Here is a 576,716-nt window from a genome sequence, read left to right on the forward strand (position 1 = left end):
AAAAAAACAAAAACAAAAAAGAATTAATTAGATTATTCAGGGCAAAGAACTCAGATGCCAGTTCTCTGATCGTCATGCTGTGCTCAGATAGGAATCCAAAAAATGGCCTTATTTCATCTTTGATATTTCATTCTGTTATGCTTAGCAGGAAGCCACTGCACTCACTAAGGCAAGGTAGGTTATCCTCAGCTGTGTGCCAAATTGCATTCAAATAAGCTCAGAGTATTCTAGTGACCAGCAATCACTAACTTGTCAACCTCCTCAATCTAACCTCTCTTTTCTCTTATATAACCCACATGCCAGAATTATGTTTGAATTCACTATAGTCATTTTGTTATTTCAGTTCTATCCAGGACATTTCATTTTGGCTGTAACCTCCGGATTTTGGCACCAGCTCTGCATTGTCCTTCACTAGTACTTGTCTGAAATAGAATAATTTGAATTTTTACATTTAAACTTTTCCTGAACTCCTTCTTGAGGATGTCTTTTTGTCTTTAAAGTATACAAAATCATGTCAGATCTTTCTTTCTCTCATATCAATTCCAGCTTTAAGAAGATAACCTTGTGTAAAAACCTGTCATAAGCCAGAAATATGAAGAACAAGAGTTTTATTCTATGCGAGACGTCTACCATTTCATTGTGCGCATGTTATACTGACATAAATGGACACCAGTCTCATTCACAGAATCACAGAATCATGAAATTGTTAGGGTTGGAAGAGATCTGGGGATCCAAGGCAGGGTCACCTAAAGCAGTTACACAGGAACACATCCAGGTGTGTTTGGGGTGTCTCCAGAGAGGGAAGCTCCTTGACCTCCCTGGGCAGCCTGTTCCAGTGCTCTGCCTCACTCAGTGTAAAGAAGTTCCTCCTCGTGTGTAGATGGAACTTCTTGTGTTTATGGTCATTGTAACTCACCCTGTTGCTGGGCACCACTGAAAAGAGCCTAGCATGATCATCTTGGCACCTGCCTTCGAGACATTTATATGCTTTAATGAGATCCACTCTGTTTTCTCTTGTCAGACTAAACAGGCCCAGCTCCCACAGTCTCTCCCCACAAGAGATGCTGCAGACCCCAAATCATCTCTGAAATGGCTCTTCACTGAACCATTTCCCAACTTACCTCATCTTTCATGTACTGAGAGCCAAGAATTGGACAGAGCACTCCAGATGTGCCTCACTAGGGCCAAGTAGAGGGGGAGGATCACGTCCCTCAACCTGCTGGCCACTCTTCCTGATACAGGCCACACTCTTCCCTATGCACTCTTCTTGATGCAGGATTCATGTTAGTTCAAACAGACATGAAACAAGTGAAATATTAAAAACTTTGATCCCATATAAAATCTCTTATCCTGACCCAAGGCCTTCAGAGTTCATAAGAAACTTTTTGCTTACCTTGAGGGACTATTGAGTAGATTCTTACAATTTAGTTTTCAGGCTTTTTGCTTTTTTTTTCTTGGAAAGCACTGAGATAAAATGCTTATTGTCTGAATTGTGTTCAATATCTAAAAGGATGGGAGGTTTTTCATACTACCAAAATAGCTCCTTACAGTACTGTTTCTTCTCTGTTTATTGATCTGCTTTAACTTAACATTATCAGAAATGTACAGAACATGGGAATTCTAAAATTTAATTCTCCTCACTGTGGCCAAGTAGTTCTAGTGCAGTGGCAGCTTCAGTTATAAATTCTGCAATATTCTGGTCCTGGCGTCACATCCAAAATTTTTTCAGATTAACTAGCTTGTGATACCAGGAAAGTGATAGTATGATATTTGACCATTCCATTGGGCATCCTTAGTTAATCCTCAACTACCCTCAGATCTGATCAGATTTAGATCACTTGATTTTAATTTTGTCTGACCATGGAGATACATATGTATCACAGACATACATATACAGATCATAAGTGCTCCCAGAGAACCTTTGAGTATTTTTCTTTTTATAATTCATGAATAGGTACCAAGTAATGATCATTTCCAGTCACTGTGCTGGGATGAATCCAAATCAGATCATATTTCTTTAATTATCCAGTCTTCCAACTGCATCTTTTTCTTCATAAAGAACAAGAGAGAGTTTTCCTTTGCTGATAAAGCCAGTTGTGTTCATTAGACAATGAATAGTTAATGAATTATACAAAATGAAAAATTGACTTGTTTTGATAAAGTGGACAAAACAAATATTGACCTACACATCTCTTGAAATTTTCTATGTACAGACTGTACATTTAAACTGGCTGCAGTCAAATCAACACCTACAGATACTTTTTTTTGACAGATTTATTTCTGGGGCCTTTTTTCCCTTCTAAGTGTACATTCCCAGAAAAAAACATGGTGTTCTTTGACAACGAGTATGTATTGCCCAAGAACTAGGTGGAATTCTTTGACACAGAGTGAATTGCTCATTAATGCAAAACGTGGCTTTTTCATTTTATTCGTGCTTCCTGAAACACCAAAACACTTCACGAATGGACAGCCTGGCACTTCTTGCAGGGTAAAGTCATTTAATTCCACTGAGCTCCTGATATATTGGTAATGTCAGGCTGTCACGTCATGGAACCTGTTCTCATGTGGAATGGCTCCCAGCAAGCATTTCTATTGCTCCTGGTCAAACCCTGTGCAGCACTCTGCCATGAATAGCTTCATGCATCCTGCACATTTATTTCCTGAATTATAGGCCATACACTGGCCAGATTCACATTTCATTTTGATAACTTCTTTTGTTAACCAAGGTTGAATTGCCATGACTGCAAACATTGTTATATGGCCTTAATAAATATGTTGAAGAGGTATGATTCAGTATTATTATCTTTATTGACATAGGTTTTAATTCAAGTCATTTACTGAATAGCACTTATGTCCATCTGATCTTCCATAATAATTTCAATGTACAAAAAAACATTGTAACACATTGGTTTATTTTTCAGCATATGGCCTTGGATATCTCATTTGAAAATCTGCATCTGAAATACTGAGAAATGCAGAAAGATGTACTGAAAGAGTGCTCATTAGAGCACATCTGCTTTGCTTCTGAGGAGGGCAGCAGTCTCAGGCAGGTTGTTTCATGTTTGTTTACAAAAGAATGTTCTCTTTCTGGGCACTTCAACAATATGAAATACACAATTCAGCACATTGAGGTCAGCAATCTTTTTTCAACCCTGGAAGCAGGAGAAAAAGGGCTTTTTTGCTGTGGGAGGAAAAAGAAACAAACAGCAAATTGGTCTCCCTAGTTTGTGTCTTCTTGTGAGAAAGAGCAATTGTGTTATGAAGCAGGTTAGTTCTGCCAGGCTTTAGTAACACCCTTGCCTCACTCATCATAACCTGTTTCCCCCTCTCTATAACAATATTCAATGAGCATTGCCGCATGAAACATGACTGCTTGAGCACAGTATGAGTAGAGCACTGAAAGAATGCATAAATACTGCACTTTGCAAGACTTTGTAAGGACTTTTCATAGGATCATAGAATTACTTAGGTTGAAAAAGACCTTTAAGATCATCATGTTTAACCTAATATTGCCATGTCCACCACTAAGCCATGTCCCTAATACTACATGTCTTTTAAACACCTCCAGGGATGGTGAATCAACCCCTGGGCAGCCCATCCCAATGCTTGACCATCCTTTCCATGAAGAAATTTTTCCTAATATTCAATTTACACCTCCCTTTGTGTGGTTTGGAGGCCATTTCATTTTGTCCTATTGCTTGTTGCTTCGAAGAAGAGACCAACCCCCACCTCTTATAATTTCCTTTCAGGTAGTCTGAGGTCTCCCTGAGCCTCCTTTTCTCCAGGTTAAACTGGAGAAACTGCTCCTCACCAGACTTGTGCTCTAAACCCTTCCCCAGCTCTGTTCCCTTCTCTGGACACATTCCAGCATCTCAATGTCTTTTTTGTAGTGAGGGGCCCAGAGCTGAGAACAGGTTTTGAGATGTGGCCTCTCCAGTGCTGAGTAGAGGGGCACAAGCACTTCCCTGGTCCTGCTGGCCACACTGTTCCTGATACAGTCCAGCCTGCCTTTCCTCAGTACTGACAAAACACCCCTCAAGAAAAAAAAGCAAGCTGTTGTAAAGCTTTCTTTGCAACAAGCAAGCCACTACTGACAATACAAAGTACAGAAAATAAGTGTAAATTCCAACACACACTGATTGAAAGAGTCATGACATTGGATGAAGACTTCTTGAATGGAAAAAAAGGAAGTGCAAGGCAAAACTCAGTGAAGACAACTTAAAATCCAATCCACCTATTTTTAGGAGCCTAACTTAGCCAAGAACTCTTATTTTCACACGAGCCCACTTGTCTATATTGACACTAAAGCAAATTTAGGATTTTTAGCTGAAATAAAATATACATTTTCATTAATTTCATAACATAATGTCACTGTCTTCCATACTTTGATGATTCATGAAGTACTACTCTACTTCTAGGCTCTGCTGCTGCTGGTTGATGCCTCAAGTGTTTTATTTCAAGCCCTGACTGTGCTGCTGATGAAACTGTCTTCATAAAGGACCATAGAGAAGGAGAGTGTGGGCCTTGCATTAACCTCTAAAATTATTGCTAAGGGGATACTGAGGGCAAAGGCAATGCAAATAGATTCTTCTTGGTTCAAGTAAATGATAGGGAAAATCTAGCCTCAATAAGATAATGAGGCCAAGCTTGAAGAAAATGGGAAAATCAGTTCTCAAGAATAAATTGTATCACCTTCTTCTGTTACTGTACACATGCAGATTTAGGAAAAAAAAATAAAAACCCAGAACAAATGAGAAGCAATTTGTGAATGTTTATTCCTGTAATGGGTGAAAAAGAAATTCTTTACATTAAATTATCTATTCCAAGCCATACTATTGTGAACTGAAAAAGCTCAGCCTAATTAATTGGTTTAATGCCAATTGAACCTCATCAAGACTTTTGCCTGTGCCACTTACATATCTATTTTGTCTGTTTTCACTCTGTCTGCAGGGAGAAATGCATGCTCTAATGCTTTGAGTGTTGCTACTGTCTTCGTATCCCAGGAAATTCCAGAGGAGAGGAATCCTAGATCTCCTTGCATTTGGAAGTGACAGATGGGAGTATTCCTCAGGCCTTGTCTTATGTTCAATATGTCAGAATTGAAATCTGGGGTGGGAGGGGATGAGGAGGGTGAATTTGTTTGTCTGGGTTTTTGGGGTTTTTTTGCAGTTTCCCCAGGTGCCATTTTCTCATGGTAGTAAATAACCAAATCTGACACTCTTCTAGACTGAATAGTTTGGCTTCAGGAACAGTGTCAAGCACCACTATCCTTGCCACAGATAGTTGCACCACTGTCCTTCAGTCTGACTTCATTTCTTACCTAAATGATCCATGTTGGGCAAACGCTTGCACTTGCTTGAAGACTAATTTCCATTTTTCTAGACTATGGAAAGACTTTCATGGTTAATCCTAAAAAGTGATCCAGAGCTCAGGTGAAGGCAGTGTCTGATAGTGTTCTACAAGCTGAACTGTGCTCCTGGCGACAAAGTCTGGATCTGAATTTAGTGTCAACACCCTGGCCAGTATGTCAGACTAGCCAGAGCTCAGCATACTTTAGCCTTCTAAAACTGAAAAACATTACCAAAGAGCCAGGAGGCAAAGCAACAAGACTGTCTCTATGCTTTAATTAATACCCCAAAGCATGCTCTTCTCAGTCCCAGTGATCATTCCTTCTATATCTTATTAAAAAAACATAAACAAAGTTGTGGGATTTCAGAGATATATTTTGGGCAAGAAAACATATTTTTCTGCACATAGTGAAAAATGATACTAGTCTCCAGAGCTGTTGTCATAGTTTGAATGGCAGCAGCGATGAAGATAAAGTTTGTCCAAATTCTCTGCTTGCTCATGTGCTAGTTTAGTGTGATGCTGGAGTGCTGGACAGGAATAACCTTTTCAATAGTAATTGTCAAGTCTAGGATCTCAGACATTGCCATATTATGGGAGATTTTGACCTTCATCTGATATACCAAAGGCCAACTACTGTGAAAGACAACACATTATTCCCATGTCTTCACAGAACTTTACAGACAAAGACAGATTCTTACCCTAAGGATCTTGCTTCTAAATTAGCTACAATAACCAACAGATATCAATAAGAAAAAGACAGAGGGACATAAGTTAGTTAAGGTTGAAATACTGAAATAATGAATGTAATATTCTGGATATTTTCTGATGGTCCAATTCTCATGATCAGGAATGAAAATTATAAATTCAAATGTCTTTTTTTTTTTCAAATGCATAATTATTATGAAGGTGTGGACAGAGAAAGAAACTGGCATGATGCTTTGGATTTAGAAGATGCTATATTTTCCATAATAAATTGTCCACAGTAAATCTTAACCTTTGCAAAAGAATTTAGCATTCATTGTCAAGCATTCATTCTAACACTGGAGCCAAATATTTTTGGCATTATCCATAGCTTTTGTCATGCTCACCCTCTTTAGACATTTTTGCTACTGAGTTTTATTAGCAGAAGTTGTTAGATAAATTTTTAAAAAATTGTCTAATACAACCATGAAAATTAAAGGGATTGACTTCCTTATGCATAAATACATATGTGCAGCTTTTTTCAACAGGAATAGTAATTGGGGGAAATAAAATCACTTTTGTTTTCACACAATATACTTTAACAAGAAATAACAAAATAAGGAGTAGTCAAAACCAAAAGACGGGAGTACTTTTGTTACAAAAATAATAGAACCAAAATGTCCAGTGGGGAATTCTAGCTTCTCTGCTGAAAAATAATTCTACAATTTCAGCGATATTTATGCTGCTACAGTGACTTAGTAGCTGTAGAAACATTTTCTCTTCTCCGTATTTTGGTTAGAATTCCCTAATTTTGTGTTATCAGAATTATGTAGTGACATCTTCTCTTTCCAAAAACTCTAGAAATTCCCCATCAGTTAAAATCAGTTGAAATACAAGACTAGAGAAGATTGCATAATGGGGCTGATTTCATTTCACATTTCATGCTGACATTTTGTCTACTCTAAAGAAAAAAATCATGTAGTCTAAGAAACTTACAGACATGTTTAGTGCTGATTGCTACAGCTGGAATATAAATTTTAAAAATCGTAGACTGCTAGAATCAAGGGCAAACTTTACTTCAAGATTCACTCAAAAGATTGATGACTCAATTCAAAATATTTCAAAACCATCTGAGTACAGTCTTTATGTTTGGAAATACCCACAACAAAAGCCATCAGCTCCTAATTTCTACCGATAACTTACCCTTCAAAGTCAGAATAATACAAATGTGAAGGCACTGCAAATTCTGTGTTAGACGAGATGTAACACCAGCCTCTACAACCTACACATTCCTCTAGGAAAATGAGGAGCAAATGTGTCAGGGAACAGCTTCATTCAAAGTACTGCATCAAATGAAAGCTCTTCCATGAACAAGCGGCCAGTTTAAATCAGCCCCTCATTTGTGAGTGACTAAAAGCTTGATTCGAAGCCCTTTAAAGTAAATGTCAGTCTTCCCATCGACTTCAAAGGGTTTTAACTTACTGCTGAAAATCAAAAACTACAAACATCTGCTGGTGTCTGTTCACAGGCCAAGATGAAATTAATTATTGTTGGTGGATTGGGTTTTGATGTTGTTTGAGGAGCAGGCAGGGATATGAGATAAAGCCCACCCTGTGCCAATACAGAGGAGAAAGGAATAGTGAGGAACACTGCCTACACAACTCAAGATGGAAAGTTCTTTCTTTCCCTTACACCACAACGTTAGTCATCCTACACAAGAATGTGAGAGTTGAGATTTAATTCAAAAACCATGATGTGCTATCCTGACTCTAAGAATTTATTTGGTACAAACTATCCAGTTCCCCTAGGCTAATCACATACATCAGAGAAGGAGTTACCAATTTATCACTGGGTTCTAAATAGACAGATGAATCCTTATTTTCCTAAATTAGCATGTAATTCATATTAAATACTTGTGTCTTGAAACCTCTGGATCTAACCAGGTTCAGACGATGTTTCTAAAATTCTCCTCCTACAGGTAGTTTTTTGGGACATAGATTCAGTTGCTGTAAGCATCCCTGATTCTGGAAGATCTTTTGGTGCAGACTACAAACTTAATTTCAGCAAATCCAACATTTTTTTACACCAGTAGCTGTTCTATTTACAGTAAACTACATGTATGAGAACAACTGAGAAATTAAGATTTGGAATTGGTAGGATCTTGCCCAGAAGATGGATTCATCTGCTGAAAACCACTGAATAAATCCTTAAAGGAAACAGTAGGGAAGGGGAATCATTAATTTTTCAAATGAAAAGTTGAAGTTTAGAGGTGCAAAGTGTAAAGAAGTAACAGGGTAGAATGGGATATATAAAACCAACCAATTAGCATTTCATCATCCATATATTATCTAGACAATAAACTTTATTTCATAATTGTAGATGCTATAAAATAAATTGTAATACTCGAGATATCTTTATATGTATCTAACTACCAGGCAAGTAGATTGGAAGACTATTTAATAGTTCCTAAAATATTTGCAGCAGTAGTGATTTCAATTCCTATAAGGGTGTGGGCTTGCAACAGTGGGAAATCAACCAGTTAGTGAATACCAAGCAACATGAGAAGCATTTCCAATAATAAACACAATTAGCAATGTAGATGAGAAATCTATCTAATTTATAGGCTGCATATGCAACTATAATACATTAATAAAATGTTACCCACAGAGCAATCCAATACATTTGTTTACCCATGCTCCCAGATTAAGAAAGTAATGTTGTCAACCTACCAATTGTGGACATTACACATTCAAGATTAATTACCATCTGCATGGGACAGATGTTAAATCTTCAATTTCACAGCAAGGCATCTATAGCTTGTTTCCCTTGGACTGCTTCTTTCTCTGATCAATAAATGTATCAGCCTAGCTGTTCATCTTGCCACAGAGGTCAGAGGAATGACAAAGGTACATCTGGTTTTGTGTCAAATAAGGGCTGAGGAAATGAATCCTATCAAAGCAGATGAACAGCTCAGCTGCAATTGTCCTTCAGTCTTTTACTCATCTGCTCATGATTAAGTTTTAATCATTTTGGGATTTTGCTAGCAAAAAAACCCCTCAAAATCAAAACCAAACCACAAAAAAAAAAACAAAAAAAAAAAAAAAAAAAAAACCAAAAAAACAAAAAAAAAAACCAAAAAAAACCCCACCTTTTTAAGTATTTTAAAACTAGAATTCATGTTCAATTTTCCTATGAACTGGGCTCCATTTCCCACTGCACCTTCACCTAATTCAATCATGCCAGGGTAAAAACAGATTTTGGCTATGAATTTACTTGCAAAAACTCTAATTTTTATTATTGTTTTTACTATTATAATTTCATTTTGTTGCATAAAGAAAGAAAATCAACAGTTGAATTGTCATTTTAGTGACCAGAAAGTGCTGTTTTGGAAAAAACCCGTAATATATAAATTTTAAAGGCATAATGACTTCACAAAATAATGCATAAGAATATTCTAAAGTTAGGACTTGACCAAGAGTGACAAAACAGCAATATTGCTATGACAGACCATGTAGGTCTCTACTCTTTAGCTGCTTCCCTACTTTGCTTAAAGCTCTCTACAATCTCAGCAACCTCAGTTTGTGCCACCTCAGTCACCCATTGCTGTTCTGAATTGTCTTCTCTGTGAAGATGGGAGCTCTAACACAGTCTTGGTTAGATAGACGGCTTTCTGTTCTGTTTAAGAGCCTTGGAAATGTCCAAAGTCACAGAAGGAGCCAAGGCTACAAATTCCTTCATCCGACAAAGTGCCAGCTTTGCTCAGCTCACACACACACCAGGTCACCCCAGTCTTCTTCAGTTGTAACTAACCTGGGATGTGACCCTTTCTATTCCCATCCCAGAGGAGTGCCCTAAGCAGCCTGGAGTGCCCTGAGCACAAAACACCTCTCTGCTGCTGAAGATCAGTCCCTGTGCAGTCAGGTGTGCAACAGTCAGGGCCAGACAAAAGGCCTGACAACAACTGGGAAGGAATGGCTTCTGGTCCCTGCCCTGAGGGGAGATTTTAATAAACCCAGCAAAACTCTAATAAAAAAGTACACATTGCTTGAAACCTTGCATCTCCCTCAACATGTGTGTGGGGTTACATCACTTTGACCAGGACAATCAATGACTGAATTCTCCTTTTGCAGTCTGAGCTCAGTCCCTGTGGGTGTGTATAATATTCTCAGTTCCTGGGTGACTGATTTGGCTTCTGGACAATTATGTTAAAACAACATGACATTGACATACACCATATTATTAAACATGCTCTCAGTAAGTGATAGTGATGTTTTCTCCCAAGAGTGGAGATGCCAGACATTTCTGCACAGTTTCTTGGACTGCCAGAAGCCAATTAAACTGGATCTTCTTGTGAAGAGGGAGAGATGTAGTAAATTAAGAGATCTAGATCTCCTGCAGAGGCAGCTGAGTAAGGCATTCACGTGTTTGTATTAAATTAGGCCAAGCATGGTTTCCTGACTGAGTGTCTGTATGTAATATTTCTGTGAGGCAATGCCTATGTTAGACATAAAACACAGGTATGGTCTCAGGAGTTTTAAGTTCTACCCAAGAATCCAGATGCAATATATGCCTTAAAACATTTGCTTAAATAAAAACTGTGGACAATTGCTACAGTCATAAAATTGCAGAAAGGTTTGGGTTGAAAAGGACCTTTAAAGGCCATCCAATCCAACCCCACTGCAATGCTTAGGGACATCTGTCACTATAGGACATGAAATGATGATATGCATATTGTTGTTTTCAAGGTGAATAAAAAAGAGGGAAGTTTATTTTTTGACTTCAACATTTATAGTTTTCTAAAAGTGACAGTGGATTGGAGGGTGACAGTTCTTCCTCTCCAATGACACTGGACAAACTAACAGTTTATCAAAATCTTTTTTCTTCTATGAAAGAATGCAAAACAATGAGATAATTAAAGAATTGTGTGAGAAAGTGTGTTACAAGAATGTAAACATCAGAAGGCTTAGTAAAATCTTAAAAAATCAGGGCAACAGACATTTTCAACTAGACAAGGTTGTTTAGAGCTTCATCCAACTTGATCTTGAATATTTCCAGGGCCATCTACCACTTTGGGCAACCTGTTCCAGTGTGTCACCACTTGCATTGTAAAAAATTTCTTCCGTATATCTAGTCTGAGTATACCTTCCTTTCATTTAAAACCATTATGCTTTGTCCCAAAACAATAAGCCCTGCTTAAAAGCCTGTCCTCATCTGTCTTTAAAGCCCCTTTTAAATACTGAAACACCATAGGTTCTCCCCAAATCCTCATCTCCAGGTTGAGCAATCCCTACTCTCTCAGCCTTTCCTCTTTGGAGAGGTGTTCCATCCCTCTGCTCATTTTTATGGCCTTCTATGGAACCTGCTGCACCAGGTCTGTCTCTTTCTTGTTCTGAGGATCCCAGAGCTGGATGAGATGGGCTTGAGAGAAAGCCAGGTGAGGTCTCACCAGAACAGAGGGGCAGAATCACCTCCCTCAGCTTCCTGCCCACACTGCTGGCGATGCAGCCCAGGATACAATTGGTTTTCTGGGATGTAAGTGCTCATTGCTGGGTCATGTTCAGTATTTCCTCCACCAGCCTCCAAGTCCTTCTCATCAGGGTCACTCTCAATACCCTTTATCTCCCAACCCTTTTTGATATCAGGGGTTGTCCTGACTCAGGTGTTGAACATCATCGCCCCACTCCTCAAGCTTAAAATATTATGTATAAAGGCAGAATTAAGGTTGCACAACTAAATTTTACTTTGAATTTTTATTCTTCATCACCTTATCAGTACTGGCACTGTTACTAGGCCAGAAAATGTAATTCCCATTTTATAAAGGATAAAGGTAATCTCCATTTTATAAATGGAGAACTAAAGACAAGCATAGATTCAGTAATCTGTCCAAAAATTAATTTCTTTACATGTGTTCTAACTCCTTCCAGGTGAAGTCCAAGTGAATTTGCTTCCACATTTGATTTATTTTTTGAAAACGTCTCAGATATATTACAGTAACAATTGTCACCAGCACTTTACTCTGTAATGAAGGCAAACACACTGCTCTCAAGATGTTATATCTTGTGGACACTGTGTCCAGGACACAATGTTTTTGCGAATCTGGTTTATGATGGACCACTTTATCTGCTTCCATTGACAGGGCTCTCTATAAAGATAAGTACACAGCTGTGCTGCTGTGGAGTTTTGTGCAAGAGGAACTCATTGACTTTGAACCTTTGTTATTTTGGTTATATTTGTTTCAGTGGAAAAAAGGATAAACAAGGCTCTGAATCACTTTACACAATACATAGAACACTTGAAGATTTCATTTATACTCTTAGCCATGAACTATAGCAAAAACAGCATTGTCCACAGAAATACTGTTTCCATTAAAAATAATCTCTTCTCACTGCTATTGTTGCAGCAACATTTAAAATGTGAAGCAAGTGAAAAGTTAAAACTCCTACTAAAGACCTGTGGGGACCTTGCTGTTGTTGCTAGAGGAAGCTAAGTGGAGGAAACAAAGCAGGCAGTGGAGTTAGTCTAACAGAGGGAGGCTCAGAGAAAGGCCAAGGACATTGCCAGGGAGCCAGGAGCTGCAGTAAAGGCATTTTATATGCAGGACTCACATTTGGAAAAGAGGTGTTTCTTTCATGAGGTTTCTTTCAAAATCCAGAGAACACTGTGATAAAGTTGTGATACACTTTCAATGGCTCAAATCTCCGACTTCTTTTGCTGCCATGCTTGTTTATTGCCTGCAGGCTTCAGAAAATAGTTTTAGGAGCCCTGTATGCCAGCTAACTTACTATCTAGTGGAACAGACAATGGTCATTTTTTTCTTTGGACTTTTAAATATAGAATTTGTATTGTGATTATGTGCATTTCTCCAGTTAAAGGGGTCTCATTTGGCAGAAAAAAAAAAAAAAGATTGTAGTGAGAAAAGAAAGGCAGAAAGTGGGAATGTGATTCTGCAGCCTTACAATACTGACTTAGAAAAAGGGGTTTAATAAACACCAAACAGCAGAAAAACAAAGATGGAGCAAAAGAAAGTTGTCAAATACTACCACAGGCTGCCCGGAGAAGTGGTAGAGTCACCATACCTGGAGGTGTTTCAAAGACATGTAGATGTGGCACCTAGAACACGGTTTAGTGGTGGACCTGGAGATGCAAGCCAAATGTTTGGACGCAATGATCTTTAAGGACTTTTCCAACCTGTGGTTCTGTGGTTCTATGTACTCTATCAGCACTCAGTTAGGACTGTCAGGTTCTGGTGTCCATTTCTGGAACTGCTTCCATGTATCACTTATTGTCCAATCATTTATTAAAGTAAGGAAGGAGATTGCCTCCTGCACACACTGATCAAACTACGAAAGTAAGTGGAGATTTTAGTATGTCCCACTATGTAACATCTGCTGTCTAACAGCAGAGTTTTATCATGAAGTGAAGAGATTTCCTGGAGTTGTTACTGAGATATTTAACTCTTCTTTATTGGCTTGATATTCGGGTTTTTATTGGTGTCTTATATAATTTCCAACTGACCTCCATGGTATGATCTTTATAAGAAAATGTCTTCAAAAAGTAAACATAAAAAGGAAAAACTAGTTGGCAGGAAATGACAAATGACAGTCTCAAAGTTGTTTGGCGTATAAGATGGAGAAAAGGATAAGCCCTGGAAAAAATTTAGGTGATCTGTCTCACTGGAGGTTCAAATATTTTGATGCCTGTTTTGTCTCAGACAAGAGAGAAATATACTAAAACGTCCTGTGGGACCCACCATGATACACAATGTTGGCACAGGCAGAGCTGTGGGCCACAGGAATGCATGGCATTCAGCCCATGGCAAATACTGAATAAAAAGGAGAATCTAAGAGCCACTGTTGTTGGTTTTCATTTAATACTTGTATATATTTTCTTAAATAATAACAGTGGTACAGATTCTCTATATTATCAGAACACTTCATCCAAAAAGGAATATATTCCCTGCAAAATTCACCCTAGACTTCAGCACTTAGACATGGAATACTTTGTAATTGCAGAGATGGAACTTGTGATTCACCCTCTGCAAACCACTGCCCCTTTTCTTCACCTCCTAAAGCACGTACTTGAGATAAAAGGGATTTTTAAAAGCTTTCTGGCTCATTTTCTATCTAGAAGATTACTCCTCTTATGTCTGTTGTTAACTGTTCCTGCTACTCTAGTTTCTACATACTCATGGTAATATCTCTGCTTTTGTGGCTGTGCTTTGCCACAAACGTGGTTAATAAATGACTCATAATATGCTTTATAATTTAGTATGGTACTGTGTTGCACTGGAATATCAGGTGCATACTTTATACCACAGAATGACACAGAAAGGTACTGATGCAGTAAAATTTTAATTTTAAAATGACGTGTGCTTGCAAAGTGCAAAAACTTCAGACTGATAGCAATAATCAAGGGAAATGAAATCCTGCATTTTGTAGGATTGTAGGAGCCCTCACCAGTGCAATAACACCACAGCCCACAAAGGGGCACCCAGATGCTGCATTTAAATCCTCAATCCTCTATTGCCTTCCCGTGTGTATTTCCAGAGACTTTAACTTCAGAAGTTTCCAGACAAAAGTTTCCCCTCACCATGACACCACTCCCAAGTCTTGGTGAAATCCCAGCCTATAAAAACCTCTACAGTCAGAAGGATTCATTTGAATATACATTTAATTAATATCTCTTCATTTGTCACCCTGACAACTATGATACAAGAGTAATTTACAGATATTGCTTTTTTTTTTTTTACAAAACTACCGACATGTTTTGGACTAATGAAATTGAGGCCAACAACAACATTAAAAAACAGCCTCAGAGGAAAACTGCCAAATGCTTGTTTGGCCAGAATGTTTATCATAAAAATAACATTACACATGCTCAATTCTTATCAGTCAAATGCTTCTTGAATTTGCTCTATATGCACTTGGCTATACCCTTCCCTTTTCTACCCTTTCCCTGTCTATCCACACAGACATTGCAATTTTTCCCCTTTCCACTGCTGAAAGCTCAGAAATGACTCAGCTTTTCCAACAAACCCCCTACATTCCCAAATTGCCTGGTATACTGCACTGAACATATGTATGCTAGTCCTTTTTTCATGTGAGTCTGTAGCATCTCTGACCCACTGGAGAAACAAAGAAGTGATGGGGACAGTTTTGAGGCAGTTGTGATGTCAACGTTATTCTCAACTGTTAAGAAACCCGAAATGAGAGGGAATTTATGGCAATTGTAATCCACTGAAACAATCTGCATAATGAATATATGGCCACGATTTCTGCCCTGTATATTTGCCAGACCACTGCTTTAAATACCAATATTCTCTGAGAAACAGAGCTCTGCCTATTGTATGGCTGAGAGGCCAAGTCAGGAAAAATCAGACTAACTCAGCCAATGAAAGTAATAGTTTTACTCAGAAACAGCTGACTGGCATGTCTGCATGAGCATCTTGGTGAGCATCTTGTGTTTTAAGCGAGCACATTCTACAATTCTAAGCAACGTTAAAATCATGTTCTTGTATATTAAAAAAAAATCATTATTTTGCCTTGATAATTAAAGAGGAAAAGTATGCAATGATTGAAGAGAGGGCATTAAGGGAACGGCAAGCCATTAACTTCTATGACTCTAAATTCTGCCTGTCAGTTTTAACTCTGCCATTCTCTTCAGAACAATGCCTAATTCTGTATCTGCAATGACAGCATCTTAAAATGTTCATTTGCAGAGGTTTAAATCAATTTACAAAGCTAGAAAACACGTCACATTTCCAATAAAAATCACAGATTACATCAAATGGCAATAGCTTTATCTCAATAATAGTGGCTGGAGAAGGGTAGCCACATGGAAGTAGTGAGATGTGAGAGATTTTATTTGTAATACTGTGCTGCAAATAGGCAGTGTAGCTATTATCTGAGAATCCTCTTTTTTTTCAAAAACAAAATTGTGCAGTAAGGTGAACAATCCACAATACAGATTCCAGCTAGAGATGATGTTTGTTCTCACTCATTGTTCTGTTCTGTAGCAGACTGAAATAACAAAGATGGCAATATTGAATGTCACCAGCATCTTGCAGGAAATGTCTTTGGAAGTAGGGGGCTGTTTGTCACCACCTGAACTTGTATTAGGTCATTTAGCATATGCTTGCTTAAAATCTTGCTGCAGAATGAGAAATGAAGTTTCATGAATTCAACTGTAAGATGATAGTACTCAGCCAAGCCCATTTGTATCTTTATATGTCTGGAACAAAAAAAAAATTATTATGTCCTACCCATTCACTGCACATTGTAGGCAGAGTTGTAATTGGCCAGGATGGTTAAGATTTGATTTAAGACAATGCTTCTATCAGCTTGATTTTTGCTAATAGGGCAAAAGTGTTCCATACAGAATTACATATTCCTATGTTACAACTTGCCCTGGGTTAACCATGTGCTGAAGTCACATCTTTTCCTGCTTTTTCATCATTTGTTATGAGAGAATACAGAGGCATGTATTTGATCACTCCCCATATTTACACAAGGAGAATGATATTTCTCAGCAGTTTACCCAAAATGTCACCATTTTCAAATCAATAATGATTGTCAAGAGGATTGCAGACTCCATTTTGACTCACTAGGACATTTGATGGATTACAATGATCATAGCTAAATATCCTTTGGTATCAGACAAAGGTCTCTTTTTTTATATTTTTTATAGTCCAATGCAGAAAAATAAAAAAAAATAGATGACAAATGAACATTAGTGAAGTGAGTAATTAGAAGTATGGTTTATGGCCAACAGTAGTTAAATGGCTTAATCCTTATTAAAATTATGGTTTATGGCCAATAGTAGTTAAATGACTTCATTTTTAAATATATATGATGAATCATATTAGCAGAATGGAGTATAATGAAGGTAATGAATGCCTAATTCTCTTATGGAAATGCACAATGCCAGTTTCAGACTGAATCCTAATGACATAATTGTGCATGAGGATTTTGCCTTGTGGGGTTTTTTTGTCTTTTTTTTGTTTGTTTGCTTTTTTTTTTTTTCTGAAGTCAGACCTTTAGACAGTTTTACACTACATTCTTAATAGCTCTTGGTTTTGGTTGTTTTTTTTTTTTTCTGAGAGACAAGATGGCATGGAAGGAGCCATATGAAATCTTCCACCTCTAATACCTAATGGCAGTGACTTGGATTGTCCCCAGGCTGATAGCAGTCATGTATTAGTAACATTATTTAATGGCTTTTTCAATAGATTTCTCAGTTAATTTTTCTCATGGAGCACAGTGTGTAGCACAGAGTGAACAACAGGATTTGCATCTTCACTGGAGGCATGGAAAATACTGGAAGCTGATGGATGAGGTATGCTGGTGGGGCAAGATTTCATTAAATTCAAAAACTGCAGCAGCTGGTAGCAGCTTCCCAATGCTCTGGAGAGAAGCAGGATGCCACAGTTCTAATCTACTGTTGCGTTTTTCAAATGTGAGGGAATGAAACAATTGACTCAGATGTGTTAGAGACTGCGATTTCCAGTCCATTCCTACTTCCTTTGGTCAAAGGATCTCATGGGCTGTAATTATATTCACCTCCTCTTTTAACTTGTCCTCCAATTAGCTGTCACTAGTGGTTAAATGATCAGAAACTAAGTTTAAAAGTTTAGAAGTTTAAAAGTTTCTTTCTTTGATGACAGTTTCTCATTTGATTTGTGACAAGTCAACTAGTCTCTCACACTACTTGTGCATGGAAATAACCCACCATGATGTGTTTTGGCTTCTGCAGCACCTATTGTTTTAAATTTCCAGATTGCCTTGACACAGGGAGTAGAACATACAATTGATGACAGCACAGAAGTGCTTCCAGGTCCCTCAGTTTAAACTTAGACATGGTGAAAAAGAGAAAAAAAGAGCACTTACCTCTTACCCTGTTTTAAACTTTATGGGATGTGGATAATTTGGAAGTGGATTCTATTTGCTACATTAAAAATTAAGTCAGAGTTCTAGGAGGTGCTGCTATCAATGCCAAATGTGAAGACAGTACAGGTAGATGTTTGGAATTTTTTTGCAACATAGGTTGTGCTACACATGCAACTTGTTATCATATTCTCACAGGCAATGACAACATGTTGGGAACTTTTTGGATATACTGACTTCCAGGATTCTCTTCACACAAGTTTACATCTCAGCAGAAACATGATCTAGATAAGTTGCCTGCCTTTTTCCCTCAGCCTTTCTGCACAGCCAGGCTTTAACAGTAAATAGTTGATGCAACAGCCTGAAGCAGAACATAGAACATCTTAGTAAAGGAAGAGATATTCGCTCCTCGTGCTGTTCCAAGGGAGAAGAGGTCATTTATTTTTCCCATTTTTTTTCTTTCTCTGTCAGCAAAATTCAAAATGCAAAAGCAGTCTGCATAGCTGTGATTTAATTAAATATTGAGCCCCGTTTTCTTAATGTAATATTAAGAAAAGGTTGCATTTAAAGCTACTTATCTTCAGACAGTGGTGCTTTCAGAAAAATGTCCCTGGTTAGGAGGTTTCTCGCAACTCCTGTTTTAATTCATCTCATTGAAAGTAAATTTGCAAAGTTGTTCTGCTCTCAGGGAAAAGGAGCTAGGCTACTGTGTATTGGAGGTTCCAGAGGGAGAGCTAGAGAGAAAAATCCTACCAGTCAAAGTCAATGCAAAACAATACATTGCTTTTAATGTGTTTACCAATAATCATTGTTCTACCATTTTTTTCAGTCCTTTTCCATGAAATATGCTTCACAAGGGACCGTTGGCGTGTACACAACAAAACAGACAAACACAATGTTTAAAAAGAAATTAATAACAAATGTTAAAGAACCACAATATGATACTCTGGGGAATGTTCTGAGAGAACAAATGGCTTATGCAATTCAGGGTATGCAACTCTGGCCTGCACAGAGCATCAGATAGGGGTGAAGATAACCATATGATTTTAATTGAAAGATTATGCTTTTAAGACAGTGCCGGTTTCCTTTGTTACAAGATGCACCAAACCACTCCAGTCAAAGGACTCAAGTGACTGAGCTGACATTTGAACAAGCATTGAATGTTTGGCTATTTTTTATTGCCTCCTTTAATTTGCAGGGTTAAAAATGCCCACTAACATTGCACTAACATTGAGATACGACAATATTCTCTAAACTGTTAAGCATTCTCTCAGTTACTAATCAGGAGTGGAAAAAATCATTTTTCTGTTTGTGAATTTAGTTGTGTTCAAAGAAAATTCGGTTGACAGTCTTTTACCAAAAAATGGATGGAATAAAATTTAAAAAAATAACTGTAATCCCATTGATTAAATTGTTTAAATAGTTTCTGATGTCAAAAGGGGAATTATTTATCACAGTCATATCTCAGGTTTTATATACAGCTGCCAGTGAGGCTACAATTGTTACCAAGTTCAGGAGTGATTATTTCTTAACTTCTTCTTTAAATTTATATATGTTGCTGAACAATCATTGAACAGACTGTGGTTATTTTCAGAACTAAAAAAATTTGAAGACTGTATTGATTTTTCAACAAAGTTTTCTGGGTATCTTTTTTTATACAATTTCTCAAGTTTTAATACATAAATTTAATCTACTATATTCTGAATCTCAGTTTCTAAGCAGCAAGGAATCTAAGTGAAGATTATTTTTGCAGGCCAAATATAAACAATGCATACAAGTGGCTGAAATGAAGTTACTTAGGTCATACCACTTTGGATAGAATTTAGAATAACTAAAGTTCCAAATATCCAGAGTTTGCGTGTATTATTTTAGAAAATAAATCAGGAATAAGTCTGGAACAAAAATAAGCCCTTTTTAAAATTAAAAATTTGAAATTTAAGTTCAAAATTTGAAATCAAACCCAGTAGTTACTGTACCTGTCTGGCCCAGGGATGGGGCAGAATGTTTAGATGGCTCCTCTCTCCCATAACTTAATGTTGGCTTATTTTGATTCATTCATCACACCCCAAAAAGTGATTTATTGTCTCTTATTGTGTGTGTGATATATTGCTATTTCATAGAGCTTTTGATGTAGCCCATCTTTCAACATGTTCCAGGAATCAGAAGCTCCAGTAAATACACAACCATTGTTTATAGTGGTTCTGCATCATGTTTAATGTTGTGGGTGTATTGGTTATCCAGGTAACTCTTTTATATAAGAGGCATTCATCTTTTTTTTTCCTTTCCTTTTCTCTCTTCGTCAAAAGTTAAAAATAGGATTGGCTTTGATGCAGAACATTAATTTAAGGGGACTGATGTGAAGACCACAAACGAAACCTGTCATCTCCCACCTGCAGCTTTGTCAAATGTGAGGTGGTCTAATTTGCCAAGTTTCCCAGAGATGTCAGGCACAGCTGCTACTCATGTATGGTTTATAAAGGGACTTTAATCAAACCTATGTGGACTCTCAGGGCTTGCACCAATGGCAGGGATAGACTGAGCTCACTAGATCCTTATTTATTATTGTAAAGTTAAAAGGTTTTTGAAAAATAATATCTGGATGCGGTAGTTGGAAAGATTGGTAGGATTAAATATAAGTACAGTAAGGACTGTACAATAAATATTTGTTCTAGAAGAAAAGTCAACAAAGATGTAGCTTCTGAAAGATAAATTCTGCAATGGTAAATGTCAAATATTGGGGCAATGCTAAGAAAGAGATTTAATATCCAATGTCTTAGGAGGAGAGTCAGATAATGAAAGCATTGAGATTACACACTGGGTTTTTCGTCACATAGTAATTTAGGAGGGATGGAAAAATTCAAGGATGTTGGTACAAAGAAAACTTAGAATCTGAAAGAACTGCAAGTTGGTTCAGCAATACAAAGTTTCACATGATCTTTAAAAAAAGAGAGTCTCTGAGGTGGACCTGAAAGCTGAATGATAAGTAATAGCTCTCACAAAAAATTCAGCCTTCCATTTAAAAATTTCAGCACAAATCTCTTTTTCTAATTTTTATGTCTTTATTTCTGTTAATAGTTCTAATTTCAATGAGAAATATCAGTTTGCAAGCTAAATGATTGTTTGAACCAGGAAAATCATATTTTGCTTTTTGGGCAAAAACAAAGAGAAGTTTTAAGATAAGTTCCCACAAAGGCACAGCACTTCATCTTGAAGGGAACTGTTAAAGCAGTTATGAAGGACATAGAGAGTGACATATGTTAGCATCTCACAACTCAGCAATTGGCTGTAGACAAAAATGGTGATTTGATGCCAAAGGCAAGCAGCTGATGTATAGTCTTACAGGAGCTGCAGGTTTAAAATTAAAAAAAAAAAGGAAGCTTGTCTAAATCAGCCATGATCTCATTATGGCTGAGCTAATAGTCAAATACAGGGCACTGTCACTATCAAAAAAAGAACCATGATGTATTTCACTGGCTGCTTGTAAGTAGGTAATGGATTATTTCAGTGGGTGACTGCAGTGGTCAGGAGATCACAGGCTAATCAGAACAGGAAGACTGTATGCCAACAAACACTAATGAGCAGCTATTCTCATAATCAGTGGTGGGACTTGCAGACCTGGAAAGGGCACAGCACAACAGCACATGCAGATGGGACACATCCAAGTCTGGCACAGCAGGATATTTGCCTGAATACAGGAATTGAAATTACAACACTGATAAAACTGGACTATTAGTGTCTGCTAGATATATGAATAAACCCATTGACCAATTTAAAACATCTAATATTGTTTTTGTGTATTCTGACAGTGGTGGAAGGTAGTCACTAAGTAGGTATCTCATTAAATGCATGTGGGACAGGGAGCATGACTCAACAACTTTGATCTTGCTGAGCTGCTGCTATAGCATTCAAACCCATTGTGTATTGTTTGGTCACTTTCATTTTGCTTCCTGCCATTTATTATTGCAATTAATGAATACAGAATATATTCAATAATCCAGGATTTAAATATTTCAGAAAACCTTGATTATGGGATAAACAAACTTTGGAGGAATGAAAACCTGGAAATCTTTTTTTATTGAAATGCTAGGAGAATGCAAAAGTGAAAGCCCACAGAAAGCTGAAAAAGGATCAGAAAAAAGATATGAACTTTTTCACAGTACCATGGTTCTTGCAGACTGAGCACTTTTTCCAGGTCACCCTCAGAGCACAGATAGTTATGTTTCCTAAAATAAAAGAAATATTAATAAAACATAAAAACATTTACAGCCATTTGTGTGTATGTGTGTGTGCATTAATCTTTTCCCTTCCGGTAAAATTATTCTCATCACTAAGTTGAGGCAGTCGAGTCCTTCCCATGCTGTTTTTCAGTCATCTTATCATAACTGCTGACATTACTCTGGCTGAACTCCAAGACTGCCCAATGCACATGCCAAAACATCAGCTGACAGACTGGCTTTATCCACTAGATTTCAGTTTTTTCTTTACCCCAACTTTAAAGACTTTCCTGGTTTTGTTCTTTTTTTTTTTCTTTTTTTTTTTTCTTTTTTTCCCCAACACAGATTTCTTCCCAAGTACCTTCAACATCTGTTAATTTGCTCTTCTATTCTTAGCACTGGATCTCCACTGACTCTAATCCAAAAACTCCATTCCTTGAGCAAAGCTCAAAACAGCACCATATTCTTCTAAATAGAGCTCCAGTTAAGTCATCTGTCACATGAGCACGAGAAGCTAGGGAGTAAAGTGAACTTTAGACCTGAAATCTGTACATCACAAAGGCCCAGTTCATCTTCCAATGTTTTATACCTAAAATGGAAAGACTTGCTAAATTTAACTTTTATCCTCTGGATGAGAATGCAGACTCATGTCCTCAAAATTCTGGAAGCAAAGGTTCAGTTTTTTCTTTGAGAGTATATTATTCTGGAAACTGCTTTGTCTGACAACTGATATTAGGGAAGCTTAGCAGTAAGAGAGATGACCTAGAGAGGATTTTCTCAACACTGCAATATCTACAAATAGATTTTACATTTTTGAATCTAATGCATCAAAAAAGAAAAATTTAAAAAGAATAGCTTCATGTCTTGGAGCTTTAAATATCAATTATGGCAGGGTTCCTTTCAGGGAACTGAGTTTATGTATGTTCAAAGTAGAGGTACTTACCCTACATTGTGGTAGGGAGCAGTCCTATTTCTATAGATACTAACACTGGACAAAGAAGAGTCCTTTTTTTTATTCTGTTCTTTCTTCATTTACAGTAGGGAACCAAAGCTGCTTTTTTCAACACCAAATATTTTTATTTGAATGATGTCTGTCAGTGGACTTTTCTGACTACTGTCTGAACTGACATAAGAGCTTCAGGTGCTCTGCTCATCACTGAGCTTAAACAATCTGTTCTCTCAAAGTCAGATAGCATCATTATTTACTTTTTAGAGTTTCTGTTCAGGGCTAAATATATCCAACCAGCCAGGCCAGCATAAGGACTGTGCCTGGAAAATAATGTTAAAGCTGTCCAGGTAGCGAAAGCATTGTGCAGTATGCTTCAGTAAGTGGATTAAATGAAAGGCAGGCAGTTTTTTTCTGAACTTGTTCTCACAGCAAACAGGAAAATGTAACAAACAGGCCAAGTACCCACTGTTCTCTTTGTCCATACAGTGGTCAGGTTTCCTTATTTCATTTGTGGCCCATGCAGTGGTTGTATGAGTCACTTAGACCTGTTTTGACAAAGTATAAAGTTGGCAGGATTATCTTCTCTGAAATATCCATTGCTTCAAATTATACACAATGGCATTTGAATGTAACGTTGTATTAGCAGTAAAACTGCCACTGAGCATGTGGCCTTTTCTTTTCATGGTGCAAAGACATTCTGCATGTGCTTTAAACCCTGGATCTGCAAATAGAGAAAGATGCCATAAGAGAAAGAATAGACAGCTAATATTTTGCTGAACTTTTAGACTGGGTTAGGACACTGAGGGCTCATCTCCTGTCTAGAGAGAAGGCCTGAGGCTGCAAGATCTGGCCCCACCTTGCTGCATCATCCTCACTCAGACAGCTGCATCACACACATCTGCTGCACCCATGTTCTCCCACATCTACAACAGAGAAATTGATGCTTATCTTCTTTGCAGTAATATTTTGAAATATAAACAGCTAATATTGCAAAAGTACCTTTTGTGGTTTAATCCCACATGGCAACTCAGCTCCACACAGCCACTTGCTCCACCTCCAGCAGGATGGCTGAGAGAATCAGAAGATTAAAAGTATGAAACTCATGGCTTGATATAAAGATGGGTTAATGATACAGAAAAAGAAGGGAAAAGATTAATAAGAATTATAATAACAACAATAATAATACAACACAAAGTAAAGGATGCACCACTCACCAGCTGATGACCAGCCAGTCCCTGAGCAATGGTCTCTGGCCAGCTTTCCCCCCAGATTATATACTGAGCCTGTCACCACATGGTATGGAATGTCTCTTTGGCTAGCTGGGGTCAGCTATCCAAGCTGTCTCCCCTCCAAAACTTCTTGTGCCCCTCCAACCTTCTTCCTGGCAGGGCATGCAAAGCTGGAATGTTCTTGACTTAGTATAAACACTACTTAGCAACAACTAAAAACATCCCTGTGTTACCAACATTATTCTTCATCCTGCATCCAAAACACAGCACTGAATTAGCTAACAGGTAGAAAATTAACTCCATCACAGCCAAAATCAGGACAGAATTTCAAAGTCACAGAACAAATATTCTACTTCAAACCATTATTCTACTCTGAAATCCTTTTATTTTTTAGCAAGGAAGGTGTCTTATTAACCTCCTAGGTCTCCTCTCCCTCATGTTTACCATTCCCATTCTGGATATGCATCACACACAGATTACAGGCTTCAGGTAGGCAAGAGCAACTCTATCATTTTCCAGTGTAAAAATTTAACAGTGTGTACATGGTGGGATCACAGGATAGCTCATGTTAGAAGGAACCACTGGAGGTACTCTGGCTCAGCCCCTGTGTGAGAGTGCTGAGCACACCCTGAGCCTTGGAGGATGTCAGGCCTGGGCAAAGCCACCCCACTGATGGCAGCACCTCCAGTACATAGTAGTGGGCTAGAAATAATAGATTGAAAATCTGGCAAGAAAATCAAAACCAAAACCTTCCCACAATCTCATTATCTTTTGATATTAACTGGGAAAATAAAAGCTTTAACAAAGTAAAGCACTGGCTCTATATTACTATTAGAAAAATATCATCCCCCCAGTAAGGAGCCTGTGCTGATATTTAACAGAAAAACCCCTCTAAGCATTCATTGTCTAATCCAGCTCTTATTGAAGTCTCTGAGGAAATTCCTATCAGTGAGCAGGATCATTCCTATTTCTCTTTTTAACAGATTAGTGTGTGTTTACATGAAGGCCCTGTAGGCACCAATTAATCTGTATTCATAGAGCAACTGCAGAGCTTAAAAATCCCTGACATTCTCTTTTATTGGTAATTCAGAAATTTGCCTTGGCAAGCAATGGGACTGAGAGCATCCATCACTTTTCAGATATTAAAAATTCAGTATTTCTTTGTTGAAATGTAGTTTTTAACTCATATGTTTCTAAATATTAAACGAGTATAAACCAAATACAGAGTAGTTTTAAGGTACAGAGAAATCCCAGAGTTTCTGGTCCTGCTCACAGCTTTGCTGAGAATCCTCAGAAAGGAATTTAGCAAGTGTGTTCAACTTCACAGTTACACTGTCAAATCATGTGGGCAGAAGGCAAACAGTCAAGAATTACATGAGCCAAATGCTGCTGCAACTTTTCAGGAAATTCTGAGCAGCAACAGAGGCAGACAAAGAAGAAAATCACAAGAGAAAAATGGTCAAAGCCTAATTGCTTCACCTAGATGCTCTCCAAAGACAATCTTCTGACTTTCTTACTTCCTTGCCCATCCATACAGCTGCATGCCTGTAGAATGCTTGCACCACATAGGGGAAATACATCATGATGATGGGAATCATGTGTTTTATACACTCCAGAGGATGTGTCCTGTTTTTTCAGAAGGCCCAATTTGCAGGATCATTGACTGCACAATAAATGGGTTTGGTTTTGAAACCAGCCCAGGGGCTGTCTTTAGGACAGTCCAGAAGAACATGCTGCACTCTGGAGCCTGGAGATTGAAGGGAAAATAGACTGCTGGAGATCACTCTTTATTTTACTCAAGGGCCTTAAGAACAGAAAAGAGGCAGAAATATTTCTTTCATGCAGCACCTAAAACAGGCAGCCAATGGTTTATACATATATGTATGTATGTAAAAATATAAGATATAAAAAGCCCCCGAATATGTCAAGGACTTACTTCCCAGAAACTGGAAATTCAAATAGTTGTTTGGATGAAGGGGGTGAACTGGGGTGGAGGAGGAAGGAGAACAAAGTATTTTCTGTGTATTCTCTATTCCTGCCTTTTATCTGTGCTTAGTAAATCTAATCCTGCTGACTGATCTTCTTGTTCATGTTATTGAACTGAGAACATCCTTTCCTATGGTGCTCCTTTACCCTCTTCCTTTCTGTATAATGTAGATATTCAAGGCAAATGCAAATGTTACTGCAACAGAGAGAATTATTGCTAATTACTACTAATGTTAGGCTGTCTGTGCAGGTTCATCTGGTGGGACACAGAGCTCTGGTGCAGGATATGGTGGCGCATCACTTAAGTCTTAATGATACAGGTAAGTGGTGGATAAAAATAAGGTAGGGATAGAGAAAGCCTCATCAAATGAGCTTCAAAAAGAACTGCAAGTAGTAGCAATATGGTGGAAGCACTGCCATGAGAAAGGACAGTATGAGAGCATGGTTTATTTAGCATAGTAAAGAAAAAGCTGAAGGCAGCTTTGATTGTTTCCTAAAAATACACAAGCAGAGTGAGAGAAGTGAGAAAAGGAGAATAAATATCACCAAGGGAGAAGAGCTTCCCTTTCTAACCAATACCAAGACAGGGATAAACATATATAATGTCCAAGAATAAATTCAGGGTAACATTTTCTTTTAATTATAAGGGAGAAGTCCTGAAACCACAGAATGGATGAAAAAAAGTCTTCAGTGTTAATAAGATAGAACTTGTAGATGGTCTGATTGACGGAGAAAAGGGAAAATGTAATTCAAAATCTTCCTTTAGTCCCTCTAAATATGACCCACAGAGTTGGTTTTTTTTGGGGGGGGGCAAAGTTAGACAAAAGGTCTGCTTTAGGGCATACCAGGAACAAATTAAATTGGCAAAGAAACAAGGAGTAAGACTAAAAAGTCCATTTGGGTATTGTACATTTCCAACATTATTATGATGCAATTGGGGGATAGTTAATGAAGCAAGAGTCATAGAGTGGCTGGGAAGCCATTTGGAGTATGAAGGTATTTTTAAACAAAAGGCAAAAGTGCAGGCTGCCTAAGGAACCCAGAAGGTCAAAGCAAGCTGAAAGATCTGTTATGAGTCACCTGGCCACTCTGAGTGTCCTAGAAATATCAGATATTTTTATGAATGTGTTTCTGGGATGGAGATGGGATGGAGTTACCTTTTCCCACAGCGGCCCTCTCAAAGCGTTGCTCTGTATTTGTGGCTAGAATGATGTTGATAACACACCAATGGTATGCCTTTAATGAGTCACAAATAAAAATCATGGTAGATCATCTGCAGATAATCAGTATTTTTCATTGATATCTGCTATCTGTATTTTTGTTGAATTGAATCATGCACTGACAATGTTCCATGCATCAGGAGTCAGTGTGCCCTCTTTTGCCAGTACTAGCAATGAGTAGCCCTCTGAGCTTGGGTTTTTGGTCTTCAGCTCAATTTCCCTGTTGTGCAGGAATCTTACATTTGAATTTCCTGTGCTTTAAGCAGCGGTCTTTGAAATGAATGACTGAATATTCATTAAGCCAGACAGAGTGTATATAACATAATGTGATGATTAAAACACCACTGGGTGAAGGGACAAGCTGAGCCTGTGCTTGAACTAGTGCTATAGCCTGTGACCATGGCTGTCTGCAGTAAGGAGAAATTTTCACACTTTCACAAGAATAATTTTCTTTCTTACACTCTTATAAGAAAGTGCTGTGGCTCAGACACATCAATAAATCTTTTGTAACCCTCCCTGCACTTATACTCAGCCTAAGGAAAATGTGACTTGATTGTAATTAAAGAGGGCTTACATTTTCCCTTACCTCACAATGGTAAATACCTAGTGTCTACAGCAGAGTATAGACACAGGTGAAGGAGAAGCACAGCACTTGTGTTACAACAACTTACCCTGTTTAACAAGTGTGGAGAAAGTTCCTTGGAGCTGCTAGAACTTCTGGCAAACACATATCACTGCTTTAGATTTCTGATGTTATGAATTGTTTATGTCTCTGCAGAAATGAAATGATCCCTCAAAATCTTAAAGCAGCTATTGATATATTTTGTCTGTATTAAAATTTATTTAATCTAAAATACTAAATCATTGGTATAAAAGGTGGCAAGTAATTCTAATTTCAAGCTGTGGTCTTTGGTTGAAGTTGTCAGACACTCTCATGGGGTTTTTTGCCCTGCACAAATCTTTTCAGCCAGTACGTGATAATTATCAGGATTTCTCATGTAAGTGGAATAAAAAACCTGGGCATAGTTTGAGCTGCAGAGCCCTCAGGCACCGTCTTTCATTTGCCAGCTTCTAGCTATTATGTATCAGAAATATAGGAAGGGCTCTGGGAGACAGGTGTATTTGGATATGCTTCACTCAAGCATAATGCACCTTTACAGAGGTCACTGAAGTTGGAAGAAGCCAAAAAATAAGGAGTGATAATGCATGTTGTACTAGACCATGGGTACTAACAACCCTATTGCCCATTGTGCTGGTAATTACATATCAAAGTAGGAAGGGCACTCCTCCAATAGATACCACTTCAGGTGTCTACACTTCAGGTGTACACTTCAGGTGTATACTCTTAATAAAAGAGGAAAACAGATGATAAAATGATAAAAATGAACCCTATTGCTTAGGATTGCTGCCATGAACAAGCAGATCAGTCCTCGGAATGAATTCATTGTTTACCTCATCTTTCCAAGAAGGAGTTCCTAGTCCTGGTTAATTATGGGTGGGAAGACCCTACTTTCCAGTAGGGTCAGTGTGGCATTTTCACAGCCTTCCAGAGCAAGTTCCACAGGCAGAGGGTTCCAACAAAGCAGAGAGATCCTGACTATGCCCTTCCACTACAGTTTAAGTTACATGAAGGGAGAGATGTTCGAGCAGCCATCAGTGTCACAGGTGCCACTTGTCTGATTTATTCCCTCTCAGAGGAACCTCCTGGCATCTGTGTGCATACTGACACCTTGCCAGCTGGCCAGGAGGCTGTCCTCTCAGCTGTCCTTCCAGACAGATGAACTGCACAGTACACATAGCTGCCTGCCAAAGGACAGACTTTCCAGGAGAAGGAGAGGGAAAAAACACTTCACGTATTTCTGACAGTAGTTTTACTTAAAATTTGTTTACAGAATTAAGTTTATTGGACCAGCTTATCACCAAAGCCATCTCTCTGACACTGCAGTAAGTTACTTGGATTGTGCACCATAAACCAGAGCAATTCACATATGAATTTACATTCTCTCTAATGTTGTTAAGTGGGGTATATTTTTCTCAGTCTGGTCATAACACAGTATAGGCAATATGATCTTACTTAATCTCCCTTTTCATAATCCTAGATCACTCAGCCAAAATAAATACTTCTACCTTTAGGTAGCTATATTAAATAGTTAGGTTCTAAAGCCTAGCTTTTTGAAGCTTTAAATGGTCTGAATACTCAAAACTCTTGATAGTAATCCACTTGTGAAAGTGTGCAACAAAACCTCAGCTGCCTTTAGGGAAAAGACAATCATTAAAACCCTCACAACTCAAATGTTAGTACCAGCCAATGAGCTGGTAGTGCTGATGTACTGGTTTCTAAATGGTTTCTATAAAATAAACCCAAATGGAGTTCTTTACTCATTGACAGTTTGAAAATGCTGTGCAATTTAACTATGAAGTAAGAATGAGTATTCCTCATTTGTTTGCAGAATGAAAACACATATTCTGGTGTGTAACTAAAAGAATGGTAAAAACAATATTTGGCCAAGGTTGACTTGAGTTAAAAAACACAAAAAAATACTGGACAAAACTATTGCACAAGATTTGTAAGATTCTCAAGGCAGTAATATAACAATGGCATTCAGATACTGTGAACAGTGGTAATGCTTTAAAAGAGCCTGGGAACTGAAGCTATTCACCCCTAGAATATACACCTCTTTTCCTGAAATGAATTAGGAGTGATTTTTTTTTTCATGTTTATACTCTTATTAATTATCTCCCCCAGTTTTCAGTTCATTCTGCCCACAGAACTCACACGGTTTGGCATAGAGCCTTTTACAATGCTGATCACATTGTTTGAATATAAGAAAAACCTATCTGTGCTTTTTAATGATAGACATGTCTGCAAATGTGAATGCTCATTGTTATTCTCTCAAAACCTCATGCCCTTTTACTGACTCATTTAATACATTTCAGCTGAGTGAATTAAAAGCAGTATTAAGGACAGTGAATGGTTGTTTCTGGCTCATCTGGATTTATCCAGTGCATTCTAAGTAATATACCTGGTTTCTCCACAGAGACAGGAGTTTGTTTCCTAACCTTTCTGAAGCACGACTTTATACAGGCACTAGCCATAAAATCATAAAATCATAGAATGGTTTGGGTTGGAAGGGACCTTTAAAGGTCATCTATTCCAATCTTCCCTGCAATGAGCATAGACATCTTCAACTAGATCAGGTATTTAGGCATAAAGCTAGTAATGACTGGACTGCATTTCAAGCTCTATAGGGTACTCTGCCTTCAGTCCTAACCTAGAAAATTTGAAACTTCTCATTTTATGGTAGAGTAGCAAAGGAGCTGCTGGATTTCATCTCTGCTATGTCTCAGGAAAAAGGGGACATGAAGGAGTTTATTTCTCTTATATCTGCATCACTGAAGAGGAAGTAGTCTCAACATTTATATGGTGTCTTAGCACATCTAAATAAGGTCTTACTTCTGCAATTATAGTGGTTTAAGTTTTCATCCAAGGTTCATTCTGACTGATTCTTTCCTGAGAATACCAGTTCTGTACCTTAGCCAAGTCAATGGCATGAGTTAGTGCATTCCTAACACTAAACAAAATACTATGGCTTACTCTCAGTCAACCCTAAAGGATGCTTTTAAATATGTGAGTGGACTTTTCATCAAGGATAAGCAACATTCACAGTAAAGGCTAAATGTGGTTTGCTTTGCAAATACAAGTGAACAGCTGGGCAGCAGAATCTTAAATCACCATAACTAGACATGCAAGGCCACACTATTCATGCCCAGAGCTCAAGGTCCCATTATTCATCCATCTATTTCCCATCCCTATTAGAATTGGACTGTGTTCAGTCGGATTGAAGTTGCAGGGGCTACTCAAAAAAGCAACCTCTTTTATACATGTGAGTGCTTGTGACTGCTGAACTTTCAAAACTGTGTTTTTTCTTTAATTAAAAATATAAATCTGTTACATTCCACAGATGGACACTGGCAACATGAGCTTCTGTCATATTCCCCCTCATGTAAAATCTTGATGTCAGGCTCTGTGATGCAAAGTAGCAAAACACTGAGTGCAGAAGCCATCCAAACCTCATTTGGATTCCCAAAGGACTTTGACCATCCTAGCAAGCACACTTTAGGCTGATTATGTAGCTGTCAATTAAACTGCTGTTCTGTGCATTGAGATTACTCAGACTGTATTCTTTATCACAACCAAAATAAACCTACTGCAGTGGATTGTTTTTTCCCTACTAAACAAATGCATATTGAACATGCATAAGTAAGCTTAAGCACTGAATCTTTTTGCTCAGATTTGCCAGTGACATACCCAGTACATGTCTGAAGTTCAGAGCTGACAACAAAGGTACAGATACAATTCTGCTTTGTGAGGTGAGGATTGTGACACTGTATAAACTTGGGTTTATGAATTATGAAATGCAGTATTCATCATGTATATATTATAGGATTGCATGGCATTAACAGCCTTGGTCTCCATGACAATACCAGAAAAAGATGTTGGATGAAAAAATGGCTATGAAGACTATGATTTAAATAAATATCACAATATTTCTGAGTCTTTTTTATTTAACAGAATTTTTGACACATTTAAAGTAACCAAACTATTATTTTCCTTCTTTATCTAATTAGACACAGTTTTCTCAGAGAGAGATCAACTTTTTGCTACCTGTATGTAAAAGCCAAACCAGATTACAGATTTATGGGTGATGGGTTGCATCTAGCCAAATGCATTTAGTGTACACTACACTCAGTTTACAAAACACTGGCACTCTAAAATGCAATGTAAACAATTATATCCCACCCTCAAAGTTTTTGGGTTTCCCTCTTGATTACAAAAACAGCCTCAGGTGACCAGACAGACAGAGATAGACACTATGAAGGTGTGTGACAGCAGTGTTAGCAAGCCAGGCAGGCACAAACTTCTCTGGGCACCCCTCTCAAGGAAAATACAATTGTATTTTCCTTGTGCTAGTCATGCCACTAATTAGGTGGATCTTGAATGGGCTTATATTGATGTTGTCAAGTGAACATGAGGGTATATGTAAACTGTGACTTTATGTGGAACTCACTAGCATCATTGCTATACAATCCAGTAATATCCATCGTTTCCCAGCACACAACAAAGACAACTTCTTTGTCTTTGAATTTTAGTTCCTTCTTCTGGACCCATTCTTCATTTTCCCTTTCAGGACCATGGGTTTTCTGAACAGAAGATAAATTCAATAATTAAAAAAAAAAGAAAAAAAAAAAACCAAACACATAAAACAAAAAAATCCATACAGGATTGTCAGGACCGTATAATTTAAATTAAGTTTGAAAGGAGTCACAGAGGTTATTTTAGGCTAACCATGGATTTTTTACATTTTATTAAATCAAATGCCTAATTCTAGCCTTAGATCTTATTTTATCTGTATGAACTATTCACTGGAAGCATGCTGTGGTGCTGCCACTCTGTCACCTCATCACTTCATATTTGTAAAGTGGTGCAATAGTAATTTGGGGGCAGCATTAAATTCTTGTTATTAACTTAGTGCCTGATCTCTTTTTAGTCTTTAACATACACTCAATTCTCTCATTGTCCACAGAGAAATGAAATGATCTATTATTCTGCTACTTTATGGCATGACAATTTGAGCAGAAATTACATGGTGTGCTCTATGTAACTCCTGCCTTGGAACAGATGCTCCTTGTTTTGTTTCTTCTCAGCCCTCTTGCTCTCACCTTTCACAAGGGAAGATACCAAAAGAGGATTTCAGACTGTAAGACTCAGAGTTTAAGATTCCATCTTTATATAAGGAAATTTTTAATCAGAAAATATTCTCTTCTGGTTTGCTCCTGTCACATCCAAACACTGCCTGACTGCAAATAAAGATAGCCTCTATGAAACTCCTATGTAAGGACCCCTAATGTTAGAGGTATCTGAATGCTCTAGTTGCATATATTTGTTTCAGTCAGGATGCCTCACTTTGACAGTGTCTGTGCTGTCTGTGTGGGATAGGTAATTACTAAATTTATTCCTAGATCTAGTACAAAGAATAAACATTTTGCTTTGCTCCTCATGGCTGATGCTCCTAGATGACTTCAGTCTGCTACAAGATTACAGTGACGTGGCCTTCCATGGCATCTCTTGTCTAATATTTCAGTGGCTGGAATATCAGTTTTGAGAAACATCACACCGCACTGAAACTTCTGATGACCACTTTTGTTTCCCTTTTGAAAAAAAACAAACTTTCAAAATTATTTTAAATTTTTTTATTTAATTGATGATTTGCTTTTGGCACAGCATTATTGAAAACTAGAACATTCTATATTTTTAAAATGTGACTTGCAATATTTTTTACAGAGGCTTCATTTAGTTGGAATCAACCTTTTTAATGACTGGAATCCAAATCATATTACAAAAATAACAGCTTCTTTTTATTCAAAATGTTCTTCACTGACATCAAATATAAAACAAATATATGAAAGTAATTTTTGTTTAAGAATAATGCATTTGAGGCACAACTATCATTTCAAAGTAGCTCTAGGGCATTATTAAGGAACCCTATTCCTAGATTTCACTAAACAAACAAAACCTTTGCAGACAGATTAATTTCAATACTTCTCTATTAATAAAGATGAAGGCTCACCTTATCCTCAGATAATCATCCCCAGAAGGTACCATTGCTACAGTGCCTACAAAAATCTTCTTCCATTTAGAAAAATGCAAACTCAGGTTGCATTTCCAAAGCATTGGCAACAAGGCTCTTTCCTGTCTCCAGGCTGGTCATGACGTCTTCAAAGTATCGTGGAGGTCTCTCTGACCTCAAAACAAAGGTTTGATATTGCAACCAGCACTGATATTTGTGATAAAACTCAGTAAATCAAGAGAAAAGAAAACATTTTCTCAAACGTTTTGTGGGCATGCAACTTCCAGTGAACACTGGACTCAATATAATTTTCAAGTCTAATTCACATTTTTACATGTTTTATCAGCTGTGTGATTTAGAAAGCCAGAATCAAATGGAAACCAGAACGCCAGGTGGTTGCAGAGAAAGATAGAAACCCATTACAAACAGAAATACAATCAGTTTTTCCTTAAACAGGGAGATAGAGTACATTAAGCATTTTGACCAGCCCACATTTTAAAGACAATCTGATATATTTCTTTTTTATTGCCACAGCTGTGAAAAATACTTTTCACAAATGATTGTGAGTCTTCATCACAAAAATGAATTGCTAGCATATTGCATCAAAATATTGCCATTCCCAGAAAATGTTTTAATACTTAGTTTTCTTTTTAGAAAATCAATCTTTTCCAGACGCTTCTTTTCATAGTTTTAAATTACCACGGGACAACTGCAGCTTCACTTTTCAGATTTTTGCTTATGGGTTCTAAGATGTTCTGTGGCAGCTGTTCCTTCAATTTGTCCTAGAGTACAGAACACGCTCCATCATATCCAGCAAAAAATTAAGTCTATGCTACCAATGTCCAAACCAGTTATTAACTCCCCAGTGCATCAGCTGAGGAGTTTAGGTGTTCTTAAATCTTCAGAAAATAATCTTTTCCCTCTCCTGTTACAGATCAGAGCTTTCGTGGGATCAATTCACATGGCAACACCAAGACATGGGAGCAGCTCTCCAGCTTTATGCACATTATTCTATCTCCCACAACCTTTCAGAGGCAGACACACCAAAGCCCCTTCCCACTCTCCCCTGTGCAGGAGGAGGTAGGATCACAGGCTGCCTAACGAGGCAAAGAGCCATCTGCATTGGGCCCCTGTCTCCAAGCAGACTTAAACTGAGTCGTCTACTTCAGAAGCTGCATAAAATATGCTGGAGGACATAAATAATTCGCACAGCTCAAAAATTAGATTCTTTACTGGCTTCTCTTCCCTACAGAGAAATGAACCCATCCTGATCAGCAGCTACCCCCAGCCTGGGCTAAGAACCAGGTTTTACTTTTCTTTACATGCACTGATAGACAAGGAGGTACCTGTCACTTATCTAACCAGAAAAAAAAAATAGACTTGCTAATATTATTCAAAAGCAAAGTATAAGAGTTTTCATTTGCAGTGAGTATACTGAAAATTTTATCCAAAATGCAAAAAAAAGCCCCAAACCCATCTGTACTGAAAAACCTGTAAAAAGCAACCAATATTAATAAATCTGAATTTTTAAAAAAAATTATTTTAATCACAAGCAGATAGCAACACACATGCAGTAAGTCACTGGAGGCAGAGAGGGTTCTGAGCTCACAGCCTTACCCCAGTGGTTTGGTATTTGGTATCTCTCTTACCCTCTTCTCCTTACACCAAAATCTTTTTATTGGGCCCTGATCAAGAACTCACTTGTGAGCAGTGGAAGTCTTTTCACCGATTTTAGGGGCGTTATTCAGAGGGCTTCTTATTCTCCTGACTGCACCCCTTCTTCTCACTGCTGCAGTGCTTTCACACCATTGTAGGGCAGCTTTTACTGGTTAACTTACAATTCCAACAACTACTGATGTCAGCAATCTGAGTTTCAGCAAGAAATATGAACACATCATGCAGTTTTATATATAACTATTCCCTGAACTACATTAAAATATAAAATTCCCTGATACCTGCACATTTGGAAACTTATATGTATACCAATTTTTCTAGCACTACCAGAATTAACTTAGTGGAGAACCTCATACTCTCTTATTGTCAGCATCTCAGACTTTAAAAGAATATGAATTTGATCTGATGGCATTATTATTTGCACCTAACTTTTCTGGGAACTCTTTATCTACATTTTTAAATGTCAGACTCTAATACAAATCAAACCAGAAGAATAATGCAATGATTACTAACATCAAGCAGTTCAAATATTAGCAGACTCTGCTCTTAGGCTTCTCCACTCACACTAAAATGTGTCAAAAATAAGAGTTACCTATCAGCAGAAACCTCATTTCTTAGTGGAAATGCCACAGATAACAAGATAATGAAACTTACTAATGAAGAATATGGGTGAAAAAACACGATGAATGCACAGTGATGTTTTCAGAAATGCTTTCAAAAATTAACTACTATATTTTCAAATTTTCATAGGCCAAACTACTGTATAACCCAATGACTTGATCATGCAAATGCTTCCATACATATGATTCTTTACAGCACTTTCTGAATATATTTAAGCAGCTTTATGTGCTGCACTTAAAAACAGAATGAAAAAGGAATATTAATACTCTTTGAACTTACACATGTAGAAAGCATCTTTCAGGAAACCTCAAGTTCAGTGTCCAGAGAATTTGATGCCAACAAAGTTTATCCTCTAAATAAAATTCCCAATAAATTTCTTTAATCATTATATATGCTTGCTTTCTTCAATGTATTATATAAAAAAATGTATTTTTTTCTTATAGAAAAGTTAGTCAATCTAGAAAAAAAGCATTCACTGCTTCTAGAACACAAGTTGCTGTGATTTAATTATTCTAGTAGATGAGACAAATGTGTTTGATGCCTAATTAACAGAAAAAACAGCAGCAGTGCTGCAGAAGTCCAACATTTCAGCACTTCCCCAGCCCAGAGAAACTGGTGAGAAAGAATATATTGCTTCTTAAAATGTAAGGAGTAGACAAAGACAGCAAAAAGAAAAAGAACCTGATTCAAAGTCAGAATGAGCAATGAATTCATCAGGGTTTAGATCAGCACAAGAAGAATGAATGAAGAGCAAATGCACACAAGTCTTCAGCAGCATTCAAATGCGTGAGGGATGTGCACAGATACTACATGGAGAAATAAACACTTTTCTTCAAAAAGAAAAACTTATTTTGGTATCATGTTGCAATCTACTTCTCACAAGTGTAATAAACAAATTATTCAGCTTAACAAGGGTGTGTTAGCATGAAAATATCTGCATATTCTTTTGGACTGGAAAGATTTATGGAATGAATGAATGAATGAATACCACGTGACATTTTCAGTGCAGAGCACTAACAACATCTTTCTAAAATTGCATTTTTAAGCTGATGTTTTCATACCATTTAGAAGGGGAAAGTGCTTATGCAAAGACAGACATTGTGACAGTCAAACACTTTTGAAAACTTATTTTCAGAGTAGATAAAAATGTAGAATATAAATTGTCTATTGCTTCTCAGGAATCTGTAGGAAATGTAATTTTTCTGATTTCTTGTCTAGCAGAACACATCCCAGGTGATGTTCCACTCTTATTTTCATATAAAAGTTTAATTCTGCTCTTATGAAAAAATTTAGAATGAGAAAAAAATAAAAGGTCCACAGAATCTGATACGAATCCATGACTAAGCAGAACTCCCAGGACAATGATAGCAAATTCCTGTGCTAATTTTTGCATGGAAGTAAAACATTTTTTCCTAATGGACAATTTATAACATCTCCATTCTTCCCCGGAATTAAGCAGACTCTGTCTTCATGAGTTCTCTTTAATCACTTGTTAATACTAGCTGAGTATTTTGCAGTCTAACAGTGATAATAAGTGTTTAATTTGCAAATAAAATCTAAGTCCTTTATTTTTTACAAAGTACTAAGGGTGTATATATATGTGTATATATATATATATATATATATTTAGATGTAAGACCCCATATACATATATATGATAAAATATTTTTGCAAAAGAAAGTACTGCTGGAAGTAAGGCAATGTCTGTTAGATGTTGGCATGCTTTGTGCTTCTGGATAGCTAGCCTGAGATTCATTTTTGTGTGACAGAAACCAACTATTCCTTCCAATGTTTTAAATTTGGTTGAGACCATTTAAGTGCAAGACAGTATAAAAATACATGTGTTATACTCTCTCCAAGCACCATGGCTGTAAAAATAGTTGCAGATGTAATTTATAGCTCAGAAAACGTCAGAGTTATATTTGCAATGATCAAGATCTGGAAGAATATATTATCACTGCCTCAGCCACAGCTGGGCTTGGGATCTCTTCTCTGTAGTCTTGGATGCAGTATAAGCAAACCTCATGTGGTAGTTCTGCTTCTGTTCAATCTGAGAGGCTCTGCAATATCCAGCTGCTCCACAGGACTGTGAATTGCCCAGCCACACCACCAGACTGAAGTGACACTGCCATTTAAACTAGGCTGCTCACCTTAATATGTAACTTTAATCAATTATAGCCTCTGAAAAAGGTATTTCAGAAATTCTTACCACAAAGAAATCTAGCTGAAGGTGGGAAGCTATCTGCAGGATTGTGCCTGTTTACTTCTGCAGCTTTCTGGGCCTCAGAGGTGGAACCAAGGCTGCAGGGGCAGGTTTTTTTCTGTTGCTCAGACTTCAGAGTTCTCTCCAGAGCTGAGCAGGCACTTAGAAGAACCCTCTGAAGGGACTAGTCTTCTAATTTAGAGCCACAAGTGGTTCCTATGTTCTGTAAAAGTGTAGGTGTGAGTAGGTGTGCCTGCCTATGCATCATGTTCAGGTGATGAAAACTGATGTCCTTTCTGCTAGGAAAACCTGTACATTTTTATATGATGAGATAGTTACTGAAAAAATAAAATCCCAGGAACACTCCAGAGTCTTTATTTGTCTGATGGGACATTAATACCCCTTTCTCAGTGTTTGTTTCCAGGTTCTGGAGCTAATCTGCCCAGAATAGAGGAGTTCTGGTAATGGGTTCTAGTTAGATCATCATCCTGCAAGCCACCATGGGTCACCCTGCCAGAGTGCTGTTTGCCAGGGAAGGAAACTCAGTAGGGACTGAAGGCCATCAGAGCTCTTGGTCAGGCTTTATAATGTGCACAGTTTTAGGCAGGAGAACCGACTGGAATTGACATATCACGTCCATCATACAAGTTAAACTTCCCAATATCCAAGAGCAGTGACACGCAATCTTTTTGGGGCTATTTCTTGTTTCCTCCCTGTATCTGTGTTGGATCATGAAGTCTTCCCTTTACCTCACACTTACTCTTGTGAGGCCAGGAGTGCCATGGAAGTATGAGCATCTGTGTCCTGTCCCCAGGCATCTCCGGTGGACTAAATCCCCATCCAGGCTGTTTGCACAGGCAGGCACACCTACCCACAGCCCCCACCTGGCTGCACAATTAACACCCAGATCTGGCTAATGAGGCTTGGCCATGTGTCCCTACTGCCCTAAATACGTCTGCACTAAACACTTCACCCACCAGCTACTTCTATTTAGTATTGCAGTGAGCTGGAGGACACTGCTCCACAGCAGAGTCAACTTTGCTAATATTAATAGAGGTTATCTTGGAGCAAAATGGACATTAACTCCTCTTGAAGGCTATAGGACTCAAAAATAAGCTTTCAGTCTTGCTTTTCTCATTCAGGAATACACCTTATACAGAGTATCCTGCATCCACACAACTGATTTAAAAAATAAAAAGTTTCCTCTGAAAATGCACTTCAAGTTCATTCTATATTGACAGAGTTCAACAGGAGTATTTTTCTTTGTTTGTTGGGAAGATAGATGTATAAATACATTCAGGTGAAAAAAACAAAAGAAATTTCTAATAAAACAGCAAAAAGAGCTGGCTTGTTTTCTCTTGTCTTTTTTTGCTTGTTTTTTTTTCCATCCACTTCTAATGGATGCCTTCTGCTCATTGTAGGTGTCATTGTGCTGATATATTCTTTTCATATATTTCCAAATTCCTCGAATCAATTCTAAGCAAAAGACACTGGAACTAGGTTTGTCAAAACAAAACTACCCCTTGGAGCCAGTGAAGCTTTGACATCACTCTAGGATGTGCCAAATGCACTCATTTACTCAGAGCTCATTCTTGGATACTATTCTCTCTGGGGAGCAACTATACATCAAACAAATGCTTTGTAAAAGGCTCTACTCATGGCTCTAAGACAGATTCATTTTTTAATATCTGTAAGGCACAACTTCTTAAGCAGGATTTCATGTACCAATAGATTTTACTTATTTCCAGAATCATTGCTATGATCATGAACATTCTTAACCAGAAGTCCATGCAAAAAGTCACCAGCAGAAAATCTGCAGTTGCACATAAATAACATGATTTTCCCCTTGTTCTCTGAGGGGGTTTCATTAGTATGGTCTTACATACCAAACTAAGCTGAGGGTCCTCAGTGAAGACTGTCAGATGAAACAGAAACAACTGAGAATGATTCAAGAACTGCTTTAAAGTCTGAGGCTGCCTCTTTTCATTTGTATCAGAATCCAGACCCTGTAAAGCAATTCAAGTTAACAAATGTTTCAGTGTGACGCCAGAGCAAGCTCAGAGTATTAGCAAAAAATCTGTATTAATTCTTACATACAAAGGTAAAAATGAAGGCAAAAAATGTAAACACAGACCCCCCCCCCAAAATTCATTTTTCAGAAGATACTTTCATTGATATTTACTAAATAAATTTCAGTGTATACACAGTGTTCTGCTTGTGTCTTTTTTTTCTAAGTAAAATCTAAACTGGCTGTGTCTGGAGCTGAGGATCTTCTTTAAAAGTAAGTATTTGTCACATTTGAAGCTTGAACTGAGCATTGCAGTTGCCTGTTAATGAAGGTAATATAAAAAAAAAAACTATGCAGTAGTGGCAAACTGGACAAGAACGCAAAAACCAGGATCCCCCTCACTAACCTCTTCAAACTGTTTGTATGTATATATAATGTATATTAGCAGTAAGCAAGAGGCAGCCAGAGGCTCCAGTGAGTGTGGAGCCCTCACAGTGCTGATTATTGTATGAGCATAAACAGGAAATATTCCTTCCCTCAAAATCACTCCAATCGAGACATCAGCAAAGCACACCAGGGCTCACAGGAAGCAGTGTGGAAGAAGGATGCTGGACCTGAGGGCAACTAATTGGAACACAAGATTGTGAAATCTATTGGCTGAACACTCAGCTGCAAGATTTAGTGTTGGTTTTGTTTTTTGTTTCTTTTTTTTTTATTCCATGAAAGAAGTCGACAAGAGCTACAAATGAATCACTTGGGGCCTGTCTCCTTAAGGACTCTCATTAACCACGGGTATTATGGTGAAGATGGATCTTGAGACAGAAACAAGAGGAGATCAGGGTAATGGTTGTGTCTAATGACTTCGTTGCAAAGGCATGGAATCTAATAAAGCACAAGTTAATAAGCTCTCACTACGAGAGACATGACAGAAAGGCATGGTGATGACAGAATTTCTATAACCAGATTATATAAATAATGGGGGTTGGTAGGGAGAGCCGTGGACAGAACTCTGCATTAGATTTTAAGCACTTGCATTACCTGAGCTAGAGAATCCATTGCAGCAATCAGAAAATTGTTGCATACCCTAATTTCATTGTTTAAGCTATTAGAAGGGGAAAGAAAAGCAATAAATAAAGAGTTCAGTTAAAAAATATTTATAGTATCTGAGCTCTGGGCCATTGCTGGGCTTCTGCTGCTCTGGTTATCTTTCTCAATATATCAGGGGTTCTGAGCAGAGCCTACCACTCCTGAATCATCCTTTCTGACAGGCAGGAGTTGTGTGAGAGGAGATAGACTTATCATTACAAAGTCAATGACCTGAATTTTCCCAAGATTTCTAGTAAAAACAGAACATGATAATGAAAGTCTTTGCCTAGCTAGTTACAGTTCACTACCTTTCTTAAAATGCCCACAGTGAGTAACCAATGATGGAAAATTGCTCAGGAGCACTTTCATCCTTTCTGCAATGGAAATTGTATCTGGGAGAAGGAGACTCTAACAAGTTTGACCAAAAAAAAAAGAAAACCAAAACAAAAAACCCGCACCACATAGTGGCTGGTAAAATAGAACTTTATTGGATTGTAAGCAAGACATCAGGATTTCAGGATAGCAATCAATAAAGTCACTTGCTGTATTACTTCAGCTACTCCATCCTATGATAAATTTGCCATTACTGAGACTCAAAACATTGTGTGAGTCACATTCATAAATACACAGTATAATGTCTAATGACTTTCATCACATTTCAAAGATTATTTTCCTTTTCTTGTTCTGTTTAGGACAAGGGTCTAACCATAGCCCAGAAAATATCTTGATTGTTAATCCCAGCCAAGAAATTAAAAACAAAAAAAAGAAAAAGGAGACGAAAAAGAAAATAATTAGATGCTGGGAAAAAAAAAAGAAAAAAAGAGAAGATGAAGGGAAGCAGAAGGGAATTTGTGTTTTCAAAATTGTTATTAAGTAAATTATTATGACTTGGAAAAGAAAAGTGCAAAAAATATTTGCATAGCCACCAGTGCTGGAGAATCGGAAAAATGGAAAATTACACTTGCTAAAAGCAAGCTGATTCCAAGGCAGGACAAAACGCTGCCCCCAGCTTATCATTGCTGCTGCTCCCCTGCCCGACCTGCCTCTTCTCCCACTCCTCAGCTCCTCTTCCTCACTCCTCACCCGCCAGTGAAGGCAGATGGCAGTGAGAGCTGGAGCAGGCTGCAAGGAATGGGTGTGCTACAGAGGAAAGGTACTCCAGAATGAGCTGCTGGAGGCAGGGAGATTCTCCAAGGTTTCTGTCATTGCTGGGCAGCAACACGGCGGCCGTGGCTGCCCTCGTTCCTCGCACTACCCTTGACGGGAAGCGTTCTGGAAAGCGTCTCTCTGCACACAGGCCTGCTGAAGACAGAAAGCAGAGTAAACACGGCAGCAAGAAGTGATCACTCCATCTTTCCTCATCGCGCTCTTGACAGGTTCACACAGACCTGACATGACAGTTGCCTACGACTTGCAGAGCCCCACAGCCAAGGGCGGGGGGGAGGGAGGGCAAAGTGGGATAAATAATGATACAACCACAGTAACAACGCAGTGGTGTGGAAATCTGTCAAGGAATAAACATTTCTTATAATAGGAAGAAAGCAAGGCCTGATCTCGTGTAATACAAGCCTGGAGTTAACACATTCTGCTACACAAGAAATAAACCATCTCCTTTCTTCAGGAGCAGAGGTGTCCCTCCATCTGCATAATAGCTGTGCACAGCTTGGGATCACTTGATCTTCCAGACCCCCCTCTCTTCCTCAGCTGGGTTGTTATCATCCTCTGTTATTATCTTCATATTTCCCCTGGTTATTATCAGCATGTTACCTTTGCCTTTATGTCGACAATCAACCTGGCAATTTTCTCCTCTCCAGCTGGCTTCCGTGTTTCCTAGGTAAGAAAACAAATGTTCTTTGCTCCAGAGTGAATGTCCTATTCATTATTCTCAATGTACTGTGACACAGCAACACTGAATATCAAAAGCCTGCAGTAAATTCTCTTCTATTTCTCAGTCATATAGAACAATTAAGCAAACAGCACAAATAGCAACCTGCCTTTTATCGTCCCTACTGAATTAAGATTTGACTGTGCCACATTTAACAATTGCCCAGACCTGCAATGCAAATGAATGTGTGGATAAACACTGTTTAATATTGCCCATTACGATGTACCAGAGAGCACTGCCATTGTACCACAGTGTTGGTGGTAACCCAGATAAATCACTTTTCATATCAAAACAGGCTGAAGCAGGATGCAGTTAGTGAAAGAACTGCTGCAAAGGAACTCTGGACTGATACTGTGATCAGCTGTCTGCATCCATGCGGCTCCTGGACTGGCAGGGAAATGAGCTCTTGCCAAGGGCTTGTCTCTGACCCTGTCTGTACTCTCAGCCAAGTCTCTGGAGGTAGGGCTGCCTTGCTGTCACAGCCTGGATATCCTGTTTCCCCCAGAGTGGTACTGAAAACTGTAGTCCCCAGCATCTCACAGAATCACAGAATGGGCAATGTTGGAAGGGACCACAGTGGGTCATCTAATGCAACCTCCCTGCTCTAGCAAGGTCACCCCAGAGCACATAGCACAGGATTGCATCCAGACAGTTCAATATCTCCAGTGAGGGGAGCTCCACAACAACCTCAAAATCAATTTCAAAAACCTTAACAAAAGCAACAAAAACATTGACCTGGTTCAGAAGAAGCAAAAGAGTGCTGCGTCGTTCTTGAAAACCACACTGAGGTACACACTGGTCATTTGGTCTTTCAGTTAAGGATTAATTCCCTCTTGTCCTTTAAAATTAACCATTCTTACAGTAAAAGTCTTTCACCTTTTTTTTTTATAAATGCATCAAAATCCCTAGACCTCAGCAAAGACATGTGATCAGTCGCCAGAATTTCTCATGCTTAGAATCTTAGTGTTCTGCAAACTTTACAAAAGTGAAGGTCAAGCTGACTGTAAGATCAGAACCTGTGAAAATCAAGTTATGACAACCTCAGATAAAAATCCAAATATGAAATATCCACTTAAAAGTAATAATTACAACTAATAAATAAAACAAGTCACTATTATTTACCATCATTGTTTCTTCATTTAAAAACCAGAAAATTTTAAGAATTTAAATAAAAATGTTGTTGTCACTTTCCATTTGAAAAGGCTATTTAAGGAGGGTTTAATGACTTCAGTTTTTAAAGTCATTTTGTACTCATGGTTAATTAAATGCACAAGGACTTCCACTGAGAATCAGGATGTTCTAAATAATGTAATAATAACTTGTGTAACCAATTACTGTAAAATAAAACTGGATTATCCAATATGACCTGTCTGGCTTCGGTATTCATAATTTTAAATCCCTTTTAATTAAATCCTCAGGGTACTATATTTAACATAAAACAACCATGACCTCCTTTATAATATAAATGTAGTAGCCATAGTGGGTCAGGAATGAATTTTGGTTCCACAATTGGGTGACTCATTCATCAGAAAATTTTCTGGGCTGTCATCCTATTTAAACAACATTATGAGCCAGTTTCTCAGCTGGTGTAAATAGGGTGTTGTAAATTGACTGTAATGGCATTAGGGCTTTATAATACTGCTCTTTATTTCCAAGCAACAGAAAACAGAGGAAGGTGACGTGCATTCCTTGGTTTACTAATGAAAATGAAGTTTATTCTGAGAAAAATATATCACTCCTTCCCCCTCTCTCCTGGGCTTTTTGGTTTTGTTGTTAGGTTATTTTTTGTTAGGGGTGTTTTGTTGGGTTTTTTGTCTTGTAGGGATTCTGGGAGTTTGCATCATTGTGGGTTTGGGTTTTGGATTTTGTTTTTCTGTTAATTAGTGTTGCGCTTTCCAGAACAGCATCAAGGCCAAGTGAGAACTTGTTACCTAAAGGGCATGACAATAAACATATCAAATTAAAGAGTGATTTTTCTGTGATGTTAGCAATCTACCCACACATGCTATAATAGTTTTCCCCTTTTTCTGATTTTTTTCTGCCTATTTTTAAACCAGTTGAACTATCTTTTCTTCACAGTGAAACCTGTGAGTACGTTATCCCCTCATTTTGCTTTTTACATCACTTAAGTAGTTGTTATATTTATAAAAGAGATTTTCTCAAAATATAAAAAGTCAGGACTTAAGTGCAGACACACAGACATGCTTAAAATCCAGTCATAGAAAGTCTTAAAATAAATTTGTCACATTTTTTCAAGTGACACTGATGAACTTTCAAAGATGTCTAAAATATGCTGCAGTTAGTATGGGCAAAATGTTTTGCACTCTTGACTGAATTTCATCTATAGTACACTAATCTGAAAAAAACCCCAAACAAGCAGGACCAATCAGAGCATGTTAGAAGGCTGATGATTGTGGATGTCTCATTGCTCGTTTTTCTTTGTCATTGCTTTTCAGAGGATGCCTACAGATGTTTAAATAATAGCTTAAGGTCCTGACACTAAAATCGTAACAGAATTATTGAAAAAGTTATTCAGATTTTGAACTTATGTGCTGTTCTTTTGTGAAGGCAAAATATGTAAGAGAATCACTGAGGAACAGATCAGCGTGTCCTGACCTCGGCCCTGGGCAGGTACACAAAACATTTGTTGCAATGAAGCTAACATTCCATTTTGCTAATCAAAAATTATCAACTATTTAACAAGATTTAAGACCTTTTCATTCACTGGGCCCCTTGATTCATTTTTTCTGGAACACTTAGCAATCTTTCGGACTTAGTATTTATTCTTATATCAGAAGATGTTATTGTCTGCATATTAATTCATTCTGCCATATTGTCATGGTTTAGCAGTGGTACTCCCCAACTCAATGTTCCCACTGAGTCTCAACTGGAAGGGACCCCTTCTCCCTGGAAGACATTCCCTTTCCCCCTTTCCCTAGCTCCAGCAATGACAAGGCAGTACAGAATAACCTCCAAGTCTTAACCACAACCCCTCCTGGCCACTGCAAAAATTAACCCTGCCCTGGCTGGAACCAGGATGCATATATTACCTCTGCCATATCAGAAGGGGTGGGAGAATCCTTTTTTTCTGCTTCTTTTAAAAACTAAAACACAAAAAGTTTATCTTTAGTGGGCCTTACTGTTCTGGGACTGAGGTAGTAGGACAAGAGAAAATTGAAGCAAACTTACCTATTGCTGTGGACTGAGTAGAAATGTGTGCTGCAACCATGAATTTTCAAATACAGGACAGAGATATATAAGGAAAAAAATCATTTATTCTAAAAAAGGTAAGGCTTTGTAACATGTGGTTTTTATTTTTTTTTTTTTTTGTATTCAGATCTTTATGTTAATATAGGAACAGGCACTCTGTGTGCACATCATGTAATCAGTGAGCATTAAATTAAATCCTATTTTCATGCTCACCACATTGATGAGGAGATGAACAAAACACATATCACTGATTTGTAATTCTTGATTTCCAGTGGGGAGTTGTCCAAAAGTATTAAATCAAGAGCCACTGAACCATCCTATTTCTATTTGTTATTGTTGAATAGATTTTTTTTTCCTTTACCTTCTCACTTTTTCATGCTTTCTTAGTTTTCTTTCTTCACCAACGCCTTTCATTAACTAACATGTCTACATGTGCATACAAATGTAGAAATATATGTATTTATTGTATTTTTTCCAGTGACACCAGGAATCTTTGGACGATGATCTAAATACATAATTGTAATGTCTGTGTGTCTGTGTGTGTTGTACTCTCTAAATTTTCTATCCTGTGTTTGAAAGAGTTATAACAGTATGGACACTACAAATAATCTCTTCAACCAGCAAACAGAGAATGCCACAGTTCTTCAAGAAAATGAGGTTTCTTATTTTTTGGGTTTTTTTAATCTCTGTGTCTCCTAATCAATCCTTTCCTTAGAAATATGTTTCTGTTGATGGGAAAATGAAACAAAACAAAACAAAATGAAACAAAACATGAACAGAACCACAGGAACTCTGCTTTAACATTTGAAGGTCTTAAAATATCACAGATACTAAGACATAAGACTATCTCATTTCTTGCTGTAGAGGTAACTGAAGTGGAATATTCTTTCTTTATCTTAGTGTTTGATTCACTGGCTATTTTTCAAAATAAATTAGAACTGAACACATTTCAATCATCCTGGTGTGCTCCAGCTATTGTAAGCAGCAGGTGCATAACTCCTCTCAGCCACAGACAATCTCTGAGCCCTCTTCAGAGATAGTCTTAGGTATGTTTCCAGGCACAGCTCTTATATATCACTATAATGAAAGCAGCACTTTCTTTTTTACAGAGCCTGGTCTCCTGGTTGCTTCTGAATGCTCTCTCACATCACTGGATAGAATGGAAACATTTTCTCATTCTGAGTTTTTATCTTTGTCCCCAGCCAATGTTATGTCAGGAACTAACTCTATAAACAAAAACATTACAGTGATGACATTCCAAAATTTCAGCTGGAAATTGCCATCTCTACCATCCTTCATATTTTTAGTCTTTCAGATGAAAAAGAATGGGTACATTCTGATGGGAAAACATGAAAAAAATTGCTGAAAGTACATCCTTTCAGTGCAGATTTTCCATTTACCATTGGTGAAAAAAATATTTGCTACAATTTCTTACATTCTTTTTGCTTAGAAACTAGAATAAATTTCATAAGGTAAAGAATATGGCTTGCAATAGACCCCTTATTACCTCCGTCTTAAGCCCTATTCTTTACCTTCAAGATTACTGCAGGAGTCTTTAATAATTAATGTTGCAAAAATTCTCTTGTTTAAGGTCACACTGCAGCCCTTACCACAAGTTACCTTATGTTTATAAGGTACATAGACACGTGAGTACTTTCTAGGGAAGACAGTAGAACAATATCAAAGATTAATAAAAATATAAGATATTATAAGATATATATATATAAGATAAGAGATTAATAACAATAGTGTGAATAAGGCATACTTTTCCAGAAAAATATTTAGTTTAGATAATGCAATTTAATTTAAGTGGGTCATGGATAGAATGCCCCATGTATGTCAATCTGTCAAAAGTACAAACCAATTATCATAAATCAGACAAAGGCAAAAAATGAAATTAAAAAAATCAAAACAACAACAAAAAAATCTGGTTTTTTCATGCTTAGTTTATTTACACATTTTTAAAGAGGTTATAAGCCATCTATATCCAGAATTTTTTGTTTTTATTTGGTGGGAAAGATGAGAAAAGGAGTCTAAATATACAAAAACCTGAAAAAACATAGTGGCAATGAAGTTTCACACTCATGGTCTCCGAAGCACGTATGTAGCTGTCATCATCACAGCTCATAAAAACTGCCTACGTACAGTCACAAGTGCTCAGGGTTTACCAGGAGCCAAGCAGGCAGATGGATCATTCTCTGTGTATGTGTCTACACAGTTTTACTCTCGCTGGATACCACCAATTATCCTCCCTCCATCTGAAGGCTCTCTTCAACTCCGTGTTTGTCCTTTTTGAACCCCAGAGCAAGCTTTTATGAACAGTAGAACAGAAGTGTGCGATCATGGTGTGTGCATGTATTCTAAATGCACTTGACCCAGCTCCAGTGGGCATGACACTGGGTGTATGTCCGTGCTATCATATAAGTTTATTTTTTAGCTCATTCTAAATCCCAGCTTATACATCCACCACACTGCCTGCATTTTGGTGTACCCTGAAATTCAGCTATGGGATGTGACAATTGACATGCTGGTTAGAAAACTTGGTTGGAATTTCTGAATGTAAAAATATCCATATTAGGTCTGCTCCAGTAAACTGATTCTAACAATTGACCAAAGTCTGGAGGACATGATAGCAATGAGCAGCAACAATCTTATAATTCTTCTTATCATTCTCCTCTCCTATAGGTACTTCCGTTTCAGAGACCTTCTAAGCCAGATGAGGGCCTTTTGTGCTTGGTAAACCTTGGTAAGTTTCTTCTGCACAAACTTGTCCAATCTTCCCTTAGGTCCACAAGGATGTTTCACATGTAAATTACTCTTCAGCAAGAACTTGTTTGTGTCTAGTGTCTTGTATAATCAACTATCACCGCTCTTCTCTAAAAAAAAAATAAATAAAAAAGAAGGTGGGTTCTGTGAGTTTCATTTGACTGTCTCTTGTTCTTCAGCTAGAAGAGACTATGAACAGTTTAATCTCTGCCCACTGTCTTCATATCACTCAAGAGGTTTTATAACTTCTGTCACATCCTTCCCCCATGTCAACTCTTTTCCAGACAGAAGACTTGTAGCTCACACAAGGGTTCCTTGCATGAAAGCTGTTACAGACAGTTGATCATTCTTGTCACCTTCTCTGCATTTTTTCAGTTCTTCTTCATGAATTTGAGATGAGAGGCTCAGGACTGCATAGAAATTTCCAGGATTCATCTGAATCCATGACTTTATATGGTGGAAGTGGTCTCTGTTTTGCTCTTACTTTCTTTATAATTCCTAATATTTGCTTTATGATGTCTACTGAGCACCAGCTGACATTTCAGTGCAAATCTCTTTCTCAGCAACAAAAAAATTGTTCCTGACTGGCAACAGCTCTCTTAATGCACTGTGTATATGAAAATAGAATTCTATCCTTCTTCTCATCCATTTACATTTAACTTTCATGAATTTCATCTGCCTTTTTTTTTTTCATCCTACCTTGAATAATTTCTTATCATCACCCAAATTTCATACATTACTGCTCACACTGTTATGCAGGTCACTGATAACCATAATAAGCAGAACAATCTCCTGCACATATTCCTGTGGAGTTTCACTTCTCATCTTCCTTCATTGGGAGAATTGACTATTTATTTCTACTCTGTTTCCTGTTTTACAACCAATTATTTATCTAAGTTATAACCTACTTGCCTCTTACGTGTGGCTGCTTAATACCTAAATCCAAATACATTATATCAATCACATCCACTTTATCCATATGCCTGCTGACCCTTTCAAAGACCTCCAATAAATTTCCAAGACAGTTGCTCCCTTTGCAAAAGCCATGCTCACTTTTCCAAGGTAAAGTGCATCTACACACACCTACACCAATTCCATTCTTAATTCTAGTTTCTCCTAATTTTCCTGCTGTAGACACCACGTTTTCAAGCAAGCACATCTGCAAATGTCTTGCAGATTTTTTTAATTGTTCTGTTTGCCATGCTCCAGTCTTCAGCAAAGGAGTTTTAAAGATTAGATATCAGTGTTATTAATTCAGCCACTACATCTCTGATTTTCTTTAGAAAGTCTAAATATTCCATGCTCCTCTCAGGTTGGTTCTATTTACTTTGACAATTAATTCCATCATCTCTGCTTTTGTCTTCAGCATGTCTTCTGGAAATTCCCTGCCAAGAAGAGAGTGAATGAAGAATTTTGCATGCAGACTAAACAGTCAGGAAAGTTGATTCCATCCAAGAAGAAGAAACTTTTCAATTCTGTAAAGTCTTCTAAAATGCAGAAAGCTCAAAGGTGCTTAATTGCACTTTTTAGCTAGAAATCCAAGACATTTACCCTTTCTTTTTTGTTTAGATACTCACTGGGGCTACAAGGATGTAAACACAGTCTTTCTGAGCAATTACAATATCTACATATGATATGGCTAAGGGTTTGTTTTTGTGGTTTTTTTTTTTTTTTTACATAAGGATTTTTGGGCATTTAAAGCCTAAAAGATGATCTATTTGTTTTCCTTCCCTTCTGTAGTTCCCAGATATAGAAGCAGTTTTAACTAGATGAGAAACATTCTCATATCTAGAGCTTGCTTTTAACATCTCCTCATTCTTTAAAACAGGTTATCCTAAAATACTGCTGCTAATTTCTGCTTGTTCCTCTTATGCAGGAGAACATAGTGCAGCCTTATGCAAGCAACAAGTGACTCTAGAAAATGAAAAATTACTGGGAAAATAATAAAGACTTGATAATTTATGATACATGACAGCACTGACAATCTGAAAAAATAATTGCATGCATATGCAGCCTACAGAAGTACCTCTTATCCTTCCTGCAGCAACTACTTGCAGTCTCCTGCCATGAAAGTGGTTGATTTAAGGTAGGGTCTGACATTGCATTTGCAGTGGGGTAAGTGCTCATCCAGTCAGGTATTGCAGCTCAACTGAGATCCCTTAATTTACTCAATTGCAGTAACCACTTACATTTCAATGATTTCAAATAGGAAAATTGCGTCTCTGATGAAAGGGATACAGCTTGTTTCTACTCCAAGCTCTTGCACATCAGGAAATGAGCAAAGGTTTATTTTCTTAAGGACAGACTGTTGGGTCAGCAGATGTTCTGCAAAGTGGAAGATGGACAATATTGTGCGTAATGCCACGTGTTGTTACAGCAGTCATCCTCTTACTGCAGAACTTTATGCACGCTGCATTCTCTTCTCATTATAATCTTTATCCTATTTAACTATAAACTCATTAGGGTCCATCAAAATGACAAACTGTCCAGTTTGCATCTCTCAGCTATTTGAATATTTGCTAATAATCATCTTTTTTTTTTTTTTATTTCATATCCGTAAATCAGCATAAGTGATGTATGACTTCAGCCATCTTGTATGCCACAGTAATTTGGCCATTGGCAATGTGTGACAGTCTGAATTTTGATCATCTTGCTGAAACAACACACCTTTTTAAACATATTTTTCTAAATATTTCTAATCTACACTTTCAGTTAAACCACATGCAACTAAAATTGTGTCTGATTTTGAATAACACAATTGTAATGTCTTGCTCTTTATAGTTTCATGAACTTCATAAAACTGAATTGAAAATTGTATATTGTGTATTTTCACAAATTGTATATTGTGTATTTTCACAAATTGTGATGGTCTTACTTCTATATTTCTATGTTTATATGCACATTCTGGAAGTTCACCAGTTTTTTTGCAGCTCCTGAAAGAGACCTGTAGAGAAAAAAAACCCCATTGTGTTCTGTTTGCACTGAGATTTCTAAGTCCAGGGATACTGTTCTAGAAGCCTGATCTAGTGGAAGGTGTGCCTGCAGGGGGTACACCTACGGCAGGGGGCTAAGAACTAGATGACTTTTAAGGTCCTTTCTGACCTAAACTGTTCTATGATTCCATGAAATTGCAACAGCTGAAACCATTTGGAAAACACAGTAAATACCAAGTATTTTATCCTCCAGGTTTTCCTCTTTTTTTGTTAACTAAGAGACATGTTAGACTCCTTATTTTAAAGTATAAAAACACAGCTGTGTACCTTGGTACCTCGCTAAGGTGCATCTTTAAGATCCACTCCTGGAAAGGGTTATGAAAGAAATGCTGCCTAATTCCAACAGTTTCATTATACTAGAAACCCAAATACATTCTATAGAAGATTTTGGAATTATCATTTGTAAATTTTGATAGAAATCCATCTATCTTGGGTCATGGAAGTAGGGAAATAGCTGCTAGGTAAAACCAAAAATTTAAGAAAGAAATATCATAATTGTTTCTAAGCTGCAATTTAGTCATTAAGTAACAGTACAGCTGCATAAATAGAACTTTAAAAATTTGCATTAATGCCTAATTATCTTGAGAAAATCAATTTAGTTTGGTTGTAATCAAAGATCACTTTTCAGTACTCAAAGATTATTTTTGGTATAATTATTTTTGCTTAAGCATCATTTGAATTGCTGAGGTGGAATTGCTAATTATCTAATTTGATATTGATAACATAGCTGTGTTATTTATTTTTACTCAAATATAAACAATGTCTTGTTACTGGAGAGAGTGACAATTGATGTACTATTACTCTTGTTTGGATGTTTTCATTTATATTTATATTTATACAAATATAAAATATTGAGATAATTTTATACATGTCAGTTACTGTAAGCTAGTGGACTAAGAAGCTTTAGTAACTTGTATATGTTGATTGGTCTTTGTGCCTCCTTTATCAAACACAAGATTTTAAAGTTAAGTTTAGGCATTTTCTTGGTTTTGTTACAATGTCTCAAGAAGATATTTTATGCATTTTTGACTGAAGCAGTAAGCTCTAGACACAGTCTCTAGATATAGTTGTAGAACAAGGAATTATGTAATGTTTTCTTAGAAATTAATCACATCCAAATTAAACAGAATATTGCATTTCCTGCTTTTAAAGCACTTGATTACTGAAATATGACAGCTCAACTTGCTAAGGGGATCTAACATTGGCCATTAGAAAAAAATAAATTCCTCAGTACCAGACTCAGGGAAAGTGTCTGATCCTTAGCTTTTTTCTCCCTAAGGACTAAACACAGTATGAAGAGCTTCAAAGTGTGCAAAGCAGTGCAGAATATCTCTGTGAACAAATAGAGGAGCTGTTTGCTGTGTTCTCTGCCAATTCTGATCATGCAGTTTAGGAACAGCAGCGCCCAAACAGGCTAATGCATTGTCCTGGCAATTTCAGTAGCACTTTGACATACATGGCACACTTGAACTGCAGATTAATCACTTCTGCCTACTAGACATTCCAGACAGTGAGTCTTTACAGGAGGACTGATGCCACATCATGATTTTGAGATCTCTGGTTATTTCAGCCACTGTGAAATACTACATAGCAGTATCATAAGAATGAAAAACCCAAGAGAAAGACAGCTAATTCAATAATCTCCATAATTTCACCATGATCAAATTCCTATCACTCACTTCAGGAAATGCACCAGTTTACATGCTAAAGACCCTAGTGATAACTTCTCTTTTCCTAATAACAAACTGGAATTTCACCTAGAGTCATGAAAGATAGTTTGTGAAACATACTTTAGTCCAAGACTCATACAGAAGGGTGCATCTGATACTACAGATTGTTGATGAAACCACTGACTTTTGAAAGGGAAACATGAGCCATCCTCATGTGTTTTATCCAGTAACTGACTAATGTGAAATATATAAAAGGCCTGAAACAAGGTGCTGGATAGCAGGGCAGGTATTCCTTCAGCTCCCTTTCTTGTCAAGTACTGCATCTTGTTAATGGGGAGCTGAAGCTGAAATGCCTTGTAAGGAAAATTGAAAGCAAGGCTCCAGCTCTGTGGGGAGCTCTAATCAATTGACAAAAGGAGCATCATATTCAGACCTCAAGAAAATGTTACAACTGTTGCATCTGCGTTTTGTGCTAGGTTCAATACTGTGAGACTGGAAGAACATTCAGCACAAAACTAAAGCATTAGGCCTTTCATAGAAATTCCTCTTGTGGTTAATAACAGAGCTGGGAAACAGAATTACTAAAAAAAAAAATTAAATACATTCTGCAAACAAAATTGGAGTATTTTAAATCAGCTCCAAATTTCTGGGGTCTCTGCTCTGGTATTGCATTGCAGTCAGAATATACAACATTTTGCACCTGTCTGGACCAGAAACCTGGTTTCATGATAGGCAGGTTCAGTATCTGCAGTCACATTACTGTCCAAACTCATCCTTAATACATCACCCAACAACATCAAATACAGGGATATCGTTGTTGCAGCCAGGAAAAAGAATGGTCTTCCCCCCAATAATAAAGGAGAGAGGCTGTCAAACCATGGTACTTTAGTAGAATGATGTCTATGGAAAACAAGGTAAAGACTCAAAGACCTATTTTTTATTTTGAAAACACACATCAAAAAAAATCCACCAAAGAACAAGAGAAAGCCAAGATAAAAAAGGCACTCAGAGTTCAACAGGAAACCTTTTAGCAGCTCTTGAGCCAGTCAATATTCCTATGCTACATGTTTTCTTTTGCATCCCATGTGTACTAATGACAGATTAACGAGCCACATAGGTAGAAGTGGGAGTTTGAAAGTCAGTTAGATGCTGTGAATTTTCCCAAACGTGTCAAAATAAGAAAAGTGACTGTGCTAAATAACTCAGTGCTGATACACTGGAGAAAATGAATGCTTAATAAAATTCTGTGCTTTTATTTGTTTCCTTGAGGCATGGTGATGTAGCTGCTCCACACTGAGAAGCATAGAAGTACACATACAACACAGACAAGAGTATATAATTCTTCAAAATCAGTATTTCATTTAGAGTTAAACTTCCAGTCATCTGCTCAAAAAAGAATTTTGATTCATAAGTCATAGTTATATGAGTGCCAGAGGGTTTTCTCATTACTTTTTGCTACAGTTATATTTTGAAGACATGGAGGGAACCTTCATGGATGGATCTTTTCAATCGTTATATGTATGTAGAAAATTGTATAAAACTGAAAATAAGTATCCCTCTAAAAAGGACACCTCTAGCTAAGCATCACAAGTCCCTGATTCTCTAGTACGCATCCCTGGAATGAAATTTTGTGAATCAAATGCTTTGGCTTTATGTTTGACCTACAGCCTTCCCTGGCTCACTGACAGTAACCCTGCAGAGATAGAAAAGGCAAGATATGGAGGCAGATACTGTTTGGCAGCCCATTTCTAAGCTAAGGTCAATTTTAGTTTTGGCCTGAAATACAAATGTGAAAATGCCAAGAGATTTTGGGTGAAGATGCTGGAAGAAAAATTTATTTATTTCAGATTTTGTGAAATGGTAGACTTCTATCATTGTCTTTGGGAAAAAATATATTTAAAAAAAGTCTCATTTGAAGCCCCCCAGATCATTTTATAGAAGCACATTACTGATCTCTGTTCTTATATCTGTTCAGCACATACAGCTGTCTTTGACAGAGGAAAATTTTTCTGTTACTTGGATGGGGACTGATTCCAGTTCAGTGACAATAACACTGTAGAAAAACTAACTGTTATGGTTCACCTCTCCAAAACTAACACAGAGGTGGAGATTTTCTATTGACCCTCATAGCACTAGAAGTTCCCATGACACTGTTCTTTTGAAAGACAGAACAAAAGGTACTTGAAAGATGGAAAAGTCAAACAAGTCACTTTCCATATAAAGGTGAACAGACTAACCCATTACCCAGACAGCACAATACATGTTCCATTTAGCCATGGTTCCTGCTTTTAAGTATCACCTGCTTGTAGAAAACATTACTAAATTTGGGGGAACTATAAAAACAACAACATGGACAGCTTTTCAATATTAACAAATCATGGGATGGAAATGTTCCAAAGGTAGCCTTGAATCTCCGCAGGGTGCGTTGGAGGAGGAGAGGCGAGGTCCCACACTGCAATTTTAATTACTAGGAAATCAAAGTTGTACATCAGATATGGGATTTTTCTCTCTAAATCAAAAGGACAGCAGCAAAGCTATCATCTTTGTGCTAGATGAGGAAAGGACCTTCCCTGTGGAATGGATGATCTAAGAATGCATCTGAAAATAACCATGACAGCAGCAGAAAAAAATACACATTTGTGAGCTTGCAGCTTCCTCCTGTACTGACTCGGTGAAAGGTGAAAAGAAAGCACACAGAACATTTCCAGCAAGCTGGAAATATTTTGCAGGTTGATGCCATCTTTGGTATTGAATCCAATGCTGTGAGCTTGCTGACCTTCCACAAAGAGAAAAAAAGAGTGTCATTTATAATGACTATTGACTTTTTTACTTCAGGAAGTGTCCTCATTTATGATGTCATTTAAATGAGTCACTATTTCAAAACAAAGTTCTTAGATCAGAAGTTTGATTTTTTTTCATTAGAAAAAAAAATCTACCTTTCTGAGGCCAACTGGTAATAAAGCAAGCAATAGATTTATGGTTTATGCCTGGTATGTCTTAATGTTAGGAAGGATAGAGGGATGGATATAACAGTCTTCAAAACCAGCAGTAAGTATCAGCTTAAAACTAATAAAAAGGAAATATAAGGTGAGCCAACCACTGTAAATATCACACATATTTATCTGCAAAGCTGTGCTATCATACACTTTCTGAACAGTACCAGACAAATAAAACCAAGTGTTCTTGATTGTCAGTGATCCCTATGCTGAAGAAATATCACTTATTATTGACAGAAAAATCATTATTTCATTCATATTGACCTCTCCCTGAAAGAAATGCTTTTGAATTGGAATTTTCTTGGTTTCACTTTGATTTTTTTTCTTCCATTTACACCAAATGCATTGATATTTCTGAAGGCAACTCAGTAATGTCTGATGTTGGCTTTCCCATTGGAAAAATGGCACAATCTCTCATAAAAAAAAATCTTATAGTAGTTTAGGATTTTTAAAATTTCCAGTTTTAAGTTTGAAAGGCATTTTTAGATGGGAAAGCTCTTTAGCCAGGGTGTCCAGCTTAGAAAGGTACCACACCCCCCTGAGCTCACCTGCCTTCATCCCAATTAAGTGGAGAATCATTTCCCACAAATTAGAAGCATTTTACCAACGGCCACACATGACAATAGCATCTTGTTAGGAACACCTTACATGAAAGTACACAAGATTTGAACCTTGAGTACTGTGTTCAGTTTTGGGTACCTCACTTCAAAAAGGACATTGAAAGGCTGGAGTGTGTCTAGAGAAAGGTAACAAAGCTGGGAAAAGGTCTAGAAAACATGTCCTCTGAGGAACAGTTGAGGGATCTGGGGTTTAGTCTGGAGAGGAGGGGTGTCAGGGGACCTCATTGCTCTCTACAACTACCTGAAAGGAGGCTGTAATGAGGTGGGGTCAACCTCTTCTGCCGCATTTGAAGTAAAAGGACAAGTGGAAATGGCCTTAAATTACACTAGCAGAGGTTCAGATTAGATATTAGGGGAAAAAAATTCACTGAAAGAGTGATTACACACTAAATCAGTTGCCCGGGGAGGTGATGAAGTAACCATCTCTGGAAAGGTTCAAGAGGTATCTGAGGGTGGCACCTGGGGGTATGTTTTAGGGGTGATTATGGTGGTGCTGGGTTGATGGTTGGATTAGATGATCTTGAAGGTGTCTTCCAAACATAATGATTCTCTGATTACTTGATTCTCTGTTTTATTTTTTATCACTGCTGTAGAGTCTTGAATTTACCATTTTTTCTGTTCAGGCTTGATCTCTCTCACCCAGCATCGTACTGGAGTCCAGCAGGGCTTCCATGCCTGTTTTTATATCATCCACCTGGCTCGTAATTGTTTTTTCATTGATCTTTCATCGATTCATGATGTTGAAGGTGTCTTCCAATCTTGGTGATTCTGTAAAGATGATTAAAATATGCCTGCCCAGAAGGAAGGATCAAAATACTTACTCGCACAGGGGTATACAAAGTAATTATCATCCAGTAATGACTTTAAAATTAAGAAAATATGTTGCATTTTTGAGCCTCAGGCTAAGTTTATTTATTCATTGTCTGAGACTGAATCTGAAGACATCTCCAGTATTGATACAGACGTTTAAAATATTTTGCTGGAGGCTAATTTTTAAATAACTTAGTGACTAATTAGTAACATCAAAGTGTGGAACTCTGCATCACCTTTGGTTTCCACCTATTGCCACAAATAAAACTCATATGCTGTGGCAGTGTCTTCAGTGCTGAGTCGCTGTTGATCACTATTTAAGTGAAGGCAAAGGACAGTTTTCAAAGCTGAAATTCTGAGCAAAAGGATGCAGCAGATGTAGTCTTCAGATAGCCAAAGTCCCCGTAATTAAATAATTGGCTTCTTTCACTAGACTAGCATGAGAAAATGTTATTGTGCTCCAACCCAAGTCCTCGACAACACATGGAAATTCTCTTAAGGAAAAGGAGGTGAATACACAATTTCTGGCACCCTCTTCTCTACTCCAAACACCTTCTGTCATCACCTCACCTCACCTTTCTTGGATTTTTTTTATTCTCCCTGCCTCCGTTTATCTTTACTTTTGTCATAAGTGATTTTCTCTTGGAAGACTGTGTTTGACTTCTCTGATCTGCCAACTCTTTCTGCTAAAGCAAACATAAATCATTAAGAAGTCAGGGTCAAACAAAGCAAAACTAATAATTTTTAGTCAGTGATTCAGCATGTCTGAAAAATAGGAATGACTCTACAGTATTTTTCAATTCCCAGTAGGCTGTTTGATCTGCAGTGCTACTGTGCTACACAGATAGCATAAAAGGGAATCTCCCTTCCTGCTCTGGGTCTCTCAACCTCTGTCATTCTTTCTAGCAGGGAAAGAAGAAGCCTAGAGGCTTCTTGAAGTCTAGAAGCCTAGAGACAACACTGTCTTTCTCTGGGATTTCTTTGGCAATACAAAAGTGTGTCTGCCAGACTATATCTAAAGGCCTTCAATCCACTAAGTTCTGCCTTGCATCACTGGGAAGGAAATAGAAAAGGGTCACTAAAATGACCCCTACCCCACACTGGCTTAGCATCTTCTAGTTGCAAGAGAACAGCATTATTTTAGTTAAATTAATAAAACAAAAAACCCCACCCCAAATTTAAAAAAAAAAAAAAGACAAGGCAAATGCTTGGAGTTCAGGCCCTGAAAACACCACTTCTAAAAAGGGTTTAAGACTATCTATATCATATGCTGAATTCAAGTGATGTATATAATTAAAATAATCAAATAGCATAAATAAATATTCTAAGGATTTCCAGCACCCCTATTAACTTGGTATATGAGTATCTCACAGTCTTAAAGGTATTTTCTTCCCAGTAACACTGTCAAATAGCAAGACATTATTAATTCCATACATGGAAACTGAAGCTTAGAGTGATGAGATAGTGTTTGTCTGTGCATTGACTTTCAAGCATGTCAAGATCCATGGACAAGTAGGACACATGGACTATAAAAGTGCCATGAAACTTCCCGGGTTCAAATTCACATCTCTGCCAGCCTTCAAACACCAGCTCAGATAAAGCCAGTGTAACACTTCTGTGGGATCTTGCTCTGCATGGGTTTAGTGGTGCTGCAAAATTTACACAATAATATGGAACTGAGCTGGGGCTGTGAATATGAGAGAGTCAATACCCTCATTGTTGGGCCATCCTTCCTTTTTAGGTGATAATTATGCCAAGGACATATAACAAAAGGCAGATGTTTGGAGCTGAACTTTGGGCTCATCACTACTTAAGGAGAATATGAATGACACAGCAGGTGTACTTTATAGAAATGTTACCTCCTTTATAAAAGTAACATAGAAATAGCATACAACTTTAAGTAGAATTTCTCAGTTAACCCTTGCTCTACATAATCCCCAAGTCATTTATACTAATAAGAATGAAAAAAATGGACCAGAGTGGACATTTTGTACCCACTTTACAACAGAGTGACTGACAAAACGAGAGAGAAGGAGAAAGAAAATTAGACCCCCAGTGTGTGTTATATTGTTTTCCATATTTGAATGCTAATGGCTTTCACGTTTGTTCAGTTCACAATAAGCAGGCACATAAAATACCCTGTCTGCCCTACACAGTCCCTTATATTCCAAAAATGGTGTGTCGACATTGTCAGTGAAATTTGGGCCACATCATTTTATCGATTTTCCAGCAGTCTAGCAAAATCAATGGACAACTCTGCTTAGCAATCAATGGTATTATCTGACCATTAGTTGGTATTAGAAGAGAGATCCAAACATCTGATAGACATAGCTAATAGCACACATGTCTCTTTAAAGCTGTGCAGATCAAACTAAAAAAGTGATGGCAACTTAATCTCATATGGAAAAGCTGCTAATAGAAAAGAAAATAACAGCAGGAAAAATGTTGCTATCACATAAGTTCTTAAAGAAGGCAGATCACCAGAAAGCAAGCTGTCAGGGCTTTTGATAAAGAGCCTCAATATAAGGGGACATGGACTGTTGAAGTGACACCAGAGGAGGGTGATGAAGATGATCAGAGGGCTAGAGGACATTTCCTATGACGACAGGCTGAGAGACTTGGGGCTGTTTGCCTGGAAAAGGCTCCAGGGGGAGCTTGTAGCACCTTCTGGTACCTAAAGGTGGCTACAAGAGAGATGGATAGGGACTTTTTACAATGCCATGGAGTGACAGGACAAGGGGTAATTGCTTTAAATGGAAAGAGAGCAGTTTTAGATTAGATATTAGGAAGAAATTCTTCACAATGAGAGTGGTGAGATGATGAAATAGGTTGCCCAGACTTCTGGATGCTCCATCCCTAGAAGGGTTCAAGGCCAGGTTGCATGGGGCTTTGAGCAACCTGGTCTAGTAGAAGGTGTCCCTGCCCATGACAGGGCGGTTAAAATTGATCTTTAAGATCTCTTTCAATCCAAAGCACTCTATAATTCTATATAATAAACAGTCACAACAAAATCTGCAGCATTTCCGATTAGCAGTTGCTGTTGAAAATCTTACCCATTTCTGTCAGCAACGGGAATCTGTGGGCAAAACCTTGAACACATCCATCGAGCCCCAAATATTGACAATTAATTTTGTGCACTTTTTACTAGCTTCCATCTTTAATATCTTCCAGTTAGTACTAAGGAAAAGAGCTAAAAGGGTTCAATAACCCTAAGACCAGAACTGATTCACCAGATGGACTTTGAAGTCACACCTTACATTGTCAAATGTCTGTGTTTTCAGGACTTGTGATATTTTTAGTCATGTTGCTTTCCTTGATCTATGCTGAGTTTTGAATTGTTCAGACACCATTTGATCAAACCAAAACAAAAAAAAAAAAAAAAAAAAGAAAAAAAGACTGCATATGTGTGCTACAGTGACTTCAAGCAGAAACACATATAACTCCATTTGCCTCAACAATGGAGACTTCCTGCACAATATCTCAGATTTAATGCTTAGTAGAACGAGAGAATATGAGGCATTGTCTAAAGCAGTTAAACACCTGGTGAAACTGAAGCAACATCTTTAAAGCTATCTCAGCTGACTTTATTTTATACTCTATTAATTTCTGCATGGGTACGGCTGGGAGTCACTACAAAACTCGTACCAGTGTCCATGTCAGTATACCTGCTCTTTTGGACAGAATTTCACTTAATGCCTTCATATTTTTTATTCATAAATGCTATTTACTGCAGTACCAACATCTTTGGGTACCCCTAGTCCCACCAGAATTTTAAAATGGTGGGCCTAGCTACATGGAACCAGACAATGAGTTGATATGATAAGATAATTGCTGATATGAGGTGGGAGAGTTGAAAGACCCACCCTTGGTTTACCCTCAAACATTCAGCAGTACATTGAAGAAAATTAAAAACCCTTTTGGGGAGCTATATTTCTGCCTTTGGCCATGCACTGATCCATACTGACAGTCCAAAGAGCTGTATTGAAAATATAGCAGAATTCATAAATATCTCCCTCAGTACACAAGGAGAAAAAAACCTCTAGTGATCCATATCTCATCTTGTACAACAGATAACAAAATGATAGCAACATGAGATTTGTTCTAAGCAGCAGTTCAGCAAACAAGTGATACCAGGGAGAGCAGGAGCAAATTCTTGGTTTATTTGATTTCTGTCTGCTTGGAGAGTCCTATGAGTACTGGTCTGGAGGTGTGCTAATTTGAATCTGGCTTTATATGCATAATTATCTACTCACTGGATCGAGGCCTCCAAGGTAATGACCCTGACATTCTCAGTCTTTGCTCCAGTGAATAATTATTTCCCTAGAAATAATTATATTATGCAAAGTGGAAGAGTTTTTCCGAAATGAAGTGTTATATTTCCATTTGGTCAAAAGTGCAACAGATAAAAAGGGTACAAGGAAAAAAAAAAGTCTTCTAGATATGAAATCTCCTTTTCTACAGTTTAATTTCCCTGGCACATGCATACAGTCTTCTAAGTGCTGAACTAAGTCTGGGACGAACAGAATGTTTGCCTTTCATCTCCATTGAAAATGTATAACTTTTTCCATTCAGATAACTATATTTAATATTCAGTCTTTTTCCCAAATGCGTAAATATCACTTGATATATCCGAATAAATGGCAGGTATGTTCTGCTCATTAAGTGAACTGCACATGTTACAGACCAGCTAATGAATCTGTCTGAGGATTGTGTCTGCTCAGAATCTCATCAATTCTTTCCATAACAGTGTAGGGGTTTCATTAATGTCTCTTTAACTGTTTTTTAATTAGCAATTATGCCACTTTCCTATGATTTTTCAGAAGTTATTACACAAATAATACAAAATGTTACATGTTTTTAGTAAAGAATAACAGTGCTTTAGAAAGAAAATCCCCTTGTGCTATAAATATGGTCCTGAGAAATAATTGCCAGCTGTTTTTTTAACACTTATTTTCTACAGGAGAGACGATGACAGCTATGTCCACTCCAAGGAGACTGAATAAGTACAGAACTCTGCTGGGACTTTTTCTCTCAAACTCCCTTTTCATGCTTGTATTTTTCCTACACCCTTTTGGAGTCCATCAGACCACCACAGACAATTATTAATGGATATCGTGTGCTTTGCTCACTGAGGAGATTTAAAATGCCTGCTACAGATTTGTAAAGCCAATCTGCTGTATACAAAGGGTGAGGGAACATAGCTTTAACCATGATTCAGTTAGCCCTTCTTTGAATTAGTGTGCTTAGGAGAGCTGAAAATTAACACAAATACATGTGCAGAGCCTCCTTTGAACATGTGAGCAAGTTTGGCAACTGGTAATTTTAGCCTCTGAAACAAAGGGTTGATGGCCTTTACATAATTGGCCCCATGAGAGAAACTGCAAAATGTAGCTTGAGGCTTTTCCTCTGGGATTAAAGAATACAACCACCCTGAGAGATTTATCCATAGTAAAAACCATTAAAATTAAATATATATATCCAAGTCTGAACTAAATCTTTCTTAATTTATTTTTCTGAAAAATTAGAAAACTTTGGAAATAAATAAAATAAAGAAAAAAAATCAGCCACAACGATGAATTTCAGGAATACTTCCACTTATTTTAGGTAGAGCCTTGAACAATCTGATACACAAAGAGACTGATCTGACAATTTGCATTGGCCTCGATGGTTTCATTAGCTCCTTAATGCTCACCAGTACATAACCAGAGCGGTATCATGAACAGCAAGGGAAGGAGGTCTCATCAAAACCCACCTTGATGGGACATCTTTACAAGTAAAACGATAGCAAGAGGCCACAAGTGTGTAATGAGCCATAGCTTTTCACTGCTAAAACCCCACATTGTTGAGGAGTGGTGCAGTCAATGCCATGACTTTATAGTGTTCCTAAAAAATAGTATGGAAGAAATTGCCATGATCAAGGAAGGGAAGAGAATTCTGCCATGTAGACACACATCATGTTGTGCTACTTTCTAACAGGCTGACAGGATAGGATCTGGCCTGTTTGCTTTATTACAATTGTTTTAACTAAAATGTTAAAGGAAGTAAAAGTTGCAGCAGACAGAGACACCTTCATTCCAACTGGAGGAAGATGAGCCAGTGTTGCCAGCAATGTTTATTAGATATTATCTGTTAGTGCCTTACACTCCTATCTATCTTCAGCTTAAGAGATTCAAATTCATGTAATTTGCATCCCTCAAGATACCTTAGGTACCATATGGCTTCAGTCTTCAGTGCCTCCCCTTCCACCCCTCCTGCTGAAATTCGACCTACTGACTGACAAAGGATTCATGGGAACAGAATGGAAACAAAAACAACAACCAAAAAAAAAAAAGAAAAAAGGAAGAATATTAAAAAAGAAAGAAAAATCCCACTCTGCCCAGATGGCCTAATGTAGCCTCTCCTGAAGTCAGCAGGAGAGTCCTGAACTCTGGTTAATATTCTCGTCTCTGTTTATACATTTTATATTAGGCAGCCATTGGTAAAAGTAAAAATAATTCTGAGAGCAGGAATCTGGAATTCAGGCTTCCTGTCACCTCCTTGATGAATATCTTAGCAACTAGGCTGGTTTATTTTTAAAATTATTCCAATCCCTGACTTAGCTGGAGCAGAATACTTTGTGTACAATGTACTCCTGCAATGTTCTTCAGACCAAACAACAGTAATGAGTCTTTAGTCATTAATCAAATTACTCATTTCACATCACGAGGTATGAACTTTGTCAATTCACTTTTCACACTTCTTTCTTAACCAGGCAAGTAACCAAAATCAAGGCTCCTTTTATGGTCCCAGACATTTCTTGGAACACCACAGGTGCTATAATAAGTAGACCTACCTAACTGTTTAAATGATGGGGACTGTTATAGCAAGTTACTGAAGTGAAAGGTTGCTAAACTGTTAAGGAAGAAGGAGACATACACCATTGGGGAAAAATATTCAAAACATTGGCAATGTTATGAAGAAAAATCTACCATTTCACTGTGTGTCCATTAAGATGATGGCATCGGCTCTGTGCACTTTTGTGTATGCTTTTCCTTCTGTTTAAATATTCTTCTGAATTGCATTCAAGCTGAAATGAAAGAATTTTACAGGCAATCTCATTCTACCTGCCAAATGACAGATCACTGAAAAGATGTTCGGATACAGAGTGGCCTCCTTCACCTACCCCTTCTATCCAGTCCACTTAAGAAATTATGTTCTTCTCCCTGCAATGCCCTTCCTTTATTACCTTTCCTTTTATTTTCTGTAATGTTCCTCCTTTGTTCATCTGTGGTGGTTCTGAATGCTAATGAGTCCACTTCTGATTTAGCATTTTGTGAGGTCAGTTTGTGAGGAGACTAGAATCCCAGACTTTTGAATCCCAAATTAATTAAAGAAATCTTGAACAAGGACTCAAGGTCGCTTATTGGGGTAGAGAAAGAAAAGAAAATATTGGTTCAAAGACTTATAACCAGCAAATGAAATTAGGGTGAAGATGTCAAAAATGTTGCAGACAGCTCAGAGATCCTATATCTTAGGGAGACTAATTTCGGTGTTCATTAGGGCTTGCAAGGTATACACGGATGGCTGTGATAGAGGAGTACCTACCAGCAGATATTTCAAAACACATTGCCCAAATGGATGTTGGTTCAGAAGGACAACCAATTTCTCTGCATTTAATTAAACTTTTTTTTTTCTCAGTATGATAATACCTAAAGAAGCCTATGCTTCAGCATAGGAATAGTATTGCCATAGAATATTACCCATAAGAGCCATGTTTATAGAAAAGTGGAGCTTTCTGCATGCACAAAGAAACCTCAGTGTCTTGGCCAAGCTGGGTGGTAAGAAAGGAAAGAATCTGCTTTTGTTCACCTTTTAGTTCTATGGCTGTAGATGAATTGCCTGCAGAATATAAGGCAGGGAGAAGCAGAAAATAACTGTAAGGTCTAGAGTGGGTGAAACATCTCCTCTAAAAAAGCTTTGTGTCCAGTTGCAACTTTAAAGGCTTCAGAGTTCTGTTTTGCATACTTATTTACTGTGTTCTGGTGAGAATGCCCTCCCATTTTAACTAGCATAGCTTGGGAGGTAAATGTTTTGTCTTCTTTACAACAGGATAAAAATAGGTATGTTCATACGGTTAATATAATTCTATCACAGACAAAAAAAAAAAAACCACCCCTGAAGTACTCTAAACCAACCAACCAATAAAATAATAAACCTCAAAAACCCATTTTTAAAAAAAGCTATAAAAAAGAGCTTTTGGTTAAAGCTTTACCCAAAATTTTAATTTTTAACTTTTTATAAAGAATAAATATTTTTTCAAGAATTCTGGCTGCAAAAACCTTCTGCAGCTACTGGAGAAAGATTTAGACATGGGTTACCATTAGATCAACTCAGTCTCTCCCTGAGATCCCTCGAAAATGAGGAAACTTATGTTTCTGTTGTGCCTTTATAGACATCAATCCCTTCAGAGGAAGAGTTATGCTGGTTGATATTGGTGTTTATGTTGAACAGTTCTCCTATGGACCTAATCCTATGACAAATTTAGAACTCCCTAATCTTTTTTATGTTTCTGGGAACAAATGAAGAGAACATAAAGAACTTCCTTAAACCATATCTGACAGCATGAACTCCCTGGAGAATCAGAGTAGCTACAAGTGCTGCCGCTTTTCTTTCCTTCAAAGAGAAGTTAGGATTGGTAGTCCCCAAAAACAAAGCATTGTGTCCAATCATGAAACAATAAATCCAGCAATCAAGAAGCCCATTCATCAAATGGAGATCTTACCGAGCATGTGTGCACTTGTTCCACAATTTGTAGGTGTCCATGCACCCTTCCTGCCCTCAATCAAGGAAACCAAAGAACCAAACACAGGACACACCAAGCCCCATTACACACTGAAGAGATAAACAGGTAATTTCAAATATTGACAGAAGAAAACAGAGCAAAGAGTGGCTCCGCCTGGACAGTCAAGTCTCATGAACAGGAACTTGTGATTTCTGCATGCATTAGCCAGAGCCTTCACAGCACCCTCATTTCTGAGTCAAAGCAATCCCTCCAGATCTGCTCCCATCAAACTGAAGTTGCTCCCACTGCAGGGGATTGCTGCAGTCATTTTGTTGATTTTATTGATTATAATTGTCATGGCAAATTTACAATAGTCTCCACCACATTCTTCCAAATCACAAGATCCAAGATCGGTCTTGAGAAACAGTTAAACAGATCACTTTACTCCAAATCCCATTTGACTAAGAGAAATCAGAAGAACTTAAGTTCAGTCTGACTTGAGATTTTAGAGAGAAATAGAGAACAATCTTCTCAATTAAAAAAACCCAAAACACACACCCACAAACAAACAATAGAAAAACACAGTTTTGACAAGTTGCACATTTCCTTTGATTGAATTTACAAGGTTTTGGGTTGAGTATTTCAAAAAGAAATAAGAGAGATGGTGAGGAAGCATTCTATTTTTTTTTTTTTGAAAAGACTGTAGTTAATTTATTAATTGCAGAAATTAAAGGTTCATTTCCTTTGTCTAAATGAGGATACTGAAATTCCCAGTGTCTGTGTAACTGGGCAAGAGCTCAGGGTGGGTAGTTACAGCTGTAGCTCTATCAATTGGTGATGGGGATGAAACTCCAGAAAAAATATTTTCTCATGTTTATATTCAAAGAAAAAGTCACAGGGTCATTCTCTTTTGCTTTTTGTCAGTGAGTATTTTTGTATTTTATACCTAGGAGTATTTCAAATAGACTTGTTTTGCTCTGCTGCACAGCCTGATGAAGGGTGGTTAGGGAACCTGTCTCAGAATTTCATAATGATTGTCCATCTACTTAGCTCAAAACAAGGCTTCTCAGTGCAAGAACAGTGCTCTAACTACCAGGCTAGAGGTAGAGCTGTCACATCTCCTCTTTAATGAGCATTTAAAATACTCTGTTCTGCACTTCCAGACAAACAAACTGTCACAGAATGTCATTATAACAATGTAATGAATGTATTTATATGCCAATGTATATATTCAGAAGCCACCTCTCCCACTGAAGAAAAAGGCACTTATCTGCAGTTGCTGCCACTTGAGCTATAAGGACATTTGCATTAACTGTTCTCTTTTTCTCTCTGATATGTTAATCTCTCAGTTTATAGCACCAAGCACTGTGCTGAGCAGTGACAGTCATACAGTCCTGCCAGGTGGCATGTTTTTAGCCTTACCCTATTAGCTTAAAAAAGCCCCTCTTTATGTACAGCTAACATGTATGAAAATTATTAAAAGTCTTAGGATCTCATAATTTCATTCTTCTGATTACTATGGGAAGTTGAGGAAGGCATCTTATGCAAGCTATATGTAAGTACAACTAGGTGGCTGCTAGGACATGAATCAAATACTCCTTCACAACTACAGAATGGTCCCAGGAAAAATCCTGCTGCTCAGTCAGAAGCTGTTCATACACTGTGTTTTTGTTGGACACACAACAAGATAAATCTCAGCTCAGATCCCTGCCTCACTCTTTTCCAATGCAGACTACACATCAACTATCCAGAAGAGAAAGAGCCTTTTCTGGCATGTCAGCATGTCAATGCTTCAGGGAGTTTCCAGCAACACAGCGACCACAGCTCACAGCTGCTGTTTTTTTTTTCTTTTCAGTTTTCATTTTTACTCATTTTCAGGGCATTACAGGACTTATTTTCTTTCAGCAGCTGAACTACTGTAAATGTTATGAACAGTTTAATAACGTATGAAGCATTCTCTCAGAAACCACCAGCCAAGCACCATATATTACAGACTGCCAGTGTTTTCATCTGTAGCACAGAGAAAATGCTCAGGATTATGAAAACTGGACTCATTGGACCTTCCTGTATGTACTGCACTATGAAAGATTGATTTCAGACATTAAATAGAAAGAAAGAAATCCAAAAAGCTTCATGTGAGGTCATATTCTGAGATTTTGCTGCAGCAAATTCATATCAGTTATAGTTTGAAAGGTGAAGGGAAAGTAAATATTGGGAAAGAATACCTGGAGAGTGTAGTGCAGTTTTAATTTCTTTTTATGCAATCCATTTGTGGCAGACATCTAAATGATAACATTTAGTTATTTTTACCTTTTTAGATGCAGTACTGTAAGCAGACTTATGATGCTGAGGGCACATCAATAGGTTATCATAAATAGCATTTAGGTATTGAGGAATTTGGGGTCAAATCTTTGATTCCTGCACCACTTGCACTTCCACTTCCACTTGCTCTTATACCTCACTCTTTAAAACTTTGATCCTCCCTTCTCCCAGTTTTAGAGTTACTTTCAGTGCTGCTTAGTGGTGTTCTGGAGATCCAGCTATCCTGAGATGCATGTAAATTTTACTAAAATCAGTGCAATTCTCCATTATCTTTGAAGTGGAATATTTTCTACTTCACTTGTGGCCAGAGAAACATAATTGTTACCTAATAGCCCATAGCTAATTTTTGGTTTCCCAGCTCTTTGAGATTGTTGTTAAGAAAGCTTCATTCTCTTAGGAAAAAGTCCCAGTAGAGGACCTTTAATACTCTTTCCATAAGCAGAGACTATCAGAAATCTCATTGCACTTCCTATCCTATATGCATACCTAGGATCCTAATAATTTAAATATTTATGCAGCTACTGGACAGAATTCATTAGACACTGACCATAAAAGTATTATCTAGAGAATCTAAAAGAGAGTTATCTAATATTGATATTAGGTTATGTTTGGCTGGACTGAAAAAGAAAGGAAAGCTTCAATCAGAACATACCAAGCACTCAGTTGTTCATTGCAGAAAGCTATGCATTCAGCTTTTAAAACTCTGATGCTTTACACAATGCTATACCCACTTCATTTTAAAAATCATTGTCTGAAGTGAAGGAGAATGTTGGAAATTACAGCTGAGGGAGTGAAGAAAGAGGCCCTGAATATTTTTAATCATATTTATTAATCATAAGTTGAAAAAGGGGCTGAGAATTGTTGTCTGCTCAAGGAATATGATGAGATGGGGAGTAAAGTGTCTGTATTCTGAATGTCTGCTTCACCAAAGCTCAGAACTACTCGTGCAAATGTACAGCTGGCAAGTGGAGAAAAGAAGAAAATGGGTATTTTTCTACACTAAGACACTGAATAAACCCACTCGTTCTTCTGACGCAGTGGGAGAGTGGGAGATATTCAGAAGCAAGGTGGACGTGGGACTGTGAACTTGTATTAAAATAGCAGCCATCATTAAGCTTTCTTCATGCTTTCTAATTAACACAATTTAAAAAAAAATCAAATGAACCTGTCAATGCTTTGAAGTACCTTATTATTCACAGTGATTTGTTTATGATTTTTTTTTTCTCTTGAACTAATTTAGAGTAGGGATGCACTGCTGAGGCTGCTTTATTGCTTCATTTTCAGTATATCAGTGTTGAATGTGCAATCCCACAGCTGGGTACAATTCTCAGCAGTTCAGTCACATGAACAGATTTGGGCATATTGAAAGTCAAAACTAATTCTTGGTTTCTTTTTCAATGTGCATTTCTCATTAGCCAAAGAGAACTGTTTAGAAGCAATTAATCAGTGAAATTTACATTATATACACTGCATATGCTAATTTATAGCAATACATAGGTGCTATAATCCAGACAACAAAGATTCCAGGCCAAAGAACAGATGAAGTACACAGGAGAGTAAATGAAAACAAACAAAAGAATTTAGTCAGAGATGAAAAAAATTCAGTAGAGAAAGGTGTGAATTTGATTTTCTTAAAATTAAAAATTATTTCTGAGAAGAATAAATTACATGGCTCTGAAGTAATGACAAGAACTTAGGGGCTTGCACAAAGTTAGGAACTGATAAAAAAAATTTACTTTACAATTCTAACAGCTTTGATTTTGGTGGTTTCTCTACAGAATTCAACAGCCTTTCCCCCAGATTTGTCAGCATTTTAATTTTCCATCCTTTTTGTTGAAACATTTTTCCAGGCAGAGGAATCAAAAGCTGGGTGCTTATCCTTGGCTTTGCTGACTGCCCCTTAGCACATTTCTTCACCCTTCTCACCCGCTTCCCACCATGCTTTTCCTGCCACAGCTGAAAGCTGTCTGGGAGACCAACAAATTCCCAGCATCCACCCCAAGTTTAGTACATTCACACTGGGGCACATGGGAACAACTACAATACAAATAATAATGTCCCTTTCCCCAGCCAGCAGGGTCTTAGGATGGTAAAAACCACTGAAGATCTTCACCAGGAAGATCATTCATATCAGTTTTTTCTTATTCCCAAATTATTCTAGCTGTATTTGTTTTCATTTTAAGGTACTAAAGAGAAGTGTTATTTTTGTAATGTTTCATGAATATGCAACACCAATAAATGAAACAGATCCACTACATGCTTTTTTGAGGGTAAGCTGTTTAAAAAAGAAATATAACTATACTGGTTGTCCAGTTGCAGTAGGAAATGAAACTGCATCTATCATCAGCACAAAAGGAGACAAACCCTACCTAGTAGTGAATTCCCCTGAAAGCATGAGTCACAGACCTATTGAGAACAAAATATGGATGTCAGATGGTAGCCCCTCAGGCTGTCTGGCAACCTGCTTGCTGCTCAGAAAGAGGTAGCAGCTGCTTCATATAAGACTAATAAGGATGATAGAAAAGCCTATGCTGGCTTTCACAGATCCACACCTGAAGAAAATAGGCAAGGCAGGCTGTATTTCAATCTCAGGAAAGAAGCAAATCCTAGTAAATGGGCTTGGAAGAGAATATTGGTGGGTAGCCATCATTTATGGAGAATCAAGAATGATTCAGTCTTCTAATTAATTTATCTCTATTTTTTAAAATTGAATTTTGAATCCTTTAAAAATAGAAATGTTTTATGCTGTTTTACACTGTCCTACATTATATTTGGGTACTTATACTTGGAATTTAAAATGAGTTTAGAGAATTCAGCTGCCCACTTTGATAATCCCACTCAGCTCTGTAGGCAGCTGGTGCTGGAATGCTGTGAGGAAGGGAGGGTCATATGCAGAAATCCACCAAGATACTGCAGGAACTTCAGTATCAAAAACTGTCAGTTACTGGAGGCGAAAGGTCAGAAGATGGACCAAAAGTTCTCTACTATTCTAGAACAGAGACTTCATGATTTTCTTTGAAGTACTAAAAACAAAAGGCTTTGGGGTGTTTTTTTTTCCTTTAGCAAAAAAGAAAAACCAAGGTGGGGGGAAGAAGGGGCTTTCTTGAGCAGGTACTTTCAGTTACTGGATCAGTCAGAAACAGTGTCTATAGAAGTACAAGTGAGTAGAGGAGGAGCAAAAGCAACCTGTGGCTGATAAATGGATTACTTTTAAAGAAAACTACAGTTGTGGGAACATAAAAATATTTCTAAAAGGTTAACTGATTTCACAAATTAACTTCATTGAAACATACTTGAAAAAAAATCATGAGATTAGAAATCTAGTCTGAGATTAGAAATAAACAAAAGAAATAAGTGGCTTTTCATTCCTTTTTAATATTCGAATGCTTTTAATTATTATACTTTTGTTTTCCAGCCTTCTCCTTTAAAAAAAAAAAAAAAAAAGTTTTATTCCCTGTCAAGAGCAATGTTTTTTTCAAGCTAGAGTGGTTTTTTACAAAAACCATCTTAAATCACTGAGAAGGTAAAATACATCTTGGCTTGCCTCAAAAGGTGGGTTTTTTTAGTTTTTGTGGGGTTTTTTGTCATTTTCAGAACTTCTAGGAAAAAAAGAATCCTTTTATTCATACAGCTGTAGTGAGGCAGAGGGGGAGAAGTGGTTTGCTGATTAAAGGAAACATGCTGAAGTCTCTCTCAAGAGATGCTGCAGCCAATGTATTTCAAGGTCTATTATGCCATAGCTGTTTCCTTTGTCCCTATAAAACAAAGGATTGTGTTCCCCTTACATATTTTTACTCCCCCTGCACAAAAGACAGCTGATCCTAAACATGGAGAAGCAGTAACAAACCAAGGGCAAACCAAGCCCTGGGTGTCTTGGGCCACCCCTGGCAGAAACCTTCACGTGTGCGCAAATAGAGATTCAAGCACATACTCCTGCTTGGAGGAAGTTTGTAATTTAGCAGGCTGAAACAAAATGAAGGAGTAGCAGATCATCATTAAAATGATTGGACATTCCTCTCTCCTTCAGAAACCCAGATGTAAACTGTACCTAGCACAACAACAGTGCTCAGGTACTAGTCTGGCACCCACAGAAGATCTTTCTTTGAAGAACATTATTTTCAATTTGAGGTCAGATCCAAAATATAAGATTCAATCTAGATTAAAAGGTTCAGTTTGTCATGTTCCTTTCCATGATTTTATTTGCTTTCTGTTGTTGGTGACAGGTCTCTCAGTAAAATTTAAATCTGCATAAAGAGTGGAATATCTAGAAATAAAAGTTTTAACATTCAAGTAGCCTACTGAAGCTCCCCCTCCTGACCTCTGGGGAGCTGAAACCCTCCCTTCAGTTTCCAGCCTGAAAGACAGACACAGTATTATAGTTCTTTGTGGGTTTTCTCTGTTTGGCTTTTTTTTTTTTTTTTTCTTCATTTGTTTTGTTTTTATTTTTGTTTTTTGTTTGGCATTGGATGTTGTTTGCAGCAGCCACTATTAGGGAAAGTTTTAGACCACCTTCTCCAGAGGGTTCCTTAACTACCTCAAAAAATGTGACAGCAAATGCCTTGTTCAGGCCCAAATCAGGGCTTAAGCTCCTTGCAAATGTGTACATTTGAGAATTTAAATAAAAGCAAGCCTCTTGACAGTTCACCCACGGCTGACAGAATCTGTAGAAATTGTTAAAATAATTTTCTAAATCAAGTTATAAAAATATATTCAATAAAACTGTGTCAAAATCTCATAAAAATAGGGGAGTGTCTTAAATGTCAAAAAGTATTTAAATGCTAATGAATGTCTGTTTCACATATAAATGAACAAGACAATTTGGGAAATAATGATCTCCTTCCTCCATGGCCTATTGATTATGTGCCTGTAACACCTCATTGAATAGGATACCACCCACTTCTTCGATCAGGCTTTTTACTCATTACAGATATTCTGAGATACCTTTCAAGCATCAACATTTTCAAATATGCAAGATCTGTGATGGCTGAAGGGCAACCTTGTTATCTATTCAGATAATGAACAGAGTGCTAAACGCAGCCATTCTATTAAAACCTGGAAGAAATTCATCATTGTCATCCAAGTGATATGATGTACATTTCTTTTATAAGAAGCTTTCAACACCTCTCTAAGTTAGTTAATGAAGAAGTGAAAAAACCTGAAAAATTATATCAATAGCACAAAAGAAAAAAAATATGTCATCCTTGGCTTGAAATATCTGTAAAATGTTATTCACATTAATACTTGTCTTAGGAGCTTTCATGTTTAAAGATATCCTGGTTATCATACCTGAGTAGAGTCTTTTCCTTCCAATTCCCTATCTGGGAAAACTGGGACACTGGGAAACTCTCCTGTAGGTTTTATGAAAGAAAATTCTCCTGAGGTTTTATGGAAGAAAGGATTCATCCTGAAGTTTGTTCCAAAGTCATCATTTAAATGAACTCCACAAATACTAGAACTTCCAGTCTCCAAAACACCATTTTTTTCTGAAAATGACTGTGCTTGGATATGCATATATTTCAATGATAAAGACATTTTCTCTAGGCCAATTTAGTGTCTACATGTCTTTCCAGTCCAAGCTTTGCTGGCTCTCAGACTACACCACATGTGAGCTGGTTTGAAGGCACAAAACACAGCTCTACAGAGCTCTCCATCTCTCCAACAGATTGCTTTTATTGATAAAAATGGAAAACCCAGGGTCCAGTTCAACACTGAAGCATTACTCTCCTGCAGACTCTCACACCTGTGTTTCTGTGTGGTAAAACATGCAGCACATGGACCATTTTCTCAGCTACTGTTGAAAAATATTTTGCAAAGAGCTGGATGGGGATTGCTGTCAGACACCACAAGAATATTGATTTTTCTCCCCTTCTCTTCCAGAGATACTGGGCTCTGAAAGTTCCATTCTGAGTTGTCTGGGCTCTAAAGTTCCATTCTCTCATCTCCTGGAAAAGCCAGCACTTCCCTCTCTTGCAAGGAGACAAACTGAAAATTATAAAATCAGACAGGTGAAATGCATGACTTCTAAGCATTTAAACATTTGGATTACCACTTAGGTGTGGTCAATTTATACCCAGAAATTTATTGATTCAGCTGTAACAATAATGTAAATGCACAACTCACAGGCCATGACTAAAAAAATGGATGGCCATGGAATCTTTACAAGTAGAAACACTAAAGTTGATTTTTTTTTCTCATTTGAAGATTAAAAAAGAAATTCCATCTTTTACTCAATCTTTACTCTAAAAAGAAAATTCCTTCTGGTTACTGTCACACTTTCAAAGGTACTTAAACTTCCAGCCCATGTAAAATTTATGCTATAGGAGACCTGAATTTTAAAAAAATCAATAAATATCTTATTCTCAAAAATTACAGCTTCAGATAGGCCAAATATTGACAGGCATCTGCATGGAACATATGTCTTCAGCCCTGATATGTAAATTTACACTTCTAATTTTAAAAATATTTTCTATTCAACATGCACAAAATTAATAGGCTTCCTAATTAATTTTACTTTGAAATAAAACAAAAGTTGGAATTTTAATATTTCATAGTTTTATAGGATTTTTTAATAAAGAAAATATTTTTATTTCAGCTGGGTGAAAGAAAAATATGTTCCAATGTTTCTCAGCACAGCTGGTGGATCAAAGCTGAATTAACTAAACCATTTTGTGATTTAAAGTTCATTTGACTAGTAGATTCTTTCTTCTCTAAAATTTTTCTGTAGACAAAAGAGAGGCAGGTGTTTTGGTTGCTCAATTAATCACAGAATCACAGAATAAGCTGAGTTGTAAGGGATCTACAAGGATCATCCAGTCCAGCTCCTGGGCCTGCACAGCTCCATCCCCAAGAACCGAACCCTGTGCCTCGGAGCATGGTCCAAATGCTTCTGAACTCTGTCAGCCTTGGTGCTCTGAACACATTCCCAGGGAGCCTGTTCTGGTGCCCAAACAACAAGTGGTTGAAAACCCTTTTCCTGATATCCAGCCTAAACTTCTGGCCATTCCCTGTGGTCCTTGTATTGATTCTTTCATATTTTGAGGGTAGTGTTTTCATCATAAAGATACCAATGTGTATATTCTGGTGTAGTCTTGTGTACAAAAGGCATCTTGTTTAATGCTGGTCAGTGAAGGAAAGATACCCATCAGGGATTATGCAGTTCTGATAACTGCTGCAGAGCAGTTCAAAACTCCCAAGTATATCAGAAGGGACCAAAATTATCAATACAAATCAAATTCTTCAGAAATGTGTGCTAAGCCAAAACAAAATCTCTGCTCCACAAGAAAGTTTGGGAGGACATGGCTTTCTATGGCTTTCATCTCTGATGTCTTGTTCCACTAAAAGCCAGGATTTATGGGACTGTGAAAAAACAAAGCTTTCCTGCGTTGCCCACAAGTGAATTAATTAATTCATTTCCTGTACAGCCAAAATCTTCATTTTTGGCACTCTATCCTGCAAAATAGACCAAATGCAGAACACAAAACCCCATGAAAATCATCAATTATGAATTTCCAGCTAACAAAACCCACTGTGACTATTGTATCAGACAGTTGGCTTACAATTCCTAGCATACCAGGATAACATAGTACATCATACACAGGAATTATGGCAGCAGTTACCAGTGAGGAGTGATGTTACTTTTCAGCATTAAGTATGTACAGCTCTCTCTCCTTCTCCATCTGCCCAGATGTTTTCCTCCTGTTACAGGTTCTGCAATCTATCTACTTGGATATACTCAATATTATACAAGTCCCATTTAACAGTCAAAATTATAAAAGAAAACTTTTAGAAATGGAAACTTTGTCAAATAAATTTTTCAACATCCTTATTACTGCCATTATTCTCTGCTAATTTAAAGATTAATTCTTTAAAACTTAAAACTTTTTTTTACCTACTTTTGCAAAAGAAGCCTGTATTTCTGAATGTTAAAAAATACAAAGAAAACACCTTTTTATTTCTAAAGCCCAAACATCTGAATCTCAGCAATAATTAATACATGGAAGTGTATATAACACAAAAGATCATTATCACAAGATCTAAAGTGAGTGAACATATGGTGGTAAGTCAAACAGCACAGAAATAGTATGAATAACAACACCAAGTCATTAGGTAAACAGGGAGGAAAGGAAGGTAACATTGCATGAAATAACTGGTGACAGGATAGCATTTGTGAGCTGAGTTTATGTTTAATGATGTTTCTTTTCCATGGAGCAATTGAGGGTAACATCTGATGCCAGTGATGTGGACATAATTTGGGTGCACTTTTCTAATTAAGTAAAATGCCCTTGAAAACAATGGTGAGAAGATCACAAAGTCAAATGCTGCTCTTTAGGTTCAGACTTGGAGTCCAGGACAATCCAAGGCACAGAGAAGGTTAATGTGTTGTCTTCCCATCACCCACCCTCGGATGCTTGCTGCATCCAAGCAAATGGCCCACAGGGCTACAAAAAAAAATGGCCCACGAAGCTCATTAAACCATTGCTGTACTCACCAGGACACCCAAGATCACAGAGCCATAGCAGCATGCTGCAGACTGATATTGTAATTGACAGAGCTGCCCTAACACAAGTGCATTGCTCCAGGATTCTGGGCACATTGGATTTGGGGAACTCAGGAGCTGGGCAATGCACAGCTGAAGTACAGGATGACATTACAGTGAAAGGATCCTGAAGCATTAGAATATATCAAACACTTTGGATTGTAACCCTCTCAAATTTTAATCTGGCACACAGTCAACTATGACTGCCATCTCTGAGAAGGAGGGGAAGGACTGATATCAGTAGAAAGGGTGCTGCTTAGAATTGTTTCTTGAGAGATAGAAATAGCAGGAAGCTGATGGGAGCAGCTCCAGGGAGAAATAACATCCCTCAGTGAAATCTAACAGAAATAGCCTGTACAGTAGTGTCACCATGTCACAGAGTGAATGGTGACCGTGCACAGAGGGTATTTCTATGCAGAAAATTACTGAGAAGCAGTAGGAGCAGGAGACATGTTACAAGATCAACATGACAAAGTGAGCAATTAGGCTTTCATGGAACTGAGGACAGAATTTTTCTGCACTCTGTCATCAGCTCTCAGGGCTAAGGCTGATGCTTATGACCTTACAGAGGCTGATCACAACAGGCCATGCTGGGTCAGGACCTATTGAGTTGCTTCCTTCAGTGGAGGTGATGGAGTTCATTCCAAATGTAGCTACTCTGAGGCATTAAACAAATAAAACATAGTATGCATTAAAATAACATTATTAAGGTTACAAAGGTTACAGAGTCAAGCGTTCAAAAGCTACTTCTGCAGCCTTAATTCAGTCCCCATTGTGTGTTTTCTCCATCTTCCCATGACTCTCCCAAATGCTTCTACACCAAAAATTTGCCTCATAGTAAATTTTGTTCACTCTATCACAACAGTGGGCAAGAGCTTGTAGAAAATATTACATGTATACTGTGGATGAGCTTATACAGGAACTATCTGTTGACCATTTGTTTGATCTTCATGGTTCAATATGTGGTCCCAGGACATACTTGCTGACTTGCTGAACAATATGCAAACTGCTCAGACTTAATCCCTGTCTTTTTCACTCAGACTAGTGTAAGAGTACCTTAGTGAGGCACCCAAATTCGGAGATTATGCTCTCCATGGCACAGAAGTTAGAAAGACTAACTCCAGCTACAGGTAGACAGAAGTAGGGACTTGCCATTTAGTTCTGAACCAAGAAAATCTCCTCTGTAAAGAGATACATAAACAGGGGGGGGAAATTGCCTTAACGTCAATTAAAAAAATCTGAAATCACAGAGAAAGTAAGTCTACTACCACTCAAATGGCCACTGGTATATTCCCTTCCCTGTTAAGCTTTATTTTTGCCACAACTAGCACCAATATAAGCATTGCCATATGTTTGCTGATATCACAAACTCCATTATAAGCCAGTAAAAAAGCTAGACATTACCATAGTTATAACTTAATTGCATCCTCTGGGAAGGGAGCTGTCATCAGGTCAGGTTTTCACAGAATTAACAAATTTCTATCATTAAGCCTTTCTTAACACAACCACTGTTTGAACAGAAAACCTATTGGCAAAAGCTACAGATACTGGTGAAAGCAGCCATGAACATTCACTAAATCAGGATTTTTTCCAACATGTGATTGAGTTCCTGATTGGGCTTTTTGTTGGAGGTTTTATACCACTTTCGCTGACATACTTGGGTGAAATCTGTCTCTTATATACAAAAATAAAAAATAAAATTCCAAGGTTGAACTATGGCCAGCTGGACACTGCTGAATTCTTACCTCGGGCCTCATGGTATGTTTGGGAACAAATCTGGTAGCTCTGGTAACCAAAACGGCCTTAAATTTTGTTTAGTCCATCAACCCAAATAAACAATAGCTGACAATAACTTGTAGGCATAAATATTTGGTCACAGTAATTTTGTAACACAACAAAAAACCCCCCAAAAACACAGGAAAACCAAAGGCCTAAAGAGAGGACATGTTAATGGCTATAAATCAAAGCATCTTTGTCAAAAGATTTTGCTAAACGAGTACCTACTTTTTCCTTATGATTTATAATATTGTAATATCATCCCTCTGGAAGAGCAGAGCTTGGAAACTTATGCCTTAGGGCCTTTATTTAAAGGAGCTTTTGTCTCCTTCCAGTGAAACTAAAGGCTCCAGGAATTAGACATCTATTTTTAGCACTACGAAAGCAGATCATTAACCTCAAGAAGTTCAACAAGGCCAAATGCAAGGTGCTGCACGTGGTTCAAGGCAATTCCCAAAAGCAATACACACTGAGGGATGAAGGGATTGAGAGTAGTCCTGGGAAGAAGGGCTTGGGCACTGGGGGATGGAGAGCTGGACATGAGCCAGCCATGTGCACTCACAGAAAGCCAAACATGTCCTGGGCTGCATCACAAGCAGTGGGACAGCAGGCTGAGGGAGGGGATTCTGCTCCTCTGCTCTGCTCTGGTGAGACCCCAGGTGGAGTGCTGCATCCAGCTCTGGGGCACCAGCACAAGAAAGACATGGACATGTTAGAGCACGTCCACAGGGGATCAGGGGGGATCACAGGGCTGGAAAACCTCCCATGAAAACAGGCTAAGAGAGTTGGGACTGTTCAGCCTGGAGAAGAGAAGGGTCTGGGCAGATCTTATTATGGTCTTTCAGTACCTGAAGGGGGCTTAGAAGAAAAAAATAAGGACAGGTTTTTAGCAGGGCCTGTATTGATGGTTTTAAAGTGAAAGAGGGTAGATTTATATTGGACATAAGGATAGAATTATCTATTATGAGGGTAGCAATACCCTGTCACACATTTCCCAGAGAGGTGGTAGATGCCCCAACTCTGGAATTGTTTAAGGACAGCTTGAATGGAACTTTGAGGAAGCTGATCAAGTGGGAGATGCCCCTGCAGGTGGCAGGGATGTTGGACTAGATGATCTTAAAATGTCCCTTCCAACCCAAATTATTTTATGATTATTAATAAAAACTAAATGGTTCAGCATATCAAATCTTTATCTCTGTAAATCTGTGGTCTTCTTAATGAGCTTTTTTCTTACAGGTCTATTCTGTCATATTTAGACACATTGACTATTTCAGTTTTTATTAGGATTTCTTTTTTATGAGTTAGTACCTCTCAGATCTATGTGGTGACCACTAACGGGGATATTGAACTAACATTGTTCCCTCCAAACTTCTCTTATCTGGGCCAGCCATGGTCTTTAGGGCCTCAGTCTTGGTCCCCAGTTGCCATTAGGGTTAGGGTTCAGAGTTCCACAGGCCTACAGCTCCAGGGACACTGGGGCTGAAAAAGTCATGCCAAGGGGAGTTTGGCATTTGCATCAGCATTGTTCCCTCCTCTCCAATATGACAAGGGCTGAGTTATTAACAATTTTCAACTCACAATGTGTTAACAGCAAGCATGCAGTTCCTCTCTGGCCATCTAATCCTTGCAAAGCAAAAAGAAAAATCCTCCTTATCTGGGTTTGCATAAATTTGTATATTAGCTTTAAATAAAGGTAGAGATTGTGTCTGAGATCAGTGAGTTTAACATTCTGACTTCAGTCTGGAAAACTGAACAGTTTATGGCTGATTTTCAAGCAACTTTTGCTTACACAGCCCAGGAGCTGACCCAGTCTTAGAGTGCACCAAAAAACTGCCTTGTGCCAAAAAATCAGTAATGGTAATTTAACTATTTGAAAGTCATTTTTTTAAAATGCTTTGCAAGAAGAAATCAGGATAAAGGGGCTGAACAACTAATCTTAGAGACATTTTGTCCTGTCAAGAGCTAGTTTGAAGAGCTGGTTTACAGTATCGCTCTTGTTTTTAAGCAAGTATCAGAAGTTACAAAGAGCAAACAAGGGTTTGGTTGCTCTGTGTTGGATCTAAGGGGGATGGCACTTTTGGGTTTTGTAGGCTCAATATGGGCTGGCATACTTGAAGAAGAAAGTTTCAGAGAACTTTTTTTTTAGTCAAATAAATTGAATGTTGGGTCACTGCTATAATGAGATAATAGGAATACAGAGAAAAAGAAATTTAAAACATCTATTGCTTGTATCAGTCCAGGAAGTTATATGCATTCTGCCTTCCAGTCTTATGCTTGTAAATTTTAAGGCTGCTATATATGATGATGACAGAGAATCTTGCAATAGAGTCACTTTTTTAAGCATTAAATGGTGTTTCAACTGCTTTGGTGCACTTTGGCTAAAAAAGAAGAAAAGAAAAAAAAAGCAAATAATAATAAAATCAATTATATCAAGTTGCCTAAAAATATCATGCAGCGAAAGGAGAAAGGCATGTGAGGAAGCAGACAGAAACTCTAAAAGGGTGAACTAGTACAGTGAAAAAGAGCACAAACACAGAAACTGGAGGGTAGTCAGGGAACAGCAAATGCAAAATCTGAAAGAGCAATGATGCTTAATTTCTACAGCCTGGACAGGCTTAGCAAAGTAATCAGTTAGTGAAGAATGGTGTTACTGATGTTAAGGGAAATGCGAAAATAAAAATTAAGTGAGAAACTGATCTGGGCAAAGGGGCACTGCTATTTCTGTTTCATGAGCCAGAAACAAATGTTCCCTTTCTGCCCTTATAGACTCTCACTGATCTGATGGTCTTGATTTTCCTCTTCACACATAGCCATGGCTAATTTGTGCCTGTTTATCCTTGTACCAGCATTATTCATTAGCTAAAATGTGTCTTCTTTTTCTTCTGTCTGTTCTTACAATTTCAGAGGGTGCGCATACACCTTTTCTGCCCCCAGCTTGTAAAAGCAAAGTACATTTAGTCCCAGGAACCCTGCTTAGCCCTTGTTCCAGTCTGAATTTATTTGTTTCACATGGTTGGCCAGAAGGGTATTCCCCTTCAGGATAGGCTCTCACAGGCTATAGATGCATGGGAATGTAAGAAACGGGGTTCAAAATCAGTTTTTTTCACTCAGCCCAAAGTAAAGTGCTTTAAAGGTTCACAGAATAATTTAAATTGGAAAAGACTTCTAAGACCATTGAGTCCAACTATCAATGTAGCACCACCATATTCATCACTGAAGTGTGTTCCCTGAGTGCTGCATCTGCAATTGTTTTTGAACACTTTCAAGAATGGCAATTTCACCCCTTCCGTGACCATCCTTTCAGTGAAGAAATTTTTCCTAATATGTAATCTAAACCTTCCCTGAAGGAAACCATACAGAGGAACAGAAAACAATAAAAATATAAAAGCAATACAGGGGAACACAACCAGATTACAGGATCACATTTTGTTATCTTGTATCTATGTAATATTAATGAATCATAGTCATTGTGTGAACAACCAACATGAGCAGCAAGTCATTTTCTCCTATTAGTCCCTAAAGTCATAATTTTCTTCTTACTCTGTTATTGCCGTCATCATTCATCTTTTTCCTCCTGTATGATGTTTGACCCTCCCCTATATTGGCAATTCCTTTGTGTCATCATTAAATTTTAACAGATCAACCATATACCATGAGCCAAGATTACTAATGTAAATTTTAGATGAAATAACTGTCTAATCTACTTTTCAAGACAATTTTCTAATCAACAGTTTGCTTCAACATTTCACTTTTTGTCTTTTAAGTCTATTCCTTACTCATTTTAAAATTCTTGTGCTAATCCCTGACTTCTCTATTTAGCTAATAATTTTCCTTGTGGAATTGTATCAGATGCATTGTAAATGTCTAAGTAGATTAGATGTATTTCATTTCCTTTGTCCAGAAAATCAAAGTAAAGTAGAATCTTAATCCAGCGCAATCAAGTAAGCCTTTGTAAATCCATGTTGTATTTTATCACTTTTTTTTCTGTCTTAAATTACCTTCAAAATCTAGAATCTATAGAAATGAGGCAACAAAGATGAAAAAAAAAGTATTTTTTTTGCTTAAGGGCTGTGTCATAACTGTGACATAATAATACCTCTATCATCTTTTTCCTTAACCTTATTGCATGATGCCTCTGCTTCTCTCCTTTGTGAAAGCAGTGAAACTTCTGTTCCTTGTTTTAAAAGAGTGATAGTTTTGGTAATTGTCACTTTATTCTTCAACTTTTTAAGCTCAGCAACACTGCTTTTTCTGAGCATGTTTTGCTAACTTCAAGCCTTTCATTTTGTACAGCAAAATTGAGAAGAAATTATTTAATCATCTCTAGTTGGCAGGAAGGTCCAAGACACAGGATTATTTTCTGGATTATTTGCATCTTCATCTGCTGAGCTAGATACAAACAGAAGAAAACTTTGCTTTTGGGAACTGGACCCTTAGTCTACATAAGGCTGAAGCGATGTTTCTAGACTCATTCTCATCCCTGGATAAAGATGTTCAAAAATATCTGGTGACCAGTTAAACACCTGGAATGATTTTTTTCCTGTTAAGCAGATTTCACCAAATGAAACCACATTAGAAAATGAGATGAAACATGAAATGGATTGATGAAATTTTAGCAAAACAGAGTATTACAATAAAGACTTTTCATTTTTCACCGTTACCATTGCAGCCTTGATACTTAGGGGTCACAGTTCAGTAACTGTAGATTGTATTGGAATGAAACTATAGCTTAGAATTTCTGGATTGCCAAGAGTTTTGCAAAACAAGCTATGGGAACTTTTTTAAAATTTATTTTTTACTGTTTGTACATAGTCTTCTTCATTCATTTTGGTTGGTTTGAAAAAAAAAAAAAAGGTTTTTTTTTTTAAAATACAAAATGTTCTTTGCAAAAATTTCTACATTTCTGGGTATTTTGTCAGCATTTTGTTTGAAACATTGTAGATTTTTCCAGTTCAAAAGAGAAAAATAGCTACCAAACAGATGCACTAGCTATTTCAAAATAATCCCTCCTGCTACACCAACAGAAAACTGCACTGTTGATTGCCACTGCTTAATATTGTTTCCCACACATTTAGAAAGCCATGATTTTCAGAGTGAAATATCCAGGACAGTTCACTGAAATGAGGCTTGGCATCCAGATTGCCTGCCTGGCTGTAATCACCCTTCGAGTTATTGAGCTAGTAAATCACATATCAAAACATGGGAATACATCAATTAATGTTCTACTGGAAACAAATCAAGGACAATCCTACAGTGTGACATTCTGCCAGTTTTTATTTTCAATAGACATGGAGAAGGAGCTGAAATGTTTGGTCACAGCCTCTATTTACCCAATCTGTCTTATATACTATTGCATAATGCTATCACAATATTAAAATGCAAATTGCCTCTCAAATAAAAGCCATGCTTTCCCTGTTGATTTTCAGCACAGCTTCTGTTACAAAGGAAAATACTTAGCACTTATATTCCTTTTTCATCTTCAAAACTCCTTTAGTATATTTTAATTAATCCTTTCCTTTCAATTTTCTGACCCTGCATTAGGTTTTCTGCCTCCTTTACCCCTGTGCTCTCAAGGGTATGTCCTCCACTTGATGTCTCCCATAGACTTCTCATGTTTTCAAGAAATGATCTTCCTCCCATCTCTTTCACGCCTGGAAAACAGACCTCAGGAGGCTGGCCAGAAGAAAGGCCTAGTCAAGGGCAAAGGAAGTTTCCAAAGAGAAAAAGAAACAAAGAAACTCTATTTCCAGGGATTACTGATCAAATCTAGCACAGCTGCTGCCTTTCCTTAGCAGGCACCTGAGGCTGGTCTCAGCAGTCTCTGGAGGGGTGGTGGTGGCTCCTGGGCAGGACACCAGGCAGGCTGGGGCTCAGCTGGCCTCACGGACACTGTGCCTGGGCAGCCAGTCCAAGGCAGCAATGAGGAAACAGCAGCAGCCTCTTGCAGAGAGCAACCTCTCCTCAAAGAGGATTTCTGCTGCAAAATGTCGTGTGGGAGGCAGAACACGCTGAGGTCCTATGAGGATTTCAAAACACTGATTTGTGTTATAAAAGGAAAACTCTCAGTCCAGATTTATCCTCTTAGACATTGAGATCACTCTTTTTTATTACTCTATTTTAATGATTAATTAATTTATTATACCCTGAGTTATTCTTATTTACTGTGTGCTTTATGTAGATGTTTTGATGACAATTTCAAACCCTGGGCTATTAATGCAAACACCAGCTGAGGTGCTGTGCGCCCTTCTGAAGATCAGTCACAAAATGGGCATCACTCTGACCTGCTTAAACTGCAAACCCAGGATTTCATCAGTGCATGGGACAAATGCTGATCTAATTCAAAAGGTTATATTTCACTCCCAGAGGACAGATGGATGCACATGGGATTTGGCAGAAAGCTTCCATAGAACAGAAAAAATTTTTTGGTGCTCCCGGAGTCAGTCATCTGCATTTCAAAGTGGACAAAAGGTTTATTGTACCCAAGGGAGGGAGAACTGGACATTTAAAGCCATGTTTTCTATCATAGCTATTGATGGAAATAAGCTCAGATTGCTATAGTTTTCATATTATATTTTAAGAGTAAGAATATGATGTTACACTTTGAAAGGAAATATTTCTGTTATTTCAGTGTATCATCTTGAAATATCAAAAGAAATCTTTTTTTCACCACTGGTAGTTTCAAGAGACAATAATTTTTAATTTATGAATCTTTATTTTCACTTTATTTTCTGATATGTGTATGGAGTAAATATTAAACTATTCACATTTCCAGTTACCAGAACATTCTACCTGTTTTTAGAATACTTCTTAACCAACAGCATGTGCTGAATGAAGACAGAATTTAGAGATGACTCAAAGTTAACAGATACTTGGTGTGTTAGCTGATGCACTGCATATTTTGCTCTGTTCTTGCAAATATACTGGACAGTGGATGTTAAAAAACTGTATTTCAAATGCAGGTTACACAGTCATGGTTAATTTATAAGATATTAAATGTATTATTAAGTCTTCATATAGATGTATGTTTTAAGCCTTTTAGTCCTAGGCCAGCATCATTGGTAGTGTGTTTGTATCTAGTAAATCTATGATGCTGGACACAGACATGGATCTGTGTTTGCTTGCACTGCATGCACTCTCACTTCACTGGACTTTCCAGATTCTGCCAAAAATCCCTAATTTAAAAGGATCAAGTGAGAGCAGATTGTTAATTTAAGTAATTGATCATTTAAGTAGCTTGATATCTTCTGAAAGCATTCATGTTCCTCTGTGTCATTACTTTGCACTTCTTTCACTTCTTAGGGTTTGGATATTTATACATATATATATATATAGGTGTATATATAATCAGATTGCCTTTGTGCTCCTTGTAGGGAGAAAAAAAAAACAACCAAAAACAAAACAATTACTCAACTTACTTCCCTTCACACTCTCTTAAAAAAAATCATAGTTACTATAGAAACAGCTATTAAACAGAGAGTAGCAGTAATTAATAACATGTGCAAGTGCAATATGAAGTCTACAACACAATTAATTCCAACATTTGGAGTGGTTTGTGCAGAACTGCCTTTTGTTGCTTTGCATGGAATGGCAGACTTTACAGACCCAATTATAACAAGGGGGCTTAACATTACCATAGTGATATATTATGGCTTCTGAAATAGTCTGGACTGTTGAGGCATTAACCCACATAAATTAATTACATAAATTATTATATAGCTTAATGGCACATGATTCCAGAAAGAATTAGACACATATAGATATTGTGGGCATATGCAAACATTTTACTTTATCCTTTCAAACACAGCAACACAAAAATCTCACTTGCTGCTGAAATGAGAGCAGAAGCTTGAAATGTAACTTTTTAAATCCATTCCTTCATTTGAATTATAGAGATGTGGGCAGATCAGATGTGGCAGTTTACCTACAGGTGCTTTTATCTTTTGACTTTTCACTTCAAAAGTCAAAATGGAATTTTTTAAGAACAACCAATTAAAGATTTTTAATAAATCATGAAAGAGATGAGAGAATTTCTATGTCTTCAGGCTTTATTGAAGAAGGAATATTATAAATATTTATTTGTTATTTTATTATTTCTTAAGGCTATTTGGCATAAAGTCTACCGTCTATCCCACTAGCTCCCCTCATTAGAAACTATTAGCATACAAAAGATTCAAATTTTCCTTACATCCTTTTTGCAGCTGGTGTAAAACGTGTAGCAGAAGCTGTCTTACTAGATTGAGGTATATTGTGTTATACAGGAGGGAGCTCTGCCTTCTCCCTGAAAACAAGCCTTGGGTCTTGTGCTCCTGAGCGAGGACCTCTGTGGCCTTTGTTACCTGAGCTAATCACCTCTGCTTAGGAGCAGAGCACAGCAGATGGGCCTGACCCCAGCCAACGGGGCCACCTGGCTCTGATCCAGCACAGGGCAAAGCCCTGGCAGCCTCTCTGTGCTCCCCTGGCCTAACAGAGACTTGACCTCTTCCTGCCATTCTTTTTGCCATCTTTTAAAACTAGGTGGACAGGTGAACATCAGCATGTGTAGACCATACCTCATTCCTCTTTTTCCTTTTCATTACCTCTCCTACTTACTGGCATGTCTTCCTTATCAGCACACAGTTTTTCTTCCTATTACTGTCTCATCTTCCTAATGATTTTTTCCTCCTCATATTCCTATTTTCCTGATTCAATTTACTTTTCCATTTTTAAGTGTTATTTTCCTTGTACAATATGTAATGAAAAAAATATGCATGTCTTTATTTCCACATGCATAACCTTCCTTCTTGATATTTACTTTCCTGTTATTTTCTTATTTTTGCTCTATAATTGTTCATTCTTACTTTTTCTCCATTCCCCTGCCCAGTATTCCTTCTGAGTTATTTTTGTATTTACTACTAGTTTACAAAGCAAATCAAACAGGATACCAATGCCATCTCAAGAACTCATATTTTAGGAGAGGATGAACCATTCTGTGGAGGTGCTGGTCAATGCCCATTGACTACAAGTGGGTAAGAAAAAAGGAAACCCTTTTCTCACAGACAGTCTATGAGTATCTCACCAAATGCAGAACAGGAACACTAACAGCTGTGCTCCAAAAAGGGGAGACAAATACAAACTTTCTACTAAAGTTCACCTTACCCTGTTGAACATCCAAAAGTAGCATCTGGATCATGGCTGGATGGCACCACAGCACCCATTCTTTTGCAGGAATATTGCAGTAAAATCTCAAATGTCAAAATAACTTTGGAATGTATCTTTCATACCCACCTGGTTAATTGGGTTAAATAGATTACGTAAGTATGAGATGCTGAGATGGCTTAATTCCATTTGGCTGACAGTGGTTTGCAATGATTATTCTGTTGCCATCACAGAGAGTGCTCTCTGTGGGTCAATGTACCTTTTTTTAGTCCTGTGAAGTTGCAAGAGACCAGATTTCAGGAGAGGCCCATCCTTACATTTAGAAAAGCATTTACTGGCATAGAAATGTGTCTCACAGGGGGAAAAGAATGGGGAAAATTGTCTGATTTGGGAGGTTAAAGAAGAAATATATATTAAAAAAATATATATATATATATATATTGTTTCAAGAAACTATATATGCTTCAAGTCAGTGGAAGGGATGGAATAAACTAAGTTAAAATAGATTAGGAACTTGGTAGAAAATATACAATGTTGTACTAAAATACTGTGTCAATTTCTTTATAAAACTTTATAAAACATATGTTATTTGTATAAGACTGCTCTTAGAAGTTTTATTTCTCTACAAGTTCAGAACACACCACAGTTCAACATTTATAATTGAGGGTGTTCTCCAGCAAGATGACTGACATTTATGGTTTTCTGAGAATAGTGTCACAACAACAATATGAGATTCACAATGAGTACTTTTACATTATGCTGTGAAATATAACACATCAATTTAAAAAAAATAGTTTTCCTTTGAAACTCAGAAACATATTAATGATAACATTAGAATGAACACAGAGTGTTTCCAAACCAAACTACTATTTCCATATAGTGCTACAGTGTAAGCTCTGCCTACCAACAACTAAAACATCCTTGTGTTATCAACACTGTTTTCAACACAGCCCAAAGCAAAGCCCCATACCAGCTACTCTGGAGAAAATCAACTCTACACCAAGCAAAATCAGCACCATTGATGAAGTTTTAGACTGGCACTTTGTTATAAAATATTTTTCTTCGTATTCACTGGGAGAATTTTCATTGTTCTGGACTCCAAGTTTCAATATTAAGTTATCCCAAAATTATTGTTGGTTTAACTGAAGTATTAAAAAACCCAAGTGTGAAATACAGCCCTGCTATAATGACTAGAATTAGAATGAATGCTTTCCTCAAATCTGACAATAAGAAGAAAAGCATAAACAGTCATATAAAATAGTGAAGGTTTTGCTTCCAGATCCAGCATGCTTACTCAAATATGAACAAACACAAGGGTAAGAACAAAACAGTGTTGGTTATCTTCCTTTTGGATGTAGGTCACAAAGTTTTTGCAATATAAATTTTCTCAAATTCAAATACGTAAAACAATTAATCTCATTTGCAATGGGCTGGATCTTGAATTTCCATCTGGTGCAGACTCCAATAAGACCATTTTTACCCCTGAAATTAGAAATTGAGATCAGGCTGTCTCTAGTCAATCCTGCACCAGCAAATGGGATGAGAACTATTCAGCAAGACTACCCTCTCCTTCCCTATGTAAAACACAGACATAAAGAAGATATTACATGCCAGAAAGAAAATAGTATTTTGGTATGTGGCATTGATTATCATACAACTATGGAACCACAGAATCATTTAGGTTGGAAAAGACTTTTAAGATTATATCATTCAACTACTAACCCAGCACTGCCAAGACCACCACTAAAAAATGTTCTTAAGCACCTCATCTACACGTCTTTTAAGTGCCTCCAGGTATGGTGACTCAACCACTACACTGGGCTGTCTGTTCCAGTGCTTGACAACCCTTTCCATGAGGAAATTTTTTCTAATATCACATCTAAACCCTCCCTGGTGCAACTTGAGGCCATTCCCTCTTGCTCTATTACTTGTTATTCATAAGAAGAGACTGACCCCCACCTTTCTACAACTTCTTTTCAGGCAGTTGTACAGAGTGATAAGGTTCCCCCGAGCCTCCTTTTATCCAGGCTAAACATCTCCAGCTCCCTCATCTGCTCCTCATCAGATTCATGCTTTACACCTTTCTCCAGGGTCATGGACACACTTTTTGCCATATTTCAGCAAGCACATTTTGGCTGAACCCAGTAACATCTGGGGGTTCCATCTAGTGGAGTATGTGTTACACCAAGCACAAAGGTGGAATGTGCTCAGTAAAATGCTGATTAGGGCTGGCAAGAATAAAGCCAGTACAGATTTATTGCCTATTATGCCCCCACAAAAGACACTTAAGGCACTTGGTAACTGTGTCCCATCTATTCACACAAGTGCTGCAATTACTGAACGTGTGGTCTTAACCTGTCACTGGCTTCAAGAATTTTTCTGAAAATGCTGATTACTGAAGAATGAGTTCATATACAAGTATAAAACCAGATTAATAAAACTGATTCTGGTGCTAACATAAAAAATTTGAATTAAAAAAAATGGTTAAGAGACAGAGGGCCTTACTCTTTTGTCTTTTATGCTAGATTTGCAAGAGTGTAAACAATACATGAAAACATAAATAATACATCCAGAAACTGAAATAAAAGAGAAAAACTTGATCATTAATTAATACTTGCTATGGATTAAATGAACTGAGCAGAAGCCTTTGATGCAAATTAAATTTTGTAGTTTTGCAATAGGAATTTTCTCCTGACATATAGACTACCATGGTCAGTTGAAAGGTTTCCAATACTTTCAGTAGAATCATAGAATAGAATCACAGAATTTTAGGATGGAAAAGATCTTTTAAGGAAAGAGTCCAACCACAAGCCTAACCCTGCCCAGTCTACCAAATAAGTACACAGCAAACTTTCTGTAAGATGCCTCATTATATCAATACCTGTTGCTCCTGTGCTCCTTCACAGAAAGGTCTCAGTCAGTTATGACAGGCAATAAATTTAGAATGAAGTGAAGTAAGTATAAAGAAAGATTTACTTTCGTTGTTTGTCATTTAAGTGCTTAAAGAAAAAGATTTGTCTGCTGTAATAGATCTTTAGGAATCTCAGTGCAGATAAATCACAAGAATTTCTGCAGTGCAATGTTACTGTGAAGTACAAGCCATGAATTTAAAATAGTGACTATATAAGAAAATAGTTTAATCAGCAAATGTAAAGAAATTGATTGTTTAGGAGACTTGAATGGCTTTCTAAAACTTTATGATGGAACTACATTTGTGCTTCTTTTTTCTGCATTATGGGAGGATGAAGACATACCAAGAAACTTAACTAACATAACTCTGCTAATTTTATGTTTTATGTCAATCACACTTTCTCGTTGAAGGTAGTGGGAACTCGTTTGAGGCCTATTACTCATGTCCATACACAGCTGTAGGATGAGGTCAGCATTTTTAAACATTCTGCATCTTTATTAAATACCTGGAAAATTAATGAATTTTTAGGCCATAAATAACTAGGTGAACCAAAGACTGGGTGATTAGTAAATAACAAATTGTTCATGGAATAAGTCCTGCTTTCTTTTCTACCCCACGCCTCAGGCTGGCATTGTATTCCTGAGTTTCAGATTCAAAAAAAGGCAAAACTTCAAAACCTGACTTCCAGCCTCACTTAATTTTACAGGAGAACTGTTATTTGATTCCACCTTTTTTCAAAACTGGGTTTCAGCTCAAATTTACTTGTAAATCCTGAAAATCTTGCAGGTTGATCTTGAGTTGTCTACCACAGACCTTTCCAGAATGCCACAGCCCTTGTCAAGCTCCATTTTCCAGCCCTGGCTGTTCTTCCACACCTCAACCAGCTTGTTTGGAGCTAACCTGTGTATTTCTCCTCCATGATGGAGCCTCATATAGATAACTTCTCTCTTTCATCCCTGAGTTGCAGGGAGCTCCACAGGCACTCACACTGCTCACAGAAGGACTAACTTGCAGAGGGTCTTGTTATACAGTTGTAAACAGCACAGTAGATTGCAAGCTTTGAATACTTAAATCATAGCAGTATTTCCTCTAGAATCTTTTTCACTTTTCAGCTATTGTTCAGTGTATTAGTACTTGTTCAGTGTATTAGTACTGATTAATCCAGACCTTACAGTACTAGGTGGGATGTCAAGCAACCCATGCATTGCACAGTTCCATTGTCATTCCATGTGTTACTGTTGTTGGAACTATTTGCAGCTATAATTACTGCCCTAAGAAGCTCTATAAGCATTTGAAAGAAATGAAAGAAACATTCCTGTGTAGCCCTTTAGTTATCTATTTATTACTTTACATTGTTTATTATTTTACATTATTTATTATCCCATAATAATAAATTATCATTATTTTATATTAAATATAAATTTATTATTTTACTCCCTGATCTTTTGGTCTCCTTTACATTATATTGAAATGGTACTTGTGAGTAAGGATGGTCTTGCTTATTCTCACCTACTGAAACTATTTCCTCTGGGTGTTTGCACAATTACTTGTGCCCTCTCTTTCCCACACCAACTTGTCTGTTAGCCCACTCCAGTGGGATATCCCCTGGGAGAACACCTCTTTCCCAGCTCAGTGCCCACAGCTTGCTCAACTGGCCCTTGGGGGCAGCACTGCTGGGAATTTAACATGAACACTTTCCTGCTGAGAAGAGATGGGCAAAGGCTCGATCCTTCAGGTGGGGAAGGAGCCAGGCGGGTCATTCCCATTTATTCTGGAGGGCTGTTGCCAGTGTTAATCCATTACTGTGCTGCCCACTGCAAAACTGTAGGTGTTTTGGGGTACAACTAACTGAAGAACATCTGGTTCCTGGTAACTCAGCAGAGTTTAGGCATGAACTTGAGCCAAACTTCAGAGTCCTATCAAGGAGTAGAATCAGTATTTTGTTCAATATTTAATGCTACTCTTAGTGTGAGAGCCCAAAAATGAGGCGCTTTATCTAATTACTTTATCTAAGTAAAGTTGTCATGGTCTTGTGCAACCTGTTCACATCTCCAGCAACTAGTTCACATCTTGTGCAACTAGTTCACATCTCCAGCCCCTTTCCTCTGTGCATTTCTCCAAGACTTGAATCCATTCCCTACCATCTTTCTACCCCAGATCTCCTCACAGTATGTCTCATGTGAAGCAGGGCTTTTGTGCCACAGGGCCATGACTGTGCTGGTACCCTTGACATCCCTGTGGGGAAGCAGAGATACTCAGCTGAGCAGTTACAGGTAAGTACCCAAAGAGGTGCCACTTCATGTGGCAAAACTGACAGGCCTATGGACACCAACAAAAGCCGAGCTATAGATACTCTTCAGACTGTTTGAGTCTAAAGGCTGCAGAATCATTTTACAAAATGCTATTTCAGACTTGCATCCAAACCCTGATGAATCGTACGTACCTATAGGTAGGTGGATGGGTGAAGACAACTGGGAGCTCTTCCCACGAGCTCCCAAGTGCCTGCTCCAATCCAGAAACAATGTAGATGAGTGACTGCATGCTTTACAGATTGCAACTGAAATATCGTGCTGGCTTTGAGCCCGGGCAATGTGAGCACTCAGTTCTTCATTTGTGCATCTCAGTTTTTGATCCCTTCACCACCTCTAAAATAGAGATGAGCACTTTCCTGTTTTATAGAAATTGTTGTGAGTTAATACATCCAAGATGTGATCCTTAAATACAAAGGATGTGAAAACAAAATGAATACTGGGTCTGCTCTTTCATTTTCACCTGTTGAACTAAGTAAATGTATTAAAATATAAATATGTAAGCACATACAAAGAAAAAACACACAAAACCAGCCCACAGATCAAAAAGAAAATCAAATTTGTCCCTGAACTTTTAACTGCTTTAACAAAGAGGCTAGGAAATATTTCCCTGGATTACTTTCTACATTTATACCGAGAGCGTATAGTTGCCACAGAGACTGGTGTGCGTGAACAAACGAAAGGAGGGGAGAGGGAATGCTTCCTCTGGATTTCCAGAGGGATCTGAAACGCATAACTGGGTTAGCGATGCGGCGGGGCTGGGGTGAAGCCCGAGGAGCCCCGGCCGTGCCCGGGGGCGGCTCCCCGGAGGCGCTCGGGGACGCTGCGGGCCCGGGACTCTGCGAAGGGCGGGGGCGGGGGCCGGGCGGGTCCGCGGGGCTGAGCGGCGCTGCTCCAGCCGGCATTTATAGCTACATCCATGAAATACCTATTTAAATCGCAGCCCAGACTGGTGGCACACGGGCCTGCTGCTGCCGCCGCCGCCGCCGAGAAGGGAGCAGGGGGCTGGAATTAAAAAAAGGCACGAAGCGGTTTTAAAAATAGCGTGCGGGCTGCGCGGGGCGGGGCGCGGCCCCGGGGCGGCCCGGCCGGGAGTTCCTGGGCGCCTTGTATGGAGCGCGGCCGCCGCAGGGCCCGGCGCCCGCCCCCGCCGCTCGCCCCGACTTTCCCCGCCGCCGGCAGCGAGGGCAGGAGCCGGCTGCGATCCGCCCGACTCCAACTCTATCGCCTGCTTCCCTCCTCTTCTTCCAGGAGCCGCCACCCCGCCCGCCTCTCTGCTCCTCTTTCTGCTCTGCAATCGGTGGGATAAATCAGGGAAGGACGCGCCCACAGGCACGCAGAGTAGGATCTGTTACAAAAGTAGCGCTGATGGCGGCGGATCAGATGAAGCTGGAGCGGCTGCTGGAGTAGCAGAGAGTGGAGTATCTCTCGCTCGCTCTCTTTTCTCTGTTTCGCCTCTTCTCCCACTCCACCCACAGATCTCCATCGTTTCTCCTCCTCCCCACCCTCGGCCGCGCTCCCGCTTTTCCGCGCATCTCAGGGCTGCGCCTCCTGCGAGGGGGCGGGTGGGGGGAGCGGAGGAGGCTTTAAAGAACCACGGCCCCCCCCGCACCTCCACACACGATAATTGAATTTATTATTATTGCCGTCTCGCCGACTTGGGGAAGGGGGATCGATCTTCGATCTGGAAGATGGCTGCTGGCTGGCTGCTGGTCTTTAGCCTGACACTTTTCCAGTCCGTGGTGATGAACCTCTCCTCGGAGGGACCCTTCCCCTCGGCCACCACGTAAGTCCCAGCGGGGTCCGGGGGTCCGGGGCGGGGGCACGGCCGGGGAGGGGGCGCTCCTCGGCGCCAGGGACAGCCACAATACAAAGGGAAATCAAGTTAGACCGGGCGAAAGTGAAGATCGGGGGAAAAAAAAAATGTAGGTTTTCGGCAGCTTTTGCATAGAGGAGTCAGGGTAGCTGAAGGTCCCGCCGGGGCGGTCGCCGGGAGGGGGAAGCTCCGGTGACGGCCGGCGGCGGGACTTTTGAGGTAAAGGCTTCGCCTAGGAATGCCGCTCCGGAGCGGCTCCCACATATACCCCGGCAGGTCATCCTTGTCGAGAAGAAAGTTTCGAGTTACACAGAGTCCGCCCCTTCCTCCCACAGAGGTTATTCCAGCCTGGATGGAGTTTCAACACTGTTTATAAAAAAAATAAAAAACCTGAAAACTTTGGCAATTTGATCAAAATCCACACGGAAGGCGGATTTCGTTCCGCGGCCGGCATGGGGAGCGGGGCAGGCGGGCATGGCTGGGAGCTCCGAGCCCGAGCTCCGGCTCCCTCCTGCCCGGCCGGGCTCAGCGCACCCGCGGCGCTCGGGGCTGCGCGGGGTCCGCGGGGGCGCACGCTTGGCTCCGCCGGAGGGGCTCTGGCACCCGTGAAGCCACGCTGCTGAAGAAGTGTTTCTTCAGCCTTGGCCTTGCAGATCGTTACTCCTCAGGAATATCTTCGCGAGAGCTGAAGGATGCTCGCGGTGCACGCAGCTCGGTGCCTTGCCTGGCCCTGAGATAGAAATCTTTAAAGCGCTGCAGAATTATTAGCATGAAAGTGTTGCCCAGAGCAGTGCAAAGATCAAATAATAATGATGACATAAAAGAAAGGCAGAAGGAAGCCAATACATACTGAAGATTCGCCTACAGATAGGAAAAAAAAATACATCCACGACAAAGCACTATGTGGTCGTGTTTTCTTTCTTTTTCTCCTATCTCACCTCATGATTTTTATATTCTTTTTCTTCGGTCGGTTTTTTTGAAACACTTACCTTAGTCCCCGAATCTGGGTTAAAGCTACCAGTAGGTAACTTTTAAGTGGATGACTCACTTTAATGCATTTTACATAAGAAAAACAGTGCTAATGGTAGTCTTTCCTTATTGTTAAACACTGGGTAGAATTTATTGGTGTCTTTCATCCTGGGCAGAAGGATGCGTTGCAGTAATTACCAGCAATGCATTTTCGCCAATTAGTACTGCTGGTAGGTTTTTGTAATTGGATTCAGTTCTGAGTATCGGTTCCATTATGAAAGACTCAAAGGGATGCTGGCGCTGTTAAATGAAAGGAATACAAAGATAAGATGCTAAGATACACTTAGTATCTTCTAAGTTAAATAAATACAGTCTTCCATTGTAGGGAAAATTATCTTTTAAAACATCATCGTGTTGCAGTGTATAAAGACGAGCCATGTAGAAGCAAGTGTAGCAAAATACAAACAAACCCAGGGCTTATTAATTCATTGTTTTCTTGTGTTTGAGCTCCTGTATTTATGGTTTTTTGAGCTCTGATATTTACGGTTTCTCACTAAGCTGATAAGGTTATCATACACAACTAATTACAGTTTATCTTCTATGTGGATATATCTGGGTTTAAAAGAAAAAGAAAAATAGAACCCAGTGAAATGAAAAGAATATCACATAAAAAGAATATATATTTTCAAATAGAATTTCAGATTGTTTTTTAACATAAGATTATGTGATATTCTTTTAAAACTGGTTTTGTCTCCCCATCTATTTTTGCTAATTTCCTTCCAAATTTACCTTTATTGACAGTCATGGTAATAGAAATTGACAACAGTGAAACATAAAACTATTATTATAACTATACCTATGAAAAAGTAATTCAGAATATGTTAGTCATCAACATTTCCATGTTCTGCACAATCTACTTGCTGTTTGCTCTTTTTTTCCCTCATTGTTATTCCGTTGAAATATTGCAGAAACAATCTGTAGAGACTGTGCAACCTTCGCAGTACTGTTCCCCCTTTGAAATGGCATCAAAGTGCAAGCAAGGCTTAGTTTGTTTAGAAGGCAGCACACAACAGGTTGATGCAGGGAGAGCTGCTTAGCAAAAAGTAATGATGTAACAGGTGAAGGAGAAAACAATTTTCCTATTCTTTTTTAAGACTTGACAGCAGTGTTTCACTTCTTACTAAAAATTTCAAATGGGAAAGAACAAAGAGAAGTGACGCAAATGCTCTTAATGTAAAAGATATTATATATTAAGGATATTAAAAATAGGAATAAAAAATGGGAGAGGAGGATAAAGGAAAGAAAGGATATGAATAATTGAAGAACTGGAGGTTTGCTGATATTATGTGCCCCATTCTTTTCAGTCTGTTTTTTCTCTTAGCGGAAAAGTTGGTCTGAGGAAGCAGGATTTCCTAGCTGTGCTGTGAAAAATGGGCATATTCAGGGATGTAGAGTATATGGTTTCTTCTACAACTTATTATTGTACAGTCACTTTTCCTTCAGTCATCTGTTTCTTCTGCATTAATAAATTTTAACATGTGCTTTTAGTAAAACATTCAGAAGTCACTGTCACCAATACAATAATATAGAAGCATGTAGTATTCTTAGCAAGAAATGCTGAAGGTTTCTGCAATGCCTGTGTGATAGAATGCCAGTAATTTGATTAATTTTAATTCTTGGATAAGGTAAAAAGGCCCTGATATATTTACAAAGCAAAATACAGAGAATTTCAGGTGCAGGTTTGTGTTGTATGAAATGGTAGCATTAATCTTTCATTGAAAATCTGAGCAGGTGGTATTGCATTCCTTGCTTCCAGTGTTGAAATATTTCACTGCAAATACTGAAGACTGTCCTTTAATAAACTATTAAAGTATAGTAGTAATTGTGTCTTGATCTGAGCCATAAGGCTTAGCTGCTGATTGATGCATATTGCATTCCATTTAAATGTATGATATTGTGTCATATGTTAGGGATCTGTTTGTTGGTACAAGGTACCATGGTCTTACTTTTAACACAGCAACTCCAAGTCCTTTAATTACACCTGCAACACAGCAGATATTTAGATGAGAATATTGTATATGGTACTCCTGGCACTATAACCACTACTGCCATCACATTATGCAAAGCACTTCTTTTTTTGTAGCCATATATATTTATATATTTATTATCTGTACAGACTTCAGAAAAAAAAAAAACATACTGGAAAATATACAAGGTTTGTATGTTGCCTGATAATGATAGCAGAGGGCTCAGTTTATTTCTGTTCTTTTGTCTATACTGCATCAAGACAGATAGTCTTAAGTTTAATATATCTTGTAATTCCTGAATATCCTTTTGGCACAGCATGTGTTGATATTGTTACTGATAGAGAGTAATGTACTACATAAAGATACACATTCTCCTTTCTGATAATAAACCTGTTTCTACTGATTAAAAAAGAAAAAAAATACAAACTGAACATATATTAATTTTTATAAAGCTACAAATGAAGCCTTTCAAAATCAATGTGACTGTTTCTGTAAATACTGCATCACTGTGGATATATCTTCATGTCTTTTCTTTTACCCCCCCCTCTAATTTTCCTTTGCAACTCCTTTTCTCTCTTTCCTTTATCTTTTAACATTTTTTCCTCCTCAGTCATTTGTTCTGTATGTACATATTACATTAAATATTAAATTCAGGACAGATCTGCCACTTACATAAATTGGAGTAAAACATTGGTGGATAAAGATAATATAAAGATAAAAATAGTATACATATGAACATATATCTATATGTATGCAGGCAGGACATTTTTAGAAAAGAAGTTGTGTATTCCCATTTTTCACTTGCATGAATCATCTTTACTGTTTTGGTGTCATTAGGACAACTCAGGGAAGTCTGTATGAGTCATATGAATTAGGGATTGCACAACTGGGACATTCATATTTTTGGCTTCCTCACATGGACCTAACAAGTGTAGGTCCTGCTGAGAGTGTGGCTGGGCTTGGTCTCAGCATAATTTTCTGTGTGGCACCAATGACCAAAGCTAAATACATGACATTTATGATATTTTCTTTTCATCTGTTTCTACTGTCAGACTTAGGGATTTTGAGACCTCTCATATGCATAAAATCTCATTTATGTCTTATAGTCTGTGATAGAAGAATGCCAGTTTAGCTGCTGATGTTAATTAGAAAAGACTGCTGTATTAATGGATTATAAAATATCAGTCTCTTTCTCATTTGAAAATTGTTTTTTTTTTTTTTTCTCAACCTACTTAAAAATATTCACTATTAGGAAAAAAATAAAGTATTGAAGTATACCTTCATATCAGTGAATTGAAAGGAGAGCCAAAAGATGTAATCTACTTAGAATCAGGGAAGTGCAATATCACCCCTTAGTGTTTTCTCAGCACATGTCTAAATGCTGAGCATTATGCAAGATGCTTAAACCCAAAGATATTTTAAAGAGTGTTGTTCCAATCCATTCTTCTAGTGGAAACATACTTAGAATAAGTGTGAAACAGCTTGTTGATTGGTGGTGTTTATTTTTGGTGTTTTGGTGGGATTTTTTTGATTGTGTGGTGGGGGGTTTTTTGTTTGTTTTTGTTTTCATTTTTTAATGTTCTTGTAAATATGGTGGTGATAAATGCAAATTATTTGGATTCACAAAGAATTTTTCTGTTTTAACTATTTTATGATGTAAATTGTGAATGGGCAATTTCTTTGTTTCCCTCCTAGGTATTTATGCTGAAGCCTCAGAATGAACAAATTCTATAGATTTACATTTTATTAAGTATGAAAAATCCACTGAAAACATAAAAATAGATACTAATAATAAAAGATGAAATTTCATTGAAATAAATCAGCATTATAGAAGTTCTTGCCATCTTTCATTTGCAGTGATGCTATTTTCAGAACTGCATTGCTCATACCCTGCAGAATGATTTTATCCAAGAATTCAGCTGCTAGAAAGAGAGCTGGAGCTTGGCAGCACATTAGCCTGAAATGTATTCATTGTTAAATAGAAGGCCTGTTGTACAGATCTTAAAAATATTTATCTAGCAGAACACTTTAAATTGATGGAAGCATGGTCAAATTCTTACTGCTTTAATGTCTTGTAACGAAGAAATGACCCAGACTCTGGTTGCCCACTGGTAACTGAGTTGTGCCTTGATCCTTTCTTGCCTTCTGCGAGACTCCCGTATCCAAGGTAGTGTTATCTTCTAGACTAATATTTGACTTAAACCTCTGTGAGATAGGAATTGCAGTTTACAAGCATTTTAGTAGAGAAAAATGACTCATTCTCTGTGTTGCTGACCATAGTAGAAGTAGAATTGAGCCCCAGACTGTTTTGTGTTTCTTTGCAGCAGTACCTGGGCTTTTGATCCCCTATGCTCAAGCTGCATTTTGTGTTTAGAGTACTCATAAAGACCTTTGTGACAAAAGGTGATATTTTTGCTGGCAGAAAATTTTGTTTTCTAGTGCCTTGTTGACAAATAACTTTGTTAATAAAATAATTTTTTTCTTCCTTTAATAGAAGAAAAAAATTACCCAAAACCAACCCTGGAATAAAATTAGTGGACCATAGCTACAGTTTGGTAAAGCCAGACACCATAATTAATTTACATCTTTTACAGCTGCTGAATCAGGCTTCTTGATAGAAAGAATGACAGCTCAGTGTCCTTAGCGTTCAGGTGAAAAAACCCAGAGTTAGCACCTTGTAAATGCAGAAAAATAAGTACAAAACAATAACTGCATTTGTGCCCCCAGCCCTGGTTAGTGCCTGTGTGTTCTCTCTCTTGGCCCATTCCTGCATCAGCTTTTTCATTCCCTCTACAGCTGCTGCAAGACAGGTATCAATGAATACTTAAATGATTTGCATTTAAGATTACAGTTCTGATTTATCTCTCTTGCAGAATCTGTTACAGAGCCTGATCCCACTCAAGTTGCCTCAAACATGCGTAGGGCAATTCTCTGTTCTGTAGATCAGACCAAGAGCTGAGTTTTGCATCAGTTGTGCCATTGCCTACTATAGCAAATTGGTCATTGCTTTAAGGGGAAGTTATGATTCTTCTTTCCCTCCTGATTTCCAATAGTAAGGAGAACTGGATTGAATATTGTTTGCAGAATATGATTTTATGTTACAAAGTACCTTGTAAGGCACACAGTAGTGCTGTGAAAATACATAGCACTGATAGTAAAATTACTGTCAACGGCACTTCTGCTTCAGTAATGTTCATGGGTTGTGTATTCTCCATTTAGGGCCAGACTGTGCTTGTACCCTGGAATGAAGAAGTCCCATTGATGCTCTCAGACAAATCTCTGCAAGAGTGAAGATTTTCAAAATACATTTCAGCACTTTTTAATAGCTAAAATTAATGGCATGTGCCTGCAGCTATTCAGCTCAAGAGGGATTTTTCTTTCCCTTCTCCACTGTTTTCCAAACTATTTTTTGACCTACTCTGCTTCTAAGCAAACTCAGTGTTTCACACCTTCCTTCCTTTCCTCCTTCCTCCCAGACTTATTAAGTTTTCAGGGTGAAATGTAAAATAGACTCTCTTTTTACAGCCACCCTGTGACAAGAGATGGCTCACTGTTTGGGAATGTCACACTAATGATGGCAGGGAGAGGACCATGGTTTCTGCTAATGTCCATCCCTACAATACCTTTCTCTGCATGCCAACAGCAAACTGATTACAAAGAGTGAATTTCTGTTCCTTGTATGATTTTTTCCTATTTATTTACAAAGTTTCTAACAAGTTTATGAAAATGATTGACATTATTTTGCATCAACAAATCAGCAAGCTTTTGCAGTTAATTACAGTAATTCAAAATCAGACTTTTTTTTTTTTTAATCTGAGGCAGGCCTGAAATAACCACAGAATGTGAATGTGAAGTTGTAGTATTGCTGACTATTACAAAAAGTGATTTATTGGATTTTCACCCTCTTTAAATTAGATTCTCACTCCCTCTCATTGAGAGCTGGGTAGTAGGGTAAGAGCTCTAGTCTGATTTTGTAACAGATATTCTACGTAGTGATTTAAGAATTTTTCTTTTTTGAAATTTCATTTGGTTCTCCAGGACCATCAATGTTCATCCAGAAATGCAGAAAGAAGATGATTTAAAAAAAAAAAAAAAAGTGTCCTATTGATCATATGAACTAAGAATAATTTTTACACAGCCTTTGTTAGGTGTAACATGGAGGTACATAATAGATTAGATTTTTCTCTGTGTAAAATGCTTCAGTTGAAATCTGTGGGCAAAGCCTCTCAAATGTATTCATTATAATAAAATCTGCTTCATTTTTGGCCTGATTTGAGAAGTAAGTAAGAGCACAAAGGAGTTGCTGAGTCCACAGTCTAGTTTTTGTAGCAATCAGATGATAAATTATATGTGAATTATTTAAAAGAGAAAAGCTAGACTTGATTCATCCAAACAATATTTGAACGGAAATGTTCCTATTTTCCCTGTTCATGTTCCCATTAGACTGGCCTCGAAGCTTAAAATGTTCCCCAGTGATATTTCTCCCACCTTTTACTTGGATTTTTATTATATTTTGATAGCATGGACTAAATATCCTTCCAGGTAGACATAAAAATAAGTTTACAAAATATCTATGGCTAAGGTTGGTGGCAATATTAAAACCTAAATCAAGTCATGCTACTGTTCCAAATTGTCACTATTAATACTGTGCTGCATTTTTCTTTATACACTAAGGTAGTCTTAAAAAAACAGTAGAAGGGAAGTTTTCTTCATTCTTGAAATAAGCAGAAATTTGCCCCACTAGTTATGTGTTGACTCTTGATTAGAAATTCCAACCTTTTTCATAGGAGGGAACTGAGTCATGGGAGCTGTTTTTGTCAAAGATTATTGAAGTGAAACATTTTGCAGTCTGAAATGGATGAATTGTGTTATCAACACTGCAGGAAGGAGAAAAGTAATGAAAAAGAGATGACAGGAAGTATGAATTACAAAATTAGGGTTCTTATTATTCCTTCCCTGAGCCTTACAGGTCACTCCTGCACATGTAAATCCAGTGTCCCATGAGACCAGTTAAAATGTTGAGGGATAATTACAACAGTCCACTAAAAGGCAACTTTTAACTAGTGATATTCTGATGTGGACTAGTGTTGAGGAAAATGGTTTATTTTGTAAATGGCTAAATGATGCCTCGCAGTAATCATTTTGCCCAGTGTGGATTGGGGTAGTCTATTTGGTAGAAGTCTTGTGGATCCTAAATACAGCCTTATACTGGGAGGCAGTGCTCTTTGCTTGGGGAATCTCTGCCCTTAAAACTTCGTTTTGTGAGTTTAATCCAGAAATGTGGTGGTTTCTCATGCAGATGCTAATGCAGGCGTTCCTTTTTTTTTTTTTTGGCAGTACATGGCAGTTTTCTTGCAGTTGATTTAAGTAGAATAAAATATAATACACAATATACTATTCATTCATAAGTAGAGTAGTTTCTGCAGAACGTATTGAAAATCCATTTTTTCTGTTAGCGTCACTTGTAATTTTAATATTTTTACCTATGGGTGTAACAAGTTAATTAGATTTTTTTTCAAAGACATGTCAAAGTGAAGAATCATCCCTGTAGGGATGAAAATGAAGTGTATTGAGCAATGAACCTTCTTGCACCGTCATCTTCTGTTGAAAGAATCCCGTGTCAGGTTGATTAGCTGGGTGTGTGTTTCTTAATAAAGGAAGTTTTTCTTGGTCTGACACTTTTCTTAGAGATTAATTCAGTGCCACCAGTTTTGGAAAAAAAGACAAAAAATAGGCAGTATATTAATTTATTGAATCACAAATATTCTTTTTTTTTCCTATGATGTACTTCTTGAATTGTGTGTACCATGGCTGAACTTTTTATCATTAAATGTCTCTCTTTAGTATTATCTGCCTCGCCTTATTTCTCCAATTTTGTACCTTAGATTTCGATATTAATTTCTCTCAGTAAAGTAGGGAACTTCAGTATCTTACCATTTAGTCAGGCAAGCGTTTATTGTCAAGATTAATTTGTTAGCTAACGCCTCTGAAGCCTTCTGTAGTTGAAAAGTCTTGTTAAGCTGTTAAGCCTAATTTATTAAGATGTGTGTTTGCTATATTCCCACTTTACCTCAGAAACTTGCATGGCCAATCCTTTCCTGGATGGATGATACCTCTGGTTTACCTGGTTCTCAAAGTGTTTTTTTAATAGAATCTTTGTAGAAAAGTAACCACTATATCTGTTTCTTTTGGTAACTTTTGATCTGGAGATCTGGAAGAAGTTAATCCCCACGATCTGTGCTTCTTGGATGTACACAGATTGCAAAACATAAGCTTAACAGCATTTTTAGAAACTAAGAGGAGTCAGCAAAAATCTGCAGACAGTATGGTGAAGAGAAGCCAGCGTGTGACTCATGCCTGCGCCACACGCTCGTTGCGCTCCTTTGCCAATCTTGCCAATTCCTTCCCACTGTGGAGAGCACTGGGAGCTGTGGATCCCGGGATCTTCTGAAATTTGTGCTGTGAATATTTTGTCATTGTGGAAGAGACTGTAGTTAGATAAAAACACAACAATACAGCAAGGGCTTGTGACATGAGCTCGTTAAGGTGATCTGTTGCTTCTTTCGCAGCACAGGCTACTGGTGGTTTTATTCCATTTCTAAAATGGGAATGACACCCAAATTGTCATCCTGCTTGAATCAATGTGCTTAATAAAGCAAGATGTCTTGTTTCTATAAGAAAGATGGTAAGAAAAGTATACATTTTTTTCTGTTTACAGACTAGTAGCAGTAAGATGATCATCAGTAATCACTAATTACCTGACAATCACCGAGACTCTTTAGATTTCAAGCGCAGTACCAGGTTTCAATGCAATTATTTTTGTTTGGTATAGTCAGTAGCAATAGAAGTGCAGTTTTTTTGTTATTTACCAAGCCACTCTTGTTGCCTTAGCATCTTCTTGATTAGATTTTTTTATCTGTTGTTAACATATTTTAGATTATGTGGTAGGCATATGAGCTGGGAGAGAATCACTAATATGTGCAGGAACATATCTTAAGGAGATTTCACTGTAATATACACATGGGGACCAGGCTTGTGGTAATTGAAGGCAGAATCTGGTCTCTTTTGACTGATTAGAAATACATGAGGGATCTGTGCATGACTAAGAATATGTCTAGGATATACTCTAAATGTCTTTGGAAATGGTTGGGTACCCGATTTCATCCTTCTTTCCACCAGTGTAATTTCAGTATAATGAGGATCAGTCTTGTATCATTTAAATCCTGAGTGCAAGGATGAATCCACATAAAATAATTTCTGATTAAACACATACAGGTTTCATTGCAACAGAATGAGTCATCACTGCCAAGGCCTGATTGTGAAAATTACATAAAATAAAATGTAATACATGGTTTTATTAGGCTTTGCAGAGGGGGATAGTAAGATATCCCAAGGAAACCATGTGTGATATCAGATGTGGTCATTTGTCTTCCTTTTAAATGATAAGCTCTGACACCACTTCATTGTCTGTGCAACACTGAGCAAGCGTCCGTGTGAAAAAGAAGTTCTTAATGTGCTGGAAGGCACTGAAAAATGTTACCCCAGATTAGGAGGAAACACGATTTTATTAAATTAAAATGTGGAATTGTAAGGAGGAAATACTTTCCTTTTCAAAGTACTGCAACACAAAATGTGCAGGTTTGCTCTAAGTAGCTTTCACAAATGTACTTTTTTGTAGTTTTGTATTGTATTTGCGTTCCCCACAGACGAAGGAAGGAATGATGAATCTGACTCCATGTTCTCAAAAGGCTAATTTATTACTTTATGATACTATATTATATTAAAGAATACTATACTATACTAAAGAATACAGAAAGGATACTTACTCAATGCTAAAAAGGTAAGAATGAAAACTCGTGACTCTTTCCAGAGTCCTGACACAGCCCGGCCCCAATTGGCCAAAGAGTCAAACAACTCACACCACAATCCAATGAAACAATCACCTGTGGGTAAACAATCTCCAAACACATTCCACGTGTGAGCACAACACAGGAGAAGCAAATGAGATAAGAATTGTTTTCCTTTTCTCTGAGGCGTCTCAGCTTCCCAGGAGAAAAATCCTGGGCAAAGGGATTTTATCAGAAAATGTGAATGCCACAGTTTTGTTTTAGGTTTTCTTTTTTTTGCTTTTTAAGCAATTAGTTCTAGAGCTTAATTTGGAATGGTAGGAGTGATAGAAGTAATTTATTTTAACCCCTCATTATGCACAACCGAGTAATTCATTCATCTTTGGGTATAAAGTCTTGAGTTTCTTGGTAATTTGAATTAAAATCAGCAAGAAATATACAGACAAACTTTATATTTGTTTCCAATGAAACTGGATTTACTTTGAAAATTGATATTGATGCTTTATGGGGACATGAGGTGAAATTCTGGTATGATAGCTGCTTTGCTATTAGGAGCACTTGGCCAGTGTTTTAACTTCTGTATATGTTCCTTGTATAGATACACTCTCTCAAAATCAGGATTAAAAGCACCCATCATTTCCTTGCATGGCTGGTGAGAGTGTTAACAAATTATCATAAAGAATATTGTAGTGGATGGAACAGTAATTTGCTTGCAGCATTTTTTCCCTTTCATAAGTCCATTTATTGATAAAGTAAAGTACTTTTATGGCCTGCAAGGTAGTCTTGGATAAACATGCTCAGTTATTCTCATGTAGGTATCCATGGTTCCACAAACACTTTATGTATTCATTAGTGATGCTTTCAGTGTTGCAAATACAGGTTAAACATTGATGATTGAATATTTTGTTCCACACATCTCATTAACTGAGGCTCTGTTTCTTTTTAGTGAATAGTGTTCTACTCAACAATTGTCCCATTATTGTCTGTGGGAATAATGTGCTTACAGAATAAAATGAGGATTAATATTTTTAAAAAATCCTTTAGAGAAACTTTAAAAAAAAGTTTAAAGTAAATTATTCAGTTATGAAGCTTAAACACTTGAAAACTAGGAATAGCAAGATAAGAAACTGTTTTAAGCCTTAAATTGGTTTTCTTATAATATCTTCATTGTGATCCTGTCTTCAGTTACAAAACCAACTGTATTTATTTTTTCTTCTGGAAACGCCTTTCATTGAGAATATTACTCAAAATGCAACCCCACAGTAAGACTGGTGGATTTTGTAGATAACTTTGGTAAAGCTGCAAAGGACATACCTTGTCTTTTGTAATGTAAAACTTGTAATAGTTGCCACTACGTGGAGAGAGTGTAGGAGCATCTGCCTTTGGGAATTTTAGATAAACTATTAACCAAAGCTATTCTCTGAACCCAAAAGCTGTGATAGAGATATTCTAGTCAAAGAGATATTTGGTGGTTTGTTTTTTTTTTGTATCACTAGGACCTTGTTTCACTGCTGAAAGTGCTGTTTGCTGCCATGTTTTTTATGGTGTGCGACTTGAGTAGTCGGTACAGACTCTCACTGGGCAGGAATTATTTTCTAGCTGGATTTTTTCCTGAAAATTAGCAAACAGGAAGTATCAGCAAGATACCAGAGAAATACTTGCTGTTCTAGTTATCTACATGTTTGAAAAAAAATCAAACTTCTTCCATGTCTAGCTCTGTATTTTAATTGTGCGGTGATTTTTTGAGCAACAATATCCCAGTTTAACCAATTTCAGTATTTCACTTGTTAGATTTCTTGTGTATCAGATCCACATTTCCTAAACTGATACTAATGGATGTGTGCTTGGATGTGGCTTTCTTAATGGCCAAAAAGTTCACCTGCAAGCCAGAATCATCTGCAATATCACTCAAAGACTGCTTAAAATAAAACAGTTCTTCATTACGTATAAGGAAACCTTCCTTCAGTGTCTGCAAAGTAATAAATTAAGCCATTTTTTTCCTTAATGGAAACCCATCCAAAAAACAAAGATAAAAACCCAGCAGAAAACGCCACAAAACTTGCAGTATTTTAAATGTGTTTTACTCCAAAGTTCTTGAACAAATGTTTGCTAGGCAAATCTAGGCTGCATGAGGTACACAGTTTTGTTTGTTGCTGTGAAATCGAGTTTCTAATTCAACAGTAATTTAGATAGATTCAGTTTGTGGTTTGTTACTATGTGATTTGACACAGACACACTCTCTCCATGCAACATTTCTTTCACCTGGGAAAATTGGATAATGAACTAATGAAGGTTTTCTTGGCTGATAATGCTGCCTGTTTTCAGAGCGTAGCAATTACACAATCTTTTTAGCACTCAATGTCTAGGTAAACAAAATCAATAAAAAAATAAGGGCTATTTGCGGTGAAGTATCATTATTTTACATTGTTTGGGTAGTTCTCTGAGAGTCTGAAATGATATTGAAATGATACAGTAAAGAAAAAAATCTCAGGAGCTTGAAAGCCAGCAATCTAAAGACCACCTGATTTTTCTCCCTGCTCAATTAATTCACCACTGCTTGTCTGCCTCTGTACAAATGCAGTACTTAGCATTGCTGCTTCCCTTTTCTTTTTAGAAGAAAAGCTCGATTCTATGCATCTCAAATGTAGACTTGATTTGAATTTACACAGTTCCAAAGTTGTAAACTGGACTGGATTAAAGCTTCCAATCCATTTATTTACAATAATACAATAGTTTTGAGATCTGTTTCTATTTTATTCTTACCCAGTTTTCTCCTTCATCAGTGAACTCTTCAAACGGGCGTGGGGAATTGGTTGTACAATTGTTTGTAATATGCTGTGTGCTGTTACATTTTTTGCTATTACATATCAAAGCAGAATAAAGGGCTGAATTCATATTGCTGTTAAAATTATGAAGGTATATTCAGGCTATCAGCTACTTTATAGACTTTAGCCTCCAAGTTAAGGTAAGGAAAATTCAGATTAAATATACAAAATGCCTTGACATTGCAATGAAGTATCTTGTGAATCCGTTCTCTAAAAGTTGTCGTGGTGCTTCTGAAATGTTAAACTTCTAAATTTGTACTGAAGAGAAATCTGAAAGAGCAGAATCTCTCTTCTGTATTACTTAGGAGCTGGACAGTACTTTTTCCATTTCCCAACTTTTTTATTTTAAACTGGTGTATTTTTAAAAAGGAAGAAATTAAAAGCCTTTTCATTTTAAAGTTCACTTAAAAGGTGTAAGTATGAAATTGTGTCATAATATGAGATGAAATAAAATACTTCTACTGTAGTCTTTCAGATTTTTTGATCAAGTACTGAATTAGCTACTTGATCTGAAGAAAGTATTACTAAATGATGCTGATAAAGCATTCTCTGGAAACTTTTCAGGTCATTTTGGACAAGGCTGTGTGCAACCTGATCTACTTAAAGATGTCCCTGCTCATTCCAGAGAGTTGGATTAGATGACCTTAAAAGTTCATTCTGACCCAGACTATTCTATTATTCTTTCTTTTTTTTAAATGTTGTTTCTGAATTTTTCTTTCAGTAAAAGATTTGTGGATTATTTTAAGGGCTTCCATAGATGTTATCTTTGTTGCCAATCTACTCCAGAGAAGCATGGTGGTGTTGACTAACTTTCACTTTTGTCTTAGGTAATACCTTTTAATGATATTAAACTTGACCTTTTCCCATGCCATGGAACAAAATAATGCTAAAGCTCCATGGAAATGATCTGGACCCCCTGTTTTTTGAGCGGTGGTAAAAAATATCAAAAATTCCTAGAAATTATGTACAGAATATAATCTGTTGCATCATTTTTTTATGTATTTGGTGCATTTCTGGATCTGTTCTCTAATATGGCTGAATCTGTTGTGTACAGTTTGACATGTGTGAATGAAGTGTGTCAGGCTAGGTGATGAGTTTTCCTATGTACACATCTCAAACAGCAGCACTGCACACACCGTGCACATGTGTCTCTGTTCTTGCAAACACAATGCTTGAAACCTCCAAACAAAACCAACAGTCCCTGTATCACTACAGATTCTGTGTGAGAGAAACTTACGAGAATGAGGCAGAGATCCTTAGACAAGATTTTTCAGGGAAACAGCATCCCTAGTAATGATAAAGCAATATATTTTATGTCTCCTGAGGATTTTCCCCAATAATACCTGTAGGGGAATAAGCAATGGCAGGGGTTATGTTATGTGTGCTAATGTGTGTGCAGCTCTAACATTATGCAATACAGCCAAATCCTTCTGGTTTTTTTTTTCTCTGTGTTCATTACAATTATCAATATAGGAGAGCCATGGCTTAGTACCTAGGAGAATAGTATAATGTCTGTCATAGATGACTCCATTAGTGACAGGTAGAACAGAGCAGGAGTTTGCCCAGTATTTACTACTATGCTGTTAGTGCTGTGTGAATGTACAGTGTCACCCTTTAGGACTTCATAAAACTTCACAGATCTCTCTCTTGTAGGATGGTTATGCTGCAGTTGTTTTTGCATGTGAATATTTCTGAACAGTCAGGCTATGCAACAGATAGGAAGAAAATATTTCTGGACTGGGCACAGCTAATTTTTTAAAGGAGCTACATTATTTTTTACACTACATCTAGCGTGGACCCATTTTATCTTCAGACTGTGATCAAAGGAAGAGACTTAAATTTCTGTATCTCAGTTTCAGTGAAATGTTGATAGCTGTTCATACTCATATCCTGTGTATGAGTACACTGAGATCCATTGCTTTGGGTGGGAGTAGCATGTGATATATTGTAATTGTTGATACATGTTTTGCTGTATTTCTCTGTGCTGGCAGTGGTATTGAGACTATGCAGCAGTATCATGCTTCCCTATTATGAAATATGGGATAACTGGTAGGATATTCTTAACTGCGGAATTGCAAAAGATTAAATACTAATTTGCATGACCTCCAAGGAAAAAAACAAAAAGCACAAACAAAAATTTTTAAAAAATATAAAATGTGCTTCAAACCTACATTTATAAAGTCCTTTTATAAGCAGCTAGTGACTGTGTGAACTTAGATGTATGGTATGGTTATCTCTGCCTCTGCTAATTGGTCTGCACCACACATCACTGCCCCTCTGCACCATGCCAGGCACCATGACATGCCCTTGCTCTGAATTCTGTTTTACCCCAAGTATTGAATCATTTCATCCTCTGTCATTTAAACTTTGGGGAAAATGCATGGATGTAGATGGTAAAATTGATGTTGATACCAGCAAAACCATAATTTTTACCTTATACAGTTTAAAATTATTCCTGTGACATGAAGGTACACAGAACTACTGTAGGTGTGTGCGGATCATACACAGATTTCCTCTGCGAGCCTTTAGTTCTTTATTGAGCTGAATGCAAGTTCATTATCTTCCATGTGTTTTATATTCATTTGCCTCTTGCCTCTGTATCTGAAGTTATTACCTACATTAAAATTACTTAACTACACTTAGCAGATAACTGTAACTACTGAATAGTGGTTAAAACCACTTCTAGTGGTAGGCAAATAATTAGGGTTACTTATGCGAGGATTCAGAGGTATTTCTGCAATTGCTTTCTGTGCTCTGTGTCAAAACTGAAGCATCCACATTTAGAAGTATTTAACATTTTTCATGAGAACTGAGCATTTTGTCACACTTATACACCCACATCATTAATTTTTAACAAATAAATATAGGTGTAATCTGCTATTGATGGGAAAAAAAGGCTTTTCCATTTATTTTCCAAGAAAATAATACTTACTGAAGCATAAATTAAGCTTGACCAGCAATAGATATAGTTCACTGAACACCAGGGAATACTTAAAGGCCATTTGGCTTCCTTTTTCTGAGAAAGAATGCAGGCTGAATCAGATATTTTTAAAAGGTTACCTGGATTGTTATGAGTCAGGGAAGGTGGAGTGACGTTTGGTTTCTTTGTTTAGGAATTGCCATGTAGCATTTAGGAAGGGATATATGTGTAAAAATAGCATGATTTTCTCTACTTCCCAGCAATGCTATTTCTTTATACCTAATATGTATAAACCCAGATATTTTTGTTTACTGGGAGATCAAAAATTTGAAAGGAGTGGTGCATCTCAGGTGGGAGGAAGGTAGCATCAATGTATTTAAAGTTTCTGCTTCAGCTGGAAGGATGCTCTTCCATTTGAAAGGCCGTATTGTTACTCTGTTAAAACAAAGAAAGGGATCTGAAGCCTTTGCAATAGGATTGTTTTATTAATTGGTTGCATAGTGTTATTTAAAGAAACCTACTTGATTTTTCTTCTGGTATGTTCACATATGTACCTATGATTCATCAATTTAGAAAGAAGTGCAGTCAGATTAGCTGAGGAGGAGCATCCTGGATTCAGGCAGATGCCAATCAAAGCTGGAAAGCCCATTTCCAGTGACATTGCTAAGCACAGGGATGGATACTTGCTGGAGCTTAGTTTGGAATGCAAATATTGCTGCAAAGGCTTCAGGCTTTTGGCTAAGAAGCAGCAGGGAAAGGGATCCACCTGAGGAGCCCAGGTTTGACACAGTTGGATTGCATCCAGCTTGGAGTATCACTGCCTTCCTGTAGAAGCTGGAGTTGCTGATAGCTAATGAGGTCTGTACCCTGTTCAGAGTGCTTGCTGACAGCATGTCACAGAGCAACAGTGTAATATAAATAACAAGATTTTGCTCTGTTTTCTTTATTGCTCTTTGTTTCTTATATTTTTAGCTGCTTGCTGCAAGAGATGGGTCTCTGGATTGCTTGCTCTGGTGCACACACTTTCTTTTTCTCTGTCTGTCTCTCTCTGTCTCTTGACAGGTGTAAGGAGGATCCTAAATATAGAAGCCACCCGTCAGTTGGCTTCAGCAATCAGCAAGCACTGATTTAGTATTTCTCTTAACCAGCTAAGCTCCAGAAAGGTGTTTCTTTTAAACATGTATCAATTTATTCCACTGCAAGCTTTCTTTAAAATTATTAAAAAACCTGAGTATCCTACAACATGAAGAATACAACTGACAGTCATATTTCAGAAATGAAGGTTGTCAAGAATGGCTATTAGCAATGGAAAGGAGAAAAAAATGCTTTTTAACGAACTCCCTTGTTTTAGCAGTTTAGTTAATGGTGCAGAACTTTATTGGGAAAAACACTGAGACTAGGTGTAAGTACAGTCTCCAATTTTGAGATGAACAACTTTCAGACATAAGTAGCTGTACACTTTCCTATGAGTTTTTCCTTATAATAAGAAACTTTAATGCAAATGTACTGATTAGCTGGGATTTACTTTGCTATGTACAGAAATTAGGCATGTAGTGAGAAATGGAGGTGTTCTAGTACTGAATATTTATAGTGCTTACTAAAAGTATTTTTAACACAGAGATAAAAAGTATTTTTAACACAAAGAGATATTTTTCTTTATGTTAATTTCTTTATCCTGTGGTTGAGGTCAGCACAAAAATACTGATTTTCAAAAATTGACTGGCCAAATTTAATACATTACTGCTGCAAAATGTTCTAAGTAGAGTATTTGGGGGAAAAAAAAAGGGCTGCAACACTGCATTAAATACAACCTGAACATTTTCTGTTAGTTTGTAGGCAGGCATCTCAAATTCTTTCTCTTCCTTGTGACCAGTTGCTATTAATATTCATAGAAATTGTTCACAGCCTACAGAGGAGATACTAATTCAGTATCTAATTGTGACAACTGAGTTGCATGTGATGAAGACCCTTTTTGATACTGATGTGCTTTGATTTTGTATGTTTTATGATTGTGATCCACTACTATTATTTGATACAGTTTTAATATTCTAGTGTATTAAACATTGTGTTAAACTGAACACAAGAGAAGCCAGTGCATTTCTGTAGCTCAGAAAGGCAGTAGTACTTTTTTGTGATAGTTGTAGTGGTTACATGTGGTCTGTCTAGTTGTGAAAAATTCTGTAGCAAAATATAGCATGTGTTATGCTTATGTAAGGTTTTATTTTTGGTAATCAGTGCTCCCTATACCCAGCCATGAGAAACAACCTGTTTCTCTATGTCTTTTTTTACTGTTCTATGAATTGGTATGGTTTGTTGGAAGTTTCTGCCATGTCTGGGACATCTGCTTTGCTGGTTGGTGGAGCCTGATTCGAACCCCAGACAGAAGGAAGAGGGCTGCTAGGTGAAATAGCAGGGCTGGCCCTGAGAAAATGAAAAATGCTTTAAGATAGAACATGTTTCCAATAAAAGGAAGCCTTTTCAGATTTGGCACAAGGGATTCTGGGATAAGTCTAACTCTCAGTACAGAGAGTCTCAAGCTTTATCCAAACTGCATCTAATGCAGCTCCTGGGTGGAAGCTCTTTTACATTTCACAGATCAGAATTTGAACCCATTGAAGCCAAGTAGTTTTGCTTATGAGCTTTAGTTTTTGCATTTAGGAAAAACTGATTATTCTTCAGTGTGAACTCATGTAATCTGACTGTGACTTCTCAAAGGAGCAAACCAGAGTTTCCATAAGCTGATCATGCAGTTACCAGAGCTGTTGCAGTTCTAACATGTGTAGGCAAACATGTCTTTGCTGTGGTATGAGCCACCAGGTGGGAAGGCAGAACTGCTTCTATAAAAATCCTTGTGCATCTAATACCAGAATTTTAATCTCTCCTCAGTCTTCCAAATATATTTTTCACTTTAGTCACCATGTTTTTTTTAGTTATAAGTTTATTTTCTCCTTAGCTCTCCAAATTTATTTTCACTGTAGGATGATGTGGTTTTTTTTAGCTTGCTAGAGACCTGGCTAGATTCTTTCTGCCTTTGGCACATCATTTAATGAATACAGTGAGAAGAACTTTTCTGATGATTTTTATTTTACCAGCCTAGTGTTTACTAGACAGAAAAGGTGGTAGTCTCCTCTCATGAGCATTGTCACAACATACAGGAGTGTGTTGTGGCTGTATGACTACATGGCTCTCCTTTGCCCTTTATCCAGGGCAGAATCCACATATTCTACCTTCACCTTTGTGTTTTCATACTCTAGATACATTTTATAAATAGAACAAAAAATTTAACTGAATGATTTTTCTGTTATCCTCCAAGAACATTAAATCAAGTCCATATCAGAATTATGTGAAAATATTTCCATTTTGTACTGTATATCATAAAAAAGCAAAAAAATAATGCTTGCTTATAAAAACTGATACTAAAACAGGTTCTAGCAAAAGATAAGGAAAAACAAAACAAAACAAACCGTTTATTTTATATGAGTTAGGAAATCATCTTTCTAATAAAAACTTTTTTATCTACCTGTCTGTCTACCTACCTACCTGCCTACCTATCTTTTGGTATTTCTATCCATATATCTGTTTACTGGGATGAAGCTGGGGATAAGAAACAGTGCCTATAACTGGATTAAGGTTCTAAGAGGGTTACAGAGAGGATGTAAGGGTACTTCGTGAGCAGAATGACTAAGACTGTTGATAAAAATAGACCACCTGGTCATGTTACATGCTTGGTAATATTGTGCTTGAAGTGCAAATACATGGAACAAAAAGAACCACTGGCATTAGGGTAGCATTAGGGTAGGTAGCATCCCAGGTAGGGATGGTTTGCAGTGCTGATAGTGACACAAATATGTTTGTTGAAATGGAGAGAGGAGGAACTCTAGAAGCAGAGTGGAAAATCTGTCATGCTGAGCTAGTTTCTGAAGTGACACTCACTTTTGTGTATACATTTTGGTTACAAGGAAGGTTTTCCCTCCCCTTTCTATGCTGGTCATTAGAATCTGGCCAGAGCAGTCAAGGGGACTATGCACAAGCCTCAGGCTTTTTCAGACAGCAGAGTTAAAGATTGGAAGTATAAATCGTGACAAAAGCACAGTCAGTTAAGATTTTCCCACAGAGAGAAGGAGCCCTTCACTGTTTTCAAAACAGACCTGTGACTAACAGCTAGCTGTATAAATAATGGAGATCCTGTATCTTATGTCATACATAAGAATTATCCTCCCAAGCTACATGGCAGTTCCTTAGGCAAACAAAGTGTTTGTCTTTCAAAAGGCTGGATAGTTTTTAAAAGGTTTTCTCTATTCTCATTTAATAGTACTTGTTTTACTAGAATTTATATTTCTGCAATTTCACACCTTCAGACTGGGGGAATGTCAAGTATTTTATTTGTTAACATGAAAGTAATAGATGTCCTCATTGCTCAATTCTAGCCACTGCTTTTAAAAGTAATGGTGAAAAAAGTCATCCTCTCGTGAGGTGCTATTCCCATACTTTTAGTGCAGCCATATTTTGGGTTTGTATCCCATGAAATAAAATTCTTCATGGCACAGTTCATTGGAAGAGGCCAAATCCAGTGCTGCCAAAGTAAAAGGTGCAGAAAACAGATGGGCTGGATGGCAGTTTTAAGAACCAAGGCAGAGCTGTGATCCTCATGTCTGAGTGCAAACCTACGCTGTGGCAATTACACAGTAACATTTTTTCTGTAATTTCTGGCTTAGGATTTTAGGGTCTCAGAACCTTTAGGTCAGACATATGCCTCCAGTTTTCCTTTCCTTCAGGAAAAATAGAATTTTTAAAAACTCATGTTTTTAAATGTTTTTCTTTGTGTTGAAGATTGAGACTAGTTTAGCTGTTAGGAAAATTACTCTTTGGTGAAAAAAACCCTCCCCTAGGTCTCTTCTGACACCTTCATTTGTTCTTTTTCATAAAATTATCATTCATACACAGAACTTTTTCCTAACCAGGCTAAAACTCAGATACCTCTCCTAAGAAAATGAAAGAGTTGGTACTCCAAGAAAACAGGTCTTTCAATTTGAATTTATAATCCCTATTACGAGAAAGCAGCAAACAACTGTGTGCATATAATGTAATTATGTGTGCTTTTCAAAAACAATTTCTAGATCCAGAGTCTTGAGTATTTAACTGCAAATTTATTTAAAACATGTATCTCCATCCTTTGACAGTGATGTACTCATGCACAGCGTTTTTCACCAGATGATGGTCAGAGGGCAGGATCTACCCAAGGGTCCCTGAGTGTGGCAAAGAGTGGCTGGCTACAGCTGTACCAGTCTGTCAGAGGTATGGAAGGCATAGGTTGCAACAGGCACAGCAAGTCTGGTGTAGGTTCACAGCTCTCTCCTGTGAGTATACATTCATATAGGCCAGGATATCTCAAATGCACTATGCTCTCCCCAGCAGAACTTTACAGGAAGAGCTACTTTGTCTGTATTTTAGGGAAGACTTAACTAGAAATGCAGGCATCAGTTGTAATTGACACCTCTGTGCCTCTGTCCTGGAGAAACTACTCAGTGCAGTGTATGATGCTAGACTGAGGTGTCAACATCAGCACAGCTGTAAACCCATCAGCTGTAGACACAAATGCAGAACAACTGAAATACACATGTATAAACCTTTCGGGTTTTCCTCAGGGAAAGGAAATTGAGAACTACACAGAAAAGTACTCTTTGTCCTGAATAGCCACTCACCTTAAACCAGTTACAGCCTTTCTGCTTATTGCCTTGTGTGCAAACTTGTCTGACCACAACATCCCATTTCCAGTTCAAGAATTAATCCCTTGGTGGCTGAAGCACAGGAGTGGCAAATCCCCTAGCAGCATGATCTTCTTAAGAGAAGGGTGCATATGCCAGAGTTGTGTCTCTGCAGAGTGCTTAGTGGGGCACTTACAGAGACTCCCACCTGTGGCTTATCTAAACAAATAGGGTTTTATTACCTGCCTTGTAACTCTAGGGATAGGAGGGGCAGGATTAAAGGGACACTTGGTAGGAGAGTTTCCACCTGGCAGTGCAACAGCTTGGGTATCCCAATTTCGCAATTAGTCTTTCTGAGAAGAAGTTTGTAAGATCTTATGAATCAATTGTGCTCAAACTAATCTTGGGTTGTTTGATTAAGGAATTTAATCTAGATTTTGAAAATTGATGAGAACCTAATAATCAAAATATAAGTAACGTCTGTAATTCAACTTAAGAAGTCACATTAAGAAGTCAGATTCCTTAAAGTAATCTTTCTTTAAAGTAATCACACAGCAGCACAAATGCTTCTTATGGATGTCCTTTGTGGAAGATTTGTTTGTCCATATGTCATGATGTTACAGCAGGCAACCAACACTAAATGTATTTCTCCCAGGCTTACAGGCCATGTGAGGACTGCCTGGGAGTGCAGCCCTGGCACTCCAGAACTGTGTAATTCTCAAAGGACAGCTGAAAAAGGGTGGTAAGACAGCACAGCTTTGTGTTAACTGCACTTCATGTGTTAGCTTTTCGTGTTGCGCATTCAACTTTTTAAAGAGGTGTCAAAGATTTTTCTATTCCTAGTTCCAGCAAGAGCTCCAAAGAGGATCTCTTCTGGAGCTGTTGATACAGTGTATGGCTTAGGGTGACATGCCTAAACGTAGTACTTCATAAACAGTCACCATGTTTTTAATGGTTTTCATCAGGAGACATTTGCTGCTTGTCAAAGTGTCAGTCTGACATCTAGAAGGACTGAAATGCACACTGATAACAGCAGCACGGGCAGGGCTTCATCAGCTGTTTCCATCCATGCTTTCTAGCATTGACAAAAGTATTAATTTTAGTGGCCCCCAGTCCCATTGTAGTTCTTAAGTCTTTCAAGAGCAAAGTGTCAGTTCTGGACACGGTGCAAGTGTTGTTGATGTTGCTGGAGAGCAATCCCAGGGCAGCTGTGAGAGTCAACTGCAGTGTCTGACGTGCACGTGGCCACCTCTGAAGGATGGCTGGAAGCATTCCTAAATGCTTGCTGGAGGTGTCACTAGCTGTCTCTCTCGATCTTTTCTGTCCTTTTTGATGTGCTTTGTCACCTCTTGTAGAGCTAACTCCAGCCAGCCAGACTGGGACTCTGTTTCTGCAGTACTCTTTCCGTTCCTCTTGCTGCTGCTCCCTTCTCCTGCGCAAGGAACATAAACCAGTCTAGGGGGGAGGAGATGAGCATTGGCTGTGTCCTCAGAGCATTTGTTATGGAACTTAGCCAGTCAAGAGAGCTGGCAGATGAGATTCATTCCTGAACTAGCATGTGACGTACAAAGTTGAATTTCACAGCAACTGCTCTTGCCCAGTTCTGACATCCAGCATCGTGACAAAAAAAGTCATGCACTTCTTTTGTGCTGTAAGGACATATTTGTTCTGTCTCTGCAAGGAAGGAGTAATGACAACTGCCTGAATCTTCAGAGTTCCAAGTGCTTCCTCTGTAAACTTAGACTGGAACTTGGTTTCCTTGAGTTTCTCTTCTGAACTGCAAAGACTAAAAATACAGGGATGCTAAATAAATTTCAGATTGTAAAGCACAAAGATGTTAAAGTAGTGGGCACTATTTAAATGTTTCAGACTACTGCCTGTATATATATAAATATTTGTCTTCTTCAATTCCATTATTACCAACATTAAAAAACTCCAATATAAAATATATTTATATGACACAAGCTTTCCTTAGCAGTGGGGAAAATTAGTCACAGTGTGATTCAGGTGTTACTAAACATAGAGATTCCCGTACAAGCTGCCACTTCTTTCCCTGAAATCTCTCCTTGTCTTTCAGCAGCTGGAAAGATTAAGCACCTTTTCTCCACAGATAAATAAAAGTGAGAAGAAGCACTCTGTTCCATTTACACTGGAAGGCAGTTGATCATAAAACTAGTGTTCTGGTACCTAGTTCTGGATTTATTCACTCTCAGCTTGTCATCTTGCTCAGGCATGCAGTGGTCCTGGTAATTCTTCTTGTACTATGCTGTTGCTGCTAAATTCATGACAGTTCCTCATGGATCAAGACTGCTAGGTGGCTGTGGAGTCCAGTCAAGAGAATAAGACCATTTTATAACAAAATCCTGTAAATATAATGAGATTAGTGTCAAACTGTTAAGGAAGCAACTCATCTGGTCTGCTTGCAGTTTGAGCCTGGATCTAGCAATTAATTTACGTATAAAAAGATTTCCTTAGGAAATAAAATCCAATACAAAAAACTTGCCAGGAGCTTTGTCAAACTAAAATTCCACCTCGGTCTGAACAGATCAATAGACTCAATGAAGACTTAACCATTACACAGAAGCATTCAGATTTTTTGTAGTACAGAATTCAAAAAGGTTTTTATATGAATGTGCTGCTATGGTAAAGACTATAAAAATAATACTTCTTGAATGACTGAACCATAAGTGCAACTCAGCTTTTTTTTTTTTTTTTCTTGAAGATGCATTTTCTTTTTCTGAATTTATAAACCTATCCCAAGGGGCACATTTATCACACAGATTTTAGTAATCAGTAAGAGTTTAAAAACAGTACAGATTATAGCTAAACATCTGACAGTTGTGTCTCAAAAGACAACACAGAAAAATTTACAAGAAGTAAAGGGGAAAAGAGAGAAAGTAAAGGAAGGAGATGGCACATTATCACAGCAGTTGAGGAATACAAAAGGGTTCAGATTCCATACTTGGAAAATGTCAAATAATGGTAAAATAGTATATTAAAAAAAAAGCCTCAAAGAATATAGGACCTCCAGCAGCAAAACTTAAAACTTGGTCAAACAAAGCAAATTCCTACTCTTTTTATTTTAATGCATGTCTTTAAGACTATGCGTTAATAGAAAAGATGACTACTCAGTTTTATCAACCATGTCCCCACTGTCAGAACCTTTGAACTTCATTATCCCTGAGCAGTTGTCAAACTGTCACCTTAGACTTACACGGTCTGTAAATGTGCAGGCCCAGACAGTGTGGATATTTTAGAGTTCTAAAGGGACAGCCTCTGAATCTGTGGAACTGATTGTTATGGTTTAACCCCAAGCAGCAACTGAGCCTCACACTGCCCCTTGCTGGGGTCAGGGACAGAATCTGAGGAGTAAAAATGAGGAAACTCCTGGGTTGAGATAAAGATAGTTTAACGGGGAAAGCAAAAGCTGCGCATTTAAGCAAAGCAACACAAGGAATTAATTCCTCACTTCCCATGGGCAGGCAGCTGTTCAGCCATGCCCAGGAAAGCAGGGCTCCATTATGTTCAGTGGTCACTTGGCAAAACAAAAGTCATGATTTCAAGCATCTCCTTTTTTTCTTCTTCCTGCCTTTTTTTTTAATACTGTGCATGAGGCATTTTGGTCTGGGATACCCTGTGAGTCCATCAGAGTCAGCTGTCCCAGCCCTGTCCCCTCCCAAATACCTGTGCACCACCAGCATCCTCTCTGCTGGTGAGGTGAGAAGCTGAAAGAGCCTTGATGCTGTGCAAGAACTGCTCAGTAAGAAATAAAATATCCTTGATTTATAAACACTTTTTCCAGCATAAACCCAAGCAACAGCCTCCTACCAGCTACTATGAAAAAAATTAACTCTTCTCCATCCAAAACCAGCACAAGTATCAGAAGAACTATTTGATATTTTAAAGGAAGGGGAAAAACATAAAAAAACCAAACAAACAAACAAACAAAAAAAAACCCCAAAAAAAACCCCCAAAAAACCCAAAACCAAAAAAAAACCAAACTCAAACAAAAATCCCCAACCAACTAACCAACCAAAAAACATTAGAACAAGGTTGATCTAGGGAGATACCAAATCATTGCTCTGTTCTGGAAAAATATGTAAAGTGTGTCAGGAGTTATTAGAGAATATTTCAATTGGCATTATGGAAGTAACCAGAAATACTGTTAAAATAAATACTTTTAATTAAATTTAGTCATTTTTAGCAAAAGAAAATAGGAGAAGTAATTGATATGAAGATGCATAATAAAAGTCTGAAATAATCCATTTAAACAGTGTTTAGGTACCATGAGCATTCTGACTGTACCAAATGAACAAAGCTGACCTTGCTGCACAGTCTTGGAAAGTCTAGGAAAAGATCTGTGCAATGTTCTCATTGTTAATTCATTAAAAATAATGATTTTGAGAGGAGAAGAAGATAGAAGATATAGAATTTTTTTTTGGGAGAAGAGCTATTTGTAAACTACTGACAGGCCAAAAAGAGGGCAGCTGATACGAGGTGGCCAAGCAGCCACATTACAGAAAACAAACATCCTCTCAGAAAGAAAGGGAAAGTTTCAGAAATAAAACAAAGTATTTAGATAAGCATCTATGCATTTCCAAAAGTGCCTCTGGGCTTCTATGTTTGAGGTTAGACTTTTGTGAAAGTAACCATTCAGCCAGTTTGTAAATCAGTCTATTTCACCATGTTTTGCATACTGGTGACCAATAATTATGCTCTCAGAAAAGTCATAATCATAAAAGATGCAAATTTAGGACATTAAATGTTGAGTTGTAGACACCTTTGGCAGTGCATTTGATTTCTCTCTGCAGCTTGTTAGGAAGGATCTGAGTATGAAAGAACTGGAGAAAAGACAAAGATCTAAAAGATCTTTAAAGATCTAGAAATTGTAGTGGAAGTCTTTGGAAAAGATTAAAAAAGCGAAGTGTTTGTGGTTCAGAAGAAGGAAGACTGTACTCATGCTCCATATATGAACACCTTCAAGATAATGATATAAACAGGGAAAAGGGGTTTACAGGTTCCCAGAAAAAAGTAGTAAAATTATATTCTTAAACTAAGGAGCAGGGAGGGAGGAGAAATATATTTACAAAAAGGTTTAAGATCATAAGTGAGAATACAGAGTGGAATAGACAACCACTGGCAAGAGTAATTTCTGAAGACCTACGTATTATGCAAAATAAATTCCTTCAACCATCATCATTGTTATTATTGCAATATTTTATTTTACTTTTCCTCCATCTGCAAGATCAAAATAGTTCTTGGCCATCTGTGGGTGCTGTGAAACAGGGTGCTCTGGTGCCACAAAGATGACAGAACTGCAGGCAGGGAGCAGCAGTGTGGCTCAGGGCCCGTGAGTGTGACTTTGTCACAAAACATCAGTAATGATAGCAAAAGTAACATAATCAGCTGGCAGATGATAATTTTCTCCTTGGGCCATGTGAGTTCAAGAGCCAGTTGCAGTTAGAGATTTGTGTTGCAGGTGTTTCATAACAGAGTCTGTACTACCATCACAATGACCCTTTAATAATTTTCTTGGAGGATGAAATGAAATTCAATCTGATGTACTTATGGTGTGATGGTGAAGTTCATAATCATATTGCCTGAATTTTCTCCTTTTCTAGAAAAATCATAAAGATTTTAAAACACTTGTACCAGTAGGCTTTCCAGCCTTGCAGCAGGTAGCACGGTGACCTGGAGCACAGATTAGTGTGGCTGCCTGATTTCACTTTCTGGTTCATGTGACACCTTGCACAGGAATTTCTATAGTAAGCACATAACCCCTCCTCCAGCTCTGGGGCTACTTTTCATTAGAGAATTTCCTGACCAGTTGAAGGACATAATTCAGTAAAGATTCAGACTCAAAGGGTGAAGAGAGCAGTGATTACCCACATGGAGTAGGCATTTTATTTTCATTCAACCTCTCTAAATAAGATCAGTTTTTCAAGCCAGTCTTGTGTTGAAGAGACTGAAAGAGAAGAGGCCAATAATCTGTCCTGATTGTTCTTCTGGCTGTTGGAGCCTGAGTACCACAATGCCCCTACTTATCCCTTCTTTTTTTTTTATTTCTGCCTCTATTTTATTAGCAGGTTTTCTTTTATCTGCCACTGAGTCTTACAGAAGCTGCTTATATATGTCCTTTTCAGAATGATGATACAAGTTTGCAGTGTCCTCAGAATCAGAAGGATCTAACTTGTAAATGTGTCTTGACTTTGATCACAGGGCTTTATACAAGACAAGCATTAAATGTGTAAGACACAAAGCTTTATGTGTTTGACGCTGTAAGAAACAAAAGTTAATCCTGGGAATTAGAAATTACTGGGTCTTCACAGTAAAGACAAAAACTTTTCTGCACAAAAAACTGTTTAAGTTCTGTGTCTTGTTGAGCATTCATGGACAAAAATAAACAGAAGCAACTTGTCTTTTATTTTCTGACAAATTATGAAATTGGTATCTTTTGTATCAACTGGAATGGGTGTTAAACTGCTGTGTAATAGTAAGTTGAAAATAATTACTTTGTTGTCAAAAGAATTGTGGTAAGAATTTCTTTATCTTCAGCTATCCCTCCCAATTCAATTTTCAGTTTTTCCTTCCTTAGTGAAAAAAAGCCCCAACTAAATGAAAATTGGCAGTCCAAGCTGACACTTGAAGGTTAATTGATACTTGTTTGAAAATAATAAATAGGGTAAGATAATTTTTTTAATTAAACTTTTGAAAAATATTAGACTGCTCTTTAGATTGATATGTTTTGCTTTACATTGCATATAGTAGACCACAACTGGGACAGGCAGAAAACCAATGAGGCTGGAAATGAATAAACACAAACTTTGAAAAGAAATTTTAAGATTTAAAAACATATCAGATTTTTTAAAAAAATATTGTTTATAGCTAAGACATTCTATTTTTCATAATTCTTCATTGTCTTTATTTAATAAAGATTATTTGTAAATGAAGGACTTAGAATAAATTTTTAAATCTAAATAACTGTCAGAAATGTCTCTGTGCAAAGGCTTTCATGAAACTGATGTCCAGATATTGCATGTTTTTAATAGTGTGCTAATGAATTTTTGTGAAATTTTTCCTAGCAAACCTGATTTATCACTTTTAGAAAAAATACTGTTTGAAGGTAGAGATGTAGAGAGAGATGGCCTATATGAATAGAGAGCACATTGCTGTTCTGAATGGGATGAGGATGGAAGATTTGGATATTTCATATGACATGGAGTTATGTTCTCCCTGGGAACCACAACCCTGTTAGTCCTTGTGCTAAATCCCTGCTGGTTCCACCCAGCAGCAGAGGTTCCTGGGAGGTCTTTACTGACCCTGACAGTGCCATACCAGAATGGATGGCGCTAGACCTGGAGGGCATGATTCTCTCAATAAATAGACTAAGGAGTTAACAGCACTGTGATCTAAATGTCACTTTTCTACTAGAAATGGTTCCTCAGGCCACAGTTTATGGGATATTGACAGGACCAATATTAGAGAGTCGCAATGTCATGTCTTCACTGATAAAGGAGCTGCTGGTTTCTGAGCTGGTTGAACTACAGGCCCTTTGGAATTGATGCCAGAAAGATGCAATTAAATAGATAGAGGTGATGTTCACACTTATTCTCCTGTGACAGGTAAAACATTGGCACAGGTTCTAGAAAGACAGAAAAAAAATCATGTATTGCTTTTGAAGCTTTATTCTGCACTCAGTAGTATTTCAGTCTCGGGCCTCTGGCTTGCCAAGACACTTCACCACACTGCATGAGGGTGAGCATATGTGCCAGGCAATTTGCTTGAAGGTCATCTTCTTAAATATAGTATTTAATAAAAGTTTTACACCTCTGCTGCAGCATCAGGATTCTCTAAATCTCTCTGTGGCTGCCCGAAGCCTAAATATCAACAGGTACTGTGCAAGCAACATATGGTGAGGTTCCAGTGGACTAATTTGTTAGCAGAGTAGTTATCTTGCTTGAAGTGCAGATTTCTGGCAGGAGAGGTTTTTTCGGGTTTTTTTTCCTCTCTTTTTCTTTTTTCTTTTTTTTTTTTCTTTTTTTTCTCACTTTGAACTCTATTATACTCACCAAGAAAAAAAAAAAAAAAAACCAACAAAAAAACCAACAAAAAAACCAACAAAAAACAACTTACTGGGTTTCTATTTAACATAAAGAATGGATAAAATATCCTCAGTAAGCCCAGACATCACTTCTCAAGGTTGATAATGTTTGTAATAATTAACAAAGCTGTGAGCCTGCAGGCCAAACTCTGATCTAACCCTTTGCAAGCATTAAGTTTTGTGTGGTTTTAATTTTTTTTTTCCTAACTGCTTAACACCTGCATTATTACTGATATTTGTTTGATTCTTTTTGTTTTGATAGGTGTCCAAAGTCCTCTGCTGAGAGGGTGGAATGATGTGAGACAATTGTATTGCTAAAACAGTTCGGGTATCCCTGTAAGGACAGGGTCTGGCAGCAGGGATTGTGTGTCACATGACACATGGCACTTCTGCTTTTGCCCCTGAGCTGTGAAAAGGAAAAGCTGACAGAAACAGGAGAGTTTTGCATATGACTGAGGTGTTCCTTAGGCTGTGACTGTGTGTGTGGGCAAACACAAGCTCACTTTGCTGGATCAGTGAGCTCCCTGGCAGCCAGTGTGCAGAGCCCAGGCAGCAGCCGTGCTGGGCTGGCTTGTGGGGAGGCAGGTTGGGACAGCCTGGCCATCAGGCAGGGCTGACACACGTTTTGGGGTGGAAATGGCTCTTCTCCAGCCAGCTGGAAGCAGAATTTCCCAAAAGATTCACACTTAGTGATGACTTGTTGCTACAGAGATGGTCTTTGTACTCCCTGGTTTTGTTGTCAGATAGCATGGTTTATGGCTTCCCACATGTTGTTGCAGAAGGAATAATTATTTCCAATAAAATTCAGTCTTTGCTGCTGTAGCATGTTGTAGAACCCCAGAATAATATCTGTCCAAGTCAGCAAGCTGCTTTTTACTGCCACTGTGTGCCAGGTTCCTCCAAGCCTCCTTCTCCCAGCTCATCTCTCATTGATTTCTGTGGTTTATCTTCAAACCCTGTGTAATACTTGGGTCCTCATATAAGTAGTCAACCTTCCTGTGGCACACCTTATCTGCTTCATTTTCTTAATTTGAAAATCTTGAAAGATGTCAGTCTTTTTATCAGTACTTTGCTGACGTGGAGATTTAGGTTCCTCATCCTTTTAAGTTCTCCACATGAAAATCAGCGATGGGTTCTCCTCAGTACTAGATGTGGAAGATAATGATAATGCTTAAAATCCCTGCATTGATTTAAAGGACTCTTCTGGCTATGGAATATCCTTGTTCTTTTCAGGAGACAAATAAAAAAATAGTAATAAATCAAGTTTTTAGGTTCTTTCCTATCTGGCAAAGCTTTATGAGCTGTAATACAAATGCAACTTATTGTGGCTTTTTGGAGCACTGCTCTGATCTCTTACATAGATACAAATTTTATAAAGGTGTGTTAGAGATTTTCTTGACAATATTTTTATAGGTAATTTTATGCGTGCTTTAACACCTTTGCAAAGCTAATTCTTTTGAAGCCTGTAAGAACTCTTCCCTTTTCTTTGTTAAGCTGGTTTATCACAGCTCAAACTTTGCCCCTAGATGACTCTTTTGCTTATGAGAATAATCTGTATCTGCATGAGGAAATGCAGGCTGAAACAGCAGCAAAAATCCATTCACCAGTCTGCACTGCAGATCTCTAGTGCTTGCCATGGAGCTCTTTACACTGGATTTCTAATGCCTGGAGTGGAACTCGTGTATGGGATGAACAGGACGGGATGATGAGTAGATACGTGCACTGCAGTGTAGAAATTTGGCTGTTTTTATTAGCTAGTGCAGGGAAAGCTGATGCTGCCACTGTCTCTTGTTTGCTCTGTTAATTGTAGATTTGGTCTGATTGAGTTCCATGTGGGAAGGTGCAGGTTATTTTTTCTTATTGCCTTTTGTGGTTTCCGTGCAGATACATGAGGCTTCTTATACAGAAAATTTCACAGGATTAAGGACTAAGTTAAGGACAGGGAAATTCTAAAATGGATTTTTAATAGTCTAATACAAAAATTTCAGATCTTATTCTCTTGATAGAGTGACCTGTTGAAAGGTATGTCTCTCTAAAACTCCTTCCCTCCTCCCATAGAAATTCATGTGTGTTTATTTACAGCAGTGGTTTGACACACATTAAAAAGTAATAAAGACATGAGGTTGCTAAGTACTTTTTATGAGAGTAGAGAAAAACTCTTCTATTAAAACAGAGAGTGAAAAATAGTGGAACTATATCCATTAACTACTATCCATATTTATTTCTAAACAATTTCCATAGTAACTGTGAATTTGAGATGTGTAAATATTACATTCTTCTGTTACTGCTAAAATGTTTGGGGAATTAATCCTTTTGATATATTCATGAATCATTGCAAAAGACCTCTCTGTAAAGTTGTGTTTATATGTAAAGTTGTGTGTGTATATACAGATGCATATACAGACATACGCAGCCATTTAAAGAACTCAGAGATTTGTTTAAAACTACTTTGAAAATACTAACATTTCTCATGTAGTTTCTTTTTGCTACTGAAAGTTAGAAATATTTTATTACTTTTCTACATATAATCATTTAAAAAAACCTTTGTAAAACTGCTGTAAGAGCTATTTTATGGTTTTGTAATGAGCACTGTCTGCTGAATTCTTATATCAATCCAGTGGCCACTGTCCTACATGAATGCTTGAGAGCAAATATCCATCACTATAATTTATCTTAAAGCACACAGTATTGAACAGTATTGAAACAGGAGCTCATCAAATTCCCCAAAAGAATTGCAAACAGAAGCTGCAATTACTGTTGTTTTGCTGCTTCCAGCATGTCAAGCTCCATATTATAAATGCCTTTACTTTGTGCAGTAGAGTGTTCATTCTGTTGCAAGGAATTCTGGTTGTTTACTTCTAACACTCAAAGACTATGTTGAACAATTTGAGTATGTGCTGTGATTTTCCTTGGGGTGCTTCCTTATTTAGTGATGCAATTTTAATGTGCATCATTAGTTAGAGTGGCTTTTTGCTTAAAGAAATTGATTATGTAGAGCCATGGAAGCAATCATGATTGTGAAGGCAGTAGGTAGCCAATAAAAGTGGACAGTCGGTGAAAGTATTTTGTAGCTTTCCATCTTTTGGAAACAGAGCTATTTCCTGAAAGGAAAAAAAAAGGTACAGACAACAGAGAAACTAAATGTTTGCATTCAACAACATTTTTGTCTTTCTCTGATATCAGATTTGAGGTTTTGGGGTTTTTTTAATCTTCCTTCTTTCACTTTGTTTAAAGAATTTTTAGGGAAAATGAAAATGGTTGTGTTTTGCCCAGAGCACATGTGTAAGTTCACATCATCATTTTCAAAATTATTTTTTAAAAAAATAAGAAGAACTTACTGAAATGCCTACTGATAATTCATTTTCTCTCTCTTTAGTTAGGCTTCAGTGAGTGCAGTGAAAGAATCCTCTAATTTAAGCCCTTAAACGGTGGAATTATTTGCAGTAAGATTTTTACTGGATCAATAGAATTTGGCTGAAAGGAACCTGTCATATCATCCATTTTTTCTTTGCTTAAGGCTAAGACCATGTTATGTGAGCCTTAAAAATACAAAGTGTACCATGTGTGTCTCCTAGGTAGTGGGGGCTTGAGTTTATGGCTGATGAAGCAGTTAAACCATTGAGTAGACTGTGCACAGTCGTAGGAATGACCAGCAAAGGATTAATAGATGTCCACACAAACCATCTGTAGCACAAACCACCTTTAGCAGAAGATGTGTGGACCAAGAGACAAACCAGTAGGAATATAACAGCACACAGCACAAATGAAACTCATGCTTTTTGCTAGTTGTTGGACCTTGGGAATGTGTTTAGCATTAGGCTAAACCAATGAACTCAGCGCTATCCATATGATAGAAGCTGAGAACTATTGGAAGAGGCCATGAGCCAGTGCATGAGGAACTTCATAATTTTGTGTAAAATAGAGCAGTAGTTTGGGTTATTCATATTAAGCTACAAGACAACTAACCTCAGTACTTCTCCAAGTTTTATGCTTTCTGGCATGGTGCCATGAATATAAAAGCCTTATAGGAGATCTCAAGTGTTAAATTTTCTGACTGTGTAAGGAGTGGTATTTCCCTAAAGGAGGTGTGAATAGACACAGCTCTGGAAGAATTAGTTGGGACCACTCCATGAAATCCTGTGGCCTGGAGTGCCTGAAGATGGCATGGGGAAATCAGAGAACTGTTTGCCTCTGAGTTGTTCTGTGTTGTGGGAGAGGCAAGCTTGGAAAGGAGCTGGGACCATCTTATTTAATCCATAATCAAATAGCTTTAGAAAGAAATAATGGCTTAAAATTTAAATATAGCCCCACACAAAGCTATTTGTTGGCTTTTCTTTTGAAATTTCAAATACTTTGTTGGTTAATGTGAGTTTTTTCAAGTGGAATAGTAGGACTTGGCTTTTTGGTATTACCATGTCACACTTGGGGTGGAAGTTTTTAAACCCAGTCAACTCATACCGGAGTAAAAGTACTGCAAAATAATGCAGCCTAAGATAACTCTTTTACTGCATCAACTGAGTGCTGATTTGAGTGGATATGGAGAGATACAACCACTCTGAATGGTTTTGCTTGCTGCTTTGCTCAGAATATCAGGGGACTGGAGAGTTTAGAGGTTTGAACTAAGATATTTCTGCTCCCACTTATTTGCCCAACAGTCTAGTGGATTCATGACCAGGATGGTGATTCTTTTCATGGTTGTGCCATGATTTCCTTTATGATTTGGCAGGTTAGTTGTAATTTGTTTAGCCTTTCAGGAAATACCTATTTGGAGCTTGTAGTGTTGACAAAAGGCCAATAAGCATAACAAAGAGGGAGGTCCCTTTCACTTGTCCAGATGAGTGATAACAAATAAAAGGTCAACTTCACATTTCATAGGTCATTTACTTTTTTCTTGTGGGAACAAAGTCAATCTGCCCACTTTCCCTCCTTGAGACCACTGCCACTGGACTGTGTGAATGATGATGTGACTTCTTGTGCTGACATGCTTTTTGGACTGGCATTTGAAAGGGCATGACAAAAGTCATGAGTCAAAGGCGTAAATGTGCATTTGCTAAATGTTAAATCATTTTAGGGGGAGCAAGAGACAACTTCAGGGTATCCCATCAGAAGAGAGAATACTGCAATCTCTTTATAACAGTGATTCAGGTTTCACAGTTTGCTAGTCCAGAACATGCTACTTGATTTTTTTTTTTTGTATCTAGCATTGGCAAGGGTATGGTAACTGAGCTGCCAATATCTTGTTTGCAAAGGAAAGCTGATAGCCATCAGATACTTTTACAGCACGTTTTCAATATCTCATTGTTGTACACTATAAAAAGAGAGTGTGTATGTAGAAACGCTTTGTATTGTGACATTAAAGTTTGTATACATGGACCTTTCTTCTCAGTTAACACTATTTAGGGGGCTGGTACCTGAATATGACACTATCTCTAAGAATTTCATTACTTTTTGACTGAAGTCTGTTACTCTGTTCTTTGGCCTTTTCATGTTTTGTCTCCATTTATTTTATCAAGAGCTGCTATTAACTGTCTCAAGAAAGGATTTCTACAGTGTTAAAGAACAGGATAATAGACCTGTATTGTGTGTGCAGTAATACTTCTCTAGGTGTCTGACTCTAGTGCTGTTTTTGTATTGGAAATGATGAGAAGCTGGTGTTTTATGATAAGTTTTTATCATAAACCATGGTTTATAAATGTCTCATTTTGTTGTTGCAATGTGAAAGTAATTTATTCAGAGAAACAGGAGAACTATAAAAGATTTATACATAATTAGGAGTTTAACTTGACTAGAAATGTCAACATTTTTCTCCCCAAATGCTCTTCTGTGAAAGTACTGTCCTCTTTCCCTTTGAGGACATACAGTAGCCTACATAAATCAAAGTATTAAGTTGATGAAATATTAAACACAAATTCTAAACTTTCATTAAAGTGGTCTGTTACCTTTGTAAGACTGAAAGCTATCTCATCCTTCTTATCTAAAGTATCATCAGTTGTACTGCAAGCAACAGATCCCACGTAGCACAGCACTCTGTTCTAAATGAAAAGAGGTTATGTTTCAGCAACATGCTTAGAAAGGGGAATAAATTGATAAAATTTAGATTGTGCTGCTTTGTTTTGTGCTAAGGGCCTTTTAAACATCAGCTGATCTCAGAATGCTTTCAGGATAGTCTTCTGCAATCATGATTGCTAGTACACAGAAAGGATGTGCTAATTCCACAAATGGAAGCTGATCAGATGTCTCTGTTCCCCTTCTCCTGTAGCCACACAGATGGGGTGGTTGTGGACGTGGCAGGCTGGCCCATTCTCAAACTCTCACTTGAATTTGAGAGGGGGATTCTGTTGAGAGAGGCAGATTGACAATTTAGTGTAGGAATGGGGTTTCTGTGCAAAAAAAACTATGAGGATTTAGACTTCTGTGAAAGCCACTGTGCTATGTACCCCATGATACAATCCTGAGGCACAGCTCAGAAGCCCATTTCAGGCACTCGACCTTCCCACACAATGGCAAGAGGCAGAAACTTCAAAATAGGAAATTCAGAAAACCTGCAGCAAGAATCTAAAGTAGACACAAATGTCCCTTCAATTGTTATTAATGTAATGGAGGTTGGGTACACAGATTCCTCAGACACTGAAAAATATCTCAGGCTTGTACTAGGAAAACATTCAGAGATGTCATCTATGCTCCATAGCACTAAGCACTGTGTAAAGTTACAGTACAGATACAGCCTCTATCTATGATCATGTAACAGAGAACTAAAGGTGTATCAGTCAAACAAACCACTTTTAGTTCTTGCCAGATTAACATATCTTGTCTGCACAAAGCACCTGCCTGTTACTGCTGCTTAACTTTTACTCATTGAAATCATTGAGATTGGTTGCCTTTAGTACCTCCTGAAGCTGGGCTAATACTTAAAGGGCTGTTATCAGCTCTCTCAACCCAGTAAAAGTCAAGGTAAAATAAAAAATATTCTGAACATTACATGTCATATAAATACAGATCAAAGCCCTTGAATCTCAGGCCTGATTGAAGATTTCTGTGCAATCTTAACGAGAATCCTTGACAAAATTCATCTAATTGGGTTAGTGCTTGGTTGGAGGCAGTTTTATTTGAGTTACACAGGTTGTGTAAGGTGTTCAGCTACTACAAATTTATGAAAAATATTTGTGTGTGAGAGAGTATTTTGAAATAAGCGAGTGGCACACACCTTACTGTGCTGTGAATTTTATTTCAACATGCAGGTAATGGAAGAGGTAAGAAAGAACTTTGATATACAAAATGCTAGCCTAACATGTCAGATACAGAGAAAAGTTAAAAGAAAAGCATGAGAAATATGCTTATGTAGAAGGTACAGATTGTGACACTGTGAATGAGTGTCTGGCAAAGATATGGATGGCTCTGCTGTTTCAGAGCTATCTTCATGGTGAACACAGTTGTATGAAAGTTTTTGCCTTCCCTCCCATCTGGAGAATGTTACATATTCAGAGCTCTTGAGGCATTCAGTGTATCCTTGGAATCTTGTATGTTGTCACAGCAAAATTGTATTACAGTCCTGACAATGAAGAGAAATGCAGAAACTGCACCTAGCTTAAAAGATTCCTTCATCTTCCTCTAATGCTATCGACAGCTTTTGCGCTAAGCAATTTGGAAACTGCCTGGGGTAGCATTTTATAAATAAAATTTTCAAAAGTTGAAATGTACTCATTTACAGAGGTCTATCTAAATTAGGCAATTCAATCTTTTAGTTTGTGCTTTTGTAATATAAGAGCTGTCCCTTCATTTCCTGCATTCCTACTTTCTGTCCCTGCCATCTATTATTCCCTTCTACTTACCAACACCCAGCCAAGCCTAAATAAATGCAGCATGACACCCCAGAGTTCATATTTTCCCTGCTTGTCAAGCTGTTTCTTATTTTCTTATTTTCTGTTGCCTGAATACTTCCTATCTGTGTCTTTTAAATATTCTGCAGCTACTTCTGATAACCCAGGTTACAACCAAGGCATCTCTTTACTTGTCACAGTGCAGATTGCAGCATGGCAGAGGCAGCCTGTGGTAGAGGCTTGTGTTCTTTGCATTATCACATCCAAATTACTGTCGTTTCTATTTGTAAACCCTTATATCACCCTTCCTTCCTTCCTTCCTTCCTTCCTTCCTTCCTTCCTTCCTTCCTTCCTTCCTTCCTTCCTTCCTTCCTTCCTTCCTTCCTTCCTTCCTTCCTTCCTTCCTTCCTTCCTTCCTTCCTTCCTTCCTTCCTTCCTTCCTTCCTTCCTTCCTTCCTTCCTTCCTTCCTTCCTTCCTTCCTTCCTTCCTTCCTTCCTTCCTTCCCTTCCTTCCTTCCTTCCTTCCTTCCTTCCTTCCTTCCTTCCTTCCTTCCTTCCTTCCTTCCTTCCTTCCTTCCTTCCTTCCTTCCTTCCTTCCTTCCTTCCTTCCTTCCTTCCTTCCTTCCCTCCCTCCCTCCCTCCCTCCCTCCCTCCCTCCCTTTTTTAAAATGAATTCAGTACTTTCCTAGATCAGTATCAGTGAATCTGTAATTGATTGGTAGTTCACTTCCTTCAGAACAGCTAACAACACTGTTCTGGATTAACACTTTTCTTAATGAAATATTGTCTATGACTCTGAAAACTTAAAACTCCAGTGCTTTTTACTGGGAATTTGAAACAGAGAACAAGGCGCTGGAAAAGAAAAAGAAAAGCACCTTCCTGACATGTCTGTTTTGCGTAATACAAAATGACATTATTTTAGCAGTTGACTTTTTTTCCTTTGCTCTGTGTAATGACTGCTAGAGATACTGATTTAATCAACCAACCGTGCAAACACAATGATTGTGAACCAGATCGTTGTGAAGCAAACAAATGTTTCACAGTAAATTGCCAAGGGATACCAGCTACTCTGCTCTGGTTTTGCTCAAATAGATTGTCTTTTAAGCAGCTGCCTCATGAAAAGCCTTTGTTATGTATGGACCTTTAATCAAAATGTCACTAAATCCTGCATTCTGGGATGCTTCATTTGAAACACATCCAATGTTCTTATTTATTAAATTGTCCACTGTCGAATCCAGCCACCATTATCCCTAGTAAGCAAAGATGGATGAGGGAGTGACAAAAAGCTTGTGTCACAGCCGAGATCAGTTGTGTGTGTGTGATGTCTTGATCTGTTTGTACAACCCTCTTGGGGACCATTGGGCAATTAAGTTCACCCATTTCAAACACGGCCTTTTCTGTACACTCTGATTTGATAGGAGAATGGGCAATTCCCAGTAATGACTGCTACATCAATTATATTGCATTGTATTGATGTTTAATTAGAGAATGTGTTGAAAATGGGGAAGGGGACAACTGGAAGAGGGGAGGGTTGTCTCCCAAGTAAATGTCAGAGACCTTTCCTTAATAGCCTGTCTTTTAAATGTGCATTGAATGCACTGACAAGCGCTGTGGCCTTCTGACCTTCAAGCATTTACCCCTGCCTGAGAAAGGAGAGCGAAGCTGCTTTGAGAAGGAATTGTTTTAGAGCTGAATTACATTTAGTGTCATTCTTGTTCAGCTTTTCTGTGAAGTGACCCTTACAGCCCTTTGGCCCCATGTGCACAGTTGGAAACCATTTCTGTGCCTGAGCTTTCTGAATCAAACACTTGCAGTCTCTTCAAACAGCCTTTCAAAAGTGAAACTCGAACATCATGAACGTGAACTCTTATTTTTCTAGGGTTTATTTAAGTAATCTATAAGAGTTCTTTAAAAGAAAAATAATGAAGCCAAGGCTTTTGTGTCACTCAGACAATGACATTAAACACTATCCTTCAATCTCCAGTTTCTTCAGATTTAAGAAAAGTGCTGTAAATTGCAAATGGAGGATTACAACAGAAATATAAGACCTGCACAGTTGTTTATGACTGAACTGGCCTGCAACACCTGACACCAGCCATTTCTAAAGGTTAATTTTCTAAAGCAGAAGATTGCAATATGGTTTTGGTTTCTGCTGGTTCTTTACTGGGTAATTGCATTGAAATTTTCTGGTAGTTTACAGTATGCTAGCACTTCTTATTCACAGCTGCTCTCTCTAACACCCTGGAGAAACAGCCATGGGTTTAATTCATCTAAGGTTCTTCTGCACCAGCCTGTGCAGGCATTGTCCTGCTCCTGTGATCAGGAGTCCTGACCTTATGTTTTCAAGACAGAAAACTGCAGTGTGTGTGAGGGGGAAACACACTGACAATCTCTTGAACCAGGAGGAAAGGAATGCATTGCTTATTTCTCGTATACTATTATCCTTTTCGCACAGCCATTAATATGCATGTGCATCCCAGGAACAACGATGCGCCAGCTGCGCCTTTAGCAAAAACTCCGTGTAATTCAGCATGACTTTACGAAATGGAAAGAATTTAAAGACAGTGTGGCTATGCTAATTTTGATGTTAATTTCTGTAGGAACTTAATATTCTATGTCATTCTTTTGCCTGTGCAATAATCTCTGCTCTGCATCTTCTGGCATGATATTTTTATTTTAAATGGCAGCACTGAATGCAGATTGTGTGTATCTTTCAGAATATGGAGTCAGTTCAGGTCTTTCCAAAAAAAGAAGTTTCCTTATTACTCTAAATGCTATTACTGCACATGCCACAGGAGTGGCACATTAGGGTGGTGACAACTTTGCACATTGGCAGTCAGGCTTTGAAAGAAAGAATATATTTGCAAAGGAAATATTTGGAAATGTTTTTTCAGCTGATTAATTTGGATGCACAGCTTTCAAGTTATATGCTTTGGAGTACACTGTACAATAAAAAATTTGAAGCATTTAATTTAAAATAATATAATAAATTAGAAGAAGAGTAGCTGTACATTGATGGTGTATATTTGGAGTCAGGTGGGATTTTTATCTTAGACTACATAGGTTTATCAGAAGGTGACATTCTGATATCTGATGTAATAGATGTTTTATTTATGAAGCCTTGACATTATTAAACAAGGGGGATCAGCACCAGAGAAAAATGCATTTGAAAAGAGGTTATAAAATGTGAAGCTTGCTACCAAACAGCTCATAGTTGTGTAAAAAAACCCCTTTTACCAACCTTTATTTCTTTTTTTTTTTTTTTGGTGCTTAAATGATCATAGAATATTCTCAGTATGAATTTCATATTAAATAGTTGTTATAAATAATTTATCTTTTAGATAATTTTAACAATTTCATATAAACTTATAAGGAAGATTCTCCATATACAATCATGGCCTATTTTTCAGAGCACATAAACACCTGCTTGTTTTTAAACATTTCTTATTTTTTACTTTTAGCTTTTACATTTAGGCAAGTGGCAAACGCAGAATAATAGACTTGATGTCCAGGATCTGAGAGCAGCCTCCCAGTTGTGCTGTGTACTTCAATTCTGTGGTTAGTGTGACTTGCATAGGGGAAATTACTCACCTGCTCCTGTACCTTGCTGCAACAGAGCACAGTCTGGGTACTTCAGGGTTTTGCTGGTGCCAGTGTCAGTCCTGGGTGTTGGACTTCTGCTGCTGCAGCCAAAGCCTACATCAAACTATCAGATAAAAATAGAGAAATGAGTAACTCAGCTCCCTGATGATGTTGTCATTGCCTTAGTTGCACTTGCCTAATATATTCTAAGAGAGGCAAAGTACTTTAATACTATTTTTTCCCACTAAACCTCCCCCCCAAAATTTAAAAACAAACAAACAAACAAACTTGATTTTAAATAAGGGTGTGGATTTATACCTCAATTCCCTGAAGGTCAGTGAGAAACACTGATTGAAGACTGCATCCATCTGTTGCTAAACTCAGGAGAATCTTTGCTGTTCAGCTCCTCAGAAGTGTAGGTGATGACATAATGAGGTGAACACAGGGTCATTTCTCTCAAGGCTTATCTTGACATTTCTGTAAGTATAACTTAAACCAAAACAGCAGATCAAACTAACTGCAGGCTTTAAGGAGATAAATGTATGTGTCTTATTGTGGTGGCCTGTACAATTTATTCAGTATGAAGAACAGACAAGTCCAGTACATAAGTGCAGCTTCTGCATTAAATATGAGTGAAAACAAGATTCTGAAGCGGTCTGGGCATAAATTGGGTGGCTTAGATGAAATACTCATGCAGTCAAATCAGTGCACATATGTGATTATGAATATGTTCCTGGTTTGTATGAATCTCAGGTTTATTCCTTTAATCTTTTCTTTACTGGTATCCAGTGTATCATATTTTAATATCCTTTTTTTTTTTTTTTTTTTTTACTAGTGTTAAAATGTAATGCTTATTAGTGTGGGGAAGAAGTAATTTCAATATAAATTATGATTAAAGTATGAGTGTGATATGTTAAACACTACTGATAAAGTAATTGTTTGCCTGAAATGTCTTAGCAAAATTGTGCTGTTAAGCACTTTGTAAAATTCCATTACAACTGAGATTTATTTTTCAATCATTTTTTAAGACATGCCTTTTTATTCTCCAAAGGCATTATGCTATTAACAGATTTTCCATATAATACAGAACCATCAAAAATAGCAGCATTTACATCTTAATTTGCATAAGAACTTGCTCCTGATCCAGATTCCATTGTTGAAGTACTGGAATAACTGCAGTGATGTATGTGAGATTCAATTTCAGTCTCCTTCTTACCACATTGCATGTATAATTTTAGTGGAATATCTGTGTTTTTACTGGGGAAATTTTACTGAGACCAGATTGCATTAAAGAGTGTCCAGTTGCAGTGGATACTCTTTAATTACCAGTTATCAGAGCTGAAGCAAAGAGGTGATGAGAGGCATATTACCTGCTCTTTTAGGGATCTCTGGTGGGTGCAAGTACATCCAGGTCCCTCCAGCGATGTCTTTCCTCTGTGAGATCTATGTCCTTGGCCATATGTTAGACCATTTCAATTTACAATTAAATGCCTGCTTTTAATCTGGTACAGATTAGAAACAAATTAGGGAGTCTTCATTCTGAATTTATATTTCTCAGTCACAAAAATGGTAACTAGATTTGGAAAGTTTGCCTGCTTCCTCAGTGGTAAACAATAAATGGTACTACATGTATATCTTGTTGTAAAAGCCTTTAATGAAACATATCTGAGCTCTACTAGCAGTCATTTGAGATGAAAATTTGTTATGTCTTCTCTGTTGAACTGTTTTAGCAGTATAATTTCTGATAATTAAAACATAATCATTTTTAAGGAGTCATTTTCACAGCTTATAGCAATTTTGCAGCTGACTCTGTCAGGCTTGCAATAAAGATTGATCCTAAATTATTAAATGATATTTTGTGCAACTGTAATTTCCATGAGAGGATATTTTTCATGTTATTTTCTAGGAAGCTTTAGACTGCTAAAGAACACTTTTGGCAAAGTAAAGGGAAATATTTGTGAAGCAGAAACTATAATTATGAACGTGTAGTTAAACACCTCTTAGGCACTTGGCTCATACCGAAAAAAGTTGTAAAATAATAGGACCATGCTCTTGAAAGTGGACCCCATATTGAAGGAATTACTTCATCACTTCTGCTTAACATCTGGCTGCTTTGAAGAATCTGCTACACACCTGTTAAAATGTAAAGTGAAGATGTGCAGATGAAGAGCTGAAATATGAGGAGAGGTTATTTCAGTGAGAATGAGCAGCAGTCAGTGCGTCCAACCTCTGGGTCAGAGGGGGCTCTTCCCAGATCCATCTGTGAAGCCTTCTGATGGAGGTATTTTGGCAAGGTTTTTCTGGAAGGTGAGAGCAAAACAGCCATTCAGGCTGTGCTCCGAAAGAGATATTCGGGTGAAGAAGTTAGTTTGGCCTAGAAGTCCTGGCTGAGAATGGAGAAAGGTTTCTGCTTCTATGGGCAATGGGGCAAAAGCTAAGCAGCTCATGGTGCCACTCACAGTTGACCATTTCCATCTTGAAACCTGACACTGGGACTCAGTATTCTTCTCAAAGCAGTATTTTCTCAAAGAGAAGTGCACAGAAAAGGATCTGCCGTTCGTGTGTCCTGAGCAATTGACTTGCCACTGTCTTTTGCGTGGAAGTCAGTGGTGGAACTTAAGGATCCTGAGCTGCTGGCCCAGTCAAAGGGCCATTCCTTCTCCTTCTGTCTGTACCAATGCTGCATCTCTGGATTCCTTGTTCCCAATTTATCTGTGGGACAGGGGGAGTCCTTGAAAGAACAGTCATTTGTGAATGCTCCTGAGAACTGGTTCTGTGAAGACCATGATGGAGATGAACTATGTTCATATGGAGAAGGAGTGTTTGGGGAAAAAAACATACAAAAAATGTTATACCTTCTGTGACTGGATGCCCTAACCACATAAATTAAAAGCTTAAAACCCCCAGATCTGAACATTAGAATGTCTGCTACTAAGAACCAAATGTATCCTGAAGAGATTTCTGTCTACTTTGACATTTTCTGTCTACAGAATAACAGATAGGACAGAGAAATTATGTCTTGCTTCCCAAATGTTTCCATTTGAGAAATGTAAGATAACTATTCCAAGCAAGGGTTTTACACTTTGAAATCAGGAAAGAATAAAAGGGGCCATCTGGCCTTGATCACTGGGACTGTCTTATCTTTGGGAGGTCCTTGCATGGCCAGCAGCTTGTCACATTTGGGAGGATAAGACGGTCAAAGAGGGCAAAGAAACTAATATTTCTTCTTGCCAACAAAGGAAATATATTTTCCTGTGGAGCAGAAGATGCAGAAGATTTTGTGCATCCATTTTTATGCCCAGAGATCACATAGCTTCTATATTTTCCTCGCTAAGTACACCCAAATGTCATTCACTAATCTTTGCTTTGCTTTTATTACACATTCTTCCAAATATTTATACAAAATTGTGTGATATATTTTTAAAAAATAGTTAGCACCTGATATATATTCCTGTATCACTATTGCATTGGAATAAAAGGAGGGTCTTTCACACTTGCAGAAGACACCTCTTTTCACTTAAATTTCTGAATCCTTACGTTAATTTCAAACTGTTATTTACTATGTATAGTACTTTTACTTTATAGTTATAAGTTCCTTCAAATAGTGCATTAGCAAATTTTCAAACAACAGAAAAAGGAGTATTGGAGGACTGTATGTCACCCCGAGGTGTTCATAACCATAGAAGTCTTAGAATGATGTGAGCCTGTCTTTGGATGATGAAACTGAATCCCCTCTGTGGAATCTAACTGGACTGTTACACACACTGTGGTAAGATCTGGAAAATTCACAAAACCTTAGATGGACTATTTCGCCTTCTTGTGTTTATTGTCACATATAAATTATATACCTTCTTGTGTTTATTGTCACATATAAAATATATAACCCTCTTTTATTCATTTTCTGGCTATGGAGACAGTGGACATTCAAGAGGTTAATGTGATAACAATGGGATTTTAGTAATCTTTGCATCAGTTTATTCATATCTAGCCCCTTTCATTCTGTTTTAGAATCAGTGTAATTTTGGTACATTATGAGTATTTCTTCAGTATTTTACAGAAGTTTCCTTTATTTCTCCTTCAAAAGTCTAGTTGTCTGTAAATCTATCCATTTGTCTCCATACCTGAAAGATAAGTGCTGTCAGCTAAGATCATGAAAAAAAATTAGTGCTATTTAAAATCATTAGTTGTGTAGTGAGAGGTGTAAAGGTGTAAATGCAGAACATGGGTAATTTCTGGGTAGAATCTTAGTAATTCGATTGTAACTTCCATTCACATGCCTTCTATTACTTACTATAAGAATTTCTATTTGCCCTTTGGTGTTGCCTAAGAAAAAGAATGTCTGTGAAGCCTGCTGCTATGATAATTTCGTGGCCTTTTCTCCCTCCTTCACTAACAGCAAATCTTCTTAAAAACATCTAAATCTGAAAGTGAAGGCTTTTTTTGAACAAGAAAATAAAGTGGGGTTAGGCTGAAAAAATATATCAAGGCTTTCTCTCTCAGTTCCCGAAACTAGTCTCATTTATCTTCATTTTCTGAACATCACTTTACAATTGAACCAGCAGCAGTGTGTTAAGTATTTTTTTTCCTTTCTGATAATCAGAGAAATATTGACCTATTTTGAAAACACTTCTTCCTCTCACTACTGACAGCTTTCATTACTTCAATTGTTGCTATTTTTATATAAAAGAGCTATAAAGGAGCTTGAGCTGAATGTAACCTTAACTGTAGAGGACTGGATGTGGATCGCCAACATACCACGTGACTTAGATTGTCAGAGTTAAGGTTTAACCTTGCCTCTTTAGATTATAATATATTATCCAAGCAGAAGTCAGCTAATGGACCTTAAATTAGTGTGAGTGGTCTAGAAAGATACGGCATATCATTACATGAATCTACCTTCCTTGAAGTCAGCAGAAAAATACTGCATCAGTTTCAGTAGAGGAAAAAAAAGGTTATAGCCAGGTTACTTTGCATCGAGACATCTTGGTTTCTTTTACCCTTGTAATTGAGCAGTGCTGTGTTCTGCAAGTACAGGTTTAATATAAAAATAGGTTTTAAATAGGTTTTAATGAAATTAAAAGAAAGATTTTTTTTTTTTCAGTCTAGCATGTGCTATATTTAGTTCTGCCTGGAGTGTGGCTTGGGGTGTACCTGTGAAAATCCTTTGACTTTAGCAAATAGAATTGTCCTGCTTTAAAAAAAAAAAGAGAAAAAATACAATAAGAAAAGGAAGAAAACAAAATCTTTGTGTGCTGTCAGAATAGCTGTTTCACTAAGTTGGCTGATCATGTAATGTGGATGGATGGCTCTTTAGTGTTTTGGCTACTTTATCATCAATCTGATCACAGCCCAGGTGACAGGAGCAGGTAGGTACCTTCTAATCCCCCAGTAAATGACTCGTGTCTGTCTATCTTTAATCAGACAGCTCCCTCCATCATTTATATCACTTGGAAGTTGCTGTGGGAAGGCATGTGAACACTCCTTTTGTCTTGTCACTGCTTCATACAGGGGCAACTTTTGTGTGGGAGTAAGGGGTTACTGTCAATTGTCCTGCAGAACATAATCACCTTACAATAGGTGATACACCCATTGCAATGTTTGTGCCAAACTAATAATGATAGGAACAAACCAGCCTTTTGTACAGGCTTTCTGTTGCTGCCCTTTGCAGGAAAAAAAAAAAAATTGCTGCTGCTTCTTTAAGTCATGGGGACTCCCCTTTGCTGTGACAGCTTTCCAATTGTTAAATAAACTCTGACCATGAACAGCTGTCAGACAGATATTGCACTGCAGGCTTCAGTTAAAAGGAGCACCAGACAAGCTTTTTAGTGCCTAAAGGCCCTTATTTGTTTTGTTTTAAAGACACACTTAAAAAAAACCCAAAACCACAATGAGATAATACGAGTCTTTCAATGGAAATGAAAAACAAAAAACATTGCATTTTATATGCTCTGTGCAATTTTTTTGGTGAAAGTTATAGAATGTGAGTATGTGCATTTCTGAGAAAAAGCCTGTGTGGAGCATGAAATGTCTCAAATGTACACTTTTGTCTGGTAGCAAGGTAGGAAATCGAGATGCAGAAATCCTGACATTAGACTTTATAAATACTACTAATCATATTCAAATTCTTGTGGGAAAGCAAGAGGAATTATATTGAGCTTCCTCAAAGTCACAGCATGTGATTTTATCATTTCTTCTTTTGACAGTAATCTAGCTCAACACTTCTGATGTTATTGCTTTTTGTCATCTGAACAATTTGATCTGGTTGAAGATGTCCTTGCTCATTGCAGGGGATTGGACTGGATGACCTTTAAAGGTCCCTTCCAGCCCATTCTATGGTTCCGTAATTCTGTGATAATGTTGCACCCTGATGTACAGCAAAAATAAAAATTTTGTACAAGCAAAAATAAAAAAAAAATAAAAAAGGACAGTTTTCACTACAGAAGGTCTAACAGACTAACTCCAATATGCAAGAAAATCATCTCAAGGTAAATATATAGTGAATATATTGGAAGAAACCTCATAAATTACATTAAAATTACAGCTGGGGAGGGAGATTGCCATTAAGTTAGGAAGATGTACTTCCTCCTATTCAGTTTACAGGCTGATACTCTCTACCCTTACCTGACTAAAAGTCAAGCTGGAGAACTTGGACTAGGAATCAAAGTTGACCACAGCTCCACTAGAAGATATTTAGAAGATAGGTTCAGCTCACCTGGCTGAGGAGAGAGTGAGTCAGCTCTGGATGTGCCTTTTCCCATTGACATTAAAGCAGAAGCCTAGCTCAAACACAAAATAAAACAAAAACTAGTCCTGGTGATTAATTTCAAAAGGCAAGGTGTGGGCTAATTTTGTGGAGGCAGGAGTTCTAGACAATATATTAAGAAGTATTTATTGAAAAATCAATATTTTTTCATGTTAAAGAGAAAATATGGTACATATTTCATTTACAAGTAATAGTAAGTAATTACTGATTTTAAGTGTAGCTTCTTCCAAAATTTCAAATTTAAGTAATTAACTAGCTAACTAACTAACTGGTTAACTAACAAATTAGTTAACTAATATGTGTCTTCACCATTCCAGTTTTGTTTCAAGACAGAGAGGAATATCTCTAGTAAAAAATATAAAGCAGTAGGAAATGGAAAAAGTCAATTTAAAAATCAATCCTCCCAGATTTTTTCTATCGACTCCTGTTAGAAATAACACCCACAATTTTTATAACTGAAATGGATCATAAAAAAATCTCAGGGTGTTCAATTATTTATTTTATGCCTTTGAAAACACTTTTGGGTAATGGGTTTCACTTTTTCACCTTTCATTTGCTTCATTCTTCCACTCAGCAAAACGGAAACCATTCAAAAATGGAAAATGATAACATTTTCTTGTTTGTGCTTGTACTTGTGCTTTTGAGTCAATACACTTCGCACAGATGCAGATGATTGCCTTAAAGCTATGGTAAACAATGCACCATAGTTTTAAAGAAACTGATTTCTACACAGAACTAAATGTTTATATAATATAGAGCTTTATGGAGACTTGAACCAGGAAATTAATTTATTTTATTTCAATTTTTGGAAAGCAAAGTATAGAAGGGAAGGTTTGGGAGCAGTACACACCAACAGTGGAATTAATTGCTACAGTCAATGCAAATATGATTTTTCATGTGTGAAGGAAGCATGAGGAAAGGTCCTTGAATAAAAATAATCAACTTGCGACCATAATAGAGATGGTACTCTTTGAAGATATTGGTTGTGGATTAGCAGAAAATGTATTCATTAAAGCCATGGAAAAAAGAAGTAAAGTCAGCCCTCCATCATCTTTCTTAGTCTTCCAAATTTTCGATTTTGAAGCAAAAATGGAATCTTCTTTTTTCTGTCTTTATTAATTAATTAATCTGTCATCCCTGGGGTGTGAGATTAAGGCTGGGAAATGGCTGAGATAAATGTATTTATCTGTTATAGGTTTCAGAGCAAAAAGTTGGCATAATGGCAGAGATAATTTGAGAGTTGAGTTGGACGTGAAAATTTCTGGCTAGGCAAGCAAGACAACCTTCTGAACATGGATCTTACTGGAACAGAGTTTCACCGTGGCTCCTTTCCTGCTACAGAACGTGGCATGGCACCAAAACTGTGTTGGATCCAATGCTTTTCCAGAGAGTCAGGTTTACTGGGCACAGGGAGCAGAGCAGGCACATTAGCAAATCACTTGTTCCCTGGTGACAGCAGCCAGGAGCAAGCGTGCCTTTCCAAAACAGCTCGTGGCCACTGCTGCCTGTCCTGCTGTTGCTTCCTTGAAGAGAGGCTACAGGCCAGAAAATCTAGTGTGGTTTGTAAGCCTGCTTCCAGCTGCTGTTTTTCTCTGCACTGTCTGTTGGGAGAAGGACCTTGGGGCACTCAGGAGAGGCGTTTCTGGTAGTGAGCTGCAGGGCAGGCAGGTTTTCTGGTAGGTAGTGTGCCAGCTCTGTTGTGGGGATCTTTGCTGCAGCTTGGCTACAGAGGTATGATGGCACTCTTGGGTTTAGAGGTGGCATAGCATGGTGGCCACCGCAGACAGCTGTATGAACAGATTCAGGTCAACAAGGCTAAGTAGAAGAAAAACCTCAAAAAGAAGTCTTTTATGTTTTGTATTGAACTTTATCCCTTTTATTTTTTCTCTTTTTCTGTGCTATATGCTTGTATGCCATTTCCATTTGTCAGTGATCTGACTGGATGCCTCTGTTTTCTGTTTTCTGCAGGATAAAAGCATGGGTGGATAAGATGCAAGAAGATCTCGTGACGCTCGCACGAACTGCAAGCGGAGTGGACCGGCTTGCTGAAGTAAGAAGAGGTGTCCTAGGCTGCTGTAACTAGAAAGTGAAGGGCTTGCATCTTCCAGGCTTTACAATCATTTCATCCCAACATACAAAAATGATTTTGGGGGATTAAACTCTGCAGTGCTTACTGAGGGAGAAATGAAGAACAGACATCCATCAATTCACTCTCAGTGTTGCAGCACTTCCTCATTGATATAATATTTAATCAGCTTTGCAGTATCAGACATAAGGCTTGCCTTTGTTGCAACACTTCCACTGAAGCAAACACTTTTATATTCTGTTTGTCAAATACAGTATCCAGGAAGCAACCATTCACCGTGGTGGAGAATTCTGCTCTCTATTAACAAGGGAATCTATCTTTCTGACACACATTTCATGAAATGAGGCAGCTTTTGGTTAGCAGAAACACAGATGAGAATGAAAACTACTTTTATTCAGCTGTTCAATTTAACACCAAGTTTGTTTTAGAGAAGAATTTACAAATCTCCGTTGAGGTTTTTTTTTTGTGTTATTCTTTTATTCATAGATGGTGACAACACATGTGCCATTGCAGAAAAGTGAAGGCACAATTAAGAACATGTCAGATTTACACTGCCTATACAATTTTGTATGTATGCATCACAATCCAGTATACCACCATATGATAATACATTTCCCTCTCCCTATCCCTGCACAAGAGCTATGGCTCTTTCTTTGAACTGATGGATGTCTGATATAAGGTGAAGGGAATTTTGCTGCTGCATCAGGAAACTGAGCTACAGTTTGCCAGCAAAAGCCCCTGGTGCTAGGGAACTGGATGTGAAGCCTTGAGATTGGGTTTTCAGAAAATGATTCCAAATGATCCATGAATTGGATAGCAGAAGTTTGAGCAGATAGCTTCGAAAAGTTTTCGAAGCCATTAGGAAACACACTGAAAAAATAATGTGTGAATTTGTCAGATTTAACATTGTGTATTAATGTATTCCTTTGACCTTAATGACCTTTTGTTCAGACATTCATGTCTTGTGTGTATCCTGTCCCAGAAGGACATTTTGTCTTTACTGACTATAAGAGGAGGTTGGATGATTAGCTCAGATGTCCATTAGCTCAGATGAGATCACCACTGTCTTATAAAAGGAAGGGCTGTGTCACTGCACATAAATGAAGATTGCAGAGTTTATTTTAGTTCTGGCCTTTTCTAATACTTGGCTGCATCATATTGCAACAGAATTTAAGGCAGATGCTTTAGATGCATGTTTTAATCTTTAAAAACCATAAACAAACTGAAAACAAAATCTTGAAATCCTAACACAAACCGTCAGATTCCTACAAGCATGGGTTTCCAGCACAATAATGTCTAGCACTTGAGCATCCTGAGGAAATGTAAGGTTTGGAAGCATGGAACTCTCATTGGAGTTTTTGAGGGTGGGTTGCACACATATCTGCTGACAGAGAACAACAAGACTTGCAAATCATCAGTCTCCAGGTTCTGGTGGGGACTGTCTGCTACAAGTCCTTTTTTGCTTATCTAATTCAGGTGTGATCTGGTCTGTTCTGCACTTGCTGTGTCTCTTTTTTCCCTTCCATTCAGCATCTTGCTACTGATTCACCATTCAACTTTCCATTCCTTTCCTGCTGTGTTGCTTGGCTGTCTTTCATTTCTCCTCAACCTATGCAACGTTTCTGTCTGAGCTCCTGTCTTTGCTGCTCCACCAGTCTGCCTTTCTATTTTACACTAGCTTCTTGTCTCTATTTTAGGATCTTTCTCCTCAGCTTTTTCCAGATCAGCACCTCTCTCTTAACTCCTTCTTTTTTCTTAGCATTTCCAAAACATTCTGTCCAGGTGTGTGTGGCCAGCCTGTCACAATATTCTCATCTCTTTTCTTCCACAGGAATTTCTCTTCCCCTTTCTCACATTTCCCTCCATCACTGATTCTCAGTCCCAGAGCTGTAATTTTCTCCTGTATTATTTTTCTATTTCACCTTCCCTTCCAGTCTCACTTTCTCCCTTTCTCCTTACTCTTTGCTTGCCATTTTCCAGTCTGTTGTCTCCTGTTTCCATATCTCAGTCTCTTGCCCTTTGTCCTTCATTCAGTTTTCCTCTCCTCCTTCTCCCACTTCATCGACCTGAGAGACCACAGCAGGTCTGATCTTGAACTGCAGAGGAGGGGGACATTCTCTAGGAGTGATGTCTCTGAGTTGGAATACACCTGTGTTCTCAGCCATTTAGCTGATTAAATCTCTGCAGTGATCTGCAGGTCCTTTTCAGGCTAGAATTTTTTTAACACTAAAGACTAAAATATATCTTTAAAAAGACAGCATTGAGGTTTTACTCTACAATGAATAGGTAACAGGAAAATGAGTTACACAGGATTTCTAACTGGACCAAAACAATGAGTTAATGTCTCAACCATTTTGCTGTGCCTTCTTGTGTAGGCACCACATAGTAAAATAGATAATGAAAAGCCAAGAAATTGATGTTTCATTCTTTTTTTCCCCTGAGGAAAATGTTAGTTTATGTTGTTAATATTTGGCAAATTTACAAGCTGCTAAACAGTCTTACAAGGAAAACTGCTGGGCAAGCCTAAGAATCTGCAGTGCTACCAGCTTTTCTACAGTTACATTCATGTAGATAAAAACAAAAACATGAGTGTGTGAATACTATAGTTAAGATTCTTTTGAAAAGCCAGAATTTACAATAGATTTCAAGGAAATAGTGCTATCTCAGATGCTATTCACAAGATGGTCGATACGTGCTTGTAATCCTAGGATTAAAAGCATGAAAGGGGATTTTTCCATGTAAAATATCCCACTATATCAAAGCCATGTGTTTGACCTAAGTGGCACGATGTCTTTTTCTAGACATGAGGTTTTAATTAGCTCTCTTGGCTGCAAGGGAAAACACAAATCCCTGCAAGGTATAAACCATGCACTCTCTCACTCTCTTCTTGTTTACAGGCTATTGTCACTTTCCCATTTGTGAATGACATCATTTTTTTCTCCTGCTCACTGCCTATTAACATTTAGTTAGATCTCTTCTGAAATGAACCACAATCTTGGAAATATGGAGACTACAAGACATGAAAAACAGCATGCCTGCATGCTTGTCACTTTTATTCACAGAATTTGCCTTCAGATGCTCAAGCTTTAAAAATGCTTACAGTCAGATTGAATTTTCAGCTTTTTTCCTGATCTATTTCTTCTTCCAGCTCCAGAATTGTTTGGACCAAACCTGTAGTCTTCATGCAAACTTGAAAAAAGAAATAATTTGTTTGGGTTTTCTGCCTCTTCTCTCTCTAAAAGCAGAATGAATAATATAAAAAGAAGGAGGAGATTGCTCCTATTATAAAACAGTAAACATGACTTTCTGTCAAAAGCTGTAATAATCAGATTGGTAGGGGAAATGTCTTCCCTTCTTCTAGGGAAAATTAATTTTTATTTTGCCAAGTGTTAGGTTAAAGCTCTTAGCAAGAACATGTGACAGATTATAACCATTTCACAGCCTGGTCAATCTTTCCCTGGACTCAGGGGAAGAATTCCCACTGATTCAGCTGAAGCTAGGATCTGTGTCTTCTTTGTGCAATTAAGTCTTCTATGGAGATTTCTAAAGTGACTAAGATAGCTCTCAAAGTAGCACAATTAATACATTCTCATCTAGAGTGAATTAACATAAACCAGAGTTTTTTCAATTAGCTGCAGTGCTAATCGTTCTCCCATAATTTGCTGAAAGTATCTCGGGGTTCTTCAGTGCTACTTGTGCTTGGATGTGCCTTGGATGTCTGGGGGTCTTTGTGCTGCAAGGAAATACACTCTACAGTGGTCTTTTCTGCAGAACTATAAATTATTTTTTTTCATGACTGTGAGGGAGAGGGATAGGAGTACTACCTTAATTCTCAATTATTTTGATTTTAGACTGGGAGAACTTTTGACCAGAAGGGTGTGGGTACACATTTTGTGGAAATTGGAATGGGGCTGTGGCTGAGCCTCATCCCCAGTGGGTGCAGCTGTGAGAAGCAGGTGAGCAGCATTGGCAGCAGTGAGTCATGGAGTGCCCAGGGGCACTGACCAACCACCAAAGGGAACAGAGGGCACACAGGTGCAGTGCATGGACATGAGGGGTCTAAAAGGCTGGGCTAAAGAACAAGAAAGGCAGATGCTTGCAGCCCACTGAAGTGATATGGTATTACTATGTATGGGCAAATGCTTCAAGCCCTCTAAAGTTGGATGGGGATCCTCTGTGTATTGTGGCTGTCTCAACTGTGACATGTGCTGCAACAGAAAGGATGCAAAACTCAGAGTGTAATATGTACTTACAAAAGAATAAAAATATAAGAATATAGATGACTATTGAAGTCAAGTGGGGTTTGTGGAAAGTGGATAGCTGTTCTGTCGAGATCACCTTGGTAAAAGTCCAATTTAATCTGCAGTGTGGACATAGATAACTAGGTAAAGTATTTTTTGTGTTTAAGGTTTTTGAATTCAGCATGCACTAAATTTCATGGAATCATATTTAAGGAGAAGAATCTCCTCAGAAGAGGATTCCCTTTTCTTTCTTTATTGAAAATTTTCTTAGAGTGATTTGGAATCACAATCTTGTCCTAGTGACTAACCACTCTTTCTCTTGCTTCTGCATATGTAATGTAGCCATTGTAACTCTCACTAATCACAAGTTTTGAAAATACCTGTATAGCAAGGATACACAATGACATATTAATGAACATTCCACATAGTGTTTAAAAAGACAAAATATTTGGGAATTTATTAGTTCATTAGTGATTCTGCCTCTGAAAATATGAATATGTTTGTGCTGATGCATATTTTTTACACGTTTTCTCTTTTTAGCAGTGATGAGAGCAGTATAATGCCTGTAGTAAGAAAAACTGCAAAAGAAAGTTTGGATGCCCTTAAAATTAGGAGTTTTACATTGAGGCTACTCTTATCCATAGCCTGAACCAGGCAAAGTAGCGTAACTGGGGTAGAAGAAGCAAGGAGTTGGAAGGCAGGTGAGAGTTGTTTATTGTGGTACCCAAAGGAGACATGGTGGGATTGGGGTGTCCTGCACAGGCCCAGGAGTTGCACTCCATGATCCCTGTGGGGCTCTTCCAAGTCAGCATTCTCTGTTTCTGGGATACTCTCTGGGAATGGTCTCAAAATAGCCTTCCCAAAATAGATTTAAAGCACATATTTAAATCCTGCTTTTTTGGACATTACTATGAGTTTAGGTGAGATCTGGGAGAACTCCAACTTGGATGTAGTACCAATGTAATATCCCCATTACAGTAATGCAATGATTGCTTCAACAAGGCAGGAAGTCGGGACTCAAGATGCCAAAATACTCAGCTGGTTGAAAACTGGCAGAGCTCCACTGACTGCAGTGGATTACACTAATTTACATTTGCTAAGAATCATGACTAACAGCATTTGATTTACAAGCCAAGCAGGTAAAAAGTATTAAAAAAGAAAAACAACCAGATTTTTACACAAAAAACAGAGGCTATTGCTGCTGTAGTTGCCCAGCTGAAGAAGGTACTGTTTAGTCCTTAAGGATTTTTTTCCCCTAGAAGAGCAAAGGGAATGTTTATAAGGAGGTGTTGTATGTACAACTTGAGACTTGAAAGTAAGAATACAGGATACAGAGGGAAATCTTGTCCCATTTGCTTCTTTTTAACTGTCTCTCAACAAAGCATATCTTAGTATATTCTTTTTGGTTTTGTAAGTATAATGTTTAAAAAAAAAAAACAAAACAACAGCAACAAATAGTCATGTAATTGTCATTTCAGCTTAAGAAGGTTCATGTTACTTTGTCTTACCCATGAACTCTCTGTGCATTCAGGCATTATGAAGCTGCTCTGGCGTGAAGGATATGTGGTTTCTACAGAGCAAATAGACTGTTAGAAAAAAAAAAAAAAAAAGGAAGAGACAGCTTAATAGAATTTTAAAGTCTATGTAGCAAAATAAAATTTCAGATTGATCTCGCTGCATTTCTCAGTAGGTATTTTGTCTTTGAAAAGACAAAAATATGTTCAAAGTTCATAGTCACATTCTGGTCTAAAAACTAGATACCTCAGCATACAGGGAAAAAAAAAAAAAGAAAAAGTGAAGACTATAGAATTAAGTCAGTACATAGTTCCATTTTCATGAAAGTATGCACAACATCCATTTTTACATAGAATGTTCTCAAGCAAAGACTCATGACTAAGCTAATTGACAGCTCATTTAATCTAATAAACTACTACAAGTATGCTTCTGGACTCCAGCTCCTAAAATACCTCTAGGCACAGGAGAGAGAGGAGGGGAACCCTGCAGTACCCAGAAAGGAAGGCCTTGGATTAGAGAATATGCCTTATAGCAATGCATGAGCTTGTCTGCATGTCTGTTCCAAACTGATTGAAGAGAATCCTCTTTTACAGAAACACTGAATTAAGAAATGTGGGTCTGTGTAAAGAGCTTTGATGTGACAAACACACTGGAGCTTCTCCATGGCTGTTACACCAGAAAAATGCCATCTTGTGCAGTGTAACCTTTTCAGGCAATGGCATAAATGAACGAAGCATCAGATAGAGAGGCAGTTCCAAGGAACTCTACTCCCTGAATCTGTTTCCTTTTTGATGCATCTCTGCAAAAACAATCCATGCATAATGTTCATAAGGCATGCTGTTATTACAGTTCCAGGAGCTGTAGAGTGAATCCATATAGGCTGTCCTGGCCTGTAAATGAAATTCCTACTGAGATAAAAATACTGTTTCATCCTACAAAAGAAAAAGAGCTAGGTATGGCTATATGATATGTGGTGATGAGTTTCATTCACCAAATGAGTCCACCGGCAATTGTTAGAAGATTTTTATTTATTTTGTCTTTTGAATGCTGTTTTATAATAATTAGCTCTTCTTTAGTGAACAGCCCAGCTGAGATCCTGCAGGAGCACATTTCATCCCTTGCTCAGTGTGAGGTCTGTGTGCCTAACGCACAGATGGTGTGAGTCTGCTCAGGCACTCACATTGGCAGCAGCTTCCCAGGCCACACTTTCAGCTTTCCAGGTCTTGGATCAGTCTCTGGAGTTTAACTGAGATGAATGGCTTGTAAGAGAGACTGATCTCTGATTTGAATTGCCCTGGAGGAGGGATGCTCAGGAAAGCTTCTGTCTGCCAGAAGGAATTATAACCTGGAGTAAATTTCTGTTGGATTCTGCAGATTTTAGCTAAATTAGTCTTAGAAGCTCTGTTCTAGAAGCCCTACAGACACACCACTTAGAGCTAGAGAGGTTGTCATATGTTGCCTTGTTCATTCATTATCTGTGTAGAGGTCTGTGCAAGGGGAGATTTTAACAGCTTTCTTAAAATTTATGTAAGACTTGTGTCTGGATGATCTTCCCTATTGTCACAGGAGCAGTTCCTGCTTAAGAAGGTGATTTGGCAGGTAACTTAGCACTAAACAATTTCATTCCTACTATTTTTCTCAATGACTGTCATGATATTTATGTGGTTCCTTCTTTACATTTATAAAGTAAATTGAATGAATTCACAAAAGCTTTATAAAAATTTGGATTTATACTTTGAAAACATTAAACAGATACACGGAGTTGAAACTTCTATTTATTTTTACCAGCTCTAATATTTATGTATTTAATTAATTATTTATGTATTTATTTATGTATTTATTTATTTTTAACTACTGTATGTATCAAGTTTGATTTGTATTTTGTATTCAAGTTTGATTTGTATATACTATAGCCAAAGGCAAAGAATTTTGTAGCTCTTGCTATTCTCTGATGAGCTAGCAGATGGACCTAGGTGACTTATGGACACATTCCAAAATATGCTACAGTCACCCTTGTTAAGGTTGAAGTAATGGAGAGTTTTATGATTAAGGAAAGTAAAAAGAAGAAATGAAAGAACTGGATTTTTTTTTTTTTGAAGATAGTTGATTTTAAGAATAACAACCCCAATTAATATATTTGGTGAACATTTCTCTGGAGGTCCTGGCTGTGGACTTTGTAAGCTTGAATTTCATTAGAAAAGGAAATTTTTTATTGAAATGTTGTGAATGACATAGGTTCTGAGGAGTTTGTCAGTATTTTGACCCTGGCTTTCAAGATACTTCTGACATGTAAAATAATAATATATTGTGCAGTCCATCCTTCTTCATCTCGGAGAATGTAAAATGTAACTGATACCACTACACTTGTAGACACAACTGTTGTAACTATGAAGCTGTTTCCTGTATACCCTGGGTATACTCTCCAGTGCTCTTAAGAAAGGAAGACAAGTGTTTCAATGAGTTAAATTTGGGAAATAAAGAAAGTTTTCTGTTCATTCAAATTGTTCCACTCAGTGAGGTTCACAATGACTGATGTCAAAAATCAAAAAATGAGTTACATTCTTTCTTTTCTCCTTTTATCTCTTTTTGTTGTCCTCAATGAAACAAAATACTAAGCAGCCTTTTTTAAAACATAAAGTAGAGAAGACTTTTTACCCATATAAAGTAAAACTGCATTTTTATATAATCTTGAAATGAAAATTTAAACAAGTCAACCATTCTGAAGCTGTTGAAACACCTTTATCCTTATTGGGTTATCAATTTTATATTTGCTGAAACTTCCTTGAGTTCAGGCCATATTTATTGGTGGTTCTGCTCATCTACACCTAAAGTTTTTCACTGAGGTGCAGTGTTGCTATGTTGTTTTTCTAAGGAAAAGAGGAAAAAAATGATAAAAAGAGAGCAACTCTATTTAACTTTTTAAATTAACTTAGTAATGTGTAATAAAATAGATATCAGAAAGTTTGGCGGAGTGAGAGTGTATGAAGCCTGCCTCTGAAACACATTAATTCTTTCTAAGCATAAATAGGCTATTGCACACTATTCACATTTGTCTTCTCCCTCATTCCTAAGGCAAGGACACCAGTCTGCTGTCCCTGAGAGGGCTGTGGTGAAAGGGAGGGAGGTCAGGATTACTTTTAGCATAGAATTCTGAAGGGTTTGGTATGGTGATTTCAGATATTTATTGAGGAGCCAGAGTCCATTTACCAGAATCATAAAAAATGTATGAGATGGGTTAGCCTGGTTAGGGACTCCCAAAGTTATTAACAGTTTTTTTAACAATGTGTGTCCCTTTGAGGTGTACCACTGCCACTGCTATGTTCTGTGAGCAACCAAATACCAAAGCTGCAGGCATTAAAAGTAGAATTCTCCAAACTAAATTCTATTGAGTTTACACATTGCTAACCAGTGATGAGATGTCAGGAAAATAAAATCACTTTTAAAAATGCAAGCTGGGAAATTCCAATACATATCTGCAAGTTTTCTATGTAATCCAAATGGAAATTAAGAGATTTTTAAAACACAGGGAGCCTCATTTGCTATTTGCAGTTGCCACTCTCTACTCCCTTAGCAATAAACTGACATTTTGAAGCTTTCCTTCTTGCAGCAAACAAAAACAGCTGTAAGTCAGTAAGAATAGGTGGCTGCATTAACAAAGCTTGCTCAAGCTCAAGGGAAGACATGGCCTAATATTTCCATAGCTTTAATTACTATTTGATGATCTGGGTAATCTTTGATCAAAGCACTGTTCTTGATTAATTTATAGTGTTCTGTTGGCTTCAACAGTAATAAATTCTGTCCTATTGGTACTTATATTCAGATGGTTTTTGTAGAAGCTGAGAATAAAATTAAACATTTTCTTAAAAATAAAATCCCCCACTAAACCAAACAAAACCCCAAACATTAGAGCTAATAATTTTCCAAGTCCTGCAGTTAGTAAAAAGAAAAAAAAAAAAAAACAAAAAAACAAAACCAACAACAACAACAACAAAACCCCCAAAAAACCCCAAACCTGCTCAAGTTAAAAATTACTTTTGGGGAGAGAGTCAGTAGATGACAAATTGCATTAAGAACAGCTAAGGTAGGCCAAAATTTCTCATGAATGAGTGAGTTTTTAGAAATTACATAAGTGCCCATCTCCAGATATTACAGAAGTGCAGAATAAATGTGAAACATTTTCTTCCTATTGTTCTTCTTCCATTACAAGAAAGATCCACTTGTACTCTTGCATTGGGATTTTTGAGTTCTTACTCAGTCTCAGCTAAAAGCCTGAGTTTAAACTGCTATGAAACTAATAAATGATGTCCTCTTGTTACTTAATACTGTATTTTTATCACTAGGAAGCAAAATTGAATACCTTCAAAAAAGATTTTCTTAACAAAAGAGGATATAAAATCTGCTTTTTCTGTGTAAAGTAGCAGAAGTACAAAGCTGAACTCCTGTTTTATCAAGGTTTAAATACGAAGTGGCAATTACAAAAATTGCTTCTTAATTTAAAAGTCCTCTGGACTACTCTATTAATTATCAACAGTCAAAAGGGGCTGATGATTCCTACAAAGTGTGCCTGATTATATGCTTTCCTCTGAGTAGGCACCTGAGTGAGCCCATTGACTCTGGCACTGCTTATCCTCTCCGCTGTTGACTGAGGCATAAGTGGTCCCAGCACCTTGCAGAATTCACTCTGAGTGTTTTACTTGAGAATGAACTTGCTCTGATAATTTTTTTCCCCTAACATACACATCACTGCTATGGTAAGTCATAGTTTTCAGCACATCAGCTGCCCTGTCACTTGTCATCCCAGACCTTTAGAGCAGTCAGTGATCAGGCAAGTGGTTCTAAAAAGCAACAGCTACAGTGAACTACTGGGGTGGTTTCCTCCTTTGTGTTGTTGCCATGAATTTCAGGAATGAAGGCATCTGTGAGTTGCTAGGGAGCAGCTGTGATCTTATTTATGCACTATATGGAGCAGAGAGTAAGACCTATAAAATACTCAGACTTATTCCTTTGAACACACAGAATGCTTCTTAGAAATGAGCATTTCTCAACGAGTTTCTCAATGAACTGCTTCTGATTAAAATAAGTGTCTTGTGAGAAAGAAAAATAGTCTGGCATGTGTATAGAAATAGAAACTATTAATATAACTTTGGAAATAAGATGCACTAGTAAGAAGATAGAATTTTCTTATGCTGGGCAGATCATATTGTTTTTGGCTACTAAAATTTCAGTTTAAGTAGAATATCTACAGTTGCAAAAAAGTTAGATATTATATAGTATATGATAATATAATATATGATAATATAATAATGATACAATATTATAATGTAATGTAATATAAAATTAGAAAGTAGTTATTTATTTTTTCTGACTTTTCCTGCTCCCAAGATCTCATCATATTTTTGGATGTCTGTCACATGACCTCTCCTCTGTGCTTTTCTCTCAGAAATGAGATCATGACGTAACTTCATGGCATTGGTAAAAACAGAAACTAAAATTACTGAATATATGTGTGTTATTAGTTGATATTTTGTTAGCTAAAAAAAAAAAAAAACCAGAAACTTTTGTTCTTTAAAACATTGAATATTATTAATAAAACTATAATTTAATAATTTATTTATTTATTTTTATTTTAACATTTCCCAAAATTTCAGTAAGAAATGAAATTTTTTTTCAGCTGAGGACGGGACTCAAGTGAAGCTGATGGTCCAGGGTACAGGCAGAGATTCCTGGAGAGACAGGTCTTGATCACTGAGGCCTGGTAGTACCACAAAGTGGAAGAAAGGAGGAGATTGGAAGGACCTGGGGGAATTGGCAATGGGAGGACCTTTCCAAAAGTGAAGAGTGGGCAGAAAGAGAATACTTTACTCAGCCTTTATTTAAATTTCACTCTGTTCAGAACTATTTTAAAAAAAATATTAAATAGGTTAATTACTTTAGTATACAAGCTTGTGAAACCTAGGTCAAGATTTTGCAAGTACTGTTAGTAGTTTGGTGTGGTTGATTTCAGAAGAGATGGGGGAAAACCCACCACAAAGTTTTGGTGGATTTTACTGCAAGCTCAGCACTATCTTTGAGCAATAGATTTTGCCATCATGGCAGTCTCCAGCTGGTCTAGACTGACAATAAAGCATTTGGTGATAAGGCAGTGGTCAGAGATGTCTCAGCCTGACTAAGTGGTCTTGAAAGGAGTATGGAAATGATAAAAGCATCCATATATTTACCTTGTACAGATAAGTATAACTGGAATTGTTGAGCTATTTATTTTCTTTTTTCCAAAGCTGGAAAAATTACAGTGATTTTGGTTAACTTTTGAAATTCTGGGTTTGAACTTCTGAAGACATTGGCTGGTATGATTTCTCTGTCCATGGAAGCATTCAGTGATGGAAATGAGATTGGCATGTTCATGTCCTATGTTTGGGCCCTCAGCCAAGTTACCACTGCCTGAAGGAAAGGCTCTGTTGTTTTTAAACTGGGTGACTCACAAATTCAGAACAAACAAACAAACAAAGAGGCAAAGGAGTTGTACTGCAGTTGAAAATAATTCTTTTTCTGAGTGTGATACAGCATGAGGGCCGTTTAAATAAATTTTCAATGCTAGGGCCAGCCCAAATGCCTGCCACAATATAGCAAGAGCCATATAATAACATCTTTCATTCTCTTTCAATTTATGCAGAAGTGTTTGACTTGCCCTGGTGAGCTTTGTAGGAAGCAAGGAGAATGTCTCTTTGTGAGAGATTTATAAACATGTCCTTGAAGACTGAACAGAGAGGGGCACGTTCTGCCGAGGAGCTGGCAGTTTTTCTAATCTTTGTCACATTCAACTATTGTCGTGTTGTTTCACCTTAATGCGACTCTCTCCATCATGTTCTCGCCCCTAAAACCTTGCAGTTCATTATGTGTAATTTTAATACAGTCTTTCCTGAATAAAGAAGTGCATGACTATTGACTTTAGAAAAGAATTAAAGTATTTTTGTGCTATGACCTTACAAGGTTTTCCTTTGTCATGCAGTGAGCTTTATTCTGTGAGAAATGACAGGGTTTTGCTGTCAATTTGGAGATCTTTTAGCAAAATACTAGTGATTAAAGTACTAAAAAATAATTTAGATGTAAAAAGCAATAGAAATTTGCATTCATTTAGTTAAAGCAATTTAATAAATTGTATTCAAATTAACTCCTTTTAACAAGCTACGGAGCCTGCCAAATTATATTTTGCAAGACAAATGAGCACACCTTTGCCAATAACACCTTTCATGGCTATTTGGGATGAGCATTTGCTAATTTTGTTAGACTGCTGGGTGGGAGGCTTGGAGAAGGAAAAGTTTGTCCCAGAGTGCCAAATCCGGAAGTGTGTATCCTGAGGTGTGTATTTCCCTGTGTAGTGTTGTGCTGAACTACTGCAGTGCTACAGTGAATTAAAGAAAAGGGTAGTAGGCAACAAATAAATTATGTACACACCTCCTAAATAATTAATGAATATTAGACTGTTCCTTGGTAGTTGAGACAGGTCTCACACTTCAGGAAAATAAAGAAGTGTGTGAAGTTCCAAGTAATTTCTGATGCTGTTTGTTCAGGAGCTTGCAGGATAAATCTTTCACTGGCAGTAGAGGCAGGGTAGATTGGTGCTCCCAGCCCTGCCATGGGGTAAAACAAAGAAGGGGAGAAAGAAAGTCACTGACTCAAGTCTGTGTGGAATCTTGTGTAAATCTCAAAGGGTTTATTTTAGGTGAGAGTTGTTCTGAATTTTATTTTTTTTTTGAAATCACTGACAAATACAAGTTGTGAAGCCAGCCTCGGTCAGGCTTTCTTGGTGGCAAGAGCCACAATGCCTGTTATAATGGTTTTAATGATTCTCCTATCTCTTGTAGTGATGATCTCCTTGTTATGTAATTCAGACTTTTGAATTTTCTCTGATAGCTGGTGCTGGAGAAGAAAAATGAAAATGTTTATTTTTTTCCTGAAAATGTCCCAGTGTCCAACGCTTTGATAGTCTGCAGCTTTCAAACCATTCAGACTTGGGGATATGGGAATAACTTCCCTATAGGAATTGGGGGTGTGAAAAACATGAATGCTTTCAAATTGGGGTTTATAGGGTCAAACATTTGCTGGAAGAACTAATTAGATAAAAGTGCAATTTTTCCATCCAGGTTCTCAATGCATTTCCAGTATGGCTTACTGTGACTTTGCTCTACATTGAGCACAGCACAAGAAGGACAGACCCGTTGGAGCCAGTCCAGAAGCACACAAAGATGATTAGAGAGATGGAACATCTCTCCTATAAGGAAAGACTGAGACAGTTAAGGTTGTTCATCCTGGAGGACTTTGAGGAGACCTTATGGTGGCCTGCCAGTACCAAAAAAATGGCTACAAGACAGTTGGAAAGAGACTTTTTACAAGGGCAGGTAGTGACAGGGGAGGGGGAATGCCTTTAAACTGAAAACCAGTAGGTTTAGATTGGGTGATAAGAAGAAATTTTTTTTTTACTGTAAATGTGGTGAGACACTTGCAAAGGGTGCTCAGGGAAACTGTGGTTTCCTGAAAGTGTTCAAGAAAAGTTGGGATGTTGCTCTGAGCAATCTGGTCTAGTGAAAGGTGTCCCTGCCCATGGCTGTGAGGGTGGTACCAGATGATCGTTGTGGTCCCTTCCAACTCAGGTCGTTCTGTGATTAAGTCAAATAAGATACTGTCTTTCTGGTTGGTGGTTGTGTGAATGCAGTATGACATCCCCCTTAACTTCTACTGAGGCTGTTCAATCACAGCCTGTTAGAAACCAGATTTCACTAAGGGCTTTAAAAATATCAGAGAATCAGCACTACAGCACTTGCCCTTATATATCTGGTTACTGCAATCTCCAGGTCATCCCTGTCATCCATCTGCTTCAAACCTGCATTAACTGAACATATATATTCACTCTGCCTCTATGTGAATTTTCTTTTCTTGTGGCTCACTTAGTGTTTATCATGTTGAGTGAAAAGATTAATAACTATGAAGTGGCATTTTTGCAATTCTTTCTCCACATTTTAGATTTTTTGTTTAATTGAAATCCCAAATGAAAATGGTTTATACTAAATTTTTCTTATTGCTTTCACCATTGAGTAGGAAATAAAGAGCAGTTGTGTAAAAAAGAAACTGGAAAAAAGAGACCAGAAATAATTGAACAAAGGAAACCAAACAATCAAGCATTTTCACAAGTAAAATATGTGAACCCTTTAAAATGATTTTTAAAAATATTATTTGTAACTTCTGTGAAAGTTATTTTATTTTTTTTACACCATTTACAAAATCTTGTTTCCATTTTTCTGTAAATTTAGTGACTTTTGATTAAGGTGTATTACATGCAGTCACAAATGAGTTTAAAGAATTTGCCATTACATTTCTCTTTAAAGCCCGAGACATCAACACCTGGTATATTGCAGTGTCTGTTCTTTGTGTGACCAGGGTGAATGTTTGTTGACAATGTGAAAACCTGGAAGTTTTACAAGATTTGATGGTCATTTTGATTTAGATGTTCCTCTGAAATTTCCAGTCTTGATTCAAACCATCTGGATCTATAAAACTGATTTTTACTCTTGCCTTGTATCTCCGAAATAGTTTGCTGACTGCAAATTTAATGTGTTTCAGAGAAAAATGAATTAAATTCTGAAGTGATCAATTGTAGAATAAAATGTCTTTATTTCCAAATTTGTTTGATTAATAGTTGGCTTATAGGTCAGTTCTACCTTAAGATATGTCCTAAAAAATCTCCCCACCAACACCCCACCAAACCCCAAAAATAAAAATAACCCAAAAAACCCAGAAACCCCTCAAAAAGAGATTTTTGGGTTTGTCCAGAGATAAACTTTTTGTGTGGCTATTTTGAAAGTCTAGCACTTCAAAAGCATCCAGACTACAATCTGAGTTGATTAGAATCTGTCATCTGTTGTAGTAGTTTTCTGCTCTGGGTGCACTGATTTTTTTATTTTTTTTTTTTTTAATAATCATTACTAAATGAGGAATAAAGCTTATTCCAATTGCTCAGTTACTAGTGGAAAGGAATGACTGCTGAAGGAAAATAAACAACAAACCAAGACTCAACATAGATTTTGTGAATTTCATAAGTGCTAAAAAGCTGTGGCAGCTTATGGGACATGCCTGATAACAATTTGCATCTATAACTGTAGCTGTCAGAAAAGTTCTTGTGGTACTTATCAGCTACAAGCAGCAGAGGTGTAATGTGGTGAGTTTCTTTAAGGTCTCCAAAGCTTTAACCCCAGAAAGCTGGTGGGGCTGGCAGGCTCAGTGTGCTCGGCAGTTTTTTGGCTCTCGTGCTGGATGGCAGCCGGTGCATTAGTGCTGGACCTGTTCCTGCCTGAGCCTGGAATGACTCCCCAGGAGACAGCACAGCCCCCACCAGGCAGTGCTACAGAGGCAAAGTACTTGAGTAAACTCAGGCCATCTGTTGGCTGCATAAATTAGTTTTCCCCCATTTGCCCATCAAGCTATAAGGTATCCACTTTTTTTTTTCCCCCCTTTTTCCCCCTCCAAATATTATATTCTTTCTTTATCCAGTTCTAGTAGGACAGAGATATGCAAATGCACTTTTTGCATCTTTTTTCTTCCTTCCTTCTTATGATTGCATGCTTTTCACTGTAGTGTCTTTGATTAACAAATAAAATTATCTCCTTCATAGACATGTTCTGCTTTGGAAACAGTTAATGGCTCCTCAGAGGTATTTTCATGATAGAGGACGAACATGTTTGTATTTCTCCTCTTCCTCTCATCTTCCCCATTTCCCTTAATGTATTTCTGCTTTTCCCTCTTTTCCTCTTACTTGTTCCTCCTTCTCTTTCCTTGCGAATACTAATACTATCATATGAATAAATAGATAAGGGACTAAACTGATTAAATTAGTATAAATTAAATGAATTATTTCAATTGATATGTTTGTATTTGGTCTTTCAAGGAAAAATGCATTTCAGCAATAACTTTTATTTGAAATTCAGTCATTTTAAAGGATCGCCATTTTACTGGTCTCTTAGCACACCGTGGGAATCTCATTCCTTGAGCATTTTGCAGTTGGTTAGTTTGTCACTAAAACTAGTCAATTTTGAAAGTTTATGAAATGCTTTTTAGTGTCAGCTTCTACATCTCAGACAAAAAGGTGAAGTACTTCTTTCACAGGGCCCAACTGGATTTTTCTAGCAGCAGTCATTATGAAGTCCCAGTAAGAACAGATGACGTCTTGATGCTTCTTCTGTCAAGTCACTTGGCTTATTTTGAATGTGTAGTGTAATTTTGATTTATTTCCATTTTTTTCTTTTGCAGATTTATTTGAAAAATGCAGCAATGTATACTGTAGAAGCAAACAACCCTCGTCAGCTAGTGGAAATTGCAGCCAGAGACATTGAAAAACTTCTAAGTAACAGGTCTAAAGCCTTGGTGGTGAGTGCTAATGGTTCAAGTTTTCTATTTAGTATTTTAAAAGATCTTTATTTACTGTTGAAACATGCTTTCATGGTTATTTTTACTTCCTATACACTGAGAGGCAGTGTCAGTGTGATGTGAATAAGACATGACATGTAGAAAGATGGCTCCTGACTTCATGGTAAAAATGAACTCGTTTGTTGGCATAGGGCAGATGTTTATAATATTGACCGACAGATAGGAACCATGGCCAAGTAAGAAATTAAGTTATAAATAGATTGGAAAATATTCCTCTAGGTGACGCACATGAATGTTTATGACTTGAAGATCTCTGTACTTTATAGTCAGTAATGATCTTGGGAAAACAAGAAACGGCTTTTTTTTTTTTTTCCTAATTTGCTAATTTAACCTTTATTTCAGTCATGTGTTGTGTGAAGGCCATGCTTCGTTGTGACTTCGCAATTCTTTATGCTTTAAATAAAAAGTATCTGTTTCTTTAGAGTGCTTTTGCCAGCAGTCCCTTTCTCTTCTGTCCTGTAAGACACCAGACCTGGGTAATTGCTTTGTGAGGTTCCTACTGATCAAACACATGGAGGGATCTGGATGAATTAATAAACATACTTCATTCAGAGTAGAACTATTAAAAATTGGTTTAAAGGATGGAAAAGCAGTCTGGATTTCCTTGGGAAATTACATATTCATAGAGGCTTACAGATGAGTTTGAATGTGTCATTTAAAGGGAAAGAGAGGAGAAAGAGAGATTAATTCACCTAACTGTAGATGTCTACTCAGCTGGTTGTCCTAAGCTCATTTTTTGTTCAGTGGAATAAAACAGACACTCCTCAGTCAGGACTGACCTGACATTTTCTGAGTAAGACTTTAAAATGGCATGAACTATAGCTGAGAAGAACTTCTCTCCTTCTCAGCTGGAGAAGCCTCAAATCTAAATGTCTATATTGTAAGTGTGTGAAGCTGGGGGAGATGAGTCCCACCCAAAGAGTGCTTTTATCAGTACAGTTTCATGCAGCTGAAGAATCAGTGTGAGTAGAATTGCTGCTGCTGCCCTGTGCACTCTCCTTCTTGTAGGCAATTAAGTTTTGCACAGTCTGTTGTCTGTGCATAGGTAGCAAAAGAGGCACCCATTGTCCTGCCTTTGGTTCTCAGCAGGATTTCATTCTTCCAGTTCCCGTTGTTTACCTAATACACAATGTGCATCAGTGTTATCTGGGCCAAAGCTTCTCTAATTCATTCAAGTTACTTTAAAGTAGGTCCAATATTTTTCTTGTTTGCCTCTTTTTCTTCAGTGGGTATATGCTTATGTGACATTCTGTGGACTTTGTATGACCATTGCAAAACACTCTAAGTCATTTGAAAACCTTTGTGAATACACATTTTTCCCCACCATTTTCCCTTCAACCCATATCAGGTTGATGTTTTTAGGTTATCACAGCAAAAGCTTATTTGTCTCAAGACTCAAGATTAATTTAGGGGTTTTTATATGTATCTCTGGTAGTTTGGCCTCCAAATTTTAAGAAAATTAAATAAGTATCTTATGCCTACTTTAAGAAATATTCCAGAACAGTTTTTCTTCAAATGTGGAAGAAAGGTGCCACCTCACTTCAGGCAAGCACATGGTCACATTTTGAAAAGGGCAGTATGATTCCATTTCCTGAGGTAAAAGAAGACTAAATTAGGAGAAGGATGGTGCTTTGGTCCAGTAGCTCCTAACAGCTATTTATACTGACTTTTCTACTTGCAATTATCCCAGATGTATGCCAGAACTTTCAGTGCCTTCTGATTTTTAAACCTTCCTGTACATTTTTTATACACAGGAGACATTTATTATCTCCTGCACCTGACTGTTGATTTCTACTGAGAGGATTTCTTTCACATTCCATATATATTTCTCTTTCTGCTTTTTACAAGAATTACCTTTATGCTGTCAGTTTATAAACTTTTGTAATGAGGCTGAATTATTTACCTGAAGTTTCAGTCTTCTTAAATCTGCTGGGTCACATTTTCTCTGAAATCAGGAGTGGAGTTGAATGGAACTGTTACTAATGACTACACAGAGGGTTTTACCACTGGGGCTAATATGAGTCAAAGTGTTAATTAAGACCTGAATCCTGAAAAGAGTGTGGTGCAAGGGCACCAAGCATCCTCCAGTGATGCCATGAGGAAGGTGCCAGTGAATTACATCAACAGTGTTATTGTTCAGAGACTAGCATACCTCAGGGATGTCATGGTTTCCTCTAGGCATGAGACACAACCTTTGGGCAAGGTTATAATAAACAAATATTAGTGATGACTTTTTGAATAATAAGATGCCTTCCGTTGAGCCATAAGATCACCTTTAAATGAGAAACATCTCTTGCATTCTGAATAATTTGTGTTTTCATGTAACTATGGGCTAGAAAAATCTCCAGCAATGAGAGAAAAAATTACCAGGTAAATGGGTATGAGTTTCTGTTTGACAGAAGCTTAAAACTGGTGGTTGAAATAGGAACCTAGCTGAGGAAGGAGAAAGGGGAAAGCCCTGATCTGAACTCACAGGGCTTTCCTAGGTTATTCTTACCAGGCATGTAATGCATAGAAGAAAAAGTTGGGATAAAAAGAAAATGGAATATTTTTTAACAAAGTGCAGTGGGGAAAGAGAGTGGTATGAGTAGTAAGGAGGGAGACAGGCAACAGCCTCCTAGTGAAGGATGTCAAAGACTGTCTTGCAGTGGAGCCTGTTGTTGAAATAGTGAACATTTCTTTTACAGCTTTCTGCTGTTTACTATTGTGTATTTGTCTGGCCTAACCCCACTGAACACCCCCTATTTCAATAAAATGGATTCCCATATGCAAATAGTCCTGCAAGGAACAAGGAATTTGGCTCGATGTTTCCTATGGGTCCCTTCAAACACAAGATATTCTATAATTCTACAATTTCATGATACTGCAGAGAAGTTAATATTCTGTCTCTGTGTACCTTACTAGATGGTGGGTACAGATGAGCTGTGCTACATTGCAACCTGCATGCTCAGGTGTGTACTGGCAGATGGGTGAAGGTTTCACTGAAAATGTATCCTGCAATAACCATTGGCAAAACTCACAAAGCCTTTCCAGGGATACCAACAAAGAGCCCATTGGGCTGTCTGGCACCCAAACTTCATTTTTGCTGGACTTGGCTTCAGTTTTAGCATTCCTACCTCATTCATGAGTGAAATAGATTTCTGGACCTATGTAGATCATGCTAATAGATCAGAGTCTTTTCATTCCAATGGAAAATTTGGAAGATACTAATACTTATTTAATGAGTATCATTAGAAATACTAAATAGAGTAGCTGACATTCTATTATATTTATAAAATATGGTTTTGGGAGTTACAGATATTTCCTCATTGACTATACAAAATTAAACCCTTTTAAAGTTTTTAATATAAAAGATGGATTACTAATACTTTATTTTTATTGCTCACGTAAAATACTTTAGTAATCTTAAGATTTGCAAAAATCTTAATTTTTTTGTCGTACTTTAAAATTAGGTATATTTTAAATACTTCTGACGTTTTGTTTATGGTTTATGCATTGCATCATGAGGGAAATGAACTATAATTTTGTTTATATAACATATTCAATGTATAAAAAGTAATATTTGGTCCAGTGCTGCAGACGAGTTTAAACAGCAGCTTCACTTTGGTGCAGTATGAAGCTGGTAGCTGTGCAGCCCTTGGCCTTCCTCTCCCCATTGCTCAGTACATTTTGGGGAGCATCCTGAATCTTCTACAACAGACAAATCTGCAGTTTTACCACTTCTCCTTTCTGCTCAGACATTTGAATTGAAGATAGTGAGCAATTTTTACCTTTTAGGTAGAAGAAAATTAAAGAAAGAAAATTAAGGATAACAGATACCTAGTCTTTTCAAGCCAGACTGCAGAAGTTTTAGGGAAAAGGATCAAAACATCCTATTTCTTGCTTAGCTAAGATCCCTTTCTGCATTTGAAAATAATTTAAAGTTTTACTGTTTGAAATTAATTTCAATAGTTTGAAATTATTAATAATTATTCTTTTATCCAAAAGTAGAATTTATGCATATTCCCCTGCAAGTCTTTTCCACAATAAAATACCTCTTTCTGGAAAGATTCAATGTCAGGATATTATTTTCAACCCTATGTTGTACACTGACACTGCATTTATTAGTGCATTTTTCTTCCATTACTGCCCACACTGTAAGGCAACAGCATAACCATTAGTGTAAAGCAAACACTTAAGCTCCACTAAAATACATTTCACTGGAGAATGAGAGACAGTCATATTTTCACTGCCAAATTCCTGCCTTTGATTTATTTGTTTTGCTTTGGGGTCATTTCTGTCTGCTTTTGACTAACTCATGTTAAGGTCGCTCAAGGGAAGGCTCTAGTCAGTACCCTTGGCTTCCTGAGCTGTGTGTAGATAAAGATGAATTACATGCACATTTGCACCTTATTGCCTAGATTTCTTCAGACATCTCAACCAGAGGCATAATATCTTCACTCTAGCCTCCTTGCCTTGATTTCTTAAGAAGACTGAGGAAGCTGGGTTTCCATGGAAACTGAGGCACAGATTGTGCGCTAGGAGACAGGTTCCTTCTACGTGCTGTTGGGAGATGTCCAAGGTGCACAACTGTGTCTCTGAATGAGGAGCTCAGAATGTTTATCTGCTGGTTTAGATGCAATTTCAACACAGCTGTGCAAGTGTGTCCAAATCTCTCAGTATTTCCCTGCCTGCCTGAAATAAGGCTTCACTGTCTCACAATAAAACTGGGAAGCCTAAATGTGTTATAACATATTTTGAGGTTCCCAGGCAGAGATCCTGTGCACTTTAAATAGGGTTGGGAATTTGTGTGTATCCTGAAAGACCTATAAAAGTAAAATAAATTTTGTAGGTGTGCTGGATACTACTGCTTCTTGAAAGGTATCCTCACTCTAGCTTGAGTTTTGTTTTGATATCTAAAACCAACAGAACATTCTCAAAACCACTCTGGGACACTTACCTTCTGGTCTGCTAATCTTAAATTGCCTGTAGTAGCAAGATAGCTTTCCATTCTTCAAAAATACTCTGTAGATAAATTTGAGCTCTCCACTCATTTAGCAGAACTTTGACTGGACATCATCTCTTGCTTTTGGGCTCTGTTACAACTCAGTCTCTGGAGCTCCACTAAGAATCCCAAGAGGCCTAAATAGTCACGTCTCATAGGTGAGTCCACCATTCCTGCAAGCTGATCTAAAGTTTAGAGCTGATCACTCTGTGATGCCTTGGACCAGGTCTCTACTGCCAATATTTATGAATACATGTGGATACATATCTGGATATAGACACACTTTAACAGGTGTGTTGGAATTGTTTCCTAACTATATTCCATTATCCCTTTAATTCCAAATGGTAAATTAATTTACTTTTATTCTCAGCCTGTGAGGACTGAAGTCCTTGCCTGAAAATAAGGTCATTCTCAGTGGTGTAGTTTGCATTTTCCTAAAGTAGATGGCAATTTGAGCTTCTGATTTCCCTCATTACTTTGCAAACAGTGACACAGTAAACACTGTGATTTTGTCATGAGGAGACACTGATGAACTAGGTCTTGAGTTGATGGAGGATTCTGATGTTCCCTATTGGTTATTGCACATGTGTGTGATATCCCGTAGAATCCACAGAGAGAGTTTTACCCTTGAGTTGAGGTCGTATCAGAGGATAATCAAGATTAAATGTCTTTGCCTTCATCTCTTTCCTGGATGATTTTAAGAATGTAAGCCTTGTTGAGAATTGATTTGAAAACTGGTATCAGTACAAAAATAAGAATCACCTCTGTCTTGGCAGATATGCTGCTATTCAATTTTTGATTTTCAGGTGTTTATCTTTCCTTTGACTCTACCAGTTACAGGCACTGTTAGACAATTTTATTGCAAAGGGCTCAGGTTGAAGAAATTGAGAGAAGGAAAATATCTTGAACTGTGCTTAGTCTCCCAACAAACAAACAAACAAACAAACAAACAAACAAACAGTTTTCCACATTTTGTTAGGTTTTTTTGTTAGTTCTATGGAATGCTGAACATCATAAGGAACATGGCAGTGGACTGTGTGTGCTGGATTTGCCAAAATAATTTCAGGTATAGGTATGATTTCTCAGAAGAGGAAGTCTGCAAAGATGCAAAAGAACAAATTAACTGGAGTAAATTATCAGTTCAAATAATAAAGTTTTGTCTATGCCTGTTTTTGTGTCATGCACAGAGGTTTTATGTTATTTTCCACTCTAATGTTTTAATTTTCCCCTTGAAATTGTTTGGCTCTGCTTTTTTATTTTCTTTAATATTTCAAAATATTTAATTTTATTAACTTTTAATTTCAGGATGTGTGTTGCTCTTTAGCTATAGGAAAAGATCACACAAGCTGTGTACCAGCATTGTAAAGCAAATGGCTTTAATTGCAGTGATTCTCCCAGAAAAATGCTTACACTTTGGAAAAATACATCTAGAATACACTTTCCTCTGTCTAAGGGCTGTAAGATCATGCATGCATGCCATATGTTTTTACATGACAATATGTCTTGGTTCTTTAACTTTTTTCTGTTATATATTTGGTAGAATTTTACAGTGTTAGGACTTCAGGTCTATTCACATTTTACTTTTTATATCTCCATCAGTTCTCTACATACTAAGTAGCTCACTGAGGTGGAAAATTTTTAAATTTTATTTCTGGATGCTTCCTGTGAGTATTTAAAATAGACATTGTCATCTCCTTGTTGCAGCATTAGATTTAAATTTCAGTCCATGGCTAAAGTTGGTCTAAATAGCTTCTTCAGATATGGCAGGAACTTTGCAAGTGAGTTTAAGATTAATGCTTTGCTATTTTTGAAATTACCCTTACTGGAATTTTGCACACTAGCAGAAAAAGTTTTACGTATGCTCTTTCAGACTTCAGTACTGAATCTGTTAGCCTGTATGAACATTGTTTAAATCTCCAGATGTAAATGTAGTCTCTTTTGAAAGTCAGCTGTAGTTGCTGAAGCAAATGTGTTTTGGAATGACAGCTAGTGAGACGCAGCACTTGTGAAGTCAAACATTTGTCAACTTGTCCACATGTCAGATGTTTGAATTTTTTTTTGCTTGTCTTGCCTTGAGTCTTATTTTTTAACCAAAATCCAGGTTGTGTGCATGCAACATTATGCCTCAGAGGATAAATTCACATAACTCACATACCTTTCAAGGCATCATAAAAGTCTGGAAAAATAAATCAGAGGGCTTGCAGTGAAAATTCTTATAAATATTGCCTGTTTACATGCTTTTCTTTTCACAGTTGACTTGATTTGCCCTCTGCAAATCTTGTATTCTTGTTGACAGATAAAGAGGGGTCATCCCCCTGCCTTCCCATGCCCTCATAGATAGCCACAGTCATAATTTTGATTTCTGTGGCCATGAATTCTACATAGTGCTGCAATGGCATCAAGTCTGCAAGCTTAGAGAGACACCTGCTGAATCTCCATCCTGCAGCACAGTGCATTGCATTTGGAGCTTTAACTGTAACTGAGACAAAGAAAGCTAAAAAGTGCTTGTGGCAAATAATATTATTTGATGGCCAGCTTCACAATGTGACATTTCTTTCTCCTTACACAGTAAATTGTCACTGGTAGCATAGTTTTTTTTTGCATTCACATTTCATATGGGGATAAATACGGGGCACTGAGAGCTTTAGCAGATCTTTCCCATTTAGATCCCTTTATATATTCGCTTTTGCAAATTCACTTACAAACTAAATGGCCATGGTTAATTTTGCGGAAGTTTTGTTGCAGATTTTTTTTTTTTACTCCATGTGAGGGATTCTTCATAAGTTTGTTACAAGCAAGTTTCTTTGTCTAGATTTATGGATACTGAAATTTCATTTGTGAGAAATGTTCTGCAGGTGCATGGCCTCATTAACGCCAGCATCACCCTAAGCTGGGGGATTGACTGGGAATGGTGAAATACTGCTCAAACAAGTCTTGGTTTCTTTTGGTTTTAAAGTTTCTTTTTCAGCTTTGGAAGCTCAATATTGAGAATAAAACAATGTAACCCAAACATTCTTTTTCTTGGATTAGTTCCAGTTTTTGTCTCCAGGGCTTTGCTAGCCTTCTTACCCTCAGGCAGCTTCTTCTGCTGAAGTTATTTTTGTTTTCCTTGTATGACCTTCTGGCTGATAGTCGAAGAGATGTTTTTTCTTCCTTATTTCTTGGTCTGATGCCTTCCATTCAGATCATGCCCAAAAAACACACTGATGGTTTTTCTCTGTGGCTACTTGAAAATTTCACAGAACAATGATTTCCATGGTAAACCACATTTTTCAAAATATGATATTGCATAGAAGTAGTTTAGTTTGCAAGTGTTGGCTTCCATACCCTAGTGCTTTCTAGTCAATCCTCTCAAGACTCCTTATTTTTTCTTCTGTCACTACATTTACATTTTCAACCACAATAAAATCAAATTTAAAAGTTTTTAAATCCTCTGTGAAAGGAAAATTCCACTTACGTACTGAAAGCTCTGTTAACTGTTACGGAGAAGAATGAAGTGCAAATGTTGTTTTCAGAGATGCAAACTTGCACAGTCACATTATACATAAACTGTGGTAAAATAGTTGTGTGTTGTACACAACCCCAAGCCTGCATTCTGCCTCTTTGTGAGGCTTTTTTCTTCCCCCAAGACTGGGTTAAATCTGTGACTCTAACTTCTGTTGTCTTTCAGAATCTTTGTTTTAAGAGCACTGATACCTGACTGTATGCGATTCCAGTATGTGTCTCAGTGGAACTCTTTGTACCCTTTTCTTGTCTTTCCACATTCTCCATGTTAAAAGTTCAGATTAGATTGTGTTGCTGTAACATCACACTAACTCATGCTGAATTGTTCACCCCATTCAACTTAAGTACTTTCCAGGGTACCTGTGTCCCGGCCAGTGTTTTTTAAAAATGCTACAAAATCTGTACATTCCTGGCTTAGAGAGTTTTAGTAAGTTGTCAAAACATTTGAATTGTAATTCAGTTCAATTTTCACTTCAGAGAGCAGAATTAAAGCACAAATGAAATCTAAAGCTATGTTATTTTAAATGGATCCCTTCCTATTTGTTTATGTACATGTCATGATAAAATGCTCATATGTTTTTTCCTACCTTTTCTTGGTCAAATTTTTAGTGAGATTGAACTAAGTGCAATAATTGTTACTGTGGTAGCAGAGTAAGATTGAATTTAGAAATGCTAGTTTTGACTGATGAAGTATGTAAAAGCATGAGACTTTCAACTTCAGTAGAACTCTTGCTGCAATAAAAAAAATTATTGAATTGCATAATGAACATCAGAATCTGTCCTTTGCAGAAGCAAAAGATAAATCCCCGCTTTTGGGTTGGTCTCTGGTCATATAATTTAATAAATTGGCATTCAAGAACGAGTAGTTAAACAATATGTTCTTTCAAACAGGCTTCCTAATATTTTTTTCCTATCTGTAAATGCTAAGTGTTTTCTGAATGTGAGGGTACCTATCTACAGCATGGCCATAGTGCTTAATCTATAGCTGCAGAATCCTTAAATGCACTGGTAGGTCTGGATAACAGTATGCTCAGTAGTGTAATGTATTTCCTGGAATATTTGAGTTTTTCTTCAAGCATTTTGGTAGCACAGTTTGTGTCAGTATTTCAGGAGAGCAGTTGATTGGACCCTGCAGGAAAGAATGCAGGTAAATCTGGGGCTCTTCCTAGTAAGCTTTAAAGGAATCAGATCAGCTGTTTCCAATCCTTGGGCACAGCTTGCTGCAGAGTTAGTTAAGAAGAAATACTGAACTTCATGAAAGTATGAAGCTGTTTCATGGGGTGTGTTCACCTGGCATCTTTCTTTCATGTTTTTCTTCCATATCAGTTTAAGGTGTCCACCCGTCACCTTTGCCACACCTTTTGGACTTTGTAGTGTAATTTCCATGTTAAAACTTTCCTTAAGAGAGCTCCTGTCAGCTTTCTTTGCAACACTGACTTTTGATGTACTTGTTAGTACAAAAGGCAAAATTCCACAGGAACCTTGCAAGTTCTTTGTACCAGAAATCTCTGTGGCAAAACTTAGAAAGCAGAATATGCTGAGGGAAAGCATAAACTGGTTTTTGCTATTTTCTCAAAGTCTAATTTTCTGTGATCCAGCTGTGAATTTGCTGATAAACAAATGTTCAACTTCAAAAAGCTTTATTAATCAGTAAAAGCTGAGGTACTCCATATGTGTTTTATGTTAATCCTTTTGTTGGATTAAAAGATTCCCTTTGATGGGGAAGCTTCAAGAAACAAGGCGATGACACATTTTATCATGTGTCAATGTGATGAAGATATGGTTTCTTCAAAGTCCAAGGACTACCCAGGAATATTTTTCACCTCCGTTTATGAAGTCGCTTAACAGATACAAATGGATGCTCTTCAACCAGATTCCTTAAAGGATCAGATTTATTATATATTGAGATTTGATTTATGAATTTGCATGGAGGTGGAAAGGATCCTCAGTGGACTCTCAATGTATTCACTTGTCTCTTCCTACAGCACAATGGGATAGGAGACTTTTTGCACGAGCTCCAAAAACTGAAAACTCTCATGTATGTTTGATTTTAACACAGCTGACAGTCCTTGTGGAGTCACCTAGGTCCACATTCCACCTTTGGCATTTGGACATACGAGGAGCACAGCTGAAGGACAGATATATATGTGCTAAGAACAAGATGTCTTACATAGATGAAACTGAAATCCTCTGTCTGAAGCATTGCATTTGGGTCAGCATTGCAAGATGACACTTTAATTTCTTTAGGATCAGAGACTGAAATCTTCTGCTTAGGATTGGTAGCTGCAGAGATCCTATGTTTGTTTTGCTATTTTTTTTTCTTTGGTTGTTGTTTTGGTCAGAGGTTTTTTTAGTAGTTTTTCTTTTTTATATGTTTGAAAAAGGATTCTATAACTCAAATGGCTGTTTAAGGAATCAGGGATCTGAGATGAAATTTATCCTCAGTCTAAGAAAGTTCACATTTGCCCTCCTAAAAGACTTCTCTGATGACTTAGTTACAAGCTAGATGGAATTAAAATGCCCTGCTTGACCTTGGTTTTTCCTTCATCTTACCAGTGCTGAGCCAGTGTGACGAATGGAGGACTAGGACAGGAGGCAGGGTAGCGCAGGAGGGCTCGGATCTTAGTTTTTACAGCCCACAGTTATGAGAGTAAAATATTTTCCCATTGGTCTTGTATTGTTTCAAACATCATCACCATCTTCTTTATATTGCAGGATGCTTCAAAAAAGCGAGGCAGTGGGTCAGTAGGCATGTGAGGCAGAGCACCTCAGTGTTGGGCACTGCAGATGGGTATTTGGAGCATGAGGAGCTGCTCTGGCATTTCTGCTAATGCCCAAAAGTCAGGCATACAGTTAACCTAGGGAAGCCTCTGTTCAGCTTCTTTCAACCTTTGGTGTTAAGTTTTTCCTAGGTAATGTTTTGGGTTTTTTTAGGCTACCTTCTCCTTGGGCTTGTTCTGGTCTCTTAATTTCTGTTTTTAAAACAATATTTTTTTTATTCTTTCCCTTTATAAATTATTTCTTTTACATCTTTCACACTGTATTTACAAAAATCTGCTAATATTTTGCAAACACAAAGCCAGTCAATTTCTTATTTGAAATTGATGGATGTGATCTTTGTCAAACAAAACCCCTGTCAGTAGAAGTTGTAGAGCACTAGTTCTCAAGAGGGGGGGAATGAATCACTAAGTATGTTTCAAAGGTTTGCATTAGATTGTGACTGTCAAAGAAATTAACTTTTACTTAATAATAATTTTTAATTGCTTAAAAATCAATATTGATTTGGAACTTGTCTCACAGAAATAATTTAAAACAGAAATAATTTAAAAGCCACTGCTGTTAGGTGATTATGGAATATAACAAAAAAAATAAAAGTGTGGTGATATGCAATTTAGGTAAGAGAAAATACAAATTTTGTAATTTTGTTTAATAGTTCTTTTATGGTCTGTGTCTTGCATAAAAAAAGCAGCTTGAATTTCTAGTGGGGTTTTGGGTGTTTCAGTTGGTTTGATTGCCACTTTTTCCTTTTTCCTTTTCCTTTTCCTTTTCCTTTTCCTTTTCCTTTTCCTTTTCCTTTTCTTGCCTTTCTGGAGTCCATTTCATTCCTTCCAAACTGAAGGAGATATATTGTCAGAGGTTTTATCACCTTGTCTGTGTTTGGTTAACAGTGACATCATTACCCTATTTCAAGCCTGCCTTTCTTAATATCAAGAGAAGTTCTGCCAATATTTAGGTTCAATATACCCTGAGACAAATACTCCTTTTTTATAGAATTGTTTGGGGATTTAATTTATTTTCAATTCACTATTTCTTATTAAAACTTCAATCACCCTCCACATGATTGTAATTAAAACTGCCCCTAGGCAATAAATCTTGTTCTATACAAATATGACAGGTATAATTATGGAAAAATCTACTTGTTCATGTATTGCTCCTTTCCATTTGGTGTTAAAATAAGTGATGAAGAAATTGGATTTTTCCCCTTCAAATATCAGAAAAAAAAGAGGAACAGAATTTATACTTTTCCTTGAGCCTGGGTTCATAATGCGCACTTCTCATTCCTTGAATTATGAAATTATCTTCAGACCAAAGATAGGAAGTTCTTGGTTTGCATGCTCTTGAATTAGTACAGGGAAAATGTTTCTGTGCAGTGGTGAGCTTACAAGAGCAGTGTGAAGAACAGTGAGGGCATCTGGGTTCAGTCCTGGAGTTTGGCATGTCCAAGTGAAGATGACAGTGGTGTTCCCCTCTGGATTCTTCCCGTCACATCTTAATTACATCCAGCTCTGACATTTCTAAGGAAAAAAAATATATATTTCTTAACATTCAGTTAACAAAACTGAAATTGATCAGTGGCTATGTTTCAGGGGTATTTTATGATGGCGTTCGAGGGTCCTAGGATGAGGGAAGAGATGAGAATCTTGACTCTATGTTTCAGAAGGCTGATTTATTATATTAGGATATATATTATATTGAAAATTCTGTGCTAAAACTATACTAAAAGAATAGAAAGGATTCATCAGAAGGCTAGAAAGGAATAAAAAGGAATGATAACAAAAGCTCCTGACTGCTCAGAGCCTCGACAGAGCTGGACTGATGGTTGGTCATCAGGTAGAAACAACTCACATGGACCAATCAAAGATGCATCTGTTGCATTTTACAGCAGCAGATAATTATTGTTTTTCTTTTCCTCTGAGGTTTCTCAGCTTCTCAGGAGAAGAAATCCTGGCAAAGGGATTTTTATAAAATATCACAGTAACAGTATTTTCTTTTTATGTTGCAGCCTGTTGCAGAAGTCAGCAGGTTGCACTTGGTTGTGAAGGGGACTTTTTCCCTGCCAAGCAGCTTGCAGGGAATGCTTGCCAAAACTGAAAAGGTCACGAAGATCCTTTAGGTCTTGCCCTCTTGTGCAGAAACCCCCTTACATAATCCTTCAGCTTCAATTGCTGCTTGCACACTGGCAATGGCCGTGTTCCTGCTCCTTGGCTCGTTATGCCGTCTCCGAGTTGGTTTGTGTTACAGCAGCAGTGACTCACTGATGCTCAGTCCCCTGGAAAGCACTAAGCAGACAGGCTCTGCTGCTAAATTCAGCGGCTATTCCCCGAGTGCCTTCCCTGAGTCAGAGCAGTGAGCAGTGATTTTGTTTTTGCTGGATGTGTTTAGGCGGATGGAGCGGGAGTGGGCGGCGGTAACGCTCTCACTGCTGAGCAGGCAGTGAGCAATCCCCCTTGATGTTTGTTGTGCCACTTTCCCCCCACCCCCCCCCCCCTTTTTTTTTTTTTTTTTTTTTTTTATTGTAAAGGTTTACATGTATTCTGGAGTTGTCAGGATGTATTTATGTTTTACCAGGTCTTTAAAAAAATTAATGTGAATGAACAGAAAATGCTAGAGGAGCATGTTTACCTGTTCCCAAGGTGATAAAAGCAGATTGAGTTGAAATCCTAGGGGTGAGTATTTTCAGGTCAATTTCAAATAGAATCAGCCTTTAGCAACATAGAATATACTGACGTGTGTAAACCATGTGGTCCCACCAGGCATTTCCTCAGCATTTCCAATCCCTCTTCTCTTCCACAGCATTGATGATGTGCCAGACTTCCCACTGGGTCAACAGAGCTGTCCTTCCCTTCTGGCCCCTCAATTATCCTTCCTCCCCCTTCTTCCCTCCCCAAAGCCTGCACACATCTTAAGGTTATTCCTTTCATAACCAGTGGAGGACAATGGAAGTCAAAGGACTAGTGCATGGCATTTTGCAATTCTAGGGACAGTATTTCGTCTCATGACAGCTTTCATAGTCTTCAGTTCTATGTTAAAAGATGGCATCGTATCCAAATGTAATGTAGTATTAGGTAACAATGTGTGCATATAATGAAAGTAAAATAAATTCAATTTTAAGGTTATAATCTGAGTTTTCATTAAGAATTTATTGCCATTTTTTTCTCCCAGAGTAGAAATCCAGATTGTGTAATTTTACCCTCAGTCATTATTTTCTGTATCTTCTGGCTTTTCTGTATATTTTCCTTGTACTCTGTATATTACAACCTCAACTCTTTATTTTGAAAATGCATCTTATTTTTCGGCTTTCATTTTCTAAAGCCAGCGCTTGTTACAGCCAGCCTTTTCATCTGCTAAAATATAGTAAAGAGGTGACTACAGAGGATGAAAATGAGGAAAAAATTAATGCTATGAAGTACAAACTGTGGTGTAGCAGAACTATAGCCATGTAGCTGGGAGAAAGGAGCATAGGTACTACAACAAGGTGATTTAGCTTTTTGATTTCCTGCTTTTAACCTTTTAATGAACCATATTTTCTTTTACCTGTTGTTGTACTGTTCTTATATTTCATAAAAGAGCTTTCTGTATTTGCAATAGATTCACGTGAGATACATATTTGCATAGGTAATTATTGCTGTATTGTAGGCAAAGTTTATGGCTGCAGCTGTATTCCTGTTTTTGTTCTGAATAAAGTAAGGATTGGTTAAGCATGTAATTATATTAATGATTTTTTTTCCTTGAATCCAAATTTACAGTATGAATCAGAATTGAAAAAAAAAAGTTGTAATAGTGAATATAATAATAAGTGTAATGGAAGAAAGAAATACAATTATGTTCATGTGGTGCAAGGAAACAGTCCATCATCTGTTTATTCAGTTCCTCTCTGGTTTATTCTAGACTTTGAGCTTCTATTAGTTTCTCACTGAAATCTTCTGTTAAATGGGGAAAATATTTCTGAACTTGTATGCCTGCAAACAGTTTGAGTAGTTCCTGCTTGATATTACTTTATGCTTATTCACCTTTTTTACCTACTGTTAAGAAATTTACTTTAAGCTTCTGCAAAATCACTTCATGTTGGAGACCCCTTTGGTCTTAGTGTTTAGGGTTTGGTATTTTTCAACTTGGTGATCTTGAAATCAGGTGGGGATGCTTTGTATCTAAATATTGATCCTATTCAGAATTGCCTTCCCTATTAGTGTAAAATTTCACTCTCAGGATAAGGGAAGAGTGTGGGTGTGATATGTGTCCTTGATGCAGTCAGGCTTTCTAAGGTGATATCAAAGAAGTTTATGGAATGGAACAATCTTATCAGATTGTCTGCATTTAAACTGAACAAGTGGTTCAGAATTTTTATATATATCACAGAATCACAGAATTGGCTGGGTTGGAAGGGTCCAATGAGGATCATAGAGTCCAGGTCCCATCCCTGCACAGGACTATTCCCAAGAGTCACACCATGTGCCTTAGAGTATTCAAATGCTTCTTGTACTCTACCAGGATTGGTGCTGTGGCACACTCACATTCTTTAAAGCAGGTTTGAGCTTTGTAGGCTTGCAAAAGTTGCTATAAAACAGCTCATCAATTATGTGCTTCTCTTGGCTTCATCACAACACAATACTGTGCTTGTTTTTTCCTGGTTGGTGGGGATTTTTTTTTGTTTTGTTTTGTTTTTTTGGTCTCAGTGTTTAGTAACACTATGCATAATTTCATGAATTACCAGTAAAATTCTTGGTTATGCTGTTCAGTTGAAATACTTCTGTTAAAACATCCTCGTTGTGGTCTCAGCTGTAACCACATCTGCATCAACTGTTGGCCATGGATTGGAATTTCCAGGAAGGACAGAAAGGGGGCAGAGATGTGGGAACAAGATGTGCTTTTGCGGAATGCTTGACTACATGCTCTGATTTATTATTTAGCTGTGAGCTCTGTTCAGTTCAGCAGGGGAGCTCTTCTTCCTGCAGTTCCATTGAGATCTCTGTGTGTCAAGTTACCCTTGTGCAGTGACTTGGACATTGTTCCTACTTATGTGCTGCTACTGCTTCAACAATGTATTTGCAGTGGCCTCAATGCCTAGAAAAGACTGTTCTACCTTTGTTTCTATGCTCTCTGATACCTAGTATGTTCACACAAACATTAAGCTGCTCACATTTTCTTTACTGACAACTATTGGTCAGCTTGAAAGCTACAGAATTCCATTCTGTTGTATAGAAATAGATTATTGACAGTAAGTAGCTGTATAATTAGAAGTTCTTTTACCATGTGAGGGTAAACTCCTGTCCTTTCAAATTGCCTCTAGTCTCAGGAAAGTTTTCTGGTACATTTTTGATGTAATTCAGTCAGGGTCAGGCAGGTGAGTGGAGAAGGTAAGAGAAGTTAATGGAAGCAAGTTTTCATTTATTTCCTGTAAGCAGAGTGTTTGCATGGAGTGATGATATATATCACCCTGTACTAGAGGGATTTCTGCATCTGTGCAAGTCTCCTATGTTATACATTAAAGTAATTTGATAGTAATCTCTTTAACTTTGCAAGGCACCTAATGCAAGGGAAAATGACAGTAAAATCAATATACTTAGGAATGCAAAGATTAGGTAGTATTAAAATCAAAATTTTTTTTGATCTGCATTGAGAATCATTACATCAACATAAAAGTCATTTTTTTTATTTGCAGTTGTAATGGCCACAATAAAAATAGAGCACTACAGTAAAATACATTGGAAAACTTTTGTGATCAGGAAATGAATTCCATTGGCAAGGGCTTGGCAACTGCTTTGAAACTGTCTCTAGCTGCCTTGTCAGCCTCATGAGCAGTTTTGCCTGGAAGCATTTCACAGCAGCCCACAGCATATTAAAGGTAGGGGACTCAGATAACCTGACAGAGAGGAAGATTACAGATGCTTTTCAATTTCTCACATTTTTCAAAATGGATCCTGATATGCCACTTGTGTCAGTACTTGTGCTCTTGCTGAACCATTGCTATATTGTGCAGTCCGAGTGTGATATATCTATTGCCCTGCACTACGTTTTAGAGCAGCATGCAAGTATAAATCCTTGACACAGGACATACCAGTAACAGGTTCATTTTTACAGCACTGCCCTTGAGCTCAAGCTGTCCTTGAGCTCACTATGTTTTTGCTATCTCTAAAATTCTAAATACAAAATAATTAAAAAGCATGTGGCATGATTCATTTTGCTTACATTAAGAGAAGAGAAAGTTGTGTAGCTTGAGCTAGGAGTCTAAGCTAGGCTTCCTCTGTGCCTGTTTGAAAATAGGCTCTGCTGCAATGGAGTGGAGGATTCATTTTACTTTCTTTCAGTCCCTTTGGTTCTATTTCCTCTTTTGCAGCAAAGGAAAATGTATAATCCTTTTAAATTTCTTCACAGCTTGGCTCCTTTTTGCTCATCTACCTTGGGAATTTTTTTTAATGCCAGCTGTGATCTGAAACCCTTTTGCACCCCTTACAAACCCTTACTCGCTTTGAAAAGTGAAAGCTCATATGTTCAAATATAAATACTTTCATGTATTTGATGGATTATCCAAATTGTCAAGCATCTGCAACCCAGCATTAGTTTTTATTGGCATCTTGATAGGTAGTGGGTATCATTTACATCTGTATAACCTCCCTATGCTCAGTAGGTTTTCCAGAATTATATTTTTCCCTGTTAATTGAGAATGAAAGTTCTAAAATCCTGCCTATCAGAGGTAAATTCTGTCACTGGAAGAACCAAATTAAGCACTATCTGTTCTTCTCCCCTATTGACTAATAAAGATGGTGCCAATTGCAACCGATTTTTCATCTGTTATTGGCTAAACTTGAATGTGCTTCTTATGTGTAGGTCTGGGTCAAGACACTTTTATGACAACATCTTTGGACTTCTTGGGAGGTTTTTTGGTATGTATTTATGTGACATTACCCATTTGAGGCAAATTTAGAAGACTGCAAAAGGTAGCTCAGATATCTTCTTTGTGAGGTGCCAAAATCATACAATATGTCATGGAATGGTTTGGGTTGGAAGGGTCCTTAAAGATCATCTAAAGTTCAAAACCTCCTGCCACAGGCAGGGACACATTGCACTAGATCAAGTAATAAAGATTTTATTTGGCAATCCCCTATGCATTTTTTCAAGAGATTTTGATGGAAGAGAGTTCACCTGCAGTGGCTTTATAGCAGGGCCAAAAGACTTTTACCAAGATGAAACAGTCACATATGCAAGAAGTTACAGACTAGGACTTTTAAAGCACTGAAGACAATTTGGCCTCCAATGTACTCCTTTTCATTTGGAGGATGGTATCCAGACTCTTCTTACACTTGTGCATATCATCAGATGTTAATCTTCAGAATCAAAAATCTTGGAAATCTGACCCTAGCTACTTTGCAGGAAGAAGTTGTGGTCACAAAACAAGGTGAGCGTATTCCCATTTCAAAACTAGCAGTGATTTGCTGCAATTTGCAATTGCATGTTAGTTAAGTGCATGGAGCCATTGGATGTGTTCTAATCCACTGGTGCTCCCTGTGGCATGTGCTACTATTTGAGAGGCAGGGTTACCTCCTGATGAGGATTTTGGTTTTCAGTTCCTTCTGAAGCCTGCAATCTACAAAGTGGATGGTATCTTGCACAGATGTTCTGGTTTGAAAAGGCAGCAGATGCACACAGAAACACAAACAAGGAGTGTCCAGCAGGGATTCAGCCGTTTAAACTGGAATGGATGAAAACATCCATGGGGCAAACACAGTAACAACTGCTTGGTATTGAACAAAACAAAACAAAACAAAAAATTTAAAAATGGAAATTTTTGTCTGAATCTGCCTGCTTTATAGGAACTTAGCTAATAGCAAATTAATCTCTTTACATGAACAATCTAGCTATGGCAGGGATGCAGGAAATCAGAGAAGACTGCACGTCCATACACTAATTGATGTGCACGTCAGACCCTGGGGACTTGCTCTTGAGGCCATGTTCTGGAAGCTGAAACATGTATCCATACTTATTGTTGCTGTCCTCAGATGAAGGTGGTATTTTAGTGAAAAAGAAGAAAAAAAAAACAACAAAACAGTGTGTAAAGGACAGGCTTAGTAAGTAGCAAATGAGTTGTAAATTAGTTGACATTTTGATGTTTTTGATTTTTTGCCTTTCTTCCTCCCAGCTAGCCAGGCTGTCCCTGCTATCTGCCTGTGCTGGCCTGCAAGCTGAATGTGCTGGGCTGTGCTGTGGAAACCTGTGGATTGGTCAGATTCCCCAAATTACCCTAAGGGACATCATGCCAATCTTTGTTTGGAGGGAGAGGAGGAAGGATGGATCTCCATGTTAAAAACCAGACCTCAGCAAGTATCTCTAGCCCTTATTTCCCCTCATTGTTCCTCTCTACGTTTTTATTTCTTTTTCTCCTCTCTTTTGGAGGGGGCTTTTGGTTGTTTTTTCCCTACTCTGCTGGCTCTGACAACACTCAAATGGATATTAAATCAAATCAAATCAATATCAAATATCAAATGGACTATATTTCTGTCCTACACCATTTGTATTTTTCAGATTGCTCAAAATAACTTTATAGAGTGGATATGGGGAAAATGAGCTAATATTGTCATTTGGATGTTTCTCTTTATTTTAGGGAATTGAAAGGAGAAATGGCATGTTCCTTAAATGTGCACAGCAATTATATTTTTTTTTGTGTGTCTAGTATGAGCTTATAAAATGAGTTATTGTTGAAAGGAACAATACTTTTCACTCCTCTAAATTATTCTTTGGTTTCTGAAAGCCCCTAATACCAATTGATTAAAAAAAAAAAAAAGAATGTCAAAGTTGTTATCACTGATGCTATTCGTGTTAACTTTTGTCAATCTTATCTAAAAGTAAAAACCTTGAATGTTGTTTAATTGAAAGAAAGATCTGGGTTCTGGGAATAAAACAGACCTTTACAACAACACTAGAGACCTTCAGGTAATTTGTTTACCTTCTGTTCATGGAAGTCAAGGAGCAGCATTATCATTAAAAGGATGAAGTGCATTCAGACAACTGAAACAAAAATTGGTAAGATGCTAATTAAATAAATTACAGGAAAGTATCATGCTGTAGTCTTTCGTTCTACAGAGCAATTCAACCTTGAATCTTTTTTTTAAGTAAAAGTCACATAAGAAGTTTTTTTTATTAGCATAGGAGTCAAGTAAACAGAGAATCCTGTGGCAGAATGGCAGAACACCTGACTCTTACACAACAGTGGTTTTATATATCAATCTCAAATTAAATGTTATTAAAATTTGTCTCAAAACAAAGAAAGGTAAGAAAATCAGCAGAAGAGAAGCCAGAAACATGGACTGAAAGCAAAGAGGAAACTACAAAAGAAGATAGACAGCAGTGGTGTTTTTGGGTAGAAAAAACAGTTAATTGGTGTGCAAGGAGAGCAAGACGAGACTTGAAATAAGAAAGATCAATCCTAAAAGATGAAAGAAAAAGAAAACACAGAGAAATTGATTATTTTGTCCATATTTTGTTCATAGTTGTCTTGATCCTCATGTCCTGTCTTTTATAACTGATAAATAAATTATTCTTTATTAACTTTGATTGCAGGCATAAAGATATTATGATTAGGTATGAATCTTCAGCTTGGAAAGAAAGCAGACTTGGGGCTGTGTACATAAACCTTAGTGAGATGGGCTTGAGATGGGTGAGAACAAAAAGTAAAGTAATAAAGCATAAAGCAATTTCTGTGGGGCATAGGGAAGGGTTGGTGGTGGTTTGCCTGCAGATTAGCGGTCAGGGGGTTTCTGAAGACTGCGCATCAGAGAATGCAGAGCAGCAAACAGTTGAAAATCTGGCATTGACAGACTGGTGCCTGAATAAACTATGCTTGGCACACCAGAAAGACAGGGTGCCCCATGACATGCTGGTTGATTTGACTGTTGTAGTCTTCATGGGGGAAGATAGATGATGGATCAGGGAATTGCTTGGTTTCTGTTGGTGCAGAGTAGATACTGTCTGTATTGGTGTTTCTCGGTTAGAAACTGAGGAATAAACTCAGTTTTATACCCTACAGGTTAAGGATTTTTATTTAGTTCATGATAATTTGATAAGACCAAGCACTAAATCTGAGCATATTCCAAATACAGACCAAAATCTTAGTCTGTCATGCAGAATAAATGGCATAGCAATAGTTGATGGAACTGTGAATGTTATTAACATTAACAGTGAGCGAGCCTTTAGCATGTTGCTTAGTTTTTTATCCTTTTAACAACACATCTCAAACACTCAGCAAGCTCTTTCTTTCAGCTCTTTCAAACATATTTTGAAGAGGAAGGATATGTTGAAGAGGTAAGAATTGGAAGTCTTGTTTGTCATCTGTTAGGCAGGACTTTGATAGAGTCTTCTCTACTGCAGCTTAGATGAAGGCTGTCGTACCACAGACCAAAATAGTACTTTAAATCCTTTCTTGGCTTTTCTGGATTTTGTGATTTGCTAAAAGCTAGTAACTCATTCAAACCTGAGAAAGTCACTGCTAGAAAAAGCAATAAAATAATAAACATCATAGTTTCTTACTGATTTCTGAAGCGAGAACTGATGCTATGAGAATTCAGTTCCTAAAATAAATGTTACTGTGATGTGATATTTTATAAGAGTAGGCATATTGGTCCCTCAAGGGAGAATTTGTTTTAGGGAAACATAATTACACTATCTCATTTCTTGCATTCACTTTTTTTTTTTTTTTTAATTTTGTTCCTGAATTCAGGGAAACAAAAAGTCCTGCTCAGTTCAGACCTGGAGTTAAAAATCGGTCAGACAATTTAAAATACAGAAACACAGAAATATGTGAGCAGTATTATGGAGACACAAACCATCAAAGGTTGTTAGTGGAAATTCCAGCAAAGAGTTTATATATATCCGGTTTCAATGTCCATTTAACGCCCACTTAGTGGGATTTGTGCTTCAGTGTTTTCCTTATGGTCAACTGAATGGTCATTCAGTGGTCATTCATTCTTGATGTGGTCCAGGATTTACAGTGCATTTGCCAATGTAGAACCTCATTTCTTAGGGAGATTAGGACTGTTTGCTTACACTTTCTTGTGAAAAAATTCTGGTTTCTGCTGTATAGTTGTCTACTTGTCAACTAGTTGTGTACAGAGAATTTGCAAGCAGCAGGGAGAGACAGCCTTTTCTAGAACATGATACATTTGGTCCAGTTTAGATGCTTACTTAGAGAGAAGATAGAGAAATTCAGGACTGCCTGACATGTAGATCCATGATGAGATGAATATCACCTTCTCTTTTTGTCTTGTCCCTTTATCCATTCTTTCCTCTACTAGTAGACTGTAAATCAGGAAGATGGGGAGATATTGATGGGACGCTACTACAGCCCAAAAGTTTAGAAACTGACTCTAGTTTCTTCTTTTTTACTTTGTCCGCATTGAGGAGAGGTTATAAGAACAATACATGAGCCAGCAGGTAAGCCTAAGTGTCTTTCCATACTAAAACTCCTCATGAGAGTTTATGGGGAAAGATATGAGTATAAGGCACTGAAAGTCATATTTTATTATTTTTAGGACTATGGGAACTTGTTTGGTACTGCTTTTTAATGCTATGGATGCTGCTTTGTCAAGGGTGAAATATGAGGTGTCAGAGTTGGGGTCTTGGTAAAGGAACACTGCCAAAATGTGAATGACTTGTTCAGACTTAGCTGTGTTGGGCATGTTCAGACTGTGCTTGTGTTGTAAACCACTATGTTGGTTTAGTCCTCATGCACAGTCTGATTAGATGCCACTGAAGAAATTCCAGATTGGTTTTATTAAAACCCTAAATATCATAGGATAAAACCCTATTTTATCATAGGAGCATAGAACCATACAATAATTTGGGTTGGAAGGTCATCCAGTCCAAGCCCTTTGCATTGGGCAGAGACATCTTCAAGTAGATCAGGTTTTTCAGAGCTCTGTCCGACTTGACCTTGAAGGTTCCAGGGTTAGGCCATCTACCACATGTCTGGACAACCTGTGCTAGTGTTTAACTGCTGTTATTGTAAGGGTTTTCTGTCTTATATCTAGTCTAAATCCTCTTTTAGTTTTAGATCATTGCCTTTTTTTCATATTGCACATGTCCTGTAATCAACATTCCCTCCATCTTTAATTACCGTTTTTTCCATGTTTAAGAACTGAAAGATCACAGTAGTGATCACAGTTCCCAGAGTCTTCTCTTCACCAGGCTGAGCAACCACAACCCTCACAGCCTTTCCTCATAAGGAGAGGTGTTTCAGCCCTCTGATTGTTTTCGTGGCCCTCCTCTGGACCCACGCCAACTGGTCCACATAATTCTTAGGTTGTGGGCTGCACAGCCGGACATAGCACTCTGGGTGGAATGTGTACAGAGTGGAGTAGAGGGGAGAAATTACCTCCCTCGAATGCTGGCCACACTCCTTTTGCCTTCTTTTATTTTACCCTAAAAAATTCCATCATAGTGTACCATGGTATGGCAGCAGGGTTCAAAACATTTTCTGTTGAAGGAAGTAACTCTTTTTCAGTAGTCTCTAAACCAGTGTTTCTGTTCTCAAAGTGAAAGACCTGTAAACCTGATGCAGTTTATTTCCCATCATAAGACAGAGAATGTACTGTTGTGTCTTCCTGGAATTTGTATTGCAATTTTCTTTTAATAAGGATGATCCTGATAAATATTAATCTCCTATGGACTTCACCTTTTATCCACAGTTCCCACTGCCGATTGTAAGAACAGTCCAGTGGGTCCGGAGCAATAAAGGTTCCTACATCATTATGAGAAAATAGTCTTGGACATTTAGCTGTATCTTAAAAAAGTGAGTAGAGTAGAACTGATTAAATAAGTGAAATAAATGTACAGAGCTGGAGTGACAGAAGAGCATTAAACTTCAGTCCTGAGCCAACGTCATTAAATGCTGTGTCTTTATGTGAGTCAGCCCTGATGAAATATTCCCTTTGCTGTCTGTGACTTTTCAGTTAGTGCCATTGAGATTCCTTGTCCTTTCATCAGTTAAACAGACTAAGTGTTGCCTTTGGAAGATAATTACAGGTTCTCAACAAAAATGGCAGAGTTAAACCCTGCTAGATGGTACTTGTCTCACTGGAGAGAGCACAAAACCACACAGAGGCCGTGGTATTCTCTGCACAAGGGCCCCTTCCTGGGATAATGATAGAGCTCTGTGTAGGAATGATGGACCTTGTTAGGAACCTGGTGTGAGATCTGTAGTTTTAGATTATGTGACTGGCTGTGTGAATCTTTCCAGGGAGCTGCAGGATTGAAAAGGAAATGCTGGACAACAGGCAGCCTGTACCAGCTCCTCATTTTAGGGGGGATCTTTGCATTCCAAAAAACTCTGATGAAAAGGGATTTGTTGGCTTGGAGATATTCTGGGAAGTATCCAAAAGTGTTACACTCTCCACGACTCTTTCAGAAAGCTGCTCTGAGAGATACAAGTCTCTTGCTGGAGGTCCTTTGTAAATTCTCATGTTTAATTAACATAGTAAGGTTTACATTGCCGCTTAATTGGTCTTGCCATTGAGAGCTGTCTGCTTGGTGGCTAGAGCCGTGTGTAGTGCTTGTGTCTGAGTGTATGACTTTGTTAAAGCCTGATTTGTTATTGTTAGCGTGATCACACTGCAGGGATATGCTTACTGAGCCAAATCTTCAGCTGATGAATATCAGGATAAATTCAGATGAAATTAGTGGAACTTTCTGGAATTGACCCATAAATTGCAGGGGATATTAAAGTCCATGTGCAGAGGACTTACTACTTTCAAAGTTGCATGAAAGTCTTTCTGTATTTACTATTACTGCATTATTAATTGGACCTATAAAACAAACAAAAAAAAAAAAGAAAAGCTGCAAATACTATTTTTTAAATTTATTTTCAATTTAGGAGTAAACTTCACTTTATGTTTTCAGTATTTCTTACAATTTTCTGAGTAGAAGATACAGAATAGTGTTGAAATTCTGTTGTTGCCACAAATGCAGAGACGTAGAAAAATTGTCAGGCTGTAAATGCACAGCTTTCATTCTGTAAAATTCTCTTTAGGATTGAGCATTTGTCTACAGATTATTATATATCAATAATTTACCAGCTCTGTTTGCTTTCAGAATGCATACATGAATTTAATATGAAAAGGAATGAATCAGTACAGAAGTTATGAGTACACAAATAGAGAATTTGAGAACCAATGATTAGCCTTTTTTTTCAAAGAATCTGTTACAATGAAGGAAGGACAAGAACAAAACCTAAAAAACCAAAACCAACCAACCAAACAAAAACCCAACACCTGAGAAATGAAATCAAAGGAACCACCGCCTGGATGAGTTGGTTGCACATTTCTGGTATGAATGCTAGCAAAGAACTTCTCAGTTCTGGAGAGGCAGACAAGATGTTCCCTTTTTGAGAGTACATGAGATGGCAACAAAATCAGAAGCAATCTTATCAGTTCGACAAGTTGTCAATTTTCACAGACTGTCTCTTCGGGCAGGGACAATTGATGGGTTTTGTGTGTGGAAGACAGATGTTCTATTTACAGTCTATACACAAGATAATAAAAGTTCCCTGTCTTGCCAACCTGCATCGGAGCAAATCCAGAGAGATTATAATGTGTTACTGCTGGTTCTTTTGTACCAAAAGTGGGAAGACACAAGAAAGGGGAATCTAATAACAGTTGCAAAGGCCTTTGTGCTATGTATCTGTGTTTGTGCTACAGAAACCTTGGCTTCTCTTGTTTATTTTGTGATCGTACCTTGTTTGCTAATGCTTATTTTGAAGGAAGTGTGATAAAAATATTCATTATGGACAACTATATGGGAGTATGTGTCAGGAGAAGAAGAGTGGGCAGTAAGAACAATCTCTACCCTAATCTTCTCATGAATTATTTAGCAAGGTCTTTCAACTGACAAGATGTCAGGTCAACCGAAATAACAAAAGTGCATATGACAAGAGAAGGGGAGAGAACAGGCAGCATTTAGAGCCAGACAATGCTAATTGGTTTGAAATGGCAATGGAATATTTGTATTCAGTAAAGAATCAATGCCACTGCAGATCCATACCTAATGCTACCTCAACTTGACCCTTGAATCTAATTACATTAAAATATTTTTGGTTGAATTCATACGTGATTCTCAAGCATTAGGATCTATTACTGTGGATTTACCTTTTGGTTGGAGCTGAAAAAACAGGGAAAAATGGTCCTGGCTCTCATCTGGATGCACTCTGCACCTCCCAAGTGCAGCTGTTTTTGCAATATGCACATCTCAGGTGTTCAAAACTTTGGTGTAAAGATGTGATTGTATGCAGTAATTGTTATTTGGGGCTGAAATCTTAATATTAAATTAATTCTTAAATTAGCAAAAAGTTTAGGATTTCTTAATTTGGTATTAGCTTAAGCTTCTTGTCAAAAAAGATGAATAGGCACCAAAGCGGTGCTCCAAGCAATGTGGAAAAGAGCCTTTCAGAATTGAAGAAGAAAATTAATTGGGAATCACTGAACATATGACAGGTCATCTGATGTAAATTCAGACCTTTGTGTCTCTTGCCTCTTGTGTAGCGCTTCTCTAGACTCCAGACTGTCACATCAGCTCAAGGACATAGGAGGTGGATAGAAAAGATGATTGAAAAGTTGCAGACACAATGCTCTGCTACTGTAATTCCTATGAGGCTGAAGGTATCCAGCAAAAGGGAAAATAGAAGCCAACTCTTTTGGGTTTATTTCATCACGGCAGAAGAATAAAAAAAAAAAGGAAAGGAGAAAAAGGTCTCCAACACCATATTATCAAAGACTTCACAATATCTAGCATATGGCACTGTGCCCCTGAAAATATTGAAGGCACTTTTGGGGACATTCTTTGGTAAATTTCTCAATAGTACTTAAATCTTGTCTGTCAAAAGCAGTTTGAGAAGCTTGTCAGCTGGCTATGTGACTAGTGAAAAAAAATAATGCAGAGCTTCTGCAAACCTTATTTTGTCTTGAAAAAAATTGTACTTAGTAAAATTACACTAAAAAAACAGTCTTTTGCCATATTGATTAAGCCAATCTTCTTTTAGGATTGAAAAAAAAAAACAAACAAAAACCATTCCATACATAGATTTCTAGAATAAATATGCACCCTAAAATCTCTGTTGCTGAGTAAAATTGGGTTGTCTCGTATGCAAAACATTCGATGGGAGAGATCAGATCCTGTGGCCTATCCTACAGGCATGAGTTTAATAGTCAAAATAAATTCCTTTTCTTTGATTAACTTACTTAGAAATTCTGACTGATCATTTAGGAGTTTAGGAAGAAGTAATTTAGCTGTCAGCAGTAGTTCTTAATTAATTCTGCATCAGTGTCTGTTTATTTATATTACAAAAAAAATAATTTTTTTTCCTCAGTATCTGCTTTGACACATTAATTATGTGTTGGCTTCTCCTGGGTTTTTTGTTTGTGTATTTTGAGCTTTTTTGAAAGCTATTGATTCATTGATCATGACCATAGTAGCATTTAAGGTGAACAAACAAATCTTGTCTTTAAGCATCAGCTTCCATCTGTGTCTTGCCATATAATTTTTTTTTTCTTTATGCCAGGCACTCTCTTAAACCAGTTCTCTTGGTTCTCTGGAAATCACTCAGAGATTTCACTCTCCAAGTTAGCTACTTTATTTCACACAAATCCTTGCTCACTGCAGATTAGTGAAACTTGTGAATCCTGAACTCTCCTTAGGGCTCTGTAGGGAAATGTGTTACTTTAGGTAGAATGTCTTCTGCTTAATTGCTGCCAGATATAATTGGCACTTACCTTGCTCTGCTTGTCCTTATTTATTTTTTCTCTCTCCCCCTTAACCCGCCTCCTCATTATATTTCTGTTTCCCAATAAAGAAAATTCTGCCTTTCTCTTTTATGCTGCTTATCCTAGCCTGAGTCCTCACGATCAGAAGGAATCTCCAGAGGTTTCCCTCCATCTGCCTCCACAACAGTTCCAAATCTTCCGTCTGGCTTATCTTCTTATCTTTTCCCTTTTTTCCCTAGACTTCTGTTCGCCTATTCCTTCTCCTAGAGATTTCCATCCTCTGTACTCACACAGTTTGAATCAGTACTCCCATGGCACTGTTGCCCCTTCAGTCCCACTTTTTTTCTCTATGCCACTCTCAGGTGTCAGCTCAAGAGAGAGAATGCTATGTATTTCTGTGAATGCTGCTTTGAAATATAGACTTCATTGGCTCTTTTCCCCGGGGGTGAATAATTCATAGATTAAATACTTCTGCCATATGCCAGCATATCTATGTTGCAGTGACTATCAAATCACAGATACATTAGTAGGAAGGCACCTCTGGAAATCATCTAATCCAGGCTCTGGCTCAAAGCAGGACTGTTGCCAATATTACAAACAGAGCAGCCATGTCTCAAAAGCCTCCAAGGATAGAGATCCAGTAGCTTCTTTGAGTGGCTCGATTCAGAGCTGCACGACTCTGTAAATGACCTGCCTCCCGCTAATGTTCATCTGGAATTTACCGAGCTGCAGTTTGTGCTCACTGGCCCCTGTTGTATTGTCTGCCAGTATGCCAAATGGTTGTAGGATTTGACAAGACCCCCTCAGCCTCTCTTTTGTTGCACTGAAACACCTCATTCTCTTCTTCTAGGTCATGTGCTCTGGGCCTGTGGCCATCCTGGTATCCCTCTTTTGAACACTTTCTAATTACAAATGACATTCCTATTGGACTGCGAAGTGTGTGGGTGGACACAGTATTTCAAATTCTGCCTCACCTTTGCTGCCCAGAGGAGAATAAAAGCTTTCTTACATCCACTATCCGCATTGCTCCTGGTGCAGGTGACAGCCAGGCTGCTTTCCATGCAGTGAGAGACAGGTGCTGGTGAGTTTTTGGTGTGTCCTCCACCCCAAGTCCTTTCCTTCAGGGTGCTCATAGCCAGTAGCTTCCCACCTGGTGCTGCTGCATGGCATCGTCTCATTTTAGGTGCAGAACTTTGACCTTCTCCTTGTTGATCCAGAGGAAGTTTCTTTTGATTCAGTTTTCAAATTTCGTTGGTTTGAAGCTCTGTCATTCAGCATGTCAGCCATTTTTCCAAATTTTGTGTTACCTTTGGATTTGCTGAGGATCTACTCTGTCTCATCATCCAGTCTGTCAGTGAAGGTACTGAACAACATTGGGCTCACTATTAACCACTGATGTGCTCTACTTGTTACCAGCCATCAGTTAGATAGCAAGCATTAATTCTTGCCTTTCAGCATGGCAGCCCCTCTCTTTGCTGCCCAGCAATACAATACAACTGTGCTTCTCTTCTTCACTATCAGTTTTTGTTTTTAGGAAGGAAAAAGTGCAAAATCCCCATGGAGAAGGGAAATGCAAGGAAGTTTTGAAGAGAAGTTGAGAGAGACATAAAGTGGAGTCCCAAATCTTGTCTTTCAATCTATAAGAAGAGCAAAGAGTGGACAATTCTTTTTTTCCCCCAAGGAGCTTGTAACTACAAGGTTTTGTTGGTTTTTTGGGTTTTTTATTGATCTAGAGACATTTTTCAAGGTAGCATAGGCTTCATTTCCACAGCAGATCAAGGTGTTATTAGCCCAAAGCACTGTAAAAATCTTGCTCAGTATCAATTGCTTTTTTTGACAGAGCATTAAAGTAAATAAAACCCTCAAAGAAGCATGCCTTAGGTTTCAATAGATATGTTGGAATTCACAGAGAATTCAATATGAATTATTTGGCCTTCTTCATTCATGATCACTAATTCATAGTTTTTGGTTATATCACTGAGTCAAGTAGCAACCTTTGTAAGGAAATGACTCTGTCTTTTTTCCCTGTCTCTGGAAAAGCAGACTAGACTAGTATTAATTTTTTTTTTATGCCTGCATCCAAATGATTGTTGACTTTTGGTTTTCTTAAGCGTAGGTTCCAAAATCTCTCTCTTGTGCATTTATCAAGAATGTAATTTTGTAGTTCACAGTCCACCTTTTTTTTTTTTTTTGTAATTAATGCAACTTTCAGTCCTTGACTTTTTTCTGGGATGCATGTGTTGAGGATTGTTTAATGCCTTTTAAGTCCTTTCATGAAGTTGAGTTGTTCATTTTGCCACATTCCTCAGGTGTAAAGGGATTGTGCTGCTGTGCAAGGCTGCTCATTCTGGAGAGCACATTAGGTGAAATTCCGTGATTTTTTGTGTCCCACTCATGAAGGGTTTGATGCAAAGACAATTGTTCTTGTTTCATAGTGGTCTGTGATTTTACAGGATTGTGATCTGACAACCTTCCACAGAGAAGTGAGCTGTGTTCTTTGGAACCACTACATTTCTAGGATCTCATTGCACAAGATATTATCTCACACTTAAAATAAAGCCACAGTAATACAGTAGAATGGGATCCTCTTACTAATGTAGTGTCAATCAATTTTGCTAAGCTTCAGTGCTTGTTTACTGTTCCAGTTGTAAGCTAATACCCAGCAGGCTTTGTTACTTGAATTATTGATAAAGCATTTTGTTCCATGTAGGAATGCAAACTCAGTTTTGAATTGCAAAGGTAAGAGAATACCTGGTGCTCATTCCCAAGGTGTTGCTGTGACTGTGTAGCTTGGAACTTAATCACAAAATACAATTGCTTTTACTTCAGCTTTGCAAAAAATTATTAATGAATGAGATCATTAAATATTAAGTTAACGGAAGTTTTTATTTTGCACCTCACTCAAAAGTCTTTCTGTCCATGGTTTATGACAGATAGCCATGCTGCAGAGAGAGCAATTACAGTTTTCAAGATGAAAAGTATAGCATCTTACAAATTCTACTTTGTAAATTCAGCCTAAATAGTCCTCTTTTGTTTCAGTACAGAATTGAATTTATCATTGCTGCCAAACAGTAAATAAGAATAAATTTTATATAGGATTTCACCCTGTAAAAGCATGACTCCCTGGTTTTGGGCTTAAATCAGTCCTTTATGATGGCATGGTCCCAGCCCAGCTCATAGCAGAAGCTTTAGGGTCTCCCTTAACATTTTTTAAATGAAGTTCACAGCCAGAGGCCAAGAGTATCCTGGAATATGTCCCAGCTGCAGGCTATGCTGCAGAATTATGCAGAAAGAATAGACATGAGTCTCAAGCTAGAGCTTCTGGAACTGAATTAAAGTGAATGAGAAATAAAGAAACTGAACTTATTTTTACATAAAATTCAAATGTAATTACTACAACTATTTTACAGGAATTAGTTCTAGTGAAATAATTTTCAAATTCGGCACTTTTTTGTATGTGGTCTGTATTTTTTTCAGAACATGTAGATTTGTCATTCCCAGACTAAATGGGGACTATGTGAGTTCATGAGAATAAGGTCTTGCAAGGTGTTTATTTACTGAAGCAATAGATCAAGGAAAAGAGAAGGATGGTAGAAATCTGTAAAAATTACACTGTTGTTCTTAAATACACTGAGACCCTTAACCTTGCAGGTGAACTCGGGGATCTGTTCATGCAGATCTTTCCAGAGCATTCTCTGCCAGTGTGAGACGCGGCAGGGACGATGCGCTGTGTGTCAGCGCCGTGCCCTGTGCAGCAGCAGCCAGCAATGCCAGAGACAGCAGCAGCAGCATTCATTTGCTGGGGGATTGATGTTCCCAGATGGCTGTCGTGGGGCAAATGACTGTGCTGCCTTGGGAAGATGGGTGAGAGCAGAAAGCAGGAGACAGTTTTATGAGGCTCTGGTCGCTGTGTGAGATCTGAAATGTCAGAAAATGTGCAGGCTGTCCTAGCAGGGGAAGGCAGGCAGCCGTGCTCTTGTTTTACTCAGCCCTTCTTGTTATAGTCTGAGCTGTTTAGACACCAATTAGATAATGGAGGAAAAGGAGACTTATTTTTCTCCTAAGTGCTAATGCCTGGTGAACTTGTCAGGCAGGGCTCTGACTGATGGCACAGGATTCACCTAGATGGGAAATGTGGTTGTGAATTTCAGAGGAAGTCATTCCTTATTTGCTTGTTTTAGAAGATGTGTTTACAATTCCAAATATTTTTTTGGCTTAGGCACGTAAAAAGTTGTAAAGAATAATCTTCTTTGCACTAAATTATAATAGCTTCTTAGTGACCCCACATACTTTTTTTTTTCCTTTTTCTTCAGTTTGCATGTTACCTAGAACCAGAGTTGATGCACCAGTTACTTAGCAGCTATCCCTGTGACAACACAAACCACTCTGACAACCTGTGCTGGAACTTTCCAGAATTCACAGTCAGTAACCTGTAAACAGTTTGCAGAGGCAAAATCCCTCTGAAGTGTGAGTCCTGCAATAACATCACCTCTGGTACAAGCTCCACCTAAGAGGTTCATAGCTCAGAATTAGCTCTGCTACTGCTTATATAAATTTGTACACATTTTAATATGTTTTGCCCTCATAATCATCTTGCCACTCTACATGTAATATTCAGTATTGAATGGGGGCCGAAATGTCTGATCTTTGTGCTGTGGCTGTGTTTTTCCCTGCCTCTGAGATTGTTATCATTTTGGGAGGGCCAAGAAATTCAAATAACCATTTAAAGAAGGTTCTTGTTTAAAATCTTTTTTTTGACATTTTGCATATTTTACATTGAAAAGTCATTAGAACAGTTTTAAATCATCTGCTTAATTACTTTCTTTCTGATTTTGATGTATTTTATCTTATTTCCATTTTTTTCAAAATGTTTACTAGTAAAATCCTCTTTTTCTTTTCCCTTTTTTTTTTTTTTTTTTTTGAGGCAGACATTCTAGGTAAATACTGACATCATTTAAAATGCTCAAATTACTGTGAGATGTGATCTGAGTTACATTTTTGCCTTTTAGCATTTTTGAAACCAGGGAGCCTTGATGAGGGGTAGCAGTAGACAAGTGAGCCTGTGGTAGATGATTTCTTGGCTTGCTGAGGTTTTCAGTGTCATTCTGTGGTGGGTAAACCCAGGGAGACTGAGGAAGTTATACCCAGGAATCAGTGTGTTCTCACTAGTGGAAGGAATATACTCTCTCCCAGGCTTATGTTGTATAGGGGTAATTGCCTTAAAAGACTCACAAAATAATAAATAAATCAAATAAAAAAATCAAAAAGCCATGTTAACCATGCCTACTTTATTCTCTCTGGATGCATGTTAAGCATAGTGTAACTTATCCACTTTAAAAGTACCCTGGAGTCAAGTTTCCTTTCTGTGTCTGTGTAAACAAGCTCTAGATCTGTCTTTACAGTTTTTGGTTTCACGTGAAATAAAAAAGATTTTTTTGGAGAGAGAGAGGACTTGATTTAGATACATGCCTCCAGGGTGCTGCACTCTCCCTCACCATCTGAAAAACTGAAAATGCAAAGTTTTTGCCATTTAAAGCTGATATTTTCTGAACAGATGGTGAGTGAGACTTCAGCCCTGGGTAAACCTGACCCGTGTGGAAAAACAAAAATTCAAATTCTGGATCCAAAGCTTGTTGAGAAAGTTCGCATACACAAAGCAGGACACAAATGGAGTTCACCATATTCACCTTATATGACTTACACAACAGTCTTGGGTGTTCTCATATTTTAATAGTGAAATGAGGGGAACTTCTTCAGGACCCTGATCTTGCAGCCACCTGGTATTTATATTCTGGTTTAGCCACTGAGCTTTGTAGCAAGCTCTTCCAGAGTGCAAAGTTTATATTTACCTTTACTGCAGTAAAAGTTTAATGTTTGTAATGGACTTCCAGGACTGACTCACTAAGACAGCTCACAAAAACAGGGTGTTTATTTGATAGCATTTATTGGGAAAAAAAAAAAGGTTTGTGTCAAGTCAAATCTACACATGCAGGTTAAGAAGTATCTATTCTCCTCCTTAAGGGGTTTTTTGTGAGTTTTTTTGGTGTTTTTATTGTTTTGTTTGTGTTTTTTTCTGGTTTGGTTTCAGGTTTTAGTTTTTGGTTTTTTTGTTGTTTTTTTTTTTTTTTGGTAGAGCCTTTTTTGTTTGGTTTGTTTTGGTTGTTTGTTTTTTGGTTTTGTTTTTATTTCTTTTCTGGTGGGTTTTTTAAACAGAGGAAATTGAGGGATTGAAGATTTGAAGTTTATGCAGAACGTATTACCTCCTTTGCTGTTCTGAACAGATCTTTCTTAGTAATAAGAGCAATCTTGGGTAGAAGCTACCATGCAGTGGAAGAACAATATTAGAAAAATGAGCTGCCTCCAGTGGCATGCAGTCCTGATTGAAATTTAGAATTAAGATTTTTTTTTTTTTGAAAGGGGAGGGTTTTGCAAAAACTTAAAATGACATGAGATTTGTGCCAACTTGGAATTACATATATTCATTGGTTTGGGGCATTACCGGTGCACAGACCATGCCAAATGCTAATTGAGCTTGTGGGAATGCTCTCATTTTTAGTTAATTCTTCAAGAATACAGCACTGAGTGGTTAGGATTATTTAGTATGTGCATTTGTGAAGAATCTAGCCCAGAAGAAACCATTTATAGCCATGACTTGAACATAGTCTTTGGAATTTTTAAAATAAATATTTATTTTAAAATTTACAGCTTTTTTCTTTCTGTTGGCTCTCAGTTGGGTCCTGGACTTGAAAAGAATCAAGTGTGCTGTATGCTAATTTTATGCTTATGAACAATCCCAACAAATTCTATGTGCAACTGTAAAACATACAACAAATGGAAGCACATGTTAATACATGGACTTGTGTTGGATGGGGACCTGTGTGAGAAAATGGAACAACGACCCCATATTTAGAGCTTTAATCTCAATCATAAGGAATGCTGGTTGAAGATTTTTCTTTGCTGAAGATTTCTTGTGTGATTTCAATCCAACTATTTTCAGGATTGTCTAAGCAGCTATTTCTCTAAATTAGTCACACGTATGTCCCTCTTCAGAAAAGAGGTAGGTATTGCCAGGTATTTTTGTAGAGGAGACATGGATAACTAGTTCAGGCAAGATATTTATATTTTAGTAGGTGGAGTTAGATACCTCACCATATCTTATCTTCTGCCTCATTGTTTCCAGCTATGTAGGATTCGTGTAGACGAATGAAGTCTTAGAATACATCCTCTCTTTCACATTCTTTGTTTTCAGAAGTGCTCACAGGTGAGATGCTGGGACAGCCTGTATGGTGCACATGTAACTGCCATGCACTGAGCCTTGTCTGGCTTCTCCTCACTTTCTCACTAAAGCCATGGGATGCAGCAGTATCATGTTGCTTGCAAAGAAATTCCAGGGAGGTGTGATTTAAAGGTTGATCTCAGGCTGACTTTCTAGTCTGAAAGATGCTTCTGGGACAAGCCAGGTCAAGTGTGTCTAGAGATTTTAATTCTGCATTAATTGTTCTTTAAAGAGTAAATACTCTTCTGTGTTCCTTCGCAAAGATTTGGTGAGAGTTGGTGCATTTGACATTGTCCCACAACACACACCTTGCCTGGGTATGGGTGCATGATGAGATACTCCTATCCAGTTGTATCCTGTCCTTTCCTAGGAGTCTGCAGGTGATGAAACGGCAACATAGGTGTGGATCTGGCTCCAGGACAGGTTGGGACACGGACCAAAGCCTTTGTAAGAGTTTCTTGTCAGCAGCTTAGCTGCAGCTTTAATTGCTATGATGATTGGCCATAAGCATTACAAGATTCAGCAAAACTGAAGATGACCAACCTGTATATTTTTCTGGCTTTTATTTATTACAAGAGTGTTTGGCTGTAAAAAAAAAACAAAACTGGAGAAATCAAAATATGTGGTCTCAGATGAACTGTGTTTCCTAGATAAAATGCACTGCCCTCTAATACAAGACATTCCCATGACCTTCTGATTACTAAATAATAATAAATTTACAGCATCTTATCATTGTCTTCTATAAAATACCATTGCAGCAGCTTTGCCACAATGAGCTTTGGCCTGTGTAACAGTGTTGGCTGAATTCTCTAACCTGAATTCTAAAATTAGAATCATAGAAATCCAGGAGCTCTGTATATGGTAACAATGTACAATACTGTTCCAGGAAGGCAAGGCAAATTTGCTGCCATTCAAAGTAAATCTTGTTGATTTTGGACAAAGCCACAGTGAGTTTGGATTGCTCGTTATATTTTTTTAAGGAAGTTTTAGAAAAATGCATTAATATGCACAATATAAATCCAACCCCACAGGTCACAGAAAGTTTGCAATTTGCATGTGTTTTAGGAATAGTTGTTGAAGATGGGAGAGGAGGAGGGGTAGGAAGTGTCAGTAGGAGAAATAGTGCTGTAGTGCTAATGAGCAGATGCTCTACTGTGTATTGAGAGACTCCTTGCAGTTAAAAAATAGTTGTAAGTAGGAGGAGATCATTCAGCTGTCTGTGTGCTTGCAGTTGTACCTTGACCAGCTTTTTGTATGTCAAGTGCACTTTGACTGAAGCAAGAAGAGAGTTTTAGCAGCAATGTTTCCTGCAGTAAGAAAGTGAGACCAGGGTGCAAAGGGAACTCCAGAGCTTCTCTGTGAGGAGAAGGCAGGTGTCATTCAGTCTGCTAATGGTTTCTTCCCAGAGTCCTGGCCCATCTGTCCCTAGGGGAAGATGAATATTTCCTGGGGGAGGGCAGAGGGGCAGTTCCAGCAGTGAGTTGTAGAGGAAAACAGAGTAGCCAATTTTGGACTTCCTAGTCCCTTTTAAAGAGTTCAAAGAGGAGAAAGAAGGATTGAGAATCAAGAGGTTCTTCTGTGGCTGGTTTACTCCCTCCCAGTGTGGTCAGGGCCATGTGCAGGGGCAGGGCACTGGTCCCACCAGCATAGGAGGGGTCAGCCTGCTCAATTCACCCAGAGCGGGAGCATGTCTCAAGCACATGTGTACATTTTTGGAACAGGGAAAGTAAAGAGAAAATGAGCAGATTACAAAATTATTGTCTTAAACTCCCAACTTCTTATGTATTCCTGTCATTTTTATTAGAGAATCACTTCAAGGTTTAGGCAGGAGGTGCATTTTGTAGGGCCAGAATAAGTAAGAGTAGCTCAGTTGCTGCAGGCATTGTTTGATCCAACATGCACACTTGTCCCCTCCCTTTCCCCTACGTTTTTTACCTTTCTTTTTTCTTCTCCAGGTTAGGGGGCTTATAGCATAATTAGAAATTGAATTATTTATGAGGTCTCATTAAAATGGGTGGCTTGCAGATTAATCAAAAACAGGAGACATATGATATGAAACTGCCTTTTTCTCTTCTGCTTTCACTCATAGTGGCTGTAGGGAAGCCTATATAAAAGCATTCCTAGTAATGCTCTGCAATATGACCTTGTGTATTTGTAAATAACCGTCTGAGTGTTGGGGGAAAATTGAAAATATGGAGGAGGTTAACCAAGAAAAGGGAGGCCACAAAGGGAAGGGATAGGTCATGACTCAGCTTTGGAAACCAGAAAATGTAATTTCTCTGCCAAACAGAGCAGTTTAGGAGCTTAATGAAATTTAAAATCAGTGGGAGCTCATTGAATAGCAGTAAGACATATAGTATTCCACTAATGTTATGAGTATGTCTAAAAATAACATAGGAGGCCTTTATTTATTTCCTGCTGTTATACTAAGGGCATATCTCTGAGTAGATAAGATCTATCCCTCTGATAAATGTGATTCAAGGCAAACCAAGTTGAGTCTTTTAAGTACTTTCCTATTTTTGTCTTTATAAAAGTTACTTAGCCAAAGATATTCTGAGAAATACACATTGATGCCATTGAAATAGTCTGTTTAATGCTGGCTTCCTGCATGTTTTTGGGTGCAATTTGGCTGTTGCTGTTAGTCTTTCCAAAGATTGTTCTTTAAAGTGTAAGAAATTATGTGGGTTTTTTTTTTTTTTGTTTTTATTTGTTTTTTTTTTGTTTTTTTTTTGTTTTTGTTTTTGTTTTTGTTTTTGTTTTTGGGGTTTTTTTTGCCACAATTGCAGGTCATTTAAGTTAGTGAAGCTAAATGGTCCCTACCTATTCTTAGAGGTGCTTGTAGCCTTAGTTGTAGCTTTACTGGATTTGGGTAACTGGTGAAAGGTTGAAAAGAGAGGAAGAATAAACTTTTTCTCCTAATTTCTGGAATAAATAACTTTGCTTACCTTTTTTTTTTTATTTTAATTTTTTATGTATTTTCATACTCTGAGCCTGTTGAGAGAGGGTTAATAATAACAGCAGCAACAATAATTATAACAACAACAACAAAAACAACAAATATAAAAGGGCACAGGGAGGAGCTGAAGTCCTTTCCCTGAGGTTCTACCTCTTGCTCAGTTTGTACACATACGAAGTTTGGTCATCCTGGCAAATAATTACAGTCCATCCCCTATGGAAACAAGTCCATCTGCTATGTTGGTGTTTGGAGTCAGCATGAAAATGGACCATACATAATATCATCTAGAAGGGACATATTTCAATTAATAGCTTGCTTCAGTGCTTGTAGTTTAGGCTTCCTTCATTCTTCTTTGAATGTCCATGGATCCATATGCATGTGTAGGCTGGCCAGAAGGTACAGAACTGCCCCTATTTCTTTAATCATTTTTGTCAATTCCTCATTGGACCCTGATTGATACAAGCTGTAAACCTCTAAAATCCACTTCAAATGTGCTTCTGTCACTATACTGACAGAAGTGTATGATGTAATTGTAAATGTAAATGAAGAAACTCCAGCATGGGGCTTTAAGCCCATGCTAGCTGAGAGGCAGTATTATTTTATACAATAAGAATAGAGATGCATCATCACACTAATATGGATTGTTTAAATTCAAGATTAGGATGCACAAGTGAAATAATTTCTGATGGTCTTTTCCTGCATGCTCATGGTTCGTAATGATTAGTGTGAATGCTCCCATGGTAATTAATGTTTTAGTCTATGTTAATGAATAATTGCTACAATGAACTAAAAGGTCACTTCCTGCTCAGGTAGTACTCATTTTCATCAATGAGATCTTCCCATAATGTTCACAAGCTGTTACTGTTTGCTCCTAATCAACACTTTCAAGAAAGGCTTGTGCTTTGGAGTCTTTATGATCCTTGAATGTCTTGCATGCCAAAGGCATTAAAGGAACTTGATTTTCAAAAAGAGTTGAAGAATCCTAGGGACAGCCATATACCTGCACAAAATGTACCACTTTGGTTGTCCCTAAACTAGGGTTCTGTGAATAACCACTTTAAAATGCAAAACTAAATAAACTAACTAGAGCCTGTTCTATTTGTCTGTTATTTGGCTAGCAGAGCTCAGACCACAGTTTCCTTATGGGATCCCTAATATCCATTAAATGTATTAATGTTGTGTAAATATAATACAGTTATTTCTATCTGTAAAGATACTGAGCCGTGCTACAAGTAGGCAGGGTGTTTGTTTTGAACCTTTCTTGATAGGTTTTTTCCCCCAAGATTTTACGTTTGTGTTCTTGAAAGGACATACTGTATGGTACTTTTTCCTAGAAAAAAAACTAAGTAAAGAATTTGTAGCCCTTTTTCTAGTTTAATAGTGATAAAAGATGAAAAGACATTGTTATAGAAGTAGAAGATACAAGGAAAAAGAAGAAGGGAAAAAAGTAAAAGGAAAACCAGTAGGATATTCTAAGAATTGGTTGGTAATTTGGGGATGGCTGTTAAAGGTGTTTTGTGGTTTTTGTTTTTGTTTCTGTTTTTTTTTTTTTTTTAACAAAAATTGATATCTATTTAGAATATTTGTTGTGTCTTTATTCTAGTACCCTTCTGGTTTTGGTACTGAGCTATGTAAAGTATCTTGTCCAACCTAGCGAGCCTTTAAATATGTCACTCCTGCTTGTAAGCAAAGTAATAAATTTATACATGTTAGAAAAGGCTTTCTAGCTTTTGTTCATGAGCTAGTTCATCCTTTCCAGGCTTTGTGCCAGAGCTGTGCCTTTAACAAGTGGATGACAAGTAGTGGATATTAGGAAGGTTGCATAGTGCTGCTTAATGAGATGCAGTCCCTGGAGTCCTCAGGGATAGCCCCAGCATGAATTGCATTGCTCTTGCAGAGATTGGGATATGGCCTACAATGTTTTTTGCCATATCTCTTCTAGTTATGTACTGATTTTCCATGTGAGACAAAAACAGCTGCTTCTTTGCCCTGTGTTTCATGCTCAGAATCACTTTTTTTTTTTAATAGGAAGCTTAGGGGTTTACAAATGAAAATGCACTTACTGAATATGAAATGAGGAATTTGTTACTTTACTACTGTGTAAATGGAAGGACTTGAACATCTGTAGTACTTATTCCTGTTTTTCTGTTCTAGCAGTAGTATATAATTCAAGAATTCTTGTCCTCATTACAGATAATGCCAACATTTCTGTGTTATACTCATATTTTTAAATTATTCCTACAATCTGTCAAATCCATTTAGGTACATCCCACATTTGCTTTTATTTATCTGCAAAGTGCAGCCTCCTTATTCATTACAGTTTGTCTGCCAGCATGGATGGAAACCATCCCAAGACGTATATGAATTTAAATGGCAGCAGAATAACTGTCACTAGATATGTGTTTTTAGTGTCAAGGCTGTGGTAATGTATATCATTAGTTGTTAAACATAGTCTGCTGTCGGCTCGCTGCCAGAGCGCTCTTGTGTGCAATGCCAAGCCTTGCTGGGAACCTACCATGTTCTCTAGCTCAGTTGCATATTTTCTCAGTTGTAGCTGCAGAAGAGAGACACCAAATGTAGTGACACAAAATAATTTCTGAACCATGGAAATGCTGTATTCCATTGTGACATGGAAACCAGTCTCATTTTGGGCCGTTTTGTTTTTGCCTTCCTTTTCTCTTCGTTTGTCCTTACTCACCCATCCTCAGTGAGTAAATGGGAGTGAAACCATCCCTGAGTATTTTTCTCAGGTCGTTGTTGATTGGGAATGTCTGTGGTGGCTTCTCCACGGAATTCACAGAATCACCAGGTTGGAAGAGACCTTAAAGATCATCGAGTTCAACGCATGCTCCAACGCCTCAACTAAACCATGGCACCGAGTGCCACATCCAGTATTTTTTAAACACAGCCAGGGATGGTGACTCTACCACCTCCCCAGGCAGACCATTCCAGAACTTTATCACCCTTTCTGTAAAAAAACTTTTTCCTAATATCCAACTTATATTTCCCTTGATGCAGCTTGAGACTGTGTCCTCTGGTTCTGTCAGTGCTGCTGGGAGAAAGAGACCAACCCCCACTTGGCTACAGCCACCTTTCAGAGAGTTGTAGAGAGTTCTTGACAGTTACTTCCCACAATCACAGCAGGATTTTGCTATGGGAATACAGGGCAGTGAGGAAGGTTATGCCACAGGTAAGTATCTCTTGATGTGGGGCATTTCCTATGAGATGAGGGGATAGCAAAGTCTCCATCACCTTGCTCTGTGTAATTTGTCCACCTTGCTGCTCCATCCAGCTCTGACACATGTACAGGATAAGGGAGATCACTGAGTGCTCTTCCCACCTTTGCTACAGAGGATGAGTAACCAGATGCAAAGAAAAACCATTTCATGAAAAGTGTTGGCATATTTTTTCCCCTTAATGGTAGGACATAGGAAATAGGACTAGATAGTTGTTCATTTCCAGTTTTCTTCCCATTTTGTGGGACATCTCCATGCTGTCTCTTACTATGGGTGAGGTTACAACCTGCCTCTTTCTGGACTACCAGTGGTGCCTAGCCTGAAGTAGAAGACTTTGAAAACTTCAATATTGCTTCCACACATGAGCGTGTAGTGATGCATGTAGTGACAGCTCACAGTTTCCTAATGCCCTTTGGTTTCTAAAGTTGGAGTTATTCTGTCAGTCCTGGAATTTAAACTTGTATGTATGTAACTGTATGTGTATGTGTTTATATATGTAAATACACACACACACAGAGATATATCTATACATACATACATACATATACACACACACACACACATATATATATATATATATATATATATATATATATATATACACACATACATACATATATGTACACATATGTATTCATACATGCACACATATTTATTTATGGCTGCTACAATACCGAATTAAACAAAATGAACCAGAAAATAATCTAAAATTAATCAGAGATGGTCTGTTTAAACAGACTGTTTTCTAAACAGACAGTTTGGTCTGTTTAACCTCAGTAAAATAAACCAATAAGGGATGTTACATATACTAAATATTCCATTTTCTCTAACTTTTCTTATTCTGTTTCAGGAAATATTTTTCATTATAAACTCTCACTTTTTTGAGTGCTCTGTAATTAGATTTAAATAAAAAATACTATAAATGTGAGCTAACCTTTCATTTAAATGCATTTTATGAGTTTGTTGTGTTTTCACTGCAGTCATGATGTAAGATAAAAGACTGTAATGCAGCAAGAAGGAATGAAAATTTTATTCACAGAGGCAAGGATTTTACAAGAAAAAAATGACTGAAAGAAAAAATGTTTTGTAGGATGGTTTATTTTATTCATTTGAATATCTGAATGAAAATATTAGAGAAATCAAGAAAATTTACATAATCTGGTATAAGCTGCAGAAAGGGAAAAGGCAGTTTAGTAGTAAGTTACAGTCTGAGGGATGTTGCAGGTGAGTTCAGATGGGAAATAGGATTGCAGGAAAGGGTGAGCTTGTTGGAATAATACCTAATAATGCAGGAATAAAAACCCAATTTTATTTGTAAGATAGGAGTACTTTCATTTAATTCACTCTGCAGACAAATGATTATCCCTATATCCTTCTGTTTCTTTGGAATTATTTTTGTCAGACCCTAAGATTAGAACAGACAGAAAATAAAAAGAATAATTGTTAGTTTGCATAGGTAAAATTTTCGTGCTTTGTTGGTTATTATAAACTAATAACTCTTTTTAATTATAGGTTGCCTTTATCATATGGTTTGCTTAGAGAACCCAAAAATATTCCTGTATTTTTCATGCTCTTACCAGTTTTAATAATGATTGATTTTCAATTGTAAATTAGACTATGTTGCTTGTGGGGTTGGTTTTGTTAGTTTTTGTTGTGGTTTTTGGGGTTTTTTCCCCTGTCTCTATAAAAAGAACCATATGTTTTCTGAGGGTATGTTGGACATTTATTCTGGAAAATTGAAAAGAGATGCAGATGCTATAAATTCTATAGCTGTCACCATTGAAGGGTGCAAGGCTGAGTGTCAGCTACTGTCTAATGGCATTAGAATTTTCATTAGTAATCACTGCAAAATGACCATAGATTGTCTGGTGACCAGGGAGAACTTATTATAAAATTAATCTCTGAAACGACTACAAATAAAGCTTAACAGATTTCATAGGTTAGTTTTGATTTGCAAGTTGAAATTGAAATAAATGTTTCTGATGTTATGAATAGAAAAGAAAATATTTTAGTACAAAATTGCATATAACTCAGTAAGCTCAGTTTTCTGTTCCAGACTGAAGCTTCAAACAACTCCAAGAAGGTAGCCCAGGTGTCTTTTTGGGGACATGCCTGTTGTTTGTTGTTGCAGACTTTATTGGGCTGCCCCACAGCAGCTCTTTTCTCCAGACTCAGCAGCTTTGCTGCTTTGGTTCATCCTTAATTTAATTTATATTGATCAAAAAAAGTATTTTGTTTTTAAGAGGAAAGGCTGAGCTCATCACAAACTATTCCATTGTGCCATTGCAGCACTCATGCCGAGTGCTGGTGGGATGATGTCCTTCAGGGAAGGCCTTTCCATGTGGTCCCTGAGTGTGTGCACAGGAAGGGACAGGTTAGTGGGGGATTGCTGCTGAATAGTCCATGTTAATACTTACACATAAATGCCCAATATCTTTTGGAGTTAGGCCAAGGTTCTGACTAAGCTCATTGCACCTAATTAAAATTCCATTTTAATTTGGTGCAACGAGTTCCAGCAGCTAATTACATGTTGAGTGAAAATGTGTTATGCATCAGAGGTATCCACTGGGGGAGGTTGTGAAGTGACACACTTAGGTTTGCATTTTAGGGCTTTTGTGTATTTGCCTGTGGAGCCTTAGTTTTGCCGTGACATCTGTTTTGCTGTGTTTTGTTTTCATATTATTTAATATTTTTTGAAGCCTTGTGATTTTTCAGAATGAAAAGAGGAAAGTGACATGCTATTGCCTCTCACTTAGAATTTAATTTTTTCTTGAGATTTTTTTTTCCGGGACTTTTTTTTTTTTTTTTTTTTTTTGTTTCCCAAGGTTTTCCCACACTACCTGAAGGCATCTGTACCTTGTATATAGAGAATTCACCATGGCTTTGCTAAGGAGTTTGGCATTCATGACCTGAGTTTTGTCTCCTTCAATGTAATCGGCATCCATTAGTCCGATGGACATGGGCATCCAGAGGGGTATCACAAAAGCACAGAATGGTTGATACGGGAAGTGATCTCTGGAGATTGTCTGGCCTCCCTCCCTGATCCAGCAAAACCACCCAGAGCCAGTTGACTGGAACCATGGCCAGATGTTTTCTGAATATTTCCAACAATAGAGACTGGCATGGATGGTTATTTTCAACAATCAAACAAAAGCAAGTTATGAAAGGCTTTTGAGGAGGTTCCCTGTCTCTTGTTTGGCTGGATAATAAACCAAAACTTTGTGGGATGCTTTCTGGTCCAAAGCTTTGTCTTTTCACCTTCGTGTTTAATGTAGTTCTTGGGATAAAAATGGGTTCTAGTTTTGCAGCTTGGGCCCCATGTCTTCTGGATGTGTGCCTGTGACTGTTCCCATCCAAGAGGAGGGGTAGAAAGGGTCCTCATTTGAGCTAGACCTTAGCAGGATGGAGCAGTCATGGGATGAGTGGGTTTTTCCTTCAAAGGGCTGCTGAGTAAGCCGGATCCCCGATGAGCAGGGAGGCAAACTCAGTGCAGGCAAGCACAGTTCATCCAGGTAAAGTGTTCAGCTCTCTAGGGATGACAGTGCAGCCAATGCAACAAGGAAATTTTGTGGATTTCCTTCAAGAGTTCTTTGCTTGCTCATCTCCTTTTGTCTGTGTATGAAATGACTTCTGGCAGAAATGTTAGGTAGGCCAGATCTCCTGTCCCATCTTCATAGTTCAGATTTACAAAGTTACAATGAAGCAGAACCTGAATTGTGGGTGGATTGGGTTTCATCCAGGGGCTTTACATGGATTTATAGATATATGTTTAGAGCTAAAATCTTCCAAGTTTAAAGTAAAGAAATAACCTAAAAAAATCCCCACTTTCTTCTTTCTTACACTACTTTTTTGCTGAGTGCAGGCCAATTTAGCTGTAACACATAAATAATAAACCGTATATCAGGAAATGCTTCTTTTCTAAGTGAAAAAGAAAACAGAGAAAGAAGATTTGTGCTCTTTGATTTTTATTTTAATTTGTCAGGGAAAGGATGAATGACATGATACAAACAGCTTTAAATGGATCAAAGCAAAGCATAGATTACATTTTCATCACTCAACAATTGTTTTGCTGCACTTCATATCTTCTGTGATGCATGCACATCAGTTTACATCATAAATTCTGTAGGGTGTGTGACTCCCATCATCTCTGTTGATACATGTTCTTAAACAAATCAAATTACTTTGTCAGCTTGGTATAATCACTGAAGGAGCAGCAAAATACAGATCCATTTTTCCTGGAGGAGGAGGAAGAAGGAGGAAACTGTAGAGTTGACTGTCACCTAACTCTATGTCTATGGCCTATGTCCTTGTTAAATTTGGTAAGAAATCAAGATCTTTATTTGTATATTTAAGTCACAAATTTTCCAAACCTTTTAAGTTTCTGTGAATGAAAATTGAAGAAGGTTTCAGAATCTCAAATGTATTTTGTATATTTGATTAAAAATCAAAATAAAGTAGAATGAAGCATTTATAAAGCAGTAAAGGAAGGCAGGACATGTCAAGTGAATCACTTCCATATTTCCCTATTTTCACTAGAACAAAATCACTACTTACAAAAAAAAGTAACACCCCCCCCAAAAAAAAACCAAAAAAAACCAAAAAACAAAACAACAAACCCTAGGAACAAAAACACAACCAACAAATAAAAAAGCCTAAAACCGAAGAATACTTTATCAACTATGTATTTTTTTTCCACTGGGAAGTACCTTGGTCAAAGTTCTCCCCATCCTCACCATTCACTCAGGACCACTGAAGTGGCAAAGTGAAATTCTCTGCAGAGGAAATTAAGGACTTGCACTTTTCTTCCACCAGATATAAAATTGAAATTGAAATGGATTGTCAAAATTCAAAATAATTAAAAAAAAATCAAGTTTTACATTGAATTTTGATTTCACGTGTTATTTGACTTAAAGCTTGAGATTTTACTCTTTTATTCTAACGACTATTTAAGTATGATGTTGGTTGCCAGCCTTCCAATATTAAGCATAGTTACTTCTAAAAAGAAGTCAAAATACATACTGAAATGGCTGAAGAGAAGAAGGTATGATATCCAATAAACTATCTTGTAGGACTAACAATTGTATTAGCATTTCTTGTGTTTATGGTGTTAAATTCTGTTGCAGCTAACAGTGTCACTACTAGTTTTTGGAAGTGAATTAATAAATGGAAGCTAAAAAGCCTTTTTTGAGCATGTTGTACATTTTCTAGAATTCAAAATATTAGGAGGAAAACCCAGTAATCAGCTAAAATAATTTTATTGAATTATTGTATTTTAAATTAATATTTAATTTTATTTTACTTTTTGTTTAGGATTCTTTCATGACTTTTATTGAAAGTCTGATCAAAAAGGTGACCTTAATTTTACCTTAAATTTTATTACTGAGAAAGGTTGAAATTCCCTTCTGTCCTAGGAAAGACTAATATTTTTCACTGAAAGAAAAAAACTACAGCAAGAGCTAAAATGCCTCTGATTTAGAATTTAACTAGAGAAGAACAATTTGACATTGGAGAAATATCTGAAATATACTAACAGCAAGAGCTTGGCAGAACTAGAGGTGTCTCCTCTTGAAACAGCTTTTAAAATTTCCCAGTGAAAGATGGCTGGCTACATTTTAGGCTTATTTGAAAGTATTACAGAGTCTCCAAGGTCTGGCATGTTCATTCTTTCACTTGCATGAGGCCTAAGTGCAGTAAGTGTTAAAGGTGTTTAACTTCTATAGTTTTGTTTAGCCTTTGAAAGCTCAGTACAAGTAGAAATATTTGTATAGAATCTGTCAAACTAGAAATTAAAGCCTTTTTCCTTCTCACTACATGATTTGATTTAAGCCTTGAAGTCTTTGCAGTTCAAGTACTGCAGCAGCCTGCAGAGGAACTGAGAAATGAAAGGATCTGCAAACAGGCTCAGGTAGTTTCATCCTTGAGCACTGACTTCCAGAGTAGATGAACAGAAAAAAAAAAAAAAAAAAAAAAAAAAAAATATTCCACCTGACAAGTGGACCCATCCACACATAGAAAGTCAGTGTTTTTCAGATTTAAATACAGCAGTTTTAGCTATACTGTCCAGTTTTACATTTGATAATAAATAGCTTCCAACCAATTTAATTTGAGGGAAGCATTATGTGGACTTATCTAGAGTTCAGAGAAAAACTGACAGCCAGAAGTGACCTATCTGAAATTAATTAGTACTCTCACTCAGTCTCACAGCAGATAAGTGTCAATCAACAAAATTTTGCCTGATCCAGTTACCACTAATTGGCACTTAATCTGACAGGGAAATACAAGACTAAGTATGTAGGGGCCAACCGTGCACATATTGAAAGAGGAAAAAAAATAATACAAATACTAGAAATGAGACAGGAGAGTAATATAAATGTATCTCTGTACTGGCTCCAAGCAATTGGTTGTGGGTCTGATGAGGTGAATTAAGGGTTACTGTGCTACTAACAGAGCAGGCCAAAAATGGATGTGCAGGAAATCAAAGACCTTGAGCACTGAAGCTAAGTGTGAACTTCCTTGGAAATGGATTAACAAAAGGAATTCACTTTATTTGGCGCTTAAAGTGTCCTTTAGTGATACAGTTTGTAAACTCTTCAAAAAGAGGTGTAGTTCTCATGGTGCGTACAGGCAGATTATAGACTTTGTGAGAGGGGCTAAGAAATACCTTTTTTCCCCTCCTTCAAGAAATCTATTCCTTTTTGCATTTAGCAAAAGAAGCCACAAAATAATTGCAAATGGGCTGGACAGTGGCTTTGCACTGAGATAGATCTCCTTTCATTGTATAAGAAATGAATGTCTCTGTGTAACAAAGGGCATGGGTGATGTTTTGTATTTCATTCCTCATTTTCCTTTTTCCTCTGGCAGAACTATTTAATTGCTGGTTAGTGAAAGCCTCTGTGCTTCAGAGCTTCACCTCTTTTAATTGAAACAGATACTATGCTCAGAACTACAGCTGGTTCTTCTATCTGCAAATCTATTCTGTGTTTCACTTTATATTGAATAACCGTTTTCCTTCTTATCATCAACATGAAAAAAAAAATTCATTGTTTCTGTGAAAGCTCCATTTGCTGCCCCTGGCAAGTTTTGTGCATTACCATGTTGAGAATGGACAAAATGCTTTTCCTAAAGGAAAAGGAGGACTATTTCATTGTCTTTTATTCTCTGGACACTACTGGTCTTTAGTATTTAGCCTAGAGTGCATATTTTAGAGTCCTTAAAGACGTAAAGTAAAAAGCAGTACATGGGCAGAAGTGAGGAGAAAGATTGTGAATTATAGAATGGTTTGGGTTGGAAGTGACCTCAAAGTTCATGTGATTCCAACTGCTCTGCCATGGCAGAGATATCTTTCACTAGACCTATTGCTCAAACTCCCATCCTGTACTTTAAAGGGATTTCCAAACTTACAGGTTATTTGGTCTTTAGAGTCAATTGTTTTCATAATAATTATACTGATAATTGGATAAAATGTTTTTTTGTTGATTTGGGGTTATTTTGTATATTGTTTTGCTTTACTTTTGGCGGTTTTTTGGGGTTTTTTGGGGTTTTTTTTTTGGACAAAAAATACGTTGGCATGTTCTCCCAGTACATTTTGCACCTCTCTTGATCTTTGCAGTACATGCTGATTCCAAGGCAGTAGGTCCCTTCCAACTGCTTGCTTGAGGGATCACATCCATCTAGCATCTGTGCAGATGTGGGAAGACCAGCCTGTTTGTTTCCCTGGGAGAAGCAGGAGGCACCATCTGAAACTATCAGACACAGGTTGAGCTGGAGGAAGGAGACAGGACCCATCACACAGCTGGGCTGGCTCTCATGGCTGCAGGTCTTAGGACCTTTGGGTTACAGCTAGAGGTGCTCAGTTTATAAAGCAAAACCCATCAAGAATCTTAAAGAGGAGAGCACCACATGGGGCTCGGGCTATGACTGAACAGAAAATTATTGACAGTTTCAATAAATGCCTTAAATTGAGTACTTGCTTACAAATAAACGCTAATGACAGAAGGAAATAGGCATGAGTCATTGCTTGCATACATTGGTGCAAGTTTTCTTATTCATTGAAATTAGCCTTTGTTTATAACAAGTGGTAATTTGAACAGGTTTGTTAAACTGTGAGTAAGTGTCTAATGAAGTACCACAGATAGATTTTAATTTTGGCCTGGATTAACATCATCTTTAATGATTTGGAAGAAGGAAGCAGGCAACATGTCCATTAAACTTCCATGTGATATAAAGATTGGTTTCAAATACTATTGAAGGCACAAAACCACTATGGGGCTGAAGGAGACTTCACTGAATAAACCCAATAAATAAAAAAAAAAAAACAACCAACCAAACAAAAAGGAAACCAACCAAAAACTCCCTAGCCTTCCCCAAAAAAACAAGAAAGAAGAGATTCAGATCAGCAAAATGTAGGTTGATAAATGTAATGATTATTTGTCAGAATTAAAAAGTAGGAAGGAGAAGTTCAGGTAATGCAGACAGAGACAAAGATTTCTCATCTACCAAAAATAATAATAAACAGATTAAAAATCATGTTTGCACTCTTATTAGTGCTATCACACCTCTGATTTCTTATAGCAGGGAGACACACATAGTAGGCTTCTGGAAATATTAAAATATTGAGAGATTGTAAGGAAATCAAAAGAACACTTAAAAATACATCAATAACATTAAGTGACAGGGGGTTGACTTCAGAGCAGAGGTTTGAAAAAATGTGTACAGAGTAGCAGAGGTAAAATATATTTTCAGCCAGGAGTTAAGGTGTTGGAAATATTGTGGTGCTCATGTGAAAATGTCTGTGTTCAGGGAAGCACAGGAGCAAGGGAAATGGAATCACAGCACCAAAGATTCAAACCGAGTGTCGGGAAAATATCTTGGAAGTAAAATGTGTTCACCTGGAAAACAGTTTCCTCAGGGATGATTGGGATTTACCATGTCTATGCATTTTAGCCTCTCTTTAGATGTTTCTTCCCAAAGTGCTGTGAGATAGGCAAAGGCTATTTATTATCCTATTTAACTGATATGGAATTAAGGATGCTTCTAGACACTGCCACCGAGACTGAGCTGTCATGGGATGTTGCAACCGGCAAGGGGTGAGTCTGGGAACATTTCCCTGCAAGAGAGGAAAACAAATGTGCCTTCAGCTTCAGCTTGGTTGTTCTTTTTTATTTATTTTTTTTCCGGTATGAAGCCTCAAATTCTCAAATTAAACTGTTTGTAATTATTGCATCAGCCTCAAATTGGAAGTGCTGTAATTTTATTTTTTTAATCTTTTCTAGGATTGAGGATCTGGTGACTGTACTAGATTTTTACCTTAAATGAGGCAGGTATCTCAAAGTACTAGATGTTTTAAATGACTCCTTTTCCTCAAGTATTCCCTTGCAGTGCTCAATTTTTCTTTTTCTTTTGAACAATCACTTTTATTGGAAAGAAGCAGGAAAATATTTTTTGTTTAATCTTGTTGAAATCAGGAATAAATGCTTCAGAAGAAAACTACCAATGTTTCTTTAATTCCAGACAATTTCAGGCTGATGGATATTATTGCAAGAAATATTTCTTCATTAGTATCTTCTGTTTGGTGATGGCCTCATCAGCTGCTGTAGTGAACTTAGTGAATCTTTTTAATTTGTCTGTGTGTTTCAGTTCAAAATTAATTTTCTTTTTAAGTTTTCAGTGATGAAAACTTGAGTGTTTAGGAAGGTTTGATGGAAGTTAAGGATAAAATTCCTGCTTTAGATACCTACCTTGAGTACATTAGCAAATCAAAACAGCAGCTATTACTCACTGTCTTTAAGGTTTTTAAAATAAATTTTCTTTGTCTTTGCTCTCACATGCTCCTTAAAGCCTAGAAATTGTTTTCTAACCTCTTTAAGCTGTAATTACTGTATCAGGAATGAGAACTCTGGAGACCTTTATTTGTATAGGCACTTAATAACTGAGTGTCAGCAATGTGTAGCACCAGTAGAAGGATAATTTCTGAGATACTGTCATTTATTCAACACTGCAATTGAATTAATCACTTTCACTGAATCACAGAGTCACAGGATGGTTGGGGCTAAAAGGGGCATGCTAAAGCAGGTTCACCTACAACAGGTTCAACAGGGTTGTGTCCAGGTAGATTTTTAATATCCCCAGAGGAGGAGACTCCACAACCTCTCTGGGCAGCCTGTTTCAGTGCTCTGCCACCCTTAGAATAAAGAAGGTTTTCCTTATGTTCAGGTGAAACTTCTGTGTTTCAGTTTGTGCCTGTTGCCCCTTGTCGTGCACTGGGCACCACTGAAGCATCTGGACCTATCCTCTTGACGCCTCTGCACCCTTTCTTCCACTTAGGTGGTCTCTTCTGGCTTCAAGCTCTGTAGCAAGAGTAGTGGAGAGGATTATTATCAATCTGCTGGTGCGTACAAAGTCCTTTGCCTTTTGTTTCTGCAAGGTACCTCTTTATCAGCGTTTCTCAGTAGTTGTGCCTAGCTGTAACTGTGGAAGCACAAAGCATCTCAGCACAGAAACTGCTTTAGGTCAACTCTGAAATGAAATCTAAGATGACAGTGAGCCCTTTAAAATAGTCACTCTGTCAGTTACTTCATATGCCTGCTGTGAAGTGATTGCAAAGTTGAGTGAAGGCACAGGGAGAAAAATGTGTCTAAAAAAAGTTTTTTTAAGTCTATCAGGAAAGGAAAGCCTGTATGTCAATAATAAAATAAGCAGAACAGAAGCATTCAAAACAAATCACATTATGATATTTCCATAATATAATTAGCCTGTGTTTCAGGTTTGATGCTTTAATTTTATTATGAAATAGTAGTCACCGTTTTCATTCTGAATTCAAAACATTTGGAAATATCTTCTCTGCCTTTTTGATTTGTTTTCATTTGCTGGTTTTTTCCCTTTTAAAACAAGTAACTTGAGCTTCAGGAAGTTAACAATCCTGAAAGTAGATTATATGCTTGTGATAACACTTCACTGCACCTATCCTGGCAAGCAGGATTTAATGCTTGAATAAGTCAGCTTCTGTAGATCTGTAATGGGTATTTTCAGAAATAGTATTGAGAGGGCATTAGAAGCCATGACTTCTCTGCAATGGAAATTTCCATTTGTTTAATTTCTAAATAGTTAACTCTGGTATTAATTATTTTAATTGAAGAATTATTTATTAATTAGGTATTATTAGGTAAAAATATTTTTAATTAAACCAGAGGATTTTCATTTTGCCAAGGAAATAGTAGGTTTAAACAAAAGTGTTATTTAGGATGGGAAGTATCTCATGTCTCCTAGTTCTGTTATTGTTACTTATGTAGATGTTGTTTTCATAGTGAGTAGTGCTATTACATGTTTAAAAAACACATCTGTCACGGGCTGTCTAAGCTAGATCAGAGACGAAATGGGTTACATATTACAGGCACAATTCTTTCATGAGAAGAAGAGCTTTTAACCTGCAAATACAGCATAATACCTACTCCTGGGTCAATTTCTGCATTGCTCACTAAGGTAAATGGTGTAAATTGATTTAAATAGGTGCTGGAATTGAAGTGACAGGAGTAATTTATACTACCTGAGGTTCTTTTCCCTCCTTAAAAGATGAAACACTGTGTTAAAGCCTGTGCAGATTGCTCTAATTGGTCAGGCTGGAGGGATGTTCAGGAAGTTTCCCTGGGTCCTGCAGCTCATTTTGCAGAATCTGTGGGCAGAGTCGTGCAGGACAGCTGGGATATAATTTGCCTTCCATTATGGTCTCTGTACCAAATTCCATTCCAGACTTCACACAAGCTTCAGAGTGGTTTTGTTTCTACCACTGTGTTATTGAATGTGCTCTTTGCACTCACAAGTTATCTTTAGTGCTTAGAAGTGTGTGAATGATTTGAGATACAGAAGTATCTACCTTAAATCCTTTTTATAGATATTGTTCAGTGGTCCTGAAACATGCACAATTTGCACAAATTGCAGCTAACAATGTTTGATCCACAAGCTATGCTTGTAGCAAACCATACCTCAGTCTCAATATGGGATATCACCATGCCAAAAGAATGTAGGTGTTTGTTGGTTTATATGACCCTCACTATTCAAACAAATATTTTGGAGCAGTGCAATTTTTTTTCTGTTGTAGAATTCTTAGTCAGTGGAAGAAGTGTGGCCAAGGAAATTAACAAACTCCAATTTGTTCTTCTTTTTATTCTTGAAAGAGGGTCAGTGATGTGTCACTTGAGCACTCTTTCCTCCAGTGTTTTTCCCAGTAAATTACATAGTTTCTCTTGCATGCCACATGCATCATTAAACACTCTGTATATCTCCCAATCTTCTCCATCCTTACATGGAGGAACCCCGTAATAAGATTGCTCTTTGTCACTAAGAATTACTTGCATAGCTGTAAGGGAGGAACATTATATGTGCACATGCACCACGGGAGTCAAAGGATGAGCTGAGCACTGCTGAATTAGGGGCATCTGTCACTACACCCAGTTTTCTCATACCTCTTCATGTATTCCTGCAATGTTGTCATATTCAAGAATTTAAATACTAATGCAGGGATCAAAAGAATTGTACTTAGCAATCAGCACTTAAACAATAAAAGCAATGAGAATGATGTCTGTATAATTGTCACTTAGAGGACTTTCTTCACACATCCTTGAGGAGTCAATGCTTTCTCTTCTGAGGTGCCCCTAACTCTTAACTAGAACTGTGAGTTAGAGGAAATAGCTGGATGGGCTTGCCTGGCAACATCAGGATGTGATGGATGCTGCAGACATTCACACCTTTGTATGGCTGTAGTCAAGGAGGAAGAGCTGGTGTTCCTGTGTTGTGGAAACACCTGCTGAAGGAGTATCCTGCTGCTCTCATGGAGACTTTCTCTTTGCAACTCTATTTGTCTGTGTTGCTGAATCCTGCCAGTATTACTCTGGAGTTCTGTTTTGGTTCTATATGTGCCAAAAGCAAAATGCAAGATGGTTTAAAGAGGCAAGTGCTGTTGGGTTAGAAGGAGGCTGTATTCTGGATTCATTTTTCTTGCATTGCACCACATACTTCTATGTAAATAGTACCACAAAACTATATAGGTACATGTGAACGACACATGATGCTACTCATATGTTAGCAATCAGTTAATTATTTTACTTCATTATGCATTTCTAGACATTAGAAAAGAATTAAAGCTTTGGCAGACAAAGTAGTGAGTACTTACTTTATAGTGACCTAGATAAGCAAGATATGTCTGGGAAATGCTAATAAGCATTTTTACCTCTCTTCTCTCTTTCTGCATGGCTGATTTATCATTTAAAACATCACATTGCTATGCAGGTATCCTTTCTTTTTATGATCCTGGATTCCACCTAATAAGCCCTGCCTTTCAGCAAGGCTTGTTAGCACAAGTGGTGTGCAGTGTTAGTAGCTGTTCCTGTGTTCAGCTCATCCACTAGCTTGGGCAGGGCTGTTACAGACAGCATCTGAGTTTAGCCATGTCCTCTGAATGCAAGTCCCACAGCCCAGAAAAATAGATTTGGAAATGAAAAAACTCCAGTGTCAGGGTTCTAGGTGCCAGAGATGTAATTTTCAGTCCCTCTAATAAACCATGGTGCTAAAACAGTGGGAGGTTAGGGCTGAGCAGAGAAGGGTTCCCCAGTTCTTAAGTTTATTTTGCACTTTAGGAATTCTTCAGCGTGCAGAAAGTGATAAAATGTGTAAAAAATGAGCATGTGGAGTTTATTTTCCCTTCTATGCAAGCCCTAAAGGTAGCCAGTAGATAAGGAAATTCAGTCCTCAAGTAAATTCACAGTCTCTTAACTGTCTTATTTGTTTATGTACACCATCAAATGGTCTATTTCACCATTTACTTGGTGAAATATTTTGGCAACGTAGATATATCTAAAAGCTTTTTCTCCTTACTATTCAAGTCAAGACATCTACAGCCAAAAAATTCTGCTGAAGGGAGTTTTCTAGATTTCTTTCAGAGAAAAAAGAAAACATTTTTGCCTATTTTCTGCTAAGAAAAATAGCTTGAAAGAGAAAGGTGTCTTTCATATAAAATAAAATCATAGGACACTCTCCAGAGAGGTGCAAGGTAAGGTGTGACTTTTCTCTCATGCTGAGAAATGATGGAGCTTGGCTTCATGTTCTGTGTAAGTGCTTAATTCCTAGTACTAAGTGATGCTATGTGTTTAAGAGGAGTGGAAAGGATGCCCCTGTGCTTTGCCCTGGACTTCTAGGTACTTGTTGGACTCCCTTGGGAAATGCAGATAGTGAAAGAACTTGTGAAGATGCTAAAGAAGTATTTTATATCTGGATTTTACTTGGGCTTACATGTAAGGTCAGCGCCAAGCTACTTACCATTGCCAAAAACAAGGTGTTTCCTGATATGTCTGGAAGCTAAATTTGAAGAGCATCTGTATTTTATATGTCTGCAAAAACAAGGTGGCAACAAATTCCAGAAAACCAAGGCTTCATTTCAGTCCTTTTCTAGGCACTCCCATCTTCTTCGACTCTGTTTCTTTGCCTGTTGAATTTGACTGTCAGTATCTACGTCATGAAGGATTTCCAAGCCCAAAGTAATTAAGTCTGAAAAGCGTGTTGAGACATTCAGATGGAAAGCACTGTCTAACTGCACTGGCATAATTATACACTGCATAACTGATCCAAGTACCAAGGAAAAGTGGAACACGAAAGAACAGCTAAATTTATCCTAGAAAATGGGTTCAGCAGTTCAGCATTCAGATTTAGATCAGTAGAGCAGCCTCACAACTGTTTAAAGCCTCACAATCAGCTAATTTTGGCTGATGTAGGACCAGTTACTGTAAAGTGCTTTTCAATATGTGTTGATTTAGCTATTAATTAAGAGGATTTTTATCATATAATTAACCTACACTTTTGTTTTTAAAATGATCTCTGGATAAAACTTTCATTGCTTTATTTTAATTCTTGAACACTTTCTTTCCTTTAAATTTACTGTATTTTTGTGTTTTGTAACCCATACCTAGATCATAGCATTGATAAAGTATTTTTTTAGGATATTTAAATGAATAATTCTGCACGGATTTTTCACACTGTAATGAAAACTGAGAGGAAAAAAAATCATGTGATGGTGTGCAAAGTGTCTCACTGGGCTACAGGTGCAGTATTAATCCCTTAACATTTTTCATCACCAAGTTGAAACAAATACCAGCATAATCTGCCAGTAATGTGATCTGGTATGGAAAATGGCTAATGTGCTACTCCTCAAATTCTGAGATTTGTGCTTGCACAAATTAAGATTTTATAGCTGACACTCATGCATTTGCAATGAACTGTGTTAGCTGATAGAGATGTTTAGTGGTTTTTGTGATGCCACAAGCTTAAAAGGCCCAGTAGCTTTTACAACTGTTTGGGGTTTATATTTTCATTTTTTAAAATGCACATTCCTCTTAGTAAAAGAGATTATTTGGGTATGTGTCAGGAGTTTATCCTGATGTTGCAGATGTGCTGCAGCACTGTGCTCATTGAAGTAGTGCTGCAAAGAAACTTTGACTTAAAAAGAGAATTATAAAAAACATCCACCCAACCCTGTCCCCAGGAACACACCCAGGGTCAAATTTTCAGTTAGAGTTAATTGAGCTAACAGTATTGTCATCAGATGGTTGTTTATTTACTGGTTAGGTAAAGTGTGAGTATCATATTTTTCCAACTCTTTTCACAGCAGAAGCAAGCAGAAGGGTCTGTCCTCACCTGGTGGCTCTGTGTCTTGAGGGCAAAGAGTTCTGCCAGGCTACACTGGGGTTTGGCCAAGGCAAAATGTCCAGCCTGGGAAAGAAATGAAGTAATGTCTGCAGACTGTGCTGCCCAGGATGCTGTCCTGTTGTAGGCTTATGCACAGGGGGAAAACATCCCTGTGTGCAGCATTAAACTCGGTGTTCTCAGTGCTGCTCCTTAAAATCCACATATTCTTTATTGCTTGCAGTGATTCTGAAAAAATGATATACATAATAGCAGTGAAAGTATAATTCAAATTATAATACATCGATGTTGTTCAGAATTCTTATTATGGTCCTAAAGCCCAATGGGAATAGTGTATCTGGGTGATGTAATGGTTGTTGAGTTTGAAGGGCTAAAATAAATGCTGCTGGGTAAAGAAGGGATAGCTGGACAAGTTTTGCTCTTTCACTTGTACATGCTTGATATATGAAGGATAAATTCAGAGAAGTGCTACTGCTGCTTATTCATGATGCAGAAATCAGAATTTTCTTTTCCTGTCAGATGTAGAGAACTCAGGCATAAATGTTGGAGTGCTTACCTAAAAGTTGCTGTCAAATATAATCTGTGCTGAGACTCAGGTAGTAATAAAACCTCCTAGAGAGCAGAAAAATTCATAAAATGGAAAAAATAATGAAATTGAAAATCAAATGAGATTTTGAGGTTGCTCCTGGTGTTTCTTAATGGAATGGGAACAAATATATATATATATATATATATATATATATATATATATATACATATATATATATATACACACATATACATATACATATATTATTCATTTTTGGCATCATTCCTGTAATGAATTGTATTTTCAGTTTTAGACATTAAATTGCAATTTAAAATGATAAGTACATTTTACTTTTCAAGATAAAGGCATTACAGCTGAATTGTTCTGTTTTAATGAAAAGTTTTAACTGAAACTGTGTATTTGAACAAATTGTAAGGCCACATTTCAATTAGAGCACATTGGTAAACATACTTAAAATAGACTTTTAAAAATCAAATACATAGCAATGATTTGGGTTGATTGCACTACTTACAGAGTGATTGTGTGTATGCACAATACTTTGCTAATGTTATTTGCAGCATTACTACTTGATTGTTTATCTATTACAGTGCTTTATTTATTAGTGATTTGGTTAATTTTTATAGTGATTTGTTTATTTATTTGTGATTTTCTTAGATATTTAAAATTATCTATTTTTGGTCTTTAATTCTCCCTGTCTAGTAGCAGTGTCCAGGCTGCTTTTCCACCCCCCTTCAGCACCAGGAGGGGCAGCTGGCCCTCTTCTAGCTGTGACAGTGTGAGGATTAGGGGAATTTGACCACAGATTTTCATACAAACTGAGAATGGTTTGAGTTGGGAAGGACTTGAAACATCTGACAACTTCCACTAGACCAGGTTGCTCAGAGCCTCATCCAACCTGGCCTTGAACACTTCCAGGGATGGAGCACCCACATCTCTGAGCAGTCTGTTTCAGTGCTTCATCAGCCTGAGGTTTTGCTGAAACACCCAGGACCAGAGGTGCTATTTTACCTTTAAAAACTGCTTAATGCAGAAATTTTGGTTTGAGGGGACAGTAAGAGACTTGGTGATTTATTCTGGTTCCATCAGTGAGAGAAAAAAATAGGGGTAGCTCATCGCTGTGGCATTTCTGGGAATAAGGGCAGGCAGGGGCCGGGGCAGGGCACGGACTATGGACATTCAGTTCTTGCTGTGGTCTGGCTCATGGTATTTCTAATATTATTAACATTTTAAATTATAAATATACTTACTACAATTTTTTAAATTTTAACTACTTCTTCTTCTTCTTCTTCTTCTTCTTCTTCTTCTTCTTCTTCTTCTTCTTCTTCTTCTTCTTCTTCTTTATTATTATTATTATTATTATTAGTTTCCAATGTCTCCGGCAATTCTGATGGTGGCGCGGGGGCTCCGCGGGGCGCGTCCCGTGGGCGCTGCCGGCAGGTGGTGCTGGCGGAGCGCGGCCCCCGCACACCCGGCCCCGCCGGCCTCGCATCCCCGCCGGCCCCGCATTCCTGCCCGGCCCCGCATCCCCGCCTGGCCCCGCATCCCTGCCCGGCCCCGCATCCCTGCATGCCCGCATCCCTGCCCGGCCCCGCGTCGCCGCCGGCCCCGCATCCCTGCCCGGCCCCGCATCCCCGCCTGGCCCCGCATCCCTGCCCGGCCCCGCATCCCCGCCTGGCCCCGCATCCCTGCCCGGCCCCGCATCCCTGTCCGGCTCCACATCCCCGCCGGCTCCGTATCCCTGCCCGGCTCCGCATCCCTGTCCGGCCTCGCGCGCGGCTTCCCGGAGCGGCACTGGCGTGGTGAGCGAGCCCCGCACCCCGGTGCCAGCTCTGAACTGGGATGTGTTTTCCCTGGAGGAGCGGCCCATGCGAGCCGTGCCGGTCCCTGTGTGCGCGGTACCCGCCGGCCCCTGTCAAGAGCTCTGGAGGCCGAGTGATCCCAGGCATCGCACCCGGGTGCATCTCACTCCCGTACTGGTGCAGGAGCTGCACACACGGCTCAAATGAAGGCGTTTGCCCAGTTGCATAAAGAGAGCAGATGTTGTAGGAATGATGAATAAACCAGTGTCACCAGGGACAGTGGGAAGTTGCCTCAGGATACTGCCCGAGTCTGGCTTTTGTCAGGGTTTGGAATTTTTTCTTTAGTTTTAGTGGGAAGCAGAAGTTTGAATTTGATTTTAGGCACTGAAATTGAGCCAGTTGTCAGTCACCCACAGAAAGTTTGGACAAGTTACAGGTTTGTGACTAACACGTAAGATTGTGAATAATCAGTGGTAGCTGGTGAATCACAGTGGAATGTGCAGCTATGAATAATGTAACCAGGAGATATAATGTAGAGGGGAATAATAAAAATACTGCAGTCAAAGCTCTACAAAATTCCTGCAGAAGTAATGACATCTTGATGTAGCAAAGATCAGTGTAGTAGGTGGAGAATTAGGAAAGGATGATGTCAGAGACACTGGTAAAAAATAGTCTAAGGAGACCATTTGTGCTGCAAGTGATGCATTTGAAAGATGAAGTCTGAAGATGGATTCTTGAGACTGTCTATTAAGAAATTATTAGAAGAATTAAAGATGTTATGGTGAGCATATTGCAAGGAGCAAATCTGATTAGGTCTGTCTGGTCACCTCATTAATGAACTGCACTTAGCTCAGATGATGTGGGGCTTTTTTATGTTCAAAACTCAATGTCCAGAACCTTTAAAGCACCCTTCTGCAGTCTACATCCTTGATAAACATGGCAAGGTTAGACAAGAAAATATTTATTCATAAGTGTCAGAGACAGTTAGGAAACCACACAATTCTTAGGTTGTTATTGCCAGTCACAGACCCTGAAAAGATTGGCACATGATAATGTGATGGGACAGCCAGGTTGGGAGTGACCCTGGTTTGAGGTTACCCCTCTCTGCTGGTGAGAGATGATTCTTCCTTTTAGCTTTGTCCTCCAGAATGAGAGTAATTTCTTCCTCTGGGCTTTGTTTTCATTCTTTAGGTACAAGTATGTATTTCTAAGTGTGAAACACCTATGTGAGAAAGACAATTCTGAAAGCAGTATTTTGATCAAAAGCATTACTTGGAGAAAATGCCATGATGAAGAGATGCTTCAGAAGCTATATTTTAACTTTTTAATTTGTTTACATCTTGAAAATAAGGACAGAATAATACTAAACATATTATGTCTTAGTATCTGAGGAATAGGGTTATTAAACATGTGCTGGGCATGTGTTCCAAAACACTGTCAGCATTTCAGAAATTACCATGATATTCTAAATTTTGTATTTCATCTACATATTTATGATGCACATTCATTTCACTGACTGTGTGCTACAGCCATGGAATGGTTGTTTGGCTCTTGAATTAATTTGTTTTTCTGGTTCATGTAATAAGAGGTGTTTGGCCTTCACTCTGAGTCCTCTTTCAACTCGCAGTCTAAATTCTCACATAAATTGAAAAGCAATGACTCAGAGTGTCTCAAAAATAAGCCTTTTCCTGAGAAATTCATGGAGAGCTTGGAGTGGAAGGTTTTATATTTTAATGAGATGAGTCAGAAACATTTCATTAAGAATCTCTTGTAAAGCATATTTTGGATAGGAGATTGTCTAAATAATATAAACAGATTTCACTTTGCATTTGAGATATTTCTATGCTTGATATCATGCAAATGAAATGTTAAAAATTGGACTCAGTATTCTGCTGCTAAATCAATGACTGGTCTTTAAAGATGCAATGTAACAAATGGCAGGAAGGATAAAGTTGGCAAAATCAGCATCTGTTATCTGTTAGCTAATCTCATGATTTGTAAAACAAACAGCTAGTTAAGTCTTCAATAAAATGTATAAACCTCCTATTAATTAACAGAGACACATTGTGGTTTGAGGCAAATTTCTATCATTGTTAGCATACTGTGTGAGAACCTGATAGAGCACAGCAGCCCCTCTGTTGGTGGAATATAATGTATATAATCAAAATCAGCCTTAGCAGAGGGCCTTAAACCACAAGAAAATAAGAGTCCTCAAATAGGAGCTGAGACAGATTGTTATCCAGAGGCTACCAGATTCATTATGCACAATATTGAGCATGCTGAGAATTAATGGAAAATGCATATAGGCTGCCTGAAATACTAATTATTTTCTTGTATGTATATTTACATTTCCCTCCCTCTCTGCAGTGCTGTGACTCTCAGTGCAGTCTGAAATAATAATTTTCTTGCTTCACCACAGAGATCTGACTAATCAAGGTATTTTAAACCGTGGGCATTGAGGAGGCCAATGGATTATCCTGCACAAGCAGAGCTCCCTTGCCACAGTGCAGGCTCAGATCATTGACTCTTCCCTGTTCCTTACTGCACCTTTTTTGAGCTTCCTGAGTCCATACTTGCTGAAGAAATGCTACTTTGCATACTTGCTGCCCTGTGTCTTACAGGTTTCTGAGAACCAAAGCAACAGGTATCTATATTTTATTTCAAAAGTGCTTGCACTTAAAGGGTTTGGGATGAGGCTAATCAACTTACTGCATAAAAAAAACCTAAGAGATCCATATTTTAGGAAAATTAGTGATGTGCTAATTACGGGATTTCATTGGTCACAAACTAAACAGCATTGTGTAGCTTAGCATCATGTTCCCACAACAGTTTGACTAGTCAATTCTTTTTGGCTTCCCCTTGCTTGTATGCAGCATTTTATCAAAGACTAAAGAGTTACATTTGGCATGTGGACTTAGCAGTGCTTTATGGGAAGGGTCTGACAGCTTTTTGTTGTCCTGAACTTATCCCATTGGTCTTGACTTTAACTTAATCTCTTTTGATCTGTGTCAAAAATCTTCAGTCAATAAAGCAGGAGGCATTTATTGTTTTGCTGTTTCTCATATTTTTTCTCAAATTTGCAAGTCTTCAGGCTTGTGGCAATGATTTAGGAATGCTGAATTTATTTATGTGACATCATGCTTATATATTGCTAGTTAACAACTATTACTAGTTTGTGTAGCAATGAGGAGAGGAGACATCATAGGGGTCTTGTTTTTCTGTCACTGTATTTATTTTGCCTGTTCCTTCCTACCTGGGTGCACAAAAGATACAACTAATTCCTACTGAAAAAGAGCTGACCAGAGCCTAAATTCTTAATTGTAAGATAGAATTGCCCCATGTCTTCCTAGCTAAGGTCTTCAGAAAAGAAATTTTTTTCATCTGGGGTTTTTTTGTGCTTTTTAGAATTTTGTGCATGGAAAAGATTTTGAGGACATGAAGACACATACTTTTTGGCCCACATAATTTTTATCAGTATCTTTTTACTACATTTTACCCTACTGAAGAATGGGTATACAGGGTATGTCTGTTTGATTCCCTCAGTCCGAAATGTTATCCTGGAGCAGTCCCACAGCCCATTCCTCAATAGCTTCTCTCTAAGGATCAAAAGCAGATATGCCAGAAAGGATAGAGAACCAGGAGAGACACAGTGGTACTTCCTCAAAATGCTCTTCTCACCTCCAGCCATATGCAGTCCAGGAATTTCTCTGATCACAGATGGTTTTAATTGTATTAATAATCCTCAGTAGATTTTCCTCCCATGTCTGGTCTGTTCTAAACAGATGTAAACTTTTCATTTTCTCAGTAACCTGTGCAAGTTCTGCAGCCAGTCTGGTGAGTGAAGAAGAGTTCCTTCCTTCTCTTTCTTTCAAATCACCCCCATTTAAGCTTGTAGTGGAAAAATTAGAGGTCAAACAGTCTGTGGCCATCCTCTCTATTCCAGTCATGTTTTTATAGACTTTGATCATATTACTTAATTGTCTTTTACAGGTTTGTAACAACACATACAAAATTAATTTTATAACAGCATCTCTAAAGTTATCTTCTGGATGGTGGTAGCTTACAGTTGTTGATTGGACTTTCCTTGGTTGCAGTTCATAAGCAAACAAACAGAAAAGCTCACTGAAGTGTCATGTGATGTCCAGTTTTAGTTTGAATTTAGGCTTATGAAATGGGTCATTTTGCCTGTAGGCAATATTGTATATCACTTTAAAATTAAATATAGCATGAGCTGTGCAATCCATATTAAAATAAACAAGATATTTCAATAATAAATATCTATTTAGAATTAGATCTGGGAGATTATTTGGGAGATGCTTAATGATAGAGTGAGTTTCAGGGGAAATAGGCAGATATGAAAATGAAACTTGTTAAACAAGCCAAGTCCCTAACAGGGACTTGTTCTCATTCAACATGGTCGCTAATTCATGGGCTGAGTTGTAATTAACAGCCCAGGATTCTTCATCTGCTGAAAAGTGATGCTCATCTGTTTGAATAAATCTTTGGATAACTGTACTAGTAATGATTAACTCTGAAGATGCATGATTGAGGGAAAAATAATGGGGTAAGATTTGGATAGAAGGCAGCTGAAACTAAAAACCGTGATGCAGGATTTTGAAAACTAATCTCCAGACTAATTACAGAATTTGGTTCAGTGAGGATGAGGGTGACAGTTAAAGCATGTACTCAGATCTCATCACAATCATGTGAAGAATGGAGCTTCTCCAGGGTTCTGTATTATGCTTTAGTACACAGCCTGATATGAAGACCCAAAGCTTAACAATGCTGTTGATTTCTCTGCAGTTTATTGCCACTTTTATCAGTCGGTTCAATATGGCCTTTTCCTTATTTAAAACCTTGTAGCACAACTTTTCCAAAGGATGCACTGAACCTGAACAGTTCTAAAAACACACTGGATATTTGTGCTACCCATGTGCCTGATTATGGCTGAATACTCATGCCACAAGCTAAATTTCCTAAGTTTTGGGGTTATTTTCCATTTTAATATATGATATCCCAAAGGTTGAAAAACTGGAAGTGGTAATAAGCCTTTCTAGGAGTTCAATATTCTCCCCCTGCTATGGGAGAATGCTCCCTGATGATGTTGGAATGTAAGGTTGCCCATTCTGCTCTCATGGAGTTGGATTTGTAGCATGCAGTATCCTTGTCAACCCCTAGGAAGAAAAAGGAAGTTTGCAGTGAAAATAAGCTGTTGCTGTCAGCAAAAAATCACTGTGTGAGCATTACAGAGCACCTAAGAAACATTTAATGACTTGGCAATTCTAAGCTTTTTTGTCATTGTCAAGGAGAATGGGAAAATAATTTAATTGGGCCAATATTTCATTTAGAGTTAAGCTTGATAGGAATTTTCTTGTCACTATGAGTGTGTGTTATTTTCTGGGCTTGTGTTTTCAGTGTTTTATCAGCTTTACATCACCTGACCTTACAAAAATTAAAAAAACCCAAAAAAGAACTAAATGTAAGTTCTACCTGCTTAGCTTAGATTTCTCTACCAAATTTATTAAGAAATAAAAATAAAAGACTGAGGCATGGAAAAGCTAATTAAAAGTCAGCACTTTTTTCAGATTTTTAAATTTTTTTTGGTTTTTTTTTAATCAGCAAGAAATATAATTAATACTACGTAAATTTTGGCCTTGGTTGTAAAGGTAACAACATGTAAAATCTTGTCTTCTATAAAGTAAGTGAATGAGCAATGAATCCTCTTACAACAGTCTGTAAAGATATCAAAAGCCAGAGGAAGTTCAGTAACAAATTAAAGAGAAACTGGAATTTTTAATAGGATAGTAAAAGAATAGAAAGAAATAGCTTGGAGACAAAGTCCGGAAAATAAATTTATTTTTTCAGAAAATTAAGAATCATTATTTAGTTTTTAATTATCACAGATAAGCACTGTGTCTAGTTTTGTCATACCTGAATAAAAATCCTGTGGTGTGGGGGAAATTTTATTTATAATGAGTGCTTTACTTCCTAAGCCACAATATCAATTTATGCTTTGTTCTGTTTGTATAATATTTTATGAGTGTCTCATTAAGCCTTTATTAAGCCTATTTCGTGAGGCTTAATACATCTGCAGTAGGATCTGCCTCTGAATTGAGGCTGTTGCTGCTGCTATCCTCATTTTCATGCAATTAATTTCATTTGATAAGTAATGTTGGCAGACAAATACATGTGTATTTAAACTGCATAAGTAAATGGTCCTTAACACTCAAAAAAAATTTGGTTTTTTGCAAGGTGATTTTAATATTACTCCAGCTCTTTATACGGGAAAAAGTCAGTGTTAAAGTCTCCCTTTTTCCTCAAAGTTCATAAAAGTTGAATAAAAAGATACACAGAAAATTCTGAACCTGATTCTTCAACAGAGTTGCTTCACAGCAGCTGCTCCACAGTTAACACAAACTGAAGTCACCAGTTTACACCTTTGGGAAAATTGGTTGTTCAGAGAGAAGCTTTTCATTCTGTTCTTGTCTTGTATTGATGGAAAAATAAAAGTAAACTAGACAATGAAATTATGGAAGTGGTGGGATGCCATGTTATGGTGACTTTGCAGGTACAGGTGCTCGCTCTGGTCCTCTTTATTTGATCATGTAGCCTAAAGGCTGAACAATATCATCCTTAGTAGTATCCTGTCAAGGACAGGGCTTGAAACAAGGGAGCTGCTGCTGTCAACTGGGCTCAGAGATTGATTATTCACAGTGATTTGTTCCAAGAGATAAAAATAAAATACAGGAAAACAAAACAAAACAAAACAACTTGGTTGTCTTACCTCTTAACATCTTCCTCCACCATAAGGTTTGTTACCTAGATTCTTACAAAATCAACAGAATACATGGGGCTCACTTGTAGAATAAAGCATCTTCCATACTCACACAGTGTTGCCAATTTCTCTACTATTCAATGCTGCTGGAAAACAACTATTCTAAAGAATAATTCTATTATAAGACTTGCTGTTAAAGCAACAATTTTATTTACATTTCCCTAAGCTGGCATGCTGCCAATGGAGCTAGGTATATATGAAGAAGGAAAACGTGCACAGGGAAGCTGTATGGTGGATAAAACAGATTTTGCTGAAAGCCGCTTCATCTCCATGCTTCTTGAGTTCTGTCTTTAATTACCTTGGGTAATTTCCTCCCCTAGTACTGCAGCTTGGCATTTTGTGCATCATAAACCGTGCTGAATGTTCCTATAGTACTTGCACACTGTCCACGTTTCATTAGTTTCACATTCAGAGTTATTCTCCTATGCATTGCTAAAGCCTGGCTCTGAGTAGCTGTCTAATTAAAATATTTGTGTGTCAAACCATCTGCATGCATAACATTTGTATTTTTGTATTTGTATCTTTTGATCCTGACCCTCTCCTGGTATAACTTGTATCAAGATAAGGAAATTCATAATTCAGTGGAATACTTAACACAATATTTTGATGTCAGTTGTTACACTTGAAAATGGGAGAATAGATGCTCACAGGCAAGTCAGTAGATATTGCTGTCATGGCTTGATGCATTATACTGTGACACTGCTGAAAAGGAAGGATTCATAAATCTGAGCAACAGGAACTCTTACATGGGTTTAACCTGGACTACAAGAGAATAAGGTTATTATTCTTATCTGTAGTAAATGATACTGAATAAAATAAAAATTGTGATAAAATTGAAAGTAACATTTTTTCCTAAAGCTGCAGCATTTTCATTTAACCATCAGATGAAAAACTGTTGTAAAATCCAAATGATTTTGGCTCTAGTAAGTGTATGCTTAAAAAACTCTTATTGATTTTATATAAAAACTAGATATGGATTTGCAGATGGTTTGTAAAATTTATTCTGGCTTTCGTTACTCAGTTATTCTTCCTCTGTTTTCAGAACTGCTTTCCTAAACATTACTTTTAGCAGAAAAAATGAATGTTCAATACAAAAGAAAAAGAAAGTGGTGAAAGTGGGTTTTCTGAAAGTGGTTTTTCTTTGGTTTTGTTTGGTTTTTTGTTGTTTTTTTTTTCATGTGAAGCACCAATATTTTTTAGGACTGGTGATCTACCTGGAAGTCAGATTGAAGAAGGATTTCTTGGCACTAATGTTACACAGGTGTCAGTGTTTATGTAAATTTGATAAAAATATTTTATATATCTCACAGATAATACTTCATTGATTTCATATGACACATAGTTGAGATAGAAATTCAGTGAATGGCAAATGGAGATCTTCCTCTACATATATATTTAATAGGCAATATCTTTGCCAATTGCATATTTTTCAATTTTGATTGTACTCAAAAGCTTTAGACCTTTAAAGTTATTTTAGTCAAATACATCTTTGCCTTTCCAAGAAATGTGGAATAACTTAGGATGCATGGAATTCATGAAGATATCTGTTCCAGTCTTGCCTAACCCAGGGATTATGAATATGAAATAGATATGGCTAAATAAATAATTTAACTTTTTTTTTCTCCTCTCAGTCAGATTCCCAGTCCATCATCAGGTGATAATTGATGAAGAATGAAGTGTTAATCTCTTAACAGTTAGATAAATTTATTTCATTCCCATGTCTGTGTTCAGATCTGCAGATTGAAAGGAGATGTAAATGAGGCAGTGGCTTGTTGAAATAGGAGGAGTTGTAAGTCTTTATCTTCCTGCAAGTTACTCTCTGTTTATTTGCTGTCCCTGTGTCCCTTGTAATTATATCAAATTAGAAAATTTAGCATGGAATATTCTATTTCCAGTGTAATTACAGCACTTAAAAGTATTTTAGGTTTCTTTCAACTTTGTGCAGACTTCTTCACTTAAAATAATATTATATTAATAATCATTATATTATTATTTGAACAATTTATTGTTTGGATAACTGCTGCACAGTATCTACAATACTAGCAATTAAGAAAATCAACAGAGCTTTGATTTTATATTTAGTTTTCCTTTTTTTTAATCAGCTGTTCTTCTGATTGTTATATAATGAGATATATTATGGATGATTGTATTTTGAAATGGGAAATGATTAAATAATGAGGTCATGTATTAATAACTTTTGGAGTGACTGGGAAAATCTAATTCCCTAAGTAATTCATCAGAATATTAAGTCCAAGGGCAATATGAAGTGGCATGTTTTGAAGTTAAGGTTGCACAAAAGAGGTTATTTTATTGTCTTTTATAATGCATTAGTATTCCATTCCAGAATACATGTAGACATACATATTTAAAAGGAACTTCTATTCCTAACATTTTTATATATTAGTGTACTTGTACTATGTTTGCTAACAACCAGTTTGTTTTTTCTTCAGTATCAATATCTCCAAGTCTAGGAACAGGTAAAAAAAACAACAGTGTGAAAACAGCCAAGATTTTGACAGAATCTTGTGATAGAAACAATTTCAATTTCATATTGAAATCACTTTACACCTGTCACTGCTTTAGTGAGACAGAAAGAAGCTTCCAGAAGGGAGTAATCAGATTATATCTGTTGCTTGCTTTCCCCTTATTAGTTCATCTACAATATTGTACAGCAGAAGTATGCTCCCCTCTTTCCCCCAGAAAAACCCTTGACACACAAACCTAATACAATGGAAAATAAATTAATATAAATAAAAAATATAAGTGGATGAGACAGTAATTTGTATGTGAACATGCAATCTTGTGTTAGCTGAGCTATTTCTTTTGTGATCAGGACAGTTTTTGAGTGTTTAGTTGTAGTCCAGAAAAATGAGGTTGTTTATATGACTAATCCTATCAACAGAACTAGTCATGTTAGACCATTAAATTTTTCTGTTTGGTGCTGGTCCGGGCCAATATGGCAACAGTGTCCATCTCCCAGTTTACCCTCACGTTGTACCTACATTTTGTGAAAACCTTCCACTGAGTGCAGTACCAGTGCAATCACAAAGCTGTTAATTTCTGCTGTGTCCCCTAGGAACTGTGAATTTTCTGGAGTGGAAGTAGATCTCATTTGTCATTGTAAATCTTGGATAATTTTGTCACATTGAGAAATCAGAGCAGTGAGTAGAGCAGATGGCCTTATGATAAATAAATAGTAACAACATGATGGATAACAAGTTGCTCTGAGAAGGATACAGTTTCAGATCTACATAAAGTGTAGTCTGGGGACCTGGGGCCACATAGGTCCAGTTTTGTGGTTATGTTGCTCCTAAATTGGATTATAAGTTCTTCCATATACTGGGAAAAAAAAAAAAAAAAAAAAGAAAAAGAAAAAAGTATTTAAAACCAGTCAGTGGCTCCAAACATTTCCCTAATGCCATAATCATTTCCCTAATGCCATAGTCTTTGCCTCTTCAGGGTTTGGATCATATGTGGGAATTTTCATACTAAATGTGATGTCTTTTTAAGGATTCTGCTCATGCAGGATTCCTTGCCTACTGCTTTTCTAAAGGAAAAGGGTATGAAAGGATAGAAGCAGTATCAATTTGTTGAGGGTTTTTCTACCAACACCATTTGTAGTTACAATTGTTTGCAATTGCCTAATGTCAGAATCCCTTGTTATCTATAATGTTAATTTTTAATTCCTTTTGTGTACTCCCCCCAAAAAATCCAAATGGCTTCTACATTTAAAAAAGTCCAACTTCATATGTGTAAATACTGAAAAAAATAACTCCTTTTTTTTAGTAGGACTAAAAAGGTAGCCAAACATCTCCTGTCCTAGCTGTTTGTACTCCTACAGGCAAGACATTGTTTCTATGCTTAGTTGCAATTCTCTTGGCATCTCTTTGGTTTGTTGATGCTCTGTTAGTCCATTCTGGTTCCGAAGAAGTTTGTTTTGTCCCAGAGGCCTGGCAGGCTACTCTTAGTTCTCAGTGAAGTTTCTCTGTCTTTTCTGGAGTCTTCATGACCACTGCTTAATGCTGTTTCTCTCTTGCCTGCTTCTCTTGGTGGTTTCCATTGAAAAGTGCTCGCTTTGATCATCTGAACCCTGAACCTGCCCAACTGATCCATAAGAGATGGAGTGGTCACCTTCCTCTCTGGAGGTTGCATCCCACCAAATCTTGTCAGAGGAGCTTAGGGCACAAACCCTAGAATTACAGCTGGAGGTGTTGAGTTGAAGTGCTTCTGGAGCTGGTTATGTTGAGGCAGATGGAAAGAAATGAGATGTTGGATTTGGGGATGGCAAGGCTTTCTCTGGGGACTGCAGAAGGTTCAGAGATACAACCATTCTCCATTTTCTTTCCCTTTTTCTCTCCCATCTTCTTGAAGACACTTGCTGTTTGAGCAACCATGTTTTTTTCAAAGCAGTGCAGATCTGATTGTGATTTTAGGTCCACCAGTATACATCAGAGGTGTCCAAAGAAAGCTAATATTTTCAGCTGTGCAGAACCCAAGCAGAAAAAGTCTAACTCTTTTTTTTTAGGCATACAGGCCGAGACCTGTAGATGATACCAAGTGATTGTGCTCTGTTGACTTCAGTGAATATCAGAGTCCATAAACTCCTAAGTGAAATCAATGCAGCCATAGTAGGTTATACACAGGAGAATTCACTCAGCAAGTTTAAATGTACTCAGTGCCCTTTTACTGCTGAATGTTTAAATCTCCTGTGTGAATTTGTTATCAGACTCCTGCCTCATGCATTTTTCTAAAATGCTTACTGATAAAAATGAGGATGCAGTGAGGTTAGTGCAGAAATGGGGTTTATTTTCTGGTGCATGCTAACTGCTATGTGATTTTCAAATATGCAGTATTACATTTCTGTAGAAAATGCAGTCATTTTATTGACTGAAATCAGCTCTAGAATAATTAAATTCTATTTATTTCTTTTCCTTATTTCCTGTGGTACTGATTTTGCCCCACATACAAATTAGTGATTACTGAAAATTGCCAGTATATTATTTGAAAACCTTCCTCCTCCTCTCCTTCAGTTTGGTCACTCAGCTTTTTAAACTTTTCCTGCTTTTTGGTCTACAGTGTTGAATTATATATATCTATTCATCTAACCTTCCTGAACTTTTTCTTGTTACCTTGATACTTCAGTTGTTTATTGCTGAAATGTTCTTGCTCTTGTTTGGCCTTGCTCTCTTTTCAACTTCCTCCATCATTCACTTTGCTTTTCTTCTCTCTAACAGAAGTACTTTTGTCAGTTTGGGGTACAAGAAAGTATAAAATCCTCTCAGTTGCTTATAGTTCTGGTGATATTTTATTACTAGAACAGAAGCAGGGAAGGAAGGCTTGTCGTGACTCCATAGTCCCTTTCAAATGTGACCATCTGCAGAGCTTAGCTAGAAAAACAGCAAAGGAGTACTGTGCTGAAAAAGAATTTCAGTAAATTAATTTTTTGATGGAGCAAAAAAAGAACATGGACCAAAGAGGGAGACTATTCACAGAATAATGAGCTTTAGCAATTAAAGTAAATACAGTAGAATATATTCTTATCAGATCATTGACCTTTGCAGATCTTTCAAAAATGTCACTAACTTAGAGGAGAAAAAAGAAGGTATGGTTTACAAAGTATCTCCAATCAGAACAGTTCTTTAGAGTCCTGTGTTTGACTTTCTTAAACCTTGAAAGCTCCTTTAAGAGTATTTATTATCAACTCTGTGAGAGTGACTTGGGGAATCTTTTATGAGAGTTTGAAATGGAACATTTGGGGCTAAATGCAGTCAGAATGTTTCAGTAAATCTCTCTGACACTCCTGACATTGAGGTTGGTAGTAAGTGGTAATTATGGCATCCTTTTATGCTTATGAAATAGTAAAAGAATTCTTTCAGTGTTTCTATAAAAGTAACAGTTAATGCACTTATAAATTTAAAGACACTTTACACAAGATATATTTTTGGTTTGCATTTCACTCTGTTACATCTGCGTTCAGATAGGGACCATGACTTCCCTAGAAATTGAAACCTTTTTATAAGCACAGTAGCAATGAACCCTAAATACTTTACTGAACTCAGAGTAGAGCATGGTGCTTTTTCAAAGTTTTTACAATTCAATACAAGAAACAAGCATGAGAACATTGCAAGTCCATAATACCATCAGTTCCAAAACTTAGGAAACTACAAAGGTTATCTGTAGACTGTGGATTACTCTGTTCTAAAGTGTTTTGAATCCACTAGAGTGCTTTTCCTGACAATGGATTAAGATGAAGTATGTTTTAATTGCAACTAAAAGTTGCATTTAATTTTTTTGTATGGAAAAAAAAATTGCAAGTCATTGTTTGAATGTTTAAAATATTTATTTCAAGAGGAAGTGAATATGCTTAAAAATAAAGCTGCTTTCATAGTACAAACATACAAACATACACAACTTCATTGACATCTGTCATCCTCTGCTGTTTTGCTGAAGATCTCTGTGACACAATGAGTTTCACAAAGAAACATCTCACCAGGGAGAAAGACTGAACATGTTAGAGGAGCACATGGGAATGATGCTAACAGTGTCTGAGGGAAGTCAGGTTTTGATTTCTCAGTATGCCATAAGACATGGCTGATAAGGCAAATACTAAACGGGAAGAAACTCCTGCTCATCTATGTGAAATCTGCACATCTCAGAATTTTTTGAATTTGGTACAAAGAAAAGGTTACAAGCAAAGGTTGCAGGTTTTGTTGAAAAGCCAAAGCATGACTGGTTCAGATAAATCCATTATTAAATTAAAGACTAGTTAAATTAAAGAGTTGAATTAAAAACTAGTTAAATTAATAACTAAAAATAATAAGAGTAAACTGATCCATAAAGACTAACCTCCATATAAAGGAATATTATCAGAAAGATAATGTACCCATTTTGCCCTTCACACTTCTTCTTCATATTTTGAGTGGAGGAGGTAAACGAATGACCAAAATTCTGAGCCTTTAAAGTCACCTACACATTAGGATGTTGTCAGTTACAAAAAGAAGTGAAAGCATGAATATTTCATATCTCTTTGGCATTCAACCTGTTTTGCATAGATGGCAGCTGGAGGTTCAAAACAGAGCATTATTGCTTCACCACTGTCACCATGGTTTAGCAGGTAAATAATGCATGAGCTAAGAAGAGTTGACAAGGCAGACGGTAATGATATATTGGTTCAAGAGTCTCTCACCTCAGAAAGCACCTAGAAATTATTCACATCAGACTTACTGTTTATTTCGTATGACTGTTAGAAGAATATTCATAGATACAGTCTGTAATTAACCTAAAGAATAAACAGCTGAAGTATATGGAAGGCAAGTAGCCTAGGAAAGTTTCAAAAGGACCCTAATGTTAGTTTGTATGCAGCAAACTTGTAAACTTTCAAGCTTAAATTGTGGTAAGTGTTAATCTGAACCCTTTGGCGTGCCAAGTCTTGGTTTTGTCTCTAGGGAAACAAAAGTTCTTTAATATCAGTTAGGCAGTGTCTAACTAAGCAGGGAACAGCAGTGTGTTATGCAAAAGCAGAACTGTCTGTGTTATCAGCAGTTTTTGCATTACCTGGCATCTGATTAAAATGCTGACAAAAAAAAATAACACTGCATTGTACAGCACTAAGCATAAGAAACTGTTTTTCAGTTAGAATGTCTAGTCCTAATCTACAGAAATTAGAATAATGGCTGCTGTACAGTGTCTGTGGAGCATTCAGGGGTCACAAGCTCTAATGACAGGCTCATGTTCATCCTGTTTGTCAAAAGTATTAGGATCTATTTGTGGCTTAATTAAAAAACCCAAACAACACTCTCACGTCCTATCCCTGTTCATTGCTCACAGGCTGCTTAACCCATAAAGGTTAATTTGTCACGCTGGTGCTTTGTTTCCCATTTTGTTTATGAGATCACTCTCTGTAGTGACATCTGCATACATTAACTAGCCCAACACATTTTGTGTTATCTGGCAGCTTCTTTAATTACTGGTCAGGCATCACTTTTTAATATTGCAGCCAAGCAGAAATGTATTTGTTCCAGTAGCATTTTTAACAGGAGCCTGCAATATCTGAGCGTCCCTGGAGAGCCCTTCCAGCCAGGGTTCGCCAATAAACCGCAGCCGCTCTGCCACAGCCCCAGCTATCGACAGATGCTTCCAGCTGGATGTGTAATATGTGGTACCTGCTGTGAATGGAAAATGGCTATGGGCTGGTGGGACATTCTTTAGGCACAAATAAGCTGTGCTGGTTTTCTTCACATCTTGTAACGGGAGATCTGTGATGTGATTTTCTGCTGTCTACCTCAGTGGTGGTTTTTGAACTTATTTTTCTTAAGATGTGCAACATACAGCAATGGTTTACCAGGATTACAGCACTTAGCACCTTCAGTGCAATTAATTCATTACACTGATAAAAATTTCCAGCTAAATCATGTCCTTAGTTCAAAGAAACAGAAAGTGTCAGTAGTGCCAGTAGGAATGTGGCAGGGCCAAACAAGATGGGAGCAGCACAACAGAATGGATTGAACCCGTCATGTTTATAGTAAATACTGTATGCAGTATTTGGAATAAAATAGGACAGTAGACTATCATGCAGCTAATGGAAATGTGAAATTGTTCTTTATGATTATAAAGCTCCACGATTGAATATCCAGGGGACTGGAAGTTCAGCATGTGCAGTAAATACAGAACAAACATACCTTTCTCTCTCAAAAGAGCTGACATTATAGTAGGATATGTGGTATCTCATCCTGATTTCAAGATCTGTTTCCTAGGAAGCAAGGGGATTGTGCTTAAGTGTGTCCGTGAGCAACCTCTGGAAACTCAGAAACATATACCTTGCTAAATAATGGCATGTTTAAAAGAAAAGTTAAAAAACAAACAAACAAAACACTTCAGTCATGAAGAACTTGAAGGGGGTGTGGGGATGTGTCCTCTTCACCTTTCTCTTCGAATATATTTTGCCATTTCTTTTTATTTATTGCCTGAGTTAGAAAGAGACTTAGTTCTGTGAATTTCCCTATTACTGAAAAAAGCATTCTCCCTGTCAGAGTTGAGATGGTTGGGCTGGTCTGGCAGATGTTGGTCCCCTCGGTTGTATGAGTTAATATCACTGCACATTCTAAATGACTTGTAGCCACGTTGGCAGTCTCTGAAAGTAATTTTCAGCTTCTTTTTACGTGATGAGTATACAATGCCATTGTCAAGACATTGATTTATCATCCAGCCTAATGGCTGTTTCTAGTGGGACTTGCAGTTTGCTGCCAGAAGTTATGGAATCAATATGTTCCAACAGAATAAAGGTTAGAATTTGGCTCAGGTATAAATTTAGGTAAAAATTGAGCATGATTCTTTTGAACCTTGTGAAATATACAGTAAACAGGACTGGACCCATTTCTGTAATATGGATTGATGCTGGCTTGTATGTAGAAGCTTGTAGAATCTGCTCTGTTTGAGGCACCGTGATGATGATTAATTTAATGAAATATTTATTCTATATATGTGCATTGTAAAGAAGATTGAGAATGGGTTAAATGCAGAGTCCAGACAGTCCTTGCCAATTCAGTTAACTGTAGTCATATCATGTTTTATTTGCTGTTTCTAATAAATCAGCCTTCAACTTGTGCTTTACTTGTAAAACGGTCCTTTTTTTTTCTGACTTCCAAATCAGATGCTTCTAGAGCAGAAATGTTGGATAAATAAACAATGAAAGGATAAGAATAGACTGTCTTTGAGAGCCTGACTATGTTAAAGCAAAGATTAGTACATAGAAGACACAGAAAGGCATTGTTGTTACATCTGAGGCTTATTTTATGTGCACGACACCCCACTGTACCAGATGGACTTGAAAATTAAATTTTTCAGTGAAAAAAACTTGAGGAAAAAAACCAGTAAAAGAAAAATCTGTGTGAATTATCATAATTATAATATTGGTAAATAGTAACATGTATAGCTATGATAAATATTCTTTGCTTCCAAACAAAGATGAACTCGGATTCTCTCAGCTGAAATATGTTGCAGGCACTCTCAAGTGGCAGGTAACTCCATTCTCTTATTTTTTCCTGCTGTTTCTCAGGGACATTATTCTATAGTAATTTTTTTCCTTACAAATAATTGCATCAAACTCATACAACTAGTCTTTTTTTGACTGCATTACCATTTAGAATGGATTTTTTTTTCAGTGGCCAAATCTAGTTTTTGCAATCTCTTGTACTTTGATTCCTATAAGGGAGATTTTTAACACAATGAGATTTGGCAGGAGTCAGGTTGACTTAGTACCTTTTCTGCAGTTCAAAGGAGGAACAGCTTCCTTTACCTGAAGCATTAGTAGTGCAATTAATCAGCAGGATTACTAATGCAAATATTAATCTTAGTGCAAGGCTGGGATATTTCTCCTGTATAAAGTTTGTGAAGATTTAGGAAGGGGAAACTTATTTTCTACATGCATTTCAGTGTCAGCCAATTTGCATAATTTGACAATGCCATGATTGAAGACGATTGTGAAATACAGCAGTTTTTACAGGTGACAAGAGTCTTCTGGTTTGCTTTGACTTGAGGCTTTTCTGTCTTTAAAGGTTGAGTTTGGTTGAATGGAAGCTGACAGTGCCACTGAAGCTCTTTTAGAGGAGTTAGAAATGCAAAATTTGGACAGGAGCCTCACACATCTAAATTGGACAGGCTGGTGATTGGGTTACAAGAGTTGTGATCAATGCTTTGGTGTTTCTATTTTGCATGTTATTACTGTGAATCAAGTGAGGGACAGAGAAGCACAATTAATTGGGGCTCTGACTGGCAGCTTCAGCAGCTGTGCTGCCTGTTAGAGCTACATCAAAATAAAACAAAGCAACAAAAGATGATACCAAACTTTTTGAAGTAAGCAAACCATGTGATAGAAATAAGAGTCCACTGACAATGTGTGCAAATCTTCAGGGAAAGTCGACATTTAGTTTTTCATCAGGGAAAGGAATACTCCTTTGCTATGATGAATTGGGACATTTGTCCTAATTTGGGAGCTGTAGTGGAAATCTCTGAGTGGCAGACTAAGACATGTCTTAGAACCATAATGCAGCAGCGGCCAGTCTTGGGTGTGTCAGTGGTTGTTCTTTGCAGAATCCTGGGTCTGACTGTGATTGATGCTAATTTTTTTCAGAAGAAAGCTTGTAGGCAGTTATGGAATATTCAGATGATAAGGTAATTTTTGTTGCTTACTTGTACATGAGTGGGAGAATGTTTAAAAAGCTGAATTCTCAGAAGACTTGAACATATCTATCAAATCCACTGTAAAATGGACTGGTCTCCCTAAAAGCAGACTTTTTTCTGAAGTAATGCCTTTCTTTGGAAGTTACTTGTTATCATCGTTGATGGTTCAAAAGAATCATAGTATACCAAGTTGGAAAGAGATCTCAGGGATCATGTGGTAAAGAAGAAGGCTTGAAATCCACAGAGGGAGCAGATTCACAGGAATGTTTCTCTCCATACATTTGAGTGGCATGGCCTGGCATGAGGAGGACACTGTCAGTTCAGCCTGTAAGCAGCATCCAGAAATGAGGATTTTCCTCCTCAGAGTAATGCCTTTGGCTCCCATCATGTAGATGATGGCTGCTCACCAGCTGAACAGCCACACAGTGGAGGTGCCCTGGGTGGCTGTGAGACATGCAACATTAAAAGCAGTAATTTCTTCAATCACTTTCCTGTTAAAGTGTCAAATACTTTAACATATTAATAATTAAGCACTGATTAGGGGCAATGATTAAATATCCTGGACAGCTAGAAGTCCCAAGGCAAAGTAAAAAAAAAATGTTTAACTGTACTGTTGAGGTCAATTATTAGGTAAAACTTCTGAACAGTTTACTGTCATTAAATATTTCAAATGACTTCACAGAGTCTGTTTGAAAGGCCACTGCTGCCAGTCAGTAGTTGCACGCACAAAGCTGAGAACAGACTGGAAGGGTGAAATAGCCTAATACAGTCAGATGAAGAGGAAAAAGCTGGATTGCCCAGATAAGACAAACTGTCATGTAAAGAAAAGCCTTTACTTTCCTCCCTTTATAGAAATTGCACAATGTGATACAGATAATTTGCATTTTCCTGGAGATGAATACGATGAATATTTTCAGCAACACTTTTCATGAATATGGCAAACTGGCTGTACTTTTATTGCTATATTCATAAAATATGCATCTAGTGAGTTCCAGTTTTCACAGAATGAAATATGGATTGGAATTTTTAATTTCTTCATTTATTTTCTAGAGGTTTTTTTTTATATTTTTTAATAAGGTGTTTTAATGTAATGATTTAGAATGTGAATCCTGTCATGGGTAATTATGTAATAAGTCACCTTTCTAAGAAGTATTGGCTTCTTTTACTGCCTCACTGCCTGTTCTCTTATGAATTGAGAGTAAAATGCTTGAACTCTCACGCAGGTTAGGGACTTGAGCTACTGAATCCCTCTTTCCTCATAGCATGATATCATCCAGTCTCCCAGAAAACATTTTGCAGACTACTAAATTTTGAAAATCCTAGGTAAATGTAAGCCTTGGGACATAGAAGAGAGGATTCTTTGATGAACAGTAGGGGAAAGTGCTTGTCTTTTGAAATGCCACGAAGTTTGGATGCATCAAGAGAGCAGTTTTCCCCCAGCTCTATTCCTGACCTGCATTTGTTAGGGCTTTACAAGAAACCTACCTGTAAGACAAAAATAACAATACCATTCATTTTCTTACATGGAAAAAAAAATGGAACTGGTAAAAAGATTAGTTAGCTGTCATTGCCAGTAAGATTTCTCTGAGCTCATACAAAAAACCCTGCCATGTACCTGAAAGATAATATAAATATTTTTCTATTGCTTATTATTTTACTAATATAATAATATAGTAATGATATATCACCAAACTGTATTGCATAATGGAACAGTTCTATTAATCAGAAGAGGTGTGTACTCAGAATCATTTTCCAGGAAGATTTCTTCATTCCCCTTTAAAAATCCCTGCCTTGAAAGAAACAAGTTTATTGTAAGCTGTGTATCTTTTAAAATGCTACAGTGTCTGTTTGCCTTTGGTGTGTATTGGAACCATATTCAGGTATGCCAACTACATGTGTGTGTTTATCATGACTTTGAAATTACTTGATTAAATTATCTCAAATAAATTACAAATGCAAATTTTACAGAAAATCCAAGGAATTTGACCATAGAATTTTAATTGGGATAAAAAGCCGTCACATGTCTGTTCCTATGGAGAGGTGGTCACAGCCATACTCTGAAAACCTCTATCTGAAAACTTTGATTTTTCTTTTGACTGTTCAAATTTTTGTGTATCAAACTTATCTTAATTTTGTTTAAGTTTTAACAAGAAGATACTGTCATTATTGAAACTTACTAGTAAATCTGCATTTGTTCCTTCTACAATGTTAGTTTGATAGTGTATTTAAACTGTCACCTTAAAAGGTCCAGAATCAAAAAATCTTAATTCTATAAAACAGAATATTTTGAGAATGAGGGTAAGAAGAAAGTGATCTCCTAAATGCTGTTATAGAAGGTATGCACAAACAAAGTGGCAAGCTTGCTTTTCTTGAGGCTTCTTGCTTAATTTGAATTTTGAACAAATTCATGGTGTTGATTGAAATGCAAATTCTTTCATTTTCGCTATTCAAAAATTTTGACAGAAAAAGGAAAAAGAGCAATGAATAAAATTTCCATTATGAGAAAATGTGGTTAGAAACTGGAAAAAAATAGTTTTAAGATGAAGGATGAGCAACAGGAATAAGTTTTCCAGACATATTTTCAAATCACCATTCTGGAGATAAAACAAAAAAAAAAACTATATAAGCCCAAGAAAATAAGCCCAAGACACCTGATCTAACTCTGAAGTGACCATGCTTTGAATGAGCACACTTATTTTGTGGTCCCTGACATCAATCTGAAATTGGCTGAGTGTAATGTGCCTCTCTGCTTACCAAAAATATTTAAACAAGCAGAATAGCACCTTCAGAAGGAATTCTTGTAACACTTGAAAAGGAACCATTATCTAGTATGTAGTGGGCAAAGATGTCAAAACACACAGACAGGAGTAAGAAAGTAAATAAACGTCATGATTATCACAACAGGCATTTGCTTTTCAGAATTAAGAGACTGCAGCTTTCTCAGATGGCAGTTGAAGACAAGAGTGAGGAAGGATAAAGTCTATGGATTCCATTAGCAGAGAAGATACAATGTGTTGGCAATAAATCAATAGTTATATTAGACCTTTAGAACAACAAAGGATATGTTCAGAGGATGACTCACTTTAGTGAAAGAAAGTGACAAATGGTCTCAGCCTAATGATTAATATCAAACATTGTTAGGGAAAGTAAATTCTGAAGTCTCAGATCAATATTACCTCTAAGACTCACAAAGCAGAAAATACAGAATCAAAGTTAAACTGTCAGAAGAACCCAAATCTCTTAGAACAAGGACTATTCACAAAGGAAGACAAAAATATTGTAATATTCCCCTTGAACTGTAATCTTAAAAAATCCAAACCAAACCAAACTGAAACCTCCCCACTAAGAGTTCATGTTCTTATTCATTCTAACTTCATAGCAGGCATCTTTGTCATCTGACATTGGTCCCTTTCCAGAACAAAACTAGGGATCTGCATATGGAATATAAATGGGATTTAAGTTATCCTTGAGCATTTTGTCAGAGTCCATGCTGGAGTATTTCATAACCATTACATATGATCAGGTCATTACATCAAGCTACCACAAATCAGAAATATCTACAGTCTTGCATCACCATTCCCCTAGGTTGGGGTGAAGCATAAACCAACTTCCACTTCTGTAATACAGGTTTCTTCATATTTCTTTTGCCTCCCCTTGTTAACATCAATGCACATAAAAAAAGAGAGTCCTAGAAGGGTAAATACTGCACTTATAAGCAATAAGAATCCAATAAGAAAAGTGAAAAGACTAGTAACAAGTTATGTTTCTCAGAAAGACACAGCTTTATTGAATTTTTTATGGTCTCTGAGAACTAGGGTTTTTCAAGTGTGCAGTCAAAGGGGGAAACCTGGAATCCTAAATTAAGCCCATTGAGAAAAAGATATCAAGGTTTAATTTATAAAACTGATTTTCTGAACATTGGCCATAGTGCATAATGACTGCTGATTACTCAGGATAGGTTAGAGTTCTTATGTCTGAAATTGAGAATTGTGAGTAATTGAAAAGCTGAAAACAATGTGCTTCTCTGTGAAAAGGAGAGGTTGGCTCAGGCTGAAGTAGGAAGAACTGGGAGCTGTGCAGACAGCTGAAAGGGATCTTCAGATACAAAAGTAGATTGAGGAGGTGGCCCTGGTATGAGGCTGATATATAGGAAAATTTGAAGGTGAGTTAGCTGCAGAAGGTACCACTGGAACCTGTTTGATTGATACTGAATTATTTTTAGTTTGCAGTAACTTTGAAGACAGGAATAACACACTGTCACACCTACCTGGCTGGTTGATCCACTAACTTACACAAGAGCAGGAAAAATAAGGCATTTTGAGAATACAATTTAAGACTAAAGTAGACTAGACTAGACTTTAGTATGCTATGCTATTACTGTGCTAAACTTACTATAATAGCACAAAGTTATTTTTTATGTGCATTTTCTCTGTCTGTAAATGACCCCACCTTTAGCCCTGCATCCAGCTCTGGGGCCTCCAACAGAAGAAGGACACAGACCTACTGGAGTGAGTCCAGAGGAGGCCACAAAGATAGTCAGAGGGCTGGGCCATCTGTCCCATGAGGAAAAACTGAGACAGTTGGATCTGTTCATCCTGGAAAACAGAAGGCTCCAAGGAGATCTTAGGGCATCTCCCAGTGTCTGAAGGGGCTACAAGAGAGCTGGAGAGGGACTTCTTACAAGGGTATGTAGCAGTAGGGCAGCAGGGAATGGCTTCAAACTGAAAGAGGGTAGGTGTGGATTAGATATTGGGAAAAATTTCTTTACTGAGAGGGTGGTGAGGCCATGGAACAGGCCCAGGGAAGCTGTGGATGCCCAGTCTCTGGAAGTGTTCAGGTTGGATGGGGCCCTGAGCAAGCTGGGCTGATGGAGGGGGTCCAGACCCATGGCAGCAGGGTTGGGACTGGATGATCTCTTAAGTTCCCTTCCAATCCAAACCATTCTGTCATTCTATGAAATGGGTTATTAATTCCAAAGACTAAATCACTGAAATACATAAGTGGATGAAGCGAGATGACAGGGACAAAACAGATGGATCCTGTGAACATTTGTACTTAGTGTTTGCAATGGTTTCTTCATTCCTGTTTTTGTTTGTGGGAAAGAGCAAGCTAGATAGAGAAGATCTTTGTTATTGGACAAAAGCACCTGAAGGGGAGGAGTGCACTGAACATGGTGTATAACAGTAGTAGTAGTAGTGCACCAGTAGTGTATTACAGTTACAAGTGGATTAATATTAATTGTCTTCCTGTGTGAAGTGACAGTTCTCACTGGAACACCAGGGATTTTGTCACCTTGGTGGAAAAGAGACAAAATTTTCACCTCACTTCTGTTTCTTTAACTGGTTCTATTTGCTTATAGCTATTTGCTATTCCTTTTCTTGAGAAATAGTTCAGGGTCAAATGTATTTCTAGATTTATAGGTTTATGGTAGTAAAATAAGTATATGCTATTTTTAACTGAAACATAGTTAAGTATGTTGGGAGTGAAAAAACATAGAAATAAACCACTTTTTAACAACCAGAAGAAAACCTGGCACTTGGCCTTATTAGTCCATACCTGGAACTTTTACAGAATATTTCTCTTTGGGTTGGAGCTGTGGCAGCTACTGTAGAGTGTACTGGCTCACAGCATGGATGCGTTCATTAGCTCCAGCATCGTTTCTTTGAGCTGTTAGGAACAAGGAAACAAAAGCCAATCTGTTTGTTTGCTATTTCATATTTATGCACTTTCTCCTTTTCAACGGCCTGCCTGACAGCCTGGCTGTGCATTGTCCCATGTCCTCTCGTCAAGCCCATGACCTCAATTCACCTATCATTCACTTCCATCATGTCAGCTGAGCCTTTTGTGGATGTCCATTATTCACACACTATATTGTGCTATGATGAATTACCCTCTTGGGATTTTCAGGACATCTTAATCCCAGTCTGACAGAACTCTCTGCGATAAATAATTGACAAGTCCCTATGCTAAATGCAACTACATCAGAGGATGTGGATTTTTGACAGGTTTTGCTGAATAAAATGAAATAAGAGAGCATGCCTGCAGCAGTTTTGAGCAGCTTCCATCTCTCATTTTAATTTTCATTGGGTGCTTTTCTACCAAGAGATTGCAGGCAGCAGGGGAGGGAGATTCATTATGATTTTTATCCTTAGTTGTTTTACTGATAAACAAAATATTTCATTAAAAACAATAATGGGGAATTTATTATAATTTAATCTCACATTAAATCTGGCCTCTTTCTCCATCCATGCATGTTAAGAAAAGAGACTTTGTTTCAGAAAACCCAGTAGCATTTAAATGTGCATTTCCAATGACAGCCACATGTTCCTGTGTGCTGCCTGGAATTTAAAGCAAGGCAAATTCCTGCTGCTCATCAAGCTGTGCAGAGGTGGAGCATAAAGCAGGTGATGGACTCTGCCTTCTTGTACTGACAGTCTTGGCCTGGCTGGAATTGCAGTGTATAGGGACAACTATACACTGACAACTTGCTGCCAGTTATTTTCTTGTGGAAAGGACTGGAAGGAGCGGAGTCAAAGCCTTAGTCACTATGTCTGTCCTCTGCCAGGCAGCATTAGAGGGGTGATAAAATGCAGTCTTGGTGATATTTCCACCTTTTACACTTCACTGGAGCTTGTCAGGTGGTTTTTTTTTACTCTTGTTGTAGCGCTGAGATGACTACTGAGTCTTGACAAGAACCAGAGGTCTGGCCCTGTGGGTCTCTGAGTTATAGGGCTGGCAGGTACCTCAGGGAATTTGGCTGCAGCATTTTTTCCATTTGTTGTTTCTGGAAAAGAGAACTGTGTGCCTTGTGTTTCTGGAGATCCAGGAGTCATCCCTCAGTAGCTGACAAGCTGAAAGTGAGCACATGCTCAGTCTAGAAAATTGCAGGATTTGGAAAACGTAAATAGGTAAAATATCAAAACTGTTTTGAGAGCAGATATAACAGGATAATTTGTTTCCATTTTTTGTTTGTTTGTTTTGTTTTGTTTTGGGTGGTTTTTGTTTGTTTTGGTTTTGGTTTTGTTTTGTTTGGTTTTGTTTAGTTTTGTTTTGTTTTCTTCACTCCAGTGTTCCAGAGTGGCAGGTAGCTGGAGGAGAATAAAAATGAACATAATTAATTGTATGTTCTACAGGATAGTTACTTCAGATCATCCTTTGAAGTCAATTGGAAGCAAATGGCATTTTTGCTGCCAGAGTATATCCTTAAGCTATTCTCAGCCACACCTGAAAGGACTAAAAGTTTAGACACACCATGTTCTTCCTGTGGAAACCAGTAAAGAATGTCTCTTCTCATTTCATATAAACTGGGTTGAATGGAAGTTCATATTTATTTCTGTCACACATGCCAGAGGGAAGAAAGCTCTGATTTAGCTGTATTACACTGAAGGGTGTGGGAGCATCCATGTGAAATGCATTCAATTGCTTAATCTGGCTAACACACAAAACAGCTTTCGGGGTAGGTAGCTTGTCAGATCCACGCTTTCCACTTTTTTCCTTTCCTTTCTTCAATGCCTATTTGGGCCAATAACTTTACTATGGATGTAAGGAAGTATTTTTTTTGACAACACTTGTTGCTATTTTCAATTAAAAATTCACATTCAGCATATTACTGGTTTTAAATTAAAACCAGCACAGCAAAATGAACAAGCAATAAACACCAAACAAAAACCAAAACCACAAACAAAAACGCCCACAAAGAATTATTGAGATAACTTCTGAGCCCCTTATATTATAGTTAATATTTATTTGTGTAAATGTGTAAAATACATCCAAAGTATATATGTATAGCATATATAGTATTACTATACAAAAATAATTCTTTTGGTGTTTGCTAGTAGTTATAAAACTCACTGTGGGCACTCTTTTAAAGTATATTAAAATTTCAATTAAAAGATTCTTGATACACTTGCTAAGCAGGCAGTTGTATTTCTGTTAAGCAAATTAGTGGAAATAAATGTAAGATAAAATTTTTAAAGCTGATTTTTTAAAGCTGGAGGCTAAGTTTTAATGTCATATTTCACAATGTTATCAAACTTTAGCTGAGGATGTTGTCAAACCCTACAGAAGAAGCAAATTCTTATCTTCTGAATTTTCAGAGAGGGCTTTAGTTGAGCTGTGAAGGAACTCTTCAAATAAAAACATGTTGGGTGGCTCTTCTCCCGTTTGAGATCTAAGGCTCCAATTGACAGCATTAAGCAGGGGTGATGCCAGGTTCTGCATGATTTGGCTTTGTAGGTTAGAATTCAGGCAACAATTTCTGTGTGTATGTGTGAGAGAAAGAGTCAGAGAACAGTTTCAGTAACAAATGAGAAAGGGTTCAAGAAGAGATTTGTTTTCAGGATGATCTTAATTAGGAAGCTAAGTAAGAATATTGATATTGGGAATAATGTAACTGAAGCATTCCTTTATTTCTTTGAAATAATAATCAGATTTATTTTATCAGAAACTGACTCATTTAAAATGTGACTCATATTTCAGAAAAGGATTTTCATTACTAGATTAAGTAAGAGATTAATAGATTACTTTTCATTAATAGATATGAGAAATGGGAGAGTAGGAACAGAACTGAAAAGTTTTGGAACTGTGTACTGTTTGCAGAACCCTATACATGGCACTGTGCAAAAATGTTAAAATATGTATCTTAATGTGCATTTTTAAATTGGTCTTTTGAAGGATCAAACACTACTTTAAAAATTACAGGCAAAAGTAAAAAGAAAACAAATTGAGGATTATATGGTTCACTCAGAATAACACAAGATCAGTAATGTTTCTGTGTTAACTATTTTAAATCTGAAACTAAATCATAGAAGTTAATTGAAAAAATTAATTAGGTATTATTTACATTTATTATGTTCTTAGGAAGAGCTTTATCTGAAAATGGTTTAAGACCAAAAAGAGCTTCAGCTCTGAATTTGTGAATATCCATTGTAAGACCTATTTGGCACAAGAAGGAAGTACACTGTAGTGCAATTCATGAATTACAGGAATTGATTTTTAATTTTTATGTTTTGCCTTCTACATGTCTGAGGCACACATGTCTGAGATCTGCTCATGGAATCACTGCTGCATTCATGTACCCTTTTCTGCTGCCCCCTCCAACCTTCCCTTTGACATCTGAGCAAAGTCTGACCTTACTGTTGTATTGTAAGGTGTCATTTAAGTCTTCAGTTTATAATTAAAAGAGCATGATTAATAATCATAATGAAAGTGATTTAATTTTCAGTTCTGGAAAGTCACATTATATGGTAAAAGAATACATCATTTAGGTTTTATTAATTTAATTGCATTTTCAGCAGAAATGCAAAAATCACAAATCTTTTTTGATGGCATAAAATCAAAGCAACAGAAGCCTAGGGCCCTCTTTGTAAGCACTTTCCACTGTAGAAAAAAAAAAAAAACCTTACAGACACTCATTGTCTCTCCAAAACAAAGAAACCAAAAGGCAGCTCCAAGACAAAAAAAAGATGATGCCTTTAAAAAAAAGAGAGGTTTAGAATGTGTTTGGGTTTCAAGTTTTAGCTTTTAATTAGCTTGTATGTTTTCTCACACTAAATTATTTAGAGGTTGTTTTATATTTTGTATCAATTTAGGTGGAGAAGGAATTAAATAGAGCATATATAATGAGATTTAAATAGCTGAAGAAAATCAATTCAGCTCAGTCGGTGCTATTAGCTAAGCTACACTTCAAGATGGGCTCTAATACTGTGTTTGAACACTTGTTCTTTAGGGATTCCTATTCTGTTCTGGTATCCAAAGGCTTTGGCTGCATAAAAAGTTTGCTTTGTGTTGTTACATGCCAATTCTGCAGTGATTGCTGTGGTGCCTGCACAGAAATGGGTCCCCTGACTGATAATGAGGCTGAGCACACGTGCTGTAGAAACAAATAATAGGTTTCTTTACAGCACAGAATGGTTTTGTTAACATACACTAATAAGGACTATTTCTAATATGCATAAAAGTACTTACTTTTTTGTAAGGCAATACTGGATTTCATAAAGCCGTTTAAGTACTGAATCTGGGTACTTTGGAGAGCTGTTGAGCTCTCAAACCCAGATATATTAGCATAGATATATTGCCTGAGATAGAAATGGCATTGTATACACATGAACACATATGGTTTATTGAGTCTTTGCGACAGACATTAAACCCTTGTATGTTGAGGGATGATAGAGTTCTAAATGCAGAGTATGAAATTATAGTTGACAAGGGAGTAAAACTGAATAATAGCAGTGTAAATGAGATGGCACTGAGACCTCCATGTACCTCTTCTTTCACTGTCAGTTGCTAGATGCTGTGGCTTTACCTCTAAAAGACTAATTCAGTATTTTACATAAAACATCAGTAAAATCATGCTATTTAAAAATCTGATCCATTTTTTGGACCTAAATTGGGCTGCTTTGTCTCAGGCAAGAGAGAAGACAGTGTTGCAAGGGGATAATGCAGAGCAATTGATTTTGATCATAATCATATAGAGGAATACTTCTGTAGGGGATAAATTTCTGGGGTCTCTTCTGTCACAGACCTCCTTAGGTCAGGCTCTTAAATGATGTTTCTGTGAACATTGGATCTGGGCTCACCTCATCTCTTTTAAGGTACTAGGAAATGTTTACATCCCTAATTAAAACCATGGAGATTCTGCTTACGCCAGATTTTTGGGAAGGAGTATGTTTGGACCAGAATTAAACTGTCTCTAGAGGCCATATAGCTCTAATAAATCCCACTGATTTTTGAAAGCTCCCTGGATCTCTAGGGCAAGAAAGTCATGACTGTCTGTTTTACTGTCATTTATGTCATTTACCATACTGATTGATGGTAAGTCAAAATCATTGTCTGATGCAACATGAAGCTGCATTTTTAGTCTTTACTAATGTGGTACACCCATCAAAATCTATAGATTTGAAAGAGATGTTGCAACCTATAGTTGTTTTCATATAGAAGTGCAAGATGCTTTTTTTTCCTTGGTATTGAGTCACCTTTCAGCTCAGATAATGGATATTCAGCATTTCAGTGCTTCTAGTGACCTAAACGAGGGCACAAAGCATCTGACTTCTGAAATCTTAATGTTTCATGTGACAGGGAAGTGCCTAGAAGAATCAGCCTTTCCACTCATAAAACTTGTCTGTTTTGCAGTATTCCTTGAGAATATAGCCCAAAAGCAACTCCATGAAATCCTACAGGAGCATCCTGCAGTGTTTAAAAAACCTCTAAACCTTCAGCAGTCTGCCAGTCCTTTAAGTATCAGCTCAGGTGTCTTAATTTAAGATTCAGATTGATTTCTGAAAATCATCTCTGCTATCTAATGTGCCAGTTTAACAGGACTGTGGAAGAAGTTCTTCTTGGGCAGAGCAGTTAACTGCATCGTACTGAGTTAGGTGCGTCAAATATCCAGTCCAGCAATGTACTGCCAGATTTTGCTTCACTTTTACTGTGACATTCCTGGTGTGTGTTTAGTTTATCTTTTGGGTTAGCTGCTTCTTATTTCTTTCTGGCATTCACAGTTTGATTCTGGTAATAATTTTCAGTAAGTAGCTGTAATCAGAATAAAAGAAAACACATTTTTGGAGGGTGCTAGGTTTGTTGCCATGGTTCAGTATATTACCTATATAGAAAAGACTGAAAAATAAAATAAAATAACACCAGATGTGAAAGTGACATGAGGAAGATACTTAGACATTTTGAGATGGGATAATGCTTCTTGTTTGTGTTCTTTGAGCTAGAAGGTGGCAATTAGATTTTCATACAGAGAAAAGTGTGAGACATCCTAATTAAACACCTTTTGGTGGAAGTCATCATACATAAACACAAACCTCTTGTAGTAGTTATCAAATGTGTCACCTGTGATGGTAATACTAAAAACAATCTTAATTGTTTGTTTGGGTGGTTTCTTTTGGGTTTTTTGTTTGTCTGTTTGTTTGTAAAAATTGGAAGAAAATTATTGTTTGAATGTTGATTCAGATCTGTCCATTAGTCATTAAGACAGCCAATGAAATACATTTCTTAAGCATAGCTATAGGTCATGTACATAATCATAGAAAAAGGAGGAAAATTGCTAAAAGGAAAATACAATGGATTCACCCAGAGGATAAATCTTATGGACTATGGTGTTACTAAGCACCTAAAACTAATGTTTTCTGACTTCGGTCACCTTCTGCATTACTTTCCTTTATGTGTTAAATACAATTAGCAATATTTTCTTCACAGTGGATGGGAAAAGTTATTAAATACTTCTGACGATATGCATTAGTTTTACAGCTGGAGGTTTTACAATGAAAAACAGTATTTTTTCCCATAAAATTCCATTTTAAAGGTCTAACAGTTCAGAAATATGATTAATGGTTAATGGTATATCTTAAACAGGTTGTATTTTCTGTATAATCACAAGAATGCTATGAAAGAGACTGTTCTGCCTGGAACAAAGAGGTCATAAATTGTCCGGTATATAACATGTGCATGACAAAAGATGCTGAGGAGAAATCATGACCAACACAATGCATGTAAATGTAAAATATACAATTTTCAGCATTCTCACCTTACATTTTTGTCTACTTTTAATTTTAAGGTGTTTTTACATAACAGTCTGGAAAAACTGAGGGTAAGAACAAGTAAATCCCGTTTAGTCCTTCACAGAAAAAGTTTAAGTAACAAAGAACCTTAATTGCTTTTAAGAACTTGTCATGTGTACACTTGAACATTATAACTTGAGCCTGCCCAGTAGAGAGAGAATGTTGGGAGTGCAACACTTCTTTTGAAACACATTTGGGAATGATTAGAAGCAGCATGTTATTACACTCCATGTGATAAGAAGGAAATTCTGAGGCTTTGGGTGTCCTGTTACCCCGGGTCAAAGCCAGGCATAACCAGGCGTGTGTTCCCAGCATTGCTGGCGTGGCTGACACAGGGTCTCTGGCAAAACAAAAATCACTCTTACACTTTGCAGAGGGAAGGTTATTTCCCTTTGCACTCAGTTTTCTCCAGGACTCACTGTTAAACACTTTCTATTTCTTTTGACTGGAATTACTTCCATTAGGGAAATGTTGCCTGAAAATAGCATGCAGTATTAATGTATCCTTTGTTTCTGCTGTTGCCAACAGTAACATGTTTCCTTGGCTCTCACCCCCTGACTGCTGATAAGATCAAGTTGATTATTCAGCAGCTATAGCCCACCACCTGCTCTATTTATTTTTTCCCCTGACATGCAAAGCTGTTGAGACACTATCTTGCCTTGTTAAAGCTACATTTGGTATTCAGCTGTAGTTTTAAGCAAATATCTATATATATTTAAAAGTGGATTCATTTTTGAACAGACTTGTAATAAGTCAAGCTCGTTATTCTGTTTCATACATTGGAGTGCTGAGGAGAACATGCTGATTTTTTTTCTAAAATTCCCAATTTGGTTCCACTATCCATGCTCCACATTTAATTATTAATACAGTTGCATTGTTCATAGGCCTGTTTCTGGAAATGCTGCTGCAGTCTTCAGTGCTGTCTTGATTTTATTATAAGACATTAACTACTTGTGAATTTATCATTGTAGTGTAGGTTATGATTGTGTCTTAATGAAATAAAACTTTTCTGTGGTATTCTGCAGAGGAATAGATGATAAATGAGCTCTGTTCACTCCTGTTATTTCTGGAAATTCTAGATTTTGCTCTTCTTTCTATAAATACCCATCAAATTCTGTGAGCTTAATTTTGGTGATACGGCCAAAAGAGGTATTTGCTTATCAGTTCAGCAGAGATTTTAAATCTCCAGCTTTATGATCTTCTTTTGGGATTACAACAGCATTAATCTAAGTGTCTTTTGTAGCAGACAAAGTGTGAGTAAATCTAGAAGTCACTACACTTCTCTATATTTAGTGTTTCCTACCTAGCTGAATTCCACTTTCCTAATCTTAGCAGAAGCTGTAATTTTAAACCAAAATACTGCAAACTGTGTTTTGAATATTTGGTATATATTTAATATTGTTATTGGCTTGTATTTACAGTAAAATGATAAAATTTGATATGTTGTTACTAAACTCACATGAAACTTTAGAATTGTGTGAAATTTGTTGTTCTGTTTGATTATATGATGAGACAAAATGCAACTGCTCTTGCATCCCCTATTTAATTAAAAGTAAATGACTTCTTTAGTGTTTTTCTTGCATAAGTGATGCCAGTCTGTATCAATGTTTTCTTCTCCTTGTACTTTGCAAAGAGGTATTAATTGATTTGTTTTTTTATTCTTCTTTTCTCTGTAGAAAGAGGGGGTTGTATGTACATATTTCAGTTATGTCTGCTCCTATTTGGATATTAGTCAGATTTCAGTGAATCCGCTAACATGTATAAATTGTTAGGTTATATTTTGTGTTTTTTTTTTTCTTTATGATTGTTTGAAGTGTATAATTACTGAGGACGTATTAAAAGAGTTGTAAAGCAATCTGAACTGCATCAAGGTAATTTTTTTTAAGTCATAGGAAAATTATCTTTTTGACATTTTAGAACACTTTATTGAAGTCAATTAATTCTGATATTTCTAAATATATATATATAGTTATGATTTCTCCTTGAGCTGATAGAAATATGTGAAAAAAACAGGGTAACAAGTCATGCCTACTCAATATACATGTCATTTTTTTATCATGCCTGTGAAGTTACTAGCTCAGCTGTGAAGCTTAAAAGAGTTTCCCAAGGCAGGCAGTGAGCTGGAGCTGGTGGTGTTATGCGATTTGAGATTTGTTGGAGCAGTTGGCAATTTCAGTCTAATGGTTTCAGCGTGTGTCCTTCACTTTGAGCCTGTTTAAAAATATAACACTAATGTGACTTACATTTAAGCCATATGAATTATTAGAGTGAAAATGTAATAAGCTCTAAGGGGTTTAAGCCTCTGCAAATGAGGAAGATGAATGATGTCTTAAAAGAAGTGGTCTTCTGCTATTTTTATACGCCACTCTAGTGAAATTTCACTGCTAGATGTCAAGATGCATTTGACAGACTATCTTACTCTTCTAATAGTTTTTCTTCATGCCTTTATCTACAGTTGTCTCTTTCATACTCCCTTGTCTACTGAAACATTTTTGGCAGTATCAAGCTGTCAAAACATTTCCCAGCTTCTCAAATCTCCTGCTTGCACACATCCTAGAAATATACTCTGGCTTGGAAACTGAACTTCCTTCCTCCTTCCCTCTCCCCATAAATGTGGAAATTCTGCTTCTCTACCTTCTGATGTGAATCTACTACACTCCTTTTTGCTGTTTAGTAATAGTTGAACATGATACATTTGTACGCCTCTACATTTGTACACCCCTACTGTACTGTGTTAAGTGTGTCAGGTATTTCACACAAATAGTATTTCGTGCCTCGTGGAGGGGACTCAGTGCTCCAGTCAGAAAAGTCAGTTTTATGCTCCCTACGTTTTTCATTGTGGCTGTATTTGATCTGTTCTCTGGTACTCAGATACTCCTCTAGCGATGCCTTTGGACCCATGGTTCATATTTCCCTTTGACTGCTCATGTAAGGTTTCTTTTCATCAGGTACTAATGGTTTTGCTTGTTCTAGTAAGGATTATGGACATTAGATACAAAGCTGAGGTGACACCAGTGTGTTTTCAGACAGCTACAAACTAGTACTTGACATCATCCCCCTGCAACTTCTGCAGGCTGTGCACTCACCTAAGTGCATATTGAGCTGTACCACTTTTCCAGAAGGTTAAACGTTTGGGGTTTAGCTTACTTACTTATTTCTTATTTAGCTATTTATTCTCCAGAGATGACTTTCAGTACTGTATACAGCTCCAGCTCTTCTGTGATTTGTTTTCAGGACGGAAACAAAAAGTGACAATATCTGTACATTTGACTGCTTCTGAAGGATTTTAGATTCTTTCTAAAACTTATCTGAAAATCCTTATGTATTATATTTGAAAGACTTTTTCAGCTCTCTTTTAGGCCTTGAAGTACTGCTGATATGTCACTTTTTCCTTCTCTTTTTTTTTTTAATTTGCTAGGAATGAATACAAGAAAAGAGCTATTTCTAGTTCATGTTTTAGGGAAGGGCTGCTTTTATGTAATGGAGAAGTGTTACTGTGACAAATATTCTTTGGGCTTTATCCTTTCTTGCTTTCCTCATATGACACTTTTATCAATGACAGGTGATTGCACGTGACACTTCAGGCATCAAAAAGCAAGTGTGGGATGCATTTATTTAGGGCATCCTAATTTCACTTTTTCCTGTTGAAATAAATGTGATTAGTTCTGTCAGAAGGCGTTAACTTTACCTACAATATTGTAATCTCAAGTACTCTAGGTCAGAATTTATTTCCCGTTGATTTCTGATCCTATTTCGACCAGTGGCTTGATTTGGTTTGGAACTAGAAGACCATGAATAGAAGTTCTCTGTAGAGAATCAGCCTTATTTTTTTTTTTTTCTTCTTTTATTTAAGTAAAGAAGAGGAATAAATGTTGTCTTGAATGACAAAGAATGATTTTCATTATAGCAATTAACAGATACTGGAAACCTTTTAAGCTCTATCTTCTATATATGTAGAAGGTGATAATATTTTTTTTTTCCCATTAAGTTACTTTGTAACCAACACAACAGCCTTTCTTTGGATATGAGGTCTTCCTGTTAGAAAAACTGATTAACAAGGTCTGAAATAGAGTTATTTTTCATATTAATAAAGCAGAAATGTCTTGAAATGCATTAGAAAAGCAGACAAACTGTGGAAAATAATTTTCTGCTTACTTTTTAATTAAAGTTGAGTTTTGTAATCTACAGCTGAATTAGAAAAAAAAAAAAAGTTACATTTTAGGTTTCTGTAAATTGTTTATAGAGTGGAAAACAAGGATTGAGGTGTTACTTTGAACTGTTGTCCAGAGTGTAATAACACAAACTTTTCAAAAAATTTGGCTAATTCCCAATTGTGTTAAATTATATATACATTTAGGCTAGTAATTTTATATGAAGACTGCTTTTTGTAAGTATTACAATGTCAGCAGACCCCTGGTATATCCTTTTTCCATGCGGATATGACTCAACTGCTGCCTTAGATGACAGAAGTGAAACTGTCTCCAGAGAGTAGCTGAGGAGTACAACATACACATCCTATACAGAATATAGGAGAGCAATTATAAACACAGCCTTTCTGTGACCTCATATGCTTCAGATATCCTCATTAACAGAGCAGAGATCACATTACCATCATGTGGCACAGCAGATGTCAGAGTAAAGAGTAAAGAGAAGCTGTGACTATGCAGTATAAATACCTAAAATATAACCAAGCTGCAGATCAGCAAAAAACAAAAACCTATATTTGTTCACTCTATTAAAGAAAAAAAAAAAAGTTAAAAAAAAGCTTAAAGTTCTGGTTACCCTTCTGCTGAAGATTATGGTCTTTATATAATAGAATACAGCAAAGCTTAGGAAAAAAAGAGTACTTATTTGACATAGGGGAATGTGAATTATCATGGGAAATTTTGTGCTTCAGTGTTAATGATCACAATAGTTTTAAAAGCAAACAAATTTACTTGAGAGAGGAAACTTTAAAACTTGTTGTTACAATTTAAATCAGCAAAGTTGGGCATGTCTTTGGTTCAGTCTAAGACGCTGGTTGGGACTGTCTTATCCAAACTGACATGCCTCAGCTTCATAAAATCTAGATCAACTTTTGTGGTGATAATTATTATCAATTCCCACTTATTATAAAGATCATATAGGAAATATCTTTATGAATAACATGTAAAATGGTAGTCAGCCCCTACTAACTCCTCCTGTGCCCCACTGGAAGTATGGAAATAAGACCAAAAAAAAAAAAAAATCCAGATGTGTTTATATGAGGATTATGGTCTTTCTATCTTTAGCACATCTATGCTCACTTTTGGGTTACTGACCTTCCAGTTTACTGTTGTTTGTTGAGCTCACACTCTCTGTGTGTGAGACTACAACATGGGTAGTCTTTTGATAAAATTGGGTACAATTATTGAATAGGGTTACTCATGGGTATTTGGATAATACATTACCAAGAATTCCTGTGAAAATATAACATATGCTATGCATGTAAAGAAAACAGAATCAAGGTAGAAGAGAATAGTTCTAATTTATTTTAATATAGAATTTAACAGCTTGCTGAGCTGCAAATGTAATCCTTTGGAGTTTGTCAGTCTGTATTAAACCTGTATATAACAGTATCAGTCTTGCATTGACACTTCAGACACCAATATATGAGTCTTACAAAATCTCTTCCTCATCTTGTATTTCATATCAAATTTATAAGCAACTATGTAAGAAAAATATTTGTGTTTCAGACACATATATGAAAACTATGTATTAAACCACTTTTACACATACTTCTTGTGGCTTTCGTGCTGTTCATGCAAGAACAGATTTGAGTATTTGGCTAATATTTTACCATCAGGACTTGAAGGCCATTCTGTATTCTGTGTTGTTCTTTATGAGCTTAATATTGACATATTTTCCCATGGTACTTATTTTCTTAAAATAACCTAAAAAAATCCTTGGATTTTGTGTTTTAGAAAGTTTGTGAGGTTACTGATATCTATTAACTCTTAAGATTACACATTTTATAATAGCTTTATATATCAAAAAGTAGTTGAATATTATTTTCAAATAAAACACTTAAAGGAGAATGGAAAGCACAAAAGAAAATTATTTCATTGTACTGAATATAAATTTAATTGGGCCATTTACCGACAGAATCCTGTGCTGGCGAGGAGGAGATAAAAATATGACATATATGTAAGAAAAATGAAAGCTGGAAGATGAATAGGCCTTCTAGGGAGTTGATCTTTACAGATCAGATAAAGATTCTTGCTCTCTGTGCTGCATCAAAGGCTGCCTTTCTGAGATAGTAACATGAACTTGGAAACTGGGGACAAGACCTTCGAAAATAGAGGGTTTTGAGATTGACAAGCAGCTGGGCTTTTGGATTTTTTTTAGTTGTTTTTCTTTTCTATTATTTGTGTGTGTGTTTGTGTGTGTATAATCTTTTATAATCCCTTTAAAAGTTAAAGCAAGATTCATAGGCTGGTGGAGTGAATTAACACTTGCACCTTATCTAGCTTTTCAAAAGCTGTTTTCTTTTGAAGATAACCTTTCAAGATATAAAGAAATCTAGTGGCAGGTACCTCTGGACTCCTTTCAAAGTTTGATTAAAAATACTTATTTGTGAACAGTGACTGATTTTCAAGGGAGTTTTTTTGGGTTTTTTATCTTATTTTTTTTAGTTGATGAGCTAAGTATTCTGGAAATTCCTGAAAATAATGCACACTGCACCCTACACTAAGGAAAAAAAAAACAAAAAAAAGAGAAAGCTGTTCTCATTAATAATTAAAAAAAAATAGAAGTAATTGTTTCATCTAGGAAAATTTATGAAACAAATTGCATGTTTAATCAAAGTGTTTCCAAGCACCTTAAATTTGACATCAGCTACTGTGTCAATCACACTGGCTATATCTGGCATCAGCTCCTCTGATCCCTTACTTAAAAAGCACCATCACACAGCTGTCAGGCATCCTCCAAAGGACATGAACAGAGGCTACAGCATTCTGTTAGCCTTTGCAGCCCTCTCTCCCTGGTCGTGGTTTCTCAATTTATTTACTAATTCAGAGTAAATCTGTGTTCTCCAGCAGACTGCATAAAGTAAGGTTCTTTAAATATAATGAAGTAAGCCAGAACACTTCTGTTACATGTTAGTTTTGTTTCTTTTTTTTCCATTTTTAGTTTTTTTTCTGCTTTTTCTACTCTGTATTCAAAATATGCTGTTAAATAGAGCTTTGTTCAAGGCATGAAAACATCTCACAGCTTTCATCTATACAGCAAGCAACACAGAGGGTGTGGAGGAAGAAATTACTAAAAGCTAATGTACAAGAATATTGTTTTAAACCATTTTTTTCTTACTTGCTTACACATAAACATTTATATCTCAGGATTTTAGTATTTGCTGGAGAAACCGGTAGGGAGCTGCAGTGGGTCATGGTGTTAAAGAAGCTGTTGCCTTATTAAACCCTCATTGTAATGAGAGGGAAAATGGGAAGCTCCAGGTGTCAGCCGGCTGTTGTGCAGCTTCTCTGTCAGCATTCTCCAGAGACTCTTCCATCAAAACAGGGAAGGCCAGACCTGACATTTGCATACCTCAAAAGGAAGCAGGCATGATTTCTTTGAGATGAAAAATTAGTCTCCTTGTGTCACAATAAAAGGCTCAAGTAACTTGAGTTTGCTTAACTGGCAGGCTATCTTCGGCCGAGGGGTGTTGACACAGGGCAATATGAGGTACATTCTAAATATACATTCCAACTAAAGTATTGGAAGTATTGGATACATTGCAGATATTTTTTTTAATTGATCACATAACTGGAATAGCAATAAAAAACCCCTTGATTTTTGGACAGTAAAGCAAAAGATTTATCAGGTAAGCAGTGATGAAGAAATCAAAAAGGTATCTCAACCAGTTGCCATGGTCCTGTCTTGTTGTCATGTGTACTTCCACTATGGTGTCGGGTGTGGGGATCTAGGAGACAAGGAGCAACTGTTTTCTCATTGGTTATTACTGTTTCTTAAACAGTTTGCTTGGATTTTCATATGAGCTTGATTACCTTTAACAAAGCTCTCTATGCATGCCCCAAATGCCAGCCTCTCATTTTGGAGGCTATTTTAAGGTGTAAAGCATTGTAGATATTGCATGTAGGGTTATTTTAGAAGGTTGCTTGGGCAGTTAGGGTGGGCTCTAACTGAAACCTGACTGAAAAATTCTAAAGGAGAATAAGAATACAATTTTAGGAGGGATGTTCTTTTTTTTTTTTTTTCCTTCATTTGAGACAAGAGAAAGCAACCCAAACCAACTAATTTTTTTTTTCTTTTTTTTTTTTAATTTGCTTTAAGCATTTTCACTTTATAGTGCAGATTAGCTAAGAAATCTACCATTTGAACTGAGGAACTTCAAGCATGGCTTCAGTTATTTCCATGGAAAATTCTTATAGTGTTAATGATGAGTATATATTTCTCTCCATAATCCATCTATCATTTTGTGCATTTGGGTTCTGCTGTCTTTTATGGTTCTCAGAGTACCTTAAAGCAATGGAGCAGAGTGTGAAGGAAATGTGAGGGCAGTGTTAACTGCAGCTATTTACACATGTAGTAAGTGTTATATCTTGCTTTGATACAATCTGGTGAAATATGACTTAATCATCTTGAATTTATCAGAGGATATACAAATTTAGATGCAGAACGGGCTAGACTAAGTGAATAAATTGGATGGACAAAGTTGTTCTAGTGTGTTAGCACAAAAATGGAAATGCTGTAGATGTTTGTCCAGTGCAGTCAAGAGAGAGTTAGACTGTGATTTTTTTCCAATATAGTGTATGAAATAATATCATAGTTTTTCTTTGGTTAGTGTGGTACTTGGTTACTGTGGATGTACCTCCAGTGAGCAGTGCCTGTAAAGTGCTGGTAGCTTTCTGTTAGCTAAGAATCATTTGAATTGACAATAAAACAATTGAGTGGGGATACATTTTGTGGCCATAGAGGACATAGGTTTGTTGACTTTTTTTCTGGTTGTAAAGAATTATTTCAAACCTAAAAATAAGGAAAAGGTCGTAAGTTCTGATTTTTGAAATGTGTCAATCATCCTGGTAGCTGTTAGAGCAGGGAGAGGGGTTGCCCTCAGGGGATAAGGTACCACAGGCAGTTGCAAGATCTGAGGTGAGGTTCTGACAGAGCCATGTCTGGAACTCCAGCTTTCCTGGACTCTCTGGTCATATTCCTTTTGCTGTTAGCAAGAACTGACAAGGTGACTCAACAGAAAGTGTGACTTAGACACCAGTTCATTTTGTGCAGGGATTGGTGTGAGTATTAAAAGGGTCATCAGACTTATTGTTACACAGTAAGCATTTTCATCCCTACTTATCTGGTGGACATCGTCAGGATGTATTTCCTAGAAAGGGACCATGACTCCCTAAAAACAGTTGCTAAAATTTTTATCGTGCTGTAAAAGAATTGAGTTCTAGAAGTAAGTCACTCAGCAATTAGGACATGGCCGAGTCCACATGAACTACGGTCACATCAGGTGGCTGCTTCTTCAGAGTGAGCTGGCTTGCTTTAGGGATGGGTGGATCTGTGGGATTGGGGGATCAGTGTGCAGCTTTGCTGGAGAACATGCATTACCGTGGCAAATTCTATGTGCAAAATTGTAGTAAAGTCCTAAGAATTATGTCCAAACAGGTTTTTTTTCAGATTTCAAATTTTGTATGAGGAGGAACACATCATCCAATCTAATGGATGTATCTGTACAAGAGGTCGCTTTGAAAGAGCAAATTCCTGTGTATTGTGCTTTGCTTCCTGCAGGGCTGAGTGAAAAGACTGGATTTTATTCAAAGCATTAAATAGGGGGGAATGCTCTCTAGGAACATGCTTGTTACTCTCTGGCTGCCAATTCAATCCATGAGATCAGACTCCAGCTAGTCCCAAACTACTGATGTTTTATGCATCTCTAATAATCACAGGGCTGTCAGGAGTTTCTATAATTGAAGCTAAATGATATAACAGAGAAATGAATGTCCATAACATGGTGTAATAATAATTTAATATGTACTTGTATTAGATGGTAGATTAAATTAGAGCACATAAGACAAGGTAGTGTGCGTAAAGAGAGAGTATTTTCAACAGGATGTTGATGGATTTTGAACTTAACTAAAACTTCTTAAATTATATTGGACTGAGGGTTAAATTTTCTAATGTGTTATGGTACTTAAATATAAAATAATACAGAAAATAAAATCTTTTAGATGAGATGGTTCACCTTGACTCAAATGCACATAATTTTCAAGTAAATTCAGAAAGCATAGATGTAAAATTTATAGAGAGAAAATAGCATGAGGAAAAAGTAAAAGCAAAAGATTTTTCTATGTGAAGAATCAGTAAAGACTAAAATTTATGTCCTCTCTCTCTTTGTTCTTCAGCGCCTTGCTAAAGAAGCAGAGAAGTACCAAGCATCGCATCAGTGGAGGGATGAATTTGGGGTAAGCTTCATTTTTTTCTTCTTTTAACCTTCTTGGATTTTTCCTCTTTGAAATGTTAACTATAGTCTTACAAATATGTTGTTTGTGTATCTACTACCAAAGGGGTTGCTGACTATGAATAGACAGGTTTTTAATTCGGTAAACAGAGTCTCGGTCAGGGTGTCTAGAGAATAAAATGAACTTTTCCCTTCAGAAGCTCATAGGGAGCTTCACAGACCAGGGATGTAGCTCTGAGTTGTACACAAGACATCTGTTTGTTTTGACAGACAAGGAATGATTACAGAGAAGACATTTGAGTGATGGTTGCTACCAGTTAAAAGTGTGCTTATTCCAAACACTGAAACAGAATCATAGAAAAGATTTTTACAGGTTGTCTTTTTCTTATGTTAAGGGAAAAAAAACAAACAAGAAAAAACTTAATACAGAAGGATTTGTTTATCTGCATGACTTGGGATTCATAGACTTTTTTATAGAATCCCTTTCTATATTTTAATAACTGCATCTCCTCTTTCAATATTCTAGTACTGCTGAAAGAGGCCCCAACCTGGTCTAACATTAAATTATCTTCTTTATTCATTTCAGCCTATACTGAAATGAATTGACATTTTAAAATGTAAAACCTTGATGTTTTTATTACCAATTAGGCCAAATTAATATTGTGCTGCATGATTATAAGCCTCTTAATTCTAAGCTGTAGTTCCTGGCTAAGTGTACAAATTATTTATTATGCCTTTGTTCCATGTTCCTTCAGAAATAAAAGCAGACGGTACTTTTACATGATGCTGCTGCAAACCTGGACTGTGTTTGCACATCCATGGGAATCACTTAGCACACAGTTAAATGCACAGTGGCTTTCTAAGAATGTTGTCATGGTTTAACCCCAGCTGACAAGTAAGCACTGCACAGGCACCTGCTCACTCCCACTGAGTCAAGGTGGGGGAGTCAATTGCAAGAGTAAAAATGAGAAAACTCACAGGTTGATATGAAGGCAGTTTCATAAGTAAAGCAAAAGTTGCATTTCATGGCAAAGCAAAACAAGGAATTCCTTCCCCACTTCCCATGGGCAGGCAGGTGTTCATCCATCCCCAGGAAAATCCAGCTCCTTTGCCCTTAATGATGACTTGTGAAAACAAGCACCATCGCTCCGAAAGTCCACTCTTTTCCTTCTTCTTCCTCCAGTGTTGTACGCTGAGCATGGTGCTGTATGGCATGGAGTATCCCTTGGGTCAGCTGGGGCCAGCTGTGCACCCCCAGCCTCCTCACTGGTGGGGCAGTGTGAAAAACAGAAAAGGCCTCAGCTGCACAAAAACACTCCTCAGCAATAAAAAAAAAAACAAAAAAAACCACACACCAGAACTATCAACACTTTTCCCAAAACAAATCCAAAATAAAGTCCATGCTAGCTACTATGAAGAAAATTAGTTTCTAACCCAGTCAAAACCAGCAGAAATGTTCATTCTGATCCAGTGTTACTCAGGCACTTGAAGATCTGAAAATAGACAGAAAAGCTCCTAAGGTCAGGCCATGTAATTCAGATGGGAGTGACTGACTTCAGGAGTACAGAGAGTCTGGACACAGCCTGAATGCTTTTAACTGTGCTCTCTGCACAGGCACAGTTTCCAACACACAGTAAAACACACAATGCATATTCCATGGAGATGCTGTAACAAGAATGCCACAGCGACCTTTTCTGCTAATCTGTCTCTCTTGTGACTGGAAAACAAAACCTGCAGGCTTGATTGACTCAGTGCAGAGCTGTGTGAATACAGTAAGAATCTCATTCTAATCATTTTGCTATATTCTGGCATCATGTCAACACCACCTCAGCTTTTGTTTTTCTTTTATCCTTTTTTTCACAGTACAAGTCAGTCATACTAAAGAGGCTTCAGGTTTTATCTGAGTTCATTGCCAAGCAGACATCTCAAAATGTTTTGGAAATGTGATTTTTTTATTAATGTTGTAGTTTAGACAAAGACTATGGTCAATATTGAAAAAAAAAAAGATGCAGTTGAATTTATAATAAAGTAACTACCAAGTGAGATTGTACTGTACTGTTTTGAATTTGGATCAGAACAGTGTGCACCATATAATAACCTTGACATTAGGTTATGCAATTAAATTTCAAATAAATGTATTAAGCCTCTTATAATTTAATTTGTTCCATTTTTGCCAGAAGTAATCTTTCTTCTCTTCTGGCCTACTTTTTAGAAAATGCCTGCTCAAATTAGTTTGCACACAGATCTTTCTGATAAACCTAATTTTCAGTGGAAGACTCATTCTCCTAATGGCTGTGATGGAAAATAGAAGATAGACCGTAAAACTTTCTGCAGTTAAAGGTTCTTAAAGTTCTTCTGATAGCATTATGAATGGTCTATATAGTGCTGCATGAGGTTCATTTCTCATCCAGGATTTGGGTTTGGGTGATGAAAGCCCTTCCAGCAGCATTGCACATGAGTCACTCTAGAATGAAACTCATGGGACAAGCTATTTCTGCTTCTAATGAGCTTGTGATCAGCAATGTCCTTGACAGTCAGATTACAGCTGAATAATAGCCTATGGAGTTTTCAGGAGAAAATATCACAAGCATTTCTTCTGGGGAAGTGCATATGGGCTGACTTGAGTGGAACATATGCAAAGAAGATAGGGCAAAGAAGGCTCACTGTGGGACCAAGGTCTGTACAGAGCTACAAGGGACGTGTCAGTCAAAAAACCACCAGGGTGCCTGTTCTAACCCCTAACTCTAAATATGAGTGGGTTTTGCACAGTTCACAGCAAAAGAAACGTGCAAGCATTAAAAATTTTATTTTCAGGTTAATGTCACAGTATAATCAAAATTCAACATCTTAGATGCAGTCTTTTGAAATAAGCTACTACAGGGAAAAAAAAAAAAACAGATTTACTCCCACAGACTTTTTTTTTAAATTTCGCCTAATAATCTAGCGTAAAGACTGTCCAATTTCTTTAAAGAAAAAAGAAAAAAAAACCACAAAAAAGACTTGCTTGTCCTTTCTTTTAGAAAGTTAGGAGACCAAACTGTTTACAGACCTACAGATCCACATCTACTAGAATTCCTTTTTCTGTACTTTTTCTAATTGAGTAAGAGTAGAATTTTTTCCAATATTTTAAGTACAATATTATATTAAATTCCAACTGCTTCAAGCAGACCAAACAATGAAAAACAAACAAAACAAACTTAAAAACAGAATCACAGTGTGGTTTGAATTGGAAGAGACCTTAAAGGTCATCTTGTTCTGACCCCGTTGCCATGGGACACCTTCCACTAGACCAGATTACTCAGAGCCTCATCCAACCTGGCCTTGAACACTTCCAGGGAACTTCTCTGGGAAATCTGTAGCAGTGCCTTACCACCTTTACAGGAAAGAAGTTCTTCCTAATGCCTGATCTAAACCTACCTTCTTTCAGTTTCGTAGAATCATAGACTGTGCTGAGTTTGAAGGGACCCATTAGGATTATTGGGTCCAACTCATGGCCCTGCAGAGGACACCCCAATCACAACCTGTGCCTGAGAGTTGTCCAAGCACTTCTTGAACTCTGTCAGGCTGGGGGGATGTGACCACTTCCCTGGTGAGCCTGTTCCAGTGCCCAACTATGGGGGGAACTCTGAGGGAAAAGCCTGTTCCTAATGTCCAACCCAAACCTCCCCCAGCTCAGCTTCAGGCTCTTTCCTTGGGTCTTGTCACTCGTCACAAGAGTGAAGAGGGCAGTGCCTGCCCCTCTGCTGCCCCTCGTGAGGTTGCTGAAGACGACACTAAGGTATCCTCAGTTTCCTTTTCTCCAGGCTGAACAAACCCAGTGGCTTCAGATGCTCCTCCTAAAGATTCCCTTAGCTTTTCCTTGGGCATTCTCTTATATCTCAATGTCTTTTTAATATTTTGATGCCCAAAACTGCCCCCAGCACCTGAAGTGAGGCCGCCCCAGTGCCTGGGTGCTGATGCTGTGCCTGATGCCTCCCAAGACAGGGTTGGCTTTCCTGGCTGCCAGGGCACTGCTGGCTCATGTTCAACTTGCCATCAACCAGGTTCCCCAGGTCCCTTTCTACATTTGCTCTCCAGCCTGTCCTTCCCCAGTCTGTAACACAGCCAGGGTTGCCCCATCCCAGGTGTAGAATCTGGCACTTGCCCTTGTTAAGCGTTGTCAGGTTGGTGGTTGCCCATCACTCCAGTGTATCGAGGTGTCTCTGCAGGACCTCTCTGCCTCTGAGGGAGTAGACAGTTCCTTCCCAGTTTGGCGTCACCAGCAAACTAACTTAGTGTTCCTTCGAGCACTGCATCCAAGCCATTAATGAAGGTGTTGAAGAGAACCAGGCTGAGGATGAAGCCCAGTGTGACCCCAGCAGTGGCAGGTCCCCAGCCTGATGTCCCCTCATGTAAACTTTGTGCCTGGCCCATGACCCCATTTCTCATCCAACATGTAACTCAGTTTTCCAGCTGTGAGCTGGACTTTTTGGACATCTAAAATGAGTTAAGAGCATGCATCTTACATATTTACTATTAGTTTTAGCTAATTGACAGGAAAAAAACCCATTATGAATATGGGTATTTTTCACTGATAATTAAATATCAAAACACATTTGGAAATTACTAGTTCATTTCCTAAAGGTACAAAGTTGTTCAAAGTTATTAATTAAGAATAGTAATTAGGAATATAAAATATCTTCTAAGTAAAAAAGGGAAAATAAGAACTATTGGATTGTGATGTGTTATTTCCTGATGAAGCACAAAGTTGGTTAAAATAGTTGCACTGCAGTTTACTTGTATGGCCTGAAAATAATACTTACCTGTTAGAAAACTACTCGGTCCCAATAGAATATTTGTGAAGTTTATGAAGGAAAATCAAAAGTGCGTACCTACAGGCAAATGAAGAAATCCCATTCTCTGTTTCCTACTTCATTGGTACTGCCCAATTCCCAGCTGCCTGTACAGCTGGAGGAATTAAGCCTGCTTGAATATTTTAGATGAAAGCAGCTACAACTCAGAGGTACAAACCAATAAATCTAAATGAAACAGGCTTGTCAGTTTGGAATTTCTTGTATACTACAGATTGAAAGGGGGATGCTTTTGACAGTTGTGATAGTCCAATTATTTTTTGGAGATAGAGACTCATGAAAAAAAGATATGCAAACTGAAAGAATGAAAGGGAGAATTCTGTATGAAGTAATTGCTGTTATTCCCCAAATGAATCTTCTACAATTACATTTGATACCACACTTGATTGCCTTGCCATGGTTGGTTAACTAAAGCAATTCTGTTTCCAGTTGGGTGGCTGTATTAATTGTACTTACACATGTAAAAACATAAGGGATGTCACATTGGTATTTTATAAGGGGAGTCTGTATGGATGGCCTGCTAACATCCACTTATTTACATGGAGACTGAAACCCAAACTTTTAAGACTTACTTATCATATAAAAATGCCACATGAAAAATTCTTTCAATATGCTTTATCTTTTAAGCAGTAGTGTAATTTTATTTTCTTCTGTGTAAATGATGTTTTTCTACCTCTTGGTAATTTTGAGACAGCATTTTCTCCTATAATAATATGTAGGCTGGTGTTCATGTACCAACTGGGTTAAAAATAATGACAAAAGGTCATGGGAATATTACTTTGGAATTATGGTTTGTTTGTTTATCTTTTTCTAGTAGAAATTTTGTCTGCATAAAACTGTAGTGAAAAGTTGCTCAGCAAGGAAACAGATGATGAAAAGGATAAGTAAGATAAAGAAGGTTTCCTGTCACCAGAGTTGATCCAAGCATTGACCTGCAAGAGCAGAGCTGTAGTAGGTGTCTCTGTGGCATCTTGCAGTTTGAAGATTTTCAGGACTGCAGTTTATTGTGGATGTTACGACAATGCTGAAACACTGCATTTTAAAAGCCTTAGCTGGAAAACAAACAAACCATGAAACTTTCAGCTTTGGCATGGTTTCATTATAAAGAAGGAGTTTACTAAACATATTTTTTTCTCTTGGAAGAAGGAAAACTCTGTGAAGAAAACAAACTAGAATCCTTTTTCTCTCATCTCTTCAGAGAGATTATACTCTCATGGTTTGTACCTCTGATGATTCTCTTTTGTGCAAAAAGCATCTGTGAGAAATGATGCAGCTGAGATTTGGCACCAGACCTGCAGTACAGGGAACCAGTCTTCACAGGTGCAAAGTAGGTGTGGGATCCTTTCCTAGTAAGCCATATATACTTTATAATTTTGTGAAAGTTATAACACTAAACACAGGCAAGATGTCAAAACTGTCTGTATCTTCACACAGAACTTTGATCCAAAACTCAGTTTTTCAATCCATTAATTTTGATCGATTTTGGATGATGCCTCACATTTCTAAAGTCTCTGTGACTTGAAAAAAAACAACATCCAAATGATCTATTTAAATGGACAGGTTCTAGGGAGGACAATATTTTATTCCCTGAAGAGCTGCGTGCCACCTCTTCTGTGACCTGCAGCCTTCATTTGTGTATAATTTAAATTAAACGTGCCCTATCTCACTGAAAGGAATTAAATACCATTTTTCTGCCAGTGATTGCAGTTGTACATTTTTCTACCCAGGGCATGAATTTCTCTGTGTGCATTCTGAGAGTAGTAAGAAGGTGAGGTAAAGAGGAAATAAGGATAATATTTACTGAAATGGGGTGGGTTTAAGGGTTGTTCTGATGTTTAGCTGATGTTTATCAAATCACTTATACCTTTTTGAGTCATGGAAACGTTCCAGGAACAAACATTTCTGCAGTTCTCTATAATATTTGTCAAAGTGAGACAGGAGACACAATAGTTACAGCCTTTGGAACACACTGACTTCAGCTTCCCAGGATCTCCATCATTAGTAAGGAGAATTTCATCTAAGTGTGGAAACCCACTGTGATTTCCACTGTCCATGCTGAAGCCTCTTTGGAGATGTGACATAAGCCTCACCAGATTAGTGCAGAATTTGCCTGGCATTCCCTCCTGGGAACAAGATCCCTCTGTTTGTCTGTCTCCAGCATCCTGCCCCCATAATGTTAGGATACTTATTTCAAAAAGTCTCAGTGTGCCTTCTGGTTTACAAATATCTAGCAGGTACTAGTTAGATAAAAGAAAAACATCTTAAAATAAATGGAAAAAAAAAACAAACAAAAACCAAAAAAACAAACCCAAGTCATTAGAAATCTTTTTAAGAGTAGTGTTACTTGCTACCTTGCCTGGAGTTTTATAGCTTCTTAGAGTCTCTCAGATGAGTCTTTCACTCTAGAAATCATTGATTTTCCTCTAAAATATGGGCGGCCATAGGACAGCTCTTCCATGCTTTTGTTCCATTACATATCTGATATGATCCTGTATGAGAATTACACCAATGAGAGTTAGTATGATTATATACTGGCAATCCTTGATTTCTTTTATTTCTTTTTCACACTTTATGAATTTTAAACCCATTAGAGAGTTGATGAGAAAGACAGTGGTTGCAGTACAATCAGAATTAAGATTATATATAAGCAGAAAAATAAAATGTGTAGCTATAGAGGAGCTAACTTTTGGTCTTTAGATACTGGTTATTTACCACCTCTTACTATGCTTACCTTCAGTAAAAGAGTGTAACTTTATAATAAATGGATCTCATCTGTGCAGTGGAGTGCTTCACCGGTGGGAAACTTGCCAAAAAAGCTTTTAGAGTGAAGCGAAGAAACACCTTCAATCACTGCTGAGGGCTTTCAAGCATTCCATTTTATCTGAAAAATCAAATATGTTAAAGACATCTAATACACTTTTTTTTACTTATTGACTAGGCAACTCATTTAAAAATGTGCAGCTTCTGAAAGAGGTGGAGGGAAGGATCTAGGTAAGAAGAAAAGAAAGAAAGGTGTGATTTCTATTATTAAGCTGCCATACGTGTGCATTATCACCTTCATTTTGAATGAGGCTTTAATGTGCTTTCAGAACAAACACCTTATTAAAAGCAAGATATACTATTGTACTCAATTTATTAACATCCTGTAGGTTCTTCAGTTTAAAACTGAGAAGTACAATATGCTAAGAAAAGCTTTTGCAGGCTGCTATTGTGCACATTTTCTAAGAGTTCATTGAATCAGATGAAGCTGGCTGTTTTTTGATGTTACCTTTCACCCTCACATTCAGTTCCTCATGTCAGTCTGGGATAAGTAATTCACAGCATTGTTTTACGACCTTTGGTGAATAAGTAAAATCAATTAGAAATGGACTTCAAGGGTGCTGTTTAGCTTGTCTGTATGCTTTTTTTTTTTTTCAAATATTTTCATTTCAAAACTAACAACATATTTTTTTTTAATGTGATTTATCCTTTCCAGTATAACTAGTATCTGACTAGTTTCCTCACTTTCCCGGGAAAACTCATTTTCCTGTTGGTTGTCACATATTATTCTGACCCTTTTTACACTGAATTTAGGAAATGTGCCAAATCTAGGAAAGAGGAGTATTAACCGACTTACCTTTGCTGTCAATATTTACAAATTGGAAGAGACAGAGTTTTTTTTTTGTTTTTTTTTTTTTTTTGTTTGTTTGCTTGCTTGTTGGTGGTGGGTTTGGTTTTTTGGGTTTTTTTTGGTGTGTTTTTGGGGTTTTTTTAGTTAAAACTTAAAAAAACCCTGATTTAATATGCACAGGAAGTTAATCAATGATATGACTCAAATTCAGACTTCTAAGTTTGAGAAACTCAGAAAATATTACAGATGTTTGGTTCTTACTTCAGAGAAGGAATTTCATTCATAATAGCAAACCTTAGAGGTTTTTCTTTAAAGGAAATCAGACCCAAATATTTTGGAAATATTTCCTGCCAGAAAGAGCAGATAATGTAAATATGTGTATGAGGAATTCTACATGTGCTATTTCATACTAAAAATATAACTTTTCTGAAAGTCTGAGCTGAATGGGTTGGAATTTTGGAGGTGGAGATATCTGTGGGTTTCTTAACTCCATTTTCTGCTTTTTTTTTTCAAATGAAAAAACCAGTGGTGTCATGCAGGCCTGATATTTTACCTTCTTCTTTTGTCCCAGGATTCCTGTAAGATGCCAGATGAAAACTCAGCTTATCTTTGTTAAAGCTCTTTACCTTTAGGAAAGGACTTAAGAGGGGAGTTGGAAAGTTTCCATATTTAAAAGTTTGTAGACCTGTACACTCCCAAGAAGCCCTGTTCCTTGAAAAAGGGGTTGTGCAGTAGATGTGAACAGAAAGTGTTTGATGTCTGCACTCTTTTGCAGTTGCAATACTGTAGAAACTTGGATAGGTCTTTCATTTTACACAGACTTTCAAATGCTCTGGGAGTGCAAGATAATCTTAATAATAAGAGCTGCATTTTGCTCGAGGGATTTGGGGATTCTTAGCTTTCCATCTCCTGAGTATAGTGTAATTCTCATTAGAATTGAAACAAAAGGTGAAAGAGTCTCTTTTATGTTCTGCAAATGCTGATGTGTGATTGAAGTAGTGTCAGATACTTCTGTAGACTCGGCCACAAAGCAAGAGATGTACATAACACAGAGCAGAGAAATTCTTCAAAATTAGCAATATCCTAACCTGTGCTAACATCATGCAAAGAAATGCTTAAAAATGCTACCTGATTTGATCAGAAATGTAGCTGTTAAGCATTTGCTTTGTTTTTTCACAGTTAATTCTTGCTATGAGCACATAAGAACTCTTTAAATAAATACACAAACTCTAGGTCTCATTGAAGGGACATTAGGATTTAGCAAGTCTCAAGAAGTCTGGGCTAGCTCTGTGACTGTGATTGATGAGTTTATAGAACACACTATCATTCTGTTTTTATTTTCCCATTTGTTAGTCACAAATTATATTGCACTGAAATACTATGAATTGTAACTTTCTTGAAAATGTGAGAATAAATATAAAAATGATCAGACCAGATCCTCGCATTTAAAAATGGGTGAATAATCCCTGATGAATTATTAATTCAGGTAGGATTGTCTTATTCCTTTGGGCATTACCACCTCTCAGGAGGGTAACTTCAGTTTTGCATTTCTTAAGAGTTACACAGATGTGCAGTAAAACTAAGAAGGTTGGCTCAGTTGATATTTTTCTGTGCTTGCACAAAATTCTGGTGATTTCACCTCATAAAACTTCTTGTGCTTTGTCTGTTAGTTCCTACATAAAAGTTTAAAGAAAACTTCCAGCAAAAGTTTTCTACCAGATTGAATATTCTCCATATAGGCAAGTTTCATCTAATTTGCTATGGCATCATAATTTAAATGACCTTTAGACTTAAGGTATTCTGAATTCTCACAGAAGAAGTTTTGCCATAGCACTTCCCCACCTTTCAGATAGAACATTTCAGTTTTATTTTACCAGTATTTGCAGATATTTTCTGCTAAAGCTGTGTTGTTGTGAAACAGGGTGATTTTGTTTCTTTTCATTTTTGGTGAGAGATACCAGCAAAAAACCCCAAAAGCTAGATTAAAACTGAAGTTTTTTTTCAAAACCATGTCATTGATATATTTATTAATCCCAAGCGATGGCTGCCATTTCTTCTGCTTATGACTGACTTATTTTTCTTATCATAGGGATCACACCAAATGGGTGATTTTATTCCAAATACTCCCAGTCTCTCTCGATCTCTAATGTTTTGGGTCTACATTAATTACATCAGAGCATGTGCTCTATCCTGAAAGTCCCATGATTACACATCAGTATGCATCCTGTGTCCAGAGTAAACACCAAGAGGAAATATTGTTCAAGATAGAATAAGTTTTATTTACAGCAATAGTTATTTAACAACTACAAATAAAATAACCTTGAAAATTGGAAGGAAAAATCCATAAGGTTAGTCAGTTCTTCAGACATTCAACTAACAGCAGTAGGGAAAATACCCCACAATTTCTTTGAAAATATTTAATATATTATGAACTATAGTTATATTCACTATATTACAATATTGTGAACTATGAATGATGGTTTTATGAAAATAACTATGACATGGTCAGGACATGACTTCCTTTAACATCAGTAGGTTTTACTGAAATTATAATACTGAAATTATAATAATTCACTGAAGTGTTTACATGCACTAGTAAGAGTAGAGCAGTGCAAATCCATCTATCTATTTGAACTTGTGTGTGTTTGTCAAGAATAGGATGCACTTAATTCATTCAGCTCCTCATGTCATCTCTATACTGATAAGAAAATACTAAGATAAATACAACTGAATTCATCAAATTCTTTTATGTCTGCATGAGCTCTACAATACTATATTTTCAAGACCTTTAAATGTTTTAATATGAAACAGAGAAAATAGTCTTCTTTATTGCTTGAAGATAAAGAATGAAAGCTTACAGATTTCCGAGATATTAGATATGCTTTTCCCTATTGCTCAGTGTTCATAAACAATATTGAGGTGATATTTTGAGAATCAGACAAATTTTAAGATTGTGCTGGGCCTACTTAAATGGGTGGGAGTTATTTATATGCAGGTATCAATTGTATAAATTTTCCTCTGTGTTTATACTTAGCATGTATTTGTATTTGTATCTACATGCATATATGCTCAAAGAGATCAGCTAATAGTGTTTGAGTGTTTATGTCTATGAACAGGAGCACACTTTTACCTGAGTTTGTTTAACCTCTCTTGTTTTGGAGGTCTACAAAGGACTTAGCTCTGATGGGCTCAGATATTTTGAGTATCTCAGATTTTTAAACTAGTATGTGTCCATACTTTTGAAATTTTATTTCTTTAATGTTTTAAACCCTGAGAATATTTCCTATTCAGTGTGAACACTTTGTGGCTTACTGCAGAAAAGAAGTCCTGGCCCTTAGGGTCAGTTTGTACAGTTGGCTAATGCTCACTCTGTGGAGGAACCCACGGTTTACTTATGTCTGTGATTTTCAGTTCACTGGATCCAAATAACACACAGCCTGTGATGCTCTCATCAGGATGGTGGGGTTCAGCACAGTGCTGATAAAAGTGTCAGATCGTTGGACAAGTGTTTAGGGGTACATGTAGTACATCAGCTGCTGAAATCATTTTGGAGGACTTTTCTGGGCAAAGAGTGGCTGATTTAGGATGCTTTCTGGTCATTTAGTTTTCTGGAGATGTAAGAGTTATCAGCCCATCACATTCAGTAAACTTCCTAAAGTGAAACCAAAAGAAAACAATCTCTAGCTAGGTGGATTGCAAAGTTTTTAGCATGAACTGTGTAAAATGAGAAGGGGAAATGGGAGGGAAGGGAGGAGAAAGAGGCCCAGGAAGTTTTGGCTGTTGTCAAAGAGGTCATTGATGGGAACAGTTTGGAATGACTGCTTTGCTGCAGTAGTCTCTGCCCTTCTCCCCAGTTTTCATTGTTTTGTCTTCTGTGGGTGTGCACATGGCATCATCCTCGACAAGACACTTTGCAGCATTTCTTCTTCTTTCCCCATCAGCTTAAGTTTCCCATATCCCTTTTTAAACACTTGTAGTTTCTCACTCTCGTGCTTTCTGCAGTCTCAGCTCACGCTTCTGTAGTACTGTGTAATGGTGCTGTGGAAAGCTGAGCTGAGATAGTCCCAAGCAACACAGCATAAATTTCAGGGAACAAAATGATGCATTTCTTCAAACTAAAATTAGTTTAATACATACTTTGCAATTTACTTCATTCTCTCTTCTTCATTGTGATCTTCCAGTGCTAAACTCTTTTTTTCAGTAGCCTTGGTGAGGTTTGCAGGAATCTTTCTGTCTTTCTTAACAAATACCTGCCTGAATTTCATTTTTTATTTTTACAAGAGAGAGCTGTTTTGCTGGTTCAAAATTTTTCACATTGTCTCTATCTTCACATCTTCGCACTTCTGTGATATATCTGTCTGTCCACCCTGAATTATAAAAAAAGAGATGAATTTCAAAGTGCTGATTTGTATGAGAATTTGAAAGTGAGCAATACAGTATAAGGGCCCAAACTTATATATGTTACCATAGACATTGATGGAAATGCTAAAATGCTGTAAACTTAATAAGTCTCTGCTTAGAATAATATTCATCTATGTAAAACTTAAAATGTTTTTTTTTGAATTGTGTGCAGTTGTTTACTAGAAGGATATGCAAATCCATAACCAGATGATTCCTTCTCTGACTTGTAAAGCCCAGGACAGTTCCCAAGGAAAGAATTGTTTTTCTCTCCATCCCACTGACAGCCAGCAGCCATCAGTCTGGCTTTCAAAGGTTTCTCTGTATTTCTTTGCAGTTTGTGGCATAAGCATCAAATACTTGATGAGTGAAAACCCCTGTTGTGATCCGTGTGAGGAAACAAAAACCCCTTTTTGTTTAGTGCTGTTGTTAAAAAGGAGAATGAGAAACATAATAGCAAGATGTTGATAGGACTCTTAAATCCTGTTTCTTTTCTTCATGACTTCAAGCATACCTGAATAACATAAATAATTAAGAAGAAAAGTAATTTTGTTCTATTTTTTTATATGAACCTCTTGCTTGTAGGGATTAACTGGAAAAGTCTTCATCATTTCATACTAAACAGTAAAAGGAATATTTTCCAGCTGCTGGCTTGTTTCATGCTACTGAGCTACTTCTGAAATAAGGTGTGCTCCTGAAGCTTTGCTTTATTGCAGTGATTGAGTGCAAGATGTGCACAAAACAGCTGCCAAAGCTGAATAATTAAATTATGATTCCCTCTGTTCTTTATTAATTAGGTGAGCTTGGATTAATTCTTAGAACCTGGTAACTGCTGTCCGGAGTTTCTTTCTTTTTTAAGACATCAGAGATAGAGGAAAAATAATTTAGATTAAAGTCTTAAGAAAGATTTATCTTTATAAGAAGCCCATTAAAACAATTAACATTCAATATGCCAGACATTTGTTGCATGGGTAAGCCAAAGCAATTTGAAAAGAAAACATAGCCTGACATGTTTTGAACTTTATTACCTTTTGTAAAGGGACTTTTCACATTTAGGAAGAAATTGAGAGATTTGGTTAGGTTTTTTCCGAGTTTTCATGAAAATTGTATAAGATAAGTTATAGCGAGTGTTTGGGTGATTTTTTTTTTTTTTTTTTTTTTTTGGTTGGTTGGTTGGGTTTTTTTTTTGTTTTTCGTTTTTTGTATGTTATAACTCTCTGGGGTTTAAAGACACATTTTAAGTGATTGAATAAACTCAGTGAAGGATTGAGCCAGACAGAGAAAGAAATCAATGATTTTAGAAGTATTAGAGGTCATTAAAATTACAGGTCAGTGTCAGCATTGTAAAACATGATTCAAATTTTGGGTCATACTTTCATAATTTATATATGAAAATTCATTTTTCCTGTGTCACACAGTATTGTAATACCCCATAGAAATATCCTAAAATCTTCTTATACTTTAGTTTTTACATGTGGATAAAAGAGTAAATAAAAAGCTGTATAAGGCTCTCTGCTGTTGCAATTTGAGGAAAGTTATGCAAAATGTTGGCATTTTTTTCTATTCCAGTGAGATTCTTAAAATACATTTGTGTTATTAGGGTACTATTGCTTAGAATTTAGTTACAGTAACTTTGTGTGATGAATTGCTTGTGATACACATTTTTTTGTTTGTTTGTTTTTTTTTTTTTTGGTGAAGATAAGCCTTGAAGTATACACACTTCAGCCACTCTCATGGATCACCAAGAAGCTACCCTCTCGAGTTTTTTACTTCATTGTAGTGTCATATGCCTAAAATTTCATTCCTTTTTGTAAAAACTGATTGCAGCGTTGCTAAACATGATCTTATTTGTTGTAATGGTTAGAACACAGAAGAAATGTAACAAATGCACACACAGTTTTTGGGGGAACAAATTCTACTAAATGTTTGCCTCTTGCTTTGTAGAAGATAATTTTCTCAAAGGCTTTTGAAGTTTTTTTTTGGGTTGGAGAACTGGCATATTTTCTATATTCAGTTGTGATAGTGCATGTGGTTCATTGCATCCCAGCACCTACAAAGGTATTGAAACATAAACTTTGAAAAATTTAGAGATTTTAGAGGAGCTAAGATTTTAGTTAGAGATAAGCTATATTGGAGCTAATTAAAATAAATAGGTAGGCCTTGATGAAGTTAAGAGTTAGTAGTTAACTAATAATTGATTTCTTGTCAACTTAATGTTTGGTTAGCTGGGTTTATAACGAAGAATATAGAAACTTACAAATAGCTTTTAGGAACATAAGACAATTGTGGGCCTCCTCTGTTCTGAAACCAATTGAAGACAAAAATGGGAGTTCTACCAAGGGTTCATTTGTCATATTTGCATTGAAAAGGTAGAAAGATCAGAATGATGAAGACTACATTTACTTCCTCATTTTGGGGCCCCTCCCCATGAAAGGGACAACTGACCCATTTCAAGGAACAAACTACGCATGCTTAATAGCTTTTGAACTAATTACCATACGAAGCAGGGAATGGGATGTACCAAAATTATGAATATGTATTTGTATTTTGGGTATTCAATACTTGCATAGATAAAAGGACTCTGTAACCACCTGTAAATTGAGGTGTGCATTTGGGAGCTATCCCGCACACTGCCCGGCGTTGCAATAAACATAGACTTTCTAACTTCAAACTGGTTTTGTCCGTCACAGTTAAATATCGGTAATAAATCAATATCCATCTTTTTAATAAATCAGTATGAATTCAGAATGCCAATTTCTTGTGAATACAAAGCAAATTTATGTCCAAATTGTTTAACTAGGCTCCCGTACTCTACTTTTTGCACTATTTACAATCTAAATAATATGCAATCAGTTTAGACAATTTAAAAAAAATATTTTACTTTTATATTCTTTCATCAACTAAGGAAAGTAATGCTGAATAAATTATAATAAACATGCTTTGCTGCTTTAATTAAACTGATCAGATAGTGTGATATAGAGGTTAATTAGCTGCTAACAAATTAATTTCATTTTCCCACCTGGAAATCTGCTTTGTAATCACTGGCATTTTGCCTTATAAAAAGAAGCTGCTTATACTTTGAGGAAGCTATTGTGATGAGAAAATTAGCAGTTTCTTGGACCTTTTGGAAGAATTTTTTTTTGTCAAAATTAAAATGTATTTAAAATATTTTTGTTTCTCATTGGTATCTCTGTCTTGTCTTGTTTTTTGCTTAGAACACTGGAGGAAGAATGGAGAGGATGGTTATTCCTATCTCTTTATATATGTAACTGGTTCTTTAAATTAAATTTAAAGCTGGTTCTTTAAGTTTGGTAACTCCAGAAGAGTCTCCTTATGATTTTCTTTCCTGATCATTTGTCACACATGGTTTTACGATCCTAGGTTTTACTGTGGATCAAAATACCATTCTTGAGAATAATTTTTCAGCTTGAGTAACTAAAACGAGTCAGTCTATGATATAAGCAACTATACTGGAGAATAATATCAATGTGGTTTTGCAACTTTAAATTTTCAGGCACTAATTTTTCATTCCTGCATGAAGTATTTGGCCTTTGATGCTTTGCAACCAAAAACATGCTTAATTGTCTGCCACATTTAATTTGCTTAGTTTACCAGTTGCACTAAAAAGTTGGAACACATTTAAAAAGTCCCCAAAATGAAAAAAAAAATCATAAAAAAATAGACTGTACTTACCAGTAGGCAAATTTCCAAAATTCCATTGTTATATTAACAATTACCTGTATGTCCAACAAAGATTGTTGTTTGACTGCAGGCCAATGAGCCAGAGGACGTCCTTATGCAGAATTTATTTTTTGGAGTATGCTGTATTCTTTCAGAAGAACAGACATCTCTGTAGGTATTGATTTAGGTGTGTGTTTGTCTGACTTGTATATTTCATCATTTTTTGGGCTCTATCACATTTAACCTCACACATTCCACTTCTTGTGACTTTTAATTCCATGTCAAAGTGCAATTAGTACTTGAAATGTATTCTTAACTTTATTCCATGAAGTTAAGTATGGTCCTGGAAGCTTAAGTAGTCCAATGGCAGTTTCTAACAGTTATTCTTACAGTGAAAAATACCTTGAAATTGTGGAATTGTGGACTTTTTTTTTTTTTTTTTTTGACATGGAGAAGTTTTGCCTATTTTTTACAGTTTATGTGATGAATTCTAGAGATCTGAAGACATGAGTTCTCTTTCTAATGTTTATTATCCGTCTTTGGGAAGTTACGCTTACCGTAACCTTAATACTCTTTGCTGCTTCCCTTTTTTCAAAGTAAATGTAGAATAATATGGACACGGAGGCAAAGAAAAAACAAAAAACAAAAAACCTACTTCTTGTGCCCTGTGAAGACTAGGAGGGTTTCCTCCTGAGATTTGAATAGGATATAAAAAACTTCTTACTCAGCTTTACTAATTATAATTTGCACAAGACAAATTAAATCAAGCGTGGTTAAATTCAGCACGTAATCAGATATTGTCACAGTGAGCAGAAGGGCACAAGGAAATGTGTCACTTGAAGGTCAGGCCATTGAGTGGACCCAGGAGCACATGGGTGACAGCTCCACCTTTGCTCACAGAGCAGCTGAGACCTGCCCTGGTCACAGCACTGGTGGGCTGGCAGAGCCCAGCCTGGGGTGTGTGGGGTGTGAGATACCTAGGGAATATTTATGATGGCTTCTCAGATATTTTATTTATTTCTTCCAACTTTAGACTTCAATGAACTCTTTTAAGATCTCAGTTTTTAACTCAGATGCTAGAAATCTGACTGCCATCAATGCTGCAATCTGTGGATCCAATCTCAGATCAAAAATCCTCAGAATCCATGTCAAGGGCTTGAAGGAATATCTTTCCCATAGTGTATTTTTATCTGGATTCTGTACATGTCTTTCATTACACTTAACTAACATCTTTTTAAATGAGGCTTGTATGTTTTAGTCCTGCTGTTGAGCATGCAGGTGACTGATAAATTACTCACTTTATTTATCGCTCTGATGCATCTGTGAATGGTCAAGTGACCCCCTCATGAAAACTGTCAGTAAAATTTGAAGGTTTCTGGATTGATAATTTCAGTGAAGGAATTAGCTGTAAATGAATGCTGAAAAAGTCGATCTTTCTCACCATTTAAATGAAGAATATTCTATGACAAAGAGTGTGCAGCACCTTTAATGCTCCTTTATGTTATTTCCTGTAATCTTCACCTTCATCTTTTCATTTCAATTATTAGTCTCAGTGGAATCTTGAGAAAAGCCCTTTACACAAATCTGATGAAAAAGGCTTATCATAAATTATAGTGCAGACCTGGAAGTTTTTAATTAGTGTATGAAATTTCATATTCTGACAAAGCAGTTATTCAATCAAATCAAGTTTGGGGGGAAAATATCTAACCCTAGTGACTCATTTGTCCATATTTTGGGTACTATAGTGACATATTTCTTGATAGATTATTATTTCACAGTTTTATTTTTTATTTTATTAATTTGATTTTAAAAATATCTTGAGTTTATGTCCAGTTTTCATATTTTAAATGTGTGCTCTAACCAATTTCTTACAGCCCATGTTTAGGCACTGTAATTGCATGCATACACTGTAATTATAATTGCAGCTGGTTTACTATATGGCCTGAAATTTTGTTCACTTTAAGTACAAGTGATAAATCAGTATTTTTATGTATGGATACCGAAGGGAAAAAAGAAGTTATTATCAGCTAAGCTCCTTATTTTATGTGTGTCATTTCATTTATGTAAAATCACAAAGCTGTAACAAAAGAGAGTAGTATTTGACACACTCTTTTTTTCCCCCCCTGTTTGCAGGCTTTTTTTTACTGATGTTATCTTCCTTAAAAACAGGTGTAATTTTTTATGTGTGGTAGGCCATATTTAGCTTTCTTTTCTGAGGAGTCTATTGTGCCTTGAACTGCATGTCAGCCTGTATAAAGGATTAAACTAAAACTGCCTGGATTATTTTTCATAGAATTTTTAAGGATGGGTTAAAACTTTAATTACCCCAAAGGTATTAGAGTGAACTTTTTTAATACTTTAAATTTTTTAATACTTTTTAAATTATTTAATATCCAAGGGGATACATGGATTTTTTTTTAATTAAAATGGATGGTTTTTATTTCAAAATTTAAAAATGCTTTTTTTGCATTTGTAGGCATTTACATTAATGTCCTTTGGTCTGCCTAAAGAGTGAAATGGACCAGTAGTATTAATATTTTTATTTCTTTATGCTAAACAAAAGGACCCCCAATTTTTTCACTAATGTGAATATCTCTTCCAAGTGTGTGGGACTAATACGATTTTAAAATGTTGACCAAATTTCTATCTGTAATTCTAAGACCTTTTTTTTTAGAACTGAAGAGTAAAGATCAGACTTTTATTTGCTGTAGGGTTTGGTTTCTCCCTGATTTGGATTTCTTTCTCTACTGCTTACCTGCAGAGCAGATTTTTACATAGAGTCACTTTGGGTGCTTTAGAACTTCTTGGGTAAAAGACTTCTTAGAAATCATGGGAAGTATCCTGTTTTAAAACAAAATTCAAATAAACATATTTGGCTGTAACTTCAGATTTTAAAACATGTAGTTATAATTATTTATTAACATGTATTTGCAATAGAATCTGCTACAATAATTTTGTTTCCAGGGGTTTACTGAAGAAAATCTTTGAGTTGTGGAAACCTTTAACTAAAGTTCTTCTATTTTCTTTTGTGAGGGAGTTAATTATTTTCTAGTGTCTCTGTAATGGCTAAAAGTGTAATTTTTTTACTTTAACATTTTACTTACAATTCTGGAAACATAGCTTTTAAGGGGAAAAAAAGCGTACCTGTGATATCTGTCAAAATTAATGCATTATATTAATTTCTTAGAATATGAAAAGCTGCAGGAAACATTTTTCTTCTCCCCCTTCCCCCCTTATATATATATATATATATATATATATATAATCTGTTTATTTTCTTGTAGTTCATCATAGAGTCTCATAAGGTTCTATAATTCATTTCAGGCCAATCTCCCCTGTAGGCCTAACACCATTCTAGGCTGCATCACAGGATCTGAGTCCTGTAGGGTCCCTAGGAGGCCCACAGATGGATCTGAGGTTTTACATAATTTTAACCACAGCTTCAGTGAAAGCAGCATTTCTGAATAGACTGCATTGGATGTCTGTCAAAAAAGACTTCAAAAATGAATCTTTAGACTGGTTGGTGGAGCACAAACTGCATGAAACGTTCTTGGAATTCTAGCAAAAGACTTGGAGAGGAGGTGTTCCTGTAGACACCACTACATGGCAGCAATGACCAGGAGCTTTCTTTTTGGTGCTTTGTAAAGGAGGATGTAGATGTCCTACCAGCAAAATGGCATAGATATACTATTACAATTTTTGCAATACATAATTATCTGCAGTGTCCATATGTCTTGTTGCAATGTAATCCCTTGTTGTTCTTGAAAGAACTTGATTGAAAAAAAAAGTGATGTTTCCTGAGATGAAAAGCCAACTACAGCTTCATTCATGTAATCCTGAGCTGAGTTTAGGCATTTATGTGTTGAATCAAAAGACTGTCTGTGAACTTGCTCTATAGAGAAGCAAAATGAGTGTAAGTTAGTGTTGGTGTGAGCTCAAATTTCATCTGCAGATCTTCTGAAAGCCAGTGTTTTCCCATGCTTTTCTTCTCTAGACACAGAGGTTATAGAGACCATCAACTTCAGATCTTGTGTGGGGAAATTAAATTTATTATTAGTATCCAATATGTAATGTTTCCCATTTGAATTGTTTTATACTCCGAGCTGGAAAACAGAGAGCTATTGAAATGAAAAGCAATTTAAAGACTGTGGAATAATCTTACTTCAGCAGACAATGCTATCAATGAAAGCATAGAAGAAATATTAAGATTGGGAAAGAAAGAAAATAGCAAGAGTCAAAAGTAAAACATTGATGACCTGGTCTTTAATGTAATTTTTATATGTCTTTCCTGATGTTTTTCTCAGATACTAAAACTTTTTGCTTTGAAAGGGGAATTCAAGATGGTGAAAATCATAAAATCATAGACTGATATACTACACTGCAGTTTTTCCTTTATGCATAGAGTCTTCCAAATTAATTATTTTTTAAGTTCAGCTTCAGGACTGCCTTACCAAATCCCTTCATTGGTGAGTCTTTACCCCCTCTTTCACGCGGAATTACTGGATAAAGAACAAAAATAAATATCTAGGATATTTACACTGTACCTTCAGTTTACTGACCAAGTTTGCAGTATTACTTTGCGAAAGTGTGCAGCAGTGGGAAGATTCAAATTCTTTGTGTCAAGAAGTTAATAAATAACTAAACTACTCGCTTGAGAGCCGGCAACAAAGCAATTTGTTCTTGCCAACTGGAAGTGGTTAAATGATGAAAAATTGTCCTCTAAAGATCTGAGTGATCCATGAATCTAATTTGTGAACCATACAGCATTCAGTGCGTTGCAGCACTGGGTATATCATATTTTCTATATTAAGAGTAGTGAGATATGCCCAATGTCAGTGTCAGTTTATTCATTATATAGGTAATATCTCCAGGCAGGGTAATGGACAACAAGATATGAATAACCTTACAAAAAAAATCTAAGTCATTTGGGCAGGGAGTGTTTATTTTCATTAACCTGTAAATATATCATGTTCCTGAAATGTTTTTCTAAAAGGTGATTTAAAAAATACTGTTCAGTCCAGTAGAGATAAATAGTAAAGCTATGGAAGCTTTGAAAAATTTAAACAAACAAATAAAAATATGAAAGACAAGGAAAATGTAATTATGAAAATGAAGAGTCATTTTGTTTAAGTACATAAACAGAGTTGTGACTGTTGATGACAGTGTTAAAAATCCTATACAATAATGATTTGATAGTAGGATAAACAAGAGCAGTGGAGAGGGGCTCAGGAAATAAGCTCATGTCTAGATGAGAGTCAGTACAAAGGAAGGCCTAATAGAAATTGTATTTTATGAAAATGTTCCTTTTAAAAACAAAAGCTGTAAACAACAACAACAACAACAAAAAAAGCCAGTTAATTATGTCTGCATTGCTTTTCTTGCTCTCAGTTTTCCTGGGCAAAATCGTCTAAGGATGAGATTGCAAGGGAACTGTTCTAATGCAACCCGATATGAAGAGTTGCAGTGAACAAAATGGGCAATTTTTTGGTTTTTTTTTTTTTGTTTTTGTTTTTGTTTTTGTTTATTTGTTTGGTTTTTTGTTTTTTTTTTTTTTAACTAAACAGATCATGTTGTGATGAAAACATTTGTGTTAACATTTGTGGCTAGTACCACACAGAGCTGCATCCTTTGCAGCTTCGAATGTTGCCTGCTAAAGAATCAGAGGGGCTTTTGAACCAATCACATTATTTACAGAACACTTATTTCGTACATTGCTATTTACAAAATAAAGAGAAACCAAAGAAAATGGAACCTTTGCCTCTTCTGACTTACTCAAAGGCTTCCACAAGCATTATATGGTCTTTTCCTTACAACAATCAAGTGAATAAGCAATTAGATTCAGTCTTTAGTGATGAAAAGAATTTCCTCCAGTGTCTGTAATGCCTTGAGGTCTGGCTTTGATATCCAGATACAGATACACAACCAACTGACCTACTGATAGAAGAGTGTCTTGATGGAAAAGTGGAAAAGTTCATTTTGAGGGAAAAGGATGAATTTCTGTTAATAGCACTTACCTCAAAATGGCATTTAGCTCATCTGTGATATATTTTCATGTTTGACTTTCTAAAAGGTCACAAAGGAGAATAAATGATGTCATTATTTATGGAGTGAGTAAAATGATCATTTGTAAAGATGAACTGCACTACCTTGTAATACACGTCATACTTTTTTAGTCAAAGTAAAAATTCTTGTTGGCTTATCCACTTGAAAAATGATTACTGAAAGCATTTGTTCCTCTTGGTATTTATAAAAGAAAACACTTTGTTGTGTTCAACTTTTTATTTAGATACATAAAAGGTATTACCATTTATAAGAGAAAACACTTTCTTTTGTTCAACTTTTTATTTAGATACATAAAAGGTATTTCCATAAACAGAACTGAAAAAATAAATTCATTTTCAGAGGTCAACAACAATCACCTATTTTAAGCACACTGCTGGATGTGAAGAAATATAACTTCTCCTTTTCTTTAGTTATTCAAAATCAGTGAAGGTAATTAAAATGACTATGTCATTTTAATATATATATATTCATACATGCCTTTTTTATTTCATACAAAATGCACATAAAATTTATTTTATTAGAAAAACTTTGGGCACATTACAGCAATTTATTTGGTGGAAAGTTACTCTAATGAACCTAAATCTTCAAGGTTTTTAAATGGTTCAATAATATTTAAACATAAAAAAACAAAACAAACAAACAAACAAAAACCTACAAAAAAACTTGTATTCCGTAGGACATACCCCAGTTTTCAGCAAGCTATAGAAGTTAGCACTGAATAGAATTTTTGGCTGATTTTAGAATGGGAATGAGCAATCTTCTCCCTCATGCTTTGCTGGAATTACATGGTGCAGTGTTTCCACAGAGCTGCCAGGATCTGCTGTACACTCCAACAGCCAGACTCTCCTATGATGTATTTTCACAGATTTTATTTTCACAGTGGGAGGTGAATAAAACAATAAACATGTGCACAGCAAATACTTACCCCACTTAGCAGAGCCCGTGCCTCGCTGTGTCTGCTGCCTGCTGGATGTCACGGTGCATAAATCCCCTAATTGCACAGTGAAAGTCACATGTCTGTGACAGAAACAGCTTATGGAAGCCTTTTGTGAGCTCTGGAGTTTGTCCAATGTTATCTGTACTTTTCTAGCTGTGTTTTGAGTGACTTATGCAGCCTCCCACGGAAGAAGCAATAAATGAATGAAGTTAAGCACGAGCATGGGAAATTGTGCATGCAACAGAGAGCGAGCAAAGATCAGAGTTTGTCATGTTTCAAAGAGAATACATAAAGAACTGGTGGTTTAGTTCAAAATATATCTTGTAATAGTAGATTATTGCTACGTAGATTTATTCTCTACTTTCAAACTAACAGAATTACTTTTCTTTCTCTTACAGAATAATGATATAATCTATTACAATGCAAAAGACGATCAGAATGATGTAAGTAACATGTTTCATTTAATTTCACTGCCTGTAATCTCAGAAAATAAGGGGAATGAAAATTCTAAGACTGTTTAAAGTTTGGTCAGAAGAAAAAAAGCAAGAAACATAAAAATGTCTTTAAAAGTTTCCTCAAGAGTCAGACAATATTTTATGTTTTAATTCTCAAAGTCTGTCTCCTTTCATACAGTTTGAATTACTAGTCAGGCAGAAAATGTGCTGGGACAATGCAGATCCTGAAAGCAGTATAATTCACTTTTTGAAATGTAATAAAATCATAATTATAGGATTGGAGAATCAAAATGATAAATGTAAATAATTCAGTTCACTCTGAAGGAACCATTTTCTGGCCTTATTTTCCAAGATCACATGATGTTGTTCTGTATTCTTTGTAATAAGTCGTTTACATGATGAGGAAGAAGATGTGAAATGTTACTGAATAATTATTTTCATTCACATTGTGATCATTTATGTGACTGTAATAAGATTTGGAAAAAGTGAAAATCCAATCACAAGACTTACACTAAATATATGATACTTCAATTGCTGGTTTACTAAAACTCTTACTTTAAAAAGGTTGAAGTCTCCTGTCTACCGTTAACTATTAAAAATCTTTATGTGTTCTGGAGACAATATAAGCTATCCTCACCTTCACTGGAGATAATACAACTGCTTGTCTTCATTATAAATTTAATTTATAAGACCATAAAAAACTTGTAAATGTATTAATCAGAATTGCCAGCATGCTTCATTTGCACTTTTTAATCAAGTATACTTTAGAGATTGATGGCATCACTATTTAATTGATGCTTCTGCTGTAAGGCAATTAAAGAAGGTACATAGATCATGTCAAGCAGAACTATTTTATATGGTTATATAGAGTTATGAGTCCTTCGTTTCAGATACCACAAACTACTGTCCTGAGTTTTAAAGTTTGCATGATTTAAGTAAAATTTATTAGAAGTAACCAAAATTTGAAATATGTTATTCTTTTATCATTAAATTTACTGCATGGGAGGTGCTAATCTTTTCTGGAAACAGAATTACAAAGCTTAAATATTGTATTTTTAATCTAAATATACCAGATAGTAATGGTAGATTGTGGTGTGAAGTAAAAACTGTGGTGTGTCTGTTACGATTAAGTAGTACTGGGAAACATCTTCAGATTGCTACTGCTACAACCAAAATACACATCTGTTAGGCAAGGCAGGAAACGAAATACTATTTCAGAGTTTAGTCTTTGTTTTTTTATTTTCTTCAGGACATTTATTTCCCTTCAAGAAAAAAAGTACACACACACTAAAACAAAGTTTGTTAGACCAGAGATACTGTTTTATTTCTGTTTCGTTTTTATTTCTTTTTTATGTCTTTCTGAACATTCATTAGAATGAAGTTTATAATAATGTTTATTGTTGAGAAGTGATAAGGATACCATGGTCAGTGATCTGATCATGCTTTTTTTTTGAGAAGACCTTAATCTAGATTTCAACTGTGTATGTGAACACCACAGATTCTTCCTTCTCCTGCCTGAAAAAATGCTTGAGACATCTTTTTTCTTTTTATATTTAGAAATTTTAATAGAATCATCTCTGAAGCACTGGTTATTAAAACCGTATTTGCAATCCATTCCTTTCTGTCTCTAACAAGTCCCCACTTTTTTCCTCTTCCATGCTGTAAGCCTTCATTTATTCACAGGAAATGATATTATATTTATATTTGAGTACCATCAAGAATAATTAGTAGCAGAAATTAATTTATTAAAATTAGACATCTAAACTAATCACTGTGGGTATCTCTAGGGAGCTGTTCAGTTTGTTTTGGGACAGATGTCTAAGGTTATCTGAACTGAATCATTTCTAGGTGTGTGCTTCTCTGTAAACAGGGCCCTGTAACAGATCCTTTTAGATATTAACTTTTGGATGCTGAAGAATTAGAAGAAATCAATCTCACAGGTCTTGCCTGCCAGTTTTTATTTGTCTCCACTCATCTTTTGAATATTACAGCCTTTTCAAAAGAGCAGTCCTCTTAAATTCTGTGTGTGTTTCTGGTGTATGTTTATATGCTGCAGGACAGTTTCCTTTCCTTCTTCCCATTCCCATACCACATTCAGGAGATCCTTCTCTCATTTTTCATCTGCTGTCTATATTGGCCTTTTCCAATCTAATGACTGGCCTTGTTTGTACTTAAAAAAAAATAAAGAAGCACGTGAAGGCCAATCATTCTCTGGCCTTTGGATTTCTCAGTGTCTGAGATAAAAGGATCAATTTGTAACCCTCTAGTCCATCAATCAGTAATAGACCTTTTGTGCTCTTTATCTTACAACAGCAATTGTATTCTGCTTGCTATTCTGCTTGCTTATTTCCCCCACAGTGCTCCATGTAATGTGTGAGCACTTGATGATAATTAATGAGTTTTATCCTCACAAAAAGGTAGGAGGTATTATATTTCCATTTTTTATATCTTATAGGAAGATAATGGCCAAACTTGTAATTTAGTATAGGTCTCTCAGGTTTTCATTCACTGTCCTTTTCCCAAGAACCCTTTCCGTTTGATATATTGCAGCCTGTTTGTGCACTTTAATTTGCAGGTGTCAACAGCTTGTTGTATTTGGACAAATGCTGCAGTGCTTTCACTGGACAACTGAGTAGTCCCACGTTAAGCTGCTCTTTCCCATTAGTTTTCATATTGCTTTGCCTGTTTTCTCATCTTGTCCTTTGTACCCCCACTTTTTTGATATTAATTTTGCTTCACTGCTCAATTCTTTCTTTTTTTTTTTGTTTCCATTTTATTTCCCATGATTCCATGTCTAGTTTATTCCTAAAACATTTTTTTTTCTGTTTCTTGTATTCAAGTAATCCATAACTCAACTGTACACTGAATTGCTCAATTGCTTAATTTTCATGTACCCTGAATTCCTTTCCTAATATTTCTCTCATATCCTCTTTGCATTTTGCTCCTTTTCCAAATTTTTTAGTATAATTTCTTGTTGTGGTTTTATAAAGTTGTTCCTGGACAAGCTACAACAGCCTAAGGAAATCACTTTTTCAATGATTTGATGGAAAGAACTAAGTAAAACAAATAAAGAAATGTAGCTAACATGAAACCAGCCAAACATCATTGGAAGTCTCCAGTTTCCCTGTAATCCCAGGGCATTAATTGGGCGCAGCCAGTTGTATCTCCTGGCAGGAGTTATGTCCCTAGTTAGCATGAGTGATTTATTAGACACTGCCTTCATGCAGTCTCACACTGCCTTGCAGTCATGGCTAACAGAGCTGTGCTCCTTGTGCAATTATTGATCACGTATTCAGTGATAGTAGCATGTTTTCTTTCACTGAACTAACATGGAGGCTCTAAAATTATGGGCTCCTTTGGACAGTAAATATCTGCACAAAGTGTGAATTCAGAATGTGACTAGGAGTCCATGTGTGGGTTCCACTAGAGGCAAAAATCTGGAACATGCCTATGGTTGATTTTAAAACAAATATGTTTTTTATTACTTTATAATAAAGAAGGAAGAAATCTTTTAAAACAATAAGCTGTCTGTGCCATATGGTTTGGGAATTTTTCCTAATTCAGTGATGCCATGTTATTTTGGAATAATTTGTGAAACATTAACTCTCTTTGAGCTTAAACTGCAGCATAAATACAACTATCAAGTTGGGACTTTATAAATACTGATAAAAATAACATCTGCATAAATTTGAAAACTATTGTAAAAATATGAAAGGATAGTTAGTTTTGAATGTAAATTCTTCAGAAAAAAAACAAGGTGTGTTTTAACAAACATTTTAGAAAACAAAATACTTTCCACCCCTCAACTTTCTCTTTTTCTTTTTCTTTTTTTTTTTTAAATATGAAGTGAAGAATAAATATCGGGCAGCAGTAAGCAGAGACCAGAATCTAAAAGGCATGCTGCTTATGGATCTGCTTCTTCCCAAGAAGAAGAGATTTAAAAGGCATTGAGATTTAAAAGGCATTGGCAGTGGCTTTGGAAGTTTAGTGAGTCTCTGCTTATAGCCTTCCACAAATCTTGCCTTTTCTACTGCTTTATGGTGTCAAGGTTGAAAATTCTGCTTATATGTGCATCTCTGATTAATTTAGTGAAAAGAAGTCCATTAATGAAATATCCCAGGTTTACTTGAAAACCAGTCTGAAGCTACTGTGGATTTGATCAGAGGAGTGCTAGTTTGTGTTTTTTGCTTCCCTCCAGCCACAAGAATTTGGGAGTTTCCTGGCTTTTCTATTTATAACATGCTTTGAAAATGGCAGAATAATTTAAATTTTACAAGTATTATATTTTTTGTATTTTATAGCTGGACATCAGAAAATAAAAGTGTCCTCTGTACACCAGTGTTTCAGGAGCTCTGTGTTGGGTCAGGTGGAGCCCTTGAGGGGGAGATGGCACCGGAATATGGTCAGTTTGGAAGAGGATCAGGAGCTGAGGTGGGGCAGATGGGGGACTCCAGTGATCCAGTCTCAAAGGTGACAGGTATAAAAAGACTTGTAGAGGCTGAAAGGGTGATGCCAGATTTCTGCAAGTCCAGCAGCTGCCAGTTGCTGGATTGAAAAGCAAGACTGATTGTAACGACTGGCTCTGACACTACAGAGAAAGCTGGGACAGGGACTGCATTTGCATCTCATCCAACAGATACAGACTTTTGCTGGCTTTTCAAGGTTTTTAAACCTGATTCTGATAAGGGAGCTTTATAAAGTTTTATAAAGCTTTATCCGCATATGTAAGAGTAGCTCTGTCTCCATGCTTTCTCTGTGTCTGGATGCCAGAATGCAAATAACCAAATCAATATCCTTCTACCTGGGTTTAGATGAAGGTGGACTTCAAAGCATCAGGTTTTTGTTTTTTTTTCTGAGCTAAAGCTACTAACTTTCTAGTATTTCATAGACAGGATAGGCATTTCCAATAAGAAAATTGTCTTAAATCAAATTTAGGATTTGGGATGAGCTTAAGTGCTAAGCTGTAGAGGATCTCATTTCCTTTTGCAATAGGGCAGCCCAGCAAGAGTAACCAGCTAACTTCCTTAGCTGCCTTAGGTCTTTTATTCCCTCTGCTTCCATTGCATGACAGCCAATATGGTTTGACATTACAGTCACAGCTATGATGTCTTGTATTTCTTTTCATCTTCTTTGTCCTTTACTGCTTCGATACTGGGGAAATTTTTAAAATGAGTCATAAAGAATTTCTGCTGTTCTAATTTATGATGAGTAAATGGGCAAAGTCTGTCATAGAGATTGGAGAATCAAGTTAGATAACACTGCAATTAGATAACACTGCAATAACTGTGATTTGCACACCCCTGTGAGAAGATGCCATCAAGTAGGGGTTGAACACCCAGCATATCTCTTTAGATCTTATTTTTATGATTGCTGTTCTTCATGTGCACAAGTTGCAGCAATTTTTAGATTTAATTTCTTCTCTGTTTGAACCTACCAAGGTTTTTAACCAGCCTATATTGAGTAATACTCACACATATTTACATACCTAGTTCTCATATTTTCTGTTTGTCATACCTCTTGATGGTGTGTGGTGGAATTAGGCATGTGAAAATTTCACCGAAAAATATAATTTACTCCTTGTTCTAGACAAAATTCTGTACATTCTTGGAGAAGGATGGTACTAAAATGGGCTAGTGACTAAATTTGTAAATAGATTGAAATATTAATTGGGTGTTGTTTGATGCAGATATTTTTTATTTGAATTTTTGGAGAACTTGGGCTGCATCTGTGCCAGGTATTTTGATTCTTAGCAATATGGATTCTGAGCATGTATTCTATTGAATTTTTGTTTGTTTTGGTTCCTCATTGTAATGGATATTGGCTGCACAGACAAATGCCTTATTCTAGCCTTTTTTTTTTTTTTAATATAGACAGAGGACCCATTTTGACTGGGTAGTTTGCTCTTAAACTGACCTAGACCGTGAGAGGGAAAGAAATCTGTGTTAGTGTAAATTATATCTTTCATAATGAAAGACTGTCAGAATAGGACTGTTGATGGGCCAGTGTAAGTAACATTTTGATAACTTTAGAGAAGTTTAATTAGAACAAAAATTTCTAATCTGTAGTAAATGTCATATTTTTCAGCTATATTTTGATTTTAATTATATATATATATATATATATATATATATATATATATATACATATATCATACCTATAGCTTTTGGTACTGGATTGTATTGCTTGGAATTAATACTTAAAGTCTATAATAAACCTAACATTTTATGAAATGAAGACAGAAAATTTGATATATTCAGATAGACTCCCTTCTCATTCCATTTTCCAAAATAATTTCCTAGTTGTTGTACCTTGTTGTACCTTTGTTGTTGTTCTTTTTGGTTTCTGAGAATATTCCAAGCTTCTTTCCTGTGCTTTCCAAATATGCAACATATTCATAGATTTTATAACTTAAAGCATTCTAGATAGCATATGTTGAAATAGTTTAATTTGAATAAACATGTTTTAAAATTAACTGTCATGAAAAGGTAATCCATATTTTATCTTTTTTAAAAGGTATTTAATTTACTTGTACTGCAGAGTGTTGTTTCTTGCGCATTGTGGTGTATAATAAAAATGGTATTAATGGCTAGAACACACACTTCTTTCTGTAGTGAAGGTTCTGTTATAGAAATGAATTCTGTTACAAGACAATGAACAGGATTTTATCTTTCATATATGGGAAAGAGTGAGTAAGCAGGAAAACCATATTTTTTTATGTTTTTTATCTTTAATCTGTTGTTCATCATTTTTTATATACAAGAAGACTTACTAGTATTAAGTAAGGCCTCCAGATTTTTTTGGAAAATTTGAGTGTTCTTGCTGAATTCATTTCTCTCTCACATCAGGAATCCAGTGTTATCTGACAGAGGGAACTGGATGCCATTCTCTGGAAATCATTGGAACTGTTAGTGAGGGCATGATTGACTTTGTCTGCTTTAGTACCAAGACTTTGCGTTGTTTGAAGGGGAATGTGTTCCTTTTACCAAGTATCACCGGGAAACATTCAGGTCTTTCCATTTCAAAGTCTTACAGGGAAGCTTGAGTACAGCCCACAGGGGAAAAAAAGGCATTCCTTTGAGCTTCCTATTGCAATTATAGTGATCTATTGCCACAGGAAGCAGAGGTTCTTACTTTTTTTTTTTTTTCTTTTCTTTTCATTTTTTTTTCTAGTATTATGATTAAAAAAGTAGGTGTCAGGTTTATATTCCTTTATTCAAATTTGTGCAAGTCTTCCCTTCTCCCAAATGAATATATGTTCAAGCTTGAAATGAAAAATACATGATAATGAAATAAATGACTGCCCCAAAGCTATCTCCTACCTATCTGTGAAACAGAGTTATGAAATAATAATGGCAAGAGTGATAACTGTAGTTGCCAGTGTCCTAAAAAAGATGAGTCTGTTCTTAATATGGAGAGTCCTACCTTGAAGGCAAATTTGCACAAAAGAGCAGTGCTTGAAGTCTCCCCATGGAGGCTGCATTTATGCCACATCAAAGATCAGAATTCAGCCCTAAAGCTGGTGCTTCATCAGTTTAATGGAAGATTTATTGCTTCAGGATATTTCCTACTAATATCAAATGCATGAGTGATAGCAATTGCAGTGAATGCAGCATAACTGTTTATTGGTAAATAAAAGCAGGACCAAAAACTGAACTTGTCACAGGACGTTTATATCATTTGAGGCAGTGATTTTCAGCAAGCACTTTGTTGCCAGATCCCAGTGTTGTTCTGATGTGTTGCTTTGAAATGTGTGAGTCACATTGAGACTTTTAAGTTGTACAAAACAAAACAAATTACTCAATCTGATGTTTTCATATGACTGATCGAAGGTGGAGGTAGGCTTTGAAAATTCCAAGTCAGATCAAGAGTCCTGGAAAGGACCCCTTACAATATTTGAATATTCCAATGGAGTTCTCTGTGGTGATGTGGTGTGTAGTGTAGTGTAGGTGATGAAATGCAGGTCCTGTTCCTGCCCTGCCCCTGACTGCAAACAGGAGCATTTCTGAGCCAGCTGATGCAATCTGCAAAGGGCCAGATCACATTCCCTGGCCCTCCCACGTAGCCATTCTCAACATGTTCTGTCCCTTTTGATTTTTGGAGAATAGGTGGGTAAAAAAAAAACAGATTGAAGGAGACAATCATATCTATTACAATCAACAGAGTTGAAACCTTCCAGAGTTTTTAGTGTTGGTGTGTAAAACAGAGCGTTAAAAGGTATTATTGCAGATCTCTTTATGGTGTGTATTGAAAATAAATTTTAAACCAGTGAGAAATCACATTCACCAGACCCTAAAAACTTTGGAACTCGAACTTCAGCTGACCTTCTACATAAGTATTTTAATTTGCTGACATTTTAAAAACTCTTTCAAAATCTACAGGATGACCTGTGGCTTCTTCCTTTTGGTTGCACTTTCTCTCTCTTTGTTTTGTTGTTTTTTATTTTTTTTTTTGTGCTCTGTCTTCTGATATGATTCTTTACTTGGGCACATTATCTTTCTTAAACTTCTCTTAGTTCCTGTGAATGACATTGTTCTACATTATTGCACTGTTAGGATTTCACCATACTAGCATGTTTAAAAGTCATTTAAATAGTTTTACACAGTGTTATGACATTTTACTCTGATTTGCAGTACGGTGTTTAGTCTGCAGGGACAGTTTGTGGTTCATAGGTCAGTGCATGGTTTAGTGTTACCTGCTGCCTTTGTCTACCTAGATACAGCTGTCATTTAATTAGTGAAAAGCTGCATTAAATTTTTGTGACCATGAATTAACCTGCAATGTTTATATAGTGTTTGAAGCCCCACTAGTGGAGAAAAAAAGATTAGGAGGCCTTCTGAGGTCATGTAGTCCAACCTTCTTCTCAAAGCGGGTTTGTGCTGTTATTTATGTTATTATTGACACAGAAGATGGTACAAATTAAGAAGAAGAAGCAATAACAAATTAGGATGCTGCAGGATGTACAAAATCTAGACCTAGCCAGTATGACTGAAGATAAGGGTGAACCGTGAAACAGGATCAGGTGATGGCTTAGCAAAGCATGACAAAGACAACTGCATCAGATGAAAAAATCTAATTAATTAAATGTTCACATTCAGTTGGTGTTATAACTAATTCCCAATGAAGCATTAAGATGATTTAACAGTTCTTGTTCTCCAGGGGTATGATCTTTACTCAGATGTGAGGATAGTAAAAGGTAGACAGGGTAATTTATTCCAATAAGAGAAGAACAGTTCCTAGTTTGAAATTTAATTGGATGATGTATGAAAAACCTAAATTCTCTAGAGTGCATTTTGGTCTTGAAATTTAGATGACTAAGTATTTTACAGGACTTTTGTCAACAATGGATATTATTATTTTATTTTATTGCATATGTTTGAGTACACTCATGGGATGTGGAAGATCAGTGAAAGAGGCTGTGAAATTTAAAGGATTGGTTTTTTGTTTGTTTGTTTAATAATTAACTTTTTTTTTCCTGAACTCTTAGTAGCATTTCAATCAATTAAAGGGAGGTTTGCTTTTCTTCTCATATGATCCTGTTGTCCCACAGTTGTATAATGATATTATCTTATCCAGTCAAGCCACTTGTTGCAGTCAGTGCTGCAGTAGGCAGATCTGTGCAGCACCTGGTTATTTTAGGGCAGGCAGGAAGATCACTCTTTGTGAATGCCTTGGTCACAAAGCCCTGAGTTTTCCCAGACCATCACCCCATGTGGAAGAGGACTGGGGTGGGACGTTCAGGTGGGATTACACATCATGATCCCCAATCTCATGACCAGTATATATAACCCAGGAGGGATATAGAGATGTTGCCTGAACCTTCAGGAATGGAAGGGATGGAATTAGGGACCACTGAGGCTAGTCAGAAATATGTAAGTCCATGGGAGCAGAGGAGATGGATCCAGGGATGCTGATGTCATTATGAGGCAGCTCTCCATCATCCCCAAAACACTCTGGGGATTGGAGAGATTTTTCAATGACCTCCGGGTGGGGAAGTCACATTTATCTTTAGGAAGATAAATAAGTCTTACATTTCTTATGTGCTTTAATATTTAAATACGCATTTCATTTTACCTGTCATTGTAGCTCAAGAGAAAATAGGACAGGACAGAAATGTATTTTTTGAATACTGATATTACTACAGCAGACTCTGTGTAGATTTGTAGTGAAGGTCATATGCAATCTGTAATTAAATAAAAAGAAATAAAAAGAAATTTCCACTAATTACTTTATTACTATCTTTTAATCTTAAGGGTTTTTTAAAGCTCATTTAAAAATGATTCCTTATAAATGTTCCTTTTTACCAGAAATTAAGAAATATATCAAGAAATATATAATTACCTGAATTATGATATTTAAGGCATCCTCATAGATGTAATGTCAACTTTTTTAAACAGAAAAGGACTTCCAGGGGCTTGGATTTCTATTTTGAAAATCTTTCCACCTGAAGAAACTGGGAAAACCCAGATGTTTTCATCTGTTTCTCTAGAGTACAATTCATTGAAATGCTACAATATTTTCACAGAATCATAAAGTAGTTTTGATTGGAAGGGAATTTTAAAGTTCATCTAGTCCAAGCCCATGCAATAAGCATAGACATCATCAACTAGATCAGGTTGCTCTGAAACCAAAACAACCTGACCTTGACTGTTTCCATAGATGGAGGCATCTACCACTTCTCTGGGCAACCTTTCCCAGTGTTTTACCACCCTCATCTCTCAATACTTCTTCCTTATATCATGTCTGAATCTACCCTCTTTTAGTTGTAAACTATTAGCCTTTGTCTTGTATCAGAGACCCTGCTAAAAAAGTCTGTCCTCAAATTTCCAGTTCTTTACGTTTGATCAATTAATTTCATCAAGGATTCATTAATTCATGAAACCAAAGTCATGAAGCATTGAATTCTGTGAATAGGTAAAAATACAAATAAAAAGAAAACACTGTTATGTTTGAGATAGGTAATAATTTTGTGCATATCTAAAAGTTCTCATCAGAAGCTGTGAACCATGAATGTCAGATAAATGAATGCATAACCTCCTCACATGGTTACATGGTTTTGCACCATCCAAAAAATATCATAGAGCCTTGTATACAGTAGACAGAGACAAGCCTGTAAGTAGCTGTATAGAAATTATCATAGACAAAAGATAGCTGCATTATAAAATTAGCCTAGCCTAAGAGGCAAATAAATACTTTAAAATTATTTTGACTTTGTATTTGATACATACTGACATTACTCAGTTGGCAGAATGCTGGAAATTAAATTACTTCTATAAGAGATTTTATCTTTTTTTTTTATTTTAATATCAATACTCAATCCAGAGTTCCATTTGTTTCATCATTGACTTGCAGTAACCAATTGATCCATTAGAAGCATATGGAAACATTGAAAACACAGAAAGCAACTCTTATCTGTATTAAATATAATGTCCCTTAAGAATGGCACACTGATAGATGCAAATATAAATTATTTCTTTACTAAATTCCCTCCTAGTTCCCTTTCTGAAGCTACCCAGACCCTACTTACATTTGAAAAATATTTTATTTTTATATATGTGAATAGATGTATGCATATATATTCCTATGTTTAACACCTCCCTGTTGTATAACAGAAAAAAAAATTGGTTCTTCTGAGCCAACTGTTTTCTTGTTTTATTTGTAATTCTTTTAATTGTTTTGTCCTTAAGAGTAGGCAGAAGGATGTCACTTAAAATCATGATGTTGCAAAGGGAAGACCAGAGTCCCCCACTGACACAGAGTGGAAACAAAATAAACTCTTCACAGTTCCTTCACAACCACCTGAATGCTCTCAGCAGTCTTCCCACAGCTGGAAAATCACAGCTAGTGGAAAGGAAATGAAAAATGTTATCAGAAGGCAATGCTCTCATTAAATTATCTAAAATGCAGTAAAAGTGCTGTGGCTATTAGAAATGCATTCTAGCTGCTCTTCAGAATTAACTCCTAGTCCTTAGAAGAGCTGTCCCCAGCCCTTGCTTGCTGCAGGCGTTTGCTGAGCTGTGTGCTTCAAGCAACATCCCATTTTACTCTCTCTGTTAGATCCAGCTTGAACTTTTTAATGGGGCCACAAGCATTTTCAGAGAGGCTGTATATGTGGTTCTACTGGATTATTTTCCTCAGGGAGGAAAAAAAACCAGGGAAAACAGCAAAAGTAACTAAAACAAAAAAGAATAAAAGAGTACAGAACTAAGCATAGGAGAAATTCTGTGCTTATTTTGTATGTGACAGTTTCATTTGTACAGAGTAGATCTGGGAGGTAATTAAAAGAAGTGAGCCCCAATTGTTTAAAAATTTACACTTAGAAATTTCAGCAGATATTCAGAAATAAAAACCAGGGTGAAAGCTAGAGATGAAAATATAAAACTTCCAGAATTCTGCAAGGTAAGACAGGAAGGAATCACTGAGGAAGAAATTTGGGTATTTATTATTTACAACAATTATAATTCCATCTCTACATTCATTCTTTAAAATGGTGGTGGTAGGGAGAGTGAAGTTTTGTGCAGAACACAGTCCCTGGATATGAAGGCAATGGAAAATACTAGCAACGAATTCCTTTCTGTTTTACATAAATATGAAAGCAGGCAGGTGTCATTGTTAATGGCTGAATATCAGTTCAGGAATTGAAAGAAATCTACTTTTATTCTTTCATTGTGATGCTAAATCTGTTATGAAGCTTTGAGCAACTTCTAAATTGCTCCTGAAAAGAATCTGCTTTCAGAAAACAACTGAAGATCACTTTGGTGGTAAGCTTTTTTTGTGTTTCGCTGATGTTTTGGGGTTTTTTTTTGTAAATCGTGTCAGCTTTCTGGTTGTGAGTTTTCAATATCTGCAAAAAGCAAAAATAATTTTTATACTAATGGAAAAGCCTTATCATTTCCACAATAGTCAGTATTTTTCAACTAAATGAAAATTTATTAGTAGAGATAGAAAATCCACTCATCTTCTTACAGCTGTGATGATGGAAAGTAACTGAATTCTGTGGAAAGGAATCAGGATAAGTTTGGCTGCAGTGAAATGGGCAGCTAGATTATGTCCCAATTACTTGAAATTATCTTTACAACTTTGTTTTAATGGATGTTTTCTTTTTTAGAAAAATCTTTCAGTAAACCTTCTTGGCACAAAGCTTCCAGTTAACTCATGTAAATACATTAATTTATGTTCTGAAAGCCCTCTAGATAGAAGTTGGATTATTTCTGCTGTGTACTTGGCTTATAAAAAGATGCAGAAGGTACCCTCCAGTTTATTGGACATCATACCAAGAAAGATTTAGAAATAATCACAAAGAATAGCTGCAAAAAACCTCATTTCTTGTGTTTTAGCTGCTATATCAATTTCCTTTTATCCTTATGGTGAATAGTAGACACATGAAAAAAAAAAAACAAACCCAAATTTATTTAATAATGAAAAAAAAAGCCTTAAAATGGCACAAATGTGAACTGAAAAGAGAAATGAATTTTATCTACCTCTCAAGGGAGGAAGAAATTGGTCTGGAAATTCATTGCAGTGAAATGAGTGAGTTATTTTGCTGACTGTCAGTGGTAGGTAACAATGTAATGCAATAAGTGAAGGCCAGGTTTGAATAGATAGAAAATTAATCTTCAGCCACTGTCTCCTGTGGGATTTTTCTGTGCCAGTATTGATTGCATTTCAGCTTCTGACTTGAGAGAGAAATTGGTTGGAGTTGGGTTTTAATTATATTCACATGCTGGATCACTTTCCATCAAAATAGGTGTTTTGCTGCTTTTCTGAGAACAAAGTTTAACTGGGTATAAAATGGTACCAACTGACACCACAATCTGTCAGGCTTTCCATTGAAATGCAAGATTAAAATAATTAATAACATTGGGGTTTTCCTTTTTAATAATTCCTTTTTTTTCCTATTTTTTTTTCAGATTTAAGCTACTTGAAATTGAAAAATTTGCAAATTAAAACCAAATAGATTTATTTTCTGTAGAAGAACCCACTATAGTATAAATTTTGTCTTTCTTGTCAGGAAGAGTTCAGCACTAATTTGCCAGTAATGGTTCTGATACTTAGATGTTGTGTACAGAACTAGTTCAGATACCTTTAGATTTACAGAACAGCTTGTTCCTATGTGAGGGTAACTTCAAAGTTTTTAAAGGATTTTGTATTTTTTTGTCTTTGTTTTTTGGGCAGATTGATGTGTTGTTTCAGTGTCAGAGCTGTACATCACAAAATACTCCTACGAAGGTCAAGAAGAGCAGTGTGAAAGCATCCAAGTTACTTTAGTTAGTTTTAAATCCATCGCCTGCATTAATGAAGTTGAGGAGAGTTTTTAGATTAATGTTCTTTGGTTGAGTATCATGGAATATCAGTGGGAATAACAGCAGATGCAGTCACAGTCTTTTTCAGGGGGACCTCTGTGTGTGCGTGCTATTAGAAATGTGAGAAGTAGATTTATTTTTTTTTTAATTTTAAGGCCTTCAGGTCTTAATTAATTAAGTGATTTTGAGTTCAACAAAGTTTAATCAGATTTTGGCAGTAGACATGAAACTTCTTTCATAGCATATGAGTGAATGGAAGGACTGAAAGGTTGTAGTTATTAATTGGAATGAAATTGTAATATCAGTTAGAAGAAACATGATCATTTTATGTCACTATGCTTCAGGAATTTCAAGCAAAAATCTAAATATATTGTAATACGAAAACTTCTGTGCAAGACCTGCTGAGATGGACTGGATGGAAAAATGTGTGATTCTTGGGATTGTTTTTTGTAGGACTAGAAGCTGAACTTTGATGAACTTTTAACCAGTCAGTCCTTTCCAGCTCAGGATATTCTTTGATTCTATGTTCACACCCTTTCTCTATTACATCTTTTACCTATTCCCTCCCAAATATTTCTCGTGGAAATTTAGTTGAAAGAAATCTTTTGACATTCACTCATTCTGGTATTTTAGTGTGGTTATGTGGCCTCATGATCCCCAATTCTTTTCTGAAGTGTGCTGTGAAAGCCTTGAGGATTTGTAGTTGTTGCTACTATTTTTTAAAAATAAGAGTGTTGGAATGTTTTTGGTTTTTTTTAATCAAATGACTTTCCAACAGAAGGGAGATTTTGCCACATGAATGATTGACTATTGGGATTGCATTTGCATAATTAGACTAAGTCATTACTTTGAGCAACTTGAAGCTAAAAGATAACTAATGAAAAGAACTCCAGAATTTCTGTCATGTTTTGCATGCCAGCTGTGGGGCATGAAAAAAACCTGTGTGATAATATAGAAGCAAAAAAACACCCAAGCAAACAACACAACAAAAACCTATGCAAAACTGAACCAAATTACATTGTCTGAATCTGTCATAATGCTGTGTCATTTCAAATCATATTATGCCTAAACTGTTACTGATCCTGGCTTTAGTCTGCACCCTTCAAAGTAAGTTATAATGGTTGTGAGCCTTGTCTGGCTGCCAGTTGCTCACAAAGCTGTCTATCACATTCTCCTGTACCACCACCCCTCTCCAGCAGTGGGAAAATAAGACCACAAAATACTCATGGATTGAGATAAAGACAGTTTAATAAAGAAAAGCAAAGTCCTAAATTGAAGCAATGGAAATCAAAAAGATTTATTCTTTACTTCCCACCAGCAGGCAATGTCCAAACACTTTGTGGGAAGTAGGATCTCAGGACACACAGCAGTTGCTCCACAAATACTCCACCTTAATGATGAGTGTTCCCTCTTGCCTCATTTCTCTGAGCTTGCAGTATTGAGCATAATATCATTAGAAAGGAGTATCTCTTTGATCATTTTGGGTCAGCTGTGCTGGCTGTGTCCCCTCCCAAACTCTTGCCCATTGCCAGAATGGGGTTAAATACTTTACAACAAATTGACCTTCTCAGTATAAGATGTAGCTGTGCTGCATAAAAATAGTCAAAATGAGTACCCAGCTTCTTTTCTTCTGGAAGTTTAGTAGACTTGTGAGATTCGTCTCACCTAATTCTGGGCAGCTGTATTGCTGACTTCTACATCTAGGTGATTTGCACTGGAGCTACTTCTACAATCAATCAAAAGTAGGAGGCACTTCTAAAGCATGATTCATGTCATGGGAAAATAGGTGTCTAATTAGGATAAGATGAATTGCACTCTAAACATTCCAATTTCTCTTCATTCACTATGAAGGCAGCCTGCAATGATGAGCACAACACTGCTGGGCTGTCGAAATTGGTGTCTGTCACTGGTTAGATGAGTTCTGCCCTTTGTATTTCCAAAGGAAACCAGTTCTTTAAAACTCACCCAGGTTTTTATGCCTCAGGCAGCATTTGAACCTATACTTAGAATGGCATATATGTAACGTTAAGATGGAGCAGATGAGAAAACATAGGCAGTTTCATTACATGGCATTGTGGATAAGCTAAAGTTTATCTGTCTATACTTGGATAATAGAGAAATAGAGAAATGGATGGGTAAATAATTTAAAAAATAATAAATAAATAGATACATAAATAGATAAATTAATAAATAGAGGATAATAAACAGAGTGGCCATCACACACATGCCTGACTGCGTGTGCTTCATTGTGCTTCATTGGTTTGCACTGAAGGTGCTTCATTGTCAGCACTGTTTATCAAGCATAGCACATTTTCAAAAACTGATGACTCTATAGTGTTAAAAATACCCTTATAATTTCCTCCAATAGCTGGCCTGAGTAATCATTCAGGATCATAGTTGCTATATTATTGCTTTAAGTGGCAGTTGACCCATGGCATGGGGCTTCCTGTTCCAGCAGAGACAGTTGAAGACACTCCCACCTCTTTGGCCTTCACTACCTCCTTGTTCCCCCCTTCAAAATAAATCTCAGCTTTTCAGCATGTTTAAGAACTAGTACAAACTGACTAAGTGAATTGGAAGGAGTCAAGAAATGTGTATCAGGGTGCAGACAGGTGAGAAAAGATTGGAACCCAAGGCAGACAGGTGATGGTGAGTGCCTGAATCTTTAGGGACCTTTCCCCTTGGACAGATGTAGCCAGTACATGGGATTTCACTGAGACATGCTTAAAATAAATCAATGGAAAAAATCTGATTCAATCAGAAATTCGAGGAAGGCTTAATTTCCTTGCTTTGTCTGGATGTACACCACTGTTTTTGAAAAATCTGTTTATGCAATATATATGTGTGGTATCATTTTTAGATTTGTGATTTGTCATATGATCTGCATAAGGAAAAAAGAAGTCATATTTAAGATTTGGTGCAAATTATTACATGTAATAAAAAGTAATTAATTTGCCTTTTGTTATGGTGTAAAAATACCATGCAGTTATGAAATTTAAGTGTGTAAGGTGTTAGGCTCATACTTTTCTTTTGCAGGTCTTCATTTCACTGAAAGCATTGGGTAAATCAAAACTGAAAGCAAACTATACGCAAATATTCCTTTACTTGGAGAAATTAATTGTGCTTATATAGAAATGCAAAATGTTAGCAATGAAAGAAAAGCTGTGATTTTTTTGTTACATAAAAAGAGAAAACGTGAGTGGCATTGTTTTTAACACACTTTTTAATATTTTACCTTTACATGTTTTTCTTTAAAAAGCCTGAAAAGAATGAAACTGAATCTGGCAGCCAGAGAATCAGACCAGTCTTTGAAGACGATCCTGTTTTCCGACGGCAAACATCTTACCAACATGCAGCAGTCCACATACCAACAGATATTTACGAAGGCTGTAAGTGGCATGTGAACAAAGTGATTTTATATTTTATATTTACATTTTCCCCTTCTTAAAACAGTATCTCCATCTTTAGTACAGGTTTGCTGTTATTGTCACCTTTACTTCTTTCAGTGCTATTTCATAGAAGTGTCGTACTAGGGATATGATTAATTTTTTGAGTTGGTAGGTACATTAGAGATGCATTAGGATTGAGAGAGAGATCCATTAGGATTGGATCAGAGTTTCAAAAATGTAACTGGAGGTGAAACAAAACTCTTGCATATTCTGATTTTCTGATCTGTTCTTTCTCTGTGCTCTTCACATTTAATACAAACAATTCTTGACAGCTCGTCTTTACACTCTGTTTGGCCTCAGGCAGGGATGAGTTCTGAAAACATTTTTAAGTATCTCACGAGCTGGTACAGTTTAGGGAAATGACATGCTGTGTGAGCTGGTAGTACCAATATTTCATCCAGTGCATTTATAGCATTGCAGTAACAGACTGGCTGAGAATTTACATAAAGTCTTTATAAACTATGCAAAAAATTATATGTATATATGCGTGTACAGATGAGGATTCTTTAATTGTATTTCAAAACTAAGTATTTATCTTTCAAGATGGAAATAAGTCCCTGTGCTCATCATCAAGCAAAAATCTTTCTACAACAAAAAGACATTTCTGCATTCAAAGGAGCTGCAATTTTTTTTTTAAAGGCAGGGAGAAAAATTAAATAGGGTTTCTATTTTTAAGTTTCGATTTTTTTTATTTAAGGTCCTAATTTCAAGTATACAGTCTTTTACCTCTTTTAAAGTCTCATCAAGAGGAAAGAGACCCTAGTGTGACCTGAGCTTTTTAAAATTCATGGCCACAGTTGCGTGAAGCTTCCATAAATGGCACAGGGATGAAAATGGAAATGTCACTATGATGGGGGAAAGAATCATAGTAGCTCGTATTCATGTATGGTGAGCTTGACTGACAGACCTAAAGGATTATTCTGGGATTCTGGCTTTAATAAATGCTAAAGTGCACCTTAATTGCAGGATTACAGAGAAGTGACAGGCCATTTCATTTTTTTTCATTTTTTGGAAGAGAATTGATACTTCACTGTTAAAATGTTGAAAAAAACTCATCTCCAGTTATGAGGATATTTATAAAGGCTGTGTGAACTTCGCTATAAGATTGTCATCATAACAGTACATGAAATGTTTTCTTGTTAAATTCAACATTTTAAATGGAATTCCTGAGGACACATATCCCTTAAAAATGTATACTGTGTAATGTTACTGTACAGCCCATAAACCTGAAAAGGAAGACAGATTATGATTTCCACAGGAAAGGTACAACTTTAGTATCTAGTAAAATGATGATAGCACAAAGAAATGTACATTTCTGGACAGAGACATGTATGTGCCTGTGCAACATATATGGTTTGTGATTCTTTGCATCTGGTTTTTATATTAATTACTAGAGAAGTGGAAGCCTAGAAAATTACCAGGAAGCCTGTAATTCTATGTCAGAAAAATCATGTTGTTGTGTGTCTGGGTAACTTTTTGTTACAGACAGAATTTTCAGAGATAACAGATTGAGAATACCTAAAAGTGACAGATTTCATATCAACAAAAACACAATATGTTCACCAGGTTCCATTTTATAGTTACAAAGTTCATGTGTCATCTGAAAAACAAGTGAGCAATTGTGAGGTAATCATTAAGTAACAGATTTCCAAGAGTAGAATTTAGTGTTGTTCTTTTTACATTATGATCTATAAGCAGTTTTTTAACTCTAGAAAGACAGATAAGGTATCTTGAACACTGCTGTCATTTTTCTGCCTGTCCATGTGAGCTAACCTGTCATTTCTTGGGAGGTTTCAGTGTCCATTATAACAGGGAGCAGCTGTACATTTGAAAATGCTATCTGCAATTCCTTGTAGAAATCCCAATCTGTTGGGAATCATTTGCAACACAGGCATTGCAACGAATCCTTCTGAGAATCAGTGGAAGAGACACAGTTCAAAAGTTTTGCAGCTTGGAAGCCAGCTTTTTTGACTGAATTATACCTTGGCAAGCAGATTTCATTTTTTCTCCTTTACTGCATATGCTTTGCAGGTGGCCAAGAGAAACAAGGAATTGCTCTTTGAATCTCACAGAACAGTTTTCAATGACTAGATATTTGACTTGCCTATTGCTCCTTGAGATTGGTTTTCACTTCTCTTGCCTCTTGCAGCAGCAGGTTCTTGTCTCTAGGGGAGAGGGACAATTACTGTTAGAGCAACATGTGATCAGGATTTTCACTTGGGCCTGTCAATCAAGTTTGTTCGTGTAATTAATTTTTCTCTGTATGAAACTAGGAATTTCACTCTTAACCATAGAATCACAGAATCATAAGGGTTGGAAGAGACCTTTAAGACAGTCAATATGCTATCCATTAAAATGTTTTCTATTAATGTTTTATTTCTATTGTGGTTTTTACTTATGATTATTAATGATTTTTTAAATTGAATCAAATAATGAATTTCTGTCCATTTATATTTTTGAAATTGGGAAACTTTTTTGTCTAATAATTCTGTAATGGTGCACAACCTACTTAAAATCTAGTGTGGTGTATAAAATAATATCCTTTTCATCCTACATATATAGTGATTTGCTTTCTTTGAAATACAGAAATGAGCTTCTTGTGAAGTAGTTCCTTGTATTTCACCATAAAAATATGAGATACATCATAACAAAATATTCATTTACTACATCCAGATTATTACTTTGTGAATTATTTGATTGTAGAAAGAAGTATTATGAACATATTATGAAAGTTCAGGGTTATATATTGTTCAGGGTTTTCTTTAATTATTTTTTCTTTTCCTGGATCTTGTGCCAAAACTTATGCAGAGCCAGGAGAAAGTCTAAGGAGTTAATTTACTTGCCTGTTTCTGAGGATTGAAGAAAGGAGGCAATCCCAATAAAATAGAAGCAGATCAGACTTTTAATTCAGTATTTTTCAAGAGGCCCATTTAGGTTTTGAAGTAAAATCAATCTGCAGCTGAAAACAGAACAGAGCCTCAGGTCCTCTGTCTAACACATGCACTAGGAATTAGTCATGCATCTCCTATTAGTAATAGCTGAAGTCTTGTTTCTAAATCCTCATTAAAACTGTACCCTGCTTATCCCTAAGCAGAATAGAGGAACTGCAGGCCAGAAGTAAAAGGAAATCCCTGGCACAAGGAAAGAAAGGTTAATCTTCCCAGTGGGTATACCACATGCCCTGGCACTCTGGGATCCACTCTCCCCATCTGCTGCTGAGATTCCTCTAGGTCTATGTCTGTGCTGGTGTTATGGTTTGAGGAGACGTGTTAGGCAAAACACACAAACCAGGTTTGCTTTTTTCAATGTGGTTATTCCTACTTTACTCCCTTTAAATCAGAAATAGTGCTTCCACATGTCACTCACTACTTGATTAGTGTGGAAGAGCTGATTAAAGTGTCAGGTTGAAAGTAATGTGTCATGAACATGACAACATAGCTTTGAATATATTTGGACAGCAAGCAGCAAGAAAAAAGGGCTTCCCTTATCTGAAGCCATCAGACCAGGCATAAATATTGAGTTACAAGTAATTGATGGTTCATATACCTTAGTAATAATAAAATATAAATACTGTTGCTTCATGCTCCCCTTTTATGGCAGTCAAAATTTTTCTGTTGTCTGAAGTCTTGTATTTATTATATATTATTTGATATCAAGTTTGGCAGTGGGCATAAATTTTGTCTTTCTAGTGGTGCATCATATATGTAAATAATTAGTTATGGATAAAGTATTTTGACATTCTAGTACTCCAGTATATCACTTAAGGGCAATAAAAACTTCTAGAAATAATTTTTTAAAAAAAGATGCTACAGTGATTTTTATCTTGACCAGAATATTATTTTCTTGGTGAATTTTTAAAATGTTGTACATTTTCTGCTAATCTTGTGTATCTCAGGCTAAGAGCTTAAAAAGAAAAAAAAAAATACCATTTAGGAACAGCAGTCTAGTGGAAGGAGTTCCAGCACATGGCAGGAATGTTGGAAGTAGATGATCTCTAAGGCCCTTTCTAACTCAGTCTTTTCTATGACTCTGAATAAAAACCTCAGAAATACTGGGAAATGAAACCATGCATGTGACAATATTACTCTCCAAAAGAAACCCTCAATTTAAGTAAACTAGGAAAAAGTGTGTTATCTTTTATTCATTGAAGATCTCATGTGTGGACAATAAAATGTTTGTGGGCTTTTTTTAGTTCTATTTAATTTAAATAGCAGTTACAGACAGCCAAGACACTTTTATTACCTAAATTAATTAGTTCAGCATATTTTAAGATTAGTATTCTTGATATATTAACTTCATATTTTTTTTTTCCTGGTTCTGTTATTCTGTTATTTTAATCAGGGAGTTATTTGTGAAAACATGAAATGAGTGAAGTAGTGAAGTAGACCTTTAAATGAATTTCAGTTTCAGCCTGTTTTAAATGCCAAAGACTATGGCTTGGGGTAACTATAAAGCAAATGTTAGTTGCAGCTAAGTCCCTAAGTACTGCCTGGTTGGTTCAATATTAAACCTGGAAGGAAAATACCAATGCAGAAGCTTAAGTAAAAAACTCTAGGGTCAGTTTTTATGCTCTGACAATTACAGTTGGGTTTTTTACCCCCCAGGTAGATTGCTAAAGCTCCCTGAATTAAATTCCTACTTGAATAATCAGCAAAAAGAAATAGCTTTTCTAACTTGATAAAAAAGCTTGTTTATGTCACAATCCAGAAGGCCAAACAACATGAACAGTATCCTCCATTGCAAGGAGGTATTTATCTTTTGGTACTGGGATTAGTACCATTAATTTCATTGGATGGATAGTCTAGCATAAACACTTGACATCAAGCTGACCATGACTTCTGTCTAAAGTTATCAAAATTCAAGATAATAAGCTAGAATAGGGAAAGACCTTTTAGTAGCCAAAGGTAAGTTTTTCCTCTTTGAAAGACTAAATTGGTTAGGTGCATGCTATTTTGAAAATACAAATGTGGTAAGGAATTCTCAATGTAGAGTTAAAGCAATCTGCCTAATAATGATGCATCACAAAAATAATAGCATACTCTCAAGCTGAATATTTCAGAATCCATTTTGCCCGGGAAGTTTATCCAAGGCTAACTATATGTTAAATGTGGAATAGAGTTCTTAATGGGAAAAGAAATAGGGGCAAATCTGAAATAAAACACACTTGTGTTATAATTCCAGGTACTCTTCTAGATTTGCATTGTCTTAAGGTGTTTGTTAAAAATTTCCGTATGTTTCTGCAAAATAAAAACAGATTATTTTTCAATAATAAATTTAGAACCTAAATACCTTAGGCTTTCATAGAGACACAGTTGTCTAAACACAAGTTTGTGCTGAAAGTGGTATTCTGAAATATTCTTTTCCTGAACTGTAAAATCTTTATTTGAAATAAATCAAGGGTTAGCTATTTATAATCAATATGATTGATTTTATTTGTATGCATTAGTGTGAGAGCATAATGTGAGTCTTGATACCTAACACTCAGAAACTTTCCTGGAGTGGTAATTATATATTTTTAAATCTTTTTAGAAAAATAAGTTTTTATTTAGAAACATTTGAAGTACATTATATAACAGAAGAAATTATGCCCAAAATAATTGGTCTAGTGTTTGAACTGTATTATGTTATAATATTTGTCTCAAGCTGGAAACTATAGATAGTAATTTTTATATTTCTGTCTGTTATTCTGTGTTGAAGAGTTTTCTCTCTTCATCTATTTCTCTTCTCTATGTATTTCTCAGATAACAATTTAAGTTTAACACTTTAAGTTTTAAGATAAAAGTTCAACTTTTACACCTTAGACTTATATTGGAAATATTTTACATCTATTCTAATAATTCAGCCTGGAGAAATTAAATATTGTATTCAAGCTAACAGCCACAACTCACTAGCAATCCATTATAGAAATTTTCTCTTTATCATGCTGAAGCCTTTTATCCTATGCAGTAATTTGTTATAGGGATGAAAGGAAGTTACAGGATTTACTTCATTATCCTTTGGAAATAAATTTTCTTCATATTGTTGCAGTGTTCTTTTCTTACCAGGTGCTGTTTTTACTTCCAAATAGTTTGTTGTTTTTTTTGTTTTTTTTTCTATGGCTCTAATTTGGCAGAAATAATATTTCCATTTCTACTGCCAATTTTCTTTTATGAGTAAGCATGTTAACACAGCATATCTGCACCCATGCAGACATCCTAGTTTTCTGTTTCAGTATTCAGCATGCTTCCAGAGAATCCCAGACTTCATGGTTACCATCTGTACTTCATTAAAGAAATGCACTGAATAGTTGTCTCCTGATCTTAGGTTCCATTTTGTCAGATACAGGAATTTATCTTCTAACTGATACTTAAAAAAAAAAAATCTATTTTCCAACTACTTGACCTTTATTGAATAAATATTTAAAGATATATTTAATTACAAAAGAATCCCCCTATTGCTAAAATGTAACTATGTCAGGATGTTGTACTGACACACAGTTCCCCAGGAAAACCACATTCCACAAAAACAAATCACATTTTAATATGCTAACCCTTATTTCTCTTTAAATGGAATAAAATATATAAAAAATATTTTTCTATTTAAATTGAGGAAATGGTTAATTTATTTCCTTTTTGCTGCTGTTGTTCATGCTCTTTTTAAAAAAGAGGCAAACATAAAAAAATACTGAGTTTGTGTTTTCAATAGAACACAGGCCTTAGGCATGTAACCTATGGCTGTGGGCTTTTTCACAGTGACCCCTCTGGGCACCATCAACTGCCAAACTTTCTGTGTCAAATCTTTCCTGTTCTTATAATCAGAAGTTCATCTGCATGGACCAGTGACATGTCACAATCTTCTTAAATACTCAAAGGATATAATTTTCTACGTGTTTAGAATTTTTAATATCACAGTGAGGTGTGAAATGCCATACCAGAAGCCAAAGTTGTGTTACCTGGTTAAGCTGGTCTTTGTGATGTGCCTTCAACAAATTAGAATACCATACAATGAAGAGATTTTCCTTACTGTTGTGTTTTGAAAACTCTGGAGTTTAAACATAAAGATGCCAAAACAACTTTGTGTTCTTATTTACTTTCTTTTCCCAAAATGTGTAACATTAATTTGCATAGTTTGTAAAAAAGCAAAAGTGTGAAAAACACTTTTCTAATAATGGAGTGGTGATTATCATTAGCATTCAGCATAGCTGCCTCTCTCTGCAGATTTCTTGACCAGCAATATGGTGTGCATCCAGAATTATCTTGGACTTTGTAGCAAGTCCTGAGATTCTAGTGTCTGTTAGGCTGCTTGACTGAGTAATAATTGTTTAAACTCTACATACTGCCAAAATCTATTTTGGAGAACAGATGATTGCTGCTGCTTCTCAGATCCCTTTCCATTTCTTTTGCTGTATTTTCTCTCTTATGCACAGCTTGGAATAGCAATTAGTATTGAATCCTCTAGTACCAAGAGGGAAAAGTTGGCTCTGCTGTATGATTGGCAATGTTGTTATGGTAAAAATAGCTAATGGTGGCCTTTGTATTTTTTGCAATACAGACTGCTAAGCAGAACACCAAATATCAGTAGATCTTCATTATTCGACTTATTAAAAATATAAGACAATTTAAACATCCACCGGTAAATGTTTAGAGGTGTTTCAGATTGTTAAACAAGGAGATATGATAATTTAGGTTGACACTAGGAAAAAAAAGTGCTAATTTTCTTGAAGTAATTTAAATCTAACAAAAAAATACCAATTTGTGTGAAAATTATTAAAGACGTTCTTTCTTAAGGACCTTAAAACATACCTTAAATGGAAGTGCAAGAGTTTTGGAATATTCCTTGATTGCCCTGAGAGCCTGCCAATTCATTTTTTCTCCTCTCCTCAAATGAGTTTGCCATTTTTGTTCTCAGATGTTCTTTTCAGTTCAGTGTGTTGAGATCTAAGCGAGGAAGGAGAGGAGAAGGGAAGGCTAACTATGGCCTTCCCCCTTTTCCTTCCTTCTCTGGTATGACACAAGCTGCCAGCTCTGCTCTGAGCTGTGCAGGTGACACCCCCGGTGACCCTGTGCAAAGCTGCAGAGGAGCAAATGTAGCTGAGCAGGCAACTTCTGCCTCCCCCTCTGTGCCCGTGTGGCATCTGATGGTGTCTGGGCTGAAAGGAGATGAGCCGAGCCAAGGCTTGTGCAGGTCCATAAAGATGAGGACAAGGTAATCTAAAGCCAGTAATAAAATATAAACTGCAGATGTATTGCCAAGAATAAGTACCTGATGCATACAGAGACAAAAATATGACACAAAAATAATGTATTCGAATAACAAGAGTTTGTTTATTCTTTACTTGACCCACACAAATTATGGGGAATTGAAATAAAATATCTGTTGATGACTGTCAATTTGTTTCACTTGGGCAGTGTGAAATATTTTTTATGGAACCATCTCTCTAGTCATTAAATTTTTATAACTGTCTTGTTGTTTTGTCTTGGTTTTAATATCTAAGAGGTTTAATATGCTCAATATGGAGGATATACTCAACAGAGTTATGAAATATTTCCCCCTGGAAAGAAATCTACTTTTAAGCTTTGCAATGTTTCAAAAGATATTTGGTTTCTGAAAAATTAATTTTTTAAATAATTGGTCCTCATATTTCAGAATGTCTTGTATTTCCAGCCAGTAATACCACAACTGTGAATTTTGCATAGTTTATGGCAGCCTAGCTCCTACTTATGATTTTTTTTAAATTTCTGCTGGTTAAAAATTATATCTCTGTGTTACTGCCCTTTACAAGACTGACATGATGAATTCTTATAAATCTATACTCTAAAAATACTTAATTGATTTATTTGATTCTTTCAGAAGAACGTGAGATTAAGTTGTTAAGTTTTAGGTGGACAGGACATAGAAGTTAAGATTCAAAGTATTTTATTCTGAAAAATAATAACCATGATAGATTATATATTAAAAAGAAAGCTAATAAATCTGGATACTATTGGGATATCCATATTGATAAATTTATCATGGTTGATTAGCAGGAATTGACATGTGAAATCATGAGTAGCTTAATGGATAGAATTATAACTTCCATATTATAATTTCTGCATGTGCATTATCATATTATCCAGCACTGTAGTTATTACTATTTTGAAAGTAGTATCACCTTCACAAACAGTATGTTCAGTTTCAGTTTTGAAGTGAGGAAGACAGATAATGAAGAAGAATGACTAGTAAAAAGATTATGTAGTCATATGTGGCTTTGAATACACTTGGTGGCTTTTTGTGGATATGTCCAAAATTTGAGCCTTGAAAGGTTGTAACAACATACAGAATATAATTTAAGGATATGCCTACTGTTTATTTGTTACTGCAGACTCACTTTATTGCATATTGGATTTTTCTATCATTTTCTCAAATTGCATCTCTAGTGTTTTTTCATATCCCTGTTGGATAATAAAAAACTTTTGCCATACTTCTGCTTAAGATAATAGGCATCTTGCAGCCTTGGCGTCCTGTCATCTTCAGTGTGTCCTTTCCCCCTGGAGTACTCTCTTGCTTCTTCTGTCTTTTCAAATTCCTTTAGTAGTAGGTTATTTTACATAATATAGACATTTGAAAATGAATACCAAAAATTTTAAAATAATATTAATTTCTGTCTTTTTCTGTGCAAATATTGATAATTTTCATTTTATAAGGATAATTTTCAGTTAAAAAAAATGTACTGGGACAAAACCCTGAACATTACCCAGTGGATATGTTTACATGGATTTGCACTGAATTCTGAGTTAGTTGAATTAAATTGAATAAGCTATGTATGTGTTAAAGTACATTTGTGCTTGAAGGACCTATTTCTTAGCAGGACTTCCAAGTTCATACAGGACATTTCATTGAGACCATTATCTGCCCTTGACATTAGAGCCTTTCAGGACTCCTTCAGGTAAATGTTCAAATTTTCAACAAAAACATCTAGCTTAAGCATCTGTTTTAAAATCAGATCATGACTTTTCCATTAATCAACATGATGAGATTGCTTACTTTTAACAAGGTCAAAAATCTCATTGCAGAGAGATGTAAGCTGCCTTCAGCTTACAAGTTGTTTTTTTAAATTATTTTGATTTCTGCAGTTCGACACACCACTCTTCAAAACAGTTACCTGTAAAACTATTCAGTCTGTAGAAATATTTCATGGCAACCTATTTACATTTTTAACCTTTTGGTCTGTTCATTTGAGAGGCTCTATGTCCTTGGTATCTATTTATTTTCAGTAGCATTTGGAGTCACTCAGGCCCATTTAGGTCAGCACCTTACTTTATGTTATTGAAAACAAGTAAATAGTTGCTGACTAGGAAGAGAGTAAGAAAGAGGGGAAAAAAACAAATTTAGACCTTGGCCTTCTCAGTTGGCAGCTGAAAATCAAAAGCTCACTGAGGGAGCTCAGCATGATGGGTATGGCAAGTGACAGACTGTTCAGAGCTGAAGGAAAGACGGTAACAAAATCTTAAATTAGAAAATCTTCCACAACAAGCTGCCAACACTGCTCAAAACAAATTAAAAAAAAATAAAAGCACATAAGGCTTGGTGAAGACAAAGAAGCAGAAACAGAAATCAGGAATGCCAATAGATTACATCTTTAGAGCCTTTCAATTCAAGCACTCATAGTTTACCATGTGAACTTATTTCCAGAGAAGCCTGAGGTTTTCCTGGTTAGCTCTGGAGGTCCAAAGAGGTGGCAATTCCAATTGCTATGTTCTGTTTTGCACATGTTCAGTAGGATGGAAGGAGGTTTTGGTAGCAACACTGACTGTTGCAGATGTTTGCAGAAAAGGTGTCCCTGCCCATGTCATGGAGTTGGAAGTAAATAGTCTGTATTGTCCCTTCCAACCCAAACCATTCTGTGACTGTATGATTCTATGATACTGCTATATCCCTGTGGTCCTTTATGGAAGAGCAGTGCTTATATTCCTTGTTAGAAATGACCAAATGGGATTATGTCAACCTTGTTCACAGTTAGAAAGCCTTTGTGAGACAGTAGAAACTAAATGATCTAAGAAGGATGGAACATAGGGGCTACTGAACTGCCAGGGTGGTTCCAAGAGGTGTTTTATTTAGTACTTCCTAGTAATTTTTCTTCTGGGGATGAGAGGAGGCTTAGTTGTTTGGGATGCTATTTTGTTTTACTTGAAAGCAAAATCTCAGGAATGAGCATTTGACTATGCATCTGACTGAGGTTTCAGCACAGTCAGCCTGGACATATCAAATACATACTTTGTACATTGCTTCAGGATCGTTGAATCCAAATAGAAGTCCTGAACATCTTGGACAGCATCATAAATATAAAAAGACATTGGTTTCATTCCTAATTTGCAAAGGCTCACTAAATCTCTCAGATAGTTTCATATCTTGCAAGATATCTAGTATATATTAAACTGATTTTTCAGCTTTCTGGTCAAGTGACATATTGCTTTGCCTTTTTATATAGTATCTGGCTTGATCTGAGTTTGCATTTTGGCAGGATTTTGTTCAGCAGTAATTGCAGGTCAAGGTAATTCTTGATCTTAACATGTTTTCAACCTGGGTAGAAAACTAAATCTGATTTTTTTAAGGAAACCTAAAAAAGTAGATACAACAAGGTTACTAATTACCTCAAATTCCCTTTAGCCTTTTAGAATCATTATACTGATTTTATTTGGACTAGTATTTCACCTGAAGCAACTAAATAATAATAAAAAATGGATGTTAATATTTTTATACTATGTATATATATTCACCACTTTTCCTATTAATATATAGGAATATGAACATTATGAGAAGATAGTCACATTAGTAGGTAAAATTATAGGAAAAATAAAACTAAAAATCCTAAATTACTGCTAAAATTGAGCATCATGTTAAATTCTGGATGCCTTGTGATAGTAAAATATTAGGGAAATCAAGTGATTTTCTGTTCTCAACTTATATGTGAGCTGGAATTGTGTCAGGGAGATTTCATTGGTTCTAGCTTGAATGTAATAGCATGGACAGTGAATAAATGAGATTTCATACCTGTTCTGTATCTAGAAAAAATCAGCCCAGTGTCCCTACTTAATTAATTCTTTATTGACCTTAAATTTCATTTCCTGCAGTTGTCACCAGCAGGAGAAATGTATATTATTTAACCAGGAAAATCTTTTTGCTTTGCAAATCTTGCTGCAACGTGAAAATCATGTCTTGATATGTAGTCTGGATAGTTGCAACATGTACTGTTAGGTCAACAAATGTAGATGGTTGTTGACTTGATTTTAATCATAGAGTTTGTATCTGAAATGATAAAATATGTTTTGCTCGCATGCAGAGAAAATTGTATGATGTTTGAGAATGAAATAGAGTTTGCCCAGATACTTACATAAATGTGTCTGCCAGTGAACAAAGATTTGGTATATATCACTTTGCTTTTACAATGTTGTCAAGTGTAATGAATTGAAGCTCTTGCTGGGATCTGTCATGCTTTTGTTCTTTAGATAATAACTTCCAAACAAATATTGTAATTTTTAAGTTAAAGACAAGACATTTGATGAAATTGTATGTAAGAGTGCTTATTTGTGGCATATTTATAATTTCATCATCTATGAGGGTTTTTTTTTTCCTTTTATCCACTCTCTGTATGTACTTTTGCTGATTTTAGCTTGTTCTCTGTGTTCTGGAAAATGGTTTTGAAAAAAGGAAAGAAATGCAAAAATGAATGGTTGATTACAGAAGTGGAAAAGTTTTTCACAGTTTATTGAGTTGTTCCTCTGATTTTTTGTTTTTTAAGCCTAATTGTTTCAAGTAGTCCTTGAGAAATGTGAGTCTCAATTATGGCTGCCCTCAACAAGCTCCATGATGTTGAGGAGTCATTGCCCATCTTTGTTTCGTCTTTAAAATAATAGTGGTTGTACCTTATCTTGTGAAAGCCTGCCATGAAATCAAGCAATTATCTAACATTATGAAGCATCTTTTCTTAGATTAAATATTTGTACTTCATGAATTAATTACTTGGTTAAGAATTTTGGTAATGCAGGAGGCATCCAGATTGTCTCCAAAGAATTGAATATGGAATTACCTGGGCATTACCAGGCTGACTGTAGTAAAAATCTTGGTCACTAGCAAAAAACCCTCTGTGCAGTGGTTTTTGGTATTTGGTTTGGGGTTTGTTGTTTGATTGTTTCTTTTTTTTTTTTTTTTTTTTTTTTTTTACTTTATTCGGTTGTTTTTTTTAGGGCAAGCTTAGCAAATGTCTAGTCTTTTAGGCAATGTTTGGTGTCTGAGATCGTGCTGGTCTAATAGAAAGTCACAGGATAATAGCCTCTTGCCACTAGCTTAAGTGAAAGGTGAAATGGAAACGTTTATTTTCCAGATGAGACATTGATTTAGTAACAGCTTTCTGCTACTGCAAATGACTGATATAGAAGTTAGCATTTCCCCCTGTTTGCAGCAGCCTGGTGTGTTCAGAACGAGTTACACGCTCCAGCAGCTAAAAGCTGTTTGACTCCAATAGCAGGCTTTTAATCTAAAATATGGACCACACTTACAGGAAATATAAAATCACACTTATTATTGTAGAAGAGTGTACTTCTTTCTTTCCCACCCCCCCTGTGCCCCCTTTTTCTTTTCTTTGACATGCAGGGAACATGCACACTATGGAAATGTTAAGAAAACAGATCTATTTCCTTATGGTTTTCCAGTATCTCGTCTCTTGCTATTATTGTTTGCTTTATCAAGAGCTTTGTTGCACATTTAGCAGGACTTTATTCCTTCATTTTAGATATCATAAAATAATTTTAAATTATTTTACAATGTTTATTTTAAGGTGTTTTCAACTAGTCTTTCCCTGTGGAATGAGCTTATTCTGTTGAAGCTGAGAAATGGGGGAGAACAATGCCAAAATGGGACTCTTTCTCAGAGACTGCTAACTTCCTGGAGTTTCTTGGATTGTTTGAAACAAAAGGACTGAAGTGTGGCAAAATACATAATGCATAAATATGCATAACTATATAATAAATTAATCCACAATTCTAAGGAATATATGAAAATTAACCCAGTATATATTGAGTGCATATAGTAATATAATAAAATTAATAGAGTAGATTGTATATTGGTTGCATGTAATCCAGCAAGTAACTTCTTTAGTTCAATCTCTGACAACTGTTTTGCACATTTTGGAAGCATAGAAAAAATAAATCAGAGACAATAAGGGCATGTTCTGTATCATATAGAGTCCTTAAATTCTGTGTGCTGGTTATCAGCCTTTGTCAGATCCAGCACAAAGTTAGAGCAGAATTTTTACATAAAATAAGAAAATAAAGGGCGGGGGGAAGGGGGAATTGGGCAGATGAGTTGTCAGTGTTTGTTTGTTTGCCTAATTCCTAAGCAAATGTAGATTCTTGATGTAGAAGATAACATGTTTTCATTACCTTTTTGATTTGTCTAGCCTTGAAAACTAGGAAGCACTTTTTTTTTTTAAATTATGTCACTCAAAGTGATGCATGGAGTCATCCAGGTAGATCCCTTTAGGGTAACTTAACACTCTGAAAGGCTGAACATTCACTCCTTGTAGCAATGACAGAGAGACTTTCAATGGGGCATAATGCTATATGGGAGACTCAAGATACATATTTATATATCTTCTATAGAGAACAAAACCTTTCAGACCATTCACCTTCTGTGCTGGATTCTGAATTTTTATGTAATGGGTAGTCAGTTTAAAAATATTTACTTTTAGAATTTCCTATTCTAATCATTTCCTGATACCACTCCTTGAATACATTTCCATAATGCATTTTGCTGAAACACCATGAACTTCTGTAGAACTACATAAATTAATGATAATCAGAGAATTAAAATTCCATGCAGTACACAACTCAAACTTCTTGGTGTTCTTTTAAAATAGCTGGTTTGCATAAATTTATTCAGGTTTATAGAAAGTGCAGTTGTATGCATTTTTATATGTTAGTTATTTTATATTTTTGTGTAGCATTTAAAAGAATAAGATAAATATAAGACCATGGATTTTTTAATATGATTGAGTTCTTTATTTGGAAGCAAAGTCTGCTTTTTCTGTTTTAAAAAGAATTTTGGTGGCTAACGGTATTAAAAATTTTATGCACCCACAAAAATGGGTGAAGAAATTGCAGCCTTCAAAATAAAAAGTGTAGAGTTAATCTCCCAGACCCTTAGCAATGTATCAGAAAGCATTCTTCAAGTGCACTTCAAGAGCATGGATTTGTCTCCTCTTTGTAAATTTGTAATGGGATTTGAAGTATCAGAAGTCAGTTTTCATCATGTGGCAGGTTTTGAAGGATGTCTCTCCTAGTGTGGGTTGTTTCTTGGTTTTGTTTTTTTTTTGAGACCTGGTCTGACAGAACCTCTTTTGATCTCAGATTTCCCCAAGAAGAACAGGGGAAGAGCCAGAATCTGATTTTAGCTAATATTCACAATCCATTAAAAGATTTTTAATTCTTGCATTAGCTACCTCTATGCTGTCATTTCTCAGTACCTCCAAATGGAGTCCTAGTAAATATCTAGAAAGATTTTTTTTTTAATTTACCTGCCAGAAAATATTTTTTTAAATTACATAATAATAGGAAGATTTCTATCAGAAAAAGAAAAAAAAATCAAGTACTAGTTCCTTTTTTCCACTGTAGAAGGGCTCTTGAGAAGTATCAAGAACCTTTTCCTTTGATGAATGAAAAAATGTACTAAAATCCTATTTTAGAAGAGAAAAGAAAAAAACCTCCTTGATTTGCAAGAACATGTTTGTACTGTTAATGATAAATGCATTAGTTGAGTTGTCTCAGAAGCCCTGATTAACTGTTAATTTAACTATCCATATCCTTTCATGTCACCCATAAAAGAGTACTTCTGTAATGGTCTCTTTCTAGTAAATCTTTTGAAATATCATAGAGAACTCATTAAATATTGAAACAAAACTTGAACAATCTTTCTAAGGCAGTATAGAGTTAGAATTTCCCTCCAGCAATATTCATATTTTAGAAAAAGTTATACCCTGATCCAGGGCAGCTTTAAATCTGACATGATGCAGCAGTGCTTTAAGAAGATTTATCACTTTACCTGTACCTTACCCTCATATGGTAGTACTCTATGCATGCTTTTATATATCAACTGAAAAATATTGTAGGTCACAAAAAGAAGATTCAGGTTTCTGCTGATATTTAAATAATCCCTCAAAGGAAAACTGCCTGTATATTTGGGTAGACAGAAACACCACATCTAAAAATCTGTCTTTATATATTTGAGAGAAAATTCAGTTTTCCAGTTCCAGAGGCTGTTTCATTCCTGATGATTACACAGTGCTCATTAATTCACTTGCAGTCTGTTATTGATTCCTAGACATTACCATCATGTTTTTGAAAAAAAAAAAAAAAAAATAGTAAGTGCTCCTTAGGAATAGGGGCGTTTAGTTTCTCAAAAGGAAGGAAAAGGTTGCTTTTAAATTATGCCATTTCAGCATATTCAAAAAAAGTCTTAATTTTGATGAGAAGAAGTTGTATCCCAGATCCATTGCCAGGAACTGAATGTGAATATAGATGTGATTGAGAAGATGCTTGGTCTTAATGATTTCATATTCAGGCCTCTGGAAACGATGCTTGGGGTGACTGTATCAAGAGTCCAACAACAGACAAAATACAAAGCCTGTTCATGGTACAAATAGGGGTAAACGTAAGGATAATTCCCTGCCACAGTCTGGAAGATCTCTAAAAAACTTGTGAATTATAATTACATATTGTTGCATAAAAAATATTTACATTTTGTTGCCTAAAACCTTTTCAAAAGCGAATGAAAAGCTATAATAAAATAAAAATTCATACACCATTTTACAATGTTGTTAATCTCAGAAAAAAACAAAAAACCAGCAACTCTAACAGATCCCTTTTTCCTGCCTCAAACCCCTTAATGAGAGTGGGTTTAGTTGTAGAAACATTTTTACATTTTCTGAAGTTTAAGGTACTGGAATGGGTTTCAGGATATTTGGGTCATTCTATTTTTTTCAAGGCAGATGCTTTGGTTAGGGTGAGTTGTTTGACTGCTGAGTTTTGAGTTCATCAGACTGCATCAGTGAAATGCTCCTGTGCAAGATGAGCTGCAGTGAGCTGCAGTTGCCCAGTGCTGTGTCTCAGCTTTTGGGGCCAGGCTCTGCCTGCTTCCATAACACTTGTATTTCTGACTGTATGATTTCCCACTGCTGGTGTGATGTGTGTTGAACTCCTTTTTCCTCTCTGTTTGCTTGTTTGGTTGGGTTTTTTTTGTATAATCCCTGTAGATGTACTCACCAGCTCTACTTGTGGTACGAGCATCTTCTTTCAACACCAGTAGTTGTGCAATGACACTACTGCTGAAGTACCTCTGGCTCTTTCTGCTTCTGAGTTTTGGAGCTGTCAGAAGTGCACCTTCTAAGAGAATATTCAGTTAAATATAATCTTGTTTCTACTACTTATTTCTTTGATGTTATTCTCTCCACAGATCTTTCAGACTATGACTCCTCATTGATAGGGCTTTTTAGATTATTTGTCATTAGTATAAAATACTGAAATGGTGCTTAAAATGCATGACTTACAAGCTTCAGTTGTAATGTCTTCTTAACCCCATATTCACTTTCCCAGTCTAGTTGACTGGTTAGTCATTATCCAGTCTACATTTATTGAATTCACCTTCACACTTCACTTTAACTGATGGTTGTTCTATGGACATAGCTTTGGATGTTTTGCTGGCAACCTGATAGACTATTTGAATTGCCTTCTTCCTCCCCATCCCACACATATCAAATAAATACATATTTAGAATTAATACATTTTCCATTCATCTTTCTTTTCCCCCTTCCTTCACTGTTCATTCTAACAGCATTCATTATAGGTCTCTTGATGCATGTCACTCCTTCCTCCTGTTTCTTCCTAAGTGTAAACGCTGTATTTGAATAGCACTGTGGTACTATTGTTAGAAATCCTTCCTGTAAATTCACAACCCGTTTCTTTCAGAATTTAATGATAAAGATTAACTATTCCCTTGGTTGTTACGCAGTACACTTTTATTTATCTCAGTGTTGTGTTTTCTGTTTTCTGCATCCTCATTTACAGTGGTTGAGAATGTGTTTCTGAAAAAGAAAATCAAAAAAAAAGAAGTTGCTGTTGGAAATAGAGCTACTAGTAGGAAGGAAAACTTCAGTTGTAATCAATTTTCCAGCTTTTATTTTTATCTTGACTTAATAGCCTTTGGCACAATGATCACACCCTAATATTTTCTTCCTTATGCCAAGCAACTACATTGTTTGATCTCTCTTTAGGGAGTCCTGAGAGGGCTTGCAAATAAGGATAACACCTTTGAAACACGTTTGAAAGAAGGCAAACTCTGGTCAGAATATCAAATCCATCTATTGAATTGAGTTGTCTGAATGCATACTCTGCACTATAAAAATAAAGTAATCCATCTACTGAATGGAGCTGTCTGCTCTCCACTCTAGAAATAAGGTAATCTACCCTTTGCAGGAAGCACTAAACACCACTGCATTCACCGTAGGGAAAAATATATGTAGGATATTTAGTTAGGTTTATATTGAGAGTTACTTTCTGATAGCTTGTCTCTGCCAAAGTGCTAGCTAAGCATTGTGTTAAAGCATCAATTTATACACAGAGAGGCAATTTAGTACTGCTCATTTCTCAGGCAGTTTATTATTTAATATCATATAAAAATGCATATATACTTGACATATCAATGGCTTTGTTCTTTCTCCTTTCTATGCTTTAGTACCAGTAGGGCACATCATAATTTCCAACTCTGGGGTTTTTTATTCTTTTTTTAAATTATCTCCCATGATTTTTTGTTTGTTTTTGGTATGGGTTTTTGTGTGCTTGGTTGGTTGGTTTTGGTGTTTGCTTAAAAACAGCCAGAAAACCAGCAGTGTTTCAGATGACATTGACAAGAGGACACACATGATAGTAAGTTTCACAGAATAAAGCAATACCTCATCCTGAGCTTTGTGGAAGATGTAAACGAAAAGACTGATGGCCATTAAAGGACAACTGTAGCTCTCTTTAGGAGGTAGAATACAATCTCAGTAAGTAAAGGTAAGCAAAGGTACATTCTCAGGAAGCAAAATTATCTACATTTTTGACACTGTGAGATACTGGTCTCAAACTATATTCCAGTTGCCTTCCACTTCTAGAAAACTTAAGAGGTAAGTAGAAAATCAATGTCACCAATAAAGTCTGTCACAGGAAAAAATGCAGGAGAGATTAGGAGCATTTTATTCCCATACTAGCAGAATGTTTGCAAATTCAAAATGAGAAATGGAAAATATCACCCATTTATTTAGAAAAATATTTAATAACAGTAGCTACTGAAAGACTCCCAGGAATGAAGGTACAGATTGATAATGGATAATAATTCTGTTTTATTTTAATAATTTTTCTAGTAAGGTAGAAGCAAGCACAAAATCTTTTCTGATGGTTAAGGGATTTTGCTACTTAAAAATGTGATACTTTATTATAGCTGTGAGGTGGCGACTTAGATTTCTTGTTTCAAAAACCAAATACTTAAAGCTTCTATTAAAAAATGATGGATATATGTACAAATAATTCATGTGTTTTGCTGGAAGGGACAGAATGCACAATCAAGGCCAGTGTCCTGCATCCTTTCCTCTCTGTCGCCCATGCTGATGTCACCAAGAGGAGGAGCAGTTGTCCAGTTCAAAAGTCCACATCCTGAAAATTATCTACACTTTTGACACTGTGAGATACAGGTCTCAAACTATATTCCAGTTGCCTTCCACTTCTAGAAAACTTAAGAGCTAAGTAGGGAATCTATGTCATCAATAAAGTCTGTCACAGGAAAAAATGCAGGAGAGATTAAGAGCATTTTATTCCCATACTAGCAGTACATTTTCAAATTCAAAATGTGAATTGGTAAATATCACCCATTTATTTAGAAAAATGTTTAATAATGAAAGACTGCCAGGAAAGAGTTCAAAGCAAAGCTAGCATATACCTTTAATATACCTTCAGTTTGCTGAAATTACAGGTGCTTCCTGATGAGGGTTAAGATTCTTGTATTTAATATCCTTTCTTTTTTTTTTTTTTTTTTCCTGTGTCAATAGGTTTTTGAAGCCATATTTGCTCTGTCTATTCAGAATAGGATTGGTAATGCAAAAATCAATAAAGATTTCAATGTATTGTTATTTAATGCTGCTGCATTATAACATTTTATTCTTTTGCACTCATCATAATTTTAGTTATATTTCATGTTCTCAATATTCAGTTACTTATCCTCTACTGATAAAATAATATATAGTTCCTTATATGATTCCTTTTCTGTGTTTTTGCCTGAAGTGTGGTGCACAAGTGTCTCACATCTCTTCTCTTTTAGCTGAAAAATGATATAAACTTTGACCCTGCTTTTCTCAGTGATTTTTTATAAACTCTTGAGATCTTTACTCACCCACATGTTTTTTGTGCTTATTGTGGTCAGACATCACCAAACTCTGATGACTCTGTTATCTGGGCCATTGTTTTTACGTTTTCGGGCAAGGTTGCTTTCTGAGGATTACCTGAGCCTACCCTCCTCTGAGCATCTTTTGTCACTTGTGATGCTTTAGATCAATGCGAAGGAGGTTAAAGCTTAATTATTTATTCCAGCATGAAAAACTGTCAGTAATCTATGTCTTGCTGTTGTTGGAGTCTTTTCCAATTTCATATATTTTAGTTCCCAGGAGACAGGAAGCCTATCTGATTTGTAGAACTTTATAATAAGCCTATTTTCCTAAGTACAGCTTTCCAAAGACTTTTAGTGATGCTAGTGTGATTTTTCCAGAATTCTCTCTCCCGTTCTTTCAACTAAATATGTACATATATCATCCTGACATCTCTCTCAAATGCTGAAAGAAGTGCTGTCTTGGGCAGTATCAGAGGAATTACAGTATCATCCATCCATTTTGAATTAACTGTCCATTTTTCTCCAACTTCCTTCCTTTGCCCCTGCTTGTTTTTCCTTTGTATCTTTGAAGACATCAGATTTACACTGTTGCTTTTTCACTTGCTGGTCTTTCTCTGCTTGTTTTTGTAATTCATTTCTTCTGCTGATTGCCAGTGCACCACACGGTTTTTTGATTTAGCTGCTCCACTACAAGCAGCTTTATGTCCAGTCCCATTCTTCCTTCCTTCCATCACACCTCTGATTCCAGCCTGATGTTAATCACTGCCCTCAGTGGCATTTCCAATCTAAAGATTGGTTTTCTCAGCCAGGAGTTTTACCTTCTGCACACATTATACCTCTGTGTATACCATATATATGTATATACCTAATATAGGTTACACATATGTAGGTGGCTTCAATCAGAAACAAATTCAGAAGAAAACCACTTGGGTTTTTGGTAATTGCAATTCTGCAAATGTAGACAGTTGTTACAAGAGGTGAGTCCTTGTTTTATTTTCTTGACTGAGATGTGCAGAGACTGTTTATGAAGAAAACTCCACTTAAAGTTACTGGAAGTGCTGTGGCTTAGAAGCACCAGTGACTGAAATTTCTGAATGAACAGAAACTACCTTTTGTGCTTTTAATGACAGCCACATTGCAATAAATAGCATGTTCATTGCAAGTAAGCAGAAAATTGGGTCAAATACTCTTCTGGTGCTAGCTTCAGCAAGGAAATGAATGTTTTCAGGTTCCACTATAAATGGATCATTTGGACCATACAGAGTGCTTACTAATATGTCAAGTCAGCGCAATGTACCTTCAAACATGAAAACAGTGCTCCATTAGAAATAAAAGCAGTTTAAAATTTGTACACTGGTCTATTTATCACCTTTTTTAGAAGAAGAAATAAAATATAGAAGCGTCTTCTAGATCCCATTAGGCAAAGTCTCTTTTTTTTCTTTTCTTTTTTTGTCGGTCTTTGGTTAGTTTTTCTCGTTTTGATAAATTTCTGATTATATTTTGAAAAAATGGTGATTGAAGTAGCTGCATTGTTATGTTTCCCATGAAAAACTCTGCTCCTGATGTGCCTGTGCAGATACAGGATTTACATTCCTGCACCAAAGCCTTACGTTACTGTATAATGTCAATTTAAGGTGCAGCATGCAGCCAGAGAAGTACAAATGAGTGGCTGCTTTGGGAGATTGGGACCAATTGTCCCTGTAACTTTACAGTGAGTTTAATTTTGATGACAAAGAAAGAAAATTTGCTTTGTAATGTCATTCTATAGTGTATGAAATAAAATTATTTTGAAAATTTGCATTTATATCACCAATTATGGTGTATGGAACCATTTAACTGCTAAATCAGGGTAACTCTCTGTGCCTTTTCTTTTCTCTTTTAAATATGTTTTTAATGTAGCCCATTTGTTACTGATTTTTTTTTCATTGTGAATAATTACTTTCTACAGTTTTTTTTTTTAATACATTTGCTAGGGGAAATATTGATTACATTAATTGATAGGATTAATTGTGGGATTGAATATTTTTATATAGATAACTTCTGGGTGAAAGAAGGCATTTTTGACTATCACCAAGACTGAAATGTGTTGTTCTAGAAAATTAATTTCTCTCTAATGTTCTGCTGTTCTGAGATTTCACATGACCAGGAAGAGTTGCTGGCTTCTTCCTTTAGTATTCCAATTTTATCAAATTCTTTCTTTCTTTCAGTTCACTTCTGCTAATTTTCTATTTCTGATCTGTTATTTTGATTGTTACTCAAGAATTCATCTCAACATGCTGTGTGATACTAGGAGTTATATTGTGAGAATTAAACAATTTGAGGTCAAATTTGTTGATGTTAGAAAATGTGTGTTATGTTGTGTTTTTTAAATTAAAAATAAATTTTCTTTCAGTAAAAACATAGATAGATTTGTTTTAAAGTGTTGGATTCTGTGATACAGTTATTATGAAACCCTGATGTGCTCTTTCAGTATTCACTTGCAGAAAATTTGGTGACGTATTAACTTAATTGAGAAACAATGGTGAAACAAGGAGTTAAGTCTTAGGCTAGAGCTTCTCCACTGTAGCAACCTCTAACTGCCAGTCATTATTTTTTGTTGTTTACCAATTATTATATAGCCAAAAAATTGAGTTTCACAATAATAATAGCTAGCCAGGCTGAGATTTTTACTATCTGTCCCTCAAAGGTGTCACCACAATGGTCATAACCCAGAGAGGGGGGCACCTTCTCCATCCTTCTTGCACCCACAGTGCTGCTTGCACATGTGCTGTGCACTGCTACAGTTTTTTTAATTGTTTTATTCTGAAGTGGAATTGAGAAGGTTTCTGGGGGCAGTTTCAGTGTTTTCAGGCTCATATCTGGAAACTAATCAGAATCAGCATTTTCAGGCCACAAGAAGAATGTGTTTCACTGAGGTAGATGGAAGTGGTGTGGAGATGAAGTCCTAGGGAAGAAGCGTCAATTATTTTTTGAGACATATTTCCTGACCACTGTGGAAAGTTTTGCTGTGTAAAGACTTCATAAATAAGTAAAAAAAAAAAGCCAGTTAGCCTGCTTGTGCCATAAAACAGATGTGCAGCTCTGTGTGACAGATGTGTGTGTGTCTGTGTGACAAGGTTACACAACTATAAATTTTAGTTTATTTTTCCTCTCATGCAAATCAGTGAGTTAACTGGGAGAAGGGGGAGTGTTTGGTGTAAAGGTAGAAAGGTATCATCCAAGAGCACTGTAAGAGACACTGAACAAAGTCATCACCAGGTTTTTGGATTATGTTCCTGAGAGGTTGTAACAATAATGTCAAAATCAAGTGTTTAAAATGCTTTTAGCAGCAGAAAGGCTATCATGTGAAAAAAGCAGTGGAAAATCAAAATGATGACTTCAATGTAAAAATGAACATGATACCTGTGAAAATGATACAGAATTGGAAAGCAGTTACTTTGAGAAGATCAATACAAAAACATTCAATAGAAGCTGACAAGAGAAATGAAAGGTTTTTGCTAGAACAAGATGAATATAAATCAGAGACAAATAAAATCTGACCCATAAATGAAAGATTGCTGAATGCATAAGATCAATATGTAAACAAATATCAACATGTAAAAAAATGGAATGCATTGACACACAAAAAAAATTAAAATAGGGTTCTTTCAAGAATAATATGGGAATATGCAAAATAAGTCAAATAGAGATCATTGCTTTGGAAAGATTAGGGCATGTGATCATGTACATAAGAATAATGCTATGTTAGTGTACTTGTTTATTTTATTATGATTTTAAGTTACTCATTGAAATATGCTGTTATTTGGTCACCTTGTGGCAAATGCTTAGTCCTTTCTTCTTTCTTGAATAGCTTTTGTAAATTATTGCAAGTCCAAGGAAGATGCAAGGTCAGTCAAGGAAGTATTTTGGTATGGAGTTTTAAAGAATATTGTGTGCATCCTTGAAAGGGGAAGATCCACATTCTTATTCTCCACATCATCTCTTTTGAGTGCCTTATACTTTTTTTTTTTTCTTTTTTTTTAATTACATTATTGTGAAAAAATTACATAAGAAATTTATTAGAATAAATTACATAAGAAGGTCACTTCTGCTGTGTTTAAGAAATTCTGGACTAAACTTCAAGCCAAGATGGGTTTTGAGTGTCTTCAAAGATGAAGGTACAGCTTGAGAGTTAAAAATCTGAGACAATTCCTTCAGTTGTGTTGTTTATAAATAATTTAATCCTCTGTCTTGCAAGAATAATTTAATCCTTTGTCTTGCAAGAATTACACTTTGTCTTGCAAGAATACACTGTTCGATGGTACTGACTAGAGAGTGGGAATCACAAGAGAAAGCTTTCTGGACCTTTTGTTTCAGTAGAGTTGAAGAAAATTAAGATGTTCCATGTTATTAAAGTCACAAGACAATGTTGACTAAAACGAATGTCTGCCTTTCTTCTATCACACTATTTGCTACTCCAGTGGTTTTTGTAAGGATGTTCTAGAAATTTCCTGTTAGAAAATACATATCACTCTCTGTATTTGGAGAGGGGTTATTATTTGGGATTTTTGGAGCAATAACTGTAATGATACAGTTTGTTTCCAGAGATGTGTGTCAGTTCTTTATGGCACAGAAAAGTAATTTATTTGCTGTTCATGTTTCAAGCTCACTTCTCGGAAAGTTGGCTTGACTTCTTAACACTCGTATTGACTACTGAAAATAATTCAAATATCACCAATATATGCAGATAGAGGTACAGAAAAGGAAAACAAAAGGTAATACTGTTAAATCTGTTGAACTCTCAATAAGGGACAGATTGCTACTAAGCTAAATTCTTCTTTTATCCTTGAAGATTACAATTTTAGTGGTGCTGAAATTTCTTTGCTACTTGCTCAGATAAGTTATTTGATTCATGGTCTCTCATAAATGATCCATTAGCATTTTTCATGCATTGTGGTAGTTAAACTTTCAAAAGACATAAATATTGCTTGAGTGTTTCAGAGCTGGGGGTCACCATGAAGTCACTAAACTGAACCATGAAGCAGATGAGAATTGTCACATCCCATCCCTGGAAGTGTCCAAGGCCAGACTGGATGGGACTTTGAGCAACCGCGTCTAGTGGAAGGTGTCCCTGCCCGTGGCAAGAGGTTGGAACCAGAGACACTTCAGGGACCCTATCCTACCCAAACCATTCCATGATTCCATAGCAGTGTAAAGAAGAGAAACCAGAGTTCCTGCACTAGAACTTTGGCCAGGTTTTCTGTTAAATATACTCTGAAGACCTAACGTATAATGAAAGGGTAGTGCCTGAAAGTGTTAGTGTTCAGTTTTGCTACTCATCTTGGAGGGAAAACCCTCCTACCTGGCATTCCAACATGCATTAATATCAGGGAGACTACTCGTATCACTAAATCTCTATTTTTATGTTGCTGATCTTCTGATTCTGATTGTTGTATCTTCTGATTCAGTTTTAACTAGGAGATCCCACTGAAGAATGCATTATTTGCAATATTTAGGGTAACACAATGCCAATTAAATCAGCAAGTATAGCCACTGGATGGTATGGTGAATTATGTTCTGATTTCAAACCTAAAAAATTCTAAAAAAGTAAAATGGTTTGCCTGTGTTTTTGCATTTTTTTTCAGGGACAACAATCAAACATTGCACTTTTATGTTTTAGGGTGGTATTTTGTTTATTTTTATTTTTATTTTTATTTTCATTTTCTTTTTTATTTTATCCTTAGTACAGTCTTGCTAGATGCAAACCCTGAAAGCTCTAGGCAGATGAAACAAGATCAGGAGCAAAATATAAATTGCTGGAATGGCAAAGGAAAGCCTAGAGTAGGGCTGAACACAACCTGAGGCAAAATTAAGTAGTTGTTTATCTCAGCTTCTTCCCACTCCAGGGTGAGAACTGTATATTTTGTCTCATCCATAGATTGAACTGCTTACTCACTGGTATTGAAAACAAATGTTGTATGTATATGTACACATATCTTTACCATTTATTTGCAACATTTTATTTACAAAATTTAATATATAATCCAGATGACATTGAACATTTAAAATTTATTTAGCTGCAACTATGCATAAATGCTTTTAAAATATTTTTTTTTGTCTTTGTTTGGTTGATGATGGAAAATAGTACAAAATATATATATTTTTTAAAGATTTTCTTTGTCCACCGCTGCAAGAAGCTCAGTTTTAGTTGATTATATGGGGTTACTGTTTTATTTCCCATTTTCTTTCAGAATTATCAGAGCTAACTTTTAGCTAATTTTATGAAACACTTTCTGGTTGTCTCACAAATATTATTCTTGACTTACTTTCTCAAAACACTGCATTTTTCCCTTCCAATTATAGATCTCCTAAAAAATTATTTTCATTTTTTTTGGTATCTCAGTACATACCTGCACAGAACACACCTGTTCATCTCATTTTTCATTAATATCTCTTCACTTCTGCACCAGGTTCATTCTTGCACCTCTTTTCCTTGAGCTCTTCCATTTGTAGTCAGTAAAGTTTCCTTCAGTTTTTGAAAGTACTCCTTAATTTGATCTTCCCCAATAACAGGGAAAGAGAGGTCAGAGGCTGCGGGATGTTGAGCAGTTGTTTTTATTTTTCCAAAACTGGGAGGACAGTAGGGAATTAAAGGGTTTGGCAGAACTCTGCAAGAACTTCTGTTTTGCTGCTGATGGAGTTCTTCCCTCCTGATGAATCCCCAGCTCATGTTCATCTCTAATACATCAGGTCTTACTTCTTATTTTAAAATTTTCAAGACATGAAAGATTTCTACTAATCTGATTAGATCATACTTAACAAAATGGAATCATTATACATTAATAATGAACTAATTAATTGTGACAAATTGCATAGCTGCAGCATTTGTCTCTTCCATTGCCTTGCCTTGGGGGTTATACTCTCCTCAGCCAGATGATGGATAATGTGCCTTCCTTTTCAGTTTGTTGGATGTTGTCACAAAGTGTGAACTGGATGCCTTTGACAGTATTTTATGCTTTGCTGTGACATAAGCTGTCAAGAAGGGAGACAAGGGATAGACACCCGATGATTACTCACTAGGTCATGCACCTGAAATCTCATTTTGCAAGAAAGATTGTCTTTGGTTAGTCCTACCATGTTTCTTTAAATGTTGTCCCTGAAGCAAGCTTGTAGGAGCTTGTTATTCAGAATATTTGTATCTTGCCAGTTTTTTGTCTCTCTCTTGTAGATAACTGAAGGGATAAATTTTTTTTTTGGTTTTTTTCTGAAAAAAATATGTATGTCTTGTTTTAATAAAAAGAAGTATATTTGATGTTTCATATTTTTTATTTCCTGACTTCAAAAGAAATAATTTTAGGGTTTTTTTCTGTTTTGGGGTTTTTTTCTTTTTTTTTTACATTCTGCCAATGATAGGAAGCCTGAAGATAAGAAATATAAAAACATACATCTTATTTTCATGTTACACACTGGAATAACATAGCAGTGGCTTCAGTGAAAATATGTCCACTTGCAACAGGTGGCAAGCTGGCCATTACTCTGACAGAATATTTGTATCAAGGAAGCAGTTGCTGTTCAGACAAGAAGTTCATTGTTAAATGTGTTAGAGTTTGATTTATGTCTATAAAAATACATATTTGCATGTTTTTTTATCATGCTCAGGCCCATCTCATTAAGTAAGTTGAGTGTCCTCTCCTTGCAGTTATAATAGGAGACATTCCTATGTTTCAAATACATCTGCTGCTACAGATAAATGAAAATTGTGATGTGACAGTGTGCATGAGACAGAAGGATACTCGAGTATGAAGCGTTGCCAATTGACTGGGAACTTCTTTGCCATCGGAAAGCAAGTTGTTCTCACTCTCAGCTACCTGATTTATTTGACCACTATTGCTTTATGAGAGCTGGATCTGTCTATGGTGGGACTGTAGTTCAGGTCAGAAATGCCCTTTGTAAGAAAACAGTTTGGCCCAAGTTCCTGCAGCTGACACTGCTGAGCCGCTCAGAGAGTGGCAGCTGGATTTCCCTCTGGTGCAGCCTAAGCAGAAGATGCACTCTCACAGTGCCCCTGCCCACAGCTGCTGTTAGTGGACATTCAGGCTATCACAGGGCAGACACAGCAGAAAAGAAAACCTCCAAATCCCGTATATGAGTATTGTATCCCAGCAGCAAGCTTTTCAACATACATAGCTGATTCCATTTCTCTGCACTTCAGGCTGGTGCAGGTGAAGCCTCTGAAACCAGGGTGCTGTTGGAAAAGCAAAATAATGAGTGTCTTACAAGAAGCTTTCTGTTGCTTCATTGGTTCTTCTGGTTTTGGTTTTGTTTGTTTGTTTGTTTGTTTGTTTTCCTGAGAGTTATGTGAAAAAAATATAGAACTTTCTTCTTCATTTTTTGAAACAATTGCTGCAATAGATTGTTAGCAGATTGGGCCATTATTTCCCTGGAGTACATCCTGAATGGATGCAGAATGTCAGAGCACACACAGTGGGATTTAGCAGGTGCTGGGCTGCTGACATTCAGTTTTGCTTCTTTCATTCATCAAATATGAAAGTTAAACATGTGAAGAAATGCCTGTAAGAATGAGTCTGAAGTTTGGTTTATTTCACTCTGTCATATGAATCCTACACTTTATTTTAAATCCAGATTCATACTTTTATATCCTCCTCCTTTATCCTGGGAAATATGGCATTCTGTATCCTTACTCCCTTACTTCAGTTGAAAATAACTGCTCAAAATACTGTATGACTTCAGGGTTTTGTATAATATATTTTTAAATATATTCTTAACTAATTTGTTTCCATATGCATTTTTCACTCCATAGCCATTGCTCCAGCTGTGTCTTTATTTCCTCAGCACATTGTTTGCTCCCCAGTATTGGAAAAAATCCATACAGAAGCCTTAAGAAACCTCAAACTCAGCAGCTTCTCTCATTTTAAAAGCTCTGTTTATGCAGTATTTACTCATTCAGGAAGGATTATGTGCCTTAGTTAAATATGGGAGGCTAAAGTAATTAAAATGTAGTGCACTTTAGGCCATTAGGGTAGGTATTCATAACAAGATAAAATTTCTTTTTAAACAGTGAAGTAGATGTAAGATAAGATGTCTTTCTTCATCCCATTCCAGTTTTCTGCAATTTCACTGTCTTGTCCTGTGGTTTTATATTGATAAAGTAAATTAAAAACAAGGAGACCTTCAGCAAGCACGTTTTTAAAATTCATTTTTGTCTGGACATTGTAGAACAAAGAACTTCTATACTGAGTGATTAAAGCAGCGAATAGAGAAAATTCAGATGAATATGTACTCATGGGAGTACCCATGTCATGGAAGCAGACAAAAACAACTACAAAGCTTAATTTTACTGTGTTCTCAAAGATCCTTTTGAGTTTTTTGTTATTTCAAAGGCGTGCGGATTCTTATGAAGTGATTTATAAGGATTTTTAAAAAAAATTTCTTAAAGCATCTAAAGCAACAAGCCCCAACTCCTAATATTGTCATCTTCTTATTGGATCGGACTGACAAAATACTCTGTAAAGAGAGAGTGGCTGAACACTGCAGGGTTACAGTGTTCTGAAGAGGAGGGATGAAATCCATTCCCTAGGCTGGAAAATTTTTGTCATTAACTTCAGGGAGGCCAAGATTCACTGGCATCTAAGAAGAACAGGACTGGGAGTCTGTGTTTCTTTCTGCATAGTGTAAATGCTATAGAAGAAAAAAAATATATTTTTTTTTCTTTTGTAAAGGGACAGGGAAAGTCTTTACAGCAAGAAATAGAAATGTCTTCAGAGTGAGAAGCACCTCTGTTTATACAGGCAGCAAGCTTTCAACTTTCTGATACTCTGCAGCTTGTGAGAGAGGAGTTTTATTCATATTCCTTCTATATAATCTGGAGAACACCAAACCACACTTAGTTAGCAGTGGAGGTACAATACCTGTGATGATGCTAGGGCCAAGAATAACAATTTCTGTTCTGTTTTTATGTTCTGAGAACTCATAATGCGATTGCATATGGTGAGGATTTTCATCTGTTGGAGAGAGGGGTAGTTGAATTGCAGAAAATATCAGTCTGATTTTTCTTTGGACCAGCCTGTGACCAATTGCAAGAAAAGAAACAGCAAAAAATAATGTTTGTGGAAATTTCATTATTTTTAATTCTCAAGAGTCATCCATGAGGTGATTGGAATATTGATGAGAAGCAGGAGCTGTCACATCTTTACCAGCTCAGGTGATGAAACAGACCTTGTCTCATCATCATTTTTCTCACGTTTCCTGCTTGTGCACTAAATTGCCCTCACACTTGGTGTGTCTTAGATTTCTGTTGCCAGAGATATGTAAAATAAACCAGCCTGCTATTCCTTAATATTTCACATATATGGGGATTAGATTGGAATCCATTAATCAAATCCCCTGCATTACTTTAATATTTCTTAAAATGTGTTCTCCATGTATTACCTGTGTAATAAAATATTTTCAAAGTAAAAATTATTAATAATTGATTTAATTTTTTCTATAATATAGACAACATTCATATGTATGTACTCTGGTTAGAAATATATGTGAAGTCAATATAGCTATCCATAGTTTATTTGCAAGCACTTAATATTCATTATTTAGAGATGAATAAGTGGTTTTAATTCCAATTCTTGCTCTGCCATTAACGCTTTATAAAAGTGCATTTTTGTGGTTACTAAATTTAAGCTTCTAAACAGACATTTTCTTTATTTGTAACAAAGGGTGACATATCAGAGAAGAACAGCTTTTTGCTTGACAAATACAATTCTTAATCTAGCTAGTTCATGTCATTCCTTTAATAAAATGATCAAGCTCAGTCTTAAAAGATCTGGGCTGCTTGCTGGTATCTCATAGCAAAAGACCATTTTAGGACATTCTGCTCTAAAAGAGACCTAACTGCCTTTTCTAATTTATTCTCAAGTACTTTCTACCCATTTGTTGTGCTAATGCCATCCTTACTCTTACATACTGTTTTTGAGGGTGGGCTTGCTTTCTGACTCATTTTTTAGGTTGCATCACTGAACCTCTGTCTACTTTCAGAGGACAGGTTTTCTGTTCTTCACAGCCCATCTTAGTGGCCATTTTTAGCATTTTGTCCACTTGCAGTTCATCTCCTTGTCATGATGGATGAAACAAATTTACAGAATCCCAACCAATATGATGAGTGGTCTTTATTTAATTGTACTATCACACCTCTGTTTTTGCTGGAGATACGTGAGCTTTCCAGTTTGACGTGGCTGGTAAGAGGAAAGAAGGAAATGTTGATGGGTCTTACGCATGTTGTAAGAAAAACTGTAAGAACTTTTTAAGAGGTGATCTACATAAAAGCAAACAGGATGGCATCAGTTCTGAATTAACTGTTTCCAGACTGCAATTAAAACAAAATATGATGGAAAACAGCAAAATAATTTAAAACTAGCAGAAAGCGTGAAGTGAGAGAGCATTTTTGCATTAGTTTGTCTGTTCCTAGTTCTTTTCCTTCTCACTTTAGCCAGCTATTGCTTGGGATTTACTGATCTTTTAAGGTGCTCTGGTGATTACAAAGTTATTGAAGTGGTGGTACTGTGGCAGAATGATGACAGAACTTAATAAATTATTTTAGAACAGCATTTTCAGACAGTCTTTTGATTGGTTTTATTTGGTTTTGTTAACACCTAATTAATTTTTTTTAGAGAGAGAAGTCTTCATTAAAGATCAAGCATATCTCTGTAGTTACTTTAATTTGAATGTCACTAGGATATCCTTTGAAATGCTAACAAAAAATTAGAGCAAATGAAGGAAGAGCAGAGTTAATATATGAAATATGTGTGTATTTTCGATATTTAATCCCTTATATTTCCATAAAAAAATATTCATCTGTTTGTATGTTTTCTTGTGGTTTGTTTTTGGGTTTTGGGGGTTTATTTTGAAGAAGGAATTGTTTCCAAATAGTGACTCTACTTTCAAGTAATCTGTAAAACTAATAGGGAATTGTATAATTATTATTTTTATGATAATAATAATAATAAAAGTTTTTCAGATTCTTAGACTGTGCATATCTCTACAAAATCTGAAAAGTCTTCTAGAACCACTCTAATGAACAGTATCTTTCACACATTTTGCCTTCTTGCCATCTTCCCAGAAAATAACCTTACAGCCCTCTGTGGTTGACATTGGGTATTATTCCATTCTAAAATCCATCCTGGCATATATTGAGATAAGAGGGAGCAAGGAAACAACGTGTAAGATGCCCAAATGCTGTTTTCAGCAATGGGTTGCAGTTCAGAATATGGGTGTCTTTTGTGTTTTGTGGAGATAAACAACTTGTGAACTAGAGGGTCTGTGTCTTTGCATTGTATTAACTCTTTTTTTGTTGAATTATAATAGAAGCTTAATTCCATCTTCTGTTCTTGACATTTTTATTCTCATTTGCCTCTCCTGACTGTTGCTTATTTTAATAAGATTTTACTGTGCTTCTCTGGCTATCAGTATATGGCAGCAAAGCCAAGGAGCAGACAACATATAGCATTGCCAATTAATTTACTTGATTTGGCACAGACATAACAGTATTCCAGACTTCAGTGACTTCTTAATGGAATTATTTATAGAAGTGTCTGAGACATAATGTCAAATATCTAATGAGGCGTGGAGAAGTTGTTCATTGAAAAAAAAAGTACATGACATTTTACCATTTATGCTTTAATTGTGAGCGTAAAATATCTACTCTGTAGAACTTGAAATTATTTGATTCAATAATTGCTCCATTTATTAAAATTTTATTTTAATATTTTGGTTTTATTCACCATAAAATGCATATTATCCAAACAGTTCTGATTATCCAGTAATTTTAAATTATGATATGTTGGGATATGGAAATGCTTCATTCAAAGTAAGATTTTGTAACAAATTTGAAGAAATGTACTATGTATAAGATACTATGTACAAGATGTACATAATGACCTGTCCAGTTGGAAATTCCACTATACAACAATGGTTGTTAAATTCAAAGACTTATTTTTGCTTCTCCTCCCTTGCTTTGAGTGAAAAGGACACATTGTCTTGGCATTTGTATATACTTGTTCTGATGAAATTTGAGAGTCTAAAAGAGAGGGTGGATACTACCCAGTTCCCTTATCTCTAGACATTTTGCTATTGCTCTCCTTTACCTGTTTTCTAATCAGCTGCAAAGTTTCTTTGGACACTTTCCTATGGTTTTGTATAAAAATCATAAATATAATAATTCATGTTTCTAATGCCACTTAAAGGACCATTTGCCTTGGAGAAAATGTTCATTTTGTAGCAAGTAGAAATCTTTTCCTTGCTTTGGCCTTTTTGCTACTGTGAGAGAAGAAGCTGACTTGTAACACACATCTAAATTCAAAGGGTTGAAATTCAAGTTACTACTAGAACAGTTCTTCAAATTCTATTTGGGAGTTATGTAGAAAATTCATGTGTTTGTGGGTATATACATGCATATGCATATACTAAGAAAGACACACATAGGGATAAGCCAGTGCAAAAATCCATTTTAAAAGTACCTTGAAATAAAATGTCTATTCCTTCTTAGTTCCATATAAGAGAAGACAGAAGTGCTACTTTCCAGTGGCAGTGGAGAGTGAATAAAATTCTATGCAATTTAACATAAACATTAAGAAATATAATATTAAAAATAGTGAAAAAATAGTGAAACACATAAGTCATAAAAAAACTAGTTTATACCTTCAGTAGAGTTTCTCTGTTATCTGATGAACATGGCTACAGGTGTAAGAGTCTCTGTCTGCACACATATATGCAAAAATATGCACTTGCAAAAGTATTGTCCCTCTTTGCCCACTTTTGAATACCATAATATTTGATTTAAAATATATATTTAAATCATAACAATTACAAATCAGTTTTATCTTTAAAGAAATCAATGGGTCAAGTTCATTAAGCATGGTATGGCAGGGTACTACATTCCAGACATTAAAAGAAGATTAATGAACTGCTAAGGAGCTCCCTTCTCTTCTCCCCAGTGTCTGTGTAGCTGCCACATCAGGGAACAGCAGCTCACATATTTTCAGATATAGGAAATAGCTCTCAGGCTTTTCAAATAAAGTTGTTCCCTGTCTTCCCTGGCATGCAGGCCAGAGCCTCTACATTGAATAAATCATCAGAAGAGTATTCCAGTTCTTTTAAAGAAGGTACAGCAGTGCTCCCTATTTTTTATTGATTGCATTTGCAGGGGAAAATTGAATCCATTCCTTGTCAAGGTCCCTAAACCTCATATCATAAAGAAGAAGGAAAAAAATGAAAAGATGGATGGAGTTCAGTGAAATTAGCCACAAAGAATGATCTTTCATATTGTGTGATGATGAATTTTATTTTTTTCATCTTGCTTGTAGCATGTGAAAGGCAGCAGCTGATGTACTCTGAAGTAGTAATCTTCAAAGACTTCTATTAGAACTGAAAATAAGCTTATTGGAGAGCTTTCTCCAACTAGATTTTCTGCCAATTATCAGTCAAAAGCTCTTTCCTGTATGTAAGTTAAAGAAAGGCAAGTAGATATACAGAAGTGTGACTGTAACACCTCTAAACATTTTATTTTAGAAAAATGCATTTTTTTTTCCAAACAGAAAATAAATTTTCACTACTCAGATGAATTTAATATAAACTATCTCTACAATTAGGGTATTCTGACAGGTACTATGTTCTCTACTATGAGCTAGTGAAAGTACCACAGCTTTGGTTTTTATGTGTCAATTGAGAATTAGGATATTTTATAGGGAATCATTTGAAGGATAGATGTTTGCTGATTAGGACTGGATTTGCTTGCTTTTCTTTGGAAAGTTTCGAATCCATTGCTGTAGGCTTTAAACCAGAACTCAGAGGTATTGGTTTGAAGTTGTCTATTACCAGTGATATTGCATTCCAAAAAAAAAAAGGGGGGCGGGGGGTGGGGGGGGAAGAGGACTTGATTTACAGCTGGTTTTTTTTTGTTTTTTTTAAGTTCAGGGTGTATGCTTTAGCAGAAGGAAAACATTAATAGAAGCTGTGGAAAAACACTTAGAAAAATAAACAATTCAAACCAAAATTCCCAGCACCCTTTTCCTCATTTACTGATTACTGGATTAGCTAACACAGATGTGGGTGTATTCTATATCAAGTATACTTCTAGATAGAATGAAAAAAAACAACCAACAAACCAACTAAAAAAAAAAAAAAAACAACAAACCAGTGAATTAAGGAGAAGGTGATACATGTTGAACCTTTCATGTGTTATGGTTTATTACAGAAATGAGACTTGGGCACTTAACTTTGAATTTTCTGGGGTGCAGGAATATCTGTTTTTCAGTGCCTGAGAACAGATATATTACAAACTGTTAGTAGCCATTTCCCAGATTTATTACAGTTTTATTCTGTTAAGATGCTCTGTTGCTTTTTTTGAATTCCACTTTTTTTTTATTTTTTTATTTCAGCTTCATGTCTTGGGCCATTTGAGTGGTTTGGTTTTTTTCCCTTTGGTGCAGATTCTTGGAATTTTTTTCTAGGCTGTTGTATTTATCTTCAGGAGAAAGTTATAGAGGAGGAGACATAAATAATATAATAAAACTCTTAAATCTCACTTTAAAACATCACTTCCCTACAAATATTACAAGATCTAGTAATCCTTATCTCTTAATTTATAGCCTAATCTTAACAAGTCTACTAAAGTGCAAAAATCAACAATTCTAGTTTTTGGATTCGGCACTTCACTGTTTAGTTATTTTACTATCTGTAGACCGTCTCCTTTTTTTTGGTATATGTTTATTTGAGATCTATTTTTGCATATATTTGACTGGGTATGTGCAGAGGTGTGAGCATAGATATTAAACCCTTCACAATACATTTTTGGGTGATATTACAATTAGAGAATCATAAAATATGCTAAGTGGGAAGGGAGTGGACCATCAGGATCCATCAGGATCATTGAGTCCAGCTCCTGGCTCCAGGACCTGTGTGCCTCCAGAGCATTGTCCAGATGCTTCTTGAACTCTGTCAGGCTTGGTGCTGTAATCACATCCCTGGAGAGCCTGTACCAGTGCTCAGCTACCCTCTGGATGAAGAACCTTTCCCTGATACGCAACCTAAACCTTCCCTGACACAGCTCCCTGTTTTTTTTCATGAGTCCACTGGTCCCAAGAGTGAAGAGATGGGTACCTGTCCCTCCAAACAGGAAACAGTAGCATGAAAAGAAACAAAATCAAGCTGAAAATATCTTGTCTACCTAATTGACAGAGCTTTTAATGACCTAATGGAGCCACTTCTGGAAGCAAGACCTGACACAAAGTCAAGTTTAGAGAGTCCATGCATAATCTTTAATTGAACAGCAGGTCAAAGGGGATCTAAGACATAATTAGACAGTAACCATTTAAAAATTATAATTAACATCTCATGGTGCCTCAGGGAATTTTTCATCTTTACATAAACATATATTTATTTATAATTATCTACTTGACAAAATGAGAGGCATATAATACAAGCTTATTGCTTACAGGAAACCTCAAGAGTTGGAAATTTGATATTTCTTCACAAAGCAATCTCTTGAGAGAGTAATATCTTAAAACTACTCTGAAAAAAACAGATAAACCTTTCTGCAAAATACATGGTGTAGCAATTTTCTCCTTAACCTTTAAAAGCAAGCTTATAAAATTTAATGTTGTGATCTCATTTCTGTAGTACCTTTTAAGAGCCTTACATTGGAAATGGGCTGTAAACTGTTAACTTTCAATCCATCCTTATTTTTTATCTTTTTTTTTTTTTTTTTCATTGTAGCAGGGGGCTAGAATGTGGACCTACATACCAAATTTTGCTCTGTAATGCCACTCAGGTCCCTTAAATGTGAATTGGTTTTATTTCAGCATGACTTGCCCATTTGCAATAGATGAATTTTCTTTCCTGTGTGCAATACCATAACGTAAGCAGGATCTCTATGACAAGTTGCAGTTTTCATTGGATTTATACCTACATCTTTAGCTCTTTTCAAAGGTTTTTTTCCTCTAGGTTTCTTTCCACTCTTGGATTGCTGATCTAGGTGCTTCAATTTAAGTATTGCTTACAATCCCAGTATGCAACACAAAAGAAAGAATTAGTGACTAAACGATCAAAAAGCCTTTGCTTTTCAAAAATAAGTATGCATTTGAAATTACCTAAAATTGGTGGGGGGGAGAGGGAGGAGAATTAACGAAACACTTACAACTGATTGAGGTGAAAAGCATGATTTATGATAAGGTACTTTGTTTCACAATGCAATTTCATTGGTTACTGGTTCTAGTCCATTGATTCTTTAGTGCAGCAGTGTTGATCACTTAATGTTCAATTTTAAAGTTTCTCAGTATAGGTCTTTCTCAAGAAGGTATAGAACATGTTTAAATATTCCATATTGGTTTCATTATATAAACTATTTGATTAATTAAAACAAGTATTGTTACAGAAGAACTTTATGAATGTAAGTTTCTGTGTAACTAGAAACACAAGTGTTTAGCTGAAATGTGAATTTTCTTGTATTTTAAGTTAATTGACCCAACTCATAAATGTCAACATTCACTTTGCTGTCCTTACTGTCAGAGCCCAGATCTATGAACATTAAGATCTTTTTAATGTGTGCTAATGAGCTGTTCATGCAGCCCTACCTTAATATTAGCAATAACTCATCAATGTCTTTTTCCTACATAATCCATTTTGAAAGGGACATCTCTGATACATTTTTATTATACATAGTTTTGTTGATGTCATTCTGCTTGTTCTTATTGCAGTACACTGAAATTAGCCAGCATTTGTTTTTCTGTAAACAGTCTTCTCTGAGGTTGGGAAGTGCAATTAGAGTGACATCTCAGAAAAAAAGTATTTTTAGAAGATATTTTCTGTGCAAATAAACCCAGGGTGTATTTGGCATGCAAATAATAAAACAGGAAGAAGAGAGTGTAAGGAATTTAAAGAAAATGCCCAAGGAAAAGAAGTGTGTTTCTTAAAATTTAATTTCTGGATTAGTTAAATTAAATCTTACGGCTTTCTCTATATTCCAGCTTGCTTTTTGTAGCTGTTGCTTCCCATGTTAGGATGCGACTCTCTAATAACAGATTTGTTTTTCTTTGGCAGCAACGATCGTGTTAAATGAGCTCAACTGGACGGCAGCGCTGGATGATGTGTTCAAGCGCAACCGGGAAGAGGACCCCACGTTATTGTGGCAGGTTTTTGGCAGTGCCACTGGCCTCGCAAGGTATTACCCAGGTAACTGAACTGTCCTGGACAACTGTCCTATGCCATGTATTGAATTAAAAATATAACTACGAATTGCTTTTTTACATTACATTTTTTTACATAGGCACTGTTTCTTTGTGTCAGAATTACACACCCAAGGACTGTGAAATTATTCTGGCATAAAGCTAACATGAGGGGGAAGGAACTGGGAGTGAAAGATGTAATTAGTATTTTTTTAAGTAAGAAGAACAGAAGATTATGTCCTTTGAAAAGCAGAAGAGTTGAATTTAATTTTATTTTTCTATTATTTTCTATATCTTGAGTAAATATTCACTTGAATATTTGCAAGTGAGATTTTTACACTTGTCTCATTTTAAAGATAGTGACCTGGAAAGTAGACATATAGTCATGTTTAACATCAGTGAAAATGTGAGTACACATCCACAACCTCTGACAGGTACATATTTGCTATTAGTGCTAAGGTCAATTCAACTTGATTACTTCAACCAGCATCTGTTTCACCAAAGAATCTCATCACTTGATGACATTAATTAATTTAAATAGATGCATATTTTACTGAATTTAGATAATGAGTAGCCTGAATTTGATTTTTGTTGTTTGCTATGTAGTGGAAAGCCTTGCTTTACAGCAAGACCTGTGCTGCTGCTGCTGTTGTTAAGTGATGCTCTTATCAATGCCTGAATAGTGTGTCCACTACGCACATAACAATTGTGTGAAGTGTGTTGACTCATGCCTGAGGAAGAATTCTGAGAACCTTTCTCTTCTGTTTATACAAGATTGTTTGTGTTTCTGAGGGCGAAGGGGATTATTCTAAAGCTGTTATTGTATCATTAGCACAAGTGCTAGCACAGGCAGAGAAGCTGCCTCAGGCTAGTTTACAGGAAGAATATTTCATAGCACTTGAATCCTGTTTGTTTTGTCATGCTGGATGATCATGAAATAAATACAGGGAGATGTTGCAGAAAAAAAAAAAGAAAATGCAAATTTATTATTTGTTTTGTTTTCCGACTGTTCCAATGCTTTTGGGATCTATTTAGTACTGAAAAATAATGTTTCTTAAATATATCTCTCAGCCAATCTCTAGGAAATAATATTTCAGATGAAAATAAATCCCATATATTTAAAAATAAATTCCTATATCTAGCTTACCTGTCTACTCCAGTTGTTGACCAACACAACATAGGAGCCTCAAAATCTCTATGCATTCCTCCTTAGAATACCTGTATAAAATGGCAGAAGCTTTTCTCTGTTTTGCAGATGCAAATGTTACTTGTAAGTACTTCATCTAAAAAGTAATTTTAACACAGTTTTAAATTTATTGTAAAGCCCAGACACTCACACCTGCTATTTATTCCATAGCTAAGTATTTAACAGCTGTCCAATTCTGACAGAACATAAATTCCTAAGTAATTCCCCAGTTCTTAAATGCTGGACATGCATACACAGTGTGGAGCAGTCTGATACTCTGTAAGTTATTTCGGTTGTTTTGTGCATCTGCTTCCCATTGTAGCTCAAATTGAAAAGCCTTTTACATTTTAGGTTTGGATAATAGGTCTTTGGGCAAAGTTCTCCATCCCTCTCTTGTTGTAAACTTCTTCTCGGTTTGCTGATAGAGCAGGTGTTCTAAAAATTAATTCAGGTTTCATATACTGAAGTGCTTGCTTTTCATATTTGTATTTTGAAAATTATATTATAAATTGTAAAAAATTACTTCATTATATTGGCCTTTTGTAAGCCTGTTTTAAAATGATGATTTTTTTTCCGCAGTGATGATAATTGGGAAAGAATTTGGAAATATCAAAACCCAAAATGAAAATGCATAGAGAAGTCTGCTCAATATTATCTGGAACATGTTCACCCAGTCTTTCTTATCGTATTAAAAAAAAAAAAAAAAAAAAAAAAAGAAAAAAAAAAAAAAGTTCAGTACCTCTATACTGTAAAGGGTGTTTTCAAACAGAGTTTTTGTGTATTAATGTTTTTTACCTGATATTATCCATATTATCCCACTGCTTTGAGTCATGGGCAAAGGGTAGGTGCATCTCTTCTGTTTTGAGGAGGCTCTTGGGCTGTCCTTTTCACCACAGTAACCAAAAGCATGAAGGGATCTTTCTATGAGCAGCCCTGTGAGAAGGATGTGTAAAATATGAATGCTTGAGCCACCAGCACCCCAGTCTTCCCCTGTCACTTGTGGGTACATTCTTCTCCCTAGGCCTGGGCTGATGAGACCACAGTGCTGCCTTTATCTTATCCTGAGTTCCTGCTGCAGTCCCAGTTCCAGGGAGCAGCCCTGTTTGGGGAGGGATGGGCTTTGGTGGGCACGGATGGAGAACCTGTGCAGCTGTGCAAAGATTCTTAGAGGATTTCAGCAGTGTTTAAGCCATTAACCATTTCATTCTCTCACGTTACTGTCAATATTCTCATTAGTTTCAATGGCACCATATTTTTGAAGAGAAATGCTAAGCTCTGTTACTCTACTGGCAATCATCCATTTTGACAGAAGATGCCAAGAGCAATTTTGACATTTCTATTAGCTACTCTATGAACTCTGAAGAGCTCAAAAGTAAACAGAAATTTAATAAAAGAGCTCAAAAAAAAAAAAAGCATATAAAGTCCGTGAGACTTTTAAGAAGGATGTAATATATGCTCATTCATATGTTTAAAGGCACAAATCACTAATTAGTCTTTCATCCGTTGTAAGACCAGCCCTCAGTAATCACAGGCCTCTACAATCAAAAGGAATTTCTTGAATAAGGACACCTTGTTCCCAGTGGAGGAGGGTTGAGTTAGGGAATATTTAAACAATTGGACTCAAAGGAACACTAAGTAAGTTTTCCAGAGACACTAAACTGGGAGTAGCTGTCACCTCCCCCAGGAGCAGAGAGGCCAGTTTAACATAGAATAAACAGTTGCACAAAATTTGGATATTTTATGGTTCTTTAATTTTTTTTTTATATCTAATGAGTCTTAACTACAGTTAAAATATGTCAAATTGTTATAACAAGTAAACAGGCTGAATCATAAAATTGTCAACTCATTGAAATTTTAAAAAAAGATGATAAATTTAATAATTTTAGATAACTTAAATTTAAATAAATTTAATATTATTTAAAAATCGTAGAAATTTCCAGCCTTTTTCCTGCAAGCAGGCAGTTTTCCATCACTAATGTATAACTCAAGAGTAAGATCCAGTTTTCAAAAGTGCTGTGGAATGAAGCTGAAATGTATTTTGTGGGACTCTTTTATACAAACACTACTGACGTTCAGTATTATGAAAACAGTAAACAAAACCAGAAGAGTTTCTTAGGTAAAACTGTGAGTTACTAAGTTCAAAATTTGGATTCTCTGTGATAGGGCAAGAGAGCCCAAATTATTATAAATGTTGAATTGCTTTCTCCTTAGTAGCAGTAGATGTACATCTACCTGACTAATTATTTGATTTCATAAGTCTAATTCCAAAGCCCTGTATTGGCTTTTAAGATGTCATTTTAAGATGACTATTGACTAATTCTAGTCCAGAAAGAGAGTTTCAATAATTTTTGATTCAAAATAAAAGCAGTAATCTGACAGTGATTTATCAAGATCATTGAAATTAGCAATTCATTCCAATCCAATTGAAACTTTTTCTCTCTTTTTATAGATATTGAATCTGTTGCTTGTGGGCTTGCACATGTAGGGTTCTGTTGGTGCTGTGTGGACAGCATGGTATTTTAATATAGATCAGGTTTCAGATCTAATTTATAATTAACCACAGAGCATTGGACAAATCTTTTGCTCAAAAATAAATAATTTAATTAAAGTAGTTTAATATGATTGGACAGATATTAAGTTACTTACCTTTTGTGAGGCATCTATCCAGGTAATTTGATTGTTAGGTTTCAGAAAGCAGCTATCTAAAAGAAAAAATTAATATAATTTTTTGGTGGACTACTTGGAAGTGTAGCTATAAGGTAACCAGTTCCTCTTTTAATCATGAAATTCTTTTTAATTATAGACATAATTAGGATTATAATTGTTAATCAATGTTTCATTAAAACACTGCACTGGGAGGCATACTATTTTCACTGCAGCAATTACTAATTAAACAAACTTTAAAAACTACTTTGTATTTATTTATGTGCCTTTTACCAGATACCATCTCTCCCTTTGTTCATTTTTCTGGGTCTTTTTGGGGTATTTTTGTTTTGGTTTGGTGGTGGTTTTTTTTTTTTGTTTTTGTTTTTGTTTTTTTTTTTTGTTTTGTTTTTTTGTTTTTGTTTTTTTTTTTGTACTCCAGACAGCAGACATTTATTTGTAGTTAAATATGATACAGGACGCTTTCTGGCTACAGTAATAAATCTACTTAAGAAAAATGGGTTGCATAGGATTACTCAAATGAAAACACATTCCTGATTTAGATGAATGTTTAGTAAAAACTGTTTGATCAGCAGCCCTGACTCATCTCTCTTAGGGAATTACACTAAATAATAATCTTCCCAAGGGTTATACTAGAAAGGGTAATACTGATAGGGAGACTGATTGTATTGATAGTTTCAGATTTCAGCTAGTGGGTTACAAACATCCATAACAGGGGCATGATGATGTATGAATAGATTCAGCATCTTTTATGAGGAAATGCTGAACCTGGGCACATTGGGACAGTATTTGGTCTGCAGTGACCAAAGGTCTCAAGGTGAGAATGTGCCACACTTGGTCAAGATCCAAAATGTTGAGTCAATTCATAACAAAAATAAAACTGAGAAAGAAAATACTCTCCTGTTCCCAGCTGTCCCAAATCTTCCCAGTTCTACCTGGAAATTTAACAAGGGCCTATGGGAAGTTCAGCTGAAAGCTTGTGTTCACAATATGGTATTTCTGGCAAAAGATATGTCTTCAAGTCTCCCAGGCTTCTGCACAGATCTGTGACTTTTCTCTGTCTTTGTGGGGTCTTTTTGTTGGGGGTCTTTCATAGAGGAGAAAGCAGATTCCAGCCTGCAGCTCCACACCCTTCTGTTGTCACCTCACCTAGACACACATACTTGTCCTCTTCGTTTGACCTTACCTGTATTACCTGTATTAGAGAGGAATTCTTACTTTAAGTGGATCTGATCATGCCCTAATCATATATACATGTGATTCCTAAGTTCATCAGCTCCCTCAGCTTAAAGATGTATCTGTGGTATTAAACAGGGTAAGTCAGAGTTTTATTGGAATCCTTTAGACAGCCCCATGGTGTGACTGAAGGGAAAACATGTGCTGGCAGCTTTTCCCAATGGACAGCACTGAATGCTGTTTTCTTTCTTAAATACTGCAAAGTTCTTCAGTTTTGTTCCAGGAGACTTTATGTTCTCAGAGACACCTAGATTATTTTGTGCTATACTGCATATGATATATATGCTGCATGGCATATAAAACACAAGTTTTCATCTGCAAAACATTTCTGGTTAAAAAATACCCAACTAATAAAAACATCATTTTATCCTCATTTTGCAGATAAAAGAAACAGATCTAGAGAGATAAAATGGCTTCTTCAGTGATCCTCTGAAGGTTAGGTATTTAAGCCAGGGGTATACATAGCAACAATGCTTCTAGTATTGTGTGCATTTATGTTAACTCATATTTAAATTAATTTTAAATATCAGCAGGTCTGGTAATCTCCTCTGGATGTTTCTCATATCAGTACTGAAGAGTACAGTGAAAAGAACTGTTGCATTGTTCCCTTTCTTTAATGTAGACTTGCCTTCTACTTAGTCTCCCTTTGTTTATCTATGTAATAAGTAGGTATAATATGATGGAAAATTTAATTAATTAGGAAAAAATCTCTTGGCATTGCTCATGCCAGTATTTTACTAGGGTATTCCTATGGAATTTGAGCTTACCAGGTATTAAATGGAAAAATTCACACATAAAGAAAGCAGCCCTTCAGTGATGATTTTCCAGAAAAGTAATCTTGCCCCTAAAGTCTTCAAAATTTTGGATTAAAAATATAGATAGAACAGAGCTATCTGAATAAGGATTATCTCTTATCTTTCATAAAAAACCAACCAACCAACCAAAAAAAAATAAAAAAACCAAAAAAACCTTAACCTGTTTGCAGATGTTAGTGAATCAAGTTTCACTTAGCTACTAGAGCATTCACTGCTTAGACAAATTAATAATAGAAGAGCTTTAAAAATCAATTTCTAATAAAATAAAATGGTATCTCTCAAAATGAAGAACCTGCTGTGCACAGCTGCTCTTGTGTTAGCAATTAATGGCAAGCAATAGTGTTGTGGCCTTGATATTGAACTGTCCAGAGAAAGTAATTACTGAAGCAGATTCTAAGAGACTGGAAAGCCTAAAAAATCCATAGAAAATGAATCAAAAGCCTTGCAAAACTGAGAATGTCACTTTTTTTTTTTTTTTTTTTTTTTTTTGCAAAAGGTTTTATATTTTATAGCTGTTAGTTCCTGTTAACAGCTCAACATTTAAAGGAGCCTTTAAAGTAGTCAAACAAAGTAAAACCACAAACACTTTCTAGTAATGCAGCTCATAAATTATCAATTAGTGCAATTAGTGTGTGTGAGGTAGATACTTCACTTTTTCATAGAAATAAGCCTCTTTGAGTGTTTTTCATGGTTTTTTTTTTCTTTTTTCCTTTGAAATCTGGGAGGGAGGAACAGGAACTGACATGATTTGGATCTAACCATACTCATCATAGAATTGTTGGTGGAAAATACCTTTGAGATCGTCAAGTGTAGCCATCAGCCCAGCACCACCACCACCTTTACCACTAAACCATGTCCTCAAATGCCACATCCACACATTTTTTTAACTTCCAGGGATGGTGACTGTCACTTCCTTGCACTGCATGTATCAATCCTTCACAGCGCTTTTTGGTAATAAATTTTTACTAATCCCATCTAAATCTCCCCTGGCACATCTTAAGGCTGTTTCATCCTGGTCCCTTGTTACTTGAGAGAAGAGATTGACACCCACCTCACTACAACGTCATTTCATGATATGAAAAATCTTACAGTAAGTTCAGTTATGGCCCATTTTTCAAAACTGATGTGCTGAATTTTGCAGTTACACAGGCAGATCCACTGAGTTACAGGATAACCTGCTATTTCTAGTGAGTTAAAGAAATTACATACTGCAGCTCACCATGCCTTCTTGCTGAAATTCATGCCATCTTTGTGTCTTTATGATACAGATTTAAATCTCCAGAATTTACTTTTATAGGAGAAAAAAGAAAACCACTAAACAGCCAACAAAACACCTTCTTCTCCTCAAGCTCTGACACTCCAGCCCTCTTTGGGAAAATGGTCACTAGTTTGGGTGAAACTAATGCAAGCAACACATTTAGGATGAAATTCAGTTCATACATGCAGAAAGAGAAATGTTTGCCTCTGAAATAAGATAACAGAAAGAGGTGCATTTGAAGTGGCAGACTGCAGTATGTATTGCTCATTCTAATCGCTCTTGGGCGTTTTAGTACATAGGGACCAAAAATCAATATATTTGTTTGTGTATGGACTATTACCATATCAAATCTTTGTCTAACTGATTTGTGATAAAACTGAGTGCAGTATTGCCCTAACATAATCACCCATTACCACATGGGTAATACATTATAAAACACCTCACGATTATTATCCTCTCTTTTCTGTATTGTGATGATGCTGTGAAAGTTACAGAAGATATTGCACAGACCTGTATAACTTAGATAGATTTTACCTGGACAGATTTTAAGGTCTTGGCAATTTCAGTCACCAGGAGGAAAAAATCACAAGGGAATGGCTGCATTCAGTCCTGACTGAACATCTGGTGTGGTAGCACAGAGCTGGTCAGTAACAATCTCTCTCTTGGGAGGATGGTACTAACCAGAATTAACCCAAAGCATCATTATGGTACAGATATCTTGAATACTAATTATAGAAGTTGAAAACACTTTATGATTATTAATGTTAGGGGCTTTTAAAGTTATGGCTGTTTCTTATTTTTAGATACCATGTCTCACCTTTTACTGAAAAACAGCTAAGGAATTCTACAAAAGTGCTGTTGCTACACTGAACTGACTTCTTTCTGAACAGAAAATCGAGGAGTATCACATTTCTCAAATAGTCTGGGCTATCACATGTCTGAAATCAGGGTTTTTTTTGCATAATTTCACTAAAAGAATTCTGAAACACCATCAAAGTATATGCTGTAACTCATACCTTTTGCTCCATCTGAGGAAGACTTTGCTGAATCTGGCTCAGGGAATTGAATAATCTGTGGTTGTGATTGTTTTGAATATACACATGAATGTTAATTTAAGAGATTGAAAGATAAAATTTGGAGTTTGTCAAAATAAAATTATGCCGTCTGAGATTTGATAATTGGTGCTTGTTACCTATCTTAACATCAGCTTTTAGCCTTTTTTCTCAAATGTGTTAAAAATGTAAAGGGATGTAAAGCTGTTAAAATTCATCTCTGCCTCTCTGTTCCTTGCACATGCATACCTACCCAGTAGAACAGGGCAGAACTTTCAGGAGAGTTTCCCTCATGACACTCACCTATGCCTCTGGAATCATCTCATTAATTCAGAATGGGAGGTTGTAGCCAAGGTCTGCCTTTCCTAACAAATATTTTCATTTAGGCTCTACCCTGTGACAGTCTCTATATTTCATTAATTGGTTCTGCTTGTAATCAACAAATCTGAGGATTTCTACTCTAAATGTGCAGAAATAACAGAAAAACATGGCTCACTCTTGCTTGAATTATATCCTGTCCTTGTATCTCAATGATGCAAACAGAAGTGGGAGGGTCATCAAACCCAGTGAATAATTTATAAAGTATCAAATCTATCCACATGCCAAACAGGAAGATCATCAAAAGGGAACATGAATAAAGCCTGATGTATGCACCAGAGAACTGTGCAGTGTTGACATAGTTCAAAGATACTCATATGCAACAATGAGCTGTGACGGGGCTGATTTCTTGAAGATATTGGTAAACCAGGTTTCAAACAACCTTATAACAATACTTTAAACCATGGCTTATATAAACAAAACTGTAAATCTCAAAAATCCTTGATCAATTTAAGTTTTTCAGGGAACAGTGTAATCATATTTTTTATGTTTTTCATTTTGCTTTTATTTTAGATCACGTAACAGCTTTTGTCAGTAAGATATAAGCCAGTTTCCCCAAATGGCTTTATAGTGTGTTCTGTGTATGGACCAAAAAAAGCAACACATCTCCTTCATTGGTCTCCACCCCTTCTAATTATTTTCTTCATAATTATAAACGCGTACTTACCTATTTTTGCATAGAAAGTATATATCATCTTTTAAAAAATTGGTGGTTTTTTTTAAAATTACTAGATCAAGATAAGTTAAAAATTATCACTGGAGATCAAATATCATAAGGGAATTTCAGTTTCCTGTTAATAACAATTTCAACAATATCCATAAATACTCAGAATTTTACTAAAACCAGTGAATACATTTCAGGACATTCAAAGCCATCTAAAATTAAAAGTATTATTCCAGATAGAGACTAGGATGAATGGGTAATTTAGCCATGTGAATTCTTGAGGTTGGAGTGGGAATTCAGCACTTCTTTGGTGTGAATGAATTTTCAGACACTAAGGGCTGAGTCCTTATATATGTTGTGCAGAGCCAGAGCCTTGCAGAGACTTTCTACTAGATTATGTAAATTGTTGTAGAAACCATCAGAAAGATCAATCAAACAAGTTTTCTCATTACACATTATATATCTTAATTAGTGTATGATCCAGCAGCCATTAATATCTTGTGATAAATCATGCAGTCATTGAAAATTAAGCATGTAGAAGCTTGTTATATTTTTTTTTTCTGGAAAGAAAATAATATATTTATTAGGAAAACAAAACTTATTGACCCATGGCACAGGAAATAGTGGTTTAACAGCATGGTAATAAATAATGTTTTTAAAGACCTTCTCCAGATCTCCCTGAAGCTGCTGACAGTCATTCCAGGACTGTGTGCACTGCAACAGCCATGCTAATGAGCAAAAGGTAGAATTTAGTTGTTGTGTTCACCACTGTGTCTATCTACCCAAAACAAAAGCTGTGCTGCCATTCACAATCTCATTCATAATCTCCAGAAGGAGCAGGTAGGCTGTAAGTAGTGTGCTGAGTGGCTTCTGCTCAGTTTATTTTGTATGTAATTGTGCTGTTATTAGAGTTTTTAGCCTATTTGTCATGAATGGCTTCCTTTCCATTGTTCTTTTTAATCTGCTAATAGAGATATACTCAAAAAGACAGTTTGGGCCTCACTGCAATCCAGGCAATTACTAAAAGCTATGGTAGAACTGAGTCCAGGCTTAGCAGCTCAAGGTTTAACTGAAGGAATTCTGCTGTAGATCAGTTTGGAAAAAATTGTCTTCATGTCCTTCATTTTACTGTCTCAAACAGAGGTTCTCCATATTAAAAAAAAAAAAAAAAAAAAAAAAAACAAAAAAAAAAAAAAAAAAAAAACAAAGAAAAGAAATTTATAACTGTTTTGAGATTTTTATTCCAGTTAAAAACCCCTCAAGTGTTGTATACAATCATTTGGTTCTTTTAGAAATACTAGGGAACATTTCAGGCATTTCAGATTTTGCTATTAGGTGTTCAAGTCTGTATAAATTTTGCCTCTTCATATTTCTGAAAGGTTTGGCTTGTGCTGTTTGGTCTAAAGGCCCTGGTTCTGAAGGGCTTTGTTGAGAGAGCTGCTGTTGGCCTTAAGGATGTGATGCGCTTACCTCTCAGGTGGTGTTACATTAACATGTAACATGTATTTGTAGCTCTCAAGTTTTGCAGAGAAGAATAGCTGAATTATTTCTTATGGTCTTCTGTTGCAAAGCTAAAATGAAATCCTAAGCCCTATTTCTGTAAATTTTAGTTTAGACTTAGAAACAATTACCCGGTAGTTTAAAGTAAGGTGTGAAGGTTGTGATATCAGATGAATTCTAGCTAAATGTTCCTATGATGGTTTTCAGCAGATAATTTATGTTAGCTAAAGGGCCATTTTGTTATTCTGCCTGTAGAAAATTTGTTCAGTTTTAAATGATTACCTCTGTCAGCATTCACTGTCACAGTAGTATGTGAAGATGATGTTAGAAGTGCCCTTCTTCAGCTCCTCCCTTCAAATTCTCTTTGAACCACCATCCTTTTGCTTTACAGAATGCACTGAAGGAGTTGAACTTATCTTTCGTGTGAAATAAAATAACATTACCAGTGTAAATTCAGTTTTCTCTGTTGTTTTGAAATAAATCCAGATCATAAATTGAGATGATTCTCTGTTTATGAAGGCTGTCCAAGATAAATGTCAGTTAAGAGGGACATATTTGGTAGGGTATAGTTTTTAGTGGATGTCACTGAAATGACTGGAAGTTTTGGCAAAGATATGGCAGCCTTGGTCGGTATCTTGATTTATTTTTGCTAATTTACCTAAACTACTCATAAAACAAACTGAAATTAATACATTCAATGAAGATTTTGCAAGTCTCAGGGAACACATCTGAAAGATGGATTTTCAGATGGAATTTCTAAGGAAAGAATAGCCTGGACAGAGACAAAATAAAATCCATCACTACACATGTGCTAAACTTGTAGACTCATAAAATACTGGTGAATTTAACCTGTGCATATCTGACTAATGATACTTAAGTTAGAATTCTAACATACATCCATCTCAAAAAATTAAATTCTCTCCTTTCTGAACATTTCAAATACTTTTATCCTGTCAGGTCCCAAAGGACCTCTTAGGTGGTATTGTCTGAAATCAAAGACAATACTGGTATAGATTTTGAGGTTCTTCTGGTGTGCAACAGTACACAGTGTACTCTGTGGCTGCTAAATGTGTACTGCTAAATGTGAGTTACAGTCAGCTTAAAGGTTCCAGCAAGAGATAGGCCAGATCATGGTTTGGTCTCTTAGGAAAGGGTTCATTTTGTAAAATCAAAAATAGGCATCTGCTCAAAGCTGATGGCTTCTTCTATATTCATGGGTGAAGTTATAATTCTTCCATTTTGTCTTAGGTACGTTATTTTTCAGGAAGAATCCTGGAGCTGACTATATCTTCCTTTATTTCCTGGACAGAAAAATGATTGATGTCAGGAAATAGCACCCCCAAGGCTTTTGACATACAGTGAGAGAACAAATTGTGGAACATTATCTCATTCCCTGTAGCTTTTCACATTTTTATTTGTGTTCGTTAAGCTGTCACATAGTTTTGAAAGGGTCATTTTATTTTACAGTAAGGAAATCATTCCTGCCCTTGATGAAAATTATGGTAAACCCTAGATTAAACACTTTAAAAAGGTCATCAATTCTATTATTTTCTTTACAGAGACATAAATATTTGCATCTCATTTTTTTCAAGAGAATATGCTAGTTTCATGTTTTCTAATATGCATTTTTAGGTAAAGCTTTTGAGTCAGTGTACAATTATTTAAGCTCATAACTGAGATACCATTATTATACAATAATTAACTTTTTTGTAAGTTAAGTAAGTAGTTGTTTAAAAAGTTGTTTAATTATCTGAAGTGTTTTGGTTGAATTTTTGGTTCCATTGAAATCAGTGGTCAGTTATAGTCACTACCTGTTTTTTCAACACACTTGGCCATGCACCTACATATACATATCCATACACATATATCTGTCTATATATATATACACAAATACTTTTACATGTAAATACACACATACATAGTTTTCTTGCATTGTATTATGTGGTAATATGTATAAGGGTGTCTAGGTATTTCAACAAGATATTACACAAATACAGAATCTTTTTTTTATCCATATGAAATGTTGATATTTATGTAGTGCAAAGACTGTGATACTGATTCATTACATTGTTGCAATTAAAATAACTGAGATAAAGTTTTATATTATTCTATGCATTTTTTTTCTTTTTAGCTTCCCCATGGGTAGATAAAAGTCGAACTCCTAACAAAATAGATCTGTATGATGTACGCAGAAGACCATGGTAAGCTGTCTTTTTAAAGGTTTAGTAGATATATATATATTTGCATAACTTACTTTCTGAATATTACTGTAAAAATCATTTTTTTCTATATGTTTTAATGGTACTTAATTGTAGATATTTTCTTTTTAAAACTTGCTAGTTTTTCTAAATAAAAAATTCAAATTATACTTCTTGCTATGCAATATCCACTATAGTTGTTGTGCTATTGGATTACATAGACTTTTCATAGGAGGATAACTATCAAATAAGTGTAAGACAGTTAAAAAACTGATCTTGTGTCAAAATCAATTATAATCCTGAATATTAGACTGAAACAGTCTTCCAGATTTTTGCAAATATTTAAAAATATGCCTCAGTGGTTTACACCAGCAATAAAATAACTAGATGTGTAAAAGATGGGAGAGCAGTGAGATTACTTCTCATGATTTTTAATGTAACCCTCTCAAGACATAAAGCATATTGATACTTAGATATAGTTGGACATATTTTTTTCAAAGGAGTAAATATTTCTGCCTAAGCTGGGCTGAGTAATATTTCATGTGTCATCATGATGTGTAGCTATGAAATAACATTCTTTTTTCAGGTAATTTTGATTAGTATATCCTACATACAGACTACTATAATGTGGTTTAGACTTAGATTTACGTAGGAAACACAGCAAGAGAGGAAATAACACACACATGGGTAAAAAAAAGCACATGGGTTTTGTACTACATACAACAGGAGGATGTCATTGGTTCAGCTGCTTTGTGTTTAGAGATCCCAGAGTTTCTTCCATCACACACAAAAAAAAAAAAGTTTATGCAAATTTGTGTAATTCGTACCATTTATTTATTTCAGGTATATCCAAGGAGCAGCATCTCCCAAAGACATGCTTATTTTAGTGGATGCGTGAGTGTTTAATGTCTGAATATTGACATTAGTGGGGTAAAAGAACTTTGGTACATTGAACAAATATCTGTATGCTGAAAAATAGAGAGGCAATTAAGGGATCCCTTTATTCAAGGTTCAAAAACCTTGGTATGAGCAAAATAAATACATAATCGAAAATAGTTCCAAAAATCCTAAACTAAACATGAAAGTTATTTAAACTGGAGTTAAGGAAATTTTAATTTCTATCACTTTATTTTCTTTTTGTTTTCAACTTATTAATTACTGCAGCAATCAAGTAAATATTTCTCATGTGCATGCCAAGATTTGTTGTAAAGCACAAACCTAAAAACAAATGACTAGAAGCATTACAATAGATGTGACAATGATTTAATGCACCTGAAAGATAAGAATATAAGTGGACTTCGTGTGTTTTATGATACATATTTAAAAGTTGCCAAGTTCAGTTACTATAAAAAATTGCTAGAAAGCAAGCAAAGAAATGAATAAAAGCTTGCTCTCTGCCTCAGCAAGGCTTCTGTGGGGTAGGCAAAGTTGAGGGACTGAAGAGAGCATTGAACCTGATGTGTCAGATTGCTTTATGCTGAAATGCTTCTCGGGCATGGAATTTGCATTTAATGCTTTTACACGGGGTGAAGGGCTTTCATATCAGCAGTGAGTTTTATCAACATTTGTTATTTCTTCACTTCAGCTTAGGTTTTGCCTTGAATCAAAGAAGCTGTCATCTGCATCTCTGGAAATCCAGAGCTGTAAATCTGAGTGTAGGAGTATAAAATGTTTAGATAATGCATTGGTTGAAGGTGTTAAACTCAGCTTTCTTGAAAAGGAAATGAATAAAGGATTTAGCATTATGATGTCATCTGAGGCACAGGACTGGGACTTTGTATGCCAGTTTTGGACTTACTTTAATAATTATAACTAGTTTAATAACACTAATGATGATTTGGAGAATTCAGGAATGAAATTGAAAATTTTAATGTTAAAGTGGGTGCTCTGTATTTTCTTTTTATGTTTTATGTAATATTTGCTGAATTCAACTTTTCTATTGTGAATTTTTTTAGGAGTGGGAGTGTCAGTGGGTTGACGTTGAAGCTGATCCGCACGTCGGTCATTGAGATGTTGGAGACCTTGTCTGATGATGACTTTGTGAATGTAGTTTCAGTGAGTATCTGTTCTTTCCCACAAAATTTGCATTGTCAACAACGCCAAAAGCAAACTATTTTTAATACCAGATGTGATATACTTGAATATTAATCTGCAAGGAGACTTAAAATATATTGTATTTGTTTTCCTATAAAATAAAATTATTGTCCTAGATTTGATACTGCATATTCATTTGAGTGAAGGGCAAAAGTAATTTAAATAAACTCCTGCATAGCCAAATTCTCCTTTCCAATATAATTTTATGATCTGTATAAAACCTCTCCCATTAGATTGGTATATGGAAATTGTCTTGAAATAATTGCTCCTTCCCAGATTTTCTATACAGAAGATATTTGGATTGCTCATGTTGTTTGATGCATAATGACAGTAGATGTGGAGCCATATATATGACCTGACCAAAATATGTTTCTGAGAAGTTTTAAAGTTCTTCGCCACTTGATGGGTGGCAAAACATTTTTTTCTCATAATAAATAATGAAATAGAGGGAAGAATCTATGAAGAAGGTATGGGAAATTTTCCATTTTCAGGAGAATACCTTGAATGTCATGTTCTAGCCTTGGGAAAAGCTTTTTATTTTTTTTTTTATTTTTTTTATTAAACTATTCAACTGTAGAGTTTTGATTCAGTGCATTCAAGATAGGAACACTGGCATATTCTTATTAACAAGGGACAACCTCAATGATGAATAACTGGAATGATTTTGGAGATAATTTTCAACTTGCAGATTCGTGTTGTAGCCAGCCTGAGGGAGAAAGACTTGAAATCTGACTGAAAGAAATCTTTTTTAAAACTACTTATTGCTTCATGGTTTTCTGACAGTCTAGCTAGAACTTTCTGCAAGGAGCAGATAAGTGTTTATTCTCAATGGTATTTCATTTGTTAAAGTTTTTAATAGTGGATAAGACTATTTTCCTTGGTCTAAATTGCAGTGGAAAAAAAAAACAACAAAAACCCCTGATTTTTAAAATTATTGTTATTAAGGAAATAAGCTTCTCTATAATGATATTGGGGACTTAAAATTTTCTCCGTTTCACCAATTCAAAAAAAAAAAAAAAAAGGGAAAGAAAAACTTGTAATCTAAACTGATGGATATTGATTACTGTGTTCAGCAGAGCTGTTCCAGCTTTCACTGCTGGAAAATCTGGACCCCTGCTACCTCTTGATTCACACATATTTCCAAACTCTTTTGTTACATTTGCTTCAAGATGACCAGAAAGAGTGTAGCTTAATGCTAAGCCTTCCTTGGGCTGTGAGTATTTTATTAGCTAAGGGTCACTATTATTCTAATGAGGCCTCAAGGTTGGGATTTGTGTCAAAAAAGGGCCAGAAACCCTCAGTATTTTCTACAGTATATTTCTCCAGGGCTTTGTTACTTACAATATATAAGGGCCATTTTATACCCTCTGAATGAACTTTAGAGGTTCACATCAGAAATTTGATTGCAGAACCAAAAAGGGCATTTTGGTCATGCTGTTTTCATCATCAGTGGAGGGCAGCAATCACAGAAATGTGCATAATAGAACATGGCATCTCTAAATTTTTCATAAAGTGCTTGATGTTCTCTTATAATTTAAAATTGTCCTTATTAAAACTTTTTAGTATTGTAATTACCTTGATATAACCTATGTTTTAATGTATTCAGATGATTTATGAATGGAATTGTGGTGGAAGAGTTACAACATACATATATATTTTATTTGTCTAGTAGACAGGAAATAATAACCTTTAGCTAGGAAACAAATGGTTGTACTACTATAGGGCATTCTATACGTGAGAGAAGTGAACACAGAAGTTTGGTCTTTTTTTTTTTTAAGATTTCTTTTGGTTTTTAAAGATTTGGCAGAATCAGTTTTAACAGTTGGAGTAGATAATCTTTCAAGTCTTTTTCAACAGAAACCGTTTTGTGATTCTATCATCTTGACTGACAAAATATTCTGTAATGGAGTTGGTCCATCTAAAGTCCAACTCCAGTGCTTTCTTAGTAAACTCAAAAGGCAAAAAAAAACAACTTAAACATTTTGTTCTAGGGGAAATAAATGCAGATTTGTTTAATGTTTTTTGAAAAATTATTCAATATATTGCATTTTTTTGCTTAAGAACATTTTCTCCTGAAGTATCCCAGTATTAGACATGATAGGCTAATCAAAAAGTCCAAAAAGCTAGGTGAAAATATTAATACAGCATTAGTGTATGGGTTCATGAACACTAACACTAACTAGAAGTTATCCACAATTTTTCTTTCCATCATGGATCTTTTGGCCTAAAATGTGACAGTTGTTTTATGGCTTGTTAACTTTAATAACCATGGAGTCTTTGGTCTGGGGTTTTGAGTTAACTAGAGAGCTGTTTCACTGCTAACCTCTGCCAAGATGTTGTCCCACAAAGCCCATATGCATGATGATTCATGCCTACAACTCAAAGACATGGATTTAAGCTCATGTCAATCCCTTCTTAAAAATGACAGGATGATTTAATGAACTGTGCTTTGTATATGAGGAAATCCTAGGGAAAAAAAGCTTAAAAGTAGATGTGCTAAAAACATTAGTTCTACTGTAGTTCGTGCATTTATTTCCAGGGAAAGAAAGGTTGAATGAACTGTTAAGTTGTAAAAAGATAGCCAGGGGTTAATATATCATGGCCTCCTTTGGGATTTATATGTTCCTTATCTGAAGTGCTGTGCTTTGTTGCAGGGAGAAAACCTGCTGTTTGCAAGGGCTTAAATGTATGAGTAATACAGCTGTTTTCCCACTAATCCGGTTAGAGGCTTTGATAGCAGCGAGCAGTAGATGATGGGGGCAGCAATTCCATCCCAGCACGGCGTGATTTAGTGACTTGGTTTCAGATGTTGACACAGAGAGTGTAATTTGTTTGTGATTGTGGGTAATGTGCAGGAGAAATGTATTTCAAATCTGCAGAGGTGCAGAAAACCACAGAAAAGAGAAACCTCCTTTACAGCAACAGATGTGTTAAAGGTCAGGAGCTGCTGTACTTTTTAAATTCACTTAGCCTTTATAAAAATCCAAACTAGTATTTACTGCTTAGGAACTGGAAATTAAATGTCAAGAGCATACGAGATAGAACAGAATCATATTCTGGCAAAATTGAAAGCTCATCTCCTGCTCTTGTACAGTTCTGCCCATTGAGTAAACTCAGAGGGAAGGTGATTTTTACATGAGTTGATATCATAGAAAATACTGTACATCCAGCCTATGAAATTGTTGTTGGGGATAAAAAAAATCTGTCGATGATGCACCTCTTTGCCCACTGATTTTTAATAGAAGTTTCTCATGGAATTCCACAGCTCAGTGTTTCCAAACCTGTTTACTTTGTCTCTATTACTCCTAAGCTGGTAAAATCTTTATGCCTTGCTAATTAAAATATTTAAATGTGCTAACAGGGGGAAAATAAAGTTTTTAAAAGTGTTTTCAATATGTCGAAGGGCTCTTTTCTCTTTCTGCTACGTGATCCATCTTGTATTCTGCAGTTCATATTGCACCTGTATTATCTTAAATACAGGGAGATGTCCCTTCCTTCTGGGAACTACTTTCTTAAGTTTATTATAAAAATTAAATAACATGCCATGGGTGAAAATCTTAGCCTGAAGTCCTAGAGGAGGGAGGAGGATGCTAGATTCTAGAGCCAGGTAGCATGTCATGCTTATACTGTCTTTACTAGAAATTTTAGCTTTGTTACAGTGTATTTCTGTTTGGTTGGCAAAAACTTGAAGAGTTTTATTTGAAAATAACTTAAAACTTTTTTTCCTCCATTATTTCAATATAATGTTTTTAGTGGACCTGAAATTAAATTGCGTACTCAGATGGTATGACAGGTTTTTACTGTTCTCGAATTTTGAACCAAAAAAGTTCAGTGGTGCTTAGTTTTTCCAAACAACATCACTGCTTGAGGGAGAAATTAAGCATGATCATGGTATTGGTGGAATTGAAGCATTTCTGTTGGTAGATTTACAGGAAATGAGAAGAACTCCTGTATGAAGGGTTCTGCCAATGTACTCTGGTTCTTAACTTCTCATTTTCCTTAATGGACTAAGTAGAAAATATGAATATGCCTGTCATCTTCTTCATTATTTGACAAATAAAAATCTAGATAGACAATCAGGTTCCCCCTACAATAAGTATGTCTGCATGAGAGCCTCTCTTAGTGATTTAATCCTGAAGCATTTCAGGTAATGAATCACAGTAGTTGCAATTAAGTGTACAGGCTCCTCATCATCATAGCTGTGTGAGGCAGTAAACAAATACATGTAATTTGTTTTTTTTGTCAGGGGACATGCTTTGGTTTTTTTTCCTAGTCACTGGAAAGTGGTAGAAAGGCAAGTTTAGGTCTGAGTGTTGAGCTTCCTGATTCTCTTAACAGCAATTCATCTAACTGACCTTTCAGTTTCTGTTAAATTGAGTGGTTCATTTTCAAGAAAAGGGGAGCAATGATAGCTGCAGATAAACACATCTTGGTAGCAATGTTCCTTAATAGCAAATCATTAGCATTTCTTAATGGCAGGTCATTATCTTGCATCTTCCATGTTCAAGGAGCAAGTGAATTAAATGTGGGGTTTTTTTTTTTTCATACAGGTATATTTAATAAGCACTGTAGGTGCCGGGTTAAAAATAAGCTTAGAGAAGTTATTATCAAATTCTAATATTCAATTTCTTCCTTGCTAATAATTGCAGGTAGAAAAAGGCTATGTATCTGTGGAAATAAATGTAGGGGAAATGTATCTGGAGGACAGGTTTAGCAAATGTAATGAGGGTGAGTATTCTGCAAATAAAATTGGAGAAAATTTGGAAGTTATGGAAACCAAGGAATTATTAAGTTGGAAAGAGATTTATTTTTAGCAGCAGGAATTACAGTAGTATAAACAGTGTCATGGAATATTTATCTTCTTGTAGAATTATGTTTGTTTTTACCTTCTCTCTAAAAGGAAAGTCAAGAAAAGAGTTAGTGAAGATCTGTTAGAAATTTTCAGGGGGAAAGTTGAGAGGGCTGGAGTTGAGAGGAAGATTAGGGTAGGGGGAATATTATATTAGCTGACTTTTTTGAAATGAGATTGGCTTCAATGGAACCCTGATCCTCAGGAAAGCAAATTATACAGTTTTTTGTCAAGAAAAAGAAAAAGTGAGGGATCACTAGGACTCAAGCTTCTTGCAGCCTTTATCCAACACGATGAACTAGAAATGCTTGCACAGCTTCAGTGACATGGTTAGAGACAACTTTTTGTCTAAATAATGTATGGATTGATGATTCATTTTCTCTCCTGGAAGGCAAATTATAAGAGTTTTAACTCAGATTTTTACTGTATGACTCCTTTGTTGTGGCTGAATACTGTTACCTATATGTGGAACATATCAGTAATTTAACACAAAAATTATTGGCCCAGATACTATGAAAAATATTGTAGGTATCTACTCTGAGGACTAAAGTGTTTTACAGGTGATTGCTTGGCTCTAGGAAGCATCTTCTCACACACCTGAGTGCATCATCTGAGAAGCTGAGTTTGTGGCATGCTCTCAAACTCACAGAATTTGAGCTTTTTTTTGGAAGTTCTGGAGTACAGAAATAAATAATCTAATGACTGATGTCATCACAGATGAGGAGTGCTGTTGCTGATAAAATTCTTGTATCCATACCTGTCAGATAAGAGCACTGCAAGAAGCACTAGTTGAAGCCAAATAAACTGGAATGGCATATAACCAGTTAAAATGCCTTTAAAATTCCAAGGATAGATTCTTGTTGTCTTCATATCAATATTTAATGCCTTTCTGGAAGATGCACTTTAAGCAAGCATCTACCACTAAATGTACTTGTTATGGCTTATTGCAGAAGTAGCCAAGGGAATTTTAATGATCAGTAGTAGGTGTGTGGTGAGACAGTATGCAAGAGGTTCGATTGAATTTTCTCATTGCCCCTTTTAGCATGAAATCAAGAATATGTGAAGATTTTTGATTGTTTTTTCTTTATTTTGTCCTGCCAAATTAAATGTTTGTCCCAAATAGTAGTTCATCATCCACCCTAGTTATTAATAGACTGGCAGGTACTTCATGACCCTTGTGTGGTGCAAATATTCAAAATAGTCAATATTGCAAAGCTTTCATTATTGCAGACAGGGAATACATATCAATTCCTTTTTTTCTTTTCTCTATCTACTTCACAGTTTTTCTATGTCTATCTAGCAAAAGACATGTTCAGTGGTTAAGCTTTCTCTTATACTTAGTGTAAGTAAAAATTTCTTGTTAACTTCATTTTAACAAGCCCTACAATATTGTCTGTGCAGTAAGACCAAATGCCAAATACTTACATAAAGCAGACAAATACAGACTAGTCTATGACAGAGAGGTGAAAATTAAGTGCTGCTTTTCCATCCCAGTGATAATATTCCTTGTGGTACTTGCTTGCATTTCTTCTGGAATATGTGTCTTAAAATAATAATGTCAGTGTTTAAAATCCGATACAACATAAAAATCATGTCAATTCTTTTCTCTCTGAGAATTACAGCTCAGACCAGGACCATCTCCAGAAGCCAAGTTGCCACGTTCACCTCTGAACTGTGCACAAGCTTCAAAGCCTTTGTAACACTACAGCCAGGCAGATCCCACACAGAAGCTACTCATGTTTTTATTCAAAGACCATCTGCAAACACCTGATATATTGCTACAGGATTTAGAAAGAAATAATGTGTTTCAACACTTTTTTATTAATTTCTCATTTAAACTGAGCCTTATACAGCTACAAATAAACTTGACAAACCTTTAGAAGCTTTATTTTTCTTTTAGAGTTACAAATCAATAACCAAGCCATCTGAATTCTGGAATTTATTTGTTTATACATCTATTATATTAGCTGCTAAGGGAAAGCATATCATGCCAGAATCAACACCCCAAGGGAGCTGAGGCTTCTGCAGCTCTGTGCCATGTATCCTACCAAATGTCTTCCCAACTGGCCCAATATACATGAAGCACATGTATATACACATACTTACAGAACATATATATGTGTCTACATAGGCAGACACACACACGCATGCGTGTATATATCTATATGTAAATCAGGCCATCCACACAGATAACACAAACAAAGACAAAACATTCATGTGAGCACACACATGAGTTTCACTATTAGAGACCTCTAGGACCAACACCTCTGTTCTACACAACTTTTTCATCTCCAAACCAACTAAATCTGTCTTCTTACTCTATTTAAGGGCTCTTCTCTTAAATATTCCATACTAAATCCTGTGCAAACCTGAAATACACTTTCCAGTATTAAGCGTAACTTAGATACGCTTGCTGTGAAAGGAAAATGTTCAAAATGGGTATAAGACAGTAAAAAAGACATGGAAAGATTTGGAAAATGAATAGTAAAAATTTAAAAACAAGATCTGTTTCATTTTGTATCTGTCACAAAGCGTTAATTCTAGGGAATAGTGTGCTTGAGTGCATGAAGAGCTAAAGGGAGTGGAAATTAGAAGCTCCAGTTCTACATTAGGATGTCAGGAGCAGGAATGTTGCTGGAAACTGTACATTTATTACTGTACAATGTAGCTGACAGCTCCAGATGACTAGAAAAGTCACCTCCACTCCTACTTTGAGGGATTGCGTTGGGCATCAATACACATTTTTATTGTCTCCTCTTATAGCTGTCAAATGTCAGGGAGTCAGATTTCTAACAACACATGGCATGGGGGTCTGTGATTTCCAGAATAAATCTGAGCTCTCTAGTGTATTAGTAGTATTTAAAATAAGCAGTGTATAAAAATTAGTATATAAAAAGTAGTATTTAAAATGTGTAGTTTAGTGGTATTTAGAATGCTTTGATATCTCTACCTCATGGTTCCACTGGCTAATAAATCTGTTGGATCCTTCCAGTTTCTTAATTTTCAGCAAATCACAAATCTTACTAAAGAGACCCCTGCTTTGTCAGACATATCATTGATCCTGGGATGTTTTATGGCATGTCAGACGCTGGACCAAAAATGCATTGCAGAGTCAGCTTTCCAACTAGGAGACTATTATCAGGAAGTGTTGTGACAATATCATTAAAAATTTGTATAGGAGAATGCTTTCTTGAGCAATAAACGCATTCCTTACCAGTTCAGAAGAGGCTGTGCTGGGCTGGCTTTGATGCTTCTTCTGGAGAAAGATGACTCACCATGTTAGTGAAAAAAGAATGAAATGCAGGCTGTCCTGAAGTTTTGAGAGAAGGTGGAGGCTATTTGTTCTGTGATCCACTTTTAAAAATATATTTTCTATAACAGTCGTGTATTTGTTAGTTAATAATTTTGTGTGGCAGTGTCTTAGTTTGGAGTGAATCTAAAGGATCTCCTAACTTAGGCAAAGCATGAATGAAATACTAATTGAGTTCTCAAGTCTCACACTTTCAAGACTCACACTTTACCCTCCTGTCTCTCACTTCCTGCCTTAGCAGCATCTCCCATGTCAGCACTGTGCTGCTGCAGCCTCCTCACTGCTCTGGATCTCCAGGCGCCTGCCCAGCCTGGCACAGCCAGGCTCTGCCCTGAAAGGGGAGCAGGCACATGGGAGTCAAGATGTGAGAATGCAGAGGTGATACTATAGCCCCCTGCTGTCCCTCTGCCGTGTGAGCTGATGCTAAAGTGCTAAAATGTGTGTCTGTCTTGTAACTTCTTGCATCAATTAAACATTCATCTTCCTACCCTGAGAAGCAGCCTCACATATCAGGATAATCTATAGGTAACAGTTTAATACTTAAAACTTTCTCTCTGATAGCCAGTGAGGGGACATGGGGAATGTCAGGGAAGTTCGGTGTGGATATTAGGAAAAGGTTCTTCACTGAGAGGGTGGTCTGGCACTGGAACAGGCTCCCCTGGGAATTGGTCATTACTCCAAGCCTGACAGAGTTCAAGGAGTGTCTGGACAATGTTCTTAGTCCTGTGGTAAAGTGTTTGGTAGTCCTGCATGGAGCAGAGAGTTGGACAGATCCTTATGAATCCCTTCCAGATTGATATATTCTCATGATTAATCTTTTTGGCAAGGGTGCTTCATGTTTTAAACAACTTGAATTTGACTGAATGAAGATTCTCCCTGTCAAGTGATAACAAGAAAATGTCTAGAAAATAATTTTCTAGGAAGTTGCTTGATGTTACAACTCTCTTCCCCAGTGGATCTGGGGAGCAGTGCCATGGAGGGCAGGCTGCAGGGCTGCAGCACTACAGCTGTGCTGTAGTTTAGATCAGCCAGCTTTCCCTGGGAGATGATGAAGTTTACAGTACTGAATTTTTCAGTAGAAGTCAGAAACACATGATTTTAAGTAAATAATACATGCTAACTTAGCCACAGCAGCATAAAAAGACCACAAATTTCATCTTGCTAAGCAAATTCATCTTTAAGCCTACACTGGTGGTCTGTGTTGTAACTCTGAGATTGGCAGTGCAGCGTCATACTTCATGCTCTGAACATTAATTGTGGGGTACTTAGTGGAAGCTTTGCATTGATTTATGTGTAGATAATAATATTGGTTATACAGGTTAAAAAAACTGACTGAGAGCACACTTTGGCCTTGTATTTGGTCTTTTCCCTAATATTTATCTGATGTTTTTCTGCAATATTTTTCAACAGCTTTTTTATTGATTTAACAGTTTATTGTTGTTGAATTCTGCTAATCCTGGTGTTGATGGACATGTATACTTTTAGCAGTGAAAAGAAATGTGATACATTTTAAATGTCAGGGAATGCCAGTAGTGCACATTGGCATATAATCCTAATGTTGTTTCATTGATATTTGAAATACAATAAAAGGAATGCAGGTGGCTTCTCAGTACTTTAATAACTTTCTTATATCTTCTCTACTATGTATCTGTAGGACTGTACTGTCTGTATGTAAGTCATAGAATAAGAAAAATAAGTTATTCTATAGCAAGATATGAATGGTGAACTTTGATATCACATATTATTTTCTCTCATGTCAAATTACAAACCTTTATTGCTTGAACTACCTCAGATTTTCTGTGTACTGAGAATTTACATGGGAATAAAACTTGGCAAATTGCCTTCATACTATTCTCTAAATTGGTTCTGATAAATATTTATAATGTCTTCTCACTGCTCAAATACAGATTCTAACTGGCCTTATTCAAGATTCAGTTATTCCTGGGATTAACCCTGAAATCCTATTACCAAGCCCAAAGCAGCAGGAAAAAAAAAAAAAAAAAAGGAAAAAAAAAAATGACAAAGCCGGATTTAGCTACAAAATGAAAGCCTGGTGCAATCAGATCTATTTCACTATTGCTCATTTAATACATATGGATACAACTGGGTCACCAAGCTGATTTAGCCACGAGGTAGAAGTAGCATAGCAACAAACCTCAGCACATTGAAAGTCTACAGCAGTAGTATCTGAGTAAGTCTTAAGCAAAAAGTCATTATGCTTCCCTCAACTTTCAGTTTTCCTGGAATGATGATATTGATCTATTTATCTATCGGGATTTTGGTATTTTACATGTGTATTATTTCTATAGCAAGTTTAAATGTAGATATTGCTGCCTGGTTCAAGTTTATATTATTTTCTGTAAAAGGTAAACATTTATGAATGTTTAAAAATGCACCACTTTCACTCAGTTTAAGTCAGGTTCTCATTTCATGTCAGAAATTTTGGAAAGGGAGTTTTACCTAGGCTTTTACTGGTTTTTTGTTTTTTGTTTTGGTTGGTTTGGTTTAGTTATATTTGTTTGGTTTGGTTTTGGGTTGTTTGTTTGTTTGTTTTGGGGCTTGGTTTGTTTTGTTTTGTTTTATTAATAACTTAGAAATGCAATTCCAGAAGATTCTGATTAAACAAGATAAGTTGAATCAATAGATGTCAGTAAACAAACTGACAGAAAAGGGAGGGAGTAGGTAAGGATAATTGTGAAAATTATCGCAATAACTTCAGTTTTTGCGATAGTTTTACAAAGTTCTAGTCCTACATACCTTATGTTATCACTTCTACATATTTTAGAGGCAGAGAAGGACATTTAGAAAGTAGGCTGGTTTACAGCTTTTCCATAATTTTCATCTTCCTAGAGTCGGGACCTCTTGTGTTCAAGATGTGGAAATTTTCCTTTAAAAAGGAAGTTTAGGTTTTATTATTTGTGATTTTTCAATCATTTAGAACACTAATATTTTTTTTATTTTTTTAGTTGAAATGAAAATATTCTGCTAGTTACAGAAAGCACCAATATCCTCCACCAGAAATGTAAAATTCCATGTTTCATGGTACTTTTAAGACCAGTTCCACTCTTTTTGTTTTAGTGCCACCTAGTGACTAAAACTTGAAAACTTTTTTTGAAGTTTTCTTTTTATTGGCGTTTGTTGTTGCATTTTGCAGTAATGAGATGCTTTACAGAAGATTTTGCTATTTTCAAACTGAATCACAGAGTTCATGCTGAATTCTGATACTTTCTTTCTTCATTTTAGACATTTTCTCCCGGGTTTTATTTTCACCCCCCTTCTTTTGCCTTATACTGCCCTGTTAATGAAAACACCTGTCTGTAGGATCTTGTTGTTCATTCTTTCATCTGCATATCCACAAAGTGGAACAGATACAGGAAATAAATCAATATTTCCGTTTTACTTCCTTTGAATTCCTTAATAACCTCATGTTGTGGTAGCAATTTTAGTAATTTTATTAGAAGGATTTTCAGGTTGAGATTGTGGAAAAGAGGAGGCTTTTAGCAATGCATAATTAACTATTCTGGAATTAGAAGAGGTTTTCAGAATGACAGCCTCCTATTTTCTGTAAGTTCAGCTCTTGGGGCACTTGGATTGCAGAGGTCCATGTGGCTGGAGGGGCCCACAGCTCAGTGGAGCTGCCCAAGGGAGGGGAGAGGTATCAAGCATTTAAATCTTGTGCTGCACTTCTGTATAATTTTTCACTGCTTTTTTTTTCACTTGGTTTTCACAAGTTGATCCTCTTCTGAATCAGAAGATAAAGTCCTTGTAGGACTGTCAGATTAGTATTTCTGTTTCAGACCTTGTCCAGAATGACAAAGTTCAAGTAGCATTAGGCTCAAAGCCCTTCATTTGGACTTTCATGTTAAGTTGAATTGGTTTTCTTATCTTTCAGGTTATTGAGTTGCCCCATATATGGCCAGAGATTGTACTGCTGGTCTGAGGTTGATGAGGTCGAGTTCCCTTGAGGCTTTTTTTGCCCCAGTAGCAGGCTTAGTTATTCCTGCCCAAACCTGTGAGGAGAATGTCTTAATTTCCTCAGAACAGAGGATTGTTCTGGGACATCCCAGAGGTGGAGAATGCAATGGGATATAAATAAATGGGGTAGTGAGAAATAACCTAGTGGAAACTGCATCTAGATCCTATACCTTGCAGGTATAATTACAAGACAGATTTAATTATATTAATACTTCATGAAGCTTTAAAATAAAAAGCTCAAGGTTATCCCGTTTTCCATGATTTACAACTGTTTTGCTGCAAGCCTCTCTTATTTTAGCTTAGATAAGGAATAAGCTTTTCATATCCTTGAAAAAATAGAAGCTGTCATTGGTGTTGACAGGCTCTATAGGGTGGCTTTACATTTGAACAATTGAATGGTTTGTCTCTAAATGTCAAACATTGTTTTGTAAGTGAATCACTGAGCCCATGGCATCATAAAAAAAAAAATCATTTATTTCCTTTTTTCCGATAGTTCTTTTGTTGCCTGTGTTTATATTTACTGCAATAATTAGGGGGAATGCCAGGCTGATAAATACCCAACTGACATATTTTACATAGATAAACTGAGAGTACTTTGTTCAATAAAGCATGGGTTGTAATTACCTTAATTTTATACCTTTGATAGGATTTGATTTTGTAACAACATGGACTTTATGAAATGGCATCTGGTTTTTGACAGCTTACATGTTCTTTCTTCAGTTAAATACAAAGTGATTGTGTTTTCAAGAAATCCTGTGAATGGAAATAAGCATTAGTACAGTACTTAGAGGTCAGACAATGTGACCAGTAATCAATAAAGGCTTACAACAGCTATTTTGGCTTCTAAATTAAGATGTGTAAATTTTTACAAATCTTAATGTGTAAAGAATAATAGTGCCACTATTGTTATTATGTTTCAGATGAGCATAACTAAAAGCTGTCTCAGTTTGGCTAACTCAAAGTCCTGGTGTTTGCCCCATATGGAAAGTCAGTTTTCAGGATGTTCTGTTTTATAGTTGAAATCCTTCCATGACTTCAATAATTTGCTGGAGTTACGATTATTTAAATTCACCCCTGAATTTTCTTTCCTTCTTCATCAGCATTTCATCAGTCAGATTTGAACCTTGCCTTCATCTCCTTCCTACCAAACAGGGAAATGTTCATTCTGGAGGATTGCTTTTCCATCTAGTGATTCCTTCAAATCACAAACTCTGCTCCTCTGCCTTTCTGCCTGGCATTAACATTAATGTTGACTGATGTCTCTGCAAACAGCTGGCTCATGCATTTGCTTAATTAAATTAGAGAATTTGCAGACTTTGGTTTAGGTAACTCTCCATGCTACAAAAGTGTCATTTCTCTCCTTCATTTTACATCAGCATTTGTGTATCTACAGATGCAGATGCTTTGGTTTGACCCTTTGTTCACTTTGGAGAGTGTGTGAGTACAGTGCAATGCAGTTTAGTGTGTTAGTATAGCAGTTGCCTTGTCAGCTGCCTGCACAGTTTGAACCAGTATTCCTTAAAATATTTTTAAAATATTTTCTATAGCCATAATTACCAATCCATGTGCTGGATACCTCCTGACCTTCTTAGAAGTAATTATCCTGATATATTTGCAGGACTGCTAGCAAGTGACTAAGACTGGCACTTTAATGTTAGTGACATTCCGAGGAGAAATTTTCTCTTGTCACTAAATTTTCACTTGAATGTCTAAACTGCTGTTTGCTATAGCCAAAACAAGGCATGCGCAGGCCATAGGACTGAACTTAGGATTTCTTTTATATTAAGGCATTAAATAATTTCTATATAATGTCACTGGTGAAGCAGAGGAGTGTTTCCACTTTATTTTTTCAGATGAAATTGACTTTAGTGGGGCAGAGCTGCCTACTAGGTAATGGGTATTTTTTTTTTTTTACTTTCCAGATACAATTTCTGTACTTTTACCCCAACTCACAATTTGAATTGGTTTTCAGACCTTGTCTTTATAAAATTACTGTATGTCAGTAATTTCCTATCATGGCTATAAATTTAGGTTGAGGCAAACTGAAATAATTCCACAGCACAATAACTGTTTTCACTTCCACATGGCTTATGTTTCCAATAATCATTAGGTGATTTACTGATTACTTCTATAAGAAACTTTTATTGGAAGCACCATTAAATGTGTCAGAGTTTTGCATCAGAGTGAACTGGTTACAGTTGTGTGATAATCTCATGGTTTTGCTTAAGCAGCAAAACATGCTGGGTTTTTATGGTCCCAAAAATATTCTTTTTTAGGCATTATGGAATACATTAAGGAGATATAGTGTAACCCTCTATTAACATGAATTAAAATACTGGGTATTATTAAAAATGGTTTAATATTATTAATCCTTTCAAGTTTTAAGTGTTGTACAGCTACAGGTTGGTATTTGCTGCTGAAAGCACTTCTCTCTCTTTACGTGTGCCTGTTACTCAGTGATTTATTTTAGACATGTAAGTAGTTGAGCATTTATTGAAACCTGTGACCTTATTTACCTTTTATCTATAGTGCACTATTGAACTAGTTAGCAGGAGTGAGATTTCAGCCAACGAGGCTTTATTTTTAAGTTATTTTAAGGCTTTGCACCAGGTTGACAGCATAAAATTACATTTATGTTTACTTTTACTGAACATCCATAATCAGGAAGAGGCATAATAATCTGCTTTCCGTTGAAATGTAAATGGTGAGGTCTGTATTTTAGTATACATGATTATATGTATATTTATACAGAGACAATTTTAAAAGCAATCTGAAACTGATTTCCACTTGTGCAGACAACATTTTGCACTTTTAGAAATTTCTCTGTGTGTTTTTACAAAATGTCAGAATATCACACAAATTACTTTTCTGGGAGTAGTCTTCATGGATTTGTGAATAAGTAGAAGTATGTGTTTTGTCAAGACACAAATTTCCATTGCTATCATCAGTATCCTCATATTTGCAGCTGTAGTCTCCTGTGCTTCCAAGAGTGTATTTTGTTTTCCATAATTTATATATACTAATTGAGTCTGATCTGCAAGTTACATTGTAAAACACCAAACTAATTCATGCAATATGGAAGTCACCTGATAACGCAACCAATATTGTTCAGGGGGCTAAAAAAGGTAAAACACATATTTTTCTATGTTCAGGGTTTTTTTGTTTGTTTGTTTTTGTTTTGTTTTGTTTTGTTTTGTTTTTAAGTTTCCACAACTTTGCATTTCTAAGTTTTATTTCTTTATGTAAACTTGAAACAAAATTTGTGTGAATTTTTCCACTATAGTAGATTTCTTGGGTTGCCACAGAGTGAAGCATCGAATACCTGGTTTCTAAAATATTTAGATTCATTTTGGATTCTCCAGTCACTACTGGCTGCTCTCAGTGTAATGGAAAATCTAGGTTTGACATTTTTTATCTCACAAAGATCCAGAAAACATAAATCTTTACTGCTACAGTACACAGAAAAGAAAATTAACTGTCTTTAATACTATTTATATTTATTTTGCAGTTTAATAATAATGCTCAGAATGTCAGTTGCTTTAATCATCTCGTCCAAGCTAATGTGAGGAACAAGAAGAAACTGAAAGAAGCTGTCTATAAAATCTCTGCTAAAGGAATTACGGATTACAAAAAAGGCTTTAGCTATGCTTTTGAACAGCTGCTAAATGTAAGTATTTAAGCAAGATCTCTCTGCTGCCAAGTGAAGGAGAACTGGAATATTCAGCAGGCCACTGCATGCTCCTTCATTGCGTAACTAGGTGGTAGATGTGCAAACCTATATATAGCAAGTAAATTTATCCCAACAATGTTTTTTTTTCATTGCAGGTTCCCCAGCAGGTTGCTAAGACTTTGGAATTAATTTGGTTTTCAATCTGCTGTACTGTTTTACTTCATTCATTCAGCTGGTATTTAATTTAACATGTGATTCACAGTTGACACATACTTGTGGTAGTGGTTGACTTGCAGTTAATTTTAAAACGGAAAGATCTGTGTTACTGTGTTATTATTGCAATTTTACCACATCATCTCCTAGCAATGCTTAGTTAACCTACAATTTCACACTTATTAGAAGTCATAAATACTTTACCATGGTTTGAGCAAGATAGAGGGGAGGAAATGAGTTAGTTAATAGAGGAGTACTGGGCACCTGATGATGCCTGAAGCATAGTATTCACTCACTGAGACTATTCTAATTCTTTGCTCTTTCTCATGTATAAAAAGAATAATTTCCTCAAAAATTAAATGCATTGTTTCCATTTTTAAATACATTGCACTTTCTAACCAGGCACAAGCTTTTTGAATAGCAATGTTTTCCATTTATGGCAAATGTTTAGGGTTTATTAGTAAATTTTAAATGGTTCATGTAGCTGTTTAAAAAATTAGTTCTACTTCTCACCTTCCTGAAGTAGGCATATTGTATCTTAAACCTTAGCTTAAATGAAGCTGTATCACTTTATAGCAGGTAAGGTATAGCTTAAGTATTTTTATCCTTACTGGTTTTGGTTTTGCTTTGGTGTTTGTTTGTTTGTTTGTTTGTTTGTTTTGTGGGGTTATTAGTGTGGGGTTTTTTTGGGGGGGGTTAGGGTGTTTTTTTTTTTTTTTGGTTGGTTGGTTTGGGGTTTTTTATTTGTTTGTTTGTTTGTTTGTTTGTTTTGTGGTTATGGTTGTGGTTTTTGATTTTTTTTTCCCCCCAGTCTGCCAGATTCTGAAATTTAGGACGCTTCCCTGACATTGAATGAGCAGTTAAAGGCTAGATCTGCTGTAAAATGTTACAACCTTGTAAAATTTTGATGGAGAAAAAGAAAATGCAATGTTTTTATGGAAATTTTCTCAGTATACTACTATTCAGATTAGCAGAGGAATGTGGGAGAGAAATGAGTGAGTGTCCTCTGCTGATGATTATATAAAGCCACAAACAATATTTTGAAGTCTGTTGGACATTTTGGACCAGGCTGATGGCATTTTTCCCTGTTCTGCACCTGTTGACATCTTATGCAGTGGGAACCAGGAAGAAAAGAAGTTTTGCCAAATATGTTCCTCATAACATTGATATTTGTTTAATGTTATGGATTACATTTGGTTCAGCATTAGGTACATTCTTGGTGTACAGGCAACATTAACAAAAGCTGAATGCACGGGAAGCCTCAAACTGGACTTTTTTGCAGGACTAAATTATTACTTAAAAATAATTGGAGATGAGTGTTAAAGTGGGACCATCTCTTTTGTAGCTGGAGGCAGAAGTGTGATTAGCCTCACATGATCTCTGCAAGCTCAGAAGTTATAGGTCACACAAGTTTATGGATATGTACTCATCCTCTCCAAATATTGCCAAATCCATTTAGGAGGAAGAGTAAAAGGCCGGTGATGGGTTTAGCCCAAGGCTCTGGTGACAAGGCAATATAATATAGTGGTATAATACAGGCTTAAATAAATAATAAAAAATATGCTTTGGGATAGCTGCCAATTATATGAATTCAAATATTCCAATTGCTTTAAGGTCCATATAAATGCAGTATTGCTCAAATTTTCAAAATAATTTTGTGGGTATTGTTTCTGGATGACAATTATTTCAAACAACTTTCTAGTATACCATATTAATGTTTTGTACCATAAAAAAATTGCTGTTTGATGTCTTTCTAAATGGCAATAGACACTCAATTTTTTTTCCAGCATAATAATTCATGTGATTAACAATAATCTGGATTCCATAAGTTTTATACAGCATTTTCATATTATTATTTGTTACATTAAGGTGCTTCTTTGAAAATCATAATACTACAGCTTCAGCAGGATTTTTTCCCTCATACTGTAATATCTATGGTTCCTTAAAGAAAAATTAGTGAAAAATGCATTCCTGAAGTGTCATGTCACAAAATATAATTGTAACCTGGCACCTAAAGAGTTAATTTTAAAGATGTGAAGCTTGTTCAAAACAAAAGCAATTTAAGATGCAGTATAAAATGGATCATATCTTGCTTGCCTGTTTGAAAGAAAACAATAAGGTCTGTATCAAATAGAAGAGAAAGCTAAAAAATAATACATAGCTCAATTCCTCTTGTATTTTTTGTGGTTTAAGCTAAGAAGCTGTTTCTCATCCTGGGGAAGCTCCTGTATAGACAACACATTCCCATTCAGCTGTGGCTCATTGGACTGCTAAGGCAAACTGTTCAGAAAAATGATGAAATTACAGCATTAGGTTTTCACACTCTGTAATGGATTCACTCCCTGAGCCAGTGTCTCTCCATTTTAGACCAAAAGAGGCTGGGGGAGGAAGATGTGCTTTAAATTCCTTAAAGATCATCTGGTTCCAGCACCCCTGCCATGGATAGGGGCGTCTTTCACTAGACCAGGCTGCTCAGAGCTCTATTCAGCCTGGCCTTAAACAGTTTCAGGGATGGGGTAATATTACATGATTTGAATTTATTCATGTTCAGGTTTCCAGTAATGTTTGGAGGCTAAAATCCTGGATGTTTTTTTCTGTGACATTGGTGTCTCTAGTGTCTAAAAAAATGTGATGTAAGTAATGTCCTTCTCTAAGTATGAGGAGATGAGATAAAACTGCTTTTTTTGTGATACTGTGCAAATGTGTGCTAAGTCACAGAAAAGTCCTGCTTTAGTCAGTGAAAGCAAAGCCTAGCTCAAGTTTCCATTGCCCATAGTAGTGCTTCTTTCAAAATCCCTAGAAAAGTTCTATAACATGAGCAAATTTTGGTCCCCTTCTTTGTCTCTCTGATCTTATTTTGGTGTATATATTAAATCACTGTAGATGTAGGTGAATTTCTTTATTTATGAGGTATCCAACCCTACTTTTATTACTTTTTTAATATCGAGAGAATTGCAGCCCAAAGCAGTATCTTGCAAGTTATATTTCACAAGCGAAAAATGGTCATAAATTATTTAATCCCAACTGAAACTCAGTGTGCTGATGAGGCTGGAGAGAATGTATTGATTTCAGCCAGGTTTTATATGTTGTTACATGTAAGGGAATCTGGGCTAAATGCTTTGGGCTTGATTTTTTTTCTTTTTTTTCCCACAAATTATTAGATTTGAAAGTAGTAATAGTAAGACAAGAAGTAATTCTTCACTGTTAATATTGCTCAGGAATTAGACCAGTCAGTAGAATGAAAAGTGGAAGAGAGGAGTGGGATCATCACACCTGACCAGCCTGGTGGCAGTCACTTTGTAGCCACAAAGAGTGAAGCATAGGGGAACTGGGAACTTTATCTTCCTGACTCTAGAGTAAATTCATAGAGCAAAATTGAGGCTCGTGGAAGGAGAAGTTGGATTTTTTTTTTTTCTGGCTCTAGAAGGGTATCACTCAGTCGCATCCAGCTACTCAAGAAGTACCAAGGTACCATTTGTATGCAACACAAAGGGCAAGGAATGGCTTCAAAAGTAATAAGCAATTTGCTTAGCCTAGAGTCTTAACTTTTAGAGAATAAAAAGGTGCCAAAATTCATGCTCACCTCTATTGATCTGGCTGTGGAAACATGTTGTTATTTCTGTGCAAAACACACTGCCTTTTTCTCAGGTGCTTTACTAGTTACATTGATGAATTGGGAGTCAGAGGGGCTTCTCTTTAATTCTATTTCAGGCTTGCATTCCAGAAATAATGGAACATGCTCCATTTTCCAGCTCTAAGGTGCAACATAATTGGGAAAGCAGGTGATGGAGAGATCTTAATAATCTAGGTGGCCATATTTGGCTACAATATATTCTGTAAACCTTATTCTAAAATACTTTTCTAAAGATTAGCTATTCACTTGAAATTATTAATAATTTTAAGAACAACATAAAAGAATTAAAGATCTGGAAGATGAATCTCAATTTAAGGAAATAGGACAAAATATTTTGAAGGGTATAAGGTGGACATACTGTAGGATGCTTAAATTAACAGAGTTTTTATTCAAGCAGCCAGTGAGCTGGAATGTTTTTGTGAGTAGGAGTCCAACAGAAAAAAAATAAGCACATTCAATAATCCATTACATGTCCATTGTTCCCCAATTTCCACAAGAAAAGTAATGATAAGGTAAAAAAGGTAAGAATGAGAAAAGAGTAAAAATATGTTGAGATCCCTTCTGTGCAAGTCTCATGCAGAACATCTGTCCAGGAACACTGTGGGGTTGATGTGATGAGTATGAGCTCCTTGTGTTTGTGGAGGTGAAAGGAACCACCAAATCCCTATTCCACTCTGTTGGGCCAGATCTGAAGTGACTCATACTGAAGTATCATGGAGCAGAAAAGCAGCTCTGGTTTATTTTATTTTATTTTTCGTTGGGGGGGCTATTGAAAGGAATTCTAAAATATTTATGTTTTGACATTATCATGTTAAAGTAGTAAGTGTGTAGCTATAAAAGCCACCAGATATAATAGCTGTTATTCCTTATAGCCTGAAATATAAAAACTCTTCTGTTTGTATCTCCTACAGCACAGTGTCTCCAGAGCTAACTGCAATAAGATTATTATGCTGTTTACAGATGGTGGTGAAGAAAGAGCACAAGAAATTTTCCACAAATATAATGAAGACAAAAAAGTAAGTGATATATGAAAAATTTTACTGTGTGAAATGCAACAGCATAAATGTATAAAGTACTTTAGAAAAACTTACTAGTATTGATCCTTAGGACGCTAAAATATTTTTCAATCTCTAATATTTATTTGAAAAATCATAAAAAATAGTGATGCAGAAGTATGTTGTAAACCATAAAGAACTCAACTTTCTATTGACACTTCTCTTGCATTAGTGTAATCCCTGAATTATCCAGCAGAGACATAGGTAGTCAAATGATAGGATATATTTGTGTATCTCTGTCTCCTCACTGCAAATATCTTCCATGTGCTTTTATTGTTTGTCAGGCAAAGGCAAATGAGAACTCAAGGTTAGAATCTGAATTTGAATAGATTTGGGCTGGAACAAACCCTCATTTTTCCCAGTGAGGCTAATTATACCTTTGAATGTCTTAGCAAGAAGTGGGATGGCTTTCTGTTGATGAAATTTGATCTGTGGTTAAAGCAGAATTATGGGTTTGACATGAGAATCCCTGGATGAGTTCTCTTGTTTAGATAAAATTGGATTATTAGCTGTGCTGGTTTGGGGTTTAATTTTTGAATCTAATCAAATTTCTGGTCTGGCTTTTGCATACTTAAAGATTTAAAATGTAGGAGTGTGTGCATGAAATATAGCAGCTTATAAAGTTGTTTCCTATTAAATTTCAGTGCAAACTACTTTTTTTTTATTATTAGAAGATTAATCACATTCTAAATAGAAATGGAACATGAGCTGGATTCACACTGCAACTAAGCATTTACCTTTTCTAATGCCTGGGGTTGTGCCTACATCTGTGGGGTTTTGTGAGTTATTTTTTGGTTTGTATTCAAAAAAACATCTAAAAGTTAGAATGTGATTAATGAAGGCACTTCAACAGTTGCCATGGATGTACATGCATGAAGCAGTGGAAGTATTTCATTGGCAATCTTCATATGTTTGAACTAATCTTTTCAAAAGTAGAGCTGGAAATGCAGTGCTCAATTTGTATCTTGACCAGAGATTCAATCACTGACCTTGAATAATCATTTTGTGGCTGTTTTGCAATCATGCTTCACATAGAATGACACGCTGGGGTTTAGTTGATCTTTGTGTCTGAGTTGAAAGTACTTTTTAAACTGTCATTTAGAAGAGAAAATGGAAGTCACAGCCATGTGTGATGCACATGGCTATACTCTGAAAATAAAGACAGATTCCTCTTCAAATTTGGATAGTAGTAGATAGATAGTGGTAGCTTTTATCACATTACAACAACAGCCGTCTGCTATTGGAAATACCCCCATAAGGGGGAAGATATAATTTTTTTTTTCATTTAATTTCTGTGTTAGGAGGAAAGTGTAGTAAAATATTCAGTCCAAACAACAGAACAGACTTGGAGGGCTAAGATTTGTGATATTAATCACATCATGCCTGATGGTTAATTACTCTGTGAAGTATAATAAATGAAATGTAGGATTTACTAATTTTAAATGGTTATTTTATTGCATCATTTAATACTGTAAATTTCCACTGCCAAGGGTTGGGGTGGTTTTATGTGTAATGTTATATATAAAACACTATACACAGTCATTTTCTTGTCACCTCTTGCTAAGGAGGTTTTGGGGGTTTTATTGCATACAGCAAGTTTATAATGGTAATAATGGTCACTGTGTGTCTGTGTATTATCATACATCATTTAATGCACTGCCAATGCAATGCAAGGCATGTTTTCTACACTTGTTTATGGTCTATGCACCTGCAAGTTCAAATCTTAGTAAACATTCCATTTTGTCACTTGTCTAATGAAGCACTAGGTTGCTAGATATCAGTCCTTACTGGTTTTCCCCAAGGTGACATTGGAATTGCAGTACCAAGTTTATGCAGGTGGAATTTGAAGAACCATTTGCTTTCCCCTTATATCTTTCAATCAGTAGCAATCCTTGTAGTGTTGAAGGGAGATTTATGGTTGGAGAACATCTAATGAGATGTCACCAGTAAGTTCTTTTTGAGAAGTCACAGTGAAATCCCCCAACATCTTTCATAACATTCTAATATTTTTAAAAATAAGCCTTATACAAAATATGCTTGTGATAATGCTCTCCTTAGTAAGGCTACACTTGATTCCAGAATGATGATATGTGAGCTCTTTTGTGGTTGCCTCTGTATGTAACTTAATGTTAGTTCATTGTCAGTAGAGAACAGCATAATTGGTAGACACATTCCAACATGAAAAATATACATACACTTTCAATCTTGCTAAGTCATAATCACAAATATTGGGTTACCTTCTTAGATTGAAGAGTAGGCTGCTTTCTTATATTAAGTGATGAGATTTTAAAGAGATATGGATGCAGTTTCTTTTGCCTTTATTGCAGTTAATTTATAATTTAGTTCATAAATATCCAGTGAATTTCAGACTATGTTGATATTTATCATTTGTAGAGGGACTATTCAATATAAGGTGTTAAAAAGTTTCCTATGTTTTACAGTAGAAGCATTTCATGGTATAAATATGTATCAGCATATGTATCTTCTTGCCTGCTCTGCATTTATTTGACCACTTGTCTTCCTGTTTTTGCATAAAGCATATAAAAGGTGAATCTCTATTGTCTTATGTCACAGTCAGTCTCTTCAGCACCACTGAGTTGTAAACTTGCTTTCTTTTTCTTATACTAACGAAAGACCATTTTTTCAAATCTATTAATCCTTGTTTCCATCTTCCTGATGTAAAATTGCTTCAGCTCCATAAGTATTTTCTTTTTCATGTCAGTTAATTTGTAAATCCATGCCATGGAAGAAGCTTGAGTTTCAGCCCATCAAGTAACATGATTTAGTACACTTGTTTGCAGTGTCCTTGGTGCAACCTTCAAGTTAAGTGAAATAATGCAATAAACACTTGAAAACTACTAAAAGAGAACCTAGAATCTAGAGGCTGAAAAGCAGTCCTTTTAAATTCAGAACTTTAATCTGTTCGAAATAGCATACAGATATATTTAAAATAGTTTTCTGTCTGTTTAAATAATTTACAGTGGGAATAAGAAGGTTATTATAAAACTTATGTAACACAGATCTGGGGAGGAACACTCCACACTTATCTGTGTGAAGAGGAAAATCACAGTTGTGTTTCACCTTTGCATGCCTTTTTCCCTTTATAAAGCCAGATTTTATTGTCACATATTGCAACTACATGCTGAGCCTGATATTTAAAAACTGGCATGTTTACCTTTATGGTGACATTTGGGGCACTCACATTAAATGTGTAAAATACCACACATGCTCTAAATTTCAAGAATGAGGGTGCTAAGTTTCATTTTATTTGCACTCCTCCTACAGATGGCTTCGCTGAAGATAGCAATATAAATTTAATTGAAGTGTATGCCCTGTAGGCGTTTATCGTGAGAATTTTGGATCCAGATTGAAATTAGAAAACCACAGATCTTTGGGGCAAATTTTCCCCTTGGAATCTGTATTTGGAAAGATTGCTCAACTTATGTGAGTAGGAAAAGACCTTAAACATACCTCATGCACTTTTAGTTGCTGGAAGTTTCATAGAATGGCAGAGGTTTGTGTGGGTTGGATGAACTGACCTGACACACAGAGGCAGGACTAGTCTGACCCCTCAGGTAGGAGCAGAACCATAAATTGGGTCTTATGTCCCATTCTCACAGAATTATCTTCCATTATTATTATAACCTCATTTTTTTTGTAGATTTTTCTGACAGTATTATTTGAGAGGAAATGATGTGAAGAGAAGTCTTCCATCAACTCATTTCCATTAAGAATATCTGTGTGTGATGGGCACAGAATTGCTACTGTGGTAGGCATCCCATGGGAGAAGGCTCCAGCTTGCTGGAGCTCCCCTGGGAAGCTTAGAGCTGCCACTGACTTCTTGCAAATGGGAAACATTCAGCATGTCAATAGAGTGATAAAAATGAAATATTTATGAGAGAGAGCTTGTAAAACTTTCATTTAAAAAAAAAAAACAAAAAAACAAGCCTCCTACTGTCATTACGGGGGGGGGGAGGGGCAACTTTTTATTCTTTGGTTTCAATCCATTTGTGCATAACTGCAAGTCAATAAAGCTAAAATTTAAATTTTAGTTTAATTTAGGCAGTGGTATATGTATTGTTCTAGATGACTACAAAGGACCATCAAAAAAGTGACATTTCCATTTTGGGTAGCTATGGAATTCTCATCAGGGATCAGACTGACCAAACGTAACCTAATATGGTCACTTACAGAGCTTAAAATTGAAACAGCATCTTTCACAGCACTAGTGGCAGCTTTGAATAGAACTGAACAGCTGTCAGAGTGCACCCCAACAGGTTTGGCATTCCTGAGTGTGTGGTAGGCTTGTGACACAGGATATAACACAAAGTAATTAAATTAACAGTTGAACAAAGCTTGAGCTAGCTGGTTAAACTTGCTCCCCAGCCCTTTTCCTAATCACTTCTGCCTTAAGAATGTGTCACCTTCCAGCTGTTATTTTGAGTTTATTGTATGTTCCATGATATGCACAAATGGTAAACCTGAAATATTCTGGGTTGAAACTTGGGTCAGTACTCAAAAATTCCATAGTCCATTACTTTTTCTGTCAAAGTAAGAAGTGGAAGCTGTTATTAGAGTAGTCACAGAAGAAACATCTTACTCTAAATGCAAATTACCTTTTATTTTTTCTTACCTCTTAGCTCCACTTATAAATTAAGGGCTTGCAACATACCTACTGACCCAGTTTCTGGATTCCTAACATAAATTAATTCCACTACAATAATTAATTTAAATATACCATATCTTAGTCTCCCTCCTTTTACACTCATTACCCAAATATGCTTTGGTAATAGTCAAGCTGCACAATACTAAGCTATGGAAATCTAGAGTTTATAAATCCATGCAATAACTGTTTGTGGGGGAGGGGGAGATTAGTGAGTTTTTTTCTTTTTCATTATGACATTAGGCACACATTTTTTCCCCATAAACTTAGATTTTGGACCTCAATTACCTGATGATTGTGAAGCTTTGTTTTCCTGCTAGGAATCTGAGTTCAGTGATTTTTAAGATAGTCTTTTTCAAAACTACCTAAACATTGTTCCTTCAGCAGTCATCTTCCCAGCTAACCTGCTAGGCTACCTTGTGTCCATGCCCTGGAGATGCTCTTGGATTGCAGCAGTCTGCCCATCTTTCCTACACTATCTTTTAATGACCCCTTTATCTTAAGACATCAGCAAACATCACCAAGCCTTTCCTGGAGACTTCAATAAGGAAGTAATAGTCATTACATTTTTCTCCTTTTTTTAACTTTTCCATTCATCCCCTGTGCTGTTCTGTGTGTGGATGCCTGGGTGAGGTCACTGCAGACTTAAAGGGGTGCAGCAGAAAGTGCAGCAGGGCTGAGGGGGGTTCTTTTAGGAAGATCTGCTTGCAGAACCTTTTCATGCATGTGTCTGCACACACGTCTCCTTGTTGATGTGAGTTTCTCTTTGTGCTGCTGTTTCATTATGGGCATAATTCTGGGTTGCCACATGGCATTTTTATCTCCCATGCAAGATAAAAATCCATGTGGAGGTGTTGAGAACTGCAGAAGACTAATGAAAGTTTTAATATAGCTTTGTTGAAAAGTAACCTTATCAGTTTTATTAAAGTCATGTGTATCTATTACATGAAACCCAACTGGCAGCTTGTTCCCTTCAGGTTTGGCATGGAGGAGGCTATTTGATGCTTCTATTTTTGTTGATCTCCAATTCCAAACACTGTAGTAATAGCAATTGATTCAGTGCATCACATTGAGGATGATGCTGCAGATGGCATAAAATGATTAATCAAGGCAACAAGGATAGAATATCAGTTCATATAGAAAGCACATTACATTTGTTTTGGGACAAACGCAAGAGAGTCAGACTGCATTTTGCTTATTTATGCAAACAAAATGCTACATATGGCATAGCTGGTTAAGGCTAGACATCAGAGGGTCTGTCCTGTCTCAGTATCCCTGTTCATTAACTGTGCATTCGTTTCTGTGAATTTGCAATTGCTGTGAAATGCCTTGTGATTTGATTATGTTCTTCTGGAATTCAAGAATTGGAAGTCTGGGACTTTCTGCAACGAACCTTTTAATACCTAGGCCATGCTTAATGATGTTTATGTAACCTCTTCTTTAAAGTATCCAGTTCCACAGCTTCCTCACGTATTTATAGTCTTCTCTTTCAACAGCTACCTGTTTAGAGAGCTTTCCTAGATTTCCTTAAGACAAAGTAAGCTTAGAGGGTTTAGGGTTACTTTTTTTTTTATTATTTTTTTTTTTTTATTTTATTTTACATTCTTTAATAAGAACAACTAATTCTTATCATAATAATATCCCTTCCATTTTTGGAAAGAATTTCTATGTTGAAACTTTCGTCCAAGTTTCCTATCCAGCTTTTGCCTTTTCAACTAAACAAGCTAATTTCTTTCATATTCATCAAAAGATCAAATGTGTACCTTAGATTATATTAATTCTTTATTCTTTATACCCCTTTTGTCTATAAAGGCATGTTGTCACTCTTGGACAGTGAGAGAAACTTAAGTGGTATCAAGAGAACAGAGCATTTTATATATATATATATATATATATACACACACACACATATATATATCACATATATATATGTATATATATGTATATACATATATATTTACATATATATATATGTATATATATGTATATATAAATGCATGTCAGCATTTGTGTAGATATATCACAGAGCACAATTTACCATTTTGGAATCGTGTTATATTATTGAACCATATTTGGTTTTTTTTTCTTTATTCTGAATATGATTTCCCTTGATGTTTGTTTTTTTTTTGTTGTATGTTTTGTTGTTTTGTTTTTTCTTTTAATAATTCATCTTCAGTCTCAGTATCTGCGCTTGATTTCCCAAATCTTTTTAATCCTACATTACATTAACCTGTTTTTTCTTGTATACTTAATGTTTTCTTCTTCCTGAATTTTTCCATTTTTCTTTTAATAATTCATTCTTTAGATCATCTTCCTACATTACTCATTCAGGTAGCTAATTCTCTGTGTTTGTTGGAGTCGGTCTCTTATCCTTTTTTCACCACTATGAAACCTTCCTTTCCTTGTAATAAAAATTATTTCTTGATCTTTCACCCAAGTTATTTTCTTTTTTTTCCCTAGATTTACAGATAATTCTGCCTTAAAATTTGAATATAAATTAACTGTTCTTGGCATCTTCCAGAGTAAGACATTTTCCTAACCTGCTAAAAGATATTCAGTAATAATGTTTCACACTATAAGTTTTATCTGCCTGACCTTATATATATTTAGAGTTATAAATAATTTTTCTATGCTTCTGGTGTTTATTGGGGGAAGTGCAACAAGTAAAAACTGGCTGTCATGAGCCAGTTACAGAGAACAAAGACAAAGAAGTTTTAAGTTGTTTTACTTTAAGGGCCACATAAGAGAGGCTCACATTTCCCCTTCAGTTAAAAATGCAAAGAGTGAAGAAAAATTAAAAGTTAAAAATTATTTCTGCAGATAGAGAAGCCAAAAATGATGCAAGAAAAAAAAATTAATATGATTGTGAAGATTTAGAGATGCTTTTATGTAAAATTGCCCATTCTGACACAATTCTGACATTTGTATGATCAATGAGTCTAGAGTTTTCCAAACGTTAACTTTACAACATTGGTTTAAAAATGCAACTATGTGGGAAGAAACTGCAGAATTTGTCCACTTAATAGAATACACAATATAACTAAGGTGGCACAACTGAATAATGTTTAAAAAACAATTAAGAATTATTTGGTGACTCGAAAACTGGATAGAAATCTAACTTTCTAAATGCTGCTCAGGCCATCTCATAGGTGGGATGAGGATTTGTCTGTTAGTAGATGGAAAGGTTTGCCAATGCACAGGTGGAAAAAGAGAACAGAAAGAAGAGTTTATAGCTGGGCTCCAAGAGGGAAAGTATAGACTAGAAATCTCTTTGGGGGGCAAGAGAATAAGGGAAGAGCTGAAACAAGCAGATGGTGGCGCAAGCTGAATGCATGCAGCAGCCTAAACAGATGACAGGTGAAGAAGGAAATGAAAATTCAAAATAAAAAAAAAAAGTTACAATCCATTCGGATAGCAAGAATTATGTGCTTATATATGCAGGAAGCATGACAGATGAAAGGGATGTGAAATGAGAAGTTAGAGTGCAAGTGAAGTAGGTGAACTGTACATTTCACCCAGGCAAGTACAAATCTCGTGCAACTTCAGTGTAGAGTAATAAAGACTGAAGCAGATGTTGTATGGAGGGGTTGCTTTTTAGGAGAGAACATCAGCACATGAGATGGAGGAGCTCTGTTGGAGAAGTCTTATCCAGAGTAAGAGCTACTGAATGTCACTTAGAGAGTCTTTTTCTAAAGCATTTTGCAAGGGAAAAAAAAAAAATTCACCCTTTATTTTGAAAAAGAAGCAAGGGAAAAAGTCATCTTACAAGTGAGGAATGAGTCTGCTGATAAATAGAAAATACCCCAGTCTCTGCTTAGAAAGTGACTTGGATTCAGAATCCTGATTAGTCTCAAAGAAAAGGCTAAAATATGCTCTGTCATATCTCCAGAAAGTCACTCTCAAATATTTTGCATGGAACAGGATAAAATTTAATATGCAGAATTGAATGGGCAATAAGAATAGGTTGTCTTTAATACAAGAAACTGACTTCGCAATTTTGTACTTGCATGGTTAGGGAAGTATGACCTTCTAATTATTTTGAGGTTTTCACAGGCATCTTTGTAGTGATTAAAAAATAGAGCCCTAAAAAATAGAGGGAAAAAAGAGCCCTAAAGAACTCTTTTTTTTTTTCTTTCAGAAGAGAATCTGTTCCTATATGTAGTCTTTGAATTGTTATCTTATTAGGTATCTCCGTTCCTCTGTTTCTACATTCAACTTGTGTTTGAAGTCAGTAATTTTAGGTTAACTCAAATGCATGTTAGACTTGTATCAAATTCAAAGTAATATATTCAGTGTTTACTGAGACTTAGATGGGAATTCTGTCTTTCATAATCTCATCCTAAATCATGTGCAAACAAAAGCATCTAAACCATAATGACCACAGAACCTGGAGTGCCAGCTGAAAATTTATTTTTTAAATAATTCTGAATTTATTTATACAGAATTTTTTTTACAAGGAAGAATTTGGTTTATTTGTAAATCTTTTTTTAGGCCATCACTTTGAATTGTATAATGCAGTCTGACAATAATGTGCTCTCAATCCTATGTGTAGACAGGAAAAAAATAAGCTCAATGCTTTTAGTTGCAAACTTAGTCTGTAGATGCTTTTTCATTTGGAAACAAAAAAAAACAAAGACAAACCCTCTAAGGCAAAATTTTGTCTATAATAAATTTCTCTGTAAGAAGCATTTTTATGATTGGGGCTGAAGACCTTTTTCCTTATTTCTTAAAAAAAAAAAGACTTTTTCAAAAATCATTGAAATCCATTTATATCACATTGTAGACTGAGAAACTGCTTACACCTTGTCACATAAAGTATGATTTATTAGGGCACATTTTCTCTGCTCTTCTCTTTCAGCCATTAGGAATGCAAAATTTAGATCTAAATTTACTAAGAACATTCTGGTACAAACTGTTTTAATACACCAAGGCTACAGACACCCCATCCCTCAAGGCTGTTTTACCTGTGGATTGCAGGGGAAAATCACTTTTATTTTCTTTCTGAAAGATTAATTTATTTCTCTGATTAGAAAAGAAAGGAAAACGCACATCATTCAGTATTTGAGTGAACAGTGTCATGATTAAATTTGTGTTTGTCATTAGCAGCCCACGGGATAGGTGGCAGCTCTCTGTACGTATTCAATGCTTCTCATAGACAGTCCTGAGATTTCAGGTGCAGTTTGGCAAGAAGTACAGCGAGTGGGCATGAACTGCTTGAATTAATCATTAGCTGTGAAGGACATTCTCCATTCCATGAGTGCACAGAGGCCTCTCTCTCTCTCTCTCAGCCCTGCTGGGGCACATGCCAGCTGCTGACAGGCAGCGTCGTCACCGCCTGCTTGTGCCAGCAATGGCACCAACCTGCGAGCAGAGGCAAGGTCAGGCTGCCCTCAGCACAGCCCTGGCTGGCACTGCTCAGTTTCCATCAGTATACAGTAGCTGTTAGGTTTTTTACCACCTAGAAAAGGAAAACTTTCAGCATTTTCATCCCTTCATCTTCCTCTTCTAAGATACCATTCTGTACCCAGGTGAGTCTTCAAAATAGAGTGTGTGAGCATGGACAAAGTGCCCTCTCCTGTTGGGGTGGCACGCCCTTTCTAAAGCTCACTGAATCAGTTTAGCTTAGAATTTTCATTCTAAAAATGAAAATGTTGAGATCAAAACCTCATTGTTGAAAATGTTGAGATCAAAAACTTCATTTTACTTGAGGAGACTGTGCAGCACAGATTGTCTCCTCATCATTCTGTAATAGTCCAACATTAAGTTACTGTGAGCATACGAAACTGTGCTTGTACTCCTGTGATACTTGAGCCCCGTGAAAGATTATGTCTAAACTAGAATTTACATGTTCCTTTGAGCATCAGCCAGTTATAAAATTAGAGATGACATTTGTGTAATTGATAATTCCAGGGAGAGAGACTTCTGAGGGTCCTTCCTTTTCCCACCTACTCTTTTCCCTCCTCTAGTACAACTGTTTGGCATTTGCAACTGTGAAGATTCAGTCACTTTTCCATGTTGTACAAGAAGTGGAGTAAATGGGACCAAAAAATTGAGGAAGAAAATATACAAGACTATTTGCGTGGGAAGGAAAAAGGCAGAGTACATTATTAAAGTTAGTATTTGAAATGGCATATTGAAATATTCCTTTAAATACTTGGATGATATTTGTAATACTTCTTCCCTGGGATTTACAAGGACAATGAAAAAAAAAAAAGTAAAGAGGGCTTAGTGTCACAATATGAACTGTAAATATCTCTCTAATTAATCCAGTCCTTTCCAGCTGCTCAGCTGCCTCCAAATGTTGTTTTGACTATCAAAGAAATGCCTAAAATTCTTTTAATCCAGAGTACAGTGGGAATTACTTTGTCAACTCCCTTGTCTGGTTCCTGATAGGGACCACCAAATTTACAAGGAATTCTCAGAAAAAAACTGTTTTCTTCAGAGAATGCTAAATGATGAGTGTCAGGGAGAAGCTGCTTAGGGAAAGGAGGAATTTAATTGTTTTTCATTTCAACAGGGAAGATTTCCCCAAAGAAGCGAATAGATCAACTATTTGAGTACATACAACATGGGTAGTCCAAGTAAAACATTCAACAGATGAATTGTTACAAAGGTGCCAATATGTTCTTTATCTGAAGTCTGGGAGGCAGGATGAGGAACTAGAAAATCACCTGATGCACCTGAGCACTTTACAGGGATTTCTGAGTTGGGGTGGGGTGATGAAGACAGCCCTTCTGGTGGAAATCCTGGGAGAAGGAATGTTTCCACAATGTGTCCACAGCCCTTGAGCTAGATCTAAAGCCACAATTATTCAATAATTTACAGGTTTCACTGAGGTAAATCTGAGAGGGTTTCTAGCACAGTCCCAAAGTGCTGGCACTGCACCCGTGCTCCTGTGGCAGCAAATAAACGGGAAGAGGGAAGGAGCAATGCTTTGACTTCTGTGTGTGCATGTGGGCTCTGCTGACAGAGCTGCTCTGAAGGCTGGGGAGTGGACAAAAGCCCACTCTTTGGCAGGGTTAGCATAGGCAAGTAGACTCTCAAACATAAAATTCAAGCACATCAATGTGAAGTCTTGCTGGGGGTTTGGGGAGTACAGCCTTTCTTTTTCTTACTGCTGTTCTTAAGCAATATGTTACACAAAGCTAATAAAACAGAGCTGATTTATACCCACACCCAGAAAATGTTGAGATCAAAAGCTTCATGTTACTTGAGGAGACTGTGCAGTACAGAGGACAGTGTCTCCTCATCATTTTGTAAGAGTCCAACATTGAATAACCGTGAGCATACGAAACCGTGCTTGTACTCCTGTGATACTCGAGGCCCATCAAAGATTGTGTCTAAACTAAGTGAAGAATTAAAGAATCACATAATCAGTGGTCCTTTCTATCTAACTAGGATCAGTTTAGCAGGGGTAGATTAGCAGGTGTCAGCAGGGAATTTACAGTTTCATTCTTGCAGCTGTGTGGCAGCAGAGGAAGGGGCACCACACTGCAGCCTTTCTGTGACCAAGGAATGAGGTGCTGTGGTTCCACAAGGTGGCACTAAGAAGTTGTAGAACAGTGTGACTGAATTAGTATATTGGTTTTAGTTCTGTCAGAATGTTAGTTCCGAAATTTTTCAGTATAACTCCAGTGGTGTTTTGACCATGAGTCTGCAGTAGAAAATATCCCCATTTTCACATATATATGTTTTCTTTGTGAGGGAATGAAACAAGCTGGGAAAAACAAAGACAAAAGCAAAAGCAAACCAAAACAAACAAACAAACAAAACCCCAAAAAAAAAACCAAAAAAACCAACAAACCCAAAAACCTAAACCCTTCTGTCATTTTTAAAACACTTTGCAGTTAGCAAAATATATTTCATGGATTCATGCCAATCACAACTTCCATGAGTATGCACCTTTCATTGTATGTATGTGTTACATGTTCAGGTATAATTCTCAGTTTTTAATTCCTTTACTAGAATAATTCCTTACAACTGCACCATGCATCAGTGTTCTTGATCCTATTTTCTCAATATATTAACACCATTAAATGGTTCAGAGCCCATATTATCAGTATAGATGTATGCTGATATATATCCAAATATATCCAAAGAAAGTGAGATTCTCCAATAATCTCCTGATATGCAATAAGTGTAATTTTTATTTTAAGATAGAAGGAGGGTTAGCATTAGATTGTAATGTGAGCTGATTTTTAGAGTGTCATTATTTCTTTTTGTTATTAGGCTATAATTACACAGACTATAATTAGGCTATGAATTAATAAGCTAGCATTGCAGTTTAAAGTTTGAGATTTAATTGTAGTGAATGAAAGATATTAATGATAGGGAAGATTGCAACTACACATGAGAAGTTTGGAAGAAATCATTTTTTGTGGATGAATGTCTAAAATAGTATTTCCAAGGACCTGCTCTATTTTTCTTTAAACACATGTGCCTTAGTTAAAAGATTTTTCCTTTGGTATCAAGGTGACACTTGCATAGTTCTGTGCCCTGCTGAATCAGAGTATAGAGGGTCACTTATGGAAACACTCGAGTAGCGTCAAATGGATTTTCAAATCCTATGGACTAATACTTTCTTCATGTCTATAAATTCAAAGATGTCCAGCCTGCAATTATGTTTGCATTTAAATATTTGAGAGCCAAATTCTTCTTCTTCTTGTTTCTTATGTGGGTTTTTCTTCCCAGTTACCCCAAGTCTTTGGGGTACACATATTTTTGGAGAGTGCCCACAGCAAGGGAAAGATCTTAATTTAGTCATAAATGTCAAAAATATAACTTGATACATATCTGCTGGTGTATGATGCCATTATTCTTATTTCCTAATTTTACATTAAATTGTGAATTCTTCTTTCTGAGTTCTAGACCTTTCAAACTCCAGAACTTCGGCACCTGACTAGGTGTCTTACCCTGCTGCTTAGGTTTTCTCTGTTTCTTTTTTTCCAACTGCTATTAATGGCAAAATACATCAACAGTTTGACAGTTACATACAAAAGCCTGAATCCCCAACTTCTGAACTTTCTTGAGCCTGGCACTCAAAGGTGGGGAAGTTATGAATGTGCTCAAACTGAGAATCATGAGCTCATCCCTCTTTTGGGCGAGTACTGAACTCTCATTTATATATTCAGTGGCACCACTGTCCCAGTAATTTTGAAAAGCTGAGCCTTAGGGTTCTGTCACAAGAAAACCAGCCTTACTTGCAGGAGTGAACCAGACAGCTCTGTCCATAGTAATAAATGATCCAGGGCCAAGGTGCAGGCTGGAGAAATGTCCAGTTATCCAAAACTGCAGTTGTTAACAGACCCAACAGAATGGTTCCTGGCCTGTGGCAGTCAGTTCTTTTAGCAATGTCAGTGTTCAGTTCAGTGATAGCATGAGCTAGGGCTTATTCCCAAAAAATTCTATAGTGAGATGACCTGAGATAGGGGCCAGGCAGGGAGGGAGGACGGCACCTTGGTGTAGCCATTGAGATTTGAGCCATACTGTGCCACTTGCCCTCATGGCCTCAGAAGGAAAATGGGTTATGTTCCATTTTATGTAATGCATAAAAGATGGCTTAAGGGATCCTAAGACTGTCCTCTAGCACACAATTATGTGTCTTGCCCCTGCTGTTCTGCTGTTAAGCTCAGAACTTCTATTTCTCGTCTAAGAAAGAAAAAAAAAAAAAGCTTTGCATTTACAGCTCTAACCTAAATGGTTCAGGACTGTGTCCCTGGATGTCCTGAACTGAGAATTCAGCATGACAGATTATTTGCTAGAATTTAGGTGACTCTCTGTATTTGGTGTATCCTATTGGCTAATCCTAGGTGGTTTCCTAAATAGTATATTGTGTTTTCAGATTGTCCTCTGAAGTTCTGTTCTCAGTTCAAATAAGTCATAAATGTCTTCTGTTCTCAGTTAACTCACAGCAGAGTCCAAAATCATCTTCAAATTTCTGTCCACAGAAATGTAAGAAAAAAAAAAAGTAAAAATGTAAGGAAAAAAAATGCATTCACAATTTTAGCTGGGGCAGCTTGAAAACTACATAACATCTCCCTGGCCTACAGCACAAAACACAAAAATGACTAAGTGATTTACGAGCTATACTTACAAGGGATTTAGAAGACAGAATGCATAATGGAAAATAGAAGAGCAGTTTTATTATTTTATTCAGAATGATAGGCTTCTTATGTTGTCCTTTTATTTCAGAAGTGTACCTATTAAATATAAACTGCAAATGATTTTTCCTCATCTCTGACAATCTGTAAACCCATTACTGGGCAAGATAATTCCCAGTAATAAAATAATATAATATAATATAATATAATATAATATAATATAATATAATATAATATAATATAATTCTGGGTCACGTTGGAATTACTGAATTATTTATTCCCCTTTATCACAACTTTTCTTGTTGTATAGTAAAAAGGATTATATGTGAATCTTTACCTGCAGCTATAAAGGCTAGAGTAAAATGTTCTAAAATATTACTGTCATCATGAAAACCAAAGCTGAATGATTTGATGAGCTCAGTTTTTGGTCTCAGTCAGTTTGTTTGTTTCTGTGGTACAGAAAGATGCACTCTTTACAAGCTAGGCATAAAATGACAGGATTCATCTTGCCTGCATCCAATTAAAGGAATTCATTGTATAGCTCTCTTGGTATCCAGTAAAATAGACATATATATATACAAAAGTCAGTTAATCTTTTCATAAACAGAGAAGTGAAGAGATGCACAAAAATTGATACTGGGAGCCTCTCATTCCAGTAGCACAAAATTCAAGACAAATAATTTATCTGTCTAAAAATGTGCATTTCTTCCACTCTAAGGGGCGTGCAGATTGGATGCAGTGCTTTTAGGCCTAACAGAGGAGTTAGAATGAGATGATCTTTAATTTCTCCTCCAACCAAAACATTCAGTGATTCAAGGATTCTACATTGTCTACACATATAGGCAGTAGCCTAAACAGCAAGTGCATTGTGTTTAATTACCCCTTTGAATTAACTTCAGTCAAGCCTTAATTTTTGTAATACTCATAACATGATATACCCAAAGGAAGCATCTAATTTAATCTTTCTTAATTTTATTTCAATAGCAAAATGAAGAAATAAAATACATAAAAAGCAAATGAGATCTGTAGGGAAAGCAGCCTTTTCATAGATACCCCTCCATTTTTGTCTTCATCACAACTCTCTTGAGTGCCTTTGTCCCAAAAAGTCTGTAGCAGCCAAAATCTTTTTTACTCACATTGGTGCTTATGATCTTATTCCACCAGAAAGAAATACAAATAAATAGCAAATTAATTTTATAATATACAATTATATTTTCTTCAATAAAGTACTTCTTCCTCTATTTTAATTGAATTCTTTTCTGTCTGTCACTTGCTCTGTTTAGGAGTTGGATTTTTGCATGTATTCCTTTGCTGTCCTTCATAGGTTCCTAGGATAAGCCAGGTTGCAAGTGACTTGCAGAGGTCTCTAGTTCAATATCAGGTCTAAGATCAGGCCAGGTTGCTCAGGGCCATACCCAGTGTGGTGTTTAAAAACTCCAAGGAGGCAGATTTACAACCTCACTGGGCAGCCTGTGCCGCTCACTTTTGATGCTAATTAGTATAGTCCCCTGCTATATACTGTAAATTATTATAACAAAGAATTTTTTTTCTCCCTAAGGTTAGTCTCAGTGAGGAAAATGCAGAGAATTAGCTTTGAATTCCTTCGCTAAAAGTTAGGAGTTTTATATTTCAGAACAATTTCAAGACAGTGTCTGGATGGTCTGGCAGGGCAGGCTGGTGCCCATCTCTAGTTCTTCTCAATTCTAAGGGTTGAAGTTTTCTAGAAGAACTTTACTTTCAATAGTTCCATTGAAAATCAGAAAGCATGACAGCTCCTATTTGTTTATCTTATTTTTCCATTAATTTTACTGCCTTGGAAGTTATGTTTCTTTATGAAGGGAATAAATAGATCTGTCTTGAGCCAAAGTTGCCCTTTCCCTGGGAAATGGGTTGGGAAGCACAAGTGTCCATCCCCTAGTGAGGGGGTGGAGAGGAAATGTCATGGCAGAACCACCCAGGAACTGCAGTTAACACAGAACCCAAGGGGCTGCAGAGAGGCAGAGAGAAGCAATAACCAGGTCTCAGTGGTGATAGAAAACAACTTCTGGGGATCAAAGACTACTTGGCAGTTTGCTTCAACTCAGAAACCCACTTGGTTGAAGCCAAGCTTAAAGGACAGGCAAAGGGAGAGGTGCTTATACACATTGTGCCTGATCTAGTTGCCTAAAGTATTCTTAGTCATGAATTCCCTATTAAAAGTACTTGAATGTTTGGGGGTTTTTTTGTTTGTTTTTTTGTTTGTTTGTTTGGTTGGTTAGTTTTTGCTTTTTTTTTTTTAATTCAATAGCCTGTTGTCTTCTTTGGAGAGATGTCTATAAGGAAAACATATAGAAAAGTACATCTCAGTACTTTGGTACTTTGGCTGATTCTGGGTCCTGTCACAGAAAATTTAGCAGAGAGCTTTTTTTTTTTATTATTTTTTTTTCTAAAATTGGCTTGTTTAATTTGACTTGCTGACTCATTTTTCCAGCTGGTCTGTCATCCTGCTCAATTCCAGATGAGGCAATAGGAAAAAGAATACTCTTTTGAATATCCCACCCTCTTGCCAAACCAAGTAACAATTAAAATCTCCAATTTTCATTGCAGTTCTTTATCTCTGTTAATTATCCAAGGAACAGTAAATCAGATATATTGTCTCCTGCTTGTTGTCAATAATTTAAATTCTAAATTCTTTATAGATTTGTTGCAGATTTAACACACTGCTGTTTTTCCCTAAATTACACAGCATTTCGCAACTTGAATCCAACTCAGTGTTTCATTTTTACATTTGAGATCAAATGCTAGACAGTCCAGTCTAATTGACTCATATGTTTTCTGCACACACAAGAGAACCCACATGACTTGGTAGCTTTTAATCCAAAAGAAACATCAGGTCTCTCATCTAATTAGTGACCATCAGTGGGGTTTTTCCATGGTTTTTGAGAAGAATCTATTCTGAATCAAGTGTTTAGTGGACAATGGACTGGGAGCAGTGTGAATTCAAAAAGAACAGGAATATAGTAGGCAGGGACCTTGTGAGATGAGAGGTGCCAATATAAAATAACTTGGTGATAATTAGATAAGGAAAAAAATAGATGTTAATTAAGTAGAAGAAGAAAGATCTATTAGAAGAATAATAGCTGTCATTTTTTTAAAAGATGTCAAGAATAAAAGGAGGATGGCATATGTGGTACGGTATTAATAAATGAGATGTAAACATGCCAGGTAAAGTCATTTTTGCACTGTCAATACTGATATTCTCAGGGTAATAGAAGGTATTTTTCATCTGTCTTTACGTATATGAACTACGAGGAAAAACATTACCATCATGCAGGCATAGTCATTGCTATACCTGTCTGTGTAACTAGAAATGTAATTAGCCTGACTTATTAGTGGGGAATGACCCTATATGGAGTAGTCTTAAACTATAAAAAAGCACTTAAATCAGCTGCTTTAATTCTCCTTTTAACTGCAGAAAGGAATGGGCTGTATGGATGAGTCAAATCAAAATATATTGTTAATTAAAAATGGCATCCAACACAAAGTTTTGTTTGCCCTTCTTGCATATAGGGGCCAACACTAATAAAATTTCACCATTTGCTACCTGCTGATGGATGATGTGAAGCTATTCCTACAGCTCTTGGTTAATACTTGAGCTCTGATTATATCATAAAAGGTTTTTTGCCTGTTTGGGAAGTGAAGATTTGGGTACTAATTGCACATGCTAAATAATGTGAATTTTTTTTATAAATAGTCATTAACAAACTTAGCAATGATTAGTTGTTTACAAGGAGTCTCTGAAAATTTAGAGTGTATTATTTAATGAAAACATTACCTTATTACTTACTCACAGCCTGCATGCAAATTGTAGTATATTTTAATTTGAAGCATCCAATCCATAGAAAGGAATTTTCATTCTGATTTCATTGAGGTCTATGATCTGTACATTTAAGTGGTAAAGATCCATAAAGAAAGAGATGCCTAAAAAGGAAAAGGTGTGTGACCCTTGAACAGAGGGACATGAATATAGTGAGCAGTTCATTAAAACTGTTGGGAAAACAATTTTCCCAGCTTTTAACCGAAACACTCAAATTTAGAGCAAAATATTCAGCTAGAAGCTGAAAAATAGTATTTCTAATTTTTCTGTCTGTCAGGTAAGATTTTTGATATTTTTAAAGCAATACCAGGTTTTGGTTTTAATTTTTTCTCATTCAAATCAGAAACTTTGCATAGAAAACCATTTCAGCTGAAAAGTCTGTTTTCAGCCCAAAACTTGGAGAGATTTTGGCAAATTCTTCTGAAGCCATAACTGCTTACAGTTGCTGAGATAGATTGGAGTAGCATTGTGTAAATATAATAGAATTATGCTGAAAAACCCCACAACTTAAATGAATATCAAGACCTTAAGGTGAAAAATCATAAGCTTAACTCTTGCTTGGAAGTTGAAATCTGTTGAACTAATTTAGTGCTTTTACATAAAGAAGACTGAGTCTAAGCAAAATGAGAAATTGTTTTGTGTAGCATCTGAAAATTTCATATTTTAAATCCTAAAAAGTCTTGTTTTGCATTGCTTTGAATTTTACTACCACACATATATTAAGTCCTTGGTAAGCATCTAATATTGATATGTTTTTTCAACTAATTTAACAGAACCTGAAGAATTATAATTACCACTCTAGAATAAGGAACCTAAAAATTAAAATACTTCATGAACAATTACCAGTGTAAGATTTTTAAAGTACAAAGGCTGTGTAAAAGAGCATTCTTCTTGATTCTACATCCTGGAAGAAACAATAGGAATACACAAAATACCATAATCTTGTTTTGTTTTGTTTTTTTTTTACATCTCTCATATCTATTATGGTTACAAAATCTGGAGAATTCATCGTGTTCTTTTTCTATTCAAATTTATGAAAAATCAAGGTATCATTGACTTGAGGTCACAAGTAGTAAATGATACATAGTTGTTATATGCATTGGTTTTTGACTTGCACAGGTACGTGTGTTCACATTTTCTGTTGGCCAGCATAATTATGACAAAGGACCCATACAGTGGATGGCCTGTGAAAATAAAGGTACTGTGTCTTTCTTTTAAACTGATCTTCACTAGAGCTTTGGATAGGTGATATCTTTGTTGCTCTCAAAAAATTGCAGATTTTTCAGCTTGGTTTTTAAGTTTATTTTATTTGTGATCAAAATTTTCAGAAGTTAATTTATTGCATAATTTATACATGAAAAAAATCACATGAAAACGAGAAACGGGTATATTTATTTCTTTATTACTTTATTTAAAACTTCAAATTGTATGAAAACTACCACAGTAGTTTTTATAATAATAAGCCATTGTGGTTCAGTTTTGAGAATATTTGTTGTAATAGCCATCTATGTAAAGTTGGAACTGATGACAGATAAGAAATTAGTCAAAGCTGGTTTAAATTAAGTGGTCTGGACAAAGGGATTTTTGTTTGGTTAGTTGGCTGGTTACATTTCTTTCTGTTTTTCTCCAAAACTTACAAGGGATAAGATACTTTTATTTTTTCCCCTTTTTCGATAAAAATATCAAAATTATTCTTGCTGTGATTTCTTAGTTTTTGAGAGCTTCTTGTATTTTCTATTTTCCTTCTGTTTTCTTTATGTAAGACAAAAAGAAAAATTAAAAAGGTGAAAGTAAGGAAATAAAATGTTTTCTACATGAAATTTTTACATGAAAAATGTACTCAGAAATATTTTAAGAGTGTGAGAAATATGAGTCTCAAATATCATATAACTGTACAACAAAGCATAAGATATAGAGATATAGCAGAAAATAGAAAAGAAATACAAGAAAATAATAGAGATAAGTAGAAAATATATAATTTATCAAACATTTGCTTTTGTTTTTAATAGAACAATTTTCAGGCCTGACTGAAAATGTAAAATTTTTTAAAAATTGATGAGAAGCAAGAGGTGAGAGGTTAGCTGGATTACAAAAGGGCTTGAAAATTAGGACTGTCAGGGAAGGAGATAAAGATATGCTCAGGCAGAAGAGTAACATAAAACAAAGATAAGAGAAAGGCATAGATACAGAAAAAAAAAAAAAAGCCTAAAAAAACTAGAAGAATCCATAGTCTGGGTGAATGGCATACATATGTGTCATAACCTCATGAAACCCTCAGCATGCTGACAAGTCATGCAGAAGATAGTGCAGCTCTGTGAAGAGCAGATTTTATTGTCAGATAATAACAGAAAATTGACATTTGTATTTTGAACAGAGGGGTTTTTTTACTAACATCTGTGTATCTCAAAATACCGTGTGCATGTGACCTCCATTGTTTTAAAACAAATGAAGACCAGCTGGTTTAAAGCATAACCACCTATGTCATCTTATTATTGAAGCAAAATGATCATAATCTTCTGTCCAAAATTCCTGTGATTATTTGTTTGCACATCCAAAGAAGCAGTTTTATTTATTTTTTTCCTAAATTAAAAGATTTTGCATACAGCAAAGGAAATTACTAATACCAATACTTTTACCTCTCTAATTCTCTGCTTCTTCCTTCCAATCTGACTTAAAAATTTCTTGGACTGAAGATGGATCTCAGTGCTTGGCTTCAGTCTTATTACATGGACAGTATTTTAAATATTTTTAATTCAAAAAAATTAGCAATAGAATCAGTGCTAAATAAAGACATTTCTGGTGTGCATTCTCTGTGTAGGAGAAATACCCATTAGCTTTGTTTTCATTGCACAGAGTGCCTTATATTTTTATACTATGAATTTACTCTTCTGGCAGACCATAGCTATTTTTACATTCCTATATGCATTCAGCATATAATTATTTTGCTGTCACAGCAATATTAAAATAAACATTAAATATACTTGCACATCATAGTAACTGGGATTTCATGAGTACAAATTCAGTATATGATACAGCCTTAAACAAAACAGCCTAAAGAAACAAATAATAACTGTCATTACTTAAGACTACCTTGGTCTAACATGGTCACCTATCATACGGCCATGCATTGTGGTGGCATCTACTAAAAAGTGTTTCATTCATAAACAATAATTCTAATATAATTTAGGCTAGAAATGATGAGCTAAATGAAATTCCTCAAGACTAAGAGGTCAGCAATCTATTATGGTAAAAGGACATTGTTTCTCTTTCAAATTTTAGGTTATTATTATGAAATCCCATCTATTGGAGCCATAAGAATAAACACCCAGGTAAGTGAGTTGGCCAATCCAGATGCAGTTTTAACACACAGAAAGTAATATATGTTCTTGGATATGTTTGCTCTTCACGTCTGCTAAAATCAATTAAATTTTAAGATACACTACCTTAAGAAAAGATAAAAATAAGTTAAGGCTTTCTTCTACATTTAAGGGATTATTCTCTTAAAATGTTCTGCTTTTTCTTTTAAGTGGTTGCAGAGACTGAGTTTAAAATGTTTTCCCTGTTACCTTGGCCAGCTGGCCCAGAGCAGCTTGTGTGCTGGTCACATTCACCTCCTCCAAAGCAGGCTGACCATGGGCACACCATGGAGTGTCTGAAGTGCTCTGTGTCCTGCAGGCCTCTGCACAAGGATTGTGCTTTTGGCTCAGCTTTCCTCCAGGCCTTACATGGTCCCTCAAACTTTTTGCTGAGACACGACAGCAATTTTCTTATAAAGTTCTATAAAACCAGTAATATTTAATAATGTGCCTAGGCATTCATAGTTCACCTTCTGCCATACTTTCTGCATGATCCAAAGGATTTGTACTATGTGGAGGAGGCTGTGGATGTATGTGAGGGGATAGCCCTGCTAGAGCATCTGAACTCATGTGGGTGCTACACTGCAATCCTGCTTCATAGGAGAGGTACCTGGAGGGATCCAACCCTTTCAGAAGAGACTGCCCTTTCCTTCAAAAAGGATGCAGGAACATGTTAGCAGACTTGCATGTAGATAAATAAAGGCACAGGACTCTGGGGTTATATGATGAGATGCAAACTGAAGATGGACAGTGTAGAACATTTATTCTTATCAGTTGTCTGAAAGTCCAGATACTCACATGTCCAGAACAGCAGAGAAATTTCATAGCAGTTCTTTGTCTTTCCAAAGCCAGGCATGACATTTTTTGGCAGAAAATAAGAATCCTTTTTTGGCTTGAATAAGAACCCTTTGATTCTGTTAAACTCTTCCAGACAGTGTCTGGCAAGACATATCCCTAATAAGATCAGACAAGTAGAAAAGGTTGATGACTGAAAATAGTTTGATGGCATCCACTCCCAAATAAGTCCAGAAACCTGACATCTTGTAAGATCACCAGCTTTAGCCATACTCACAAACTGGAGGAAGGCAAGAAAAAGAGGTTTTATAATTCTGATTTTTGTTATTCCAATAGAAGTTATGAAAATTATTGCTGTAGGAGCTTAACATACCCAGATGTTACACCACTCACCCTCCATTGTCCACTCTTTCTTCTGGGTTGATGGTTCTGTAATCTGCTTGCAATTTCTTTGTGTCACTAGCAATTAAATAAAAATAGTTGTAATTCTCAGTTTGTGGAAAAAGAGTGGTGGTTAAGAGTGTGTAAGGTCTGTGTGACTGGGAATGAAATAGAGGAAAAGAGGAATTACCTTTTCAGTAAATACTGCAAACATAAGACCCAATTATTTTGTGGTACAATTTTTAAGAAGTGAGTAAATGGTCCTCCTGTAGTAATGGTGACTTATTTAATTATTGATTATTTTAATATTGTTTGTGCCCTTTGTTCTAATAATTGCCTTCTGATGAGCTCATTACACTTTTTAACAGGAATATCTGGATGTTTTGGGAAGACCAATGGTTTTAGCTGGAGAACAAGCCAAACAAGTCCAATGGACAAATGTCTATCTGGATGCTCTGGTATGATCTGTTTCTATCTCTGCTAAAGTAAGAATTTTAGAAAGTCAGTAATTATGTGGGTCTGCTTTCCCAAGAATCCATTATCTTACAGTTCCAAACATGATATTCATGTGTTTTGAACATCTATGCACATCAATACAACAGCCTCTAGGAAGAGATCTATTTATAATGTGCTGGTCTTACTTGCACCTAGTATCCTTCTAAGTGTCCTGAAATTTAGCAGAGAAAAACAGTTTATTCTCTACAGACTTTGAAGTACAGGCCACTGCTGTTCTCGGCTCAAGCCAAAAAAAAAAAAAAAAAAAAAGCAAATAGCTTAATAGCTTTCCAGTGTTGTACCTACTGCATTAAAGGTCATTTGTTACATTTCTGGTGAAGAATTCTTAGAATTCTTAGGTTTTCCTCTTTTTTTTTTTTTTTTCCTTCCAAAGAACATTCCAGGCAGAATGAAATCTGTCAGTATTACTAAGTATTTGCACAAATTTTACCTTGGGTTGTTGCAATTGCTTGCTTGCTCAAGGTAATGATTTCTTTAACCTTTAATTGGACAGTGTAAATAATGGGGATATAAACAAAAAGAGATATGAAAAACTTTCTTACTGCTGAATTTATCACTTTGGTCTTGTAAAACAAACATACTCAGGAAACTACAGGAGGAAAAGTATTGTTAGAAGAAATCTAATCTCTTGCTCTGAATGACCTGCTTCTGAGGAACAGGGCAAAAATTACTGCAAAATGGTCATTTGCACTCACGTATTTATCCAAGCGCACGTAGTCATTGAACGTCATGTCAAGATGCACATCTTCCCGTCAGTCAGCATTTCTGTAATTTTTTTTATCAACATATAATTTTTACTGTCAATATAACTGAGCATGACACAGAGGAACTAGTTTTTCATTGAAATTTCAATGTCCAGAAGTTCCTTAACCATGTTTTGTTTGGGTTTTTTTTTGAGGTACTTAGTGGAAACATAAAGGATGTGGTGACAGAAGTTCTTATGCTCTGTACATATCCTGTTGCAAAGCCAAAGATAAATTTATAACTGGCAATAGAGATCTGTTTAGTCAAGTAAAATAAGTGACACCTGCAGGCATCTCTTGTGTTACTTTATATACTCAGTGGGTTCATTCATCAAGGTTTTCTGTGTTCATGTGTTACAGATGTGTGTTTGTGAGTATATAATTATATATACATATATATGTGCATACACACACACACACACATATATATATACATGTAAATATATGTGAATAAAGTAGGACAAAACAAGGTAAAGTACTAAGGTAAAGGCTCAGATTTGTGGACCTTTTCATCACAGCTGGGACCATAAAGGCATGGTTGTACCTAATCCCCTCTGAAGCCTTTTCCTGATTCTTGGTTGTACAAGGGAGTGTGTCTAAGCTGTCACAGTGGTTTGTTATCTTAAATTGCCTAAAAGAATTCCTTCATGTAGGGCTTACAGTTCTCCTGCTTGTGGTTTACAGGACTCATTCCTATTATTTGGCTCTTACTATCCACTGGCTGTTTTTTGGCTAAGACTAAAGTAATGCAAAATGTTATTACATGAGGCCGCATTAGTGCATTCAGGTTATAATTCAGGTTATAAAATTCTGAAGAGGAACTTCCATTTCAGTCTGGCTTTCAAGACTATCTTAAATAATTTGGTGTATTTGTAGTAATTCACACCTCTTTTCTAGCTCTGTCCCTTCAGATTCTATTTGTGTGTTGCTCTGGGTTCATTTTCAAGATAATCCAAGAATTTTCAGATACTTTTAGGTTTACCAGTTAGGAAAAAAATTATTCATCATTTTTATCCTTTCTTACTTTACTTTTTTTTTTTTTTTTTTTTTTTAGTGGGGAGAGTGTGTTATCCCCCATACATCCCCCTCCTGTTTCATTGTGTATCTTTTCAACGTTTCTTCTAAATAATGTCTTCTCTACTGATTCATCCCTATTTCTCTTATTTTCCTACAAAATCCACTTCGCTTTGCTTATAATTTTACTAACTCTGACCTCATCACCTTTCATTTGATACACAAATGTGAGTTCATGAAGGATGGCTTAAAATTCAAAAAGGTGCTACTAGACTGGGAAAACAGAGAACAAATTACACCAGAGTGGATTCATATAGTGTTCTAGCTTTTTTTTTTTTTTTTCCCAAATGGAACAAAAGGAGAAAAGGGATATGACTCCTCAATAAACTAGACAGAAGGAGAGTAAGCCTAAATGAAGGGGAAAAGTTTGAAATTGAACCCAAACAATCATATTAAAAAAAGGTAGAACTCTCCCTATGGACAGTTTGGCATAGAAAACAAAACGTTCCTGGCTCTCTGAACATATGGTGTCCTGGATCCCATTTTCAGTATGATTTGAGAAGGTTACTAAAGGAAAAACAGATTTCATGTATCTTCCCAAATAAATGCAAATTCCTTGCTTCAATTGCCTCAGTACCAGAGGAGACTTTGATTTTGCCAAGCCTATGATAGATATTATTGCACACCACTCAAAAGTAGACATGATAGAAAAAGTAGAGGAATTATGTGTTGTATTTTTCTATTGTTTTTTCCTGTATGTGTTATATACCTGTTGTGGTCTAACCCCAGCCATCAACCAAACCCAATTGCTGCTCCTCACTCACTCCCCCGCTGGTGGGACTGGGGAGACAATCAAAGGGGAAATTTGTGGGTTGAGACAAAGAGTTTAATAGGAAAACAAAAGCTGTGCCCACAAACAAAGCAAAACCAGGAATTAATTCACTACTTCCCATCGGCAGGCAGGAATTCAGCCATCTCCAGGAGAGGAGGGCCCCATCACACTAAAGGCAACTTGGGAACACAAACACCATCGCTCCAAACTGAAATTTACTATTTCTAAGCTTAATTTTCCTTTCCTTTCCTTTCCTTTCCTTTCCTTTCCTTTCCTTTCCTTTCCTTTCCTTTCCTTTCCTTTCCTTTCCTTTCCTTTCCTTTCCTTTCCTTTCCTTTCCTTTCCTTTCCTTTCCTTTCCTTTCCTTTCCTTTCCTTTCCTTTCCTTTCCTTCTCTATTATTCATAGTTTTATGTATAGTGGTTACTGTAGCTGCAAATATCTTTTCATAACATTTAGATTTCTTGAAACTTCTATGTCCTAAGTTGTTGAACATCATCTATTTTTAAAAAATAATATAATAATCCCACTAATATGTGGACAAAAAAAATCATAATTTCAACTTTCTATTCATCAAGTCAGTGAAGTATTATTATTTTCTTTTTTTTACAAAATTGAAAGTAATTGTTTTTTGCAAAAACTGAAAGTAATTGTTCAGCTACCCACAGTCTTCCATTCTTCTAATATATTATGGCTTAACATTTGCTTTTCAACTAAAAGTCTTTTTGTCCCTTCTTTACTGTTTTTTTTTAGGAGCTGGGCCTTGTGATTACAGGAACTCTGCCGGTCTTCAATCTAACAAGGGAACAAAATGGGAAAGTTGTAAGCTTTTCATTCAAAATAAAAAACAGTCGCAGTTATATAAATTTAATTTAATGTTAAATGCCTTGAAGTATGTGTATTTTCATAGAGTATTTTGCAGTTTGTTGTCTTGTACATCAGAAACAAAGGGGTCATATCTACTTACCTGATTACCTACTGAGAACAAGAAAATGCAGTGCATTCTTTTTACCCTTTTTGTCATTCTGAGTTTCAGGGTGTGACATTCCACTGTCTATCCCTGGGCCTTAGTGGCAGTGGGAAAGCATTAAGTGCTCAATAGATGGGAAGTAGATGATGATATTATTTACACCTTTCTAAGAAATAACGTCCAGATAAATTTCTAGGAAATCTCTGAGGCTATGACATTTCAGGGTAAAAGGCGGTGATGTAGAGAATATAAATTAGTGCATAATTAGTAACAATAATGGAAAAGAGCACTTTTTAGTGCTCTAAATTAATCTAAATTTTATTTAGATTAAATTCTAAGTGTTGAATAAATAAAATTGCCCATCCCTATTACTCTCTGATGTGGAGTCTGAGTCTTCTTCACAAAACAAAAAACAGACCTGGAATATGCTTGAACAACACGTGGCAAAATATTGTACTTTTGGTGTACTTCATTCAGGTCTAAATATACAGAAATTTAGACAAAATAATATTTGATTTAGTTTCTCAGCTATTGCATAGAATGAATCAATGAGGGTTTGATCACTGTTATTTCTGCAGTTTACTTTCAGAATAGTTCTCTTAGCTTCCTTCAAAAAAAAAAAAGCAGTAAACCGAAAAAGTTGCTTAATCTTATCTACAAGACAATGCCTGGAATTGTCCAAGTCTTGTTCAAAGTGTCAGACTACTGATTATCAAAGGATGTCTTTCTGAGAAGTAAAACAGACGTGATCTAGTACACAGGGGCAAGAAGAGAACTCAAATCTGCTCCATTTGTATTTCTACCTGAATATATTTATAGGCTGCAAGATTCCTCCTCCAGCAAATTTTACAAATTTATGTAATATGGAGAAGGGATTCAGGTCACGCTATGTAAATGACTGCCCTCCTTTTCTGTAGTAGAAAAATAAATTATATGCAAAATAATTGTACTGCCCGAGTCCCTGATTTCAAATGCTGATGGTCCTTTTACTCACTGTTTTTTTATTGTGTTGGAATATTTTTCATTCATCTTTATATTATAGCCCAAAGAGTTAAGTGTTTTGAGGGCTCACTTACCAGCTGCCTAACCTAAGCATGAAAAGTAGCTCAGTGCTGGTGCTGCTAGTTTAGTATCTGCATAACTGCCAATATTATTGCATCACTTTTGCTTTCAGCTTTTTTGTTCTTACATATATTGTTTATTTATCCAGGAAAGAATTCATCTTCAGAAATAATTTTCAATACTCTCTACTAAATTCTAAATTTATTAAGTTTTATTTTGGATTACTTTGACATCATTTAAAATATTCAGAATAGATACATAACTAAATAGGCAACTTCTCAAATGTGTCTCTCAAAAAATACATGAAGGCAAAAATGCAAATTTACTGACTGTTAAAGTAATTCTGCATTGTAAATATGTCTAATACATACTAAAATTTTGGAATTTTACCAGAATCAGCTGATTCTTGGAGTAATGGGGGTCGATGTCTCTTTGGAGGACATAAAAAAACTGACGCCTCGATTTACGGTAAGCTGCTTGCATTGGGGGTTTCTCCTGAGGTATGTTTAATGTGTGATTTCTGTGCATGCTCTTTCATAAGTCATACTGCAATGACTGGGTTTGACTCAAAATACCAGCAGGCTTCTTTTCATATATTCTTTTCTATTGTTGTTCATTTTCTGGTGGTTTTCTCTCCAGCCATATATGTGTTTCTGTGTGATTTGTCCGTCAGGGTGCACTGTGTAAAAGTCAGCTTTTAAATTGGGGGATACATTACAATTATCTTCCTGTATCTAAAAGCTCTGCTCTTTAGTTAAGTGTTTGGTTCTTTGTATAGAGTTTCAGCTGATAATATTTGGCATTTATCCAGGACAGCTCTTTATAAAAAATTTCTTTAATAAAGGTGTCTGTCTATATCCTACTCAGTATGATTGATTTATTTATATAGACATCTAGCTGTGGAATTTTTATGAAAATAGCTGCTGCTGTGGAAAACAAAAGCTGAGGAAGAAAAGGAACATCACAAGTTTGACTGAAGGCAGATGCAAAGTCCTATTCCATTTAGAATGGAATAATCCCACACCTCAGCACAGGCTGCCTCAAAGGGCAGGGAAGGACTTGGGAGTCATGGTGGAGGACACACAGCACATAAATTAGAGGTGTGCCCTGGCAGTAAAAACCAGCTGTGCAGTAAACATCTGCATCAGTATACTGTCCAGGTTTGATCTCCTCAGTGTAAGAAATACTCTTTAGGCCCAGTGCAGAGCCACTAAGTTGGCTGAAGGTCTGCAGTACCTGGTACACAGGAAGAAGCTGACAGAGATGCATTTGGAAGGAAGAAGGAGCCTGAGGGTTAGGATGTGGGAATTCTGGAGAAAATGGACCTTAACACCGCCTCAAAAAGAGGCTACCAGCATAGGTGTGGCAATGGAAATCCCAGCTGAAATTAAGGAAGAAGGAGAGCAGGCTGCACAGAGAGGTTGTGGAATTGCCACTGGAGGTATTCCAAGAATTGAAACCTAGTCCAACTTTGAAGTTGGGCTTTATTTTTTGCTTTCAGTGAGAGGTTGTACCAGCTGACCTTCAGAGGTTTCATCAGCCTAAATCATTCTCCAAGTTTATGATCCTAAAAGAGTAAATATTAAGAAATTATCGTCTGTGTTAGTAATCTTATACTTCATGATGCCTGAGGCATGTGTTTTCCACAATGTGAGCATTTCTTGAAAACAATTAATTACTCTTTCTTCATTACTTTAAACCATATAATGCTAAACTTCATTTCTTTCTTTCAGCTTTGTCCAAATGGATACTATTTTGCAATTGATCCTAATGGGTATGTGCTACTGCATCCAAATCTCCAACCAAAGGTATGAAACACCTTCTAATTTACTTCTCTATAATAAAGGGATATTGACAGAAAAAAAATCAGGAGGTATGAGACAGCAATAGTGAAAATTCTCAATTTTGTGGGTGTTAGGAAAATCTATGGCGCATAAATGGCTTCATCCAAATCCACCAGCTTTGGCTTGTATTGAATTTGTTTATTAATAAAATAAAAATATGTACATTTTCAATGCATATTTATACATGTGAAGTATTTTAATATACATATTAACATTAAAACAATTAGTGGTAGCTATAATATCATTGTGAAAACAGTATCATCATTGTGAAGAATCTTGAAGCAAACTGAGTTTTTGTGCACCTTTTTTTTGGTGATGCATTCTCATTTAAATGATTGAAATCTTCATACTTGCAAAACCAAAGAAGTCAGAGGAAAACACAGTGTATTTTACTTGAATTGTTGTATTTATTTATTTGGTTGGTTTTTGTTTACCACAGCTGAAACTTGATCTCAGAGTTGGGATGGATTTAGCTGAGCACCCCTTCCCAGAACACTAGATTTTTAGTAGTTTAGCTTGAGAAAGGTCTTTCATGTTTAAACATGATACTTTTTTCTAAATATGATTAGGACACAACTTTCATCAAATTTCAGGAAAATAGAAACCAAATATTTCAGTTTGACTCTTTATCCATTAACTCTAATCCTTACCTTGTGGAGAATCCTACACTGTCTGTATCTTCTTCAATAATTGCCTCTATGACATTGATGAGAAATTTCAACATGAATGGATGATTTTTTTTTCTGAAATCAGAACCTTGATGTTGGTTTTAATGAAAGGTTTCTCTATGTGAAACAATCTTCTGTTTAGTGGACTTCTTGAAAATTCTCCTATTTTAATTGCATCTTTTCCGTGAACTTCGTCTCTTGAATTCTTAAGGTTATATTGTATAAATGACAAAGTTAAAATAGCTTTTTTTAATTGTCAAAGACCGAAGAAGAAATTAAGAATTCATCTACATATTTTAGTTATTAATTTAATTCTTAATCTGGGCGAAGTCAGCTTTGTGAATATTTGAATTAATTTCCTTGTGAAGTAATTGATACATTTGAAATCTTTTGCCAAGAGTGTAACACAAGAAAGAAAAAAGTGCTTCTGAAGAAGAGAAAGAATAACTTGACTGAAACTTTTAATGAGATATCCCTTTTGATTTTTTTAAAAGACACTTCAAAAATATAAATGAAAACCCTGGAAAAGAAGGGTTTTATATAGTCTTCATAACTGAGCAGGAGTTCAGTTTCTGGATATCTGCATTTGATTTTCATGTCTTAAAAAATGGAAGTTTTGATTTTTTTTTGGTGAATTCTTCAGAGGAAAGACTGCATCATTACTTACCCAATCTTTTCTTAATTAGAGGTTATTAGTAATTAGATGATAGCTATTGGCCTATTTATCTTTCCCTTGTATGCAAATTAAATTGTCTTTTCATTCATAGGACTAATGTAAAAAGAAGCAATGCAATAGTCTTATTTTAGACCTAATCTTGTGAGAAACTGATGGGTTTCATCTCTCTGTTCATCTCAGATGTGCTGTTATCCTGCGCTGTTGCCTCAAACATTGAAGAATAAAAACCTCTATTTAAAACTCAGCTCATCCCAACTAAATCTGGGCAAACTGAGATGTATTATTAGGGTACTAATTGTCATGGTTTCTTTGTGTAGTTTTCCTCTTAAAAGGATATGGAATTCCAGAGATGTTTTCCCTTAATGCTCAAAACTTTGATTTAGAGTATGCTTGAAACAGGATGTTTTATAAGTAATATTTGTTATGTTGTAGAACAATGTCTAAATGTAACATTAAGCATTTGAATTATTATTTTTATTGTTATTAACAGTTACACAGACTAGACTTTTCCACTCCCAGTTTGTGTGGGGTGGTGCATGCTATTCAGACTGATACAAGAACTACAGTTTAAAACTAAGGTACTCGACAAAGACAGCTATATTTAGAATTCATGGACTTTCTTTAACATGTCATATTAATTTTAGTTGAACCTCCCAGTAGCTGTTAACTTATTAACAAACAACATCTTAACCCTCTTTGGCAGCAATTTTTCAAAAGTTGCAAAATAAAACATAACTACATCTTTACCTTTGAAGAGGTGAGGGTTTCTTACACTTCCAACACTTCCTTCTTTTGAATGTCTTCTGCTTTCCTTCTGAAAATCTATTTTCTCAAATCACAACTGGTTCAACGCAATTAATATTTTGAGAAATTGTCTTGAAGTTTGTAAAGTTGTTTGCACAACTGAGAAAAGTCAACAAACAATATATTCAAAAGCGTTTTGTAACAATTTAAACCTTTTCCTTCATGTTCTGATTTGCTGAAATATATGAAAATTATGCCAAAGCATAATGAGAAAAAACTTTTAATATGCATCTTAATATAGTTTTAAACAGCTTAAACCATTTTTATGTTTGTTTAATTAGCTACTTTTTTATAGTTCTTAATTTTATGTTTTATTGTCAATTTTCTTTGTGTTGTCTGCATATATGGATACATTTTTCCTACTGTTATGGGGGAGAGCAGGTGGATGCACCACCAAACAAACACAGTCACTGAAGTGAGTCCATTAAGCATATGTTAACAAGCTTAGTCTTAATCACATTTTGAAAACAGTAAATAATTCTATTTCTCAATCTATTCTAAAGATTAGAATCCTTCTCTTCATTTTTACTATGGTTGTGATCAAAACCCATTTAACGGCAGTCCTAAAACTCCATATGCCTTCAGTGAGGTCCAATATTCTTTCTTACTGTTTAGGGTTATTAAAGAAACTTAAGAGGAGCTGGGTTTTAGGATCAATTATAAAAGTGAACAAAAAGTGAGCTATTCTCATTCTATATGTTATTCCATCAGAGTATGTGGAAGAGAGAGCTCTCTGTTAATTTTATTCACATTAACATATGTCCATTTTTTGTTTCCCTGTCCTAAAACTGAATGTAATTCTGGAAGAGAACTCAGAACTCATGATCAGGGAGAGGGGTAGTCTCTGCTTGCAGTAGTAAACATACACTGGACAGCACAGATGTTGAGAAAACACTATAAGTAGGCTGTTAACTAAAAGTGCAAAAATATAAATTACTGCTTTTTTGTTACTTCAGCAAATTGGTGTGGGCATACCAAAAGTTAAATTGAGAAAAAGGAGACCCCATGTACAGGTAACTTTGGATGGAGGTGATTAGTGCATTAGAATGCATAGACCTGGAAATATAGTTAGAAAGCTTCTGCCCTGCTTACTAGGAAAATTCTAACTAGAGAACTGTTTATTGTGACAAATAGCTTCCAAAGCATGAAGCTTGCATCCTTTCCTGTTTAAATAATAGAAAACATGCTATTGGCTGTAGTGAAGGGCATTCCATTAAATTATGATGCTTTACTAATAGGTGCTAATTAGAGTCGTGCTGTAAAAATTCTTCTTCAGATGTTGAAATTAATTTGAAGACTGGAAATAAAAAGAGACTACTTGTGCTGGCTTTGCTTGCATAAACCCAAAGTCAAGAGAAGATCAGAAGACAATTCTTGTGACTTTATTGCCAAGTTTTATTGTACAGTGTATGCTGCATAAAATTACAGAATATGAGTTGTTCAGGTTTTTTTCCCCCCCCGGGGATGTCAGAGTAGGGAATATGTTCTATCTGCTGTTTACTTGGGATTTTCTCAGTTTAGCAGACCCAACTGCACAGAATTAACTGCCATTAACCTGAACAGTGTAACTGGTCATGCTTATGTAATGCAATCCCTGAGCAGAAAACACTTAATGAAAACTTAAAAATCACTAAAGGAATATATTAAATATGTAACTAGACAAATAGTAAATTTAAACACAGTATATCAAGTTTGATTTCTGACACATATGGGAATCTGTTGTTCAAAACCTGTGGCCTGCATAGCAACATCAGTGAAACATGGTGTAAAACCCTGATCCAGGTCAGTGATTTCACCAAGTGTCAGATGGCTGTGTTTATAACACATGCAGAAGGCCACCTCAGGGCTCGGGTTTTTGTTTGTGCACTGGAGAAATCAGCATTGAATCATAAAAAGAATCTTGGTTTTCTTAGCACACCTGGCTCCTCAGCTTGCCATGGTGTGGTTTGGCTGCTGCTGGGTTTGCTGCCCAGGGAGGTGCAGCGCTGGAAAAGCTCTGGGCTCCCATCCACTCCAGATGCTCCTGAGTTCACCTCTGTGGCCCAGGGTTTTGCTGACTTCTTTCCATCGCTTCTCGTAAAAGCCTAATAGCCTTTGTCTTCATTAGTACTGCAGGTATGAGTAAGAACTAGGCTCCTGCAACACAGCAAAGAGGGTCATCCACAGAATTTGTGAGAACTGACCTCCCAAAACACACGATAACAACATTTTAGTTAACTTTTTTTGTTGTTGTTGCTGCACCAGTTCTTTCTTTCTTTGTTTCCTTCATGAGTTGTCATTGAAATTATAGATCCTTGCCTTTATTTGTCCTGCTGAAAATGGATTGCAATCCTTTTGTTTGCATGCTTCATTGCTAGTGATTTACTTCTGTTCTGTTTTGTTAAGTTGTGCTGCTGAATGTGGTGGTGGTGTGCTTATTCCAGTCATGTTACATGCATGACTGGTTAAAGAGAAGAACAAACTGAACTGTAAGTTTGTTTCTTCGTGGCTTGGAATAAACCCCAGTAAATGGCAACCTTGGAAATAAAAATTATGGAGCCCAAATACTGGTAAAAACATTCTTTAGGAAAGAGACATAAAGGGGAACAAGTCTTCCCTTTTAAAATAGCAGTGTAGGAATTTTCTGTTCCAGCTTTTAGTAATTGTCCTTGTGCCTCAGGCACATCTAAGAATGTATTTATACATGGTTAGGGTTTTTTTTCCTATTAAAAGTGATTAATAAGTATCATATAAGAGGTGTGAAGTGATATAATATAAATATTAAAAAGAAGAATGGTTAATGCGTACTTGAATTTTCACAGAATTAAAGTTTGCTATTTTGTCTTTGGGACTCCTTGAAAATGACTAACCCAGGTTATCATTTAAAATAAGTATTGACCTTGATTTGATGTGATGGCTTTATTTTTTTTCTTTTTTTTTTTTACCATTTATTTTCTCCTCTGTTCCTTTGTGTGTTGGAATGGAATGTGAACTTCATAAATGCCTCCTCTGCCATGCCAATGCCTTCATGCATGCTGTTTGGGTTTGACCATGCTATTCATTATCCATTGCATGTAAGATATATAATTTTTTTATTTATTTTTACATTTTAGCCTTTTGTTATTTATTTTGCAAGTGTGGATTTGTTGGGAGGGAAAATCAACTGCATAGCAATAATTGAATAATTTTGAATTAGTAGGGAGCACACGTTAATGCCATTATATTGAAGTTGCTAGTTTCATCAATCATATATAAATAGATATGCAAAAATTTTCTTGAAGTTGTCAGTAAATATTTTAAAGAAATATACAGAATTTTTGTCTGCAATCTTTTCAGTACATATTCTCTTCCTGAGAATAAATGTATTGTTTTTTCTCTTAGCAGACAGTAAGTCTTGTTAAGAACAAGAATGATTCCATATAGCCAGAGACATGTACATTTTGTCCTCAAGAAAATGAAGAAATAATCTTTTGTCTTCTTGAATTGTTCTATATATTACAATCTTGAAAATAAGGGCTATTGTTAAGCTCTTAGTACTCCAGACTGTTACATGAAGGCATCTTTTACCATTTGTTCAAGATATTACTTTCTTCCAATACATATATGTATTGTGATGAAACATGCTTGCATTCCTTGATAGAACAGTCACATGCATATTTGTCATTTAGCTTTGCCAGAGAATGCTGATATGAGGAATATAATTGTAATTTTGAATGAAGGGACTTTAGTCTACCTTTATTCTATATGTCAGTATAGGAGAATTGCTGAAATCTCTTTTTTTTTTCTATTTCCTACTCTGAACTGTCAGATTTAAATGGTTAAGTAATATATCCCCCCCCTCCTAGTTTTAAAGAAATGCACTATCTTCTAGGGAGTGCATTAAATAACTACTGGGTGATGAGGATGGATGATTTTTGCACCACACACAATATAAAGTCAATGGGGCTTAGTCAAAATTGCCAGAAAAAAGTTGGATTCCCAACAACTCAAGTGGAAGATGTCTCTGGCCAAGTAAATGCAGACTGTGTCTGAGAAAGGAGCAGAGGCTGGAGGGTGGTCCAATTTAGTTCAGCAGAGCTACAGTGGTCTTCCAGCACTCCTGTGGGGCCAGGGGTTTTACAGATGTAGATCACCAAAGTTCTCTGTGCTCCACAGTTGAGGGTTGACATCATCAATGTTCCTTGGATCTGGAAGCTTTGGTTTCAGTATTTCTGTGTTACAGGTTTCCATCTTCTAAACTGAGATAGCAGTACTGATGTCAAGAGAAATGCTTTTGAAACTTCAAGGTGTTCAGGGAATTCCTGCAATGCTGACAATAAAAGTGGGGTTTATTTTTTATAAACCCCAAACAATTGGCTGTAATTGCTGCCTTTTTGAATCTTGAACTGTAGTCTGTTCCCACCTCATATCAGCAAGTCTGTGTTGTCTGCTCTTGGTAAAATTGCAAAAAGTACAGTTCCCCAGCTTTCTGGTTGGATGGAAAACTCTCCCAAATTTCTCTCTCCTTTCTTGGAGGCAGGACATCAAGTGAGAGATCCATATCCTCTGCTTCCTCTGCTTCCTCTGATTCCTCCCAAAGCAGTACAGTCTGTGACATGCCAGGAGAAGGGGGAGGAGGAGAAGCACCTCAGCATGAGCCCCATACACAAAAGGCTGTGGACAGACACTGGCAATTAGTATTAATTTGATTTTCACTTATCCAATTAACCTCTCTATTCAACAAAATAAAATAAATGAGAAAGGGCCACTAGTAATGTTATGAGAGATTAAAATAGATGGGTAAGTAAACCCAGCAAAGTAGGCTAATTTGAAATGAAGGGATTAGAGTGGTTTGTAATATTAAAGTACTCTGTCTTTATTATTTGATCATTTAATATCTTCTGCTTCAGAATCCTAAATCCCAGGAACCTGTTACGCTGGATTTTCTAGATGCTGAATTGGAAAATGATATTAAAGTTGAGGTGAGATTACCTGGTTTCTTAGTGCCTGTTGCTGCTCGTATTTCACCATGTCATAACTGGAAAGCAATGAATGTTCTAGATTTTGAATGGGTTCTATTTCAATATAAATCTAAATTTTAAATTTGTTAGGATGATAACTTTATATAGAGATGAAGTTATATTTAGACAAATTAAATCCCAGCATTATTTATAGGCAAGGGCAATGTATTATATTCCTCTTATTTTGAAAACCAACATGATTGCTACTTAAATTCCTCTTCATTAAAGTACCAATTCCTGGGAAGGAAGCTAGGAAAATTTTTCAAAACATAGCACTTTTTAATATAGTATTTACCTGAAATATTTTAAAAGTATTTCCCTATTAATGCAAGATTGTTCCTGTGGCAAGAAAGAGAATTGAGAAACAATGTTTAGTGTAGACAGCAAATTAATTCCTCTGTATATTTTTCAGTTACTGATTTTGTAATATATTCAGAAATGATAACTTTTTAAGATAACCAGTTAGTTTTCTGAAATCAAATGAAAGGCTTTTAAACATTTTACATTTTTAACATATTTTTTCACTGAAATTATTTTTTTATAATGGCAGTAATCAGCCTGCCTTGGTATCTGTTTAATTCTGCCTTAAGTTTCTTTGAAATGGCTGCTTCAGAGGGGAGTTACTCTTGAACGGGTGCAAAAGTGTTTCTGTGAATCAGTGCTTCTACCTGAATCACACAGATGTGCTGGGAGACACAAGACATGCTAGGCAAAACTTGTTTTCATGCACACAGAATTCTTTCTCTCTCTGTCAGTGCTCAACAAAGTATTATGTCATGGTCTAGCAATTGAAAGTATATCAGAATTGTTGCTTCTTAACTCTACTGATTGACTATATATTTGGAATATATACTCATGAGCTTCTAATTGGAAAAATCTGAAAATTGTAAAAAATAATTATTTTTTTAAGAGTTGTGACTTCCATTTGCATTAGCATTTTCTGTGTTTTTAAGAAATATTTTGATCACTTCAATGATTATTCATGTTACATGCAACACCTACACTCTTTTTTTTTATTTCACTTTTTCCTTTTCTTCCTTGCCAATAGATTCGGAAAAAAATGATAGATGGAGAAAGTGGAGAAAAAACATTTGAAACGCTGGTCAAGTCCCAAGATGAGGTAAGATAGGAACCCAAAGAGTTACAATTTTAGGAATAAACCAAACCAGAAAAATAATGTGAAATAGTGAAATGCTGCGATATTCATTTTGTAATGACAATTTGAACCATTTCTTCCCTCCAGATTTGCTAGTTTTACTGGCTTATAGTAAAAAAAACCAAAACTGTACTTAGGAAAAAAAGAATTGTTTTGTTTCTTGGTTTCTTTGGTGCATCATTAATCAGGCAGTTGTTGATGAGGTCTTACACTCTGTTCAACAGGAAATGGACCCAGCCTACTTCTGTGCATGAATTCCAAAACAAAGTGCTTAATTTGCTTGCAGAGATGTGTGAGGATGGGTTTGGTAGTTTATATTGTGGTTGAATGGGAAGAAAGTTGTGAGAAAAAATAATAAAGTAATATTTTTATGCCATAAATGAAGACTCTTTGGGATAAGCAAATTCATCTTACAGTTATATCATGTACTTTCTGAACAGCTTGTTGAGTTCTTTATTTTCTTGTCCAAAATACTTATTCCTGAAAAACATTGCTACTGTTTTCTCTAATAAACAGACATTTCCTAGCAATAGGAAACATTCAGATTTGATATGGGTCATTACATGGATGCTCTAATTCATGGGGACCTCAGTGAGAAGAAATCAAGACTGGTGTGCTGAAGGAGCAGTTCTGGCCAGAGTATGCCCCACAGTTACAGTTCCACAACAGCTTTTCGGAACTCTTTTGGAAATCTTTTGCTCTGACCATATATCAGTTTGAAGATATCTAATTCGATGACTTAGCAGACACTGCACAACCCAAAGATACAAACTCACTATAACAATACTTAAAAGAGTTGCTGCAGTTAATTCATACTGACCTTCCCCTCTTCCCATATTCTTCTAGATTCCTGTATCAGCAGTGCCCTTGCCTCCTTTACTGTTTTCTGCTTTCTCACAGTAAAATGCTAAAACCACGCTTTACAATACTGCTTTACAATCTCTGGATAAATCCTGCTTTGTGAAAATATTGTGTTTTTTCCTGAATGGTTCCAGTGTTGGAGAATGGTGCACAAATAGGTGTTTTCTGGGGCAGAGGGACTAAGCCCCAGTGGATGCCCACTCTGCCCCCTCACCTGTGTCAGGAGCCCATGCTGTTTAGGATGTTTAGGATGCCACCAGTCTGTTCCCTTAAGAGAAACTGGGTCTTTCCTGGGCCACTGTCAGAGAGTCCAAAGTCCTTGTGGCATCTGAGATGAGGATAAACTGCTACTGAAGGAAGAGAATCCATGCTGGGACATTTTCAGATTTATGTTGTTTTGTTTAAGGAGTGTCTTTCTAGATCTATGGGTGAAAAAGGCTCTGTGGAGGTGGTTCGAAGAGGAAGGGTTAGAAGGTCACAAAAATACAATAACACGATTCAGGTTGTACAAGAAATTGCATTAATGGCAAACATTTTGAGGAGATTTCGGGCTGTTAGTACATTTCTTAGGCTCTGTTCTGCAAAAGACCTGAAACAGTTGGTCCTGCAACTCTTTGCCCAAAGAAAGAGGGAGGGAAGTATTGCAAATGCTGAAGTCAGTTACAGTATCTGGGCAGGAGGGAGGATGCAACATCCCTGGGTGCATGAGAATGTGCCAGTTCCACACGGCCCAGACCACAATCTGTGTTGGAATAAAATATCCCAAGCCTTTGATCCCACATGTCTCAATGCCAATGAAATTAATTATCCTCACCTTCCCTTTCACCATGGCCCAAGATTTCTTCTTCTACCCAGACCTCTCTGAGAGAAGAAAGGGGCAGCCAGAGCTGGCTGGCTATGATGACTGCTTCCAGCCATTGCAGCTCCCAGCTCCAGGCTGCTAGAACCAGAAACAAGCTGCTCTAAACCACGGGCCACGCATGAGCCATGCATCACTTAGCACTTGATAGCTTCATATATTTTCTTATAAAATGGGCTGATGTGGTCGGTTGCTCTGAACTGACAGTTGCAGTCTTCGGGCTTCAAATTTATGTTCTTTTTGTTTTGCTTTTTGGTTTAAGTTTGCATCGCTTTCCTTTTGTGTTGCAGCTGGCCCCAGCAGTGTCTTGGGAGATGACTTCATACTACAGCATAGACACTGGACTTGTAGCAAATGTGGGTGGGGTGCTCTGGAGTCTCCCAAGGCCTCAGGGGCTTTCCAAGTAACAGAGAAGATGCCATAGGAACAAAAGCATTGCCACATTTGGCAGCAGGGGTGGGCAGTAGTGAAAACTGAAGGGTCACAAAAGCTGCAATACCATGTGTGAGTTCCTTGGCAGTGATCAGCTGGGGATGGGATGGGCTCAGACTGCCCACTAAGGAAGCTGGCAAAGGTAAATGGGAGCTGAGGTGTGAGGATGTGTTATCTGCTCGGTTTTCTTTGAAAGGAGCTTTCAGCCAATTTGCTTTCAAGCACTGTGACAATGCTGGTGGCAACAGGATTTAATTACAGCCCAGTTCTTCTCTCCCCTCCCACCTTGAGAACTGTTTTTTCTTGTGGAGGTACCCATGACACTGTGCCTGATTTGGAGGGACTCCCAGCCCTAGGTTCAAGTGACTAATTTTAGCCTGAAGTACACATTCAGTACAAATAGGCTTCAATAGGAATCTCTTCAACTATCTTTTTACCTTAAATATAAAATGTATCAGAGTACAAGACACTGTTATATGCATCTTCTTTCCAATTTTCTTTTATCTTTTTTTTCATTTTCTTTCATATTTTTTTTTCATTTTTTTTCAAAAATGACTATTAAGTTATTTATCCTGACATGCTTTACTGAAAAGCAGCAGCCAGGTAATGAGAGGGTTTCAATTTATTAATGTCATATAAGTCACCTCTTTCCCAAAGCCGTGGTCATTTTCTCACTATCCTTTTACCATAGGGAAAGAAAGAACCTCGAGGTATACCTGTGGTACCTGTCACCAGTGTTTGCAATGTTGCAGTGCAACAGCTGTACAGTCTTCACTGCTGGCATACTTACAAAAATTTGATTGTTAAAGTAATAATATGTTGCAGCTGGCATAATCTTATAGCTTTCAAAGTGGAAAGCTGAGTAGAACAATGTCAGCCAGGTGGATGCATGATTAAATCTATGGGGAACTGTGGGACTGTGCCTATCATGCTATTTTTCAAACCACAAGAAAACAAATGGTAAAGATTATCCTAATGTATTAAGTTATTTAAAAATAAACATTTATTTCAATGTAACATTTTTTCCCAAATTCAAGACCTTTCTAATTAGATTAGAAACACATGTTAAGTTTAGCACGGGATGTCTGTACAATCAGAATTACCAGACTGTGCCTGTAGTTATAATTCAAATTTAAATGCATTAGGCCAGTGGTGGTGTGACCTGAAAGGACAGGCTCTGGGTGTTTTTGTTTTTAAAGACTTACCTACAAAGTGTTTTTGTAACTGAGGGTTGTTTTTTTTATTTTATTTTTAATCTTTTCATAGTTTAACGGCAAAATTATTCATAAAAGAGAAAGCATTTTTTATCAAATTTTAATTTGCATATGTTTGCATAGGTCTGGCTAATGTGAAACTTAAAGGTCAGGTTTGTCTGATTTTATTTAAATTTAAATTTTGCTAATGTTCAATAAAAATTATATGGTTGATTCTTTTGAATATATTTAAGAAAAAGGAGTTGCAGCACAACCCATTATTTTAGCAAAATAAAAAATAGAACTACATCAGATTTGTACTTGATTTTACACACTATTTCTCATAGAAAAGTCACATTTTCTGAAGCTCCTTAGTTTAATAATTTCATTTTTCACCAATATCTCTTTGTAGAGGTATATTGATAAAGGGAACAGAACGTATACATGGACTGCTGTGAATGGCACTGATTACAGGTAACTCATTTCTGTCCACTGACTTCCTTTGTTCATTTAAGTGTCTTTTCAGTTAATTTTGGTTAATATTTTTAGCATTACAATTTTTATACTAGATAAGGTGACCCTGGTGTGTAGATTTCTTCAAATTCATTTAAGCAGACAACATTGTAACATTAGAAGAAATGTTGAAACATTCCTTAACATTACCCAAAACAAGTAAAGGTTTTTTAAGTCTCAGGAAAGTTAAACGACTCCAGTTCAAAACTACATGGTATAAATACTGAGTCAAATTTTGACCAAAATGCTATTTCTGTTTTGGTGAATTACAGTAATCCTCAGACAAGTTGTATTCCAGTTTCTGTTGTCTTCTGCACAGGTGTACAGTCACTGAGAATGCAAACATTAATTTGAGTGTAAAACCAAACAAATCAGTTTTAACAACAGAACATAAATCTAGGATCTTCTATTCACTATCCCGTTTTTCTGTTTAACTGCCTCTATCTTCATACTCTGTAAGAAAAGGAAGTTTTTATCAGACTGCCATATAGCAATCACTAGAGAAATACATTTGATTTACATGACTTCGTAATTCTGCCTGAGCTTCCTGGCATGAGATATAGCAATAAATCCTCAGAGTATCCTTGCAGAAAACTTATTAAACATAAAATTATAGATTTTAATTAGCAATTTCTGCTAGCAATAACTGTTAATGACAGGTACACTGTCACTGATTTCCCTGGAGGAGAACTGGTAGAAGGCTATCACTAAATACTCAGCAATCTCACTTATATTCTGTATAAATTGCAAATGTGTCACTAAAGGTCAGCTCATTTATGGGTCAGCTGTGCAAGATTTTTAATGTTAATTTCTGCAGTTCTTCATTAGGAACTGTTGCAGTTCTGCATGGATATAATCCAAGTATAAAATTAAGGATGCTACTTGGGAGTTGATGATACCTATTTAATGATTACTCATATCTCCTGGCCTTTATATACATTTTTAGAAGTGAACTCTTCTACATATGTGTAGAATTTAGCTGCAAAAATAATTCCTACATATTTTGAACAAAAATAAGTTTAATTTAAAAGAAAACTTTGCAAATGCTCTGCAAATCTTAAAATATTAGTGTGCAATTATGTTCAGTAATTGTTGGTGGTGACTAGATGAATAAAGAAAATATGTTTTTGGATCCTGAATGCAATGGATGTGAATGCAAGTATTGCCAGATGCATTTCCTGGAGAATATTGATCGTTGTTTTATTAGTGAGAGTCTCTGGTCAAATGATGTGTGCAAAGCAGCACAGTACTAAGTGATATTTTTGCAGTCAGTGATTACCATGACGTGTTATATTGAGATGTTAAGTGTGTCTGAGGAGATACAAAAATCATGTATTTTTTTTTATTTGCAGTTATTTGGAAATTCCTTGCCTATCTGCTAAAAAGTGCATTTGTGTTTAAAAGTGTAAATAGGAATGAAAATAAACACAGGGACCATCAGGATTGGCATAAAAGTACTTGTGTCTATTACTAAGTGTGAGGCTGATATTTCACAGTGTGTGTGCCTCATCTCATGACAGTCCAAATTCCGAAATTGTTAATGACTTTCAAAACACAAAGAAGCTGAAACTAGAAAACTGCTGCAAATAACATAATTGCTTTACTTGTCTCATTTCTGTTGCAGTTTGGCACTGGTGTTACCATCATACAGCTTTTATTATATTAAAGCCAAAATAGATGATCCTATAACTCAAGCCAGATGTAAGTACTGTAAAGATTCCCTGGTTTTGTCTGGTATTGCCAAGTCTCAGATTCACTTAAAAAGCAATCTTTGAAATTCATAAATTTTGTGGAATTCAGTGATGTTACCATGATGTGCCCAAAATCTTCAGCAATGATTCTAACCTGTTGGAACATATGAGGTGCAAGAAATATTCTATAAAAATAGAATATGTGCAGAACATGTCAGTTCCACTGACAATCCCACCCCTTGCTCTGTGCCTATAGAATCATTGCTTTGTGTATCCTCTATTGCTGTCATTTTAAGGGTCTGGATACTATTTTTTTTAATTTTATTAGCAAAATAGGTGATATAGACTGTAGGAATTTTTTTTTTGTATTGTAGTTACAGTTTAATATTTAGCATATTATCTCTGCTAGAACAATGTGAAAGCTCTGTTTGGTTTGGGTTGCAGTTAGGTTTTGTTTGATTTACAAATAGTTCTAGTGGATGTTTGCATTGTAGTTTTATATTAGACTGATTTCAAACCATTTACAGATTCTGAAGTGATAGGTGGAAATTATACTTGTCAGTATTCAAAGGGGGTTTGTTTTGTTTGGTGTAGCTTAACTGTAGTCTTGGTAGTACACAAAAGAGAACCAACCACAGCCTTTTAATTTTATCCAGGTTTTTTGATAAATTTAGAACAAATATGTAGTTAAATAGAAAGTTTGAAAGACATAAAAAAAAAACCTCAGAGAGGCATAGATACTTTTAGTTTAGAGAAAACTTGGTTAGCACTACATCATTCTCCTCTACCATTGCTCCCACATATGAAGAACAGATCAACGTTTAATAATCAGTGATTTATTTTGTACCTTTTTCCAATGAGTACTTTAAATTTTTAAGCAGAGGGTATGATTCTCTTGATGAATTAGATCATCTGGTTTTGCACTTGTATCAATAAAACCTGCAAAACAGACCCTTGAAATAGCCACAGTGTATAGAAGGTACTGAGAAATAACCAAGAACCTATTCTTCAGTCTTCAGAGATGTTTGTCTTTTTTTTTCCAGACTACAGCTGTATGTAAATTGAACCTTTGAATCTATGTGCAATATTTTTATTCAAGGGGCTGTTTGAATAAAATATTGGTTTGTGACCCCTTGTGCTTTACCCTGTTTTTTTCTGTTTCCCTGCTTTCTCTTTCTGATGGATAGTGACATCCAAAAAGGGCAAGTATATTCTTGTTGCTCAATTTCCTTCTGTTTACTGCAGTTGATATTTTTCACTTATATTTCTATTCCTACTGGATATTCTCCTCTGTATTCCTCATCTCAGGATTCTCTTCATGATCATTGGGTACCATAGCAATAGAAAGGGAAAAATAAAAGTGAAGTATTTTTCTGTTTTCATGCACATTTTAATATGTTGCTAATCTCTTCTCCTTCTTTGTCTGGTCCTATCAGTGTTCAGTGATACCACCTATTGAAGCTTTTTTTTTATTTTCAGTAGGATTTACAGTGATGCTACTACAATTGAGTTTTTACACTTTATTGCAGAAAATATTAGCATTTTTCTTCATGTTCTAACAACTCAGTATCACAAATACTTATTTGTATCAGAGTTTACTTCTAGTGAAAATATCTCATTTTTTATATTTGTTTGATATTTGAAAATATCTTGTGTTATTAATATCTTGTGCTATGCTAATTAAATGTCTTAAAGAAATTGTTAGATATTATCTTACTGTTTCCAGTTGTATGTTGTATATAATAATCAAGTAATTTCTTCCATGTTGCATAATACTGAAAAGCCTAGAATTCATGAGCAAGAAAGTGTCTGAAACATTTCTTTCTAAATTCATGAATGCATGCAAAAGTCAGCCAAATATTTTGATAAGATAAACAATGGCAAAAATTCCAGTTTACTTACTTGGTGTTTATTCTTCATCTCTTTAGTTACAGAATCACTGAAGTTTGATAATTTTGATGAAGCTGGCTATACATTTTTAGCACCCAGGTTGGTTGATTTCCCAGTGATAAGTGTTATTTCTGCATCTGATCTGATTTTTGGCACATGGAGAATACAGATTTGACCAATTAAGCTTCATTTGGTAACAAATTATCAATGTTTTTTCATGCTGGAGTGTAAAAAGCATCTTCAGGCTCTGATTTCTGCTCATATTAGTCAGAGAGCTGCAAAAACTGATATTGATATTTTAATGGAAAACTTTTTCACATCTGGGCATTTCTTGTGGTTCTGACTTCTAAGATTTTACAACTATTTTTAAAATAGGTTTCATAATACTGACCACAGCATGTTTCCCAACTTCAAGACAAAGGCTTTCAAAGCTCTCTATTACTTAAGTATTAGTTAATTTTCAATTAATTGAACATAAAAACTATTAAGTCATTGAAAATTTATTGACTTCATTAGTTTCCTATGTTTTGGGTTTTTTTAAATGGGAAAATCTGAAGTTCTTATTTCCCCTTTAAAATTATGATTGCAAGAAAAACCTGGAATGATAAAGACTTCCTAAAAATTGAGTTCCTCTAAAAGATAGTCATGATAAAGAAAGGAAATGCTCTACAGTTAATTGAGAATTGTTGCATTCTTTTTTTATCTGATAAATTTCTGTATACTTTTAAATTTCAATTAATAGATTGATTTCAATTAATAGATTGATTTATGTGAAGTCTTGTATCTTAAAATGTATCCTAATTTAATTTCTCTGAAAGACTGAATTTATTGAGAATTAATTGTACTAATTACAGCTTCCAGCAAGTCCCTACTGTCATACAGAGCAAAGTCTGTTTGATATGTAGTCCTGCTTAAATGTGAATATTGGTATAGTAAGGTAAATTCTGCCTGTGGTATCTCTGGATTATGGTAAGGTAAATAAAGGTTTATAACATATCTTAGTCATATAAAATACTTGAGCACACTTCTTTTGTGTGTAAAATTAAATTCATATAAAAGCTCATTTTAAAAAGAGAGTCCCCTGCTTTACTGCTAAACACTCTTCACATTTTAATTAAAGTTGTTTAATGCCATTCATCATACAATATTTGCCTCCAAAATGCCCAGTGACTTCTATTTTGCTTGCTTGCATTCAGTGAAATGCCCAATGATATATTGCTTTATTTCATTATACAAGGGACAGGAGTTTACTGTTTATCTGCTTTGCATATGTCAAAAAAAAAAAAGAGTGTTTATATGTTCATGTGGTTTGTACCCTAATAAAGTTGCATTTGAAACTTCTCAGAGGACAGGACCTTAACCTATAAATCTGGCCTGAGTTGAGCATGGGGTGTCTGTGTTTCACCAGCAGTCCAGGTTCTTTCCAGTACAGTTTAATCCAGAAGCAATTTAAATTCACTGGGCATATTTTTAGTGTACAGACTATGATGTTCTAATATATCCTACACCACTCCTCCATTTTTTCTGGCAATCTATTCCCTATTTCATGCAGGCAGAAATTTATTTCCTGCAGATGTCTGAATAATTGATATGGTAATCAATAAATACAGATCATGGCAGCCAATTGACAGAGCAGTACCAGCTACTTCATAATAGTTGTACAAGCCTGCTTGAACTTTTAAATTGTCTGCTTTAGTAGCACAAGAAAAAAATATGTGAAAACTGATGTTTTGTTGTTTTTCAGAGAATACTGTAATGATGTAAAAAAATCAGAAAACAACACTGAATTTCTATCAAACTTCAGTGAATTTATTGACAGAAATACTCCAAGCAGTTCATCATGTAAGTACACTTCTCACCTCACTGAAATATTTCCTTAGGGATACACCTACCTATGGATGAGAGTTCATGCTCAAATTTTGTGAGTTTGTTTTCTAAAGTAGACATGTATCTAGTGCTGGGATTTTCTATCCAATGCAGAGAGTGTTAAATTAGTTTTCAAGTTCTGGCTTTATTTAAGGAAGTTTTTAGGGCATTATGCATCCTGTGTTTTCCATAATTCCTCTCAGCATCTTGCTCAAGCATCAGATAACACTGGTTCACTTTAATACTCTCCAAACATTTTTGAGTTTCTATTTTCTCACTTGAGTATAGCAGCCAAAGTCTCAGACTCAAAATCTTGATATGAAATCTTCAACCTGCTTTCTTGCCATTTTATTCCAAAATAAATAAAGAAAAGAAGTCCAAGACCAAAATACCCAATAACTAGAATAAAAGATAAGGAAGTTATTTTGCTGGTTCACAGATTGGTTAAAGCAATCTCACTTGGGCTTGAATAGCTTAAGACCACAGATCCGTGTAACTGCTGCAGTGCTGAGCACTGGCCTTGGGAAGGGATTAATTCATACTTTGAGATTGGGCCTTAACCTCTGTTTTGAATAAATGAAGAGTTATTACCATCAGTAAGGTGCTAATGCCTGGTTCTCCAGAAAATATCAGTGTTTGGATTTGGTTTGGTACATACACATCTGTTAATCATTATTAATAATTTATTAATACTTGGAATAGCCTTTTTTTTTTTTTTGTCTTGCTTTCCTGAAGTCCTTCTGACATGTTGCTGTCAGGGATAACTGATCAATTCAGAAAGAATCTCTCTGCTAGACCATGTAATTGAAGGAATGTCCACTTAGATATGATATCTTCTCAAAAAAGGATATTTTTGTGAGCAGGTGTGGGTGTTTGGTGTTCTTTTAATAGAATGGTCTTATTCATTGACATGTTGCTGATTGACTGAAATTTAATTTTAATACCTTGACTCAGTCTTGGAAATGAAAATATTCACCTCCAGTGATTAAAGCAATTTATGATAATTTAATAAAATTGAATAAAAAATGAAAATTCTTGTGTAATATTTACTATCAGAAAATATTGAGGACACATTTAGTGATGTTGTAGTGTACACTAGGGCTTATTAAGTAATTATTCCAAAATGTTATCCACTTATTGCTGTATTTCAGTTTGGAATGTGCAGCAATTTTTTTTCCTTCTTTTTTTTTTCATAGTAATTAAGTTACTTTTAAAATAGTCTCCTTAATAACTAAACAGTGTTAACAGCATTAAAGGACTGAGTGGCCAGAGAAATTGTCTCAGCTAAAAATGCTTTTCAAAAGGAATAACAAATAAAGTCCCCACATTGAAATTATCTTCAGTAACTCTGCTAAAGTGTTACTGAAAAAGATGTTTGAGAAGCACTGACTTCCAACCATCCTTTAAAAGAAATTTAAGCATGGCATCTCTGTATGAGCTACTGATTCAAAATGAGTTTATTTCCCTGAATACATTTTCAGATGACAAATGTGTTTTATTTGAGGGCCTTGGACTTAATTGATCTAAGTCCTACATATTTAAAATGTAGTTGAATTTCGTTAGGAATTGTTGTTTCCTTGCATCAACTGAGATAATAAGTGTTTTTAATGAACACATGCTTTAATAATAGGTTAATTTGCAGTTTTAGGGGCTTTGCAAGCTGTGGCCTATACCCTTAGCACCTTCCTTATTCCTGAGACACAAAGACACATTTTTAGGATCTAAAGAAAATGTTCAAGTGACCTCAACAGTTTGAGAGCATATTTCTAACTGTAATTACCTGACATAATTTGACAGGCAGAATGTCAAATATTAACAGCCACAATTTTTGTGCCTGGAGAATCTTGACAACTCAGAATTTCGATTTAGGCTTTTATTGAAACTCCATCTCCTAAGGTTACAGATGTCTTACGTTTGAACTCTTTTTATAGGTAATACTGACATAATCTTTAGAGTTTTGCTGGATGCAGGATTAACAAATGAACTTGCCCTAAATTATTGGAGTAAACTGTCGCTGTAAGTATTCTTTTTATTGACTGTGATTTTTATGCATTCAGAGTTTGAAAACAAAATCTTGTACGTTTGTACATACAGTTATGCAGTTAATGTTACAGACAATAGGTATTTATTCTCAATTATGCACTTTAATGGCAACCCTTGACATAGAAATTTGTGAGAATTTCAGTCCGTTTTCATTTTAAATCTTACTTTTATTTACAGCGATGGAGTTGTTGCACAATTTGTTGTTACAGATGGTGGAATTACTAGAGTGTTCCCCAAAAGGTAAGAATTATTACAAAATAGTATAGTATGATATTTTGAAGCCTGAAAGGCTGGACTGTTAAAGAGTGGCTTTATTGAACGAAAAGCTACAGTCTCCTTAGAGTCTAATCAGTACTGATAGCTATGAAATTAATGGAATGTTTTGTTTTTCTTTGATTTTACCTGTGTCACTGCTTGAAACTAATCTGTCCCATTATTTTCATGACAGGCCATTGTAATCCAAGATTCTAATCAGTGTAGAGTAGCAGTAAAAGCAATACCTTTGTAGTAGCAGTGGGGCCATGCTAATTCCTAATTACTCCCAAGCACTCAGTTGTTTGGCAGGATGCAAATACTGGAAAGTAGTGGGTGATATTTATTTTTTTTTTTAGACTAAGATCAGACCTAAAGGTCCAGGGATTCAAGAGATAAAAATGTATCATTATCAGAGGACAAAAAGGGAATATGAAATTGGACATACAATAAACTAGACACACCCCCACGAATGACTGGGAATAGTGAGGGCACCAGTACAGATCTACTGGTAAATGGCAAATTTCTCTATTTTCTTAGGTTATTCTGTGTTTCCCCAAAATGTGAAAATGGCAATGAATTTTACTTCCCAAGTGAGTTTCTTTCGTATCTTGGGATTATTAATGATATTAAATCTTTCAGGATTAACCTCAAAGTCTGGCATGGGCTGTAAAGATCCCTTTAGATTTTGTTGTAAGCAGTGTTGCAGTTGTATTTGACACAACAAATACAAAAGTAATGAGACTAAATTAGTGGTTTTCCAAGAATACTAATTCTTTTTTTCCCAAAGTTTGTTTGGGGTTTTTCTAATGATTACACCTGTCTTTTAACCAGTGAAAACTGACAGATCCTGAGGACTATAAGAATAGATCTCACATTTTCCAACTGTGAAACACTGAAAGAAAACAACCCGCAGCACAGATTTAATGAGACTAAATTGTCTTTTTTTGATCTGTATATATTTTTTTTAATTTAGGGCAGGAGAAGATTGGTTGGAAAATGCTGAAACTTATGAAGTCAGCTTCTATAAGAGGAGTTTAGATAATGACAACTATATTTTCACAGCTCCATACTACAACAGTAAGTCATCCCAGTCGAGAAATGTCAGAGCTAGCTAGTTCAATGTAAGTGGAAGTTTCCCATACCAGATGAGGTCACTGACAAAAGATTCAAGCGTGACACTTCATAAGGAAAGAAATCTTGGGATAATATCCGTTATTAAGGAAAAGCTAGGAGGCACTAAACAAGGTCATCATAATTTGTCAACTACTCTGGTGGCCCTGTGTGCTCAGAATAAACCTAAGTGAAAACATACAGAGTACTGGTGTTCATTCAGTGTACTGAAACACTGCTTTACAGAGATACTTTGGCAGAATTATTTTAACAGAAAGTGAAATAAAGTACTGTCTGCACTCACAGACAGTAACACTACCTAAAGTCTTAATAGAGCTGAGTTCTGTACACTGTCTCAGCACCCCCAGCACTGACTTGGGGAAGCAGGCAAAAGGGTCCAGAGTCCATAACTCCATCCACTGCACCACTACTTAGTTTAAACTTTGCTTTTGGATTCTATTTACAATTGCACTTATTCACCAAAACCAGTTGGTCTGAGATATTGTGACATTTAAAACCTATGTAAGCACAATAGCAAGTGCTCCTTACTGATGTGAGCAACATTAAGCTCAAGTTTGTTGAAAAATAGATGCTACCACAAATCACTTACTCCTCTCTTAAACATATGGGATCCTTCATTACTGTTACTTCATAATTACTTATTGCATTTTTCTCTCAGTAAAATGTAAAGATGTTAATAATAAAATTCCCTGAAGCCTTTGCTGCTCCTCAAACCGCTCCAGGGAATCTACTTTTAACTTGCTTTTTCATACTAAGCAGTGTTGAAAACAGTTTCAAGTCAGTCAGAGCAGAAATTGCACATTAGTGAGGGGTGTCAGTATGCCCTGCATTGAAAATACACAGACAACATCAGGATAAAATCTTTGTTTCTGATCCTGGTTTTAACAGAGCTGCCCATGTGTGTACGAGTATTCATGGCTCTGTTTGCAGAAGAAAAGGCTGTAGTAACTTTATGAAGCAGTAAGAATAACAAAAAGAAGAAAACTAAACACAAATATTTCTTAGTCGGGCCAGTGTTAGTGATCCAAGCTTACACAGGTGATATATGTGTACTGCACCTGGGTCAGTGCTTTTGGACAAGCATTTTTTAAAATCATTCTGGTATTTGAATAAAAATAGATTTAAGTTTCAGAGGAAGAGGCTTTCATGTCATCCTAACTTCTTTTTCTGGTTTTTTTTTTGGTTTGTTTTTTTTTCCTCTTCTATACTGTCAGAAAGTGGTGCCAATAGCTATGAATCAGGTATTATGGTAAGCAAGGCTGTGGAAATACAAGTTGATGGAAAACTTCTGAAGCCAGCAGGTAAGATAGAGTGGTACTGAAACTCGAAATACTTTATTTATTTGGTTGTTGCTCAACAGCAAATTGGAAATTTAATTGAGATTTCAAAGTAACTTCACTCTATAATAACATTATTTTCTCCAAGACAGTTTTAATCTTTCTAGTGGAAATCTGTTTGCATTTGAGTAAGAGTGTTTAATTTATTAGTCTCATGAACAATGTTGGTGATCGGACAACTGAACAAAAATCGTATTTTATCCTTCTCCAGATTATTGATTTAGATGTCTTTATAATTTCCCCCCCCCTCCTTTTTAGGATTATACAGTTACCTTTTTTCCTTCATTTTACTAAAAAAAACTTTCATGTATTTCTTGTTAGTTGTTGGAATAAAAATTGATGCAACCAGCTGGATGGAAAATTTCACAAGAACCACAATCAAGAGCCTGGTAAGCAATTGACCAAGTCTTTTTTGAACTTTATTTGCATTTCTCAAAGCTTCAGATGCAAATAGGTTTACTGTCTCTTTGTGCCAGAGTCACACTGATGCATAGTTGCCAAGTAGTTGTGGTATTTAAATCATCCAAATGCACAAAATAAATCTATGTTGAAATAGGCCGTGTTTTGTACGTGTCTTGCTTTCATAATTATAAGACATGGATTGAGACAAAGAAAAATGACATATTCTAGCTAGTAGTAAGACTATGCTGTAGCAGTGAATAAGCTCTGCAAAATATTTGTTGAATCTTTTCTTATTTAATATCCAGGATGGGCAAGCAGTGAACAGTAAGGATTTATATTGCATCCAACATCACAGCATTTTAGCAGAACTTAATGGAATAGGAGCTTAACCATTTCATTCCATACATCTAATGTGTAATACGGGCTGAGGTGTAAATGGGAAGGAGGAAAGGTTAAATGAAAAGAAAATCTGGAATTGATAGTATATGGTGGAAGGAAAGCCACAAAATGAAGAAACTTAAAGAACATAGGGGTTTTACTGGGTGAGGCAATGTTGCTTGGTTGGTTGTATGTTCAGGGCATTAAAAAGAGAGTTTGGCTGGTTTGGGTATTGGAGCTGTAGTTCAGTGGGGAGGCAAGTGCATTGCCTAAGTGTGAGAGCAGTTAAGAACAAAAAACCACAAAAATACAAAAAATAAGTTTATGATGGAAAGTAGGATGAATATTTCAGAAAGAATGCTGATGACTCCAGCATCACCTGGGAGCTGTTTTGCTGAGGGCATAATGCAAGGACACAGTTGTGTGTGTATGTGTACGCACAAGAACACGATCATGAAAAAAACATGTACAAGAACATGAAAAAACATGTTAGGAATCAAAGCCATAAAAGCCAGCTGGGTTAATGGGCTTCCTTTACTACACAGGATTCCCATGCTTTGAAGCATTTCATGGTCAAAAAAGATATCTTTGAAGGCTTTCCTTCCAAACTCCAAACACATGGGAATTCTCCTATTCTTTCTGGTTTGCTTTATGCTCACATCACTGACATCCTGACAAGTACTCCATACTATTTATGTATATTGAGTATACTGTTAAAGGGTATCAGAGTCTTTGAGAAAGGCAGTCAAGATTGTACTATGGATAATTACAGAATACAGGTTGTTGAGAGAGATATTTCTGATAAATGACACACACTCAAAATTGAAGTTTATATACAGATATTGAAAATAGAATCATTTTTTCTTGTCTTGAGTGATTAATATAACTTCAAAATACAGTTTATTCTGTAACATTCTTATGAAGATTACCATACTTCTGTTTTTTAGTGCAACAGTGAAATCTGCGGCTGTGAAAAAAATAGCATGGTAAGAAAATGTTCAGTTTGTGAATATCTGACAGAGTATTGAAATTCATTGTTCTCTATATCTGTCTAAGACAGATTCTGTCACTATTATTTGAGTGGTAATTCCACAGAAAACAGAACTTAGTTGTTTGTGTCTTGAGAAAGATGAAGGTTAGAAGGAGAAGGGGGAAAGAGGGCATAAAATCAGGTGAAGTAGTTATGGTGATGAAGTTATGAGAACAAGTGTAAGGGAAAAGCAACAGAGAATGATGTCAAGAAAAATGTGATAAAAATATGACAGTAATTTGTAAAACAGGAGACAAATCCTGAGGGAAAAAAAAAAGAATAATTTTTAAAATTCTGAAAAAAATAGAGTAACTCAGAGAAGGGTAATTGCAAATTTAGAAGCACCAAAGTCCATAATGTGCCTTTCTACAGTCATTGGTTCCCAGCACATTCCGGATTAGGGGACCCCATAGCTCTGCTGGCACTCAGAAGAGCCCAGATCCAGGGACCATCACCATATCAGGTTCTGCCATGTGCTTAAAAGCTTTTCTATGCTCAGGCCTTCTGAGTTCTTGTGAGGGATGTGAAGATCATTAAATGCAAGAATTACAGCAGAAAGGGTACTGTGGGGAGTTATCTATTTAACCTCACTGCTATCTCTCCAGTGTCTGGCTGAAAGGATCTTTTACAAAGTGCAAAGCATATGGAATCAGTGAGTTTCCCATTCCTGCACCTGACACCTGGAATAATCCCACTACAGTGCTTGACAAGTGAAAATAATCACACCCAGCAAGCTGGGAGCCTGCCCTTAAGATTGAAACCTTTACTATTGAAAGCTGCAAATGGAAAAGTACTTTAAACATGGCTGAAGCACATGAGAAGTTGTTGCCCCTTATTATGAACTGAGTTCCAGTTATAATCAGATTTAATAAGGATATAGCACTCTTGGAACTAACAAAGTATTGAGCAAATAAGAATTTGCAAAACAACTTTTATGAAATTAAGCCACAAATAAGCCTTTGATCTGTTGAAACTTTTATTATACTGATAATGCTAATTATTATAACTTAAAATTGGCCCTTGGCTATTGGTTGGTGATTTGAAGATACTATGATGTCTTGGGAAAAAAAAAAAAGCTTCTTACAGTGCTCTACTGACAAATCTTTCCCGTAAACATTTTTCACTTTCTTACAATAGCATGTGGACTGTGTTATCCTTGATGATGGTGGATTTCTTTTGATGTCCAATCGAGATGAGTATACACAACAGGTATGTATATTCTTTAAGAACAGAACATGAAAACCTATAGGAAGAAGTTAAAAGAGGAAAAAAAAAAAAGCATTGAACTCTCAACTTACTGTAAAGATTTCCGAATCACAAAAATATTGCTGGATCGGAAATTCTAGGGGGTTTGTTAATGTTTTTTACAGTTTTATATATAGATGAAGACACCAAACTTGCTACCAAGTTGCATTCTTCATGCTTTGCCATTAGGCTGGTAGGCTGCCAATGGACTTAAGATGGTGAGGACAAGTAGTATCCTTATCCTCACACCTTCTTTCTCATGTTTTTCTTGCTCTTCCCCAGGCAGGGTCTCATTGATACTACATTTTACAGTTACTGTCTAACTGGTGCATTTAGAACTGTGCACTTCGTTATGAGAAAAATAATTAGAAATGTTTTACCTTATCTCTCTGTATTGCCCCCCATCAGATTGGAAGATTCTTTGGTGAAATTGATCCTGGCCTGATGAGAAACCTGATTAACATGTCCCTGTATGCCTTTAACAAGTCTTATGACTATCAGTCAGTCTGTGATCCCGAAGAAGAACCAAAGCAAGGAGCTGGACTTCGTTCTGCTTATGTGGTCAGTAGACCCATGTGCAGTGGCTGACAATCCATTGAAAGTCTGCTTTTGTTTATATAAATAAAATAACCTCTTTTGTTGTTTTTTTTTATTTTTCCCAGCCTACAATAACAGATATTTTGCAGCTTGGATGGTGGGCTTCAGCAGCAGCCTGGTAAGTATGAGTGTGTAGAAAATCTCTGTATCCAAACTCTAATTATTCAGTGGGTTGAAACTTTATTTGGCTTGGATTTTTTCCTCCATAAAGTTCTCTGGATCCTTTGTTTCTGCAGTTTTTCATCATGAAAATTCTTAGCTATGTCTCAAACATGACTGTTTTGTCAACAGTTCAATTAAAAACTGCTCCTGACAGGTTTTGTGACTGTGTGTTCCAACTACAAGATCAGCTTCAGGAAGCAGTTTGGATTAATTTTCTAAGTATGATGGACAGTTGTGAAGTCTAAATTATCACATTTTGAATTGTTGATCAATTGGTTCCCTATTTCAGAATATCATCCATGCCTTTTTCTAGCAAGAAGTCCTAAGAACATCAATGTTTGCTTTTCAGTGAATCATTTTACAAAACACATGAATCATAGAATAATTTGGGCTAGAAGGGATCTTTAAAGGTCATCCAGTCTACCTCCTCTACAATGAGCAGGCATATCTTCAACTAGATCAGGTTGCTCAGGGCCCCATCCCACCTGACCTTGAATGTTCCCAGGGATGAGACATCTCCACCTCTATGTGCAACCTGTGCCAGTGTTTCACCATCCTCATTGTAAAAAATATCTCCCTTGCATCTAGTCTGCATCTTCCCTCTTTAAGTTTAAAACCATCAGCTCTCATCCTGCTGGAACAGGTCCTGCTATAGTTTGTCTTCATCTTTCTTAAAAGCCCCCTTTAAGTACTGAAAGGCCACAAAGAAGGCGCTCCTGGGAGCCTCCTTTTATTCAGAGTGCACCCCAACTCTCTCAGCCTTTCCTTATGGCAAAAGTTTCCCATTCCTTTGATCATTTCTATGGGCTTAGTCTGCAGCCACTTACAGGCCCATGTTTTTCTGTGCTGAGGACTGCAGAGCTGACACAGTGCTCAGGTGGGGTATTTTACCTTTTTCAGAGCCATGTTGGTTGACACTCATATCAGCTACTTCCCTCAGCACCTTCCTTATGGGGATAAGTAATTGGCATTGATGTGGTGCTTTTGCTGTGATATGAATTGCACCCTTGGAGACTGGTCCTTTTTCCAACAATTCATGATTTTTTTTTTTTTTTAATAATTACCAAATTGAAATAAATTACCTCCTTTACAAAACTGAGAGTTAAAATATATATCAGCTGAAAAACCATATAGTAATTTTCTCACAGAAGCACTATGAAGACATGTTTTTTATTGTTGGTTATATTTAGTGAACAGGAAGAGAAATAATCTTGGTTTTCTTGGACAACAGCAAGGTTCAAAAATTGAAGATGGGCAATAATCCAGAAGAGAAATTTGAGTTCTTTTTAAACAGAGAAACCTTGGTTTATCAGTGTTCAAATCAGACTCAGCGGTCTGGTCTCAATTTAGACCTGAGGTTTATTTTGTGTGATGTTTAACTTGAAAGCACAACATTAAAGCACTTTACTATGGCCATGTTTTTAATGGAATCTAGGTCAGAAGCAGGCAGAGAAGGCCATTAAGCAAGCATAGTGAAAAGAGATGACCAAAAAATGGATTCAGTGAGGCACCTGGCAAAAGCAAGTACATGGAAATAGGAGAAACCAGGTTATTAAAGAAAGCTATAGTGTTTCAGGCAAAAAATGTGGGATAAAGGTGTGAGCGATCATTCTCAAAATTTATATGGGATACATCAGCATTTGGTTAAGAGAGTGCGTGTCCTTTCTCCTTCATGCTCCTTTGAGTCAGGAGATTTAGGAGTTTTCCCAGGCTGCCTTTTTTGTTCAGTTCCCTGTAAATTCTGAGGTAAGCCATTACAAGGGATTACTATTTTCTGTCAGCAAATTGCATCACCATTGAATAGAATCAGGTCTCTTCTTATCCATAACTGCTCTGTGCTGTCCCTCTGATGATTCAAAGCACAGAGTCGTGGATGTGAATCCAGAACTCCTTTGAGGAATGCCTCCGTGGGGAAGGTGACAGGCATATTCAGCTTCTTTACACAGGAATCACACCAGAAAAGGAGAAATAAACTTTAAAGTTGAATGAAGTTATACAGTCCCTTCTGTCTGCAGAACAAGTGTTAGAACAGAATGAGATGAGATTGGGTCATATTTGTGGGTAGAAGCAAGCCTAAAACTTGGCAACTGGAAAATAGAGCTTAGGAAGGTTAAGGAGAAGCAGGCAGTCAGAGAATATACCTGTTGCACTTCCTGTTTTGACAGGCTGGTAGAGGAGAAAGGGTTTGTGTGTGTGGCAAGGTGGTACCTACTTTAAGTAAATTAAATTGGAAAAAATGCCGTCATCAGTGAAGAAAAAAAAATTAAATAGACTTCTTTAAACTTAACTATTTTGGCAGCATATATAGGAAGAAATGCAGTCCTTAGCTCAAGAGAGAGAATAGAGATGATTTTAAAAGTCAACTGTTACAGTAATGCTTTTTAAAATATAGTATTCCAGTGCTGATCTCCCTCTCAGAGATTTAATGAACCTTAATGAGTGTAAAGTATCTAATTCAGGAGCATGTTCCCTGAGTGTGTTAGAAAGGAGTTCCAGTTGGTTTAAGTTGTACAGAAACATCAACATCAACATGCCTCTTCCTCCTCCAACAGAGGTATAAAGGGGGGCAGGGATAATGTGATAACATTTCCATTATGTGCCTTGTGGGCACACATTTACAGCAAATCTGGACAGTAGAATAAAAACTAGTGTGAAAGATCTGTGAAAATGTGGGAAAAGAAAACCAGAGTCACACTGGAAGGTTTAGAGAAATACAGCTTTGGTAACTAGCAAAAGCCTAAAAAAATATTGTTAATAACTTATATTTGAGTAGTTTTTAAGTATCCATTAAAATAAAAAGAATGAAAAGAGCCTTTGAAAATAAATATATTGTCTTTCTGTGTTCAGGTCTATCTTACAGCAGCTGTTTTTGAGCTTGACTTTTCCACGGTTCCTTGAAGCAGGTAAGTCAAAAGAATGTTAAAGAGTCAACTTTGAGTGAAGTAGAAGGTAAGAATCTAGGCCAGGGGACATATTTGGGTCTCCCCATTATGTCTGGGACTTAAAAATGTCATTTCTCTGTTTGTTTATTCATGTATCTATTTATTTTATATCAGCTGATATGGAAGATGATGATTTTGGTGCTGCCCTGCCTAAAACAAGCTGCATCACTGAGCAAACTCAATATTTCTTTGAAAACAATGATAAATCCTTTGGTGGGATTGTAGACTGTATAAACTGCTCCAGGTAAAATTTCTTCAATATAAGTAATAACTTTGGGATTTTATTTATTTTGCTAAATATAGGGACACTATTATAAGAAGCAAAAATATATTTAGGATAAACTTCACCAAACTTACATAAGCAGGACAGAGAAGAATAGAGGCAGACAAACTGCATTCTCTTTTTATTGGTTTAGAATTCATTTTAATCATTAAAGAATTGTAGAAATGCTTTAGTCAGTTTTGGTTTTTTATAGTCTGTGCTCCATGAAAATTGTATTTTTATCTCTGTCCCAATTTGTTTTCTTTTAATTTATTATGTCAACTTAAAAGCATTCTGCAATATCCCAAGGGATATGATCTTCTCTAATCTGGTTATGTATCCGAATTTTTGACAGTCAAGAAGATTATGCAATTTACCTTCTAATTTAAGTTCTAGTTGATAGTGCTCATGATTTAAGAGCCATGAGTCTTATAAAGCAAATGAAGGTATTATATTTTTTTACTAAAAGAATAACTCTCCAGACACCATAAGGAGGCCTATTGAAGATGTTATTTAATAATTAATGAAAAAAAATTATACTTCAGAAACACAGCATCTTGGACCTAGATTTCTTTTTATACAAGAGTCTGCTGGGATTTTGCATACATTTTAAACTTCTGAAAGCATCTTAGAAATTAGAATTAATAGCCAGATTTCAAACAACAAAAGACAGTATTTCAAGCCAGGAAAGAAAGAGAGAGAGCTTTGGAGAACAATGAAGATAGTCAAAACACACAGACATTTTTTCAACTTCCATCCTTCCTCCTCCATGTTGCTAGTATGCATCGGGTTCATTTATAAACTGAAAATGACCCTACTATCTTAAATACCTTTTGCAGAATTACATGGACATAAAAATACCACAAATACACATCCAATACATGACATGCATACCCCATGCTTCTCTCTCGACCTTCTTACAGACAGGTTTATGTTTTGGGGTTTTGTTTGTTTGTTTTTGTGGTTGGGGTTTTTTTTGTGTTAATTGATGCTGAACTGATGTTATTTCTCAGTACAGCTACTGTGGTAGCAGTACAGAGCTAACTATTAACTCAATTAAAGTCATTTTATGCTCTTTTCCATTTTTCCACTAACAAGTCTAGTTCAAAAAGGATACGATGGAAATGTCAAAAAGATTACTAAATTTATTATAAATCTTTCTTACTGTTTGTTAATAAAAAAGATAAACAGTAGCAGGCAGACAATCTGTGAAGCTGGATTATTTTATTCCAATACTGTGTGTCCTCCTCAAATACAAATTTCCTTACTTCATTTAAACATAGGTTTTTGTTGACTTTTTTTCCAGACTTTATCATGCAGAGAAGATTTCAAACACCAATCTAGTGTTCATTATTAGTGACAGCCAACTGCTGTGCCGTTCCTGTGACCCAAAGCCACTGATGCAAGCGGAGAAGCCGGGTATCCTTTAAAAATCATGTTATTTAGTAGTGTGGAATGATTTTTGGCTATGGGATACTGTAATCTATTTGGGGAGGAATGGCCCACTTATCTACGTTATCACCATGGTTGCCACTGGAATACTTGAAGTAGCAGGTATTTGTGGGTGATATCACAAATCATGTGAAGCAGCACTCATTGAGGTAGAGAACAAAGCTGTTATTTGTGAGAATTTAGACAGAAATGGACTCACAGGAACTTAATGAAGTTTCAAAAAAGCCGATACAAAATCTTGGGCCCAGGACAGAATAATTGCCCAGCTGGACAGGCTAGGGACAGAGTGACAGAAAGACTTGCAGAAAAAAGCTGGAGGTTTGTGGTGGGCAAGAAGTTGACCGTGAGTTGGCACTGTGCCTTGCAGAGAAGTGGGCTGGTCACCTCCCGGGCTAGGACAGCAAGAGTGTAGTCAGCAGACTGGGAGAACTGATCCATCCCAACTCTTCAGCACTGGTGAGACCACATCTGGAGGTCTGTGTGCATCCCAGGATCACACTGGCATACAGGACGGAGGCTAATGTCGGGCCACCAAGGAGGTTGGCATCTGAGAGCACAAGCAAGCCTAAGCAAGCCTGAGTGTCCTGGGTTTGTTCAACCTTTAGAAAAGACAAGGGTACGCCTGTCTAGAGAAAACAAATAAAAAGGCCAGGATAGGCATGTTTAGTCATGAAAAGTTGAGATGCTGCACGTTGGTTAGTTGATGAAGGCACTTTAGTGTGTGCCAGTGTCAAAGACGAGCTTGCTTCTTGTGGTAACTGCATCAGCCATGAAAGGCTAGAGTTCATCCAGCTGTACAGAATTTCTTCAGAGCTGGCTGGAGACATAGGTGGCTTACATGCTAGGCAGAGTTCTTGCAACACAAGCATTGAAGTTAAAAGCATGTGGAAGACTGTTTTCATTTACAACCACCTTTATGCCAATCTCTCTGCTTTAGCCTGTTCATTGCAGTAGTTAACTGTAGGTGATGGAAATACAAAAAACCAATATACACATTCTAGGTCAGGAGAAATTCACCTCAGCCATTCTCTTCTACGTAGGCTTGAGGACAGTGTGCCAGAAGTGGTAAATCAAACCATAATTTGGATTACTGTGACAGAACAAGGAAAACAATTAGTAATACCTCCGTCCACATCAGGAAGTTAGTTGAGACAGCCCCTCCCACTCCTGAAAGAAAAGCAGATGGTGGTACAGATGACTGTGTTTCTTTGGCACAAGCAATGCATTCATTGCCACATTAATAAAACTGGAATTCCATCTACGCTTGGGCTGAAAAGGAAGTTACATTGGGGTGTCATCACAGAACTATGTAAACTTAGCCTAATATTCTAATTGGCTTCAGTCCATGACAGTTTGATCAACTGTTTCCACTGTCTGAATTTATGGACAGCACTCACTGTAGAAAATGAAGCATGATGGATGGGAAGGGGCACATGACTTGCATTTCCCCGTGGAGCGCAAAACTACTAGAAAGAAGTAAATTACCTAAAATGGCAGTCAGAACAGCTGGGGGGGCTTATATTGACTAAAGGAACTGTTTTATTTTTGTTCAACTATGCAGTACTAAGCTATTCCCTCTTTACTGTAACTAAGGTACATAGTGAAATGCAGATGTAGCATAACATCACCCAAGCAGACAAAATGACCTTTGGGTGCTATTTAGATGATTATTATTACACTTTGCTTCCTTTTGGCTGGTACAGCTTTGCTTATACAGTCTCTTGGAACATTTTTGTGTTTCAACTTTCAGTTGAGCCACAGTTGAGAAAAGGAGAGATGAGTCTGATAACATCTGAATGAAGGCTGATGCAGATCTGCAGAAATAAATTCTCCATCATTTTGCCTTCTCTTTGCTTTGGCATCTCCACTTGTTACACTGAAGCTGCTGTACTTCTCCATGGTAGTGTATGAACAGAATTGCTTCAAGTGTAAATTAGAGCTACTAGGATAAGTTCTGGCACTCTATTCTTTTAAAAGCTTTAATATGTGTGCTACCTGGAGTGGAATAAAAAGAAAGCTTTACAAAGCTTAACATACTGAATGGAAGCAGGTTTCACCAGAAGGCTGTTTTGCAGTTTGCCATATCCATGCCTTTCAAGTCTGCTGCAATGACTTGTGCCCCTCATTAGCCAGCGGCACATGTGAAGTACAGTGTGAAGGACACTTTAACACCAGCAATTACGGATTTCAGAGATGTGAGCTAAAGCAGTATCTCATATTTTCAGTTAGCTAATTAATAGCTCCCCTTTCTCTCCTGCTGTTCTGCTGGTAGTATAGACAGCATTTTCTCTGTCTGCCTTCATCACTGAAATGTTAATGGGATCTCAGTAGTCCTCCTGTCATTTACTACAAAGCCTGAAGTGGCACAATCTTTTCTATGATGTTTGCGGTAATATGAGTGCACCCATAATAGAATCAGTAGTTTTTACAGTTTTTCACTGCCATGTTCAACCTGTATATGACATTACTTTTAAAAAAAAGGTTCATTGCTTTTACTATGTATCCATTATAGCAGAGTAACTCAGTGGTAACATAAACTATAAACTAATCAGCACCATTGAAAGTTTACAGCTTTATGAAATATTTTCTGAAATATTTATGCAATGATTAAAAAAAAGGCAATACAGAAAAAGTTGAAAGAACCCAGCTTTTATTTTATTTCTGCTTATGGTCCTGAAAATATTCTAAAAAGTTGTGCAGGATATTTATCTTCTTGATTATAGCAGTATAAAAAAGAGGTATTTCATTTTGATTTATATAAATGGTTGGGTCGGTTTTCTTGAATTTGAACAAAGAACTTTGAATATTGATATTTCTTTCAGCACTATCTGAATCAGCATAAATCTTCTCTGCTGCCATAAAAATAAAAACAGAATGTTGATCCTGCTCATGTACATTGCATGAAAAACAGTGACACTCCTTAACCAGAGAAACAGATGAAGGGCCAAATCCATGTGAAATGGTCAAACAGCCTAGATACAGAAAGGGTCCTGAAATCTGTTTTGATGAAGCCAAACAGGTAAAATTGAAGTTGTAAGACTTTAAGACTATCTTTAAAAACAATTGTAGAGCAGCTTTAGATGATCAGTGAAAACTGTGTTTAAATGTACCTTGGTGCCTGGTAACCTTTTTATCACTAAACATACTGTTCACTCTAGACCATAGCCGCTTTATTTCAATTAACATAAACTTAACAGCTGCTTTCTTATCTGCCTGTCCTATAACCATTGCACTTTCACACATGATTCCCACTAAAGTATCATCAGTGATCATAAAACTGTTGGTCTCTGTATGGTACTGTGAAATTCAGTTCTTCAATGGCTTGCACAAGTATATGATAATCTTGGCTTAGAAGTAGTATTTTTATAAAAATGTTTCCAAATATTATTTAAAGTACTGTTCAATTATTTACATTTTTATATGTTTTAGAATGCTGCTTCTAATTCTGCAAATTGTACTGCCTTTAGATCATGTTATTGGCAGGTTTAAAAGTGCATTGCTTTACTGAAATCACCAAAACTATGCTGTTTGGTACTTACGTGTTAAATGCATTAGTTTTGAAAGAGAAAAATTATAATTGTGCCACATATCTAAGCTATTTTTAATATTATTTATATGTTACCTTTCAAAGATACAAAAGAGATTATGCTGAATTCAAGTTGTTCAGAATAAATATCAAGACAAATAGTACTGAACAAGGAAGTGCCTGGCATTAGATACATTAAATAATTTAAAAATGCATTTTCAATGCCTCATGCAATTCTGCAATTTCTGCAGTGGAAAGTTGTCCCAAACCAGTGAATTTATTTGTCTATGACTGCTGTATACCAAAATTTGTTCCAGTATGTTCTCCGCTTTTCTTCTAAAGAGGCACAATTACTGAGATGTCAGTAGTATTTAAAAAGTTTAGAGAATTGGTATTCAATGCATTTTTCTAGTAACCGAATTTTATTTTGAAAAGGAAGTCTTCTTACTGGCCAACAAATATTAAATAAAGTTGAAAACCCATCCAAAAACTATCCAGCCATTGTAAATAATCCAAACCATCCTGATATGATTGTGTGTGAAAGTACAACTCTTGCTCACTAGCTTGATGTGCTGATCAGTGTGTAAGTCATGTGTTTTGTAACAGTGGATTGTTTTGATTAAGTTTATTTGCAAAATTTGCTGTGAATCTCTTGCTCTTGGGTGGATGCTTTCACATTAACTCTGCTAACTGCCAGCAATCTGCATGATATCTCATCTTGTGTGTCTTTTTTTCTGTGTTTTCTTTCCTTTCCTCTACTTGCTACTTTGCCCGTTATTAATAGGATCAGCCTATATGCACAACGAGTCGTGCCTCTGCCATGATGTCCGCTCCTATCTTCATTTTTCTGCAAGTTTTCATGTGGTGTGGATGGTCAGTTACTTTCTCTAATTTTTTGTTTTGTTCTTGGCTTAAAAAATTAGCAGACTTTTTTACTTACTGAACATACAAAAGAAAACAGAATGAAGCGAGTCCCAAAAGCAACAATCTGGAGTAAATTACTGTTGCAATATTAAGGGAAATTAAATATGAAAAAAACCTGTCTGGAGCCTTATAAATCACAATTACTAAACACGAGGGCCTCTCCCATAGAACATACAAAGACAAGGGAACCTGTTGGATTTGTATGGTTGGCTCTTTAGGATTGCACATGTACCAGCTGAGTCCGCATCCTTCACTTCTAAGAATTTTTATCTTGTCCTTGTTAAAATGAACAGAAGAAGACAGTTTTTTCGAAGAGAAAAATAAATATACAAATCAAATAGAAGAGACAGCATACCTGTGAAAGTAAAGCTTTATTTAGGAGTGGCAAGGATGAATGTTATGTGTGAGTGCTGCTTTTGAGAAGAGTAAGGAGTTTTGACTGCATTCAAATTAACACAACAGTTAATAATGAAAGATAATGGTGTGGATAAATTTGGCTAAACTAGGAATTCAGTAGATTAATATTTTTTTACTTCTTAATTTTTGGTGACCTAAACATTGCCTGATAACAGCAGAAGGTGAGATTTTGCTTCTAATTAACTATATAAGTAAGATCCTGTATTTTGACCAAATGCAGACTCTGGGGTTTCCAACTAAAGCCTTGGCTATTAGACTGTGCTGCATTTGATGGTGTGGGACTGCATCGTGAGTTACTGTGCAAGTGGCATGTCTGCGAGAGAGCTGCTGAGCTAAATTAGAGCAAAAAATGTATGTCTGAAGGGGGCTCTGATCAACATTGTTCTGAAAACCACTAGAGGGAGATACTCACATGCCTATCAAAGTAAAGCACTCTGAGGCAGAACTGAAAGCTTACAGGGCACTTTTCAGAGTTAGTGTAATGAAATATTGAAAATTAATGAAAAATTGAAATTAACTAAAATTTAGAACAGTAATTTATATTCTGTCTATACTTAAGGGAAGTTTCAATTAATATATCTCGAACATAAATTTAAAAAAAATTAAATTCTGTTTAACAATTTATTTTTTGAGTAATTTTGAAATTTCCTATTCTGTACTTAAATTATATAGTTTCTTGCAAACCTAGGAACTTGCACAACCATGGCAAAAGGTTGTAGGGAAAGGCGAAAGGCCTTTCTTTAAGCCAGTTGTATTTCACATTAAAATCTAGATTAACATCTCATGTTCTTGTTCATGCAATTTGCTCTGCACATAGCTTTCTTTAATTAAAAAGCTACTGTCCGGTGTACATAAAGCAGCAGAGACTCACCTTGAGCTGAATTCTTTATGCCCAAAATGTGCTTTCTACTGAAGGTGGGAAACACCCAGAATATAATTTTAGCTGATAAGCTTTTGGCAACAGAAAGTTATAAAGGTAATTTTGTTCATCCATCTTGTTTTTAATAACTTTGTGATTTTGGAAACAGGTTCTCTCTGGACATTAATCTATGTAGTTATATTAAAATCACTGAAGCCAACACAGATACAATCCAGCTGATCAGGTTCACCAACCTGTTGGGTTTTTTTTGCTTTTCATCAAGGATAACAAAATAGTCATTATCACTGCCTCAAATGGCTTGCTCTTACTTTGCACATGCCCAGTGGTTTTGTTTGCCATGCCTGAGAATAAAGAAAAGAACTGTACAAGTTTTTAGCCCCCACTTGGAATGTCTTACTTCCATCAGCTTCCAGGCGTGTCAGTGGGAGCTTTGAGGGGATTAGCGGTCCTGGCAAGCTTTGTCTGGTAGTCTGGACAAAGGAGGATAACCCAAAATATGTAAATGACCATGCATTGAAACTGGAAAGTACTCTTGAGTAAAAGCAAAGGTGTTCACAATGTAATATGAAACATTTAAAATACATGCTTATAAAAGTATGACTGAGGTAATCCATTGGTATCAAAGGCCACATCAGAAGCTCTTTGGGCAGATGTTTTACCCTTTTATAAGTCAGAATAGCACAGTGGATTCTGATGAATTTTTATCATTTAAAAACAAAGTTTTAGTACATTAAATAGTTATAGTGCACTTCTAAAGGAGTAACAAGTGTGTTTATAGCCTTAGCTTATACGTATTTATGTATTTATAGTTCCAAGCGTATTTTTAAAACTTTGGATTGGCAGTGTCTTCAAGGAAATGCTGATATATAGCAATGACTATGTTGTTTTGATACTTTATAATGAAGGAATGATTTTATAAAAACATTCATTTCCATTGTGAAAGTGCTAAATAATTTTCATAGAATGTGATGCTATAGAGTACCCTTATTATCTAGAGTTGTCCTAGTAAGGCATGACTTGAAGAAGATGAATTTGGATTTGACACTTCTCCACCTCAAGCATGCAAGGAAATTTGATGTAATTAATGCAAGACATTTCTCATACACTTCTGGTGAAAAGAAAGCAGCCTACAACAATTCTTTCCAATTTCTTTTACAATTCTCTCTCTCTTCAAAGAGAATTTATACACAGACATAATTTTGAAGACAACAAAGAGAGGACATCCCCAGCTGGTCTGTTATTCAGGATTTGTGTGATTAATGTCATGGGCTGGAAAATTTCAGTGAAACTGCTTAAAAATAGTTCAGTGTCTAATTGCACTAGAAGAGGTAAAGATAAGATAATGTAAAGAGAAGATAAAACAATGCTGTATATCTATGTTATAAAATACTTTAGAAGAAATCTCAAAAATAACATTAACATGAAACAGCTGAAAAGTTTTCTTCAAACTCAAGAAAAGGGGAAGTGTTTTTAAAAAAGGCATTTTGAAGACCATTCAAAACTGACATTTTTCTCAATTTGGTTTTAAATTGGGGGTGGAATCCTGCTTATTTCAAGGGGATTGTTGATTGTTTTAATTCATGCAAATAAACACAATCAGATTTTGTCCTCTTTTTTATTTTATATATTCACATTTCCTGTAGTTTTGACAACAGTGAGAGCACAGAAGAAAATTACAGTGTGGAATTCTGTGGGGAAAAAATTAATTTAGATAGGATTTACTGTACCTTCTTTGCCACTACGCTTTTTGTTTTAGCTTAGGACACGAAAGAATTAACTGATTCCAGAGACAATATTTGGAAATTGTTCTTGGCAGAACTGCTGGTTTACCACTGCAAATTGGTCTACAAACCTCAGAAATTTAATGTGGCTTTGATCAATATGAGGTTAAAATCTCACTAAGCTTGAAATATGTGTATAAACCTTGTATACTTTTGTGCAGTGCAGTTTAATGCTGTCGTTCATAATAAGATGATGCCTGTTCTGCATGAGGTTTCCAAGATATTCTCTACTATTGTGAATTTTGAATCCTTTAAAAACTTCTCTGTGTAGTCTTAGGGAGAGGGGAAAAAGATACTAAAATACTTCATTTCAACCCAATAAGAATATTATATTGTATGACTGATGGATATAAGAGCGGTTGAGAAATTGTGGTGTGGTTAAAAAAAAACAACTCATAGAGCAAATAGAAATGGACAACAGAATAGAGGGTGTTTTCAAAAAGATGTGGTGGTAGGATTAATTTATCAACATAATTTGCAATAGTTGGTCTAATGCAAGATGATGTAAGCTAGTCCTGTATGACTCTATATGTGGAGGCCTACTTGCTTTCTATCTATACTGGATGCCATTTTTGCTATAAAGGTATTTTCCCTTCATGTTATGCACAATTTTGTTTAAGACCTTCAGTTTACTACTTACACTCTCCAGACGTCTCCTGTCTGTTGGAAATTTTAAATCTCCTGCTTTGCTTTCAACTCTTTCTTCAAAGATGACTCTTCTAAGTAATTTCAGTGATAAGAATAATAAATACCAAGAGGTAACACTGAGTACCATTCACTGAATTCATGTGAGAGGAAACCTTTACTGATAATTCTGTTTTTAACGATAGTCACAGTGAGGAAGAAGCAACAGGGTTATTTTTAAGTACTTTAAATAGAAATAAAACTGCATGACAAGACACAATGCAGATGCAAATAGTGACAGAGCCAAACTAAATAAACCAGAATGTTCAGTGCATCTTGAAATCTTAGCATCCTAGTGGTGAAGCAGAGTTCACTTAGGATTTCTTGTTGACCAGAAACCTTAGGAATTTTGAACTTGTAGAGTGCAATCAACCAAAAAGAAACAAAACCAAACCAAACCAAAACAACAAAACCAAAGAAAACAAAAAAGCCTAAGCCAAAAGTATACAGCTAAATGGTAAAGTTAACACATGACAGAGATAAGTCTGGAAAAAGCTACTGTTAATAAAGAATGGCAGCCAATGTAAGGTATTTGCTTAGGACAAAATGAATTTTTGTTTCTTTCTAAGGAAACTGAATGCTGATTTTTTGGGGATTTTTTGGGCTCGGAATTGTTGGGGTTTTTTTGCATCCAAGTTTCTAAAGGAGACTCTTGGTGAATGCTATAATTCCTGATAATGTACTGAGTCTATTTTGTCTGCTTTATCTGATTTTTCATATTTTTTCCCAAACTGTTTTGGAAACCTACCAGCTTTAAAGAATGCATTGTGTTCAGAATAAGTAACATTAAAATTCTCACCCATTACAGCTGGTATAAAGAACTCATTGAAGGCCTTTGCTATGCCCTGCAATTTCCAAATTCTGTCTTTACACCTCTGTTATGAAGGAGTTGCCCTAACATGATATTTGGCTTTGTGCTTTTGATTTAGTAAAAAATTTCTATTATCGTTTTAGTGTATTCTACAGGGTGGTTACAAAAAAAACCACTTTATCCCCCTCCCCATCTCTCATTTCCTGTTTATATCTGATCTGCCATTTTTATGTACTTTCTTCTTCTTCCCCATTTGAGTAAACTTGATGTCCTGCACTGCTATTCTTACAAAGCTGGGAGGTTTTGCTTAATGAAAGCAAAATTTGCTTAAGGAAATTTGGTAATAATAAGTTAAAGGTTGTTTAAGAACTCTTTTATCCTAATTGTACATTTTATAGACAACCATGCACACCCACCCCATTCTTGTCTGGGGTACATTAAGTATTAATTGCATATGCCTCAGTGGCATGTCAGTCTGAAACAGGAGCTTTTCCCTGCCTGTTGGCTTTTCTCTGCCTTCTGTTATACATATATATATATATATATATATATATATATATATATATATTTGTAATTTCTGTGCCAGCAGCCAGTCTCTGTCACTGCTCAGTTTCAGTTGTCTGTCCCTCCCTGCACATATTGCTCCTGTTCAAGAAGTTTCCCTAGTTTCTAATATACCTAAATTCCTTTCCACCTACACTGTTTTCTTGCCCTTGGAGGCTTGGAATCTTTTGGAAAATGGAAAGTGTCTTTTTATACCATGGGTACAGAATACTGTGAAAGAAAAGAGAAAGACCAAATATTTTCAGCCTTCAGATCTACCCATGAATCTCAGACTTCTCAGACATTGTGGAGAGGGGAAAATTTTCCTGGTGTTTTAGGTACTAATCAGAGTTTGTATCAGTCTTGAGAAACAAGGTTTAAGGTGTTACAGGCTCCAGAACAGGTGTCAAATATATTTCAGCCAGAGTAATTAATGGGCCCTTCATGTGAAAGGTATTAAGCATTATAAGTAAAGAGAGACCAAGGATCAGCAATTAATGGTGGAGAGGAATGAGGAAAAGTGGTGTGATTGCTGTGTGGCACAAGGAATAGTTACTGATGCATGAGAGCAGTGCAGCTGAGAGAGAGCTTCAAACTGCATCAAGCACATACAAGTAGTGCAACAACAGAAAATTTTCTTCTCGTACTTGAATAGAGCAGCAGAGGCAGAGAAAGGATTTTCATTCTCTTTGATCATATCTTCACCTGCATACCATATTCATTTTATTGTGCAATCATTTGATGAAATGTACACAAATATATTTTGGAATTTGTTTTCTAAACTTGAAAAGTTATCTTTTCTTCTACCTTTTCTCACAATAAAGTCGTACTCAGAATCTTAAAATGAATGCAATTTTAAGCAATATAGATGGTGTTTACTGGGGCCCCCAGGTATATTCCATAGCATTTCTTGATGGATGGTGTAAGTATCCCATCTAGTTCATAAGTTTGTTCTGTAAACCTTGAAAGTATTTAATCCTCCCTTGTTTATAGTTAAAGTAATAACGCCAGTCTTCGTATCAAAAATCAGAGGAACTTCCAGGAATTATTCTACTGTTATTTTAGAAAAATAACTCATATAAGACCAAAAAGGATGGCTCAATGATAGTTAAAAATGTTGAAAACTAAGCTGTAGATTACTTCTCAAGCAGCTTCCCTATATTTAATATTAAATGATTTCTTCTCTTCTTGTCGACAGGAAGATTCGGCTGACTGCGGTGGGGCCTCTGGTCTGAGTCCATCACTGTGGTCTGTGGTAGCAATTCAGGTGGTCCTGCTTTGGCTGTTATCTGGCAGCAGACACTGCCAGTTATGACCTTGCTAAACCAAAACCTGCATAACTTAATCAAGACCTGGCCAAAACGATAGCCTCAGTTTCATTTTCGGAAAGGTCAGCTACTGAGACAGCAGCAGAACAGCAGCGCTCGTGTCTGGTTATCACGCGTTGCGAGACTCATCGAGGCACCACGATGCCTGCATGTGGGAGTGTCAGATCCTTAACTGTGTGTGAGTGCTGCATCATCCACGCCATCCAAACAGATTTCTGTACCTGCCCCACTGGGGAAAGCTAAAACCTTTTGTTTATTCATTTGTTTGTTGTTGTAATCTTGATGACTTCATGTAAAAGGGCTCCCCTAACAATAGCTTATGTATATGATTTTCATTTCTTTTAAGCTTTGGATATCTTGAAGATTTATATTCTTTTACATGAACTGTTGTTTAAAAACCAAAAGGAAAAATGACAAAGGAAAATGTTCTCCCCAATATACATTACTAGCACCACAATGGCTGCTTTTAACATCACTTTTGTCCAAACTTGAGTAAAATGAAAATATTGGCCAGTCTTCACCAGAAGTTCAGCATGATTGGAATGCTTTATGATGAGTGTTAAATTTTCCAAAATGAATTCTACAGACAGCTAAGCTTTGGTAGGTTGATATTGTATGTAGAAAGGAGGGAAGGGAGAAAACTACTGGTTTTCGAAATACAAAGGTACTGGAGAGTGTAACTAAAAAAGTGATTTTCATCTTAAACTTGGTGTAATCTTCTGTCAGACAAAAATTGTTAATTTCAATGTAATATTCACCTCCTTTTCACAATGCAGTTACATATAAAGCTAGTAGAAATTCTTCAAAGGCTGAAACAAAAACGCTTGTGAATAAAAAATGTCTTTGTGATATTTGAATGTTGGTTTCCAGGGGTATTTTGCATGATGATGATGCTAAGTTACTGTTTTTCAGTTTGTTTTCTTTGATGGTAGAGTATAGTTCATTGAAAAGATAACAGAGTGATTCTTGTATTGTGTGAGAAATTAAACATTGCAATGTGTTGCAAACAAATCATATTATATTATATTATGAAACAGAGCTCTGAATATACTGTGCAATGAAAAAGCTGAGAAAATAGGGTAAATATAGCTATTGTAACAAAAGGGTTGAGGTGGATTTTTTACAGAATAGCGATCTCACATGAAAACCTGTGTACAGATATTTTAAGAATATAAAAATCAGATTTAACACATTTATTTTTGGAAGTATATGTTCTCTAAGATTCATATCAGGTTCCCCCTTTGTTTCCTTCATATAAACCCACCCATAATATTAAAACTTATGCTGTTGCTATTTATTATTGAAAATAGCATATTTAACAGCAAAGTGACCTGGTTGCTGCGATTTGAAAAAATATAAACAAATGGGGAGCCTTGAATCTATATGTATGCACATTGATACTTGATTGTGAATAATAACTCTAGAAGTTGTTTTTATACAACCTCATTGGTGATACAGGTTGGTGCAGTAAATTACAATATTACAGTGTAGCATAGTGTTGATGCAAAATATGATTTGCGCTTTTTTTTCTAGTTTTCAAAACTAAACAGTATTGCAAGACATTTAAACCAATGAATGTGCAACTCTGCTGGTATTGTACAGTTCTGCTAACTGCAATACGCAAATATTAATATGACACAATACATTAGCTCTTTAAAAAATAAAAAAATGCAAATCATCGGTATGTATATGCTGGCAATTGATTGATATAATTTTGATCATGCCAAAAGCTTAAAAAAATAATTGGGCATGCATTAATATCCTATGAAAACTGAAGAAGCTTCTCAAAGCCATGGTGTGGCTTGAACGATCAGATGTCTACTGTAGTTGTACTCATGGCTGGTTCATTGTTTTTCATGTACCTTGGCTCCAGCTGTGTATTTTCTCATGTTTGGAAATACAGTGAGTGAAAAACAGAAATCCTGACCTTTTGTTCAGTGATAAAATATGGATTTAAAAAAATATATATATACCTAGCAATGTCGTAGGGTTAAAAGTACAATTAACTGTTTTGGATGACTTCAGGTCCTCCTCAGGGAAGGTGAGCTAATGTTGTTGATAAGGGTGAAGATAAACTTGGAGTTCTTCCTTCTAGTCATAGTGCTGTAGTTCTTTTCATTCTAGCACCAATTACCACCTGATAAAAAAAATTGGTTTGTGGGTTTCTAATGCCAAGACTGCATCTAGTGATTTTCCTTAATGTGGTCAATTGACATTTTATGGGAGGAGGAAGTTTTCTAAGATTAGGCCAATAATTACTGCACTCACTGCTTTTACTCTGAGGTTACTTTAAATGCTCATTGATTTGCATTGTGCTCTTTTAATTTCATGTTAGTATAATAAGTTCTCTGTAGTTTTCACTTAGCTTCCTAAAAGAAACCCTTCATGGACAAGTTGTACTGTTTAAAACACTTTACCTTTGCTGGTAGGCCATATTTAGAGTCACTCAATAAGCATTTGATTAGAGTTTGTTGGAAGAAAGAAAGATGGCGCAAATTCATGCTGCCACAGGAAACATCTGTGGCTTTTGCTCTCATCCCACTTCCCTTAGAGTGCTCAGATGCAAGAGGAGGGAGAAGCCCAGGCCATGCAGACACACAACCCTCGTGGGTGATCCAGAGAGGGAAATGTCCTTTGTTCCTCCTCTTTCGCCCCTCTATAGGACCTATATAAACATTTAGCCTTCCAGCTAACATTATAACGTTCTACATAAACATTTAGCCAACATGATTCCCATCTTATTAATACTTAAGGAAATAGTGAGTATTTTAAATACTTTGAAATTATATATTATAATATATTCAAGTGATTGTCAAAATTTGTTTTCAAAACACCCCAATATCTGCAAGATGAAAAACGTAGACCGAAAAGGCAATCTGAACTTCATCTGTCTCAAAATGTCAATACCAGTCTGATAGAAATAACTCACATGAATAAATACAAATTCTCATGCAGAAGAGTATCCTTATTCTCACAGTGCATCATAGTCCTCTTGTCTTTGAAAGAAGAAGCTTGAGCCTAAAATTTAAATTAGGATATTTTAAAATATGATATACTATAAAAAGCTGTGGTTTTTAAAGTCAGATACAAGGCTCTGTCAATGGTTGCTCAACTCCTTTAAGTAGCTTGAAGGGAAGTGTTGGGACCGCTTCAGTTCAGGCAGAAGTTATGCAGTGTATTGTACACCTGTAACCACCAGTACAGTTGTTGCAGCATGGTACTGTGCAAAACATGATCTGAGGACTTAACATGAAAGGTTTCTTTCTAGTTTTTTCTTTTAAACAACCAGCATTACTGCCGAAACACTGACCGTGGTCCATATATTTGTAACAGGTTTTTAACATGACATAGCAGGTCTGATTGACAAGATTTTTAGGTCCTGTACCTTTAAGACTTTAGTATGATCTTTTTCATTTTTCTAATGCTTGAGGCTTTACTGCTTGACTTGACAAAAACAACAGTGTTGCTGCCATTTGTAAGTTTTCCTACAATATTCCTTTTATTAACTTAAAACCTGGCCTTACTGGTTTCAAATAGGCAGTATCCCTTTTAAGTGACCTTTGCAACCCAAGTGTTACTTGCTGTGGTTGAGAGCTTTTTGCTGTCACTGAAGAGACATTAAAATCTTTTTTCCCATTAACACATAACAAACATGCTTAGTATGACTTAATTCCAAAACACAACCTCAGTACTACTGATCCAAAAATTCAGATGCTAGCACACTGGTTATTAAGAAATATATTAATGCCTACAAGGCATTGCAATGCACTCGGGTGTTTTTGGAATGTCTACGTAAGGTGAAATCTTAATAACTCCTTTCTTAGGATTAAATTTTTACCCTAACTTCATCAGACATCCAAGCCTTTAACAAAGGCCACATTTATTATTATTTTGTTCATACCACAATGTTAATATTGTTAATACTCATTGTACACTATTGTAAAAAGATTAAAACAAAGCGTCTGAATACAATTCAAGACTTTTGAAAAGTTAGCCTCACCCTGTTCCCAGCTACTTGCATTTGTCCTGTTTATGGTTTGAAAGAAAAACATCATCTTGAAGAAATATTTCACTGAGGCTAAAGGGATACTGTCTTGTTCAGATGCCATGAAATTGCGATTGTGATCTGACAAAGCTGTCTTCTTTTCTTGTGTTGTATGGAATGTCTGGATCATGCTTTCTGGGATATTTTTATTGAACTGCTCAGTGTGCGTTTCTGCAAAAAAAGACTTGGTTGCTCTTACAAGGCAAGCAGGTCTTTCTCCCTTTTCTTGTGTTCTCTTGACACTTTTGTGGAACTTGACAAGCCTGGAAAAAAATAATTTTTTTGTAAAAATTTGTACAATAATGTTATAAAAAGTTTATAATCCTAAAACTGTTGTGTTAATTATTGTGCAAAAACAGTATATTCAGAATAAAAGTTTATCATTTAAAATCAACAACTATTTTATTGTTTATTCTGTATAATAAAATATGTAAATAAGCCTATATTATTTGCTATAATAGTTCTCTATTTCATATAATTTACCCTAAGTGTCTGAGGAGGGTGAAAACAATTGCTTAACACAGGTCTTCATGGGGTTCAGAGAAGGATGCACAGCAGCCTTAATTTCTGTTTCATTAGTGACTCTGAAAATTATTAAAAAAAAAAAAGGTAAAAAAAAAAAAGAAACAATGAAAACTGAGGGTCTGTAAAGCTCTCGGGTAAGCTGAAGTATCCCTGTTGTCCTGAAACAATTGCTTTTGGAAGGGTTGCCATTTGCTAACTTATAAACACTGATGAAGTCCAAGGATTCATTCACATGGTGAAGCAGAGTAAAATCAGATGTCTCAGATGGGTCCTGCCCAAGTTGTCGTCCCCACCTCTGACCAAAACTGAGTCATGATCCTGTCAGCTTCTGTACTGCTGCTGTTCTTAGCTGAGGACTAAAATTAAAGTGGATATATGTACCCCAATAAACAGGCTTGGGGTGCTCAGGAGGTGCTTTGCTGGATTTCAGATTTCCTGAAGGGGCACTGGCAATCTCTGTCTGAAGTGCAGGGCAGAAGGCTGCAAGTAGCAACTGCTTTAGAAGCCTGAATTTAATCCTTGACTGCGAGTGTGGCACAGCCCAGAGAGAATGGCAGTTGTAAAATTCTGATGGATTTACTGGATCCCTGAGGAGTAGATAAGAGAATAAGAAATCAAATGCAGATTCTAGTGCTGCAAAGTAATAGATCACCCATGTGGAAACGCTACAAGGCAGTGCATGACACTGTGCATCAACATCCAGGATTACCAGCCTCAACTAGATTAAACATTGCCTCCTAACTACATGATTATCCCCACATGATAAACACACTCCTCCATGTTTTCTGTAGGCTGACTGCCACTGAGATGTAGAAATAAATAAATCCCCAAAATCCCTTTCTTGTACATGTTTAATTACAGTATTACAATGCACTGGCCATTAAGTAAAGGAGAAGACACTCTTGGACAACACAAGGTTTTTTCCCCACACTTCTGGAACTTATAATCATCTTTGACCTCATCAGTTTGATATGGGAAGGGCTGCACTACAGTGAGATATTCTATATTCATCCTTTGTGCAAATCAAACCAGAATGCACTTGGCCTGTCATATTGTATTATTTTGAGAGATGACTCTTCACATTGTCCAATGCAGCTCTATTGCTGCTAACCATCTACAGAAATCAAGACATTATATAACATGGATATTACAAAATGCCTTCATTGTCACATCTATTAGTCCAGTGCTCCTTGTAATGCTTGACTGAAAAATATGCCCACCCTAAATGGTACAACATTTTCTCTGTTGCAAAAGACATTGAGAACAATGTCTCTCTTTCCAATAATTTGGAAATATTCAAATATACAAATTTTCCAAAATGCACATGGGGGAAGAGGAAAGAAAAACAAGACTTTCATGAGAATGGTTTAATCTAAATTCTAACTGTATTTCTTGTAATTGTTTTAAATATTTAATAATTTCTTGCTTTGTCAGATTGAAAATATCACATTCTCAGGAGCTGACCTTTCCTTTTGAAACCTTGTTCAGAAACCCAGACACCTTTTAGCGGAGAACCCTTTTAATAGAACATATACCTCTCTCTTCCTTTTGGGTTTTTAACCTGCTTTCTCCTCTGGATCATAAAAATCTTTCCTTCACTTGATCTCCAAGTGTACCTCCCATATTGTGTAGAACAGGTATTTGAACTTGGTAATCAGTGTTTTCTTGGAGGAAATTATAAACATGTTTGTGATTTATCCTGCCTAGCTGTAGTAGTCAAATGCTTTTGAGTTACTGAACAGTGAACAGAGTTTAGGAGCTGGTTAAACATGCTACAAGGCTTAGCCAGCTTTAACCATCAGCCTTAATGATTGGAAGGTGAATTCTTTAAAAAGACTTTTCTAGTGCTATTTCAGTTGCATGCCTTTTTAAAGAGAGGAGTTAACATATTATGCAAAATCTGCATCTTCTACTTCATCCATTACTTTTTTTGTTTGGGTTTTTTAAGGGGCTATTAGTGCTGCTAGTTTCTGACAACTGTTTTGAGAAGGAAATACGAAACATAGGATTTCAGTGATATTCACTCTTCCTTTTCAAGAGTATCTTTTAATTATTTTTTCAGCCACTGAATTAGTTATTTCATAAACAAAATAAACCATGTGGAGTTGGAAATGAAATGTTGCTCAGAATTTCCATTTTAACTTTTGTGGCTTTAACCCAGACTCTTCTTGTGACCCAGACTCTTGTGATCTCAGCCTCTGTTCTGTGGCTTGATTATTAAAAAAATAAATTTTTGAACATTGTAATACACACAGTATGGAAATGTTAATTAACGTGCCTGGAACACTGACTAACAGCACAATGTTTTGGTATGTGTGGTTAGCATGTATTATTCCTGTTGGCTTTTTTGAGAGTCCAAGTACTGCACATTATGATACAAGTTAGTCAGTTTGCCACATAAACTCTGGGATCTTCAGGAATTAGTTAATCTACAGGAGTTAATTACCTCTAAGAAAAAATTGCAGACACTGAGGGTCCCCTCTTCCTAAAAATATACTGTAATACCTAATTTCAAGTGGGTTGGAAATTAGGATCATCCTCCTGTCCTGTTTGTCTCTAGTCTGCACAAAAGAGAAAAGACTCCATGTAATGGTAGGGTTTGCTTTTGACATCTGTTAGAAATACCATTCTGGGAACTAACCGGCAAGGAAACTTTGAGAATCTTGGGTTAAATTTTAGGCAGTGGGATTCACTAGGTGAGCACTAGATGTCTGTGTTCCTGGGCTGGACGTGGAGATCTATGATATATCGACATTGATTAGGGAGAACTATTCCAATGACCAGCCACTGGGAGTTTTATTGCAGTTTGCATACACACCTTTCAGTTGAAATTGAGGCATGAGGGTGCTAGATTCAGAGAAAAACCAAACGGTGGAGATATATTCACTCAAAACTTGACTGTTCTGCTTTGCTGGATCAAGCCAGTTCAATGTCTGAGCTCAGTAAATTCCCCCTAAGACAAGGCAGATGTGAAATCTAGGCTCACAGCTACCAGGGAATGATACAGACCTACATCTGCTTTGAAGGCCATTGCTATGCAGACATAGTGGAGAAGATGCCAAACTCCAGGCTCTGAGAGGAGCTTGTTTGGTGCCTGTGGTTGAAGTACAGTCTGAGCTAACCCTGAATGCCTTCCAAACATGGGGAGATAGTAATGGGGGTGAAGGGGATGTTACTCATCTTTTCAATCATGTGCTTCCACGTATAATACTTGTCTCAAAAGTGTAAAGTTTGGTTCTAGTCTTTTTTAGTCGGAAAATATCTATTCTCAGGGAGAAGAGAGAGTCTGAGCAGTTACATTTAGAGGCAGCAATGACCTCCAGCCTATAGGTTGGATGGCTACCTTGAATGGTCTTGCTGTCAGGCTGTCGAAGATATGTCTCTAATAAGAAGATTACTAATCACCTTTAAGCATTTTTTGTCTGGTGTTTTAATGGAATTATATTACAGTTTATAGAAATTGTTATTATTTTATTTTGGAATGAGGATAAATTTAGAGATAGGTAGAACTTGAAGATATAGAGAGTTCTGGAAAGTTAAATATCTGTAACTACATGCAAGATATCACAATTTTGTGTGTTTGGGGCTTCAAAACTTGACTAAGTCACATTTAGGTTCATAAATGCTGTGATTTGGGATTCTGAAATTAGGGAGTGTTTCTTGGACATTTCTGAGAAGGGCATTTATGTCATTAATCACTTGAACTTTCTGATTTTTTATATTTATGTCCAGTGCTAATCTAGCAAGTCATACAGTGTCAAGCTTTAAAATCAGTCCTTAATTTTCAGTGAGTGGAAGGTCTCACTATCGACAAGGAAAGCAGCTGTGCTGAAATCTAAGCATTTAGGATTAGAAGTAGGAAGTATTTTTGACCCCAGGTTTGGTTTTAGTAGACTATTTTATGGCTTGGAAATATGTTGCTCATTGATTCAGCCAAAAATTTTCTAACCACTTGTGATGGTACCCAGCTTTACATAACCCTTAGCTGAGGCAGTAGCATGGAAGGACAGTGGTGACAGATTGCTTGTATTTCAGGTGGACATTGCCATTAGCTCTTGGATCCTGGTACAGTTCATTATGTTTCTTTTTCTCAAACCTGACTTGCTGTTTGACCGGAACTGTGAGTGTAATATGGCCAAGAGGAAAGTAAATTGTAACTAGCACATCCTGCAGAGAAAGCACGTCTGGCCTCAGTAGTGTCTTCTACTCTCCCCAAGGTGCACCCACCAGGCTGAGGAGATTGCTGAGCAATGCTAGCATTGCCTAATAATTCTCTGCGTGTGTTGTCTGTGTTTGGGGTTTCCACCTAAGTGAAGCAAATTTGTGTATCTCTTTCCCTGTCTCCATTTACTAGCAGCAACAAGTTCAACAAACTACTTAATATTTGAGCTGTCAGCTGCCTAAAATTTCAGTGGGAAAAGTTGTAAGATGGACACAATAGCTTTCAAATGCTTCCACACTTCTAAGATTTTGAGGTATTAAGATTTTGGGAGGAAGTATGAACACACATAAATATTTTCCTGCCTTTTAGATTCTACCCATGGGCTTCCAGAAACCTGCCAGTGTCCTTTGCTTTTCAAGGTCAAAGAGCCCACTGTGCTTTATTCTGACAGATGACATGAGTAAAGCTGTGCTTTAAAGCAGCTTGCATGTAAGGCCTCCTTTGCAAAGCATGAAGGAGAATCTATAGTGTGATATTTGATCTTTTAGAATCTCTAGTTGAGTGAAATGCTTTAAATAGAAAATAGGCCTGTTCTGAATGAAAACCTATCCTGGGCGCTGTGCAGATAGGCACCTTTATTGGTTCCAGAAGAACTTGTCTCATGTAAATGGATATTCTGTTACTAGAGAGCTCTTTTTTTTTTTTTTTAATAGCTTGAATAGCCATTTAAAAAAATAAGAGAATAGTGTGGAATGCTCTATTTTATAGCTTAGGTGTATTCAACCAGCTGTAACCAAGCCTGGACTGCCTTTACCATAGCTGAGATTTTAGCCCGCAATTCAGTTGATTTACACAATCCAATGGATCCCAAAATCAAGATCCAAAACAGTGTAGATAAGGATGACAGCAGTAACAAAGGAATCATTTTGTTTGTTTGTTTGTTTGTTTGGGTTTTTTTTAACCCCCACTAAACCTACCCACTCATCCAGAACATCCAGATTATAAATCCTTCAAAAGGTAGCAAAAAATACCTGTGAATGAACTGATTACTATTAGGAAACACAATGTTTGTCATTGTTTCATATTAGTACCTTTCTGCACAATGTTTTGGTGGTTTTTTTCCCAAAGTTTATGATGTGTGTGTAATGAACCTGTATCAAAACAAAGCCAGGTTCTTCCATTTTGAAGTGCAACGTGAAATGAGTGCTATACAGGATATAAGCTTTCTCTAATAGTTACAGAATCTTTTATTGAAATTCCTTTTATAAGGAATTTAATAGATATAGCTTTATAGGTTATCAGACACAGCTTTAATTCTTGGTAAAATTGAAGTCAGATTTGCTGAACCAAATAGCCGCTTTAAATTTGATTGACTCAGAAAAACAAAGTGGTTCAACCAGTAGTATATTGCTCTCTCTATATACTTCAGACTCTACAACTACCTGAAAGGAGGTTGTAGCAAGGTGGGGTTCAGTCTTTTCTATCTCGTAGCAAGTGAAGAAAGGAGGGGAAATGGCCTTAAGTTTCACCAGAAGAGGTTTATATGGATATTGAGAAAATTTTCTACATCAAAAGGGTTATCAACCATTGGAACAGGCTGCTCAGAAAAGTGGTTGAGTCACCATCCCTGGAGGTATTTGAAAGACCTTTGTGAGTGGCGCTTGGACCCATGGCTTAGTAGTGAACATGAAAATGCTGGGTTAACAGTTGGACTTGATGATCTTGAGGGTCTTTCCCAACCTGAAAAATTCTATGATTCTGTACCAGAGAGGTTGTATTTATATAGTATACCTACTCAAATTTCTACTCCTAACGTTGCTTCTGATAGAGGAACTGTCTATTTAAAACTTAAAGGTCTGCTTGTCCAAATTTAAACACTCGTTGACTTGCTTGTTTGTTTCTTTGTCTGTTTGGGGTTTTCTTGTTGGTTTTGAATTGGGTTTGAGTTTGGATTTTGGGATTTTTTTTTTTTCTGACACTGTTGTGCATCATAATGCACTTAAGGAAGGATTGTTGTTTTCAAGACTGCCCAGCATTTCCCTCTCAAGAGCAGAAACTTAAAGAGCAGATTGAAGGATTAACCACTTCTAAAAAGCAGACATAATTAAGGGTAGTTAACCATTCTTGGGGGGGAATCTTAACTGGACTACAGAAGACAGTTGCTCTTTCTCTGGGCTAATGTCAGCAAGAGTCACTTAAGAATACAAAGCCATGAGATGCCAGACTCTGTGTGGGTGATGCACAGTGTGCAGTGCAGAAGCAGGAACTCTTTGAGGTTCATGCTGATATCCAGTGAGGTTGGCATCCCTATGCCTCACTGCATCATTTAGGATGGACAATTGTTCTGTCACCTGCATGCCTGACTCATTTCTCCTCCTCCCTGGCTCATGCAGGCTGCTCACAGACCTCATCCCCTGTGCCCAGCAGTGCTGCTTGCAGCACCTACAGGCACCTTTCAAACATTTCTGCACACAGAGCATTACCCTCAGCCTCTGCCTCTGAGGGCATTTCTCACCATTGAGCAGAAGAAAACCTGACATATGAAATTCATAATTAAAGCCACAGATTATAAAGTTTGAAAAGTATGTCTAGAGTGTCTGGATACAGTTTTGCATGGACCAGTGCAATCTTTGGCTGTGCCAGGCAACTGCCTTTAGGAAACATTGGGTGGCCTGGAATTCTGTTTAGCTTTTGCTTATGTAAAAATGATCAACTTCATGACAGCATCTGTTACTAACCCAAAAGTCATAGATGTCCAACTTGCATTTATATGAAATAGAACCAGATGCAGACTATAAAATGATCTGAATATTTTTAAATTACTTCACTAATATTTTGTCTCATATTTTCTTACAATTCATGATTAATATTTTTAAAGGTTGTTTATCTTTCATCTTGGGTTCCACTATTGTTGACTTAACCTTAAGAAGGCTTGATAGAGTTTGAGAAGGAAGATCACTGGCTGAATGTATTTTAAAAATATATTTCAATTAGTAAAACATGAATTAAATTCTGTAGAGTTATAAATTATAGATATTTTTAAAAAATCGGTGAGTTTGTTGTTTGTTTGTTTTTTTTTTTCTCAGAAGCAGGGTAAAGCAGAGGAATTTTTGTCTTTTTAAAATCCTGCTGTGGATGATAAAATTATGCCAAATAGATTAACAACTTTTGACTCAACAGCTGTGATTGGTAGATGTAGAATATATGCAGTAGGCTGTCTCCCCATTTTGTATTACTAGTAGTAGGTTAGAAAAATTAAAGGACGAAGTTCTCATCTTATTTTTGGTGGCATAAATTCAAAAAATATTTGTCCTGAAAGGAAAACAGTATTTATGGAAAAGTTTTCTGAGGTTTCTAGTAAGTCTGTCTGGTTAGTCCAGCAAACAAAAGTTGCAGGCAATTTTCTGAAAACTATTTAGCACTTGTTTCACTATATTGCTGGGGGCAACACTGCACATGCATGAGACCAAGTATGTGTTTGAATGCTTTCACTAAATAAAATTATTTGACAAAATTATAAATTTCTGTCTACAGTGTGAATTCTGTTATCCTCCTTTGTGAAATTACTTATTGTTTGAGATATGTCTGCCAATGTTCTCTTTACAACTTTTTTTAGTGTTACATGTATGTATTCTTAAAAAAACAGTTTAAAAATAGTTGGTTTAAGAATGACACTTTAAACTTTCAAGTGCAATTTTCCTAATGCAAAAAAAAAAAAAAATTAAAAGGACAAAGTGTGTTCTCTACAAGAATTTTTGAAGTCATTTCAACAAATGGCAACCTTACCAATAAAATCTATTTGAATCATTATCACACCACATCTCAAGAATTATGTGACATTTGGTCACATAATCAAACCTTACCTATGTTTGGTAACATATCAAGCCTTCATAGGCAAATGAAATAATGGCTAAAATTGTGATGAAATATTGTGAACATTGTTCTCTGTAAAAATTCCATATTCCAATTGCAAAGATTGTTAAGAATCCAGTTGTCTTCCTATCACTTTCCAAAGCAAATTGTGTTTTCTCTATTACAGCTAAAGAAGTAAATGTATTTTCCTTTGCGTGAGATGCAGAGCTGTGATGTAATCCACAAATACAAGATGATAAGCAATAAGTGAAATTAGAGTGCAGTTTAAGAAAAGCTGATGACATATCCAACAACTCTGCTGTCGTGTTTGTGACTTGCAAGGTAAAGGCTATGAAATAACTCTTCCAGTTTTCCTGCTTGTTAGTTTGTTTTTAGAAAAGGGACTTATAAAACTGCACAGTCAAATTCTTTGCTGTGAGAAAGAGGTGAAACTAGAACAAGTTTCCCAGAGAGGCTGTGGGTGCCCTATTCCTGGAAGTGTTCAAAGCCAGGTTGGGTGGGGCTCTGAGCCCCTGATCCAGTTGAAGGAAAAGGATGGATTTGGGTTTACTTTTTAAGAGCATCAGCACCTACTTGCAGTTGCTAACTGGTCCTGGTATCAGAGAGTTATTCCATGTGACACCCTAAAATGTCTGCCTGACCCCCACCACCTTAACAGAGAAGACAGTTTGGGTTCAGAAATGTAAATTATCACATTCATAAATAAGAGATTGGTAGTGTTAAACTTTTGTTGGACAGAATCACTACAGACAAATACCAGGAACAATTACTTTAATGGCAGTTAATCAGCTGAAAATAACTCCCATATAATAAACTAGAAGACACAAATCTTTATTTGAAATTTACAGTCTATTTTCTATGCAGATTGGTAGATCCAATTATCTAGACTAAGTTCATTCTCACATTGAGTGCTGGTTCAGTACTTTAGTCCAATAAAAAAAAAAAAGTGGGTTTTATTTATAAAAAAATTATTAGCTAAATTTGAGATTCTCTTTTGTCCAGTAACTTGGTTTCTTAGCTTTGAAAGTCCATTTTCTTCTTATTTTTCTATGAAAATAAAAGTTTTAGGAGTGGGGAGGGGGCTTCTTTTTTATTTTTTTCTTTTTTCTCTCCATGCACCTGCACATTTTACACTGTTTTTTAAACAGCTGTGTTTGGTAGTTTAAGTGTTTCCTGTCACAAAAACAAATGCCCCAGTGATCACCAGAAATTGCATGTTGTTTGGTGACTCATGAAGCTTCTCAGAACACTTTTTAACCAAATAGATTAATATAATTCATAACCACAGGGCAGCATTTACAATCTGTTTGAGGAAGACAAATGTGGAGTAATTTAAAACATATGTTATTTTCTTTTCTATTGGTGTCTCTTTTTTTCTACCAAGACCTGTGAAAATGGATTAATGAGACATTTTTCTTACTCATATCTGTGCCCAAATACTCATCTTGCTGTCCATGCAAAATTGTGTACAGTGGAGTTTTGTTTAAAGTGCAAGAAAGACACAAATATGAGATGGAAACAAGAGCGTCATAACAATATATAAATAAATAATGATTATATGGGATCAGTATCTTGCAAACTTAGGGCACGTGAGCATCTCATGTGAGCTGTCCTGCTGACTTCAGTGGAAAACCCACGTGATTTGTTGAATTATCCAAACAAAAATTTTTGCATTAGACACAGGAATGGCTTTAAAGTACATAATTTGCTTCTTTCTCTTTGAGGACTGCATGTTCTTGCATAAGTGACATTGAGGTCAGAGCACTCCCGTTTCTTAAAAGTTCATTCATGGAGATAATAATAATAATAATAATTTTAAGAAATTAAACTCTTATTTCATTTATACACTTTTGAGATCATTGCTTTAAGTTCAGTGTTTTCTCATTCCTTTTGTAGTTAAGCCTTTGCATTCCCTTGAAAATGCCAGAGCTTTGTCAAATGTGGCATCAAGTACCTCATCAGTTTGGACATCCTGTGTTTAAAAGATCAGTTTGCTGATATTCTTCTTATGGTAAAATAACGAAAGAAAAAGGGTTCATAGTCAACATGGGAACTTCAGTAAGCTTCCTCTCTTCTCACAGAACTTATCAAAAACTCTGCTGCTCACTGTTTCCAACACACACACTAGAGAAGGACCATTCTTTCTTAAGAACTAAAAAAACCTTCAAAGACCCCAAAAATCCACCAAAACTCCAACATTATATTGTATTAAAGGCAGAAAGGACTATGGTAACAGTCAAGAGTTCTCCAACTTCCCTGGATGTTCCTTCAGAAGGACAGTCACTGCTAATTTGTTACATGATGGTCCTGATAGTAGGAACCTACCTCTTGGGGGATGTGTTGATACCTTCACTTCTCTTGTTGTCTTCCCAGGCCTTCTTTAAATTCTGCCTGTCTTGTTAAGACTTTATTCCTGTTAGATTACTTAGGGAACTGTTGTGTAGGGTCAACTTTCATTCTCTTTTCCAGTCCTGTCTTGATAATTTCTCCTGTTGACAAAGAGAAAGAAAAAAAGTCACATTTATGTATGTAATAAAAACATATTTATTATCCTTGCACTAGCTTAGTGGTTTTGAATGCTTTTTCAAAATAATATTGATTAATCTAAACTGTGCAGATTTGAAATTTTGTTTTTCTCTTCTGTTTTGGATGAGACCTTTATCTCCTTTCTGGTTTACATCTATGCTGTCAGGTTTATGACACTGCTGCTATGTTTTCCCAACCATAGCAGTGTAGACAACTTCTAGCAGTGAAAAAGTACCTGTGTAGGACTTAGAAATGACAGGTGTGAGATTTGTGAATGGCTAAGCTGTCAAGAGTCATTACCAGCAAAAAGCCAGCGTTTATTGGATGCTGCTTTGTCCATAATGTCAGTAACTTCTACAGTTTCATAAAACTAACTTTTATTATTGCAGTTTGGGCTGGAGTGGTTGCTATGGGATGCATCAGAAGACAACTGTCTCATGCAGAGTAGAAAGGAGGAAAATTCTCCAACATGGTCACATCCTGTCTGTAACCAAAATGCCATCTGTGTAGAGCAGCAGAGGAGGTCCCAGTCCTTTCAGCATCCTCCTAATATAACCCAAGGCACTGCAAGGTTTCTGTAGGTCAGAAGCAGTTTGTCTGGGCCTCACAACCACAAACATTTTGCTCTTTTAATTGCAGTGAATTGGAAGTAGGAATTGGTGAGACTAGTTCAGGCAAAAGCTTGCAAACTAAAACAAATAATTTAAGATTCTTAGATTAGAGACAAATTTCCCTAAACCATTATCTGTGGCTCACCACAGGCTACAGCCTTGGCTGAAAGTACACCTCCACAGTGAGACTGCAGGGATAAAGCTGTTTCATCAGGCATGTAGCACCAGCCAAATTCCTAATGTGGGACAATTCTCTAGTTACTCTGTGAAGTTAGAATGAATTTAAAAAGGAGGCTGGTGGATGGATCCATCTGTAAATGCTAATTGCAAAGCCCTGTGGATGTGGGGTACTTCAGATGTACTTCAATTCTGTACTTCAGAGCCTTGATCTCATTTCTAATTACAATCAGCCTAAGGGAAGAAGCAAGAGAAGCCTTATAAAAAATGGGTCCAAACCCATCCATGTGAATATGTGTGACCATGTTGCACAAGTGCAACCCAGGTAATGCAGGTGACTGACCCAAAAGTATATAATATGCTCTCTGGCCTTAAAATTTATGGGTCACACTCCCAGTTCATATTCACAACTCATCTGGGATAAAATGCATCTCTCTGAGAATCTGTTGGCATTTCTACACAGCTAATTACTGCTTTTTTGTATTTTCTCGTATTTTGCATAGGACTGTATTTTCTCTCCCATTTCACACTCAGTGCTGACACAATGCACTCCCTGCCCACAGGGCTTGCCTACTTTCATCTACAGGCAGGATGCTCAGGGCTGCTTTATCTTTGTGCTGGAAATAAATATGTACAGCAATTGTGAACTACACTTGCAGGAATCTCCCTAATAGCTCTGTTTGGGCCTGAGGCTGAAGTTACAGTCTGCCTAAAAAGACAGCAAGAGCTGAGAGATGATATTAAACCATTCTGGCACAAACTAAGTCCATTCACCTCCCCCAGGTATTGTGAACAGGAAAGGTTAAGCAGGCAGCTCAGCTAAGTCACTTCAGATGTGTATGGCAGGAATAAATACTTGCAGGAATAAATACTTGCAGTGTGACACCCACACTGATGAGTTGCTGGCGTCAAGCAAACTGCAGTGCAAGTTTATGAGAGCTGCGAGCTGCTCTGAGCCTGGTACAGGCTGGGACTCCACATAAGCAGACCAGCCACGTCCCAGAGTGAGTGCAGGCTCACAGGCAAGCTTTTCTTGTTGCAAATCACTGACTTGGGTTGCCACAAGGCAGGATTTGGAAAGCAGCATCTCAGCAATTTAGCTTCTGGAGGCAGCACTCCTTGAAGAAAATGCAAGTCACAAAATTTTGACTCACATCTCATTTGCTCTAAGTACTTTAGTCTTGATAGAAAAGCCAAAAAGCCATTAATAAGTGAAATCCACACTAATCCTCCAACAATGTCAGCATGGTACCAGTATCAAGAGAAGAGGAGTCAGTCATTAAAAGTGGAAACATTCCTCATCCAAAACAGTGCCCTGGTGACTCTGAGAACTCAGTGTTTATGCCAGAGGGTATAAAAGGAAAGATGGATAGGGAAAGAAAAAAATGGCTTGACAGTTTATCTGACAATGATCCAGTTTAACAGGAAGACAGCCCCTCTCAGTATAAATCTTTACAACTTTGTTGAAGTCTATGCTTGGCTGCACCAGCACTCATGACTCTTACTCATGATTTTGATTTTGAAATAACAGCTCAGCAGTCCTTTGGCTTTCACATTTCAGATTACCAGGCTGCAAAGGCATTGAAACTTCCCATAAGCTCTGGGGAAAGAAAAAAAAAAAGAAAAGTAAATTTTTAACACTAGGCCATTGGTTTTCTATGTATGCAGTTTTTTGACTGAGGAGAAGAAAGCTAAAAGGATAATTTGATTGCTTTACTGCATATTTTGAATTCAAATTGACTGTGGGCTTTTAAAATGCAAATTCAATAAACCAGGGCTTAGATACACACACTTTAGTTTTCAGCTGCTTCTAATGTTAACCATTTATGCTGTTAATAGCATGAAGATGAGAAAGGAAAATTGGGTGATGTTCAGCCATGACATATGGACAAAAGTTTGGCTTCTGTTATCTTGGAAAAAACATCTTTAGTTTAAAAAAAAATCAGGTATTCTACATCTTTGGCAAAATTGAGGTACATATAGAGACTTAGCCAAAGTTCCTCAAAGTTAGAAAGGCTGAGCATTTGGTTTGATTTGAGCTGTGAGTAAAGCTTAGCTCTGAAGTTAATTCCTCTGCCAGAAACTATTCAGGTTTCTATTGAATTCCTTAGTGATTTTTTCTTTAAGAAAAGAATTTGTTCAAGAGTCTTCCAAAATTTAACACCCATTGGAATAAATGCTTTCTCATCTTTATTCTTCAAATTAATTACTTAATTAAAAACTAAGTAAAGGAAATCTTGAGAATCCTGAATATTTAGTCATTAGGACATGTAGCTAGAGTGCCCACGTCTGGAAGTTGCTTACAGCTCCTTTTTTACTCAAAGGCTTATATTCCATAGCCATATACACATTTCAAAGTTGATCTGACTAGAGTAAAGCACTACACAGTGTCAGGTTGTCAGAGAAGAAGTCCTGGGAGATGTTTTGCAGAGCCTTCCCACCAGCAGCCTGACAACACCCATGTCAGAACAATTCTACACAGCAAGAGGCACAGTTTGTGTGAAGTACTTGGCAATTTACCTCCTTTTTTTTTTCTTGCTATCAGCTGCTATCACAATGTATTCCTTCACGATTGAAAAAAGAAAATGAAGATGTTCCAGGTAATAACACTTCTGCTCTGTGAAATCAGTCATAAAGGGGCATTCTGGAATGTCACAGCTTGTGTAATGTAATGTTTTAATTGGATGCCATGTCCTCAACAGCCTGCAGTCCAAAGATGTCAACTTTACCTGAAGCTTTTGAAAGACAGAAAGAAAGAGCTGGCAAATAGCAAGATAAAAAGAAGCTTTATGAGGCAGAATGAGATTGTGGTTTTAGCAGGGAACTGTGGAGCCAGGGAAAGTTAAGGGTGATGGAAGTGACAGACATTTTGTAGAAACTTACTTTTTTCCTTGAAGGGACTTGTTATTTAAAGGCCCACATTTTACCACTGCAGAGATCTCTGAATTCTGAAAAATGTTTGGCCCATGGTTGAAGTCTGATACCATTAGAAATATAAGACTTATTGTCCAAGGAAAGTGGAAGAGTTGGCATCTGAGAAAGCCAAAGCCTTGTGCAGAGGACTGAGGCACTGAGAATATAGGAGTCTCTAGAAAAAGAAAAAAACATGCCATGCAAAAGGTCCCAATGCAATATAGCTGATTTAAATAATTTCTGAGAAATCTAATTGTGCCTTTCCACTGCTCCATCAGGGCTCTGGATCTCATATAAAAACAATTTATTGTCTACAAAGAAATTGCAACAGCATTCACATTATTTCCTTTCTTGTGTTTTTTTTTTCTTTCCTTATCTTTGCCTTTCCTATTTCTCATCTTTAAAATGGGAATTTTAAAGAAGAGCCAAAGAAAAGCTGAGCAATTTTGTAATATAAAAGCAGGAGGTGGGATTCATTTTCCCTAATTTGTGTGTCTGTATTCTAGATGTTTACTATTGAGCTCAGTGCTTGGCTTTCTGCCTGGTTCAAAGTGATGGGTTTAGACAATTTCTACCTTATCTTCAATGTCTCATTTTAGAATGAGAGGACATTCACCCTAAAAATACCTGCTTCTGTCTTCTAAGTATAAGAGACAGCTGTACACTTTCACAGAGCACAGGCTACACTCTGTGCTCAGAATTATCCTGTGCAGTATGCCCAGTTCAGCCACAGACATCCTGTAGGATCTTTGGAAAAACATCTCATAATTTCATGCCCATTACCCATATGTAAACCTTTCACTGATCACACGATCGTGAAAGGTTATCAGACCTCTGACTGAAGCCCTGTTAGACTGGGTGTTGGCCAGGGCAGGTGATCAGCTTCTATTAAGAAGAATCACAATCCTATTTGGAGCTATGAACTGTTACACTGATTAGAGTAATTTTTAATGCCATGCTACTTTTTCATTAGTATTCTTTAAAACACCTTGAAGAGGTGAAGTACTGAGAATGATTTAAAGTTAAAATAATAAGAAAAAAAGCATTGCTATGAGTTGACCAGAAGACAGTGAGAGAACTCTCTTGGGGAAATGTAGGTCAGGGCTTGTGCAGCTCTGTAAACAAAAAAGTGTAACTTTTAGTTGGGCTTTATGGTAAATAGCTTTAGGTCTACTTAGAATCTGACTCCTAAGAATCTTTATGCTTCCTTGGTGGAAATGACTGGATTCTTAAAAATATGAATTATTGAATTCTGTAAAGGTAGTCCAGGCAGGAAAGCTAAAACTGATTTAAACAGAAGAGTGCAGCCCTCTGTGATTCTGACATTTCTAAAGGTTTGGAATTTATTAAGATAACAAGGCAAATCCTTCTGTTTTCCAGAAAGGAACAAATCTTCTCCAAACCAACAATAAATTAATTTTCCTAATTTTGTGGATGGACATACAATTTCTCTTTTCCTCTTTCAAAATCCAGCATTCAAAAATAGGTTAGTTTTTCAAAGATTTATTTATTTTTGGATGTGCATGAAACGCTGTCTTGCCAGGACCTGAATAATTTAGAACAGGACAAAAGCACATATGGGATTTCTCCTTTAATCAATGTCAGCTCCATATACACTGCAAAGGGATTTTCCAAGGGTTAATATATATTATGTATTGTCATTCTTGATTTCTTCTCCATATAAATAAGATAACATTTCTACTGAAGTAAGGTCCAAATGGCACTCCAAGCTTATAGCTCTCTAATTCTTTTTTGCCTTTAAGACTTCCTAGCACCTTTACTGAAGATCAGCTGTAGCTTCCAAAAGCAACCAAAAACTTCCAAACAAAACAAAACACTGAACTTTCCCCTTATTGTTTTCTATGAATTCTGTTATAAAGAGTTCCACTAATGGAGTTGCTGATATATACCTCATAATTTATAGATGCCTCTTTTCTGTGAGAGGGAGACCTTGTGGATACACAGTTAAAGGAAGTTCACACCCTGTCATGGACCAAGGACAAAATTCAGGCAGACAACTCCTACATTCCCCTTCTATAATACTTTTCACAGTTTTATCCTGAAGCAGCTTCTCTTTAGTATAAAGCCTGAATTTGCAACATATTTTAAACTGCCCTCTGCCTATGCATGGGCTAGTGGAGGTGTAGTCTCTGTGCCTCCATCAAGCATTAGTCTCTCATGCAGTGGTTCAGGCATTTAACACAATAAAGAGATAGTGCAACGTGTTCAGGATACTTTGGAATTAACCTGGGTACTGAGCCTTCCAAAGAGTTTCAGGTCCTGCAGAATTCAGCAGAGTAAATATTCTTCAGTGGATGGTGGGTTTGGATTTAGGGTTTGAACTGAGATATCCAGTACCAATGAGATGATGCTCTCAGTGAATTATATTATTCCATAGCCTGGTGCAATCCTCAAGCTACCAGTCCTATCAATATCTACTTGAGTTTAGGAATATCTACTCCTTCACTTTTCTTCCGAAGTTGAACTGAAACAGAGAGAATTGTCTCTGGGACAAAAAAAAGAGACAGAAAATCTCTCTAAGTCTGTGTGAACACATTTAAGCCAGATGTACAAAGATTTTCCTATTCATTTCCTATTGATTTATCTGGTTTCAGTTTTTGTGCCTTTCTGCTTTGTTTTCTTTCAATAGGAAACAAAATACCCACCCACTAAAAGAAAAATGAAAAAAATTATTGTAAAGCATAGGTCCATGGACATATTTTCTTGAAGCAGTTATTTCCAAAGAAAAACTTTTTTAGTCAAATATTTTAGTATATCTACTAATTGTATTTAGAGCATTTAATCTAGATACGTAATTGCTTTAAGAATAATGCCATTTCTCAACAAACATTTGGTTCATTTCTCTGATAGTCCCTTGTGAAGTCACTGAATAAAGAAAAAAGGAAGACATCAAAGGACTTCCAAAACCAACAGATTCATCATCTTCCAGGATAATTTTTTTTGTAAGAGCCAAGTCTACTGTGGAAAAGCAATATCTCAGCAGGAGGGTGCAAATTCACTCACTGTTTTGTTCCCATCCATACAAATCTTCAAAACTGGTATAATGACTGTAAGGCAAATGAGCTCAGGAGGCAGTTTTCTCATCTGCAGCATCAAATCTAAGAAAAGATAATGTACCCCAATAAGGGTCCAAGGCACAAAATAGAAGAAAGCACTGGGCAACTCTGTTTTGAAAGACTGACAGCTGGTAGAGGGGTGTCAGCATCACTTAGAACTTAACATAAAGTTATGTCAGTAAATTTTCAGAACCACTTGATTTTGAGATGGCAGGCATGGAGTTAGGCCAGTTTTGATCCATTCAGAGTTCGGCACTGATGAGTGTTGAATGTCTTTACATCAGTTTTGAAGTTTGTCCCTCACTCTAGTCCATATTTTGCCTTGCAAGTCAACAAAATGGGACTGATATATTTCAGTAAGTCTTTGTGACTCATCCAGAGCCCTTGACTGATACAGACCCTTCTGCTGTGGTTAACTTTCTATGCCAACTAAATATTCCATTACAATCTTTGGAAAAGGACATTTCACCTGAAAGTGACAAAAAAACGAGCATTACTTCAGGTCTCCAAGACAAAGTGTTTGGTTAGAGAATTACTTTTCCAGACTGGATCACTTCATTTCAGGTTTGAAGTTTTGGAGTTTTGTTGAGGTTTTTGGTTTGTTTTTTTTTTATGCATACTGAGATTTTATTCATTGTATCTCACCATATTCTGTCATACTTCTCCCCACGTTGATTAAAAAGAATTATTAAAAAATAATTTTGGTCTATGCCTTTTTTCTTTTTTTTGTCATGTATTTCCCTAAGTCAACATGTTTCAGAGCTGGAAATTTGCAGTTGTTTAGCCATAAGTAATTGTATTTACAGCCAAAGTACAGCTATCGCATTACTCAGGTCAAAAGCTAACTTATTTATAATACAAAACATTTGAAAACTGACATCTGTTCTTGAAATACACAGAACTCCTGGATTGACGTCAGTGATGTAACCACACAGAAGAACATTTCCGGTGAGTTTCCTTAGCATTTTTATCTAAATGATGACTCAGCTCAATATAGTGAAATCTGCTTTCTTTTTTTTTCATGCTATACAATGGTGTGAAAGGGTAAATTTAAAAAATGCCCAATTTCTGTGAACCAAGTTCAAACTTGGCAAGCATAATTACCTTTCCTATCATGAGGGTCTTTTTTTATTTTGGATAGATACAGATATGATAGACACTTCTGAGACATTGTTTCTTGCTGTAGAAGATGAAACCTTGAAAGCTGGGATCACTTGTGAACTGGAGAGTGAACAAGTAGAGCTATGCTTTCAAATTTTCCTCTATTTTTCAAAAGATAAACTGGTGGCAGTAGCTATTGGATCTCTCTAAGAAGATAATATTTTCTGAAAAGATTTCTTAAATTTGAAGTTTTCAGTCTTTATTGTGGTATGAAACACACATTGAGAGAATAACCTATTGCAGCTACTGATATTATCATTAACATGCAGATAATTTCCGTAGGGTCTGTATTTGTGAGATATCCCTCCAGGATTTCTTATTTGAAAAGGCCTCATTAGGAAATAGGATTATTTTTTCTTAGCTATTTACAGGGTGTCAGTCTATAAGAAGACCATAAGGAAGCAAGTTTTCTGGGACTATTAGTGATAGTTCAATGCCTATATATAAGAGGTCTTTAATCTAATTATACAATAATGAGCAAAACTACTGAAAGTGGAAAAATCAAGTGTAATTATAAAATACCTATATGTGGCTTGAGGTGTTTTGGGTTCTTGAATATATTCATAAACTGAGCAGTCCATCTCTAAATAATTCAAAAGTTAGGGATCTCCTGAATCCTTGAGACTTTTATTTTGTCTTCTCTAGTTAATGATAGCACCAGTGGCTAACCCAGGCCCATACAGTTGCTTCATGTAAATCCTATTATTTAAGTATGGGAAATACCATTAGATCATCTAGTCTATCTAGGGATCATTAGTAGGAGGGATTAGTATATTTCAACCTCATAGCAGGATTCTTTTTTGGCTTCATAAGCAGTAGAAGGATTTACGTTGTCCCCAGGACAGGAATGATACCATTTATATGGAATATGAAGGCCCCAATCAGCCAAGAGGCACATGTAGGGGGTTTATTCCACTCCCAGCATAGCCTTTGCTAGACTTACATCCACAGAGGGGTAAGTTCTGACCCACAGACATGCACATCTGGCCAGCCCTGCTGATGATACTCTGCATACCCAGACCTACAGCTACTTCCACAAGGATTGGGCAACAGCTAAATTCCGTCTGGCTTTCTTTTACAAGGATTATCTCCTTCTTCTCATTTCAAATGCACTCAAATTTTCACAAAACTTACAGAAATGTAACTATTTTTTAAATTTTCTACCCTTTTTAGTGACTGAAACTAAGATGGTGTTTAGTACTTACCAGACAGGACTTTTAATAGATTACCTGGTTTCAAAAGTATCCTTGCTTAAAGTAATCAGAATTACTACAAATCATCTTAGGGGAGTCACAATGCTAAGTGTAAAAAGTAGTTCAAGCGTTTTCCAAATTAAATAGAAAATGTGCCATATAATACTGAATTTCTCCAGCTCTCCCTCTCCCTCTTGAATACCCACATAGAGTATAAAGTATTTCACTGTGGAGGGTCGTAAGTGTGACTTGAGTGATTATGACTCAAGTCATAATGAAATGAGTGAAAGGAGTGTTTTCAAGAATCAAGTTTGCTTGTTCCCTTTAGGAATACAAAACTAGATGTCGAAATGGCCACAAACAATGACACAGAGCTTGCTTAATCTGAAGAATTACTAGTAATGTAGGTGATGCCTGAAGAAGGGCTTTGCTTTTTGTTCCATGAGGATACTGTGTTTTAGATAGAAGAATAAATTGGATTTTGATTAAAACAATGGAAATAGTGTTTTGAAAATCTTCACTCATACCATTTTTTTCTGGAAAACAACTTAATCTTCTAGCTGCCACAGTCACTGTGTTTCTAACAAAGGTCTGAGAACCTAAAATCAGTGGTTTGGATGCAATATTTTTTTAATTTGTCTGTAATTTCTCTTATTATGTCCAAATAGATGATCTTGTTTAAGCATATCATGAGAGCAGGATCATGCTATAAAGAGAGGTGGACAGAACACAGAATAGGTGAATATGAAATGGCCAGGTTAGGCATGAAAAGTAAGTTTTCATCTGCTAGTACAGTGAGATTTTATGATAACTTTAATGAGATGGTGGTGACATGAAATGTGCCTATTTTTATTATGTTGATGGATAAAACTGTATGATATTCTTGCCTGTAATAAAAGAGACCAAAAAAATAAGTGCCCTGCAACTCTATGCCACATAATTTGGACATCCCACTCATATTCATTTTAATAGAAATTATGTGCCCAATTACCAATCTAATTTTGAAAACATGTTTTGCTGTTTGAAAATTGTACAGAACCTTCAGAGAATGTTGTGTTGTCAAATGAATCTCCCTGTGAGCTAGATATCAATCAAAAACTTGACGTTTTGAACCAATATTTTAAAAACCAGATGTCTTAGAACTAGATTTTGAGATTCATATTCAGGACTTCATTGAGTTTTCAGAACTGCAAGCTTTAAAAATGAAGGCTTCAGTAACAACAAAAAAGCTGGTATGCGGACTTTGAAAACAGGAGCATTCAGAACTACCTATGTGTCTGAACTCTGAAGAGCAAGCTACTAAGCATCATAGGCAGAATTCCTTCAATTTTGTGTTATATGATATTTTTCATGGATTTTCACTCAAAACCCTCTTCTCTTTTCCACTGCATTGATGGAATCGATTAGCTTTCTTACACTTAATTTCATTAAGTGAAAGAATAATTTATTTGTGAAGCTGGATGGTTCTCATGCAGCTAGAAGAGGCAAATTAGGCTATTTACAACTGAACAACCTACTTTTATTTTTTTATTTCTCTCTCTCTTCTCTCTCTCTCTTTTTTTTTTTTTTTTTGGTTTTTTTTTGGTTTTTTTTTTTTTTTTTGGCATGACATGGACAGCCTATCTCCATCTGTTCTCCATTTCGAGAAGACATCATTAACCCCACTATTCTGGTAAAATGAATGAAATAAACCATGGCAAAGAAGAAGGTCCTTTCAAATTCTTTTAAAAATCCCCTAAGTCTGTGGAACAGACATGTTTTTTTGAACAAGTTTCAGAACAGTAACATGATTTACTGTATCTTCAACCCAAACTGCATCTACATTAAATCACCACTATATGTGATGTCAAGGTGAATGTAGAGATGGAAAGAAAAGCAGAACATATAAATATTTTAGGGATTTAAAGATAAGGGATTTAAGCATGTGCTGTGGCAAATCACCTCTAGAAATTTAGTTGGTAGTTTCCAGCTTTTAGTGTCTACAATAGGTAGGCTTCCCATGATAATTGATGAAGAAAGTTTTTCTTCTCTTTCAGCCAATACTGCTTTTCTAGGCAACATGGACATCATTCCAGCAAGACCTACCACAAGAATGCATCTGTATTCTTCTACAAGTAATCATTTTATTCAATTTCAGGGGTTACTTGAGTTTTGGTTGAACATATAGAATGAAACTCATCACTGAATGACACAATCACTTATGATTCATGCTTACATGGCTATTGTGAATCCATCTTTGGGAATTACTTACAGATGAGACATTAAAATAAGTTTTCCTGCCTGGATAGCATATATTTCTGAGTTAGTACTGATACTGGGTTGTGAAGCAGAAAGTCAGGTTTTGCAAAAGAAAAGGAAAACAGGTACATCTAGCTCTCCCTCGGTCCTCTGAGTCAGAAAACAATTGTGCTGTGGCTGCTCAACAGTGGCTTTTGGGCACTCCTTCATTGTTTGGTTACATTTTATGCCATAATGACACAGTGAATTTGAGAAAAAAGTGAAGTTAAACCATGACTGCTCTTCTTTCATTTGATCAGACATCTGGTTTTCTTGAAAGGCCTTTTTTCGGAAAATAAGGTCTCAGAGAAAGTTACAGTTACCTATCTGTGTGGAATTGCTGCTCACCAACAGTTAGGCCCACAATGTCAATAAAGGGTTAAATCATAAAGATAAGATTTTTATCAGTAAAAGCTGCATGCTATCTAAATCAGAAATAATGTCCCCACACCTCTTTTATAAACAGAGGGAAAAGGGCACATTTCTTTGATCTGTTTTAGACATCTAACTTACGATGAACTTAATAGTGACACTAACTTACGATGAACTTAATAGTGACACGAATGCTTTTCACTGACTGTGACAGGAGCCTTGCTACCTAATTTAGAAGCAGTCACTAACATTTAGCTAAAGTCAATCACACCTAGATTTCTAGCATTGTGCATATTTACTTGGTGCTAAAGCTGCCTCTGTAATTTATTTGCTCCATAAATAAAAGAACAAACAAAAATGTGGAGAGTTGTAAAACAATGCCACTTGAAACAGTCTAGATACCAAAAAATTCTTTTATCAGAGATGTTTACACTTCATGCTTGGAAAGCAATATTTGTTAACATTGTTGTTGGATCAGTTAGACATAAGAGATTAAAAACACATTGCAATTTTCTAACCAAAAGAAAAAGAATAGAAACTAAACCCCTCAGGGAACAATGGTTGTAGTTTCTGGAGGTGATGTTGAGTCATCAACAGATTTCTGCCCCTGGAAGAATGTTTAGGAAGTGAAAGTGCAGTCTTGGGTATTGCAACCAGCCAGAATAACAACCAGACAAGATCAAGTGATATGATCTGACTATGTCTGTGTATTCTCAAAAAAAAAAAAAAAAAAAAAAAAAGTGGGAGTTTTTTGGTGTTTTTTTCTCCTTATGGTGACTGTCCTTAAGAATTTTTAACTGTGTAAGATGACTCTGCAAAGGAATACAAATTCCATAGCACAGGTGCAATCTTAGCCAACAATTCTGCCAATTAATTCTCAACTTTCATATGAGTCTCTAAAAATAGTTTTGTCTTTTAGTGTTAAAACCAGAATAAATTGCTTTTATCATTTTTATCTTTTAGGTGGCCAGGAATTTTATAGGATTCTCACCAAAAACCCCCCAAAAAATTAAAGATTATGTCATTCATACTCAATGTGCCACAAGCCAGAAAGTCATGAGGAGGGAGGAACGCATGACAATGAGGTCATACAATTACTCAGGAGAAGAACATATTAAATGCTCCTGGTTGTTCCTCTTCTTTTCTTTGATAAGGCTGATTTTCTAAAAATTTGTCTATGAACTCAGGAAGCAAGAATGGGGAAAAAAAGTTTAAGAATCTATAAGTAATTGTTAAGGAATGTACACTTTGAAAAAAAGGGTGGCAGTGGCTGTGTGATGTATGACTGGAAAGCAAGAAGAAATGCTGGAATTATATTATGGATGCACTAGAGGAAATGGTCATTGTAGAATGTTAAGAGGGATGTGATTATTAAAGGAAGAAGTGTACACAACTTGCTTTGATTATACTGGGCTTCATGGACAAATTATTCTAGATGAGATCTTCTACAGGAGAAGAGTATGAATGAGATAATTCTGAATGCTCTGGAGCACAGACATGTAAATTCTAAGTAGTTAGTCTGAGCATAGCAGCCAAAATTCCATATAAATAAATAAAGAAGTAAACATTGAAAAGGGGGAGTCCTGGTGTAATGGTTGATAATGAGGAAATAGAGCTGCCAGTGGGGCTGCTGAGAGAGCAGTTAAAGAAATGAGCAGTGAAGAACAATCGCGGTGACCAGGGAGAAGCTGGCTGCCAAGAAGAAGGGAAATGACTAAATGCATTAAGGACAACAGGAAGATCTAATAGGCTTTGAGCCAGGCCAGAAAAAGAAATTCATAGGGAAGCTACCATGGCTCATGTGCTGGATTTAATGTTTATTCTGCAGTGAAAGCAACAACTGAGATGTCATAAGGACTCCAAGATTTAGAATTAAAACCAGAGATAAGACAAAACCCAGGAAACTTCTCATACAAGAGAACAGACCTTCATCAAAGTTCAGTGGTTTATGATAATTGTGTTTGATAATTGTTTGCAAATTTGCTTCTGCAGACCTGTGCAGTACTGATTTGGTGTACAGGGTTTCTCTGTTCCAGCAGTTTCTCATCACAATGTGAAAGGTTCATCTCATTCCGTGATGGTAGCTTTTTATGCTTGTAGCAATTCCCTCTGGTTACTAATGGATCATTTACACATCTGAGAATGTTGTTAAGAAGCTCCTGAGTGGAAAGGGATTCCAGCTGTACCTACTGCTCCTATTTCTTATGGCAGGCTCCTGAGAGTTGCACAACTGCCTATTAGCAAGTTGATGATGGATGGAACAGCTGTAAATTTACAAATAATGATAAGCTTGAGACTACTAAATTAGTTAGAGAACAGCAATTTTCAAATTCTAAACCAGACCTTTAACCAGGACCTTTTTACAGGGTAATGCCACCTAGGTCAGTGCTTGGAAGCTACAAGCATTCCTCTTTCCTTTCGAGTTGTTCTCCATCTTTTTTGAAAACAGATGATTGAAATCTCTGGCCAATTTGCCACAGTGTTTTAAGGAAGGGCTTTAAGTTTTTAGCTCATCTGCTAGATCATAATCAGAAATCAATATGTTCCTTTGCACATCATCTCTATTCTTCTGCAAAATCACCTAAATTTATTTGTTCTGGGAGGTAAGTGAAAAGTGAATTACTATATTAAGGAGGCAAAACAAGAATAGTTGCTCAAGGATGGTGAGAAAAAAGAAACAACAGAATAAGGAGCAAGGAAGAATAATGCCACTGGTTCAGCAGATGGAAAAGAGAGAGCATCATACTCCTGGTGATTCTGTGAAACTCTTAAGGACACAATAACATTAAGAGAACACTCCGGGAGTGTGAAAATGAGAGAATTGAGGAGATGTAAATTTGATGTATAGAAATCTTGTTTTCCTTGCTGCCTCTGACAGAAAGCCAGAAATATATCTGAAAGGCCAAAGAGATTTCTGCTGAAGGAGAAATGGACAACTTTTCTGGAAAGAGAAAACTCTTTTACCAATCATACTTGCAGGATTGAAAGGAACAGAGTGAAAAGTGACCTTTTTGTTTTTTTGTGGTTTTTTTTTTTTTTTTCCCTGCTGCTGTTTCATCTGCTGGTCCTTTCATCTCAAGGACTGATTGATGGGCTTGGCCTCACCTAACTTTAGAAGCCTTCATCTGAGCTAATTTTTAGCACATGTAGATTTAGGTGTTTCTGGCATTTATTCACCACCAGGAAAGTAATTTGCATCTGTAATATTAGGAGCTCTGAGAACTCTGGGCAGAAAGAAAAGGCTCCGGAAGGTCTTGGAGGACAATCTTTTCACAAACAATACTGTTATCTTTTCTGTTTGAGTTTTTGTCTTAGTTTTGATGTATCTCTATACTTCATCTACATTTAATAATTAATTATATTGAAGTTGTCTCCATGGCCTAAAAGACTTCAACTATCTCTTCCCTTTGGATTTGAAAATGTTTGAAATGATTTATTGCAATGTAAACTCAGTCTAAAAATATCAATGCCCTATGTAGTTCATTCCAGGGAGCAGAAACAAAAAAATTGATTTTTAAAATGCACACAAGGAAAGAACATGGGGAGAGCAACATTAATTTAGTGGTTCTATTTTTATCTTCAACAAGCAGTAGTACCAACTGTTAATTATTCCGAAGAGGTACATGATTACTGAAGGAGTACACAGAGAACTTGTTTCAATTAATACTCAGGTTACTGGTTTTTTATAGAACTAAAGTTTATATAAAAACATGGAACATGACACAAGGACTAAATATTATTAGTAGGCACTTTTAGTTAATGACCTGAGTCTTATATAGGGAGTTCAATGATGCTACTATGTGAAATTACGCCTGTAGCATTTGGACAGTAGGACTCAACGAGAGTAAAGCCAGGTAATGAGATCAGAGATCTGTGTAGGACTGTATTGTGTTGGCAGCAGATACATCTGCAGGAAAGGAAGTTTAACCTTTTTGTCCCCAAGACTTCAGTGCCTGACTTGTCTATCCTACTTATTCACATGATCCAAAGTGAATTTTTATGGAACAGCTGACGTGCTTAAACATTAGGCCAAAGTTAGATCTCTGGTTAATTGCTTTTAAATTGTATGTAAAACTTTTCTAAACCAAATTCAATTACAATAATCTCACAGTTTGCATGAAAAAGGAAAAGAAAATGCCACCAAGGGAAATTAGAACATGAATACACTTCTTTTCCTTTGGTACCTCTTCCTGTGAAGAAAATACTTTTATTGATGTTTTGCTGTACCATTTTGTTTCATTTAGATTAGCTCTGCAGTATTTCCCAAATTTCAATATAAAATGGGACTGTCCCCTTTGTAAAAAAAGTGACTGAACATTCTCATCTGATGTCAGCTGTGTGCCTCACAGAGATGATTCATGAGATACGAAGTTATGGGGAAAATTAAAGGGTGAAAGGGCATCCCAAATCCTACTACTTTTATTTCTGATTTGTTGATTTATTGGGTTTTTTTGTTGTTTTGCTTTTTTTTAATGGGTGACCTTTACCGGTTCTCTATCTGCCTCTATGATTTCTGCCCATCTTTATGTTCTCACAATAAAATAGTGGCACAATCACTGAAAAAGGAAAAAATAGTCAGAAAGCAAAATACCACTTCAGTTTCACTCAGATATAGCACAACCATGACTTTCCTGGAAAAATGAAAACTGATGTCAAACTCAAGCAGCATTGTCTATGAACAACCTATAGCCAGTTGATGTGATACTTTTTCACAGCTATTGTAACTGAGGCTGATTTCAGATCAAATCATAGAGTATACAGAAAAATATCAATAAACATCTTGCCTAAGAAGAATTTTTTTGGTTGAGAAACAAAGTTTAGAGTGGAAATATACTGACAGGCTAGAATACAATGTTTAATGAGAATAGATGACCTTCAAAGCAAGTCTAAACTTCTATGCTATTAAAAATATGCAGCCAATAGCTCTATTAGTTAATAGTATTCAACTGTAGATATCTTTTTGACCCCACTGCACAAAAAAGGCCTATTTCCTTACATAAAGTGAAACTGTGCTATTAAAAAGGAGGCACCATTATTTCTCTATAATTCTAACTCCAAATATAATCTTATAATTGATTTTTTTAACAGGCATAAGAAAATCAGTTTGCATAGCCCAATGTAAGAGTGTGTATTTTAGTGCCATTTTAAGCTTAGTTCAAGCATTTTTTACTTTCCTAATCAATTGGTTTTGTAAGTGCTGTTTATGTGATGCTTCAAGAACATGAATTAAAACTCCAATATTGAAATCAGATATCAAAGGGGAAAAAAAAGAATCTTCATACTCAAGAATTCTTGACATGGTGAATTATTTCAACTTATTTTTAATAATGCAGTAACAAATATGATTAATGACATCTGTAGTGGCCTCAGGAGAATATCTGCCAATCTATGTTTTAAAAATATGAGAATAAGATGTCAGTGAAATGCTGTCCACAGTCTATCTCCATAATAACCATTTTCCAACTCCAAACACCTACAAATATGGATTAAAAATAAATTTTGATTTCTTCCACTCTTACACAAAGTTGGTACAAATATTAATGCCATTTTGCTTATCCACTTTCTAAAATTATTATTGCTCAAAATCATCACAATTGTCCTTAAAATCCAACATGTGACTATATATATATATGTGTATATATATTTCTGAAGCAGAGGTGTTTGAATGACCCATGACCTCCTTGATAATTCCTTATTGAACAAAGAGTTTACCTTTATTAAATATGCCACAGTATAATGAAGGCCAGAATTTGGTCCAGTTGTTCCAATTTTGGGATGATGGTGTTAAAAAATTTGGCCATAACAATATGTCTCTTTTGGGACAAGAACTTGTTGAAAAAACATGCTGACACATTTTTTTGTTTGGCCAATCAGTGTGATAACTGAGTTGGAAAACCCTTTCTGGTGACATGAACGTAGCCACAAATATGTCATCTTCTCATACCTTTATGGAAAACCAGTACAACATTCCTGTCTGTCTTCAACAAAACTAATTAGCAGGCTAATGAGGGTAGCAGATTGCAGAACTCCTTTGGGTTTTCAAAGGAGTTGAAGGAGAAGTCAGCATTATTTGAACATTGCTACCTGTTTTTCTTTGAAAATTTCTTAATAAAACAGAGATATAGACAGACATACACAGCAATCAGGATATAGATAATATCCTATGTGATTGAAAAATGATTTTCTTTAACAGATGCCTTGCAGGCTCATGATTTAGTTTCTTTTAAAAATTCCTCTTCTTATTTCATTTTCATCCAGGGTTTGCAGTAATATGGGGGATTTGTTGTAGAAGCTTTGGTCATTCTGACGCCAATGAATCAGAGTATGTAATGTGGCTGGATCCAATTTTGTAGTTTTCGTATTTGCAGACATTTTTAATGATCTTACATAGCATTTCTCTTAAGCACAAGTGCATGCTGTAGCTGCATGCATTTGACGGGACAGATTAGGAGTTTTCAGATTATACAAAATGTATACATCTTCCTGGAGTGTGCACTGGAAAATATTTTTCAATCAAAAAAGAACTAAAAAATCTCTACATTTTCAGGGAAAAATAAATAAAATCCTTACTTTTGGAAATACCAGTAATATGCAACAGATATGAAAGAATTTTAAGATAAAGACTAAAGACATTTCAAACTAGGTTTTATTCATTATGTTGTGAAAAACTGGATATTGCACAATAAAAGTTTTACTAGTGTCTTCACAGGGTCTTTACAGCTTCTATATTCCTGAAATAAAAATCATAGTGATGAATGAATTTAGAGCTAATGGTAGGATTTGCTTCCTTTGCTTAAAAGTTTGCTGAAAAGACACTGGTTTATTATCTCCCAGATTATTTCATTCTTTGCAAGTATATTTTAAGACTGGAGAAAGAATGAAGCCCTAAATAAGTTAATTAAAAAATTAAAACAACAACAACAACAACAGAAAAAAATAACCAAACAAAAAAACACCAGTCCTGATGAACACAATAGTGCTCATCAGGAAATTTTCAAGGCATGTATCTGGTTTTGTCTGGAGCAATACTGTACCTTGCAGTACAGTGTCTACTAATTCCATGTCATGTTGAAAAATTTAACCCGTAGTATTTCTTGGTCTGACCTTCTTATAAAAAATACAAAAGATATGGAAATTTTTAACATGGGATAAAAAGTATTTGTGTATGCATTTCTATTCTAGTCAATAAAATCTTGCCTTTTGGAACTCAGAACACTTATACTTTAAAGACAAGAAACTATATATCCAAGAGTATGTTCTATTAAGATAAAATTAACAGTAAACATCTTAACTGAAGTAATTTTGAAAGTAATTTTTTCTTCAGTGTGTTTCAGAAAAGAAAAGAGACATCAGCCTAGGCACACTGTTGTTTGTTTTTCCAGAACAATTCTTCTGGTCTACCAAAAAAATAAAGAAGAATCACTCATCAAGTCAGGCCATCCACAACATGTATATTTTTTCTCCTAGAACTATTCTTTATCTGAAATGTCAGCAATTTATCTCATTTCATTTGCCAGAAACACCCTTTCTTTGCATTTGGGGTGTAGAATAGGAATGTAGTAAAGACTGGGTAGGAAAGTTAGTAGTTCCATCTGCTAAGGTGCTGAAGATGTGAGTTTAAGCTTTTCTCTACTTACACTTACATCTTAGTTGTATGAGGGAAGGAAGTAAAAGTGATGCTAACCACATAAATCCTTGTTTTCCCATGGATCTGGTGCCCTATAACTATCCTGGTCATTATATACCTATCCCAGCATATGGCCTGTGTCTTCTTTCATATAGCAAAAAGGAAGGAGTTGGATTTTAAGTCAAGTATGTTTCATCCTCACGGGTAGATATTTCACACAAACATAACAAAGAGCAAAATAACAAAGAACAATATTGGTTATTTCTTGGTTTCCCAAACACTCCAAACTTCTAGCAGAAGAAAAACATACTTGAACAGCCCTGGAACTTTTCTGCTTCCAGTAATATGGAGATATGCCAAATTTATCCATTTAAATCCATCCCAGTAAGAAGTCAGCTGCATGGTGAACTTTCTTTCTCTTTTTTTACCTTCTTTAAAAGTTCCGCCTTTTTCTCATCTGCCATGCCCTGTGTTTATAGCAAAGGAGGAAACATAATAAAAACTCATAACACCTGCTGGAGACAGCTAGGCAAAGATAATTATGTTTTGCTTGTGCAACATGTTCAAAAATTCAACCCATAGTGTCTAAGCATTTTTAATTTCCAATAGCATATAATTCTTCTTATAGGTGGTAATGATTGATGGCAATGTGGTAAGCATGTGAGTTCAGGAAGGAGAAAATCAACCAGGTTGTGATGAGAAAACTGTTTAAACAATACGAAACTGCCAAATTTAAATGTGCCCTTTAAACAAATCCATCCTCTCCACCTCTCTTTTGCAATTGCTGCAAATATGCCACTTCTGTTTTCTTTAGTTTCAGACTCTTCTTATCTCTTAATAGAATTTGATGGAAATATCCCACTAGCTCTTCCCCCTTTTTCAACATGTCCAATGAAACCGGGTTACAAAAAGCAGGGCAACACTGAAAAACTGCTATTACCATGATCATATCTCTTGCCAATTTTCACTTCTGCTCTCAATTTATCCACACAGCTGACTTTAATAGCAATAACAAAGTTTCTGATATGCACAATATGTTTTTTTGAACCTCATTTTAGAGAAGTAGGCTAAAGATTTCCAAAGGCAGCTTTTAATTCCTGGTGTAGTGATGATTTAAGCACCCAAATTAAGACAAGTGAGAGCCTATTTTAGAAGTGCTGAGCATCAGCAAGTCTGAGTTCTAGAGCATTAAAAGTCAGCACAGCCAAAGGATCAAGCAGGCACATACAAGCACTCCAAATCAGAGACTGCTATTGGAAAATTTAGCCTCGTTTCTTAAGGGTGAAATCTTGGCCTTTCAAAGCCAATTACAAATCTCCCAATGACTTCAATAGGCTTGGATTTCACCCTTTATATTTTATAGGAAAAAACAAGCAACATCATACAGAAGTTTCTCTTTTATGATTTTCTTGATGTTTGCTCAACCCTGGCTTCCCTTTAGGTAGGAAAAATCATGGTTTTAATTTAAAATCCATAAAAACAAATAAACAGTAGCTTAATTACAAGGGTGGATGGGATGTTTCACAATGCTTGAACTAATGTAGTAAAACACCAAGTGTTTGAAAAAACATTTTTAAAACTCAGAAAACTTTAAACTGTAGTGTGCCTTCTCCTCCCTATTCCCAACAATGCTGGAGTTGCTAATTTTACAGCACAAATGGGAAACTGATGACAATTCATAGTAAAGTAGGTTCCATTTATTTTGACTCATGCCAACAGCAGTACTGTAGAATAACATTTTTAACTGCTTTATCTGTAGTAGGTGCTTCAGTATGTACCTCTATGATGCACTGTGTTTCTGCTCCAACTCTGTGATATTGATTTCTTCCAATTGACTTAGGTATGATAATCTCATATTCATAAATGTCTTATGTTTGTATAAACACAAAACATTTCTGTGCCTATATCAATAATTTATAAAATACTTTTACTGGTTGTCATCCCTAAAGATGAAATCCTTACAGATGATTCAACAGGGACAGTACTACAAAATAAAAACTGAAACAAAAAGAGTGTATATTTTTTGACATATTGACACTCTCTTGGTCCTTGAATTGCTCTGATCAGGTGAAAATGGACAAGAAACCTTAGATCCTATAAAGCCCTTTGTAAAATCTTACAGATTCTTCTGCCCTGTATCTGTGACATATTAAGAAATGTTATGGTCCGTCAGTTCAAAGGCTGAATGACTGATTAATCTATTCCACTCCTTCCACATGCTAGTTTCTCCACGTGTTCACAAAACAAGGATTAGCCATGACAACATAGAAAATACATCTCTTTGTTTTGAATATATACATTTCCCATCCATGTTGACTTGTTTTCCATATGAAGACTAGGTACAGAAAGGTTTTTATCTGATGACTCCCTGACCACTCCCTTTCAGGACTAGAGCAGAACCAAGAACATTGTTGGTCCACGTATGGAGGGTCTTTGCATGGAAAAAGGTTTTGAGAAATACTACATCTCTTCTTTGGGGGGTAGGATGAGGATAATATTTTCTTTGAAATTTATGCTGTTCCTCTCCTGTTTAAAGGTCAAAGATTTGAGGACAGATTACCTTTCCACCTGCAAGATGTGTTGTCAGCAGTACTCATATTACATTTATTTAATTTCACTTGGTGCATTAGCACTAGTGGCCAGACAGTCAAGGGGCCTTATTTCCTACTCAAATTTGTTCCTTGAGCCATGCAGCATATTTAGAGTACAGCTAGCTTTTATGGGAAATAAGCTCAAGGAAAGAAAATTTGTCCTCCCTTATTTCAGTGGTTGGTTGTTTTCAATGGATTGGTGAAGCTGTCTATGGCTGGAGGGTCTCATTTGTGGAGGCACCAGAAGACAGACAACCTTTGATCGTCATGCCCAAAGCACAACACTGGATTCCATTTTAGAGCACAAGAGTAATTTTAGAAAGTTTTCTTTCAACAGCCAGCAAAGGTAAAATAACAAGAGAATGGTTCCTTGCTGTGTGCCTAGAGGTTGTATTTTCATCTGAGCTCCCCAAAGTCACAAACTTTTCTTTTGTAAATTATAATAACTGCCATTCAATATCTATGCTAAATTTTAGTCATCCTGTTGTTTTTTTTTTTTCCTAGGTTTTTAACCAAACAAAATACTACTGCTTATTTCTATAAATAAAGCAGAGCAATTACCCAGCGTATTTTACCTGGATCTACTTTTTACACTGTAAACTTGTTTCCAGGATTTTAAAAGTCTCTTAATAGAGAGTGTATCCCTACCTACCCACCTATCAATTCCTTTCCTGTTCTTACAATGTTCCTAGAAAATATGCTCAGAAAATAATGTGCTTCACTAGACCACTTTACCTTTTGCCTGGCAATACTCCTGAGGCATCTGTTCTCAGATCAAGAGAACATTGAAAGGCCGTAAATCTGATCTCTCAGACAGCTGTGCTAATTTAACTAAAGGGGCTACAAGAGAGGATGGAGAGAAATCTATAAAATATTTGGCTGACATTTGAAAAAAGAGATAGGATGTTTTCTTGTTAACCTTTAGAGCAGCCCATTACATAAATTGTGACAATGTTCTCAGATTAAATGAGACTGTATTCTGTCTTAGCTCTAAATTTATCACTTCAGCAAATGAATTCTACTGTAAATTCTGGCAATATATCTTTTAAAGAATGCTGTTTATCTCACTGGGGAAGCAGAGTGCTGATAAATAAGGAGCACAGCCTTTGGATGAAACATGGATTGAAAGAAGATTCAACAGCATTGCTTTCCTGCTTCAGTGTAGGAATGTTCCATGTTACATGTCTGAATAAATTACAGGCTTCTCATAGCATCTCCGCAAGTTCTGACATGATAAGCAAAAAAAAATCTATGAAACGTTGCCTTCTAATAACATTTGATTATGTGAATTCTAATTACATATGAAAAGCATTTGTACAGAATTCCATGATGAATAGTTGTTCAGCAGCAGCTTCAGGTCCTATGTACGTTTCCATTCAGACTTAATGAATCATTTTCACCGACTTATGTCTATAAGAGCAGGCTGAGAATGGACATTTTAAATAATTTAATTTTAAGTTCTCCTATGTATAAAAAAACTTTGGTGGAATTTTTGAGTTCCCCAAAGACTAAATCCTGCAATAGTTTCTAAGTGATTAAAATTTCTTCATGTTCATTCAAAACCTGACTAATAGAAGATGAAATATAGAGAGTTTGTAGAAATCGAAAAGGTCCATGTGCATCTTTAGGGAGAGAGTAGAAAAAGTTGGGAAAATTATTTTAGATTAAAATATGAACATATGATGTAAGAGCATGACATTTTATCAGAGGCCATCAGTTTATAAAAACTTCTTGCCAGAAATTATTTAGTCAACTTCTGTAAAAAATTATTTTAAAATATTAATACATTAGCTATGAATAAACCAAAGGTAAAGAATGTGAACCTTCATTCCATTAGGATGAATTAGGAATTTTTGAAACCTAAAAATCCCTACTTTCAATATTAGTACCTAAACTGGACTGTGGAAGCAGCAAGGAGTTGCTAAAAGTCAAGGAGTTACACACAGTGTAATGTTCAGAACACTTTGAGTATTCAAAGAGTTAATTGTCAGAATTGTAAGCTCTGCAAGTTTCAAACTATAATTGCATTACTCATGAAAGTAACGCCTACTTGCCTAAATAAAGTAAAGATTGTTCCTTATAGGGAAAAAAAATATTTTTGGTAAGGTTTTGTGTTCTGAGGGAACTGAACAGAGCTGACCAGAAAGCAGAAGTTTATAATCCTACCATTCCCAGACACTAATTTTGTTGAAGGTTGCAGTGTTTCATTATTTTATCTTTATTTATCTTTATTTAGAAAGTTTGTTGGGTGATGGTGACTAATAGCTGAACATCTGGATGCAGTGACCTTTAAAAGCCTTTAGTCATTACTATGCCCAATTAAACTCAATATCAACAGAAGTGCTTGCATTTTAACTGGACTAGTATAAATCACTTTGCAAATACATTGTGCAAACAGGGGAAAGTATTACCATCCTGGGCTCATTCCCCTCTAAATGACTTCAGCAGGATGGGTCAGGAGCTAAGGATTTGTTTTTGTTATTGTTCCCTAAGTACAAACTTTGACAATTAAGAAAATTAATTAATTAAGTTAGCTGGACCAAACAGCTCAAAAACTTCATCAAGGAACACAACTGGAATTTATCTAAGTCAAACATACAAAAATTATCTGGGATTCACATCTCGTACAGAGAGAAAATAACTTTTAAGAAAGCTTTTTAAAGGCCTAAGTGGATAAACAGCCATCTCATAAAAAGGATATATGCAGTAAACAGGGAGTTTATTTGGAATGGGAAAATGAGCAATCATTTAGGGAAGTTTTACTTTAAGGGTCAAAAAGGGCAAGAACAAAGCGAAAATTTTGAAAAGCTAAGCTGGGTTTGGCTTTATAAAGGAAAATAAAACAGGTGAGCAGAAGGCTCTTCTAAAAATGTCTAAAATGTGGAAGTCTGACTCCTGTTCAGTGAGGGAAGAAGATAAGAGACAACCTAATGTGGCACCAGACCCCAACATTCAACTGAGCAACTGTTGGAACAAGGAAATGGTTGGGCCAGGGATCACCTGAGGGACTCCCAGCCCCAGGCTTCAGGCCTGAGGCACCGCCTTGGAGACAAGAAGCCATGGTCATGTGGGGACTTTGGCCAGCAGAAGGGGATTAGATCCGGGGGTAAAGCAGGATAACTGGGCTGGGCCATGTAGACAGGGCTGTGCTGAGGCCAGGCTGGGTCACCAGCTCACAGGGGATGTATCCAGGGCTGTAGCAGTGCTGGAGATGTGTCCTCTGGCCTCTCTGGGCAGGCACTGACAGCTCCAGGGGCTGGAATGCCATCCTGCACTGTGGCAGGGGGAGTGCCAGGGGCAGGGAGGGGCATTTGTTTCCAAATATTTGTTCCCCAGTGCTATGACTTAAGCAGAGTAAGCAGAAGCCTGGTTTTCCCACACTCCTTTAAAATCAATGGGGAAAAAAATCTATAAACAAAAGCTCAAATTCTCTAATTCACCTCTGAAAATTCTTGTCTCTCCATCGACAGATCTTTGAGCAGTTTCTGTGTTCATGTGTTGTGAAGCGATATGCTGAATTTGGGAAGGCTGGAAAGCATCACTTCAGACCTTCAAGAAAATAGACTCAGAATGTAGCAAGAAATAATAAAGATTCTGTCAGGTTGAAGATTTTACTTTATAGCTAGAAGCTGTACAACACAAAATTTGTATTTAAAAGAAGAAAAATGAGATCTTGGGTGGCTGAGGAATAATGGTTTAACCTTTGTAATATGGAACACCTGGAGAAAGAGTAATTGAAGATTTCACAATAAACAGAAAATGACATAATACACCATGAGTTTATCAAAGTTAATCATGGCATGCCAACAGAAAACTTTTGATTTTGCAGACAGTGCACATTTCCAAAGAGCATTGTAATATCATGTCAGATAGGAAGCTTTTTATTTTACTGCAATAAAATTATGGATTTGTAAAACTATGGTAACAATAGATTGTGGTGAAGGTAACTGTCAAGCTAGAGACACTGTAACTCTTTGGAACTAATGTTGTTCAGTATTTCTAATTAGTGGTTACAGAATACAAAGTAGACATGTTTCCGTAGAGCTTCTCAATAGTTAGAATATGTTGTGTGTAGCTAGGCTGGGTGTCACTTTATACTTTTTAACTATCAAAAGTCCTCATTCCTTAATTGTTTGCATTGATGACCTACCTGGATCATATCACAGCTCCTTCTAGCCCAGATATTTGAGTATCTGGCAGAAGCGAGGCTGCTGTGTGTCTGGAACTTGCCCTCAGGTAGTCTCAGGAGAACTCTTAACATGAAGCAGGTTAAATACAAACATTGTCAGTGTAAGAGTGATGGCTTAGAGCACTGAAGTGTTAGGAATATAACAAAATCCAACAGTACAACATGCCCAGACTTACATGTGGATCTCAGAAAAATATAATGTATTTCAACAGTCATAAATGCATAAGCAGAGAAAGATCAGGTACTTAAATTTAGACTTTATGAACATTGCTTGAAAAATCCCAATCATTTTGTTCTGGGGAAGGACAGAGAGCTATTGCTGTTCTCTGGTAGCCCTTCTCTATTAGCAACAGGGAGCTGGAAAAATAAAAACTGATTTGAAGTCATTGTTCCCAACTTAGAAACTCCAAGGGAGCACTAATATTTAGAAGGATGAAAAGATTTTACAATAAATACAGCAGTCTTACAGGTTGTGTCTAAACTGAATTATAGGTGTGAATGTAATGTGAATAAAAATCTCAATTCCTGGTAATTCAGATTAGGGAGAAAGGCTGAACAACTGCTCTGATCTGATCCAATTTCCTGGATGCTATTTTCAGCAAAGGAGAGAAGCAAAGAGGGGAATATGATTTGTACCTATCATGGAATGGATGCCAATTGAACTGAAGAATCAAGTATTTCATTATTTGCAAAGCAAAACTAAAAAGGCTAAAAGAAACAAAAATATAACTAAGAAAGTCATTACAGGAAAAGACATGCAACAATATTCTCACAGCAGACAAAAAATACATTTTAGAATGTAAGCCCTTTAAAAATGATATTGCAATGTAAAGTTAAATGTCTTCAGATTTATATCTGGTTGAAGAATGAAAGATAAAGGAATATATTTTTAAAAGTCATGAAGTAGAATTGTAAACAGAACTAAATAAGCATCTAACTTTTCTTTTAAATATTCTTGACAAATATGTGCATGAAAATTAATCTTAATTGATTTTATCCTCTTACCTGATCTTTTTTCATAAAAAGTACCAAAAGTAAAATGAACTGCAGTGATTACTCACCTAACTATACAAGTATCCACAGCATTTTCTCAGATATTGCCTTCCTCAAACTAGAACTGGAAAACCTTACAGCTAACATTTTGGCCTCAGTCTTCCTATTTTCTCCCTCCTTTAGTTTTTATGGATGTATTCCAAAGACAGTTTGACAGGAAAAATCTTATTTATTTTTATCCAGTCTATTACTTTTTCAAATTCAGTTATCTGCATCCCGTCTGTGGAAAAAAAAAAGTATAAGTCATTATTGAATTTTATAATGAAAGAGATGAATTCTCTAAGTGATCTTAAATTGATGAGAAAAATTGCACATCAAGTATTGTCACAAGAAAAAATGTGGGAGAAACACATACTAATCAGGGTAGTTGCTGTTTTCAAATCATATTCCTGACAACCTGTTGCTATGTAAATCCAATCTCTGCAGAACCTATCTCTCTGTATATGCTTATATAAGTTACACAAGGAAGGTACAGCATAAATCTGTGATGTTGAGGACACTCAAGACTTAAGTCCTGAGACAAGACATGAAACTCATTCGCTTGGATTCATGGTTTCAGATGTCTGGAAGGTGTCTCAATGCAGAATGCAAAGCCTCCTGCCTCGGCACTCCCTTTATTAAATTAATATGATCCTGGCCATGTCCAGCCAGGTCCTCCATGAGGCAGAGCTGTGGAATGACATGGCTGTTCCAAGGAAAGGAAGCACTGCTTAAGAGGTTTGCAAACATTGCTATAGACTCAGAAAGCAATTTAGGATTTGCTACAAAAGCTGCAGGCAGCATGGACCTTAGCTCACATAGGTACTCTCAGTTGTTGAAGGTGGGATTTTTAATAGCCCTTGCAACTGTTCATAATAAAAGCAATTAGCAGGTTATCTCCTAGATAAACTGAGGCAGAAACAGGTAAGGGCTGAGTGGCAGTGGTAACACCACAAACCCAAAACATATCTTTCGTGAGTGGTGTTCTGTCTAAGATCAGGATTCTCACAATTCCCAAAAAACATCTGTGGCACTTTGCTGACTTCAAGGAACTCTTTTCCTATTTACTGCATGTTTCAGCCATGGCATGCACTCAGATCATGTGTGTTGAGTATTTGTTGCCTGCCTTGCAGGTTACTCTCAAAAAAGAAAGAGCATGTCACAGGAGAGTATGCATTATCAGTGGTGATGGGAGCAAATAAAAGCTGCAAGGTGCTATGATGTATTTACCTTTGACTGCAAGATCCTCTGTTTGGATTTAACAAATTAGCTTCTCAGAAGTTCGCTCATCTGAGCAGCAGCTGTTTGCCATATGGATCAAAACTGCATTTGGCAAATGGAATCACTTCCTCATGCCCATCTGATTTTCATGTACAGTCATATATCAGAATGTTTATGGGAGGAGTTTGCTGGTCTGCTGAGGGTGGTTCAGCTGAGAAGTGTTTATTTTGTATCCCAGTTTTCTTTTTATTTTCCTTTTCCTAGAAAGTTCTTCTCCTATATGAGACTTAAAACCCAGCAAAACACAAAGTTCTAAAAACAAAATTTACAAGTGCTATGAGGAAAACAAAAGGTAGTGGAAAAGCAGGCAAGAAATATGTTCTTAGTAACATAAGACAAATTGTCTGAGTGAAATCCTGTCTCTAAGGAAGTAAGAAACACTGTATTTTTTATATCTTCTAAATATTGGATTACTATCAATAGATATGATAATTTAGTCAAAGAATATGAAGATGATGAGTGTGAGTTATAATAGTGCAGGAACCCTTATCAGTTTTAATACTTTAAAATGTTGACAAGGAATTTCCCAGTTTAACAAATTATGGCTTAAGTCTATGCAAACGGATTATGCAAATAAAAATAATAAAACCCTTTATATGGGTTATAAACCTATGAGCACATCATTTTAGTTATAGACTTCTAGCACTGCTCATGCAAATCTGTCACAGCAGATTTCATGCTTTAATGAATGAACAGAGCTTCACAACACCTTCTGGTTGTTGTGGGTTATAATTGTTGGAACCAGTAACTAAAATGAATGAGATTAAGAAATATATTCGTGGACATCATGCATATCCAGATTTATATATTATGTTCACATGTTCCTATATGGATTCCTCAACTAACAACACAAATCACAGAACATCAGAGATAATACATGCATTAAAATTAGGTAATGTGTAATTGTGGATTTATGTATAACTTTGGGATGCTGTCCTCATGAACAAAACACTGGTTCATTGACTTCTTGAGTTCTTGACTAATGACTTGATCTAATGATCTAATCACAACCTTAGCTACACAAGGAATGACTATTTTATCATCATAAGAATTATTTATATTCTTTTTAATTTTGTAGATTCTTTTTTACAAATTCCTATTGATTTTTATTAATTCTATCTAATTTCTTACAAATTCCTATTGATTCTGTATTGCATCACAAACATATGAACATGGAGTTTTCATGTGTTTCCACTGGTTTCAGTATGGTTTTCTATTTCACTTCTGGTGCATTAAAGCAACAAAATTTCTGTTTTTACTGACTCTTTGTTTCATGGGACATAGTTCCTTAATTCTTAGAAATTTTTCCTGTGAACTTATTTATCTTCTTGCAATCAAAATCAATGGGCAAATTTCAGCTAAAAAGATTTAAGTTGAAGACACTCAGAAAGGTGGGCATTTGACTAAGAGGAAGCAAATACTTCCAGAATACTTTGAAGGTAATCTGAAAGTTGCCCTGAAATTCATTCTATGAAGGCTGATTGATTGTGACACCAAATGCTTTTTCACTTCCAGCAATGCTACAATGAAACCTAAGTGATTACCTCAGATTTAAACGCCCAAAACCTGGACATCTGGCACTAGATGAAACAAATACAACCCACAATTAATAACCAGGTATAAGTGAGAGGCCCACATAAACATTTCAGTTGGAAAAATATCCTTTAGTAGGGAGTCATTATGCATTTTATTGCTTGTTTGGCAATGTGTGCATGCCATGGTACATGGCAAAATGGTGTGTGTGCTGTTCCCACAGCACAGCTGCTGCTGTGGGATGTGACAGATACCTGAAGGCAGCTCAGGGACAAACAGGAGTTTGTCAAAAATCAGGAGGAGATGTGCACCCAGGAAAATGGGCTTCCTTTGGTAAAGCTGGAGGACTAAAAGGCAGAAATATGTAGGAAATGTGGGGTACAACATGTGTGATAGGCAGAAATACATCTTTTCCCATGTATGTAAGAGACAATCATAGGTATAATGATTTGACTCTTTTCTAGTAGTATTTTTTTAGGCTTCTTGCACTCCAGAATATATCTGAAAATTTTCTTATGTTTCTTATTTTCACTTCTGGTTCCCTGGTGTATATATAAAAATGTCTTTTAAAATGGATTTGTGGGTAGGCAACCTTCCATTCCAAACACAGATGGTACATCTGCATTTATTATTTAGACATGCTAAGTGGAACACTTTTTTACAGACTCTCGTAATTATACTTTTTTTCTCACTGACTTAATCCATTTGGATATGACACAGTGACTCTTTTATTTAAAACAGAATATTTTCACTCTATTACCTATTTAATAAAATGAATAAGCAAAAAGCTTTGTCCCTTTGCTGCTGTTGCTGTTCCTGCTTGACTGCAGAGATTTTTACCTACTCAGAAGGCTGTGTCATTAACTTGTTACTCAAGTATATGATCAGTCTTGGCTTGAACCGTGTGATGCACCACTGAAAAATTGTTTTCCTTCCTGTTGCAGCCATGTCATATTTGACTGAACACTTGTTTCACCATGAGTGCTACTTCACTGGAATTTTTTGCTGGCCAGACAACCTATGATTTTTAGCTGGAATGTGCATTTTTCCATTTTGACATTCTCTTCTTTGAATTCCATCACAATACCTAGCTATTCATTCAGACTTGATTTTCCAATGCAGATATTTCATCTTCTTTTATTTTTATTTTTTTTTTGTGAGTGTATTGACTCAGGATAAAACATAAAACTCTGTAAGTTTTTTTATTAATAGGTTGTAAGTAATTTTGGAGTCAACACTCTTTCAAGTACCTCCTCTTTTTTTATAAAAATGGTCCCATATACCTAGACCCAAGAAAGTTCTTTTGAGAAAGTGTCTAAAAACATTCATAGTCCCATAAATATGACTGGGAGATAACCAAGGATAACCGAATTTATGACCATATTTTGTTGCTTCTTTAAAAATGGCTCACCCAGAACAACAGCTAGTTAATGTTACTCAGATGGGATCTTTGTGAGCAGTAGAAAAGCTGATACCTGCTGTTCAGCTTCATCTTTGAACAGGCTGCTGTTAACAGTGCTAATATTCTATCTGTATTAGGTGGATACACTGAGGTGATAGAACATTTCAAGCTCTTGTAGCCTTCTACATCTTTAAAAAGTTTCTTTGGAAATCTACCACAGAGAAGTATCTTTGGTTCAACTGTAACTGCATTTCAGCAAAGTTCTGGTATCAGCAAAGTCAGCAAAGATGACCATGGACAGGATGGCAGGCAGCATGTATCAGTATGCCACCTGAAATGATTACTCTCTGGAATTTAGCCACTAAATTTTGCCCTCAGAGTCATGATTCTTTGTTAATTTTTCTTCTTGTAAAATTCTCTTCTAGTGTTTGTTTCATAGGGCAAAATTAAATTCATAAAAGTTAGCCCACATAACTGTATTTTTAAATTGACAATACGCAGGAAGACTGTGGGGTTTAATAAAAGTTTTAAAAGAGAGAAAGTGAAAAAGAGAGGAGGAAAGGAAAACAGAAAGGCAGGGAGAAAGTTAAAGGGAGATTGTGATGGAGAAAGTGAAAAGGTAAAAGGAGAGAAAGAAAAAGAGAAAGAAGAAGTGAAAGAGAAAAGGAGAATGAAGAAGAAAGAAAGAAAGAAAGAAAGAAAGAAAGAAAGAAAGAAAGAAAGAAAGAAAGAAAGAAAGAAAGAAAGAAAGAAAGAAAGAAAGAAAGAGAAAGAAAGAAAGAGAAAGAAAGAAAAAAAAAATTCCATATCCTCTGTCAGTATCTACTGTCAATGAGGCATATAAGTGGTTTTCCACAGTAATTAGCCCTCAAAGTTATATAAAAATATGATATACAGCATTCAACATTTTGGTTAACTATGCCCCCTGTCAAAAATTGGAAAATTATTTCCAGATACAGAGACAGGTTTCTCTACCCATTCAATCTTTACAATAGGACTTTATCAAACATTCTTGTCATAAAACACAGATTAAATGTCAACTGTGTGTTAGCTACTTTAATCTTGGGAAACAAATGCCAGATTTTTTTTCCTTGGAGCAGTTATAAGAAAAAGAGTTTAAAAGTTGTTCATCTCAGGCTGAGTGACATATCCCTGTATTTCCTGTGGGTGCTCAAGGCGCATTATCAGTGGTTTATCTGAAGTATTTCCATAACTGAAGGACATGTGTATAAAATAATCTCAGGAAAAATACAGAGTTTTGCCATTGCTCTTGAATATATGAATTGAAACCACATTGGTTTATCTCCTGGGAATAAATGAAGAAATACATAGGAATGGCAAAAAAATTGTAAATCAGATATGTGGTATGTAAATCTGCATATTTTCTGTATTGATGGTTTAACTTCCTTATTAAAAATTGTTTATTCTAGAGTTTACATGAATTGTTTATTCAAGGGTTCACATGAAAAACAAGCTAAGGACAGCAGGGTTATTAGGGTTTGGTTTGGCTTCTTTTCTTCTTAAGTACCTCTGAATATTGCACCTCTGAATGTTAATTTTTCTATGGTATATGGAAAAAGTTATTTTTTACCAGAAGAAAAAAGAAGCTCACAAAACTGTATATTTGAAAATCCCTTACTTATTTGATTTAGCTAATATTTTTGCTTAGCTGTTTACATGGGAAACATCTCTGCACAGAGACAGAGAAAAGTCATAAATCACTGGGAAGATAATTAATTTCATAGCACTAAAAGTTGGATGACCATCAAATGTTGGCAAGTTGGAAAACATTCTAAAAACTTGTTCTGGTTTTCTACTTTTCCCTAGACAACCTTCATTGATTACTGTCAGATAAAATTTCTTGTCTATTTGGATTTGTCCCTCAACCCAGTCTGCAGATTCTTAAATTAAAGCCCAGTGCTACTGATCTGGGGAGTTGAGAGATACAGTGAGTTTTAATCTGCATATGACTGCTGTAACAAAGACTTCAAAAAACTTCCAGTAATAACACAAAGTCAGAAATAATGTGTTTCAGTTTAGGGCACAGCACAACTGTATTCAGCAGAGAAAAAAACCAAACTCTTCCATAATTTTTTCTATGCCATTGTTGCAAGTGCAATTTTTTTGCTTATGTTTATATACACCAATCTCATTTTACGAATAAGAAAATCCTTTTAATAATATAACAAAAAACATTGGAATAGACCATCCTACCAGTTTGCTCAGCAGTAGTGTTTCAAATTCAAAACATTTTTATTTGATAAGTTTAATTGTTCATGTAAAGAATGGGATCAAAACTACAGCAAAGTTCAGCAAAGCTTGAGACAGGTTTAGAATTGTAACTTCAGCCCATCAACATCCAAATTCTGCTTCAGTCTTATTTTTGCTGCATAAATTGGTAGCAAAAAACCTCAGCAGAAGAATATGCTAAGGCAAGAATATCCATCTATCCATCTATCCATCTCCATCATTGTTTAATGCGCAGTGAAGCCTAATCATCCATGTTCAAATTTCACCTATACCAAAACAGCTTGGCCAACATTTTATCTCTATGAAATGTGGAGATTGCGTACTTGGTAGAAAACACTGTGCATAGTATTGAGGTATAGAATACTAAAAGTAGCCTGGAGAAGTGAATATTTTGTTTTATTGGCATAGCAGATGTGGAGCAATCGCATTGTTATCAGCATCATTTCACTACCAGAATTGCAATACCTCTGGTAAGAGCCTAGGGGAGAAAACTGGGCAGAAGAAAGGTTTTTCTTAAAGATATAAAGAAATGACACTGCAGAAAAATTTGACAGTTTGCCCTAGTCTTCCTTTGAGAGTTCCTGTCCTGATTTTGCAGCCACATGTCCCCTTTCCCTACTTGACTATTTTCCAGTAGCTGCATTACAGAGCTTGTACCCCAAACAAGGAGACTTTGATTACAATAAAATACCCAAAACTTGTTCTTTAAAAGAAGTCAAGCTGAGATTTCTCCTTTGATAACATCTTTTCTGATATCTTGGCAAGCTTTCTGTCTCTGGGCTTACAAACCTTAAACCAGGTAAGATCAGTATTTTATGGCCATGAACCATGAGTTCTTTTCTGTTTGTGGTTTTTTTTTTTTCTGAGCTGTTATTAATATGGCCTCATGTCTGAGAGACTGCTAGGAAACTGATGAATCTCCATGAAGGTTTCTTTCTAAAATCTTTAACAGCACCCTAGGTAGAAATTCTCCTCTTTGATATGAAATCCTAGAGAATTTACACTTGACAGAAGTTCTGGAAGTCTTCAGTCTCTGGAATTCAAAGAGCTAAGGCTTTTGTCTCTGGATTTTTGAATTGCTCAAGCAATTCCACAGTGTACAATCTACAGTCAAAGACCAGTTTATTTTTATTCTTTGGTACTCTAAATTTATTGAGAACACTTCTTAAAATTTATACCAGTCTGAGATATATTAATAGTATTTTATGGCAATATCTCATTTTTATTAAACCACTGTATGTTACCTTTTTTATTGTATCTGATCTCTCAGCATCAGTTTTAGTAGTGTTTTTTCAGCTTATCTGACAGTAACTTTTTTTTACAGAAGTATCATATTGGAAGATAAAGAGTCTTTGCTTTTTGCCACCATTTTACCTCCCCTAGGGATAAAATGTATGCTACAGAGAACTTGGGAAACTTTTCCCTATTTAAAAGCACACATTTAAGTTGAACAAATCAATATGTGGGCCTGCATTAACATGTCCGTATTGCTTTTGTCAAAATTTTGCTGGAATAATTGTGGTTCGTTTGGACTTTTTTATTGTATGTTATATATTTTTTTTTTAATTTCAAAGTAAAAACTATGTCCTGATATGAAATCCACCAAAACTTTATTACCTTTTTGAAATATAAGAAATTACTGAAAATAGAAAATGGTCTAGGAAATGCAAAAATTTTTCTCCAGTTTGGGATCTAAAATAAAAATATCTTGGAAAAACTATCCTAGGTTTTATAGTTAAGTCAGTCAAATGAAATAAAATATTCAGCCAGGGATGTCTAGTGGTTTTACTTAAGCACACTCTTGGTTTTCACTGACCTCAAAAATGCAGGAGGAGTGAATTGTTTGTACATATAAAAGAAAGCTTTAATCTACTGTTCAAATGACACAAATACACACCTTACCTCAGACATTAAAACCATTAAATTGATTTAAAAGACAGATAATTCTAAAGACAATGTGACATGGAGATTTTCTTAGTGGTTAAATATATTAGGTGGACATTTTCAAGCTTTTCTACAATAAAGAAAAAAAGTACAAAACCAAATCTAGATTTCCTTGACTGTTATTAAGATTTGTACTTTACCTAAATATACAATACAATGAAGACTTTCTGAACCAAAAATCACATCCTCAGAGAAATAACTTTAACTATGGCATGTAAATTAAGGGCTTCTTGGGCTGTTGCTTCGTATCAAACATATTCAGCTTCTGGTTTTTGTTTTTTTTTTTCCAAAGGCCAGTACCACAACTTAATTCTAGCAGACCGAGGTCACAGAGAGGTTCATTTTTTCTTACATTCTTGCACAAAATAAAAAATAAATAAAAAGCTATTGTGAGGGGTTTGCAGTTCAAATTAGACCTTGAGTAAGAGAATTTATTTACCAGTACTACAGTGGTGTTTATTCTTTGCAGACTTTCTTGGCAGTGCAGACATTAATAGCAGAGATAAAAACAAATATAAACCAAAAGTTTAGCATTCTTCATCAATATACCTAAACTCAGATTATATACAAGTAACAAATTATTTTGAGTTGAGTGAGGGATTTTTGGTGTTTCAAAATCCACATAACCACATTGCAGCACGTCCCACAAAACCTCAAATGAATATTACTAGAAATTCTAATGAAAATAATTTTTTTGCATGTACATCCCCATGTTGATAAAACATTTAGGTGTGGAAAGATCTAAATTTCAATCAGATCAAATTTTAACAGATATTTCCTACTAATAACAATGTGCTGTATATATGATTGCATCTTTTTTTTTTTTTTCCCATCTTCCCAAATATTAGAAATAGTAATTTCAGATGGGCTGCATCTGCTGCCCTTGGGTGCCATTCCATAAATGACTTAAATGACTTTCACACTAGAAAATAAAAATTGTTCTGTTATCCATCTGAACTCTTCCTAGTTAGCATACAGCAAATATGAGAAAAGCAATTACCATAAGTCCCACACAGGAAAACCATAAAGGATTTATGCTATTAACTGACTGCAGGGATGAATGCTGGATTACCTGCCTCGGGTTTAGCAGCCAGGCCTGAACACTTGGGACTCTGGGTGCAGGAAGAATTGTAAATTATGTATGTTTGAATATTATGAACACACATGTGAATTAAGATGGGTGGAACCAAGCCCAGCCAATTCACTCTGGAGCTTGTCTTCATTCTTGAGTTTCTCCAGTGGGGAATCAGCACCAAGCCTCATGTGAGGTGCCACACTGTCCTGCTCCACTGCACAGGGCTCTGCACACTTGGCTGGGGTGATGAATCTGCCCTCTGGGACTAGCAGGTCAGATCTGCAACATTTGGTATGATGACACGCAAAGTCCTTTGGACTGAATCTGGAATAGTAGACCGTGAAGTTTCTGAGCTTTTGCTTTCAACTGGACATTAATTCCCACGTGTGGATCTTGTTATCCACTTCTTCCTGCTCCTCCTCCCAGTTTTCATGCCTTGTTTCCCTTTCTCTTTCTGCACAAAGAAAGCATGGGTATTATCTTGGAAAATACCAGAGTTTGGGCTCTGGCTGAGGTGCCTCAGCAAGTACTGATACCTGTCATGTGCTATAGCTCTGCTTAAACTCTGCCTTTACCCAGCAGTGTCAAATCTTGTGGTCCATACCACAATCTCTTCTGCTTCTAATCTCAAATTCAGGTTATAAAAAAAGGCAGTAAAGCTTAGTACTTCTTGAAATGTGAAGCACAATTGCTCAGTTTAAACTACTCAGGCAGCCTGAGACTTTTTCACTGATTAACTCTGTGTTTAAGTAATTACTGCAAGCACTTACTTATTTTATTTGGCTTATTGTCTGATAGGACATTACCACAGTGATACCTATACCAGATAAATCAAGAAGTAAAAAGCAAATATTTTGAGCAAAAGTGTTGCCTCATATGAAAGATGCTGGTTCATTTAAAAAAAGTTTTCTTTGAAGATAATGGTGACTTAATATTATTTTGCATACTTGTAAGGATTCCTGCCCAAACTGTGGATATCTAGCATTTCTGAACAGCAAGTTACATCTGAAAAACAGATTCAACTGTGGTTATGGTCAGAAAAGAGAATATAAAAATAGCAGTTTCCATGTGTTTGGTCATGTCTGCTTACTTTTCCAACCAAAATAAAGTTTTTTGAAATTTTTTACTCATGTAGACAGTCCAGAGCAAATACATCTTTGGTAAAGTGTGCAAGTAACTCTTTTTAGATAACTTCTACAGAAATATTATGTTACTTTCCTAATACAGAGCTACACTGATTTGAAAGCCAGGTTATCAGAGCAAGTTTGCAGAGCTGCCAAAAGAAATCAGAAAAAAAATATAATCAAAAAACCCAATGACCCAAAAATCCCCACTCTCAGAGAAGCCCCAAAAACAGAATAGAGAAAGAGATTTATAGGTCCAAAAACATGCCCTCAAAGGGTCAGAAAACATAATATTTTTGCATAAAACCTACTACTTTTGAATGTTGTATTTTAATTTTTAGTTACTCTACGTGCAGGTTGAAACTGAACACAGAATTCTTTCTGAAAGTTTATTTCATGAAAATGAAATTTTTACAGCTTTCCTTCATATTGAAAATTCATTTCAAGACAAAATTTGATTGAATTGATAAAGTAACATGCATTCAGTGCAAAATATACAGGGCAAGAAGACACAGAAAAAGGCTCATGCTACATTTTGCAGTCTCTGATGTGGCACCAAAAAGCATTTCCCTTTCACAGATCCAGATACAAATCTCAGTCTTGATTGCCTACATATAGAACATCTGAATATAGAATCTGTAGGATCTCTTTCTTTCTAATGTACCTGCTGTCCCTGGCTGTCTAGTCCATGTGTCCTGACTTCCTCTGAGGGGAGATATGTATATGCACTATGTAATAGGCAGAGGCACCCTCAAGCAGCTCCCCAAAACTGGATAAATGGAGAAGCAGGACTATGGAGTTACACCTGCCCAGCACAATATCTGCAGCTAAAAAAGCTCATGACCAGGACTTGAGCTCTCCTACAGAACTGAGACACATCATGAATAATCCACAAGATTTTGTATTAATAATAGGATTCCATACAGCAGAATATCTCCTCCATTAAGGAGCACTCCAGACCTCAAGAGACACAACAGCAATCTTCCTAAAAATTTGGAGGAATCTGACTACAGACCAAATATTCCCCTCCGAGAACTCAGTGGTAAAAAATTCTACCTGACTTTAATGGTGCATGATTGTGTCCTCTGCAAAAAATGTCACTCAACACATGCATGGACAACAAGTCAAATACATCTGGTTAACAGAATGTGGCTATTTTGGGCCCAGAATAGTGATATGATTATTTTTGTTGCTTTTTGTTTATACTTCTGTCTATCTTTGGCGGGGGAAAAACAGAAAACAAAACCTGAGAAATCCATGTTTTATCAGTTGCAGTGGACAAGGATACCATGCAAGGGTGTTGGCCAGTAGAATATATGTTCCCTGTTTTTCAGGTAGTACATCTCCAAGAAATTCCTGAAAATTACCTTACCATCGGGAGAAAAATGAGGACAGCAAAAAACTTAACTAGAACCCCTAAAAATAATGCTCATTCTGAAACAGAAAGTTGGGGATTTTTTCACACAAATGTGTTTTTCCTGTAATACCAAATGTTCAAAATATTTTCTTAACAGATTGTCTCTCCACTTTTTGCTTTTGTCACCTTGCTTTCATTTAGTTAGACAGTAATTCCCAAATGGAAATTTTAACTTTTGCCACTGAGCAAAAGTAACTGGATAAAAAGTCCCACTCATATCTGTTCAAAATACTTGATCAAAAGTTATTTGGATTGGGAAACAACCTATTTTTTAAGAATATCTGTTTCACTCATAGTTGCTAATCATCAATATGAGCAAAGGAGCCCAGGCTGGGAAGGAGACACATTTTTCTGACTCACATGGCATGGGGCCACATGCGGGTCTCTGGTTTTTCGTGGAAAATGGAGGGAAACAGTTTCCGCTGTTGTCACACACTCCTGCCGTAGATGGTAGGTGGATGCATGGGAGAAAGGAACAGTTTAAATTACAGCAAAACTTTTCCTCAAGTGTTTATTTTTGAACACTTGCATGTCACGAAGGCCGGTCTCATGACTTTAAACAAAACCCAATGTCATTGCTTCCATGAGGTTAAAATGAAGTGCAAGAGAAAAATTACAATGACTTTGCCTGCAACAGAAGGAAGGTCAGGCATCGCTTTAGACTGAAGATTGTCTCCATGGAGCAATGCCAGCAGCTGATACTTGACCTTTAAATTCCCCAGAGCTGCCACAATTTTGAGGAAGTGGCGTTTGTCAGATGGCCAAAGAGGGTGATGGAAAGGCCAGGCTGGTGGCTGAGGGCAGCCATGGGCAGGTCAGAGGAAAGGTGTTTCCTTACAGTGAAATTGTCCATGTGGTGGGAGAATCCCAGTGAAATGGAGATGGATGAAGGTGCTGCCTGGCGATGAGGCCAAGGGGCAGGTGCAGAAAGGGGGACGTCGTGAAGGGACACGTCTGCAGGGAAGGAGAGGTCTGTTCTGGCTGCAGGTGAGATGGCAATGGGGACTGTGAGGGAACTCTGCCGCCGGAGCCACAAGCCCCAGGGCAAGAGTTGAGGGACCTGGCCCGGCCCGGCTGCTCCTCCCGAGCTTCTGAGGGATGGAGAGAGAGGCGGGAAGGAGGGAGGGAGGGAGGGATGAGGCGGGGGAAGCCCTCTCCCTGCGCTGGTTGAGGGGTGGGAGGGAAGGGAGGCAGCTCCTGAGGAGGGGAGGAGGAGAAGAAGAGGCAGAGAGGGGATGTTGTTAAACAGTTTCTTACCGTAAGAGGGAGTTGGGACCCAGATCTTTCCAGTTAATCACACAACAAACTTAGATCATCGCAATAAAAAGCTCGGCTCACTCTGCCTCCTCGAGTGACCGGCGGTGCACGGGGTCCCTCCGAGGAGCCATCTCCCCTTCTCCTCCCCGCCAGCCGCCGGGGGGTCCGCCAGCACCATGCGGGCCACCCACCTCCTGCCAGCCTTGCTGCTCCACCAGCTGCTGCTGCTGCCCACCGCCATCCCCGCGGCAGGTCAGTTCTTCTATCACTTCGCTAGCGACCCCCGTCCGCCTCGCAGCCGCAGCACGGCTCCTCTTCCCCGCTCCGTCGCGGCAGGGAGGGCTCTGGGGCGGCGCGCCGGGCGCTGCCCGCAGGTCTGAGCCCGCAGGTCTGAGCCCGCAGGTGGGGCTGGCAGCGCCTCACCCTGCCTGTCCGGGCGGGCTGGCAGCGCCGCGGAGCCGAGCGCAGCGCAGCGCAGCGTGCGGCGGCCGGGACGAGCCGCGCTGCCGGCGCGCAGCCTGAGGGAGGCGGGTCCCGGCCCGCGGGCTGCGGAGGGGCCGCTGCTCCCGCCGCCTGCACCGTGCGTGAGCGGGGCGAGGGGCTCGCTCAGGACTGGCGGAGCTGGAAAGCGGGACAGAGGGGAAAGAAAATCTCAGCATTGCCCAGAGGTACACCCGGCCGTTATCAGGACGAGACCGTGTATCCTTAATTTCCAGTGGTAGAATAAATGTTAAATAACAGAAGTTGACAAGGACTACCCAAAGCACGGGATGGTGCTTTGCTGAACGGGAATGCCCTTGCTGAAGTTCAGCAGCATGAGCGTGCTATTTCCAGACTGAAATACTTGTAATTTCATTAGATGTTCCCGCTGAAATCCGGGAGATGGGGGGGGGGGGGGGGGGGGGGGGGGGCAAGGAACAAACAATAAGTAATCAAGTGCTGGATGCTCTTTAGCTGAATTTCTTTCCTGAAGTGTCCCCCCTGGACTGGTTATCTGAAGAGCCAACTCTGTGCTTTCTATTGGCCCTCTGGGAAGACGTTTAAGGAAAAAAGTTTGTAAAGGTTTCTACAAACCTTTCCTTCCTTCCGGCAACATTGTTAGGGTCAGACCTTTGCACAGACAGAAACAAAGGACAGGCACAATTCAGGGAAAGAATCTGCCAGGAGAAGCAAAGCAGGGGCAGGGAACTGTGGCAGCTGGGTTCTGGGGCAACATCTGAGGGCATCAGGCACAGTATGGCGTGCTCATGGCTTCCAAGAAGTTACTGCTTTCTAGTTAAAAAAATAAATATTTTGAAATGGAATTTCAGAGTGGAATATTTTGTGATCTGTGTGGGTAAGTCAAAAACAGACTGGCAGCATCACGTGCAATAAAACCTGTTGTTTTCCCCTTGGAAGGAGGAGTGTGGTTCTGTAGTATGCTGAACAATCTCATTACAGCTTCTGTGCTCAGTCTGCTCCCTGAGGATATTGTTTTCACAGGCATGTTTTTTTTAGCAGGTGACACAGAGATACAGACGCTATGATACAATACTTTTCTGAACTCCTTTTCCATGTACATTGGAATTTCCATTTTTTGGACATGCAGCTTCTCTGAAAAGTGATGACTAGAGCCGGTTAGGAATTTTCTGAGAAAATGTTTTGGGTTTCTTTTACTGGAAAATGCTGATACATCAAAACTTTTCACAAAAATAATTCTTTTTAAAGAGAAACTTTCCTTGGTTTGTTTCCCTCAAATTAAATGATAGAGAAATATACAGCAGGAGACATTGCCAATAGCTTGTGGTAACCTGCTGTTGAGAAACCCTCACCTGTGACAGAAGCTCATGAATTGATGGGCTAGTTAAAAAAAAAAAAAAGCAAAATGAATACTTGAGACACACTCACACACACACACTTTATTCCATGGGCCAAAGGTGCTCAACTAGTCTAGAGCTTGTAATAAACTAGGTCATGCTTTGCTCTCCTGGTAAGTCAGGATGCTTTTCTTGAGTGAGAGAAAGTCCTTGTTGTCCCTGACTGTAGGCTCTTAGTGCTGGTCTGTAGTTTACTAACTTTGATGAATGGTGGATCTACTTAATGTTTTGAGAGGGAGACTGAGAGACACCTTCTGTATTGCATGTATCAGTACTGGGCTGATGGAAAGGGTTATGCCTTACCAATGGGCTCTCCAGTTTGGGGGTGAATGGTTCACCTTGATGAGGAGAAAAATTAGATTTCCAAAACTTCAGAGTTTTTTAGAGTAGGACTTGTTTTCTAACCAGTTCTCATGGTGATGGTTTCTTGACAACTCTGCCTTTCTTAGTTTTCCTCCCCCACCTTCCTTAATATTTAATCCTGTTTTAATCCTTATTGGCAAGATGATTCTTAGCACATGCTGCCATTTTGCTTACCTTGATTTTGAAAATACATGATCTTCAAAAAAAGTGTCTTTATATTTACACTGTAGGCAAGGGAAAGTTGTCCTACTTCTTTATGAGAATACAAATTTATGGACCATTTCTGTAAATGATTGCTTTGTAAACATGTATGTTGTCTTTGTTTGGGATGTTGGATTCTTTTTACTGAGAAGTTTTTAAGAAAGATTAGGATTTGCCTATATATGATTATTTTCAGATATGAAAAACAAGGTAAATGGTGAAAACAGAATTAAAACATGAAAGTCTTTTGTTAATGTACATCCATACTTCTACTGCTGTTCTGTCAAATCTGATTTCAAATGTACATAATGGTGAATTTAATTGCTTCTGTGAATGAATATTCTGGGTTTGTAATGCCATGCCCTAAGTTCTTGCAAAGACAATGTCCTGTGTAACAGAAGTTGCTGACTAATACATTTGGGTTATATTAAAGGGTAAAGAAAAAGGAGGGTGAAGAAAACACAAGAAATTTAAATGTCAGCAAGCTGTCTATGCTATCACTTTCTGAGTTTCATTTTAATATATAAAAGATAAGACTGTGATTGATGAAAGATAAATGTGCATGGTTCCTATAGACTACTTGCCTAGACATTATCAATATCCTGTAAGTCTCTGTCACTTGCACAAAGAAATTAATCTGTAGCTAATAACTTTATCAAGGAGTTTTCTTTCTTGATCAAATATTCTTATTATTCAGTATTCTTGGGAAGAATCTCTTTAATAATGTTCATCTAGTGAAACTAAAAATGACTCTTTAATCAAAGCAACAAGTAGATTGGCATGTTGCAAAAGAGTGAATGTTAAAGATTTATTTAAATTAAAGATACATTTTTCTGTGAGAGGACTGACAGCCAAGTGTGTTTATTCAAATTTATTTAAAGCACATTCTGTAGTTTGGATGATCTGAAGAAGTTGCTAATGAAGATGTGGGAGTTGCTCTTAGTTCCTATATATATTATCACTTTAAAAAAAAATCAAATCCCATAGCCATAATCAATTTTTGAGTGTTGTGTATTCCTGTGGTCTGCATAGCTAAGTATATTTTTAAAATTTAATGTGATTTATACTTTCCCATCCCAGCTGTAGATAATCATTATACTATATACTGTCAACAAAGTGAAACGATACTGTGCCAGTTGGAAGAGTGTATTCCTTCTGTTTAATGGAATCCTTTTGGTACTCAGTGCCAGGGGCCGCTTGTTTTGCTCTCGCATGTAATACAGCACTTACCCTGCTTAACAGATTTTCTGTTTCTATTAATGCCATTTTCATAAGCAACATAGCAGGAGAATATAGAGTTGAAAGACGTGAGATTAAAATGTTGCGTAAAACTCTGGAAAATTGACCACTGAAGTCAAGGAAAGGAAAGCCTCTTATTGGAGGAGCTCATCTGTCATTATTGTAATACTTCAACTGAGGCCAGGGTTGGAAGGGAAATGTGCAGTCTCCCTCAGAGAGCAGAATATCTCCCTTTTGGATCTTTGTGCTGAACATTAGTTTGCCACCTAAGCATTTCAAACTTTTCCAAGGAGGTTTAAAACCAGGATAACTGGGCCTCTTTTTGAGTAAAAGCATGATGTTGAGAAAAAAAGCTTTGCCCTGGATGTTACAATTACTTGTACTGGATGAGTGTTGGAATTTCACTTTCTCCCCATCAGTGTTAAGATGGGGTGGAAGGGCTGGAACTGGAAGGCAGCACAGAGGTGAGAATGGATTGATCGTGGAGGTGAGAAAGGATTGTTCTCCATGCTTTCTTGGGAAGCAAGGATAGTAGGACAACTGCCATAATGCAAGCAAAATTTGAACCTTGCTATGGGGAAAGTATGGCAGCTAAAAATACTGGAAAGAAGGGGTGAGGACATCCTCACTGTTACCCCATCTTCTCCTGTCAGCTTTTGTGGCAGTGCCCAGAGGGTGTAGAGCTGTTCCTGTATGTGGTTAGTACCTACATGCAAAGCAGCACTGTGGTGAAGCAGAGCTGGGAACATGCTCCACATTAGTCAAATGTGTTGGCAAAATCTAGCTGTAGTTTTCAGTGGCTTGTGGGCCTCCACCCATGTGCTGTCTGCTGAGCCCAGCCGTGCCTGGCAGTCCTCGGTGCTGCTGGCCCAGCTGGGGACTGGCTGCTCCCTCTGTCCCCCCTCAGCTCCAGCTTTTCCTATGACTCGCTGCCTTGGCCAGCAGCACTATTTTCATGTGTACAACATGAAGCAAGGCTCTCATTGCTTCTCACAGGGGCTGTTTTGCTGCCCTCAGCCATCTGTCATTCTTTGTTTTGCCCAACCTCTGCCCTGTCTACTTGTGCTTTTCTCCTTACCCCTTGCTGCATGCCCGGAATTCCGGTTGGCTAAAACACCATCACAAGGGAAGGGCACAACATGCTGGGTGCCTCAAAGAAGACACCAAGTGCTTGTAAAGATTGTGGAATGCAGTGGAAAATGGTGGGGATTTAATACTTGTGCACAATGTGTAAGAGAACAAATCTTAGGAGGGAAAATCCTCTCAGTCATTTAGCCAGAGGTTAGATACAGTAAGTCAGAGTGCAAACTGCTGTGCATTTGTTTCTGCCAGTGGGTCCCAGCATCCTGCTGAGCAGATAACCTTTTCTTGGAAGGAAAAGATCTGTCCATTTGCAGCTACCATCCAATTTTAGAATATACTATCAGTTGTTAGCATTATCCTTAACTCCTTGAGTTTTCATGCTGACCATAGGAGTGGGTTCCAAAGGCAGGACAGCATAAACATGAAGCTGAGTTCCCACTTACATGTCAGTCTTTGCAGTTGCTAATAAGGGGGTGTGGGTGTGTGGTGTGAGTGGTAATGTAATGCCAAAAAGAAATATCATTTTGCATTTCCTGAATCTGCTCAACAGCTAGACAGAGAGCCAATGTAGAAATACGGAAATCATTATCTCTTATATATAGATATTGCATGGATAGTTACATATATTTCAAACTACTTTCTAAAAATTTTGTGGTTTTTTCCCCATAAGGCTCTTGTGCCAAGAAAATAAATGTCAGAAGTTAAAATATTCACATCATCCTCCAGGTACTTCTGAGAAACTGTTTAGTTTTGACAAGCTAGAGATGCCTCCTTGGACAGCTGCTTTTATTTTGGTGACTTTCCATCTATACAGCTGACTGCAGATTTTACGGGTATGGTTGGTAAACTTATTTTACGCCAAATTATTGTCTTACATAAATAACTGCATTAAACTTAATCTGGCATTTTAAGCCTATCCAATCTACGAAGTTGTTTTCTTGGGCACAACTCAGATTGTTCCAGTTTCTCATTATGTTGGTCTGCCTTTCTTCCTTTTTTTTTTCCCTTTTACCCCCAAATGAGAGTTCATTTGGAAAAGGTGTTCACTTTTTGCATTCTAGCCAGGAATCTGGATATTTCTGAGGAAAAGTCGAAGTAAATGAAAGTAAGTTAAAAGTGTTGAGCACTAATTCTTTTTGTCAGAGTGACTCTTTTATGACTTGATTTGAGACAAAATTGCCCTGAATGTATTTATTGAAAAACTGCTTTTGAATGGTTCACACAGATTACAATACTGTGATGACCCTATTAATGATGTTAGGATCAACATTCATCTTTAGCATCCTTTATTTCTGTGACCACACTGTTAAATTAAGCATGTTGTATCCAAAAGCATTTATTAACATCTACTTTCACCATCTGGTGAAGATTGAGTTTGATTGTTTTTTCTTTTTTTCTTGATGAAGTCAGTATACTTATGCTATCATACTGAGGCACACACCAGAATACAGTTTACCCCTGATGTTTTATATCCTTTAAGAAGCATTTTCTTGGAAATACTTTATTGAGTGTAATTAAAATTATCCTTTCTATCATATTTTATAGACAAGTTAAACACCTCACTCTATTTGCATACTGCTTTCAATCCATATATGATGAGAACTGTTGCTTTTTTTCAAACCCCACTCACTGATTTTTTCTTGTTACACAAGTTTTGCCAATTTCTGTTTTATGCACATAAACATACTTTGTTTTTAATTTTCTTATTAAGTTGTCAATGTTTATACTGAGATAAGCATTCTGCTTTGATATATCTGACACTGTGATAATACATTGTTTTGCAGATCTTTGCTTACCACTTTTTTTCCCCATTCAGACACTTAGGAATATAAGTTACCATTAATTTTTTGTCAAGTATGGTGTCCCCTGATAAAATATTTGTTATGTTTACTGTATTGAACTGTGCTTTCCTAAATTTATTTAAGGTGTGTTTAAAGTTGGGGAATTTTTTTTTAAATTAAAGGTCTTTCATATGATGGTAGATTTCTGATTTCCCGCCCCTCGTGCCCATTTTAAATCACATGATATTCCTCTCTCATTTTTTTTCTCCTAGCTCATTGTGAAAATCCAGTTTTCTTTATCTTGCAGTGATGATTGTTTGCAAAATTAAATTAATAGCTAATCTCATTTTAGCATTCTGACCTGGTTATCCATTAAAACACAAATAAGTCAATCTCTAATTAGTCCATCTGTTAACTGCTCAAGGTCAAGTGGCTTAATTTCACTACAAATATGATGCAAAATATTAAAACAGATCTAATATGCCAGTTGATACTAACAACAGTACCTATGTCTGTTTTATATTTTTGAAATAATTGACCATTTTTCTTCACTGGAGTATATTTTGAATCATCAGCTTCTCTGTGCTTTCTGTACAGCATGTGGACAATTACACTATTTTAAATATTTCTCCTCATATCATGCTATTTTGTACTTCATTCTCCATTTGGAAGGACTGCAGTTGATTCCTGCAGTTCTCTGACAGCATCTGCTAGTCTAAGGAATTCAGGTATCTTAATTTTCTTCATTTATTTTACCATAGATTTAGTTTATTTCTGACATCTGAAAAACAAGGAACAGTGATGCTTTTAGATGAGTGTTTATATTCTTTAAAAACTGAAAGTTATAAAAGGTCCCCACACAGTTGAAAGTTTAGCTCAACAAAGCAAATAAATATTAAAATCTCAAGTTCTGCAAGTCTAAACAAACAGAAAAGGGAAATAAAACTCAATCACAAAGAACCAAGTTTTCATTAAGAATCTCAATCAAAACATAAACATTTAATTTAAATGTATTTATCTTCCCATTTGGAAAACCTGGTGTTAGGTTTTGATGGTTTTGTTCTGTAAAACAAATTGGGATGCAAAATTAAAAAGAAACTAAAGGAAAAAGTTTTCTTACACTATCAGGAGACTTCAAGATGTGTTTCTTTAAGAAAGTACCAACTTCTGCATAGACTAGAGTGAAATTTGGAAACCCTGGAAGCTGACATGCTAAGTGCATCATAACTGGTATTTACTAAAAGATTTCTAGAGTCTGTAACAAGTCCATAGGAGTAGAGATTTTTCCAGAGGAGGCAGCCAGTATCCTCCAGTTGTGCTCTGTAAGACCATAACTTTCCAGCTTAAAATGTACATCTTTATTAGAAAAAGCTGGAGTGGTGGAGGAAGGAGAAAGGGATTACCAATGAAGCAGATAAATTCAGGTAATCTCCTTGTAAAATTTTGTTGCAGATAACGCAAGTAATGTTTTGATTTCATTGTAATGAGCAAAGGTGATCTTTGGGCCCTGTATGACACCCTGTATGCTATTCTGATTACCACAAAAATGGTATTGTATTTGCTGTAGTAGATTTTTACTACTAGATAATAGATAGATAATACAAAACCAAATACTTTTTGTGATCAGACTAAGACCTGAGGGTGTAAAATGTGAGTTGCTTAGGTGTTTGAACTCTAAAAAACCTGAAACTACTGAATTTCTGTACTGTCATATAGCTCAGTATCAGACCAATTTTATTCTGCAACATGTAAGTTTTGAGATACTGAACATAATCAGGTAGTTACAGAACTGAGCGATGTGGCAGTTTGGGAACCCAAAGCCCTCTTTTGGTGTGGGACACGAGGCCAGAAGGGAAAAAAGAAGCTATTCTACTGTCATTTTCCTGTCATCCCAGTGATTACAGAATACCTGGAGAGAAAGAGGCATCAAAATACAAACACCTTTGCCGATTCAAACCAGTTTCTCTTGTTAATTGAGAAACTGTCTTTCTATGTTATTGCATACTGTGTCCTCCATTGCTCACAGTTCTCTGTGTTACTGGATCTGTTTTGTATTAAGATAATTAAAAATAAAGTTAAGCAGATTCTAGAACATAGGCACTGGAACTTGCTGGTGAGTTTTCTTACAAAAATGCTGTAGAATGTCAGTTTTCTTTATCTCTAAATATTGAGATTATTTGACATGGACTAGAACTGCTCCAAGAAAAGGTATTGTTGGAAATCTTTTCCTCCAGATGCCCTATAGCAGTCTCAGTCAATGATTCCTGACTGAGAAGACTGCACAGAAACCTCATTTGAAAATCTAGTAAGGGAACTGAAAGTTGAGTTCTTGTAGCTGCAAGGTAAATGTCTTTCCCTGTGAGGTACCTCTTTTCTTAAGTAAATATTTAAAGTCTTTTATGAAAATGGGGAAACCAGCAGGGAGACTATGGAAATTGCTTTTGAGATTATGGAGCACTTGTCCAATGCTGCATCCTACTAGAGCAGATGTGCCAGTTCCCATTTCCTTGGGCACTGACTGAGCTCTTCTGTTTTCTGTTCTACTTCATGTTAAGAAACAGAAAAAGGCACCATCCTCACCTTTTAAAGATTTTTTTAAGTTGACTGAAGAAATATTTTTAGTTAGTGGTTGTTTCTGTTGAAGAAAATGTTGGTTCATATTTGACTGGATTCCTTTGTGTTTGAATCAGCTGCTAATATTTTCAAATTTAAGTGGAATGTCAGACGTCCTTGGTAATGTGATATGAAACTACAGGAAACATCGGAGGACGTGGCCCACAAAATGAGCAGAAATTCTGATTGATCAAAGTTTAAAAACTTGAAATGAATGGCAATTACAAATCAGTTGCATTATATGCATACTGCATACTAAACTTTAATGTGGAGCATGCCTAAGACACTGTTTGAGTTAACTTTTTGTTGATAAAGGCCCTAATTTGACACAAAAAGAATATTTTTTTATATAATTTGTTGGGAGAATTGTTAAAGTAGTGCTTTGCATTATTCTGATGTTTCTAACAGTCACACCACAGATGCACTTGGCCCTTTGCCTCTTGGATTATAGGCAAGACATAGAATGTTGTTGTTTGAAAGCTAAACTAAATCAGGCTGTTATGAATTGCTAAATGCAAGATCAAACCCATAATCCTCTTTGGACAACTGCTAGAGAAAGAAGGACAAAAAGAAAAAGCAGAACTCTGTACCATATTTTTCAGGCAGAACAGAATTTCTTGATTTTTTAAATCATATTCTTGCATGCTGGCTGGTAAGTTTAAGCTATTATCTTGGGCATTAAGATAATGACACTTATCAGTAGATGGGAAATGTTAGTATCAGCAACTGAAAGAAAACACTTTGATATTTCTCTACAGATTCTTACCACCACTTGACATAAAAGTCTTGGCTGAGACAACATAAAACTAACAAGTATGTTGTGGAAGATAATAGATTGAGAAATACACCACAAAAGCTTTATGGAAGATATGTTTTTCTGTGGTTGACTTAAGGGGTAAATGCAATCCTTTTTGAAGCACTTAGGTTCTGTCACAGGTATAACCAAAAAAAAAAAAAAAACCCCAAAAAAAAAAAAGGCAGCTTCAATGTAGATACAACCATTTCCAGTAACAGAATGTAGATCCTTAGGATGAGAACATTACCATTTCTTTAAGCAGTGATTCATTTTGGGTGCATGTGCCCTGCACAAACAGAAGGCTGAAAATTCTTAAGAGAGCTGATATGGGTCCCTAACACAGCACCAAAATTATTAGCATTTAATTTTTTGATCAAAAGCTTCTTCATATATTAATAATAGTTACATTTAAAGATAAATAAATTCCTTTTTTCCTAATTTTTTTTTTCTGATTGGATTAAAAGTGTGAGTTGTTAGATGCTGGGGAGTAGCATAGTTTACTTTCATTAGTTCAAAAAAAAAGAAAGGAGGATGGGGTGAAGATTATTTTATAGGGATGTTATAGCAGAGATATTCTCCTCCTTTGTTTTTCTTTTTTTTTAAAAAGCTGAAGATTGATGAGATCTAATGTAGGTGTCTTTGTTATATTTCTAGATGTTTTGGGGACAACTCACCACTGAGAGGTGTGATTTAGCTGAATCCAGTGCAAATGTGAACTCAGTAATCAGGATGGAAGTTTCTGCAAAGAAACTTCTCTTTGGGTTTCCAGTGCGTGGAGCTGGCAGTAACTCCTCCAGAGCCTCAGCTATTGCAATTTACAGTTATTCTGAGCTTCTGCAGAGTGCACCAAGCAAAATTTTACTGGCCTAAGTGCACTCTGCTTGTGCATGAGGATCTATTCAGAGCACGAGGCTGGGGTTTTATCTATTGGGAAACCTTTGGTGAAATTTAATAAATTGAACCTGAGCATTTGTGTTCTATTATTGTTGCAGAGTCTGTAGAGAAAAATGAAAGGACAGCTGTGAATACAGTTACATGGAAAGAAGTTACGGAAAATACTATTATCTGCTCTGTAAACTATGGAGGAATTTATTCACCTAACCTTACGTGGATAAGCCATCTAATCCAAAAAGATCATCTGGGATCACTGAGTGAAATAGAAGAAATAGATCCACAGGGCAATTTATTCTCCCTATGTTAGTCATCTGACAGAATAGGGACAGTTACTCTCCAGATGTGCTCATCTGTCTTCAGAGACAATGGAATAGCCTTCACTGGTAGACTGGTTTTCATGGAATGCAAAGCAAAAATATAAATAAATATTGGGAAAATTCTGGAATTTTCTTGCAGATATCAAAGACGTTTCCACTTGCACTTTAGCCAAACATGTCTAGCCAATCTTCCTCCCTGCATTTGATACCTCTTCCTCTGGGCTTTTCAATCGAGACATGGAAACAAGATCATTGTGTTCATTTTTGCAGGAATCTTTGCAGCACTACAGACTGTTTCCATGTTATGGCCTCTGTTTGACCTTCTAATCTTTTCTGTGAGCTTATGACTCTAGTTCTGTCATACTTAGACTGGACACAACACTCACACTGAGACTTCACTGGAGCAGTGAGATGATTACTTTGTGTCACTTCCAGAACCCATTTCTTTTCACAGTTTGTGATAAGTGTATTTTTTTAACAACTGCTTTTTTCATTCAGCAAATTATGTTCTTTTTCACTCGAGCCTTTAATGGAAATATTTACAAGATCTCAGATAATTATTGGGCATATTTTGCAAAAAAAAAAAAATTACAAAGGATGAGAACTTTTCATTTTACCCTTTTACAGCATTATACAAGTCTTTATTTTAAACTGGTTTTGCTATACTTCCTACTATTTTGGTTTTAAAAATGGAAGTTCTTGTCTAAAATAATCAATTCTTCTGCAGTAGATGCTTATACCCTATTTTTGTGAGATTCTCTATGCTTTAGGGTCTGAAGACGTTACAATTCCTAGAAAATGTTATCTAAATCTAACGCCATCCTTAATCTCAGCATTTTTCTTAACAATATTTTATTTTGTTGTGTTTTTTTTTCTTCTTCTTCATTTCTTTTTTTAGAGGGTAAAAGCAGAAAAAGAAATCCTCTTCATGACTTCAAAAAAACAGGAGAGTTGATGCTCATTAAAGTAAACAAAACACTGGAAGTAAAAACGAAGCTGTTAAATACCACAGAGCAATGTGCAAAGAGATGCAGCAGGAACAAAGGCCTTTCCTTCACTTGCAAGTAAGTTATGTATCTCTTTTGTTTGTTTTTTTCCCTAAGGAAACATGTATAACAGCCTTTGATCAATGGTCTCTTCGTAATTGTCATCAATGGTAGCTTGTACTGAGAACAACCTAAAGATTGTGATTTTTGATTTCAGTGACCTTGCTCTACCTGTCCAGAGAGTGTCAGTCTGAGGCTTTATCTGAGTTGTCTGTCTTCTTAGCTTGTCCAATCTGTAATCTTTTCCACAACATTGCTGAAGAAATATACTCATGTTAAGATGCTGATGACTTGGGCTGCAATGTAGCATTAGGTGAACACTTCTGAGATTTTTATGTCTCATATAAGATGATTCTTGTCACACATCACAGCTGCAGTATTTCAGCACCACTTCAGACCACATTCTGTCTTCATTCTTTGCACATTACTCCTGCTGAAATCAATGGGACCCTCACACATGGAGCACAGATTCATGCCCTGCTGAAGTTCACTGGCAAGTACTACGAATCTGATACAATGGACAAACCTGGGCTGTGGATAGCTATCCTCCATCATCTGCTGTCTCTTAGGAACTCATCATGCAGCTGATCACTTGTCCGCCTTCTACATAGTCTCTACTATTTTTTGGAACAAATCACTAACATTTTTCTGATGTATTATACTTACATGATCCCCCTGGACTCTCTTAGTCTAGACCTTTAGCAATCAATGAAAGGCATTGCAGAAGATCTTGGAGAGAGTGGATGACTTCTGTACTGGTGAGTAATGTGCTAAATATGAGCCTGAACTTGAAACATAAAACAGTTTTGACCATTGGTACAAATGGACGCTGGACGAAATGTGACAACAAATATTCTTCCTTGGCAGAGAAGGTTCTCAACTGTGATTAAATTCTCCAGTAAGCCTTTAATTCCATTGTTGCAAGATCTCATTTGTATAATTCTGTACTCTATATGTGTAAATAATGAGCAAGTTAACCTTTTTCAGATAGAAAATATTTTCCTAGGCACTAATATTTTTCACCTGGAACAAGCCACGCCTTTCCCTATTGGCAGGGCTTCCACTGATGTCATTGCCAAAAGGATCAGGTTGTATCCAAAACAGCAAGACATCCTTGAGTTCTGATGAGCAGCAGCAAGAAGTATTGCAAAATTATGTATCACAGTATAAAATAAATTCTGAATAACTCCATGAAAACAACAATTCTATATTCTAGCATCAGTTTAGGAAAACTGTCTCAGGCCACTTGTAGTTGCTCTAGATGCTATCTTTTGTGTTCTGAAAATAAAATGCAAGTTAATGTATGTGTCTAGTCTCTTTTATAATAAAATTAATTTAGAGTCTCTCTGAATTTTTAAAATATTTTCATGTTTTGTAGCTTTTTTTTTTTTTTACACAGTGTCTGATGGATATCTTAGGGGGCAATTTCTCCTTTAATGAATCAATGCAACAACATAAAGGAGACATGAGGGACTTTGAGAGTACAGCTTGGAAAAGCCCTGCTCACAGATTACAGAATGGCAATCTATCATGCAATTACATTGCACTGAATCTGGAGAAGAATACAGATCCTGATGACTTACTCTCTGAATTCCTTCTCTCCCTGGTGGGCTTTTAGCAGGGAAGGTGCTAAAAACCTGCTTTAGCAGTAGAGGTGTAGGTGATGAGGTCTTGCCTGTCCAACCATTATGCACAGAGTGCATGGGATTTTCTTTACAGGGATCTCAGAACATTCTTGTGGTTTCCCTTTTGGCCCCATATGGATCCTTTTGTAGTGTGAACTGTTCTTTGATGCTACTGTAAACACACATTTTGCATGTGTTCCCTTTCAAAGGATCCAGTGTTTGCTAATGTTTCCCTTTTATTCCTAGGATCCCAGTCTTTAACTTCATACCAGTACATGGTTATTACAAGGTGAAATTTGTTGCCAACTTAAATGAAAACCAATTAACTTCCTGCCTGCTGTGGGAGCATTCTAAAATAAGAAGTAACACAAACTGACATTTTAAATGCTTGAAATATGAGACTTGAAATTTCCTATGTTTATTGACATTTTCATGGCTTGATTCTTATACTCCATATCCATGTAGCAGTTCTCCATCACTTGGGTCACAGCAGTGATGTTTTATTTTCTGTATGTAAGCTTTATGTAAGAATTCTAAATAGAATTGCTTTGTAAGGTAATTGTGACAATAGTACTGGTAGCAACAACGTCTGTGCCTGTGCACTGTGAGGTACACGAGCAGGAACAGTGTTAGGTTTGTTTTTTGCCAGAAAGTGGTAAAAGTAGCAGATTTCAGGCACTACAGACTTGTAAAGGTTCAGGTACTCCTTATTTTCTGGAAGCAGGGAGGAAACTAAGAAAACTTTATATTTCTTCATTATAAGTTTCTGTTTCACATGTGAGTAAATTTTGAGTATTTTATTGTTTAATCATTATTCCTAGATGGTTTTAACTCTAACACTTTTTTGTTGAAGATAATATATGTAACTTTTGAGCACAGATACTTCCTCTAATCCCTTTGCTGTCATGCTTGCACAGATATTGTTCATTTCCAACTGAATTACAAGATCCTTATCTAGACTTGTTTCTTGTTCATAACATTATTCCTAAAATCCTCCATCAAAGAACTCCTGAGATTCACTTACATTGTGTTTTTGACTTCATAAATCTCTGAGTCTCTTTTTCTGCCTTTCCTATTAGTTTTATCCAGCTGCTGCTGCTGCTGAATTGTTCTACTCCTTTGTTTCACCAACCTTAGCAGTCCATTACTCCCTGTTTTCCTACCATCATCCTTTGGGTTTTTCCCAAAACAATTCCTATGGATGAAAAAAAATCAATACCGTTACTCTTTTATTTACTATACAGGTGACTTTTGCAGGTGTGTCCATTCCTTAGCTGCAAAGTTGTCAGTCTTATCCTTTGTTATCTGCTTGGATTGTCTGTATTTACCGAGGAAGGGCTTTCAGTGTAGACAGCAGAATTTCAGTACCTGTAAGAAAATCTACAGACTACCTCAGTACAAAGAGAGACCAAAATAAATTGTTGTGATCAGCAGTATCAGTAGAAGAAAGTCCAAGAATTTGCTCAAATATGTTGACTTTGGAGGTATAAAAACCCTCCAGATTTGGGTCCAAGAAAAGATTTTTACAAACTTTTATGTGCAGAACTGGTAGAAGCCAAACTGGAAAGAAACCAAAAGGCAACTGAAAGGCAAAAACCAAAAGAATAGTTTGTAAACAGTGCATTCTGCATTCCCACTTTAGGAGGGAGGAGTGGAAATGAGAATGTAATTGGAAAGGCAGGAAAGGTCAAGGATATTTTTGTGAGTGATGGAGTTAGAGGCACTTGGATATGCTCGAATTTGAGAATCGGCCAGAAGAGAACAGAAGGCTGCACAAGGGCAGAGGGATGAAGGTTAACAGGTTGGAAACATTTGGAGTCAACAGAGTAGAGAGAGCAGTTGGATGAAAAATCTGTTTGGTGATGGAAACGATAATGAAGAAGATGTTTGAAAGAGAGAAGACTGGGGAGATTGGATAGGATCTTGTAGCATTTTTAACTGAAGCCAGCAAGATCTCACAAAGAAAGCTTGTATGGCAAAATAAATGAAGATCAAGGAACTTTTTGCTGAAGGACGCAGAGCTGAAGAATATGGCATAGCCGAAGTATGGATGAAGTGTAAGAAATCTGTGTGACTTTGGATATTATTGAGTAGTGTTAAAATGCCTTCTCAGATCAGAATAAAATATCTCAGAAGATATGGGGTGAGTGATAAAAATGTAGATTTTGTGGGAGGCTAGAGGAAATAATGTTAGTTATTTGTTATTTGGTTCAAATGAAAAATTAAGGAAAAAAGTTGCCCCCTCCAAGGAGGTCAATTGTGGTTTTAAAATCCTTCAAAATATTTTACCTATAGTTAAAGACTATCCTTTCAAAACTGTTATAGGAGAAAACAGTCTGCATTTTTCATTTCAAGTATTGAAAGAAAATGTTATTACTCTGTGGTTTTGTTTGTCTTTCTTACCCTCCCCCATATCTAGTAGATTCAGCACACATTGTACTCACTCCTAGAAAGTAGTTTAAAATAAGAGAAAAAAAATAAAAGTGAGTAAGGAAAACTTCTAGGTACACTATCACAGTTTATTTTATTAATAGAAATATAAATTAAAATGATCTTGTTTTAAACAACTCTGTTGTTCTAGGCAAGAAACAGGTTCCTTGTGCCTGAATTTTCCTCAATCCGTCAGTGTGAGAACCTTAACTATTTCAGAGGCATATTGTAAGGATAGCAAGGATCTTCACAGGTTTTTTTTTTTTCCCAGGGAGCAGCGCAACTGAGGACACAAATGCTGTCTCAGTCACATTTATCTAAGTTTTAAAATAAAGATCTTTAATGACAAGGGAACTCTTAGATTAGTGTGAACAACCAAACTGGTATTTAATGTAATGACCACATCAATTTAATTTCTTTGTTTCTTTGCTCTTGTCAGCACAGTTGTGGGTTTAAATAGTAATTTGGACTGTTTCTCTGACTTTCCCAGTAAAAATAAATCTGATGTCATTGCATGCTCCTTGGCAGGCCATGTGTCATTATTATAAACCACACAGAGATTTTTTTCTCATCCAGATTTTCTTTGCAGGGCCTTTGCTTATGACAGAGTTACAAAACGGTGCCATTGGTTATCCTTCAACAGCTTGACAAATGGTGTGAGAAAGAAGCAAGACCATGCGTTTGATCTGTATGAAAAGAAGGGTAACTGATTTATTTACTGATTTTGTTTTCCCAGCTAGGGAGGGGAAAAAAAACCCTGAGGTCAGTCAGTGATTTTTTGGCTGTAGGAACATCCTGGGCATGGATACTTTTATGCATTTTGAAAGCTGCATCTCACAGTTATATTTACACATATCCTGAGTTTTCTGTCATGGAAATTTGTGTACATACTTACTGTTGGTCAGTTTTCCAATCTACATATTAGCCTACTGTCATACATACTAGTTTCAGTTTTATACTTCAGTTTACTACTGAGCAGCTCAGTAAAAGCTTGCATGAGTTACCATTTATTACTTAGTATTGCTCTTAGGTACCTTATTAATGAGTAGGATACATAAGTCCTCAGACATGGAGTTTTTCTCAATCAGATACATTGGAAACATTTCCAGGATTTTTTTTGGGGGGTCAGATAGTGATCAATATTAGGGAAAAAAAAATAAAAAAGACAGGCATATATGTAAAAAAAATAAAAAGTATTTAAGTAGGTAAATGGTAATAAATATATTATTTTATGTGAAAGCAGAAGATGAGCTTTAGTTTTTCATATATTAATCAAATCCCTCATTTTCTTCTCTTTTATTTCAATAGATTATGTCAGAAATTGTATCATTGGAAAAGGAGCAGACTATAAAGGAACAATCTCTGTTACAAAAAGTGGTATACAGTGTCAGGCCTGGAATTCAATGATCCCCCATGAGCACAGGTAAGAGTTCAGGAGCAGAGATAATGGGAATAGTGCCCAGACAGCTTCCATAAAGCATAATTTATGGGAAAACTAACCTTAGACAACAAAATCTCTTAGGTATATTCTTGCCTTTTCTAAGAGATGCCCTTCTCCAGATCCCGAAAAATTCTTATCTTGGACTTTCTGGGAAAAGTTCTCTCCTAATGCCAGCCTGTGTGTCTGTATCTCTTTCTTTCCTGTGTTGGGGGTTTTTAGCTGTTTATATCCTTTTGATCTCTTAGCTACTGACAAAAAAAAAAACATCTGCATTATTTCAGCCCAGGGTCTGAAAGTTCATCACTGTTTTCTAATTGACTCCCAAGGAATGAGCAATTTTGAAAACCACGTTATTAGGAAGCAGGGGATAGTAGGCCACCTATTTGCTTAGTGTATAATATTGTATAGTAACTGTATAGAAATATTTGCTTAGTGTATAATATTTTGCATAGTTACTGTCAATTCTCTGTTATTAATGAAATACGTTAAAACTCTATGGAGTACTTAGGTCAGGCAACAAATCCATGGAAAGGACTGAGGCTTTTGAAATCCTTCCCTTTAGAATATACAAACTAAAATCTGAGGGAGCATGTACAGGACTTATCTTTTCAGAGTAGGATCTGGTACAGTGAGAAAGTGATGCTAAACCTACACCTTGAGAGTAAATCTAGTTGAACTCTATTGGCTAAGGTAAAAGAGAAGAAAGCCAAAACCTGAAGCCAGTAAGAGTAATGGTAAAAACAGATTCATCCTCAACAAATATTCCCAGAAACCAGTTAAAGGACTGCAAAGTACTGGTCTACTCTTTAACCACTTCTCTTTAAACACTTTTGTATTGGCTTTAAGCATGTAGATAATAAAACTTTAAGAGACAAAACCAAAAAGCCCTTTCACCCATAAGCTTGCTATCCACATTGCTGCCTTTTACTCCCGATTCTCAGGATCAGCAATTTGTTTAGGAGGAGCCAAACTAGAGATCACTGGTGAGGAACTGGGCTGTGCACTTCTCAGTCCTGTCCTGACCAAATCAATCCAGTGTGCAAGAGGATATCTTGGAACAACAATAAAAGGCAAAGGATAGTTGAATTCTGTCCTCTTATGATGTGTTACAAAGCTGAGCCTCAGGCTTAGACTTACTGGACTTGGCTCTTACAGTATAGAAGGCAGTGTCTGCTCTTCAGTTTGGGACCAGACCTGTTTGTAAATGGGAGCATACCATAAATACTACCAGATCCCACAGCAATGACTTCTTGAGACTCAACGCCTTGAATTAGATATCTTCATCTTTCAGAAGTGACAGAATTCTTAATCATTATAACCTGAGCAAAAATGAGCATTTATTCTACATAATATACATGTGACTTTATATAATTAGAAAAAGGAAAGTGTCTGGATTGCACACATTATCATTAAATTGCATGTTAATACACAGCATACCCAGTTTTATCACACACACAGTTTTATCCAATGCATTTGGACAGCCACTCTTCTATGATGAATTTTATGAGAGTGACTGTTCTCCTGCCTTGTGCAATAAGTTTAATTTTTAAAAGGTCACCGGATAAATGAGGTGGCTGCATGCTAATTTTGTTTTTTCAACATCAGAAAATATGATTTCATCATCAGAGACATGAGGGAGGTGGGAAGAAGCAGACAGTAGTGGAGTGTTTGGAACTTATTAGTACAAAAGGCTTAGCTTTGTAGGTCAGTTTTTCTCAACAGATGATTATCACAAAGTGCCATTGGAAAATAAATCCCTTTTTCATATTTAAGGGAGAAATGTATTTTAATGATTTTGAATTGTATTTCTAGGAATAATTGAAACATCTTGAAGCCTTAAACTTTTGCTTCAATCTAGCAAGTTATATTTTTATTTATTCGTATTCCATCAGAACACAGAGATTCCCAGCAAAACTCTGCTTTCTATTATTGTCATCTCCATCCTAGTAAAGATTTTAAGACTCTTAGAGAGTCTTTTAAATTAAAAAGACTAATGTAAAAAGGTCTAAAAGAGAAATGGTCAAAGAGCAGACCAATGCTTCATAGACTTTTGGCTAGTTTCCATGGCTTTTGTGTGATTGAATCTGTTTTTACCATTACTCTTACTGGCTTCAGTTTTTGGCTTTTTTTCTTTCTTTCCTTACCTAATGGAGATTAACTAAATCATCAGTTTTAGGAGTGGCCCTTTCTTACATTTCTGGGTAGATATGTACTGCAACTCATCTTTTCCTCTCTCAAGAATGTTCTTTAGTACCTGTTGAAGCCATTTGTATATTTGACCCATCTTGCATCCCTAGTGCTACTCATTCAAACTTTTTCTTTTTTTTAATGCTTTTACAGCATATCTGTTGTATTTTGAGATGCCTTTTACCTATATTTTCTAATGAGCAGAAAAGTTAAATAGAATATTCTAATATGCACTGACATACCACTTTAACACATATGCAGGTGTGAATGTCTCATCAAAAACGTTCACCTGAGGGTCTTTAATTAAAAAAAGTTCCAGATACTTACATTATAAGACTACAGAGGGAAAAAAAGAAGCACCAATTTTATAGGCAGCAGGAATGACATAAAAATTAGTGTCTTCAAGCACCAAAAATAAAAAAGCATCTTTATGTAATGTTTCCATACTGCATTGACTAGAACCACAATGTGATTAAAAAAGGTATTTTTCACTTCATTTAGTTCAAGTATTTCATTAACAGGAATAAAACTTGAATAAAATGTCATGCCAAAATGCTCTTCTTGTTTCTCTCTCTCAAAGCACTGAAAATAAAACATTAGATACTTTTAGAATAAAAGGTGCATTATTTCTATTTCCACCAAAGCTTAAATACTGATAAAAAGAAATGGAACAAATCTTATAAATCTCAAAAACTAAATTAATTAATTAATTTCAGTTACAAGTTTTATGTGATCACCTATGTAGTTAGCCCAGTATTTCAACTAACAAAAAAACCTTCATGAGACAGATCGCTGAGTTCAAGGTGCTTTCTAACTCCAGAGATTTAGCTGCTGTTTAGTATTGCTGCAATGTAACTGGTACAGAAACACCCCAGATTTGTCTGTGATGTGCAGCCTAAATGTGGTCATGAGCTGTTGAAGTGGCATTAAACAGACCAGCTCTGGGTTTGGGTTCCTTACAATGGGGTTAGCTGTTCCTTATTTTGTGGGGTAAATAAGCTAATATTATTTTTAATTGTAAATATTTATATATCTATATTATATAAAGTGTGTATGTGTCACTGTATGACATGGTTTCTCTAGATGTAAGCACATACTTTTACAGATAACTGAGAAGAAAATACCTTGATCCTGGACATGTTAAGTCAGCTGTGGTTTTGTTAAATATCTGAACACATACAATGCAATTATGAGTGGGTCTGTAAGTAGCAGACCCTAAGGTGACCACAGTGGGGCTTGTGGCAGAGCATGAAGGAACATGCTGAATGAACATGAACATTTTTTAGCTAAGAACAGCTAAAATGGCATCTGGGGAAATCACTTGTGTGAAATACAAAGCAGTCCCTGGTTTCAAGCAGTGAAAGCCTCTCAGTGAGGTGTAGCACCGACTTGGTCACACTCACATGCTGCTGATGATCAGTTCTTGCTGCTGCCTGACCAGGGATGCAAAGAGGTTTCTCTGCTTGTGGGTTTCATATAGTAGGTGGGCTCTGAGCCCAGCTGGACCTGTTGTATGTGCCAACATGCACAGGACAGACACACCTGGCTACAGACCCAATCAACCCCTATGCACCCAGAGCTCCTGAAGGAGAACACAGTGCAGGCTGGCAGGGAGTGTGTGACTGCCTCTGGCTCTGCCCTAGATAGTTGTCTCTGGACAGCTGAGGGATGGGAGTAAAACTCTCTTGAGCACGCTACGGGCTAGACAAATTGTCCCAGATTTAGGCCATTTAGGTTGAGTAATCCCAACTGAAGATGTGTATTTGTGTACGGACAGATATTTGGGTGTGTGCATTTGCTCTAGACAGGGTGGAGGGAGAAGGAAGCAGAAATGTGCTAACTGTTTGTAAAAATAGTATGATTAACCCCAACCTTTGCATGCTCTTATACTGTAATGATTGTCATTTTAAAACTAGCTTTTTGCCTTCGAGCTATCGGGGAAAAGACCTGAGGGAAAACTACTGCCGAAACCCCCGAGGGGAAGAGGGAGGCCCGTGGTGTTTCACCACCAGTCCAGAGACGCGCCACGAAGTCTGTGACATCCCCCTCTGCTCAGAAGGTAACCCAGCACTGCTCCTGCAGAAAGCTGCCTCTGCTCTGCTGGCAGCAGCTGCACAGAGCTCCCAGTAATCACTTGCTCATGGCCTTTAGAGAAAGAATAGGTGATTTCTCAGTGAAAGTAACTCATATAGCAAGCAAAGAAGTGGTTAGAGGAAGAGGACGTCTTGTGACATTCCAGTATGCTGGAAGGTTTCAGGCTCAGCAACTTTTTTCAGGTTATGGAGGAGCTTGAACAATGAAGTTGTGCTGATCACACAAATGTGATCCTTTTCTTTTTGCCAGTCTAGTCCATAGTGAATCCATTACAATTTCAGTATTACTATGTGATAAAATCATCTAGTGCCATTCCATGGTAAAATCAGCTTTTCGTCTTCTTTTTGATGAAAATATAGATACTGGATTACAAGATGAAAGCTTAAGATAAGCATGCATTTTGCTTTTTGAATAAATACTGTAAATGAGTATAACTCTTTGCAAATCCAACCCCATTTGACTTTCAAGTCACAGAATTTGAAAGACGCTTTATATGCACCATTGCATTTGTTGACTTTTAAGTTCTGTTAACCTCCAAATTAAGCTCTTATATCTTGCTAATCAGCCAATTCAGTTTCAGTCAATCAACCTATTTAAATCTTCAAGATAGGATGCCTTTAATTTTCCTGCTAATGTGTCGCATGCAGTAGCTATGCTGTCCTTAGGAAAGGAAGAGGAGAGGGAGGGAGGGAGGGAGGGAGACTGGAAGGGAGAGAGGAAGAGAAGGAGGAATAGAATAATTTACATTAATTTACATGGAGCTTGTGAGTTTGTTAAAATCTATAATTTAAAGATAAATTTATGTGAACTGCAAATGGGATATTTGACCTGGAGCTCACTTAAGGATGAAGACTTTGGTAGCTGATGTTTTGTGATATCTGTAATTCCTTAAAATAGTATTTTCTAAATGATCCTTCCTTAAAATTACTGTAATTAGGGAGTACTTGAGAAGTTTGTCTACAGTAAATTCTGTTTTGGTTTTTTTTTTTTTATATTTTCAGACCTTTCATTCTAAATTTTGTTCAGCGATGCTTTCAAATTATTTTGATAACTTTTGACCGCTCTCCCTCCATGCCCCCTACCACTTTCCCAAACCAGGACTTAGTTTAAGCTGCCAAAAGCCATTACCATCAAAAAGATACAGTATCATACATAGCTGGAAGTGCTGGATGCATAGAGACATACTGTACTGCACTGAAATTGGGATGTCACCAATATTCTGCACTTAAACTTGTCCTGCAATTTTACTGTGATTTAGAGGGATTTAGAAAAATAAATGGTGCTAATTAGATAATATCACCTTTAAAAAATACTTCTTCCTTAGCTATGTGTCTCTCTCATACTAACCATAATTAAGGTTATTAAAATATTGATAGGAACATGAATGCCTCTAGTAGCTCCCCTCTAACTCCTTCAAAACTTCAAGTGTTCTGCAAAGTGATAGAAAATTTAAACATTTGGATTAGTGCTAACAGATACAATTATATTCCAAAGGACATTACACATACCAACCCAACAAAAAGATGTCATTGTTTAATACCTCTGTAGGTTGGTATCATTATATAAGAGCAGGGACACATAACAGTTTTTTGTGTTGATTTCTTTAATTTCCGGTTTGGTTTTAGGGGATTTTTGGGGGGTTTGGTTTGGTTTTATTTTGGTTTGTGGTTTTTTTTGTTGTTGTTGTTGGGGTTTTTTGGGTTTTTTTTGGTTTTGGTTTTTTTTTTTTTTTTTTGTGGTATAAATGATTAGTGTAATAAATGACTAGTGTCCATTTTTTTCCTAGTTGAATGCATGACCTGCAACGGAGAGAGTTATAGAGGGCCAATGGATCACACCGAGACAGGCAAGGAGTGTCAGCGCTGGGATCTTCAGAGACCACACAAGCACAAATTTCGTCCAGAGAGGTAACCTCTCCTACCCCCAAGCAAGACCATGTGGTCATAACTTGAAAATTACACACATTCTGGAACCAGCTGAGTGAAACTAGCATTAGCTCAACTGAAATTTATGGAGTTCACCAGTTTTAGATGCCTGGGCTCCTGGCCCCTGGTGTAGGCTGGCTACTGACACAATGGAGATGCAGGATGGAGAGTAGAGGCTGTTTTGTGCAGTTCTGGTTACATTCCATGCCTGACTAGTGTACTAATGCTGCTACTGCTTTAATTGATCAAAAATTCCTTCCTAGTTCATTGACAGTAAATAAATAACCTCTGAATATTTCTGTATATATATTAGTATGCAGCTGCAGTCAGCTTAAGTACCTTAATCACATAGTAAATAATGATTTAAAGCAATAAATTTTTGTTAGATCTCTTAACACAATTGGTGAATATAAACTTCCAGTATTGTCAAATAACAATATCCTCCTTTTTGTAATACTGAACAGCTTCAAAGCTGTAGGTGACCTTCCATAATAATCACATTTAAGTATCCAGTTTGTTTGACTGAACTGTTTGACCATTACATCTGTTTATTCACCCTGGGAAAGGATTTAATCTTTCTGTTTAGCATGAACATGGATTTCTTTATTAGACTTGTCTTCTTTTTTTTTTTTTTTTCTTTTTTTAATTTAGGCACTGATTCACAGTGCCAAAAGCTGAGTCAGAAATAGCAAGACAGATTTCATCCCTGTTAGTGTTTGTCCTACAGGGCCAAATTAATCCAACTACAAAGGGTCATCTATAATACACACTTCTGAAAGTATTGTGGGAGGGAGAGGCTGGGAAGGGGTTAGGCCACACAGGAGGGGGTCTCTGTTCTTCTCAAACTGGACTACAGTTTCATTTTAATTTTATTCTGGATTTTAGATTAACTCCATTTATATATTGTTTTGAATAAACTTAAACTGCCAGACAAAGACTGCAGAATCAATAAAATCAGAATGATTAAGGCCTTCCACTGAAAGTATCTTTTTATATGTTAAAGTGTTTCACCAAATAAAGCATTATTTTTGTTCTAAGAGATATGGGTACTGGTAGATTTTAGAAAGCCTGATTATTCAGCAAAATATTGAGGATCTGGAGTTTTGGAGCTTATGTGGTATAATCTGTTTTTTCCCTTGGCTTGGATGATCTTTCTCATGAATAATAGCAGTCTATCCCATTGTTCTGCCACAATAAATGTTTTGTATTAGCAGAGTGGGACTGAAGATAATCTGTTTCTGAGTTCTGCCATGCACTTACTGTGTATTCTAGAATAACTCACAGAAACAGTTTTGTTCCTTTGGAGTGAAACATTTATAGAACTCATGGGTACAAACAATAATAATTTTACTGTCAGGAGGAAATTTCTTTTTTTCCATTAATTTCTGATTGTTTTGCAAAATGACTTTTCAGACTAACCACAGTCTTACGAACAATCATCTTCCTCTTTGAAATAATTCCTTCTGAGAACATCTTCTTGAAAGTTTTCAGACAGTAATAAAGTGCATTTTTTTTTTAATCAAAAAGCAATCCGTCCAGATTGAACTGACTTGAGTGGGCTTTCAGAAGAGTAATGTAGTCCAGTGCATTTCTGATACACTGATGTTAATTAGCTCTGTAAATGGTCACTAAAAGTAGCAGCAATTATACTTTAATTATACCACGGTTTTAAAATGCTGAAGGTTCTGGTTTGCTGGGTTTTTGGTTTTTGATTGGTTTTTTTTCACAGTTGTATGAGTTGAAAATAAGAGAAAAGGTCTGGAACAATGACCCATTAAAATACAGCAGTCTCTAGAGACACTTACAGTATATCATCCAGGTGTAATGTAAATAACCTGTAAACCAGGAAGGATTATCTGGATAGATTTAAATGTATTTTCATTTATGGCTTCATCAGTTGCAATGATGAAGAAAAGGAATAAAGATGGTAATCTTTCCCAATGCACCAGTCTATGTGCTCTTGGACAGTGCTTTTGGCTCAGGCTAAATGCAACTCTCTTTTCTGTCACCTCAATGAATTGTTCCACATTTACTCCCCTCAGAGGTCACTTACTGAAGCTGCTTACTGTCTGCTTAGATGTGATTGAAGAGAGCAGGAAGAATTCTCCTAAACAGCTCCTGCATGGCCCATTTCCAGCTATTAGTGGATGCAGAATTACATCCTGAAACTCCACTTCTCTCGTGTTCTTATCACAGACTCAGTTATGCCTCAGGATTGAAGGAAGACCACTGAGGATGATGTCTTGGGCATAGAATATCATAGGGGGGAAACGTTTTTTGTCCTTTTCTGCTCAAACTCAAACATCCTGTGAAAATATTTACTGCATGGAGGAAAGTAGGGTTGAAGTGTATCATAGAGGGTGAATAACTGCAGACATTGCTTTATTAGTACCCTGGTACTAATAATATTTAAACTAATTTGTATCTCTTGTATGAAAATTTACTTTATAAAAAATCAAGTTTCCAGTCTTACATCTTAAAAAAACAAAACAAAACAAAAAACAAACAAAAGGGGGCAAGAAATATTGGTGAAGAGCTTTAGATACTAAGTTTCATTTTATTTCCAGGAGAGCTGGAGATCGGCATCTGTGTCTTTAAAAAGAATAAATTTTATCTCTTTGGCTAATACTCTACTCCTTTTCTCTAGAAACTGAGATAAAGTCTTGGTTTTGACACCAGATATGTATCTTGATGTTTCATTTCAGTTCTGGCAGTGAAGTACAGCTACTGCTGTTTCAGGGAAAAACCAGAAATATGTAGAGCTCTAGAAGATCTCTGAGACCTCGGGCTCTTTCTTAGGTCGAAGAAAGGGGTCTGTGCCCAAATATACTGGGGAAGGAGGAGTGTGTACAACAAAGGGACAGCTCTCAGGGAACCCTGCATAGCCCCACTGTTGAATTGTGTGGAACAGTTTGAAGCCCTGCTATTTATCTTATTGCTAGTATTTATTTCTTAAAACTATTAAGCCTTGGCCTTTTTTATAGCAGTTGTTGCTTGCTGGGTATGAAGGAAGACAGAAGCCTCCCTTAATATTGGGGGAAGAACCATTGACTGGGAAGTCTAGTTTTGCTCTAGAAATGGACAAGTAGATCTAGTCAGTGAAAAGATATGGCTCACAGGCACTACAGCATCCCATGAAGACACTCAAAGCTTGATCCTGAAAGAACATCTCTACCTAAGTTTCAGTTAGTAAATAACCTGTATTTGATATACTGTGGTAATAAGCCATATAATATTAGGAAGGATGGAGCATTCAGTGCAAAGACAGACATCTGTGTTCTGGAACGGGGTTCTTTGCATCAAAACCTGTTTTGAATCCTTTTTGTGAGCTGTGACTGCAGGTACTTTGGCATTCCTGGACTCACCTTGGTTCTTGGGTGTTAACATGTACTTTCCATGTTATTTGACATGGAATGTGTTCCACCAGCATGAAGGCTCATCACTGCATCTACTGAGAGGCCAAACCCATATCATTTTCTGCTGTATTATTAGCCCAGTAACTATTTTTTTGGGAAATCCTTGAACACAACTTGTTCTTTACAGTTTGTTTTCAACCTAGCAGAGAACAGGGTACTGCTACTAGATCTGAAATTACCATGGTCTTGACTTCCATTGAATTACCAGTTTGGTGAGGTTTTTCCTTGGTGGTTTTGTTGTTATTGTAGTTTTCTTTACATTTTTTGAATTTTACTTAAGTCTTATCTTTATCCCTTGTATAGTTGAATAAACCTGACTTTTCCTAAGAAATGGGAGATCAAGTTGCAAATGAGTGAAAATTAGCATGTTCATTTGACAAAAAAAGCATCCTAGCAAAAACATACACTTGTAAATCATATTTTCGTCTGCTTGTGTGAAGCACATCTGCTTGCAGTTGTAAATGGATTCAGGTTCCCAAGCAGTTAACTTTATTGCTCTCTTACATACTTTTCAGGTTTTCCTCAGAGGCAAATCTACTTTTTGTTTCTTTTGCAAACACAGTTCAATAAAACTGGAAGGCCAAGACAATTTGTATTTACTAGAGAAAAAAAAAAAAAAACCCAACCTGATGCATTTATCTCCTTCAAACTTAGAGATGTTAGTATCATGTATTTATACAAAAAAAACCTACATATCTTGGACATCTGTCTGATAGTCAGTGATGGCTGTAGGAATGTGGAAACATTTAAACATAGCACAATATTATCAAGTCTTAATGAGATAAATTTACTTATTTTTCTCCTTCTTTCTTCCAGTGCTTGAAATGAGGGCATGACCAAAAATAAGCTCTGTTACAAAAATGGAGTTATCATTAATAGCAAAGCAACTCAAAATAGCTTCCATTTTGAACTCAGGGCTGTTGCACTGAAGAACCTGTTTTCTTAATGAGTCCAGCATGGCAAGCAGTATTTAGATAATCCACATTTAATTGGTCTGTTTAAAAAAAAAAAAAAGAAGGGTGGTTTAAGTGTCTGGTCATCGGTTGACAGACACAAGAGCAAGAGTTTAGCAATTAGTGGAGTTAGCCTATCCGGTACCCTGTGCATTAGCACAGCAGGGAGTCCCCTCAGCGGAGGTCTGATTCTGCTGCAGATTTGGAAAGTGTTTATATGTTATTAACTTTTTAACAGCATTAGAAGCATATTTGCATCCATCCTACAGGATCAGACCCAAGGTTAATAGGAACCAGTTCTTGTTTGCCTCTGCTGAAATCTGTCCTTTAAGTACCTTGTAGAAGGCAGTGCAGTGTTGCCAGGAAGACTTCCCTGACGCGTTTCTCGTTGTGGTTTGCAGATATCCTGACAAGGGCTTTGATGATAATTACTGCCGCAATCCTGATGGCAAGCTGAGACCATGGTGCTACACTCTTGACCCTAACACCCCCTGGGAGTTCTGTGCAATTAAAACGTGTGGTGAGTTCAAGCAAAATTTATTACTTCCTTTTCCTTTCAAAAATCTGGACACAGATATTTCAAGCAGCATAGGACCACCGCTAGTTCGTTCATTGCCCTTCATTGGCTTTTAAAACACAGCTTTCAAAGAGGGTCTCTTATTAACACTTTATATTTAATCTCGACAGTAAAGAAGAGTTGTGTGTTACTTACCACTGGAATATGTGTATGTCTTATATACTGTAAATTGTATGAAAATCAAGAACTAAAAAAGTGAGGCAACAAAATCATGAGGATCTCATGTACAGTATTAGTTTGGCTGTGTTGGACATGTGTGTTATCATTTGAGAGTATCAAATATCATTTGGTGCACACACAATCCCTCCTCAGTGTCCTCTGCTAACAACTCTTTACTGCTTTGCAGTTCTAGGCCTTGGGTCCTGCACATTATTCACTCTTGTGCTGAAGATAGAATTATTAATTTTCACATGGGTCTCTCTGTGATGTTCAGCACTCCATATCAAAGCACTCCACAGGCAATGAATTTCTTTTCCTTCATCAGTTATAAGATGGTGGTGTTTGTTAGCCACACTTTAGAGACAGTGAATTGAATCAAAGTGACATTGAGCTGTACAGTTGTAGGATGCTCACTGTGAGATGCTCTTGTTCAGCATTTTAGAGCTTACTACAACATGTTATGTCTACAAAGCTCAGGTCATCTTAACTTTGCTTGCACCTCTGAAAGCTCTATTTTACTGATAATTAGATGACTTAAATGAGAAGTAAAGGGACAATGAGGAAGGTAGAACTCTTGGTCATTCCTTGAAAACTTGAGCAAAGGAATTTTTCTATACTTTCATGGTAATACTGGGGCTAAGGCAGATGGTAGAATCAGTTTTACTAAGATTTGCTTTAAATATTGGGATGGGTGGCAAGGAAGAGGTAATAGCTCTGACGTGAAACTTTATTTGTGAGTCGTTGCTGCCTAAAGAGGGATTTTCCAACTTTGCTTAGAATTCTTATGAAACAAATTTTGCCATGTTTTCTGCCTGAATCACCAATAATTCAGAATTTTCTCTCCTTGGCTCCTCATAGCTTGGGCCAGTTCTAATGTCTTGGAGAGTCAGTCTGGTCTAATCAATTTGTCAATTTTTGAAATCCAAGGGCTGAGTAAGAATATTCTCTACCTCCTGATGTAGAGTAATTTAACTTGCTCTATCTTATATTATTGTAATTCTAGTTTAAGGTAGTTAAATTATCAAAAATATTCCACTGTGAAAAAGGCAAAGTTATTTTGATACTTTGGGCAATGTATAATCAGGTTCTCTAGAGACAGAAGAAACTTGGCAGGATCACTGCTTGTTTTGGGTCAGGCACCCGGGAAGTCACACCCATGTTGAAAGTCTTACCTGTGGACTGCAGGACTAATTCATGTCTTTGTATCGGGGCCTGCTGATAATCTTTGATAAAGGGGAAAGCTCAGACTATCTCCTTTATGAACACACATTGCTTAGCTGTGCAACTGAATCATCTTTCAATTTTTTAGTTGCTCCATTAAGTAAGGAGCTGCTGCTTTGGATTTTTGGCCTGTGTTGGTTTGGGTTTTGTTTTGGTTTGTGGTTTGTTTTTTTAAACTAAACTGTGCTTCCTACACTTCTCCAATTATTAGATAACGTATGAATCATGTGCAGCATACTGAACTGTTCTTTTCTCCTGTTACTATTATGAAAAAACGTATTCCTAAGTTACAGCTGACTGTTTCACAAATGCAACTTTTATAAACCTTTATCCTTTGGCATTTCCTGAGCTGATGTGTCAGTGTTCTGAGGATTCACATCTGGCTTTGTTGGTCACGTAAGCTTACTCCTCATGCAACTTCCAGTATCTACAGTCTGGCCTCAGCCTTATAAAATAGTTGGGTGGGAGATCTCCTGAAAACTACTGGATTATCACCTTTATCTACCAAGTCATAGCAGAGCCCTTAAGAAAAGGTAAAGATCAAAATGAAATTAAAAACAACTCCAAAACACAGTGTAATGAATTTCATATTGTGATGAAAGCCTTTTGTCTCATTTCTAGGCAAAAGTTCACTGAAGGAACCAGAAATTCTTTCCTTCAGTTAGAAACTATATTAAAATCACTGGAAATTTCGCATGTAAAACTGTATTTTCCCTGCAGAATACTGTATCTCTTTTGAAATTAATAAGGCAATCTCTATGAGAAAAAAAGTTTAAAAGTAGGGGTCATGAAAGCTTAATCCAGCAGATATTTTCAAAGGGTTTTCCTCACAGGCATATGACATTGCCCTCTATCTAAGACGTAGTGGTGCTCAACGCTTTCCTTTGTAACCCACTGAGGGAATTTATTGCTGATGCTACTGTTAAATCACCATCTTGATGGCCAGAATACTAAAAGAAATTATTTCAGTTTTCTGTCTTTCTTGAGGCTCATAAAAAAACTGTTTTCCCACCTCCTAGCAGGGAGCCCAAAACACTTGGCTATTCTGGGTTTCGGTGGCTGCTCTGTGTTTCTGATGCTGGGGCTGTTTGCAATCTCAGAACACTAAAAAGAGAACATCATGAGTTATAGGTCTTTATAGCTTTGTGGTTTGGATTCTCACACAGGTTTTTAATTCCTATGCTGAGGACTGTTTATTTAATTTACAAGAAATACTAATTAGGAAAAATGCTTTGCAAATCCAAGTCCTTGGACCATATACAAAAATGTAGGTGTCCTCTCTTTGGGGAGTGACCACAAGGCAGCATGCTGCTTGTGGCTTTTTGCTACATGCCATGAGTGCTAGTGTGCTTTATAGCCAAAATGCTGACAACAGCTCATATACAAAATTTTCGGCAAAAAAGTTGGTGGAAGGAAGCGTTTAGAAAATAAATATGGTTTTAAGACTGAAGAGAGAGAGGGCATTGTAATTTTACTTCCAAGCACAGAATGCAGCATAAAACATTGTGGCTTTCAGCCAGGGCTGTGAGAAAGAGATGACAGGAGCAATTAGGAATTAGAGATGGCTCAAGCTGCAAAAACTGGATTTGGATTAAGACTTTGGGGACCCCAGGACTGGTTTGAAGTTGCTCACATATGTGTCTGTGGTTTTGGCTTGAGACAATTTTTAGTTAGAAGAGAGGATAAAAGGACAACTAACAGAAATGAAGAAGTGTAGGACGAAATGAAGAAATGGAAGCAGTGCCAGCAAACATGAAAAAGGAAAATGACTGTTATTTTGGCATAAATGAGAACATTGACTACAGGGAGGACAGGAATAGGGAACTAGTACTGTTTTTTAAAGCACAAACGGGTAGCAGGTCCTCTGTGGATGAGCTTTAGAGAGGTGCTGAGACCCATAAAGGAAGCTACGTATATCAGTCATTTGAGAACTGCAGAGCTTTTTGGAATTACTTGTGTTAAGGACAGTGTTTCATTGATGCCTACCTGATGTCCAGCCAACCCAGATGTCTTTACTGTGAATTTAGCCTTTGCCACCAGTGGTCACTGACAGTAGTCAGGGGTGACCAGAGCTTGAAAAGCCCTGAGAAAATTCAATAAAGGCCCAGTTGGATGGGAAAGAGCAAGTAATGAAACACCAAAATTGAGACTCTAGATCTTAAATGAACTGTTGCAGTGTGCCTACAGCTTTTGGGAAGGCCAAAACCCACTAATATTAGTCATTCTTTAGAAACAGAGATTTCAACTGTCCATTTAAATACACAGTTCTGATTAAAGAGTTATTTGTTATATTATACATAAACAAATAAAAGTTAGACTCATTTAAGGTTGATATTTGTGTAAGATAAAAATGTTTATAGAAAGTGGCAGGGAAAAGAGACTGATATTTAGAGGCTGATAAAGTGTTACCTTCTATCTTGCTTTAGAAGGAGACAAAGAATAGGTCCAGTGTTCACTGTTTATGCAAAAGCTTAATCCATATTGCCTCAAAAAGGATCCCTCTCAAATCCTTTTTATCATTTCTATGATAATTTGAAAGTGAAATTTAGGAACTCTAAATATGAGGAGACTTTTAAAAATAGATTTAAAATAAACATTGTTTGAATGTAAAGCCTTGTCGTAGACACTGGAACAGGTTGGAAAGATCTCTCTGTGCTCATGGACAAATGAAGTGTATGTGCAAAGGTTTTAGGTGACAATGAGTTCTTCAGTACTCATTCAGTGATTCTTGAGCTTGGCTATAATTGATGTCTTCATTTTCTCATATGTTTTTACTGAAAAAAAAGCAAAACACTGAAAGCCAGTTGGGTTTATCTTCCATTCTTGTACTGTGCTATGGTACATTGAAGAAAACTGAACATGTAACTGAGCATGAACAACTTCAAAATGTCACTCAGCTTTCTTAATAACATTTGCAGAATTGCATGGATCACATTTAGAATCAACTTTTTAAATTGTTTTGCTACAAATCAGAGCACATTTTCCTTCTATTGACTGACACTGTAGAAGAGATGTTGCATGAATATAAGCAAGAACAGGTATTTTCCTCAGGATATAATTTAGGACTCTGTTTCTTTTCCAACTATGTCTTTTTCCACAAATAGGTAGGTTGTATTGTCATGAAAGAACATGTATTCTCCAGCAAAATCTCTACCTTCTTTTAAATCAGTGTGATTCTCACCATTGACCTAAAATTTGTGCAGGATTTTCTCCTGGGTCATTAGGATTAAAGTGTGAAATAGTCTCAAGCTGGTTACTTCAGCTGTCAAATGACTCAAGGCCCCTGCTGATTCCCTCATGCTGGTGTTGCTGTGAGAACCAGAACTGCGAGGACTATCTGTGGCTTTACACATAAGGCTCTGGATAATGTTTCATCTTTTTTAAGATTCTATTAATGCATGAGCTGGCCCATATTAATAAAGTTATCTATTTTGAAGTATCAAAAAAAGAGGGGTTTATGGGGAAAAAAGGATATCTTTGCGTTATTTCTCTTTGGTTGGGGACTTTGGAGTGATCATGTGAAGGTAGAAATACTACTAATGGGAAATCCCCTCATGTGGCTGTCTGAGTTACATGTTTAATCTTAGTCATCCAGAATTTAAAAAAAGAAAACAAAAACCCACAAAGTTCAAAAGCAGCAAAATGCTGCTAACAACTACCAAATTCTTCCATTCATAATGAACTTTCCTACAGGAGTAAGAAGTGACACTTAATCCATAAATTATAAATAGTAGTCTTTTATAAGGTGGAATTTTGTGTGATCTTTCTTTAACAGTACTTTTAGTCTCAGTTCAGAACTAAAAAAAAATTGAACTGAAACAAAAAAAATCCTGGGAACTTCCATTATGAAATATTAGTAAGTACTTCAAAGTAAGGATCACTTGTTGATTCTAAATTAATTTAACTAAATTCATACTGTCTCCCTCACTGGAACAATCCCTTGAATTTTCAGATCTTAGTTTATATTTTAGAGGATTTACTGGGGTAAGGATGGGAATTTGATTTTATAGATTTTGATCTTGATCTTGATTTTGCCTTGTAAGAGGACTGGTGAGTGTGGTCTTAGAGCTCTTTCACCAATGCTCTTCACATCTGATGTTCATGCTCAGAGTTATTAACTTTAGTTAATTTGGTATGTGGGTGATGAGTAATTAGCCTCAACAGCAAAACCAGTAGTGAATGGAGATGACTATGTGAGTTGTAGTCTTGGACAGCCTGGGCACTTCTTAGTTTGGCAAGTGCTGTATAATCTGCAGTGTCTGGTGAGACAGGCACTGCTCCTCAAGCTCTTGCCTGTTCCTGTGCACATCCAGCCCAACTTTCATTAACAGGAATAGGGAGACTGTTCCCATCATGCCTGTTTGTGGAATCGACAGATGAATGAAGGATTTCTCAAGCCTTTATTGGTAAGTTTTGAGCTTTCTGTGAGACTCAATAGCTAGAATGGGAATTGGTTCTGGGGCCACAAGCCCTCATAATTTCAGAATTAAATTTTGGAAATATTTTGGAGTCTCATTTGCCATGTTTCAAAATGAGACATTTGTAGTATATGCAGGTGGTACAGCAAGAAGAATTTGGGGAGGGTTCTGTGGACCTTTTGGAACAATGAAACTGCTTTATTAGTTAAAATTAGAATATTTTACTCATCCGTCTCATTACTAGAATTCTTATTGAGATCTGCCACAAAGTAATAGCAGATAATCAAGCTACAGATTTTGAAAAAAAGTGTAAGTCTTTCCAGAAGTGGCTTGGCTGTGCAAATATTCATGGCAATGTGAAAGTTAAGTTCTTCTGATGCCTTTACATTGTATATTTTGACATGGCAAAGTTGTAAAATCTGATCTACAGGTAGAGGTCACTGTCCAGACACATAATGTAAGGTTCAACAATTAACTGTGTATCTGCAGATGTACAAGGAATGCTCTACAGAATTACTATTGCCTTGCTTAATAAATTGATGCATCACTTATTTCATTTCAGGCATGTGATTAAAAAACCCCATTCCCACATAATGATATATAAACATCAACCTAATTACTTTTTCTTTGGCATGACTGAGTACAGAGTAGGTGCCCTATACAGTTCATTACAGTTGAAATAGTAACTTTTTGTGTGGAGATAGGGTTTTTGCAAAAGCTTATATTTGATATATTTTTTGTGCATAATTAGTGTTATTTAAGAAGACTTTTTGCTAGAGTTATGTAGTTTTAATTTATTAATTTACTTAGGAGATATTATGAAGCCAGGATGCATGCTGAAATTTATCATATGGAACTCTTCTCCCCTGCCCCCTCAGGTCTTTCCCCAGATCTCTTTCATTTGTATAAAAGAAATGTATTTTTGAAAAAGACTAGTATGTATTTGAATGTTGCATAGCAATGTTCACTCTAATCAGCTTAGAAGCTATTTTAGAATATAACTTCATTTGTTTTCATATATTACTTATAATGGAAAATAGAAATATTGCAGCTATTTATTACTATAAGTTGTATGAATTCATCTTTTTGTAGTCATATTATTTAAAAAGTGATGTTTCAAGACTAAATATAAATTTACTAGCTGCAAGAGTGTTTGATGAGTTCCCCTAGAAAGAGTGCATTTGTCAGCCTGCAGAAACCTCCTTGTGATACTTGCAGTGCCATATTCTTTTGACTTTGGAATGAGCTTGGAACTCAAAATCCCATTGAAACAGGACAACATTTGCCTTGGGAAGGAGGGACAGGAAATGAATTTGACCATGAAACACTGACTTAAAAACATCAACCAGATGAAGAGCAAAAGTGATGCATGGATAAATGTATAATTCAACTGCACAACTTGATGTTATCATCTGACAGGGAAATGATCTTTAACGTCAAAGATCAGTCAGCAAATCAGCCAAAACCATCTGTTATGACATTTGGTTTCCTTAAGATCCATATTTTCACCAAGTTCATGGAACTGGCTCAAGTTACCAGGAGTGAACTACAATATGAGTAACACACAAATACTGTTCTATTCACTGGACCATTTGAAGAAAACTAAATAAAGAAGTTTATTGACATACTTTTTGCTGGCAACTAATACTTTTAAGGTAATTAATAAAATTAAACTTGTGAACCATAGCAATTACCAACAGATATGCAGTTTCTTTTAAAATATTGTATTGGGAACTTTGAAGATATTAAAGAATTGCTCTTACTGCAGTGTATTCAGTTTTTTACTACTTTGTATATATCTGATGCAATATCTGTGCCATTAATTTGCAATTATGAAAATTGCATAAGAAATAAAAAGAAACTTTTAAGTTATGTGAATGAGTCATTTCAAAACCACTGTTTTTCTGAATTTAGTTCAAGACAGCCCACACCAGGGTGAGTGCAGAGTATATCAACATCTGTAAGAGATCTTGAGTCTGATGAATTTGTTAGTCTTTAAAACATTTTTCTCTCTGTAGAGAATACTGATCTTTGATTTCAAAAGCTAGGGTTTTTTTTTTTCCCTCTTTTAACCATATGAGGCATTAAAAAAAAACTTAGAAGAATTTAGCACATTATCTTATAGTAGTATCTATAGTTCTTTATTATTTTTTTTTATCTGCATCTTTTTTTTCCTGTGACCTGATATTCTGGGAATTCTTTAGAGAAACCCAATTGTATTTTAATCCTACAAATATGTGTTACCATATTTAAGAGTGCACATGTGGGTGGCCGCTTGTTTTTTTTAAAGCTGAGGGAATGATATTTGCTGAACTGGAAAAAGTAACCAGGAATATCTTGTAACCTCCAATGGTACAGTATAGGCCAGGTGTCTCACGCAAGAAAATATTGCAGACTCTTTGCATGGAAGTGGATAAACTAGCATAAAGTCTGGCACTTATTTTGATTTTGGATTTTTGGTGGATGTTGTAAATGTGAAGGAGAGACAATTATTCCATAATCACGTTGGCAATTTCACCAATAAAACTGCAATTACCATGCTTGGAACATCATGTAATCCATGACTCTATCAGTAATGTGGAGTTCAAACCTGACATCCTGAGCCATTCTTAAGAGAATGAAAGAGCCCTTCTTGTCTGGGTCTGCAGAGAAAAGCATCGTGAACAGCACAGAGGCGACAGCCGAGACCACAATGTGCGTTCGGGGACAGGGCGAGGGCTACCGTGGCACCGTCAGCACCATATGGAGTGGAATCCAGTGCCAGAGGTGGGACTCCCAGTTTCCTCACCAGCACAACATCACTCCTGAGAACTTCAAATGCAAGTGAGTAGAGACTTGTGGGCATTATTACTACAGTGGGAAAAGAGCTGAGGTTTAAAGTGTTTAACAATTCATGTCACTGGGGCAGATCATAGGGCTCTGTCCCTGCCCCTTGCTCTGATGCATCCACTCTACCTGCTGAGGCTCAAAACCATTTGAGCCTGGGAAAATCAGTCCTTCAGATCTCAAAGTAATAGTTCTAGGTGAAATTGTGTGAAACCCTAGGGATTTTCATGAACTTCTCCTTCAAGCATCTATTCACCAATATGATTGTGAAGTATCTGGATGTGTTCCAGGCTGGGACCTGAACCCCAACAGCATTGATACATTACCACTGGATTCTTTTCATGGAAACAAAAACTTCTTCAGAGCTTGATTGCTGACTTTATTTTAATATGTCCTAAATATTACCTGAATGTAATCTTCTTTGTAATAATTAACACTCATAATATTTGAAAACACTTCTTTAATTTTTCATATTTTAATTCCTTTTTCTGTCTCATTAATAAACATAGATGCATCAATAGGACTGCTTTTAGTTGACTGACCACTAGTCATCAAACCTTTCTGTATGGTTCCTAAACTCCCAAGGTGTGAATAATCTGCTAATTTTAGGCAGTTACCTTAGTAATGCTCATTCAGTCCTTTTTTAACTACGCCTAGAGGAAACCTTGCTGACCAGATTGAAGCCACAGCCCAGTTTGCACTAAATACCTTTATTAATGGGTAAATATCAGTAAGAATTACAGTATTAGGCCCATTCTTTCTATAGTCTGTTATCAGCAGGTGCTGCAGATGTAAAAAATACAGTGAAATATGGAGATGCACAGAACATGGCAACAACTGTCAGGAGGTGGGGAAATAAAACTTACATGTAAGAGGTTTGAGTATTTCATGCAAGCTGCAAAAGACATTTAAAGATGTTCCCTTGTGACTAACTTTTACTTTAAAGGTAGCAGCTGTATAGAATTTCTACATACACTTGTTTTATTTTCCACAATTCAGCTTCATAAATTAGTTGCTGATAGTCTAAAGCACTCTGTTTCTCCAAACTCAGCAGACCCATTCAAAGCACAGGGAGTTTTAAGCACTTTGGTAATGTTTGTATTTAAAAGCATTTGTAATTTATTGCAGGTGTATCCAATGTCAGTTGCATGCAAATTTTGATGGAGGATCCTGAATGAAAATATTGTAATCGTCAAATGAAATCTTATATCCCATCAAAATATGTGTCTGCTGAAAACGAATTTCCGCAAACATATTCATATTACAATTATTATTTTTTTTCTGCACACTGCGTTCTTACTGTCTCCTCATCTCCTTGCACTTGACATTGATCAGTAACACAGAGACCTGAATGAGCCTGTATTTTTGTTAATTCATGACAAAAAACAATGGACCACATTGGTGGGTTTAGGTTATCCCTGCTGCGAGCTAACATATTTATTTTTACAGGGATTTGAGGGAGAACTACTGCCGAAATCCAGATGGATCTGAATCACCCTGGTGCTTTACCACTGACCCAAACATCCGTATTGGTTATTGCTCCCAGATTCCTAAGTGTGATGTATCAAATGAACAAGGTAACAGAGGAAAGGGTGATAAGATGATTTTAAGTGAATGCCATACTGTTCCAAACATCAAGTAGACAGCCTTAAAAACTGGAGAAGTTGTGTTTGTATTACACCTATGTAATTCTGCTTTGGATTTATTGGCATGCTTGGAGTTCATTGTGGTGTAAATGAGATTACTTTCTAGGTTTAATTTGTAATTTCAGCAGGGAAAGCTGCAGCAAAGATTTTATTGGACCTGATTTTTAGATAGGACATAGGCCTATCTATGCATCTGCTCTGCTGTCTTTACCTTTCTTCATTTGAAAGGCCTTTTTCCACAGCTGAGATGATTTTCTTGGTTCTCGGTCTTTTTGTAATTGCATATCAGGCTACCAAAAGTGATTTTTTTTTCCCTTTTTATTTTCTTGCAAATACCTCGTCATCTATAAGGGGTTGATCCTCTGAGTTCTTACCTATCTCTGCCTGGGAGGTGCATTCTGAGTCTTCAGGCAAATGTTTTTCCCATGAGGTTTTGGTATTACTGTAAGGAGTAATGTTGCATCCTGAATGGATGTCAGTCACAGCATAAACGGAGGCTAAGACCTCAGACCTATAACCCTACATCAGGTTGCATTAACATCTCCATCTTTAAACTGTAGCCAACGTTACTGTAGATTTTAAAAAGTTGCAGTTGCAAGACTTATGTCAGAGAAAGGATTAAACTTTTACATTCATTCTGTGTTTCTGGTAAAGTATCAATTATCAAAAAGTAAAAGTACTGATGAATATGAAATTAAGTGCTTTATGCAAAATGCCTTTATAGTACTGATAATTTTAAACAATTCTCTTGAAAAGTCTCAAAAAGGCTTGTAATAAAAGCTTATAAATTAAACATGACTTCTGCTGGAGCGAGCAGGCAAGTTTTTGAATTACATTAAAATTAAAGTCATGATGATTTTTTGATTTTGCTGAAGTACTTAAGTCTAGAGTTACATACTGTTGCCAATATCTGAAAACTACACAAAGCTAAACTGAATGCCTATTTTTTTGTAGAAGGAGGAATAGGGCACCATTTTTTCTTGGTTTTTATATAAACTAGTTTCTTACAACTTTTAGGATATTCTGTGTGACCCTTCTAAATTAATCATAAACCAACTATTTATGAAAGAAATTTTCCAAGTCCATGTAAGTAAGAAAAAATTTAACTGCTGTGTTGGGAATGAAGGTCTCAAACAGAAGATTATGTATGTAAATTTGAAAAGTATTTTACATTTTTCTTCTGATCTGATTTATGCAATTGTCTTATTAATAGTGTCTAGCATTTGCTTAAAAGAACACTTGTCTGTAATAATTTGGATTACTGATGGAAAGGAAGACTTTTCTTCTTAATGTTGCACAATCACCCTCCACTTTTTTGTCTCATCATTCTTTTTTCAGATTGTTATCGTGGCAATGGCAAGACTTACATGGGGAATCTATCCAAGACAAGATTTGGGCTAACTTGCTCCACATGGGACAAAAATATTGAAGACTTACGTAGGTGTGTACATATGAAACAGAATGAGATGGTTCAGTGAGTCTTGAATAAATACTGCCTCCAGATGGCAACTCTTTTTCATCTGCATTGATTCTAAAGTAGCCCCTTATGCCCTGGAGCTTTTATTATCTTTGTTTTCCTAACCTTTTTTTTTTTTTTCTTTTCTTTGTGTTTAATTATATTGCACAACATGACTTTTTTGGGGCTAACCAGTAATTGCAGGCTTTGGGATGTTTCTTACTGTTTAGTTTACTGGCCTATTTTACTCCATCTTTGTCCTTGAAAGTTTGCTACAATGAGATGATATCAGATATCAGAGGAAATGGTTGTCTCATCAGCCTCATGTCATAGCTTATGCTGCTTCAAGGAGGAGATTGGACTTCAAACCACCTAATGTCTCTTGCAGCCTGAAACTGATTCTTTAGTCTACAATCTAGTGACACTGACATTGAATGCCAATAAAAGAACCTGCAATTTCTGTAGTTTATCATTAGTTTGGCTTCATGTTCAAGTAGTAGAAATTATTTGTTGAAGTAAAATGAATTATCAGGACTGTATATAACATAAGGGATTCATAAAATGTTTTGCTGTGTATGAGATATCACACACACCAGTGGCTGTGTTGAAAATAGTTTCTCCTTCATTTCCCTTTAGTTTCTGAAGCTGATGCAAGTGTGTCAATATTAGCTTTGGTACTTGTTGTAGAGTGGCAGTGCTGAACATACAAGCCATTGTCCTTTGGAAGGACTGTGTAGGTCAGGAAGTCAGCCCTTGGGGAAGCTGAATTGCAAAAGGCAGACTTCAGTGGCCCTGTCTGGTATCATCAGCTGGATTACATGTGTTCCTTTCACAGATGGTGAGAGAGAGGATATATATTCCAGTGTGCTGCCCATGGAAGGGAAGCAGAGGTTTAAGCTCATACTGTCTGAGAAGCTTGATAATTCTTAGTTTGCTGTGACTGAGGCAGTATAAACCTACTGGATGCTTGATGCAAATGGCATTCATCTAATAGAGCACAGATCAGCCTTTCTTTTTCTTATTCCCACACATTTTCTATCTAGGAACTTCTTTGGGGAGTTATCTGTCTCACTCCAATAGTTTCTCTGGTTATGGGTATTCTAGAGGTAGCATGAGTGGTTGGTTATGAACTGAAGGAGCAGTACAGCTGTAACGAAAGAAGCCTGTATCCTTGTATCTGACAAGCCAAAAATAAATTTCTTTCTCCACATCAGATTTTGACCTCAGAATTTCACCTCTACAGTGCTTCACGTAGGCTTCCAGCTTAGGTGACTTATCACTGCAGTTTGTCTGAGCCATTCATCTTTGTCCTTGCCTGCTGCTCATCCTGGCTAACTTTCTTAGTTTGTCTTTCTTTTGCCTTTGATTCATCTTTGTAGGTTCAATGCTCCCTTGTGCTGTTAACCTGCAGGAGATAGAACCTGTGCTCCCCAAAGGTGTCTACAGATTTTCTGAGGGCTTCACAGGCGCTCTTCTAATCAGTATAATGATCCGTCCTGAGGATTTCTAGAGATTTTAGCTTGACTGGGAAATCTAGATGCCTCCCAGCTGTCCAGTGGACACAGTGCTTAAAATACCAACCAGAGGAAAGTTGGACCCAGATCCAGAAAATATTTGGGTCTTCTCTTCCCTTTGATTTTAACCAGCCCTAAACCCTGACCTGTAGGCTTCTCAATCAGCTAATAATACAATGTGGAGCAAAGCAACATTTAACCTTTGAAAATTTGGGCTATAGCATAAAGCTTTTCAACACTTTGAATTTTTTTTTCCCTGTAGGCATATACAAATATTCAGAGAACCAGATGTTAGTAAACTGAAGAAAAACTATTGCCGCAATCCAGATGATGATTTTCATGGTCCCTGGTGTTACACAGATGATCCTCTTGTGCCCTGGGATTACTGCCCTATTTCTCGATGTGAGTACTTGGCACGCCGCTGGCAGTGTCAGCTGTGCAGTCCCAGTGAAGCCACGGTGTCACATGCCCGTGCACACCTTCCTGTTGTCACTTGTGGCTGCAGAAAATGTGTGATTCTATCACGGATCAATTGTGCGTGACTGAGAAGGAGCAGACAGAAGCTGCTTGTGCAATATATGAACAAGGGGTTCTTTTCCTTGACCAGCTTGGAGATTTCAAGACTTATTTATGCAGCAGGAGCACAAAGGGGCTATTACAGATGGTCAAACATTTTCCAGCAGATCTAGCTATTGAATGAGGGCTGGACGGAGACAAAGAATTGTCTAGCGGTCAGAATGCTGGCTGTGGCCTCAAGAAACCCAGGCAGAGTTATCTTCTGGGCTGCAAGCTTCAGAGACTCTTTGTGTGATCTATCTTTGTAATGTTAGGATAACTCACTATATATATGCTGAAGTGTATATGCGCTACAGAGATTAGATTCTGCTTTCGGATGTTTATGGGATGATTTAACTCCTGGCAAGAATTAGGAAAATCATGCCTCCAAAGTTGAATGTTTAAATCTAAATAGCTTAAATAAACAGAATTAAGAATCCTAGGGAATTCAGCAATAAACTGATGACAAGTAGGAAAAGATAGTTTTATGCTGAAAAATGTGCAATTCACATTTATGTTCAAAATCTTTCTCTTCAACTCTTATTTCTAAGTTATTCTGCGGCATGTCCTGGGAGAACACTTAAATGGTAAATCAGGCTTTTGAATGCATGTCTGTGATCTCTAGAGGTTAAGGATAATGTTACACTCATTCCTAGAGGCAATCTACTGCATTTCCTCATAGCCTGAACTCCTGCATCTCTAAAAAGTGGTATTTGAAGTCTCAGGTGATATTTTGGCATCTATGTGAAGAGTAAACAAAACTGTGCAAAAGGTTATTTGTGTCAATATAAATGAAGAATAGCTGAAGAAATATAGTTTTTATTCACTTATTCTGAGTTCATGATTTGGATCTGTGAATTCCTAAGGATGTATTCTCAGCAAACATTTGTAGGGTATCCAGAACTGGTGAGTTGTACATTTCTGCAATCAAACACTAGAGTGGGAATAGGCCAGTTTTACAATTGTAACTCATATGGACTAGTATTACAATACTGGATAAATATATATGTACATACATACATTTATACATAGAAACATATCTATGTATGCATACATATATACACATAGATATATGCATGCGTGTATACATGCAGAAATTTCACTGTGGATATATAACTGTATCTATATATATGAATATACCTCTCTCTGTATGTGTGTTTGTGTGTGTATCTATATCTATATATACACACATATTTTCTTTATGATGGAAATCTAGTTGGATGAGACTGTTTAAATTTTCCTTGGTCAAGGTTTCAGCAGCTACCCCTGTACCTCTAGCTCATAATGTTGGGTCACTCTGTACATGTCATTGAAGGTAAACATTTAGAAACAATTTTAGCAAACTTCTTGTAACTATTTTTTAAATTGGACTAGATGGAAGTACTGAACCAGATTTTGGGGATCATGTTTTGATAAGAATAAGTCTTTGCTGATAGGAACCTAAAATGTCTTTCAAAGATTTTAAGGAATTGAGAATGTCTTTCAGTCTTCTTTGGATTTAATCACATGATTTCTGTAGTTCCTGAAAGCTCATATAAAAGTGATAACTTCATTTTTCAGCATTTGCTTGTTTGAATGGAACATGTAAATTGAACATGATAGGCAGCCTGATGTCTTCAGGATTCAGCCAAGAAAAATGCTTGACATTCCTGCTCCAAAATGTTTCTTTCTTGTTCTTATTTCTTTTATTCTATTGGACTAAAATTCTGCCCCTTTGTTAATCCTTACTGAATACTGCTTTTGCAGTCTACTGAAGAAATCATTGAAGCTTAAAACTTTGTGAAGCATTAAAGTTAACAATATGTCATTTGCTGATGAAATGTATTCCATTTTTAAATGCATTTTAATTTTGCATTATGGCTATCTTGTGTGTCTGTCTAGGTGAAGGTGATACAACTCCAACTACAACCAGCTTGGATGGTGAGTATGTGTATGAACTGCGCAGTGCATGACTATCCTCTAAATCTAGACATTTCTTTCCAATTGGGAAACAAAATAAAGATTAGTTAAGTTATAAAAAACCCCACCATACAGACTGAGCAAAATTAATTTTACCAGAGAAAAGTGAGGAATAGCTTTGTTATACTCCTTTATCTATTGTCACTGTCATGTCTTGCCAGTGGTGAGATTTGGTAGTGAGCTTCAATGTTTGCTTTTTAATTATGTAAATCTCAAAAACCTATTTAAATTTATGTATTTTCTATTCCCTATGGATATTTAAATAGCTTCAGCTACTCAGCTTCACTGAAGTAGTTTTGGTGGCCTAGAAATATATTTCATTAGCACAGGAAAGTTAATACATAATAAATATTGACCTTCTTGTGGTCCTTATGTGCAACTGTGCAGGTTTCCTACCACTGCTTTTAGTAAAATGTGATCTCTGGACCTGCTTTCAGATACTGCCATTCCTTGTGCCTCAACAAAACATTTGAGAGTTGTAAATGGAATCCCAACACAAACTAACGAAGGATGGGTGGTTAGTTTGACGTACAGGTAACTATCACTTTGATTAGAAGGGCAATACAGCTACTAGGATATTTGTTTTAGAATTGTAGAAAATGTTGACCGTAATAACAATAAAAGAATATTTCTACATTGCAATTAAGGTCTGTAAAAGCAGAGAATCAGCATTCCTCTGATGTCAGGTGATGCCACAGTATTCATTCTGCTAGTGAAATATTTTATATGTTCATTATAGCTAACTTATACACATGAACCTGCAAAGCATTTATAGTCTTCTGTTCTTCCTTACTTAGCTACTGTAGGCCTTTTCATGACACTGGCTTCACACTCAGCATTAAACTGGTTATTTTAGAGACTGATAGAAAATAACTGAATTTAAGATCAATATTTTCACTTTGATGGCAGAGCATTTGTTTGTGAAGCATAGGATTCAGGATTTATACCTGTCTACCTGTGTCAAATGAAGCTTTCTCCTATATCATTTTATGGAAATAAAATGTATTTGGTATATAAAAAAAATAAATTAGGATCTATAAGGAAATCCTTTTTATTCTGTAAAACAAGACCCTGACATGTACAGCTTGTGCATAACACATGTATTATATTATGGCAGATCTTTGCTGCTGTGTAAAAGTCAGAACACAGAATGGCTGTTTCCTATGCTCTTTACTCTGGTTCATAACTTGTCAGCTGGAAGTGTGAATCATTAATTTATAACAGGATATATCTCATGCATCAGCCCTGGTTCTTCTATCATGAAAAAAAAAAAAGTTAAAAAAAAACATCCCTTTGTCTGCTGGGCCAGACTAAAGGGAAGCTAAATTCTATTAGCTTATGGTTCATCACCTCATTTAAAACTATGCTGTAAAAGAGGTATTAAATGAAAAATGGAAGTGAAGGAAAAGATAAAAAATACATTCTCTACATCTCTTCATTGCTAGAGAAGTTCAGGAGTGGAGAGGGATCTTCCCATCCCTGTAACCTTGGCATCGTATGAGATCCATTGGATCTTGACCTTTTTGGGATTGTATTGGATGGTTCAGAAAGACATTCCTAGAGGAAGATCACTGTATCCCTTGGCTAAGTAACCAGATAGGTGGGCTAAATGACTCCTTGGAAAAGTTAATCTTTGCACTGTTTTAAAAGTAGCTTTGATATTTGATGAACTTTTAGGCAGGTAAGGTGAATTACATCTGGGTGTCTAAAATTGAAATAGCTATTGTTAGGGTAGTTGAACCTGGATTTTCTGCTATGCAGTAAAATTCCATGAAACACGAGTGCTTAAATGATTGCAGATCCTTTTATGAATAAGGAATTCCTGGAATACTCCAGCAGCAAAATATATCTTGAAGTATTACATGTGGGCATAAAAATGTAGTTTTATTTTGTATTGTTACCAAGGAAGCAAATAGAATATTGTCTGAAACAAAATCTTAATGACATCTGATCTTTCTGAAAGAAAGCCTAACTGTACACTCCAAAATGGGATTGCTGTGTCTGAATGGTGAAGGCCCACTGAAACTTAGAAACTATTCATATTAGGTAAACAAAGCCCACCTCTAAACCTTAAATTGATCAATGAAATTTTCTTGTATATCCAATTCAGATTCTGTAATAATTTATATTTATGTATATTTAAATGGATTTCATCTGCTTCATGGAACCAGCTCTAAATTTACCCCATATTTAAGTAAGGAATTACCCTTTCTATGTGTACTAATGAATCTTATAACAGAGATGGTGAAATTCTATAATATATGTGTAAAATAATAAGTGATGCAAACTTAACATGGAAGAACATAGCTATACTCCTGACTAGGATAATTTTATAATAAAACAAGCTAGAACCTACATTTTAGAAGACTCCAGCCTTTTGGACCAAATATTCTGCTCCTCAACCAAAATATGATTTAAAAAAAAGTCAAAGCTCTGTGTTCTCCTGCTGTCTGTGAACTCCATATATAGTCTGGTATCCATCCAGTAGTTCTTTGCAAAACTTCGAACATTTGTGTGATTTGAATTTATAAATTGTGAGATTTTAAGCTTTTCCCAGATTGCTGACAATTCTGATTCACTTTCCAAAGAGCTACAGAAAATAAATGTGATTTTGGAGGCACAAAGAAGGAAACTAATTAATCTACATTCCACAGTAATTTTTTTTAAAGAACTGTCATGCTTAATTGCTTTAATTTTACTTGATATATTATGCTTCAGGTTTTCTATAATCACACGTAGGATGTCATACACTGCAGATTGTTTCCAACTGAAGTATGTGGGGACACAAATCTCCTAGGGCTTGTAATCAAATAGGAACTCTCCACCTTGAGGTCAATGCTTTGAATAATACTTAAATGAATAATGACCAAATGTTGTTTACATCTGGTGGCAGTTTGGGGACTTGTTTGAAAGTTTCAGTCCAGTTCCTGTTACACAGAATTGGCCCCTTTTTTTTGGTTGTTTTTTTTTTTTTTTTTTTAATTTTAAATGAGGTGTCTTATTACAAATTCAGCTTTGAAACCACTAAATGAACAGAGTAACTGAATTTGTCTTTCTTTCTGCTTTTTTGCACATTGGAGTAAAGCTCTGAAAAGTCATGTTACTGTAAGTGTTGAAACTGTAGAGCAAAGGGACAGAGACAAGTTTTTGAATGTTTTCAGTCTGCTACTTTTCACCAGCTAACGTGTGGGGAGCAAAACACTCTTTAAAGTTTTTGACTATGTAGAAACTAATATTAGTGGTTTTGGGTTTGGTTTTTTTTTTTAATATTTTTCCTTTTCTTTTTTTCCTCCAGGAATAAGCATATCTGTGGTGGTACTTTGATAAAAGAAGAGTGGGTTCTTACAGCAAGGCAGTGTTTCCCTTCTCGGTACAGTAGTCTGGAACTTTGCAATATTAAAATCCATCTATTTTTGGGAACTTATCAGCACGATGCTTCTTCAACTTGAATGCAGCAGTTTTTCCTCCTGTTTGGCTTTAACACTGTTTTCCTGATATAAAAGGCCTGTGGGACCTTGCTATTTTTTATTATTATTGCTGTAAATCTAAATAGCCGTGGCTATTTTACATAAAAGCATAAATAGATTTTCCAAGTGTCATGGTTAGACAATTGCCTCTTTATGAGACTAATCTCATGCTTCTGCTTAACTGGACAAAATAAAATAGAAAACTTGGGTAAATCTAAAGAAGTTCAAAGGTTCATGCTGTCCAAGGATTTAAATGTTTGGATACTGTTATGAAAAAAAAAAAAAAAAAGGTTTTAGTAACAGTTAAAGATAAAATTATGTAATGGCTTCAGGCCAAAACCTTATATCCAAGCATGTTGATTTTGGAATAGCAGTTGGCAGCATGAAGCCGTTTCTGCTAAGGAGCATTAGTTAAGATCTTCCAGCATAATCATATTAAGCAGAGTTTTTTTAGTTATTTTATTATACAGTGAGCAAAATCATAACCAACTTTGCTTCATTTAGGTACAAAGATTTGAAAGACTACAAAGCCTGGCTTGGAGTCCACAATATCAAAGGAAAGGGAGAGGAGAAGCGCAAACAAGTCCGGAACATCTCCCAGTTGGTATATGGCCCCGCAGGGTCAGATTTGGTCTTACTGAAACTTAGCAGGTTAGTAGCTGTTATTGTCAATTTTCATCTTTTCACTTTCGCCTGCTGGGTGGGATTCTTCCTAAATGAGATTTGCAAGTTCATTGCTCTACTTTCTCCAGTACTACAGATGCTGTCTCCATGAGGTAAACTTCCAACTGAAAGAAAATTTGATACATATAGAAATGTATCTATCATCCATCAATGTTACTCAGAAAACGGATGTTACTCTTGTGAAATCATACCTACATTATTCTTCCTGTTAACCATGTTTAGGTTTGTTGGGAGATTTAAAGAAAACCCACTAAGTACCCACATGGACTGGTATATGGTTTTAATTTATAGAATAACCACCAGATTGTAGCTGGGATCCTTGTGTATATAAAAGCTTTCAAAATTTCTCCATAAGAATAAACCTATATATCCAAATGAAATGCCAACTCTACTTACTTTTAAGATTAAAACCCAAGTTAAATAGCATAAAAGTGGTGACAGCATTTCAAGAATTTTTTGACAGTTGGCAGCTGTAGTACAAAAAAATAGGTAGAAGAATCCATCATATTCTCCAGAAACAGAAAATGAAAGGAAAAGAATTGGCACAGTTTTAAATTGCTGTGGTCTATAATAGACTTAATGTAATTTTAAAAACACAGTTGAGAAGATTAAGTGAAATCCATTCTATCTATTTTTTTTCTTCTTTTCAGACCTGCTATATTGACAAATTTTGTAGAAATAATCCGATTGCCCATTTCAGGATGTACCATTCCAGAGAAGACCAGCTGCAGTGTTTATGGATGGGGATACACTGGATGTAAGAAACTATTTTTAAAAACTAAATGAATACGTTGACAACTTACTTCCTCTTGTCATTATAGGTGAGGCTGCGGGTATGTCCTGATGCCACAGTTGTCCAACACTTCTTGTTAAAAAATAGAGTTTTTGGTTTGTTTTTTTTTTTATTTTGCAAATCTCTGAGCCTTTTATCCAACTTAATTTAACATTAAATATTTTCCACTGGTCTCTCCTTTTTTGTTGTTATTTCAGGGACAGGCAAAATGATTCAAACATTTCAAGGAGTGAATTAATGAAAAATACCAATCTACATGTAAAAAAAAAAAAAAGCAAAATTTCTCTGCAGAATGTTAACAGGGTTTTTGGACAAATCTTTGTTCATCTACTTGAGCAGTCTCTTTCTGTAATCCAAAGCAGGACGCTGTGGAAAAACTAATACAGAAACATGTAATCAAAGACTTTATTAATATACACAATAACAGGGAACTAGGGACACACAGGCAGCCCTAAGTCTGGCATTTCCTAACTTTTGAGTACTTGACTTTGCAACCTTTCTAATGTTTATTAGACACAGTTTTGTGTGAAGAAAATACAAATATGTGGGAGAACAGACATTTATTTAGTCTAGTAAATGCTATATCTGGCTAATTATGTGTTGATAAAAAGTTAATAGCTGCCAGTTGACAATAATTACTCCAATATTTACTGTGCTCAAATGTTGTTTTGCCACAGACCCTGAGTAAGCAGCAGCAATATACTCACACTGTCCTGGAAGCAGAGCAGAAGCTGGGCTGGAATTCTGAGGCTGTCTTCCTCATAGCCACTACTCTGCCATTTCTTTGTGGGTGGCAATTAATCTGTACCAGCCCTCTCCCAAATGACTGCCTTTGATGTTCCCAGCATGTCCATATTAGCCATCCTCTGGGGGCATCGGCTGTCTGGGGGACAGGGACATCAGGCTGGAGCACAGCACAGCATCACAGGAAAGCTTAGCTTAAGAGAACTGATAAGGAATTTACAATATTGTGGAGTTATGTAATACAGTAAATACATAACATCTGTCATCCAAGGACTTTGTACTATATTTTTTGCACTACTTTATGTAATCCCGGTCAGGGAAGGAAGAAGTGTTACATCCATTTTTTTAAGAAAACAGGATAATAAGTCAGTGGAGGGCAAGCCTGGCATTTTCTTTTGATGGCTGTGCAGAGAATAGCAGGTCCAGACCCTTTATTTATCTTTGCAGCTTGTACAGGCTTGTCTTTCGACATGTAGAACAAGAGTAAGCTCCACAGGGCTCCTGCTTCCTGACCTTCACACTGATGAATGGAGATTGCACAAGGCTGTGGCTCTGCCCTTGCAGGCACAAAGTCATTCAGGGTAGCTGAGCCAGCACAGATTGAGAAAAACTCCACTCTGCTACAGTATTTTTCAAGTCACACATCCTTCCCTAGGCCATGGCAGGCACTGCTACACATTAACTCATGTTTAAGGCAGGGAGCAGAATCCTCCCTCTGCTGATGGGAGTGATAACATTTTCAGGCTCTTTTTCTGATTTCTTTGATGACTGGGCAATCTGGTGGTGAGCTGTAGAGTAAGCCCAGTTACAGAGCTCTTTATTCTAGTACTAAAAAACTTATCCAGATATTCTCAGAGAACTGAACAGACACGAAAACCAAACAAATGTCTGGCAAATCCCATTTTCAGAAAATATAAGAAATCTAAAATACAGAAGCATGATAACAGTGGGGATGGGCAAAAACGTGAGTTTTGGAGAGAAGTACAATAACTGAAATTACATGAATAAGTTTATGTAGACTGTATCTTGAAACACTTTCTTTCCCCTAAAATACAATAAAATTTTTATTTTCTTTTCAATTGTAGTAGTTAACTATGATGGCCTTCTCCAAGTAGCAAACCTGTTTATTTTGGGAAATGAGAAATGCAACCAATATCTCAAGGGGAAGATTACTGTGAATGAGTCTGAAATCTGTGCTGTGGCTGAAACCGTTGGTGCTGGGCCTTGTGAGGTAAATATTGCATTTCCTAATACATTTTTTAGACCCTGGCTATTTCTTTCCCAAAAAAACCCCAAAAAACTATTGGAGATTTTTTAAAAATTATTCTCATTACACTAAAGTTTTGCATTAGAAAACTATTTGTGTTACAAGTCTTCTATTTTATGACAGAGTGCAGATATTACTGTGATTTCACTGTACTACCATATCATTGAAAGATTTACAGGAATTTTATATATACTCATATACTAAAACACTTCACTAGATTGAGGCAAACTTGTGTTCTTTATACTAAGGGCAAAAGTGGGCTCTGTGGTAGCAATAGATGTGTGTTTTGATTGAGTAGAAATCAGAGGCTGGATCAAATTTACCTCCTTTTTTAGATGAGTTATTGCAGGCAAAGTACGTAACCATCAGTACTCAGCAGAGGTGATGAAGTTATGAGGGAAGGAGAAAGATCTAAAAATGTACTGAGGTTTTTATGAGTCAGAAGGCTGGAGCATTTTGGTCTCCTGAGACTGAGCAACATATTGATGAGGACAGGAGAACCACTTCAGTGATCATGTAGTTTGGTACAGTTGTTTTGCTTAGCACTAATTTTGATGATGGAGAAAAGACATCTGAGGAGAAAAGCTGTAAATAATTTATTACAGGAAGACATAATATTTTTTGATGGAAAATCTGACTGCAAAAATCTAGAAGTAGGGAAGTCATGAACATTATTAAGTATTTATTATCTGAAATAGGATTGTTGATTTCCTAATACCAATGTTAACCATGTAGTAAAATTTTCCCTACCCAAGGGTACTACCATACCATGGGGAACAGAGGTCATCTTCATAAAGCTGAGGCCTCTTCCATTTGTTATTAATAATCTATGGGATCATTTTTTGTTGCAAAGTATTTCTTCAAAATAAAATGTTTAATTGTAAATGAGGTCTTAGACTTGTCAAGGCTTATAAATGAAACATCTGCATGGGAGTCTGCTGGGGATCCTGCACTTTGTTTTCCCCTGCAAGAAGAAATGGAATGAATTAATATTAGCAATCAGTCTTAATCACTGAGCAGTTTCCTGCTCCCTAAGTCCTCCTTTGAAGCTACTTTTCTCAGCAGACAACAGGCAGAGGAACAAAATCAGATTGGCAGGTGAAACTCCACTCCTGAAAGTGTTTTATGAGCAGCTCTGATGGCTCTGACATAGTTCATTGTTCATGTGGGAACTAGTCTGCCGTCAGTCAGAAAAAATCCCAAACCAAATAAAGGTCAAGCATTGTTGTATCTCTGGTGATCCAGAGAGAATGCAATGCTAATTGTCAGCTTTCATTTTTTGAAACAATACCTCACTCTCTGATATGAGATTTTGCTGTCTAGTTTTGCAGGGAGTTTGCAGGGTCCAGTCTACCTTTAGCCTGGGTAGAAACGGCAGCATCTATGTTCAAGTCCCAGATCTATGTGATTGTATCTAACTCTGATCTCTGTGGGTCATACTCCAGATTTTCATAGAATGCATAAACTAGTGTATAGGTGTCTCATTCATTCAGAATAATAAAAAATATAATTTTAACAACTTATGTCTCAAAATAATGCTTTAAAAAGTATTACCTTTTTATTATGTTTGTTATTCCCTCTGCCTATTAGTACATACAGGTTCTCATCCTAGGGCCTTGCAAGATTGACTGAAAGAAAGATACTAACCTGACTTTGTCAGTAGTGTTTGATGCAAAGCCTGTCATCATAACAAAGATGTTTATCTGTCAACTCACATTTTGCTCATCTGGTTTATATTCACATCAAAAATATTAGGCTGCAGGTAGCTGAAAGAGGTAAATAAAATCTGGTAGTCTGAAGTCATTAGAATGACATGTAAAGATGGATCACAGAGCTTAATTTGCACAGAAGGAACAAAAGGTCAGAGGTCATCACCGACATTGTTTGTCATAAGTTCTGGTTATGAAAAAAAATATATTGGAAGCTGGTTTATGTCCTATGGCAAGAACACTATTGCCTGGTGCATCTTGTCATCCCCAAAAGAAACCATTCAGTAGTAGACTGCTGGGAGCTGTGTCTTGAAACATTTTGAGAAGTGACACTCATGTTTATTTTCTTCCTAGCGAGATTATGGTGGTCCTTTGGTTTGTGAGCAAAACAGGCTGAAGATAGTAGTTGGTGTCATTGTTCCTGGCCGTGGATGTGCCATTCGAAATCGTCCTGGGATTTTTGTTCGGGTCTCGTATTATTCCCGGTGGATTCACAAGATTATGATGACCTACAGAAAACCCTGAAAAAGTCAACAACTCTCCTTGAAAGATTCTGGACAGCCTGTAATTAATGTGTAATGTAAAGATCAACAATTTTTTAAGTACTTGATAGTCAAGTTTGTTGAGCTTCTTTTAATATTTATGGGTGTTTTTGGTGTTTTTGTCTATCAGTGTTGTTTTATAAATGTTGGAGTGACTTACAGTATATGCAAGTATGGTGACATATCTCCTGAAGATACTTGAATGGATAAACAATTTTGCAAAGATTTGCATCATTACTGGATGATAAATGGTTTTGTAGAAATAGATCATATGACCTCCTTGATGCTGCTCTTCAGATTATCTTAGGAGAAACAAATTATAGTTCTACTTAGCACATCTTATTCTTTCTATGAGCCATATATTTCTCTTCATATATAACAAAAGCCGTACTGAGAAATATATGCATCTGTCCAGGACAGCATTTATGATCATATTTCTCTTTCCACCTTATAAGAGGTCAAAGATTTCAGTACTTTATTTAAAAAATAACTTTAGTAAGCAATATTTTCATTATTGATGGACTTTGACAAACCTGCCATAAGCAGAGTTCTCGTAGAAGTCACTACAACTTTCTTTTACACAATGCTTACAGACTCTAGTTCTGTACTTGGTTCCTTCACTGTATATATGGTCCTCTAATGGATATCTCAAACCCCATTTTGGTTAGCAAACTATTGATCATTTCTTTAAAATATGACCCAGAAATAACTGTGGATTTGCAATGCTAAAGACAACATCTCATACAGTTTGAAAAAGTAATCCTGATTAGCTATTAGAAGACTTTGGGCATTAAAAAAAAATTTAAATCAAATGTGCCCAAATCTGTCTAAGCAGACAAGTATTAAAAGTTTGGTTGGTTCTAGTTATGTCATGAAACTCTGCATTTACAGCAAGAAAAACAACAGTTGAATCTAGCACCTGGCTGAGAGACTTAAGACTGGGAAAAGTAAGTTATACATTAATAGTTTTTCAGAAACTTGAGAGCTTTAATAAAACCTTAACTAGATTTGGACAAAATTCTATCTTTTGTATAACTCCTTTCAAGATAATAAAAAAAAATTGCAGAGATTGATATGATCTTGTTTTTAATATGGACAACATCACCAATAGTTTAGTTGCTTGTTTCCTATACATGGGACAATCATTTTCCTTTATGCTGATAGGGAAAGGGAACATAAAAATCATCATCTATGAAAAGTGCTTGTTCTTCTGTAGGCATTTATCTTTATGTCTGGAAATTTTGTACAGATATGTTGGCATAGGTGGCACTGATTACCCTTTAATTTCTGGAAAATTGATACGACATATATCCAATTGTTAGTTTTACTACTGTACATGTAATGGCATAAATAACGGCACTGTTGCTTCACTTGTGACTGTGTAAATTGTAAATGTTTCCAGTAGTGTTTGGTCTGTGTATCATATGTAACTGCAGAGCCACGAGACTGGCACCGTGGTGTGGATATACAAAAGGACATTTCATGCAGAAGATGCAGGGTTGAATTCTGCCCTGTCAGAAAGCAACCACTTCAGGGGAGATGTCTTGGGAGACAGGCCTCATCTTGACTCACCAAATTTTCTTCAGCAGTGCACTTTGACTTAAGTGGGACTCAGTATGCTTACATCTGGTGAGCTGGGATGAGTTTCAGCCCATGCTTAAGAGGCTTGGCTTGCTGAGATTTGTGTCACATATCCAGCAGATTCTACTGGCACATAGGAAGAAGTGTTTCAGCGAGCAGAGCTTCTGAAATTCCTCCTGATGTAAATAGTCTCTTTGGACAAGATGTGACTTCTCTGTACAGCAGATTCAAGGTTGTGGATGCTATGCAGACAGTCTGTCTCAATCTATTCTGGCCACCTCTGAAGGCTTCATGCTCCCTTTAACCTCTCTTACTTACTAGGACTAAAGAGGGCAGGATTTAACCTGTTGTATTTACACCTAATTATTGTCATGTAGGTGAAGAGTGTATTCCTACGAAGTATATACTGACCATATCTTATTGAAAAGATTACATTTTTAAGAAAGACTTTTAAAAAACTCCAAGTGAGTTTTGTTCTCAGCCACAAGTACAATGTGGATAAAATATACAATTCCATGTTCACTCTTTGTATTCGAAGAATTGTCGTGTGCTCACTGTATTATATTTGCAGGCATTTTGTTATGTCTATCTAAAAAATTCGAATCCTAAAATATTTTAGTTATAAGCTTCTGCTGTGCAGAGGACTGTGATTTTTATATATATATATCACACACACACACACACACACACACACACATATATGATAAAAAAATACTGTTTTTTCTTAGACAATGTGTAAGGATTTTTACCTGTTTGTTCTGGGCAGTGCCTCAGTAAAATAAATTGTGCAGAGTTGATGCTCCAGAACTTAACAAGTTTGTATGCACTTGCTTACCAGGTACTTTTGCTCTCCCTATCTCAGAATAGAGGGCACCTGAGATCCTGAAGAGCAAGGGAAGAGAAGAATAATGATATGTAGTAATGAATCTGTACTTCATTTATTCCTGTGAATATTTCTTGTTGGTACCAATGGTACCGTACCAGGCAATTGTTATAACTACAGGGGTCTATTAAGAAAGGACACTCTATAGATATTTTTTCTCTGTTCTAATATTTTTCTCTCTGTTATAACAAGGGAATCTGATCTAGTGCCCATCTAAATGCTGAAAAGCCCCTTACTAACTTCAGTGGGATCTGAACGTCATAGATATTATTTTAATTAGATTAGAATAAAGGGTACAGAACTGAAATTCTTGTCTAAGGACATTCTTAAACTCCACTGAATTTCATTCTCATTCTCCTTGTTGTAACTAATCCTCTATCTCTGAAAAGTGTAATTTTGGATATAAAATTATGGAATTAAAACCTAAGAGGTGATTTTGTGCAACTGAAGTTAGTTTAATGTAATTATTATTTTCTTTGGGCATTGGAACTGGCTAACGCTTCTTCCTTTTATTAAAGAAAACATTTTTCCCTTAAAAAAATTTCCCCCTATCTCTTTTTCTCTCATAAACCTCATGACCCTCAGAAAAATGTAGCTCTCATTGGGAATGTACTGGTCTAGATTTTTGCTGCTACTGCTGAAAACTTCTTCTCTATTTTAAGTTTAAAATTCTCTGAGGCATTCTGCAATCCCTTCCTGCAGGTAATGCCAATGTACTTGACAGAGCTACTCACTTGAGTTAGAGCTTTTCAGATGAGGGTCCAAATATATTTCTGGGGGTCAAAATCTACTCAGGCAAAATGTCCCTTGAATTCAGTGAATGAGATTGTCAAAAGAGCAGGGCCTAAGAGTTGTTCAGTGCTTTTCCACATGGATCCTTGTACACATTCTCAGCTCCAAGGCAACCTCAGCCAGAGTTGAGTTCAGGCTTTGTTATCATAATTCTGGAAAGCTGGTTTTAAATCAGTTGACCCCCATGGAGACTGTAGGAAGCCTATTAGGTTGGTTATTTAGCCTTGACTCCTTACTAATTATTTTTTTCCTCCCTCATGTGCACTGGTATATTACTGTTTTTGAATGTTGGGGCTGCTGGCAGGAACTGACATGGCTTTTCACCCTAAAATTTTCCAGTGTTCCTTTTTACCCTTGGGCACTTATGTATGGCATTTCTTTGCATGGGATCTAACTTCAGGGAGCTGCCTGTGGAGTTCAGTGTATGATAAAAGTATTTTTTTCTTATTTAAGAGGGAAAAATAATGCTCCCATTAAGTACAACTTGATGAATGCCTGATGAAAAGGGAACACTCTGGTTATAACTTGTAATACAAATCTTCTGTAATTAACATGTTCATTAGTTAATAAAGTTGGTATTTTTGTAACCTTGTTTACTCTTATTATTCTTAATAAAGTATTTTATAAAAAACAACAACTCAATTAGCATTATATTTCTTATTGAAAGAACAAGGCCACAACCGCACTGCAAGTTTCCTGGTTCCAATTCCAGTAAGGGATTTTAATGAGCAAAGTAAGGAGGACTGGTGCTGTAAAGATCCTCTTGTGTCCAATTGCAGAATTGAAAATAAAATGAAAGAAAGAGCCAAATACATGGTGATCTTGTTGAGAGTTCCCAAGACCTTTCTGAATTATTTCTGCACTGAAAATGGTCTAAGCATATTACAGTGAGAGTATATTTGCAGTGGAAAGGATGTTCTCAAGCTAAACATAAATATTTTCCTAGAGTTTTTAGTTCCTTGCAATTTTAGTATGAGAGGTTTGGAATTTTAACTATTTAATAAATACACTTTGCACTTCTAGAAAGGGCTCCCCTCTCAATATCACTTTGTACTGAGGTACAAAAGATGATGCAAAGGAGAGCAATAACTTGCAACAAACCTTGGTGCTCCTGCTGTGCTTAATACCACAACCACCCAGCAGCTACCAGAAAAGGAACACCCTTACTAACCCCACCAGATCAGTGCCAAGTATTGTCAAACTGCTGTAACATCAGAGCATTCTGGTGTGTTCAAATAAGGGACAGTAAGGTCATTACTTCTTTGTCATTATCCAGCTGAAGTTTCAAAGTTGTAGGCATTTCTGGCTACACTGTGATTTGGATGATTTAAATATGTATTTGCTCCGGCTATATCCACAGTGAATCATGTTTCAAATAGACTCATATGTACAGTGTTTGAAGTTCAATTCTGAGTTTTCCATGGCAAACGTCACTTTATTTTTCTGTTTTTCAAAAAGGGGGTTTTCTAATTAGTCCATAAGATCAATGGATTTTATCAGGAACTCCTGAAATCAATGGGAAGCTTGCAATAATTTCCACCATGCAGGAGTGCCTACCATAAATAGTCCATATGTCAAAACAATACTTTGCTATAGTTTTACATTCCAATTTCAGTATGCTCAGGTGACCTATGTGTCTTCTGGGGACCATGAGAATTAACTGCTTGTGCAGCAATTTGCACCACAAAAATCTCTAAAGGGATATTGCCTTGATATTACATTCTGTCATGGCTTTATCTTTTGTAGCTTCAGGAACGCTGTAGTCTGCAGATGACAAATGATGGAAACCCACATTGATGCTCACTGCTTGTGTTCTGCTCTGCGTTATTTAACAAGCTTCACGTAAACAGAGCAGGCGATTTAGTAGGGTTCAGTTGTGAATCTACTCTGCCTTCAAAAGCACCGATTTCTGGACAGCTACGTTCCAATAAAACCCATGTGCAATAAATAGGAAAGAAAACAGCTGGGAGGGAAAAGGCAGACCATAAAAAGATTAATAACAAATAATCCCTAAAATAAAAAGCTTTTTTTTCTTGTTGTCTCCGTTTTTGTAACATAGGCTATGCAGTGTGAAAAGCTGCAACAGAATAGCTTAATAGCTAAATCTACTTCACTTTGTTGAGAACACTTGGGAAGATGCAATGACTTTTCCATATGGTCACAGAAGATATAGGACAACTTGTGCTTCTATGTCCGAGGTCCTGATCCTACTTGCATTGAAATCACTGTCAAAACATTATTTTAAAACACTATTTAGCCCAATCTAGGGCTGATAGATATGTCCCAAAGCTTCCTTCTGAACCCCTCAGACTTTGTCTTGACATTGTTTCAGATCCTGACTTGAAGAAGGGATCAGGACGTGTTCCAGACTGTTAGTGAGTGTCAGAGGGAGAAAGTATACATTTTATTTCAAACCTGCGCATCAAAATTCAATTGCAGACTATTAAATTTTCTCAGAGTCTGACTGAAGATGAGAATTGGTTAATTTGCTTACTATTTTGATATTGTTTATTAAATAATAATAACAATAATTTTATAATTTTGAATAATTAAGAAGAAGAAAAACAACAGACTTAAAACCCATGATGAATGCAGTTGATCTTAATGTAGCTTTTATACAGAAAATAATAAATTCTTTAGGGAAAAACTCCCCACCAGAGCAAATAAATGTACCACTTCAGAGTCCAAGAGATGTCATTTGCTTGAGATATCTCAAATTTTATCTGTTGAAGCTAGTGTTGACCTGAATTGGGTTATGTAATACATTCCACTGGAAGAAAAATTAAATAGAGGACAGTGCAACTCATAACAATTTATCAAAAATAAGGCAAGAAACACAACATTAGAGGTACACACTGGATTAGATGAGGCTAGTGTAAAACACAAATAGAATCCTTCTCTTCCACAGAGAGAAGTTTTGCCTTCAGCAATATATGAGTTTATACTATTTAATTCAGTTCATATAATACTGACTAAAAAAATCCAGATGGTTTTCTTTTCTTGAGGATCAATGTCAGCATTGTACACACAATGAGCAAATATGCATTTACATCAACATTGCTATTACAAACCATGTCAACAACAGCCTCATGTCTTGGGCGTAAATATGCCATCTGCTGTTCAGCCTTGTGTTTAACAGGGCTCTCACTTCACAGAGCAGTTAAAAACTGCCACCACAGAACTCCTTCTCCATTTTTTAATTTACTTTTTTTTTAATTCTTTAAAATGAAATCACTGAAAATTTTCTGTTCATAGCAGTGTAAGTTGTGGAAGATTTGCATTAAGCATTCATTCTTTTGAAAGCCTATGCTTTCCATTTCTGTGCATCCTCACAAGGCAGATGAGTCCAAATTATTGCCTGATCCTTCAATTCTTTGAAACCTATGTTTCTGTTGGCAAAGTCCCCCCGTGGCCTCATTTTTTTTCTGTTTTATATATTCAGAATAAGTCCTCAAAATAACTTCAGGAGATGAAAAACACATTGCAGCCCAGCCTTCAGCTATCTGCCCTGATGTTCCCAGATTGCCATCAAGCACATTAACTCATGGAAACAATATTCTGGTGGGCTAGATGGCTTCTACACATCCCATATCAGCAAAGCCTGGGGAGGTGCTCCACACCAAACCATCCATCCATTGCCAGAGGTCTGGTGTGGCTGAGTACCAGAAGCACAAAAATTACACATGGACACAGCAACAAGTGCACATCACACCCACCCAAATGCACATAAATGCCTTCACAATGGTATCTAGCTGACTAATTTACAAATTCTCAGTCTACACACATACTTGAGGAGAAGGATTATAGCCTGGGGTTGTCCTTGTCCCAGTGCTGTGATAACTCAAGTGCCTTGGTACACGAACACAACAGTGTGGAAGAGAGGTTGTCCTACCAGGACATTTTTAAACAAACCAAGAATAACAAGGGGAAGTTTTTTAGTGCCAGCCAGAGATATAAATTTTTGATATTCTGATTTGCCACATTTGTGAAGACAAACATTTGTAGTGTAAGCCTGAGCTGGAATAAAATGTTACGAACCTCTTATCCTTTGGCCATGATCTGGATTAGCTGGATCCAAACCAATCCACTTAGGTCTGTAGTTGTTGCATGTTTGCATATGTCATTGTGGGTGTGTGTGCGTGCCCATGTGTGCAGAGACACATGTATCTATTCTTCTTGGCACAATGTAAGCTCTAGGATTGCTTTTTATTGTTCTGGAAGCAGACAAAGTAGACCTGGCTAATTTTCAGCCATCTGTGTTCTAGTTCTTACACATTGGTATAACTATAACCTGCATGTGAAAGCTACAATATTGAGAAGTTAAAAAAGTTCAGCCTTGGCCCTTAAGATGCTCAAATATTTTAGGGAATCAGTGTTAACCACTTATATCCACACTGTTAATTGAAAGAGTGCAATTAACAGTGGAGATCCTTCTAGATGGTTTCTTTTTCCTTTTATTCCACTTTAATTTTTGGTAGGTATCACCAGAGGCTGGCCTTAATTTTAAAGCTGCCTTAAAAGCAAATACTGTTCCTGTAGAAACCTGTTTCCTTACCAGAGCTCTTTCTGGGCTGTTATTTTAATTCATTTGCTTTGGAGTCTCTTCTAAAGTCCTTTTTTCTTAGGCTGACTTCTCACTTCATTTTATTTTTTTTATTTTAGCAGAGACACCAGGCTGTATTTGCAAGCATTGTGTTTTTTAATCCCCTCTGATGTTACTTAGTGTTAACAACTTTCTAATTCATATAACTCCCTAACACTAATCCCTGAGCATTAGTCCCTTTAGCTTTCTTTGTAAGTTTTTTAAAGTCCTACCTTCTTGCCTGGGTTATACATATGGTTGGAAAATAAAAGGAGAAAAAAAAAAGGCTTTTCAGTTTTCTTTAACTGGACTTTGAGTGAATGCTGCTAAATTTTCTTATCGGTACTTTTTCCCATCACGACAAGCAGATCTTACCAACTCAGTCTGCAGGAACATGTCAGTTTTATTGGTACGTTTGACAGAGACCAGGCTGGTTTCCAACTGAAATCCATTTGTTTTTCCTCCAGCATGCTTGCTACACCTCCCCAGGCTCGCTCTCTGTGTGGCTTCCTCCAAAGAGGTATTTCCCTGCCTGTTTGGGTATGTATTGCACATTGCCTTTTGAAATTGGCAGCAGAGTTTCTTATCTTTCCTAAATTGCCCTGTGGAGGGTGGACTTTTCTTCCCATTTCCCTGTCAAACTTTTCAAGAGAGTAAAATACTTCTTACCTTTAAAGCAATTTCCAACTAAATGCAAGAAGGAATCGGTGAAGCTGATGAGATCTTGGGCAGACAAAGCTTACAGGAAAACACCTCACCTGAGCATAAAGCAAAACCCCTGGATGTGCTTCCCTGTGAAATATTTAAATATAGTCTTGGGATTCCCATATTCCTCTGAATGGTTACTTTAGAGACTTAAGAAGAGTTTGTGAATTCCTTTCTTGGATCAGACATGGTGAGGCAGGGGTGTTTGCACAGGCTGCTGCAAAGAGTGATCCAAGAAACTTCTCAGCACTGCTGACAGACAAGGTCGCCAATTCTTTTTCTTCTCTACTGGGTTTCCTTGCTTATTTTCTTGTTTCTCTTGTTTGTTTGTCTGGTACTTTATTATTCTATTCTAATGCTGACAGGAAGAAAATAAACAGGGAAGAGTAGGGCTGGTGGAAGTGTTGTGTTTGAACTGTCTTCTGGGTGAGATTTATGGTCTGCTAAGGACAGCTTTTTGGAAAGTTCTCTTCAATCCTCTCTTGGCAGTTTTTTCGGCCTCCTTTGCTGTCTGAACACACTTCACTTTCTCTGTTTGGAAAGTGCTTTGCTCATTATCTTCTCTGTAAGGGTGGAAGTGATGAAGTCACTTTGTGTCTCTCCCCCCCTTCCCCCGCCCCACGCCGCTATCTGTGTCCCTAGGTGCCAACTCAGCAACAGCACAGAGCACTCACTGCAGGACATTTTCCCTCTGCAAAATCCTGACCCAGCGATGCTTGAGCAAACTTGTATCAGAGAGTAAAATTCAGCAAAGGCACGGAGCAGAGTGGCGTTTCTACATTTGCCTCACGGTCTCCAGAGACCATGCCTGTAAAGACAACTGTGGTGTGTGAGTAGACAAAGAAAACTCACTCTGGAAAACAGAAGAATTGTTAGAAAAGACTGTTGCTCATACAGAAGGCTTTTGATTGCTCTTCAAGATGCGCGTCTGCCTGCACATGAATAGTGAATAGATGCCTGGTGTGAAACAGAGACATTCTGCAGAGACAAATGCAAAGGTTAGGGGCTACCCTCTGGGAACTTTAGGTGAGAGAAAGCAGCACAATAATTTTAGGTCCCAACCCATAGGAGTGGCCACTGAGGAGCTTGGGAACCACATAGCTTCTGACCACAACTCATGAGCCGTATTGTTTTCAGGTCTTCTTCTTTGAAAGATAAATCTAAGAGAAGAAATTCAACTTTGAGGGAAAAAAAATTCAACAAGTTCTGCTGAAAAAAACTCAGCAGCACACCACTGACTTCCCTGAGATCAGCTCTTTGTACATGGAGCTGGTTTGGTTTGGTTTGGTTTTTCTGTTTACTATGGGCAAACTGAAAAAGTGGCCTGAACCAGTTTATGTCTGTATCTGAATTTAGCCAGTCTTTTGAATCCAGCTCAGAAGATGAAGATCAAGGGAAGAAAACTTGTTGGTTTTTTTTCAATGTTCTTTTTCAGGCCACATCCTTCCTATCATTTTTCCAATTTCACACAATCATTAAAAGAAGAAATGTACTCATGCAGAAAACAAACCAAGCCCTCTGAGTGAGAACATATAGCAATTTCATTCAAAAATGCTTCTTTTAAGGCACAGAGTCTATAAAAACCACACCAAGAGAATACTGTACTCTGTGGTCATTTGTTAGTAAAGCTGACAGGAAATCAAAACTGAAAGGATTCTTCTGTAACTGCCAACTTGCTGTAATGGAAGCCAGGGGAAATATATTTATCTGTTTACTTGACTAAGAAGAAAGAAACCAAAACATATTTTCCTCCAATAGTAAAAGGAGATTAGACTGTTACAAGTCACTTGTGTGCTAGACTTCCCTCCAGGCCTTTCCTAATGTTTTGTCTCACATTCAAAACAAATAAAATATGAGCTCTGAGGAAAAGAAAACATTTCACAGATTATAGGAACTAAAAAGATCTTTAGGTACCTAACATTTCACCTTATAGCCTAAAGGATATTGCCCAATACTATACATTATTGAGAACCATAATTTTGTAGAATTTTTTTGGAAACAGATTTCATGCCTGTCATGTGGTACAAATCTGCATCTGCAAAGGAGGACAGGACATTTAGAATATGACTCACTAGTTTTGGTTTTCCCTCCAAAATTTATTTTTATTGCATTGAAATAAATAACATGAAATATAATGGATCTGATTTTGTCACCCTGCTTAAGACTTGATGATCTTAAAATTCTTCTCTTAAAGCATTTCTGGACTTCTTGTAATGGATGATAAATCAATTGAATCATAGGATGGAGGCTACTACCAATCTGATAATAATGTGATATCTACAGTTAAATCTCTGTAAAAAACAGTTTCATGATGATGTGAAGACTAAAAATAGTATTAAATATTCAAAGGTCAGACTCAGCAGTGGATTTTATCATTGTTACATGGCTCTTATGATGCATAAATGTCTTCAATTAATGTATTTGCAGAACTTTTCCTGCCATGTAGCAGTCAAAACCAGATGGCAAATCTTGTCACAGATATTTCATTTGATTAATTCTTCTGTCTGGGCAGATTCAGTGCAGTCTGTCAAACCATGAAGATAAATAAAAAATTGAGATGTTTTTCCTAGAGACTGCTAGTTGGGTAAAGCTTTAATAGCTGGAAGATGGCAAGAATCAAAAGGATGATTTTTTTTTCTAACCATGGATATTTACCCTAACAGGGTATCTTTGATGTGAATCTTAGCATAACTCTTTTTAGGGTAGTTGCATGAGGTAAATCAGTCAGTTTATAGCATGCAAGATAGTTCCACCAGATAAATAACACTTTAGGTTTTGACCAAGTTTAAAACCCCACAGCAGAAACCATCATATTTGTAGCAAGAGATGAATCTGCACGTTACCACCACATATCACATCAACAAGTTTTGCTGTGGTTTGTAGGCTTTTCTAAATCTGTCATAATGTTCAAAGTGCTGAGAAAGGATCTCTTGCATAGACATTATTCCTAAACACTGAATACACCTATGGAAAATCAGTGAGAACAGGTAGACTGTAACTTATGATTTATTTAGCACCATAATTGGAATATGAACAGATTATGCTGTAACAAAGCACTTAGATTCTTATTTGGGACCGCAGTTAAACATATGTTTAACTTCAAGCATAAACTTAAGCCCCATTGACAAATGCCTGCCTTTGAAGATGCAAATAATCCAGTGAATTTATAAAGCACTGTGACTTTGGCTGAATGTGGGCAAAGACTCCAGCAAGGGATGAGACTTGTTTATACAGTGCCTAAGACAGGAACACCATAAACATAAAAAATACTTCCAAAACTGGCATTAAAAATGTTAATGGTTCCCTTTAATTCCCCTTCTCTTTTCAAAATGAAACTTAAAATGACATTCAAAGGCTCAACAATGGCAACTATATGGGAGAGAACACATTGTAATTTACTTCTGATTTAACCACAGTTTGTGTGTCTCCTTTGAAAACAGATGTGGTTTAATCTTCTTCTTAGATGCCTTATTTCATGTATTTGTGCAGTTGAAAGGTAATGCAGAGAACACTTTCATATGGTTGAATTTTAATGACATTCCATCCAATTACTTCAGAATCTGTGGGGAGCACCTATAACCGGCCTGTGCTCTGGAGCTGAATTTAGATTTTATATCTCTTCAGCATCTATATTACTTGTCTAGACATATCTCTTAGGATTCAGAATTACAAATGACAGATTGTATACCAGGCCTGACATTTATGTGATTGAATATAGAGATATATTTATAATATGATGATAACTGTATCTGATATGTGCTTCATCTAGGATCAGAATAAAGCCTAAAACATTCACAATGGCAGGGTCAACACCCCTTTATGATTACATCAGAGAGTGCAATATATCTGTATATGTGTAAATCACACTAAAACTTGACTTTCCAAACTTTTTTCCACAAATTAAACAGGTGTATCCTCAGAAGGCATGAAAAATGATAAAAAAGACTCAGAAATTATTTTTTAAATACTACAAATAGCAAAGTCACATGAATTTTTTTCACAAAGCCAACTGAATTATGTTCAAAAAGTTATTCTACATCATTTAGTAAAGCTCAATTCCATGTCTCTACAAACAAGGCAACTGCTTTGAGATTAGCATAGAAGATTTGTGGATTAAAACCAAATGCTAATGACAAGTGAGGATTCACATGGAAGAACTTGAGGACATGTTCCTCTCTAGAGGAAGAACAAGTTCTGAAATAGTTCTTTGCAATCAATATATGCATTGATTTTATTACTATTAAAATTTCATTCCTTTTAGTGATTAAACTAGAATTTATTTGAGTTGTATTTAGTTTTTGTCTTTGACTTTTCAAGATTTACTTTATCTTTGGATGTCTGAGTGCACTCAGGGGCCCTACTATCCCTGCCTGTTCCTGGCACTCCCCTCACCCTGCTCATAGCTCAGGACCCCACTCCAGTCCCAGGAACTGTCAGGGGGATTGTCCCAGGGAGGTTGTAGGATTTTGTCTCCACCTGTCCTGGCTCATCCCAGCCTCAGCCTCCCCTCATTCCCACAGAGGTTCCTGATGTCCAGGGCTGGGGCTGCTCTGTCTGTCCCACTTCCTGCCCTGCCTTGCCCTGGCTGCTGTGCCACCCCCAGTCCCTGGCCCATGGAACCACCAGCCCTCCCAGCACCATGGTAACATTTATTCTTTATTTTTAAATAATTACAATACCTTTTTTTCCCCTTTCTTATTACCAAACCAAGAGGATTACCAGAACCAAGCTTCGGATGCTTCTTTCTGCTGCGGTCAAAGTTTTGTGTCTGTGAGGAAGAATCAGACAACCCAAATTCATTTGTTTGATATGACAGATCCTCCATATCTTTCCCCCATTCAGTAAATTTTTCAAAACTTTCCTTTTTCTCAACTGAAAATTTTTAACTTCTTAAGGACAGACTTTTTTCAAAATGTAAATTAAAGGCTGCTCATTAGAAATTGTTGGAGGAAAAAATGTTGCTTGTAGATAGAAGGTTTCATTTTAGAAATCCTCTCCTTTCACAGTTACCTTTAGTCTTAATTCAGGAACAATTTGAACTACTTCTAATAAAAGCACTTCCTTTGTTGGTGTCTGAGCCATAGGTTGGGATTGAGATGTTCCATATGAATTTTCAGCAGGCTGAACAAAGACACTGGACACGTGTTAGGGAGCATTTATGTTTTGCTATTTAGTTGCCATAACCTCATCAACCAGCCCACTATTTAGACTGAAAAGATGTTAGTTAACAAACCCTTAAATTCCTACAATACACTTCCACAAGAGTGGAGGCAAACAAGCCCTTAATTAAGTACACTTCAGTAAGTTCTCAACTCCCACAATAAACTCCTCGAAAGCTGCTGGCTCACAAGCCACAGCACACCAGTATTCAAGGGCACTGGCTAACAAGCCACAAGACCCTGCCACAGTGTTCCCACTCCCACAATAAAGTCCACTAGGTAGCTGCACTTTGCCCAGGCAAAGCAAGGGAAGAAAACCAAGAATATGACCAGTACTTAGCTCCTACACTGGCCTCACCGTGTGGATGGTCTGTAGCTGGGATTGCAAGGACAAAAAATGAGAAAGAGGAAAAAGTCAGAGAGAAAGAGGCCCGGGAAAAGAGAGAGAAAAAGAAAGTGAAGGGGCCTGATCTACTCGCTTTTATAGTTAACCTCGTGCTTGTCTCATGCAAATTAGACTTCTCACACATTTTGTTCCTGTGTTCACAGCCAGCCCTTCTCCGTGGAGTGGGGTGGGGGGGGGAGTGGACTGAACCCAGAAGGAGCAGGAGTGGAGCAGGAGTGGACTGTCTCCAGGAGGAGCAGGAATTCGGATCAGGACAGCACTGCTCCACCTCTGTGGGACCCTCTCCTGATCACACTCTTCCTGTAGCAATACTCAGTGTTTGAGATAAAACATGCTTAGGTCTGGTCCTTTACAATGCAACATCAGTGTTGAGTTCAAGGACACAACTTTGTTGCAGTTCAATTATGATTACTGCTTCAAAATGCTCTACAAGAGGCTGTGGCTTTCACCTGAGTCCTTACGAAACAGAAAGGTAATCGGCAGATATTTGCCTTCATTTCGCTATAGAAAACAAAGGTGATTCCATGCTTCCAAGATTCATAAGTTTTTTGTTAC

General features: G+C 36.5%; 2 protein-coding genes and 1 long non-coding RNA gene across 16 annotated transcripts; 2 read left to right on the plus strand and 1 right to left on the minus strand.

Moving 5' to 3' along the window:
- Nucleotides 1-96,006: 96,006 nt before the first annotated feature.
- Nucleotides 96,007-457,061, plus strand: CACNA2D1 (calcium voltage-gated channel auxiliary subunit alpha2delta 1). Of its 10 annotated transcripts, none has more exons than XM_038153955.1 (41): nucleotides 96,007-96,217; nucleotides 146,772-146,853; nucleotides 163,944-164,060; nucleotides 264,591-264,650; nucleotides 288,584-288,628; nucleotides 306,200-306,329; nucleotides 344,898-345,029; nucleotides 357,907-357,976; nucleotides 358,817-358,867; nucleotides 359,929-360,028; nucleotides 375,710-375,868; nucleotides 380,630-380,734; nucleotides 400,512-400,590; nucleotides 402,672-402,721; nucleotides 404,293-404,382; nucleotides 407,782-407,850; nucleotides 409,454-409,528; nucleotides 410,794-410,868; nucleotides 414,009-414,065; nucleotides 417,921-417,992; nucleotides 419,080-419,151; nucleotides 422,945-423,006; nucleotides 424,670-424,746; nucleotides 425,924-425,938; nucleotides 426,665-426,725; nucleotides 428,371-428,468; nucleotides 430,424-430,508; nucleotides 430,713-430,775; nucleotides 431,764-431,867; nucleotides 433,136-433,222; nucleotides 433,580-433,647; nucleotides 434,986-435,024; nucleotides 436,206-436,277; nucleotides 436,722-436,874; nucleotides 436,976-437,028; nucleotides 439,920-439,975; nucleotides 440,129-440,258; nucleotides 441,583-441,695; nucleotides 444,665-444,747; nucleotides 446,039-446,127; nucleotides 452,493-457,061. In XM_038153955.1, exons 1-41 carry the CDS (start codon nucleotides 96,123-96,125, stop codon nucleotides 452,527-452,529), a joined length of 3,330 nt encoding a protein of 1,109 aa, XP_038009883.1. In that variant the 5' UTR covers nucleotides 96,007-96,122; the 3' UTR covers nucleotides 452,530-457,061. The 10 variants fall into 10 exon arrangements, 9 of the variants coding, with proteins under 9 accessions (XP_038009883.1, XP_038009887.1, XP_038009884.1 ...); XM_038153959.1 differs by having other exon boundaries at nucleotides 417,936-417,992; XM_038153956.1 differs by lacking the exon at nucleotides 446,039-446,127.
- LOC119708069 lies at nucleotides 272,263-288,555 on the minus strand. Its single transcript, XR_005258953.1, has 4 exons — nucleotides 288,174-288,555; nucleotides 287,200-287,248; nucleotides 283,941-284,026; nucleotides 272,263-277,473 (listed from the first exon to the last, which is right to left on the minus strand). It is a non-coding gene; the product is annotated as an uncharacterized LOC119708069 (long non-coding RNA).
- A 46,044-nt stretch (nucleotides 457,062-503,105) lies between the features above and the next one.
- On the plus strand, nucleotides 503,106-566,025 carry HGF (hepatocyte growth factor). 5 transcript variants are annotated; one of them, XM_038154638.1, is made up of 18 exons: nucleotides 503,106-507,986; nucleotides 520,298-520,463; nucleotides 525,090-525,202; nucleotides 525,809-525,923; nucleotides 530,045-530,187; nucleotides 532,009-532,129; nucleotides 536,918-537,036; nucleotides 545,540-545,714; nucleotides 547,167-547,294; nucleotides 548,702-548,804; nucleotides 550,596-550,735; nucleotides 552,770-552,808; nucleotides 553,285-553,381; nucleotides 556,143-556,217; nucleotides 556,819-556,965; nucleotides 557,649-557,755; nucleotides 559,621-559,766; nucleotides 561,866-566,024. In XM_038154638.1, the coding sequence occupies exons 2-18, from the start codon at nucleotides 520,354-520,356 to the stop codon at nucleotides 562,034-562,036; spliced, it is 2,049 nt and encodes a 682-aa protein (XP_038010566.1). In that variant the 5' UTR covers nucleotides 503,106-507,986; nucleotides 520,298-520,353; the 3' UTR covers nucleotides 562,037-566,024. The 5 variants fall into 5 exon arrangements, with proteins under 5 accessions (XP_038010566.1, XP_038010564.1, XP_038010563.1 ...); XM_038154636.1 differs by lacking the exon at nucleotides 503,106-507,986 and adding an exon at nucleotides 508,030-508,508 and having other exon boundaries at nucleotides 530,060-530,187; nucleotides 561,866-566,025; XM_038154635.1 differs by lacking the exon at nucleotides 503,106-507,986 and adding an exon at nucleotides 508,032-508,508.
- Nucleotides 566,026-576,716: the final 10,691 nt, after the last annotated feature.

The sequence above is a fragment of the Motacilla alba genome, chromosome 1A, assembly GCF_015832195.1.
Source record: "Motacilla alba alba isolate MOTALB_02 chromosome 1A, Motacilla_alba_V1.0_pri, whole genome shotgun sequence".
Taxonomy (NCBI): domain Eukaryota; kingdom Metazoa; phylum Chordata; class Aves; order Passeriformes; family Motacillidae; genus Motacilla; species Motacilla alba.

Bases quoted from the DNA above. Each gene is read 5' to 3' on its own strand.
- CACNA2D1 (XM_038153955.1), top strand. From the start codon at position 96,123: ATGGCTGCTGGCTGGCTGCTGGTCTTTAGCCTGACACTTTTCCAGTCC. The intron at 404,383-407,781 runs GTATGATCTGTT...GTTTTTTTTTAG, and splicing joins ATGTCTATCTGGATGCTCTG to GAGCTGGGCCTTGTGATTAC. The intron at 426,726-428,370 runs GTTGGTTGATTT...GTTGTTTTTCAG, and splicing joins TATACATTTTTAGCACCCAG to AGAATACTGTAATGATGTAA.
- HGF (XM_038154635.1), top strand. From the start codon at position 508,433: ATGCGGGCCACCCACCTCCTGCCAGCCTTGCTGCTCCACCAGCTGCTG. The intron at 530,188-532,008 runs GTAACCCAGCAC...TTTTTTTCCTAG, and splicing joins CATCCCCCTCTGCTCAGAAG to TTGAATGCATGACCTGCAAC. The intron at 559,767-561,865 runs GTAAATATTGCA...TTTTCTTCCTAG, and splicing joins TTGGTGCTGGGCCTTGTGAG to CGAGATTATGGTGGTCCTTT.